The sequence below is a fragment of the Carettochelys insculpta genome, chromosome 1 (genome assembly GCF_033958435.1).
Source record: "Carettochelys insculpta isolate YL-2023 chromosome 1, ASM3395843v1, whole genome shotgun sequence".
In the NCBI taxonomy this organism is placed as follows: Eukaryota; Metazoa; Chordata; order Testudines; family Carettochelyidae; genus Carettochelys; species Carettochelys insculpta.
This window is the reverse complement of record NC_134137.1, coordinates 227,568,258-228,048,492: the sequence shown is the minus strand read 5'-3', so window position 1 is coordinate 228,048,492 and position 480,235 is coordinate 227,568,258. Positions and strand designations below refer to the sequence as shown.

The window sequence follows — 480,235 nt, the reverse complement described above, 5'->3', positions numbered from 1 at the left end:
GGAGATGAGAGTCATTCTTCATAATAACACCATCTTGTCTATGACCTCTGCAACCCAACCTCTTTTAAATTAAACTAAAACAAAAACTCTGTGATTTTAAATAAAAATACATCAAAAATCTAATTGTCTGTAAGCAGAATTGCAGTCAGAAGCCCAGCAGCAGAGTGGGGTTTTCCTGTTTATTGCACCCAGTTCAGCACATATGATTACCTGCTTTATGGACAGATGGCATATAAGTGCACTCGATGCCAGGAGCTCCTGGCCCTCAGAGACCACGTACAGGCTTTGGAGGCCAGGGTGGCTGAACTGGAGACGTTAACGGATACCCTGTCTCGTTGAAGAGTGTGAAAGTCTCAGGGAAGGAGAACATTCAACTGGAGCAGAGGGAAACCATCCCGTAGTTGGAACCCTCCTTCAAGGTGGTGATGTGGTATCCTCTCACACTGAGGATACCTCCTCCGGGGGGAGGGAACGTCACTCATTAGGAAAAGGCAGGTGTTAGTAATGGGTGATTCAATCATTAGAAACATAAACAGATGGTTTTGTGAGGACCAGGAGAGCTGTATGATGACTTGCCTTCCTGGTGCGAAGATTGCAGATCTCTCAAGACATCTAGAGAGACATGTGTACTGCTGGGGAGGAGCCAGTGGTCAGAGTACTAGGCTGCTACGAAAGAGATTGAAATCCAGGACCTCTGGAGTAGCATTCTGTGAAATGCTTCCAGTTCCATGTGCAGAGCCAAGTAGGCAGGCAGAACTTCAGAGTCTCAATGCGTGATTGAGATGATGGTGTAGGGAGGAGGAGTTTAGATTCATTAGTAAGCAGGGAAACTTTTGGGGAAGGGGAGCCTGTACAAGAAGGGTGGGCTCCACTGAAACCAAAATGGAACCAGACTGCTGGCACTTAATACTGAAAAGGTCGTAGAGAAGTTTTTAAATTAAGGGTTGGGGGAATGCCAATGGGTAAAGAGGAGCACAGGGATCGGACAGAGGCATCTCTTATGGAAGGGCCTCTAAATAGGGATTCTTTCTCTTCTACTAAGGAAGAGAGGATTGAAGATGATAAAATATGGATAAGAACAGATGAGAAACACTTGAAAAAGAATTTAATACCTCCAGAAATGGTGAACAGATAAATAACGACAAATGTTTAAAGTGACTTGATTTAGTGACTTAAACCCTTGTATTCCGAATGGAGCATAGGCCATCTGCAAGTCTCCTCCACTTCACTCTGTCTCGAGATAAAACTTCTAGCTGACTCTAGGAGTACCCCAGTTATTGTCCTTCAATCTCAGTAGATCCTCACATAGTCCAAGGTCAGCTTGACAGACTGTGCTGGATGGTGGTTTTCTGAGCGTGTGGCCTAAACATCCCACTTTCTTCTCTTGATTTGACTGTCAAGTGGTTCTTGTCCTACTCTGTTCCAAAGCTCCTCATTTGTAACAGTCTTGCCATTTGATGCAAAGGATGTACCTCAGGCATCTGTCTATGAATGTCTGTAGCTTGTGATTGGAAGACTTTTTAATGAGCCAGGTCTTGCATCCATGCAAGAGTGCACACTTCGCATTTGTGTTAAAGATCGGTAGTTTCATTTTCAAATATTATTTGTGAACTCCATATGGGAGGAAGAGTATTGAATGAAGCTGTGGTTTCTTCTACGAGTGTCCCCGTGGGTGCTCCACAATAGGTGTCGGGCTCGCCTGGCGCCGCAGATCGGAACTCTTCCAGCAGTTTCTCCTGGATTGCGCATGCGCCGGCGTGCGCCGCTCCCTTGCGCATCCCCGGCCACGTGTGCGATCCGGTCCCCGCCAGTTTCTTCTCAACCGCCATCGGCTGCAGACGGAATCCGCTCAGGCTACGGCCAGAGTCAGATTAGCAAGAGTTTTATGTGTAAATTGTTTTTTTCTTCCTAAAAAAAAAAAGAGAGAAAGCAAGAGAGTTAAAAAAATATATATATATAAAAATATATAATAAAAAGAGAGAGAGGAGCGGAGAAGACGTGTGGACGTGAAGGCCAGTAGGCCTCCCGCCGCTGCAGACCAGTGCCCGCGACGGGTAAACAGGCACGAATTAAGTGCTAAGTGCCCTATTAACAACAAAAAGACTCTCTGCGATGTCCTCTTCAGGCTTTAAAAAGTGAGAGTCCTGCTGCGAAGCTATGCTGGCCTCCGATGGGCATAGCGAATGCATTCGGTGCCTGGGGGAATCACACATTACCCAGGAGTGTTCCCACTGTGCTAAGCTCACAGCCAGGGCCAGGAAAGACAGATAAATGCGGCTGAAAATGCTCCTGTTCGATAAGGCTCTCCAGCTCGACTTGCCGGAGAGGCCTCAACCAGAAGGGCCCTCTGGGCTCCACAAGAGGAAGGCGGCTTCCCTCACCCACTCGGTGCAGAAACGGAGGACGCTCTCTCCAGCCCGATCCCTGCCGGCGGTCTCAGCAAGTGGGACGGGCGGAGCACACAGCCCCCAGCCGCATACTCAAACAAGCGGCAGCGCAGCAGCGCACATGGCAGAGGCTGAGCCTCCGATTACCAAACAGCCGGCATGTGTGGCACCTAGAGTGGCGGCCAGGCAAGCGCCAGAACCGGCGGCACTGCCACAGGCAGCACCAACCCCTGTGGCGCCAGCGGTGCAGGGCCAACAGGCACGGAGCCTGCAGGCACTGGAGGACGTTATCCGCGTGGCACCGCAGCTGAGCGGGCCGAGCGCGGCGCCGACAGTGGGGCCGAGATCCCCAGCACAGGAGGTGGCGGCGCCAGCCCCACAGGGGAGGGGGAAGGCAAGAGCAAAAACCTGGCACCGCAACCCTTCTCCGGACAGGGCTGCAATGCTGCTATCAACAAGCCCTCCCCTTATGCTGCACATGCCACCCAGAAGATCTGGGTCTCCACCAGCCTATCCAGAGCCACCTCCTCCGTTCCTCCAACCTACATCACCATGGCTTGGGCCACCTTCGCCCTTTCTGGGACTGGATCCCTTGGAGTACTATCACAAACCAGCTTCACCGTTATCTGTATCGTCGCGGAGATCTTGCTGTCCCAGACATCGGGGATACGCACCCCGAGAGTGGTCCAGGTCTCCATCCCCGTGCCCGTGGTGCCATGGTCGTTCTTATCATGCTGGACACAGACACCCCAGGCCTACACCTAGGGGCAGGTCCCCCTGGCCATCCAATACCCCTGTGGACACTCCCAGCCAGGGACGGAAACACAGCTGTCTCAAGGAGAGTTAATTTTAGAACCCGGAGACTTTCCTTTGCAATCCTCCAGCGAGCAGGTGTACCATCGGCCACAGAAACCTGAGAGTTCGAGGGAGGTTTACCCTAGTGGTTCCTCCTCGTCCTCCCCTGACGAGGCCACAGCCCCCGGGGACGTTGCTCCCCCGGACGACCTCAAACAGTTTCAGGAGCTGTTTAAAAGGGTGGCTTTCACGCAAGGCATCCAAACGGCAGAAGTGCAGGAGAAACATCACAAACTCCTGAAAAATTTGAGACCCCCGGCTTCATCCAAAATTGCTATCCCGCTGGACAAAGCCATTATGGAGTCAGCCACTACCATATGGCAGACCCCGGCCTCTGCTCCGTGTACGAACAAGAGAGCGGATAAGAAGTACTTCATCCCGGCGAAGGGCATGGAGTTCCTTTTTAGTCACCCACAACCAAACTCATTGGTGGTAGAATCGTCTCAGCAGAGATCAAAGACTTCTCAGTACAAATCGGGGGGTTCAGACAAAGATGCCAGGAAGCTAGAGCTGTTTGGCAGGAAGGTATATTCCTCCTCCACCCTGCTATTGAGAATGGCAAACTATGCAGCACATCTAGCGAACCATAATATTGATAATTACTCCAGGCTTACTTCTCTCATGGATTCGCTTCCGGAAGATAAGAAGCCAGTGCTAAAGGCAATTGTGCAAGAGGGCTACGCGGCTTCGAGGACGGGAGTCCAGATCGCCCTGGACGTGGCAGACACGGCGGCACGCTCAACGGCTACAGCAGTGGTCATGCATAGAGAATCCTGGCTCCAGACATTGGGTATCCCGAGGGATCTGCAGGTGAAGATTGTGGATCTTCCCTTTGACACGCAGAAGTTGTTTGCAGACTCAACCGACTCGGTCCTCCACTCCAGTAAGGACTCCAGAGCTACACTTAGAACTCTGGGTATTTATACCCCTCCATATAGGAAGAAAAAGTATTACCCTCAGCAAAGACGATACCCGTACCAACCACAGCGTGCTCAGTACCAACGGGGCTACGACCAAGGGTGACATCAACAGCAGCAACAGTACAGAACTCCCAGGCGACGTCCTCAACAAAGCCGTGCATCCTCGGGGCAGGCCCAAAGGCAACAAGTTTGACGGGCATGTCGAGGGCTGCACTATCACTACCATCACGCAATGCCATTCCCAGCTCATGTTCCATCATCGCCTCCGACTGTTTCACTCCCAATGGCAAAAGATCACCGCAGACAAATGGGTACTGGAGATCATAGCCACGGGTTACGTGATCCCCTTCCAGTTGCTCCCACCACCGAAACCTCCTCCCAGGCCCCACCTCAGGGACGCTTTCCACGAGGCGAGACTCAAACAGGAGGTGGACCATCTTATATGCATAGGGGCGGTGGAATGAGTGCCAGAGCAATTCCAGGGGAAAGGCTTTTATTCACGCTACTTCCTCAAAGAGAAGAAAACAGGAGGCTGGAGGCCCATCTTAGATCTTCGGGGCCTCAACCAGTACTTGCGCAAACAATGTTTTTGGATGATCACAGTCGCCTCCATACTTACGGCACTGGACGATGGAGATTGGTTTGCAGCCCTCGACTTACAAGATGCTTACTTTCATATAACGATCCACCCAGCACACAGGCACTTCCTCCGTTTTATGGTCGGCAAGGAGCATTTCCAGTACAAGGTTCTTCCGTTCGGCCTCTCCTCGGCCCCCAGAGTCTTTACCAAAACCCTGGCAGTGGTGTCAGCCTACCTGTACAGACAGGGGGTATTTATATTCCCATACCTGGACGACTGCCTATTGAAAGGGGCCTTGAAGGCAGAGGTCCTACGCATGATATGCGTAACAGCAGACACGTTTTCTTCGCTGGGCCTAGTCATCAACCTCGCGAAGTCAAAGACCGACTCCACACAAGACATAGAGTTTATAGGGGCAAGTATAAACTCTATTACAGCAAGGGTGTATCTACCCGACTCCCGCTTTCGCGCCATCAGTTCGCTGGTGCAAGTCATTACATACAGCCCCACGGTGCCGGTCTTAACGTGCTTGCAGCTGCTGGGCCACATGGCGGCAGTGACGTTTGTGGTGCAAAATGCCAGATTGCACATGCACAGCCTACAACATTGGCTGGTGAGCATCTACAAACCGGCATCCCACACTGTCCGCAGGGTGGTATCGCCCACGACAGAGGTGCACAAATCCCTGCAGTGGTGGGTAAACCCCAAGAACCTGCTAAGAGGGGTACCCTTTCACCAACCACAAATCTCTATTTTTCTTACTACCGACGCTTCCCACATAGGATGGGGAGCACACATCGGCGACAAGGTGACGCAAGGACTATGGTCATATGCACATAAATATACTGGAGCTCAGAGCAGTGTTCAACGCCTGCAAACATTTTTGAGACCACATACAGGGCAAAGTAGTCGGGATCAATACAGACAATACTTCCACTATGTTTTATATAAATCGACAAGGGGGAGCCCGATCCCGTGCCCTATGTGCGGAAGCAGTCTGGCTGTGGAACTGGTGCATCGCCAATAATATAACGTTGACAGCCTCGTATTTGCCGGGAGCTCACAACGTGAAAGCAGACCAGCTGAGCAGGCGCTTCGCACTCACACACGAATGGCAGATCTGCTCCGATCTGCTATGACCGATCTTTCGCACATGGGGGTTTCCCCAGATCGACTTGTTTGCCACTCAGCACAACAAAAAGTGCCCCCAGTACTGCTCCAGGGCAGGATTGGGGTGGGGGTCCCTGGGGGGCACATTTGCGATTTCATGGAAGGGCCCCCTACTTTACACGTTTCCCCCCACAGTGCTCATCCACAAGGTCTTGCAGAAAGCCAGAAGGGAGAGAGCCCGCATGATTCTAGTAGTCCCAACGTGGGATCAACAGCAATGGTTCCCCTTGCTTCTGCACATGTTGGACCGCCCACCGCTCCCCCTTCCGGTGGCGCCGGACCTACTCACGCAGGCCCAGGGTTCCACAGTGCACCCACACCCTCAAGGTCTGCGCCTACAAGCATGGCTAATCCATGGCTCAGCTCCTTAGAAAGCACATGTACGGAGGGAGTACAAGTAGTCCTGGAAAGTAGCCGAAGGACCTCCACCAGGAAGACCTACAAGCAGAAATGGACTCGATTCACTGCCTGGTGTTCCGCCAAACAGTTAGCTCCCCTTGACGTTCCTATACCTGTGATACTAGAATACTTATTGGACCTCAAGAGGGGCGGGCTTTCCCTATCCTCGCTAAAAGTCCACCTTGCCGCTATATCTGCTTTTCGGCATGCAGAGGAGGGGGCCACGGTATTTGCCCATCCTATTGTTACCAGGTTCCTGAAGGGGCTAGTAAACCTGTACCCCCCCTCGGAAACCGCTTCCACCATCATGGAACTTGGACCTGGTGCTCAGCACGCTAACGGGCCCACCGTTTGAGCCCTTAGCCACAGTTCCCCTACGTCTCCTTACGATAAAAACAACCTTCCTCCTTGCAGTTACGTCAGCTCGCAGGGTGAGTGAGCTCGCAGCAGTTATGGCAATGCCGCCCTGCACAGTATTCTCAAAGGAGGCGGTAACTTTACGGCTGCACCCAGCCTTTGTTCCGAAAGTTTCTTCAGAGTTCCACCTTAACGAACCAATAGTTTTACCCTCGTTTTACCCGAAGCCTCACAACTCCAGCAAGGAGGCACGCCTACATCTCCTGGATGTGAGGAGGGCGTTGGCCTTCTACATAGACAGAACTAAGTCCTTCCGGAAAACGGACAGACTTCTAGTCTCTCTCGCTCCCAGGTCAAAAGGAGAGGGTCTCTCTTCACAGAGAATCTCAAAGCACATTGCGTCCTATATAAAAATGTGCTACGAACTTCGAAAGAGTCCTTTGCTGGCCCCGCCTGGGGCTCACTCCACCAGGGCGGTGGCGGTGTCAACAGCCTTCTTCGAGGGCATCGCATTAAAGGACATCTGTAGGGCGGCAACCTGGTCATCCTATGACACCTTCGCCAAACATTATACACTACATCGGGTATACCAAGAGGACACCTGTCTGTCGACAACATTCTTTCGGGGGCAAGCTGCACATAAACCGATTACCCACCTCCTTACTTGGGTTACTGCTGGGTAGCCACCTATTGTGGAGCACCCACGGGGACACTCGTAGGAGAAAGAGAAGTTACTCACCGTAGTAACGGTGGTTCTTCGAGATGTGTCCCCGCGGGTGCTCCACCACCCGCCCATATTCCCCGCTTCGGATCTCTGTTTAGTGTTTTTCAGGAGCATCCGAGGCGGTTGGTCAAGGAACTGACGGGGACCGGATCGCACACGTGGCCGGGGATGCACAAAGGAGCGGCGCGCGCTGGCGCATGCACAATCCAGGAGAAACTGCTGGAAGAATTCCAATCTGCGGCACCGGGTGAGCCAGACACCTATTGTGGAGCACCCACGGGGACACATCTCGAAGAACCACTGTTACTACGGTGAGTAACTTCTCTTTTTCCTATCCTGGCATTGATATCCTTGTCTGTTCTTCTATCTCTGCCCATAATACTCCCCAAGTAGGAGACCTACTCCACATTTTCCAGGTCATCCCCTCCCAGTATGATGGTGGTGGGGGTTGGACTGGTTGATCCTCATTGTCTTGGTCTTTCGTTTGTTAATGCTCAGTCCAGTCACGGAGGCAGTTTTGTCTAGCATTGCAGGCTTTTCTTCCATGCTTTCATGTCGGTTTGAAAGGAGGGTGACATCGTCAGCAAAATCAATGTCCTCTAGCTGTTTGAAAAGTGTCCACTGAATATCCCATTGATGACCATCTGTTATCCTGCTCATAATCCAGTCCATTGTGATCAAGAACACAAAAGGTGACAATAGGCATGCTTGTCGCACTCCTGACAGTATGCTGAAGTATTCTGTGAGGACACCATTGTGAATAGTTTGGCATATCAAGGGTTCGTACATTGAATGGATCAGGTTAGTAATTTTGGATGGTATGCCATGCTGTTACAGCAGTGTCCACAATATGTCTCTATCAGCGCTGTCAAAGGCTTTTTCAATGTCTATGAAGGCTGTGTATGGGTGAAGTTCCACTCAAGCGACTGTTCTATTATCACTCTTGAGAGTTGCTGTTTGGTCAGTACAAGGTCTCACTTCAGAAAATGGCCTGTTCTTCTCTGAGCTGTGTATCAATTTCTGTCTTCATTCTCTCCAAGCGAATCAGTCCTGTTAAACATAACCTGAAGTGTAGACAAGCCCTAAACAGGTGTGATTAGCAGTCACACCAAAGTGCTGTACTGTAATTTCCCTGTGTAGATGTTTTGAGTGTAAATGGAAAGGTCTGGAGTTCAAAGTTGGGACCTGTCTGTTCACTCCCACACTGTCCACATAGAGGAGTTACACAACTTAGCTGCTATTTGATATGCTGCTGTTTGCACCTGCTGAGCAGCGTAGATATGCTTGAAGAATGAATAAGGGAATGAGAGGGGAAGGGGAAAAACTCACTCACTGTGCTCCAGTATCCACACAATTTGCGTGTTCTGGCCTATTCTTGTTCTTGTGTTCTGCTCTTGCGAGGCTCATGTAAGTCCAGCAAAATAAGGCAGCTCTGTGCCTGTCAAAAAGCAATCTTTTACACTGCCTAGACATAGTAAATAGTCTGGTTCTTCACTTATCTCCATCAGTCATCAGTTACTACTTGTGAGTAGTAACAACCAGATGGCCACTGGGACCCAACAGTTGTCCCAAGAGGCTTCAGAAAATAACTTGCTGGGATCCTGGGGGTAGTCAGGATTTCCACCCTGCTGGTCAATTTATCTTGGACGAAAGAACATGATAGATTGTGTTAGCATAAGCCAGGTGCTGTTGTTAATAGTTCCCGAAGAGTGGAGCCTTCACCACCTGGTCAAATGTTAGCATGTGCGCTTTCTGTTGGTGGAATGTTTTGCCTCCAGCCACTTTCAAAAGTGTTTTCATTCATAAATCAGAGCTCTTCTGAGAACAGAGCTGTCATCATGGAATTGAAGCTGGGAATTCAGAAAAAGTTGAACATAAGTTCCTGCTGTCTCAAAGATGTCTTCAGTGTCCCCTGAAAGTATGTCAACACTGCAATAGAAGACCCAAGGTACCAAGTTTCAGGGTCCAGATCAGTTGACTCAGGCTTGTGAGACTCAGGCTGCAAGCTAAAAATAGTAGTGTGATTGCTCGGGCAGGAATCTGGGCTATGAACCCTTGTTAGGGGTCGATCTCAGGCCTGGTCTGCTTCTCAAATCTGAACATCAAGACTGCAATTTTTACCTTCACAGCCCAAGCCCTGAGAGTCCCAGTCCAGCAACAGCTGTGCCACAGGTTTTTTTATTGCAGTGTAGTTAACTCTTCCCAGGTCTGTATGTCCTTTCTTTGCTACCCACAGTGCCACCAAAGAATAGAGGTGTTGCTCAGCTCTGGCTAAAAGTTTCTCTTTGTTCCATTCTATTGCAGAGTTAAGCACCAGCACTAGGTTCTTCAGTGAGACCTTCCCTCCCTCTTCTAGGTGTTTCTGGGTCCCTTTTTGGAGCATAGCATCTTCGAGGGATGGAAACTACTTTGTCTTAAAGCACCTTTATTAATTGCACTCATGATAGCTGCAAAGTACAGGAATTAAACTCACTTTTACTTCCAGGAAAGCTCAGTTTTTAGAGTTTCCTTGGACTTTATTCTGGAGAGACATTCTGAGTTTCAGGTTAATGACTCTCTCATTTCACCTTTCTTGTGTCTCAGGTTTGGTCTACACTAGAACATTATATTGACATGAGTTTGCTTGTCAGCCTAGGTCTGCATGTGTTTACACTCAAATTTGTTGCTGGCTGACATTAGTGCCTTGATACAGTGGTGCAGTAATGCATCTCCCTGAATGGTATTGAGTTATGGTAAACCTACTGAGAACAACACTGTGTGAGCATTGATTCTGCCTGACCTATGGCATCATTAACAGGCTGCCAGCAGCTGCCCACATTGCCCAGTAGTGACCGTTCTGGTCAAGATAGTGAACTGCATTATGCTGTGGTTGCGAAAACAAGAAGCTTAACACCCTCTTTAAAATCCTCCTGAATTTTTGAAAGGCTTTTTCTTTATTGTCCACTTTCCTGGGTACATCTACCAGCTCTCTCTTATTGTGAGTAACTGGCCAACCAACCATGACAGCTTCACATATGGGACACTTTTCTGCCTGGAGTAGCCAGGAGATACTGGATTTCCACTGTCTGTGGGAAGAAAAGTCTGCGCAGACACGACTGTGGACAAGATATAGCCATATGGGCTAGGTCTACACTAGCTGTGGAAGGCTGAACACTTAGGTCAATGTCGAACCGGGAACTCCTTGCAAGCCACAAGGAATTAAGGAATGGCCAGGGGAGGAGCACTGCTGGCGACATTCTGCAGTGAAGATGGTGACCAATGTCGATGGCTGCAAAATTGATTGTAGGTATGCAACTGGCGTACCTAAAAGTGCATAGCAGCAGTCAGCATTCCCGGTAAGTCTAGATGTAGCCATGGACTTCTGTGAAAAGATGGCACAGAGGTTATAGGCAAAGTGGTGATAGGGACCAGCAGCAATACCATGTGAAATGAAAGGAATGGACCTAAGACAGGCATACTACAAGGCTAATGATTAATCTAGTGCTGAGACACTGGTCTACCACTTTTACAATGACCTGCATGCCACTCTTGGCAGAGACCTCCCCAAGAAGAGCACTTTGGATATGTATACTTGTGAACAGCAAGGGGGAAGAGGAGGGACCTGGCAGTTGGGACATCTAGCTCTGCCATGAGCCAGGATCTTTTTGAGATGCACCACAGTCTGGCCAGTTCCATCAGCTAAGTGCAGAGAAGGTGAGGAAGTGTAAGGAACTTCAAGTAAGGGTGCATGCATTTTTCATTACTATGTTTAAATATCCAGGTGGTACCCCACCCAACTGCAAGTTGGCAGGAGTCAGGTATTGGCTTTTCATTGTTTTACTTCCTAGAGGACTTAGTGGTACAACAAACAGAGGTAGAGAGAGAGAGAGAGAGAGATCAATTTTTCCTTCCCTTGTAGGGTGGGGTGCGTGGGCTGCTGTTTATGTTCATAGAGTGTTTCCTTATATCTTCTCATGAGAGATCCTGATGAAACTTTCATGGTGGCACTCTGTACCTCTCCCAGAAGTCTTCTGAGGGGCGATGCCTCATTTCATCCTCCACAGCAGGACACTTTCCCATGCCACTGAATGCTGCTTTCGCAGATGCCATTGCAGTAAACAGGCTAGTGGGGCACCACCAGTAGGGGTTACTTTATTACCCTGAGGAGTAAAATACCAACTAAAATTATCACTGCCAGTGGAAAACAGTGCCACTATTCATTACACTGTACTCATATCCATGGAAATAGAAGTCAAAGAGACAGCTGCTTCTTGAGTGTTACTTACAATCTTGAATTGTTTTTGCTGTGTCCTACAACAAACCGTCCTCAAAAAATCTTCATGTTGCCAGTGGTGCAGTTCTTCTGTAGTGGTGCAAATACTGAAGGATGGATTCTTTGGGGTTTGTAATGCTCATGAATGATAACAGAGCTCTTCAAGGTGAATGACATGAAGTCTGATCTATTTTAAAATGGTGTGAAAATAATGGCACATGTATAGCATTAGGGGGTGCTGAATGTGGCATGCTGGGAATTTTACCTCTTCCCCCGCCCCCCATTCTCCCACTCACCCCTGCATGATTAATTTCTGCCCCAGAATTTTGCAAAAGATGGTGCACTGGATAACGGTGAGTGGCTCACTCGCATCGCTACCCATGATGTACTTCACCGTACACTGGCACACACTGCTGGTAATTACATGCAACACTGGTGTAAGGCATCAAGTATGCACTCACCTGCGTGATGGGCTAATTGCAGTGACTTTAGACTGATGCAACTTGCATCTACCAAAGTTTTTATAATGCAGACATGGCTGCTGGCTCTTCCTGTTGCACCAGAGGGCATGGCACTCCCTCACTGACGTCTTAAGTATCTCCCAATCAATCGTTTTATTGTGAAGGTTGAAATAAGGGACAGACTCCACAATAACAGCTCAGTAAAGTATCCCCATGAGGTGGGTCAAAAGTATATGGCCATAAGGCCATGTCTACACTTGGCCAAAATTTCAAAAGGGCCATGCTAAGGGCCAGATCGGAGAATACTGAGGCAGCTTGCTGCCAGCTGCAGCACTTTGTAAGTGCCACACGTCGATCACATGGGGCTCGTCTACGCGGGGCCCTTTTCGAAAGGACCCCCACCCCATCAGCTGATAGGAATAAGGGGACTGCGACGTTTGTGGGGCCCTTTTCAAAAGGGCCCCATGAAGACGAGCTGCGCATGCTTGAAACACGGCACTTTCAAAGTGCTGTGGCCGGCAGCATGCTAGTGAGGTGCCAAATATTCATTTCAGCGCCTCATTAGTATTCTCCGATTTGGCCATTAGCATGGCCCTTTTGAAATTTTGGCCAAGGGTAGCCAGAGCCTAAGTGTTTGTTAATCCTCTGTTGTAAAAGTGGTAGCACCAAAGGCGCATTTTCTTGCTCTCCAACTTGTATTTGTGGTTTGCTCAGACTTCATCTGCTGCTGCCAGCTAGTACATGTTCCAGGCACTACCATTTGGTAAGTGCTCTGTGGGTCATAGTTTGCAACGTGACAATCTGTAAGTGCTGTTGCTGGGTAGGATGAGAAAAGAGAGCCATATCCTGAGGGATGATTGCTTGCTAGTAATTCTCTATATCTTGCTCTGTCTTCTCTTGCCTCCCATCCCATTACCCTTCCCTTCCCCTAGGCAGAATAAGTTGGTGTTCCGCTCTGGGCTTAGTTTGCGTGGAAGGGAGGTGGACGGGTATTTGCTTACTAGGTTTGCCTGAGATTTTTGTTTCTTTGCAAGTGGAGCAACAGGTCATAAGTACTCCACCTGTAAACCTGTTCACCTCTCAGCTGAGGGGCAGGGCCATGTACAGCAGCCTGTCACGTGCAGAAAGACTGTACAGCTATCTAGTCCTTGGATGGGGGTATACCATGGTGAGGGTATTTCCCGCTGGGTCAGGTACGTTGTTAAAAAATCACTGTGCACAACTGATGTGGAGCTGGGTGAGCAGCTCTGTTCGTACGCTAGAAGACCAGCTAACAAAAGTGCTGTTCCACGGGTTGAGAGATTTGCCTTAATGTGTGCAGCACATCTGTTTTCTGCAGTTCCTGTGCTACTTTGTTTTCTAACGTGCTTTGGCTAGTACAAAATGACCTTCTAAGCAAATGGTACAGCTGTAATGTACTCAAAGCTTTGGGGCTGGGGGGTGGTGGGGGGGGGTCCAAAGGCACTTCAGTGATTTGGGAACAAAAGTCCCACTGATTGACACTGGAATCTTAGGAAGGCATGCTTGAGCCAAGGCAGTACAGCAGTGACAATCCTAATGGGTAGGTAAACATAAAGCTCCTTGTTTGCTTCCCTGCTGTGCCTGTATGTTGTGGGAGTCCTAGAAAAAATGAAAATACAGAAAACCCCCCATATGTGTGATTTCAGCTTGCACTTAACTTACGTTAACACGACTTAAATGCTAGTCGAAATCTTGGGGTTCCCAGGGGCTAGCGGGAGTGCAGATGCTCCCCATTCCAGCCCTGGCTCTCCCAGCAAGGAGAAGCCAGGAAGAAGCTGCTTTGCTGTGCTGGGGGAGCTGGAGGACAGGCAGCTGCGGTGGTGTGGACTCTCCCAGCTGGGGGAAGCCAAGGAGAAGCTATGCCTGGCTGCCAGAGTTGGTAAATTTCCTGGTTCCTGCCACCACCTGACTTGTGTGCAATCTGACTTATGTGAGGGTGCACAGGAGTGGAACCCACACACAACTTGGGGGTCTACTGTACAGAAATAATGGCCTAAGAGACTAATGTAGAATGTGTAGTTAGTGGGGTATGACCTAGTATGGAAATTGTAAGCTGAAAAAAGCTATATGTAGACATACTAACAGTAGAAGGGATGCTTAAACACATGGAATGTGCATTATCAATCCTTTACCTAACTACATACCCCCACACCAGTGTTTGAAAAAAGAGAGCTACAAAGAATGATGTCAGTTCTTTCCTTTATTTTCTGTCAATCATATCTTTCAGTGGGAACTCAGAACAGCTTCAATCAAAGGTGCCTTAATTTACCTTTGTGAGGCCAAATTTAGGATACCTGTCAAAACAGTAAAGGGTTAGTGGAGCAGAAGGAGGATGTGGTTTACTCCTGTATTTAACCTTCATTTTGAAAGATAGGTGGTGATTCATTAATAAAAAACACACATAATTTATCCACAGTTCCTCGACAGAGCCAGAATATTGGACACTAATTGAAAAAGTACAATATTTTGATTTTAGTCAATCACATAAAAGAAAACACATGTATGGAAACTCTCTGATGTGACTTACACCTAGATGAAGTTTAGTCCACAACTGTAAACATATAACTCATTGAGAGAGAGTGAGTGTGTTCTTACTGAGACCGTACCAAGGCAAAATTAATAAAGACGGAAGTAGATTGTGTTTGCATTCACCTTTAGATCTTGAAAACTGACATGGGCTACCCCAGAGTATTTAAAGGGTGCAATTAGATGCAATCTGGCAATTAGCTTGTGATATAATACACAATTTATAAATAGCATAATCCTGAGGCTGAATACAGCATTTACATTAGCTGTGATGTTTTTCGTGTTAGATACATCCAGAATTGTTTTTTATTTTACAATTTATTTATTATAATACACACAAAGAATTGGGTGTGAGATGGTCTCTAAAAAAAAGAAAATATGTAAAAAAATTGTACAGTGAATTTAATGTCATACAATGTCTGCTAGTCAAATCAAATGTCTGCTGCTATTTAAATATTTATGCACAAACTATATTCTGTTTTATAAAGAGAAAAAAGTCTAATCTGGATTGAGAAATACAGTCAGACCATTTCTACTGCAGAGTATATATAGTTGGGTCATAGGAATGTAGAAAAAAAATCTTATGTGATTATAGATAATAAATCCTGATACTTTTTTGGAATTTCATTAGTGGCTTTTTTATTTTAATTCAGGATTGAACTTTAAAGGGGTCTGCATCTCAGAGCTGGCTGCTTATAAAACAATTCTTGCTAGTAAGGACTATCTTAATGAGAAATCACATAATGAATCTAATTTATTTTATCTGCATATTACACCCCTAATTCTGTGTGTTACAATTCTGTATATCTGATTGCTTTAGATTGTGAGTGAAAAATGTATTTTCTGCCATAACAAAAAATGTTAACTGAGCAATATTATGCCAAAAGGCTAGAGAGAGTCTTTTATATTTTAATCTCTCTGTAGTTTGTACTAAGTGTTCAGAGGTTGACAGAGACATAGTTATGGATTTTGCAGGAGCTGGTGCTGGCTTGGTTGAAAAGGTGAAAGCAATTTGATTTTTAATATTCTCCTTAAAGAGCCTACTGGCCTCATCTTCCTCTCAGAAAATAGAATCATTGCTATGCTTGTCAGCTTGAAGGCTGCAGCTTTATTACTCTTGTTATTAACAAAAATGGTTAGGGTAGGCCTTTTAAAAATCCTACACTTCTCCTCATTTCACAAGAAACTAGCAAGCTGGGCTTCCGCCTCCCTCATAACATTTTAAGGTGAAGGCTTTTCCCACATCCACGGTAAATCTCAATAGAAAGCATTAACAGTGTGCACTAACAAACTTATACAACATATACATTACATATATATATTTATATATATAGAATGTCCTATATACAAACATATACAATTTGTTAGATCTCTATAGTCTACAAGAAAATTGATAATTATAGTCACAAGAGCTGAACATTACAGAAACAGGAAGTTATAACTTTCTGGAAAGATGTACAATATGCCATAGATGAAAGGAAGATACAGTTGTGACCTCATGGGGAATTTTTCTAGAGAAAAAGATGAAGGATTTAAATATTATAAATTGGAGGGTTGGAGAATCTAAATTCTTCTCTTGTGAACAGGCCAATTGAAAGCTATTGGCTGGCTTTCCTTCTGCAGCTTGGCTGTAGAGACTATTAATAGAGCCCATGTAATGTAAATTACCTACTGGAGGCACATTCGCCTTGGTGCAGGCTGTAGCTGTTGAACAATTAAACTGACTTGTGCAACTGCTTCATGACTAAGGGGATGTCTTCACATGCCAGCAGATCAGCACTGCTGCAGTGAGTTTCTTTTAGCTGGTCTGGTGAAGACCAGCTAAATGGATGGGAGAGAATTCTGTCAATGTGTGTTCCACCTCTCTGAGAAGTAGCAGGGAAGCCAATAGGAGATGATTTCCCATTTATGCAGTGTCGTCCATTGTAAGTGGATCTAACAACACTGACTTCAGTTATAGTAACAGAGAGGAAGCGGTGCTAGTCTATACACTATCAAAACACAAAACAGTCAAGTAGCACTTTAAAGACTAGCAAAATGGTTTATTAGGTGAGCTTTCATGGGACAGACCCACTTCTGGCTGTGGTCTGAAGAAGTGGGTCTGTCCCACGGAAGCTCACCTAATAAACCATTTTGCTAGTCTTTAAAGTGCTACTTGACTGCTTTGTGTTTTGACCTCAGTTACGTTATTCATGTAACTGAAGTGGCGTTAAGTTAAATTGATTTACCTTGATAGTGCAGCTCAGCCCACAGTGAGCTCTAGCATATGGCTAAGGAGTCTCCTATTTCATTCAGGATCATTTGTCCCTGAACTGATGCTAAAGCAACAGTTCTGCCTAAAAAAGCCAGGAATTTCTATACTACAGTACAGAACTAGTTCTATCCTAAATCACTCACCAAGCTTCCCCTGAGTTTGTCCACATGTGATATAGTTGTGGGTACTGCAAAGCCATTGAAGAGGTGTAAGGGGCACATGGTTAAATTAATATAGAAACAAGTGGGGTAAGTTACAGAATGAATTTGTGTCCCAGGCAGAATGATTTTCCTTCTGCATCTTTATCTGTGTGGTCTGACCCTAACCCAGCAACAGTTCAAATATCTTCTCTAGTCTTGCAGCTAACTTAGGGAACATATCCTCTCTCTATGGTGTTTAAATCACTAATAATCAGGGCATGTCAGACTAAGTAAAGGCTCAAGCACCTGTAGTATAAACATGCAATTCACAGAGGGGCTGGATTAGCCATAATGCTTTTTAGAGGCCTAGGGTGAGCTAAAACGGTCAACGCCATCAATCATTTTAACTGTGGCTGCAGCAAAATTTTAAGTCTGTAAAGCAAAAACTTCACACTGAACCATAACTCTTTAACCTTAATGCCAGGCCAAACTTGTGCCTTAACTCTCATAATGCCAGATTCTGGAGTGAGTCAAAAATCTATATTTAAATTAGAGCTGAATTAAATATACACTAGGCGTTTTTGCCAGTGAGCACCCATCCACCAGAGAAGCTATCAGAAAGAAGTGGCTGAGTGAGAGACAGCATTGCTGCCATTAAAATGCAGAATCAAGAGCAGCGCCTTGTGGGTCAAGTGTGTGCGCCTTAAATTGTCATGATACCAACATGTATGGATATCTGGGAGGGCTGCAGCTGCTTTCTTGGACTGTTTTTCTGCAAAATGAATTTGCCTGATGCAAAGCGTCTCTCTCTCTCTCCACTTAGTTTGTACTTGGGCACAGTTGGTGGGAAGTAGCATCTTGGCATCATGTTCCCAAGCCAATTTTAGAATCCATCTGACTTCACAGTTGGTTACTTTAGAAATTACGATGAAGTATAACTGAGCTGGGGCAGGATACTGACTTATGATAAACTGCTGTGGAAAAGATCTCCGGGAAGTGAGGAGAAGTAAAAACCCATAGTAGAAATGAGCAAGTAGTTTAGGTAGGCATTTACGCTAGTGGAACATAGCTGCAATGAGCTCCTGAATTCGTCACTCCTCATCCCTGGGGCATTGTTTAACACTCACTTTGCACAGATTTCAAGTGATACACTAGGCAAGATAGTGGAGAAAACTGGTCTAGTTAAAGTTACATCTATGGGTCTTTAAAGCTATTGTGATCTTTAGCCAGCCAGCTTTAAATATGGTTACTGTGCAATTTCCTTAGCAACACTTCAGTAGAATATGAACTTGTTCCTGCAAGATGCTGAAATCATGGAGTTGAGGGAATTTACCAGTTTGACCCACTGGGCCCTCAATTTTCTTCAGTTTAATTGAATAAATTACTGACTCACCTTCTACTATTGGGGAAAAAAAAAAAGCAACCAAGTGATTCAGACCCACCTGGTGTGACAAATGTTAGCACAGCCCTCTCGGCGCGTGCTTCAGATGAACCTAGTGAACTGTGCACAACTGTCAGAAAATTAGTATTTACGGAAGGTGTCGCCTGCACTCCTTGGCTTGTAAAAACATCCCCTACTCTCACTTCAGTGACATCCTCAACTGGCTCCTACTCAAACACTAAACATACATAGCATTTCTATTGGATTTGGAGGTTAGTTTATTCTTTGGATAGGAATTAAATAGCACTCCTGCTTTCAAGCTAAGATTTTTTCCAAGGAAAAGAACTAGCAGCAAATAAGAAAAGGCAGCTCATCTAGTTTTTCTGATGAGTAGCAGCAGCCATGCTTGAAATGTACTGGCTGTTTGTAGTGTAGTTTTTAAAAATAAAGATTTTTGCTTTTTTAAATATTTTTTTGCTCAGCATAGAAATAAATCCCTTTTTCTTCGGTCACAACATGCTTTCTTTTCCTGTGTTTTTAAGATGTTGATTAGTCATGCAAAATTGTATTCATTTCAGTAAGTGCATTATCATTCTAGTTTGTACAGGATATTTTTAACCAGAGACACTCTCCACAGTTCATTCTAGAGCTTCTGAAAAAAGCTACATGCCCCCATGACTTCAGTTGTTCGTGGAAAAAGATATACTACACATGAGCCAGGTATTTTGACAAAGACCAATGGAAGTCTAGGCTCAATTCCGTGTGTTATAAAATTTCTCCTTGACTCCCCGCTTGCAGCGAATCCAAACACATAACAAGAAAACATTTCCTAGGAGGAAGTCTTGCTTCTGGCCAGTGACTAGTAGCATTGGGAAAAAGTTCCACTTCCCTGAACAGAGTCCTCATGAAAGTCAAGCAGCTTCTTTAAAAGTCTAAAACTGGTACCATTTCTTGTCCTTGTATTTCAGCATCAACTACAGAGATGAGAAATAAGCAAAATAAGAATTAGATACACAAATGTATTTTGCTGATGGTAAAACTTGCGCCAAGTTAACATGTGATAGAACTCCACTGAGGTAGTGATGATGTACCAAAAATGAAGTAGGTCTGTTAAGTGTCATGGACTTCATAATGAAGCAGAAAATTTGGAGCAAACAGTAGAAGGTTGTGCTTTGCTAAACATGTCATATCCACTTTCTGCTGTGAAAGCCTTTCCCTCTCTCCTGCGCACTAAACCTCCCCAAGACATATTACTTACCCCTAACTCTTGTTCACTGCAGAAACACTTCTTATGGAATTCCTATGTGAGCACTCTGGTGTTAGCATAGGGCGATGTAGGAACATGAGGCACTGGTTATGCTAGGTGCCTCTAGAGTACCATCTGTCAGCACCTCTATGCATCTCCTTGAGAGTATTTTTTGTCTCTGGTTAATAACAGCCAATAGAAAACTCAAAAGAAACCAAATACAAACATTCTACCTGAGGTGCTGGGGTAGTTGGTAATCCAGCCGTGCAGATAACTGCAACGATTATTCCAGTTAAATATTCTTTAATGTTCTTACTTGTCTTTTCAATTGATTCCCACTCTTAGGACTGTGCCAGAGGATGACATCTTTGCAATTTTACAGTGCAAATGTCTCCGTGCTAAGCAGTCTGTTTAGAGCAAACCAGTTTAGCACAAAACACCAGGGTCATATCCCCTGTTCCAGTTTCCTCCTCCCTTCCCCTACTCATGTGCCCAGAGTGAAAGAAGTATTGCAGGAACCACAGGTATTGGTGACATCTCATGTGTCTCTCTCTTGCTCATGGCATATAGGCTCATTTCCTGAGTTACTGAACTGTTTTGGTCTAACTGAAGTCTTTGAACTTAATATAGGGATACTCAGGTGAAATGTAATGGCCCGTAAAATATGGAGGTGAGACTAGACAAGCTGACCATCTCTTTTAGCCTTAAACACTGTGAAAATGTGGCATGAGTATAATCAAAGCAGATGGCTGCCTGACTTTGCAAAGAGCCTGAAACAACAGCCCTGAGGTGGGAAACTGCCCCATTCCTTTCAGTCAGTGCAGATGAAAATAATGATACTTTGCTGCTTCTCAAAGCATGTAGGAAAAGAGAGGAAGTGTCACAAAATTAAGATCTAGACCAGTGTTCCTCACTGTGTGGGGGAAGGCACTGATTAGTTAAGGAAACGATACCTGGAGGGCTGCGATTGGTTTAATGTTCCTGAAGGAAGTTCAGCTTTCTTAATTTTGGGTGACCCTGGTTAGCATGAGCTCTCTCCCAGCATGCATGTGTATGACTCATACCTCATGTGCATGTTTGGAAAATGCCTCTGCACTAGCCATCATGCTGGCCGTTTTTTCATCCAGTTCTCCCAGTCTCTGTCCTCTCTCATCAAGGGCGAGGCGTGCACGAGCCAAGTCTCCAATTACTCCCCCCGCAGCTCCTTTCATACCTTCGATACCACCCGAGCCAGGAATGTGCTGAGCCAGGCTCCGAGAGGCCTTTCCTGCCGAAGCCTCGCCAACTGCACAGGGAAAACGGATGCTTAGGTGGGTGCTAAGTCATTCCCCCACTGACAACTAGGGAGTTCTTTGCTAGTTTCTCAATCCCTTGCTGCTATTTGGGGTAGACTGTGGAACGCAAAGATTGCCTCTAGCAATCCAGGCAGGTTTGATACGAAAGCCTTCTTCAGCCTGTGCTTCAGTAACTGCAGAGATGGGGCATATTTTATTGTTCACTTGTTCTTACTGGGAAGGAAGGAAACACTTTGGGTAGATGGTAACCAGGCTCTGAAAGATCAAGTTCTTGCTCCTCATAGCAGCTTCTGGGACAAATTCTCTTCCCTCCCTCATACTGTTACCTTTAACATTTTTAACACCCCTTCCTTCTACATTACATGTGCTCTCCTTGCACAGGGTTACTGTTCTGTGTCTTCTGACCCTTAGTTTCAGTAAGAATCACTTACACAGCTCTTCTCTGTCAAAGGTCTGCCCACTTCCTCCGAACAGGCCCTTTAGAAAGCCTCTGTTCTGGGCTTCTGGTGTTTCCACTGGGGTAAACAAATCTCCAAGCATGTCCTAGCCAAAGTCAGACAGAAGAACACATTAGGAACCAGAGATGTGATTATTGTCATTCCCCGTAAATGTCTGAATTAGAATAGAATAAAAAACCGTTGACATCAGAGGATTGAAAAATAAAGGCTGAAATCTGATCTGTGTAGCTTGTTTTACTGCAAAATGAGAACTAGCAGGGACAATATTTGACTGTCTGTACAGTCAACTCTTTCAAAGCCCTCATAATATGAAAAGCACACTAATATTAAGCATCTGGTGTCTTGTTATTACTAGAGCTGGGTCAATAGTGCCGATAAAATGTCTAACAAAATCCACTTCATTTAAAAACTCCGTGTTCAATCTCCTTGTAGGTTCATATTTAATGACTGGAGAAAGGCACTTGTAATGAAGGCACAACAAACAAATATTGACTAAAATCAAGAGATCGCAATCGGTGGGTGAACAGCAGAAGAGACAAAGCTGTTGAAGAAATAACTTGTGAATTATGTGCTTTGCACTAGTGATCATTCAGGCAACCAGACTGCCAATGCGTCGCCAAGCGAAAATAATACACTTGCTGATAGGAAGTGATTTTTACAAAAAGGCCACTGGCTTTCTGCAGAGAGCTCCTCTCTCCATGCTAGCTGTACCTACCTCCCACTTTACTACTTACATAGCACCAACTGTGTGCAAGACATTGACAGGCACAGCTGGAGGTCCTGCGCCCAGAAAACTGACACCTGTAACCTTCAAATCAGTGATTATTTAAGAAACAACTATAACTGTCAAAGTTATTTGCAATCAGCTCAGATAACTACTTAACGTAGCTACCATTTGTGGGACAATGGCTTCAGCACATTAATATTACTGCTCTGCTGGCTGGTAGGTTAGGGTGAACGCCTGGCTCTCTCCCCATGCTCTTTCCACCGGCTCATGAGGGGAATACCGGGTGTATAAAGCTCTTGCTGTTCTGCTCTGTGAAGAAGCTATGATGTGAGTAGTGGGCATAGGGCAGTGTTGAGAGGTAAGAGCCTTATTCCCTTACTTGGGTTAACACAAGACTAGCCCATTTCCTCCTCTTAAACCCTCCTACAACAGAGTTAGAGTCCCTCCAATAATTTGGAAACAGTCACTTCAAACCCTCCTCCTCTCCAGAGAGCTCAAGCCTGGCTGCAACACTCATTCCTCGTTACAGTTCTGCAGTGTTGAGAATGCCAGCACTGCGGGATGACGTGGTACTCAGCGCATTCTAACAAGTGCTGGCTGTGCCATGTCTTTCATTTGGCATCCTGGTACTCCGCTAATTTGACAACCTCAAACTTACTTCCTTTTGTCACTGCTAAGCATCCTTCCTGAGTAACCCCATACATCCTTCCTGAGTAACCCCATACAATTCACATCCTCCAATGAACAAAATTTAGAGTGTAAAAAAATCTAACATGATGAACTAGCTTTTGTTTGGAATAAATGACTTGATTTAGATCATCTCCATAGCGGCTGTATTTTAATGTACAGTAGAACATGTGAAGCTTTACCCACCCGCAAATAAGGACTGTATCGCGTGCTGTAGTGGAAACTATGGTAAATAATTCAAAAGCATGTCTTAATCCCCAATGGATATTTTGAATGATTTTTAATGGTTTATAATCCAACTCAGAACACCTGCCCTCACGCTGCTGACCTCTCCTTTGTACCAATGACGTGATTCCTACAGGGCAAGCATGAGGTATACCTGGGATGCGTGGGGTGCACATGGGAGATGTGGCCTGCTGCTGCAGCTGCCTACACTGTCCTGTGCTATGAATACACAGGGAACTTTCCGTCTATAAGTTTATCAAGCTAGCACTGAAAAAAAGACAGACCAATTGTGTTCTCACAGAAGTTTCACGCGAGGTCATATCTTGCATTAAATCTAATGCCTGCCACATCTGCTGGCAATGTTACAGTCCAACTTTTTACCATTCTAACCATTCAAATCTTTAATTTATAATTAGTTAAATCTACTTTAATGACCTACTAATAAGCTTAGAAGGGGACTAAGTGCCATTACTTTGAGGAACCGACAAGTAAGAGAGAGTGGTTTCGGACAAATTGACCACTTACAAATAAACCATTTGCTCTTTGGGAACAAATCTTGTTCCAGAAGCATATCCCTGTGGTGTTTCCCCCATATTTAGCTGATTAAATGTTGTGTTGGTGTTTTGCATTCTTTCATAGGCTTAACACAAGGAACATGCTTATTAAAGTATTCCAATGGGAGACAAAGACACCTTAACATCTTTTTCCATTTTACTTCTTCCAAATGTAGGAGCTTTTCTCCTGACAAAACTGGAAAAACTAATGTAATTTGACATTTTCCATGCATGACACTGCAGACATTTATAAACATCCTGGACAACCTTTGCTATTTTATGTGGAGTTTCAGATTCCAGATTAAAATTATCTGAAAAAGGAACAGGTGACACAAGGTTTGAAACCAGAGGACATGGTGTTAACAGCTGAAAGCCTGAGACTGGTGTAAACCAATGTGATCAAGGCAGTGGCAGGAGGCTGGCTTAGGAGTGCTACAAATGTGCAGCCCTCCCCTGTAGAAAGCACAGCTCTGACAGTGGGAGCCTGGTGGTGCTCCAAAGGCTTCTCCACAATAAGAAAATGAAGCCGCACGTTTGCTTGCTAGATTTACAGGTCTTACCTGTAGATTGTCGCACATCTCCTGGCTGTATGTCAGGCGTTGGATCTCTGTGGGAGAGCTGAGATACAAAGCTTGCCCTTCATTGGTGAAACAAAATGTCCGTGCTATCCTCATGTCTGTTACAGGCAAATAGTTGACATCCAGCATTGGGCGAAGGCTGGGCAAGCTGCAGAGAAACAGATACCTGTGTTATGTTATGATTTAGAGAAAATGCTTTGATTCTATCCCATGAGTCAACCCCCAGGTGTAACTTAGTTTCCAGAATGCTGTGGTATTCAAGTGTGCTCCTACTCTTAAATGTGCCACTGTAAAATGGCACCTTCACATTACAGATCAGTTCTGTCTATGCATTGGTCTCACAGAAAACTTCAATGACCAACATAGGGTTTTAGGGCTAGCTCCATGAAAGGACTTAGACACCAAGATGCCACTTTCATTAAGTTCAACAAGAAATCCTGTGGCACCTTATAGACTAACAGAAATTTTGGAGCATTAGCTTTTGTGGGCAAAGACCCACTTCGTCAGATGCATTGTGATGAAGCAGGTCTTTGCTCACGAAAGCTTATGCTCCAAAATTTCTCTAAGGTGCCACAGGACTTCTTGTTGTTTTTGAAGATACAGACTAAAACGGCTACCTCTCTGATACTTTTAATTAAGTTGTCACTCAACATCTCAAAACCATGCTCAGTTGCCATCTAACCCTAGAGGAGCCTAACATCCCTGTGGCAAAAAAAGCCAAAAAACATGCACCTTGTGGTTTTCAAAGGTTTGAGTTTAGTTAAATTCAACCCAATATTGGACAGAGCTCTCACAGACACTGCTGCTTTACTGCCACTTTTCAACTTTCTCTCTCAGCAATTTTGATGGAGGAGCTCTCCAAAAAGGAATGCATTTTTTTAACAATGCATGGAATGGAATTTCGATGGGATGGTACTCCTGATAGATCTCTCAGAGTTAAATATTGTATATGACTTAGTCTGCTTGTTTTGGAGTAGTAATTTGTGAGTAGTCAGCCTGTGCAAGGGTGACAGTATCTTGCATAGATTTTTGGTATGTTTCTTATTCTTCCACTTCCAAACTCCTCTTTTCTGATGACAATTTTCCTTGGTTCTGCACAAATCAATAGATAAAGGAAGATTCTGAGAGTGAGAGTGATTTTTCTAATGCCCTAGCAGTTTGCTAAGTCAAATCAAAATTAACAAACCCTTAACTTCAACTATTAACAGAGAAGTAGCCGTGTCAGTCTGTACTCCAACAAAAGTCCTGTCTGGACAAGGTCCTGGCTGGGATGACTTAGTGGGGGTGGACTAGATGACCTCCTGAGGTCCCTTCCAGCCCTATGATTCTGTGTGATTCCCATAACGATTTAACTTCTGTGGAGAGACCAATCTTGGTAATGTGCAGCCAAAAACGTGAAAGCCAACACTTAGAAGTGACTGAAGAAAAAGGGGTTTCATGGAAGTTATTCTGCAACTTAAGTCACAGTGAGTGCTGCCGTTCCTGCCATGCTGTTACTATCAGAGATACTCATGGTCAGAAGGACGGCTAAATCACAGTACTTGTATACCAGAGCACAATGGGGTCAGTTTTTCTTTACATCTGTGCATCATAAAACCAAGCTCAGACACCCATTTGAGCAGGTTGCAGGTGGACAGTGAACCCACTGTTCATCCTGCTCCTTTTTACAAACAAACTTTGTTGCTTTTTACAATTTTATCTAATGATCAGCTAGGTAAGTACCTCATTGTCATGATGTGCCCATTGGCACAAAAACAAGCCAGGCAAACGCTGTTACACAGGGTCACCACATCTGCTCGCAGTAGGAAAGACGTTTCTGTGATGTTGTGAACATAGAGGCATGTCTGGGAAGGCAGGGAGAAAACTTTGGCTTGTTTTTCTGAGCAGATGACAGCAAACTGATGATCTCCCATGTCTTGGGAGGAGGAAGGAGAATGCATGACGAGTTTTCTTTTTCTCGTTTTTTCACTATCATCTGTGCTGTTTGGGTCCCTCCATACTTCATAGGGTGGGTGTATCAATGCTCCCATGCAGTCTAGGCATGAAAAAGTCAGCACTGCTCCTTTCAGCGTCAGTACCGTACCTGTAAAATACAATTTTCTAGCTTTGGCACAGGCTTTTCGAAAAAATCAGCAGTCACTAGTGCACATGTGCATCCTGGTCTGGTTTGCACCCAGTTTTCCCTTTAGGGGTACAGTAACACATTTCAGCCCTAGAGTAAGCTGCACAGTCAACTGCCCCACCTAACCTTTTGCTTCAAATGAAATACTTCTGTAGCAATGCAGAGGTGGTGAGCAAGCAAGCTGCAGTTATTGAAAATATTTCAGGCAACCTAAAATAAAATTCAATATAATGTACAACAGAGATAAAAATGGCTGATACTACTTCGACTGCTTGCTCCTATCTACTTGAGTTACGTGTGTGCATGCCGTGTGCACGACTGTTCGAAACTTTTACCCTAGCTGCTACCTGGCAGGTCAGCTGTAGTACTCCCTGGAGTGGTGCTCTGTTTGTGATCCTGCTCACCCATCCACCCCTCTGTTCCTTCTTATTCTTGTGCAGGCTGTTGGAAGTATGGCTGAGTGCTTTTTGCTACTCCCTGTCTCCCTAGCTCTTCACTTTATAAATAGATCTTTAGCATAGCCATTGTTTTCCAGTTAGTTAAAGTTAGGCAGTCAGTGGGTGGGGAAGGGTTCTCCTTCTCCCATGTCCCCTTCAGGGGATTGGGGCATGAAAAAGATTCCGGGGCTTTAAGCAGTGTAGCCCCTGCTTGAAGTCCATGCCAAGGAGTGACCTCACGAGTTCTGTCTTTGTTGTGATAAGTCCTGAATCTGCAGGAGTTTTGAGACCTGGACTTGTAAGGAGTGTGACTTCCGGTTCTTGACTGATTCAGCTCTTGGTGTCCACCTTCTGCAGCACGCCAGACTTCACGCTCATCACCCCGATCCTGTTCCCAGTACAGGTCTTCTCTCGGCACCAGTCCACCTCTCGATGCTGCGTTTTGTCTCGCTGCCAGTCCCCTTGTTGACACAAGTTCCCTTCTCAGCACTGGTCCAGTTCTTGGCACTGTGTTTTGTTTCAGCATTGTTCCCGCTCTCGACGCTGGTCTCCATCAGCACCTGCCAAGCTCTCGGCACTGCTTTTTATCTGGGACCTGCCTCGCGCCTCACACCAATCTCACTGGTCTCACTCACCTTACCAATCTCATCAGCACTCTCACTCCTGGCTCGACACCAACCACTCTTGGCCAATAGCCCTCCAGCCGGGGCAGCTTTGCCAGTGCCCTCCCTCTGCTATCGCCCTTTGAGGGGCCTCAACTGTGTCTGACTGCTCCATCCCAGCAGATCCCCACTTACAGAGGGACATGGGCATTTCTTAGTGGCATCCATCCCACTGGAAATTCTGGATACCTTGGGCATACCACCAGGCACAGGGCACCATGCCTCCTCTTCAGCCTCACCCTCTTACCTCCCCTCTGGCTCCCAAGGCTACAATTAGCTGTCTTCCTCTGGACCCTCACCCTTCCACTCCTTAGGAGGAAGATTCCCATACCCTGTCGCTGGATCAGCCAGAGGTTTTGGCACAGGCAGCGCCCCCGTTAGTTCCTCTGTCTTCTGTCCTGACTCAATGCACAGAGTTTATCGGTACGGTTCTTGAAGCCTTCTCAAGAAAAGGGTGTTTTTCCCCTGACCATCATTTCCAGGCTCTCGCCCAGCTCCTACACTCCCTGACCATGTTTCTGGTCATCACAGTCAACATAAGCCTGTGCCACATGGGAGTATGCACATGTGTAGATCCATTTACCAACCTGCACCTTCTCCCCCTCCAGGTGTGGTGGATGTCAGTGCATCGCCTCAGCTGGGACAGCATGCATATAGTCACCACAGTGCCACAACATGTCTCTGCTACCCTCTGCTGGTGGGTAAGTCCCCAAAATGCACTGGTCTGCATTTACTTCCATGGCCCCCAACCTTCTGTATCTCTGGTAATGGATGCATCTGCTTTGGGCTTGGGGGGCCCACCTGGAACATCTCACCACTCATGCTATGTGGTCATCAGAGGAGTTCTCTCTCCACATCAACGTGCATGAATTTTGTGCCATTTGCCTCACTTGTCTCACCTTCCTTCCTCATCTCTGTGGCATCTGTGTTCTGAGACACAACACCACGACCATGTACTACATCAGCTGTCAGGCGTGTGGTGGGGTGCATGTTCCACCCAGCTTTGTTCAGAGGCTCTGCGCCTGTGGGAGCTTTGCATAGCCCAGGCTATCCACATGGAGGCATCCTATCTCCTAATGGCCCAGAACCCAGCTGGCAGATCACCTCAGTCACTGACTCCTCGCTCGCAAGTGATCAATTCACGTCGATGTCTTCCAAAAGTGGGGCTTTCCCCAGCTGGACTTCTTCACATCCCAGAGCAACCACAAGTGTCCTCAATTCTGCTCCTTCCAAAATCTCAGCTCTGGCTCCTTAGTAGACGCGTTCTTGATACCATGGAACCCAGGGCTGCTTTACACATCCCCACTGTTTTCCCTCATGCACAAGGTGCTCCTCAAGGTTTACAGGGATCAGGCAGGCATTATCCTGTAGCCCCAGCTTGGGCTTGTCAGTACTGGTACTCCAGACTGATTGCTCTCTTAATGCTTTCACCCCTTAGGATTCCCCTGCTTCCGGACCCCATCATGCAAGACCACCGTCATTTCCATCACCTGGAACGTTATGCCCTTCACCTCATGGCATGGCAGCTTTGTGGTTAATCCCTATCAAGAAGGAGTGCTGATAGCAAGTGTGGCAGGTCCTCCTCAGCAGCCACAAGCCATCTACATGGTGCTCCTACTTGGCTAAGTGGACACACTTCTCCTGCTGGTGTCATCTGCACAACCTCATTCTTGTGTCTATATCTGTCCTGCAGGTGCTGGAATACCTTGTTTCCCTAAAGCAGCAAGTTCTCACTTCTTCCCTCAAGATCCACCTTGTAGCCATCCTGGCCTTCCATCCGGGGGAGGCTGGTGTTCTATTTTTGAGCACCCATGGTGGGGCATTTTCTCAAGGTCATGGTTTGTCTCCACCTGCCGGCCTACCAGCCAGTTCCAGCCTGGGACCATAAGCTGGTCCTGCTGGTGCTTATGTGCCCCCCCTTTGAATCTTTGGCCATGTGTTTCCTTCTCTACCTCTCCTGGAAACTGGCCTTCCTGGTGGCCATCACCTCCACCAAAAGGTGGTCTGAGCTCTGGGACCTCATGTCAGAGCCCCCGTATACAGTGGTCCATGAGGAAAAGATTCAACTTCACCCTCACCCAGCTTTCCTGCTGAAAGCATTTTGCCTTCCATACTAGCCAGGACATTTTCCTTCCTGTTTTCTATCCTAAACCTCACAGCTCCCAGTGGGAGCAGCAGCTGCACTCTCTTGATGTGAGGCAGGCACCTGCCTTTTACATTGAATGGACCAAGCCCTTCCGCAAGACCTCACAGTTCTTTGTAGCTGTTGCGGATTGAATAAAGCAGGGGCAGCCAACGTTTTTGCACCGGTGGCCCTATGGCAATTTTTTACATGTTCCAGGGGCTGAACACAAAATAGCCCCAGACCCCCCCTCCCATCCCCAATTTTAACCCCTCTCAGCCCCAAACCTACCCCATCCCCAGGATTAACCCTTCTCAACCCCAAACCTTCCCCTCATCTCCAGGATTAAACTGCCTCAGACAACGAGCTCCATGCACTGCTGATGTTCCTCCATAGCCACCGCCTCCTCACCCCCCCACCATCTCAGTGCGGCTCCAGCAGGTGTGGAGTCCCCCCAGCTGCAGCACAGGCAGCTCCCTGCCCTGCTGTGCTGAAATAATGGAACTAAATTGAATTGGTTTTATGGCTGGCTGCCTCCGGCTGCCCTTCCAGCCATTGAACCAATTCAATTTAGTTCTGCACTCGGCCCCAGCCTGATTACACCCCGCACCTCACACTCACTTTGGCTGGCTTGGGTAAAATGGCACTGCTGCCTCAGGAAGAGACTTTGTGGGCTGGATTTTGGCCCACTCAGCTACGTGTTGGCCACCCCTGGAATAAAGGAGCTTCTTGTTTCACTGCGGCGCATCTCATCCTGGATCACATCCTGTTATGGTCCACTCCACACAAGCTGAGGGCTCTTTTCTGGCTTACGTGCCTCTCCAGGAAATCTGTCGAGCTGTAACGTGGGCCTATGTACACACTTTTACGTCTCACTGTGCTATTGTGCGGCCATGTAGATGGGATGCAGCCTTTGGGGCCACTGTCCTTAAGTGAGTCACATGTTGCCTCTGACTCCTCCTCCTGGGTTTGGCTTGCGAATTACCTAACTCAAACAGATACGAGCAAGCACTCAGAGGAAAACCAATGGTCACTCGTTGTTGTAACTGTTCTTCTTCGAGATGTGTTGCTCATATCTAAGCAGAACCCAACCTTTCCCCACTGTCAGAATAACTGGTAAAAAGGAAGTGCAGGGCAGCTGGGTCGTATATGGGACTCCACACTGGCACCAATCCAGGGGGCTCCACAGCCAAGCCGTTGGGTAGCGGTCAGGGTAAAACTGTCCAACAATCATGCACATGGTGCACGTGCACACCTAACTTGAACAGACATGAGAAACACATCTCCAAGAGCAACAGTTACAGTAGCGAGTAGCCATTTTTTAAAGCCCATTCTTTTACCAACGGGATTGTTATTTACAGTGCAATTTCTAGCGTCTTCCCAGTCTGATTTTAAACGTGCAACTGAGGTGGTGCCTAATCTTTCTTGTGGAATACGGACTACAGTTCCCTACTCCTAAATTTCCTCCCATTATTCTTAGTTATCTCCCTCTAAAACTGCTAATGAAATCCTATCCCTCCTTGGTGTTTACCTCCCTCCAGTATCCCCTGTAAGTTGTGCCTGTCACTTAGCTGAGATGTGCTTGGGATCCTTCAGTCTTCTGCTGGAAATTATATCCTTCACACACATATGCACCCCATCATTACCACCCTCTTGTTTCTCTAGTAATGACACTCCCAACCTGCTCACTCTATTCCAGCTGTGACTGGATCAGAACGGTATGGAGGAGGACTAAAACCTCTCTGCTCAGTGACAAAATGCTTTTGTCTCTGCACTTCAGAATTACACAGGCCTTATTTCCCAGCCATGTCCACAAAATCATGACTAATCTGCTGCCTACTGCTAGCTCTAGGTCTCTCTGCTTTCTACGGTTCCCCCTTTCATTTAGTATATATATTATAATGGTTTTTCTCACATGTATTAACTTTTGTTTTACAAAACTGAACTTTTTTTTTTTGTTTTCTGTCCTTTTTTCGACTCTCACAGCATAATCTCCTCACTGCCCACAACTGCCTGACTTCAGCAGGTCAGTAATTTGTCACCATAATCATCATTGTGACTTGGTGCAAGTTCAATTACTGTAATTACTTTTACAAACAGCTGAATTCTTGAGCTGAAAGCTAGTCCTCTCCTAGGAGAAACAACTCTCTGAGGGGCCAGTGCACAGGATGAGAAGGTGGATATTCCTAAACTTTAATCCTGGCTTTAGCAATGGCTCTCTCTTAGCACTGGCCAAGTTGCTTATTGTCTGTGCCTTTAAATGTGAAAATAGGCATTTATGCTAAATGCTATTAATACATCTAAAGATAACTTCTACGGGAATTTAGTGATATATCTGTTGCTACATGATCCATCAAATCCGTGACATGCTCAAGGGACTCCTACGTGCAACAGAGTCTCAACGTTGGCAAGGGTTCCATGTTCGGAACCGTCACAAATGTTGATTTTCATGAATATAGGGGGGTGCTCAGAGTCATGGGGAGGCAGCAGCTGTTAGCACTCCGGCCCCAGAGCCCCAGGAAGTGGTGTCCGCTGACATTTCCCACCACAGCCCCAGAATTTGCGAACGTTAAGTTTGCGAATGCGTGGCTCTTACTGTACACTCTCCCAGGAGGAAACTATTTTTCCAGTTAGACAAAAAAACTCCTGTTTCTAAGTCCTTACAAGGAATGTGTGCAGCTCTGTGTAAGATCTAATCTTCATGATTAATAAAACAGACTGCCCTACAGCTCTAAATTGCAGCTATCATTGCTACAATCACTGCTTTGTATCCCTCTGTGCGTTCAGCATAATGAACCATAGTGGGTTAATACTCACTGCATGAGAGATTTTGGTCTAAGACACCAGATAAAAGCATGTATTTATAGCCTCTCCCGCTACAGAGACAGATAAAGAGCAGGAGAACACACAGAAACTCTTACCACTTGGAGACACCATGACGGGTTCTGTTTGCCTTAATTCTTCAGTAGCAGGCAGATTAAGGGAGATAATTAAGACCATACCGAGACCTGTTCCAACCCACAGACAAGGGGAGACAGTAGAGTCATTCTTCCGTGCAAAGGTCTCCATGAAGTACAAAGCTGTAATTGCTTCCTTAGACTCTTTGTCGATGCTGGAGACACTAGAGCTTCGGGAACGGCTGAAGGTGTTTTCCCGGTTTTCTGTATATGTAAGGTAAATACAATGGAGCAGACGTGAGCTGGCTGGGCTGGAGCACAGACACAAAAGTATCTGAAAACCAAATGCAAGCGTTGTACGTGGACATCATGGACCTGTTATGGACTAAGTGAACTTTTTGATCTTAACCTTCTGCCAGCGCATAAGCAACAGTGAGAACAGTGCCAGACAAATTAACCTGTTCCAAATAGCTGCTAATTACAGAGATTTGCACAGGCTAACCAGAATTTGCTCCAAGCATGACTCAAGGGATCTCTCCTCAACTCATGTATGAACAGTGTATTTAAAATTAAATCATGTACCTTATTTCAGGACATGAAGTGAAGGCATCACTGTCCTGTTGCATATGCCCTTTGCCTTGCACCAAACCCTGCTATGGCTAAATTGAGAGTAGCCCTCCTTAGTCTGTAATGTTCTTGGCAATTAGGAGGAGACACTGACCCTTGAACTGGCCCCGTTCCATCATTTAAAATCCCTCGCCCCACAAATCACCTCTCGCTCCCCATTCAATGGAGTGAGAAAGTTGCTCTGCACCTCAACTGACTTCATCCCACGGGGTTGGACCATACAAAGAGATACAAGCATGCTCTCCTTGCCAAACTTACGGGGCCTCTCTCAAAGGAAGGGGTCACTTGCCAACCGTTCCTGGAGAGGAGTGGCATCTAGCTTGGGGGGATGTTGAAGGCTTGATTAGGGTTAGGTCACGCAGCCTTTTCTATTATCAGACAAGGCACAACAAGATGCTCAGTGCAGACTTGCTGTGGGTTCACAGGGAGGGAGAAGAGTGGAAACAGTTGGGCTTGATTGCAGATCTGACAGTGAAGGATTTAGGTGTGCCATTAGTATGGGACAGAGGGAATGCAGGGCGTGACTGCAGCAGGTAGAAGGGAGTTGCTTTTTGGCCCTTTTACGTTTTCTGGTACAAAAGACAGCAGCTTTAGCTCCCTGACAGCTTGCACTGCTCTTACTATGGCTGCAGCTGATCTCTTTCATCTTGAACACCTTCACCGTGCTTCCTGGACAAGAAGAAATCAGGGCAATCTTTGCAAGACAGACTTAGGCCAGCTCTGCAATCCACATGGAGTCAGAGGCAGACTCTAGCTTACAACACAAAGTTATGGATGCTTTCCTGCAACACAAAAAACTAGAGGCTGAGACGCTGGAAGGCAAAGAATCATTTAGTGCTAGTGAGCCTGGGTCATCTTTAAGAGCCTCAGAGGACCTTCCAACACTTGAATATAGTTGCTGAGACAACGAAGACTCTATGAATGCCTTCCTCAGGTCTATCCATGCATAAAATGGGGCCCAGCACTGTGGCATCTAGTGTTCTATGTCCCCTCCCAGCCCTTTTGAGAAGCAAGTGTAATTCTTTTTTATCCCCCCAAAAAAAGATGACATCTGCTCAAAGGAGAAATTTCAGCAGCCAGCAAAAGTGATTAAGAAACAGAATGTTTCCTCCTGCTGGTGAAGACTTAAACCTGGTTAAGAACTTTCCCGGTCATTCAGTCCTCAAAACTAAAGCCTGAACTAAGCATCAAACCACATGCATAGCTCCTGCTCACCTGAAGAAGTGATCCCTGTCTCACAGGCAACATCTGCTGTGACATTAAACTGCCTCCCACACATGCCTCTGCATAAATGGCAGAAATTAGCCAGTTACCAGCACCCACGTGGGTATTACTTGACAGACACACTTCAAAATATTACAGGTTGAACTTCTCTCAACTGGCACCCTTGGAAACTGACCAGAGCCAGATGACAGAATTTGCCAGACCATGGGAGGCCAATATTGTTTAGCATCATTACCCACACTTCCACTGCTTACTGGGCTCTTAGAAGATATTTAGGGGTAAATTACAACTAAATAACAACACAGAACACTGAGAGCTGGTGGCTGATTTCTGTACCTGTATTAATGTGCCCCAAACTCTCAAACCTTGCCGCACTCTAGTCATGGAGCACTGAAGGCATTCATCAGCAAATGCACCAGTCGGTGACCAAAAAAGCTAGTGACGAGGCGTTGCAGGCGTCCCAGGCCCCCCCCGCCCCAACCCAAAACAGCCCAGGACCCCAAGCCCCATTCCACCCACACAATGCACAAGTTGTTTTCATGTTTCCCTTGAGTAACTGGCACTAATGACAAGAGCATGTTAAAAAGAAAACATATTGATGTGAAGCCTGTGAAAGATGCAGAAGGAAGGGGCAAACATGGCTGCTCAGTCTGCGTAGGTGACATTCAGAGAGTTTAAAATACATGATGTGCTATTTGCACGCGTCACAGGACTTTTTCCTTCCTTTAAATAAGAATAAATGTTCCTTGCTCTTGTGCAGTACAATTAACTAATGCCTTTCAGTAGAACTGACATTAACAGGTATAATCTTTGGGACACTTTGGGAACATGTCGTGCTGCTTTCCATTAAATACAATATTCAGCTTCAATTTCAAAAGCTCAGCATGACACATCCTTTGAACTTTGGAGTCATGAAAGCTTTCTGAACAAAAACACACAACTTAGGGAAGATCAAAATCACTCTGTTACAAAAACTCACCCCTTTCTGGAAATCAGCTTCATTAACTAGCTGATAAAGGTCAGTTTAGGCCTAAGATGTGCTACTCCTAGGGCTCCCCCCTTCATGGTCTCAAACACTATAGGTCTGCAGTGCCACCACACGTGGTGAACGGGGCAGCAGGGTGTGTCGAAATGTGGCTCAGAAGAGCTGCACACCTGTGGCACCTTTCCTGGTGCCCCATGCACACGTCCCACCAGCAGCGGAGGCAGTGCCGTGCTGTGGGCTCCAGATTCAGGGCAGCACAGCTTGTGCGGTAGTGACTCCAGCCATACTGCAGCTTCAGTGAGTAATCTCAGGGAGGAAGGAGGAATGTGTGGCACCTGGCTGCAGGGGGAAGGGACGATCCATTCAATTTCTTTTGGACATCACTGTTGTAGATTTTCCTCCCCTCCTCCCTTTTACGTGTGTGAGCTTTAAAAGCCCGTGCCCTGAGTCAATCAGCTGAACACCCCATAACCATTCCCATGAGGCTCAGTGACTGCTAATAGGGAGGTATATTTCATGTGTTCGCAGGGGTGTTGGAAACAAGACATGAGCAATAGTTTTTGCAATCTGCTTGGCACAGATGAGGCCTGAAACTGAGTCTTGTGTCCAGTTCTGGGCACAATACTTTGAGATAGATGTGGACAAATTGGAAAAAGTCCAGAGAAGAAAAAACAAAAATGATTAAAGGTCTAGAAAACATGACCTAAGATGAAAGATTGAAAGAACTGGGTTTGTTGAGTCTGGAGAAGAGACAAGCAACAATCTAAAAGGTTGTTATAAAGAGGATGATAAATTGATCTCCTTAGTTACCAATGACCAGTCAAAAAACACTGGGCTTGAACTGTAGCAATCAAAATTCAGGTTACGGATTAGAAAAAAATTCCAGTAAGGGTGGTAAGCACTGGTATAAGTCACTTAGAGAGGCCAAGGAATCTCCATCACTGGAGGTTTTTAGGAGCACGTTAGACAAACACCTTTTTCACATGTTGAAACTTAAAAAAAAAACCCCACACCTCTCATACCTCTACTGTGGAAAAAAAAAGAACAAAAAAGGTGTGCCCGGACTCACACTGAGCAGGAGCCATCAATTCAGAGGTGACCAGCTGGCCTCAGAGTCCACATATGGCTTCATGAAAGACAGAAGAGCTGATGCTCACCAGTAACCCAGACAGTGACCCTTCAGCTGTTGCTGCTACTCTTGTAGAGCTGCATCACAAGGGGTAGTAGGCCTACAATAGCTGTTGTCTGGGGGCAGTCACTTCTGCCCTCATGGTCTTCAATTCAAGGCTGTTTCTTCCTCCACCCCCATGGCCGTATGCAGAATACATCAAAAATATCCCACCCAGCATGAGCAGCTTGCTTGAAAACCAAGTCCACATGCTGAGTGGAGTCACGCTCACCACACACCTGGGGTTTGACAAACAACACACCACACACTTAACTCCAACCCTCTCCACGGGCATGGTGGCTACTAGGGCTCTTCCCTCCAGACTGCTCTGCCCACACTTCCCCTTCTCTGAAGGAGAGCGCACTCCCCTCTCCCACACACACAATGCAGTGAACAAGCTACTGCTCCACCAAGTTAGAACACACTGTTTCCCAGCAGACTCAGTATCTGCCATCAGGTGGGAATGTTTCAGTCAAACAGTGCCAGCCTATTCTACACTCCTCCACACAGTTAATGTAACCTCCCACCTTCCCACTCCTTTCGACTGATGTAGTTGCAATTAATGTAAAACACAGCTCAACAACCAAGCTGGCAGGCCATGACATGTGCATTCTGCATTACACTGCTCTGTACGGCAGGACATGAGGGCCTGTGCTGTACGGGCCACTTCTTGATACTGATTGATTTGTGGAGATCTCTCCTCCCACTGAGGATCTTGAGCACCACCTCACTGTGACTGAAAAATACAGGCTAGTTCAACTAACAAGTTAAGATAAAAAGGAAGGCAGTGTTGTCAACCCTTACCTTTGTCCATCCATGTGTAAGCGGCATAGTGACGCTCGTCGTGTGAGAATGTACTGACTCCATGTAATTGCTGAAGCATTGCCCGTCTGGAAATGTAACCTACTGCCATAAAAATGCATGCATTGCAAAAGGACAAGAACAATTGAGCCAACCATCATCATGACATTTATATGAAAGCAGCCGCGAGCAGTTACAGTCCTAGTGCGGTTTTCTTGCCTGACACGGGGTCGTGATGCTGTGAACTGGTGACTTTAAAAGGAAGTTTGATTCGTTTTTTGGGAAAAGGCAATTCAAGTGAAACATTTCCCAGGCTTTAATTTATAGAAATAAACCTCAAACTTGCCATCTTTATGGCGCAAACTTCAAATGAATAATGCTTGATAGTCTCTTTGGCTTAGTGGAAATAACAGTACAGTTTCCTCACTCCCCCACGCAGTCTTAAACACAAGAATTGTAATGAAAATGCGTATGCTGCTGAGTTACGAACCTTAAGGGAAATATTCTCCTTTCTCTTCTCATTAACTTCAGCAATGGCTTTGAAAGGGGAATATATCCCTATAAATCATCTCTTCCATGGAGGTGACATTGTGATTGTGTGTCAAAATAATGGCATAAACACTAATGAACAAGCATAAAATCCTTAATTTTTACAGCCAGGAATTGTGAAAGCAAAAGTATTACTTGATACGAAGGACCAGTGACTAAGATGAACCTTCACGCTGTAATGTATACATTCACCATCAGAGAGCCTTATAGTCAATACACTGGGGGTTCATTTATAGATGTTTATAGCGTGTAGTTTTAAATTAGCAAATAACATTGATCTGCTTATAAAGTCTGCTTATGAAGCCAATGCTCTGTATAAAAATCAGGGTATTTTGGAAGCAAAGTTACGGAACTGAAAACGTTCATAGGCTCCTCATGTAGGCGCTTCTGTAAATCCCAAGCGCCAAACTTCTGAGTTCACGGAAGCCAGTGCAAATATTAACTCATTTTTCCTTTGTGTGTAGCAACACAAATCTCTGACAGTCAGTGTAAACAAACAGTCCTAAAATGAATCTTCCAACATGACTTGCCATACAGTACCATCACGTAGACAGAGACAGAACCAAACCATTGGTGGCAATGCTTCAGCAACACAGAGGAGCAAAAGGATAGGAACTGACACCACAGGGCAGTGAAACATTTAAGAATGCTGCACATAGATCTAGCTAAAGAAACATCTCTAAACACATTTTACTGGTGCCACACTAAAGCTACATTGCATGTTAAAGCAATTCACCAGACAACAGCAAGAGCTGTTTTAAGCACAAACAAGTACCACTGAAAAATTAACTGGGACTTCATAGTGAGTATTCTCCTACTGAATAGACTCAGACAGTTCCCTACTTCACACTCTGTTATATTGTTTAGGATGTGAACTCACTACTAAGGGAGTATCTCCTACATCAGAGCAATTTTGTCTACTAATATAGGGCCCAATCTTGTGAGGTTGTCACGAGGCTCTCACAAACTAACTTCAGTAGTTAGTTCAGAGATTCTGCTCCTGATTTGCCACAGGTCACACAAGTTGAATCCTGATGTCATTCTATTGCAGCAGAGTTTATTGAAATAAAACTGGTGTGAAATGATGCAAAATCAGGCTCTCTGAAGTCAGACCATTTGGATCCTTCACTTGAGAATGCCCGGGTGTGGGTAGGTACAGGCCTGGTTTTGGTTCAGTCTATTTTAAAAATAACCAGGAACTGGGAAAGCAAAATTCCCACTTATTATGAAGACAGACAGAATGAAACATTTTCACTGCATGATCTACATTCCCCATCAGAAATTCTCACATATTTAGTTTTCAGAGAATTTGACGTTCAGCTGTAGGAATCACTTGCCACTACATACACAACTGACGTGTTTTCACATTCAAACTACTACGAGCTTGAGCTGAATTTGGATCTCAAACACTCCCAGCGTGTGGGCTGTTGAGATCTGGGCCCTTCTTTAATTCAAAGATATCAAACTACTTAGCGCTTATTGTGATGGAGTGGGGGATACCTGTGTGTGTGTGTGTGGCTCCCAGAGGGTGTGGGGCTCCTGCTGAGGGTAACCTTGATGACCAGCTAACACCTTTGTACTGTAGACAAAGGAGGAGGTGGAGCCTGAGGGGTTTGAATTGGAACTGGGAGTTGGAAGTTAGTCTGGGCTGAGGGAAAGAGAGACCAAGGAGGGGGCAAGGCCCCGGCTCTGGGGGCCCCTCGGGGCCTCCTCTCCCCAGCATGGATTGGACTGGCTGTCTCTGCCTGCTGCACTGACTCCTCTGTACGATGCTGTGTCCTGTCGGCTAATAAACCCGTTCTCCTGCTGAGTGAGAGACTTTTTTGCCTGCGGACAGGGTGCAGAGCTTGGGGGACCCCAGAACCCCATCACACTGGTGTCAGAAGTGGGATGTTCTGCACCCCGAGGATGGAGCATCCAGTAGTAAGTGACCGGCGCCACGGAAGAAGAAGAGGGGCCTGCGAGACCCTGGTGTGCTGACGGGCAGTGAGGTGCAGCTCCCCAAGGTGGAGGGGCCTGCGGCCGAACCCAAGCAACTGCGGTCGTGGTCCTCGAGAGGGGGTGTCACACCCGAGGAGGGGTTACTCCTGGGAATCTGTTGGAGTCGGTCCCAGAAGGTGGAGGGGCCGAGAGCCCAACCCCCAGGAACAAGTGACCCCTGAGGAGGCTGACGCTGAATGAGTTCTTCCCAAGACAGTGTGCTCATGGTCCCTGAGAGCGGGTGTCACACTGAAGAAGGGGTTCCGCTGGGAGTCTGTTGGAGTCGGTCCCAGAGGGTGGAGGGGCCTACGGCCTAACCCTGGGCAGCTTGTGACCCGCAAGGAGCCTGGCAGACTGAAGGGATTCTTCCAGGAATCGTGGGGTGCAGAGGGCATCAGCCTGAGAGCCTGCAACCACGCTGAGCAACTCCGCTGTGAAGTGGCAGCACCTGGAAACTGAATCGAGATTAAAGAAGCTGGACAAGGCAGCGTGGATGTGCAGTGGCAGAGCTGAGGGTTAAGGAAAATCCTGCAGAGGTGAGCCCGGATTGGGGCAGGGAACCCTGGACTGCCTGGAGCTCTGAACCGAGTGGCCTGCCACAGCTCAAGGAGGGAAGGAGCGATTCCAACCCATCATCTACTAGTGGCCAAGACAGACCTGCGAAGAGTTTTCCAGGCCTGGGCGGAGGAAGGTGCCTGTGTGTCTGTGCAGGAAAGCAGCTTGTCCACTGAGAATGGCAAGTTGTCTGTGAGAGAAGCTGCTCCACCTTCTGTGTGTGTGTGGAGACCAGCCGGGGGGCTGGGACAAAGGAGAGAGTGTCTCCCATTGTCTGTCTGTGTTGAACAGCAGCAGCAGCCTGGGGAGAGAGCAGAGCCTGCGTTTGGAAAAGGTGCCAATGAAGAAACTAGCCCATTGTCTGAGGAAGATTCCCCAGCCTGGGGCGGCTGGAGAAGGATCCACCAGAAAAGAGCATTCCAGGTGTGTCTCTGAATCCAGCCATGGGGGCTGGAGCAGAGGGAATGGCTCTGGGATGGGCAGTGGTATCCCTGCTAAGGACACTGGTCCTTGGTGCAAGAAAAGTGCTTCTGCTTCTGGGGAAGTGAATCCTTTGCCTGAGCCTGTGGGGGCTCGAGATGGAGCCAAGATCCCAGAGCTGGATCTGAGGGCAGCTGAAGCCCAGATGGGAAGTGGGCCTGCCTCTGTGTCTCTCAGGGGGGATGATGCTTTAACTTGGTCTAATCCAGTTAGGATCATCAGGGAATCCCAGAGACCAGACGATTCTGGTACTTGTTCTTTGCCTGATGCTGAGGTGTTACTGGGAGGGGGTGAGAGGACTCTGTCCTACCAGAGTCATCCTCTCGCCAGGACACAAGAACAGATGGGCAATGGAGTTACGCTGACTGATGAAGATAAAGGAGCTGGTAGCAGAAGGGAGGAAAGGGACCCTGACCTTCTGTCTGGTGGTACTGGCTGTCTGCCTGGAGGGGGATTACATGGGAATCTGCCTGATGGGCCAGAAGTGATCCGGGGTGTAGGTGAAACACAGGAGCTGGTTGTGGCTCAAGGGAGCAGTGCCCCTGTGGAGGCAGACAGGGGTGAGTTATTGTTTGGGGGAGCTCTTGAGGAAGAGAATTTCCCTGAAACTTTTCCTGACCCGTCTGTGGGGACTGCAGAAAATGGGAGTGAGGTGGAGGAGAGTGAACAGGAGAGGTGCTTGTTGGTAAGCACCAGAGCAGCCCTTTGCCTGGGGAGAAGTTTGTTTCAGCTCCTGATGGCCAGGACCTGCCTGAGTGTGAAACCACTGGCTGTGCTCTAGAAGAGTCCAAAGCAGGCAGTGTAAAAGTTTCTCAGGAATTGGAAGTTGGTGCAAGTAAAGTGAAAACTATCAGGGAATGTGAGCAGCCCTGTGAGAACCAAATAAAACAGCTGCACAATCAGTCTCTGTAGGATGCAGGAGAGGTTCAGCAATTCCCCATCTCCAGATGGTGGAAACACTTATATTCTCACACTGGACTCCAATTCTGATTCCACGGGGAGGCAGTAGTTGGAGGTAAAAGGACAAAGGAGCTGTGGGCCTGGTGGGCCAGTAAGGGATAAACAGGGATTCCTTCATGTGGATTCTGCGTCTGGGACTCACAAAACAACTCTCAGAAAGCAGTTTGGTTTGTAAATTTCCAGACTGGCTGGAAGGGGGCCGTCTCCCTGAGATCATCAATGGCCCAGCTCTTGTTAAAAGGGAGGGCACAGCCAGAGAGATCAAATTTCCACCCCAGGGAGCAAGGGAGAAGATTAGAACTTGATGGTGCTAAGAAAGGCCTCAGCCATTTAGCCCCAAAATACCAGATTCTCAAGGAGGTTACACAAAAGTTGTGGTCTACCAAAGAGCAACGTAAATGTACTACAGTTGCAATGGGTTTGTTCTGTTACTCACGCTGACTGCTGTAACCAAGGGGTGCTGCTACCAAAAGCTGTAGAATTGTACCATGCACTGAATGTTTGGAAAGAGCCATGTGACATGATGACATTGATGTAGAAGCATGAATTGTATGTTGAAGGAGTCTGTAACTCTAAAATGTCACCATTGTTCCCTGTAACTAGTCTTGCAACCTCTGACATGAGAAGGAACATTCCAAACCTATTGTGTGGCATGGAAGGGGAAACTGAGGCACACAGCCATTGTGGTGGTCTGGCTAAATGCCAAGGGTGGAAGCATTTGTACCTTCCGTTACTGGACTGTAACTGAATTCCAGACATTGGCTGGAGCAGCTGTATGGACTGGTGGGCAGACAGGGCAGGACCCAGACCACAAAAGACCTGTTTGATCTGTTGGTGCTGCAGCATCTGTATGGGCTCTTGCCGCCTGACTTGAGAACGTGGCTGACGGACCGGGGCCGAAGCAGGGAGACCGACCGACCCAAGGGAACTAAAGGGACTTGCCCGGCTGCATCACATGAAAAGGGCCAAGACCAAGCTCCTGACTTGGAGCCTCCCCCAGCAGGACTATGACGTGGAGGTGGTGCACATCGAGGGGAGAACAGAGGGTACAGCCGATGCCCTGTCACAAGGGGAGAGCCCCGAATTTCCCCAGGTCACCAGTTGAGTGACCCCGCTCAGTTCGGTCTGGAAGGGGGGAGAGATGTGATGGAGTGGGGGATACCTGTGTGTGTGTGTGTGGCTCCCAGAGGGTGTGGGGCTCCTGCTGAGGGTAACCTTGATGACCAGCTAACACCTTTGTACTGTAGACAAAGGAGGAGGTGGAGCCTGAGGGGTTTGAATTGGAACTGGGAGTTGGAAGTTAGTCTGGGCTGAGGGAAAGAGAGACCAAGGAGGGGGCAAGGCCCCGGCTCTGGGGGCCCCTCGGGGCCTCCTCTCCCCAGCATGGATTGGACTGGCTGTCTCTGCCTGCTGCACTGACTCCTCTGTACGATGCTGTGTCCTGTCGGCTAATAAACCCGTTCTCCTGCTGAGTGAGAGACTTTTTTGCCTGCGGACAGGGTGCAGAGCTTGGGGGACCCCAGAACCCCATCACACTTATATAATTGAAACGGCTTATCAGAGTCCTAAAATATCTCCTTGTCTTGAAGCACTTTCTATTTATATATGATGCAATTTGTATGTCAGGAAGGATTTGTGGTAAGTTTTCCATGTAACATGACTTCAGGGCAAGGAGAGTTATAAAAAGCACTTCAGTAAATAAAGTTATCAGTTCATTCATATCTCCTTTTGTTTCCTGAAGCCTGCAACCTACAGCATTTTAAAATGGAATTTTGACTCTGACGGGTTCCCTACCCAGCATATTTGTTTGTACAATAATTATTTAAGTACAGTAACTTTGAAATATCTTGCATTTGGAATGGCTCCACTTGCATAATGTTAACATCAAAAAATGCAAGCAGTTCCATATAAGTTCTCCCCTGTGTGCATATTGCTAGAGGTCTGCACAGACATAAAATTTGTATCCACGCCCAATCCACAATCCCACAAACATGGTCCACAGATATCTGCATCCACAGAAATAAAGTGAAGATTTGCAAGGCTGTTCATACTGCTCCGTGAGCCATGTTAACTGGAACTATAGACACGCTTGGATCTGCCCACATCACTTTTAAAACATGTCAAAATTACTTTAGATATTGGAAAACAACTTCTGCTTCACATAATTGATAGCTAGCAACTGAAACGATTGCAAAAGAAAAGCCTCAATGCACAGTGCAAAACAACAGTCTCTGTTCAGCCAGATCTAGGGTGTTCCATGCAATCTTCACTTGGGAACAAGACAGATAGTAATTTGTATTACAATTAAGCAGACATCATATAAACTGTCTGATAGTAAATTTTTTTTATTTTTGTTTACTTTAAAAGCAAAGGAAATGTGATATCGACCTGAGCTTTCTACACAGCTAACAAGGTCATTTTTAACTCAAATGAGAAGAACCACACTGAGAAACTATTTTCATACCAAGAGATCAAGAACAACAAAACCCCTCATGTGTTTGTTTTTTTTTTAACTTAGAGCCAATTCAGTAGTAATACTGTCAGTATTTGTGCCATGGACTCTCCCTTTCTCTGTGAATAACTCCCATGTAATCATGCACGTACTTTCAAAGAGGAGGCAGGAAGGAATGGGACAAATTTGTCTGTCTTCCCATTTACAGTTAAAACACTTTCACAACATCTCCAGAACTAAGGAAAGATACAATCCAGCAGGGTGAAGTGCACAATGTTGGAAGTGTTTATGCTCCATTGGAGAACACTGTATGGGATATACAGTCCGGTTCTCACACTGGGATAGTTTGAAATCGGGCACAGGGAGGCAAAGCCCTGGTAGAAGGTGCTGGAACAGCCTTCCATGGAATGTTTTTTTTGACTTTTTGGTGAAAAGTGATTTGCTCTAACAGGTACAACATTTTCTCTTTAGAGGCATTTATCTGACATCTAGGACTAACTCACTTCAAACAGGAGAGAGCTAGAGACCTACAGAGATACTTAAGCACCTAAATACCAGTTCTAGGCCCCAGCATGATCCACAGAACTCCTGCTCAGCTGCTGCCTCGCTCTGCGGGCTCCTAAACTTGTTCAGTGCCTAAGTGTTTGCCTCTGGGCATATTCACTTCTGCATCCCTCTAGCACCATCCAGATGTTCACTGCCCTCCTAGTCTTTAGAGCAGTGCAAAGACTGGTGGAAGAGAACCAGAGCAGTCAGTGCCTCTCTCACCAGTAGGGCCCAGTATGATAGCTGTTCTCAGAAGCTGCCTTTTGGATCACGTGTCATTCAAAATCTCTCAGGACTGGTAGTGCTATATTTGTACATTAACGGAGAGCCTAATATTTCAGCTGATGCACATCCCCACAGATTTAGACTCCTGTTTTGAGAAGATTGCCCAGTCTGATGTGCTTCCAACGTGCTAACTAAAACACAATTAAGCTCAGATTGAAAAAGAAACACTCAGATTTTTTGAAGCTGTCAACGGTGTCACAAATACATTTATGAGCAGAAACTGGTCGAGATGGAGATAGACCCTAAGCTTTTAGAAGTCATGTAACGGAAATCATGGCCCAAAGCAACTACAGAAAATTATCCTGGCATTTCAAACTATTTGTTGAATGTAAAATACAGGCCCTGTAAGGAGTTTCTTATAGTGGTTATGCTATCAAGAGTGCCTACAAAAAATGAAAGGAAGAGATGCAGGATGAGTTTGGAGCAGATCTGACTCAAATGTGATCTATTTCTGAAAGAAAATCTGAAAAGCTCAGACAAGAAACACCAAGCAACTTAAACTTAAAAAAACTTGAGTAATTCCAGACTGATGGCCAGAATAAGTTTTTCTATTAAAAACTTTTCATAGGATTTACTGAAATGAAAATTCACTGTTATCTGCCTGTGGGTGCCAGATGAGTTAATTACACTATTCATAAACAGTTCATTTTGGCAACTCTCACTGATGCATCAGTTCAAGTATACTAGTTCAAGCCCTTAAGATGTAGAATTAAAAGAATTAGCACAAGTACCACAGAAGAAGAGGCAGATTCAAGTAATCTCTACTTAGCACAGCTAGGGAAGTACACACACCTCCCAATGCAGCATTACTATAATCTATTCAGAGTTACAGATAGAAAGAAGGAAAAGAATCTTAGGCTTTGGCTACACTTGTAAATTTAAAATGCTGCTGCAGCAGGGCTGTATTGCAGCAATGTGGTCATGCCACCAGCAATGGGAGGAATGTTTCCCAGCACTTTTGGTGAACCACCTTCACAAGGGGCATAGTTTAACAGCTCTGGCAGCCTGTTTACACTGGCATTTTATAGAGCCCCTCAGACTCCAGGGTGTGGGGGTTCAGGGCAGCAGAGTGGGCAAGTGGCGCATGCCCAGAAGTGGTTGCTGAGCCAGCCCCCACCCCGCCAGGATCCTGCTTTGCCCCCACCCCCTCTCTTACTTTCTTACTGTTTACTTACTGGACTGAGTCAGTAAACAATAGGGAAGCATCCACTGTTAAAGTCCAGATTGAAACGCTCTCGTCCAGCGACATCCCTCATGCGACAGACAATGAATGTTGCTGGACCAGAGAGCTCCAGCTATGTATGCCTGAGCAAAGCCCTGCTGGTGGCAGGGCACCCTGCTGGCAGCCTGCTCTGGGGAGCCCCAGGGGGACTGCAAAGTCCCAGATGGGAGCCCCACAGTGAGGAAACAGTGGGGAGCCCAGCTGTGGCACAGACCCCCACCAGCAGCCCTGCAGCTGAAGGAACACTGCCAGGGGCAGCCCCTTGCCAGGTCATGGAGCCCTCACAGACCCCACAGTAGCAGGAAGCTGGCTGAGGCATGGAGCTCCCCCACCAGCACCCCCGCAGACCCTGGCCAGAGCAGCTCCCACAACCACGGGAACCCCACAGGGGCAGGGAAGCTGTCTGCGACAGGCTGCACACTGGTCCAGGGTGCCCTACCGGCAATCTTCACAGATGCCAGCCGGGACAACCCTGGGAAACAGGTCGGAGTATGGAGCTCCCAGCCAGGGCAGCCCCTACAGACTCTGAGTCTGGGGGTGCCCCACCGGCAGCCCCTTGGGGAGGGGAGCCAACTAGGGGGTAGCCCTGCAGCAGACCCACACCTGCATACCCAGAACCCTCCACCCACCCCAACGTGTCGGCAAGCCTCACAGCTTCATCCCCAGAACCCCCCTCCAACCTGCCCATAGCTGCGCCCTCCCCCCAAAATGCTCCCCATCCTGCCGGCAGCCTCACCCCCCGCCAGCACCCCTCCAACTTACCAAGCTTTCTGCTCCACATGGACAGAGCAGGAAGTGAGGGGGGTGGCACAAGCACTGTGCCTTCCCCTCCAGCTGGATCAGGGGATGGGGTCACCCATCCCTCTCTGCTCGCCTGCTGCATGGGGGAGGAGGGGTGGAGCTGAGCTCCTGTTGTGTGCCACTGGAAAGTGGCTGGCATGCCAACTATGGTACATGTGCCAGGGATTGCCGACCCCTGGTCTACAACTAGAATGCAGGTTATTTCCACTTCAAGTGGAAGAAAATGTAAGATTTCAAATATGAAGTGGCTGGCACCTGCCAAAGTAACAGATTTGCCATCTGTCCCGCAGTCCTGTCATTACCATATGAAGGTTAGGAGGAACAGAAGATGGGCACACAAAACCACGCAAGCAGGCCATTTTCTGAAGAGCTTCAGAGCACTACTGACAGCACTTCTATGCTGACAGTGTTAACAGTCCAGCACTCAGACAGCGGAAAACACCAGGAGCAGCAAATGAAGGCGATAGGGGGCAGTTCCACCTCATTAGCTACCAGGGCTCTCCAGAGTGAACTTTTCGGAGTAGTAGTAGTAGCTACGTGATGAGTAAGTAATGGAGGCTCAAAGATACACCTACTGATAAATCTCCAGACAAAGGCATTTCTCAGAGTTGCTTCTAATCTATCAAAGTGGTGACACAGAGACACACATGAAGTGCTCTACCCTGGTAACTTTACTTTTGTTTTTTAATATCAGAGTTTTCCTTAAAGTAAAAAAGAAGAAAGGGATGAAAGTGCACGTGGTCTCTCATGTACAGAAAGAGCACACGAACTTGAACCCACAAAGGGAATATTCATGCTTAGATCGCCCCTCCTCCACAGAGACTTGGGAACAGGATGGCTCTGCTCTGCAGTACTGTCTGCCAGACTCTGTGAAGGATGCTCTGTCCCCTCTGGGATCTCTGCACAGCGAGGACTCAAGGCAGCCTAGGTGGGGAGGCACATCGTCTCCACAGAAGAGATGTGAAAAAGTTAACCAAAGCCCAGCCTGTACTGACTTTTTATTGTGTGCACTCTACAGTTCCCAAGACCTGCAGCAATCAAAGTGTGGAGATGGCTGACACTCAACAGGCGGAGCAGAGCTAGAGACTCTCTAGGCAGGTGGCTCTGGCCTGCCAAAAAGCCTACCAAGACTGGGGGCAAACCATGTTCTGCTTTATGCAACAATGGGACAATATGAAAACAAATACAGAGTCACAGACAACTAAACTTGAAGGGACCTCGAAAGGTCATTGGGTCCAGTCCCCTGCACTCCTGGCAGGACCACGTACTATCTAGACCATCCCTGACAGGTGTCTATCTCACCCGCTTTTAAATATCTCCAGTGATGGACACTCCACAACTTTTTTATTTATTACAGCATTTAACCATCCTGACAGTTAGGATGCTTTTCCTAATGTCCAACTTAAACCTTCCTTGCTGCAGTTTAAGTCATGTCCTTGCAAAGTGTCTCATCTTGCTGCTTCTTTGGAGGGGAAGGGAGAACTTGCGCCCCTGGATTTTTTTATAGCTGTTGGTACTCAAAGGCTCACTGCTAGGTCAAATTTGGATGCAAATTTAAATTTTATAAAATTAGACCAATAGCAAGTTTCTGATGCTTGTGCAACTTCAAAAACAAACATTTAAAAAACAACAAATGTTCTTTTTGAGTGTTTTCATCCCAGAAGATGCCTGAAACTGACTGGTCTACTTTTCAACGTCCAATCAGAGAAATTGAAAAAGCACATATGCCCATAAATGGTGAGTGACACCAACAGTATACGTTGTGAAATGTGCATTAGGCTTTAAAAATTATGTAATTTTCAATAATCCTAGGTGTCCTTTATAAGATGGGAAAAGAAGCCTAGTTTTGTTTAAAACATATAGTTTATAAATTAAAAAGTTTCAGTAACAATCAAAAGGACTGAATTAGAAAATTGACTGCAGCAATGGAATTTGACTTTGCTATACCAATAGTTTCTGATACAGTGCAAGTTAAGTAATAGTTTAATTAACAAGAACAGGAAACTGGTTTATCAGAAGTGTGTGAGAGCAGGATTATTCAGATTTAATAATATGTAATTAACAGCCTGTCTCACTAGAGCCTGGAGTCAAAAGTTTCATTTAGCAAACTTATTATTGCAGCTATGAAAATATCACATTTCTGAAAACTGATACGTCAAAAAGGCACATTGGGAAAACTTGTCAAATTTTAACTAAGATATTTTAATGCCACAATGAGTGTATCAGATGTCCAGTAACAAATATTGACAAGGACAATTTTGACAAAACTATCAGATTATATATTATTCTCTTTGGAAAAACAAGCTCTGAAGATGGAATACTAATCATAAGCAAAATTTGAAAAGGCACCCTCCCTTTTAACTCTATCCTGAGCCAAGAGCCTTTAAAACCCTACTTATGTCTGAAAAGAGTTTTATTTTTAAGCTCTAAAACCAGCTGTTTTTTGTATGACAAGAAGGCAAGTGAAAGAGATTTTAAGTGAATTACCGTAGATTAAGTAGTTCTGCAGCATCTTAAAGACTAACAAATTTATTTATTAGGTAATGAGCTTTCGTTGGTAAGAGCCAGTTCATCTTATGCTCGTTAGATAACAAATACATTTGTTAGTCTTTAAGGTGCTACAGGACTGCTAGTTATTTGTGAAGCTACAAACTAACACAGCTACACCTGGGAATTTATAAAGATCAAGTCAGAATCACCTTTGCTTTGCCATTACAAGATATTTTAGTTTTGAGAAATGTATTTTTAAAAAAGTCCGTTTAATCCTGCACTTCTTTATGAAATTGAAGATTTTGAAACCGTTAAAGGAAAATAAAAAAGAACAATGCTCTTCCCTCTCTGACATGCCAGTCTACCTACCAGGCAGGTTCTTCAAAAATGTTTTTCTAGATACAGAATCCTTTACCCCATGCCAGTTCCTCTTAAATAAAGAGGCAAGTGTTAGCAAGATATCTTCAAGGCGATAGCTAGAGAAAGAACACACTCCTACATAGGTTTACATGAAAAACATCAAATAAATGGTTATTGTTATAATGCAGTGTGGGAAGAACTGGTTGACCTATTATTTGAATATATTCTGTGTGCCTAGTCACAGAACTTGATTATATTTGTCCATTAACTCCATGATCACATGGGACAAACAGCAGGAACCAGAAGGGGAAATTAAAGCACCATCAGATACTATTAGCATTGTAGGCCTTTAATTAAAGGCACCAAATTACACAAAGGTAAGACCCACCCAACTTTACCGTAGTAGTATATTTATAACTTAAAAAAACTTCTTTACATTATTTAGTTACATAATACATATTTAGTATTTTGTTTATTACAGTATCAGTAGCTTTAATAGAACTAATTACTGATACTATAATAAACAGAATACTTATAAACATCTCCATTCTGATTTGGAAACAACATGGGCTAGGTTCACAAAAGGATTTAGGTATCTAACTGCCTCTTCAGGCACCTAAATCCCAGAATCGAGTCCCCCTGTGACTCACAAAATCCCTGCTCAATTGTCACCTAAAACAACACTGTAGACAATTACACTTGCTTGGCAACTACATTATTGAAGTACAAGTTTCCATGCTTCTGCCTTTGTGCACGTGCATGTAGCCCACACAGCTGGAGACAGGCTGCCTACATCCCAGTGTGAGTCACGCCAGGGGAAGACAGGAGGTCTGCAGGATAATTCACAGGGCTGGATCCGATGGGTGTGCTCAGACCTTGCCTACTGGATAGTGTTCTGACAGACAAGCTCACACAAAATGGCCAGGTGAGAAGGGGATCCCCTTGAAATTTGAGCTACTATCAGAGTTGTGCCCTACCTATGGCATAGTCCCATGTAGGTCTCCCTCAATCTCTCCTACTGAAACTGTTCCACTGTGGTTGATTTTAAAAACTCATTGGAGTAGGGGGACTTCACCCTGGGTCTCCCACCTCCCACAAGAGTACACCAGTCACCAGGCTAGAGTAATTTCCATGCTTGGTCGCTCTCTCTCTCGCTCTCTCTCACACCCAGTGCCAATTTAACTAGTTAACCCAAACCAGAACAGCATCACCAGCACAGACTAAAGGAGCCTGACCTCACAATATCCCAAAACACAGTAGTTGAAGCACTCCCCTTTAGTCTGGGCAGAAGTGGCAGGTCGCTAATCACATCCCTGATGCACACCCTTACCACAGAGCTAAGAGGAAAGTGACCATCCCTCTTGTATTAGGTGGGACAGTTCCATATGTAGGGATCCAAAAAGGCATCCTAACATTTTTTAAATGGGACCAACTGTCCCCTATTTGGCTGCCTCTGCTGGCACCCCCCAGGGTGACCTTGCGCTGTGCTGGCCGGAAACTCGCAGGCCTTTGTCTCTGGCCACCGCCATTTTAAAATGTAGCTCCCAGTATGCTGCACCACCAGGACGCCACTGCCAGCCGCAGCCTTGCTCACGTGCGTGGTTGGGCTGGGGACGGAGCTCGGGGGTGGGAAAGTGGGCCCTAGAGCAGGGCCATCACCACAGCCCCCTCCACCCCCAGTCTTCACCATGGGGCTGGGGCGGAGCCAGAGCCCTACACAGCACTGGGGCAAAGCCCCCCCTCAACCCCTGCCACATCACAGGGCCAGGGCTGGAGCCCTGTCTGGTGTGGGGCCTCCCTGGACCTCCTGCAAGGCCAGAGCCCCCCCTCCTGGAGTCCCTCCACAGGGCTGGGGCTGGAGGCCCACCCGCGCCGCCCCTCTTGCAGACCTGGCCCGGAGCCTTGTGTGGTGCGAGGGCAGAGCCCCCCTCCCACAGCCCTCATCACGTCACAGAGCCAGGCCTGGAATCTTGTACTGTGTGGGGCTAAGGCCCCCGGCTTTCCAGATGTCCCACAGGGCAGGAGCCCCACCACCCTGGAGCCCTATGTTGTGTGGGCTAGGGCTAGTGCCCCTCTGGAGTCTGCAGCATCAAGTCCTGAAGAGCCTGCTGCAGGCTTGTTTCTCTCCCCAGCTCCAGTGAGCCGAGGGTGGGTGTGTGGGGTCTGGCTGGGAGGGAGGGTGCAGGAGCATGCTGGGACTGGGGTTTGGGTGGGAGATAAGTGCAGCAGTGGGGGTGGTGGTTCAGAAGTGGGCTAGAAGTGAGAGGTCTGGACGGGAAAAAGGGCGCAGCTGCTTCATGATGCCTGGTGACCATCTGTCCCGTTTTAACTGGGACAATCCCCGCCCCCAGAGTGTCCCATATTTACCCTAAGGGAATGTGGTCACCCTAGCTAAGAGAAAAGTCCTCCTCTTTCCCCTGGCTTCTTGCTAGAACAGTGTGGACACCTAGCTCAAAAACAGGCTTTACAGCAATGACTCCAAAAAAGAGGGAGCCACTTCTAAGCAGCCTGGAGTTGGGTCACAAAGAGATGGAAGGGCTTAGCACACACCCCTCAGCTGGGCATGTTCTATGGCTATCTTAGGGAAGGAGCCAGCTAGCATGTGAATCCCATGCTAAGGTGCCCATTTCTCCCTACTCATTGTACAGGGAGTTTAGATGCCTATGCCAGGCTTTGTCAATCTAAGTGATTTTCTAGGCACCTGAAAGTTTGGCATGATAATGTTCCGGGTCACAGTGGTAGGCTCCATTGTGAATCCAGCCCTATTCTCTTTTTGCAAAGCATCAAGTGAATAAAATCTATATTTTGTTGATGTGTGCTCACCACTTCAGAGCACAGGCAGTCAAATTCTCCAAATTACTGGTGCTCTTTATTGTGGCATAAATTCCTAACTAGTGGGTGAAAGATTGACATCCAGATGTGAAAAGTTTAATAAACTTTCTTAATGGCTTGGCCAAGGGGAGCCTGTATTTTGATCAATGTCTGAAATGTAATGAGCTTGTCTGGACAGAAAATGTATTCTCAGCATTTTCTTTTGCAAAGTCTTTTTTTTTTTTTGAAAGCTGAGAACCTTGCAGAGCTCACATCACTTTTGGCAGCAGTGTTTAATACAAAACAATACTGAGATGAATAAAAAAAAAACATGCCAAAACAGTAGCTGTGGAAGAGTTCGTACATGTCAATCGTTTGATACAGATCAGTTACTAAACCAAAACTCAAAAGAGCTAACAGTAGACATCTGTTAATTGTTTAACCTAGTTACATAACAACATCATCTTAGGTTTGTTAGGATTCTTTTAAAAGGACCCATCCTATTATTAATATGAAGTCTAAGAAAGCTGGAGGGTTTTTTAGTCTTTATACTCCAAACAATTTGTATGCACGTCTGCCTATTTATCTTGCACTAGATAATAATATAATATACCCCTACCAACTATTTTGCAGTTAACTGTGACAAGAGAATAGGCAGCTAAAGACATTTCACTTACATTAGTGAGAGCTGCATTACTTTTTCAATGATATCTTAGTATTGTTGTTGATACCAAGCGATGCTCGGCTACTCTTTCACTGACTATCTTTACCTTTGGAACCTTATTATAATGTAATAATGATACTTACCATTTCTGTAAAGTCCTTTGAGATCCACAGATGCAAATGCCACCTCTGAGCCAAATATTAATTATTATTAGGAATAACTAACTCAAAAAGCATTCCCAGATAATTCATAAGTGAAGTCTGCTGTTATTCAAAAGTAGTTTACAATGACTTCATCAGAGTTGTCTAAGTCTACCTTGGTACTATACTCACTCCCCAGCTATTAGTCTGTATTTACATTTGAGCTTACAAAGGACGTATTTTGAACATAGTTATTCCCTTTGACAAGCAGACTAGATCACACTTCTCCTGTGTGCTGGGGGGAGACTGGATTCCCTTTGGAAGTGATGGGGCATTTCCCCTTAAATCAGCTGGGTGGAGTTCCTTGACAAAAATGTAGTGCGCTGTCTCTGCTCAGTGTGCTGCATCCACCAGCCTCCCCCAAACCTCTCTCCGCACACAAAGTTTGAGTTGCTGGCTAATCCCCATTTGGTCACCATCTTGGGATAATCCCCATTGCAGGAGTTCACTTCCATACTGTCAGCCTAAGTACATCCTACAGTGATCCCTTCTATTTTTCTGTGGTACGATCTCAAATGGTCATGAAGAAAAAGATCAGCCGTGATTCCTCTATTTATGACCACCTAACGAATGAACTCTGGAGGTCTAGCTATCAGAAGTACTAAGGAAGAAGGAGTTCTGATGTTCTTTCAATTTGCTTTACATAGAGGGAGCTTTTCGTATCTGGGAACAAAAGTATTTTCTACAGTTTGTATTTCAAAGGTGCATCAACAGACACTATGGGTGAGATCATGACTTGCTCTGCTGCCCTTGCAATAAGTAACAGGACTGAGGCTGCATAAAGGGACTAGAATTACCCCCGGTGCAGGCATTGCTGACTGCAGGCAAAAGAAGACCATTCTCCAATGATCTACTGGCAGGCCATGGTGCGGAGGGCAGACTGGAGGTAGTAGTGTTGGGGGCAGAAATGGCCTGTCATGAAGGGATCTGCACCACTGGCAGTGCTATGGCCTATGTGGTAGCCCTGGGAAGCTGTCCTAATTTAGGCAGATTGGAAATTCTGTGTCAGTCTCACTTAAGTTTAAAACTAGAGTTTTTAAGGAGTTAAATGTGAAAATTATGACAACAATCAGTAGACTAGCCCTGTATTGTCAAAACATTTTGGAGACAATACCTTGATGCACTGTAGAATCTGTGGAAAATGTGGGGGAAATTGCAAGCTTGGTGGGTGAGGGACAGTTGAGAGTGACAGTATCTCACAAGACTCAGGTGTTTTGAGATTACAGAACAAGCACATTAGCTGGATGCTTCTGTTAAAATGATGGGTACTGAGATAGTTAGCAATGGTGACATTTAAATGGGTATATTTTAAATTTTGCACTTAACCCATAAATGGTACAGAACTGTTGTCTGAATATGTTTGCACACTCTGGCAGACAACACTGCTTGACTTGTTAGTTCAAAATTTGAAGGTTGTATACACAAAAGTTTCAAAACAAATGATGTTAAGGAAAGCCCAGATTTTGGACTGCAGTTCCATAGCAAGGTATGGATCCCATATGCAGAATTCACAGCCCTTAACTACATTTAATACCAAACAATAACACAAAGCAGGGTGAAAGTTAAACTCTCAGTCAATTTATTTTTCCATTTTTAGCCTATGAATAAACAGGGATCAGAATATTTTAAGCTTTTGAGGTAACGGGCAGTTCTAATAACTGTCCATAAATTCTGATGAACAATCACTCTTCTGAAGCAAACCTTCCAAGCTCAAAAAGAAGTAGGAGGACTGTGAGAGATTCAGGAAGTGTGGTATACTGCATCTCTAGGTAAGCACGAAAGTCAGCAGCAGGCTGGCTGGTTAGTAACAACACTAAAACACAAGGATCGTTCTAATTCTAAACAGTTAAATGAAGACAGCAGTTTAGAGAAGTGACTAAGACAAGGATCATGCTAAACAGCATGTAACTAGTTTGCTTTCACATCTTGTGGAAAAATGAAACTAACGTATATCTAGTAATGAAAGCACTGATTGGTACTCACCTTCTGTTGTAACTGGAAGGGAAATTTCCATGCAAGCTGCAGACTGTGCTTTTCTAAACGGGGGCCTCCCAGGCCCTCGACGATTGGATTTTGTAACATCTGCACTAGAGAGCCGTTTTCCAGAGCTGCAAGTCTGGGAGGTTGGGCTTGTACAATGCCCGTTTACATGATCTGCAAAAAAGTCCAAAAAAGTCCAAAGTAAAAGAGCCAGCTCCCAATATGTAGAGTGCCAGGGAGGTGTAAATGCTGATACTTCCCACAGAACTGTGTACTAGTTCTGCAGGTACAACAGTACAGATTTGTGTGAACAACTCACCATTTCCTCAGCAGCGTAAATATTATATAAATATAGAGAGGTGTGAGAACAGAAGTCTTTAGGACTGGGTCTTCCCTCACATCACATTTACAATAGCACAACTCCACTGACTTTACTGGTGGTCTAGAAGAAAAGCCAGCTCGCTGTTTCTGGATCAGATGTTACAGTACAACGTGCTAGTTATAAATACTGGAAATTCAAAGATTCTAGATCGTCGCTTGACCTACGTACAGTTAATTTATAGGTGATAAAGCTTAACAGCGGCTTTCTTATCACGTCGTATAAACATATACAGAATGATTTTTGAAAATCATCCTTCCTTTTCTCCTCCCATTACAAATGGAAGTGTAACTAGTTAGGGGTGGAATTTACTGTAAGAGCCAATTATTGCAGTTAGACATCTAACTGTCAGATATGCACGTGCAGTGTTGCATATGCCTAACAGCCATTCTCTGGGGACGCTAAAGAGCAGGGCATGGGATCTCTGAGTGGTGCGTTATACAGTAAACTTTGTCACATCTGGCAGCCCTGGGATCTGGAGGTTGCCAGATATTCAAATATTCTGGATAATAGAGAGGTATACCTAGTGGTGCATAACACTAAAGACAAACAAGATTAGCTATTAAGAAAAAAAACAAATGAACATGTACGCAAGATTAGATAATTAAGAAATAAACATGTAAGTTTACAGTATGCAATACTGCTGTAGTATTGTACATGGTGAACTTATACTGTATTTGCTCTATTTATTTGTATTTACTTTCACTATTCTGTACTTATGGAAAACATAACGAAAATTTACTTATGGTTAAAATGCTGGTTATTTGAGAGCTCCGGATGACAGAATGTCGGATAGGAAAGAGTTTACTGTATTCTCTTTACATTTCATTCTGCTTAAAATATGAATAGGAGATCAATTGCTGAATGCAATTTTCCTTTTGCAATATAAGTATCTGAATTCAAGTACAGTCTTGAAAGTATTGTGATGAAGGTACTTAAGCATAAAAGAATGCTGACTCTTTAAAAATAAAAAACAGAACTGGCAATTCCTGTAGCTGAATTTGACAGTAGAGCCCAAGAGCTGAATGAATAATTCATAATAATTGATTTGTGAAATCCCACCTTTGTTCCCTATGTGTGAATAAACAAATTACAACATTGTAAAGTGCATGTTATTTAAAACATATCTTGATTTATTTTGGAGAGGTGAACTATTCTTGGTCTGCAGATCATTCAGATTTGCAATCAGATACACTGTTTGCAATTTGCCTTGTGATTTATGTGAACAAAACGCAACAAAAATATAAAACTATGCAAACACACATCATATTTGTAATCCACTACATACCAATATATATGCTTTCCCAGACCCAAAGAAGACTTCTGTATAAACTGGGAAGCTTGTTATTTACATTAACAGAAATGATCCAATAAAAGATACTATATGTCCCCCACTTTGTCACCCATATATGTAAGGGCAGAACTGGTCTTTGGATCTTAGATTATTTATATATTCAAAATCAGATCGTGCAGAAGAATGCGCTGAAAGTGTCCCTAGCCTCTGTTTGCGTGCTGGGAACGGGCGACAGGATGGACCACTTGATGACTGCCTGCGCACTTCACTCCCTCTGAAGTACCTGGCATTGGCCACTGACGTAAGACAGGATACTGAGCTAGAGGGACCTCTGGTCTGACCCAGTACAGCTGTTCTTATCTCTAAATTTTGTATGAAACCTTAAAATTCCATTACTTCTCTCAGTGCCAAAGTTTCACTGTATCTAAGAAAAGAATACATTTTAAATTCCCAGATAATATTATTTCAACATTATACAAGCTTACTAATTTAAAAGAATGCTGTAAAGATTGCAAAGTCAAACACTCAAAAGTTAGGAAATGCCAGAATTAAGCTGTCCTGTGCTCCCCTCAATTTCACCCTGTAATGTACATCCCTTAATTGCAAGAGAACATATGATTTTTCCCAAAGGTCTCCAGCCTCACTCAATGCACAACATGGACCATGTTCAATTGGGAAGCAAGATTAGTTTCACCAATTTTATGTATTCAAGCATGGCTCCCATTGACTCCAGGTGCAGAAGAGACTGGAGCAGGGCAAAATTTCGTAAGCAAATCATAAATTCACTAAAAAACAATTTTCTTCCTCTTCTGTTTCTTTTCTGCTCATTCCTCCCAAACTTATCCACATCTACCCTGTCCTCTCCAGCAGGTCTCAGCCTCCCCACTCTCAGTTCTCTATCCCACTGTCTTTGCCTTGCCAAGCCCAACCTCCCACAGATCTCAGTCTGTTTGTCCAATCAATTTGTTTCCCATTCCAACTCTTATTTGGAATTACCCTCTCCCAACTTTAGTCTAAGTATTATCAGCACTCTTGTTCCAATCTATTCCTTTTGCTTTCCTTCCCCTCAGGTTTGCATTCAAATCAAATGACCTCCTCCTCCTCCTCGCTGTCTGGAAATCTGCCAGAGGGGTCATTGAAAACATAGATGAGACAGCCTCCTTTCTTTTAGTTTCAGCAACCCAGCCCCATCCCATCCCAGAGATGCCACTGCATGGGAAGTCCAGCTTCATGTCTGCAGCAGCCCTGGGCTGCAGCATGCTCAGTTGTTGTGTGGGGATGCTGCAGGAGCAGTCCAGTCACACATAGGAGCTGTGATAGCATGGAACACACTCAGTGAGGAAAAAAATCTTACAAGTTTAGCTGCTAAACTCTTGCAAATCTGAGTATATGCGAGATGTTAAAACAGTTAACCGGTTAGCTGTTTTAACTCAGGGATGGCTGCCCAGCACTGCCATGGCTGGGGCCCATAGATCTGCATGGCTGGTCCTGTTGCAGTTGTGAACTCCTGCCACCTGGCCCACTGCATTCTGGGGATGACCCAGCCCCATGCAGCTGGCCATCACTGGAGGTCACCAGCAAGGGCCAGTTAATTGGTAAGCGTACTGGCAAGCCTGCTTAACGTCCTAGTGCAAACTGCAATTTTTCAAATTATAACTTGGCCAAATTTGGGCAGATTTTCACAGGGCTGGTATAAAGGCACATCCCTGACATAGGCCGGATTCCTGTCAAAATTCTATTCCAAAGCATGCGGTCTCTAGAGCTTCTCAAATAACAGGTTGGAAGAATTTCTGTACTTCGTCAAGACAATATTTTTTTTGCCTAGTCTCATTCTTGAAAACAGCTGAATTGTTTTGGATGAAACGCACGCATCCAGAAGGGAAAATTTCAGCCCAAACAGTTAAAGTTTAGCAAAGTTAAGAGCAACTGAAAACAGGATCTTATGACGGTAAATGTTGGACAAAAACTTACTAGCAGGCACTGCTACCAGCTCCACCTATAATTATCTCAATTCTTAAGATGTTCTACTGTATGGAATACATTTAGACAGGATTAGTTGAAATTTGACTAAAAAAAGAAAGGTTACTCACCGTAGTAACGGTGGTTCTTCGAGATGTGTCCCCGTGGGTGCTCCACATTAGGTGTCGGGCTCGCCCGGCGCCGCAGATCGGATCTTCCAAGCAGTTTCTGCCGGACCGCGCATGCGCCAGTGCGCGCCGCTCCCCCGCGCGCTCCCGGCCATGTGCGTGATCCGGTCCCCGCCAGTTCCTTGACCAACCGCCTCGGATGCTCCTGCAAAACACTAAACAGAGATCCGGAGCGGGGAGGATGGGCGGGTAGTGGAGCACCCACGGGGACACATCTCGAAGAACCACCGTTACTACGGTGAGTAATCTTTCTTTCTTCTTCGAGTGTCCCCGTGGGTGCTCCACATTAGGTGACTACCCAGCAGTAACCCAAGATAGGAGGTGGGTAATCGGATTATGTGCAGCTTGTCCCCGAGAGGACCGCTGCCAAGAGACGGGTATCCTCTTGGAATACCCTGTGAAGGGCGTAATGTTTGGCGAAGGTGTCACAGGATGACCAGGTCGCCACTCTGCAAATGTCTTTTAGCGCAACGCCCTTGAAAAATGGCTGTTGATGCTGCCACCGCCCTAGTGGAATGAGCCCTGGGCGTGGCCAGTAAAGGAGTCTTTTTGAGTTTGTAGCACATTTTTATGCAAGATACGATGTGCTTAGAGATTCTCTGCGAAGAGAGACATTCTCCTTTTGATTTGGGAGCGATAGAGACTAGGAGCCTATCCGTTCTCCGGAAGGACTTGGTCCTGTCCATATAGAAAGCTAGCGCCTGCTCACGTCCAGGAGGTGTAGGCGCACCTCTTTGTTAGAGTTATGAGGCTTTGGATAAACAAGGGTAAACAATAGGTTCGTTAGTATGAAACTCAGAAAGAAACTTTAGGAACAAAGGCTGGATGCAGCCGTATGGTTACCGCCTCCTTGGAAAAACAGCGCAGGGCGGCGTTGCCATAACTGCCTCAAGCTCGCTCACCCTGCGAGCTGACGTGATTGCGAGAAGAAAGGTCGTCTTCATCATAAGGAGGCGGAGGGAAACCGTGGCCAAAGGCTCAAACGGTGGTCCCCTTTTCGCATTAAGCACCAGGTCCGAGTTCCACAGAGGTGGAAGCGGTTTCTGAGGGGGGTATAGGCTTACCAGCCCTTTGAAGAACCTGGTAACCATGGGATGGGCGAACACCGTGTGCCCTTCCTCTTCGTGTCTGAACACCAAAATGGCGGCCAGGTGGACCTGAAACGAGGATAGCGAGAGTCCTCCTCTCTTGAGGTCCAGTAAATACTCTAATATCACAGCCATAGGCACCGAAAGGGGGCTAGCTGTTTGGTAGAACACCATGCCGTAAAGCGAGTCCATTTCTGCTTGAAGGTCTTCCTGGTGGAAGTCCTCCTGCTACTTTCTAGGACTTGCTGCACTTCCTCCGTACATGTGCTCTCTAGGGAGCTGAGCCATGGATTAACCACGTTTGTAGTCGCAGGCTTTGGGGGTGCGGATGCACTATGGACCCCTGGGCTTGCGTGAGCAGATCCCGCGCCACCGGAGGGGACATCGGTGGCCGGTCCGACATGCGCAGGAATAGGGGGAACCATTGCTGTCGATCCCACGTTGGGACTATCGGGATCATTCAGGTTCCTTCCCTCCTGGCTTTCTGCAATACTTTGTGGATGAGCACTGTGGGAGGGAAAGCGTAAAGCAGGGGGCCCCTCCATGAGATCGCGAAGGCATCCCTCAGGGACCCCCGTCCCAGTCCTGCCCTGGAGCAGAATCGTGGGCACTTCTTGTTGTGCTGAGTAGCAAACAGGGTCTATCTGGGGAAAAACCCCATGCGTGGAAAAATCGGTTGCAGCAGATCGGGACGGATCTGCCACTCGTGCGTGAGTGCGAAACGCCTGCTCAGCTGGTCTGCCTTCACATTGCGAGCGCCTGGTAAGTACGAGGCTTTCAAGGTTACATTGTTGGCGATGCAGCAGTTCCACAACCGGACTGCTTCTACACATAAGGCACGGGACCGAGCTCCTCCTTGCCGATTTATATAAAACATGGTGGAGGTATCGTCTGTACTGATCCCGACTACCTTGCCTTTCAGTTGGTCTCGAAAGTGTCTGCAGGCGTTGAACACTGCTTTGAGCTCCAGTATATTTGTGTGCAGTGACTGCTCCATAGAGGACCACAGCCCTTGCGTCACCTCTTCACCCATGTGTGCTCCCCACCCTATGAGGGGGGCATCTGTAGTAAGAAAAACCAATACGTGTGGTTGGTGGAAGGGTACCCTTGTTAGCAGGTTCTCGGGGTTTACCCACCATTGCAGGGATTTGCGCACCTCCGTTGTGGGCGACGCCATCCTGTGAACAGTGTGTGCTGCCGGTTTGTATACGCTCGCCAGCCAATGCTGCATGCTGCGCATGTGTAACCTGGCGTTCTGTTCTACGAAACGTTGCTGCTGCCATGTGGCCCAGCGGCTGTAAGCACGTCAGAACCGGCACCATAGGGCTGAAGGTGAAGCCTTGCGCGAGGGAGCCGATGGCCCGAAAGCGAGTCTCTGGTAGATACGCCCTCGCTGTAATAGAATTTATGCGTGCCCCTACGAACTCTATGTCCTGTGTGGGGTCTGTCTTTGATTTTGTCAGATTGATAAGCAGGCCGAGCGAAGAGAACGTGCCTGCTGTGACACATATTATGCGTAGTACCTCCTCCTTTGAGGCCCCTTTGAGTAGGCAGTCATTCAGATACTGGAATATAAATACCCCCTATCTGTGCAGGTAGGCTGACACCACTGCCAAGGTCTTGGTGAAGACTCTGGGGGCTGAGGAGAGCCCAAACGGTAGGACCTTGTAAGTCGAGGGCTGCGAACCAATCTCCATCGTCTAGTGCCGTAAGGATGGAGGCGTTTGTGATCATCCGAAAACGTTGCTTGCGCAGGTACCGGTGAGGCCTCGAAAATCTAAGATGGACCTCCCCGTGAGGAAGTACCTCGAGTAGAACCCTCTCCCTTGCAGTTGCTCCGGCACTCTTTCCACTGCCCCTACGAGCATGAGATGGTCTACCTCCTGCTTGAGCCTCGCTACATGGGAGGTCTCCTGGAGGTGGGGCCCCGGGTGGAGGTCATGGCGGTGGGAGCAACTGGGAGGGGATGGCGTACCCCGTGGCTATGATCTCCAGCACCCATGTGTCTGTGGTGATCCTTTGCCACTGGTTATAAAATGGTCGGATGATGGCCTTGAGCACTGGTTTCGTGCCCTCTGGAAGCGAGTCCATGAGGGAGGTCAACCTAATGTGGTTGTTGAAATTATGGTTCGCTAGATGCGCTGCGTAATTTGCCATTGGCAACAGTAGCGTGGAGGAGGAGTAGACCTTTCTGCCCAACAGCTCTAGCTTTTTGGCATGTTTGTTTATTCCCCCACGTTGCGACGACTCCACCACCAAAGAATTTGGTTGTGGGTGGCTGAACAGGAACTCCATGCCCTTCGTGGGCACGAAGTATTTTTTTTTTTTTTTTCCGCTCTTTTGTGGACAGGCGGAATAGTCGCAGGAGTCTGCCATATCATAGTGGCAGACTCCAAGATTGCGTCATCAGCGGTATTGCTATTTTGGAGGAGGCCGGAGGTCTCAGATTTTTGAGGAGGTTATGGTGTTGCTCTTGCACCTTTGCTGTCTGGAAGCCTTGCGTGAAGGCCACCCTCGTAAAACAGCTCTTGGAACTGTTTGAGATCGTCCGGAGGATGGACGCCCCCTGGGGCCGTAGCCTCATCCGGGGAGGAAAGCGAGGAACCGCTGGGGTACGTCTTTCTGGACCCTTCCGGTTCCTGCTGATGATGGTACACCCTCTCACTAGAGGTGTGCGAGGAAAAATCTCGGGGTTCCATAACCAGTCCCCCCTGAGATGCTTAAGTCTCTGTCCCCGGTCACAATTGCCCTCGGGGGTACGAGATCGTTCGTAGGGATCTTTCCCTAGTAGATTGCCGATGGTGTCTATGCCCTGCGTGGTAGGGGTGACCACGGCAGTATAAGCACTGGTCTTGGGAAGGTGACCTAGACCACTCCCTTGGTGCATACCCTTTGCGTCTGGGGGAGGGAGACCGTCGAGACCCTGGAGAGAGCGACTTTGCCTAATAGTCCAGCGGTTCAAATCCCAGGAAGGGTGGAGGTGGTCCCAGCCAGGGTGAGGCTGGTTGCAGAAATGGAGAAGGGGGCTCCGGGTAGGCCAAGGAGGGGGGGGACCCCTGCCTTCTAGTTGGAGTCTGCAACATAGCGGAGGGCTGTGAGAAAGCAACTACACAGCCCTGTGCGGAGAGGGGCTGCAATGCCTCCTCTTGTGTGCAGTCTTCCCCCTCCCTTGAGGAGGTAACTCCGCCCCTGACATACAGGGGATCCCGGCCCCGTCCGCACCGAGCTCGGCACACTCGAAGTCGGTGCCGCATGTGCGGTGTCCTTCGGTGCCGGCAGGCTGCGTGCCTGCGCGCTCTGCACCGCCGGTTTTCCGGGGGTCGGTGGTACCGGCGCTTGTTTAGCCGCCGCCCTGCCCGCGGTGCGGGGCGGCTGGCTGATTATCGAAGGGTGAGCCGCTTGCACGTGGCTCTCCGTGCCGCCGCCGATCAGCTGTTGCTGCGGCTGGGGGCTGCTCGCTCCTCCTGTCCCGCTCGTTGTTGCTGCCGGCAGGGATCGGGCTGGGGGGCATACAGGGCATTCCGGCGTCCGCACCGAGCTCGGCACGCTCAAGGGCGGTGCCGCACGTGCGGTGTCCTCCAGTGCCGGCAGGCTACGTGCCTGCGCGCTCTGCACCGCCGGTTCCCCAGGGGTCGGTGCCGCTGCCCGCGGTGCCGCTGGTACCAGCGCTTGTTTAGCCGCCGCCCTGCCTGCGGTGCGGGGCGGCTGGCTGATTATTGGAGGCTGAGCTGCTTCCACGTGGCTCTCCGTGCCGCCGCCGATCAGCTGTTGCTGCGGCTGGGGGCTGCTCGCTCCTCCCGTCCCGCTCGCTGTTGCTGCCGGCAGGGATCGGGCTGGGGAGCATACAGGGGATTCCGGCCCCGTCCGCACCGAGCTCGGCACGCTCGAGGGCGATGCCGCATGTGCGGTGTCCTCCGGTGCCGGCAGGCTGCGTGCCTGCGCGCTCTGCACCGCCGGTTCCCCGGGGGTCGGTGTCGCTGCCTGCGGTGCCGCCTGTACCGGCGTTTGCTTAGCCGCTGCCCTGCCTGCGGTGCGGGGTGGCTGGCTGAGTATTGGAGGCTGAGCCGTTTCCATGTGGCTCTCCGTGCCGCCGCCGATCAGCTGTTGCTGCGGCTGGGGGCTGCTTGCTCCTCCCGTCCCGCTCGCTGTTGCTGCCGGCAGGGATCGGGCTGGAGATACTTTCCTCCGTTTCTGCGCTGATGGAGTGAGGGAGGCAGCTTTCCTTTTAAGGGCCCCGGAGGGTCCCTCCTGCTGCGGCCGCTCCGGCGCTTCTGGCTGGAGGGCCTTATCAAGAAGCAGCATTTTTTTTTTTTTTTTTAAAGCCTGAAGAGGACATTGTTGATGAGTCTTTGAGTTTTGTAAGTGGGTACTTAGCACCTTCTTTGTGCCGTTTTCCCCGTCCGATGGCCTGCCTTAGCAGGAGGGCTGATAGCCCTAGCTCCTGGCCTCCGGCGCTTGTTACTGGGACTGGCTGAGCTGTCCCTCTCGTAGCTTGTTCGTTGTGTTTTTTTTGTTTTTTTTTTTACAAAATAACAACCGGCTAGCTTATAGTAGCCTAAGTGCCTGAAAAAAACTTTAAGAAAGAACAGATAAAGTCGTTGAATACACTACTTGGCCTTAGCCTAGTTGGATTCCGTCTGCAGCCGACGGCGGTTAAGAGGAACTGGCGGGGACCGGATCGCGCACATGGCCGGGAGCGCGCGGGGGAGCGGCGCGCACCGGCGCATGTGCGGTCCGGCAGAAACTGCTTGGAAGATCCGATCTGCGGCGCCGGGCGAGCCCGACACCTAATGTGGAGCACCCACGGGGACACTCGAAGAAGAATGGTAAGTTGGAAGCAGGGGAAAAAAAGGGGTGGGGAGTTCTCTGCCACAAAAAGATTGAGCATTCAGACCCCCAAATCTGTAGATCTTGGAAGACTGCAATATGTCCTGAGTTCCTAACACAGCTGTAGCAACTAAAAACCTCTTTTCAGGGATAGTGTTGTTGGGGGTTAGTGAAAAGGGCAGTCACCTTTAGCATTGCCAGGACCCTGGCAGTGGGCCCTCACTCCCCCAGCTGCATGGAGAGATGGAGCAATGCTACCGGCATTTCAAAGAAGCCTGGAGCTCTGTCTACCACTACTGCCAAAGTACCAGCAGCAGCTGGAGTTCTGGGCCCTCTTGAAAGGCCAGACCCAGGACAACTGGCTGTGGGCTTGCTGTGGACAGAAAGTTAATGCAGCCTCTAAGACTGTTAACTTTCTTGATGTGAGAGGATGATGTACATCCTCTGAGCTTCCTTCCTGGATCCTAGAAATTCTTTTCTAGGGATCTTGTGGAAAGTATATTAGCATTAACTGACCATCCCAAGTGAACAGGGCAAGATTCACCTGTGCACCATACTTAGCATTTGTAGATACCAGAGGAACACACCTATAGGGAAAGGTGTTTGGGGCTTCTTTACTAGAGTTTATTTTGGAAGAAATAGAGAAACTAGCAAAATACTGGCATTCTTCAAGGCATTATGTGCTGACATACCCAGCTTGTTTATAAATATTAAATCACTATCAGTGTGAAGTACAGTATAATAGCAGAGATCACTCATTTTTACACCACTAATTTCCTTCTTAGATTGAATTCTCTTCATAAGGGTTCCATACTAAAAGCAGGGATAGTGAAATAAAAGGAAATCCTGTCTAATACCTCAGTTAGTGTTAAAATCCTTAATCTTCTTCAGGGTCATCCCTAGGGAAGGGCGGGGCCTTGGGCAACCACCTCTCCTCTCCAGGCTGGGGGCAAACCTTCCCCTCTGCACCAGGCCCTGCCCTACCTCTTCCCATCTCTGCTCAGCCCCACCCCGCAAACCTCTTCCAACAAGCCTCGCACTTACTCCACCCCACCTCCATTGACAAGACAGCTCTGATTTAATTTACTGATATACATTCCAGCTGTTGGAATTGAGTACTTCAATTTTGTTCACTGAGGTATTTATGATGAAATCCCATACTATCACAAGCAGGAAAATGATAGCACCATACCACACAATCAAAGATTTTTTTGTATGATCCGAAGCTACAGCTATCATAGATGTGATACTAGATAAAGCTGCATGCTTATTAAATTATTCTGTAACGCTCTGAGCCATGCCTGTTTCACATGAAACCAAGCTGATCAAAATGAGCAAAACTGGAAAGAATGTTTCAGCCTATCTGCATTTTAGAAATCAATTTAATTATCTACCCTTTAATATCTGTTCTGCATAAAAAAGGTGCAGTAGGAAGCACAATTTTCATGGTTCTTATCTTATATATCAATGCACAGAACTATCACTGAGCTAACAGCAGGTTTAAAACCTGAGAAAACTGGCCTCATTTGGATGATTCATTCAACATAGTGAGAGAAGGTGCTTGAAACAAGTATAGATTTCTTCAGAAAATCCAGTGGGATCCTAAGTTTTCAAGGGCATTGATTGAATGCTTAACCTCAACCACAGCTACACCCTCATGTGGCTGCTTTCTGCCTTCAAAATTTAGTTTGTGTAAAGGAGTTTTGGCATGATAGCTAATTATGTCCAAAGGGATCTTAGGCAACGGTGAGGAATATCTCAGAGGAAAATGAGCCAAATTCTACAGAAAAGTCAATAATATTTGTAAGACCCTTTCCCTGTGTATTCTATGCAATGGATAAAATTTCTCTATCAGCTTGTCAATCAACGGAATTTGGGAGTCTAACTCTAACAGGTGTCTGAAAATGTCATCCGTATAAGCAAGGCTGGCTCTTTCCCACAGCATAAATGAGATTTTAGGAAGTGCAACTGCCAATGATTACAATTTTGAAGCCTGACACAGTACTGGTCACAGAAATCTCTTCAAGAATTGAACTTGAGCCACTTTAGAGCGTAGTAGGGAACTGAGTGAGGGCTCAAGAAATTCCATATTTCTATATTTTACACCATTCTAGTCTTCTAAACAAATACAATTTTAAGTTAAACCTGATTTCTATAATGAGCCCACATACATGTTGACTCAGCTTCTGAGATAAGGCAGTATTGCTACATTTTAATTGAAATACTGGGGAAACAGCAAGACGAACTAACATGTTCAAATGGAAGAGAAAAATAATTGTATTTGAAAAGGAATTCCTTGTTGTGTGTCATTATGGTACAATGTGAATGCCAGAGAATTCTTCAGAGGGAAGCAATATTAGAGTTTGAAAGGAGTTTGAAAATTAACTTGATAGAATACGATCTCAAAGACTGATGCAGCTGGGTGGCCAGATTCAACAGTTTGCTAGCTTTATGCTGATTTAACTGCCCTGATTTCAATAATGAATGATCCAGTGGTCTATTAGGGTACGTCCACACAGCAAGGTAATTCCAGAATAGTTTATTCAGGAGTTATTATTCCAAAATAAGATCTTCCAGAATAACTACAGGGAAGCCCCACAGTAAGCAAAACTGATCCTGAAATAGTGTGTCTACACACAATAGAGCCTATTTTGAATTACTACATCTACACAGCAGAATTATTTTGGAACAACCTATTCCAGAATAGTTTATTTGGAAAAGCCCCTATTCCCCATCTACACAGCCCCTATTCCAAAATATTTATTTCAGAATAGGCGCCAATCCTTGTAGAATGCGGTTGACCAAATTTGAAATAAGCAGCCTGCTATTTCAAAATTATTTTGAAATAATGCTTGTGTTATGTAGACGCTCACAACATTATTTGGGAAGAGCGTCCGTTATTCCACAATAACTTTGCTATGTAGACATACCCTTGGAAATAAAATGCTAATAGTAGGAACTGATGTTGCGTTTGGTTTGATGTTATCACAGACTACATGATGTGGCATCATTATACAATATAGTATTTTTTAGATAAAAACAGCTTGTTTTTTGGCAGTTTATTTTTGGCAATTGGGCCTACAACCATAAGTAGACAAGCACTGTAATGCTGAACTTTGCAATGCCTAACATTTAGACACCTGGAACAATAAAGGAATACACAAAGTCTGAGTTAGGCACCATGGTTCCTATACAACGGATGCAGAGAGAGACAGTTATCTAAGATTAGGATTTGGCTCTTGGTACGTGAAAAGGAGAATTTCACTGGACAGGAGTCTGGGAGTGTTGATTAAATGTCAGGTGTCTCAAAGTGTCAAATCTGAGATGATGAGGTGCTGACCCATATAGTCACAAAGAACTTGCTAGATCTAGATATGTAAGTGACTAAGAAGAATCATGTATCGAAGGGATAGCTGTGTTAGTCTGGATCTGTAACAGCAACGAAGGGTCCTGTGGCACCTTATAGACTAACAGAAAAGTTTTGAGCATGAACTTTCGTGAGCACAGACTCACTTCATCAGATGCTCAAGAAGAATCATGAGCCTCAAGAAGAGAAAGCAAAGTTACTCACCTTGGTGCAGTAATTATCGTTCTTTGAGATGCATGTTCCCATGTGTGCTCTACTGTAGGTGCTGGGTTCATCCCAGTGCTGCAGATCAGAAACTCTTCTAGCTGTATTTAGCTGGTCTACATATGCTCTGCAACCATGTCTCTCTGTTTACGCTCTTTTGATCATGTGTGAAGATCAGCTCAAGCCCATTCCTCAAAACCGCTGTGGAATCAGAAAAACAGACAATAAGGCAGACTCCAAAGCGGGGAGGAGAGTGGGTAGTGGAGCACTCATGGGACACACATCTCGAAGAACAATAGTTACTGCACCGAGGTGACTAACTTTACTTTCTTCTTTGAATGATGTCCCTGTGGGTGCTGCAATGCAGGTGACTGACCAGCAGTTCCCCACTGACTAGGAGCAGGGTGAAGGAGTCACTGTGTAAGTGACCTGGAGAGGACTGCTGAGGCTAGCAAAGTGTCTGCAGCCTATTGGTTCTGGATCATGTAATGCCTCATGAACGTGGCATGGGATGACCAGGTAGCTGCTCTGCAGATGTCTCTGAGGGGGGCTCCCTGTAGAAAGGCCATAGAAGCTGCCACTGCTCTCATGGAATGAGCTCATGGCTGAGTCAGAAGAGGCATCCACTGGAGGCATAACGCTGGACAATACATGCTGTGATGATACACACTATGTGTTGGGATGAGAGGAATTCACCCTTGGAGCGTTCTGCTAGGGAGACTAGCAATTGATCAGTTTTCTGCCAGGGTTTGGTTCAGTCTATGTAAAAAAGCAAGTGCGCTGTGCAAGTCCAAAGAATCCAGCACTGCATGCTGTGGTGACACATGTGGCTTGGGAGAAAAGGCAGATAGGACTATTGGTTCATTCATGTGGAAGTTCGACAAGGGGACCACTCCATTGTGGAGTTCCCATTCATTATCTGGTGCTAAGTGTCTGCTCAAGGAGTCTGCAGCTATGTTGTTGAGTCCAGGTAAAGTAAGATGCCACAATTGTGGTGTCATTGCTAATGCACCAGTTCCAAAGTCGGAATGACTCTGCACAGAGGGAGTGTAAGCGAGCTCCTCCCTGGTGCCTGACATAATACATTGTTGCAACATTGTCTGTTGGTATTTTGACTGTGCAACCCTGGAAGTGCTGTTGTAAATGTTGGCAAGCCCTGAGGACAGCTCTGAGTTCCAACAGGTTGATGTGTAAGAGGTGCTCTGGAGGGGACCAGCATCCCTGGATAGAGAGAGCATTCACATGGGCTCCCCAAACCAATAGGGAAGCGTCCATAGTGATGAGTCGGGAGGATTGCCTGGGGTGAAATGGAACCCCATGTAACAGATTCTTCCTGCTCTGCCACCAATGGAGAGAGGAGAGGACTGTGGGTGGAGGTGTCACCAAGTGGTGGAGATTGTGGCGTGCATTGTCATAAATCATTGCCACCCAATGCTGTAATGATTTTAGGTGGAGTCTGGCATGTTGCACAACGAATGTTGTGGCTGCCACCTGGCCCAGGAGTTTGAGGCATATGACCACTTAAACTGGAGGGCTGCCTCTGAAGACATCTGTAAGATCCTAGTAACAGAGACGGAGCTGTGCTAGTCTATACACTATCAAAACAAAAAAGCATTCAAGTAGCACTTTAAAGACTAACAATATAATTTTATTAGGTGAGCTTTTGTGGGACAGACCCACTTCTTCAGACCATAGCCATACCAGAACACACTTCAGCCAGGGGAACGTCCTGGCTGATAGCCACTCTTTTGAAAACATCATTGAAATACTTTAAATCATCCAAAGGGGAGACATCCCTGGGGATAACGGCCTCAAAAGGGGATGAGGAGGACTGGTGCATGTGACGCTCATCAGGCCCTTGGTCCTCTGCATCCAATGCCAGCACAATCCCCAATTCCAGACACTCCGGTGATGAAGAATGTGGTGGCAGAGACAGGATCTGAGCTGGCGACATTTATGGAGAGGTAAAATCCACAGTGGAAGGAGCCTGTGATCAAGACTTGCTGGGAGACTCCTTCCTAGGGGAGTACCTGCAGGAAGAGTAATAACGGTGACAGTCTCGCTAGCGAGAGTTGCCAGAGTGGTGAGAACGTGGCAAAGTCATACGATCACCTATGCCAGTCCTAGGGCAAGTCTCCATGATGGGAAGAGAACGCTGACATTCTGGATAACGGTGACAGGGAGGGTGACCTGTATTTGCACCATGCTCCATGTTCATGTGTCAGAGTCAGGAGGGGGGACAGCAGCCTGTGTAGCTCATAATATCGAGGGCTACGACTTCGCTGTTTACAAAGGTGTGGAGGAGGTGACCATAGTGCCGACACTTCTGGAGATGAAGGGGCTGGAGAGAAGGTCAGCGATGGTGACCAAGGGCTAACACTTCAATGCTGGGATTTGGTCGGTGCCTTCTTTGGTGTCATGTCATGCGGAACTTCTGGTGTCGACAATGTACGTATTGACAGCACCAGGAATCAGTGCTGCAAGGCCAGTCCTGATGGTGCCAGGATTGTTGGTGGGCCTGGTGACAGTACCGTAGCTGGAACCGGAGTCTGTACTGGAACAGCAGTTGATGCTGAGGACCCCAGTGGTGCAGATGCGCTAGGCACCGGGCGCTTGGGAAGAGTTGTCTGCACTTTCGGTTCCAGGGCTTTCAGGCCTGAAGGTTTTGGTACCTCCAGCATGGGCTTCATTGGTTTGTCACACCCAGTCTTCTCAGAACTCAGAGAGGCAGTGCCAGTTTTCACTGTGACATCAGGCATGCTCGGCAATAGGGCAGGCATCGGTGAAGCCTTGGTTTTCTTTGAGGGAATGGCTGTTGAAGAGGAAGCCCTGCATTTATATTCGGTCTGCTCCAGTCCTTTTGCAGTCTCATCAGGAGAGGGTTGAAGGGCCTTCTCAAACGAGATCATCTTGAGGCACATCTCACAATCGCGCCGTGCCACCATGCCCTGGCCATGAGTTTAGAGCAATGCTGGCACTTCTGAGGGATATGACCCTCTCCCAGGGTCATATGCACTCGGTATGACCATCTGAGGCAGGCATGGCTTCACGGCATCGTTCACATTTCTTAAAGCCTTGTGAGCTAGGCATGGTTGGTTATATAAGTCAAAAACATTGTACTGTAATTTCTAAGTAAAACTGCAGAGAAACTTAACTATACGTTAACTGTAGGTAACCAAAGAACAACACTTTGAACAATAAGCCTTTTTTTTTTTTTTAAAGAAAAAATGAAGAACTGAAGATAGAAGATAAGCACAACAACAACTATGTACTATGTATATATGTAGACAAAGAACAGGTTTTCTGAGTCTCGTGACTTCAAACCATGAAAGGCAGTTAGCTCCATCTGCAGCCTGGGGTGGTTGAGAAGGAACTGGCTTGAGCCAGTCTGTGCACATGATCAAAGGAGTATGAATGGAGAGACACAGAGGCATTGCATGCGCCGACCTGCTGGATACAGCTAGAAGAGACTCTGATCTGCGGACACAGAACAAGCCCAGTACCTACAGTGGAGCACTCACGGGGCATCATTTGAAGAAGAAACAAAGAATACAAAGCTAACATTTATTTTCCAAAGCAGCTAGATCTCTGCTACAGGCAAGATCTTTGTCACTCAGTTTCATCTACCCATTTATGTAGCTTTGTGTATGAAATATGAAATACAAATAATGTCTTTTAACTTTGAAACAAAGTTTGCCTGTATTTATCAGGAAATATTTGAGACAGAATCAACTTCAACCCTGATGTAACTTCACTGAAGTTATACAGAGATGAATTTGGTCTCTCTTATTTAGACCTGCCTGTAGAGAGCATCTAAAGAAATCACAAGGATATTTATTTTCATCACTGGACTTAGGACTCAGACATCAAGATAGGGGATCTTCAGGGAAGGGGGACTGGAGGTGGGGTAGACAAGATGCATTGAAAAAAAGCTGCACTATTGAAAAACTGTTCTCTGACCTCAATGTTGTTAATGTGCCACAGAAAATTCCCTGTTACTGATCACTTTACACATACCTTCTCATAAAAAATTACACAACAACAACAATCTTACCAGTCCTGTGTGGTTGAACAGGACACTTCAGAACACATCAGCACCGTTCACTGTGAAGCTTAAGGGAATACTGGTGATCAGTATAATGTATTTTCCTGAATGGATGGAATGGGCTGCCTGTACAAGGATCCCACTCTTTGCCGGCACGGGCATCCAGAGATGAAAATGACTAGCTTATAGGTATGATGGTGAAAAGTGCACCAGGTGGTGTTAGTTTACACAATGAGGACCTTTAGTTTTACATAAACAGTTTCTTATGTGCATAACCTTTATCTCATGAGCCAGATTCTGGCTCATAGTACGGTCCATTTTGTTTTGGGAGTGCAAAGGAGCTGTAAAGCTCTCCTAAATGCACAGAGCATTATTCTCTTAGGTTGGAGAAATTCTTGGCTAGCATAGGACTGTGACTGACTCAACAGCACTGCCTTCCTGGCCTCTGGCATAGAGGGTTACTGGCAGTAGAAAGGAACATGATTGGAGTTTGCCACTCTCTTGGAATTTCCAACCAATGTAATTTGCTCTCTGGGTGTGATTATGAGACAGTGTAATCTAGAACAGCCCTGAGGCAACAACACTCTGTGCCAGATGAAAAGACCTGCATCAGTTTCTGCCGGGGAGACTGGCTGAGATGAAAGAGTCCGGTTCAGCAAGTTAACCAACTCAGGGTTCCAGAGGTACAAAATGCTAACAACTGCCCTTCTGCCAAATGAGCTCACAGGTGACTACACAGACCCAAGACAGAATGGTTGAGGAATGCACCAATGTAGTATACCACCACTATTCTCAAAAAGCTCTCAAGGATGACTGATGAAATCATCACCTCCCAACTCCACGCAAGACGGAGGCCAGCCAGAAAGCGAGAGAGAGTAGAATGAAGACTGCTCCTCCATTCATCATTCACAGGTGAATCTGGCCTTATAGCCATCACCATTGCCACAGGAGTCTACGAGTCTTTGCAAGATCTAAAAAAAGTGTGTATTTTAATTGGAGCCGACACTTCTGGAAAATAGGCAGAGTTGTTATCCAATTTAAATTTCATCACTTTCGGTACAAACCATCTCTATTACACATGTTTTTATTTTTTAAAAAATCATTCATGAGCTTAAGACATGAAAAAAAGGTTTCTTACTAAAAGAACTCATTACTGCCACCCTGCTATAATAAGTCTACTTTTGTGAGTAGAACATGTGAAATCTGCACTATTTTATATATCTTTCTTAGACCACATTCTTTCCAGATCACTTCCAGGTCCCCATCTTTGACATAAGGCACAGTGAGAGTAGATTGTGGGCCTCTTTGTGCAGTTACCTTGATATACTGGAACACATTGAGACTGAAATATGAAACAATGGAGCACTGAAGATTGCTGCCTTGCTCACAGACGGGAGAATGATTACAGATCTCTCAAGGCTTGTAGGCATATTTCATCCTTGAAATACTGTCCTCCATTGAGCAATTTTCATTATTAGAATTTTTCACTAGCATTTTCCCAGGCCACCATCTCTGCCTGAGCTAAACACAAGCCATTCTCTTGGGAAAGCACTGAAGCTACTAGTGAATTATTTAGCAATACTACAGGTAAATTATGTATTTTTTATTCACAGTCTTCTAAGGGTACATCTACACTATGGTAGAAAGTCGATCCCAGACATGCAATTCTGCCCACACCATTAGAGTAGCTAGAATCAACATATCAGAATCAACTTTCTTACCCTATGTAGATCAGGGCTCGTCTGGCTCCATGCAAAAGCGTGAAATACCAGGGTCAACAGCCAAGCCCAGAGAAATTGATTTTGCCGCATCTTAACACACGCAGCAAATTCAAACTCAAGAACATGAACAGAGCTGTGGTCGATGGGCTAGTAAGTATAGCTTGACCCCCAGTTGTATGGTATTACTTCTGTTCTGTGAATGGATAACTGCTAAAATACAAGGGAACAATAAATAATGAATGCTTTTGTTTGCACATCAGTGCATTGGTTGGCATGCTAGTGTAGTTATTTGCATGAAGATTCTACAGATATTCACAGGCAAAGATCCTATTTGCAAATAGTGAATAAAAAGGGGCATAACTGTTGTCACACAGAACAGCCATTCAAAATATGAACATATGTTTGCAACTACTGTTTTTGTAGTAGTCAGCCAATTCTAACAGCAACCCTCTTTTATAAAACTGTCTAACATGAATCCTCCAGATTATACAGAGTTTAATTTGTGCCAGGTGATTGCATTAAAGAAATAATTGCCAAGAAGGGAGTAACTAGGCTGCAGCAGCAGGAGTAAGTTTTATGCAAGGGAATTGCTAATCCTTCACTTCTTTATCCACCCTTTTCATCAGTTTATGTGCTGCCAAAATACCTAAGCCTGGAATTAATCATTGCTGGCTGCTGTCTTCCTGTACACAGAGGTCATTTGTTCAGCCAATTGCGTAGGGGTGGGCTAGAGGAGAACTGACTAGTAGATGAAATTTTGGAATTGGTATTCTGTGGATCTAATGCAATCCTGATTCTAGTGGGGCATGTCTATATTGCAATGCAAACCCAGGGTTATGAGAACTCACGTCAGATGACCCAGATTAGGGAGCCCTGGCCTTGAGCACCTACTTTATATTTTAACCCTTTGTTAAGACTTTTCTTACCCATGTTCAAGCTTAGGGGTCTGGGGTCCACACCACAGTGTACAAATTCAAGTCAAAGTAATCCTAACTCAGAGTCCCTAGTGTCCCGCCCCCCATCACCAAAATATGGCCACTCTAGTTCTCGTATGGTGGTGCACCAGGGGAAAACTTTACTGCCCACCCTGAAAGACACAGGAAACAGAGTGCTTTGCAAAAATCATGATTGTTTCACTCTCCATGACAAAGCCAGGAGGCTCTTTGACAGTGTGCTTGTAGTCTGAAACCAGAAGAGAATGCTGACCATTGCTGCTTCTGTCACAAAGGGAGGTGGCTTCCATTTTAATCAGAGTCAATTGCAGGTTGTTGAGGTAGAGAGAGTAAGGAATTTATCCCATGGAATTCTGGGATACTTCTGGCTGATTTCTAGGACTTGAATCAAGTGAGGCTGGGTTTACATTGCAAAACAATAGAGCTGTATCTACACTTGCATTCCTCTTTTGAAAAAGGCATTCAAATGAGGGAAATTGAAAATGCAAATGAGGTATAGATTTACATATCTGGTGCCTCATTTGCATATTCTTCTTTTGAATGAAGAAAGGCAGTGCTGATGTTGCTCTTTCGAAAGTAAACCCCATTTTCAAAAGAACCCTTCTTCCCATAAAACAGACTGACTGACATGCTGTGAAGGGTCACTCAGGCATTGTAGTGGTCTGCCTCTTCCTATGACTTGGCCTTCTGACCAGGTCACTTTAAAGTCTTTCCCCTTCTGAGGTACAGAAACAAATTAGTCATCTCCAAGCTAGGTTGAGGCTCTTTTCCTTCTAAGGGTGTTCACTGGCCTGTGGCTTCAAATGGAGTTAATAACTAACAGAAAGGAATAATTCCCTCTGAATGAATCAGGATCTGACCCTCCTTTCCATCATCAGATCTGAAGAAGTGGGTCTGTCCCACAAAGGCTCATCACCGAATAAATCATGTTAGTCTTTAAAGTGCTACATTTCTGCTGCTTTGTTTTGTTGGATAATGGAGTTGAGAGTATATTTATACTATTTGCAGGGCTTATAAGAACTCTGGTGGACAAACAACCATGACAAATTAAAGAATTGATCTGAAATCAACAAGAAAAGCAATAGACAATTGCAAAATACTACACTTAGGAATGAAAAATAAAATTCATAGATAAAAAATGGGGAATAACTGACTAAGTGGTAGTACTGACAAAAAGGACCAGGGGGTTGTAGGCGATCACAAACTGATATTATTCTGGGGTGTTTGAACAGGCACACAGTATGTAAGACATGGGATGTACGTATCCCTTGTCTGCTTGGCAATGGTGAGGCCTCAGAAAGGGTATTGTGTCCAATTCTCAGCACCATACTTCAGGAAGACATGGACAAATTGGGAAGGGTCTAGTGCAGTGGTTCCCAGTCTTTTCACTTGTGCGGACCCCCTCCATTAATCCACCCAAACTATTCGTGAACCCCCAATTACCCCCCCTCAAACCAGTCACAGACGCTCATCAATGCCAATTCTAGATGCTGTGAGAAAAAGGAAACCACAATATAGATTTTTGGACAACAATTGATAACATTTTTGAAAGATATTTAATTTAAAAATAATAATTGATTATTAACTTTGTAATTTATTTAAAACTTATTTTCTATGATCATTTTATTTATCTTTTTTTTTCATGGACTGCCTCTGCAATACCCTCACAGACCCCCAGATGACCGAGGACACAAAGTTGGGAAAAATGGATCTAGAGCAGTGTTTCCCAAAGTGTGGTATGCGTATCACCGTTGGTATGTGAAAGGATGTCAAGGAGTATGTGGCAGAAAATAAATTACTAAAACCCAAGAGATAAGCACTGGGACAAGGGGTACATCGATAATGCCAAAGTCCCAAAAGGGGTACACCAATGTTTTAATTTTGGAGAACACTGATGTAGAGAAACTAAATAAAAATGACCAAAGGTTTAGAATACCTGATCTGAGAAGGTGGCTTAAAAAAATGGGCATGTTTAGTTTTGAGAAAAGCCAACCACCTAGTAAGTCTTCAAATGTATTAAAATTGTTATATGGAGGACTGTAATCAATTGTTCTCCATGTCCACTGAAGGTAGGACAAGTAGTAGTAAGTTATTCTGCAATAAGAGAGATGAATGTTAGCTATCAGAAAAAAACTTTCTAACTAAACCAGTAATTAAGCTCTGGAGCAGGCTTCCAAGGATATTCCCATCATTGGAGGTTTAAAGAACAGATTGGACAAACACATCAGGGATCGTTTCAGTTCACTTGGTCCTACCTCTACCCAGGGGACGGGACTTGATTACTTCTTGAGTGCCTGCCAGCCTCGCATTTCTACAATTCAAAAAGTCAATCAACAGGGACTTTTCTTTCTTAAGGTGAAATTACTGTGCAAATGCAACTTTGGAAAAAAAAAGTCTTCCGATGTTTTTAATATTATCCTATGTTTATGAAAAAATACATAAGGTTGGATAGAAAGAAGACTTTACTATTTTTTCCCCCCAGCCCTTCTTGAACAAGTTATGGGTACAAATAGGGCTGTTTTGTTAGAGACAGATTTCACAGACATTATGTTTTGAAAAAGAGGGCTATAAAGTAACTCCTATGACAACCTTTGATGAGCCAACTTGCGAGTTAAAGTAATGGACGATTCTCTGGGCTCCACATTAGGAGATGTCTCTTAAAAGATTCTTTCTTGAACACTCTGAACATGATTTTCATCTATTTAGCACTCTGTGTAGTTATTAATAAACATGTAAAGTAAGTGAGAACTAAATATAAATACTATCATCAATATGAACTAAGAATTCTAATTTGGAGTCATTTTACAAACTCCCCCATTTTGAAAGGTCTAAATGATATCACAATCATTACTATGAATTATTTATAAATCAGAGATGCACCTGGGAACTCCAGTCAGCATTAAGGCTCCCACTGTGTTAGATACTGTACACACATAAGAGAAAAAGATGCTCCCTCCCCCCAAAAAAGATTTCAATATAAGTATACGAGGACAGACAACATCTTAATACAACCAACAGATGAGGACAGCATATGATAAGAGTAAGATGCACAGTTAATTGACAAGGGGCAAGGCTGGGTAGAATCGGGTCATTTTTGTACACTTCTGGTAAATTACTTTCACCCTATGAGAGGTAAAATTGTTCTTGTTCCCTCATATTTCATTTTTTTGATATCTTGACACTTTTGGGAAAGTCCAGTTGAAAGGCTCCCACTGAATATAGACATGAAAAAGTAGAACTGGCTTATTTTATTTTGTATAGAAGCAAAGACTATTATTCTGGAAGGTAAGAGAAATTCTGTCCATTTTTCCACTGTAAGTTACAAAGAGAACTTGTCTCATGACCAGAGGCCATTTTCAGGAAAGTAACAGATTTTTCTCTTATTTAATAGGATAAGAGGTGGGCATAAGATGGATGTTCTTTAAATTCTTCCAATTTAACTGTGAAAACTTGTCACTGTTATCTGAGAATTACCAATATGCTTAGCAACTAATTTATGCCCTACTTTGGACCACCTGGGAGATCTTAGTTGTAATTTTTGTTCATTCATGTAACCAAAAAAAGAAGTATTTGATATATTTTTAAGAGAAAATTATTTATTTTCTGCTACTTTAATTACTTAGTCTAGTACAAGTTGAACCGCTCTCATTCTGTACCCTTGGGAGTGGACTGGTACTGGACAAAAGAATTTGTCAGACCACAGGAGGTGGGGCCAGGAATGAGGGGTTTAAAGTTAAAAGAGGAGGCTCAGAGGTGATGGGGGATATGGGGTGTGGCTGGTGGGAGGGAGTCTGGGAGCATGATGGGACTCCAGGCTGGGGCAGAGGGTGGGGGTGCAGGAGTGGGCAGGCCTTGTAGCATTTACTGCAGCTCTTAGGAAGTGGCTGCTAGGTCCCTGTGGCCCCCTAGGCACATTTGTGGCCAGGCAGGCCCCGTGCACTGTCCTTGCACCCTCAGGTACTATCGCTGCAGCTCCCACTAGTTTTGGTTCCTGGCCAATGGGAGCTGCAGAGCTAGTGCTGGGGGCAGAGAGAGCACGTTGAGATTCACTGTAGCCCCTTGCAGCTGCTTCCAGTAACTGTGTGGATCCAAAGTAGATAGGGAGCCTTCCCAATCCCTGAGCCCCTGCTGCACTGCTTACTAGACCTTTAATGGACCAACTTATGGTGCCGACTGGAGCAGCCAGGATCGGCTGTTGACTGAGTGTTCTGCTCAAAAACTGGACATCTTGCAATACTATCTAGAAGAGCAGGAGCAGCTGTCTTCTTCATAACATTTAGCCCAGTGGTTCTCACTCATCTGGGATGTGGGAGACTCAAATTCAATTTCCCCATCTGCCATATGGACAGAATGCTAAAACATCCTGGTTCAAAACCTCTTCAAAAATTATCTAAACATCAGGTGCTGTGAAATTCTGATTTGGGTCCACCTCAATCTCACCCACTGAAGCTGTTCTACCTTGTACAAAAATTAATTAGTTATTCTGCAAGGGGTGTCGGGGAAGCAAATGAAGAAAGACTCTTCCGGTACCCTGGGAAATGAGCAACACAGGGTGCTGCTTCAATGACTGTTTATATTACTCACCCACAGTAGAACAGCTTCTAAAGGACATACAAGGAGACCCTCACCTTAACAGGCCAATGGTTAGGAGTCTCTATTGAGAGCTAGAAAAAAAATCTCTGTTCAAATCCTTTCCTCCCAAAGGGCAAGTGTGGAATTGAATCTGCATCTCCTACATCCCTGGGCAGTACTCTAACCACAGGGATAAAAGTTACAAGGGAGGCACACCTTCTCCTCTGGCACTCTTTGCAAGAACAGTTAGATTCCCAACCTGATTGACTACAGGAGAAGGGTTCCTGAGGACTACAAGGAGAGACAGGCATCTCCTCCAGTCAGGATGTAAGTGTGTACTGATGGCAAGGGATGGGGTTCAGGGCAAACCCCTCACTGACTGTTCACATCGGCTTGCTGAGGTGGTTCCTTGCCTAATATGCTGGATGTAATTTTACAGTGCCCCTCCTTCCCCATGCGTTGTCCTTATCCCATACTTGCTGAAGTCAATGGAAAGACTAGCGTTCCCTCAGGGGAGCCAGATCAGGCCTTCAGGGAATATTTCCCTTTTAAAATGATAAATTTTCTTTTAACAATTGGCAGTTCCTGAAGAATTTACTTTTAAAACAAGCGATCTTAGGTAGCTTTTACATTTTTGCTATACTTCTGCAGAAAGACAACTTCATTTAAAAACATTCAGCTTGATTTCAAACTGTTCAACAGAAGAATGAAGAGATAATAGCTTTGCTCTACTGTCACAGACAATAGAGGACGCCTCTCTTAAGCTCTATGTACTGTGGTATTACTGATAAGTCTTTACAATTTCTAATCAATTGTTCATATCTTCACATTATTCATGCGATGATTCTTAGTATTTGTACTGTGTCTGTAACAGCAGGATCTCAAAACCATTTCGCAGTTATATTATAAATATTTTCTGGGCAGGTATTTTGCTTCAGGAAATGGCTAGACAATTGTCACAAGTAATTTGCCATGAGTGAAAGGTAACATATCAGCAAAATTGCCTGAGGAAAAACAACGAGCTTTTCTGCTAAGCCAACAGAGAAATTTATAACTGATTTTATTTCACTGCCTTCTGTCCTGATTTGAACACCAGACACATTACTAGACAGATTTTGCCCCCCAGATGCTGTATATATTTTATTCACCCACCTAAAATTGTCTGGAACAACCTCAGGAAATGAAGTTTATCTTTTGAAGGAAGCTGCTTAACAGTGGGAGACTAAAACAAGAGGTAAAACAAACTCATGGCTGATAATCGAGTGCCCTGTTTTAGTCAAAGACAAAAAAATAACTCATAGTCTGGATTCATGACAGTCCACATCACAAATCCATGTGATCAAGGCAGTTGTTGCAGTAATTAAAGCAAAGCTTTTAAATATTTAAATTAGGCCATAATGATTCTTTTTTTCAGATGGAGACCGGCACTGAATCACTGTAATCACTCTGGAAACATTAGAAGTTTCTAATGCAGTGAGCAGCATTCTCTCATCAGATGAGGAAAATCCAGAATTGCAAAAGTGAAATGGTGGATATGACAAAATTAAAATCCCTTCTTGTAAGAGCAGCGACACATAGTCCTACAGCTCCCATCCCTGAGATGATCAAATATCAGAAGTGTTACAATGATTTCCTCAATTCACCTAAACTGTTGTAACCGGCCATGGGGAGACAAGTGATCTTTTCAGATAGCTTGGATCAAACTAAATCACACTCAAAAATATTGAAATCATCTCAGTGAATTGCATGTGAACTTCAACAGGGAGCTGGTGAAGGGAGTATTAGCATAACATATTGCTTCTGGTTCCCGCATTATAAATATGTGTGCCATTACAATCTGCAGTAGCTGAAACTTCCACGTGATTTATCAGCATATCCCTCCAAGAGCAGATAATTATTCAATATGGAGGTTCCAGAATTAGAGCTGACTAATGGGGATTAATGCCCCTGCAAAGGAATAGTGCCCCAGAGGACCTGGAGCAGCTCCTGTGAGGCCTAGGATAGGGCCAGGAGGTAGGAAGATCCACAAGGGCGGGAGTGGGCCTAGAATCAGGAAGGAGAACCTGGGATCCTCCTTCCCAGTTTGGGGCTGACTATCTTGTTCCTATCTGAATCTCAGTGTCTCACCTCACTCCCCCTCCTATTCTTCCCAACTCCATATTTGCCAGGAGTCTCTGCTGCCCCTTTCTCTACCCTTACCCCAGATACCAGCTATCATTTTAACAACTGCAGATGAAAAAGCCATTTCTAGCTACCAAAAGCACCAAGTACTCCCAGGCTGAACGGGAGATCTTGATGAACCACATTGAGAAAGGATGGCCAGACCTTCTCAATCACAGGGAGGCTAGCTATTCTTTTCCATATACTCAAGATGCACCCTAACAAACCACCTTCCACCTCCACCTTAAATGGATTAAGCCTAAGGCAACTTATTGTCATTCAAAACCAGGAAAATGAAGTCATTATATCATCTATGAAAGAAACAAAGCTGCACATCATTCACATATTAATCCAACTTCACCACAAGCCCTTGTATCTCTCCCAGTAGCTTTAACCCATGTTGAACAAGGTGGGGTGACAGCTTAGTCCCCTCTTGTTGGATGAGCAATTATGTGCTCATTATTATGTAGCTTTGACAGGGTCAATGACCAAGTGAACAGAACAGAATGACTTTGTGAACAGTATCAAATGGAATCAACAGATCTAAGAAAGTAAGTAGGGCCATCTGACCATTACTAGGAGGAGATAGTCCATAAAACACTAAGTATCCTCATTTTTGGGGATCAGAGAGATCAGAGGATTCCAGGTGATGTATTACCACAATGTTTCAATAATCTTGCCCCAAAAAGCTAAGACAGAGACAAGCAAATAGCAACACCATCAATTTCAAGAGATGGTTTCTTGAGCAAGAGCGTTACAACTCCCCTCTAGGACATGGGTCAAGGGGTCACAGATGTCTTCCTGGGGATCGCAGCTCTGATCGCTGACATCCCTTGCAGCTCTGGAGGCTGCCACCACTTAAACAAAGGCTGCAGTGAAAACTGGATTTCGTTTTTTTGTTTAAGCAGCATCAGCCTCCAAAGTTGCAAGTAGAGTTAGTGGCAGCAGGGAGCCCCAGAAGAGGAAGCCAGCTGGGCAGGGAGCTAAGGCTGTAGGACATCTGTGGGGAGGGTAGCTGAGCCAGTCCTGCTGGAGCCATGCTGAAAAGAAGGCAGCAGAGGAGAGCAGTGCAGGGAGGCAGTGGCTGTCGAGGAGCAGAGCACAGAGCTCATCGTTTCAGACAGGTAAAACCTCAGGATGGAGGGGTGGGTTTGGGGATGATGGAGAGTTTGCAGGATAGGAGGTAAAGCTTGGGGATAGGAGGGTGGATTTGGGGACTGAGGTGGGTAAAGGCTGGAGATGGGGGTAACTAAACTTTATAACTGGTACAAATAATTGTGCGCGCTGTTCTTAAAATAGGGTCACAAAAATAAGGTTTGACATTACTTATTAAGGACAGTTTTGTATTCACATGCATTGCGACTCCTGAAGTATTGATTTTGTAATTGAATTTTAAAAAAATGTCTCTTCTCACTATTTCAGGGGTCGCAACACAATTGCAATAAAATATAGGGGTTGTGGTTGAAAAAAGGTTGCGCACCATTGCTCTAGGATATACTGCCTTATTCTTCTCCCTTAGGAAGGCATTAATGATCACAGTCAACAATGTACTCAGTACTTCTCTGCTAGAATTTACTAGCTGTTATGGACACGGGCAACAACCAGATAACACGTAGTAAACTAAGCTGGAAGCAAAAGTGGTTGAAATTAAAATTAAGAGGCATTTGACCCCTGAGATCTCATTTTCTAAGATTACCTTCTCACAGAGAGAAAATCTACACTTTTTTCCAGGCAGCAGAAGACTAGATTTGCTAAGCTATCCAGTACAGTTTCAAGAGATGAAACTTTATGGATGCTAATATGGAAGGAAGAACCTCTCTGCCACAGCCACACACAATTAAAAAAAAATTCTCTAAGTGTCAACTGATCAACCTTAGAGTGGAATGATTATCACCCCAACACTGATTTCAATTTACACGTGCTTTACCTATAACAAGCTACCTGTATACCAAGGCCACCTATGTGCACAGCATATGAGAGAAGAGTATTTAGAAAACATGGTGTTGACAGTCAAAGACAACAGATGGGCAAAATGTCGAATCAGTCTCCATACTAACATGTCTGAAACTGATTTGTCTGTCTCTGCAGGGCAGACCAATAAAACAGGCCTTTTGGTCCCTATTTTTAACTTACACTGAATGTGTCTTGTGAGATAATTTAAAAATTACAGGTAGAGGAAGAGAATAAGTGGTTCTTACCCAAGAAAACTCCTTACCTAATAAATAAATTTGTTAGTCTTTAAGGTGCTACAAGATTGCTCGGTATTTGGAAAAATACATGCTCATTTGGAATCAGAGAATCACAGAAATTAGATTGAATGGACTGGATGATTAATAGATCCATCATCCAACAAAGTCTGGATTGTCACATACAGTACACTACGGATTAGACCACAATGGTGATTTAAGCTAGGTGTTGCAGTGCCTAACTAAGTGCCATTCTACCAAGTGGAATCCACAGCCGCAAGAAAGATGCCCAGGCACCCTATCTAATGCACGGTGAGAGTTAGAGGCCAAAGATGGGGTATAATGAAAGCCAGCATGCTGAGGGGTTGCCTAAGCAAGTCAGCAGGGGATGGCCAAAGCTCCACCCCCCAAGGGGACATAGGCACCTGGTCTGGGATGGTCTGGGATGGGTCTCTCTCAATCATTGCTGTTGAAACTGCTCCATTTTATACAGCGCCAATCTGTTAGGTGGTCTCTGAGTCAGAAGCCCCAAAACCTTGATAAAAGTGTGTGTGTGTGAAAGGGGATGAGGCATTTGATAGTGACCCCCAAAATCTGAATTACCAGACTAAGTCTCCCTCAGTCTAATAGGCACATTTTTCTAACATGAATCACATTTTATTTTTATATTTCTACCTTACTATTTTCTTCATCTTTAGATAATTTTAATGACTGTTCTGGCTTCATTGGTGTTTACGGCTGCACAAAATCTAGCAGTGATATTATATTTCGTTACAATGTCCTTTTTATTCCATTTTCTAGTTCACTGATAAAATTTAATAAGACATTCTTATATAACTTTGTCAACCCAACAAACTGCTCTTCCCATTGCCAGTTATTATCACAATCACTACCCTTCGTTTATGTTCTGTCATCCAGTTTTCAATTCATAAGACAGTGTTTTTATTCAAGTCAATTTAAATCAATTTTTCAATTCAGATTTCAGATGTCACTATCAACATTATTATACGAGGGGCCGAAGTTAGTGCTACAGAAAAGCAACTGCTGTGGTCACTCTTTTTTCTTTCTTTCTTTCTTTATTTTTTTAAAATATGACTTCTAGCACATTATATCTACAGTTTGAAATCCAAATAGAGCCCTCAAGATAGTGAGTCTATTAATATAAAAACACAGCTAAAAATCCTTTGTGTGAGCCTTGTCAATCAAATAAAATGGCTTACCCTGACTTCTCTATTCCTCAGACCAGACCCCAGAAGAGGAAGAGAGTAACGGGGATGGTGCCATGCCAAGCCCATCTTAAGCATGAAAGAGGGACATCTATGCCTGAGGGCTCCCTCCATGTGTGTATCTGCAGAACTGTAACTAGGTATTTTTGCACCTGCAGCAAAGTATTATTTATGCACTCCCTCTCCTTCAAATTAAAAAATATGGACCCTGCCCCCTTTCCACATCCCTGGTCCCACCTGCCCACAACTCTGAATCTCTGAGCCCCCTGCTGACTTTATGCCCCATACCACAGCAGATAGTGTCACTGCCTGGACCTACCCTTTGCCTAGGGCTCTCCTCTCCTGACCTGCAGGCTGTGGCTCTGGAGTTGGGGTTGGCAGAGACTGGGGCTACCCAAGGATGGCTCCAGTTCCTGGCTGGGCACAGCATGGCACAGGGGAAGGGCTCTCCCCACCTGCACTGTCTGCATACACTTTGTGGGGAATAGCTGCAGCTCAGCCCAGGCTCCCAAAGCACATGAGGCAGCAGTGACCGAGAAGCCCTTCCCCAGATGTGTGGAGCAGCCCAATCCCCACCCTCTCCAAGAACAGGAGGTAGAGCCCTGCAGCATGGGAGAAAAGATAAACCCCTTAGCTCCCATAAGCTAATCAAAGATGCTGGGGCAGTGGTCAGCACAGACAGACAATCTGGGGGATGGGGAGACACACTATAAAATACATAAGCCTAAGTGTCTCATTATTCTTATGAAATGGGATTTATACATAAAGTTAGGAAAATAGGCCAGTGCATGCATTGAGTGTTACAGGCACAGATAAATATCACTGACAACCAATCTGAATGATTCAAATTTCTCCAAAGATCTGAAGTCATTTCACTATAAAAAATTACACACCCAAGTGTGCAATGATTTGCAAAATGCAATTACATGAAAAATGAGTGTTAAACAAGCAAAATGCTGAATGCTGCCAACAGAACTGTATGGGTTAATAGGTGGTTTTTAAGAAAGCCTTTCCAAATAAAGCCTTCAAAAGTTATCGTGCTACCTTATGAATCAGTTGGTAAAAATGTTTTGCCAAATGAATGTAAGGAAACTTAAAATTGTCGGCTTTCGCCTACCGTACCAAGATCAGTCTTAAGATCTGTTGGCAGACTTAACTTTCTTGATCCTTTAACTGAAACAACAGAAAAAGGAGAAAGGCAGTTGTTAAGGAAGAAAAGGAACGAGGGAGAACAACATGCCATCTTCTGATTAAAACCAAGGCTGAAATCGTGTTCAAATGTTGTTTTCAGAAATGGCGTTTGCCTAGCTTCATTCAGAAAAATAAATTAATCTGAAGACAGAAGCACCAGAAACGCCAGTGTTTTAGCTTCAAAGAAGTGAATGGTTCTTTACTAAGTCTTCACTGCGTATTGCAATATCTTACTTTATGTTATGATTGGCATAACAAAAAAGCAAATAAGATTAAAATAAATATTGTAAATGCAGGTGGGGTAGCAGGTCATAAAAGTATTTTAACAGCTGGTAACCAATTTAATAAGAGGTTACTACTTAGTCAATGAGTTCGAATAACACCATACCTTAAGAAATCAACTGTAAAGGAGAGGGATTATTGCATATATGATGGCAGTAACACACATTATTATATATACTAACGATGAGAGGATACATTGCATAGATATGAAATAAAACAATTTTAACATAAAAATTAATATTGCCTAGAAGTCAAAAGACCATACTGAATTTATTTAATCTGCATAAAACTTAACTACCTACTTGTACTATGTACTTGTAAAAGTTAGCTATGTACCAGAGATTGCCTGGAAAATGTTGCAATTAAGAGTCTCCCATTTTGCTTTTGTTCAGAAACTTTTCTTTCAATATCACTTCAACACAAAGAACATTTTAAGTCAGAAGCACCACAGAAGAATTTAAATGTAGCAGGCCTTGTAGCAACCAAAAGAGTGTTGTGGATTTGGACAAAGTGCTTTACAAACTCATTTCTTAAATACTTATAAGACTGCTCTTCCATGGTAGTCATGCATGATTCGAAAGTGCTACTTTTGAAATGCACACTGCTCATGAAGCTGGGGGCCCTTCAAAAAGAGCCCCTGATTTTGAAAGCCCTTTCTTTGCATTTGGTTTTGGAAAAGTGGCACTTTCAAATCACGCACAGTCACCATTATCCTAATGCGACGCTGCATATTCATACCAGCGCCTCCTTAGCATCTGCTGAAAGCTCTCATTACCATGCCCCTTCTGAAAGGAGGGGCTAGTGTGGCCACAGCCTGAGAGTCAGAAAATTTAAAACTGATCAAATGAACTGTTTTTACTCAAAGCAATATTATTAAATAGAGCTCACTGTCAAACAGCATAACTAAGACTAGGAATTAAACAGGTTTCAAAATATGCTGAATTCTTATTGCTGGTTTTCTCAACTGCAGCTTGTGACTGTGCAGACCTTAAAATCAGGCAATATATTTTGATTTATGAAACTAAAACATGAGTGTCCATGTCTGAAATCATGGTTTGTGCATCTATAGCACATTTCATCTGATCTCAAAACTGTTTAAAAACATCAATGAATTTAGCATCACAATGCCCTGTGGGGTTGGAAAGAGAAATACATGTCAATTTTCTACTCCTAGCTATTTTTGCTCAATGTTTAAAAAAAGACATTTCAGAGAGTGACAAAATGCTCATTTCTTAGAAGGTTAGCCTGTAGCTTGTAGCCTGTAGCCATGTTAGCCTGTAGCTGCATAAATAACAAGCAGTTCTGCAGCACGTTAAAAGACTAACAAATTTGTTAGCAAAGACTAAGTCAGTTCTTAAACATCTTGGCTAAATAGCTTCAAATTATCCTAAAAGATGGGATTCAGGAAAAACCCTCACAAGAAACAAATCCTTTCTGGAAGAAAGGTGTGAGACTGTAGGGTGTAAAAGTTTGAAAAACAAGTGCTTTTGGAAAGCTAGTTATAACCTCAACTTTGCAATCACTACCGCTGCTCTACTGTAACTGAGAATCTCATAAGAAAGCCTATTAGATTTCTAGTCACATTTTGCAGCCTGTAAAGTTACTGATAATTGAAGCAGGGCTGAGATAAGATTCTGAACTTCAGAATGATTAATATAACCATTAAACTTAGAAAGGGGTTCTCCTATCATGAGTAAAAATGGTCATGAGAAGCACTTTCAACTGTAATCAGATTTACAAAATACTTTATATCGAGGTGTGCAAACATTTTACATTGGGTCCCACTTTTTGGTCCTGCAATTAGCCAGGGCCCCCCAACCTGTGGGAGGACCACAGGAAGGAATGAGGAGCAAAGGCACTCAGTAAGAGGGTGAGATGCTCAGGAAGAGGGTACTGGAGGCAGCAGGAGGATGCGAAACAGCCAATACTATGAGAAACCATGTTGCAAGAGGCAGCAGGAGACCTATGGGATGTGTCGGCGGATCTGTAATGCAGCGATGGCCAGGAAGATTGCATTTCTAATGAGAGAGAATTGAAAGGACCCCTGGCTAGGCTATTAGATCCAAAGAATTACAATAGCTTGGAAAACCATGACTTCTGCTTAAAACAAACAAGCAGGTAACAAAAACCAAAATCCGTACCACAATCACTTCTGATCACCTCATTGCTCGTCTCAGCCAAAAGGCCAATGACTGATTAGGATAATGGAGACTGACTTCCCTTCTCCCCCAGGGCAGGATCGAAGAACATCATTACATCAGATCTGTTTCTGTGGAGTTACCATGTTGTATCTTTCTATCTGTTAATAAAGCATCCATTAAAAAAACACAAACTCCTCCTCACTGGCATGTTGTGGGGGGGCTCCTGGGACCCAGTGTGACATGGGCCATGGGAACCAATGCAGCTGCCGTTCCAAGCTGGGAACTCACTGGCTTGGCCCCACCCCTTGACTCAGGGCTCAGAACATTTTGATTGGTCCAGCGGTGGACAGGAGGGGTGGGGCACTCCCTTAGCAATAGCAGCAGCGGAAGCTGCGGGGGAGGAAGTAGCGGGCTGGGAAGGCAGCAGAAGCCATGCGTGGAGTGGAGCCAATTGCACTGCACCCCCCCTTACAAAATGTGAGGGGCATGACCCCCACTTTGCACACCTGTTTCATGTTATAATCTCATGTTTTCATGTGCTCAAAATGTTTCAAAATATCCAATTTTTGCTCAGCTTGCTTGGTTTCTGTCACTAGAGTTTCCTTTTTAAATTGAGCTCAATCCCATCTGCCATTTTGTAGCTGTGGGAGAGTGAACAACTTCTTCAAAATGTTACATATATTTTTTTGAAATGGGCTATGTACAAAATGACTAGTGTTTGAAAGCTGAAACTTGGCATTGACCCATTCTCAGCTGATTAAACTAAATGTGTAGCTCTTGAAAATTTCCCTATTATAGCAGTAAATTTATGCATTAAGGACCTGATCCAAAGCCCAATTAAGTCTTCAAGAAACTTTGTTTCTTGTCCTAATTGTGATATATCCCTTTAAAGAAAGGCACAATGCAGAAGGTTTCATAAAAGAGAGGTTTCTAGTGATTATGGTTATGATGGCTGTCCTCCTAAATGTGAATTGATGAAATTCTGACATTCCAAAATTCTTCTTGTTCTTCTTGGCAGTCACTTGATAACGAGTAGGACGTCTTCATGTCATCCTCCTATTTGTGAGTCTGTTGATTGCTGATCAGCCTGCTTTTGGAGCTGAAGATCTTATCAGGGAAGGGGCAGGTGTTAGTTACTGTTGGAGGGGCATGGAACAGTTTTTGATGCATTTTTCTTCTTCTCCACGTCTGAACTGTGGCCAGAACTCTCAAATTGCATCATCCCCTCATGGATTACCATTCCCTAAACATTCTCCCAAGTGTTGACACTGATGCTGCACGTTTTAACGTGAGCCTTCAGCATGTCCTTATATGACTTCCACAGGACCCCAATGTTATTCTGTCCTTTAACTCAGAAAACAGTATCTCTTTTGGGAGGTGCTGATCAGACATTCGAACCACGTGACCAGTCCAATGAATTTGTTGACGAATGATAATGGCTCCATTGCTGGTCACATTCGACTGCTCCAGGATGCTAGTGCTCATGCACCTATCCTTCCAAGAGATATTTAGGATTCTCCTGAGGCAGCACTGATATTATTCAAGTGCCTTCGAATGATGCTTGCATGTTGTCCAGTTTTCACACAGTATACTGACAGATGTGCAAACTGTCTTTTTCATCTCACAAGAAAGTGAACAGTGACACCTAATGATGACACAAATAGTCCAGGCAGAATTTGATTTTTAATTTTTTATAATTTTGATGGAGAAAACTGTTTACTTTTAAGCATTTTACATGATTTTTATTTATTTAAATTTTCACAGTTGTGAGAAATTTTAGAAGTTCAGAATATGGAGGGGTCTCATAATTATTTAATTATCATACATACCGAGATTCAGAAAGTTAAAACTTTGTAACTGTTAAAAATAAGTTGTCAACATACCATGTCAAAACATACAAAGTAAATACACTTAAATCAAACTAATTATCAAGCAGCATTTTTCTTACTTTCCCTATCTATAAATTATCAATTATCTAGTGAAATTTGTTTTTGGTGTATGTACTTAGAGTGAAATTGATGTTTACCAACATTATCAATAAAAATCTAATTCCAAGCGTACATGTGAGGGAATTATTTTTTTTTCTGCTCACAGTATGTGCTCTCAGTTGCATGCTTAATTGCTATAACTTAAAACTATATGAACAGACAAATAAACAAGAGACAGAAACTGTTTCTAAAATGCCCTGAATCAATTTTCTTTAACGAGGCATGGTGAAAAACAATACGTTTACTAATAAGACACTGATCCTAAAGTGTGTTATCTATGGGTTTGTAGAGAGCCTGGTTTACTTTGTTCAGGGTGTAAAAGTTTCATCTGAAGCCTCAGAGTTTATGGCAAGGTTTTTCAGAGAGATACTGAGCACTTACAGTTTCAACAGTAGAGTGAAGGTAGTATACAGACTTAAATTTTGAATTCCAAATCACAGGCCATAAAGAAAAACGTGCGCTTACATACATTAGCTAATGTATACATGTGCTAATGTACAAACATATAGCGCTTTCTTCATTCAAAGACTGAATCTTGCAGTCCTGAGTTAAAATAAGATATCACAACAACATCAACAAAGAGTGAACTCAAAACATCAATCAACCTATTTCTTTTTACTGTCTGAGATTTTTAAACAGGCAATAAAATCAATCAAATGTCATTGCATGGTAAACCATACTGTTATCGTGAGAAACACATTTAAAAAGAGAACTGCTTATAGTCTGTAATTTTTACTAATTCATGGTTCCATTAAAAGAAGACTTTTGAGCAATCTGCCACTTCCCAGGTATCCACACACAAATAGAAATTTCTCAAATTGTTTTCTTAAAATTCATTTTCCATCTATCTGTCTTATCATGAATCCAACACTGTAGCATTTAAATGCTAATCGAATTCCATGGGCATACCAGCAAATGGAAAAAAAACCAAACAAACCAAATAATAATAATAATAATAAAAAATCTGTTCTCCAGCTCTACTGCAAAACCCTATCAAAGTGTGAGCTTGAATTTTTTCCCTTTATTCAAAAGACAATATGTGGCAGATTGCATTTAAGAAATCTTTCCATCAAATCATGTCATTCCATGCTCCAGTCCAAAGAACATTCAGGATGGCATTTTGATTTTCCGGGTGTATTCACTGTTTCTAAAATCATACAACAGGGCTAAGTAAGTAAGTAAGTAAGTAAGTAAGTAAGTAAACAAATAAATAAATAAATAAAAGATAATTCTATGGAATATGTTTAAATTATTGTCTACTGGAACAGACCAGATTTGTACTGTAAACAGAACAGCATCATCATGTAGAACATTAGGAGCATTCCGTCAGGGCTGTCTAATTAACTCTGGGTTCTAATATTCACAGCACAGGCTTTACAAGTAGAGTCATCAGTGACTCAACTCAAATGACAAATTTTGGTGGAAAAATAGGGGTATGTATAGATAACTTGATAGAATTCTTGTGTGTCCCTGTGTTAAGCTATGTCCAACAGTCATGATCTTATACTGGCAATTTCTATGAACAGGAAACAGAAAATCTACAAGATCAAGATTGGATGCTACAAGCACCATTTTCCAGAAGAACCTGGAGTTAGCCAATGCAGCCAAAGCACTGGGGTGGGGCGTCAAACCAGGAGAGGAGTGAGGCTGCATATGTGATGATTTATCCAAGTAGCCTACATCAGTAGAGTTCTGATAGAGGCCAGAATGCAACGGAAATGTCCCTGGATTCCTGACGGAACCTAGCCACATCATCTGGCATGGAGGCAAAGCTGGGAGTCATGCAGTGTGCTCCAGGATAGAAATTTGCACCATCTTTCACCAGTGAGAGTGATTCTGGACCTCTTGCTGTTGTCATATTTGCCGAAAACCAGTTCCTAATGCCTATTCTGCGGCTCATGGTCTGCTTGTCCAGGTGGGTAGAGCAGACAACAGAGGATTGGGTGGAGTCTGTTCTGGAGCCTAGTTCCTTGGGGTCCTTGTGTGTTACATCAAATGAATACTGTGCGGATCACAGGGAGTAATAGGATTGTGGCTAGTGCACACATAACAATGCAGATCTACCAATCATCTTCCCAAGAAAGACAAGGGCCAAGAGCTACAAGGGTTACTGAAGCCCTGAGGCAACATTAAGTAACTCAATGGTTCCCATGTCATAGGGATTCTCACTCTCAAATTCCCTGGCAATCCCATTTTCACCATTTAGTTACTCCGACTGTGAGGGGTCATAGATTTGCTCCTTATTGTAAGCAATATACTGATCCAGAACCAGCTTTACATTTTGCATATAATTTATACTTGTTTAAAGATTAAATATGGATCATTTAAAATAAAATTTGTTTCTTACTAGAGGTATTTTTGAATGACAGCCACTGCAAATAAAATTTCAGCTGGTAATTACATTTACACTTCAAAGACAAATACAGTAAATATTGGCGCGCTCAGACGAAGCACTAAAAGAGTTCATAAAACATAAACCAGAAAGATAGCCGTGTTAGTCTGTATTCTATCATATGACTGCTGTTTTGTTTTGATAAAACATAAAACAGTCGTGGTTTACTATGACTACTGCTTCCCAAAAAGACAAAGAGATAAACAAATGTAAGATCACTTTGAAAATATCTGGAAATCAGCTGATCTAAACCAGGCAGTTTTGGACAGCATTAGAAAAAAATATGCACTTAACTTTACTATTATGAATAGTCCCAACAGCATCTTACCTCTACATGAGTTTTAAGAACACATGTTTCAAGGCTGGGGCGTATATGAGAACATCATCTTATATTAAAAAGAGAAATTAAGTGTCTAGCCTTCGTGGCTGCAGAGAAAAACTGGAGAATGCACACTAATGGCTCAAAAACCAGAAGATAACATTTGTTAATTTTAAGCCAATTTCACTAGTTTTGGGCACCTAAGTAGGACTGCAAACTGTAACAGAAGATATTCTGGGACACTTTTTTTTTTTTTTAAATCTACATGACATAATGTCATTTCCTTAAATTATCCTATTAAAATTTCCCAGATTGCTTTCCAGAGTTACCAGAAGATCAATATCAATTCCAGGAGATTCCAGGCCAATCCTGGAGGGTTGGCAACACTAAGCTTAAATCATGATACTGAATTCTTGGGGCTAGAAATATTGCTCTATCCAGTATCACTCTCATGTTGTCAGAACTGCAACATTTGGGTTGCAAATACTACAGGAGTCATTTCTTTAAAAAAGTCACAACTAATTCTGTTGCAGTTTTACAAATGTCATTGTAGATTTTACAATATACTAATTTGTAAACCAGATTTGGAGTGACCATGACCTTTTTAAGTTTAATACAATACGGAAGACAAAGGCTGAAGATTTGAATAGCATGCTTGTGGACATTTAACTCCTCATGAATAAGACAGGACATATAATATAAAATATGATAATAGCTAAAAATACTTACCAAAAGGATAGAAAAGGAGTTGCTGTTTGCAGCACCATAGGCAAAATGGCTACCTTACGGCTGTAGCTACTTCTCCACAGCAAATATAAAGGACTAGCTGAAAGTCCACCCTGGGACAAATTAATACTGACTAGACCATCACAAAAGAAGTTCCTAGAGAAACAGCTGAAATTGTTGTGATATACTAACTATTTACAGCAATATTCTCATTAATTTTACTGATTTAGTAAAATCTTACTGAACTTGTTTAAATGTCTTTGGAGGTCACTGAACTAAAAATGAAATTGTGTATGTGCTACCGTGGAATTGTTTGTATTACCATGTGAAGAGAAAACAAGAGTAAAGCACACAATGGTTAGGCAAATTCACTCAGGTTGTAACATCTCCAGAGAAGACACCCCATTGAAAAGGTACACATATGCTACTGGATTCTCTGGGGACTGACAGACATGGAAAGAGACGTCAGATAAATACCCTGGTTTTAAGCTAGCTCAGAACTTTCTTATTGGACCAGCAAAGAGACAGAAGCCCTGGTCGAGGGAGGGTCCCAATTCTTAGGCTAGGGCCAGAAGGACTGAGCCTGTCAGAATCCATGTTAGGACTGGGGTGACATCTGATAAATTTATTAGCACGCACGTAGGTCCTTTTATTGTTTTTAATGTTTTCTCTATAATGCTTTTACCTTAAGACTAATATAGTCTGGTATACCTAGAACAGTGTGCTATTTATAACTACCAGTTGCACCTACTATTTGTCACTGTAGACAAAGGAGCAGGTATTATTTGACAACATGTTTATGCTGGGAAAGACACATTGAAAGTAAAGAATGGCACAGCCTGGCAATATCCCCATAAAAATGAAGAGAACTGTGAATAGGGTGATCAGATGTCCTGATTTTATAAAGACAGTCCCAATATTTGGAGCTTGTTCTTATGTAGGCACATATTATTCTCTATCCCCCATCTTGACTTTTCACACTTGCCACCTGGACACCCTAAACTGAGATTCTACTCAGAAAGGCAATGACTTGGGAAGAAGAAAGCTGAGAGTGGGTGCCCTTGCTGAACCACCAAAAGGAAATTGCCCTGCATTGTGATTCTCTCTCTCTCTGTTTTGTCCCTAATTTCAAGGAGGTCAGGATTTCACTTTCAGGATCAAATGGGTAGACCACCTCTGGCATGCAAAGATGGAGACTGGTGTTACTGAGTTTTCTTTGATACTGTTTCTACAACATAATTCTAGAAGCACTTTAGACATCAGCTGCTCCCAGGAATTAAAATTTACCCTCTCCACATCACAACATTTCAAACTACTATATAATTAAAAAAATAGATCCTGCTTATGTTGAAAACATCACTTAAAAAGGCCAGTTAGGAAGCACCTTCTAAAGATCTGAAGAATTATTCTCTAACAAAAATATGAGAGAGTCAGTGTGAAATACAGGAATATGGTCCTTCAAGAAACTGTCAGTTCAAATGAGTTCATACCTCTTTCTCCCACTACACACCATCGTCATTTTACCTCTGCTTTAATTTAAATGTACTCTCTGAACACTATGCCTTGATAAGCAGAAAGTTCGACTGTCCAAATAAGCTCCATTTTTATAAATACAAATGACTATGTACTTCACTTCCTTGGGATTAATGAAACACAGAGATGTATGACATGAATGGCATATACAGACTGCAAGAATAGTTGCCAATGACTTTTACCTGAAGTGGGAGACTTGCAACGTTCCAGCTCCAGAGAAACTGGACTGTCAGTGAGTTCAGTCAGGCCTGAAAAAAATTGAGTTAAAAAGTTAAGTTCAATTCAGCAGGATGCACTTCAACTTTCTTGGCTGACTTCACATCATAAATGGCATCATGTAAACAAAGCTTGAAAGTTAAATAGTTCTGGCATGACTCAACCCTACTCATCCTTGCCAAATTGGTATGAAAATATTTCTGCATATTTTCAACTTCTCAGGAAATTAAAAAATAATCACTGAAGTGGGAAACAAATAGTGACACAGGGAGAAGAGGAAATCGAGTAGTGGTGACTAAAAAAAAACAAAACAAAAAAAACAAAACCCCAAACCAACAGGCCAGTAATCAGGTACTTTTTCAGACATGATGGCTAATCTGAGAAACAGATGTAAAAATGATGGTAATGCTATCTGAAAGTAACAGTAAATGTATATGGTGCAAGACAGCTTATATGATGGGGATGCTGTTTAGGGATTTAATTATGGCAGTAAGCTGCTCACTGCAGTGTGGACAATGAAGAGTCATGACTTCCCACTGGGACGTCTGGAGCATCGTGCTTCAAAGAGGCATAATATCTCCTGCCACACAATATTCACTCCCATTTGCACAGGCTCTGGTTTCTCCTCAGCTGAGGCCTTAGCAAGGGAATGCTAGTGTGGGCTGGCTGCTGGAATTTTTACTACCACATAATCTAGATCTGCTCTGAGCAAGGATAGACACAGAATCAAAAATACAATGCCTTGTCTTCCACAGATATCACTGGTGGAGCTGTTTCAGTGCTAGAACAACTGTGTCCATCTCTGGCACAGGGACTCGTCACTATCAAGATTTTAGTGTTTAGGTGAAAGAACCTTACCAATAGCTCTAATTTTTCATTTTCAATTAACTTTGGGTGTGATTAATTACAAAAATCTAAAAAATGCAGACTTCTGTCTGATTTTACAAGAAACCATATAATGGAACCTTTAAACTGTCTCGCTTATACCTGCTTGGGGCCGCTGATTTTGAAAATGTTTTGATGTCTGACCTGATCATTTTCATAAGAATTAGGGCCAAATTTTTCAGACCTGTGCGGCGAGGCTCCTACATCCATAATTACATTCTGAAATAAAACTGATCTGTTTTTCAGAAGTGCTAAACAATTGGAGATCCAATTAACTTCAAATCAAGGATATTTTTGCAATTTAATAAGGTACAAGATTAGTCAATGCAGCTGAACGTTAATTAACTGTGACAGTTGTGAGGCTGCTTTGTAATAATTTATGAATATAGTATATAAGCATGATTATTGGGATGTTTGCTGTATGACTCTACTGGGTGAATTTATTAGACAGCTATAAGGGAATACAGGCAGGAAGGACAACAATGGCTTAAGAGAGTCGCCTTGATAAGCACTTAAGACTGATTAAGAGTTTGCCTCTGTCTCTTGCTCATTTTGACCCAGATGATCAAGGCTGACAAGGGGAGGCAGAGGGCCATCACCCTGGAGCCTGGCATTTATTTCAAAGGAGCCTGGAGCTCTGGCTGCTGCTGTCAAAGTAGCAGCACCGGTGGCCAGAGCTCCAGGCCCTTTGAAATATGGTGGCAGTGATGCTGCACTGCTCTATGTGGCTCGGAGGGTGGGGTGGGGCAGTGCTGTGGTTAACTGCCTTAGGCCACACCCCTTCCAGGGCACAGAGTCACTCCCCACACCTTGCTGTGGGGCCAATGGTGATTTTTGGCCTGCTAACTGCAGTTACCTAAATTCAGACAAACCTGCAGGATAAAGTTGGTGGATATACTAGGTACTGAAGTCCAGGGCCCAATCCAAACACAGGAAATTTGCAAAATTCTTTCAAAAGAGATGCAAAAGTATGAGGTCAAACACATGAGGGTGTGCACTTAGGGAAACCAGGAAGCAGACAGAGAGCTAGCTACCCTGTTACTGTGACACATACACTTGTAGTTGCTTAGTAACTTCACATTTATTAAAGGCCTTTAAGAGACATATTTCGGAGTATTGTTTACGTTTACCCCCAAAAGGTTCTAGATAAGTAAAAGTAAAAATTCCCATAAAAGCTTTTTGACAATAACAGAATTCACAACTGTTAAAGTTGTAAGAATTTCATTTTATTGTGATTCACATTTTTATAAGTTTTCTAAACCTCATATGGTTGATCACATATCAAAGTGAATTTTTTTACTACTGAGTATAACGCTGTATATGAAAGTCAATGTCAGCTGTAAACAATCCAGCCACCAAAAATGAAGACACAAAACACATTAATACACGTTCCCTTTCTGAAAAACCTAAAAACCAATGCAATTACATTGTAATGATTCTCTTATCTTTATCCCCATTGCACCAGTCTACTATAATGAATATGGTGCCCCACCCATCTCCATAATGTAAGAACACAGGAACTACCATAATGGATCAGACACAGTAGTCCATCCAGTCCAGAATCTTGGTCTGACAATGACCAACACCAGATGCTTCAGAGATGATGCAAAAAAACCTAGGGCAGACAGCTGACGGCTAATTTGTTCTGTAGGAAGTCATTTTCTAATCTTTACTGGTTTAATGCAAGAGATATTTTTGCTTCTAAATTCCTTTTTGCATGATCTACTGTAACTCTTTGAATCCTAGGAAATTATGACCACATTGCATGATGTGGCAATCTAATTACACTTTGCTTGAAAAAGTATTTCCTTTTATCAGTATTGAATTTGCCACCATTCAATTTTATTGAGTTTCTCCTTGTAATGTTTTGTAAGGTAAGAACACAACTCCAGACCAGCTCTCTCTATGCCATTAACTCATATATATTATATATGAAGACATGCTTTCTCTTTTTGAATCCATGTCAAATTAAACAATGTATTTTTAAAAGTCTCTTCCGATGAGAATTTGTCTTTGCACTTAAGTTTTCCTTGTCATTCCTTGATGAACCACCTTTTTCAGGAAATCTCAGGAGAAGAGACAATATTTGAAAAGATGTGTTTTTTAATGTTTTAGGTAATGCAGATTTTTATTTAATAAAGTTATCACATGGGTTATAAACACCTGCAGAGAGGTATCATGTTGGGAGAGGCTTGCATATACTAGTTAGAACTGGATTTTCCAGAGACTGACAGATAAAGAATGGCCTTTAAATGTGGCATTTAAACTGACATGAGGCCTTCTGTCTGATCCAGCAAATGAGCAGGACTTTCTGTTCAAGGGGGTCTCAACTCTCACAAAAGACTATGGTCTATTATGGCCCCATCAGAGGCTGTCTACACTACAAAAATAACTTTGAAGTTGCTTACTTCGAAGTACAACTTCGAAGTTAGCAACTTTGACGTACAGCATCTACACACACCTTACTTCGAAGTAGAGCACTACTCATTCCTGGGAATGGAGTAAGGACTTCCAAGTTGGGCTACCTACTTTGAAGTTAATTTCAAAGTAAGGGAGAATCTCTGCTGGCTACTTCGAAGTAGTTCCAAGTGTAGAAACACCCAGAGAGACTTGTGACTCCTGGTATGTTTAGTGTATGCTTAAATGTGTTTATTGCTTTTATGGCATTTGCTCTATACCGCTTGAAATGCACAATTCTTAGCCTTTGGAGAGAAAGTCCAGCATAAGCAAACACTATTGGGCAGACAGGCTTACTGGGTATATAATTGTGTATGACAGGGCAGAAAGGAGTGGGACAAGAGTCCTTACTCCATGACATGTGATTGCAAGAGACCTAAGTGGACACTACTGGAGTGGACCATGGAAGGGGGAACAGGTGCATTTACACACACACACACGTGCACACACTATAAGTATGTTTTGGTCTCTAGTTATAAAATTCCAAGACTTGATTCCACCCTCCTTCAAATTTATCACCTCATATCCCTTCCCCCTTCATCTCCAAATCCACTGAGGGTGCATCTACAATATAAACTAACTTCAAAAATAACTTTGAAGTTAGGTGTAACTTTGAAGTAGCCAGCAGACAGTCTACACACATTTTCCCTTACTTCTATGTTAACTTCAAAGTAGGGAGCCCAACTGTGAAGTCTTTACTTCATTCCCGAAGTGGTCAAAGTAGGGTGTGTGTAGATGCTCAACTTTGAAGTAAGCAATTTCAAAGTTATTTTTGTAGTGTAGACACAGCCTGAGTGTGCCATCCATGTCTGTCAGAAATTTCTGTTCAGAACATTCTAGATGCCTTCCAGTCTATCTTCCACTCCCTATAGTCCACTGAAATGTCATTAATCAAGCGTACTAATGACCTTTCCTTGGCAAAATGAAAGTTGCTACTCCACTCTTATCCCCATGATTAATCAGATGCCTCTGACAATGCTGACTTTCTGAAATCTTGTTATCTCCATGTTTCTGTGATTCTGTCCTCTCCTGGTTTTCCTCTGACCTCTTGGATATCTCTTTCACTGTCATTCTTGGTAGGTCATCTTCTTCCCACTTCTTCTTTATGTGGAGACCACTATCAGCTATCTTGGCTCCTTCCACTTCTTTTTCTATACTCTGGGTGTGATTTCATCTGTAAGAATACCTTTGAATACCATCTCTATGTTGATGATTCACAAATTTGCCTTTCCACTCTGGATTTACTTCCTTCACTCCAAACTAAAAGTTCTTTTTCTGGTTCTCTTCATGGATTTTTAGACCAGATTGAATATAAATCTGGATCCTTTTTTCTGGATGCACATCTCTTCAAAGAATCCAACCACTCTTCTCTCTCCTTTCTGTCAATACTTTTGTCCAATACACATCACCATGCTCCTTGGCTGTGTCTACACTTGCAGTCCTCTTTCGAAAGAGGCATGCAAATAAGAGAAATTGAAAATGCAAATAAGGTGCAGATTTGCATACTTGGCACCTCATTTGCATATTCTTATTTCAAAATAGCTTCTTTTGAAAGAAGAAAACCAGTGGAGACACGGCTCTTTCAAAAGTAAACCCCATCTTCAAAAGAATCCTTCTTCCCATAAAAAAAAAGGGAAGAAGGATTCTTTCAAAAATGGGGTTTACTTTTGAAAGAGCAATGTCTACACTGGTTTTCTTTTTCGAAAGAAGCTCTTTCAAAATAAGAATATGCAAATGAGGTGCCAGATGTGCAAATCTGCACCTCATTTGCATTTTCGATTTCCCTCATTTGCACACCTCTTTCAAAAGAGGAATGCAAGTGTAGACACAGCCCTTGACTATTGTAATCTCCCTCTTTCTGGCCTCAGTGCCTGCAAGCTCGCTTTCCTCAAATCCACTCAAACTATTGCTTCTAAAATCAGCTTCTTGGTTTATTGTTCTGCATCAGGGATCTGCAACCTGCGATTCTTTAAGGACTTATTTATGCCTCCTGACACTATAATTGCAAAGTTTAAAAAAAACTCTCCTGATTACACGGTGACTGTCTAACAGCCAAAATACGAACAACTCATACCTAAATAGCAAACAATATGTGATCTTGAAATGTTGTATAACTCCCCCTCGCATGCTCCAGAGAGAGAGAAGGTTCAGGAGTGAAGCTCAGGAAGACAGTGGTACAAATACACATGTAAAGTGTGAGGAAATAGAATACGTAAAAGGTGGTGAACGTCCTGCAGTAAACTTGTATCGCATTACAAATCATTGTGTGAGCACTGGTCTTAAAATAGGGGTTACAAAAAGTAAGGTTTGACGTTACTTATTAAGGACAGTCTCATATCCACATGCACTGCAGCTCTTGAATTACTGAGGTTTTTACTGAATTGGAAAAATTGGCTCTTCTTGCTCTTTTGGTTGTTCTATGTCAATGCCCTCTTTAAATGCTTCCACTAGCTCTTCTTGCCCTTACAGAGCTTTCTACTGTTCAGTCTAAACCTACCTAGTTTATCACAAAGCTGACTCCCGCAAATGCTCTGCCAACAAAGCCAGCCTCAATTTCCCAGACAGTACACACTCTGAAAATATTGTGGTAGTGTCTTGTTTCTTCATCATCCAGTTACAAAGTAAATTTAGCAGGAATGGGGCAATTCTGTTTTCAAACATTCTATGCGACAGGTATTATTTCTCTCACAAATAACATTCTTTTAAGCAAGTTCCCAGATTTATGACTGACCTCATATTTAATGAGCAAATGGTTCACATATTTAAAAGCTTCAATCATTTTACTCACTTTCAGTACAAAATTCTTGCAGATGCAAAGGCTGAGCTAAACACTGTAGACTGGAACGGCATGAAACACAGCTAAAGAGCAATCAGCATGAGGAAAGGAAAGAGGTCAGCTAGTATAATCACAATCCCACATTTTAATGGGATTTTGTACACATACTTTGCAGTAGGCTATCAAGCCTCATTAGTTATCTTTCCCTCCTTGAGTACTTAGCTTAACTGGCCTATTCAGCTCTTCTATGAAAACTGGCTTAAAAAGAGAGGAACAAGAGTTATCCTGGAGACCAGTTCATTTAAGAGATGTTTACACATTCAAATGGAAGGTGAAATTTCCAACTCCCGAAAACATTTGTACCAGCTCTGATTACACTAAAGAGCTAAAAACGGTGTGTAGCCATGGCAATACAAGCAGCTGGAAAAGCTAGCCACCTTGAGTATGCAGCTGCCCAAGATGTTAAGTACATACTCAAGGTGGCTAGCTCTTCTGGATGTTTGTACTGTGGCAGCTATGTTCTCTTTTTCGCATGCTAAATCAATCAGCGCTAGCGTGGGTATGTCTCTTTCAGATGAAAATTACACTTCCAGCTTGAAAAGCAGATATACCCTACGAGGCACACAGAAAGGCCCATCTGCAAAATGAATGGTGGCCTAATACATCACACACTTTGTACAAAACAGTAATTAGAATTTATACTCCACTTTACATCGTGATAGCATATTCCAAATATTAACTAATCCTCACAGCCCTCTGTTCACATACATATGTATTACAACACCTGTTTTACACAAGTGGAAACCAAGGCTCAGAGAGATGGCTAACTTGCTCATAGCCACATAGCAAGACCAAACACTAGAACTTGGTATTCATGAGCTCATGTCATTAGTTAACCAAGGCTGGTCAATAAGTGGCCCGCACGCCAGACGGTGTTCACAAATGCTTTGTTTACCTGAGCATCTGCACGTATGGCCACTTGCAGCCAGGTTCACTGTTCCTGGCCAATGGGAGCCGTGGTAAGTGGTGGTCCAGACAGCACCACTTATTGCCCACCCCAATTTAGTCCTATACACCACAATGGTATTCTAAAAGAGTAGAATAATTTATTTACAACTACACTGGGGCAGGACCACCTCAAAACATGAGGCACTTCACGTAAGTAGATACATATTAAAATTAACACAAAAACAATGGATGTTAGCGATCATTAGGAATTTCATATTGCTGAACTATCCCAACCCCTTTTTGCCATTGACAACACTGGAGTCAGAAACAGACCTGAAATGCTGGTATAATGAAAACAATTGTCAGCACTCAACGAGGTTTACATTTCTTATAAAATAAAAATTTAAAAAATTTGCATGCATGCTGAATGTGTTTAAATAAACACATTACGGAGCACAAACACATGGGTTTAAGTCAGGCATATTCTGATTGTGGTAAAGCTGTTTGCCTAACCTTTATAAAACTTACTCTGATAAGAAGTACGGATCCGTTTCGTTAAATCTGGATAAAAGTTAGACAGGCCACGCATGCAAAAGTTGTCTTTGGAACATGCCAGTACACCAGCATCAGCAGCAGGCAGAGGAAAAAGAGAAAAAAAAAACATTCTAAAGTGAAAGGATGTGATATCATAACCAGCACCTAGAACAGCCAAGGTGAAGAAATTTCAGCAGATGTTTACCCTCTGGTCAGAAGATATTACAAGGAAAATTATAATCGAGAAAAGTGAAGGATGTGGGATGGATGGTGAGAAAGCAGCTGAGGTTTTATTCAGATGCACAGTTTTTAAAAATGATCTAAACATACTCTTATTTTCAGGAGGTTTTGTGATTCATGAGAGGCTCACTTATCTGCCGCACAAAACAGATGGAATGTTGTCTTAAAGGAGCAGCTAAAGATTCTAACTCGTACAGGGGAATCCACTAGTGGGGCACAACTAGCATAGCTAGTCATACATCACCAATAGTCCCCAACCAGTACAGTTGCTGCCGTATCTTGTTGAAGTACAGGTAACGGAGCAGCCCCAATTTATACAGGAGCTGCTGTGGTCCTTGGCCAGACCAAAACTTGCTCTCATCAGCTGCGGCTAATTTACATAATCTTTACAGTTGATATAGCTGAGAAATGAACCTGAGGGATTAAAGACTTGGAAAATGAAAAAAAGAGCATTTCAGGGTCCACAGTAGAGCATGGAGGTTTCTTTAAGTTTTAATAATTTAGAGTCCAATCTTTCTTCCACTGAAGTCAGTGGCAAAATTCCCATTGAGTCCAGTGAGAACATAAACCTAAGGCAAAGTTTAATTGTGTTTCTGGACATTTATTTCCACCTTGCAACATTTAATGACATCTGCCATAGGCTTCTTGCCTTCAATTTTTTTTAAAGGTACAAGCAGATTTTAATAAGTTTCTATCAAGTGCTATAGGTACTATACCCAATGGAGGAGAATAAAAATGTCTACTTTCTGTCTTAAGCTGCTTCCGCTATTTAATGAAGATGTCCCTTGGATGTGTTTAATTAGTCCCTCAAACAAAGGTTTATTTAAAAACCAAAGCATGTGGTTTTGCAGATGATATATGTTGTTTTAAAGTTCAATTTTATTTATCTGTCTGAAGCATTTGGCAACTTGGACAAAAGGCAGCATTTTGACTGCATCTTCTGAGTTGGCTATCATAAAGACAATCATTTTTCCTACTCCTTATAATTGCCTAGTGACTCAGCTGGGGAGATTACTTGCTGACCACCATCCCAAACAATTAAACTTGAAATATAATGCTTTGTATCTGAGGAAGTTTCAGTATCTAAGGAGCAGTCAGATTTCTTCTCATGTGGTTCTATAAATTCCATTGGCTGGCAGATAATCATGCATTTCAAAAGCACTATAAAAAGCTGCAGGCAAAAAACCAAAGAGTAGATTGAGTCAGGCTCAAAATAACTATTTTATCTCCTACCTGCAGCGAACTGCTTGTTTTTGCGTGGAGAACGGGGCTGACGTTGGTATGGATCACTTGATCCGTATAGGTCAATAGTTCCCATGCTCAGCAATACTGTCTTCTGCATAAAATCCACAACAGCCAAACCATTGCAGTTCCCAAACGCAACACTGAGAAAAGAAATGTTCCTTTAAGGCATTATAGTCTGGCATTATAGAGTAAAATTAACAGAAAGCATCATTTAAAATAGCTACTATTATGAAGTTTCAACAATTTTCTAAGACCTTACTTCCAAAGCTTGAGTTTTTAATTGCAATTATAAATGGCTCAATAATTCCGAATTCAAACAAACTTTCATCCTAAAATGTTGTAATTAACATTATTCAAAACAGATACCATTTATCTTAATAAACACTCTCTTTGCATGCTTTATTGTAATAATATCTAAGCATTGCCATGTGGAACAATGGCCATGTTTCATTTTCTACCATGTGATTGTAATTCAAACAGATATGGCCATGTATCTGTATTAATTACTATCACATGGTAGGAAATGAAAATTAAATTCACAAACCTTACCTTATAACTAGGGCCCTACTAAATTAACAGACATAGAAAAAAGAGACACAGATAATGAAATCTCATCTCCCCCATGAAATCTGGTCTTCTGTACACATTTGCTATATGGTGAAAATATAGCGTCTCTCCAACTCAGTTTCTCACCCATAAGGAGACTGCAAGCCTATTTTGGAGGGGTCATGGTATTGCTATCCTTACTTCTGCACTGCCTTCAGAACTAAGCACCCAGAAAGCAGCTGCCCCATCCCAGTTGCCCAGCTCAGAAGGCCACACAGAAGTAAGGATGGCAATACCATGACATCCGTACAATTGTGTTGGCATCCCTTTTTGGGTCAGGACCCCTACTTTCAGAAATGTTGACTCAAGAGCGTTTCCTGTATATATTTTGCCATTTCAAATACATAGTCATGGCTTGCTACGACTCCACGAAATTTAACATTTAAATATCTGAAACTATAATTCAAGGTTTTTAAATGTTATGACTGTGAAAGTTGCCAAAATGGACCATGAATTTGGTAGGGCCCTCTATGTAACAGGTGCATGAAATATGCAAAGCTGTGCTGTAATGACAGCCGAATCTTGAAAATACTTATAAAATTTCTTTAGCAAGCCCATCTACTCAGCAGAATTCTGTGTGTGACACCAGAGCCCCATTCCTGGCTATGGTAACATGCACTGAGGTGGAGTGATTACCATTGGCTTTGGTGCTAGACATCATGATAAAACAGAATGGTACTGGAGGTGACATTGCAAGTACTGTAACAGACCTTGATGTGGAAGTCAACGTGAGCATCGTATAGAACAGCTCCAGTGATGCACTGTTGGTCTGAATGGCCGATGAGGGCACTACCAAGAGGCCTCCTAGATCTTTCATGCTTGCATAGGCCTCTGAGATAATTGATACCAAAATTAGTCTTTGCCCCACTGTAAGCAAGAATGACAGTGTCAGCATCTGCACTGAGGAAGCAGACACCTTTGATGGCCTTGGCCCAAGAACTAGTTCAGTTAATAGCTTTGCTCAGAGAGATCTGCTAGAATGAGGTAGGGGTAAGAAATGGGTGGAAGGGGCACTCTGCCTTTTGTATTGGAGTGGCTAGCCTTTGCAATCAAGAAGTCCTGTATCAAGGACTTTGACAACGTTAAAGTCATTCTCTTCTTAGGCTTTGGAGGTGAGGGTGCTGCAAGAACATGTGGACTACCCTGATGAGGAGGATTTTCTTCTGTTTCCACATACAGGTAAAGTTGGAGGGACATGCCTAGACAGAATGACTGAGGTGTGACCTCTATCCCACTGAGGTGGATTGAATGCTGGGAGAAGGAAGCCTCCATGAAGATGCACCCGAGATGCTCTTCTCTTAGGTTATTAGTTCCCATCTTGAAGCCCTGTCAAATCAGGGCAGACATTGAAGGTGAGCGATATTCATGGCTCACAGATTGGGATACCCAGAGTAGGACGTGAATCCAGGGGACCTTGGCATAACCCCCCCTGGAACCATTTAAGCCCAGAGTTCAGCCTGTTAAAAATAGGAACAAACAAAAAACAAAGAAAATGGGATCCAAGGGAACGAAAATGAGTGCCAGTATTCCTAAAAACAACTAACTGTAACACAGCATTCACAGGAGGAACGCACTGACAGCATAGTTCAACCACTGATCATGGACCCACCCTTAGATGTTCAACAAGGGTTCGCTGGTTCAAATAAGACCATCCACAATAGCAGGCAGGATAACATTTTGAATAAACTATATAAGCCTCCATCTTTCAGGGTAAAAGACTACCTTTAACTGACGCTGTTTTGTTAGGAAACTGTTTGTATTATCTATTATGGAGGTCAGGTCTCTGCGGCAACCAAATGTGAGAGAGAGGGATTTGGATTAAACAGACCATTGGATGAAGCAGCTAAAGCAACCCCTAGGTTCCTGCATACATAAAAGACCACTTTGGCACAAAACAAGTAAAAGGGATAAAAATGAGGCAATGTAGCACTGCATAAAAAGACTAGCGTGAACAAAACAATCTTTTATTTGATTTAAGAGAGCAAAAATGCTAGTCATCTGTCTCTAGAAAATGAAGAGCCTGAGGCTTTTGTCAAAAACAGTAAAAATAAATATCAAGAACATGTAAGAAGTAGTGATGATTGAGAGCTTTCTGAGAGCAGCAGTTTAAAAGAAGACTCTAAATAGAATAGTAAGGGGCAAGGAAGGAATGTTTCCTGCTAATACCCAGGCATTTGACTACAGGAGGAAATTAGAAATGAGTCCTCATCACCATGAAATCCTTCTGACTGTTGTAAGAAGGATTTTAAAGGGAATGGGACATTGCAGTGAGGCATTCTAGATCAAGGAGGAGTCACTAGCATGGCTTAAGTACAGGGGTGCGCAAAGTGGGGACATAACGTTCTGTAAGGAAGGGTGCAGCACAATTACCTCCCTCCTACATGGCTTCTGCTGCCTTCCCAGCCCTCTATGTTCTCACCCGTGGTCTCTGTCACTGCCATTGCCAAGGGAATGCCCCCCCACCACCACTGGGCTAATCAGAATGTTCTGAGGCCCTGAGTCAAGCGGTGGGGCCAAGCCAGCGAGTTCCCAGCTTGGAAAGCAGCTACATTGGTCCCTGCAGCCCATGTCACACTAGCCCCCGGGAACTCTTTAATATGCCAGTGAGGACTTGTTTTTTTTAAAACAGATACTTTATTAACAGATAGAAAGATACAACATGGTAACTGGTCAGAAACAGAAGAAACAGATCTGATGGTATGATATCCTTCAGTCCTGCCCCAATGGAGAAGGAAAGTCAGTCTCCATTAGTCCATTCAGTCATTGGCCTCTTGGCTGAGACTAGCAATGAGGTGATCAGATGTGACCGTGGTATGGGTTTTGATTTTTGATATTTGCTTGTTTGTTTTAAGCAGAAGTCTTGGTTTTCCAAGCTATTGTAATCCTTTGGCTCTAATAGCTTAGCCAGGGGTCCTGTCGATTCTCTCATTAAAAGTGCAATCTTCCTGGCCTTCACTGCATTATAGATCCACAAGCACATCTCATAGGTCTCCACTGCCTCTTGCGACACGGTTTCTCATAGCACCGGTTGCCCCCAGTAGCTTCTTCCCAAGCATCCCCCCCCCCGTGCGCCCCCCCCATGCAGCTCTTCCTGTGGTTCACCAACATGTTGCGGGTGGGGGGGGGGGCAGCTAACAGCAGGGACGAAAAGTAGGGGCCGATGTAAAAAGTCATGGGGCCTGGGGTGGCCACCCCACCTTGTCCTATGAACAGGATGGCTCTGGAGTTAAACCCATCTCAGAAAGAGAGGGGATGTCACATAACAGCTGTCTAGGAAGACAGAACGACACAGATACTCTGTGGAGGTTTTGTAAAGTTGTTGGGCCTTTCCAGATCAAGGAAATGTTAAACTTGGGGGAAATGCTCAGTATGCAGTTTCATTATTTTAAAGAGCTGTATTCTCTGAAATGCTTTTGTTGTAAATAAACAACATTTTTCTTCAAAGAGGATGGCTGGTCACCATATCTGCACATAGATGATCTGTGGCGGGGTGGAGCCCAGGGGTTCAGAGTATGGGGAGGGGCTCAGAGTTGGAAGTTGGGGGTAGGTAGACAAGGGGTCTGGCTGGAGGTGCAGGCTCTAAGGTGGGACTGGGGATAAGGTGTTTAGGGTGCAGGAGGAGGCTCAGAGCTGCAAGAGAGGGTTGGGGTTGAGGGTGAAGGATGAAGCTAGATGTGTGGAGATGAGAGGATTGGAGTATAGGCTCCACTGGGAGAGAGGGCTTCCCGCAGTCCTCTCTCACTGCAGCAACTCTGGTCCAAGTGAGAGGTGCCTTTCTGCTGGCTGTGACTGCTCTTGTGAGGCTGGGTTGAGAGAGGGGTGCATCTTTCCTGACTATGGCGGTTCTGTACTGCTGGGGATGGCGGCGGAGAACTTTGAGAAGACACTTCTCCCCCAGCTGCAGCAAATCCTTGCTCAGGCTGATAGTATGGAGCTTCTGTGCTGGCTGTGGCAGCCATGAGCCGCTGTGTGGGACTTATACAGCAGCTGCACAAACACATAGCACAGGGAGAGCCCTAGCCCAGACTGAGAACTGAGAAGTGAGTGATTCCATCCTGAGCAAAGCCATGGCTAGACTTGAAAGAGAGCACACTCATTAAGACCAGGAGGGGTCGGAGGTGAAGTTTGCATAGGTACAGTGAAAAATGCTTTCTGGCAAAGGTAAAATTAATTAATTAAATTTCTACATTTCATGACTAGGAACTGAGCAGTACCTCAGGACAGACAAATGTTTTCACACTATAAAAGGTTAAAGCTGAGATTTTCAATGGGGCCTCAGAGGGCCAAGTGTTCAATTTATACTGAAAGTCAGTAAGAGCTGGCAACCTAATTCTCAAGGCCTCCTTGGAAATTCCAGCCCATACCTTTGTACTGGAGTGATACCTTCTCTACCAGGAACAAGCTTATAAAGACATTTCCTGATCTGATGCACATGTGCAACTCCCATTAGTATTAAGAGGAATCAGAAGGGCTGTACTGGTTGGAAAGGATACATGGCCAATGAATCCCCATCACAACCTCTCCCAGTTGGATTTCTAGAGAGATCTAGCTGTAAACAAAAACTGCCTCTTCTGTCAGGTATCCAAATGAAGGCCACAATGACACTAGTGTCTGCTTTACATCAGTGTGCCACAGAGAGGTCTAATTTACACCCTCTTGTGTCATCTGCAGGTAAGTTGATAATTATCATAAGATTGCTTTTAAAATTATAATTCAGAAAGATAATTAGGTTTTGATTGAAAAGACAGAGATAATATGTGAAAGATCTGATCATGAGAATATTAGATTAACTTCTTGAAATGTTTTATTCAATAATCTAGCCAAAAGTAAATTTTGATTTTTCATGCTGACTTTTAAGTAACTGCAGGAAACTTCAAAGTACAACTGAAATATATGTTTCCTAGCTGAGTAAAGAATAAATCAATACAACATGAGTTTTAGTTACTTACAGTCCATAGGCTGAATTTACAGCCAGACTGGTGATTTGTTGTGGCGGCTCACCATCTACCCACACCAACTGAATAACGAGTTCTGCTTGGTACCCAGGAGGCATTCGCACAGGTCGAGTCTTAACACTAACAAGAAAAAAGGGACAGAACATAGAAACACATAAATAAAACGATTAGATCACAATAATAGAAACTCTCTTCATCCTTTGAGTACAATCACCCAATGCCTAATTTAGCTCTGAAGACTGAATGGACTCCTGTAAGAGAGACAAAGGGGTGAGGTAATATCTTTTATTGGTCCACCTTAGCTGGTGAAAGAGACAAGCTTTAAAGCAAAACAGTGCTCTTCATACAGTTTTCCTGTACAGAATTTGGTGCAGTTACCAGCCTCCATGTGTTGCTAAGGAAGGTACAGTGGTCTGGAAGCAGGTCCAAGAGAGGTACAAAAGACATTGCAAAAAATATTTTTCACATACTATATAGGTGCTTTCTTTTTTTCAGATCCTTTCTTTTCTGACAGGTAGAATGTACTTATGTTCAAATATTGTACTGAAGATAATGTCTAAATTACCTCAAATGCCGCAATTTAAAATACCAGACATGCTCTTAAAATTATTTAAACATTCCAGTGGCATAAACCACACTTTATTAATCATAATTTAACCTTCCTGAGCTTCTTAAAGTTGCTGTATACTTTCTTCTTTTCAGTAATTGCTCTTTAGCAAGAAATGTGTATTTTGGTTTGTAACTGAATTTTGATGCAGTATCTGTTATTTATCAGATCGCAATGAATGTTATTTTATTGATAATAAGTATGTACTCAACTGTAAAAATACAAACCATATCAAAATGAGGATCTGACAAATTATGTCTCAATTTTGTAATACTAATCAATTCTTATAGGGCACGTACACTACACAAATTATGGGTCAATTTAATCCATGCGAAGCTCTGCTGACTTCAGTGTAGTTATAGCAGGGATGAATGTAAGGCATTGTTTTAAAGAATCTGTACTTTGCTTATTGTTTATTGTTTCATATGTATAAAAATTATATTTTCTCTAGGGTCAGTAAAATGGTTTATGGTAGGCAAGTTTCCTTTTCAGCAGAACTCAAAAGTGGTACTCAGGTGGCATAATAATCTTAACTCCTGACTGGCTAAATTTTATAACTTTCTATTATTTATCACCTCCAATATCAACAGCACAGCAGCTTAAAGTAATATTGGCTCACTGATGATAAATTATGAGCTGGATCTTTTTAAATTTTTTATATTGGAACTCTTAAATTAGATACATGAATTTCAAGGCCAGCAGGATGACTGTGATCATCTAATCTGACTTGTGTGGCACATGTCATAAAATTTCTTCAAAATAACTCCTAGAACATGTGCTTTTCTGGATATACAATCTTGTTTTAAAAATTGTCAGTTATGGAGACTCTACCATGACCCTTGGTAAATTGTTCCAACAGTTAATTGCTCTCACTATTAAAAATGTGTGCCTTATTTCCAGTCTACATTTGCCTAGCTTCAATCTCTAGCCACTGTATTGTGTTATATCTTTCCTCACTAGCAGAAAGAACCCATTATTAAATACTTTCCCTGTTTCCGCATCTCAGGATTACATTATTTTTTTTTACCACAGTATCACACTGGGAGCTCATGTTCTGCTGCTTACCCATGCTCATCCCTAAATCTTTTTCAGCATCGCTGCTTCCTGGGATAGAGAACCCATTCGGTAGCATGTCATACCCTAGTACTTCAGAGGTATGAACACCTTGGGAATGGAGACTATTTGTAATTGCTCCCAAAACATTATAGTTGTTCTTTCAAAAGTTTACAACTGTACATGGACTTAATATAGCTGTCCTCTTCATTATTTACTATTCCCCCAATTTTTGAGTCATTTGCAAACCTTATGAGTGATGATTTTATGTTAAATAGCATAGAGCCAAAAACTGATCTCTGCAAAACACTACTAGAAACAGATCTGCTTAATTTTGATTCCCAATTTACAGTTATATTGTGAGACCTGTAAGTCAGCCAGTTTTTAATTTAACGTGTGCTTTGTTAACTTTATATTGTTCCAGTTTTTCAATCAAAATGTCACGCGGCACCAAGCCAAATGGTGTAGGGAAATGAGATTTTTACAGAAATCTAAACATACTATATCAACATTGTTACCTTTATTAATCAAATTTGTAATCACTTCAAAAAGATATTAACTTAGTTTAATAAAATCTCTTTTCAATTAACCCACGCTGATTTGCGTTAATTACATTATCTTCCTTTAGTTATCAACTGAGGCTTATATCCACCACATCATTATCATGCCTTGGACTGATGTCAGGCTGACATGTCTCTAATTACTCATTTAACCCTTCAAAAAATTGCCCCATTAGCTCCCTCCCAGTATTTTGGAATTTCCCTGGTGCCCTAAGACTTACTAAAAATCAATATTAAAAGCTCAAAAAGCACCTAAGGCAGTTAATATTAAAACTCCTGGATGCAAGTTATTTGGCCCCACTGATTTAAAAATGTATAACTTTAGTAGCTTTTGTTTAATAACAGCAGAAAGGAAAGAGATTATGACCACCACATGATGAATCTATATAATCTATTTTCCCTAAATACAGAACAAAATTTTTATTAAAAACTTGTGTCTTTTCTGAGTTATTATCAATAATTCTGCCATTTTTCATCTTGTAACAGAATAAAACCATTGTCAGGATTTTATTTTTTTGTTCCTAATATATTTTAAAACTTCTCCTTTTTATTCTTAACTCTGCTGGCAATAGAATTCTTCTTGTGTCCCTCATTCTCCTTACTAATATTCTACAATTCCTAACTTCTGATTTACATTTATCATCTTCCTCTTTCTTCCATTTGTTATATACTATTTTTCTTCTATTTTGCACAGATGCTGTTACATATCCTATAAACCAGGTCTTCTCCCTCTCTTGTAAGACTGTGAATTTTTGGGTATCTAGGTAAGGCACTCTTACATGATTTCCAATTACCATGCACATTTTTCTGATTAAATTTTTCCTCTTAGCTGATTGGCTCACAATTGTTTTCAGATTTGGAAAATTAGCCCTATTAAAGTGCCAAGTGTACACATTACTGGTTTAGATTTACTCTACTTCCACATTATAAATGTGATCAAGTTATACCCACTTGTACCTAAACTACCATTAGTTTTTTTACCTGTTAAGATAGGTAGTACAGAATTCCCCCATCAAGGCTGAAACACTTTTAGACTTAGAAACTTGTCATCTATAATGTTTAGAAAATGCAAGGAAGTTTTAGTACTGCCTGCATGAGATTGCTCATACATATAACTCAGACTGCAGTCCCTCAGGACCAGACAGGCTTTTTTCCCTACACATATTAGGTTTTTAAGAAAGTACTTACTGCATTCTCTAATAAGATTTGGTAGCCTGTAGCAGACACCTTCTACTACCCCATCTTTTGCTTTATCTGTTTGGATACTGAACTGAAAGCATCAAGATAATTTTCTTCCAAGTTAGCTGTGATTCAGAAGTGTAAAGTGCCACTTCACTCCCCCACTTTTGCCCACCTTCTAAGTTGGTTATAACCATTGATTTAAAAATCCCACTTGTGAGAACCATCCCACCACGTGTCAGTAATGTTAACTAGAACAAGCAAGAGACGTAAGCAATTTCTCTTGTTGTTAGTCAGGCTCCTAACATCACTGTGTAGGCAACTGAAGAACTGCTTCTCATTGTGTTTTTGGTTTCTTAATTTTGTTCTCAACATATCAGTCTTGTGGTAAATGCTCAGATCATCCCTCCTTTTAACCGTCCCTTTTTGCTATTAATCTCCTCCTGACTACTCTAGCCAGACTGTCCCCTAGGAGAATCTTCTATTTAATATGTTAGTTTAAAAGAACTATGAAATATATGACAATATTGGAAAGATTTCTGGGCAGCCATTCCTCTATAGAGAGGAACTAAACTTAGAAAAGTAATTGAACATAGTTTAAGAAGCATATGGCCAATTACAGGATGATTGCACTACTGTAGCAGTCTCATTTGAAACCTATCTTGTTCTAATGTACAATGCAGAATTAGAGCCACATAATGTTAAAATTGAAAAATGACTCTGAGAAGGGATGTAACCTGGCTACTACTTACCCAGTGTGACTGAACCCTAATATGTTGAGCCTAGAACAGAGTGAATCCCAACAGGGAGAGACAGGTGCAGATTAGAATCCCTAATGGGCTGAGCCCAAACAGGCTGGAATGCACAGACAATTGGTGAGCCCATATACTGGAGGGGCACAAGCTACAGGGCAGGACACGTGAGTGGTGCTACACATTCCAAATTCCTCAGCGAGAAATATTCATGATGATCCATGTTCCCGCTAATTTTTTATGTCCATGTGCGGAAAGAATTTTATTATACACACCAATAGGGAGAAGATGCGTCACACATCACTTCTATATTGGTGCGAGTAACAAAATTCATTCTGTTTATGCATGACCTGTGGCAGGGGATAGGGCCAAGATGTTTGAAGTGTGGGAGGGGCTTGAGGTGGGTACCTAAGGGCTCAGACTGGGGATTCAGACTCTGGAATGGAGCAGGGGATGAAGCGTTTGGAGTGAAGAAGGGGGTTCCAAGCAGGGAACAAGGGGTATGGAGTGTGGGAGTGGGCTCAGGGCAGGGGTGTGGGGTGGGAGTGCAGGGTCTGGGTAGGAGTTAGAGAGCAGAAGGGGCTTAGGGTTGGCATCTAGGAGGGTGCTAGGATGGTGAAGCTGGGTCAGGGCTGATAAAGAGGATTGAGGTACAGGGTTTTGGAAGGAGTTGCAGACTGAGGGTACAAGAGGGGGCTTGGAGCTGGGAAAAGGGACTGGGGTACAGGGCACTTACCTGCAGCAGCTCTCATTTAGGGATGGAGGTGAACAGGTGGCTCTGCGCCATCCTGAACTCACCTGCAGACATTGCCCCTTGGCGCTCACATTGGCTATGATTCCCAGCCAATAGAAGCTGTGGGGACAGAGCTTCTGGGTGCTTGCAGTGACATGGCTCCAGCTGAGAGGGAAGAAACAGCAGTGCCTGGAGCCATCTCCTCCCACTCCACAAGGAAGGGCTGCCCCAGAAACAGGGGGCTTTACAGGAGACAGCCCCTAAACCCCTCTCTTACTCTGCCTCTGCTACTGGGCTGGAGGAGCGTACCTCTTACCCAGACATGGCAGCTCCCAGTTGGAGCTGAGGAAGCATACCTCTCCTTTGGCCATGGCTAGGAACTACCACAGCTGCTACAGCAGGGAGCTACCCCTGACCTGGGAAAGGCACGCTCCTCTGATCCCAGTAGGGCTAGCAGGGAGCTTTCCCCACAGCTGTTGCAGCTCTGTGCACAGCAGCCCTGAGCCCCTTCTTGGGGCTTATTAGGCAGCTGCACAGCCATGCAACTTAGAGGGAACCTTGGTTATATGATATGATCAAGTCATAATTAAAATATATTTTCTGCACAGTGGGTCATGTGAGATAATTGGAATGTTTACGATTTACTTAATATCATTTTTTGTGTATGCTTGTATCATTTTTGTATTTATAATTAGGAGTATTGTCCCAAGGGAGGATCAGAGGGGGAAGACTGTTGTTTTTTTTTTTTTTAAAGAAAAGTTGGATGATGAAATGTCTCCTAAAATACTCCAGGAGCTGCCTGAGGAGATATTTGAGCCATTAGCTATTATCTTTGGAAAGTCATGGAAGACAGGAAAGATTTTGGAAGGTTAGAAAAGGGCAAATATAATTCCAATCAATAAAAAGGGAAATAAGGACAGCTCAGGAAATGACAGACCAGTCATCATAACTTCAGCACCCAGAAAGATAATGGATATAATGATTAAGCAATTTGCAAACAGATAGAAGATGATAATAATGTGATAAGAAACAGTTGTGTAAAACCATTCCAAAAGCTTTCTTTGATGGGGTAACGAGACTTGTAGATAGAAAGAAGTGGTAGATGTAATATATCTTGACTTTAATAAGGCTCTTGATCCTGTATTACATAACCTTCTCAAAACTATGAAAATGCAACACAGATGGATAAGGTGGGTGCATAGCTGCTCAGAAACTGATTTCTACAGAGTAGTTTTCAATGGTTAAAAGTTATGCTGGAAAGAAATAATGAATAGGATCCCACAGGGGTCAGTTTTGGGATTGATTCTGTTAAATATCTTCATCGATTATTTAAATAATGCCACAAGCTTTGCCAATAATCTGGCACTTCTGTCCCACAGCCACCACCAGATACAAGAGAAGATGTCAGACCTTGCTGACATCTCAAATACAGTTGGCTTAAACATTCACAAAGGAAAAACTAAGATCTTGAAAATCAACATCAGTAGCACAGAGCCGGTCATTCTTTGTGGTAGGGAACTGGAAGAAATTGAGGTCTTCACATACCTGGGCAGCAACAGTGATAAGGAGGGGGTCACCAATATGGATGTGCACAGGAAGATTGGGAAAGCAACAACAGCTTTTCTTCTCATGAAAAACATCTGGAACTCTAAGCAGACCAGAACTCAGACTAAGATCAGGTTATTCAACTCCAATGTCAAATCAATCCTACCGTATGGAGCAGAAACTTGAAGAACAACAAAGAGCACTGTCAGAAAAATCCAAACCTTTATCAATAACTGCCTCCATAAAATCCTCCAGATCCACTGGCCATACACCATCAACAACCAAGACCAACTTCCTGATGAAGAAGAAATCAGGAAGAGAAGATGGCAATGGATCAGACATACCCTTAGAAAACCAACCACCACCAGCACAAGGCAAGCCTTAAGTTGGAACCCACAAGAAAAATGGAAAAGAGGGCACTCAAGAAACACCTGGCATAGAGACCTGAAGACAGACACTAAAAAGATGGAATACACCTGGTCAGAACTGGAAATGATTGCCCAGGACGGAGGATGCTGCTGAATGGTAGTCAATGGCCTATGCACCAAGGAGTGGAAGAGGCTTACTACTACTATAATGAATACACTTATAAATATTGTGAATGATGCAAAGCTTGGAGGGGTTGCAAATGCTATGGAGGACAGGATTCAAATTCAAAATGATCTAGAAAACTGGAGAAATGGTCTAATGTAAACATGATGAAATTCAAGGATAAAAGCAAAGTACTCCATTTAGGAAGGATCAGTGGCACACGTACACAACAGGAAAATGACTGCCCAGGGGAAGGAGTACTGCAGAAGGGATCTGGGAGTCAGAGGACCGCAAGCTAAATATGAGTCAGCAGTTTAACACTGTTGCAGAAAAAGCAAACAACATTCTGGAATGTATTAGCAAGAGAGTGTTGTAAGAAAGACATCAGAAGTAATTCTTCTGCTCTACTCCCCACTGATTACTAAAGGTCTAAGAACATGAGCCATGTGGGAAGAACAGAAAAAAAAACCCCACGGCGTTTACTCTGTAAAACAGAAGACTGAAAGTAGACAACAGTTTTCAAGTACATAAGATTTTACAAGAAGGAGGGAGAAATATTGTTCTTCTCAACCCTGAGGAGAGGACAAGAGCAATGGGCTTCAGTTGCAGGAAGGGTGTTTTAGGTTAGACATTAAGAAACACTTGCTGTCAGGATGGTTAACCACTGGATTAAATTGCCTAGAGAGGTTGTGGAATCTCCATCATTGGAGATTTTTAAGAACAGGTTACACAAATACTTGTCAGGGATGGTCTAGATCAGGCGTGTCCAACCTGCGGCCCATGGGACAGCTAGTAATGCAGCCCCACAAGATCATAAACTTTTAACATTATTATGTGATTTATATACATTAACTATATTATATATTTTATATGCGGCCCAAGACAATTCCTCTTCACTCAATGCAGCCCAGGAAAGCCAAAAGGTTGGACACCCATGGTCTAGATAACACTCAGTCCTGCCACAAGTGCAGGGCACTTGATTAGATGAAATTTTGGGACCCAATGGTTATGTCTACATGGCACCCTAACCTCAAAATGAGCTATGCAATTTGCGCTATGCAAATTACATAGCTTATTTTGCGTTGATTTTGAAATAGGCTATTTTGGCACGTGTTATTGTCTAAACAGCACTTTATTTTGGCGTGTGGTGCTATTTCGAGGCATCTCTGTACTCCTCCTGCGATGAGGTGTACAGGGGAGCTGGAATAGCACACCTGTTATCTTGAAACCTGTTTTAAGACAATGGGCATGTTTTTTAGATGCGGGCAGCTATGTCAGGATGCCACTGTATCTCTAAATAGTGCCAGCCATGCAGACATAGCCTTCCAGTCCTATGATCTATTACAAAAGTGTTTACATCTGGGGAATGCCCACTAGATAAAATGCAATCAGTTTCAATGGTTGGTTGGGAAGAGGGATTAGGGAAAACAACAGGTCTTTGATGATGCCAATTTCCCACTGGGAAACGTTCCTGATGCAAAAACTATTTAAGGCAGGGAAGTGACATCATTTCAGGGAAGGTGGGGGGAGGCATTCTTCACTGACTCCCTGCCCAAGACAAAGGACTGAGCCCAGGTTAGAAAATTGTCTAGCTGATGGATGGAATATCTGAAGTTTAAAGCTTCAGCCTAGTGTAGCTGGCCTTCAAGAACGTCTACAATCTGCATAATGCGATACTTAGAGTGAAAATTTGATATTTGGTTTAGTTGTAGTATTTTAAGTTTATACTGCATATTTATTTTATTTGCTAGGTAATCAGCTTTGATCTGTTTATTATCTCTTATAATCACTTAAAACCTAGCTTTTGTAATTCATAAACTTGTTCTATTCTCTCTGAAACCAATGTGTGTGGAAGTCATAACTTGGGGCAGAAAGCCATTTATATAGAATCATAGACTCCAAAGGCTGGAAGAAATCTCATGAGGTCATCAGGTCCAGCCCCCTGCCCAAAGCAGGAACAACCCTACAATGAGGGCGGGGGTTAATTTCAGTGAAGCACAAGATGGTACAATATTAGTTTTGTCCTCTAGATGAGGGGTCTCAAACTCAGGGCCAGCAGCCCATTTGTGGCCGGAGCAGTTCCACAATCCAGCCCATGCATGGCTGCTGGCACATGAATCCCTGCGGCCCTGCAGTGCGCGTCTGTACCTTCTCCCCAAGTCCAGCCCCTGCTCTGCCCTCCACCCTGCCCATCCCTGTGTCACCCTCTCCCAAGCCAACCCAGTCGCTGCGCTTCTCTGTGGTGGTGGAAAGTGGAGTGTCCCAGCCCCAGCACAGACTGGCATGAGAGAACAACAGAGGAGTGGATCAGGCTTCTGTGCAGGTACGTTTCTCCATAGGTCCTGCTGCCATGGTGACTGCAGAAGCCCCTACCCCTGCTTCCAGCCCTACACTGTCCAGGGCCCTGTGGGTTAACAGGAGTATGGGAGAACATCCTGTCCGTAAGATGGTTGGGGCAGCCACTGTGGGATCCAGCAAAGTGCAGGCCAGGGTGCCTGCACAAAATTGTCCTGTGGCTGGGACGGCTCGGCCACACATCGCTCAGGCAACAAGGAGATGTTGGCAGTGATGTAGACATAGCAGCTGCAAATTGCTCTAGCTGTACTGCACTACTGCCAGTGGCACTGGGGCCCCTCAGGGGAGTTTAAATTGCCTGGGGGTGACAGGCAAGGCTGGAAGACACACAAAGGGGAGCATGAGGAACAACAGCAGGGCCAGGAGACACATGGGGGGGTGGGGAACATGCAGAGATTCTGCCCTGGCCCCAGAGCCCTGCTAGAAAGGGGTGCCCATTGGCCCATTAGGAGGATTTGAAGCCTGGAACTTGCCCCAGACGTTGAGTTTGAGACCTCTGCACTTGAGGTGCACTTGAGTACTGGGCAATTCCTTAGCTGGGCCTTCTCATGCAGAGCTGAGCCCATCTCTGTCCACGTTTCTGCAGCTGGGTGTGTCTCTACCTGGATGTGTGCTGGTGAAGTGCAATCTACTCTATGGGGAAGGGTCTGGCAGGTTAAATAGCAATGCAGTGTAAAGGGACCTAAGGTTGGTGGGTCAAGCAGGCTGAGTGGTATCTCAGTTCCAGGCAGTGCCTTGAGAGGAAGGGAACCTATCACAACATGTCTGTCCCACGTGTGTCTGCTGCCCAGAGGACTCCCACCCCCTATTCTGCACCAAGCCATAGGCATCTGGACTCTCTCCACTCGGCACATAGGGCCATGCTCCCTGGCAGCTGAGCCAGGATTGGGATGGAGCCACTTCTAGCTGAGAGCACCTGCCTGGGAGATAGCAGCAGCCCATACCTTGCCTGGACTCTAATGCCAGGGACAGTGGCCAAGCATGCTCGTGGGGGAAAGGGTACCCCAGGTTGCTTGGTCCTTGATCCCAGCAACAGGGCCTGGATAGGGCTCACTTGTGTCCCAGCTGCTGGAGACAAGGCCAAAGTTAGCTCAAGCCCCATCTCCCCTTAGGATGTTTCTAGAATGTTGAGAAATACAGCTCAGGACTGCAGCTGATGCTGAAGAGAGACTGGTAGCCTGGAAACAGAATTTTATTACTGCTACTTTTTGATGACAGTGATATCATCGCTCTCTCAAATAAGACTCCACCTAGGCTGTTCTAAAAATGCTACTGTGTTCTAACAGCCTTCACAAGATCTTGTATATTCAATATTTTCATCACCTTCCTTATTTTTAGAATATATAATTTTTCCATTCACATTTTGAAATAAGAGCCTAATGTTTTTAGTATCAAAAAGCTTTTCAAATATGCATTAAGTTTAGGGCCTTACCAAATTCACAGTCCAATTTGGTCAATTTCTTAGTCATAGGATTTAAAAAAAAAATCACAAATTTCATTATATCAGCTATGTAAATCTGAAACTTCACACTGTTATAATTGTAGGGGTTTTAACCCAAAAAGGCATTGGGAGGTGGGTGCTGCAAGATTGTGGTAGTAGGGAGCTGCGGTGCTTCTGCCTTTAATCTTGTGGTGCTGCTGCTGGCAGCAGTTCAGAGCTGGGCAGTTGGAGAGCAGCAGGTGCAGGCCAGAAGCACAGCTCTGAAGGCAGAGCTGCCATCAGCAGTAGTGCAGATGTAAAGTTGGCGTGTTACGGTATTGCCATTCTTACTTCTGCACTACTGCCTGCATAGCTGGATCCTCAGTCAGCAGCTGCCACTCTCCAGACTCCCTGCTTTGAACGCAGCATGACATAAGTAAAGGTGACGTAGTATGGTGTTGCCACCCTTACACTTCTGTGCTGCTGCTGGCAGGACACTGCTGTTAGAACTAGATGCCTGGACAACTGCTGCTGCTCTCTGGCTCCCTAGTTCTGAAGTCACTACAGTAGTAATTATGGCAATCCTGGGATGCCACCTAAAATCACCTTGTGATCTCCACCAACTTCCTTTTGGATCAAGACCTCCAGTTTAAGAAATACTGGTCTCTCCCATCACTTGTGTACAGTATGGGCTAAAAGCACATAAGAAACCAGATTTCATAGTCCATGATGCGAGTTTCATGGCTGAGAATTTGGTAGAACCCAAATTATGTTTGTGGAAATGCTTCATAGGGACAGAGAAGTTCAAAACATGGAAAAAACAAACAGAACACCTCAGAGTAAAATCCTAGCTCCAATGAAGTTAATGATAAAACTCTCTGATTTCTGTGGGGTCAGGATATCACCCTGCATTGTTTAGTTTTTTTTTCCTTGTTCCACTGATTCTCCCATTGATTTCAGTGAGACTTAGCAAACTGTTAAAGGTCATCTGCTTTGTTGAACAAGTGGGGACTTGACGAATTGGGTGCCAAAGTGAACACAGCCACATATGTATAAGCAACGTATCTTACTCTTGACTAAATTAGATGATGCTTCCATGTTTGAAAACATTACTTTCAGGAGGCCAATAGACAGAGCTGTCAGTCACTCTTTAAACTAAATTAAACTGATTTTGAAACAAAATGAGACATTTATTAATGTTTAAATGAAAGTAATTATGAATGCACTAAAATAAGAATAAACATTGATCTCTGCAAAGCACTATAATTGCTGTTAAATTACAATTTATAAAACATTGTAAGGAATGCTTTATTGTGAAGTCATTCAAAACCAAAACTCATTAGGGTTAGTCAGAACTTATTACTCTATGCCAATGAGTGGTGCTATATATAAAAGAAAACAGCTTTTTCATTTCTTAAAATCTATACTTCTCCAGACAAAGATATAGACTAATAGAAATATAGGTCTGGAAAGGACTTGAAGTCACCTAGTACAGCCCCTCAGGCTGAGTCATAATCAAGTATGCCTGCGCCATCCCTGTCTAACCTATTTGTAAAAACCTCTGATAAGAAGTCCAGAATTTCCCTTGAAAACTTATTCCAGTGCTTAACAATCCTTATGAACAGAAACCTTTTCTTAACATCTAGCATAAATCTTCCTTCCTACAGATTAAGCTTATTATTTTTGTCCTACTCTCCATGCCAATGGAAAACAACTGATCACCATCCTTTTGATAACAGTCCTTAAGATATTTGAAGTCTGTTACCAGATCCTGCCATCACTCTTCTTTTCCCAAGACTGAACCACGAAGGTTACGGTTACACTACAGCGATCTGTTGACAGAAGTCACTGTCAGAAGAGATTTCCCAACAAAACTTCTGTTGACAGAGTACAGCTACACAGAAAAGCTAATCGGAAGAGCGATCCGCTTTGTCGACAGATCAGCTAGACTGCCTGGCTGCTCTCTCGACAAAACAGGCAGCCGGAAGCGCAGCAGACAGAGCTGCCCATTGTTTTGAACACCATGTCTGTCGAGAGAAGGCCCCCCAAAGCAGCAATGCAGCTTTTTTGTCAACAGAATCTGTCATCAGCAGCATTATGCCTCATGGCTGAGAGGCAGAATGACACCGGCAAAAGTGCTGAGTTTTGTCAAGAAAACTCAGTAGTGTAACTTGAGCCACTGTGTTTTTTTAACCCTTCCTCAGAAATCAGGTTTTCTAAACCTTTTATCATTTTGGCTGATCTCCTATGGACTCAATTAGTTCATGTGTTTACTGAAGTGTAGTGTAAAGACTTTCACACAGTATTCCCACTGAAGCTCCACCACTAAAAAGTAGAGTGGGACAATTAATTATTTCCTTGGTCCAGCAAAACAAGAAATGTAGCACTTAAAAGACTAATAAAATGATTTATTCTGTGATGAGCTTTCGTGGGACAGACCCACTTCATCAGATCAATCTCATGTCCAATACAGACTGACATTTATAAGTACCAAGGACCAAAAGAAATTGTGATAAAAACTGACAAATCAAATCCCTCTCCTATGTATTCGATTTATCAGTTTTTATTACAAATTTTTTTTTTGGTCCTCGGTACTTTTAAGTGTCAGTCTGTATTGGAAATGAGATTGATCTGATGAAGTGGGTCTGTCCCACAAAAGCTCATCACTGAATAAATCATTTTGCTAGTCTTTCAAGTGCTACTTTTCTGATGTTTTGTTTCCTTGGTCTTATGACACACCTGTTAATATACCTGAAAATTATATTAGATTTTTTTGCAACTACAGTACATGGTTTGCTCATAATGAATTAGTGATCCACTATAACCTCCAGAACTTTCCAGAAGATATTACCTGCTAGGTCACTGAATAGCTGTGCATTTGATTTTTCCTTCCTAAGTGTAGTACTTTGCACTTTTCTTAAATTTCATCTTGTTGATTTCTAACCAATTCTCCAATTTGTCAAAGTCATTTGAATTCTAATTCTGTCCTTCAAAGTGCTTGCAACCTTTCTCAGTTTGATATCATCTATAGATTCTGTAAGCATACCATCTACCCCATTACCCAAGTTCTTAATGAAAATATGGAATAATACCAGACTGAGGACGGGCCACTGGCAGGACTCCACAAAATATGTCCTCCCAATTTGGCTGCAAATCATCAATAACTACTCTTAAGTATGGTGTATAACTGATCGTTTTTTTCACTCTAACACAAAATTCATTTAGACCACATTCTACTAGTTTGCTTCTGGAAATGCCAGAGGGGCCTGAGTCTTAACCCTTACTAAAATCAGGAAATATAAAGTCTATAAATTCCTTACTCCCACCCATATTAGGCCAATAACTCTACATCTATTTCATTTAATTTCCTTTATGTTTTTATTATTGTTCAATAAATACATAGGTTTATTTCTATAAATACATACATGTTTTTCCTCAAAGATCGTTGGTCCATGCTAGAAGGAATGCACATAATGGTAGTTAATGACATGACTGTTTCATGGAGACCACTTTGCCAACTCAAAAGACAATAATAATTTCCCATATAAACTACAGACTTCTGCATGCTGAGATGCTTGTTTGTTTGCAGTTCAAAAATTTGGACTTGTTTGTTTTCATATTGGCGTACCAGTTCAGATCTAACTTACAGGCCTCTCTCAGTACATCTTCTTTGGCATAATTGCTTATCATCTTCCTAATCTTTATTGCAGATTACTGTCCCCTAATGTACTGAACTGTCTTAGTCCAGGTTGAATCTTACTTGATATTTTATATGACTTTTTACCTATTTATACCCTCTTTATTTATTTTACAGGTGTTCTGTACAGATCCCATTTTAGTATCATCTGTGAATTTTTTAATATTTTGTCCTCCTTTTCCATCCAATTCATTAATAAGTTATTAAATATGATTTATTTAAATGATTTATTTGAATGAGAAGAATGCATTTTGGACATCTTGAAATAAGTACATTACTTTACCTAAGACATGGGACACTGTCCTTCATCATTCCTTCGCATGCCACAGTGTTGGTACTGCCAGAAAGGCTCTTTAAAGAAGGAAGCTGAGATGAGGCATCTGGAAATGGAGGAATTATTTCTGGTTCAGGAGTAATATCATCTTCTACTTCATACTGAAGTCGCACCTCTAATGACTGAAGTAAATAAAAATCTAAGTTATAATTTATTAAAATGAGCTACTTAGACTTCATTGCTTTTAAACAGATAACTAATTCTGTTTCTAACAATAAAAGTACATTTATCATTGCTTTCAGTTATTACAGAATACTGTTACTCATTATCAAATTAAACACCAGTCTCTGAAAACAATCCACCTGCCCCCAAACTTGTAGAGAATTACCCAGGTGTATGCTTCCACCAGTGACTGTGATTCAGATTCCTTCTGGCTGGTGAAAGAGACTGAGGATATCTGGGGCCTCTCCAAATGGAGATTGCCAACACTTCGTATGAAGAGGGAAATCTAGCACCTGCCACACAACACGCACAAATTCAACAAGATCTCAAGAAATATCACTCATCAATATTCGCACAAATTACTGCCCCCAACTAAACTTTTTCTGAGCAAGCTAAAAATGACTACCTACCTCTTGTAATGATTATGTTTTGCTTAAGTTTAAAGACTGGAAGAAAAAATGTCCTGCTTAACATAAAACTGGGAGACAATCTTCAGGCAGAAGGCTGGATGTCGCCAAAGCTTAACCTTACATAAAACTGTGTAAGGAGGTTCATATGTAGGACCTTAAGCTTGGATACCCTCATGGCAGATGTTATTGGTATCAGAAGTGCTCTCTTCAATAAGAGCAAAGAGCATATTACTAGTTCATCAAAGGGTGTCCCCATTAGTCTGGAATGAACCAGGATAAGGTCCTCAGCTGAGACTCTCATAGTTGAGGTTATAGCCTGTCGAGTCCTTTAAGAAAGCATCCATCTATTGGATTGTCAAAGACCAACTGGCTACCTCAACTGTGATTTCTGCTTTTCACCTAGAAAAGTGGACTTTTGCTCTATCCTTCCCCTGTCACTCTAGGTTCCCAGGATGTGTTAAAGGAAGTTGGCATAAGAATCCTGCAATTATTCTCCCTAATTCAGGGAACCTTAACCCAAGACTTCCTGACAAGGGGAAGATTGGCAGGAAGTGTGAATTCATATAGGCAACCATCTTGGAGAATCACACTTACCAAAGGAAGCTATTAATTTTTCTCCTTTGTAAACTTTCCAAATAGATCCCTATTTTAGAGAGATTAAAAAGCTGTACCGACCCTCCGGAAGATAGTTGCGAGAAATACTAACCACATAGTGATTGCAGGACTCTTCTGCTGAATTAGACATCAGATCTATACCAAAAAACCTAGAATGCAAGTTACACTGCAAAAACATGTTTATAGAGCTTCAGTATGCCGATCATATTTCAGTCATGGAGATGTGTGAAAGCAGGCTTGGAAGATACATTAGACTTAGCTGGCTGTCCAAAGGACATCTGCCAGACTGTACCAGTCAAATATTGATCTGATTTGACCTGTTATGATACTGAGATGGGAGAATAGATGGGGAGGGCTCTGAATGACTACAAAGAATTGTTTCCTTTGTAGGTCTTGCCAATATGCTCAAGGTCTAACTGATCATCATATTTGGGGTCAGGAAGGAAATTTCCCCCCAAGTCAAATTGGTGGACACACAACTGGGGCTTTTCGTCTTTTTCTTCAGCATGAGGCATGATCATTTGCAGATTCAAATTAGGGTTGTCAAGTGACTAAAACATTAATCATAATGAACCACAGTTAATTAATAGCAATATATAATCTATTTCAATAGTTTTATATCTTCTACATTTTCTAATATATTGATTTCAGTTGCAACACAGAATGCAGTGTACAGTACTAGCTTTAAATTTATTTTATTACAAATATATTTGCACTGTAAAACCAAAATAAATGTTTTTCAATTCACCTAATACAAATACTGTACTGCAAACTCGATCATGAAAGTTGAAAATGTAGAGTTATGTACAAAAATATTGCATGAATGTAAAACTTTAGAGCCTTCAACTCCACTCACCCCTATTACTGTTCAGCCATTCACTCAGGCAAACAAGATTTTTTGTTTTGTTTTTTAAACACACATTTGTCAGGAAATAATGCTGCCCACTCCTTGTTTATAATGTCACTTGAAAGTGAGAACAGACATTTGCATGGCATTGTTGTAGCAAGCATCAGAAGATATTTACATGCCAGATGCGGTAAAGTTTCATATACCCCTTCACGCTTCAATCACCACTACAGAGCACATGCATCCAATGTGATCATGGGTTCTGCTTGATAACAATAGAAAGCAGTGTGGACTGGTCCACTTTCATCACTCGAGACAGATGCCACCAACAGCAGACTGATTTTCTTTTTTGGTGGTTTGGGTTTTGTAGCTTCTGAATTGGTGTGTTGCTCTTTTTAAGACCTCTGAAGGCATGCACCATACGTCTTCCACCACAGATTTTGGAAGACACTACAAATACTTAAGCTTTGGGTCAACAGCTGTAGCTTTAGAAATCTGACTTTGGCACTTTATTTTTATTTTGTCACATCTGCAGTAAAAGCATTTTAAAAGCAAACTATACATGCTGGGTTGTCACACAAGACTAGGATAGCACAAAATATATAGCAGAATACAGGTAAAATCATGCAGCAGTAGACACACAATTCTCCTCAAGGAGTTCAGTCACAAATTTAATTAACACTTTTTTTTTTTTAAGAAAAAAATCACTCTCAGCACGGAAGATCATCCTCTGGAATGGCGGTCAAAGCATAAAGACATATGAATGTTTGGCATATCTAAAGCATAAATATTCTGCAACGCTGGCTATAAAAGTGCCATACAAAAACCTCTTCTCACTTTCACATGATATTGTAAATAAGAACTGGGCAGCAGTATCTCTTTTAAATTGAAAGATACTTGTTTCTTTTAGCGATTAGCTGAACAAGCAGAAGTGAGTTAACATGCAGGCTCTACAGTTTTACAGTTTTTGTTTTGAGTGCAATTACATAACCAAAACATCTACTTTTGTAAATTGCACTTTCACGATAAACAGATTAAACTACAGTGCTTGTATGAAGTGAATTGAAAATATTATTTATCTTTTCTACAGTGAAAATATTTATAATCAAAATTAATATAAACTAAACAAAATGGGCACCATATACTTTGTAGTTAGTGGTGTAAAGAAAAGGAATATATTTGAAAGGGTAGAAAAATGTCCAAAATATTTAATAAATTTCAAATGGTATTCTGTTGTTTAACAGTGTGATTAAAACTGTGATTAATTGGAAATAATTTTTGAGTTAATCACGACATAATTGTGATTAATCAACAGTCCTAGTTTAAACTAGTGTAAATGTTGAATGGTCTGGAACTTGAAGTCTTTAAACCATAACTTAAGAATGTCACTAACTTAAGAGTTTATGGATCTACTGAAGAAGTGAGTGGGTGATGTTGTGTCTGCAATGTGCAGGATGTCATGAGACTAGATGATCAAGATGGTCCCCTTTGACCTTAGTGTGTATGGCTGATTTATTTGTGCTTGTCTGCTTCCTAGTCTTATTCCCACATGCAATAAAATGTCTGTGTAGCTTGTGTATAAGTTTGATCCTATTTAGATAGTAATTAGATGCCATTTTGCATCCACATTGTGAAGGTTTGTATCCCATGGACACATAGGCACTGACTTCGTGGATACTGTAGGTGCACACCACCCACTGGCAGCCAACCTAATCTGCCCCCAGGCCCTCCTGCTTACCACTGGCTCCCTGATCAATTCCTTCCCCTCCCTCGCAGCACCTCCAGCACACGGAGGAACAGCTGTTCTCTTGGCAGGAGTGGAGAAGGAGTGACATGGTGCACTCAGGGGAAGAGATGGGAAGAGCAGGGACAGAGTGGGGGTGTGGGAGAAGATGTGGAGTTGGCGCAGGGCCTGGGACTGAGCAGGGGTTGAGTAGGCCTGGGAAAAACTGGAAGCTGGCACCTGTCCCTCGATGTGAATGAGAATAGAAGAAAAATACAAGGCAGGCTTATAAGATTGTTGAGAAGGAAGCTAGGATCCTTTTTAGACAGGAGTTTGGGGTGTGGATGTAGGACAAAAGTATCCTTATGGAACATAGTGTAAGAAGGATGAACCAGCATGACCTGATGGGCTGAAGTTGAACATTATCCTCAGAGACAGATGGCAGAGAAAACAGTCCAGTAAATGCTGGAATGGAAGAACCTACTTACTTTGAGATGTTAGATATCTTTAAGCCATCAGGGCCTGATGAAACCCATCCTAGAATATTCAAGGATCTGATAGAAGAGATATCTGAGCCATTAGCTATTATCTTTGAAAAGTTGTGAAAGTTGGAAGAAATTCCTGAAGACTGGAAAAGGGCAAATATAGCACTTAACTATAAAAAGGAATTAAAAACAACCCAGGAAACTACAGACCAATCAGTTTAACTTCTGTGCCAGGAAAAATGATGGAGCAAAAAATCAAGGAGTTCACCTGCAAATACCTGGAAAAAAATAAGATGATAGGTAACAGCCAGCATGGATTTGTCAAGAACAAATCATGCCAAACCAATCTGCTAGCTTTCTTTAATAGAATAACAAGTCTTATGGATAATGGGGAAGTGGTAGACATGGTATATCTAGACTTTAGTAAAGCATGAGATACAGCCTTGCATGACCTTCTTATCACCAAACTAGTGAAATGCAACCTAGATGGGGCTACTATAAGGTGGGTGCATAACTGGATGGATAACTGTTCTCTGCAAGTGATTATTAAGGGTTCACTGTCATGCTGGAAGGGCACAACAAGTGGGGTTCTGCAGGGGTCAGTTTTGGAACTGATTCTGTCCAATATCTTCATCAACAATTTAAATAATGACATAAAGAGTATGCTTATGAAGTCTGCAGATGATACCAATCTTGGAAGAGTTGCAAGTGCTTTGGAGGGTAGGGTCATAATTCAAAAATCTGGAGAAACTGGAAGAATAGTCTGAGGTAAACAGGATGAAGTTTAATAAACACAAATGCAAAGTACTCCACTTAAGAAGGAACTACCAGTTGCACATATATAAAATGGGAAGTGACTGTCTAGGAAGGAGTATTGCAGAAAGGGAATGAGGAGTCATAGTGAAGCCCATGCTAAAGGTGAGTCAACGGTGGGGTGGCAGAAAGCAGCAGAATGATTCTGGGATGCATTAACAGAAGCATTGTGAGCAACACACAAGATGTAATTTTTCCACTCTACGCTACTCTGATTAGGACTCAGTTGGCACCACATTTCAAAAAAGATGTGAAGAAATTGGAGAGAATCCAGAGAAGAGCAACAAAAATGATTAAAGATCTAGATAACATGACTTATAAGGGAAGACTGAAAAAAACTGGGTTTGTTCAGTTTGGGAAAGAGAAGACAGAGGGGACATGATAGTGTTTTTCAAGTACCTAAAAGGATGTTACAAGGAAGAGGGAGAAAAATCATTCTCCTTGACCTCTGATGATAGGATAAGAAACAATGTGCTTAAATTGCAGCATGGAAAGTTTAGGTTGGACATTAGGAAAAGTGTCCTCACTGTCTGAGTAGTCAGACTCTGGAATAAATTGGCCAGGGACGATATTAAGAACAGATTAGATAAATATCTGTCAGGGATGATCTAGATGATGTCTGGTCCTGCCATGACAGCTGGGGACCAGACTTAATGACCTCTTGAAGTCCCTCCTAATTGTAGTATTCTATGGTTGCGTCTACACAATGAGATAAATTAGATTTTTAATAAATTTGATTATTTAACCTCAGTATTATGAATTCAAATTATCTACAAAGCTTTTGGAAATCTGACCCATCATTTTTCCATGTCGAGTCTTTGCATCCCCATTTTCCCATGCAAGTTCAACAGCATGAGCAGTGCATTGTGGATACGTATTCCACAGTGCCTTAGCCCTGGTTGTTTGTGGGTGTTTCATGTTTGAATCTCAGAATTCCAAGCACTGTTCCAGAATTCAGAGCACCAGTTAACTGCATGAAAAATGAATTGGAGACCATGCCTTTTCCTGCTGCAGCATGGATCCCCAAATACTCCAACTCACAGCACACATTGTTTCAGCAACCACACTGACTGTTGCACAATTTTTCTTTCAATTACAAAGCTCAGTGACGATTGGGTATCATAACGGTGCTGCTGATGCTGATGTTTTGAAACAGTAAATCTCCCAACTGAGGTCCAGGAACTCACAATGGCTGGCCGCCATGAATGCATTGGTGACAGTGAAGTGGCGGTTCTGGACTTGTGAGATCAGCACACACTGGTGGGACCACATCGTTTTGGAGCCCTGGGACAACCAGCAGTGGGTGCAGAACTTTCGCATGCACAAGCCCACTTTTACAGAACTTTGTGACGTGCTGGTGCCCGCCCTGGAGTGCAGCAACACAAAAATGAGGCCAGCTCTAATGGTTCAGAAGCGAATAGCAATTGCACTGTGGAAGTTTGCAACGCCCAAGAGTTACAGGTCAGTGGCAAATCAATTCAGGGTTGGTAGATCTACGGTGGGGGCTGTGGTGATGCTGGTGGCCCATGCAACCTCTCAGCATCTCCTGAGGAACACTGAGGTTTCCCAGGGTAATGCACATTCCTGTCACAGCCCCGGACCACCTGGCCTCAGCGTATGTAAACAGAAAGGGATACTTCTTAATGGAGTTGCAGAGGTTGATAGATCACAAAGATCGTTTCACTGACATCAACGTTGGCTGGTCAAGGAGGGTTCACAATGCACACATATTCTGAAATTGCGGAAAGTTCCTGGATGGGACTTTTCTCCCTGCTCAGAAAAATCAAGACTGGCTATCTGGAGATGTCTATTGCTATATTGGCTGATGCTGCTTACCCTCTGCTCCTTTGCCTTATTAAGCCCTACACAGGAGCCCTGGACCCAAGCAAGGAAAACTTCAATTACAGACTCAGCAGATACAGAATGGTGGTGGAATGCGTCTTTGGATGTTTAAAAGCAAGGTTCAGATGTTTATTGACATGTTTGGACCTTTCTGAAGGTAATGTCCCCATTGTGATTACAGCATGCACTATGTTGCACAACATTTATGAACACAGGCGGGAGACTTTCCCGTCCATCTGGAATGGTGAAGCGGAGGCCATAGGCATGGTTTACTCGCAGCTACCTACACAACCAGGCACCAGTAGCCACACTGAGGCAGCAGCCATAAGGGATGCTTTAAAAAATAGCTTCAAGAATGATCTGTAACACACATGCTACCCATGTTTTTCTGGTGACATAATGCCATTAAATCATACCTTGTCTTCAAGAATGAATGCTTTTTGTTGGTGGGAGTGGGTTAAGTTTCAGGAAGTAGAAAGCATGTGGCGGGCAGCAGTGCCTTCAGCCTCCCACCCCAACTTGCCTGGTTTCCTCTTCTGTGCATCCCTCAGCCACATGTTTGCTGCAGACGTGGGAGTATCAGTGGGGAGCTGTACCTTCGGTGCCTCACCCCCGCAACCCACCCAATTCTCTCAGCCGCGCATCTGCTGCGGACCAGGGAGTATCAGTGGCCAGCTGTGCCTTCAGCCCTCCCCCAGCCGCCCGGTTTGATTTGCGTTTCCATCCCAGCTCCCTCCCAACCATGAAATCACACTGAGCTCAAAGGAATGATTTTATTTTGGGTGGAGGAGAGGTTTAAGTTGCAGGGAGAAGAAGCCTTCTCAAAGGTGCTTGAATAGCCTTTTGTAGTGGCCCTTGAGGCTGAAGTGGCAAGCTATCCTTCTCCTCCCTCCCCACATGTGGGGACCACAATGATAGGGTATGTGCGACCTCTCCTCAGGGGACTCCAGCCAGCAGGTACTGGCTGCTGCACTGCTGGGTTGGGAATCCCTCTGCAGCAAGGAGCACAGGACCGCCACTTGCTCTGTAATTGCCATTACGATCTTTGCAGCAGCCTCACTCTGCCTTGCCACTTGCTGCTGCTGGAGGTCAAGCATTCTCTGCTTAAACTCTGCTCGACTCTGACACCACTCCGCTGCACTATGACAACACTGAGCAACGTCCTTTGTCAGCTTGGTGTGTTCTGCCTCAGTCTTTTCCATATGCTGCAGGATAAGATCTTGTTTGCATTTCTTTTGTCTGCTGTTCTTCTCTGCTTCGCTGGACATTGGCTCTGGAAAATGAAGGTCAAAATTAAGATACAATTCACATAATCTGCTTTGAAGTGCAATTAATGGGTCTCTGTGTCTGCTATCAGGGAAAGTTAACTTTCTGAAGGACATTCATGGCTTAGTAAGGATGGAAGACTAAGCATGCATTTCTCAATACATCACTTGCCATCACTTATCCAGCACATTTCTTTGTGGACATGGTAAGCTGTAAGTAAATGTCCACTTTTTGGGGTAAGGGGAGGGCTGCAAAGCACAGAGAGCTACCAGGTGTCCTGGGGGTGTCTTCTGGCAGGGAAAAATTTTTTTTGACCGTTTCCAGAGCAATTCTCCCCAGTGATCAAGCCATGTGGAGGGGATGATGCAGAAGGGTTCAGTTACAGCCACATGGATCACTGCATGGGGCGGGGTTCAGTGTACAGTGAAAGAAATGTAAAGAAAAATAAAATAAATAATGCAAAGAAAGGCTGGATGTATAGGGACATGGGAGGGGAAATGCCCAGAGAGCTCTGCAGCTACAGGGTGCGGGGAATTCAAAACAAATGCTATTTGGAAAGGAACATGGGATAGCATGGCAGCCACGTGGTACCAGGGAGTCCTGAAAATTAAAAGAAATGCTGGTGGAAAGGCACATGGGAGGGAAAAGCCCAGCAGAGCATGGCAGCCACATGGCACCAGGGAGTCCTGAAAAATTAAAAGGAATGATGGTGGAAAGGGACATGGGAGGGAAAAGCCCAGCAGAGCACGGCAGCCATGTGGCACCAGGGAATCTTGAAAACTGAGAAGAAATGCTGGGAGAAAGGGACATGGGCGTGGAGAAGCCCTGCTGAGCCTGCAATCCACATTGAGGAGTGGGGATGGAGCACCTGCTGGCTGCTGCAGGCAAATGTAAATGGTGGCAGGAAGCGTGTTTAAAATTTTTTTTGCAAACTCCCATGCTTCTACAGGTTGTCAAAGACGACATCACCCTCCTAAAACTAACAAATATGGAGAAAGAACAGCTACTCCCACTGTGTGATCAAAAGCCTGGAAAATTTGTGAAAACGCTGTGTGGCCCCATGACACCAGATCACTACCTGGTTGCCTGGCGTGGCAAGGTGCGCTACAGTGGAAGCCGCAAAAAGTCAGGCCTGCCCAAGAACCTCATTGAAAAGATACAAGACTGCCTGGATGAGGCCTTCGAGGAGATCTCCAAAATGGAGAAGCACTCGATACCAAGAAACATTAACTTGCAGTTCTGAGGGGCACAGAACCATAGCTAGTAAATCTGTACCCATACACAATCCTATACCTATACTCACCCCAACCTGCTTCTAGCATGCAGAATAAATACTCACCTTGGTCCAGGAGACTCAGGGACCTGTGTGGAGGTGACCAGAATGGAGGGGCCCACCATGGAGGGGCCTTGATTAGAGGGGAACGGTTCCAGGTCTATGATGAAGAGCTCCGGGTTGTATGGCACAAATTCCTCTGTCCCCTGCTCATTGTGCCTTCCTCCTCTCCGTTGCCCTCTTCCTCCAGGCTCACCCCGAACTCCATACCAGGGCCTCCACAAGTGGTGTAATTCAGACTGGGATCTGTAGTGGGGTTGCTCACCATAAGCACATGCAACTGTTAATAACAGTGGCAGATCCGTGGAGCTCCCCTGACCACTGGTTGGCTTCCTGGACTTTTTGATAGGCTGCTGGAGTTCTTTCACCTTCACCCATCTGCACAGCATCTTAGGAGTAACCTTGTGAGGTCATCTCGCATGACATCTGCTCATAGATTGCTGCGTTTCCCTTGGCCACCCAAAATCTCTTCGCCTCCAACTGGTCTCCCCAAATCCCAATAAGATCCAGAATCTCCTGGTGGGTCCATGCTGGGGCACTCTTGCGAGCCTGAGAAGTGCTAGGCAGATCACTACCCTGAGTGCTCATGATTGCAGTAGAGGGCTTCCGATAATTGCTACTGATGCAGTGCAATGGCTACCAATGTGGTGCAATGCGATGGGCAAAGGAATTTTTTCATAATGGGCACCCTTTATATTTGCAGGGCTGGGCTGCTAAAGTGGCCATACATGGAGGGTCACCATGTAGCTTTGTGGGGTACATATAGGACACCTCTATAAGCTAATAAACTCAAATTAAGGACATGGTGCTTTCACGTTAATCTTGATTTGAGATTTTAAATTCGAATTTGAGGCTGTACCTGCCCTGTAATATTGATATTTTGTAATTGGCATTACAGCTCAGTAAATCAAGATAATAGTGTTAACTGTGAAGACAGTGACATTTTAATATCAAATTAACACCTTGAAATTCAATTTTATCTCATAGTGCAGATGCAGCCTATGATTCCTACCTCTTGTATTGGCCGGGGACTCCTCCATAGCCCTAAATGCGTACCTTACCAGTATTTCATAAAAGAATCCTGAAAGATATAAAGAAAGGGGAAGGGTACAAACCCAGAACACAGATTGACTGGAAGGTTTTAAGTACCAGAAGGATAGCTGTGTTAGTCTATATCCACAGAAATAGTAAGAATTCCTGTGGCACCTTATACACTAAAATATATTTTGGAGCACTGTATCTGACAAAACAGGTCTTTGCCCATGAAAGCTTATGCTCCAAAATATTTGTTAGTCTATAAGGTGCCACAGGACTTCTCTCTTTTTTTTTTTTTGGAAGGTTTTGATCATCTCATTAGATTTGTTGTTTGGAACCCAGTGCAGGAGCCAACCTTGCTAATCAGGCAAGATAGACAGCTGGCAAAATATTTAGATCTAGGTATGAGAGATGAGTGCTTCAGGGAAGTCTTCTGACCTGCTGTATGTCAGGAAGAGTTTTACTTCTGGAACCTGAATGAAACTGTACAGAGATCACAACACCAGAGAGTTTCTTTGGAGCCCCCTTCTTCAAGATGTCCTCTATCTTTTCCTAAGAAATCTGGACTCTCAAAGGAAGACCTCGCTACCATGGTCAGACATCCAGTTGTAAACTCAATTTTTTTAACCAAGATCAGGCCATGGTAACTGCTGTCCTTACAGACTTGGGAGTAGTGTCAGATGCTTTTCACAGTGGAGCATGTTCTCATTTGAGAGCTGATCAAATAAAGAAGAATCACATCAATAACCCCATAAGGAAGCAATATTTCACCAACATTAATTGACAGGCAGTGATTCGCTGCTGCTGTGTGACTGAAGAATATTATCGCCTTACCATAAGAGAACCATTAATTTGTACCCCTTTCTACATATAAAGACATACAATCTATACCCTGGTGATATTTTGCATTGGTTCCCACTACTACCAGAAAATAGAGAGTTGGGTGACAGTAAAAGTACTGTTGTGAGCTGCATGAAATGTTATTATGGGCTGTGGGGGTGGGAGGAAACCCTCAGGGAGACTGATGCAAGAATATACACTCCAAATTAGTACCTAAAACAATATGGTTATGTGACTCCACCTGGGAGTTTCAGATCAGGTGGATGGAATGGCTTTTGTTCTGGGTAAAGTATGTACGTATGTATGTACGTATGTGTGCTCAGGTGTACACATGTGCATGTCTGTGAGAGAAAGGAGAAAAGGCACCAGAAAGAGAGACAAGCCAAAAGCAAGAAAGTCAACAGCAACCTGCTAGTACAGTGGAAGAAGCTAGAGAGAAATGTTTTTGGATCCTGTGTTGGCTAAAGAGGCTTGAAGGTTTAAGTTAAGTAGACATTTTTTTGTTTCTAACTCCTCCTGTGTCAGAAAAACAGGACCTTGTACGTTCTTTGTAAATGGATGGGATTGCCTTAAAGAAAAGACCAGACTCCATCATCAATGTCTACCTCAATCTGACAAAACTCCTCCTCAGCCTTGGCTTTTCTGCAATTTCAGGTTGATTGCTTGCCTCAGAAGCTACAGCAGCTCTCAGTTTAGGCACTTTTTCTCGAGCTCAAGCTTAGTGTTTGTTGAGCTACTCTCATTATTGGCCAGCATGGGGAAAACAGGGGTAACCAGTCTCTGTGGCGGGCAGGACAAACCCCTTTACTAAAACCAGTCCTTTTCCAGTGCTGATATGGGGAGAGGATAGTAAGTGGAACCCAGGTCCCGCCTTTTCTCCAGGTTCCTGGCCAGGGACCCCATGAAAGCAGCTATCTGTAATGTCTCCAATAACAGGCTGTGTGACAGCTATAACCCCCTACACCTCTTCCCTACAGCCCTACCCAGCACCTTTCTCACCCATAGGTACTTCTTTCTGGTACCTTCCTGTGCTTGCTCCTCCCTCCACAGAACTTTGTCTGCTCAGCTCCTTGTACTTACTGAGCTAACAGAGGAGTATACCTTTTTAACCAGTCTCAACTGGTTCTTAATTAGCCCCAAGTGTTCTGATCAGTCTGACTTAGTTGACTCTGGAAACTGCCCAATTGGCTTGATTGCCCTGATTGATTTTGACAAATTCCTGTTAATTCTGGATTAGAGTTTGCTAACTCACCCTAGGAATAGGGACCTATTTAATCTGGGGCTAATATATTTCCCTTCTACTACTCTGTTGTGGCCTTCTGATCTGACTCTGTTACACTCCAATTGGAACATCTTCAGGGTCCCAAACTTCCACTAGCACTAAGGATGAAAAGGCATAATGGTATTGAAACCCTTTTGAGGAGGTAGAAACAGAGAATCTTAGAATGCTAGAACTGGAAGGGACCTCAAGAGGTCATCAAGTCCATTTCCCTACTCTCACAGCAGGACCATATACCATTCCAGAACATCCTTGAATAGATGTCTTTTTGCTTTGAGGCAGGAGGCAATGAAAAACTCTGTCTCATCTGGGGAAGATGAGGATGGTGAAACCCTTTTTGGGTTATCAGACACTTCCAACTGTTTACCCTCTATTACAACTTATCTGGGGCAACTCCTCTGACAAAGTCCATGCTGGTAGCAGCAGCAGGACAGCTAAGTCTCACCTCCTTAAAAAATGAACAGCTATGTGAATGAGGCCTTTCTGTATGTCTTTTTGCAGGCCAACCTTTAAGCTCAAAGACGTGAGAAATTAGAGGCAAGGGAGGAAAAGCAAACACTAAAGTTTCTCTCTAGTAATGCGAGAAAGTAGCCACACTCTAGGTTTCAATTCTGCTCTGACGCATAATCTTGAAATCTTTATGTTTGTGGCTCTGGCAAAGAAATCTGTGGGCATATTCTACTTTCAGAGACTGATGTGTAAGATAATAGCTTGAAAACAGCCCAGGCGTATGGAATTAGTTGCTGCTGACCAAGTCAAATCTACATGGCTGTTAATTACTCTTGCCAGAGGAATATCCTAAGAATGTGTTCTCCGCTGCTGATAAATCAGAGGTGCAGCTTCTCTGCCAAAACACTTGCTTTTTGTCTCTTTCTGTTTACATAAGCAAGTGGCGCTAAACTGGCCATCTGAATCAGGTGGGGGTCAATGTCCCCTCCAATAATTTCCATCCATGACTTGAATAAATTTTATTATGCACTGAAGCATGTGTTAATGTGTACTACCAACAGAAATCTAGCTGTGGGTGCTCTGCTAATCAGCTGGGAGGCATTCAAATCTCTCCTGAGCAGATGCAAAAGTGCCCAGCTTATACAGAACACTATCTTTAACTTGTGGATAGAAAGGTGATTAACATAGTATTTACATAGTATTCTGTGATACCCTTCTTGGCTTTGGTCCAGCATCCTGAGTGGACAGTCAAGAGGTTGCAGAATGCTGCAGGTCTTGCAGATTGTTTATGGGGTATCTTGCAAAGGCATCCTCTGCCAGGGATTTACTGGAAAAGATTCCTATCACCTAATTCAATGACCTTTCTCTGAATTTCTCAAGAAAAATAGACCGTTCCCTGCTAGTCTCCTCACATGTTCTCAAAAGCAGGGAAGGACTGATGCTATGATTGAGTGGGGAATTTCACAGGGCCCTTTCCTCAGAAGATTTTGGTGAGCCACTTAGAAGTGACCTTGGGTCCCATGTCAGCTGGACATCCTCTATGTACCCTTAAGTAGAGGGCAAGTCTGAGCAGGAAGGAGTGGCCTCAGCCGGCAAAAAGGCAGAAAGAGCCTGATGTAATGCTTATGCCACTACCTGGAAACCTATTCTTTCTAAAGAGAAAGAACAGTTCTGGAGCGAACAGCTGCATGTCTGAGCCACAGGGAGAAACAACTGATGAAGAAAAGCTGAGGAGAAGCTTTGGTGGAGATGGCAGTGTTCAAAATTCAGCAGACCAGACTAGATGTACCATCTGCATAAGAGACTATGGTAAAACAGCCCTTCTCAAAATAGTTCATGTAAACAGTTCTAAACTGGAGTCAAAATTTGAGATGTAGAACATTGAATTTGCAAAGATTATTGCATTCAGCAAAAGCCATTCCTTGTGGCAAATTAGCTAAAACAGAATGCTGGTGAAAAAAAACAGGTAACAAGAGTGGTAGACATGGAGTGCCCATGTAATTATCTAGCTATAAGATATAATTGGAGATACACATCTCCTACAACTAGAAGGGACCTTGGGAGGTCACATAGTCCAGTCCCCTGCCCTCTTGGCAGGACCAAACACCATACCTGACATCTATTTGCCCTAATCGGCCTCCTCAAGGATTGAACTTGCAACCCTAAGCTTAACAGGCCAATGCTCAAACCACTGAGCTATCCCTCCCCCACAAGACTCTATGAATACTCAGATGAAATAATGTTATGAATATTGCATGTGACAGGGCCAGTGAAATAATTTTATTGTGCATAGAGTGGTATGACTTTCCTGAAAGGATGTACTGATCTAGCTTAATAGGATGCTGTGGGAAAATCACGTGTGCAAGTGACAATAACTAAATATAATATAATACCCATCTCCTGCACCCTTCTCTCTCCCAGACCCTCACTCTCATCCTGCTCCCATACGCCACCTCCCAACCAGACCCCATACTCCCACCCTCCTCCTGCACTCTATCTCCAGCCCCCTCCTTGCACCCCCACTTCACTCACCTGTAGCCTTTCCCACACACTGAGCCCCTCATTTTTGACCCCATCCCAGCACCTGGGAGGCCACACAAAATCTACTAGCCCAGACCCCCCAGAAGAGTTAATTTGGCCCTGGGAGAAGCTCTTAGTCTCAGTGTGTCCCCCCCAACTACACCAGGAATGGAGCACAAGTGGAACCCTGGCACCTAAGTTGCATGAGTGAAGTGAATGTCTCTGTCTCTCAATCTCTGTTTTTTTTTGTCTTCTCAGTGGCTACGTCTACCCTAGCCCAAATCTTTGAAATGGTCATGCAAATGGTCATTTCAAAGATTACTGATGAGGCACTGAAATACATATTCAGTGCCTCATTAGCATGCCAGCAGCCACGGATCTTCAAAATTGCTGCTTTTCACTGCCATGCGGCTTGTCCAGACAGGGCTCCTTTTCAAAAGGACCCCTCCAACTTCGAAATCCCCTTAATTCCTATCTGCTCATAGGAATAACAGGATTTCGAAGTTCCCGGGGTCCTTTCGAAAAGGACCTTTGTCTGGATGAGCCGCATGGCAGTGAAAATCAGCAATTTTGAAGAGCCGCGGACTCCAGCATGCTAATGAGGTGCTGAAGATGTAATTCAGCGCCTCATTAATAATCTTCGATGGCCATTTCAAAGATTTGGGCTAGTGTAGACATGGCCAGTGTGGGGGGTACATCAATGAGGTTTTTGTTTCCTCCTCCTCACTTGGGGGCCCAGTCCATGAGAGTTCTTTTTTAACCTCCTCACTTTCATGTGGCCCCGACTGATTTTTCTGTGGATCAGTGGACACCAACCCAAAAAAGGTTCCCCACTCTGGTTTAGAGTGAACATCTGCTATTCGTAACCAATCTATTTAGTATATTAAGTCTAGTTTGCATGTTTTTTAGTTTATTTGCCAGGTAATCTGCTTTCATCTGTTTGCTATCACTTGTAATAATTTAAAATCTGTATTTTGTGGTTAATAAACTTGTTTTTGCTTTACCTAAACCATTGTATGTGAATCATAACCTGGATCAAAAGCTGTTGCATATTCCTCCACATTGATGGAGGGGGGCAAATATTATGAACTTATGTTGTACAGTTTCCTGTACAGTGTGAAATGGTATAATTTTGGATTTATAATCCAGAAGGAGTGTGTGACTGAAGAGCTAAGAGTTACTCTGGCTGTAGCCTTCATATGCAGGGGCTGGTCAAACAAACAGTCTACATGTATCTGCAGCTGGATGTGTCCCTACTTGTATGTATGCTGGTAAAAGTGCAGGCTGGAGCCTGAAGGGCTATGCAGCTCGTCACAGTGAAACAGTATAGAGAGTTGTCCAAGCAGGTAGGCCAGGTGGTCACAGTGGTATCCTGACTCTAGGTGGCACCCTGAAGGGAACCTTTCAAACTCCAACAGACAAGAGCAGGAGAGAACGGTGGCTAATTGGAGGATAAAGGCATACTCCCATGATCCAGACCAAAATGACACAGGAGTTTTGTCACGATGGGAGCCTTGAGCTCCAAATGACCATATACGTTAAAAAAGCCCTCTCAAGGGAAGGAAGAGTGTCAATTCTTAGGCACTGTCCAGGGGACAAGCTGGAACCAAGGGAGACTCCATGGAAGGAGTGTGAAGAAGCTGGGCCTTCCCGAGATCTAGGGAAAGGTAAGTGTTAGGGAGATGCAGCGACATGTAGAGACTGGATTATGGTTTTAAAATTTGTTTTCTCTATAATGCTGTGGTTCTAAATAAATAAAAGATTGGCTTAGAAGTGTTGTTTGGTCACTGCTATCAGAGGGAACAGAACTCTAGGCACTGAGACGAAGTTAAATCTGTTGAGCTAACCATGGGCAGAACCTGGATACTGCAGCTGAAAGCCCAGTCTGAGAGCAGGATAACTGAATGATTCCTCCACAATGGAAGTGAAAGCTTATGGCCTGAAACCTGAGGGAAAGGCACTGAAAAAGACCAGGAAGGGTAAGAGGGGCAGTTAGCCCAATAATCATGACAATAATGTTGATTGTTTAGAGGTAAATCATCTATCACTTCCTGTATTGTCTACTTTTTTGCAGAAACAAAGCCAGCATTAGTTGACAAAAATATTTTAAACCAGAAATAGGATAACAAATTTTACTTTGTTAGATACTAGCAAATGTTAGATTCCTTTGTATTACAAGCACTAGGAAGATAAACTGAAAGCCATCAAACTCTTGAATTAAAAACAAAAAAGTGATATTACGTGCGATGAAATAAACTAACATATTATATTAAAGAGGCTCAGAGAGAACACTTTGTATATTAGTGTGAAATTGTTTACTAAGAATATCTGGCCTGCTCTTGGGTGCCACAAATGTATGCTGCATGATAAAATCCCACATGGTACACAACCAAATATTTCTGGAGCAAATAACAAACAAAGACCTATTCTAATGTCTTGAAAGCTTTAGTCTTAATTTATTGCTATATTTTATTCCTATTGCAAAAGGGCAGAATCCTGGCCCCACTAAAATCTATGTGAATTTTGACATTGACATCAGTAGGCCTAAGATTTCACCCACAAAGTTTAAATAGGAATGCTCCTAAACTTATATTGAGGCAGCTTATTGCTTTTATTCAGGTACGTAATATTGCTTGAGCATCCTCACATAAGGCATTCAAATTTAAACATGATGGCCAATATTATTTACACTTTTCATTCTGCATCATATGTGAACAAAATTCTTAACTACTTACCACTATTTCAGTATTCAATTCGTGTCTGCTGAATCTGTAAATAATAACATATGCAGAGACTCCCGCCACACAGAATATTCGGCTTTCGGGACACCAGTATATCATCTGAATGGCAAAAGGATCTTCTTCTACAATCTCAGCTGTTGGTTTTCCTTCCCCTAGCTTCTGTTTTTCAAATACTTTTGAGGTTTTTAACTTGTACAACATCTGTAGAGTTACTGCAAAATATTAAAACACATCTAAAACTTTTATAGATTAAAACACATCTATACATCATGTCTACTTATCAGGTGTTTCAGCTGGTATCAGAGGGGTAGCCGAGTCAGTCAGTATCTTAACAAACAAGAAGTCCTGTGACACCTTATAGACTAACAGATATTTTGGAGCATAAGCTTTTGTGGGCAAAGACCCGCTCCAAAATGTCTGTTGCTCTATAGGGTGCCACAACACTTCTTGTTGTTTTAGCTGCTATAATTTTTCTGTCATGACACAGTATAACATGATCTGAAGGCTCATCTTAAAATAATATAAGAGGAATGCTAAGCTGTAAGGAAAAGTCAAGAGTTTCAGTCACACACACTGAGGCATGAACACTTGGTCAACCCTGACATTGCAGTGCAATAGCGGGGAGATGCTGTGCTGCACGCTGCACTGCTGGTGCTATCTTTCCCATGAGGCATTGAAGTGATATCTCTTTTGCCCATCTGTAAATGTTGTCCTGGTAGAAATTAGACATTCCATAGCACTTTCAAGGTTAAAAAAAAAAAAAAAGGAGATAATTCCTGTGACCTGGCCAGCTCCCAGCTTTGTCTGCAGAATCATTTCTGTTTGATTATGCTGTAAAATGCTTGGAATAGATTACTTATGAAATCATAATTTAGTGTATACAGTGCTTTTATATATATTAATGGTTTATATTTATAAAGCTATACAGATTGGCAATGTTAAAAATTTCTGTCAGGATTAGGACACCTTTATGAGTCTCATGCCCCAGTTCCAAAGTCATTACAGTCTAAAAGGTATGAAATGTGCTACAACTACTACATTCTATTCCATTTGAAAAATCTTTTACATCAGTACAGCTTACGGAGGAAAAAACATAGCAATCATATTCTTCTAAAATGTCTCCACCATCAAGATCAGTTTTGAAATGAGCTGCAATTTTAGTGCCTCTTTGTCTTAGTTTTACACCATTATAATTGCATTGACTTTAATTAAGTTACTTTAGATTAACACTGGGTGCAAAAGCAGACTCGTGTGCTGAATCATGAAGTGTACTTTAGATTTATGAAAAATTATTTTAAGACACTGGTGCTTTTAATGCAGCATCCAAGAAGGAAGTTACTCACCTTGGTGCAGTAATGATTCTTCTTCAAGATGTGTGTCCCTGTGGGTGCTCCACGGTAGGGGTTGGGCTTGTCCCAGCACCACAGATTGGAGATTTTTCCATAGCTGTGGTCAGCCAGACCTCGCATGCATGGCCGGCGCCTTGCAGCATTCGCGCCTTTTGCACACGTGTGGTCCGGCTCCCGCCAGTCTCTTGAATCTGCCCCAAGATCTGAAACACATAAAGAGGACTCCAGAGCGGGGAGGAGAGAAGGTCATGGAGCACCCATGGGGACACACATTTCGAAGAACAATTGTTACTGCACCAACAATTGTTACTTCACCAAGGTGAGTAACTTCCCTTTCTTCTTCAAATGATGTCCCCGTGGGTACTCCATGGTAGGTGACTGTGTAGCAGTTCCCTGAAAGATCAGAGGAGGGTCCAGAGTTAAGATTTCAACATAGCTGAAAGTACTGCTGATGCCACCGAAGCATCGTCAGCCAGTTGGTGCTGGATTGCATAGTGCTTGACAAACATATGATGAGATGACTATCTGGCTATGCAGCAAATGTCCCTGAGGGAAATACCTTGAGAAAAACTGTTGATGTTGCTACTGCTCTTGTACAATGTACCTTAGGTTGAGCTGGGAGTGATGTATGATGGACAGAGTAGTATATAGTGATACATGAAGTGATGAGTTTTGCAACTCGCTTAGAGGATATTGCTTCATCTTTGGAGCAATCAGCAATTGAGACTATTAGTCAGTCCATCTTGCAGAGTGGCTTGGTCCTGTCTATATAGAAAGCCAGTGGTCTCTAGGAACGTCCAGAGAATGAAGTGCTGCTTCAAAAGCTAAAGCATGAAGTTTAGTACAGAAAAAGGTAATATAATTGGCTCATTGATGTGGAAGTCAGAGAAGACTTTGGGGATGAAGGCTGGGTGAGGTCGTAGTATTATGCCTTCTTTGCTGAAAACTGTATATGGTGGAACTGCCATCAGGGCTGCCATCTTGTTAACTCTGCAAGCAGGTGGTATAGCGAGCAGGAAGGCCATTTTCAGAGTCGGCATTTGAAGGGAAGTGGTAGCCATGGGCTCAAATGGCAGTCTGGAGAGCATTCCAAGCACCAGGTCTAAATTCCATGGCAGAGAAACGGGTCTCCGAGGGAGGTTGAGGTTCGCGGGTTCCTTTAGGAAGCGTTTAGTAATAGGATGGACAAACACTGATGTACCAGCTATGGAGTGTCTAAATGCTGTAAGTGCCAAGAGATGCACTTTTAATGAAGCTAGTACTAGATCCGCTTGCTTTAGGTGCACTATATAGTCAAGGATTGCGTGCAGAGGAGCTGTGTTCAGATCCGTGTGGTGTAGTGAGCACCAAGGTACAAATCATTTCCATTTTGATAGGTAAGTAGTTTGCATGTTTTGTCTCCTGCTGTGAATTAGTATTTCTTTGACCTGTGTGGAACAAAGATCTTTGGATGTGGTAAGCCAATTAGGAACCAGGCTGTGAGGTGGAAAGTGTGAACTGGGGGTGCAGTAGTGATCTCCAGTTCTGAATCAGGAGGTCTGTAAGATTGGGAAGTGGGTATGGAGGGCACAGAGGCTACGTCTACACGTGCAGCCAACATCGAAATAGTCTATTTCGATGAATAACGTCTACACGTCCTCCAGGGCCGGCAACGTCGATGTTCAACTTCGACGTTGCTCAGCCCAACATCGAAATAGGCGCAGCGAGGGAACGTCTACATGTCAAAGTAGCACACATCGAAATAGGGATGCCAGGCACAGCTGCAGACAGGGTCACAGGGCGGACTCAACAGCCAGCCGCTCCCTTAAAGGGCCCCTCCCAGACACAGTTGCACTAAACAACACAAGATACACAGAGCTGACAACTGGTTGCAGACCCTGTGCCTGCAGCATAGATCCCCAGCTGCTGCAGAAGCAGCCAGAAGCCCTGGGCTAAGGGCTGCTGCCCACGGTGACCATAGAGCCCCGCAGGGGCTGGAGAGAGAGCATCTCTCAACCCCTCAGCTGATGGCCGCCATGGAGGACCCAGCAATTTCGACGTTGCGGGACGCGGATCGTCTACACTGTCCTTACTTCGACGTTCAACGTCGAAGTAGGGCGCTATTCCTATCTCCTCATGAGGTTAGCGACTTCGACGTCTCGCCGCCTAACGTCGAAGTTAACTTCGAAATAGCGCCCGACGCGTGTAGGCGCGACGGGCGCTATTTCGAAGTTGGTGCCGCTACTTCGAAGTAGCGTGCACGTGTAGACGCAGCCAGAGACATTTGCTGAAGAAAAGGAAACCAATGTTGATGAGCCCATATAGATGCCACCAAGATCAACCTGACCCCTTTCATGTTGGCATTCTCTAGGACTCTTGGTATGAGTACTATGGGAGGAAAGGCATCAAGGAGTGGTCCCTTCCAGCTGAGGAGGAAAGCATCACCCAGGGAGCCCAGACCCACTCCCACTTTGGAACAATAGTAACAGCATTTCCTGTTTTTGTAGGTAGCGAAGAGGTCTAGGCTGGGGAATCCCCAGCGCTGAAAGATACAGAGAAGGACATTGCTGTGAAGTTCTCTTTTGTTATCTGGTGCAAAGTGTCTGCTGAGAGAGTCCACTGCAGCACTGCTGACATCAGGTAAGTATGAGATCACCAGAGCGATGCTGCTCTGAATGCACCAATTCCAGAGGCAAATTGCTTCTATACAAAGGGAGTGGGATTGTGCGCTGCTTTGACGATTGATATAATACATTGCGGCAATGTTGTCTGTAAGCCCTTTGACCATTGAAAACTTCCCTGAATTCCAGAAGTTTATGTGTGGAGGGGTGTCTCCTGAGGGGAGCACCAGCCTTGAACCAACATCCCATCCATATGGGCTCTCCATCTTAAGAAGGATGCATTTGTTGTTATGTGGAAAGAGGGTTGTGGCTGATGAAAGGGAATGCTGGACAGAAGGTTTCTTTGATCTGTCCAGCATTGTAAAGAGTCTTGAACTTGGCCTGGTGGTGCTACCACTCTGTTCACATTGTGTTTTGCGGGAGTGTAGACAGATGCTATTCAATGTTGTATACAGGAGAAGTGTAGCCTTGTGGGTTGGATTACATAGATTGTGACCACCATGTGGCCCATCAGTTGTAAGCATGTAATTATTTTGACCATAGGACTGTGTAGAATAATATCAATTAGGGTCTGGATAGCTTGAAATCGCTGGACAGGAAAGTAGGCTCTTGCTGTAGTAGCATCCAGTCAAGTGCCAAAGAATTCCAAATTCTGAGTGGGCTTGAGTGTAGATTTTTGGTTGTTTATCAGAAGACCGAGGGAGTGGAAAGTTTGACTGGTAGTGGTTACCATAGCAAGCATTTCCATTGGTGAGTGGCCTTTTAGCAAGCAATCGTCAAGATAAGGGAAGATTATGACGCCCCTTCGACAGAGATGTGCAAGGTCTTCAAGAACACCGTGGGTGTGGTTGAAAGACCAAAGGGGAGGACTCATTACTGGAAACAATCCATGCCTATTGTGAACCAAAGAAATTGTCTGTGGGCAGAGTGAATGGCAATGTGGAAATAGGCATCTTGAAGGTTGAGGGCAACAAACTAGTCACCATTGTCTAATGCTGAGATTATGGAAGCAAGGGGTACCACTTTGAACTGCTGTTTCCAGTTTAGGTTCCGAAGATCTAGTATTGGTCTCTATTTGTCTTTCCTCTTTTCAGTAAGGCATAGGACTTGGGTAAGAATAGAACTCTTTCCCCTTGACTTGCCTGGTACCCCTTCCACTGCTCCGATAAAATGAAGATGATCGACTTCTTTTCTCAAGTCCCCATGAGAGGGGTCCTTGAAGAGGGATGGGGTGGGCAGGGTGGTTGGTGGGATGGAAAGGAAATGTACTGAGTAGCCCAATTAAACTACTTCCAGAACTCACTGATCTGATGTAATCAGAGACCACTGGTTGTAGTAGAGTCTTAGTTGGTGACGAAATGTGGGTGCTGTGCATTTGTGTAGCACAACAATGGCAAGGGTGTGTTGGTCCTCAACTGAACAGTCAAACCTACTGTTTGTTAGCCTGTGGACGTTGGTTACAAACATTTTGGTTTCATCATCTCTAGGGTCACTGTCAAGAACATGATTGATCAAACCCACGCTGTTGGTGTTGATGCTCTTTTCTGTTGCACTAGCAGTCATATGCTGGTATGGTGTGCAACATCGGCAATGGTATGGGAGGGTGTACATCCCCAGGGTGTGCAGGGTGGTATGAGAGTCCTTGCTAGAATGTAGGAGTTCATCAGTTTTCTCCACAAGTAGTTTTAACTTGTTAAAAGGTAAATCTTTGACTTTGTTTTGCAGGTCCCTGGGGACAGCCAATTGCAGCCATGAAGCTCTTCTCATTATGACCTCCATCGCTGTAGATCCAGCTGCTGTGTCTACCATGTCTAAGGCTATCTGGACACCTGTTCTGTAGGAGGTGTAGCTCTCTTGGAAAACAGTCCTGAGGATAGGTCTCGTGGACTCAGGAAGATGTTCCATAAGAGTGGTTAATTTCATATAATTGTCACAATTGTGACTAGGTAAGTGCACAGCATAATGAGTGATCCTGAGTAGCAGTATGGCTGATGCATAAATTTTTCTGCCAAATAAATCTAACCTCTTATTATCCTTGTCCATGGCTGTGTTTTTGTTTTGAGGTACTCTCGATCTGTGCAGCACAGCCACAACAACTAAAGAGTTGGGCTGGGGACGGGTAAAGAGAAATTCCTTCCCTTTTGATGGGGCAAAATATTTCTTGTCCACCCTTTTACTTGTAGCTGGGGCAGAGGCTGGTGTCTGCCAGATCTCATCAGCTGCCTCTAATATCACCTCATCTAGTGGGATGTTTATTTTCAAGCTGCGAAGAGGTTGCAAGTTCTTGAGGAGACGATGGTGCTTCTCTTGTACCTCTGCCAATTGAACCGCCTGACTTGCTTCTACCCTCTTAAACAACTCCTGAAACTGTCTGAAGTCATCCGGGGAGAGACGTGCCCTGGAATCATGGCCTCATCAAGAGAAGATGAAGACTGGTCTGTTGGAGAAGTGTTGGGTGATGCATCTTCTGGATCTGAGACCTGGGCCTCCTCAGGCTCCAAGAGTTGGAGTTGAGGAGATGAAGGCTGAGGCTGTGAGGTGGGAAGGAGGGTACAGATGATTGCCTCGGGGACAACTCCTGAGATCTGGGCCGATAATGATGAGGGGAATAGTGATGACTCCTGTAGCTATAACGATTGTCACAGTAGCGGTGAGGTCTCTCAGGAGAAGAGTGACTTGTTATGTAATGGCGTCTATAATCTCTCCAATAACTGTCACATGGTGAGAGTGGGGAACGTGCAGCTCTGTATGACATCCTGGACCATGGCAGTGGAGAGATGGAGAAATGCCTTGAATGATGGTAAGTGCATCCAGGATCTTCCAGAAATGGAGATGGCAGTCTGAGGTATGGTGAAGGAAAAGAAACCATCTGTTCCTCAGTGCGGGAGGGTAGCACTGGTGACCTCGGTGCTGGAGGTGAGGGCAACAGTCCCAGTGAAAAAGCTGGCAAGGGAGAGTCCAGGGTGGGACTATGGTGCCTTGTAGGCTTTGAAGAGGTTTTCCTCAGTGCTGAGAAAGCAGCAGTGCCACTCAGTGCCAGGGTTTGCAGTGCCACAAAGGTCGTTGGTGCCATTGGTAGGCACCGGTAGAGCTGGTGCCATGGTTATGGCAATCAAAGCCACCGGTGTCAATGTTGCCCTCAGTTCCATTGGCGTTAGCATCTTCAGTGCCAGCGGTAGCGTCTTTTTGGTTTTTGATGCAGCTGCTGTTTTAGAGCGGGAAGACGAGGCACCAGATGTCCCAGGCTTATCTCCCTCGCTTACCCTACTCCATGACAGGAACTGTAGGGACCGAGTAGACAATGTCCTTATCTTTCTTGAGGGGACTGAGCCTGGCAAAGAGGCTCTCTGTTTTTGAGAGGCGGCCAAGTCCGCAGGTATTACAGAATCCTAATCTGTGGGTTGAAGGGCTTTGTCAAGAAGGATCATCCACAGCCTCACCTCTCTGTCTCAGCATGCTCTGTCCATTAGCTTGGAGCAGTGAGGACATTTTGGTGGAACATGGGCTTCACCCAAGCAGCCGATGCATGACAAATGGCTGAGGCCAGCATGGCCTCATGACATGAGTCACATTTCTTGAATCCCAGATACCCAAGCATTCTTCCTCTCTCTTCGTATTGTTATTATTTCAGCTTTGGTTTCAGTCAGAAACCGCTTTAAAATACTGAGTACTTCAACAATCACTGCAACCGTAGAGAATTTTTTGAAACGGTACCTAGAAACTAACTTACTAGTAAATAACTAACCACCACAACAACTAAATAACTATTGTGATAGGTTAATCTAACTCTGAGGAAAAAAAATAGTGAGGAGAACGGTTTACTCTATCTACAGATGGGGGTGGTTGAGAGAAACTGGCAGGAGCCAGACTGCGTGCATGCAAAAGGCATGAACGCCGTGAAGCACCATCCGTGCATGCACCATCCAGCTGACCACCACTATGGAAAAGTCTTCGATCTGTGGCACCAGGATGAGCCCAACACCTACCGTGGAGCACCCACAGGGACATCACTCAAAGAAGTTGGACTGCAACTTTAAGCCTCTGTCAATACTGTACGTTAGGGACAAGAAGGGCTCAATTTAATATTGCTCTTCACTCTGTGTCATCATTTACACCAGATTAATGGGTGTGAAACAATACCATTCTGATATGGTATTGTTCTACAATTATTTTACATCAGCTTGGATGGACCCTGGTGATAACGACTACACGAGATTCAGGCTACTGACTATGAATCCTACAAAATTCAGGCCAGTTACTCATTTGCAGGCTGCATAACCTATTCTGACAATAACCGCACAGCTCTGCTGGACTTTGATGTGGTGGAAAGAGGCAACAGAGCCAACCTCATACTTCTAGGAAGTCCAGTGCTATCCTTAAATCTAGACTCCTGTAGTCTGTGCATACCAGAGATGCAAGAATCATAGTTGGACCTGGTCTCTGCTCATCAGTACCACAGTTTTTCTTGTGCCTTTCTTCCCCTTGTGCGATTATTCAAGACTAGACAACACCTATTCCTAAGCAAATGGGAAATAGTGAAACAGTTCAGCAGCAAAGCTGAATTTTGAAAATTGGTTCACCGGCTTACCAATTCTGCACTCTCAACATACACATGGTTTGAGATATGAAAATACAAGATAACTAACCAGTGCCTAAAAGCAGAGTACTTTGTATCTTTGAAGATTATGGGGCTCACGGAAAACTTTGTAACCAGAAGACCTTTAACGCAGTAATAAGCAGGCACAGCAGTATTAAGAGACCCATGCAAGTAACTCATTTTTCAATGTGATGTCAAAAAAAATTTTTTGAAAGAAAAGTTGTTATGGGTTGAATGAAATGTGTGGTTTGATCTTAAACAAAATTCTTGATTTTATTTGCTAGTCCTGCTTTACAAAATCTTTTTTCAAAAATAAAATTGAAGCAAGATTCAAAATGAAGAGCCATTTCAAACTGAAAAATCAAAACATTTTGTTTTGAAAATGTCAAAAACAAAACATGTAGGCTACGGTTACACTGACCCAAACTGCTGGGAGCGGCATGCAAATTGACAGTCTCAAAAATGCAAATAGTCACTTATTTGCATATTCACTCCCAGCAGAGGCTACTGTTGGCAGAAAAAAAGCAGCATAAACGTGGTTCTGCCAATGACACCCAGCCTCTGTCAGCAGCTTGTTCTGCTTGATTTTTTCCAGGCATAAGAGGCTGTCAACAAAGGGGATGGGGGTTTGCTGGCAGAAGCATGTTTACACAACTTTTTTTCTGTCAGCAGCAGCCTCTGCTGGTAAGTGAATATGCAAATGAGCATCCATTCACATATTCAAGATAGTCCATTTGCATACGGCTGCTGGCAGTTCAGGTCAGTGTAACCAGAGCCTCTGACTTTTCTGAAATCTCCCTCCGCTTTTCTTATCTAAAACAATTCAGTAAATTAAATACAAATTTATAAAATGTTTCAGTCAACCTGAATACCCATTTTTGGCAAAAAAAAATTTGAAAAATGTTTATTTTTATTGGAACTCCTTTCAGAAGTCCAATACCATCAAACCCTTTACTGAGTTCTTAGATGCTACACTGTGATCTCACGCATGCTGAAATGCATAGCTTTTGTGTTAGTAAGTTTTTCCTGTGATTAACTGGCCCATGCACTTGAGAATACTATCAGAATTTAGGCAACCTCAGCTCTGGGCGAGGGTTAAGGTGATGGTAAATGCCTTCTGAGATAATTGTAGTATCAGCTCCTGAAATAATTTTAAAGTAAAAAATCTTGCTGTGAATATTCAATCTCACTCTTTAAGCAGGCCCAGAATTGTTACCAGTGACAGAAACAATGGCACTTGATTGCCTTAATATGAGTCAACTCCCCGACTGCCTTGGTGTGGTAAACACGTGAAAAATATATGTGCATGAATTACACTATGCACTTCTGTCTGAACATGTGCCTTCTCCTGAAGTATGATTTTTCCATATATTGTGCATGCAGGCTGCCATTTTTCCATGTAAGCCTATGAGCGTTCTCCTTACCTAAAGGATTTTAGGATAATGATTTTTAGCACTTAGGTGTCTGATGAAAACTTCTAAGTTAGTCTCAGGTTATTCAAGTTGCTCCTCTGTCTTTCATTCTGTTGTTTGACTGTTCAAACTGGTCAGGATTATATCTGTCTTCAATAGTAGCTGCCATGAAAGATTTTTGTTAACTCAATTATGATACATTGAATCACAGGGATCTCTTTGTGGTTTTCACCTGGTGAGTTGATTACGACATAGATGCCTGCCTTCATGCCCTATGGGTCTTCCCACCCCCCCACCCCCGACCCAACCCTGTCCTGCTGGACCAAAAGGTCTGGTCTCCCCCAGCCAAAAGGCTCTCTGTTTCATCACAGCATAATTTAGAGACAATACCTAATTATCTCTAGTTTCCTGATAGAGCTTTGCAGTAATTTGAAATCTTGCAAATCTTTGTCGCTTTAGTCCTTCTATTTGCAGCTTCTGTAGCTTTGTTCCTTCTCTTTAGTCTGCTCTGTCATTCATTTATTCCTGATATTGGGTGCGTCTACACTAGCCAGCTACTCTAAAGTAGCTGGCACAATGTCAAAATAGTGTGTGTTGCGTCTACATGCACCGTGTGCTATTTAGATGTTGAAATGGATGTTAGGTGGTGAGATGTCAAAATCACCATTCCTATCCGAGGATGGGAATAGCGCCCTACTTCGACGTTCATCGTTGAAGTAGGGTGTGTGTAGACGATCCATGTCCTGCTATGTCGAAATAGCGGGGTCCTCCATGGAGGCCATCAGCTGAGGGGTTGAGAGACACTCTGTCCAGCCCCTGAGGGGCTCTATGGTCACCGCATGCAGCAGTCTTTAGACAGGGCTTCTTGGCCTAGCCAGGGTTGCTGGCCTGTGGATCTCATGCTGTGCAGGCTAAGTGTGTCTGAGAGGGGCCCTTTAAGGGAGCAGCTTGGGGCTTTGCTGGCCCCTTATTTCGACAGGGAGCACTTGTGTGTGTGGACACTCCGCATTTCCTTCCAGGGTGGCTCTTTTTGACGCTCTCTGTCGCTACTTTGACGTTGAACGTTGATGGCACCAACCCTGGAGGACATGTAGATGATACGCATCGAAGTAGCCTATTTTGATGTTCTTACTTTGAAATAGGCTACTTCAATGTAGTGTGCTAGTGTAGACGTAGCCATTATGTCATATTTTGTTGCTTGAATCCCACATTGTAGCTGATGTATAAGAGTATATTTGTTTCCATGTCATCTTGTGCAAAAGTAAACTGATGATTCATTGATGTCCGCAGCTACATTTCAGAAGAAAACAGCAGATATACATACCTATCTCAGAGCTGGAAGGGACCTCGAGAGGTTATGAAATCCAGTCCCCTGCACTCATAGCAGGACCTATAACCATCCTTGACCCCCCCCCCCACCTTTTTTTTTTAAATACTTAATCTATCCCAGACTCCTTGAAAGGCTCCCTCAAGGACTGAATTCACAACCCTAGGTTTATAAGACCAATGCCCTAACCACTGAATTATCCCTCTCCTTTGCTTCTCTTTGGAAAATTTTCAAAGTGTAAAGGGTTATTATGGTTAACACTTTCAAAAGTGCCTGAGCGACTTAGGAGCTTAAGTACCATTGTGTTTTGTTGAGCCATAAACCTTAAGTACTGAAGTGACTTTTTGAAAATGGAACTTGGGTTTATAAATCACTCAGACACTTCTGAATTTTCATCTTACGTGCCTTAGTACCATTGGAAGTCAATGCCTAGCTTACATCTTTGAAAATCTCCTTTTAAATTAAGTTTACTAATGCACAATAAAATACACACATATACACACATTCTTACACATACCTCATGCAGCGCAGACTGTGACCTACACTAATACAGCAATGCAGAGAGTTAGACCTTCATTGCACGTTAACATTCCTTGCAGTGTAGCTCAAGTGCAGAAAGGAGAGCAAGGGTTGTGCACAAAATACAGCTTATTTTATATGAGAAAGCTGGAAGAGCTTGACTTGATTGCCCTTCATAAATACCTCAGTAGGCTAAACACATAGGAGGGTTAAGAGCTATTTCATCTAAAGGACAATGTTGGCATAACCATATAGGGACATAAACTGGCTAACAAATCAGGCTGAAATTTAGAAGGTTTCTAACCATCTGAATAAGGGTATGGAATAGTCTCCCAACAGAAGTCATTAGAACAAACAAATTAATTTTAAAAGAGACCCTGATAAATTTACAAGTGCAAATGTATTGCGGAGTTGCTCATGAGGTTGAGGATATGGTTCAACAGCCCAGCGCTCACTTCCAGTTTATGCCTTATTTTCCTAAAGCTCATGCTCCTGCACTTCAGCAGGTCACATGCAGAGGTCAGCAAGGGATTTCCTCCATGCCCACCATGTATCACTCTAAAAACAGTGGTTCCCAAACTTTTTGGCATCATGCCCCCCTTTACATTTTTGAGAAGTTTTCATGCCCCTCCACCTCTTCTTTGCCGTCATATAATCCCCCCTTTAAACAAAAAAATTCAATACATAATTTAAAATAAACACAAAAACTTGATATAAAAATGTTATTTAACATTTAGCATTAAAAACAAGCACAAATAGTTTTTCTTGGCCCCTTTCAAGAACCTGTTGCAGCCCCAGCTGGCCAGCTGCCTGAGCCCCAGGCCAGCCATCAGAGCGCTGCCCATGACAGCCACCTGCCAGCCCAAGACCTCAACTGCCAGAGTTCCCTGCCTGAGCCCCACGCAGCCAGGATCAGCCACTTGCCCACCAGACACCCGCTCCATCTGTGGGCCAGCAGCCCAAGCCCCATGCCATCAGGGCCAGCCACCATCCTGCATCCCAAGCTGCCCAAGCCCCACGCTGCCAGGACAAACCACCCTCCCGCCAGCCCATGCTGCTGGGGCTAGCTGCCCACCCACCAGTCTGAGCCTCCCGAGCTGCCTGCTGCCAGGGTCAGCTGCCCACTTGAGTCCCGTCCTGCTGGGGCCAGCCACCCATCCACCAGCCCAAGACACCCAAGCCCCGCGCTGCCAGGGCCAGCCGCCCAAGCCCCACGAGCCAACTGCCAGAGCTCCTCCCCTCTCACAAAGCCAGGCACCACCAGTCCCTGCTCTTACTCCATCCCCAGCCCCCTCACCCAAGACAGGCACCCCCAGACCCCTATCTAACCCCATCCTCCTTCTCCCCCAACCCACACTTGCTCACTTTTGCAGAAGGCAGCTAGCTCCACTTGGGTCTTTGCCGGCTGCCTGCTTTTTATAGCAGCTGTGCCAGGTCACCCACGTAAAACGGCAGGAGCTGAGAGCTGGAAGCAAAAGCTGGCTTTTTCTTCAGGTGGGGAGAATGATGGGGGGGGGAGAGTTGGGTCACCTTGCACCCCCCTTGGAACTTCTTCACCCCACCCCCAGGGGGGCATGCCCTCCCCCCAGTTTGGGAAACCATGCTCTAAAGACATCAGACACAGGCCAGTGTTCTGTGGTGGCACTGAGGATTCTCCCTCCCTGGTGTTTGGCTGGCCAACGTGTGCTCACTCGCTCACATGCTTGCTCACATGCTCGCTCACATGCTCAGGATCAGTGACTGGCAACCTTTGGCACATAGCACATCAGGGTAATCTGCGAGTGGGCCACAAGATGTATTGTTTACACTGACTGTCTGCAGGCACAGCTCCCCACAGCTCTCTACTCTTGGCAGGTAGGTGCAGGTGGGGCACTTAGCTCTGCCGTGCCTCCAAAGTGCTCGTCAGCAGAGCAGCAACAAAGAGGCAAGTAAACTACACTTTTTTCAGGGCTTCAGTAAGTTACTTCCTTTCTGGAGCAAGGAACAAGCTGAGAAAGAGTTGTGACAGTAAGTCACAACTTATTACTGACTTTCTTCCTGGAGCAATGCAGCTATGCAACAGAACTTACTCAGGGCTGGGCCAAAAGGCTCATTTAGCCCAAAATATGATATTTTACTGCATCCATTTTCACTGTACTACAAATTTCTAAAACACCTTCCTTTGGGGATAAGTTCTTACATGCTTAGCTTCTTTGCCATTTCTGTGGAAAGCTTGAAGAAAATCCACCAGTCATTTCTGAGTTAAAGGTAAATGGCAAATATCTCCTTTCAAGAGTATTTCTTTTAAATTTAAGGGGTTTTATTGTTTTTTTGTTTTGTTATGTTTTGTTTTTGTTCCACAGTGGCAGAAAAAAATATACTCCATACCTGACATATGCCTGGTCCTAGAAGAGAAAGTGTCTTTTTGATGCATTCTGAATAAACAAAATAATTTATTACTGAAAAACAACTTCTGAGCATATTCAGTGTGCATCTGGTAAGATTCTAGAAATCTAACAAAGCTTCAACTCACTGTATTTCATTACTAGGGCAAGGAGAATCTTCACTTTCCTCCTTTCCAGCCTATCACATGCAGAGGTTGCTGCCAGACAGGAGAAAGACTGTGGCCTGAGGAAGACTAAGTTCTAACTGACAACAACTGACTAAAATCACCCAAAAACATTCATACCACATGTAGGAAAAAAACAAACAAAAAAAACCTGATTGAAAATGGAAATATTTTTATTCATTAAGCTGCTATAGTGCCTCATGAAGATTTTATTCAGACACTTTATGCTGTCATTCTGACCAGACTACTTCTCCCATGATGCACCATAGGATCAGGACTATGACACACCTCATGGGCCATAATGGAGAATGGAAGGATAAGACACTCAAAATAACTTCCATAAGGCACTGTGGCAACATTTTGAATAGTAGTAATTTTGGTACTTGGCCAAAATATTTTTACGTTCAACAATTTTTTCGCAAAACATTGACATTTTCTGGGAAATAAGAAAAAATTTCTGACCCACTCCGCACAACATAAGACTCAGATATTTTCCAATGCTTTTCAATGAAAGTGGAGGGGGGGTCCTGACAGTACAGTTCAAGAACTTTTCAGGGCATGTCTATGGATTGGGAGAGGGAATGAGCTACCAGCACAGGTCAACAGACTTGGGCTAGAGGCGATCATGCTAATACTCTACATACTGCTGTGTAGAAAATGCATTAAAGTTGTGGCTTGAGCTCTGAAGCTCAGGATTTGGAGCCCAGGTACCAACCTGAGCCATAACTTCAAAATGCTGTCCACACAGCATGAGCCCTGCTAACTCAAGTCTGTTGTCCTCAACTGGAATGCTCATTCCTGCTCACTACTCTGCATGTATAGCCACAGAAATTTAGTTATCATCTTGCCCAAAGCAGTTCTTCTATTCATAAATGTAACACACTGTATATTAAATTTAACACAATCGCCTATGTATAGCCTGATATCAGATGTCAATATTATTGAATTTTATGTGCATTAGGTTGCATTACTCTTGCTTGAGCTGTTTTTTTTTTTTAAGTTAGAGCTGAAACAGACCAATTACATCCAACCTCATCCTAACTCCCCGATCCAGTTGCAGGATTATATCTTACTACATAGTTTATGGTGTTTTGTCCACTTTTGTATCCAATGTCCAAGTTCTGACACTTCCACCACTCTCTTTGGAAGACCAATTCACTGTCTAACAGCCTACTGCCACTTTTTTTTTAAACTGATATTCACCCTATTGATTATTTTCTTAACTTTATTCCAATACTTCTACGTGCCCAGTGATACCATTTTGAATAGCTCTCCCTCTCTCCAACTATTGTTAGATATTATAATTTGTTAATAGTACGAGAAAAGGAAGTTTAAAAACTTACTGGCAGAAGCATCCCAAAACTTTATCGATCCATCTGCATGACTTAAAAAAAATTAAATGTTAGTTAAAACAAGATATAGCTACATATAATTTCAACTCTCAGTTACTCAAAATACAAACAGCTCAATTGAGTCAGAGTATTTGTTATATAAAGCAGTACTTAAGTGACCTTTAAATCATTTATACAGTGTAGTCTATTCTTTAAGTTAACTATAAAATTGTAATGATGCAATTCATATCTATATCAGAAAGGCATTTAATCAAAGTAAATAGAATAAATCAGTTTGATTGATTTGTAGTGTACACACATATCAAAGGAAGTACACAATGACCATATGTTACTACAGTTTCTGTTGCCAAAGTGACTGCTGGATAGCATTTTGCATAAAAATAATTTAAATCTTTTGTAGGGGACAGCTCTCACATGCACTCTAACAGTCCTTTTTAAATAGAAACACTCACATGGATATAAGACCTGTAAATTAGGGTTTTTCTATTTAAAACTGTTCCAGGAGAGTACACGCTCTCTCTCTCTCTCTCTTTTTTTTTTTTGGAAAAAAAATCACAGATTATTTTGAGATCCATTTTATATAAGAGAATCTGCCACACTAGGTCACAGTAAAGCATTTGATAGAATACCGCATGAGATAATATTAGATAAATGAATGTGAGGAGTTGCACAAGAATTGTAAAGTGGATAAGGAACTGGCTAAATGGGAAATGGCAACAAGTTGTGCCAAAATGTGATCATAATGGAGAAAGATTACTAGTAGAGTTTCTCAAAGATCTACATTGGGACCCATTTTATTCAGTATTTTCATTAATGACGGTGACATAAAACATAGGCACATGCTAATGAAATTGCTGATGATAAAAAGTTGGGAGGCATCACTTCTATAGAGAAGGAATGGAATATTGTACTGGATGAGCTGGGGACCTCAAAGACTGGAATGACAGAAATGGGATGAAATTAAAAGTACAAAATGTAAGATCATGCACTTAGGGTCTAATAATAATAAATTCTGCTAAAAGCTTGGGGCTCATCAGTTGAATCAACACAGAAGGAAAGACCTGGGTATATGGGTAACTCACAGGATTACTGCCACAAATGTGATGCAGCTTTGAAAAAACAAATGCAATCCCATGTTGCATCAGGTGAGCCATTTCCAACAGAGACAGAGAAGTATTAATGTTAATGTATAAGGCTCCAATAAAACTTTGTTTGGAATAATGTGTATAGTTCTGGTCACCCAAGTTCAACAAAGATTAATTCAGACTGGAAGAGGTATGGAGAAGAGCTTCAAAAGTGATCAGGTTAATGGAGGGCTTATTTTATATGATAAAGCTGGAAGAGCTTGACTTGATTGCCCTTTATAAATACCTCAGTGGGCTAAACACGTAGGAGGGTTAAGTGCTACTTCATTTAAAGGACCATGTTGGCATAATCATATAGGGACGAAAACTGGCTGACAAATCAGGCTGAAATTTAGAAGAAGGTTTGTAACCATCTGAGTGAGGTTACGGAATAGTCTCCCAACAGAAGTCATTAGAACAAACAAATGAATTAATTTTAAAAGAGAGCCTAACAAATTTTTAAGTGCAATTGTATTGTGAAGTTGCTTGTGAGGGTTGAGGACATGGTTCAACAGCCCCGGGCTCACATCGGTTTATGTCTTATTTTCCTAAAGCTCATGCTTCAGGACTTCAGCAGGCCACATGCAGGGGTCAGGAAGGGATTTCCTCCATGCCCACCACGTATCACTCTAAAACATCAGATGCAGGCCAGCTTTCTGTGATGGCACTGAGGATTCTCCTTCCCTGGTGTGTGCCCGGCCAATTCTTGCTCACATGCTCAGGATCAGTGGTTGGCAACCTTTGGCACGGGGCCCATCAGGGTAATCTGCTGGTGGGCCACCAGATGTTTTGTCTACATTGACTATCTTCAGGCACTGCTCCCCCACAGCTCTCAGTGGCCACAGTTTGTCATGCCTGGCCAGTGGGAGCTGCAGGAAGAAAACAGCAGCACAAAGATCAGGGTGGCAATGCAACATAAGTTGGATGTGAAAAATAATATTGGAAACTTCATTGTACTGTGACCTCTTTCTGAAACAAAAATTATTACATAAACCCTGGGGGGAGAGTAGGGGAGGCTGAAGTCTGATCCCACCAAAGCCCTGCCATGCTGGGTGGGGGAGCAAAAGCCCAACACTGAGACCCACCACCCTAGGCAGGAGGCCAACGGCTTCAGCTCCATGCAGGCAGACTGTAATCTTAGTCTTGCCACCCAGTGCTGAAGTCCTTGGTCTCCAGCAGTGGGGTTTGGCCCCAGCAAATCTAATGCTAGACCTGGCTGCCCCACTAAAACTTGAATTGCAATGGATTTCGAGGTCCCAACCCACAGTTTGAGAACTGCTGGAACAGATGATATGGTGTTCCCTTCTGTCTTTGAAATTTTAGTTGAATAAATATTACATGATCAATGATATCTAATCCTTACTGTAGCTCATGAAATAGTTCAGCATATTCCAATCCACTCAGATTTGGGTATTAATCATTTACAAATTTAAGACATGAATCATATCCTTGGTAAAACTGCTTTAGTTCTGTCGCAACTCTTTAAAAAACAATAAAAGATCTTTTTAGGTCAAGCTGAAAATTAAATTTTCAAAATTGTCACCAAGTCAAAAAGTTAAGAAAAATAATGAAGGGTTCAAAATGAAATGCTTTAGTTTCCAGCAATACTTTCAAGCTTTTAATTGTTTTAATAAAAATAAATTATGAACCAAAAAGTCATCTAGAACAAAAAAAATTAAACACATTTTAAAAATGTTGAAATAAAACATTTTGGGTTTTTTGATTTTTTTAAAAGGTTTTTCTTTTCAAAACAATTTGGTGAAACCAACATGAATTTACAAAACATTTTGGTATCACCAAATGTGTATTTTTCACTGGCAAATATTTGTATAAAACATTTTGCTCAGCTCTAATCCCTAGTTCTTCGTAATTATGTCTGCAAGAAAATGTCCAGCTATCAAGCTGCTTAGTGTAGTAAAATACACTATTTTGTAGCAGTTAGCACAAACCAAGTCACATTCAGACTTAGGCTTTGTAATTAACAATCTATGGATAAATAAAACAGGCAATTAAAAAGTAGCAGAAAAATTATGAGTAACACCAATGTGGACAAAATTTATATTTTACATGGGTGGCATTTCTGAATAAATAAAACTTAATCCAAGAGTTGGTAGTCATGATGAGTGCTTAAAACTACAGAACACTTTAATACTGTAAATACTGCTCCACTCACGCATCTGAGTCATCTAGAATTATTACTGAGCCTGTTACTGCAATGTGATCCCCTGCCCCCTCCACCCTCTTCTCCTGCAGAGCTATGAATTACGTGCACAATTTAGTGTGAAAATAAAATTCACATCAATGCACAGGATTCTCACAAATTATGGGAGATTAACACTAAATGGGTTCCAGCTCCAGTTAAGACACAGGGCACCCAATAAGCCAAAAGATCTCCCCTGCAGAAATACCTGTGGAACTCTCAGCCCTTCTAATGCTACTTCCTCCCTAACAGCCACCAAAGACGACACAACTTTTTTACATCTGCCTCCCCTTCCTGTGGATATTTGGGTACAAGGCCCCTTACAGGCTTGCAGCCTCAATCTATGGCTCCTATAATAATATTTACTTGAGCTAGGAGTTGCCAGCCCTCCAAAATTGTCCTGAAGTCTCCAGGAATTAAAGATCAATACTCAGTTTTATGTCATGTTATGAAACTGCCAAGCAGAATTTGCAACCCTACTTTGAGCACAAGGCTCTAAATACTATTTAAGGCTTTATCATTGGGTGTAAGTGCTGCATAAGCACTTCTGTGTGCCCTCTTTATTGGGAGAAAATTCACCCCCAAAGAAGTATACATTTATTTTACGTAATGGAGTTAGTGGTCATGTTCTGATGTCCTAGTCATCTAACTATATTGTGAGACAGGCAGAGCTGACCAATAGATTTACATTGTCAAAGGTTTTAGATTCTAATATTTGCAAAAACACAAACCTTCTGTTGCATTCTTACCCCGTAACAATAATTTCAGGATATGTCTGTGTTCCTAGGTTCCATGCTCCCCCACTGATAGGCCATTCCTAAACACAGTTACAAGAGTTCACAGATAAGAGTTATGTTTTACAGAATTGCAGAATGCACATTTTAAAAATTAATAACATCACAACAAATTCTTTTAAAAAAGCAATATACCTAATTAGTGCCTTTAAAAAAAAACAACAAGATGAGCACGTACACAGCTGGCTCTGTGTCCCTTGCCCCCAGCTCAGCCCATGGTTGGGGTTGCAGAGGAGCCAGTACTCAGTACCAGCAGAAGAAAAGCACTGTACTTAATTTACAAAAATAAAGACAAGCTTGTAGCAGTACCTTGAACATCTTTAAATAAATTTACGTAGCTGCAACTTCTAACTTATTGTTTATAATGTTATCTGACCAAAGGCACAGAGGTTTTTTTTGTTTTTTGTTTAAACAATCAAATGTTTGTTTGGTCTAGTAGAAGGTTTTGAGTTAACAGATTTTCAGACTGAATTTTTTTATAACAAGGATTGAAGGAAGAAACTATCAACAATCAATTGATCCTTCTATTGGATTCACTAGGGCTCACCTTTGGAGTTTCAACAGGATTATGAAGATTGTCTTGTGAGGATCCAAATGCAGGATCAGGGCTTTAGATTATAAACTCTTTTTGTCGCATGCACAGGGTTTTTACTCCCTGTGGCCCAAACTGTGAAACCCTTACTCAGTGAAAACAATTAGATCTCTTGTGAAATAAAGTGCTATAAACCCAGGAAATTCTGTGTTAAGGTTAAACTTAAAAGAAACCATCACATGTTGGGGTGCTGTTTTGGGCACTAGGACAAATTTAACTCTAACCTGTAGAAAAACTAAGCAGTAACCATACAATTTTAACACATAATCAAGCTTGTAGTTCCAAATTAGATTAAACTGTTTTTTAAAGAAATGTGATTTTTCTCATCTGTTTCTCAAGGAGGAGATACAGCTGCAAGGGGATAAGGACCATGGGAAATTCTTGTCTAGGGAAAGGTGTTGGGGGGTTACCAAATGAGTGAAGATGTACGTACAATATAGGTTAGTGAAAAATGGCTGAGTGTGTGGAGCATGATTTATATGGAATAGATGTGTGTGGAGTGGGAGCATGGATGTGCAGAACAAGCAGATGGGAAAGTGTGGAATGAATGGAAGTAGGTGGTGAAATGTCTGGGGAATTGTGCATGTGTGGGGGTAGAAACAAGCTGGACTATGTGACCAGGAGAATGAATGCTAGTTGGGGTGTATGGAATGAATGCATGGGGTGGGTATGGGTAGGACAAATTGACAACATGACAATAAATGAATGAATTATACAAATGTACATTTATGTAAATCAAAGTATACTTTTTAAATGGTGGCAATAATGGCTAAAAGTGCCTTTAATCCTTAAAAAAATCTGAATATGCAGCCAATGCTTCAGATTTCTTTGAATTTTAACCACGTGGGAAGTTTGGAAGGTATGTATTGTTTCATTACTGAAAATAGCAGAGACAAAAAATAGTCTGATACCAGGAAGTAAATTTCTTAAAGAACCCATTTTGAATAAATTTTACCTCCAACTAACTAACATATTTACTTGCAATTCTCATAAATAACCCATAATCCCATAAGGAAGTCAGCAAGGATGGAATGCACTCTCTCATGGAGCCCTGCAGAAGTCAATGGAGTGCTATGTGCACAATGGGGTCTGAGAGTGCCTACGTAGCATACCATTACACCTTCAAAACCTAATTGACTTTACAGATAAAAAGGTGAAAATTGTCTGTCCACACATTCTGTCAAATGTACAAAGTAATCAAACTGAAAAAATAGTGAAAAATCATGCTCCCTGAAAACTTCTTTCAGTTATATTAATCGCAGATGTTACTTGTAACTACAATAGAGAAAAACTTTGGAGACAGAAATGTGAATTTCAGGTTAGTGGTATCCCTTTACCTTATTTTAATATTGCTGTTAGTACTGGAATACACACAATGAAAATAAATTTCTAGAAGATTATGTACCATGTAGATTTTTACAATCAAACTCTCTCCATAAATAAAATGTATTTTTTTACCTTATTGCTGTATCCTTGCTTTTTATGTTTGGCTCCTACAGAATACAGTACAGGAATCAAATCTGGAGGACAGTCAGCAAAATATTCGGTGCAGGTAACGGGTGACTCATGTATGTCAATGGGATAAGGATTTTCAAAGATTGGAAAACTAATGGAGGAAGACAATTTATTAGTACCATTGCATCTTTTGAAGTAATACTAGATTTTCTTAAATATTAAAGAATATAAAACAAAAATTTTATCTAAATTACAACAATCATTATTCATAATAAATGATATTTTCCTTATTTCAAATTTTTAAAAATGTATTTATTATTTTTACTCCCAAAAATAAAATGTATAGACAATCAATAAATGTCACAATGTTAAGGTACCGTCATTGCAATCCATCCTTTCTCTTGTTAGTTTTTAGTTACACGAGCAGTCTTACTAAAGACCATGAGACTACTTATGTGAGTAAGGGTTTGCAGGATCAGCTTCTAATTTTCCCATAAACATAAAGATTAGCTCTAGAAGCAACAACATATGAATTACATTACAATTAAAGGCACAAATCCTCCACAAAATTATGCTGCAGACATACTGCATGAGTAACCAGGTCTCATAATAAATTACTTCACTCAATTTGATGGCAGAATATTAATTTTCCATGGTTGGTACTGTTGTAGCAATTGCTGACCAGTCAGTCCTCAGTTTAATTGTTGTTCACTTGTATTAGCATTGTCTGAGAGATAAGGTGCAATGCTCCACATGTAGAGCAACAAAAACCACAAAATGTCATTCACAAGTGAAAAAATGCCCCAGGAGAGTTTACTTCTTTTGCACAGTAACTGGAGTTCTTCAGGATGTTTTGTTTCTATGGGTACTCCATGTGAGGCTGTACACGCAGCAAGGCCAACAGCTGCCGCAAGCCCCAGGGGAAGGTGGGAGGGGAGCCCGCCTCCACTCCCCAGAAAGTGAGGGGCCATTAGTGGAAGGTGGGAGAGGAGCCAAGGGCAGTCAGCTCCCACAACCGCTCAGATTGCAGTCCTAGGCCCTCTGCCCCTTCCCCTATGTCCATACACAGCTGGAGCAGTGCTGGTGTGTCTCTTCAAAAGGGCCTGGAGCTCTGGCTCCTGCTGCTGCCAAAGAAGTGGTGGCTGGAGCACTGGGCACCTTAGAAACACTGAGCCCAGAGGCAATTGCCCCCTTTGCCTTACTCCCCCACCAGAGGGGCTTTGCCTATGTGCCCATGTACTCTTGATCAGAGATATTTCTGCAGGTAATGCCTGTGGTCACGTGCTGCAGTTTCTCTCATGCTCTGGTATGAGAATACATAGGGGAGAGCAAGCCTGTGCCACTCTGGTTCTTTCTGAACTTCACAGCATGTTAAATCTCTGAAGTGGGAAGGGAGAGAAGGGTGCGTAGTGGACCCCTATACAGACGCAACATCTCAAAGAACTCCAGTTACTGTACACGGTAAGTAATATCTCCTTCTTCTTCAAGTTAATGCCCTGGTGGATGCTCCACATGAATATAAGTATGACCCTACTGAGTCAAACCAATGGTACATCTAGCCCAGTTGCTGTCCTCTGACAACGGCCAGTGCCAGATGCTTCAGAGGGAATGAACAGAACAGTGTAATTATCAAGTGATCTATTCCTTGTCATCCAGTTACAGCATCCAAGCATGAGGAGACTCTAGAGAAGTATCTTAGTGGGTACAAAAATGCAGGGGAAGCGGATCCAGTATGGAATTTAGAACCAAAGACTGCTCACACTGCAGGCATGGAGTAGGGCATAATGCTGTGAAAAAATTAAATGGAGTACCAGGCAGCTGCCTTGCAAATGTCTTGGATAGGTACATTCCTGAGGAGGGCAATAGAAACATATGGGCTATGTCTACATGAGCAGCTTTCCCTGGCAAAACTGGGTTTTTTCAGGAAAAAACCACAGAGCATCTATATGCAAAATGCACTTTGTCGACAGTTTGTCAACAAAACCTGGCACATCTACTGGCAGCTTTATACCTCTCCCCGTACAGGTACAACACCTCTCTCAACAGTGTTCTGTGAACAAAACAGCTGTGTAGATGCTCCAGGGATCCTCTGAGAACAGACAGGGCTTCCAGTTCACTGGGCAGCCCTGTTTGCAGAGTTTCCAGTCAGCCATACTATTGAGAAAGTACTGGGCAGTCTGGTTGCTCTCTGTTGACAGAGCATATTGCTCTTTCAATCTGCTTTTGTGTGTAGACGCAATCTGTCGACAGAAGTTTTGCTGGGAAACCCCTTCTGAGGGCAACTTCTGTTATCAGATACTTCTTGTGTAGATGTGGCCCCTGAGACCCGGGAGAGTCAGCAACGACTTTAGTAACAGAGAGGAAGCCGTGCTAGTCTATACACTATCAAAACAAAAAAGCAGTCCAGTAGCACTTTAAAGACTAGCAAAATAATTTATTAGGTGAGCTTTCGTGGGACAGACCCACTTCTTCAGACCAGAACAGACTCAATATTTAAGGCATAGAGAACCAAAAACAGTAATCACAGTTGACAAATCAGAAAAAAATTATCAAGGTGAGCAAATCAGAGAGCAGAAGGGCAGTGAAGGGATGGGTAATCAAGAATTAGATTAAGCCAAGTATGCCAAAGAGCCCCTCCTGTAGTGCCCAGGAAATGTATCTATAGAGACTCTAGAAGAATATAGGGACTTACATATAGAATATACCTATATATATATATATAGGTATAGAGACTCTAAATTCCACAGAGACTTTAACAATCTGCACCCCACCATCAATTTATGCCTAGATTACTCCACACAAGTGATAAATTTCCTGGACACTACAGTACAAATCAAAGATGGCCTGATCGGTACCACACTGTACCAGAAACCCTCTGATCACTATATTTACCTACACCCTTCTAGCTTCCATCCTGCACATATAACTAGATCCATTGTTTACAGTCAAGCTCTTAGGTACAATCGCATTTGCTCTGATCCAACTGACAGAAACCAAAGACTACAAGATCTCTCCCAAATATTCATAAACCTGAATAACCCACTGGGAGAAATAAAAAAACAAATCCACAGGGCCAGCCAAATACCCAGAGACCAGCTACTCCAAGATAGGCCCAAAAAAGCCAAGAACAGAACACCGCTGGTCATCATCTACAGCTCCCAAATCAAACCACTGCAATGCATTATGAAAGACCTACAACCTATCCTTAATCAGGATGCCACACTCTAGAAGGCCTGAGGTGACAGGCCTGTTCTCCCCTACAGACAACCTCCCGACCTGATGAGGATTCTCACCAATAGCCACAGTATATACCACAGGAATACCAGTCCTGGGACTTCTCCTTGCAACACAGCCCGCTGCCAGCTTTGTCCACATATCTATTCTGGTGATACCATCACTGACCTAACCGAGTTATTCACAGAATCACGGGCACACTCTCATGCTCCTCAACTAACATCATATATGCCATCATGTGCCAACAATGCCCAGATGCTTTGTGTGTTGGACAGACTTCAAACTCTCTTAGACAAAGAGTTAATGGGCACAAAACAGACATCAAAAACATTCCTGATCCACAAACCAGTTAGTCTACATTTTAATGGAGTGGGCCATTCTGTTAATGACTTAAGAGTTTGCGTCTTACTGAAGAATTTTCAGTCTGCTTTAGAAAGAGAAGCTTCTGAACTCTCTTTCATATTCAAATTCAACACATTAACACATGGTTTGAACTGGGATGCAAATTTTCTGTGACATTCTTGGGGCTCTTTGACATACTTGGCTTAATCTAATTCTTGACTCCCCCCGTCCCCTGCTCTCTGATTTGCTCACCTTGATAATCTTTCACTGATTTGTCAACTCTGATTACTGTTTTTGGTTCTCTATGCCTTAAATATTGAGTCTGTTCTGGTATGGCTATGATCTGAAGAAGTGGGTCTGTCCCACAAAAGCTCACCTAATAAAATATTTTGTTAGTCTTTAAAGTGCTGCTTGACTGCTTTTTTGTTTTGATAGTATATCAACTAGCACAGCTCCCTCTCTGCTACTTGTTGTTATACGATGTGCATCCTTGACTGGTGAGTGGAATGCTGCAATAACAGACAAATGAATCTTAACAGAGTTCAGAGAAAGATCTGGTAATTTCAGGTTGAGTGCACAGTCAAAGAAGGATGCTAGGGGAATATCAGCAGATGTGGAGTGCTTGCATGGACCAGATTTGGAAACATTTATACTTCTACAGATAAATTCTTCATGTAGTCGGTTTCCTGCCTCCTAACAGAACCAACTAGACTTCAGGAGAACATTATTGCTGTCTGCTCAAGAGTCACAGAGAAGTCAAGTCTTGAGATGCAGAGATGACAGAATGAATTATGGAGCCAGATCCTGGATCAAGAGGTCTGTCAGTAGGGGAAGGTGCAGAGATGAACATGTCTCCAGATGGGTCGGGGTCAGGAACCATACCTGTCTCCAGCAGGTGGGAGTTGTGAAAAGGATAACTTTTTTTCTTGTTTCAGTTTGAGCAGCACTTGGTGGCTCAGTAGTTTGAGAGAATGCGTATAACAAAACCAGGTGCCAAGAGATAAGCAGAACATCTCCCAGTGAGTTGTGCCATACTTCGTCCTCAATGAATTATAGCAGCATTTTGAGATGGAAGGTGTCATGCTTCCATACATGCCACATATGACAGGCTTCTTGAAAGATCAAATTGATCAGTGAGCTCCCACTTGGGTTCTTGATGGATATTTCAGCTCACTGAATCTGTGATGGTGTTCTCGGCAGGGTGATCACAAAGGTATCTATTTCCTTGGCTAAGCCCCAGTTCCAATGTAACACCAGCTTTTCACACAAATATCAGGATTTTGCTCTCCTTGATGGTTTATCTAGTACACAGTTGCTCAATTGTTCAATGCCACTCTGACTGACTGGGGGAAGTTGAAAATAGGCATCCATAAAAGAACAATGAACCAGTCCCTTGGCTCTAAAAACAGAATGATTATTGTTAATGTGACCATCCTGAAGTGCTGCTTATGAATAAAAGCATTTAAAGACTGAAGGCCTAGAATTGGTCTCCACCTCCTTTTTTCTTTTGGAACCAGAAGTAGCTGGAGTAGAAATTCTTTCTGATAAAATCTGGAGGAGCAGCTTTGATTGCCCTCAATTGCAGGAGGAATTCTACTACCTCTTGTGATAAGGGTCCCCACAGGGACAGTGTGGAGGGGTGCATGGAGTTGGATGGGAGTAGCCTGTTGAGATTACTTCCAGTATACATTTTTCTGAAGTGATATGCTCCCAAGAATGAAAAAAGAGGGCAGGTTGGTCTGCAAGGGCTAAGTGAATGGATGGATGTGATAGCTGAAGATCTTCTGAGGAAGATTTATAGGTCTCAATGAAAGTGTCAAAATGGTCATTTGGATGAGGTAGCCACCAGAGAGGTGGTAGTGGAGAATGGGCATTTCTTTGTGGTCTAAATCTCTTTCTAGGTGTCTCAAAAGTTCTCTTGGGTGCCTGACAGTACACTAGAGGGGAGTGCTGCACAGTCAGAATCTTGCTGTATTTCCTGTTTATAAATGGAGTTTAGATACCAAGAGAGCTAAACATTTCCCTGTACTCCTTGAAAGGGATCTGTCTGATTGTCACTAAATGTTAGGCCCTTTGACGGTCAAACCTGATCAATATTTTGCAATTTACTAATCAAAATGGAGAACTGTAGCCAGGAGGCCCAGTGCATGACTGTGGAAGCGGCCTTAGAATGAGAAGCCATATCTGCTGTATCAAGGGAGGCCTGCAGCGAGACTTTGGCTACTGTCCCATGCTCTGTAATAAGAGCTTAAAACTGTCCTCTTGACCTGAGGCAAAAACTCGATAAAGTGAGGGAATTTACTATTGCAGCTTGTCATATTTTGCCATCAGAACTTGGTAGTTCGTGGTGTAGAACTGAAGAGATGCTGATGAGTGACTCAAGTCCTAGGAGGTCCAGAAGTTTACTCTCACTGTCAGACAATGCTGATCTCCTACTCCTTTCATTGGCAGCATCAACACCAGACCAAGGAAGTTAGGGGTGGGATGAGAAAACAAGTTCTCATAATGTGAAGACCCTTGTGAGAGGGGAACCTTACAGGTACCTTTGAGTCCAGGGAGTGCTCTTCTCAATGATACAACTTTAGTGATACTGGAACAGTAACAAAGACTGTCCCAGTCATTTTGGAGAGGGCTGGCTCCCACTGCCTGGTATCACGTAAGACAACTTCACCGAAGAGTTCATCCAGCCACAAGAATACAATCTTGATTCTGATGTGTCTGTACCATGGGACTGCTCAATAGTAGGCTTTTCTGCAGAGTTCCTCAGAATCTGGCTTCATAAAAGTTTCTTTCAACAGTGCTGGTGCACTGGTCCTGTATCTGGTGGGAGACTCGTCAATATCTGCAGCATGACACAAGTCTCCCATCTCCCAGATCTAAGTGGAGAAATGGGGTCTCTTACATTTAGGGCTGTTTTCTGCAAGACTGAAGTTGCCACCTAGTTTCTGGAGGTCAGAGCTGGACCTGATGAAGTCTCTGCACCTGAGTCCAAGGTACAAGATGGAGGGCAGCACTCTGACACCATCAATTTAAGGGAGTCCTCAGTCAGAAGTTTCTTCCCTTAGTTTTTTAGATCCGCTCTTTAAATCAGAGCAGATCTTACACTTGGATGCGATGCAAGTCATTCTGGGACAATGGCCACAACTGGAGAGCCCAGCGACCGGCCTGGCAAGACTTGAATCTGGGTCCCCATTTTAGGTGGGGTCCTGGGTATACCATGCAAAAAAGTCATCAGTCAAGACGACCTGATAGGAAAAAGGGGCCTCAGATTACAAGAGGAGAAGTGGGAGGGAGATCCCCCTTCAAAGCACGAACTGTGCTATTCAGGTTAACAACAAAAACTAAAAATGAAATGAAAACAAAGTAAAAATGCAGCAGAAGAATAACTTCACTAGCTAGATAGCAGATGCTTCAGAAGTCAATTTCTAGCTGCAGGTGGTTCAGAAGGAACTGGGGTGGCGTAAGTCTGCTCCTCCCTATATGCCCTTATACTGGAGCATGTGAAGGCACACAGTGTAGATGCAGGCCTGCAGGCAGTAACAGCAGAAATTCTTTGAGAGTGCATAGCTAGAGAGCCCTGCAAACCTACTGATATCTACTTTGTATCTGTGGATACAGTTATTGATAAAAATTTTATATTAAAACCATGGAAATATGTGGATATCCAGAGGAATCCACATCTGTGGATCCTTTCTGCAAATGTAGATGTTGATACAAATTTTGTAACCATGCAGGGCTCAATGTACATACATCCTCACCTAGAGCACCTACTGGTACATTAACCCAGTTTTACACTAGTGTAACTGAACTGACACATAGAAAATAAGATAAAAATATATGCTTGCATAGAAAATATTATTGACTGGATAAGAGAAAGAATGAGCACTAGAATTGCAGGCTGGGATGTGCAGAAGATATTGATATTTTTGGATCATCTACTATATGTGGATATGGCTTTTATCTTGGAGAAGAATGTGCTGACCTACATTATCTTAAAATAAAATTGACTCCAGTGAATGTAAAGTTTTCACACCAGCAAAATAAAAAGAAAAGTTTAAATAGATTTTCAGCATTATCAGCTAGATATTTATGAAGGAGGAACATTTTCATGTAGACTTTGTACTTACTTGCTTTGTGTTAGGTCAACAACAATGAGATCTTTTTCCAAGAGTACAACTACAGCATAGGGTTCTTGAAATTCTAAAAGTGAGGAATCAAGCACAAAAAACATGCAGAGCTTTCCTGTTAAAACTTTTAAGCAAGTTAGCCAAATTATGTAATCTTCGCCTGAACAGTTATTGTATATTAAATAAATGATTTGAGACAGAAGTCTGAATAACTGCTAAAGACAGATTTGCAAATTAGAAAGCATGGCATTCGATTAGAATTAGACAGTGATTTAGAAGGTCCACAATGACATGTACCTTTGAGGAGATTATTGCTGATAAACATATATGGCAGGGGTCAGCAACATTTCTGAGGCAGAGTGACAAAATTTGACCTTTTAACCTTTTAACCTTTTATGTATGAGCTGAGTGCCAGTGATACTTTTTAAAGTAACTAATAGCCTACTTACAACAGCTTCATTAACAAATATATTAACATGCAGAGCTTTACTGTTTAGGTGGTAGTTGGTAGCATTAGCTGGTCTTTTGTTAACCTACAGGCTACACGGCTTTGAACAACTTCCTGGCTGTATGGGAAGGAGGGGCGGGGCTGAATTCCTGCCTTGCATGCCCATGAAAATTGGCTCATATGCAAATCTTGGCACTTGTGCTGGGCAGTTTCTGACCCCAATATATGGCAAAATTAGCATGGTACATTATAGCATGCTAACACTGTGTTGAATGAAAGGTAAAGGAGTGGAGCAGAAGAATCTACATTGACATTTGAAGACTGCTGGGTATGTTACTCTACCTCTGGATTTAACTACCACACATAGGCTGTGTCTACACTAGCCAAAAACCTCGAAATGGCCATTTGCATGGCCATTTCGAAGTTTACTAATGAAGCACTGAAATACATATTCAGCGCCTCATTAGCATGCAGGCAGCTGCGGCACTTCGAAATTGATGCGACTCGCCGCCGTGCAGCTCATCCAGATGGGGCTCCTTTTCAAAAGGACCCTGGCTACTTCAAAGTCCCCTTATTCCCATCTGGTCATAGGAATAAGGGGACTTTGAAGTAGCTGGGGTCCTTTCGAAAAGGAGCCCTGTCTGGATGAGCCGCATGGCGGCGAGCCGCATCAATTTCGAAGTGCCGCGGCCACCTGTGTGTTAATGAGGCACTGAATATGTATTTCAGCGCTTCATTAGTAAACTTCGAAATGGCCATTTGCATGGCCATTTCGAAGTTTTTGGCTAGTGTAGATGTAGCCATAAGGAGATACCCTTGTTCAGCTTTTACAGTGGGCAGTAAATGGTAAAAGCTACATTCCACCTGCTTCCAATAATGCACAGCTGTGATGTCAAAGGCAAAAAGTTCACCAGCTACATTATTTTAAAGCATGAAGTGGGAAGAATTAATGAGGAGACAGATTATGAAGGTGTGCTCTGGAAATGAAGAAAGCTGAGTTGTACTGCAGATTTGGGGAGAAACAGTGTGTAAGGGGCTGAAAAAGAAGATAGATTTAAACCATGCCTCCTCTACTGAATGCCAAGATGCTTTATGCAATATACATTGTGGTATTCCAAATATATTTACACTGCTTTCTTTTCTGAAAGTGAATTTTTATCTAAGTTGCCAAATTATGATGCTCCATGCTTAGGGTTTTTTAAAATAAGAATGAGTTCTAAATAATCATGGAAAAGACAGCAGAAAAAAAAGAAAAGAAAAAAGTTAATGCAGTAAGGATACAGCATTATTTATATACTGGGAAGTATTTTGCATAATGAAAACATATATGGCATACATTGATTTGTGTAGTGACATAATTGTTATGATATTGTTGTAAGACTGCTGCAGTCATCAAATCAGAGCAGCCAGCCTCTTTCTTTCATACACATAACCCTACCTCCCTCTCTTTTGGAGATCATACTTTTGTCAAAATTCAAAATAATCTGGACAAATTGGAGAAATGGCCTGAAGTAAACAGGATGAAGTTTAATCAAGACAAAGGCAAAGTGCTCCACTTAGGAAGGAACAATCAGTTTCACACATACAGAATGGGAAGCGACTGTCTAGGAAGGAGTATGGCAGACAGGGATCTAGGAGTTATAGTGGACCACAAGCTAAATATTAGTCAACAGTGTGATGCTGTTGCAAAAAAAGCAAACATGATTGTGGGATGCACTAACAGGTGTGTTGTGAACAAGACACGAGAAGTCATTCTTCCGCTCTACTCTGCGCTGGTTAGGCATTAGTTGGAGTACTGTGTCCAGTTCTGGGCACCGCATTTCAAGAAAGATGTGGAGAAATGGGAAAGGGTTCAGAGAAGAGCAACAAGAATGATTAAAGGTCTAGAGAACATGACTTATGAAGAAATGCTGAAATAATTGGGCTTGTTTAGTTTGGAAAAAAGAAGATTGAGGGGGGACATGATAGAGGTTTTCAGGTACCTAAAAGGGCATCATAAGGAGGAGGGAGAAAACTTGTTCTTCTTGGCCTCTGAGGATAAAACAAGAAGCAATTGGGCTTAAACTGCAGCAAGGGAGGTTTAGGTTGGACATAAGGAAAAAGTTCCAAACTGTCAGGGTGTTCAAACACTGGAATAAATTGCCTAGGGCAGTTGTGGAATCTTCACCTCTGGAGATATTTAAGAACAGTCTAGATAAATGTCTATCAGGGATAGTCTAGACAGTACTTGGTCCTGTCATGAGGGCAGGGGGCTGGACTCAATGCCCTCTCAAGGTCCCTTCCAGCCCTAGTGTTCTATGATTCTATGAGTCTACATTGGTATTTTGTGTTTTTTCTTTGATCTAAAATAAAAGTTACTTAGATCATGAATATATGGTTGCTCATTATTCAAAGGAAAAACTAAAAAATCCTCTCAGACTGTGTTTTTAAACTAATAAATTGTACAGTTAAGCATCCCATTCAAATAATGAGCCACTTCATGGTGTGCAAGGGTGTACTCTTCAGATGGTTGAATGCACAAAGCCGAATGAATCTGAGGAATGTATCAAATGACACTCTTCCCTTTGTGGTCTACTACTAATGCATACATCCATGGTAGCATATTGACATACTGGATTATGAATAACAGGCTAAAACAAAACTAAAACATAATATTGTATAAATCAGTAATGGGTGGTAAAGAACCCATCCTATGGAAACGCTGCTAGGTTTAACATAGTGAATTGACAGCTCAGATACATTCATTCATTTATTGAAGTTAGTAGAAGCTGGCAATAAATATTTGCTTTATACTAATTCATACTTTTCAATGGGCTTTTAAAACTTATTTTTTGTCCTAAAATTTCCTTCCACATGTCTGTCATCCTCATCTAAGCTTGTGCTTAAAGGCTTAGCTCAAAATGGATGGACCTAAGCACAAGCTTGAACACTTCGGTGATTTTAAGGACTTCCTGCTCATGCAAAGCACCAGAATTACAGACACGACGCTTAAACTCTCCATTGATTTTTGAGCTGTGACAATATAGGCTTCCTTACACTGACTAAGCAGTGTGCTCCAACTGTGACCTCGAGACTGCCATCCCCCTGCCACACACCAAGGTAAGAGGGGAGTTCAGTCTCTGTAGCCCATTCATTTCTTCATCTGTCTGCTGAGGCTGCAAACAAAGCGCCCAGTTGCTGTTAATTATGGTGTTGGTGTTTACAAGATGGACACCTGTTCACTGAGAACTGAGATCCCCAGGTCATTTATCATGCTGTAGCGACACCATATTCTATGATAAGACCACCTAATTTTTTTTTTTTTTTTTTAACAATCACATTCTCTTCTTTGAAAAAAATTGTACAACTTCATATACTCACCATTTGGATATGGTGTTTCACAAAGAGTTAAAAAGTCCACTATAGGATGATCCATTTCAAGCACCGTAATAGCTTTTCCATGCATGATGGTTAGACTTGGTCTTCGACAAGCTTTGTCATATGACAGTCCACCAGAAAAGATTATAAATGGTTCACTGTGTCAAAAACCAAAAAGCAAGAATAGATTATATAATCTCACATTTGTCTCATACCTTTCATTCCAAAGCGTTAAAAAAAGAAAGAAATTGTGCTGTGGTTGTATTTTTTACATCATTAATACAGATGCAGAGTTTGAAGGGTTTATTTTTGTGCGTGAAAGTGTTTTGAGAGACTTACAGGACTGAAAAAAGCATGTTTACATGTACATTTGAATTAATTTAAAACAGGCCTTACATTTTGAATCTCATTATTTTCATGTCCCTCTATCTTAAAAGAACCTTTTAAAAGTTATACAGAATGAGATTTAACACTAAAAAACACACTTATTTTATCCATTAAAAGAAAAATATTTTGAGTATTTTTCAACATAACTGAAAAGTTATGAACAACGGATAACAGTGGATAGCTTGATATATGACGTCTACTTCCATATTTTAAGCTGCATTTAGAAGTTGTAATGTGGGCTCTAGGGTTACATGAACACTGTCGTTAAGATCCTCTCCTTTTTCCAAGTATCCATTGCTTTGTTGAAAATCCTCTTCTATAAGACAAGGATTTTTGTGAAAGTAACCAGCAAATCCAACTGGACACTTTGATAGACATCAGAGTTTTTATGAAAGGAGCCACTCCTGTGTCAAAGACATTACCTAAATCTATTCATAGGGGAATTAATACACACACACACCGTTCTTGTGTAAGTTAAAAGTGATCTATACCAGTGGTTTTCAACCAGAGTGCCACAAGAACTGTCCAAGTGTGCCACGAAATTTTGTCAGTTTCCCCATGCTGCAGCTCTTTGCAGAGTCAGTATGCAGGGGGAGAGGAGGGAAATTAAGGACCCTGCACCAGCTGGAGCTCAAACAGCAAGGCTGCCTGAGTTCCAGCTGACCTGGGGTTCATCAATTTCCCCTCACTGTGGCTGGCCTGGGGTTGGTCAATTTCTCCCCCATGGTGGCTCTTTGTAGCACCACTGTGAGAGGAAATGCCAACCCCATAGGACTCCATTTGCACTGGGATGCAGCTGAAATGCTGCTTCCTGCCCTGAATGAGTTGGTGGAGAGCCACCCCCACTCCCTGCTGCGGCAAGTGTGAGGGAGGGAAGAGGGGAGGGCAGGATCCTGCTAGAGCTGGGATATGGTTTAAATGCTGCATCCCAAATTTTGCTATAAGGAAACAGGAAAGTAAGATATGAAGGCATTTGGAATTGATCCTAACCACTTGGAAATTCTGGCAAGTAATCATAAGTGGTGCCATCATCTCCATCAGGGTATCAAAGTCCATGATTGAAACTGGCTCCTACAACTTGAAGAGAAAAGAGCCTGAAAAAAACAAGCAGCTCCCTAAGAAGACACACACATTTTCAATAATTGCCAAAGATCATGAAAATCCTGGACTGGACTACTAAGTAGCATAAGACATTGTAAACCAACCACAGCATAGGCGGCAATTCCCACAATCTCTCATAGACAAAAGAATGCCAACACACTTCCATCATGTGTACTAACATAACAGACATATCCTAATCCTTATGATTACACTATAACTCAAAAGCTTTATTCCAACGACACACCTTTTACACAGTCACATACCAGAATATTGTGTTCTTCTCCGATGGGTAAGTCTAAAGTCAGAGTTAAAGTTCTGCATTATAATGACATTGCAGGGAATGTTGGGAGTTACTGTATATGCTGGAGGTGTGCATTTTTTCCAAAGTATTTTCTCTGTGGGAATTCTCTTTTTAAAAAAACTATACATAGGAATTTAGCGGAAAATACAACACATAAACCTTTTTAACCTCCCTCCCATTCAGGCACCAATTTAGGAATGCATATAAGTATGCAAGCATGCTTGAGTTCCACTGATTTCTATGGGACTTAAGTATATATTTAAACATGTGCTTAAGTGACTTTCTGATTTTGGGCATAATATTGTAATGTACATTTACACATAGAAATGGGAAGATGAGAAAGGAATATATTGAAGGTCAAATCAATGTTTCATTTTTGCTATTGTATTCTAAATAAAAATAATGTATTAATATTGTTATCCTGAAAAAGGTGAAATACTGTATATAGTAGCAAGGATCAACCTTTGCGACATTAAATGTGTATCAGAGAATACACAGAAAGTAGAGCTGTCCCATTTCATTTGCTATGTATTTTGTGATTCATTTACTTATAATTCTAACAGATGCCTATGCCAGGAAAGATAATGGAGCACAGGTAATTAAAGAAATCATCTGCAAGAACTTGGAAGGTGGTAAGGTGATAGGGAACAGCCAGCATGGGTTTGTAAAGAACAAATCATGTCAAACTAATCTGATAGCTTTCTTTGATAGGATAGCGAGCCTTGTGGATAGGGGAGAAGCGGTAGATGTGGTATACCTAGACTTAAGTAAAGCATTTGATATGGTCTCGCATCACATTCTTATAAAAAAAATTAGGCAAATACAATTTAGATGAGGCTACTATAAGGTGGGTGCATAACTGGCTGGATAACTGTACACAGATTAGTTCTTAATGGTTCTCAATCCTGCTGGAAAAGTATAACAAGTGGGGTTCCGCAAAGGTCTGTGTTAGGACCAGTTCTGTTCAATATCTTCATCAATGATTTAGATATTGGCATAAAAAGTATGCTTATTAAGTTTACAGATGATACCAAGCTGGGAGGGGTTGCAACTGCTTTGGAGGATAGGGTCATAATTCAAAATGATCTGGATAAACTGGAGAAATGATCTGAAGTAAACACGATGAAGTTTAATTAGGACAAATGCAAAGTGCTCCACTTGGGAAGGAACAATCAGTTTCACACATGCAGAATGGGGAGAGACTGTCTAGGAACGACTACAGCAGAAAGGGATCTAGGGGTTATAGTGGATCACAAGCTAAATAGGAGTCAACAGTGTGATGCTGTTGCAAAAAAAGCAAACTTGATTCTGGGATACATTAACAGGTGTGTTGTAAACAACACATGAAAAGTCATTCTTCCGCTCTACTCTGAGCTGGTTAGGCCTCAACTGGAGTATTGTGTCCAGTTCTGGGAACTGCATTTCAAGAAAGATATGGAGAAATGGGAAAGGGTTCAGAGAAGAGCAACAAGAATGATTAAAGGTCTGGAGAATGTGACCTATGAAGAAAGGCTGAAAGAATTGGGCTTGTTCAGTTTGAAAAAGAGAAGATTGAGGGGAGACATGATATCGGTTTTCAGATATCTAAAAGGGTGTCATAAGGAGGAGGGAGAAAACTTCTTCTTGGCCTCTGAGGATAGAGCAAGAGGCAATGGGCTTAAACTGCAGCAAGGGACGTTTAGGTTGGACATTAGGAAAAAGTTCCTAACTGTCAGGGTGGTCAAATAGTGGAATAAATTGCCAAGGGAGGTTGTGGAATCTCCTTCGCTGGAGATATTTAAGAACAGGTTAGATCGATGTCTATCAGGGATGGTTTAGACAGTACTTGGTCCTGCCATTGGGGCAGGGGGCTGGACTCGATGGCCTCTCGAGGTCCCTTCCAGTCCTAGTATTCTATGATTCTTTGATTTAAAATAGATAAATTAAATAACTTTAAAACAGCATAAAGTATAAACAGACCATATTATTCTGAGACTTTACTGCAGACCACATCATGCTGAAAACAATTCTGAAATCTTGGTTTAAAAGACTTCCTCAGTAGTGAAGGAAAACTATGGCCAAGCTAAGAAACAGATACAATCCAGTTTTCTTGAGTTGTTTCCAGTGATCTAATCATGAGACCACCATCCACAACAAAAAATATCTGATCATGTAATTACAGTCTCTGTCATTCATCTGCATGTCCAACAGTGCCTAGCAGAACACCTAAGAAAGGCCACTGATTTGCTATCAAGTAGCAAGGCCCCTGGAAAAGATGAATTTCATAAGCAGCTCTGCTTTACAGAGTATAAGCGAGCACATAGATTTGGCTTAATCTCCTCCTGGGGGGACAAAAACATACCTGTTTTTACATGTCTTGTACTCTACTTTAAGAATCGGCTTACAAGATTCAGTTTTTTTCCCATCTCTTTGACTTTTTCCTGTGGAAAGAAAAAAGGCATTAACATACTAAAACTTATAATTGCCAGCACACTGGATAGTTCTATATATAGCATAATAATAACTGAACTTTTAAGTCATTGCAGATGGCAGCATACCCCTGCCTATTTTACACTGCACCTTGGATATTAATTTGTCTGAAATAATTAGATTCCTTTTGTCCTTTTACTTACAGATTTTCTTTCTTCACCGCAAAATAAACTTCATGAAAATAGAGGTCCAATTTATTTTTAAATTTTGTTTTAAATACATATGAACTTAAATGCTGTTTCCCAGAAGAAAAACAAATCCAAGATTATCAGACGCAGAGGACAAACAAAAAAATGATATTCTGGTGCAGAGACAGACTTTTTGAGCCCTCTAATGTGATATGTCACATAGCTATTTGATTTTGGTAATATTCTAGCAAATTAAAGACTATAGGAACCTATACAAGAAATGGGTATGCAATAGGAATAAAGACCAAATAAAACTAACCAGAGATGTCTGCAAATAAAACCATTCCTTTTATTCTCTCCTTGCAATTTTAAGCATCTTTCTTACCATGTGGGATTGTTATCTGAAATGGTCTACTAGGACTTTTCAAGTTCCACAGAGTCAAGCTGCCATCAGAGTGACTGCACATGAACTGCTTTCCTTCATGATGCCAATCAACAGAATGAATAGCCTAAAGAAATGGAATACAGAACAGACAGAAAAGTCATTACAGAATACATGGTTTACGGATACATTTTAATGTACATTTTTCAGTTATCCTTATCCAATAGCATCTCTGCAATGTGTCTGATTTGTCTGCCATCTACCACCGTCATCACCCCTTCACAGTACTTTCCCTCAGATTGTTCCTCCGATCAGACAAAGAAAGCACCTTCAACTGTACATGCTAACTTAAACGTGTGATGACTTTTTGTGTGTATCATTCTCCACACATTAGGGTGACCGTCTGTGCCATATTGGGTAGGACAGTCCCATATTTGGGATGCCAAAAAGGCGTCCCAACTTTTTTTCCCCCCCTAAAAGGGACTCATTGTCCTGTATTTGGCCCCTGCCCCGCAGCCTTGGGGAAGCTGGGAGAGCGTGCGCAGCTGCCACTTTCCCAGGTTCCCAGGGAGCACTGGGAGCTGCCACTTCCCCAGGGCTCCAGGAGATTGCTGGCAGCTGCGGCTTCCCCAGGACTCTGGGGGATCACTGGCAGCTGCCACTTTCCCGGGCTCCCGCAGGGCGCCAGCAGCCGCTGAATCCTTCCTGGCTCCCTGGGGCTTGGAGGAACCACCCCCCCGCAACCCTCATATCTCCCTGTCCCGTATTTGGGAGAGGGAGATATGGTTGCCCTACCACACGCATAGAGAATTTTATCTGAACAGAATTATTCAATTTTACTGAAAACACCAGACATACCTACAAGCTCAGAATGTGCTACTAGTGCACTCACCACAAAGGTGGCTTGCAGTATTTCATGGGGGGTATGTAGGATTGTGAGACACCTACCGCAACTGCCCTTAGCTTGTGAATTCTCATTTGCATCCCTGTAAATCAGCTTCCTGAAATCATCAGCCTCTGGTAACAGAAGCACTGCCATTGATCCACAGAAAAAATCAGTCAGAGGCACACAAGTGAGAAGCACAACAAAAATGCACCCCAAAAACCCTCATTCACATGGTGCCTGATTGAAAAACAACAACAAAAGAGACACTCCCATCATTCCCTTCACACACCAGCCGCAAAGCCTAGGAAGGGCAGGGCAAGTAGATTTTGTGGGCCCTCTAGGCTCTGGGGTGGGGCCAAAACTGAGAGGTTCAGTGTGGGAAGGGGTTGCCAGGAAGCAGGCTTGGGGTGTGGGCTCTGGGCAGGAGAGAAGGTACAGGAGCAAGCTGAAGGTTGGAGGGTTTGAGAGGGTGGTAGGATGCAGAAGTGGGCTGGTGGTGGTAGTCCGAGCAGGAAGTAATGCAGAAGTAGAGTGGGGTAAGGTGGACATGGGAGGGTGGTGCAGGAGTGACCTTGGGGTGTAGGGTCTGGGTGATGTGGAGAGCGCTTACCTGGTACAGCTCCCCGGGGGACACACCTGGCTCTGTGTTCCCTGTTGCTCTCAGGTACCACTCCCTGCTGCTCCTACTGGCTACAATTCTGACCAATCAGATCAATAAGGAAAAACCTCCAGGCAGCTCTTCTCAATATCACTGCTCCTCAAGTCAGGGGAGGGGAAGGGGAGCTGCAATGCATGGTGCTATTTCTTACCTCTGCCATACAGAGCCCATGGGCAGGATCTGGTCCCAGCTTACCAGACTCCAGCCAGCAAGGCTCAGGGTCCCCTCACCCCTCACTCTGTAGGGTGGAGGAGAAGCTGGATCCAGGCAAGCCGCAGGCCAGATCCAGACTGTGGGCCATAGGTTCCTCCCTCATGCTGTATAGGTCAGTGATAAGCCCACTCCAATCCCTCGGTCCTCACACCATCATTCTGGAGTGCCCAGCAGCTGACCCAATGAACACTCCAGAATTCTCAAATCCTCTGTTCTCAATGAAATAATACACCCCATGTTGCAAGATTCATCTTAGGATCCCCACTCACTTAACCCACGCCATTTAGATATACTGTGTAGTGAAAGCAAGAATAAATTTATTATCAAAGAACAGAGAGTCAAATGATAGTGAGCAAGAACACTGGAAACAAATGGTACATATAAAAATCTCACAACAATCTCCTTTTCTCAGCATTTTCAACTGAGTTGGCTGAAGTCCTGTCTCATAAGATCAGGTTGTTCTCCAAGACTGAAGGAGTAACTGGGTGTTCAGCTGAACCCCAGTGTAGTTTCAAAAGTTCATTGTCTTACTCCTAACCTGGATAACATCATCTGGTTTTGTTTTCTTCTGCAACCTCAGCAATATCTCATTTATCGTTTTGTTTAGACTCTAAACGGGTATCCATTTTAAACCAGACAATACTTAATTTGCATATATTCAGCCAAAATGAGATGAAGGATCTCTTCCCTGCTGCTCCCTCACTTGCCAGCAACATGTGGATTCCCTTATGGTGACCTGTCAATTCACAGTCCTAGAGAATATAATTTTAAGTATATATGCTCAACTCTTCACATATTTCATGAACATACATTTCACAAGAAGGAGGATGATCAGTTTGACATAGGCTTTCATTACAGACCTTACATCATGGGTGTCCAACCTTTTGGCTTGCCTGGGCCACATTGAGTGAAGATAGTCTTGGGCAGCATACAAAATATATAATATAGTTAATGTATATAAATCACATAATAATGTTAAAAGTTTATGATCTTGTGGGGCTGCATTACTAGCTGTCCAGGGCCGCATGCGGCCCGTGGGCCGCAGGTTGGACACACCTGCCTTACATTATATTCTTTGACAGATGGGTGAATAGATACCAGATCCAGGGTAGTCCAGCAACCCTTACTTACCCTGTGCCTCTTACCAGTTGGGGTCTTTAGGTAAGAAATTCAGATTGTGCACAGTGGGCTGGCAGAGAGCTGGTGCTTTGAGCTTGGTGCCATCTGCTTTGTATACTTTGGTTTCACGGTGTGGAGGACAGATGGAAGCCAGATTAGACCTCCTGCTTTCTTTGTCTGTTTTTGACCTGAGGAGAGGTGGGAAGTGTGTGGAGGAGAGGGGAATCCTCCAAATGCCCCTCCCACAAGGCTGGGGTGGGGTAAAGAACCTTGTAGTTCAGGGGTGTACAATAATTTTTGATAGGGGCCCACACTGAGAATTTCGTAAGTGGTCTAAGGGCTGCACTATTCCATGGTATTAATGGAAGAGGTGAGGAGTCTGGGATGGAGGTTAGATGCAGAAGAGAGCTTGGGTAAGGGATTGGGGTGCAGGAGGAGGTGGCAGGAAGTTTGGGTGATGGGAGGGGGTGTGACCAGGGCAGAGCACATCACAAGGATTTCAAATTCACATCTTAAATTAATTTGGATTTATTTTCCTGAATGGTCTTGTATACACAAGTCCTCAAAGTGTATCTGCACTGTGGATAAGTGTATAAACACCGTGGACAGGTCCATGACAGCTATTCATGCTTGTGGGGCTCGGGCTGTTCAATTAAGGTGTAGATGTTCAGGCTCAGTCTGGAGTCTTAGCTCTAGGACCCTTCCTTCACCTGGGGTTCCATCGGTGCTTTTTTTCTAGGAAAAAGGGTACCGGCACTCAAGTCAACTCATAGGGGTCAGGATGTTCAATTTTAATGCTGCTGTGGGACTGGAAGGAGCTCCTGCCCTGGTCCCTGCGCTGCTGAAGGACCGGCAGTGAAAAATTTTCTGGTGTTTTAATGGAAAAAAAGGTGGTGAAATGCCGTTCTGGCATATTCTGCCAGAAAAAAAAAGCCCTGCCCAAATCCAGCCTGAACCTAATGTCTACAATACCATTAAATCCTTCCTTAGCCTTGGGCCCCAGGAGCCTGAATTAGCTGGCAAAGGGCAGCTGTAGCAGTTAATTGCAGTGTAGCTATAATCCTTATTGTCCCTGCATGAGCAAGGCCTGGGACATGTGAGATTCTAGCAGTTGGAACACAAAACAAAATCCTTTGAAAACTGAAAAATGGGAAATAATTATTTCTATATTTTTGTAGAAATACTTTCCCAAGCAAAGCTTTAAAGATTACCTTTATGTGCCCTTTTTTAAAAGGGACAGATTGGAAGTCAAGAGAATTATTTACTATTTCTGCACAAAATATTATGGAATTCTATAGACTAAACTGTGGATTTAGTGTCAAGGGGATAAATGGAATGCTTTCTGTGCATAAGTGCAAGTAGCTAGATTAGGGCTGCTTCCTGTGAAAGCATACTAAGAAATGCGGAAGAGCTCATTGCTTCTTTTTCCCTCCACATCCCTAACACACACACATTAGAGCAGTCATTATTCAATCCTGAACATTTTGGCTTTCATGTCTAAGGTTTACATGGTAGAATAATATAAAGATTTTCCTTGTCTTCTTTCTTATGCATAAAATAGACAAACAAACATGGATTCTGTACAGAGAAATCACACCTCTCTAATCTACTGGAGTTCATGTGGCAAACTGTAAAACAGCATATAAAACAAAACCTGTTGACCCAATTTATTGGAGATTTAACAAGCCCCTGACCAACTACTGCAACAGAGGCTCTGAAGAAAACTAAGCAGTTTGTTGACCCAAAACCCCACTCTTAGGCTACGTCTACACGTGCACCCAACTTCGAAATAGCTTATTTCGATGTTGCGACATCGAAATAGGCTATTTCGATGAATAACGTCTACACGTCCTCCAGGGCTGGCAACGTCGATGTTCAACTTCGACGTTGCTCAGCCCAACATCGAAATAGGCACAGCAAGGGAACGTTTACACGCCAAAGTAGCACACATCGAAATAAGGGAGCCAGGCACAGCTGCAGACAGGGTCACGGGGCGGACTCAACAGCAAGTCGCTCCCTTAAAGGGCCCCTCCCAGACACACTTTCATTAAACAGTGCAAGATACACAGAGCCAACAACTAGTTGCAGACCCTGTATATGCAGCACGGACCCCCAGCTGCAGCAGCAGCAGCCAGAAGCCCTGGGCTAAGGGCTGCTGCCCACGGTGACCACAGAGCCCCGCAAGGGCTGGAGAGAGAGTATCTCTCAACCCCCCAGCTGATGGCCGCCATGGAGGACCCCGCTATTTCGATGTTGCGGGACGCGGATCGTCTGCACGTCCCTACTTCGATGTTGAACGTCGAAGTAGGGCGCTATTCCCATCCCCTCATGGGGTTAGCGACTTCGACGTCTCGCCGCCTAACGTCGATTTCAACTTCGAAATAGCGCCCAACACGTGTAGACGTGACGGGCGCTATTTCGAAGTTACTGCCGCTACTTCAAAGTAGCGTGCACGTGTAGACGCAGCTTTAGTATGCAAAGTTAAATTCTGTATCATGTGCTATAGTATACTACAATGTTTTAAGGTATTAAAATGAAGCTATCAGAGAATTTATGCAAGACATGCAAGTAAGAAACAACAGAGTCTCTATAACAACTCAAGTGATTTTTGCAATAATCGGAGGCCTAGTGATCCTGTCAGCAGTTTTGATAGCATTAGTAGCAAAAGAATTAGCATGACTTCTTAACCCCAGGTTATAAAATTTATCAATATTTTGTAATATATAGCTTGAAATAAACATGTTCAATACAGAAACAAAACAGTATTTTGGGAGGATTTTAGTATGCATAACTATGAGGCTAACACTGACATACTGAAAACATTGGGAAATGTATTAATGTGTACTGACACAAATAGCTTATGACCGTACTCAACCCCCTGATTATACGTATCCAGAAAAACACAAATGGAAAAAAGACCAAGACCTAAGTGAATCTGATCACAGAATGTATGGAAAGAAGGTATAAAATCTGATGTATGTATGTTTACATGGTGACTGAGTAGCAATGCTTCCCAAAACATCATTTTCTCTTGTAGTGTAATCCACGGCTGGTTTCTTCCATAAAGGCCTCCATAAAATTGCAAGTATGCCAGCACTGTTGGATTGCTTCAAATACACGTGATTCAGTAGAATTTATTTTGCCTTAATGTGTGTGCTACATAATTTAAAAAACAAGTTAAAATAGCTAGTAACTGAAGGATGACTAATTCAATGGACTGGGATGACATTTTCAGCTGCAGCACTTTGCATAACTTGAATACGTACTGTAAAGATGTGATAAGGAAAAGCCAAATGTGCATGGGAAAGATTAAGTAGGTAGACAACAAAGAGAAAATATGAGCACACAGAAAGTAAGAAGCCAAGTATGTTACTTGAATAATGAGATGATGGCTGTATGAGGCAGGGGTGTGAAAATGGAATGACAACAAAAGGATGCAGTTTGGCAGGAAGATGGTAAAGATGAAAGTGAATGTGTGAAACATTAGGAAAAAAAGAGTAAGGAAGAAATATAAGAATCAGAACCACCATACAACTGAATATGACAATGTGAGAATATGCCATATCAATTCAAATATGAAGTGAAAGGAATTATAGCATATACATTTGCTTAGAAAATACTTAAAAGCTGAGGAACCCCTGAAGCAAGGAAATCAGAAAATCCAAACAGAGCAAGTGACCTCCAGAAAGGAGGAACTTGTAGAGATGACATTTTCTTCTCAAGCATCTCATATGAATCATGCCAGAAACTTGATTAGATGGACCACAGAACTGGTAAAAACAATGAGAAGTTCTGTGGCACCTTATAGACCAACAGATATATTGGAGCATAAGCTTTCGTGGGCAAAGACTCACTTCATCAGATGCAGATACAGTACACCCCCTACTTATGCAGAGGTTGCATTCTTGCACAATCCCACATAAGTCAAATTTTGCATAACTCCAGGGAGCCAGGAAACTGACCAGCACAGCAGCACTGGTCAGTTTCCCGCCTCCTGTGAGCTGGGGACAGCCGAGAGCCTGGGGAAACCGCTCCTGTCAGTGGCAGCAGCCAAGAGTCAGGCTCTTGGCTCCCACCCCTGACAATAGCAGGAAAATTCCTGTGAGTGATGGGGAGCTGGTACCTGGCTCCCAACTGCCTGCCACTCACAGGAGCCAGGAAACTGACCAGTGCAGCAGCGCTGTTTAGTTTCCCAGCTCCCCGCCAGTCAGAGTCGTGTTAACCCAAACTCTCACAACCTGAGCGCGTGTATCTTGGGATTCTACTGTACAGACTAACACAGCTACCCCTCCGAAAACTGGTAACACAACTTCTATGTTCTACAAAAGGAGCCTGGCAAGTTTTGTCACGGAAAAGTGCCTTTTGTCAACAAAACTGCATAAGTGTTCATACTGCAGCATGACTTTTGTTAGAAAAAAGGCCATTTTTGTTGACAAAAATCTTCCATCTCCATGAGGAACATTTTTCTTTTCCCCTTCTTGTACCATCTCCACGAGGCACATTTTTCTTTTCCCCTTCTTGTATTGTTGACAAACATGCAGTGTACATGGCTCAAAGCAATTTACCACTGATTCTCACTCTGGGAAGCGGCCCACAATTCCCAAGCAGCCTATATGGTCAGCAGCTTGAACTCTGCTGTCCTCCAGCCAGGTGACCAACTACCCTCCCCGCCAACTCCCTTGTACGTCCCACAAAATTTAAATCCCATTTACTGCTGGCTGGATTTTCTGTGTGAGTTCATTGGAGAGCATAGTGACTATGTGGTTGCACCTACATGGCTGTTGAGGCATTTGATGCAATGCATGAGATACAACATGCAGGGCTGACCTCACAGTTCATGCCGCCATATTCAGCCTGAGCCCCTGGACACCTCCATCCTCATATACTGGCTCAGTGTGCAGTGATCTCTTGGTGTCTTTCCAGGTTCCAATGCCTGGCCATCACACCAAATACTCCCTGGCATGGACGGCCATGAAACTGCTGAATCTGATCAGTGTATGGGGAGAGAAGTCAGTCCCAGCTGAGCAGTAGGAACAAGGACACATACCAGCACATTTCTTGAACTTTGTGCAAAAAGAGATATGAGGATGTCACACTGCTGTGCAGAGTGAAGATTAAACAACTCAGATAGGCCTATCATAAGGCCTGGGAAGTGAACTGGTGCACCAGTGCTTCGCTGAAGATCTCCTGCTTCCATAAGGACCTGGACACATGCGAGATAAGTGCAGAATCCATTCTCTCTCTCTGTAGATGCCAGCAGAGAATGGCAGTTGGAAGATAGGTATACAAGGACACCGGAAGCCCCTGAGCAAAGCACTGCCAGAGGAGAGGTTTTGCACAGTCCCAGGATGCCCTACACTGTGTTCCGTGGTCCCACAACAGACAGACAGTGTTGTCAGCCACTGTGCAATACGTACCCACAACGCATCGCTCCCACTGTCAAGAAGCAAAAGGTGTGGACACAATCAGCTGACAGAGGGATCAAGTGTGACCACACTTTGGTGACTTTGTAGTTGTGGATTTCAATGTGCCAGCATTAGTTTCCTCAACAAAACTTGACAGTGTAGATATAGCCTCTCTTGGTTTTGTGAAGCCATGCCACTAAAGAGCCTTCATAGTAAATTGATCCAGCTATTTTCACCATAGGAATGTCTTACATAACACTCTGGTATATTACATCGCCAAAACTACTTGTGCCTTTAAGATACATCTTTTGCCTCTTAAAGCACTCAACACATTACTGAACTGTCATTTACTCTGAATGAATGGGCAATGCTTACCTCATCATAGTAAACTCTTAAGTCTGCTCTTTTCGATCGCAAGTCCCAGAGTACTACAGTCCCATTTTCATAGCCTATTAACAGCTTGAGAGAAAGACAAACATCATTATTTTCTCAACCCCAAAATACTTTTAACATTTTTTAAGCACTCTATGATTTTGTATTTTTCCCCCTAAAATAAAATTTAAGTTTTGGTAGAAACAATTATTCAGCAGACAAAAAAAAGGTCTTCTGTTAGTTAGAGAACAAACTTGAATACACAAACTTTAACAAGCTCATCAACATCCTGGTGAACTTCCCAAGGATGATCAGAGTCTTCAGGGAACCTTACAAAAATCATCACAGCCCAACATGCCACTCTGATTTTCGTACTGTGGTATGCATTGACCATTAAAATATCACCGTCATGTTAAGAAATGTGGCTTTGCCCACCACATCTCTGCCAAATAATTCTAATACACTATTTTAACGGTTTCATACTGTTCATATTCAAACTACACACAAAGAAACAGATGGCACTGAAGAACACTTTAGCACTTTTGAGAGGTTATGTGAGGGATACAAAGTTCCAGAGGACAAGAAAATCCCAATTTTAATTAGTTACCTCTTGGGTAAAGCATTAAATGTATTTAATGAAATGCCAGTTGATCAGGCTTTGAAACACAAGTTTTAAAAGGTTGCATTGTAAAGGTTTCACATCACTCCTGGAGTGTATAGATTGAAATTTAGAACCCACAAAATGCATGACTAGATGAGTCATAAAACATATTAGTATAGATTCTGTTACTGCATAAAAATGAGTCAAGGGAAAGGTGGCAGAGAGTTAAGAATGGATGTTGGATAACTTTGCATAAAAGCAGCTCCTAAGCATACATTTTCAAGACATCGGACATATTATTTGGGATAAATCCCCGGACTGTTCAAAAAACAGTAGCTCTGATTTCTACATACAAGTCAGTGACCAGTGAGCAAGTCACAAAGGGAAGGGTAGGGGCCCAGTTTTAAACAGGCCCTAGTTTCATCCTGGGGGGGGGCAGGGAGCAGGGGGGCAAGAGAGTGAGAACAGCTGGGGGCTTAGGCACTCATCTCCTTAGAAAAGACCCTTCCCTGGGAATCTTTCTCAGACTCCCAGCACAGAATAGCAGCTCATGATTTTTAATGTATGATTGCACTGAACACCTGAGAAACAACTGCCCGAAATTGCAGGAAGCTAATCCCACACTCTTTCCAGCCCAAGTTGCAACAGTATCCCAAGAGGTTAAGTATAGATTTCCTGATTAGTTTTTTGAGGTCTGACCCACAAGAGGTGGGCATGGTATTTGTTAAAATTGCCAAGGTGAACGACAAAGAATGCACTGGGTGGAGAGACACTGGTGCACAGATTTCTTCAGTCAGGAAAAGCACCTGCTCTGTGGGGAGAATTAGGAACTTTTAGCATTGGGATGATACAAATTCAATATATTTTTGCCTAAAGTACAGGTGGAGAGGGAAGTTGTGGAGGGAACACTGAGGCTATGTCTATGTCTAGATTGCAGTGATTTCACGACATAAGGAAGTGGGCTGCCCCACTAAAGCTCATCGCCTAATACATTATTTTGTTAGTCTTTGAAGTGCTACTGGACTGATATTTTTTTTAGAAGTTAACAAGAGCATGTTGATGATGTTGTAATCTTTAGCAACTCTTGGTTGGATGACAAGAAATACTGGGGATTGTACTGTTAAAACCCAAACAGGCAGCAAAGATTCCTCATGTAAATCTGCCCTCCCCAGGCTGAGAGCATCCACTATACCATTTTGGTTTTTCACATTTATTGTGAATTGTGAATGTTTATTCACGCAGTTTTTAAATGCATCTCCACAGGCATCCTTCTGGATTTCTGCTTTGCAAGGGGTCACTGCAGGCACTCAGGTCTGCATACACCGACATCAATCCATGCAACAGTCACCACAACAAAAGTCCAGTTAGTATGCAGACTCTTCAAGTTCAGTGCATACATTCTTTTATTATCTGAAATGGATGATGATTAAGAATCAAAAGTTTAACTTCTGCAGTATAAATTTTCTTCCTTTTAACACTGGATGGGTACTGTTGCCATCACTTGTGCAGCTAAATTTGCTCACCTGATGCAGCTTGTAGAGTTGATTCTGCTACCAGAAGCCATCATTCACAAGTGACATTGTGTCCCAATTAGAATAAGTTTAGTAAGTGAAAACAGTTAAGACTGTTAGCAGTTCTGAAAAGCAAACCTAAGGATGAATAAAACTTTCCTCAAATAAACCTAGTGTCCTTGCATCTTTACTTTGGAAGCTGATATTTTCTTCCCTTCTCATTTACATCTGTCACTACCAATGTTCCTGGGACTGAGTGTAAATAAAAATACTAATGACTGTGGGAAAGAACTTGGTATCTTCTTCCATTCTTTTGGGAATGGGTGGTGAAAGCAAGGAGTTTGCCAAAGGATTCTAAGTTGGCTTCATTAATGTAATAAAACCTCTCTAGTAGACCCTACAGTATGTAAAATATCCACTAATATATATGGGTTGTATACTTTGGGAGCTCCATCTGTATACCTGAAGAACTCAGGAGCCTTTTATAAGCTCCTGTTATGTCTTGTTATCACCAGAATTCAGAGAGGATGATGCAGAAACAGGAGAATATGAAGACGTGTTTATTCAGTGGTGGGAGCATAGCATCCACCTGCTTTGATATGCACTGAACTTCCCTCCCAGATGGGCCACACATTGGAGTTGTGAGTTCCATCACTAGCCTAGTATTTGGATTGGTACTGGGATCATTACCAGGTAGAAACCGGTGCCTTGATGGAGACCTAGTGTTATGGTGTCTAGGAGATGAGGACCTAGAGTCTGGAGGGATACCCTAAATAATCCAAAAAAACAAATGCTGGATATGGAACCCTAGCTGGAACACAAGGCATTTTTGTCACTGGACATACTCCTGATAGACCAACAGTGCTGTGGGCTCAGGCTACACAAGGATGAATGAAAGGAAATCTCCAATCTTTTATAGTGGGATTTTAATTTGTTAGATCCCAATGCCAACTCCAGTGAGAAGTAAAGTCTGAAAGCCAAGGCAGTATAGAACCGTTTGTTTTAGCAGGAGACTGCAACCTGGATCATTGAAAAGTAGGTGGTACTGGTGCTACCCAGAGGAGGTCCCTGACCAATATATCTCTCTCACACTTTGCCAGAACTGACAAAGCGCAATGTGCACAAGTTTGCATCAAAGATGAAGTTTGATGTCACAAAAGGTCCCAGCAATGGACTTGATTTTGACAATAATGAAGGTTCATCATCACAGAGAGGTAGCTGTGTTAAGTCTGTATCTTCAGAAAACCAAAAGCAGTCCTGGAGCACTTTAAAGACTAACAAAATAATTTATCGGGTGACAAGCTTTCATGGGACAGACCCACTTCTTCAGATTGGTAAAATTTTGCATAATAAAGGATGTGCAAAGTGAATGACACTACATTCCTGGCTGGAGAATATACTCAGTCTGTGCCCCTGACTGCCTAGTCAGTGCTGTCTTCAAACCTTAGTACCCACCTTTATTCCCAAAAACTCGACTGGAGGTTTTATTCTTATAAATGAAGGGGACTTCTGGTTAGAAGAGCACATAGCATCTTATTTTTTCTGACATTTGTGTGGTAGTGGAGAAAGAAAATGTCTTCACTTTGGCTCCCTCTGATGAGAAGATATGGACAAATTTGATGGTGCATGCCTCATAAGAGTAGAATCTAAACCCCTGTGCACTGAGTGGCTTGCTTCCACATGGGGTGCAGAGTAGCTTCTATCAGAAACCTATTGCCATGTGTCTGGATTTTTATATTAGATATGGAAGCTAAAGATGCCTGACTCTGTGTATGCTACTTACAGTTGTATCCATACGGCCCCTCCCTTTCAGAAGGGGCGTGCAAATGCAGCCAATTGGAAATACAAATGAAGCGCATATTTTACTATCTTTCACCTCATTTGCATATTCCTACATGATCTTGGTTCTGGAAGAGCCCTTTCTGGAAGCCAAAGCAACTGTGTGGACAGGGACCTTCAAAAGGAAATTCCCCTTTCAAAAGCACCTTCCTAATTTTTTCAGGAAAAAGGGTACTTTCGAAAGGGAGGTTTCCTTTCAAAGGAACACCATTCACATGGTTGCTTTGGCTTCTGGAAATGGCTCTTCTGGAAGCCAGATCACACAGGAATATGCAAATAAGGCACAAGATATTTAAAACTGTCTCATTTGCATTTCAATCAGCTGCATTTCCATGCCCCTTCCAAAAGGGAGGGGCTGTGTAGACAGACACATCTTATATGTCTGTATCGTGTTTGTAGGCAAAGTTATAGGTTTTAGCTCTGTAGTTGTATTAGCAATGTTTTAGTGATAAGATACACGAGAGGCAAAGTTGGTGGCCTCTCCAGCCAGGGTGTTGTACTAAGATAAAGGCCTAGCTGATCAATACACATATCAGGAATGTGGGACTTTCCTCATGGGCTGCAATGAATGGCAACACAGCACAGTAATCCACCTGGTTAGGTGGTAAGCCAAGACCTATGGGAGAAGAATGGAATTTTCCCTCTGCATAAAAAACCCTATAAGTGGACCTAGCAGCATCCATCTTTGTCTTTTTCTTTGTCTTTTATTCTTGTCTTTGTTCCTGTTGCAAGGTTCCATGTTCCAGCATGCTGGCTCCAGCTCGCCGCATCTCCCACTCTCCAGCAACTAAGACTATGTAACCTGGAATCATGCCCCGTATGGGGTATACTTTCAGAGACTTTCAGAGAATCAGCAAAGAACATCGCTGGCCTGCATCAATAACTGTAACTGATGTATGCAAAATACCGCTTTAACAATTTCTCTCTCTAACCCTGTTCTTTCTTGTCCTTGTAAATAAACCTTTAGTTGTTTAGATCAAAAGGATTTGAGCAAGCATATTGTTTTTGGGTAAGATCCAAGTATATAACAACCAGGGACTGTGGCTGGACCCTTTGCGGCCTGGTAGAATCTGTGTGGTGTTGGTGAAATAGGTTTCAAAAACCTCGCACCTAAGTTGGGGGTTGTTGGTCTAGGCTGGTATAGTAGCTGGGAAGTATGTGGGTTTGCTGGTGTGGCTTCTGGCTGGCCAGTGGAGTTGGCAGAGGTATTTTTGTGGCTAATTGGATTTGCCTTAGTGAGAAGCAAATCCCAGCCTGGAGGCTGTAAGTGGCCCGGTTTCAAACAAAGATGCCCTGGAATGATTTCCGTAGTTATGCCTAGAAACCCTGTCATATTACACCTATCTTCCTAGACTTCTTAGTTTTGGTCTTAAAACCTCCGCAGTTAGGGAACCTATGCCTAAGATATCCTCCTCCCAAGCACTTTAAATACTGTGAGTGAGGATTGTTGACTGGAATAGACTTACAGTCAGAATAAAGTTTACATCCTAGAGACTTATGCATACCATGCTATCAAGCTTGAAAACAGACAAAACAAAAAGCTCGCAAAAAGGTGTTAAAAACTAGTGCCACTAACCAGTTACATTAAACTAACTATACACAATAACAACTTTTAGAGAAAAATTCTCTTTAAGAGAAATGAAAAGGACTGAAACTAGCATACACATTGTGACTGCTGATCACAGGTAATGAGAAAGAACTCAGAGGGATGGGGGAGCTTCATCCTTCAAACTTTTGGCTAGAAGGACAAGTTTGTGGAGGGCATATAAGCACCTTGATGGGCACTGCTCCAGGAAAAAAAATCCCTGGCTTTGATGCACTGGATGTGCACACATCTGAAGTGGAATGGCTACATACAACAATCTCAAAGACGAATGAAGGATAGATAATTCCCATAGAATTTGACTTCATAATCACAGAAAATTATGTTTTACATCTAACTGTGCTTATTTTACTTTAGCCATACTGATCTTCTTTCAAATATTTAGCATATTAGAAGATGGTTGACACTTCAGTTGCTAGTGTGAAAAATCACTATTTACCTGCTAATTTTTTTCTGTATTATAATATGTCTCACAACCTTCCACTATGGTGGAGTATTTCTTCCACCAAGAAAATATGAAGGTAAGTCGTAGCTGTCAATCACTGAAACAATTTGCCCCATTTCCCATGGCTACAGACAAAAGCTTCCACAGCATAACTGAGCCACTGCAAACAACCAAGGCCAAACTAACGTAATTAAAGTCTTATTCATTTATTGATATTCCATTTATTTCTGTAGTCTCTCTCACAACACATTTCATAAGAATGAGACAGACAAAATATAGTAGAAAATCAATTATCATGTAAGCTAATCCTCCACAACTGAGGAATAACCAGGAGCGACACATTCCCTTAAGAATTAAAAATCATCTGTTTTCTGGTCCTTAATGGGAAGAAGGTTTAAATTATTGCCCTATTACAGCATCTACCACACTTTATTTGAATGACAGATTTGTCAAAGCTTCTAAGTTTTCAGTTTTTTGGAGAAGACGTAAAGACTGCCCTACTTAGGTACCCAGCAGTTTCCCCTCTGTTCTGGGGCACATAGATGAGGCTGATGTTGGACCCACGTCCCTCTGTTCTGATCCTGGTAGATCTCCAAATATGATGGCAACTCTTTTCCCTCTGAGTCTCTGAAGTCAGTAAAGCAGCTGCATGAGTCTCCACTTTGCTTCATCCTCTCAACCTGGTTTAATTTAAAGTACCCCTGATTTTAGGCTAAGAAATTCTATGCTCTTTTGGTTTGTGGCCCTGGTTTTAAAAAATGCCTCTACAGAGAAGGTCATAGGTCTGTTTGCCACACCATCTATGTGTGTTAGTGGAACAGACAGTATTTTATTCTCCACTCAGAAACCAGACTTTAATGGTAACAAGCATCATGAATTTTGGTTCTCAAGAAAGATGAGAAGCATAGTTTAAAAAGTTGTGGGCAATTAAGAAAATCCCAATTTTGAGAGCTCTTCTGAGCTGGAGAGGACATCTGATAAAAGAGGTCAAAAGGATGCAGTCTAGAAATAACTTCTGTTCTTTTTAACAACAAACTAAATGATCAGGTCGCCCATGCAAAACCAGATAGGCTATATCCTGTTTTCTTACTAAATGGGCAGCCTTCAGACCTTGCTGTTCAGGATGTATGAGCCATCCAAATGATCAAAGATTACAATCAGGAAGAATTAGGTCTAAACACAAAGGTAATGGTGCAGTTTTTCATGGCAAATTTTACACTGAGCCATGAAGGAATTGGACTGACCAGATGAGCCTGATAATAAAACCTCTAACAAAATTGTTTCACGTAACATGGCTAGCATTAAAAGTAAATCATAAAATTTGAATTTTAGGAATAATCTGTTTGATTTAGTTTTCCCCCAAGAAAAAATGGTTACTTATTATTGTAATTGTTGTTCTTTGAGATGTGTTGCTCATATCTATTTGAGTTAGGTGTGTGTGCACGCATAGATGACTGCTAGGAAGTTTTTCCCCTAGCTGCTGCCCGTCGGGCTTACTGCGGAGCCCCGGAGTAGCGTCATTGTGGAGCCATGTATATGATTCTGCTGCCCCAGGTCCTCTTCAGTTCTTTCTTGCTGGCTACTCCGACAGTAGGGAAGGAGGGTGGGTTTTGAACAGATACGAGCAACACATCTCAAAGAACAGTTACAACAGTGAATAACTGTTTTTTTCTTCTTCACGTGCTTGCTCATATCTATTTGAGTTAGGTGATTCACAAGCCAAACCCAGGAGGAGGGGTTGAAGTCAATAAGTCAATGTGTGGCTGACTCAAGGACAGGAGCCCCAAACACTGCATCCCATCTAGACTGCTGCACAATAGCATAATGAGATGTAAAAATGCGTACAGAGGACCACTTCGTAGCTTGACAGATTTCCTGGAGAGGCACACGAGCTAGGAAGGCAGTGAAAGAGGCCTGAGCTTGCACAGAATACACTGTAACTGGCAGTGGGAAAATCCTGTTAAGGTCACAGCATGTCCATATGCACGATGTGATCCAGGAAGAGATGTGCTGCAATGAAACTGGAAGCCCCCTCATTCAATGAGCAGTGGCCTCAAAGAACTGTGAGATCTTGCTGAAGGGCTTGGTACAATTGATATAGAAGGCAAGTGCCTGCATCGGATCAAGAGAGTGCAGCTGTTGCTGCCACTGGGAGCTTCAGGGGCGGTAAGAAGGAACTGGAGGGGAGTTGGGTTGGCAGGATCACAAATGGGGCTTCGCACTGGTGCCACTCCAGGGGGTTCCGCAGCTGACCCAATGGGCTGCAGCTAGTGAAAATCTTTCAGGCAGTCACAGAAGTCTGGGCTCCTGAAACAACACACAGGAACAGGAAGCTAGCCTTGCAACAGGGTTTCTCGCACTTAGGACTGCTTTCCTTGAACTGCCTGACTCCTAACCTGAACCCGTCTAGCTCCTGACTTCTGACTCTTGATTTGCCCTCTGGCATATCTCAGACTCTAATCTCCTGGTGTCTGACCTCACCTGCATCCTGACCAATATTTAAGGCACAGAGAACCAAAAATTATCAAGGTAGACAAATCAGAAAAAGTGTAATCAATGCAGGCAAATAAGAACAGCAGATTGACTTAATTTGTCCCCCCACCCCTCTGCTCTTCTGATTTGCCCACCTTGATAACACTTTTTCTGATCTGTCTACCTTGATAACAATTTTTGGTTCTCTGTGCCTTAAATATTGAGTCTGTTCTGGTATGGCTATGGTCTGAAGAAGTGGATCTGTCCCACAAAAGATCACCACCTAATAAATTATTTTTTTAGTCTTTAAAGTGCTACTGGACTGTCTTTTTGTTTTGATAGAATATAGACTATCACAGCTATCTCTCTGTTGTTATTTAACTGAAGAAACAATTTTGCCCTTTTGTCCTTGACTTCTTTCTAGCTCAGGGATCTCCTTAGCAAAACTCCTTTCCTCCTGGTGTATTGCTGATATATGTTTTGTTGATCCTAGTGTCACAGAATGTGCACAGCCATAACAGGAGGAATGTCATGCCAAGTCCACTGTAAAAAGAGCACTTCTTTATTGTTGAACTAGAATGCTTGTTCAGATAAGCCATTGTAGCTTATATTTGATGTGACTAGTATTTAGTGGTCTGACAATAAAGGCTGAAATTTCACTCGGGCTAATCTGATTGTTCTCAACTCTCACAGACATATTATGTTCTGACCTGTTCCTTGGCATGACCATTGGTTGGGAACCATTCTCTTCCCACTCAAATTGATCAGACTCATGGTTTTGGAACTTCATAACGACCATCTGGGCAGTGTGCCAGACTTACACACAAGATGTCCAAATATAACAAAGAAAATGCAGGCAGCACCAGGGTTTCCATGAACATTTAGAAAGTGTGTGACAGAACATAAAGAACTTTATCCTAATAGTATTCATTTTGGTAACACAAATTAAATTAATATCCATAATAATGGAGGCAAGAACAAAAACAGGTGTGGAGAATAAAAACATCCACAAGATCTGTCAGTGTAAGGCAGTCCTTGGAGGAAAGAGATGCTAACGTGGATGCCAGAGTTTCCTGGTGCTCTTGCTTAATGATTGGAATGTCTTGTACAGCTCAAACTGCCCAGTTCTTACTGTGGACAACTTCCTATGTCTGTAAGAGAGCACACTGATATACGAATCTCCATGAAAGAAATACTAGCTTTCTGATCCCTATCTGTTGGCCATCACTGCTCATGTTGTGGTTTTTATGGTGGTCAGTACAGTTTATTGCAGCAATGAAGGGTCCTGTGGCACCTTACAGACTAACAGAAAAGTTTAGAGCATGAGCTTTCGTGAGCTAACTCACTTCTTCAGATGCTGCAGCATCTGAAGAAGTGAGTTAGCTCACGAAAGCTCATGCTCTAAACTTTTCTGTTAGTCTATAAGGTGCCACAGGACCCTTCATTGCTGCTACAGATCCAGACTAACACGGCTACCCCTCTGATACTTGAGTACAGTTTATTGTGATTTTATTAATTATGGCAATTACTATCATTGTAGTATACTGTAGCAGCTTTTTCAAGCTCAAACTGACATTAGGTTGCCACTGTTAGGTGTTATATATACACACACAAGAAAATCTCTGCTATGAAGAGCTTTTAATCTGATTGGACAAGACAAAGAGTAGGAGAAAAGGAAATATGATCACTCCCATTTTACAAATGGGGAACTAAGACACAGAAAAGTTAAATGTGATGCCCAAGGTCATACAGATAAGTCTATGTGGGATTGAACCCAGATCTTCTGATTTACAGTCCAGGACCTTAACTATAAGATCAAACTTTTTTATATTTGATAGGGATGAAATGTTACAATGGAGTGACCTTAACAGAGTACCTCCTACACCTGTCTGCCCCTGATATGGTTAGCCAGATAAAGACAAATCAGAAAAGTATCTCTATCTGTCCTTTGGCCTGGGAGGCTATGATCTGAGTCTGGGAAATCTTTTGGAGGTTTGATTGGGATCTGAGGTGAGGTCTCAAACCTCTAGTGGATCTGCCCAACTGTCTGTCCTTAGACTAGTAGAGTTTCCCCTTAAACTGCTTATGTCAGAGTTATAGGGAGTTTCTGCCTTACTACCATTATGAGTAACTCACAAACCAAAAAAAGTATAATGGAACATACCCTAGTCCAGTACTCCTATTTTATACTGTTTCCATCATGCAATGCACCTCCAAAGACAGCAGATCTGGGTACTCAACTCTTTAATAAACTAATGACCTCAAATTCTTCTAAAACATCTCCTGAGTGTCCTAGTCAGATATAATGGATTCTGGTTTGGATAACTCACCTTCCTCGCAGGACAAATTTTTTGGGCAAAAAAGGGAAGACTATATGAAAGAATGTTTAGTTTTTATTCCTCAGTGGTTTTGATCTTCAGTTATCATCCAGTTAAGAGGAGGACAAGAAAGATTCAAAGGCCCAGACTGGGAAATGGTTTCTTTGGTAAAATTTCTATTTATTTTTATGAAGGGTAAACCTCTGTCCAAAGCATGAAGGTCAGGGAGCGAATGGAGATAAGGGAGTGAGTAGGGACAGGTCTAGAACCAAAAGCTTCTAATAGGATGAAAGGGTTCCTAGAGCATGATGCAGTGCAATTAGAGCTGGAGAAAGGTAGTGGCACAGGGAAGAATTGGCCATGCTCTGAAACTGCATGTCTGTCTGAAGAACTGGAGTCAGGAGCTGGGCTTCTGCGTACCTCGCTTTTCTGGTTGATAGCTCTTTCCTGTCTTCATCTCTGTTCACAAATAGCATCAAGCTCTAGTTATGGAATATTGACATCAATATTCTTGTCAAAGAAAAAAGTTCATAAATATGCCCATGTACCACATATGTGGCCAAATTCTGATGTCTTTACACAGTTTATATTCATTTTTACTCAGGAAAAAACTACCACGTATTCAGCTTTAGCTTTCCTTTAATGAGGACTTCAAAATATGGCTTATTGTTTATACCATAATGTTCTTCTCAATAAAAAAATCAAGACGGGACTTACAACATTTTTAAAAAGTTTCCCAAGGCAATATTTTAGAGCAGGGGTCTCAAACTCAATTTACCTGAGAACCACTGGCAGTCCTCAAAATGTGCTCTGTCACTGCTTTGGAGGGGTGGGCTGTCTCCAAGCATTCCCCCCTGCATACCTCTCCCCTCCTCCTACGGTAGTGAGGCAAAGCCAGCTTCTCGCTGCTAGCTCTGCACCACTGCAGGCATTTACTTGTGGCCCTGGGGAGGTGCGTGCGGAGCCATCCCAGGCCCTGCACTTTAGGTGGAAGGCTCCCATGGTGGCTCTCCCAACTGTTCTTTGTGTGGGATGGTCCCACATTCACCATGGCAGCAAGGGCTCCCGGCAGGTGGAGCAACGCAGCATCTCCAATGCTAGCCAATGCTGTTGCTGGGGCACTTCTCTTCCTGTCACCATGGTGATGTGGAGCAACCAAGCTGGCCTGAGAGACCGCAGCAGAGAAGAGAATGCTGGATTTCTCTACTGCCCCACAGCTCAAGCTGCCATGAGTGTGGTGGGACATGCCACCTATTACCACCTTGAGCCAAGCCACCCTTCTTCCACCCTCAGTAATCAGCAAGACTGCAGGGGGCTTGAGGGACGGCATACATGTTGGGGAGAAGGCAGACCAAGGACTGAAAGAAGCAGGTTGGGGTAGAGCACAGGCGGAACTTGGGGGAAAGGTACAGACAGTACCTCCAGGGCTGCAGGGACTCTCGTGCTAGTAACTGTGCATGGGCCAGATTGCAGAATGGCTCAGGTGTCAGATGGCCCCTGGTGCTTGAGTTTGAGATCTCTGTTTTAGAGTGACCTAAGGATCATATAATGGAGGCAGGTGATAAGAAGTGAATGCATGAAAAGGAAAAACTGCTATGGTCAGAGAGAACTATGAAATGCTTAAATAATTAAAATATTTTACATCATGAGTTACTGTACTCACTTTTCCCTCATCTCTTGGGCTATCACTTAGATGTACAACTGGGCCAGGGTGAGTCTTTGTGGATCTGCAAAACAAAATCAGTTCAAAACAATATAAAGTCTTCCACTAAAAAAGAGGATATTTATGTTAGCTGTTAGCGTGCTAGAGGCAAGGCAACCTGAAACTGTTTCGAAAATCCCCATGGAGGAGTATATTTGCACTCAATCAACAACAAAATACCTTACTCATTATGTGGAATCACGTGTTGCACTATAAATTCCACTAATTCTCTCTACTACATGGTGAATTTGAAGCCCAGTAACAATTTATATAAACTTATGTAACAACCATTAAAAAACAGTTTTTGCATACTAAAGTGTACATTCTGCCTACATATAAATTGATATCAAGTGTTATATGAGTGATGCTGTTATACTATATAATGTTTAATTACACTGGCAGTGAACACTCTTGCAGCATTAAAGTGCCCTGAGTTAAGTTTATTTTAATTCTTTTCCAAAGTGACTTTAATTTAAACTTAATTAAGCCCACTTCCACATAGGGGTTTAATGTGGTTTAACTAATCCACTACAAAAATCACATTTATAGTTTATTTGAATTAATCTTCCCAGCTGTCCTTGGGGAGACAAGATGTTAGCCTCTCCCTGTCATCACTAACCATTTTCTTTGGAAGACATCTTTCATTTTGTCCCATTTTGTTTATTATTTTAGTCTGGCAAATATGTAATTGAGTCTTAACAACCCATTTTTCCATAACAAGCAACTCCTCCCCCATAGCAGTAATCTCTTCTTCAATCCCTGTTAATATAATATGAATATCAGTTAATAGATCTTTTATTTCAGGTAATAATGTACTGATATCTGCTTGTGTTGGCTCTAGGGAGAGCCTCATCTATTTCCTTTTCGCCCACTTTGGTGCCATATTACTACCTCTCTCATGCAGTGAGAAAGCCTCTTCTTCAAAATCCAATTATCTATTTTACTTTCCACAATTATTTTAAGCATCTGAGGTTGTCGGTTTTTTTCAAGGTTGCCATCAGATTTTTTTCCCCCTGAATAGGGATGGTTTTCAGAGATGATGGGAACAGATGTTCTTGTTGCCTTCTTGAGCTATGGAGCCTAGGGGGTTGAGTCTCCTCTTACTTATATCATTGTAAGTCAAAAGCATATCAGCTGAAGCCATCAGTTTACATTTTTGAAAAAGCTGTGCAAGTGCAACAAAAATTAGCTTCTATGTATTCTTACTTTGAAGGTATCTTCTACTTTCCCACTCTTTCCACCTCAACAGAGGCCCTCTTGTAAATTGTTACAAATATCTTTGTGAGTTAAGCAATGTACCATCTGTATAAGCAAACCTTAAGTAAAATGATCACATATACTACTTATTCTATGTTTTAGGAAGATTTCTTTGCTTTTTACAGCGTTCGCTCTGGGTGCACCAAGTACTCACTCCATGCCCTAAGCAGATCCTGTGCCCTATATGTATTTCCATATAATAGTGACTGACTCGCCATTATTGTTCTCTGTGATATTTGTTATATTTATAGTATCTGGCCATTACTTAAGATTTTAGTGCATTTTCACCATTAAGTATAATTAAAATAAATATTAACTATATATGGCTAGATTCATTAAGGAATTAGGGACCTAGCATGCACTTTAAATCCCAGATTTAGGAACCACTGGAATTCACAAAACCTACACTCAGTTTCTGCATAGCCCTTTTGGCAATGCCTAAGTATTTGCAGTAAAAGTTCCCTGTGCACTTACACTTATGCCTCTGGGCATGTGTACTGCTGCTTAACTCTAAACTCTCAAATGTCTAAGCCTCTGAGTGGTCCACCAGTTGTGGAATGATAGGTGTTCCTCTGCCTCTCTCACCTGTGAGGCCCAACCTGGTAGATTTTTCACAGAGGCCACTTAGCTCCACACAAAACAGCCAATAGGACCACCTCTCACAAATCTTTTAGCACATAAGTTAAGGCACTCACCTCAGATGCTGGAGACCCCTTCATTGAAGTCCTCCCTCTGCCTGACAAGGTGAATGCCTTAGCCACTGAGCTATGGGATACTCTAATGCAGGGTATGCCCTCAGTATCACCACTTAAATCTGTAGGGTGTTTTTAAATTAAGGAGTCACTGGAGCAGGAGAACTGGATTCCTTTTCTCTCACCTCTCAGATAAGAGCTCTAAGCACCGGAAGATAGAGAAAATAACCTTATCTCCCTCTCTGGCAAAAAGCACATTTAGAAATCATAAATGCAAAAATCACTGTGTCCTGGTTCTGCAGGATGATAGGCAATTTTATGCTAGGTGTATATGGATGTGGCTAGTTTGGGCATCTACTAGCAATGAGGAGTTAAAAGGTCTCCAAAGTTGCACGGTAATTTAAAAATCTGAGGGCAAATGAGTCTATAATCCATAGCAATGTTTTAATTCTAGTATTAAGAGGACTGGATTTTTTATTAAGTTAACTCTGCCAGATATGAAACAAATGCACATGCATATCCCCCAGTCAATGGATAAGAATAAGCTAAGAAGCTGACCCAGCTATTGCTGTCTGGAATGCAATCAATTATAGTAAAGTAACACGCTTATTTTCTCTGCTGCTTTCAGGCTCCTGCAGCACTCTAGATTTTACCAGTTTAATGTATCTTAAAGCCACTATTTAAGTATCTTATTTTATCCCCTTATTCCACACAGTTCATTTGCCTCTAATCCCTAAAAGACAAAAGGCAGATTATCTGCCCAAATCTTCCTTCAATTGATAATGTTTTTATTTTCTCTCACATAAATTTTCAGAAGCCTTCTCCATCTTTCAGTTGCTAAGGCAGTTCGCTGTTCTTTCTGAAAAATAGCAAATTGCTCTTACTTACCTGTTTTTCTAAAGTTGCGAGAAGCATTGTTTTTATTTCTGTTCATAAACATGTTTTAGAAACACGATGATATTTACCAGGCAAAGACACTAGCATTATTACCAATTCTGCATCCCTCATTCAAGAAATCTGCCTTCTACAGGTTGAACCTCTCTCATTATTCACCTTCAGAACCTGACTGGTGCTGAACCAGAGAATCTGCCGAACCACAGAAGGCCAATATTGTCTAGCAACATTACCAACACTTCTACTGTTTACGGAGGTCTTTGAAGGCATTTATGAATAAATTACAGCTAAATAACAGCACAGAATGCTGAGAGTCAGGACTGGTGGCTGTAAACAAACTTTATGGGACTGCAGGAAACTTGGCCACACCCATGATAAGTGGACATACAGCTAATTAAAATCATGATGGACCACTGACGTTGCTGGACAAAAGTGCAACAGACTACAGAGGTTCAATTTGCATTGGTATTAATGTACAATTAAGGATTGGACTGTGGCTTCTTACTCTCAGCCCTGACTGAGAAGAAAAATCAGATTGATTATGATGAAAGCAAAGATTTTTAATGAAGCTAGAAACTTGGGGATTATACCCCATGACTAGAGAACTGTACCTATTTTTAAGAAAGGGGAAAAACTGATCCAGGAAACTAAAGACCTGCTAGTTTGAACTTAATTGTATGCAAGGTTGCAGGACAAATTTTGAAAGAAAAAGTAGTTAAGGATATTGAAATAATTTGTAATTGGAACAAACTATAACATAGTTTTAAAAAGGATAGATTGTGCCAGACCAACCTGACCTCTTTGAGGAAACAACTGATTGTTTAGACAGGGAAATGCAGTAGATTAAATATCCTGGATTTCCATAAGGGAAATTGTTAGTTAAACTGGAAAAGGTGGAGATTAACATGAGAATTGAAAAGTGGTTAAAGGGGAGACTAAAGAGAGTCATACTGACACATGAAGTGACGAGGTGGAAGGGGTGCTAGAGTAGTTTCTCAGGCATTGGTCTTTCAACCAATTGAACTTAATATATTTTTAAATGACCTGGGCACAAAAAGTGGGAGTGCGCTAATTAAATGTAGATATAATGCAGAGTGAGGAGGTATTTCCAATCCAGATAAAGACTGAAGTATCATACAAGAAGATTTGGATGATATTGAAACTGGAGAATAGAAAAGGAGTAAAATTTAATAATGCAAATTTCAAGTTCATGCACTAAGGAACTAACAACAAGAATTTTTGATATAAGCTGGGGACTTCTCAGTTGGAAGTGGCTGAGGAGGAGAAAGACCTCTGCATATTGACTGATCACGTGATGACTATGTGATGGAGCCGTGACAAAGCCTAATGCAGTCCTATGATGCATCAGGCAAGGTATTTCCAGGACAGATGAGGAAGCATTACCACTATTACACAAAGCTCTGGGTAAATCTAGTCTGGAATACTGTGTGCAGTTCTGGTCTTCTGTCTTTAAAAAAGATGAATTCAGACTGGAAGAGGTACAGAGAAGGACTGCTAAAATGATCCGAGAAATGGAAAATCTACTTTATGCGAGTAGGCTTCAGAATACGTTATTGCAAATTTACAAGACTTCTCCTCACTCTGCTTGTATAATCCTGAACCACAGAATACTCATTCTCAAACTTTAGAAGACTTAAAAATTGTCTCCATTCATCAGTGGGACTGATACAGTTGAATAATGTAGTTGTCCTTAACATGCATCAAAACAATATCAGGGAACTAGATATAAATAAGATTTCTGACCATTTTCCAGAAAGCTACAGTGAGATGCAATGTATTTAAACTGAGATGGTAGCGAAGACAGCTTGTAGGTGAGTGGAATGATTTTACTATACCGTAATTCAAGATAATTTCATAATAATTTAACAATTATTAAAATACCAAAAATAACAATGACACATATTCAGTAACTAGAATATAAATGACATGTATAAATACATTGAAAATAGCCTCCCCCCCAAAAAAAAAAAGCTGGCATGCTGCCCCCAACACATACACATACCTCTTCAAAAACAGCTGCTTCCTCCCCAAAAAAACAAAACAAGACCATTCCTGCGCCCTAGATCATTCATTGATGGCATTATGCTGACTCAAACTAGTATGGATAGAAGACAACATAGCAGCTCTATAAATATCTAGTATGAGAACATTACCCAGAAAAACCATTGGTGTGGCCTGAGTTCTGTTTGAATGAGTGATAATTCTTGGTGGTGATGGCCTATTTAATAAGCCATAATAAACCCTGAAGTAGAAACAGAACCAGCTGGAACCGTTCTGAGCTGAGACAACTTGACCTTTCATTCTTTCTGCACTTTAAATTGTTTTTTACTGCCCAAACAGAAGAAGAGGGCCTTACCAATGTACAGTGAGTGCAACTTCTCATTCTTGTGATCATAACATTTTGGAAAAGACGTGAAGCTGAAATACTTGATTTAAGGTGAAATCAGCAACTGCTTTTGATAGAAACTTTTGTAAGAACCTTGTTCTTAATGAAGGCTGTAATAAAAGGCCAAGTCACCAAGGCGTGCAGCCCTCCCACTTGTCTTCTTAATGTTATTAGAAACAGGAATTCTGTCTTAGCTAATAAGTCAAAAAGCAGACAAGAGACTGGGGGTGAAAGGGTGATTCTGTAAGATTTGATGAGATCAATTTAGGTCCCAGGGTGGAACTGGGTCTCTTAATGGATAATAAAACTGCATTAAACCTTCTAAAAATCTCTCAGCTAGAGGTGGCATCTTTAAATTGATCCCATATTCTGAACAGATATGATCTTTTCAAACATAGAATAAACAACAACTATTCATTATATCTTGTTTGTGCATTCAGGGATAAGCAGAAAGCTGCTGCTGATTCACATAGTTCCCCCCACTACCACCTCTTTTTGGAAACATCAAGTACTAAATGATCCGTGTGAAATTATAAAACTAAGTTGAAAAAAAAACTGAGAAACTAAAAATCAAATAAAACACCATGGGGCTTGAAAGAAAAATGTCCTCAAAGAGCCACATCAGGATTTTAAAAAATCTGTAACATAAACATCCTCTGATAATTAACAACATTAAATTTAAAAAGACACCTTTAATTACACATTTTCTCCAAGAAAAAAATGGTGCTAGTACAGCTGCAGAGCTCCTCATGGGAGAGTCGTAAAACAGGAATTGACAAGTGGAGATGCTGTTTTCTCTTACATATCACTAGAGGCAATCCTACACACCATCTCTTTCTGAAGCAGTCAAACAAACATTTTTCTATTTAAAGTGTTACAATTTGTGCTCCATTCCAGGAGAAGCCAAGATCCTGAAATGTGCTCCGAGAACTCACCTGCCATTTCATTCCCTTGTCTGAATTTTAACAAAACTGTGTTTTCTGACAAAAGTTACATAAAAACAAATTCACTATGTCTATTGATGGGGGTGAGAAGTGTTTTTTAAAGGCCAGAGAAGGTTGCAGGATTCAAGGTGTGAGATGATCAATGCAGGAGAAAGATTTTAACAATGGGGAATGGGTGCACAGCTTGGATTTTGTACATTGTGAAGATAACATTGAAAGAAACTAGTGGAAATATGTATGTGGGAAAGTGGAGAAAGTAACTGAAAGGGGCACTGACCCTGTAAGCCTCTGGGAGTCAGAAGACGGTAATAATACCCTCTTCCCCACCATTCACACCCCATCCCCACTCACTTTTGTCCTTGTAGCTGATTTGTCAGTTTTCATTTCATTTTTTTCTATCTCTCTATTATATTTTGTCATGACAGTTTACTTTCATCAGAATTTCCAGATCTGAAGAAGAAGGTCTGTCCCACAAAACCTCATCACCTAATAAATTATTTTGTTAGTCTTCAAAGTGTTTCATGACTGCTTTTTTGTTTTGTGAAAATACAGACTAACACAGCTCTCTCTCTGTGACTACTTTGGACAAGGCTATAAGCTGTTTAGGGTAGACTACGGGAATCATTATAATTTTGCTTTATATGTAACTTTTTTGCATCTACTATCATCCTTAAGCTTTTTATTGTTTTCACTATAAATGTGCTGTGATGTTGTACAGGATGTGATCTTCAGATGACTCAAAAAAGCTAGTACATCTACTACCTTTTGGGATAGCAAACCTGGTATTTCTGTGAGAAGCCAATGACAGGTGCTCGATACCACAGGGGAACACTTTCAAGGAATTTGGGAATTGTGCTGCATGAACTGTTAACAGTAAAGCAGAGAGAAGCCAAGCATTGCGCTGAGGAGATTTTTGAGTGACAGCCTGGTGTTGTCTAGGAGATAACAATTAGTTAAGCACCTGCAAGGCCCTCTCTCTTTCTCTCTCACTAGAGACAAGGATGGTAACAAAGTGATCCATAGTCATCTGCACCAAGAACACATCATATCCTCTCCCCATTTTCACAAATTTTATAACAGCAACGAAGGGTCCTGTGGCACCTTATAGACTAACAGAAAAATTTTGAGCATGAGCTTTCGTGAGCACAGACTCACTTCATCAGATGCTGGTCTTGGAAATCTGCAGGGCCAGGTATAAATAAGCCAGAGCAAAGGTGGAGATAACAAGCTTAGCTCAGTCAGCAAGGGTGAGGCTTACTACCAGCAGTTGATTTGGAGGTGTGAACACCAAGGGAGGGGAAGCTGCTTCTGTATTTAGCCAGCCATTCGCAGTCTTTGTTTAAGCCAGAGCTGAGGGCGTCGAATTTGCAGATGAATTGTAGCTCAGAAATTTCTCTTTGGAGTCTGGTCCTGAAATTTCTTTGCTGTAGGATAGCTACTTTTAAGTCTGCTACTGTGTGGCCTGGGAGATTGAAGTGCTCTCCTATGGGTTTTCGTATATTGCCATTTCTGATGTCTGATTTGTGTGCGTTTATTCTTTTACGTAGAGACTGTCCAGTTTGTCCGATGTATATAGCAGTGGGGCATTGCTGGCACATGATGGCATAAATTATATTGGTAGATGTGCAGCTGAATGAACCCATGATGGTGTGGCTGATCTGGTTAGGTCCTGTAATGGTGTTGCTGGTGTAGATATGTGGGCAGAGCTGGCAACGAGGTTTGTTGCATGGATGGGTCCCTAAGTTAGAGAGACTGTGGTCTGGTGTATAGTTGCTGGTTAGGATTTGCTTCAGGTTGGCAGGTTGTCTGTGGGCAAGGACTGGTCTGCCTCCCAAGGCCTGTGAAAGTGGGGGATCATTGTCCAGGATGGGTTGTAAATCCCTGATGATGCGCTGTGGAGGTTTTAGCTGAGGACTGTAGGTGATGGCTAGTGGTGTTCTGTTGGTTTCTCTCTTGGGCTTGTCCTGTAGTAAGAGGCTTCGTGGCACACGTCTGGCTCTGTTGATCTGTTTTTTCACTTCCTCAAGTGGCTATTGCAGTTTCAAGAATGCTTGGTAGAGATCCTGTAGTTTGTCTCTGTCGGAGGGGTTGGAGCAAATGCGGTTATATCTTAGTGCTTGGCTGTAGACAATGGATTGTGTGGTGTGTCTGGGATGGAAGCTGGAGGCATGAAGGTAGGCGTAGCGGTCAGTAGGTTTACGGTACAGGGTGGTATTGATGTGGCCATCGTGTATTAGCACCGTGGTGTCCAGGAAGTGGATCTCCTGTGTGGACTGTTCCAGGCTGAGGTTGATGTTGGGGTGAAAGTTGTTGAAGTCCTGGTGGAATTCCTCCAGAGTCTCCTTCCCATGGGTCCAGATGATGAAGATATCATCAATGTAGCGTAAGTAGAGACAGGGTGTTAGTGGATGAGAGCTAAGGAAGCTCTGTTCCAGGTCAGCCATGAAAATATTGGCATATTGAGGGGCCATGCAGGTACCCATAGCTGTGCCGCTGATTTGAAGGTATATGTCGTCGCCAAATCTGAAATAGCTGTGTGTGAGTATAAAGTTGCAGAGCTCAGCCATCAGATGTGCTGTAGCATCATCAGGGATACTGCTCCGGACAGCATTTATTCCATCTTTGTGTGGGATGTTGGTATAGAGAGACTCTGCATCCATGGTGGCTAGGATAGTGTTTTCTGGTAGGTCATCAATGTCTTGCAGTTTTCTCAGGAAGTCAGTGGTGTCTCGGAGATAGCTGGGAGTGCTGGTGGCATAGGGTCTGAGGACAGAGTCCACATAACCAGACAGTCCTTCAGTGGGAGTGCCAATGCCTGAGATGATGGGGCATCCAGGATTTCCAGGTTTGTGGATCTTGGGTAGTAGGTAGAATAGCCCCGGACGGGGCTCTAGAGGTGTGTTGGTATAAATCTGTTCTTGTGCTTGTGTAGGGAGTGTCCTGAGCAGATGGTGTAGTTTCTTAGTGTATTCCTCGGTGGGATCTGAGGAAAGTAGCCTGTAAAATTTGGTATTGGAGAGTTGTCTGGAAGCCTCCTTCTGGTAGTCAGACCTGTTCATGACGACAGTCGCTCCTCCTTTATCTGCCTCTTTGATTATAATGTCAGGGTTGTTTCTGAGGCTGTGGATGGCATTGCGTTCCGCATGACTGAGGTTGTGAGGCAAACGATGCTGTCTCTCTACAATTTCTGCCTGTGCGCGTCGGCGAAAGCATTCTGTATATAGGTCCAGCCTCTTATTTCTACCCTCAGGAGGACTCCATGTGGAGTTATTCTTCTTGTGCTGCTGGGAGGGTTCTGTGTAACGGTGTGCTGGTCAGTGTTGTGTTGAAAGTATTCTCTGAGTCTGAGACGGTATGGAATGGAAATCTATCAGCCTCACAAGGAAGCTTGCACAAACTCAGACAGACATCATTTTTCTCTCCAAATGCAAACGAATGAACATCATACCAAATGGACTAAAGGTGAAAAATCCTTTGCAATCCACATACTGCACAGACTACAGTGAGAGATTATGCCATACACTCTCGAAGAAACTGAGGAACCACCTAATCAGCATCCTGTACAACAAACAGGAGAACATCAAAAAAGAGCTCTCAAATCTGGAGTCTTTCATAAAAAACCAACCTTCGACACAAACTTCCACACCACTGAACTTTACTAAAATAAGACAGGAGATTTACATCAGACACTTCACTGCTCTACAGAGGAAAAAGGACTGCAAGCTGTCTAAGCTCCTGCCTGCCACACAGAGCCACAGCAGGGGTACCACTAACTCAGCCAGCAATATCGTCAATCTGTCCAGCTACACGCTCAGCTCAGCAGAAGAGTCTGCTCTTTCTCGGGGACTCTCTTTTTGCCCCACCACCCACACAAACATAATACAGTTCTGCGGTGATCTGGAAGCCCACTTTTGCTGTCTTTTGGACCAGGTGGAAAAAATTCTCCATCAGGCTTTGTAGTCCAACAGTGAAGGGCCAAGATCCTAATAATACTATGCAAGAGTCTGACCACAGTCTTATTCACAATTTTTAACAGCTGTCTAGACAAAGCAGGCCTGAATGTCTGAGATTTGGCTGGACTATAGACAAGGCATGGCACAGATAGCAAAACAAACCTTGTTTGTGCAAGTAGGTATAAAACAAAAGCTGAGAAAGCAGTCAGTGGGATTTATAGAGCCATAATGAATTATAGACCCATAACTCACTGAAGAGGAGACTCCGAGTTTGTTGCTAGTTGAGGGAGAGATAATAGCGTGGCGTCCTTGAACACCAACCTAGAGTTCAGGAAAAGGTCTAACATGTCAGCATGAGTAATGATGCCTACCTCTCAGATGCCAATCTGAGCCCAGGAGGGTTAGCATTGATAATTGTATACTACTGCCACATAGGAATGCACCTGTGGAAAAACCTATTGAGAGTGCCACCTGTCATTCCTAACAACCTGACATTTGGAATTTAACCTAACTTCTACATGAGAAAACTTAAGGGATAACACCTTTGTGTTCACATGTAAATATGTAAACTTGAGCCACGGGTGGAGCACTTATGTTAGCTTTTAGACTATTTCTTTATTGTGCTCATTATCTCTTTCTGCTAGCATCTATTTAGGGGCTTGGGTACTCCCACCCTGTCCCTTCTCTCTGCCCACTGGCACCCTATATTATTCATTGTAATCAGCTGTTTGTCAGTCTAATTGAGCCTAACAAGTAAAGTGACACTCCACCAGCTGTTTGTAATAAAGGCCTTGTGCTTGACTCTACATGATGTCAAACTTCTGTTCCTTCAAACAGGCTCCATTAATCCTGTTAGGCTGTGGACATAACCTAGAGCAAAGGTTCTCAAACTTCATTGCACTGCCACCTCCCACTTACTACAAAACTTACTACACAGCCAGAGACCGAAATTTGAGTCTTCCCAAGCCCTGGGTGGAGGGGGACAAAGCCATTGACCAAGAACTTCAGCCAAAACTGAAGTACAAGGACTTCATCCATGGGTGGGGGAAAGGGCTGTAATCTGAGCACCACCATCCAAGGCTGCAAGTCTTAAACCAGTTCTGGTAACTCCATTAAAACAGAGTCAAGACCCACTTTGCAGTCTCAAACTACAGTCTGAACATTGATCTAGAGCAGTCATTTTAACCTGTGGAACATGGGCCTCTGGAAGTCCAAGGATTATGTCCAAAAGGTCCATGAAAAGTTATCAGTAGCATAGAACAGTGACTTTTAACCTTAAGTCTGCAGGCTCCATCTCAGATTTCCAAAGGGGTTGGCATCACCATTCAAAATGAAAAGAAGTTACAAACAACTGATCTAGAGGATCTCTGGTGATCAGATTTTTCCAGCGCATATTAATCCAGTAAATATATTGGGCCCAGAGGACGCTCATTGACTTTGTGGGATTTATGACTTTCTGTATTTTTATTTAATATGTTAAACAAATGTTCTGTTAATGACAGAGTCCCAAATAAATATATCTTATTAAAAGATTACATGATATCACTAACACACCAAGAAACCGGATGTCCTTATAAAAGTTTCTTGTGATGAAAAAAGCAGTATGGCATTAAAATGTTCCTTAAAATAAGAGGCTACAATATAATTACAGAGATTTGTTATAACTAAATAATCATCTTAACAAAAAAGCTCAAAAAACCTGCCAGAAATGTGAAAGTGACAGAAAAATCTGCACTTACAGTTCTATTGCCTTGTTCCACATGATAACGTATCCAGAAAGAATAAAGGACTCAATATTTACAATGTGTGTATTTCCCCTCTCTGTTCCAACGTAGAGCCATTTACTCTGGAAAGGTAGATGGCAGTAAGTAATCCTGAAAGGAAAAAAAAAAGTATCCTGTTTAAAGTTGTACCAACAATCTTTATTGTCTAACAAATTTCCTTTTGAAATAGTTGGCCCTTCGGTTTTGCCATAACATAAAGCAAAAACAGCTTGGGCACAATTGCCATTCCCAAAACTGGATCTATGTAGGTGGCACAACCTATGGTGGTCGCTCCTTTTTCCAGCTGATTCTATAGGCATCTAAGCTATTTCAAGTAAAGAAGATTGAAACAAGGAGGAAGAGACTTTCTACACACTGTTGACAGGGTTAGGAACCATCTTAAGGTGCTTAGTACAGTCCTGAATGGACAGCGGTGGACACAAGATAACCTTTTTCTGAATATGTGGACCACACTATGAAATAGTCTGAGAATTAATGAGGTAGAGATTGTCATACTTTTTCTTTACAAAAAGCCATTTTTCCAGTTCAGTACACAGGTGGTGATGAGACATGACCACATTTAATATTTTGCACAAAAAACCAACATTACTATTCACACAAAAAAAGCATTCACTTTATTAGCACTTAATCAGTCTAGAGGGTATGGAGCTGATAAAGTACCGTCATGTGCAGTCAAGTAGAGGCATGATTTATACTATCATTCCCACATGTGTGTCATTTTCATAGAATAGTCCAACGTAATATCACTTGGAAAAATCTTATGACAGTCTCTCTTCATAAGATACAACAAGTTTTATAAAGACAATGAAAGGATAGACTCAATTTTTTTGACATTGCGGTATTTACATTACATTAAAGAGAGAATCCGCATGAGATATATGTAGACTATTTGCAGTTCAAATCTAATTATATCTATACTGCTTACAGAAGCTGAAACCTTATCTGATCCTACAGTATATTCTAGAACTCAGGAGATTTGTCTTCATTAAAAGCATGTACTTTGCCTTTTATGCTATATTTACTACTTGATTATATTTGTCATTCATATGATTCCAAAAGCAAATACTTCTAGCTTTGAGATGACTCGATGGCTGAATTAGTATTTTTATCCTCAGTTATTTTTAATGATGACATACACTACTTAAGAATATACATATTTCAAGTTAATATTATTATAAGTATCAACCTTTTGCCCTACATTATAACGGAGTGATAGATTCCTTCCAGAAATTTTACCTTGTCAAATACGGTAAGATTACTTAAATCCCCTGCGGCTAAGAATATCCACAAGCTCCTCAACAGATGGAAGCACTTCACTTGGAAACTAATTTCACTTTTTATCTACATTTAGCAACCCATATTCTTTTTCTCCTGACCCCACCAAGTATTTTGAATGACTTCACAGTTTTGAGGCTGTATACTAGTAATCATATGATCAAAACATTTTATTCAGAACGCCCTCAAATAATTTTACTTCTTCCTTTTTTCCCAGCTAAGTAATACCATCCTGAAATCTTCAGGCAGTGTCCATACCTGACAGGACAGCCAGACATGGTACATGGATCATTTCAGTCTTACTTTGATGATTCAACCAGGACATAGACTTTGTTCCAGCCCACCGCACAGGGACAAATTTTACCATTACAGGCCCAGTGATGTCAATGGCAATGATCTCATGAAACTGAGCAAGAACGGGTCTTTAGGAACATATTTTTAAAGTTTACATGCATCGTTTAGCATCTGCAAAGAAAAGTGCCCACTATAGATTTCTAATTATTTGATTTGAGAGTGAAATTAGGTAGTTTCACATCTTACAGGACCATTTATACCCATAATTATTTGAGAGCAGAGGGGCCAACAGCCATCACAGGCCTGGGGGCAAGGTGTGGGGCCCCCTGCTCCATGCCCTTGGAAGTAACAGAGTCACAGTTGAAAGAGGCAGGGCTGAAGGCAATCGTCCCTTACTGCCACACAGAGCACAATGCTGCCACCCCCGCCCTCAAAGTTGCATGGAACAGTGGGGTGGTGCTTCTGTGGTGTTTCAAAGAGGCCTGATGCTCTTGTTACTACATTAGCAGTAGCAGCCGCTGACAGGTTTGGGCTCTGTTGAAATGCTGGGGCCTTATGCAATTGCCCCTCTTGTTCTGGCCCCCCACCATTGGAAAGCTTATTTCTGGATGTGAACATGGAAACCACAATTTAAAGTCAAACCTTTAGCTTAATTTTAGAAAGCAGTACTCACACACACACACATTCTTTCTCTGTGTGTGTGTGTGTGTGTGTGTGTGTGTGTAATTTATATATAGAGCTGGACTGGAGCAGCCTCCCCAGCTGCCTGCCGCCCCAGCCCATTTAATCGGTTCATAAGTTAACCAATTAACCAATTAAACGGGATTTTGCATCTTTAGTCTGCAAATGAAAAAAGGTTGAAAACCACAGCTCTACCTTACTGGTTCATTAAGGAGAAGATATGTTGAGCCACAGATGCACTAGGTCAACAAATAAACACAACAACCTGAGATACAGGTGTGACATTCTGTACCTTAGGCAAGCACCTTATAACCCCATATTTCTCATGTATACGTGACTGCATATAAAACATGCCTTGTAAGGTATCAGGGGAAATGATATGATCTGCTAGAAGTAATTTATTCATCTAAATATGGATATCATTAATACATATGAAGTTATGAGAATGCGTTGTATGGCTGTCTCTAAAATATGCTGTGGATTTGGGAGGTACTAGCTACCAGATACTAACTCTACAACAGTGGTTCCCAAACTTTTCCAGAAAGGGACCTGGGCACGTGTGTGCCCATGTGCACACACACACACAGAGGCTGGGGACCCCCAAAGGAGTTGAGTGCAAAGGTCTCAGAGACCTGGGCTTGACCTTATTTTGAATACGCCTCTGGAGATTTCCTGCATGCATAGGTCTTAATAAAATAGGTACACACGGGCATATAGGAATTGAATGGTGTGGAAAAACTGAAAAAGGAAATGTTATATTGTCCTTCACTAACATAACAGAAGAAAGTCACCCAATTAAACTTACAGGCAGAATATTTAAAACAAACATAATAAATTTCTGTGCAGTCAATCTGTGGAACTCTGTAACAAGGGATGGGGGAAAGGCCCAAACAAAAATAGGGTTCCAATAAGAACAAAGCAAGTTTAAGAAGGATGGGTCCACTAGTCAAGATGGGCAGGAATGGTGTCCCTATTCTCTGTTTGCCAGAAGCTGGGAATAGGTGACAGGGGATGGATCATTTCATAATTACCTCTTCTTGTCATTCCTTCTAAAGCACCTGTCATTGGCCACTACTGGAAGAGAGAATACTGGGCTAGATGCACCATCAGTGTGACCCAGTATGGGCATTGTGGTGTTTTTACATAGAACCAGAGCCTATTCTCTCCCTGCTGTAACCCACTAGACCCCACTCTCCTGCCACAGTTGAGATACAGCCCAGGAGTCCTGACTGTGCGTGTCTCTCACTTCACAGAGAGCTAGTAATGAAGAATACACATTAAAATTTTAAGCCTAACCAGTGTCCTTTAAGCGACTTGCCGAAGTATGTCAGAAAATGTTAGTATTAGACCTGATTGGGTCTAATATTTATTTATTTTTCTTTCTTTGATATAGGAATTACAGTGTTCCTTTCAGCCAAATGTTAAATCACCTGCTAAAACAGTTTTCAAGTGTCTTAGTCACCGCCGAAAAGAAGAGATGTAAGTGGGGAGAGAGGAGAGAAGGTTGCTCCCTCACCCTTAATTTGCTGTTTGGCTTGTACTGGGCATGCTCAGTAACACCGCTGAAGCTGCTGTCCCCACTTTGCCCTCCTCCATGCCCTCACTCTGCCTTGCACCCATCATGGCATGCACAGTTTGGCCTCCCTTACCAAAATCTGAAACAGTGTCCCTTTTTAGCAGAATTAGAGTTAGGAACAAAAGATAGATCTCATAAGTCCATTTTCTGTAAGTTAAACTACATGACCTGAGAGTGTGGTTACTGGGTTTAGAAATGAATGTAAGGCAGATTCAGAGGGAGTTTTTTTTTTTTTTTTTATTTCTTTTGTTACCCCGCTGCTTTTGCTAATTTGAGCTTAAATAAGGGAACTGATATTAATTTTTAAATTGTAGCATCCATCCAAAGCAGAAGTACGAAGAGATGAGAAACAAGTTGTTTGTGGCAATGAGTGGATAATGAGGAGGTTGTTGCTTGAGCAGTTCATTAAAGGATAAATGAAACACTAAACGGTTCCAGAGGGAGTCCCAGCCACTGCCAACCATCCCTGTTTGATGAGACGTTTACAACAATATGAAGCAAATGCAACGTGGAGTCCTGTGGCATCTTAAAGATAAACAAATTTATTTGGGCTCCAGCTCATGAAAGCTTATGGCCAAATAAATGTGTTGGTCTTTAACGTGCCACAGAATTCCTCATTGTTTTTGCCGAAATAGACTTAACTCAGCTAGTGCTCTAAAACATGAAGAAAAAGGGTATCACTCAGAAACAGAAAACCCTGGGAAGCATCAGAGACTTCTCTAAATATTCAGATTAGTATTGTTACACTGAAAAATGTTAATGGACGGCCATCAAATGGCTCTTTGATCTATAGATGGAGACCTGATTTAAAGTCAATAGTTCTGCTAAATTACCTTTTGGAAGAAGAAGTTGAGTCCCTTTATGGAGTGATAGCTGGAAAAATTGAGGCTGCTGCCAAAGATACATGGCATAGCCAGAGCAGAGCCCTTTGGCTTTGTCTGCACTGGCAGATGTAAAGCGCTGGAAATTACAGCATTGCTCACAGAGTGCTGCTGTGAAACTGCTGTTGTGTGTCCAGACTGTGCTCCTTGTGATGGTGGAGAGCATCCATATTATCAGCTCTTGCAACATCACAGGGATCAGTGCATTGTGGTACCTATCCCACTGGGTAACCTCCTGCAGGGTGCTTTGGGAAAGGTTTGCAATACTGCATGGGTGAGGTAGCATCACATGTAGGTTTCCCAACACGGTTGCTCCATGGTCATCCTACTACCTAGACAGCTGCTTTTCAACTTAAGTTGGAGGGAGAGGGAGCAGTGAGGGAGACATGGAGTGTGTGTGTGGCAGGGAGTGTGTTTTGGGGGACATCAGCATGCTTTCATCAGTTTAGACAGTGGCAGGAAACAAATTATCTCATGCTCTGCACCCCCTCCCCATTCCTACATACACACACCTGCCTCCGTGTTCAACAACACGAGCATTCTACCTGAGTGGTTTGCTATGTGTCAAGGAGCAGATCAGCGCAGTGTGCAGGCTGTCAGAAACTGAGCTTTGAAAGGGGATATGCGCATGCCTGCAGGGCAGACAACCGGGTTCAAAATAATGATCAAAGTTGCCATTGGAGGACTTACAATACATTTGCAGAGACCAGTTACATCACAACCAACAACTGAAGTATTCACACCAGCACTGAAGCAATTTTGAGATGATTTAACTAGAGCACGGCAACTGCAGAGTTCATGAGCACTAAGCACTTAGCCAGTCTGGGCACTGCAGGAGTACACTGTAACTTACCAGTTTACACAAGGGTCTATTCTGCACTCTCATCAGTAAAACTTTAGTCAGAGGTGTTGGGGGGGAAAAAAGCACACCTTAGACTGAAAAAGGTTTACTGATGAAAAGCACTGCCAAAACTACGGCCATTCATTGGGGGTGGTTCGTTTTGTCAGCAGGAGAGCTCTCTCCCCCTGACAAAGTGGCTACATTGTGTACCTTCGAACAATATTGCTGTAGCAGGTAAAGTTTGCAGTGTACACGCAATCTAAATTGTTTGGTCTGAGGGCTTTCCCTGGAACTGGTTGCAAATGCAAGGGCTTGCAGATTGTTTAGCAAGCCAAGTGCGTTATAGAAACAGTTGTGAATGTGACCATAAGACAGTGCTCTCACAGTGAAAGATGGTTACTATAATATTAAATAGGGAATGGTTTGCAACTATCCACAGTAAATTTACAGTCAGTAACTACAAGACCAGTGGAACAAACAGATTAAAAAACAAGCATATGAGAATTTGGAACAGAATTAACAAAGGATTCTGCATCTTGGAAGTTTTGGGTTTTTTGGAGGAGAGGTGGTGTTTTTTGCACTGATCAGTAAACTTAGATTACTACATGTGTAACTTAACATTTCATCAAACAAATTTGGGAAAATATCAGATGCCCAAATTAGCTACTGGTAAACATGGCAGATAGCAAATGAACAGAACTTGCTTTAGGTATATTTGAATATGAATACAGTGTGATCTGATTTTTATTTGAACTGTGAAAAAATGTGTTTTATATTAATAAGATATTTTTCTCTTACACTGGATTTTTGTTCAACATTAATTGCTTTTCTTTTGTTTTTCTGTTTGTTTGTGTACTTGTATTTGAGGGTCGAAGAACTTCAGCAGCCTTGTACACTGGCTACTGCAACACATAATTAACACAGCTGAGAGGATAACAAAAGCCTGGTTGTACAGCAGAGCCAAGAAGAAGAGATTGGGTCAATTAAACATAGCCCATGCCCTGTCCCCATCTGGAGCAAAACAAGTGGCACTCTCTATTTTATCTACTGGTTCATGAGGGGAAACCCCCACCACGTCTGGGAGATCACACAGGCCACTTTCAGATGGAGTGACCACTCTGTCAGACACATGTTTAGAGGGGTTTCATAGGAGGTCTCAGGAAAAGGGGAGGACCAGAGCTGACAAGGTCTATATAGTCAGGGTGGATATGGCCCATTATCGGAAGTTAATGGGCCATTGTGAACATCAACAGAGGAGAAATCAAGTTTGTTCAGTTGGGGGGATGTGGCCAATAGTCAGTTGCTAATGTGGAGGTGTGACCATCAAGAGCAGAGAAACTGCTTTTGTAACGGGCCAACCACTCTCAGTGTCTGTTCAATCTTTGGTTCATGGAGTCAAATTTGCAAATGAATTGCAGCTCAGAGATTTCTCTTTGCATTTTATTTTTGAAATCTTTTTGTTGTAGGACTGCTACTTTTAAATTTACTGAATGTCTAGGGAGATTGAAGTGCTCTCCTACAGGTTTTTGTATGTTACCATTTATGATGTCTGATTTATATCCATTTATTCTTTTACATAGAGACTGTCCAGTTTGGCCAAAGTAAATTGCAGTGGGGCATTGCTGGCACATGATGGCATATATTATATTAGTAGATGTGCAGGTGAAAGAGCCCCTGATGGTGTGGTTGATGTTAGGTCCTGTGATGATATCACTGGTGTAGATATGTGAGCAGCGTTGGCAGTGAGGTTTGTTGCAAGGACCGGTTCCAGGTTTAGCATTACTGTGTTGTGGTCTATAGTTGTTGGCGAGAATTTGTTTAAGGTTGGGAGGCTGTCTGTAGGCAAGGACAGGCCTGCCTCCCAAGGACTGTGAGAGTTAAGGATCATGGTCCAGGATGGGTTGCAGGTCACTGATGACATGCTGGAGAGGCTTTGTCTGGGAGCTGTATGTGATGGCCAGTGGTATTCTCTTGCTTTCCTTGTTGGGCCTGTCTTGTAACAGGTGGCTTCTGGGTACACATCTGGCTCTGTCAATTTGTTTCTTCACTTCCTTAGGTGGGTGTTGTAGTTTCCGTATCTGCTGACAATCCCGAGAGAAGCAGCCAGGAAGCCTGATGCATTGATAGGGCTGATGCCTTTGTACTCACTGCGAGTCCACAAAATCTGAGGCTGTCTGGAAGTTGTTCTGCTGGCTGCAGTTCCTTGTTCCAGGAGACCCCTGAACACCTTCCTGGAACCCTCAGGAAGTGACTCCTCAAACTTTTTCATGTTTTGCCACATGTTAAAATCATAGTGGCAAAGAAGGGCTTGATGGTTGTTCACCCTTAGCTATGGGCTGGAGGAGGATTAAATTTTATGCCGAAAATATCCAGTGTGACAGCCCACAGCAGGTTATAATAGCCTAGTGGAGGGCACTTACGTGGGCAGTTGGGTCTGTGCTTTCATGTTCCCCAGGGGCTAAGGTCCAGCAAGGATCAGCCTGCAGCACCAGGTCAAACCAACACCTGGGGCTAATTAAGCACCTGCACCCAATCATTAAGCACCTGCAACCTGTGGAGCCCTTGAAAAACACTTCCCCTCAGGTAAGGAGGGGGAAGGAGAAAGGGGGCGGACCAGGAAGGAGGAAAGGTCTGTGAAGAGACTTTCCTGAAAGAGAGAAGACTTGCTGGAGAAGTATGGGGGAAAGAGTCTAGGGAAGTGGCCCAGGGAGGAAGCCGTTGCCCTTTTGGCTGAGGGAGACAGCTTCTCCAGCAGCAGGTGCCCAGTGTCCCTGGGCCGGAACCCGGATCGAGTGGGAAGGGACTGGGTTCTCCCTAGACTGCCCCATACCCCCTAGGACAGCTCAGAAGGAGAAGGGGGAGCCTCAATGTCCATGTGGGGACTTCCCATTTACGACTGTGCCTATGATGAATACAACTCAGTAGGCTGTGCCTTGCCCTGGAGACAGAGCAAAAAGGGGCACAGCAAGCCTCTGAGGCATTACCTTAACCACCCCAAAGCACAGTACCCATGAGGGATTGCTCAGGACTTTGTCATGCCAGTCACTTGGAGTCTTTATTCTTTGGCATCCCTGGTTGCTCCTGTCTTTCCTTATGGTTGACTGTCTCTACCACTAAGGATTTTAAGGCAGGGTGGGCACATGTTCTTTAGCCAGGATGAAGTACTTCCTTTTGGTCCTGTTGGAAAAGGGTGGCAGAGCTGAGGGTATTTGCCAAAGGTCATTAGTGATTGTCATTGTGACATTACTTTAGGGCAAGGTCACCCTGCCAGGTGCTGTGGAGTTAAGCACAAAGAGTGCATCCTTGATTCCATCAGCTCCTCAGCATGAGCCACAAATTGGAGGTGATCTACTTCATGAGGATGAGGAAGACACTGGTGCTGCAAGTTCTGTCCCTTCCTCCTGTGGGAAACAAACATTGGAACTCTGGGGCCTCCTGAGATGGGGCCAGGTCTTTCTCAGGAACTCGCACCTGCTTGTGGGGATAAGGTTCCAAGACTGGTGCCTTTTCTGAAGCCTCACACCAAACAGTCTGGCTGGGAAGGTTTGGAGGACCTACAGGGGTTTCAGGGAAACCAGGGCACTAGGTACTGCCCTGCAGCCATCCCAGAGAATGCAGCTCCATGGGTTGTGACAGTGCTGTCAGCATCAGAAATGTACCTAGAAGCAGGGAGCCCTCAAGGCCTCATGGTCCTCAGTGGCCAAGAGCAGGAGGGATTCCAACTGCCCTCTGCCCAGCAATGAGAGCTATGGGCCCATAGGGATCTGTCAGAGCAAAATGTGTCTCTGGCTCAGGATCCCAGAGAGTGACGTGGACTGGTGGATCAGTGATAGGAACCTGAAAATAGATACCTCCCAACTCTTGCTCAGTGCCAAGAGTGAAAACGGGAATGGGGCCTGGAATGGGTCCTGTGGCCCGAGGACTTCCATTCTTGCACTCTAGACAAACTACAAAGTTACACTAAAAAACTACTAAGAGAACTAAATACACTAAGCAGAGTGATGAAGAAAGAGCAAAAACTGGCTGAAGCACAGCATTTCCTATACACCATCGTTGGCGTCAATAAGGAACTGATGTGGGAGAGCACACAGTACTCCTTTTACCACCCTACTATAAGAACACCACTTGAGGGCTTGCCAGGTTCACTCCCCTGTGAATACTTAGGAGGGAAAAACATTCAGGACAAGTGCATGCATTGAGCTCATATGCCTACTGTGGAATGGACATGAGCAATCACTCGAAGAATGAACAATTTATTTTTTGAATTTAGCTCTATTTTTTTTAATTGTGAATCATCATGAATTGAGAGTGGTTTTTAGGAATTTGCTCATTGTTTATATTTGCTCAGTGAATCAGCTGTGCAAATACATTTAGCCTATTAATTGTTCATGAACTGTCACTGCAAATATTTACTATTCACATTGTAAAGCTAGTCACCTACACCATATGGTATTGTTTCTGTTTCCCAAATGAATGACCTAAACTTTATAAACAGGAATGCTTTGATTATCTTAGGAACATGGTGGTCTGTGAAGGAAGCAGCTTAAACAGAGAGAGTGAAGCCCATTCCACCCACATAAAGACTAAGCACTCAGGCTCCTGTGAGTGGAATGTGGGAGCAGTTGGGGTAGTAACACACACTGTTCCAGTCCAGTAAAACGGTGAGAAACTGTTTCTCATTTTTTTGCTAGAGCCCCAGGCCTTGTTCAGTACCACACATTATACATACTTCATAAATTCATGAACTGATTCTCTTTGTTGCCATTTTATGCCATTGTAACATCAACCATTTACCAGCTGTTAACACCACACATGTATTCACTATTACTTGATTAAAAGACTGCAAGGGCAGAAAGGACCATTGTGATCTTCTAATCTGACCTCCACTATAAAACAGGCTACAGGACTTCCTTGAAGTAATTCATGTACATTACAGTATATGTTTTAGAAAAACATCCAACCTTTATTTCAAAATTGCTACTGCTAGAGAATCTACCATGTTCCAAAGGTTAATTACTCTCACTTCTTAAAAATGTACACATTATTTTGAGTCTCCTTAACCTCCAGCCATTGGACTGTATTATACTTTTGTCTGCTTCATTGCAAATGGTGCATTCGTGTACCCATGACTGTCTCATTGTATTAACCACATTGGTGCTGAGTCTTGGGCTAAGAATTTCCAGGGAAACTGACTTCCCGATGTATTAAGTGTCATGCTCTATACATAACCATACTTCATAAATCTGCTCAGTACTCTAGAAAATAAGTTCAAATTTAGTAAGTGTTACATTTCATCACACCTACTGTCATTCACTTTCAAACAATCAGTAGTTGTATGCATGTGTTCAGTTCCTGTTGAAATCTACCTGTGCATGTTGTTCTATAAATTTCCTCTACACAGGACCACAAACAAGACTGGGTGAACTATCCTATGTGTGTCCAAGAGGTGTGTAAAGCTTGTCTTCTCTTTCCACCAGTGCAGTTGTGTAGCCAGAATTAGATAGTAGGTCAGGAAAACGTTAATGAAAGTTTTTAATTGGAATTTGTCAATTTATCAAAACTGAATTGTTCTGCAGACACATTTCAGTTTTGACAAGATTCCTCCAGAAATCAGAGAGATTTAAAGTGTGGCCCTGAGGCAATCCACAAAGCAGGGCTGCTCTGGAGCCTGAATGTTGAAAGCCCTGAGGCTCCAGTCCTAAAACAGTCCACTTGATGGCCCACCAGAAAATGGAAAGCTCATTGGCTTCTCTGGTGGACTGCTAGGAAGCTTAGGCTCACTGTGTCCTTGGCTCTCGGGCAGTCTACTATGGGAACTGTCCCATGGCTAGGGACACAAGGATTTCCAAGGTCTGTGGCTCCATCACAGCCTGTTAGGAAGACTGCTCCTGACACAAATTTTGTTCAGAATTAGAGCAAAGCCAAATTTCAAAATAGAAAAATCATCCACAAAATGAAATATCTTAAGCCACCCAGCTCTAGTCAGGCTCCACACAGTGTGCAGAACTTTATCTTTCAGAGGCTTTTGCAAGAGCAATTTGGAACAGGTTGGTATGTTATGGAGAAGTTTATATTAAACAATGTTGACCAATTAGAATTCAAGATATAAAAGGAAGAAAACCTCTGTCAGACTCTTATGTGGTTTCTGAACACCACATACAGATGAACTGTCAGAAGAAGCAGCATGCCAAGAGTCAACTAAACTGTATGAATGGGTTCTTTGCAAGCACATCAAATGCTAACATTATAAATATGAATGTTCTCCCTGAACCCGATCTACAGTGGAAGTAGCATACCATATTAAAAAATTAGCTATTCTATAAGCACCAAATAATGTATTTGCTAAATTAGTCACTCTTCCAGCTAGTCATTTCACTTTACATCAAAGCTTTCATCTTTATTTTGTCCACAGACCTCTCTTGTAAATTACTTAAGTCTAAACTCTGGGACTTAAAACTCTTGGGATACTATAACATAAATCCAGCAAAATAAGTCCAAAGTATAATGGACACATTGAAAGAGCTAATACCTTTCCACTGGGCTAGTATGTTTTTTTTTTTTGTTATAAAGACTTGAATATTCAAAGTATTTTGGGGTACTTTCAAGATAGAACTACCAGCCACATAGTCCAGAAAGGCAGAAAGACAAAGAAAACAAACACAAAAATATAGCCAATTACCAAAAAAATAAAAAATGTGGCATGAAGCCATTCATTTTCTAAATTCTAAATATGTATTTTCTCCCAACAACATTTCACTCTAATAGGCAGAAGATAGCCATAGCTTACTGATAGGCAGTACACATTTTATTTGCAAAAAAAGCTTAGTATAAGTACCCTCTAACATTTGTACATTTATTGTGTATAGAAAAAGAAGTCTGCATGTAAGAGGTACAGTAAAACAGAATTCTCACACAAAATTTTATCATCAATCCAAACATATCTTTGACATCAGCCATTACAATTTCCAACATTTATGTAAGTGTGATATGTGATTGAAATATTGGTATTCACAAAATAGCGCTCTTTGGAAAAAAATAAAAGTAACAATTTTTGTTTTGCTATGTGTTAGGAAAAATTCGCTTGATTTCTTAAAAATGTTTCTGAAGATTATGCATACCTGTTTATGCTAAGTTACAGGAGGATAGTGACATAAATTCTTAACTTATTTAATCCTGTCAACTGACTTGGTACCTAGTGCTGCTTTCAAAACTTATCAGGTATAAACGCCTCTTCTACTATGCGCTTGACTTGACATACTTGAGCTAAAAAAAGCTCAAAATGTGAATGAGGAGCCTGACAAGAAGTTAAAAATATTATTTTGTTAGACTTTGAAACCTCCATGTGAAAATGTAAGAGATGTGAGAAGAACTTCCTAAGTATTACATAATCTGTTGCAAAACTTGTACCAAGGTTTTCAAAAGTGACAATATTTTTGGATATCCACCTGTGAACAATTTTAATGTTTTTCAAAAAGTACTAGTTACCCATGCATTCTGAACAAGCTTCTAAAAGATGGTATATTTTTACTAAAAAGAAAATATTTGTCTACTTATTTTCAATATTCTCTTAACAGATATTTGGATTCGCACAAGAACATTTTAAACCACTTCATTTTAAACCAGTTTCTCCTTCTCCCAATTTCTAACCATAATTCTGTATTTGTGACATTAATCTGTTGAATTGGGAATTTCACTGAAGTCACAAATCTGACACTATTCAGTCTCTGTGGCTATGTCTAGACTGTAGCCCTAACTCGAAATAACTTACAAAATTTGCACAATTCAAACTGCGTAAGTAATTTTGAGGTAACTTATTTTGAACTTGGTGCTATTTGGACAGCACCGAAGTTCAAAATAAGCACCCATTTTGAATGTCCCACTACCCCTCTCACAACAAGGGGTAGCAGTAAAAACACCACAGTCAAAATAGCAGAGCTATTTTGAGCTATTTTGTATCCCGAAATAGCAACCATAGTCTAGATACAGCTTGAGAGATGTAATAAGGTTAGATGGTCACAGAAAAAACAAACCATTGTTTAGACAAAACCAAGCAGTACCTAAAAATGTATTTTAATAGTATTTGATCACTGTGAAAAACATTTCTATTGTAAATAACTTTATGCACGTGCACATGAACATGCAATTTGTCAAATCAGTCTGGATGCATCCAATCAGTTGCCCTGCCTGCTGAAGGGAAAATAGCTGATGCTTTAGAGCAGGGTGGCCAGCCACTTAGGGATGAAGAGCCACGGATAGAGTGCAAAGAGCAAGGTATTATATATTTATTTTATCTACCTGTCTATAGATAGATATCTAACACATGGCTCAATACTCACATCCCCCAGAGCCAGGCATCCCCAGTCCCCCACTCTAACCCAGCTGCCTTCTCCCCTCCTCCAGAACCAGGCACCCCCAGCTCCCTGATATAACTCAATCCCCTGCCCCCTCTCCAGAGCCAGGCATCCCCACCTCCCTACTGTAACCCAATTCCCTACCCTTCCCCCAGAGCCAGGCATCACTCAGTCCCTCCCCCACCTCTAACTCAATTTCTCCCTCTCCTGTACAGCCTGGCACCTCCAGTCCTCTGCTCAAACTCAGTGCTGGCAACTCACGGGAGCCACCGCCCCCATACACTTTTCCCACCAAATGCTGGGGCATGTGTGCAGAGCAGCAGTAAGCACTCCCAGTGTGCAGCAACAAACAGGAGCCAGGTTTAATTGCTCAAAGAGCCACATGCAGCTCAAGAGCCACAGGTTGGCCACCCCTGCTTTAGAGGAAGGCAAACATCTGCATCTGCATGTTTTCAGTCTCTTGTTTTTTCACTAAAAGAGATCTTGGATAAAATAACCCAGGCCTTTCTTCAGAAGTTCTTGTGGGAGTGCTAGGCAGATGAAATTATTCCACAACTCCACAGTGCAAAGATCAGTATCTAAGGACTTCCGTTTATGATCGTATTTTAACTTATGTTATCTCGAGTAAGCTTCCAATTTTCAGCTAATATGATGGCAAAAGACAATTCAGCCTTTCCTCAACCATTTGTTCTAAGACACAAATGCTGGTGGTTTGCCCCCCCAAAGAACAATCAGAGTGACTAGACTAGCATTTACAAATGTGTGAATATAAATTGATTATAAATTAACTACTGCAGATTAAAACAGGACTACAAATCACAGAATGTGAAGTTGAACATACAAGGTGGGGTGTCTTATTACAGCAGTGGTTCCCAAACTTTTCGGCATCAAACCCCCGCTTTTGATTTTTGAGAAAGCTTCACCCCCCCACCTCTTCCTTACCATCATCCAAGCATCCATTTAACAAAATATTTAATCTGTAATTTAAAATAAACACAAAAATTTCATATAAAATGCTACTGATAATTAAAAATACACACAAATAGTTTTCTTTGGCCCCCTGAAGGTGCCTGGTGCAGCCCCAGGTGGCCAGCTGCTACCTGAGCCTCATGCCAGCCACCAGAACTGACTGTAACAGCCACCTGCCTACCTGAGACCTGCGCTACCCACGCCACCCACCCGAGCCCCACATGACTGGGGCCAGCCAGCCACCCACCCAACCACCCACCTGAGCCAGTTGTCTGCTCACCCACCAGCTGCCTGAGCCCTGCACTGCTGGGACCATCTGCCTGTCCCAGTTGCAGGCCAGCTGCCCAAGCTGTCCACCCAAGTCCCATGCTGCCAGGGCCAGCCACCTGCCTGCCATCCTGAGCCGGCCAAGCCTCACACTGCGGAGGCCAACCATGCAAGCTCCACGTTGTGGGGGCCAGCCACATGCCCGCCAGCCTGAGCCACCCGAGCCACACACTGCCGAGGCCAGCCGCCAACCTGAGCCACCAGAACCCTGCGATGCTGGGGCCAGCTGCTCAAGCAGCATGAGTCCCACAAGCTGGCCGGCCACCCGAGCCCTGCAAACCTCCCGCCTGAGCCCTCCCATCCCACAAAAACACCGGCTCCCCATTCTTACCCCATCTCCATCCCCCTCACCCAAGTCAGGCACACCCAGTCCCCCATCTAGCCCCATTCTCCTCCTACCCCCCACCCCGACAAACCACACTCACTCATCTTTGTAGGTGGCAGCTAGCTCCATATGTCTTCGCCAGCTGTCCACTTTTTACAGTGGCTGCAGCAGGTCACCCACGTAGAATGGCAGAAGCTGAGAGCTGGAAGCAAAGGCTCTTTCTTCAGGTGGAGGGAGTGATGGGTGGGGGGCCTCATGCCCCTCCCTGGAATTTCTTCACACCCCCCAGTTTGGGAAACCATGTATTAGAGTAAATCCATAAGCTTGGAGACTGCAAATTTCAAACATCTCCTTTTAAAAAAACCCAACTGGATTTAGTATTTAGAAAAAACAAAGGTTAAGATACACATTTTGTAAGTGCATCCCACACCATAAGGCATGCACCACTGCCCCAGTCTTCCACTTCTTCTAAATTCAGCTATGACCTTTTTTTCACTTCATTATGCTGTAGCTCCACAAATAACAGTATGTCTAATTTCCCATATGTTCAAAACCATGACCACACCAGTCCGATCCTCAAAAACACTACTGGATTGCAGGAGCAGCAATCCAACGTTATTGCACAGGGCACAACAGGGGATCCAAAAGGCCAGCACCCAAAGGAGATGATCGCTCTCTTGTTTCCCCACACGCCATGAAAATAACTTGCCAAGAGCAGCAGACACCAATATCTTATCTTATCTCAAGCTTAACAGGGTATTACTCTAGTTTCTCCCACAGCAGTGTTTCCCAAATGGGCTGCATCTACACTTCAGCATTCTGTTGACAGATATTTCTTGACAAAACTTCTGTTGACAGAGTGCATCCACACTTAACAGAGGCTCCCCCTTTGATGCCCTCTACCAACATAGAGTGGCCAGACTGCCCAGCCCTCTGTCGACAGAACAGCCAACCAGACGCTCTGCAAACAGAATCAGAAGCCCTCTCTGTCAACAGAGGGCCACCTGGAGCATCTACACTGTTTTTTTTGTCAACAGAATCTGTTGAAAGAGGTGCTATGCCTCATATGGTCATGACAGAAGTCTATCGGGAAAAGTGCTACATTCTGTTGACAGATTTGACAGAACACATTTGTAAGTGTGGATGCTCCCTCATTTTGCTGACAGAAGGCCACTTTTGTTGACAAAACTCTGTAGTGTAAACCCAGCCATGGTGTTCTGTGGAACCCTGGGGTTCCGTGAAGCAAAAATAAGGATTCCACAAGAAAATTCCATTACAATTACATTTTATTACATAAAAGATAATAGTTAATATTTAAACATTTATGAATTTTATTAAAAATAATTTTCCTTTGTGTTTGCTACAGTAAGTGTCCCTGTGTAATGCTATCTTAGCCAGAGAGTGGAGATTATGACGTCACTACTCAGCGCTGTGCACAGGGTCAGTGGTGCAATCACTTGTTATATACTACCATAAATCACCATACTGACTCTCAGGGAGTGTGAATCATTTTGGGGTGGCTTACGTCAAGAATATTCAACTTTATCAGTCAGTTCGTCAGTTGTTGCCCTTCACCAGCACATACTTGTGCAAAACTGGGTTGAATGACACAGCAACAAAACAAAATACAGAAATTGACTGAATGCCATGCTAGATATGGGAATGCAACCTTCCAGTATTAAACCAAATACAAAAAGCATTTGCAAAAAAGAAAGCCACTCTTTGAACTGAAAATTGTCAATATAGTACATATTGGTTTTTAAGCTTTATTTTTTGTACACATTGCATATGATTTTTGTTTTTAAATATGTGCAATTAAACTAAATGTTGACCTCATGACCTTATTTAGCATTTGTTTATTATTATCCTTACTTATTTGTGGTCTACTTTTCCAGCTCCATAAATGTGACTCTTATTAGGGGGTTCCACAAAATTCTTTCTAGTTTAAAAGGGTTTCATGGCCAAATAAAATAGGGAATTCCTGCCCCAGACAATGTAGCTACAATGATGCACATCATTGTCACGTGAGCTTTAATTAGATAATAAGATTTTGGAGGTATTGACTATCTCTTTTTTATAAGATGATATAGCGCTGAGTTCAACTATGCCCTGATTGGGAAGGAGAGGGGAAAGTGTAAGAACAATCAAAATACAGATTATGACCAACACCACCAATGACCTGAACTATTATAATCACTGTGTAACCCTTCTGCCGGAAGGAGTTGGCAACAACCAGGGCTGGATTCAACATCTAGGGGTTCCTTTTCATCCATCTCACACAGAACTGGCTGAAGCCCCCACCCAGTAGCCTGGGAAATTCACACACCCCTGGGCGCTTTGGAGCGGCAATGCTTCCCCACTTACAAGTACAGAGTCCGAATGTAAAAAAGAACACTTAATAAAAGGCAGAAAGGTCGATTAGCATAAGCTCGGAAAAACACCACACCCAGAGTTCATAACCAGTCCTCAAGTAACTGTCCCAGTTCAAATGCACTGAGCAACGTCCTTGGCCTCTCAGACTCACCAGTCCAATACAGCAAACAGCCAGTCCACACACCCAACTTTCTCTGTACCACCAATTCAAATGTCCCACTTACAACTTGGTCCAGTCCGTGCGGGCACTGATACCTCATGCTGATGCATTCCCTCATGGAACCTGAAAGAGTGCCACCTTTGTGCTGGTCCGGGGTTCTGCTTGCTCCTACCAGCCATCCACCAGTCGCACCGTCAGCTGCTCCTCCTACCTTCCATTCACCGCTGCTTCTCCTATTGGCCACCCCCTGGTCACACTGCCCACTGCTGCTGTTACCGGCCGGCCACTGGTCCTCCTACCAGCCATCTGCCAGTCACGCCATCCACTGCTCCTCCTACCAGCCAACCGCCAGACGTGCCATCCAGCCACAGCTGCTCTTCCTACCAGCCATCCACTGGTCACGCCATCTGCTGCTGCTCCTACTGGCCATCCACAAGTTGCACCATCCATCCATCCGCTGTGGGCTTGGCCTGAGGCAAACCCTGTGATTTCAGCTCTTAGTGGCCTCAGCTGCCACCCTGTGATTTCAGCTCTTAATATCTACCAAAGTGGAGTCTCAAAAAAACCACTAGTATACAGCTCTATCTTTTAACAGGTGGGGAGGGCTAGTCATATCAGGCTTACAGCTATATGGCCAAGGCTTAGGCAGGGCCCAGGCACTCACCTAGCTGGTTCAACCCATATCCCTCCCCTTCTGCTCACAATGTTTTAAACCAGGGAGCCTGGTGTAATCCATGTCTTATGCAGTTATGACGACTGCCCTGTCCCCCACAATGACTTGGAGCATTGGTGAGATTTCACAATTCTTCACAATTTCACAATACTGAGTGTTAGCATAAATTGCGATTTTACAACAATGTGTTTACAATAGACAAAACCTCATTGCTTCCTGGCTACCCATCAGTCTTTGTTTGCAAGGCATCACATACGCACATCTTTGCATTCTCACGCAAATGATCTCTGGCAGACACATTCCTCCCAGCCTTCAGCAGCATTGAGTTCTTGCTGGCACACTCCTTACAACTGCATCTAGGATGAATGATTGAGACAACAAAGAACTCCACTTCAGGTGAGAACAGCATTCCACTTGCCTAATAGGAACAGCTTCAGAGAAAGCATCAGACCTTCCATTGATTCCAAATTTGCCTCTGATGCCAATTTAATGTCCTAAGTCTAAGACACTGCAGCTGAGAGTAAAAGACCTGAACCAATCTTTCAAGAGCCAGTAATAAAGTAATCACCATCAAAGATGCGTAACTGAGGAGTGAGCTAACAGATAAGAGTGAACAGGAGCACAATCAGAACATGCTTCAAGATTAATCTTTTTGCAAAGTCCTCTCTACTAACAATTGAAGAGAAAAAAGAAAAACAGTGGCAGCAACAGAAAAACAGAACAGAGAGGTAAAGAGCAGAGTCCACCAGTGAGTGCACATAAGCTTTACTATACAAATTTTAGTTAACATTTGTGATGCTTACTACAGTGATGAGCATCACAGAAACAGACATTATACCCTAGCTATCCAGGTCTTTTACCTCACTCACTGTAGCATTTAGATTAAGAATTTGAATGAGAATTTCAGTGAGGATAAGTAACAGAGGAAGAGAGAGATAACACTCCCTAGTGGGACACAAGGATCCATAGAAAAATGACAGGCATGTTTGGTGTGAAAAATTCAGCTAGTAAAGAAAGTGTTATTTTTGTGACCAATTTACTATCCTGGGGCAAAAAATGATATCTGGCTCCGTTAGTCTCGGTTCAGTTGTATACTGTGCCGTCTACAATAAGATCACTTGTAATTTTTCCATTGACATCACCAATAGCAGAGACAGCAGGTATAATAGTCCTACCATGGGCACTTGAACTTTACTTTCTCCAGGAGATGGTCATCAGCTAGCATCATCAGTGCAGTCACAGCACCAGAAGCAAGTCTGAAAGCCATAATGGCAATAGTCAAGTAGATCAATAACCTTATGTGATTTGAATAGTGTACTAGTAAGCCACTCAAGCTGAGGGATCAATTCAGATTTTGCTGAGAGAACCACTTAAGAAATAATGGTTAAAATCAACTTTAGTTTAAGCACTTATGAGAGTGGTAAATTTGCCAAACAACTGAAAGAGGAACAGGCAAAGAAACAGGCTAGATTGCAGCCTTCCTCTTTTTTTGGGGGTTGGAGAAGGGAGAGAAAAGTTATAGGCTTTTTCTCTATCTATTGGTTCAAGTAGCTATTATAAAATCCTTGTGACACTAATGGACAATGCTGAGAAAAAGAAATAGCTATTCTACTGTTTCCTAGAACTCAAATGAGGCTGAAATACACACGCAGCAGAAGATTGGGCTAGAAATCTCAGAAAAACAGGAGTGTTTCTTGAAATATTTCCTGCATGTTCCTGATTGTGGTTGCACCAGAGAATGGAAGATGATGAGTCTCTTGCAGTATTTCAACCCACACTAGAAAGTGCATTTTCCTTGTATGGTTCACAAATACTTTCCAGCCTCAAAAGTTAGGTTTGATACAAGTTCAAAGATAAGAGTTTCAAGTTGGTCTTTACTGAATGATTCTTCCTTTCCCTAATCATTATGCTGCTGAAAAAGCAGACTAAAAACGCAAATGACATTTTTTTCTGGAAGAGTTGCTGCACATACAGCTGCTATTATATAAAAGGTATATTGTGAATTCCTAATGTAGTGAGTTGTAGTCCAAGTGAAACCACTATTGAAAATATAATTTTTAAATGACCTTTCTGGTTACAGATTGAGTAGAATATTGGTATTGACTTAAGGTCAAAAATTCTGTTTTTTTTATTAGTTTCCATCAATTAATATTAAGCGGATTTATTAGAGACCAGCTGTTCTCCATTTGCCACGTTTCATCAGATGGGGAGTTTGTGATTAATCTTTCTTGTTTCTTTGCAATCTGTATTCTTTTTTCTTCTTACTCATGTACTGCATAATGAGGTAATCTCAATAGTATTTCTGATTTATTGGCTTGATGCCCAGAGTTAATATGACAGAAAAAATTACCCTAAATCACTGACTCAGATTCTGTTTAGAGCTGCCATGTGCTTGAATAGCCCAGGGACAGTGTAAAAATAATTTTAGTTTTAAAATATCAAATGACTTAATATTAAGGGTGGGTTGCTTATTTTTCCGTGGTTTAATACTATGGTTTCTCATATTATTCTTTACAATATTAATAGAGGTTGCATAATAGAGCAAAGTAGGGGCTTTGGGAGGTCACACAAAAATGAAACAATGGAAAGAAATTCAGTAAGCTTAAAATTATTTTTAAAAGTACTCACCAAATGTGGTAGTGATGTACCCTTTTAAGTGTAACTGGTTTAACCTGAAAAAACCCTGATAGTGGAGCAATGCAGTTTACTCCAGGCTGCTAAAGCACTGATAATAAAACAGTATTAAACCTGCATTGGTAGGCTCAGATTTACCTGGTAAAAACCCATTTCAATATATTTAAATAAGAGTTACATGAAATACAAGACTCAGACACACCCATGTCAAAATGTCGCATTGATTTAGAATACTGAACTTGTAATTTGTAATTGCTATGGGCCAAAGGCTCTGCTGAGCTTCACGTGGCAGTGCCTGCACACACCTTATAACATTTGTTGCACTTCAAATCCAGCCAACAAGCAATTTGAAAATATAGAGGATTTTGTGAAAAAGGACTGAAACCAGTTGTTTCATTCTTGTCTCAGGAAAAAAAAAAGTGGAAATCCTATGACAAATACAACATATTTCTTACTGTGGGTGATGAGAAACAACAGATATAGATAGCATGCTCTGACATAACATTACTGAGATTATGAAGTGTTTGAACATGCTGTGACATTTAGAAACCCAACAACTTGTTGTGACTGATAAACATGAGGTTTGGTGGGGGGACCCTTGTTTTTGTTTTGGAGAAAACCCAAAACCTTGAAAAAAATCAGTAACCTTTGATCCCTCCAACTGGCAATTACAGGTAGCTAAAGAATAACTTCGCAATCACTGTTGAGGTTTCAAAGTTTGTTTTTGTTCTGCACTGGAATGAAAGCAAAACCTTTCAAACATTTTCATAAAATGGGATTACATCAAAATGGGCTGTTTTCTGATAATAAAGATCAAGGCTTTTTTATTCCTCTCTGTGGAACTGACCAAAAAGAGTCCACTCTGGATTTTGGAAATCTTCTCAGCAAAAGCTCAGTCAAAATCATTACACCTCAGTGAAACATTTTGGCTTTGGCAAAACTGTACATGTCGACATAAAACATTAATCAAAATGTTCTGACCAGCTGTATGGGCAATGTTAACACAAATTACACACACACATTTATTTGTATCTTTGTGAATCACACAACAGTGCAAGGTGTAGCCATTGCAGAAACTCTTCCTTTCCTGAGCAGCTCCCAAACTGAAAAAGACCCTTTGTCAAATAATACTGTTTCACACTGTTTTAAATAACCTAGTAGACGGTGTGAAGAACAACTGATTTTAAAACTGAGGAAAAATGACTATTCAGCAATTCAACAAGATAAACTGATAGATACAGCTAAGGCTGAATAGTTTTTAATTTCTGAGAGGTTTATTTTTAATAATTCTGCTGAAGACAACTTGTATTTTCATAAGATGGTGCCTGGACACTAGTAAGAATCAGAGAATGCTTATTTGAGACATTAAGGGAAGCAGAAAAAGAGGTCCATCATAAAGTGTTATCTGCACTGAGCCATTGCATAAATAAAATACTCTACCACTGCACTGCCACTGGAGCAGCTCCATTGGTGGCAGCCTTCATTGTAGACAAGACACTGGCCACTGACTGCATTTTCATCTCTTGCACTTACTAGGGCTGTGCCTACACAACAAACTCTAACTGACACAAATGATGCTGGCATAACACTAGTGCAGTTAGTAAATCACTTGTGTGCATGCATATTTGGCCCATTGTATTACCATTGCACATACTTACCCAGACTGCCTGCCCAAGTGTACAAGGCAGTAAACCCTGCAGGCCCATGCATGTGCGCATGCATGCAAAGGGTGCAAACACACACCTCCCATATTCAGTTTCTCTCTCAGCTGCACTGTGCAGGGGAACCCTGCAGGATATGATAGGTGAACCAAAGGCACCCTGAGAGCTTTAATTCCTTGACCAGCTCCCTGCTTGGAGTTGGGAAGGGACAACTCTTCCCAGCATGCCCTTCACCATCATCATCAACCACCATGGGCTCAGCACCCATTGGCATCTGATCCCTCCCTCACTATTTCCTTCCATCCTTCCCTGTTGAGTGTGGAATGGCTTAGTTTCTGTAGGCTAGCTCTGCACCAATCTACTATATCATCTACCCATTCTCTGTGGGGTCTGCCTCTCCTATTCGAACCGTCCATTATGCCAAACACGAGGCTCTTTGACTTTTCGCTCATTGTTCATTCTGCAGACATGCTTGAATAGCTGTAGCTTCTATCGTATAACATTCTGCTGCAGGTTCTCTTTCGGCTGTATCTTTCTATATAATTCCTCACTGGTGACCTTCTGCATCCATCCTATTCTCAGGATCTTCCTGTAACAATTCCTCTCAAACGCCAATATCCTTTTCTTTCAAATCTTTCATTATCACCCATGTTTCACATCTGTACAACATGCTGCTGAATACACATATTTTCAAGACACTCAACTTTGCTTCTAAGCTAATTGCTTTGCTTTTTCAGATCTTATCCCTTGCCTTCAAACTCATTCTTGCATTTGCTATTCTAGTTATTTCCTTCTTACAGACTCGATCATACATCATGTTGCCCCCGATATGTAAACTTCTCTATATTCTCTAATTCAATCCCATTTACACTTATATTCCTGCCTATTTTATCTCCAAATACCATTGTCTTCATTTTATCAATGTTAATGATCAGTCTGTACCACTTCCCTTCCTCATTTAGCACCTGCACTGTTCTTGCTAGCTTTTCTTTGTCTTCTTCAATGATAACAGAAAGTTCCAAAAGAAGAGAAGATCAATAAGAATTGGAGTACACAGGAGACACTGAAGTTGGTCCAGGAGAAGAGAGAGTTGAAGATCAGAAGGGATGATTCCAGCAAAGAGGAAGAGCAATAATAGAGTGAAATGCAACGAGGTAAGGAAAGTACTAGAATGGATAAGGCAAAATGGTTAGAGGAGCAGTGTGAAGATATAGAAAGGTCTTATAGCAAGTCTAAGACCAGGGAGATGTATAAGATAATCAGGAATATTAATAGGAAGTGGCAGCCAAAGCAGCTGGCAATCAACGACGAGAATGATGAGGTGCTCGTGAACAAGAAGAAGGTTGTGCAGCAATGGGCAAGATATTGTACTGATCTGTACCAAAGCACATTTGGCCCTGAGTGTCTCAGAGAGAATGATCGAAGAACTGAAAGAGACATCACTGCTAAGCATTGAGAGGGACACATATTTTGAAGGAGGAAGTAGAAAGAGCAGTGAAACAACTAAAGAACAATGAGAGCCCTGGCAATGATAAGATCATAGGAGAGATGATCAAATACAGCACAGAAAGTATGATTCAAGAAATACACCAAGTATGTAATATAGCATGGAAAGAAGGGAAGGCACCTAAGAAATGGACAATATCTGTACTACTGACAATACACAAAAAACAAAGCGTGTTGGAGTGTAAAAACTACAGAACAATTGAAGGTGGTGATGATGGTACTGATGGAGAGACTGAAATTGCAGACAGAAGAACATCTAGTGGATGAGCAAGTGGGATTCAGGAATGACAGAAGTACCATACAGCAGATATTGGCACTCAGGCTGATAGCGCAGAAAGCTTGACAAAAGAACAAGAATATCTACAGTTGCTTTGTCGACTTTCAGAAGTCATTTGACAGTATAAATCAGAAAGCAGAGTCGGCAGTGCTGGAGTTGTATGGAGTGGATAGCAGACTGATACCGTTGTTGAAGAATATCAATGAGAATGCAGAGGCAGTGGTGAGAAAGTGTGGAGACTTGGAAAGTTGGTTTAGGACAAGTAGAGGTACAAGATAAGAAGGTCTGATGATGCCGAGTATCTTCATCAGGCACCTAGAGAGTACAATGGACAAGATCAAGGAAGAGGTAGAAGGGATATTGGTGCACAGGATGAGAATTAATAGCTTGAGATTTGCGGACGATACACTTATCATTGAGGAAAAAGAAGAGAAGCAAGAAAGAATGGTGCAGGTGCTAAATGAGCATCCCATTACTACTAGCTAAGGGAAAAGGGAGGAGGATGAGGGAGAAGTTGAGAGACCCCTGAACAGCACTTACTGTGCATGGAGACGTCTGCTGCAAAGGAGTTGCACTGTGAGTAGAGGATGTGAGTGCACAAGGAGTAGGTGGCTTTGGCTCAGGTCATACCCTCAGAAGACTGGAATATTTTGAATATTCTTTTTTCCCCCACTTATAATATTACAAGACCCCAGAAGTAATTTTAATAAAACCTTTATTACTGTAGAAATGTTTAGGTTGCTATAACAAAGTAATTTTACCCATCACTGTTTCCACTCAAATTTGTCATTAACCTCTCTTACACACACTCATTTTGAACTCCTTTATATTTAAAAAATAACATGGTGCACATTTACAAAAAAAGCACCCCTCCACAGAAATTCCTAGGTACAGGCCTTCTGTGAGTAGGTATCCTAGGATGCAACTAGCCGCCATCCAGCACAGACTTTTGAGATATTTTTCCAATACTTGGTGGAGCAGAAGAGTTGAACAGGGGTGACTAGGAGGCACTGGGTCAATTTCCCAACATACAACCTTCCTCATTCCATAATGTCACCCATATTCAATACTTTCCAGGCCTTCATAAAAATCTCACAAATCTATGGGTCCTTCTCGCTATCAACCGTGTCTGACAAAAGCTTGGAACCTGCACAGCTTTGTAATATTGTCATGAATATTGCAATCACACTATAAACCATTCTCTACTGACTGCATAGTCACAAGGCAGCCCATCACAGCAGGGAAAGAGAAGTTACTCACCGTAGTAACGGTGGTTCTTCGAGATGTGTCCCCGTGGGTGCTCCACCATAGGTGACGGCTTGGCCGGCGCCGCAGATCGGATCTTCCAAGCAGTTTCTGCCGGACCGCGCATGCGCCGGCGCGCGCCGCTCCCTGGCGCGCTCCTGGCCATGTGCGCGATCCGGTCCCCGCCAGTTCCTCGACCAACCGCCTCGGTTGCCCCTGCAAAACACTAACAGAGATCCGAAGCGGGGAGGATGGGCGGGAAGTGGAGCACCCACGGGGACACATCTCGAAGAACCACCATTACTACGGTGAGTAACTTCTCTTTCTTCTTCGAGTGTCCCCGTGGGTGCTCCACCATAGGTGACTACCCAGCAGTAACCCAGATAGGTGGTGGGTAATCGGATTATGTGCAGCTGGTCCCCGAGAGGACCGCTGCAGAGAGACGGGTATCCTCTTGGAATACCCTGTGAAGGGCGTAATGTTTGGCGAACGTGTCGTAGGATGACCAGGTCGCCGCTCTGCAAATGTCTTTCAATGCAACGCCCTTGAAAAAGGCTGTTGATGCTGCCACCGCCCTGGTGGAATGAACCCTGGGAGTGGCCGACAAAGGAGTCTTTCTGAGCTCGTAGCACATTTTTATGCAGGATACAATGTGCTTTGAGATTCTCTGCGATGAGAGACCTTCTCCTTTAGATTTGGGAGCGAGGGAGACCAGGAGTCTATCCGTTTTTTGGAAGGACTTGGTCCTGTCTACGTAGAAGGCTAGCGCCCTCCTCACATCCAGGAGGTGTAGGCGCGCCTCTTCGCTGGAGTTATGAGGCTTTGGATAGAACGAGGGTAGAACAACAGGTTCATTGATGTGAAACTCGGAAGAAACTTTGGGAACAAAGGCTGGATGCAGCCGTATGGTTACCGCCTCCTTGGAAAAGACAGTGCAGGGTGGCGTTGCCATGACTGCCGCAAGCTCGCTCACCCGACGGGCTGACGTAATTGCAAGAAGAAAGGTCGTCTTTACTGTAAGGAGGCGAGCCCGGTGGTCCCATGAGTGTGGTAAGCACCAGGTCCAAGCTCCACGAAGGTGGAATCGGTTTCTGAGGGGGGTATAGGTTTACCAACCCTTTGAGGAACCTGGTAACCATAGGGTGGGCGAACACCGTGTGCCCTCCCTCCTCATGTCTGAAAGCCGAGATGGCGGCAAGGTGGACCTTTAACGAGGATAGCGAGAGTCCTGCTCTCTTGAGGTCCAGTAAATACTCTAGAATTGTAGGTATAGGCACCGAAAGGGGGGCCAGCTGCTTGGTAGAACACCAAGCCATGAAGCGAGTCCATTTTTGTTTGTAGGTTTTCCTAGTGGAAGTCCTCCTGCTACTTTCTAGGACTTGCTGTACTTCCACTGTGCATGTGCTCTCTAGGGAGCTGAGCCATGGATTAGCCACGCTTGCAGTCGCAGGCTTTGGGGGTGCGGATGCACTATGGACCCCTGGGCTTGCGTGAGCAGATCCGGCGCCACCGGAAGAGGCATCGGTGGGCGGTCCGACAGGCGCAGGAGTAGGGGGAACCATGGTTGGCGATCCCATGTTGGGACTATCAGGATCATCCGAGCCTTGTCTCTCCTGGCTTTTTGCAGAACCTTGTGGATCAGCACTGCGGGGGGAAACGCGTAAAGCAGGGGGCCTCCCCACGGGATCGCGAACGCGTCCCTCAGGGACCCCCGGCCCAGCCCTGCTCTGGAGCAGAATCGTGGGCACTGTTTGTTGTGCTGAGTGGCAAACAGATCTATTTGGGGAAACCCCCATGCGTGGAAAATCGGCCGTAGTAGATCGGGACGGATCTGCCACTCATGGGTGAGCGCAAAACGTCTGCTCAACTGGTCTGCCTTCACGTTGTGCGTGCCCGGCAAGTAGGAGGCTCTCAGGATTATATCGTGGGTGATGCACCAGTTCCATAGGCGGATTGCTTCCGCGCATAAGGTACGGGATCGAGCTCCTCCTTGCCTGTTTATGTAAAACATGGTGGAGGTATTGTCTGTACTGATCCCGACGACTTTGCCTTGTATACGGTCTCGAAAGTGTTTGCAGGCATTGAACACTGCTCTGAGCTCTAAAACATTGATATGTAGAGACTGTTCCGTGGGTGACCACAGTCATTGAGCCACCTCTTCGCCCATGTGCGCTCCCCACCCTATGAGGGAGGCATCCGTAGTGAGGAAAACCGATATTTGCGGCTGATGGAAGGGTACCCCTGTTAGCAAGTTCCCGGGGTTTACCCAGCATTGCAGGGATTCGCGCACCCCAGGTGGGGGCGACACCACCCTGTGAACGGTGTGTACTGCCGGCTTGTATACACTTGCCAGCCAATGTTGCATGCTGCGCATGTGCAACCTGGCGTTCTGTACCACAAACGTAGCCGCTGCCATGTGGCCCAGCAGCTGCAAGCACGTCAAGACCGGCACCGTAGGGCTGAAGGTGATGACCTGCACGAGGGAACTGATGGCTCGAAAGCGAGCCTCTGGTAGGTATACTCTCGCCGAGACCGAGTTTATGCGAGCCCCTATGAACTCTATGTCCTGTGAGGGGTCTATGTTTGATTTTGCCAGATTGATAACCAGGCCAAGTGAGGAGAACGTGTTTGCTGTGACGCGTATCATGCGGAGAACCTCCCTTTTCGAGGTCCCTTTGAGCAGGCAGTCATCCAGATACGGGAAAATAAACACCCCCTGTCTGTGCAGGTAGGCTGACACCACTGCCAAGGTCTTGGTGAAGACTCTGGGGGCCGAGGAAAGGCCAAACGGTAGGACCTTGTATTGGAAGTGTTCGTTGCCCACCATGAACCGGAGAAAACGTCGGTGAGCCGGATGAATGGTTATGTGGAAGTACGCGTCTTGTAGATCGAGGGCTGCGAACCAGTCTCCATCGTCCAGTGCTGTAAGGATGGAGGCAATAGTGATCATCCGAAAACGTTGCTTGCGCAGATACCTGTTGAGGCCACGAAGGTCTAAGATGGGCCTCCAGCCTCCTGTCTTTTTCTCCGTCAGGAAATACCGAGAGTAGAACCCTTTCCCTTGCAGTTGCTCCGGCACCTTTTCCACCGCCCCTATGAACTCTAGGTGGGCCACCTCCTGCCTGAGCCTGGCTACATGGGAGGCCTCCTGGGGGTGGGGCTTGGGCGGGGGTCGCGGCGGCGGGAGCGACTGGAAGGGGATGGCGTACCCCGTGGCTATGATCTCCAGCACCCATTTGTCTGTGGTGATCCTTTGCCACTGGTCGTAGAATGGTCGGAGGCGATGGTGAAAAAGTCGTTTCGGATGATCTTGTGCAATGGTGGTGATGGCGCAGCCCTGGATTTGTATGTCAAACTTGTGGCCTTTGGCCCCGCCCCGAGGACGGACGGCCCTGTTGTGAGCGTCGCCTGGGGGTTCTGTACTGCTGGTGCTGCTGATGCCGCCCTTGCTCGTAACCCCTGTGATACTGGGGGTGCTGTTGCTGGTATTGGTACCGCCTTTGCTGTGGGTAGTACCTTTTCTTTGAGTATGGAGGGGTGTAAATCCCCAGGGTCCTGAGTGTGGCTCTTGAATCTTTACTGGAATGAAGGACCGAGCAAACAGCAAACAGCAAACAGCTGATTCAGCAAACAGCTTCTGCAAGTCGAAGGGAAGGTCGATTATCTTCGCCTGCAGATCTCTCGGTATGCCCGAGGTCTGGAGCCAGGACTCCCGTCGCATCACCACTGCAGTTGCTGTGGAACGTGCTGCCGTGTCCGCAACGTCCAAAGCAATCTGAACTTCCATCCTCGCAGCCGCGTAGCCCTCTTGCACTATGGCCTTGAGGACCGGCTTTTTGTCCTCTGGAAGCGAGTCCATGAGGGAAGTTAATCTGGCATAGTTGTCGAAATTATGGTTCGCCAAGTGCGCTGCATAATTTGCCATTCGCAAGGTTAAAGTGGAGGAGGAGTAGACCTTTCTGCCGAACAGCTCTAGCTTCTTGGCATCTTTGTCCGTTCCCCCTGTTTTAAATTGAGATGTTTTTAATCTTTGCTGCGAGGACTCCACCACCAAGGAGTTTGGCTGGGGGTGGCTAAACAAGAACTCCATGCCCTTCGCCGGCACGAAGTATTTCTTATCCGCTCTCTTTTGGACAGGCGGAATAGTTGCCGGGGTCTGCCATATGGTAGTGGCGGACTCCAAGATCGCTTCATCAAGCGGGATTGCTACTCTGGAGGAGGCCGGGGAGCTCAAATTTTTAAGGAGCTTATGATGTTTCTCTTGCACTTGTGCTGTCTGGATGCCTTGCGTGAAAGCTACCCTCTTAAACAGCTCCTGAAACTGTTTGAGATCGTCCTTGGGATGGACGTCCCCTAAGGCCGTGGCCTCATCCGGGGAGGAAAACGAGGAACCGCTGGGGTACATTTCTTTGGACCCTTCCGGTTCTTGATGGTGATGGTGCGCTCTCTCGCTGGAGGTTTGCGAGGGAAAATCTCGTGGGTCCACAGCCAGTCCCCCCTGGGATGCTTGAGTCTCCGTCCCCGATCGCGATTGCCCTCAGGGGTACGAGGTAATATGTGGGGATCTCTCCCTGGTAGATTGCCGATGGTGTCCATGCCCCGCGTGGTAGGGACGACCATGGCAGTATAGGCACTGTTCCTGGGAAGGTGACCTTGACCATTCCCTTTGCACGTACCCTGTGTGTCTGGGAGAGGGGGATCGTCGAGACACTGGAGAGAGCGATTTTGCATAATAGTCCAGCGATTCAAATCCCAGGAAGGGCGAGGGTGGTGCCAGCCACGGGGAGGCTGATTGCAGGAAAGGAGAAGGGGGCTCCGGGTAGGCTAGGGGGGGCCCCTGCCTTCTGGTTGGAGTCTGCAACATGAGCGGAGGGCTGTGAGAAAAGAGCTCCACAGCCCTGTCTGGAGAGGGGCTGCAGTGCCTCCTCTTGTGTGCAGCCTTCCCCCTCCCTTGAGGAGGTAACTCCGCCCCCTGATGGGCGGGGGATCCCGGCCCCGTCGGCACCGTGCTAGGCACGCTCGAGGGCGGTGCCGCACGTGCGGAGTCCTTCTGCGCCTACAGGCTACGTGCCTGCGCGCTCTGCACCGCCGGTTCCCCGGGGGTCGGTGCCGCTGCCTGCGGTGCCGCTGGTACCGGCGCTTGCTTAGCCGCCGCCCTGCCTGCGGTGCGGGGCGGCTGGCTGATCATCGGAGGCTGAGCCGCTTCCACGTGGCTCTCCGTGCCGCCGCCGATCAGCTGTTGCTGCGGCTGGGGGCTGCTCGCTCCTCCCGTCCCGCTCACTGTTGCTGCCGGCAGGGATCGGGTTGGAGAAACTTTCCTCCATTTTTGCGCTGATGGAGTGAGGGAGGCAGCTTTCCTTCTAAGGGCCCCGGAGGGTCCCTCCTGCTGCGGCCGCTCCGGCACGTCTGGCTGGAGGGCCTTGTCAAGAAGCAGCAGTTTAATTCTCATCTCCCTGTCTCTCCGTGCTCTGGTCATTAACTTTGCACAGAAGGCGCATTTTTGTGCCACATGGGACTCCCCCAGGCACCTTATGCATAGACTGTGCCCATCGGACACTGGCATCGCCTCTCGGCAGGACTCACATTTTTTAAAGCCTGAGGAGGACATTGTTGGTGAGTCTTTGCGTTTGTTTGTGGGTACTTAGCACTTCTTTGTGCTGTTTCCCCGTCCGATGGCCTGCCTCCTCAGGAGGGCTGATGGCCCTAGCTCCCGGCCTCCGGCGCTTGTTACTGGGACTGGCTTGAGCTGTCCCTCCGTAGCTTGTTTGTTTTTTTTTTTTTACAAAATAACAACCGGTTACTTATGGTATCCTAAAGAACTGAAAAACTTTAAAGAGAAAACAAATAAAGTCGTTGAATACGCTATGTGGCTTTAGCCTAGTCGGATTCCGTCTGCAGCCGACGGCGGTTGAGAGGAACTGGCGGGGACCGGATCGCGCACATGGCCAGGAGCGCGCCAGGGAGCGGCGCGCGCCGGCGCATGCGCGGTCCGGCAGAAACTGCTTGGAAGATCCGATCTGCGGCACCAGCCAAGCCGTCACCTATGGTGGAGCACCCACGGGGACACTCGAAGAAGAACATGACTATTTCTTGGAAGATAAACTGTTGTTGGAAAATGCAAAAACCAGTTCAAGGTTGTTGGTGGCATTCACAGAGAGCTACAGATTGCAGAAAGCTGATTCTTGATCTAGTGAATGAGCACTGACTGGAGGGACTGTACCTTAATAAAGGCTAAGGACAATAAACAGTGGCTGCAGAATTTTCAGATGTGCTAGACCCTACTGTCCAAGATCTGTGCACCAAGCTCACTCCTGTCCTCCAGTGTAGGAGCACCAGAATGAGAGCTGAACTGAGAGCAGAGAAGCGGGTGGCAATAATATTGTGGAAACATAGCACTATATTGCTATTGGTCAACGGACAATCATTTGGGAGTTGGAAAATCTACTCTGTGTGTGCCGCTGTCATGCAAGCGTGCAGGACCATTAATTGTCTCCAGCTATGCAAAACAATGACTCTTGGCAATGTTTTGGACATTTTGGATAAATTTACAGTAATCGGTTCCCAAACTGTGGTGGGACGATACAGAGCATATTTATTTTAACATCAGTCCACCATGCTCAGAAAGTATATGAGAAACAAATACATGTAACAGAAAGAGCTACAATCATATAGTTATGCAATGGTGGATCACTCAGGATGCTTTACTGATATCAGCATTGGCTGGTCAGTGCTCACATTTTTAAGAACACAGAGAACTGAAAGCAACAATGTTCTTGCTTGACCAGCAGATTACCATTGGTATTGCTGAAACGCTGATAATGATCCTAGGTGACTGAGTATACCCCTTGATGCCTTGGCTCATGAAGATGACACCTCAATAACATCAAAGAAAGATTCAACTGCTGGCTCAGCAGATGCACAATGATAGCCAAATGTGCTTTTGCAAGGGACATTGGCATTAGTTTACACACAAGATTGGATCTCAGTTAAAAAAATATCCCAATGATTACAGTGGCCTGCTGGGTCCCTGCATAATACCTGTGCAGCAAAGGGAGAAAACTTGCTGAGCACTGGTAGACAAGGTCTACAAGAAGATCTCAGTCAGGAACTGTGTGTTTCATGGAGCCACTTTAACAACGAGCTACCAAATGAGCTGTGATGAACTCTGTTCAATCTGGCCTTGCAGTGTTGGGGGTCTACTAGAAATTGTGTAGTTATTGATGTGCATCTGTGAAAAATTCTCGCTATTTTTTACGATTGCTCTACATGTTGTTTCTGATCTGATGAGTTGTGTCACAGTGTACATAAATAAGTGGGCACTTTCCTTATAGCTAGGCACTCAACAGCAAATGTTGGGAACTAAGAAAGAATATTTTCTAAAAATCAAATAGTATTAACACAATCTCTGCAAAAACTCTATGAAAGTTAAAAGCAAAAACCTCTAAAATATAATAAAAGGAACAGCACTTAACAAGGGAAAAGAACACTGATGTCCATGCTGGCTCTCCCAAGTGAGTGTATGTGAAGCTTTGTTTGTCTTTACTGTCCCATGGTATAAAATAGTAGAAGCAGGGGTGCAGTCCATGAGGCCACATGAAATGTTGAGGAAGGTGCAGAGAGGTGCAAAATAGAGCTCTCCTTGGTCTGGAAAGAGAGGCTAGCTTGAGACTGTTGAACCTTTAGGTCCACAAGACATTGTGCATCTGTGTTTGCTACTATGTCCAGCTGCATCTAGAGCAAGCCTAGGATTAGCTAGCGTGTTGATAAAAATGCCAGCTCCTTGTCTATGCTGCTACTACTGGTGGTAAGAAATGTAAAGAACAACATCTTAGTACTAGTTTCAGTCTCCATGGGAGCAATATACTATGCATGGTATACTTCAGTTTAAGTGGATGGTGCCAAGACAATGCCAAGTAAAAATAGTGGCCTGGTCACAGAGCCAAAATCATCTAATTTAATGTTTCATGAAGGACATGATGTAGGATTTCAGGCAACTTGTTAAAACAGTGCTTAATTAAAAGTCTTGCAATCATTTCTTGCTCTAAGATGAAACAGAGTCCCTTTGCCATCAATTCCTTTTATATTGTATGGAGATGACATATACAAGGAAAAGTGCCAAACACAAATTGTCAGAATAAAAGGAAATTGCATAAGTTTTCCAAAAAAATTCAATTGCCTTTTGTTGATGCCTTCAGTAGTTTGTTTTTGATTACTCTTATAGCTTACTTTGCTGACCTCTTCAGGTGCTAAATGTTCTGCCAATGTACAACAGGGGAGAGGCTTTAATCAAAAAATTGGAAACTGGCCTTTCTGAGTGCGAAGAGGAAACTTGGAGTCATTTTCTTGTATACGAGCTTCACTGAGGCAACTGTAGATGTAACAGAAGGACAGTTTCCCTGATGATCCAAGGGGAAAGAGGAAAGACCTTTATCCAACATGCTTTGGCTGTTTCTAAATGTTATTTTGCCCTAACTGTAGAAGCCTAGACAATGATCATCTTACTTTCTTTCTCGTATCTCTTTAAGTCAGGTTTTCCTTGGGTGATGGTAATAAAAATGAAATGCTACAATCACATGGTAATAGTAAATGACTTAAAACTGTATTTCCCCAATTCAGTACTATGGGCACCAACTTTCACCAACACAGCGAGCTTATTTATCACACTGAAATGTGAATACATTCAAAATGTCGCTCTGCCATTTAGACATCAAGATCACTTCGCAAAACTTCAGAATCAGTTGTACAGTTCTGGCTACAAAATTTGGCCTACTAATTATTAAAGTTAGAACTGTGGAGAGAAGAGAAGAAACTTTTCGCACTTTAGAAACCTAGTTTAGTAAGTATGTATCGTGCAACACACATCAAGGATACAATCCAAAGCTCATGGAAGTTAATGACTGTCATTCATTAACTTCAGGAGGCTTTGGATCAAATTAAAATGTTTAAGAAAAAGTAATAAGGGACCCTTTAAGTTCTTCATGGTTCATCTTTAGGGAAGGAGATCCAACAAATGTAGTTGGCTGTGAGCCACCTTTTCTGCTCCCTGCTGGGTGCTGGTGTATTCCTGGCGAACACCTTATGCTTTCCATTAACATACTCATAATGTACAAAGCTAAGAAAAGCATGATTAGTTTGAAGTTAATTCAGGACCAGAAAAAAGGGCAATAGCTTTTTCAAAAGCCATGGATAGATGCTTTTAAGACAAAGAAAAGTACATAATTAATATAAAAGCAATATCTATTTTGTTTGCTGTAAAATGATCTCAAGGCAAGGTGTCCTGAAATGCACTGCTTAAAGCTATTACTAAATGCAAGTGTAGGATTTGATGCATCTGACTCAGACAAGGTTCTTCTTGAAATATGGAAAGTTGCTTGAAACATAGCTGGAGGAAACAGAATTCACCAGCAGGAAATATTTAATTTATTATGTACGTTCATTAGCGCTATTAGAGATAAGACTAGTGATTTCTCTTCCCTCTTATCCAGTGATTTCCCAAGTGAACACGCAATCCTATCCAGATGTGCTGAAAGAAACATGGAAAATTTACAAGTTTTTCTTGAAAATGAACTGGACTAGATTTTAAAAGTAGCCATTCTACATTTTTAGGTGCTAAACTTGGACATGCACTAACACAGGTACAATGGGAGAGTGGAAAAAGTGGGACAGAACAGCTAAATAGTATTCCTTTGAAGTGGGCAAACAAGCTTGATTCTGGACCTCCTGGTGTGCAAGGTCTCAGAAAGCCAAGCACATTGGAGCCTGGCCTGTATGGGAGGAAACCGCCCAGTACAGCTCCACACCCATTCACGCTTATACACTATTTGTTTGGGAACAGCTACTTTTATGAAGTTTCTCCTTTAACTCCCACTCTCAATACAGGCACTGGCTAAGGAGAGAATTCCTGCAGAGAAAGCAGTTGTTAGATTGCACTTACCGTGGCAAAACCACTGTTGTTTGTAGGAGAGAGGGGTTTAAACACCCATGAACAATAAAAGGTTTGTAATTAATTGCAAGTGTATACTAAATCTAAGATTCACTGTCTTAAGAACATAACATAAGAACATAAGAATGGCCATACTGGGTCAGACCAAAGGTCCATCAAGCCCAGCATCCCATCTGCCGACGGTGGCCAATGCCAGGCGCCCCAGAGAAGGAGAACAGAAGACAAGTGATTTATCTCCTGCCATCCATCTCCTGCCCTTGTTCTGAAGGCTAGGGCACCATACTTTATCCCTGGCTAATAGCCATTTATGGACCTGACCTGCAAAAATTTATCAAGCTCTTTTTTAAACCCTAATAGAGTCCTGGCCTTCACAGCCGCCTCGGGCAAGGAGTTCCACAGGTTGACTGTGCGCTGTGTGAAGAAAAATTTCCTTTTATTAGTTTTGAACCCACTACCCATCAATTTCATTTGGTGTCCCCTAGTTCTTGTATTATGGGAAAAGGTAAATAATTTTTCTATATTCACTTTCTCCACACCATTCATGATTTTATATACCTCTATCATATCGCCCCTCAATCGCCTCTTTTCCAAACTGAAAAGTCCCAGTCTCTCTAGCCTCTCCCCATATGGGACCCTTTCCAAGCCCCTAATCATCTTAGTCGCCCTTTTCTGAACCTTTTCTAATGCCAATATATCTTTTTTGAGGTGAGGAGACCACATCTGCACGCAGTACTCGAGATGTGGGCGTACCATAGTTTTATATAGGGGAAGTATGATATCTTTTGTCTTATTATCGATCCCTTTTTTAATAATTCCTAACATCCTATTTGCCTTACTAACTGCCGCTGCACACTGCGTGGATGTCTTCAGAGAACTATCCACTATAACTCCAAGATCCCTTTCCTGATCTGTCGTAGCTAAATTTGACCCCATCATGTAGTACGTGTAATTTGGGTTATTTTTTCCAACATGCATTACCTTACACTTACCCACATTAAATTTCATTTGCCATTTTGCTGCCCAATCACTCAGTTTGCTGAGATCTTTTTGTAGTTCTTCACAATCCCTTTTGGTTTTGACTGTCCTGAACAACTTGGTGTCATCTGCAAACTTTGCCACCTCACTGCTTACCTCATTTTCCAGATCATTGATGAACAAGTTGAACAGGATCGGTCCCAGGACTGAGCCCTGGGGAACACCACTAGTTACCCCCCTCCATTGTGAAAATTTACCATTTATTCCCACCCTTTGTTTTCTGTCTTTTAACCAATTCCCGATCCATGAAAGGACCTTTCCTCCTATCCCATGACCACCTAATTTACATAAAAGCCTTTGGTGTGGGACCGTGTCAAAGGCTTTCTGGAAATCTAGGTATATTATGTCCACTGGGTGCCCCTTGTCCGCATGTTTATTAACCCCTTCAAAGAATTCTAATAGATTAGACAGACACGACTTCCCTCTGCAGAAACCATGCTGACTTTTGCCCAACAATTCGTGCTCTTCTATGTGCCTTGCAATTTTACTCTTTACTAGTGTTTCTACTAATTTGCCTGGTACTGATGTTAAACTTATTGGTCTATAATTGCCAGGATCTCCTCTAGAGCCTTTTTTAAATATTGGTGTTATATTGGCCGTCTTCCAGTCATTTGGTACCAAAGTGGATTTAAAGGATAGGTTACAAACCACTGTTAATAACTCCGCAATTTCACATTTGAGTTCTTTCAGAACCCTTGGGTGAATGCCATCTGGTCCTGGAGACTTGTTACTTAGAACATGAAAGGTGAATAGTAACTGTGCCAAGTAACCATGGTCATCCACTAAAGTACCAGAGGAAGGAAGAGAGGATTTATTTTCCCACTATAGATAATATTTTAATGGTGATGCAATAGAGACTGAACATGCTCATGACTGCAAACACATCATCAGTACAGAGAGATAGCCATGCTAATCTATATACTATCAAAACAAAAAGCAGTCCAGTAGCGCTTTAAAGACTAACAAAATTATACTCGGAAGCATTTTTATTAACAATCCCCATTTATATTTTTTGGTGTAGAGAATTCATTTTCGTTCTTATAGGTTTCTCATTACTTCCAGAAATGGAGTAAATAAATTCTCCTAATTAACTTGCATAAAGATTGTTTTGTTTTAGGCACGTCACTCAGTCTGGCCTTTTGCACTGACAGGTTCTGTGATTTGGGTTCAATATATAACAAAATTATTTTGTTAGTTTTTAAAGCGCTACTGGACTGCTTTTTTGTTTTGATGATATCAGTACAGTATCCCACAGTACACTCCTTGCCACAACAAATGCATGACGTACCAGTGCATTTTATTTACACACACACCTTTGTCTCTGCATGTGGCACAATGTATTTTAATGAAAAAATTACAGCTGTAATTTCTCTGTAAGATGTTTGAACTTGAATATTTTATTATGTTGAACCCAAATCACGGAACCTGTCAGTGCAAAAGGCCAGACTGAGTGAAAGTGCCTAACACAAAATAATCTTTATGCAAGTTAATTAGAATTTTTTGCTCCATTTCTGGAAGTAATGAGAAACCTAAAAGAACAAAAATGAATTCTCAACACCAAAAAATATAAATGGGGATTGTTAAAAGAAATGCATCTCAAATGGGCAGGAGACAACAATATATACCATCCTGTTTACCAATAACATAAATGCCCCAATTCCCTAAATGAGACATCACAACAAAAACACGAGTCAGATTCATACAGAATTCAGCTGATAAACTACAGCTGTTGTCTGACTTCAGGCAAAGCAAGACGAAATGGTAGTTTACAGTGGGGAATTTTTAAAAAAACACATCAAGACATATTAACACATGGGCCCAGTGAAGCAAAAATAACAGCAATGTACATAGTGTCAGAGCTTTAAGTGAAAACTCAAATCAGTGCCCTGTGGATTTTATGGCACAAGAGGACCAAATTCTGGGGTAACAACCACCCAAGGATATGGTGATAATATCCAAATTCCATAACAACATCCCTAAATCTATACAACATTAATTTCTCCTAATGCTATGAAACATCTTTCAATCCTCTATCCTGCCTGCACAAACAGTAATGGCTCACTATTGAAAATATACATCTTGTAAAATTTGGTAACGATTGTTTGTGAGGATTACGTCTCCCCGCCCCACACTGTACTAGCTAAACAGCATATCTCCACACCCAGGAATTCAGCTTTTGCAATACTATCCACCTCAAAACCTTGTGCCTCTGCGTGTCCCAAGGAAGCAGAGAACTTGAAATCAGATCCAGCAGCTCTTATACCATTGTCAACACTGCCTAGCTCACCAGCCTACATAAGGATGCAGCTCTGTCTCTTATCTCTGTTACTAACAGTGCAGGGAGCATGTGCTGAATTCCAAATAACTTCCACAGAAGAAAACTCAAGAGCAAGACGAGATGTCAACAGGTCCAGAAGGGCAGGGAGACACAAAAAGACATGTTGGGCATGTGGCTGCAGTAATCTGCTGCTGCTTGTTAGAAAAAAATGTCAAATTCTGTTGTTTCTACAGGTCTGTGGCTGAGTTAAATAGGGAAGTTACCACCTTCTCAGTGATGTTGTTTCAAGCCTTTCTGGAAAAAAAGTCAGACGGCCCTACATCAGCTTGCACTTGGTTCTGTTTATCTACAAGCATGCTTATATGGCCCTCATTAGCACAGTCTCTGAACTCCTCACAATCTGTCATATATTACTACTGAGAGTTCAGGAAGTGCTGTTATCCCCACTGTATAGTTAGGGAACTGAGCATATGTCTACACTACAAGATAAATTTGATTTTATTAAATTCAATTTTGTAATGCTGAGTTTTATAAATTCAAATTTGAGTATCCTCACCTTCCCACAAAGCCCTCACAAACTTGACTTAGTGCTGCCACGCTAAATTGTCAAAGATTGACTGTTGCAGCAATGCATTGTGGGAACCTATTCCACAGTTCCCTCAGCCCTGTAGCATTCCGGGTTTTTTTGCTGGTGCACTGTGGGGAAAAAAGTGCCCCGCAAGTGGTTGTGGGCATCTGATGTCACCTTCCCACATTGCATTGCCCTCATTTCCCTCCTGCAGAAAGCACACAGACATTTTTCCAGAGGAAAAGAAGAAAAAGTAGAGAATCACAATGTATATGTGCTTTGGGATCACTCAGGTGACTATGCCACATCAGCTGGTCCCTCAGCTATTTTTCCCTGCCTTGAAACCACAGTATGGTACGCCCTGTCTTAAGGAAGACAATTGATGAGGAATTTGCCAAAAGAAAGGAAGATTGGAAAGAAAGCACCAACAAAGATCACCAAATTAACTGAAGTCTCTTGCTTTCATAACTAAATTATCAAAGATTTTACCAAAAACAGATGAAACATCATCTCTGAAATATTATGGGAACAGGTTGCCTCTTATGATATCCTTCTTCCATCATTTATTAAAACTTTTGCAGAAAAGCAAGGGTGCTCACTTAAACACACCTTGGTCTCCTGAGAGTTACTGGTTGAAAGAAAGCTATGGACTAACTGTTAATCCAACTTAAAAATCACATGCTGTACATTCACTAGTTGAACTGCAAATAATAATGGAAACAATTCTGTTCACTGAAACCATAAAGTGCTTTCTTGAAAGGAAGCCAACTTTCTGAAGCTTGCTTTGGTACAATGGCTCACTTTATAGGTTGGGGTTTAAAGCTGAGGGACCAGTTTACATGGTCCCTTTATAGGATAGGTCCCTTAAGGACTTTCTCCAGCAGTGGGGCCAGCCCTGAATATCATTAACTAGTGGGGGCTGTTCCCCCTACATACGTGGATGGGTGAGGTTTGAAGCTGAGGGACCAGTTGACGCAGTCCCTTCAGGGGCTTTCTGCCAGCTTCCTGGCACATTGCTGCCTCACCAAAAACATAGCAAAGACCAAGCTCCCCAGCTTGTGTCAGCTATGAGGGGCCATCCAGCCACAGAAAGGCTCCAGTTAGCACGGTAAAGACCTCCCCCGTGACAGCCAGCTCCCAAAACTGTTTCCCACCTTTGGAGCCTTCACCATGTGCAAGCCAGGACATGGTGCTGTCTGGAAGCATGGTCTGCACAGCAGTGCAGGCACATGCTTTTATTGGGTTGGGTGCTAGCCATGTGATGTAGTTGGGCAGGGGATAGACCCCTGACAACATGGCACCTCTAGAGGAGTGAGGGCCTGCCCCTGTACAAATGTGAAGCACAGAAAAGAAGTTTCTTGTCCGCTTATACAAGCACGACCCTCATAGCCTAGCCACCACATGGTGTGGTGGCTGGCACCAGCGCTGAAAAAAGTCTTAGCATCTCCTGCTATACCTTGTGCAGGGAAGAAGCCATCACCCCATGCTGGGGCTATTTTTTCATGACTAAATGCAATCGCCACACTGATAATAAAGAAACGAATTCAAAATAAGCCCAGGTGCCCACTTCTATTTCCTGGGATTCCTGGTGCCAAAGTCAAATTCCTGGGCTTCTTGTTACCTACCTCCTGTGCACCTGGAGAGCAGCAGAGATGGAAAAAGTGAAAGTGGACAATCTTGAGGCATTGTGGAATACATACGGGACCCCTCTGGAGGCCAACAAAGTTGACGTAAATAAATGTTATTTCCACACTAGCATTGATCCAACTTTTAAATTTGACCTTGGTGCTAGGCTGACTCGCATGGTCAGTGTAATAATATCCATGTTAACACTCCCTAAAATCGACCTAATGGCATTCAGAGTGAAGACAGTGACATTGTAAAATCAAGCTAACTGTCTTAAAATCAACTTTATCATGTAGTGTAGACATAGCCTGAGACAGAGACCAAGTCAGTTACCCAAGATCACACAGAAAGTCTGTAGCAGGCAAGAAACTGAAGCTGGAGCAGTGCAGCATAGGCTTGAGCCCTACCACACTAGACCCTCCCTCTTCTATGAGTCTTCTTTGGAAGGTAATCACTACAATTCTTCAGCATTCCAGCATGGTGTTAGCATATGCTGTGATTCTTGAGATGGCTTCTTTTGAAGATTTTCTTTGTCTGCTGTTTACAGTAATTAGAGATTCCAAAGCTCTTTTCCAGGGCTTGGATACAGCCAGCTGATATGCAGCAAATAGCACACCAGCTCCTTTTCCCCATTGCCATTTGTTCTCCAGAATCCCAGCTTTAATTTAAAAAACAGTAAGTCTCTCACTGTTATAGTTGCTGAAACAGCCTCAAAACATGAATCAAGTTTCACTGATCTGCCCCTGTACACAGAACCTGAAACAAGAGCTCTGAGATATGTGACCTGCTCCATTCAGCTAAAGAGGTGCTAGCTTAGATATAAATCATACTATTTTAAATATGAACACTGCTAAGTTACCGCTCAAGGCATGAAACAGGAGAGAGAGTGTATTATGAGGACTGGCACAATCTTCACTTTGACATCCCCCATAAGTGAGTGGGATTGGGAAACATCATTTTTTCTAACTCCAGTCAAGTGAGGGTCAGGCTTAAGCTGCCCAATGAAACATATGAGCCTCACCAAGGGGAGCTAAAGCCTCAGAGCCTTGATGAGCACCTGGGCATATCGGAATTTCAGTGAAGAAGAGACAAATCAAACAGCTCAGAGAAAATGCCTGATCACATTTTTAACAACTGAACAATCTATTGTAAGCAGCATCTCACAGACGTGGAATTTATTTTATTGTTGGAGCTTGGAATATTGCCACTACATTTTACTTCTAATTAGATCCTTCTTTTCACAAATTAGGCATGCTAGCTCCTTTGACCTAGCACAGATATGTATGCCTAAAAATGTGCTGCCTGCCTAAATTCTATCCTGCAGATTCAGGTGACTACACTGGAGTAAATTCTGGACACCTGAAACTTTACTTGCTTCAATGGAGGCTAGCTATATATGAGGCTAAAAGATTTGCCACTGCCTTTGAGCTCATAGGCATACTTTCGACCCGTAGATCCACTGTCTATCAGCCTCTCTTGAGAGCTGTGACTACACAGCATACTGTCCTGCCTTTTTTAAACATTGCTTATCTCCTCAAACTTCCTCTCATGACTGTGAGAAATTCCGTCTGAGGTTGTCAACCAACTGATTCTGAGCACCTGCTAAGTGTGCGGCTGTGGAAATGTTACTTTCTTTGATGCAAAAGTGTCAAAACTTTACTGCTTCCTGACAGAGCTGTTTGGAGTACATTATTCCTCCTTTGTTCACAGAATACAGTGTACTGGTATGTGAGTGAGTATATGAACAGTTGTACCCTTGATTGAACCTGAAAAGCCTGAACATATTGTCAATGGCTTACAGATCCAGGACATGGATACAAAGGGAAATTTCTTGTTGTGTCCACAAACTTTAGACTTTCAGGGTCCCTAGATGTGCTTTTTAACTTATCGTGGGAACATTGGTAACTATGATCCTGGTTGATGGAGGATGGGTAAAGGGAACACCGTTGCATAAGTTGATCTGAACTACCACTTTAGGGACTCCAGGACGGCTGGCTGAAACCAGAGACGGACCAGGCCATCTATTGACTGACAGCTCAAGAGATAAACCAACTTCAACCAGTCCTGAGGAAGACAAAGACACAATCTCGCATGCTGGACTATCTAAGTCTATATGAGTCAGTCACTTCAAGTATAAACATACTGTAATTCAAGGGTGAAACTGGAAAGAAACAAAGGAAATGAGTTGCTTGAAATTGCTGATTAATTAATAAAAACTCAACCTCAAAGTCTACTAGGGCCAAAAATTAGCCCATTTGTTGTGTTGGAATTAATGTTGACTTTCCTTTTTTCAAAATCAGACCCAATCAAAGAGACAGTGTGAACTGGACATGATAGAAATTTGCTCTCTGGACTTGTCCGTTAGTAACTTGTCCTACCAGGAAGGAAAGATATGAACCCCTTCCCCCGACCCCGAGAGATGCTGCTATGAGAGTTATGCAGTTCATAAATATGACACAAAAGAGCAAGAAGGGTTCTTTCGAGAACAGGACTTTTTCCCTGAGGGAACCTCGTCTACACGGCTGGTTTTGCTTTCAGAAAAGTCTCTTCCAGAAACACAATCACACAAATTTATGCAAATGAGGCACGAGATTTGTAAATCAGCACTTCATTTGTATTTTTGATCTCCCTCATCTGCATTCTTCCTCTGAAAGGGGAATGTAGTGCTGTTATCCCCACTGTAGATGTAAACTTGTTGTCTGATTTGTGTCCATTTACTCTGTTGCACAGAGATAGTCCAGCTCGTCCAATGTACATGACAGAGGGGCACTGCTGGCACATGATGGCATATATCACATTAGTAAATATGCAAGTGAACAAGACCTTGCTGGTATCACTGATGGGATTAGGTCCCACGATGGTATCACTAGGGTAGATGTGTGGACAGAGCCAGATATGGGGTTTGTTGCAGCGATTGGTTCCTGAATTAATGTTTCTGTTGTTGGGTGTGTATTTGGTGGTATTTGCTTACAGACACCCCTCAAACCTGAAACAAGGAATGATCTGCCTCCTATGTTCTGTGAGGGCAAGGATAGGTTGTAGATCCTTTGTGATGAGTTGGAGAGGTTTTAGCTGGCAGCTGTAAGTAATGCTTTCTTTACTGGGTATGTCCTGTAGTGAGTGACTTCTGGATATCCTCCTGGCTTAACCAATCTGTTTCTTCACTTCCACAGGTATGAACTATAGTTTTAAGAATGCTTGATAGTGATCTTATAGGTTTCGGGCTCTGTCTGAGGCAAATGCAGTTATATCTTAGGACTTGGCTATAGACAATGGATTGTACGATGCATTCTAAATGAAAGCTGTAAGCATGTAGGTAAGTACAGCAGTCAGTAGGTTTCCAGTGTAGGGTGGTATTTGTGTGACCAACACTTGTTCGCACTGCAGTGTTCTGGAAGTGGCTCTCGTGTGGAGTGTTCCAGGCTGCGATTTATGGTGGAATGGAACTCACTGAAATCCCCATGGTATTCTTCAAGGGCCTCCTTCCTGTGGGTCCCAATGGTGAAGATGTCACCAGTGTAGAGCAAGTAGAGGAGGGACACTTGGGGATAAGTTAGCCATAAAAATGTTGGTGCACCATGCAGGTACCCATACCAGCACTGTTGACTTGAAGATATAAATCATCCCAATGGTCCTGAATGAGCTGAAGATTAGGAACTGACAATCGTGAGGGAGGAAAGGGTATGTCATTGGTTTTTAGCAGGTAGTGGACCAAGAATTTCTACATCTAGTGTCAGTTCCAGAAGAGATGGAGCTCTCTTGACAGCCTCAGAGATTTTCAAGCCTAATACCTGGATGGAGAACAGGCAGAGAATGACTCCAAGTCAGATTGCAAGGCACCTATTTCAAAGTCTGGTGGGAATGGAGGAGCCACCTCTGATGGACCCATCAAATACCCTAACTCACCTGAAGTCCAGAAGAGAGGCTGCATCCGTCAGACATCAGTAGGCCAGCAGGAGCCTTCAGAACTGGTAGCGTCACCATGGCAGAGCTAACACTAAGCACTTGAAAGGGCATCAGTGAAGAAGAAAGAGGAACTAGTATCACATCTGTAGATTTGGCCAATACCAGAAAAGCAGGGGCTGCAATTCTCTCCAGGGCCAAAGATGGAGCAGTTACTGACAATGCAGATACCAGGACTATCAGTGAAAATCTCACTCAAAAACTTACGTAACAAAGGAAAGTTCAGAACAAAGAAGCCAAATTCAATTTGCTGCTACCTGAAAAATTTGTGTGGTTGATATTGTCATTTATGAGCCCAATATGCATCAGGATCAGACTCATCAGTCATCTCATGGACAGCACCAGAGAAAATGATACAATGCTGGAATGATCCCATCTCAATACTGCAGAGGCTGCCCTGTTATATCATTAGCATTCAAGGAATCTCTGTTCTGAGCAGTACTTGTGTTAGATTTAGAATATGAATATCCTTGAGCTTTGGAGAGGCTATGGTCTGTTTCATGACATCACTTTCTGGGTGGCGGGGAGGGAGGCAATGGAAGAAAATGGTCTTCTAGCTCGAGAAGAATCAGAGTATGGCTCCAAACCAGCAGGTTATAATGGCATGAAAGCACTCTGAAGGGCCATATGATCTGAAGAGAGTTCAAGCACTCAAGCTGACCTTATGACTTGGTCAATAACATGCTGACTGAGGCAAAAGTCTCTAGCCACCTGCATTCTATTTTTTAAAGGATTTATAAATTAGGCACTTTCCCTTAATGGGTCTCTCCAATGCACAACATGAAACTAGAATGGAAATCACTATCAGGGATAGCTACCCACAGCGAAGAGACTGCTTAAAACCTGGCAAAGCATTATGCCAGAGAAGTCTTACTATTAAACTCTAATCTATTGCTAAGATTCCTACTAACTTTAATTAACTATATACAAAAGAGGAGAAAATTTACTATGACAGTGTACCACACAGCAAGACACAGAACACTGACTCTAACCACAGGTAGTGAGAAAGAACTGAGGACAGTTAGAGCACCACTGTTATTAAATAGCCAGGGCAGGGCAAAGAGGAATAGGGGGTGCAAGCATATAGTCTTGAATGGAATATATGTCTGGAATTATTTGAAGAAGTTGTTTTCCCCTCTCATGCAGTTATTCTTTTTTTCTTTCCAGTAAAGATCTCTTTCTGTGCTTATAGTCAATGATTAAAGACTATGGTCCCTCATAAGGGATGCACTTGCTCTATTATTAAGTTCTGTGCTCTGTATTATGTGGGAAATCAGACTAAACCACAATGGTACATCCTAACCATGGAATCTATGACCCTATGAAAAGCTTGCTGATACACAGACCTTGTGGTATTCCATGACAGAGCAGCTTTCATAGTAACTACTTCGTAATATCAATCAGAATTCTTAAGTTGTACAGACAGGTTACCCAAATCATCACTGTTATAGAAAGGGAAAAAGTTAAAGTTGCACATTAAAACTGAATAATCAACAATTACCTCAGCTTTTAGTATTTTGCTATGTGTTAAAACCAACTGGTTTTTCAATACTCCTATTTTAATTTTATTTCTATGTGTGTACCACTTACTTTCTTTCCTAATGCACACAGAGCTTTCTAGTAACAATGACATAAGTTAGCAACCATAGCAAAGGGAAGCAACATTTGCTTATTAAGATAAATGGAAGGACTGATAGTGGAAGACAAATCCCATATACAGTACCTTGGGTCAAGGAAGGTATTCCCACATTTTCCCACCATCAGAGAGAAAATGGTGCATCAAACTAAGTGAGGAAAATTAAAATAGATTGGTTAACAATATAAAGATTATTTTTTAACTCAACACGGCATTTATTTTTGTAAAGTATGATATTGCAAGGACACCCACATCTGCCAACAGGGTTGGGCAAAGGGAGCCTGCCACCAACTTACATCATTTGCCACTTACGATAGACTATTTTCAATTATGACTCCAATATAAAAAATGTCTATAAATGATATGTCAGACTGCTTCTGAATGGCTGGTAAAGAAACTCTATGCAAGAATGATAAATTAACTACTTAATATCTCAGTTTTAACTATTATATATTGCTTTTATGTTATATCCTATGCACCTGTTCCATACAAATATAGAATATGCAGGAACACATCTTCTGTGAAAGCTGTTCTCTGCAACATGCTGTCCAAAGTGCATAAAACATGCACAAGACAAAAATGACTACTGACAGCTGAAAAAATATGTGCGTTAAAGGCTAATTCTCATGTGCACATTTGGAAAAATTACTTTCACTTCACAGGAAAGCTTGTCACCTAATAATTATAATTTTAAACTTTAAGGCGCTACAAGACTGCTTTTTTGTTTTGACTTCACAGTTTTTAGTGCAAATTCAATAAGAGCAACTAATAGCAGAATTTGGTCCATGATTCTGAAATCTTCCAGTAAATATAAGTAAACAGAAGCTAAGTACAGAATTAAGTAAGTAAACAGCATAGAACACTTGCAAAACATAAGAAAATAGGATGTTAGACAGAATATCGTCACTCAGCTCTGGAGAAACTGTTCTGTACCTTTCATTTGGCTGGCAAAATAGAACATATAAAGGACTTCAAATATGAGCTTTAATTTTCTTGCAACTGTTTGGATTATTTCAAAAGCATATGCCAAAAATTATTTTAGGTAAAAATTCAGTTGACTTAAGAGGAATTAGGTAGGGATGAATTAGGAGCTCTTTCATTAACCTGAACTTAACATTGCTTATTTCTTACCATATGCCTAGATACAGAGAGATAAGATATAGTAGCTTAAACTTAAAATTGCATAGCAGAATTTTTTAAAATGAGAAATAGCAACAAAAAGTATCAATCGGTCATGGAAAAAAAGGCTACTATTAATTGCATCAGGGAGATGAATATCCTATATGAGCACAATCACCATAACCCTTTTATTGTTTTCCCCTCAAGGGAGAAGACGGTATCACTTCAAAGAACGTGACATATACAAATAACTGCATTCAGTACTTGATTTTCTTCACCAAATTGCATGTGGATAATTATTGTACATTTCAGCTTTCAAAATTTCTATATGTGGTATCAATTGAATACATTTTTCCTCAACAGTTTATTTTACTGTTAAGTGTTGTTGTGTACTGTTGAAAAGGAACAGAGACAGCATCCACATTCCCTTATTTACAAGTAAAGCACTTAAAATATAATTTGTTATTTCATAGGTCTCCAGTAAAAATGACACTTTGATATACTAACCTGTACTCTCATAGTATGTTTTATAACATTAACTGTAAATCTCATACTTTCAAATACTTGAGTCCAAGTTTATCCTTAATTCTAATTTTCAGGACTTTTTATTTTTAATGTTACTATAAGATTCTTGTAAGGATTTTTATCCTTAAATTACTGTTATGCATTCTCAATCTCAGCTTTACCTTAAAACTATTGTATGGGAACTTCTTTCATTTTTAATACCAACCTGAGATTGGAAAGAAAAGAAGATATGGGTGGAGCTCCTCCTAATATCTCACAACTCTTAAGCAATCTTTAGGAATACACAGGAGGACTCCACCTGGGTAAATGCCTAAGCCACACACACCAGCTGGTAGGAACAAATGCAGAAACAGCTGATGTACAGAAGAGACTCATGCACCAGGACAGAGGAGGTAAAATGGGGCCCAGTCAGGGTCATGCCTCTTCCTACAACAGCCCACCCTTCAGACCAAGATCTATGCAGAGGATAGCCCACCCACTCTGGGCAAAAAGGATCCATATGGTGCCTGCTCTCTTCTTTCTCACCCATCACAGATTTGAGCCAGTAGAAGCAGAGGTAAAGCAGCTAGAGCAGGAAGGTCTGGACATTATGGCCTCGTCTACACTTACCTTTACTATTGGTCTATTTCAGCTATGCAAACTGTGTAGCAGAACTTGAGATATCTAGCATAGTGTCATCCATGCAGTAAGGTTTACAGGAGGCTGCTCTCCCATCAACACTGACAACTGTTCTCATTTTGCTGAGTACAGGCCATCTACAGGAGTGCATTTGGAGATTGCATCTTCGATGACACCCAGAGTATCAATTCCTACTGGGCTCATCCCCAGCATAATGTAAACAGACCCTCAGAGAGCTATCTGCAGTAGACTGGACTTCTGCCCTGCACTCATTGGCTATTTACTCCAACTTTCTTCTTCTCTTGCCTACTCCCTCAGTCTCTTCACCTCAGCTTCACTTCGCACCTAATCCTCTTAACTCTTCTACCCTACTGTGTCCTCCGAGCCCTTCTCCCAGTCAATATCCTCCTCCGTTCACTTTTCTTTCCATTTAGATGATCCTGTCCCAAACTGGACCTAACTAAAAATATGAAACTAATATGTCTTTAGCTGCCACCACGCTGTTTGCTCCGCTTCTGCATTACACCCTTCCCACACTCTATGACTGTCTTGTCAAATTACTCAGGGCAAAGATTGTCTGCTACTCTGTGTATGTACAGTGCATAGCACAATGAAGCCCCATGCCTGGTTGTTTTTGGACACTACCATAACAAGTGTTTCATAACAAATTCCATGACAAGATTTGTAAGCCTCAATTACTATTGACCTAAAATTTTCTCCCTACACCAAAATGTAAGTTTCTAGTTGTTAAGAGGCATATGCCCTTTACCTTGTGATCACTAGACTGTTGGAATCCTTACTCTCTACTCTGTTCCTTCCACAGATCTTGGAAGGCTCATTGACAGGCTCTTCAGCCCCATCTCTTGTAAGCAGTTAAGTGCATAAAGGATATACACTCCTGGTCTCCACCCTGCAGAACACATTAATAGGTATTATGTGAATGGTATTAATATAAAATAAACATACTGGGTGATCACGCTGAATTGTATTATGCTCATTCTTGCTCACTTATGCTAAGATATATATATATATCTCATAATGCTCTGAGACAAGCATCACTCAGCACCTGATATAGGCAATTAGAAAAACTGTCAAAACAAGATGCCCTTTTCATAGGTGTCATCCTGTGACTCCCACTGGACAGTTTCCAGCCAATGGGAACTGCAGAGCCAGCACCTGGGGTGGGGGGTAGTGTGCAGAGCCCCCTGACTGCCCATATACATAAGAGATGGAAGAGGAACATGCCACTATTTCCAGAAGCCAAGCGGTGCCATGGCAGGCAGGGAGCCTATCTTATGCCCACTGCATCACCAACTAGACTTTGAACAGCCTGGTCTGTGGTGCTGACTGGTGCCACCAGGGTCCCTTTTCAAGTGAGCATTCTGATCAAAATTAGACACTTGGCAACCTTAGAAACAAACCTCAAAAATTAGCAAACAAAGTTAGCTTACGATTTGAAATTAGTGAACATTTACACCTAGCAAAGCATCTCGTAATTCAGAATTGGATTTAGCTACTTGAAATGATGGCCTAGGCCACCTATTCACAGCCATAGATGTGCCATTATATCCCTTGCAAGCATATATTCCTTTAATGGCATAGCTGGTTTTCAAACATGTAAGTATTGAAAATATGCATCACAACTGGTATGTTTAACATATTTTGCACTTAGGCTAGAAGCCTTCAATGGAAACAGCAAACCTTGTTTTCTATTTCATTAATAAGAAGCTTTCTGTCTCACATACACTCTACACTCCAAAGTTTATTTTGTACTGTGACTCATGTCAAGAATAAAATAAAATTTAAAAGTTATGCAGAATGGCTTATACTTCAAGTATCCCAACGTACAAAGTAACTAGCTAGATACTACTGGGGGGACAGGAGGTTGTAGAAAAAACATACCAGCTGATAATACTTTCAGCCAAACTCACATACACTGGTCCTACTTTATCAACAAAAGGAATGTCCACCCAGACACCAGGATGGCACATTTTGCTCAGCAGTACCCTCCACAGCAGCATGACTCCCTGTCTCTCCTCTTATCCTGTGAGATTACGTTCTAAAAGACTGGCAGTATTATTGGGGGATATACAGCTTCATTCATTCCAAAAACCAGTAATACCTATGCCAAGATGGAGATAAGAGTATTATCAGCACTGATTCCTGCATGATGTTCTTAAATGTTCTTGGTATGAACAGAATTAGTAAAGCAGACATCAGCCTCTGAGACCATTGTTAAGAGGAATGAACCATCTGTGATCCTGAACTATGAACCTCTGTGGAACAAAATCTTTTGCATTTCATATGCATTTGAGTTGCAAAACAAACCCCCAAAAATCCATGTCTGGAAAACTCAACTGGTTGACCACTGGCCTTCACTGATCACTTGTAATCTTGGGGGGACAAAAAAAGTCTGACTATATGATCTGTTAATATGACATAGCCTTGGTAAATGAAAGGCTGAAACTGACACTATGAAATTTTCTAGCAAGTTATCATCCAAAGGAACTGGTATATAGAAGCGTGATCCTGTCTCCTCTCCATTAGTTTATAGAAAGTACTGCTGTGGTATAAGGCTATAAGAAAAGAATGAAGCACGTGCCAGTCAGATTGTTCTGATTGCTGATATAAGGAAAAAGAAGTCTCCTCTCACAACTATATATCATGGGCTCCACGCATGTCCATGTAAGTCCACCATTGTAAAGTGGACCATGTGGGTCTTCATTAGACGTGATGGTGAAAGGAGAATGTCCCTACAGGCTTGATCTGGGTTCTCTAACCAAGTTAAGAACAATAGTAACAGAGAGGTAGCCATGTTAGTCTGAACTCCAACAAAACAAAACAGCAGAAATGTAGCACTTTAAAGACAAACAAAATGATGTATTTGGTGGTGAGCTTCCATGGGAAGGACCCACTTCATCAGATCAATCTCATTTCCAATATAGACTGATATTTATAAGTACAGAGACCAAAAAAAAAAAGCAATAAAAACTGACAAATTAAATACATAGGAGGGGGATGAGAGTAGGGGGAGGTTAATTGTCTGACTGAGATAAATATGAGCATCAAAGGAAGGGAAGCAGTCCTTGTAATGCGTGAGATAATTGATGTCTTTGTTCATACCACGTGTTAATGTGATGAATTTGAGTATGTATTCCAACTCACAAATTTCTATCAGATCGAGGCAGACCCCACAGAGAATGGATAGATCATACAGTAGAGTGATGCAGAGAAACTAAAGAGTGGTGCTACAGAAACTAAACCACTCTGCATTGGACAGGAAAAGATGGATGGAAATAGAGAGGCATTGGACATCAACAGGCACTGAGCCCATGGTGGTGGTGGTGGTGGTGGTGGTGGATGATGATGATGACGATGATGATGTAATTTCTCTCTCAAAGAGACAGGCCCTGCACCAGACACCATTAATCCAGTACACTAAAATAGAATGTAGCTATGTAACGTGAGCAGTATGTTCCTAGCATCTCAGATGGATACACAGATAGTGCAGTTAACTCCTCCCCTGCTCAAACAGCCACAGCTACAATCTGTATTTGCCAGTGGGGTAGCTGTGTTAGTGTGTATCCACAAAAACAACAAGAACTCCTGTGGCATCTTACAGACTAACAGATTTATTGGAGCATAAGCTTGATGAGCCAAAAGAAAGCTTATGCTTGCCCATAAAAGCTTATGCTTCAACAAATCTGTTAGTCTACTAGGTACCATAGGACTTCCAGTTGTTTTTACTATATATTTAGTGCATTAGTTCAATCAAAGCAAGAATAGGGTGTGTCTTCTTATACCAAGAATTATACCCTGCAGCATGAAGTCTGGACATACCCTTAGATGTGCTTCTAGCATTGCCAAACATCCTTTAAATATTCACAGGCAGCAAACAAATCAAAAGGTTGCTCTCTATACAAAGAGGATATCTTCCCTGATACCAGCTGTTCGTATCTCCTGTATGTAAGTGGATGGAAATGTGGAAGAAGGAATTTTAGAAATGGTGAGCTGCAAACTAGAATAGATGATTCAAGATAATTCAAGGGGGTCACCAAATGAAATTAATGGGTAGCAGATTTAAAATTGACAAAAGGAAGTTTTTCTTCACCAAGAGCATAGTAGGCCCGTGGAACTCCTTGCCAGAGGATGTTGTAAAGACCAGGACTTTAAGAGGGTTCAAACCAGAACTAGATACATTCATGGAGGTTAGGCCCATCAATGGCTATTAGCCAGGATGTGTGGAAATGGTGTCCTTAGCCTCTGTTTGTCAGAGGCTGGAGACTGATGACAGGAGAGGGATCTCTTCATTATTACCTGCTCTGTTCACTCCCTCTCTGGTATATGGCATAGGCTACTGTTGGACCTTTGGTCTGACTCAGGTACGGCCATTTTTATGTTCTTATAATTGCAATTATTGAAGCCAGAGTCACCATTCTGAAATTCGAGTGGAGGACAAAGGCATTCAGATCTCAAATCCAGAAACTGCCCTCCTGTCTTATTGGGAGCTGCTAATCTCTTGATATATTCTCTTGATGGAACAGTCTCTTGTAAGAGGGGACCCTGAAGAGAAAGACAGGAAAGGTGAAAGGGGCTAGACATCTCATAGCACTGGATGGAATAACTTTCTGGTATAATTTCTGTAACATGTTGGTCCAGGTAATCTTGCTCCACACTTCCTGAAAATATATCCAGTGATACTCCTATCTGGTATAGCAACGAAGGGTCCTGTGGCACCTTATAGACTAACAGAAAAATTCTGAGCATGAGCTTTCGTGAGCACAGACTCACTTCATCAGATGCTGGTCTTGGAAATCTGCAGGGCCAGGTATAAGTAAGCCAGAGCAAGGGTGGGGATAACAAGCTTAGCTCAGTCAGCAAGGGTGAGGCTTACTACCAGGAGTTGATTTGGAGGTGTGAACACCAAGGGAGGGGAAGCTGCTTCTGTATTTAGCCAGCCATTCACAGTCTTTGTTTAAGCCAGAGCTGAGGGCGTCGAATTTGCAGATGAATTGTAGCTCAGAAATTTCTCTTTGGAGTCTGGTCCTGAAATTTCTTTGCTGTAGGATAGCTACTTTTAAGTCTGCTACTGTGTGGCCTGGGAGATTGAAGTGCTCTCCTACGGGTTTTTGTACATTGCCATTTCTGATGTCTGATTTGTGTGCGTTTATTCTTTCACGTAGAGACTGTCCAGTTTGTCCGATGTATATAGCAGAGGGGCATTGCTGGCACATGATGGCATAAATTGTATTGGTAGATGTGCAGCTGAATGAACCCACAATGGTGTGGCTGATCTGGTTAGGTCCTGTAATGGCAACACCATAGGAGACCTTTTTCCACCACTGTGACTGCTACAACATATGTAGATCCGTGCTCCAAGAACTCAGTTTGACAGTTATGTCGAGAGCTATTGGAAACTGTTCATTCAGCATCTGTATCCCTTCACTACCAGATAGGATCGGAGGGGTAGCCGTGTTAGTCTGGATCTGTAACAGCAACACCATTACAGGACCTAACCAGATCAGCCACACCATCGTGGGTTCATTCAGCTGCACATCTACCAATATAATTTATGCCATCATGTGCCAGCAATGCCCCTCTGCTATATACATCAGACAAACTGGACAGTCTCTACGTAAAAGAATAAAGGCACACAAATCAGACATCAGAAATGGCAATGTACAAAAACCCGTAGGAGAGCACTTCAATCTCCCAGGCCACACAGTAGCAGACTTAAAAGTAGCTATCCTACAGCAAAGAAATTTCAGGACCAGACTCCAAAGAGAAATTTCTGAGCTACAATTCATCTGCAAATTCGACGCCCTCAGCTCTGGATTAAACAAAGACTGTGAATGGCTGGCTAAATACAGAAGCAGCTTCCCCTCCCTTGGTGTTCATACCTCCAAATCAACTGCTGGTAGTAAGCCTCACCCTTGCTGACCGAGCTAAGCTTGTTATCCCGACCCTTGCTCTGGCTTATTTATACCTGGCCCTGCAGATTTCCAAGACCAGCATCTGATGAAGTGAGTCTGTGCTCACGAAAGCTCACGCTCAAAATTTTTCTGTTAGTCTATAAGGTGCCACAGGACCCTTTGTTACTGTTACAGATCCAGACTAACTCGGCTACCCCTCCGATCCTATCTGGTAGTGAAGGGATACAGATGCTGAATGAACAGTTTCCAATAGCTCTCGACATAACTGTCAAACTGAGTTCTTGGAGCACGGATCTACATATGTTGTAGCAGTCACAGTGGTGGAAAAAAGTCTCCTATGGAATTTCTGCCTCTGTCTGGGAGGTGCAGGTGATCCTTGAAAAGACTTGCAGAATGAAGGAACAGAAGGTTGTCCAGAATGCATTTGATAGCTAGGTTATTTTCTTCTGGTGCTGTAAATTCCCAAAGATTTCATCGTAGTTCAAGAAACTTTTAAAGAATATAGAGCACTATCTGTTTTGGAAGCAAAGAACTAATTTCTTTCAAAAGCGAGATCCTCTGTTGTATACTAAACTTCTCTGGAAATTCCAGAAGGGTAGCTAAAATGCATGGTAATCACCGTCACCACTGATCACTCAGCTGTACATAAGGAATAAAAGCAGTTATCCAAGAGAGTCTAATTGGGAGTTATTCAGAAATATTGACGTCCTGTGCCAGTTAAGATGATCATATTCTGAAAGAAGAGTTTTGTAATTAACTATTTTAAATGGCAGACTAGCTGAAAAGACAGTTACCTGTTCTTTAACTGGTGTTCTTTGAGATGTGTTGCTCATGTCCATTCCAAGTTGGGTGTGTGCTGGCACAAGCCCAGTTGCCAGAAGCTTTATGCCCTAGCCTGTAGTCATAGGGTCTGTGTGGTGCCCCCTGGAGCGGTTGCCTATATGGTGACCAATATATGCACCGCCTGCCCCCACTCAGTCCCCTTCTCAGTTCCTTCTTGACAGCTACTCTGATAGTGGGGAAGGCAGGAGGGTTTTGGAATGGACATGAGCAACACATCTCAAAGAACACCAGTTGCAGAACAGGTAACTGTCTTTTCTTCTTCAAGTGATTGCTCATGTCCATTCCAAGTTGTGTGAAAACAAGCCAAAGCCTAGGAGGTGGGGTCAAAGCCCTGAATGGACTGCATGACAGCCCTGCCCACTGCAGCGTCTTCCCGTGCATGCTGTGTCAAAGCATAATGTCCTGTAAACATATGAATTGAGGACCAGGTGGCCACCCTACAGATGTCCTGGATAGGCACCTTTACCAAAAATGCCACACACAACGCCTGTGCTCTTGTGCAGTGTACTCTAACTGGCAGGGGAGGAACCCCTGTGAGCCTGTAACACTCCTTGATGCACTTCGCTATCCAGGAGGAAATCCAGTTAGAGGAAACCAGAAGGTCCTTCATCCTGTCAGCAACTGCCACAAAGAGTTGCTGAGTTCTTCTAAAGCGCCTAGTCCTATTCATACAGAAGACAGTGCACTTCTAACATCCAAAGTATGTAAACAGTGCTCCTGCAGGGAGGCATGGGGCTTTGGGTAAAATACCAATAGGGAAATGTCTCGGTTAACATGAAACATGGAGACCACCTTATGTGAAAACACTGGGTGAGATCTCAGCCTAACTTTATCCTTGTGAAACACTGTGTACAAGGGGTCCACTGAAAGTTCCCTCAACTCAGATACTCTCCTGGCTGAGGTGACTGTCACCAAAAATGCTGTTTTGTATTTCAGGAACAGCAGGGAGCAGGTAGCCAAAGGTTCAAAGAGGGCCCCCAAAAGCTTGGCTAACACCAAACTGAGATCCCACGGGGGCAGTGGTGCCTGAACACATACATCAACCTGCCCAACCAGAAGACACTGAAGGCGTCTGCCCAGGACTCTGGGCTCTGATTGCAGTAGGAGCAAAATGTCCCACATTTCGCATTGAGTTGGGAGGCAAACAGGTCCACCTAAGGTATCCCCACTTCCGGAAAATAGAACGGGTGGAGAAAACCACTCGTGATCTGTAAAAGACCTGCTAAGTTGGCCCAGTGCACACCTGAGAAGTAAAGGGCCTGCAGCATGATGATGTGCTGTATGCAGAAATCCCAGAGCAGCATGGTTCGTGACATAGGAAAGAGGAGTGTGCACCCCCATTTGTTGATATAGTACACTGCTGTCATGTTGTCTGTACTGACTGACATGCAATGTCCTGTCAGGTTGGCCTTGAAAGTCACACATGCTAGTCTCATGGCCTTGAACTCCCTCACGTTTATGTGGAGCTGACACAATCCAAAGAGCCTGGGTTTGTAGCTGACCTAGGTGCGCTCCTCACCTTCAGTCTGAAGCGTCCATTACTAGGGAAAGTGAGGACTGCTGGGAGGCAAAGGGAACTCCTGTGAGGACAACCCCCTTGTCCAACCACCAGTGCAGCGTGGACAAAGTCTGTGTTGGCACTGTAACCACTGAATCTAAACTGTCTCTTACAGGGCGATACACTGATGGCAGCCATAGCTGTAGAGGGCTCATCTTCAACCTGGAATGCTGTACCACAAAGGTGCACGCTGCCATGTGACCCAGCAAACGCAGGCAGCACCTGACCACCATGGTGGGAACTGCCAGGATGTCTCAGATGATGGCCCCATGGACCTGAACCTGTCCTTCAGCAGGAAAGCCCTGGCATACCTGGTGTCCAGTCATGCCCCTACAAACACTACTGACTGAGATGGGACCAACACTGTCTTTGCCTCGTTGTTCAAGAGACCAAGGCTTACAAAGGTTTGATGGACCGGTTGTATATGCTGAATCACCTGCTCCCTGGAATGACCCTTGATTAGCCACTCATCCAGGTACAGGAACAGCTGCACCCCTTGCTTGCACAGGTGCACTGCTACTACCACCATGCATTTCTGATGAAGGGCCTTGGGGCCACAGACAAATTAAAAGGCAGCACTGTGAACTGATAATGGTTCCCATCTGCCACAAACCTGAGAAAACTCCTGTGAGGAGGGTAGACTGAAATATGGAAATATGCATCCTGTAAGTCGGGAGCCACGACCCAATCTCCCCATTCCAGCATCGGGAGTATGAGACCCAGAGATATCATACAACATTTAATCTTTTTAACAAACTCGTTGAGACCTCTTAGGTCCAGAATGGGTCTCAAGCCCCCCTTTGGTTTTGGAATTAGGAAATACCAAGAATAAAATCACCATCCCCTGAACCTGGAAGGAACGTCTTCAATGGCCCCAGAACCCAGGAGAGATTGCAATTCCTGCTGTAACAGGATCTCATGAGAGGGGTGTCTGAAGAGGGACAGCGAAGGAAGTTGGGAAGAAGGGTACAAAGAGAACTGAATGGCATATTCCCTCTCTACCGTACGCCGGAACCACTGGTCTGTGGTGATGCTGCACCATCTATGGTAAAAGGAGAATAGGCAGAACAAAAAAAGTGGGGATGCTGGAATGGGTGAGATTGGTCCCATGCTCTCAGCCATGCCATCAAAACTGAGGCTTTGGCCCCATGGACTCTTTTGGTGGCCTTGAGGTTGCTGGACAGAATGATGTCTGCCCATCCTGTTCTACCTTCTACTGCCAACCTTTTGCGCCTGCGGAAACTGTCTTTGCTGAGGACAGGCAATAAAATGCCTGTGTTGGTTGGCAGGTGTATGCAGGCCCAAGGAGCCAAGGGTGGCCTTAGAGTCTTTCAGACTATACAGTCTCTTAACTGTCTTACATGAAAATAGGCTAAGGACATAAAAAGGCAGGTCCTGGATTGTCTGTTGGACCTCATGAGGCAGGCCAGAAACCTGCAACCAAGCCCCCACACCGCCTGCGCATTGCCACTCTGGAGGCCATAACCCTTGTGGCAGCACCCACAGCATCCAATGCTGCCTGCAGAGCTGCCTTTGAAATCAGTTTGTTCTCCTCCACCATGGCTGTGAAGTCCTGCTTGGCTTTGGGTGGCACCATCTCTGAGAGCCTAGACAGGGCACTGACTGTATTATTAGCATACCTGCTAACCAGAGCCTGCTGGTTAGCAATTCTTAATTGCAACCCTCCCATTGAATAGACCTTCCTCCCATAGAGGTCTAAGTGTTTGGCTTCTCTAGTTTTCAGGGAGGGATGCTGGAGCCCTTGGTGCTCTCTATGGTTAGCAGCGTCCACTACTAGGGAGTCAGGTGTGGGTGTGCGAACAAATGTTCATTGCCCTGGGATGGGACAAAGTACCACCTCATTCCTATGGGCTGAAGGAAGGGCAGAAGCAGAGGTCTGCTGAACCTTTTTAGCCGTAGTGGCAATTGTTTTGATTATGGGCAGAGCCACCCTGGTGGGGCCTGCTGAGGACAAAATGTCCATAACAGGGTCCATCTTATCCCAGATCTCCTCTGCTTGCACCCCCAAGTTTTGAGCTACTCTCCTAAGGAGCTGTTGAAATGCCCTGCCATCCTCCAATACAGGTGAGGCAGATGAGCCTGCCACTGCCTCATCCAGGGAGGAAGAAGATGATAGCCCTCGTGCCGCCATTTGGAGGGTAAGGGCAGTAGTGACCTGCTCAGGCACTTGGACCCCTATGGAAATAACTGGCAAATCAGGGGGCACCGTAGGCGGAGCTGACATAGGCACCGTCTGGCCAAGAAATCCCAAAACTGGTGGCACAAATGGTGCCATTACCGCTCCCTGCACTTGAGTTGGTGCCAGTGCCTGGGCTGGTGGCTGCCCCATCGCCACCGGAAGTACAATTACAGACGGCACTGGCACTGAAGGCCTCCAATCCCACTGCGACAGTGCCAATGACAGTGCTGAGGTCAACGCCAACAAGGCAGACACAGGCAGCTCCATGATGACTGCCACTTCCTGTCTTTATTCTGGTGGTGTGGCACCCGACAGTGTCGATGGTGTCGAGCGTGGGATCAGCAGGACCCCCAGGACCATGCAGGCACTCCAGCAGCTTGGCCCTGCACCTTGTGAAATTCCCAGGGGGTCCAGAAGGGCCTCCGCGAAGCCGGTGACCAATCTGTATGGTCCGAGCGACGACTACAATGCCTGCAATGGCTATGGTGCGACCTTCTCAAGCTTCCCACTCCATCTGGAACTTGAGTAGGAGTCCGACTCCGATGCCAATTCAGAGGCAGATGACCACGGCGGGGCCACTGGAGTCAGTGTAGATGTGCACACCGAGGGCGGTGCCAGTGCCGGAGCATAGGGCACCTAAAACTGGTCCACGGTCTGCTGAGTCAGCACTGGAGCACTCGGCACCTGATACAGTGTCAGTGCTGGCATTGATGTGAGCGCAGGGGTTGGTGCCGATGTCACGTCCATGAGCCCAGCTCACTCCGTTTCAGTGCTACGGTGCTTGTCCTCCATAGACAGAGAAGGACCCCACAGTGTCATCTGAAGCAGTCCTTGTGCCTCTCAAAATGCCTCCAGCATTCAGGGCAAGTCCAATGCCTGTGGGCTCCTGCTCTGCACGAGCTTCAAAGGATGCGCTTCCTGCCCTGCGACAGTGCACGCTGGAGCCTTGGACTTGAGGACAACTCACTTTAACGTCAGTGAGTGATGCCTCTTTTGCCTCCTCTTCTTCTTCAGCACAGGAGACTGACTCTTGTGGTGCCAAGACAGTGATGGTGTCTGCACCTGCTCTCACTGCCGAGAGTCCTTAGGTGGTACCATAGTTGGTGGCATTGGTGCACTTTACACTGAGGAGGCTCCACTCTCTGCTCCTGCTCGAAACTCTTGAGGCTTACGAGCTGCCTCCATTAACAGAACTTTAAGGCATTGGGCCCTATCTTTCAAAGTTCTGGGCTTAAAGGCCTTACAAACTGAACAGTGATCACACAAATGTCCTTCCCCCCAGCAAATCAAACAGGCTGAATGGGGGTCACTTTTGTGTATATGTTTGCTGCATTTTGAACAAGTCTTAAAGCCTGGGGAGCCAGGCATTCCCTGGTGCCGAGGCACTGAGTGGGATAGAAAGCCCCACCTTGGCTATCAGTTAACACACTAAGACTAACTAACAAATACTAAAACTATTTACACTTCTGCAAGAAGTATTTACACTACACTAGGCTACTAGCAATGATTTGAACAGAGAAAGCAAGAGCTCCAATGACCGGCAGCATGGCGAGAAGGAACTGAGCGAGGGTGGGGGGTGGGCGGGCTGGTGGCGCGTATATTGGTTGCCATATTGGTGTCACTTCAGGGGGCACCGCACTGACTCTATGGCTACTGGGTAGGGCAAAAAAGCTTCCAGCAACTGGGTATGTGCCAGCACACACCCAACTTGGAATGGACATGAGCAATAACTCGGAGAAGAATAGCTCTCCCTTCCAAAAGGGAGAAACTGCTTTGGTGCCTTTTCTTTTACATGGATTTGGACACCTGTTGTCTTGTTCTCTCTGAGGTGCTGCAGTTATGAGCACATCATGCAGGATGTAAACAGAAGTACTCAAATTTCACAGAGGGGACTTGACATTTCTATCGGCCTTTTTTGAAGTTTGAATATGGATGCTGGCATTTGCCAGAGCAGATAAGCTGGCTTTAGAAGGCCCTAGTTGAGAGGCACTGGGACTTTCAAGCAAAGAATGTAAAATATGCAATAATTTGTGTGTCATTTTGTGGTTATGGGACTTTCTGTCCTTCAAAAAAGTCTTGAAATACTTATATCCCTGCAGTCACATGGTGGAGAGGAGGAAAATGAACACAACTACCATACTGCCAAATGTCTGTCTAGCCCAGTAACTACTCTTCTGACAGTGGCCAATGCCAGGCACCCCAGAGGGAGTGAACAGAAGAGATAATCATTAACAGAACCCTCCGGTCACCCATTTCCAGCTTCTGACAAGAACAACTGAAACAGCAGCTTCACGTGGAAGTTGGGACGTAGGAGCTGGAATTACTTCAAACAGCTTCTGTTGAGGATGCTCCTCTTCTGAAAGTTGGGCTTCTATAGACTTTGCCAGGGAGACATGGGAAGGTTGTTTCTATGTCCTGAGCAAGACTTGTAGTGAGGGTGATCTGAACCTTGATGTTACAGATGACCTATATTTTCATGCTCGATGGAAGCTTCAAGGAGTCTAGTTAGGCCAAGAGCTAAGACCATACAGGTAATAAATAAGTGGCCAGATGTGTCAGGGTACAAGTTAGGAGGTCCCTCCCTAAGTTACCTAGGTCTGCTATGACCTGACCAGAACAGTATGGGTCATACGGTTGCACCTTGGAAAGTAAGAAGGTCTAACTTATATTCGAGAAATAAGAGGAAGAATACTCCTCTTGCAGAGGAGTACACCTCATTGGAGTCTGAGTGCTTGAGGAGGAAGGGAGATTTCTTGTTAATGCACAGGACTATTCCAGTATGGAAAGTGATTCATGCAGGGCTGATAAAAGGAGATATCTCTGAGCATCATGAAGTTCAGTTCTGATGATATTTATACTAATAGGAAGCTAAGGGTAGATGGCAGTGGAGTAGGGGTGCTAATTAAATTGGTACCAAAAGCTCCCTAACAGTCTAAATTCAGGATCTTAATGGATACAGAGGACAAGACAGTTACCTGCTTTTATAACTGGTGTTCTTCTAAATGTGTTGCTCATGTCCACTCAATGTAGGTGTTTGCGGTAGCCACATGCTCCATTGCTGGAAGATTTTCTCTCAGCAGCGTCCTTAGGGGACCAGCTCCAGGGGCCCCTGGAATGATGTTCATATGCTGCACTATATAGGGCACAGCTGAACCCCCTCCTCTCTGAGTTCATTCTTTCTGGAAACTCTGACAGAGGTAAAGGACGGCAAGATATTGAATGGACATAAGCAATACATCCTGAAGAACACCAGTTATGTAAACAGGTAATTGTCTTTTCTTCTTTGAGCACCTGCTCATGTCCATTCAATGTAGATGACTCCAGCTCGTATCTGCAGAGGCGGGTAGGAATTTGAGGACATGCCAAAAGCAACGCAGGTCTGCTAAACCCAGCTTCATCTCTGGCATATACGTATGTATTGAAGATCACCTCATGGCCTTGTAGATATCTTGAATCAGGATGTGGCAGGCAGGACACTGAAGAGGCTTGACCTTGGTAGAATGAGCACACATCAATGGGGGCAGCTGAATCCTTGCCAAGTCATAGCACATCTTGATACAGGAGACGATCCGCTTGAAAATCCTCTGTGACGATACCAGGAGGATCTTTATATACTTGGCATAAGCCACGAACTGCTGAGAGGACTTACGGCAGGGTTTCATCTGCTCAAGGTAAAGGGCAAGTGCTCTCCTAATGTCTAATGCATGGAGGAGCTGTTCCTCACTGGAGTTATATGCCTTAGGGAAGAAAACTAGAAGAAAAAATTTTCATCTACGTGAAAAGCCAAAACTACTTTGGGTAGGGGCTGGGTGCAGTCTGAGCTGTACCTTATTCTTGACAAAGGTCACAAAGGGGGTTTGGACATCAGGGCACAATGTTTGGAAACTCTCCTGGCCAATGCAATTGCCACTGAAATGTCAAATTAGCAGAAAGGAATGAGAGAGAGCAGGAGACCAACAGCTGGAAGTTGAGGCCCACTGGGATAGAGGCTCTGGAACCTGTTGGAAGACCTTCTTCAGGCCTTTCAGAAACCTGGTTGTCAAGTCTTATGAAAGCACTGATACTGAATCGATGGATGGAAGGCCAAGATCATGGCCAGATGTACCTTGATTGAAGCTAGGACAAGACCTTCATGCTTCAGATGAAAAAGATAGTCAAGAATCATTTTCGGGGGGGGGCGCTCAATAGGAATTATCCCTTTCTGAGCAGCCCTTAAGGGGTCTGCCCTGGGCTCTAGCAAGTCTAATGCTGTCTGTACAGCCCACACAGAGAATCAGGTCCATTTTGCCAAGCAGGTGGGCCTGGCAGAGTGTTTTTGGCTTTCTAAGAGAACTTGTTCCACCTCTAGTGAACAGGATTCAACCATGGACCAACCATTTAATAAGGTGGAGCAGCAGCAGGTCTAGGTGCAGGAGGTGACTGTGATCCTGTGAAAACAGAATCAGATAGATTGGGAGAGGCTGAGGCTGTCGCACTGAGAGACTTCTGAGCATGCTGTACTAATACTGGTGTGGCTGCCTGGGTGCAATGAGGATTACATGGGCCATATCTTATCTGATCTTTTGTAGGACCTGCTAATCAATGGGAACAGTGGGAAATAGTACAGGAGATGTATCTGACAAACTGGTTTTAACCAAGAAAGCTTATTCACAAATAAATGTGTTAGTTTTTAAGGTGCTACAGGAGTCCTCATTGTTTTTGCAGATACAGACTAACACAACTTCTCCTCTGAGACATGTGTAATTGATTACTATTATTCTAAGTACCTGTGATACCTGTTATATCAATATCCCTGCTAAACACCACAAACTCAAGTTCACCAATCTTAATATTTAAACTTCTAGCATTTGTATAAAAGCACTTACAAAATTTGTCAACATTTGACTACCTTCAATCTTCCTTGTTTGACCATTTCTCTTCAGTTCTTAACTATACTTTACCAACTTTTACCCTCGGCCCTTTATTAAGATATTCTAATATTCTCTTTAATAAATCCTTCCCTAAGAGATGTATGTCTGAACTGTGTGCTCCTCTGCACCTGTGGGCTTTCCCCCAATCCTTAGTTTATAAACTTCTCTGTGACCTTTTAATTTTACATGCCACAAATCTGCTTCAGTTTTGGTAGAGGTAGAGCCCATCCTTCTGGTATGTTCACTCCTTTCTGAAAAATAGATTCCCCAGTTTCTCATAAACCACAATCCCTCATCCCAACACTTTCACCTCATACAATCATTAAGACCCTGATGTCCTGTCTGTTCAAGTACTGTATGTGAATTGGAAACAATTCAGAGAATGCTGCTATGGAGGCCCCAGACTTTATTTTCTTACCTAGTGGCCTAAACTTGGTCTGCACGGAGCCTCTCCTTCCTCTCCCTATATAAGGGGTTCTCAATCTTTTTTTTTCTGAGCCCTGCTCCAGAAACTTTTCATAAAAACTCCATGGCCCAAATGCAACACAACAACTGTTTTCCTGTCTATAAAAGCCAGGGCTGGTAACAGGGAGCAGCAAGTAGGACAAATGCCCAGAGCCCAACACCAAAGGAATACCACAAAGTTAAAACACTCAAGCTTTGGCACCAATCCTGAGAGATGGGGCTCAGTGTCTGTGCTGCAGTCCCATGTGGTAAGGCGTTGGATTTCTGCTCTGGGCTCTAACAAGTTTAATGCTGTCCATGCTTGTCAGACCCCATGAAACCTGCTTGCAGACCTCCAGGCGGTCACAGACCACTGGCTGAAAATCACTACCCTATAATTACTGGTACCTACATAAACTACAACCATTGGTTCCTCCCAAGCACAGCACATAAGTCTAACTGGATGTCTCCAGAAGTCAACAGCCTTCGTACTCTTAACCAACAAAGGGTATTAAATGGCAATAAATTTCATTCACATAGAGGCTGCCCAATGAGAGTTCATGTTGTAAAATACTCAAACATCAGAGTTAAGTTACATGCCCATATAGCCTTAACTCTGTCCTCTGAGACATAACCCAAAATTACCATATCACACATACTTGCCCTCTGCTTTTTCACTGTGCAGGAAAGCAACTACCTTCTTTTCTTCTACCCTCAAACTCTTAGCGTACTCTCCTGACAGAGTAGCACTCTTGTGAAAAGTAACCACTTCACACTTACTCACAGGATACCAAATGAATGGGACTCAATCACCATTCATGAGGGAAAAAGCCCCAGATTTCAACTCACGTGAAGGTGGGACAGAGAGAGAGTTTCAGTCTGTGCTAGTGGGGCAAAGAGGCCCTAGCAGACATACAGAAGGTGAGAACTTGGGGTTGAGACACCCTTGTCCCCAGTCTCCCTGCCACTCACCCTATGTCTCCTACCCCACATCCCCCTCCTTCACCCGAGCCACCCAACTCCTCTCACCTCCCCTACCATATATCCCAATTTATCTCCCACCCCATAATCTCCCCTCCCATCAGTGCAGCCCCAAGTTCCTCTCATTCCTATTCCCTCCACTTCTGCACCCTAAAATCTCTCTTTCCTGCCAGGAATCATTTTTTTTTTGATGGGGGGAGGTTTTCACTCAAAAATCCTGAAACATCACACCCGATAGAGGCATATCTTACCAATGTGATTCTGATCCTTTCAAGAACTCTGCACAAAGTGGGACTTGAGCTGACAAAAAGGTGAGGTGTAAAGGAATAAAACTTAGTCCCTTGGCTATACAAGTGTTAACAGAATTTTCAACCTTAAAAACATTCAGAAGTCTTATGCTCACATGCTGAGATTAATCTGACACGTGAATTTTAGAATTGCTTGGCTCATGATAAATGGGAGAAAAACTCTTTCAAACAATGTTTTTACTTTATTTCCTGTCAAAGAACTGGTGGGTACCATGCACTTCTGGGGTAACCCTCAAGCCCTGGAGACCCTGGCGCAATGTTATGAGCCATGGTTTGATCTTTATTTGTGCACAAAGAGAAGTTACTCACCGTAGTAACGGTGGTTCTTCGAGATGTGTCTCCGTGGGTGCTCCACAATAGGTGTCAGGCTCGCCCGGCGCTGCAGATCGGAATTCTTCCAGCAGTTTCTCCTGGATCGCGCATGTGCCGGCGCATGCCGCTCCCTTGCGCGCCCCCGGCCACGTGCGCGATCCGGTCCCTGCCAGTTCCTTGACCAACCGCCTCGGATGCTCCTGAAAAACACTAAACTGAGATTTGAAGCGGGGAGGATGGGCGGGTGGTGGAGCACCCACGGGGACACATCTCGAAGAACCACCGTTACTACAGTGAGTAACTTCTCTTTCTTCTACGAGTGTCCCCGTGGGCGCTCCACAATAGGTGACTACCCAGCAGTAACCCAAGTAAGGAGGTGGGTAATCGGTTTATGTGCAACTTGCCCCCGAAAGGACTGCTGCCAACAGACGGGTGTCCTCTTGGTATACCTGATGTAGTGCATAATGCTTGGCGAAGGTGTCGTAGGATGACCAAGTCACTGCTCTACAGATGTCTTTTAACGTGATACCCTTGAAAAAGGCTGTTGACGCCGCCACCGCCCTGGTGGAGTGAGCCAGGGGAGGGGCCAGCGAAGGAGTCTTTCGAAGTTTGTAGCACATTTTTATGCAGGACACAATGTGCTTTGAGATTCTCTGTGAAGAGAGACCTTCTCCTTTTGACCTGGGAGCGAGAGATACTAGAAGCCTGTCTGTTTTCTGGAAAGACTTAGTTCTGTCTATGTAGAAGGCCAACACCCTCCTCACGTCCAGGAGATGTAGGCATGCCTCCTTGCTGGAGCTGTGAGGCTTCGGGTAAAACGAGGGTAAAACTATTGGTTCATTAAGGTGGAACTCTGAAGAAACTTTCAAAACAAAAGCTGGGTGCAACTGTAAGGTTACCGCCTCCTTTGAGAATACTGTGCAGGGCGGCGTTGCCATAACTGATGCGAGCTCACTCACCCTGCGAGCTGACGTAATTGCAAGGAGGAAGGTTGTTTTTATCGTAAAGAGACGCAGGGGAACTGTGGCTAATGGTTCAAAGGGTGGACCCGTTAGCGTGCTGAGCACCAAGTCCAAGTTCCACAATGGTGGAAGCGGTTTCCGAGGGGAGTTCAGGTTTACCAACCCCTTCAGGAACCTGGTAACGATAGGATGGGCAAATACCATGGGCCCCTCCTCTGTATGCCGGAAAGCACATATAGCTGCGAGGTGGACTTTTATCGAGGATAGGGAAAGCCCGCCTCTCTTGAGGTCCAATAAGTATTCTAGTATTACAGGTATAGGAACGTCAAGTGGAGCTAACTGCTTGGCGGAACACCAGGCGTAAATCGAGTCCATTTCTGCTCGTAAGTCTTCCTGGTGGAGGTCCTTCGGCTACTTTCCAGGACTTGTTGTACTCCCTCCGTACATGTGCTTTCTAAGGAGCTGAGCTATGGATTAACCATGCTTGTAGGCGCAGACCCTGAGGGTGCGGGTGCACTATGGATCCCTGGGCCTGTGTGAGTAGGTCTGGCGCCACCAGAAGAGGGAGCGGTGGGCGATCCGACATGTGCAGAAGCAAGGGAAACCATTGCTGCCGGTCCCATGTTAGGACTACTAGAATCATGAGGGCTCTCTCCTTTCTGGCTTTCTGCAAGACCTTGTGGATAAGCGCTGTGGGGGGAAACACGTAAAGTAGGGGGCCCTTCCATGAAATCATGAATGCATCTCCTAGGGAGCCCCGCCCCAATCCTGCCCTGGAGCAGGACTGGGGACACTTCTTGTTGTGCCGGGTGGCAAACAGGTCGATCTGGGGAAACCCCCACATATGAAAGATTGGTCGTAGCAGATCGGAGCGGATCTGCCATTCGTGCGTGAGTGCGAAGCGCCTGCTCAGCTGATCCGCTTTCACATTGTGAGCGCCCGGCAAGCACAAGGCTTTCAACGTTATGTTGTTGGCAGTGCACCAGTTCCACAGTCGGACTGCTTCCGCACATAGGGCATGGGATCAGGCTCCTCCTTGTCGATTTATATAAAACATAGTGGAGGTATTGTCTGTATTGATCCCGACTACTTTGCTGTATATGTGGTCTCGAAAATGTTTGCAGGCATTGAACACTGCTCTGAGCTCCAGTATGTTTATGTGCAGTGACTGTTCCGCAGGGGACCATAGCCCTTGCGTCACCTTGTCGCTGATATGTGCTCCCCATCCTATGTGGGAGGCATCGGTGGTAAGAAACATAGAGATTTGTGGTTGGTGAAAGGGTACCCCTGCTAGCAGGTTTTTGGGGTTTACCCACCACTGCAGGGATTTGAGCACCTCTGTCGTGGGTGACACCACCCTGCGGACAGTGTGGGATGTCGGTTTGTAGACACTCGCCAGCCGATGTTGCAGGCTGCGCATGTGCAATCTGGCGTTCTGCACCACAAACGTCGCTGCTGCCATGTGGCCCAGCAGCTGCAAGCACGTTAAGACCGGCACTGTGGGGCTGTATGTAATGACTTGCACCAGCGAACTGATGGCGCGAAAGCGGGCGTCAGGAAGGTACACCCTTGCTGTAAAAGAGTTTATACGTGCCCCTATGAACTCTATGTCTTGTGTGGGGTCGGTCTTTGACTTCGCAAAATTGATGACTAGGCCCAGCGAAGAAAATGTGTCTGCTGTTACGCGTATCATGCGTAGGACCTCTGCCTTCGAGGTCCCTTTCAATAGGCAGTCATCCAGGTATGGGAATATAAATACCCCCGTCTATGCAGGTAGGCTGACACCACTGCCAGGGTTTTGGTAAAGAGTCTGGGGGCCGAGGAGAGGCCGAACGGAAGAACTCTGTACTGGAAGTGTTCCTTGCCGACCATAAAGCGGAGGAAGCGTCTGTATGCCGGATGGATCGTTATATGAAAGTAAGCATCTTGTAAGTCGAGGGCTGCAAACCAATCTCCATCGTCCAGTGCCGTGAGTATGGAGGCGACTGTAATAATCCGAAAACGTTGTTTGCGTAAGTATCGGTTGAGGTCCCGAAGATCTAAGATGGGCCTCCAGCCTCCTGTTTTCTTCTCTGTGAGGAAATAGCGTGAATAAAAGCCTTTCCCCTGGAATTGTTCCGGCACTCTTTCCACCGCCCCTATGAACATAAGGTGGTCCACCTCCTGCTTGAGCCTCACCTCGTGGGTAGCGTCCCTGAGGTGGGGCCTGGAGGGAGGTTTCGGCGGTGGGAGCGACTGAAAGGGGATCACGTAACCCATGGCTATGATCTCCAACACCCATTCGTCTGCGGTGATCTTTTGCCATTGGGAGTGAAACGGTCTGAGGCAATGATGGAACAAGAGATGGGAGTGGCATTGCGCGATGGTGGTGATAGTGCAGCCCCCAACATGCCCGTCAAACTTGTTGCCTTTGGGCCTGCCCCGAGGATGTACAGCTTTGTTAAGAACGTTGCCTGGGAGTTCTGTACTGTTGCTGCTGCTGATGTCGCCCTTGGTCGTAGCCCCGTTGATACTGCGCACGCTGTGGTTGGTATGGGTGGCATCTTTGCTAAGCGTAATATTTTTTCTTCCTATACGGAGGGGTATAAATACCCAGGGTTCTAAGTGTAGCTCTCAAGTCCTTACTGGAGTGGAGGACCGAGTCAGTTGAGTCTGCAAACAACTTTTGCGTGTCAAAGGGAAGATCCACAATCTACGCCTGTAGGTCCCTCGGGATACCCGATGTCTGGAGCCAGGATTCTCTACGCATGACCACTGCTGTAGCCGTTGAGCATGCCGCCGTATTCACCACGTCCAGGGCGATCTGGACTCCTGTCCTCGAAGCTGCGTAGCCCTCTTGCACAATTGCCTTTAACACCGGCTTCTTATCTTCCGGAAGTGAGTCCATGAGAGAAGTAAGCCTGGAGTAATTATCAAAATTATGGTTCGCTAGGTGTGCCGCATAATTTGCCATTCTCAATAGCAGGGTGGAAGAGGAATATACCTTTCTGCCAAACAGCTCTAGCTTCTTGGCATCTTTGTCTGATCCCCCCGATTTCTACTGAGAAGTTTTTGATCTCTGCCGGGACGATTCGACCAGCAGTGAGTTTGGTTGTGGGTGACTGAAGGGGAACTCCATGCCCTTTGCCGGGACGAAGTACTTCTTATCCGCTCTCTTGTTCATAGGCGGAGCGGAGGCTGGGGTCTGCCATATGGTAGTGGCTGACTCCATAATGGCTTTGTCCAGCGGGATAGCAATTTTGGATGAAGCCAGGGGTCTCAAATTTTTCAGGAGTTTGTGATGTTTCTCCTGCAATTCTGCCGTTTGGATGCCTTGCGTGAAAGCCACCCTTTTAAACAGCTCCTGAAACTGTTTGAGGTCGTCCGGGAGAGCAACATCCCCGGGGGCCATGGCCTCATCTGGGGAGGATGGGGAGGAACCACTAGGGTAAACCTCCTTCGAACTCTCAGGTTCCTGCGGCCGATGATACACCTGCTCGCTGGAGGATTGCGAAGGGAAGTCTCGGGGTTCTAAAATTAACTCCCCTTGAGATCGCTGTGTTTCCATCCCCGTCCGGGAGTGTCCCCGGGGGTATTGGACAGCAGGAGGGGACCTGCCCCTGGGTGTAGGCCCAGGGTGTCTGTGTCCAGCATGATAAGGATGACCATGGCAGCACGGGCACGGGTCTGGGGATGGAGACCTGGACCACTCCCGGGGTGTGTACCCCCGATGTCTGGGAGAGCGAGATCTCCCTGACGACACAGATAGCGGTGAAACTGGTTTGTGATAGTACTCCAAGGGATCCAGTCCCAGGAAGGGCGAAGGTGGCCCAAGCCATGGTGATATTGGTTGGAGGAACGGAGAAGGGGGTTCTGGACAGGCCGGTGGAGACCCTGACCTTCTGGGTGGCATGTGCAGCATAAGGGGAGGGCTTGTTGATAGCAGCAGTGCAGCCCTATCCAGAGAAGGGCTGCGGTGCCAGGTTTTTCCTTTTACCTTTCCCCTCCCCTGCGGGGCTGGTGCCGCCCCCTCCCGCGCCGGGGATCTCGGCCCCGCTGTCGGCGCCGCGCTCGGCCCGCTCAGCTGCGGTGCCGCGCGGATAATGTCCTCCGGTGCCTGCAGGCTCCTTGCCTGTTGGCCCTGCACCATTGGTGCCGCGGGAGTCAGTGCCGCCTGTGGCAGTGCCGCCGGTTCTGGTGCTTGCCTGGCCGCTGCTCTAGGTGCCGCATGTGCCGGCTGTTTTGTAATCGGAGGCTCAGCCTCTGCCACGTGTGCTGCTGCGCTGCTGCTTGTGAGAGTATGCGGCTGGGGGCTGTGTGCTCCACCCGTCCCGCTCGCTGAACCCACCGGCAGGGATCGGGCTGGGGAGAGCTTCCTCCGTTTCTGCACCGAGAGGGTGAGAGAAGCCGCCTTCCTCTTGTGGAGCCCAGAGGGCCCTTCTGGTTGAGGCCTCTCCGGCAAGTCTGGCTGGAGAGCCTTATCAAACAGGAGCATTTTAAGCCGCATTTCTCTGTCTTTCCTGGCCCTGGCTGTGAGCTTAGCACAGTGGGAACACTTCTGGGTAACGTGTGATTCCCCCAGGCACCGGATGCATTCATTATGCCCATCGGAGGCCAGCATAGCTTCGCGGCAAGACTCACACTTTTTAAAGCCTGAAGAGGACATCACGGTGAGTCTTTTTACTGTTAATAGGGTACTTGACACTTAATTCGTGCCTGTTTACCCGAGTCGCAGACACCAGCCTGCAAGGGGAAGCCTACTGGCCTTCACATCCACTCGTCTTCTCCGCTCCTCTCTCTCTTTTTATTTTATATATATTTGATATTCTCTTGCTCTCTCTCTCTTTTTTTTTTTTTAAACCAGAAAAAAACAACAATTTACATGTAGAAACACTATCTAATCTGACTCTGGCCGTAGCCTGAGCGGATTCCGTCTGCAGCCGATGGCAGTTGAGAAGGGACTGGTGGGGACTGGATCGCGCACGTGGCCGGGGGTGTGTAAGGGAGCAGCGCGCGCCAGCGCATGCGCGATCCAGGAGAAACTGCTGGAAGACTTCTGATCTGTGGCGCCGGGCGAGCCCGACACCTATTGTGGAGCACCCACGGGGACACTCATAGAAGAACAAAGGGTTACCAGAGTAAGTCAATGTTAAGAAAAGCTTCCCACCCCCAGCTTTTATATTCCCTCCCCCACAATGGAGTATTTTAGGAATCCCTTGGCTAAACAGCTCCAAATTTGTATCCCTGACTCTATTCTTAATTCCCTTCAGGCACATCAAATGTGAAGGCGATCCAAGTAACAATACAATTTTAGAATATTTAGAACATTTAAACTTTAAACAGAAAGCCTTCCCCATATCTAGAACAGAACTGTGGCTCTGCTATCTGCAGCTCTAACTGATGTCACTATGAGCTGCGTGCAGAGCATCTCTGAAAATACAAGCATATGTAAAAGTGGCTGACCCTGTAAGTAGCTAAATTTGATAAATGTTACCATTGATTTAATATATTTTGTCTCAAGACTTCTATTAGGCATTCAACAAGCAAAATTAACCATGAAAGCACATCTCTCAAACATTTTTGATTTACCCATCATATTTATATTACACATCTACATTATCTTGTTAACATACTGCCAATATGTACTGTAAAAGAATGGACTATTTATTGAAAATCTGGACTCCACATCCTCACAAAGAAGGGGAAAATACAGGAGGAAAATTCCTTCCATACAGGAATGAAGAACTATGGCCTGCATTGTGGATTATGCCAGTATAGAAGATTATAGCGGTCTTTTCTGTCTTTAAAAAGAATCTACTAATTGTGCAAGTTTGCACAATTAGAAGGTCACAGAAGCCCATCTTTAGTGGGAAGGAAAATGGATTCTACAGAGTTAAGGAGGCTACTGCACCACAGACTAGATTCTTCTTAATCATGTTCTGTGTAAATCAGATTTTAAAACTTAAGAAGGAAGAAAATCTTTCAAGGCAGTCAGCTGCATCATTCATCGAGTCAGCAACTCTTCTCCCATGACTGTCTCTCTCCCCTCCCCTCCACAAACAAACAAGAAACCCATAGGCAACAACAAACGTTGCTACCACCAATATGTCAGCAAAATCTATCTAGTCAGTTTTTTTAAATGACCTCTTTGTTTATTGTCAGTCTGGCTTACCGTTCTCTGTTAAACTTCAGCGAATGAAGAATAGCTGGCCGTTTTTGTCTTAAGTTCCACAAATGAAGTGTGTCATCTGCACTGGCACTGACCAAGGCACCCTGCAATGAGAGACGAAATACGATGGAATGTTATTCATTTGCATATTGAAATGGATGATTATTGAAGAATAAGACAATGATGTGCAAGTAGACAGAAGTAGAACATCTGTGAAATGTTTCCTTCCATCTAAAAAGGTACTCTTGATGACCCTTACTTTTACTGATCTTTTATTAATTTAAAATGCTCAAATTTGAACTGATCTGGAAAATCAAATAGCTCATTCTGGCTACGTCTACACGTGAAGCCTACATCGAAGTACCTTATTTCGATGTAGCAACATCAAAATAGGCTATTTCGATGAATAACGTCTACACGTCCTCCAGGGCTGGCAACGTCGATGTTCAACTTCGACGTTGCGCAGCACCACATCGAAATAGGCACTGCGAGGGAACGTCTACATGCCAAAGTAGCACACATCGAAATAAGGGTGCCAGGCACAGCTGCAGACAGGGTCACAGGGCGGACTCAACAGCAAGCCGCTCCCTTAAAGGGCCCCTCCCAGACACACTTGCACTAAACAACACAAGATCCACAGAGCCGACAACTGGTTGCAGACCCTGTGCCTGCAGCATGGATCCCCAGCTGCCGTAGCAGCAGCCAGAAGCCCTGGGCTAAGGGCTGCTGCCCACGGTGACCATAGAGCCCCGCAGGGGCTGGAGAGAGAGCGTCTCTCAACCCCTCAGCTGATGGCCGCCATGGCGGACCCCACTATTTCGAAGTTGCGGGACGCGCAATGACTACACGGTCCCTACTTCGACGTTGAACGTCGAAGTAGGGCGCTATCCCCATCTCCTGATGAGGATAGCAACTTCGACGTCTCGCCGCCTAACGTCGAAGTTAACTTCGAAATAGCGCCCAACACGTGTAGCCGTGACGGGCGCTATTTCGAAGTTAGTGCCACTACTTTGAAGTAGCGTGCACGTGTAGACACGGCTTCTAGTATTAAATACATGATATTAACTGTGTTTCTAGTTGATAAACCAGGAAACATGGAGAAGAATAAGAATAAGAAAGGAGGAGCTATAATCTTGAAAATATTGGTTTGAAAGAAGCATTTGAAGCAAGGAGGATGTGTTTAGCATAACAGGAAAAGGAGACTGCCCCAGGTACAGTATAATAGTAAGCTTAGGACACCAGAAAATGTCCCCCTTCCCCTCCCCCACACTCCCTGCCTGGACAGGAATGGGGTTTCTCCCCTGCTAAAATCCTTTACTCCCAGGGGAATTCTACACCCCAACATTAAAAATTCTGCTTATGGTATTTTAAAATTCTTTAAAATTCTTCATAGTTTATGTCTTAAAATAACACAATCCAAACACACCAGTTTCAATTATTTTGTTACCTTATTTAAACAACAGTACAATGGATGGAAAATTGGATTGGGGAACACTGGAGGAAATCCCAAAGATCCCTCCGTAATGTAGCTGGTACTGATTCTTTATTTGTCATTATTAGTTAACAAACATATGCTTAGTATTATATCACAGGCAACTGAAAAACAAATGAGAGCTGGGGATTCAAACTCATAATTTATGTAGCCTAGTGACCATTTTTCTGTGGGGAAGCAAAGAAGTCCAAGGAGGGAATGAATTCTGCAAATGTATAGTAAAGCAGAATTCCTCCAGCAGTAGAAGTCCTCCCTTGGCTAAATAGTAGGCAAGAAATTCCAGGCATATGTCCAGATCCCATCTGACTAGAAGAATAAGCAGCATTCTGAGGAGGGACTGTGGGATAGGGAATGTGCTGCTACATGGACTCAGCAATCCCAAAGACAGTTTGAGCTCAGGGCTAGTCAGACCCAAGAAACAAGCAAGTCCATAGGCAAGAATCAGCTACTGCCAAAGAGAAGGAAGTTCTTTAATCTGGTACCAAGAAGTCAGGGCAAAAAATGCAGCTAAAACTGCGACTGGTGGAAATGGAGTTCTCTTTATGCATTCTGATTTACATCCTAATCCCAATTAACTACTATTTATAATCTATGCATTGAAGTGATTTCTTGGCAAATTCCTTCACTGAAGCTTAAGAGTACTATCAGACAGGGGAGCCTCCATGACCTAGGGAAGAATATGCTGGTCCTTGCACAATAATATGCAGCATCTGAATTACAGGAAGGAAAGTGAAGTTCTCAATCAAGGTAGAGAAGAAAATGATTAAGGAAGAAAGGTGAGAAGACTAGAGTTTGAGATGGTGGTTAAACATCTGTAGCTATCCCTGTGGCATCTATTCTACAGAGGAAAATCCAGAACGATCAGATCTGACATGTTGGATAAATCCATCAGAAAAGATAAATATATACAAAGAACACAAATGTGTGGACAGACAGCAACCCTGTAGAAAACAATACAGATTAAAAAAAAGAAGTAAAGGAATTAGTAAAGAAGACATGGAATGAATAGTCAGCAGGGGAATACATGACCTAGGGGAGCATGGAAAAAATGTGAAGATCAAAAGGAAAGCAGAGGAGGCAAGAATTATTCACATGACAAAATGGTGGCACACACATAATGGTTACTCACCTTTTGCAACTGTTGTTCTTTGAGATGTGTTGTTCATGGCCTTTCCACGCATGTGCATGGAAAAAGGAAGATTTTGCCTAGCATCATCCATCAGGTCAACCTAGGTGCCTCCTGGAGTGGTGCCATTATGGAGCCTAATATACAGCTCTGGTGATCCTCCCCCAGTTCCCTCTCACCATCACTCCAACAGAATCTGATGAAGTAGGTCTTTCCCCATGAAAGGTTATGCTCCAACAAATCTGTTAGTCTATAAGGTGCCACAGGATTTCTTGTTGTTTTGTGGTATTAGGAAATACTAAAAGTAGAACTCCTTGTCTCTGTGCTTCTGGGGAACTTCCTCTACTGCCCCTAGAGAAAGGAGCAATTGCACATCCTGTATAAGGAGTTGTTCATGAGAAAAGTCCTTGAAGAACAGGGAAGGGGGCTGGAACGGATGAAGGGAGAAGAACTAGAGGGAAAATCCCCTCTCTACTGCACTGAGTACTCAATTATCTGAGGTAACATGAGCCTATGCACAGTAGAAAGGGGAGAGTTGGGAGGAAAAGGTAAGGTGATTTGGATATAGGGGGTCCTCAAATGTGCCTTCAAAGGGCTTATTTCAAGCCTGGCCAGTGGAGGGGTATTTTCTCTTTCTGCCACTGCAATTATTCCTGAGGAAAAAAGTTCCTGTAGCTCAAGGACTAATAAGTGTAGGATGGGAGTCAAGGTCTGAAGTGCCCAACCTGTGTCATTGGGGGCACGAATGATCAAAGATTTTGACGTTGTCTTGGAGTCTTTCAAACTATAAATCCCCTGTACTTTTTTCAAATAGCATACCTCTTGAATAGTAGGTTCTAAAAAAGGTCCCCATGAGGCAGGCCAAACACTTGCAGCCAGGAGCTACTTCTCATAGCCACTCCTGCAGCTGAAGTATGAACTGTCGCATCTGCTCCATCACGGGCTGCCTGTAATGAGGCCCTGGTGATAAGTTTCCCTTCCCTTATCAGCGAGGTCAACTCTTATCAGGAGTCTGGTGCCAGAAGATCTGTGAACTTCAACATGGCTGAGCAGAGGTTCTGGGCACACCAGCTGCCGAGACATAGGGGCACCCAGGCTGACTCAACTTGCTCCTAGGCAAAATCCTCTAGCTTCCACATGCATAAACACCCCCCATATTACAATGCACATAAACAAGCACTCAAAGAAGAATTATAGGTGTTCATACATATACCCCAAAAGTTAATTGTCTCAGTGTGGGAAAGTCTGAATCGAAATGTTTCATTCAGTATGACTACGAGCATGCTTCCTTTAAACTCTGTGGATAATTTAAGTTTTAAATACCTATGTTAAACTCTTTTGTCTAAGAGTATGCTATGGGCAATTACACCTATAGTTTAGGCTGCCTTAGACTTTCCACTTTAAGATCCTATTTTCAATAGCTCATAACTTACCAGACATCAGCTGTTCATGCTGAAACATTCTTTGCCAGATCTTTGCCTCAGGCACAGTTTTATTGGAAAGTTTCAGCTAAAATGACTCAATCATTTCTCAGAAGATCAGGAAAAAGGTTGATTTGCATGTTGAAATGGTTGTAATTTATTTTATGAGAAGCTCCATTGCCTCCATACTTTGGAGCAGGGGCCTGAAGTTTGTCAGGATGTGATCTGCATTTCAGGGATGTGCCTTTCATCTTCCTCAGGAAAGTCTATGCAAATATGACCAGTTTAGGAGCCTTTCAAAACAATGACAGAAACATAGGTTGCAAATGCTCAGCAGAGATTTGTTAGAGTTTGGAAGCTGTATTATTTGAGGCTACATCTACACTACAAGATAAATTTGACTTTAATAAATTCAATTTTTAACCTCTTTCTTATGAGTTCAAATTTAAGTGTCCATAAACCTTCTGGAAATTTGACCCACCACTTCTCCATGTCGAGTTTCTGTGTCCCCATTGCCTTATCCAAGTTTGACTGGGTGAGCAATGCCTTATGGTTACCTATCCCAAAGTGCCTTAGCCCTGGTTACTTGTGGGTGTTTGATGTCACTAGGCCAGAATGCAGAGCACCCAGTAACCATGAAAAAACGAATGGGACATGGTGCCATTTTCACTGGCACAGTGCTAGCGCGCAAGCATGGATCCCCATATGCTTCAACTCATTGCACACACTGTTACAGCAACTTCCCAGACTGTTGTGCAATTTTTCTTTCAATTAAAAAGGGCGATGATGGTTGTAGACAATAAGAAGGAAATAGCGACTAGAATAATGAAAGCAAGAGCAAGTTTGAAGGCAATGGATAAGATCTGGAAAAGCAAAGTGATTAGCTTAGGAACGAAGCTGAGCATCTTGAAAACACATATTCAGCAGCATGTTGTACAGATGTGAGACATAGGTGATAACACTAATATTCTTCTCTTAGCATCTTTTGTTCAAAAGGAGTTGTTATAGAAAGATCCCGAGAACAGGATGGATGGAGAATGTCACCAACAAGCAATTATATAGGAAGACAGCTGAAAGAGAACCTATTGCAGACGGTTATACAATGGAAGTTACAGCTATTGAGGAATATTTGCAGAATGAACGACAAATGAAAAATCAAGACCCTTGTATTTGGCATAATGGACGGTTCAAATGGGAGAGGCAGACCCCACAGAGAATGGGTAGATGATATAGTAGATGGGTGCAGAGTAAGTGTACAGAAACTAAGCCACTCCACACTGGACAGGGAAAGATGAAAGGAAATAGTGAGAGAGGCATCTGACACCAACAGGCACTGAGCCCATGGTTGATGACGAAGATGATGGTTGAGTATGATAACGAAGGTTTTGAAAAGGAAAATGTTCAACTGTGGTCCAAGAACTCACAAATGATGGCTGCCCTAAATGCGTTGCTGACAGTGGAGTAGTGGTTTTGGACTCATGAGACCAGCGCAGACTGGTGGGATGACATCATTTTGCAGTTCTGGGACAACCAGCAGTGGGCGCAGAACTTTTGCATGTGAAAGTCCACTTTTATGGAACTTTGTGATTTGCTGGCCCCTGCCCTGAAGTGCAGCGACACAAGAATGAGGCCAGCTTTAATGGTTCAGAAGCAAGTGGCAATTGTTCTGTGGAAATTTGCAATGCCCAACAGCTACTGGTCAGTGGCAAATTAATTCGGGGTGGACAGCTCTACAGTGGGGGTGGTGCTGATGCAGGCAGTCAGTGCAATCTGTTTGCATCTCCTCAGAAAGACTGTGAACCTGGGAGATGTACAGGCCATAGTGCATGGCTTTGCTGGCTGGGGGTTTCTTAACTGCAGTGGGGCAATAGATGGCTTCCACATCCCCAGCATGGCTCCAGACCATGTGGACTTTGAGTATATAAAAAGAAAGGGGTACTTCTCCATGGTTTTGCAGGTGTTGGTAGATCACAGATGTTTTTTCACCAACATTTATGTGGGACGGTCGGAGAAGGTTCACGACATGCGCATATTCAGAAATTCTGGACTGTACAGAAAGCTCATGGATGGGACTCTTTTCCCAGATCAGAAAATCCAGATTGGTGACATGGAGATGCCTATTGTAATATTGAGTGACCCTGCTTACTCTCTACTCCCTTGCCTTAAGTAACCCTATGCAGGAGTACTGGACTGCAGGAAGGAAAACAAAGACTCAGCAAGTGCAGAACTATGGTGGAATGCACATATGGCTTTTTAAAAGTGAGGCTCAGATGCCAGTTGACCCGTTTGGACTTCATGAAACTATTGTCCCCTCCGTGATTACAGTATGCAATATTTTGCATAACATTTGTGAATCCAGGTGGGAGAATTTCCTGAACACCCAGAATTCTGAGGCTGAGGCCACAAGCAAAGCTTACTCACAGCCACCTACACAGCCATTCCCCAATAAACATGTGGAGGCCCCAGCAATCAGCGACACTTGAAAACATAGCTTCATGAATGATCTGCCATGCACATGATAGTGATGTATTTCTGTTGTAATACCAAGCAACCCCACTCACCAAACTGATCTGTGCTCCCCACCAAATGTGAATCAATAAATCAGACCATGTTTTACACAAAAAGAATGCTTTTACTTGGTGAGAGGGGTTTAAGTTGCAGGAAGAAGAAGGGATGTGGAGGGAGGGCTGTTCTCAAAAAAAAAAAAAGGGCCCTGTGCTTTCAGCCCTATCTACCCCTGCCTGGGTGCCTCTGCTGCAAGTCCTCTGCAGCCCTTGCTGTAGTGGCGGGCAGCTGTGCTATCAGCCTTCTTCACACCTGCCCAGTGCCCTGCAATGATGTGTGCATCTTAGCACTTGTGTATGCCAAAAAAAACACTGAGCTCAAAAGAATTAATTTATTTTGGGATGAGAAGAAGTTTAATCAGCAGGGGAAAAAGGTGTGTTCAAGGGTGGTGAATAGTCTTTTGCAGTGGCCCCGGGGGCTAGAGTAGCACAACAACAGGGGGTGGACAACCTGTCTTCAGGGAACTCTGGAAAGAAGTCAGCATAGCCTGTATTGCTGCACTGGGAGCCCCTCTGCAGCTCCAGCATGGAGCACAGGACCTCCGTTTGGTTGCTCACTACCATTATGAGCTTTGCCACATCCTCCGTCTGGTTTGCTACTTGCTGTCTCTGGAACTCAAGCATACTCTGTCGCCACTGTGCTGTGTCCCTTTTCACATCTCTGGTTTCTGCTTCAGAACGTTCCATGTGCTGCAGGATCAGATCCTGCTTGGACCTTTTGCACTTCCTCACCCTGTCGCCCAGGCTGGGCATGACAGCTGGAAAGTGAAGGTCAAAACTGAGATACAATTCGCACAAAGCACTTACCCATGGAATGAATGGGGCTCTGTCTCCACTACCAGGGAAAGTTTCTTTCTGCAAGGCCGCTTAAGGCTTATTAAGGATAGGATTCAAAGCATGCATTGCACAAGCCATCATTTACCCATAACATTTCACTGCGGGCATGGTAAGCTATTGTCCACTTTCCTGGGGGGCAGGGGGGAGAGAGAGAGAGGCAGCCGCAAAGAAGAGGAAGCCATCTGGTGTCATGGAGCAGGGGAAAAAGGTTTTATCAGCCATTTCTGGAGCAATCCTCCACAAGGAGCAAGGCCCACAGAGTTCAGCAGCTGCATCGTGAGGGGAGATGGTGGGGAAGGGTTCCATTCCAGCCACATGGACAGCTGGGTGAAGAGAGATCTCTGTAAAGTCAAAAGAAATGTCATGGGGGAGGGGGTTTCCAGCCCTCTGTCAGGTTGGGGGAAAAAGGTTTCTTGGCGATCACCAGAGCAGCCCTCACTGGGGAAAAAAGACCACGTAAAGGAGAGCAAACCCATCTGTGCTGCACCAGAACAGCTGGGGCCTGAGGGCTCGGGGCCTGTGCAGAGGGGACCTGCATAGAGGGCACCAGTTCCAGCTCTAGGGTAAAGAGCTCTGGGCTGTCGGAAAGAACATCCTCAGGCCCCTGCTGGTTGTCCCCATCCTCCTCTCCACTGGCCTCTTCCTCCTGGCTCCCCAGCTCCTCTCTGCTCACCCTGGACTCCAGATCAGAGCCTCCACAACTGTCATAATGAAGAGTGGACAATGTGGTTGGGTCTCCCCCAAGAAGCACATGCAGCTGGTCTTTGGAGATGACCTGGACTGCTGATTGTCTTCCCAGACTCTGTGAGAGGCCTGCCAGAGTTCTTTTGCCTTCACCTGGCATTGCGTAGAGTACCAGGAGTGACCTCCGGCAATCATCACCTGTGAGATTTTATCACATATGCTCGCATTTCTCTTGGACGCTTGAAGTCTGCTCGCCACTGATTCCTCTCCCTAAACTGCAAGAAGATCCAGAATCTCCTGATGGCTCCACACTGGAGCTCTCTTGTTAGCCTGAGAACTGCTAGGCAGATCATTACCCTGAGTGCTCATGATTGCAGGAAATGGCTACCCAGCGCACCAGGGAACATCCCAGCGGGTCTTCTGTGACCACACCCCATCACAGTTACATTGCAAAAAAATATATAGATTGCACCATTCAACCGTATTCAAAGAAAAAAGATTCTGCACACTGTACTTACAGCCTTACCTCATTGATTAAGAACTGGAGCTGCAGTACCGCTGCACCACTTTCATGTTGGCAGTAGCAATCAACACCAGGTCTGCCCAGTCTGTTGCAGTCAAAGTCAAGGATTCTGACATATCTGTTACCACTGAGATTAAACAGCAGAGTACATCAACAGAACTATCTTGTAATTAACCTTAGATCTAACAGCTGCTCTTACTTTCTCTACAAAGCAGTCCACACTAATCTTCAGCTATTCTAATCAAAATATCTGTACTATCATCCTGAAACACATGCAGTAGTAAGTGATTTGTTCTCAGCTATCTTCTTCTCTATGAATGAAAGTGCATAAATCATCATGAAGGTATAGCTAGAACACATTTTAAATGCCAATTCATTTTATTTCATCACTGCAGAATGTGTTTATACTACAGTGGTACAGACCAACTATTTTTGATTATCTAGGTCCTACAAAACAAATAATAAAAGTGCAGGGTCAATAACATGGTATATACCATTTCATTGATTTTTCCCTTAAAAAGTGTACATTATTTCAAGTGAATAATTTTGCCTTTCATAATGTTCTACCAGTAATTTTTACTCCATTTTCTGAATGTAACTTTCTTCATAAGTCTGTTTTACGTTCTTACATCTCTGAAAGCTATTTTAGGCAATAAAGAATCTCTTAAGGGCAGATGGTTGTGTGCTTTGCATCTCAAAAATGTACTTGTGTTAATCTTCAACTGTTCGTTTCTTGTAAACTGAAAAAAAAGTTAGTCTAGACAGATTTGTCAGAAAATCTCACAATTTTTGCATAGCCAACAAGTTAAAAGAGAATTACTGATGCAAGTAATGGACAATGAGTGATTCTCCCCTTGAGAGATGAAGCTCTTTACAATATCAATAAACTTCGGAGTGTGATACTGAAAAAGCTCTGTGGATCCAAGATCGAGGGAGCCAATCCATAAATTCCTCAGGAGTAAATTAAAGCAGTGAGAATGATCAAGGAGGGGGCCAGCACAAAGATTATAAATTACTTTATTCCCTGTGCCACCTCATTTTGACATTTAGGAGCCAGTGAAAAATCTGTGTCCTTGTAAAGGAGAGGGCAAGCAAAGGCTGTACCCTTCAAATGGATGTGGAGCTTCACTCCATCTTGAGCTCTCCCACACTCTCTAAACAAAATTCTGGGTGAATCAGGGGGTTCCTGTTTCATCTGACCACTCAGAACCAGATTCCTGAAACTCAGCCTGGACCTGATAGGACCTAGCAACAAGGCTACGTCTACACGTGCAGCAAACATCGAAATAGCTTATTTCGATGTTGCGACATCGAAATAGTCTATTTCGATGAATAACGTCTACACGTCCTCCAGGGCCGGCAACGTCGATGTTCAACTTCGACGTTGCTCAGCCCAACATCGAAATAGGCGCAGCGAGGGAACGTCTACACGTCAAAGTAGCACACATCGAAATAGGGATGCCAGGCACAGCTGCAGACAGGGTCACAGGGCGGACTCAACAGCAAGCCGCTCCCTTAAAGGGCCCCTCCCAGACACAGTTGCACTAAACAACACAAGATACACAGAGCTGACAACTGGTTGCAGACCCTGTGCCTGCAGCATAGATCCCCAGCTGCCGCAGAAGCAGCCAGAAGCCCTGGGCTAAGGGCTGCTGCCCACTGTGACCATAGAGCCCCGCAGGGGCTGGAGAGAGAGCATCTCTCAACCCCCCAGCTGATGGCCGCCATGGAGGACCCAGCAATTTCGACGTTGCGGGACGCGGATCGTCTACACTGTCCCTACTTCGACGTTGAACGTCGAAGTAGGGCGCTATTCCTATCTCCTCATGAGGTTAGCGGCTTCGACGTCTCGCCGCCTAACGTCGAAGTTAACTTCGAAATAGCGCCCGACGCGTGTAGACGTGACGGGCGCTATGTCGAAGTTGGTGCCGCTACTTCGAAGTAGCGTGCACGTGTAGACGCAGCCCAAGTGTCAGATCTACATTGTTCAGGAAAGACTGACAATTGGAAGCTCTCAATCTTGGATCAGGTCTTTTCTACCTGCCTGTGGGGTTGGTATGGTGGCATTAGCAAGATCTGGGCATGTCCCTGTCACTGTGCCTACCCCACAGAGCAGAACTGACTCAGACATGGGAGTGGAGGCTCCAGTCAGAAAAATTAGTCTAGCTTCTTGGCCTACAAGTAGGCAAAAAAAAAAAAAAAATTACACTGTGTCTAAACTTCCTGTTCCTACGAATACAGGTTATGGATTTAAGTCTGCATGCATCCTAAATGCCCTAACCTGAATCAAGATTAAAATCTCAAATAAACTGATATGTACTCAACACAGTTTTAGCTCCAGAAGCTAGAGTCTAGGGTTACGTAAGATAATAAGAAATGCTTCACACTGCATAAGAAATAAAGATGTCTTTATGGAAGTTTCAAATAGCTTTCACAGAAGCACAGAAGCTTGGAAATATAGCAATTAACTAGCAGTATTTGTTAAACTATCACAAGTCGGCATATTTAAATTGCTTGTCAAAGCTTGCAGAGATAAATATGTGAATATTGGTAATTCTTTATGTCAATGTGTATGTAGTGGGGTGGAGTGGCCACCCCACTGCCCAGAAGGGGAGGATCCCTTCCAGTGTTGTATTGAGCCTGGCCACTCCCAGTCACCTGACTAGAAGTCAGGAGGTGGGGCCAGGCCTAAAAAAGCCCAGCCTGAGGACTCACTCAGGGCTGAGCCTCTAGTGGAGCCAGAGGATGGCTCTAGGCTCCCTGCCTGGGTGGCTGAGGACTGTCTGAGTGAGGCAGAGGCCTGGGCTGGGCGGCCTGGGCCACTGCCGGTCCTGACACCCTACAGACCCCAGCGGAACCTGCCTGAAGACGACCAGCTGGACCCTGAGGACAGACCAGAATATCCACCTCAGCCTGCCCCCCAAGCTGGCCTGAGCCAGCCAAATCAATAGGCTGCGTAGGCCTGGACTCGGGCCACCTGGACCCCAGCCAGACCTGAAACCCCGTGAATCCTGAGATGTCAGATCGACTTTGGGTATGTGCCCGGGGGAAAGAGGAGACTGGGAGTGGCCCAGGGGGTAGGGAGGTGAGCACCGTTAAAGGATCTCAGGCCAGTGTGTTGCAGCCTGGATTCCCGGCTGACCCACGCATCAGGCCGTGCTGCTGCAACCAGGGCCCCTGGGCCCAGGACATGGTGGAGTGGGTGGGCCCATGTCCCCCTGCCACCCACTCGATGAGTGGCAGTCTCCCCCTTCTCTGCCAGCACGGTTGGAGTGTCTGTTTGCAGCCCTGCCCTAAGCAAGGGCCTGGGCCTCCTGAACTGTTGTGTGTGTTTGTTGCCCCACCCTGCACCAGGGCCTGGGCTCCTAAGACTGCGTGTCTTTGTTTGCTAGTCCACCCTGCTCCAGGGCTTGGGCTCCTTTGTGGATGTTTGTCGCCCTGCCCTGCACCAGGGCCTGGACTCTTTTGGATGTTTGCCACTCCGCCCTGAGCCAGGGCTGGGAGCCTCCTAAGACTGTGCGTTTGCCACACTGCCCTGAGCTAGGGCCAGGGGCCACCTAAGACTGTGGTTTGCTGTTGCCCTGACCTAGGACTAGGCCCCAAGGAGAGCTAATCTTCCCCAGCACCTGCCTGAAATAAGGCAGGGAGCTTTGAACTGTTGCCTCTAACCCACCTAAGGCAAGGAGGGAACCCCCCCAAACTAGTGACTTGGGGGTTGTTGGGTACTTGTGGCAGTGGGGCAGGATGGCCGACCACTGACCCACAAGGGGAGGAGCTCTTCTGGGAGCCCGAACCAGCTACAGTATAGCTGATTGTGTTCTTTGTACTGCTATGCAATGAATGTAAAAGGCAAGATACTTTCCATGTTCTAGTCATGTAACTGTCTAGGGTCATATGAACCGGACACTAAGGACTGGCTGGAAGCAATATATATCAGTGGAAAACTTTATAGTGACAACAGGAACCCCAATCGTGAAGATTAACACCTAACTGCAGGGGCTGAACGTAGATAGCATGGTTGTATTCAGACAATGAAAAGAGGTGTCAGGGGTCTATTTTAAGTACTGGCCTCACAGACTTGAGCTATCTCACCAAGGATTTAGGCCTAGTTTGCTCTAGAAAATTAAGCCAGCATACGTCTGTTGCTTGGGGGTGTGAAGAATTCATACCCTGAGTGGCAGAGTTAACATGATCTAAATCCCTGTGTAGGCAACATTGGGTAGATGGAAGAATTCTTATAGGCTGGGTCTATACGTGTTAATGAGAGGCATGTTAATGAGCGGGTTCGAAAGATGCTAATGGGCGCTGCAATGACTATGCACCGCCTCATTAGCATAATGGCAGTTGTGGCGATTCGAAAGTGCAGCTTTTCGAATCGTGCGCCGCCCATGGAGATGGGACCTTCCGAAAGGACCCCCCCCAAGTTTTTGAAAGCCCTTCTTCCCATTACCAGATAGGAAGAAGGGCTTTCGAAAACTGGCGGGGTCCTTTCGGAAGGTCCCATCTCCACGGGCAGCGCACGATTCGAAAAGCCGCACATTCGAATCGCCACAACTGCGATTATGCTAATGAGGAGCTGCATATTCATTGTAGCACCTCATTAGCATCTTTCGAACCTGCTCATTAACATGCCCCTTTCGAAAGGAAGGGCCACATGTAGACACAGGGATAGTGACCTAGCTACCACCTCTCAGGGAGATGGTTTATCTACACCAGTGAGAGAATACCTCACATTGGTATAGGTGGTGTCTACACTGATTTGAAACAGTGGCACAGCTGAAGTGATTCACTGAAGGAAGAAAAAGGGAAAGTGACAGAGATAGGAAACTAAGCTGTCTCCTACAGCAGCATGGATCCAGGGATCGGTAGATTTAGATAGAATGAAATGTCTTAACCTTTGGTCTCTTTGCTGAAGAAAGGATTTACCAGTGCTATATTTCAGATGACTAATCAGCCTTACTCAGTGTCTCAGAGGCAACATGAAGTCACTGCAGATTGATTGCACCAGGCAGTAAGTGTCTCTGAATAGGACACTGTTTTGGTCACATTTGCTCTACGGAGCTTATGGTGAGAACCATGAGTGCTGGAGCCAAGCAGCTGAGTCTAGGAGTTGTTGAGGCCACATGGTCTGCACCTGTAGAAGAGTATGATCCACTGGGAGGGAGGCCTCCTCAGACCAATGACCCCACAATGCTAGATTAATATCCAGCCTCTCACAGGATCTTACAAGGAAGAATAGGAAGTCATCTTGCCAGCTGTAATACCACCAGCAATAATTATATAAGGAGTGACTTAGCTAGCCCACACAGGAGTATTGTGACAGCCCTGCACAGCAGGTGTGGGACTACTCTGCAGAGAGCACTACTCCTAGTAACATGTTTTGTCAGGACCATATCCTTACAATATGATCCAAAACCCACTGAAATCAATGAAAAGTCTCCCACAGACTTCTCTAGGGTTTATGTTGGGTATCAAATGCAGTAAGACACTTAGGGCTAGCCTGCATCAGCTGACTCTGGCTCAAGCCTGAGCCCAACTGTCTACATTCTAATTGTATACCCCACTTCCCAGGCTACTCAACAAAGGTCAGACACAAGTTTTTTTTAGGTATCTGTAGGTAGCATGCCTAAGACCTACATCATAACAGAAGACACAGTACTGTAATTACGAAGAGATTTAGCCAGTGTCAACAGCAGTCAAAACAGCTACAGATTTACTTTGATACTTACATAAAAGTTATTGTTCTCATTATTTAGTGCCCACAACGTGCTCAATACTGAAGATACAAAGATAAAAATATGTACAAGACACAAAGCCTATGCGCCTTGGAGTTGACATATGGTTGACATACAAAAACAAAGATGGAATTACAAACTAATGTTTTTAAATTATTCTTGTGAACTCATCTTTTCCACACAGAAGCAGTGTGTTTATTGGAGTGATCTGAATAGAAATAAGATGGCAGATTTGCACGCTAGGTTTCACTGGATACAAAATAGGATACAAAAGACAATGGTGACAGGTGAAAAGAAACACGTGCAGTATCAGTGATGGAATTGTGAAAGAAACATATGGAGACAAGATCCAAGATTCAGATTGGGAGTTTTTAGGACCTTAAAGACAAACAAAAGCTTTATATTTAACGCAATGAATATGGGAAAGCCAGTGACAGATTCCAAAGAGGGTGATATGGTTAAAATGCTAGGCAAGAAAGATAATGATATTGTTTAAATTCTTGCCCTCAGTGATGACCCATGGCAGAGTTTTATAGTGTAATTACATACTGTGTGAAGAGTTTTATTGGTGCTGAATTTATTCAGTTTCACTGTATGGCTCTTCCTTATGCTACAGAGATGGAGAAAAGAAGGATCATCCAAATCACTTTCTCTAGACTATTAATTTATATTATGTTCCCTCTTATGTCTCTCTTCTAAAATACGATGAAAGTGATTTTAGAAGAGAGCAACAGAGAATGAGAACAGGTGTGGACTGAGTGGGAATTCCTACAAGTGAATTGCTTTGCTTTAATTTGAATCTTACACTTTAACATAAATAAATGGCACTAGCTAATGCATTCCCATTAGATGAGAAATTAAGCTAATGTTATCCTTAACCAGCTATCACCACCATTTACTTTCAATATGTGAAACTAGTCTTCTGGGAGACAACCTAATGAAGCAGATGACTCAATTCAGCCCCTCACAAATAAAAATATTACTGGATATTCTGTTTATCTACACCACTTTTCACTCTGAAATTAATGTTTATATGAATAAGATACAACTTATACAAGTCTGACCGATGATTCGGAAGCAGGGATTCACACCAAGACAACAGGCATTATCACAGATTTTGCAATCCCATTAAGTGGTAGCAGTTTTCAGATATGCTAGTGGCTGCATTCAAGGCCTGTAAATGACGTATTCACCACACGTGCTCCTCCTGGTGGCTAGGTCTGGGAATTAGCTCTCACTCCATATGGTGGCCTCATCTGTTGGTTGCCCAAGCTGTGGTCTCCCTCTCCCCAGGGCTCAATGCCTCGCTCTTCGTGACTGAGCCCTCTAGCCAGAGGACTGCATAAAGACCACCTTCCAGATTAATCAAACTCACCAGGCAAGCTGGGTAGACTCTGACTCTGATAGTCTTCTATTCTAAGTTTTCAGGTCTTGGGCCCACCTGCCCAGGGACTCGCAGGGTAAGCACAACATATTATTCTGAGCTACAGCTCAGGGAAACTCAGGTATGACCTTGGTCATGTTTCCCTGGGGTCCTTCCCACTCCACCTGTTTATAGCCTTTTTCCACTATGCCTCTGCTACCCATGGCTACTTCACCTTTCTCACCATCTTGTTGGACTCCCCAGAGAGAGGCTTACTCTCCCTCTGTACCACTGCTTTATCCCTAGCCAACTTCTGATCCATCTAGAGACTGATTGCAAACATTCTCTTTATGCTCACTTCCTGACATATAATACTACCCATCTCTTATCTCTGCTTGGCTTCGTTTGCCATTAGGCCCTTTTAACCACTTGTGCCCCTTGGAGTATAACTGGGTCCTTCTGGTCCATATGAACCCACACTGGTTTTGTGTGAGGTAGATACCCCATCATAAGGCTTTTCTGACAAAAACTGCTGAGAGATTAGCACATCTTCTTCCTAACCTGTCCACCTCGTTAGCTAGTTCTGCCCACTTTCTCTATCTGTGCTCCATTTCCCCATTATTCTACTTAAGGAAATATTGCAGCATTTATCAGTACTGTGACCTTCATTAGTACACTTTTACACCAAGGCCCCCTGCCAGAATCTATATTGGCAGAAGCTGGTGTAAGTCTTGAGATGGATTTATTTTCTCCTTTACTTTTGTGTCTTTTAATAAAACAACAAGCACCCCTGTCAGCAAAGATTGTAGAATATCTTTTGAAGATGTTAAAATAAAGAAAAAGCTGAATATTCTGAAGTCTGTACTTCTGGTTCCCAGAATAAGATGCAGTTGCTATCTTCTGATTCTTACCAATATATGAGATTTCACAGAGCTCATGCATAGGAAAATTGTCAGATTACATTCATCTATAGCCAACTCAGAAGGTAAAAACTGAAAACTAAATTTGGATACCTTCAGCTATTATATGTAAATGAGAGAGGAAGAAGTAGAAACTGAATTATGCATATCAAGTAGCAAACATGTGACAGCAGTAACATTCTACCAAAGAAACATGTTTTTGATTGTTAAAAAATAATGCATTGTCAAGATCTGTAGCTTGTGAAAGAGGATACAGTGTCCTATACTCTTATGCATGAGATGCAAGTTCAGAAATCACCTTAGCAGGCTATACATATGTCAGAGGTATCAAATTAGGTCATGTTGATTGCATTGTTTTTAGGTTACATTCTGTTGTCTCCATAGGTACACAAAGAAAAGAATCAGACAAGGTCCTTGCCCATATTGGTGAGAAGCACGTAACTGCAATGGAAAGATTAAAGTACCACAAAAAATGGAACTTTAAAGATGGCCCAGAGTAAAAAGGTGGGCATGTTCGCTCTTCTTCCAGGCTTCCTATATGCCTGCTGTTCCTGAGGAACATCTCTCCAGAAACTAAGCATCCTTTCTGTACCCTTATGAGAAAGAAAGCCAGTTAAATTTCCATGTTTACTTGGCTACATATTATCCTACTGACACGAAACTATTGTGCTTGCATGTCTTTTTGGAGAGGATTCAGAGAAGAGCCAGGAAAAGGATTAGAAAACTAATATAAAAATATCCATAAATAATAGAATAAAGTAGGTCAATCTATGTAGTTTAATATAGAGACAGTTATGGTGTGACTTTATTACACTCTTAGTACTTACATGAGGAAAACATTTAATTATGGGCTTCTTAGTTGAGCAGTGAAAAGCGTATCATGATCTAATGATTGGAAGATGAATCCTGAAGATAAGGTGTAAATTTTTAACAGTAACAGTAATGAACCCTTGGAACCACTTACCTAAGGTCATCATGGTGGATTCACCAACACTATTTTAACATCAAGATTAGATATTTTTATAAGAGCCCCTACCTAAGAATTATTTTGTGGAAACTCTAAACCAGGGATTCCCAGCCTATGTGTCAGGACCAAACATGGGTCGCCATTAGATTTTCTAAGGGTTACCAGCTGGGTGGCTCTGAGCCACATGTGGCTCCTTAAGGAGCCATTTGCAGCTTCCGCCACTCACTCCTCTGGTTCCCAGTCCCTGCCCTGCTGCACTAAAATGGAATTCAATTTTATTGGTTTAAAAGCCAGCAGGAGGGATCTGGTCATTAAACCAATTAAACTGAGTCCCCTTTCAGCAGGGCAGGGCACGGAACTGCCTGCACTGCAGGTGGGGGAAGGGAAGAGGAGGGCTGGGGGGAGCAGCAGCCTGGTGAAGGAGCAGCAGGGGGGGCAGCAGCAGAGCTCATGTCAGGTAGGTGGGGAAACATTTTTGGGCTCAGAGGGGTTTAAGCCTGGAGGTGTGAGCCAGGGGGAATCAAGATATATAAAATAAAATTTCCCAGGTGTGAACCTCTCCCACACACCCCGGTTTTGAATTTTCTTGGGCCCCAACGTCTTACTGAATTGTCAAAATGGGTCGCCATCTCAAAAAGGTTGGGAACTGCCATATGTAGGCCCTGTGTTACACTATAGGTCAGATTACATGATCACAGTTGCCCTTTATGGCTTGGAATCTATGCCACCCTCCTGGCATTACACCAGATTTAAGTGCCTCTGATCAAGTTTCTGCCTCTAAAGCCTCCCCCCCTCCTTAAACATATAAAGACTACTGAGAAGATATTATTTCAATATCAGACATGTAGTTTTAGTGCATTTTCAATTTTTGATGCCAGACCAGGTCTATAACAGATGCTTGTGGGAAGGTGTTACTTTATTATATAATCCAGTGCAAAAGTAACAACAACTGAAAATGTTGCTTGGGTTTAGTGCTCCATTTTGTGGCAGCAGAGCTATTCCACTGATTCTGGGATCTGATCAACTGAAATGAAAAAAGTCATTCTAATAAACTAATTTTAAACACTTATTGAACCCAATCAAATCTCAAAGAATAAATAAAATGGTTGAACAGCTCAGCCAAAAAAGTAGTCAGTCATGTTTCTGTCACAGGACAAAGTGTATATAGACAAAGGACGTTTCACAAAAATATCAGAAATTTCACAGAAAGCTCAGAGCTTCTAACCTACACCTATAGCACAAGAGTTGAGCTCACAGTCTCCCTGTTACTCTTCTGTTCCTGAAGACACCTATAATCTGAAGATTCTAATCCCATTTCTATTAAAGACAGGATAGTAGCTCTCTATTGTGCTGCAATTACCTTTTTTTCAAATTTAGTATTTGTAACAGTCTCAAAGTGATTGCTTTTCTTAGGAAGGACCTTTCTGATAGTGAAGTGGAAAGATATAGCATGCCCAATTCAGAGATCCACAGATCTGAACATAAGAAGAAATAATCTGATCTAAACTCCTGCATAACACAGATTACAGAATTTGACCCCATGGTCCCTGTGTCAAACAACTTCTGGGTTGAGCTATGGCTTATCTTTTAGAAGGATGTCCAGTTTTGATTGATAGACTTCAAGTAACAGAATCCATGCTACTCCTTAGTAACTTGTTCTGGTGGTTCATAATCACCACTGTTAAAATTGAATCTTATTTTTAAAATTAATTTTGGTAGATTCAGTTTTCATATACTTTGCCTATTATCAGAACTCCATTTACAAGTACTTACAGAATGTGACCAGATTGCCTCAACTTCTCTTGGAGCTGGACCCAAGTGTCTCAGAGAGACTGACTGAAGAACTGAAAGAGATATCTCCCCCGAGCATTGAGAGCGAGACCGATATTTTGAAGGAGGAAGTAGAAAAAGCAGTGAAACAACTAAAGAACAACAAGAGCCCTGGAAATGATAAGATCATGGGAGAGATGATCAAATACGGCAGAGAAAGCATGATTCAGGAAATACCCCGACTATGTAATACAGCATGGAAAGAAGGGAAGGCGCCTAAGGAATGGACAAGATCTGTGCTAGCGACAATACCCAAGAAAGGAAGTACACTGGAGTGCAAGAACTACAGAACGATTGCCCTAACGAGTCATCTAGGTAAGGTGCTGATGATGATACTGACTGAGAGATTACGACCGCAGATAAAAGAACATATAACAGATGAGCAAGTGGGGTTCAGAAACGACAGAAGTACCATACAGCAGATACTGACACTAAGACTGATAGTGGAGAAAGCTCAACGAAAGAACAAAAACGCATACACTTGCTTCGTCGACTTTTCAAAAGGCATTTGACAGTATAGATCAGAAAGTGAATTGGGCGGTCTTGGAGTCATACGGAGTGGATAGCAGACTGATATGGTCATTGAAAGATATCAATGATAATGCGGCGGCAGCGGTGAGGACATGCAGGTAGTTGGGAAGTTGGTTTAAAACAAGTAGAGGTACAAGACAAGGAGCTCCAATATCGCCAAGTATCTTCATTGCACATCTGCAGAGAGCAATGAACAAGATCAAGGAAGAGGTAGAAGGGGTATCTGTGCACAGGAAAAGAATTAGCAACTTGAGTTTTGCGGATGATATAGTTATCATTGAGGAAGACGAGGAGAAGCTAGCGAAAACGGTGTGGGTGTTAAATGAAGAAGGAAAGCCGTAGGGACTGATTATGAACATCGATAAAACAAAAATAATGGTATTTGGAGATAAGAAAATAAGAAGGAAGATCAGTGTCAATGGTATTGAACTAGAAAATGTAGAGAAGTTCACATATCTGGGGAGCAACATAATGTATGATCTAGACTGTAAGAAGGAAATAGCGACTAGAATAGCAAAGCAAGAGTGAGTTTGAAGGCAATGGTTAAGATCTGGAAAAGCAAAGCAATTAGCTTAAGAATGAAGCTGGGGCATCTTGAAAACGTGTGTATTTAGCAGCATGTTGTACAGATGTGAGACATGGGTGATAACAAAAGATTCGAAAAGAAGAATATTGGCGTTCGAAAGGAGTTATAGAAAGATTCTGAGAATAGGATGGGTGCAGAAGGCCACCAATGAGAAATTATATAGGAAGATACAGCTGAAAGAACCTGCTGCAGAAGGTTATAAAACAGAAGCTACAACCATTTGGACATATTTGCAGAATGAACAACAAACGAACAACAAAGACCCTAGTATTTGGCATAATGGATAGTTAGAGTAGGAGAGGCAGACCCCACAGAGACGATGGATAGATGATGTAGTAAATTGGTGTGGAGCTAGTCTACAGAAACTAAGCCACTCCTCACTGGATAGGGAAAGATGGAAGGAAACAGTGAGAGAGGCATCAGAATGAGCCCATGGTTATTATTGATGATGATGATGATGCGTTTCTTTAGTGTCTCATTGTAAGGCAGATTTTCCCAATTTAGAATAATTCTTGTAGCTCTTTTCAGAACTATTTATGATTTAACATTCATTTTAAAATATGAACATTAGAATTGAACCCAATATCCTACTAATTGTCTCACTAGCAGTGTTATATTTCAAGGTACACACAGGCTGAACCTCTCTAATCTGGAACTCTCTCATCCAGCTAACTCCGTAATCCAGCATGATTTTAGTTAGCTGGACAATCACATATCATGGATGTGGCCAGGTTTTCTGTGGTCCCATAAAGTTTGTTTACAGATACCTCTTTCAGTGTTCTGTGCTGTTATGTAGCTGTAATTTACCCCTGAATGTCTTCTAAGAGTCCATTAAGCAGTGGAAGTGTTGGTAATGTACTAGAAAATACTGACCTCCCATGGTCTAGCAAATTATCTTGTCCAGCACTCATCAGGTCCTGAAGGTGCCACATGAGAAAGGTTCAACCTGGAACACTTCCCTGTTTATATGCAATACTCCTCTGTTTATACATCTAAAGAGCATGTTACTCTTCTTAACCACTACATCACACAGGGATCTCAGATTCAGTTGGTTAACCATCACATCTAAATCCTTTTCAGGGTCGTTATTTTCCAGGATATATAATTCCCTACATTCTTCTATTCCAGCAGCATGCAAATATCCGTCCATGGCCAGATCTGGCTCACCAGAGTTAGCCCCTGGAAGGCTGCCACAGCTGTATTCATGCACATCTCCACAGATCTGGGGGCTTGCAGCTCCCATTGGCCCTCCCCCACCCCACTTCCCCCCACCCCCAGCACAGAGAGAGAGGGAGAGAGAGAGGCTCAGTGCAGCAAGTCCCAGAACTGGAGGAGGTCGAGCTGGGAGGCTCCTGCTGAGAGGCTAAAAAGGGCAGGCACCCCAGGTCTGAAAGCGAAGAAGAGCTCTGTGTGAGCTTGAAAGCTTTTTCATCATTTCATCATCAGAAGTTGGTCTAATAAAAGATACAAACTCACTCATTTTGTATGTCTAATATCCTGGGGCCAATATAACTACAAGACTCCACGGGTAGACACACTTTTAATGTCAAACAGAAATGCAGCAGTATCTCAAACTTTTAAATATAGATGGATGAATGCTATTCAAAAATTATTGGTGAACCTTTAAAGAAAAAATGAAAATTTGCATTGATGCTATTCAGAACCTCTTTTATTCATTTTTTACGAACATTCATAGAAGCTATTTTAGTACACAAGTATCTGTAACTATTAAAAGCATTAAAAACAATTGTGTAACTACATATTGTTATGATTATTCACCTGGAAGTCTTTATGTGCTATTTTGAAAATTCTTTGCCATTTTGGGAGTTATCTGTTCAGGGGGCATAAGTACTACCACCCTCTGACTTAACCAGTCATACATGACAAATATCAAATAATGAACAGCCAATACAGAAAGCAACAGCCGCAGTCAAGTATTTGCATGTGATCTATAGCATGACATATGTTTACATATGGTGTTGTAGCTGTGTTGACTACAGAGTGTTAAAGAGACAAGGTGGGTGAGAGAATATCTATGGTTGGAGCAGCTTTGGTTGGTGAGACAGAAGCTTTTGAAACACCTGGAGCTCTTCTTCACATCTCAGCTCTGTGTAAGCCTGAAAGCTCATCTCTCTCTCCAACAGATGTTGGTGCACTTCACGCTCTCTAATGTTTACATAAACCATTTTATAATGAAAATGTTTGTAAAAGTTGTTGTATTTTTTTACTGATATTCAATATACTGAAATAGGCCAAATTTGACAAATTATTTATTGTGAACAGATTGACCAGTTCTGCTACAATTTATGACACACAGAATCACAAAACTTTAGGATTAGCAGGGACCTCAAGGGATCTCTAGTCTAATCCCCTGTAAAGATGTAGGATTTGTATGCCTAAACCATCCAAGATAGATGACTATCCAGCCTCTTTTTAACAGTCTCCAGTGAAGGAGATTTCACGTCTTCCCTTGGCAGTTTATTTCATAGTAATACTGTTCATACAGTTAGACATTTTTCCTGACATCTACTCTAATCTGTTTTGCTGTCATTTGAACCCGTTCTCTCTTTTCCTGGCCTCAGGGCAAAAGAGAACCATTTTTCTCCATCTTCTTATGGCAGACTTTAAGCCATTTGAAGATTGCTATCATGTTCCTGTAACAGAGTGCTTTGCTGGTACCCCTGAGCCAGCTCTCTGTCACTCCAGCTTCAATCTAATGGAGGTAAATTGGAGCTGGCTAGAGAAACCTGCATCTGATTGACAAAGGGGAAACTGCTGCCAATTTAATTTGCCTAGTTCTACAGGTTCAGAAGAAGTAAACAGGTTGGAAGCCAGAGAGGGGAAGAAGAGTGGTAGTTCTTCCCTGCTGGGTGCCGAAGCTAAGATGTCCTTAAGGCTGAACCCCTGTAAGCTGTATGTCAAAGGATAGGGAACCTTTTTTAGATTGGGAGCCACCAACCCACATGAAAATCAGTTGGGAAGCACATGCAAGTGAGAGGGGGGAAAAAAAATCTCTCATTGGCCTAATCCCCAAGTGAAGAGGAAAAACCCTTACATATTTCCCCCTGCCCGCCACAACTCAGAAGCACGAAAAAAAGACATTCCCTTCAAGCTCCAGCCCACAGTGGGGAAGGGAGGTGCTGAGGTTTAAGGCTTACCCCAAGGGCCAGATTAACTCTTTTAGGAGCCTTAGGCTAGTAGAGTTTGTGGTGTTCCCTCTAAACTCTGAGGTGGGGCTAAAAATTATGGGTTCAATGTGCAGGCAGGGACTACTGGAGGGTGTGGGTGCAGCATCCGGGCAGGACGTGGGGTTAGGAGCAGACTGGGGATGAAGGTGAGGGGTCTGCGTGGGAGCTGGGTACAGGAGGAGGCTGGGGATGAGGATGTAACATGTAGGGAGGTGGTAGAGTCAGGAGCAGCTTGAGGATGATGGTGTGAGGTCTGGATGGGAATTAGAGTTAGGAGCAGGCTGCGGATGAGGGTGCTGGGCCTGGGTGGGAGGAGGGGTGCAGGAGTGTGCTGGGGTGAGGGTGTGGAGTCTGGAAGGAAGGTAAGAATGAATAGTGGTCTGACAGTCTGGAAGGGAGGGGATGAAGGAATGGGGAGGTGATGTGGTATTGGGGTGGGAGGTGCAGGAGGGGGGTGAGGAGTCTGGGGGCAAGAACATGGCAGGGGTCAGGGTAGGAGGTAGGGTTCAGGCATAGATTGTGGGTGAGTCTGGGTGGGAAGGGGAAGGAGACCGGGGTGCCGATGGCTCTGCATGCTGCAGGTGATTACTCCCTGCAACTCCCACTGGAGCAGGTGTGGTGAGTCTATGGCCCATGACTTGCCTTGACTGGGCCTAGGAGGACTGCCCCACCACAGTGAGCCGGTGCAGTGGTGAAGTACCAGCACCCACTTGCATCACTGTGTGGGGGAGGCAGCGAGCGCCAAGCCTCATGGACCAAATCAAGGCAAGCTGTGGGCCAAGTCTGGCCTGCAGGCTGTGTGTTCCCCACCTCTGCTATATGTATAGTGAGAAGAAGGTGGGAAGGCACACTATAAACAAACTGCAGTGGTGATTGCAGAACGTGAAACTCTGTCAGTAGTATATGGACCTAACAGAAGAAGGAGCCAAGGGGGCCCTGCTACATGCTGTTACAAATCACCTTTATCTCAACATTCCAAGTTCCTTCAGCCTTGCATTGACAACTCATGTTGAAGCTGTGATCAACCACATATTCCAGATCCTTCACAGCAGTGCTGCTTCCAAGCCAGTTATGCCCAGCTCTGTATATGTGCACTGGTTTTATTCCCTTAGCGTAGCACCTTACATTTGTTGAATTTCATTTTGTCCACAGCCCATCTCTCTAATTTATCAACAACCATCTGAATTTTTCTGCTTCCAAAGTGTTTGCAACCCCTAGTAGTTTTGTATCATCTGCAAACTTGACCACTATGTTTTCTCATCTAAGTCATTCGCAAAGATGCTAAACAACATCAAGCCCAAAACAAATTCCTTCGGAACACCAATTAAGACCTTCTTCCCATCTGACATAATTCCATTAAGAATAACTCTTCGCAGTGATTTATAACTAACTATGTGTAGCTTATCTGGCCACCCATCATGACAGTAACAAAGTATATCACAATCTTCAACATATTTTATCTTCACAACACTGCTTCAGTTACTGTAATATTAACTTCATTTTACAGATGGGAATTGTGACTTGCTCATGATTACACCGGACATGTGCAAGAGAGCAGGGACAAAGCAAATCCAGCACTGCTGCCCAAATCCCTGGACCATCTAACCTTGAAAGTTCACACTTACACAAAACACTTAGGGTGTGTCTACACTAGCCAGCTACTTCGAAGTAGCCGGCACAACGTCGAAATAGCACACGTCATGTGTACAAGCACAGTGTGCCATTTGGATGTTGCAATCAACATTAGGCGGTGAGACGTCAAAATCGCTATTCCCATCCATAGATGGGAATAGCGCCCTACTTTGATGTTCAACGTCGAAGTAGGGCGTGTGTAGATGATCCACATCCTGCTACTTCGAAATAGTGGGGTCCTCCATGGTGGCCATCAGCTGAGGGGTTGAGAGATGCTCTCTCTCCAGCCCCTGCGGAGCTCTATGGTCATGGCATGCAGCAGCCCTTAGCCCAGGGCTTCTGGCTGCTGCTGCTGCAGCTGGGGGGCCACGCTGCATGCACAGGGTCTGCAACCAGTTGTCGGCTCTGTGGATCTTGTGCTGTGTAGGGCAAGTGTGTCTGGGAGGGGCCCTTTAAGGGAGCGGCTTGGGGCTTTGTTGGCCCCTTATTTCGATGGGGAGCGCTTGTGTGTGTGGACACTCCACATTTCCTTCCAGGGCAGCTCCTTTCGATGTTCCCCGTCACCACTTCAACCTTGAATGTTGATGGCACCAGCCCTGGAGGACGTGTAGATGATATACGTCGCAGTAGCCTATTTCGATGTCCTTACTTCGAAATATGCTACTTCAACATAGTGTGCTAGTGTAGACGTAGCCTTAGTTGCAAATTCCAATCAATTTGGGTAATGTCAAACCACTACAAATACATGTTTGTGGTGACATCACGCTATGCACTTCATTTCCATCTCCTTTCTTTCATTGTAGAAATTAGGTATTCTACTTGCTAAATTGTGTGTTTACTTGAAATTCATATAGTGTACAGTGTGTCATACTGAATTATATTGTACTCTGATATACTGAAGGTGGCATATGGTACTGTAACCCATTAATGCACAAGATTTTGAAAAGATACAATGTGAAATGCCTGAAAGGGCATAGGCAGTAGAGGTTTGAATCATGCACAGTATACAAGGTATTGACAAGTGCATTTTTATTTGGGTTCCAAGCTACTACTATAACAACAACAACAAAAGGATAATAAATATGGCAAAGAAATCCATTGATATGGGATGCTGTATTAAGGGAGGTAACTGAATCAAAGTGGGTACAAGCCAACAACATGCATTTTAATCCCACTAACTGTAAATGTACACATTCTTTGTTCCTAAATGTAAGCGTACTTACATGACAGGGGACTGTATCCTGGGAAACAGTAACTCCAAAATATATTTGAGTGACCAGGCTGGATAACCAGGTGAACTGGAGCTCCCACTGTGATACTGTGGCCAGATGACATAATGTGATCCTTGGATACATAAACAGGGGAATATCAATAAGGGGAGGTTATTCTATTTGTGTTTGGTACTGGTGAGACCTTTGCTAGACACTATGTCCAATTCTAGCGTCAGCGATTGAAGAAGGATGTTGATGAATTGGAGAGGGTTCCAAGAACCACCACAGAGAAGATTAAAGGATTAGAAAACCTGCCTTAGACTGAATTTCATGAGTCTTTTAAAAAAACAGGTTAAGAGGTGACTTGATTATAGTCTATAAGTACCTAAACAAGGAATAAATATTTTATAATGGACTCTTCCATCCAGCGGAGAAAGGTATAGCATACTCTTATGGCTGGAAGTTGAAGCTAAAAATACTCAGTCTAGAAAAGAAAGGTTACTCACCGTAGTAACGGTGGTTCTTCGAGATGTGTCCCCGTGGGTGCTCCACATTAGGTGTCGGGCTCGCCCGGCGCCGCAGATCGGATCTTCCAAGCAGTTTCTGCCGGACCGCGCATGCGCCGGTGCGCACCACTCCCCCGCGCGCTCCTGGCCACGTGCGCGATCCGGTCCCCGCCAGTTCCTTGACCAACCGCCTCGGATGCTCCTGCAAAACACTAAACAGAGATCCGGAGCGGGGAGGATGGGCGGGTAGTGGAGCACCCACGGGGACACATCTCGAAGAACCACCGTTACTACGGTGAGTAACCTTTCTTTCTTCTTCGAGTGTCCCTGTGGGTGCTCCACATTAGGTGACTACCCAGCAGTAACCCAAGATAGCAGGTGGGTAATCGGATTATGTGCAGCTTGTCCCCGAGAGGACCGCTGTCGAGAGACGGGTATCCTCTTGGAATACCCTGTGAAGGTCGTAATGTTTGGCGAAGGTGTCACAGGATGACCAGGTCGCCACTCTGCAAACGTCTTTTAGCGCAACGCCCTTGAAAAATGGCTGTTGATGCTGCCACCGCCCTAGTGGAATGAGCCCTGGGCATGGCCAGGAAAGGAGTCTTTTTGAGTTTGTAGCACATTTTTATGCAAGATACGATGTGCTTCGAGATTCTCTGCGAAGAGAGACATTCTCCTTTTGATTTGGGAGCGATAGAGACTAGGAGTCTATCCGTTCTCTGGAAGGACTTGGTCCTGTCTATATAGAAAGCTAGCGCCTCCTCACGTCCAGGAGGTGTAGGCGCGCCTCTTTGTTAGAGTTATGAGGCTTTGGATAAAACGAGGGTAAACAATAGGTTCATTAGTATGAAACTCAGAAAGAAACTTTAGGAACAAAGGCTGGATGCAGCCGTATGGTTACCGCCTCCTTGGAAAAAACAGCGCAGGGTGGCGTTGCCATAACTGCCGCAAGCTCGCTCACCCTGCGAGCTGACGTGATTGCGAGAAGAAACATCGTCTTTATCATAAGAAGGCAGAGGGAAACCATGGCCAAAGGCTCGAACGGTGGTCCCCTTTTCGCATTAAGCACCAGGTCCAAGTTCCACGAAAGTGGAAGCGGTTTCCAAGGGGGGTATAGGTTTACCAGCCCTTTAAGGAACCTGGTAACCATGGGATGGGCAAACACCATGTGCCCTGTCTCTCCGTGTCTGAATGCCAAAAAGGCGGCAAGGTGGACCTTAAACGAGGATAGCGAGAGTCCTCCTCTCTTGAGGTCCAGTAAATACTCTAATATCACAGCCATAGGCACTGAAAAGGGGGGCTAGCTGTTTGGTAGAACACCATGCCGTAAAGCGAGTCCATTTCTGCTTGTAGGTCTTCCTGGTGGAAGTCCTCCTGCTACTTTCTAGGACTTACTGCACTTCCTCCGTACATGTGCTCTCTAGGGAGCTGAGCCATGGATTAACCACGTTTGTAGTCGCAGGCCTTGGGGGTGCGGATGCACTATGGACCCCTGGGCTTGCGTGAGCAGATCCGGCGCCACCGGAAGGGGCATCGGTGGACGGTCCGACATGCGCAGGAGTAGGGGGAATCATTGCTGTTGATCCCACGTTGGGACTATCGGGATCATTCAGGCTCCTTCCCTCCTGGCTTTCTGCAACACTTTGTGGATGAGCGCTGTGGGAGGGAAAGCGTAAAGCAGGGGGCCCCTCCATGAGATCGCGAAGGCGTCCCTCAGGGACCCCCGTCCCAGTCCTGCCCTGGAGCAGAATCGTGGGCACTTCTTGTTGTGCTGAGTAGCAAACAGGTCTATCTGGGGAAAAACCCCATGCATGAAAAATCGGTTGCAGCAGATCGGGACGGATCTGCCAGTCGTGCGTGAGTGCGAAACGCCTGCTCAGCTGGTCTGCCTTCACATTGTGAGCGCCTGGGAAGTACGAGGCTTTCAAGGTTATATTGTTGGCAATGCAGCAGTTTCACGACCGGACTGCTTCTGCACATAAGGCACGGGACCGAGCTCCTGCTTGCCGATTTATATAAAACATGGTGGAGGTATTGTCTGTACTGATCCCGACTACTTTGCCTTTTATATGGTCTCGAAAGTGTCTGCAGGCGTTGAACACTGCTCGGAGCTCCAGTATATTTGTGTGCAGTGACTGCTCCGTGGAGGACCACAGCCCTTGCGTCACCTCTTCGCCCATGTGCGCTCCCCACCCTATGAGGGAGGCATCTGTAGTAAGAAAAACCAATGTGTGGTTGGTGGAAGGGTACCCCTGTTAGCAGGTTCTCGGGGTTTACCCACCATTGCAGGGATTCGCGCACCTCTGTTGTGGGCGACGCCACCCTGTGAACAGTGTGTGCTGCCGGGTTGTATACGCTCGCCAGCCAGTGCTGCATGCTGCGCATGTGTAACCTGGCGTTCTGTTCTACGAACGTCGCTGCTGCCATGTGGCCCAGCAGCTGTAAGCACGTCAGAACCAGCACCGTAGGGCTGAAGGTGAAGACTTGCACGAGGGAGCCGACGGCCCGAAAGTGAGTCTCTGGTAGATACGCCCTCGCTGTAATAGAATTTATGCGTGCCCCTACGAACTCTATGTCCTGCGTGGGGTCTATCTTTGATTTTGTCAGATTGATAACCAGGCCGAGCGAAGAGAACGTGCCTGCTGTGACGCATATTATGCGTAGTACCTCCTCCTTCGAGGCCCCTTTGAGTAGGCAGTCATCCGGATACTGGAATATAAATACCCCCTGTCTGTGCAGGTAGGCTGACACCACTGCCAAGGGCTTGGTGAAGACTCTGGGGGCCGAGGAGAGGCCAAACGGTAGGACCTTGTATTGAAAATGTTCTTTGCCTACCATGGAAAACCAGAGGAATCGTAGGTGAGCCGGATGAATAGTTATGTGAAAATACGCGTCTTATAAGTCGAGGGCTGCGAACCAATCTCCATCGTCTAGTGCCGTAAGGATGGAGGCGATTGTGATCATCCGAAAGCGTTGCTTGCGCAGGTACCGGTTGAGGCCTCGAAAATCTAAGATGGACCTCCCGCCTCCTGTCTTTTTCCCTGTGAGGAAATACCTCGAGTAGAACCCTCTCCCTTGCAGTTGCTCTGGCACTCTTTCCACTGCCCCTATGAGCATGAGATGGTCTACCTCCTGCTTGAGCCTCGCTACGTGGGAGGCCTCCTGGAAGTGGGGCCTGGGTGGAGGTCATGGCAGTGGGAGCGACTGGAAGGGGATGGCGTACCCCGTGGCTATGATCTCCAGCACCCATTTGTCTGTGGTGATCCATTGCCACTGGTTATAGAATGGTCGGAGGCGATGGCGGAATAACCGCTTTGGATGACCTTGCGATGGTAGTGATGGCGCAGCCCTGGATCTGTTTGTCAAACTTGTGGCCTTTGGCCCTGCCCCGAGGACGCACGGCTGTGTTGGGAACGACGCCTGGGAGTTCTGTACTGCTGGTGCTGTTGATGTCGCCCTTGCTCGTAACCCCTGTGGTACTGGGGACGCTGTTGCTGAGTGCGCAACATCCAGGGCGATCTGAACTCCCGTCCTCGAGGCCGCGTAGCCTTCTTGCATGATGGCCTTGACCACTGGTTTCTTGCCCTCTGGAAGCAAGTCCATGAGGGAGGTTAACCTAATGTGGTTATCGAAATTATGGTTCGCTAGATGCGCTGCATAATTTGCCATTCGCAACAGTAGAGTGGAGGAGGAGTAGACCTTTCTGCCCAACAGCTCTAGCTTTTTGGCATGTTTGTCTGTTCCCCCACATTGCGACGACTCCACCACCAAGGAATTTGGTTGTGGGTGGCTGAACAGGAACTCCGTGCCCTTTGTCGGCACGAAGTTTTTTTGTTTTTTTTTTCCGCTCTCTTGTGGACAGGCGGAATAGTCGCAGGAGTCTGCCATATCATAGTGGCAGACTCCAAGATTGCGTCATCAAGCGGTATTGCTATTTTGGAGGAGGCCGGAGGTCTCAGATTTTTGAGGAGCTTATGCTGTTTCTCTTGCACCTTAGCTGTCTGGATGCCTTGCGTGAAGGCCACCCTCGTAAAACAGCTCTTGGAACTGTCTGAGATCGTCCGGAGGATGGACGTCCCCCGGGGCCGTAGCCTCATCCGGGGAGGAGAGCGAGGAACCGCTGGGGTATGTCTCTCTGGACCCTTCCGGTTCCTGCTGGTGATGGTACACCCTCTCACTAGAGGTTTGCGAGGGAAAATCTCGGGGTTCCATAACCAGTCCCCCCTGAGATGCTTGAGTCTCTGTCCCCGGTCGCAATTGCCCTCGGGGGTACGAGATCGTTTGTGGGGATCTTTCCCTAGTAGATAGCCGATGGTGTCTATGCCCCGCGTGGTAGGGGTGACCATGGCAGTATAGGCACTGTTCTTGGGAAGGTGCATACCCTCTGCGTCTGGGGGAGGGCTGGAGAGAGCGATTTTGCATAATAGTCCAGCGGTTCAAACCCCAGGAAGGGTGAAGGTGGTCCCAGCCAGGGTGAGGCTGGTTGCAAAAAATGGAGAAGGGGGCTCCGGGTAGGCTAGGGGGGACCCCTGCCTTCTGGTGGGAGTCTGCAACATAAGCGGAGGGCTGTGAGAAAGCAACTCCATAGCCCTGTCCGGCGAGGGGCTGCAATGCCTCCTCTTGTGTGCAGCCTTCCCCCTCCCTTGAGGAGGTAACTCCGCCCCCTGACGTACAGGGGATCCCGGCCCCGTCCGCACCGAGCTCGGCACGCTCGAGGGCGGTGCCACAGGTGCGGTGTCCTCCGGTGCCTGCAGGCTGCGTGCCTGCGCGCTCTGCACCGCCGGTTCCCCGGGGGTCGGTGCCGCTGCCTGCGGTGCCGCCGGTACCGGCGCTTGTTTAGCCGCCGCCCTGCCTGCGGTGCGGGGCGGCTGGCTGCTTATCGGAGGCTGAGCCGCTTCCACGTGGCTCTCCGTGCCGCCGCCGATCAGCTGTTGCTGCGGCTGGGAGCTGCTCGCTCCTCCCGTCCCGCTTGCTATTGTTGCCGGCAGGGATCGGGCTGGGGAGACTTTCCTCCGTTTTTGCGCTGATGGGGTGAGGGAGGCAGCTTTCCTTTTATGGGCCCCAGAGGGTCCCTCCTGCTGCGGCCGCTCCAGCATGTCTGGCTGGAGGGCCTTATGAAAAGCAGTTTTAAGCCGCCGCCCTGCCTGCGGTGCGGGGCGGCTGGCTGATTATCGGAGGCTGAGCCGCTTCCACGTGGCTCTCCGTGCCGCCACCGATCAGCTGTTGCTGCGGCTGGGGGCTGCTCGCTCCTCCCGTCCCGCTCGCTATTGTTGCCGGCAGGGATCGGGTTGGGGAGACTTTCCTCCGTTTTTGCGCTGATGGGGTGAGGGAGGCAGCTTTCCTTTTATGGGCCCCGGAGGGTCCCTCCTGCTGCGGCCGCTCCGGCACGTCTGGCTGGAGGGCCTTATCCAAAGCAGCATTTTAAGCCGCATCTCCCTGTCTCTCCTTAATCGCCTCTGGGCAGGACTCACATTTTTTTAAATCCTGAAGAGGACATTGTTGGTGAGTCTTTCAGTTGTTAAGCGGGTACTTAGCACCTTCCCTGTGCTGTTTTCCCCGTCCAATGGCCTGCCTCAGCAGGAGGGCTGACGGCCCGATGCTCCTGGCCTCCGGCGCTTGTTACTGGGACTGGATTGAAGCTGTCCCGCTTGTAGTTTGTTTGTTTTTTTGTTTTTTTGTTTTTTTTGAAAAATAACAACCGGCTAACTTGCAGTAGCCTAAGTACTTGAAAAACTTTAAAGAAAAACAGTTAAAGTCATTGAATACGCTACTTGGCCTTAGCTTAGTTCGGATTCCGTCTGCAGCCGACGGCGGTTAAGAGGAACTGGCGGGGACCGGATCGCGCACGTGGCCAGGAGCGCGCGGTGGAGTGGCACGCACCGGCGCATGCGCGGTCCGGCAGAAACTGCTTGGAAGATCCGATCTGCGGCGCCGGGCGAGCCCGACACCTAATGTGGAGCACCCACGGGGACACTCGAAGAAGAATATGATGTACAATTTTTAACAGAGTAATTGACCAATGGAACAATTTACCAAGGGTCATGGTGGAGTCTCCATCTCTAACAATTTTTAAATCAAGACTGGATTTTTTCCTAAAAGGGCTGCTCTAGTTTTCTGGAATTATGTCATAGAGAACGTCAGATTAGATTATCACCAAGATTCCTTATAGCTTGGGAATCTATTCAACACAGGTGATCATGATGAATAGTAACAGAGAGTAAGCCATGCTAAAATATTGAGTCTGTTCTGGTCTGGCTATGGTCTGAAGAAGTGGGTCTGTCCCACGAAAGCTCACCTAATAAACTATTTTGCTAGTCTTTAAAGTGCTACTTGACTGCTTTTTGTTTTGATAGGTGATCATGAGTTATTTACTGAAGGACATTCAGGTGAGCAGAGACATGCACTAACACGGTTTAGCTCCTTCCTGGAGGGACTTATCCAAAAACAGTGATAGGAAACTACCTCACACACCTCATTTGTGGAATCCAACAAGGATCAAATCTCTTGCTGGTTATATTCGTTACCTATGTGGTGTCAGAAAACTTGGTAACACATCATACTCTGTAACGCTGATAATATGAAGCTGACACAAAGCCCTACTTTTCTTTTACTGAATGTATTAGCACTAGAGCCATCCAACTAGTTCAGTGCTTGACTGAGATCACCTTTTCCAAATGAAGAAGCTGAAGCAAACACCAAGCTAGACAGAGTTTATGCTGGCTAGCAGAGGGAAATATTTGAGGAGATTGCAGCCACAGTACAATCTCCACTGGTTGAAGGTATAATCTCACACTAGGTTTAAGTCATGCAACAATTTAGGAGTGTTCCTGGGTCCCTTGGTGACTCTAGGCCAGGGGTCTGCAACCGAAATAGCAAGAAGAGCCATTTTTTCAAATTCAATTACAAAATCAACACTGCAATGCAGTACTGCATAGGAATACAAGACAGTCCTTAATAAATAATATCAAACTGTTTTTTGTTACCCCTATTTTAAGAACAGCGCACACAAAATGACCTGTACCAGTTAAAAAGTTACCTCCATCTCCAGGCTTTATTTGCCTCAGCCTCCAAACCCGCCTCCTCCCATCCCCAGGTTTAACTCCTCTCAGACCCAAACCCACCCCGCATCCCCAGGAGTTACCTGCCTCATCCAACAAGCTCTGTGCACTGCTGCTGTTCCTCCACAGCCTCTGCCTCTCCCTACCCCCTATGTTCCCCCCAGCTGCCTCCTTCTCAGCAAGGCTGTGCAGTTCTGTCAGTGGCAGACTTGGCCGCTCCTCCCTCAGCTCTCCTGCAGGCTGACTTCCACCACGTGGTGTGCATGGGCAGCTCAGGACCCTGCTGGCTTCCTCTTCCAGTGCTCCCTGCCCTGCTGGCTTCCCCACTGCTGCAGCTGACTGCTCAGTGAATCTGGAGGCTGCTTAAAAAGAAAAAAACACCTGAATTCCGTTTTAACTGCAGGCATTGTTTAAGCACAGGCACCCTCCAGAGCTGCAAGTGGAGGCAGCAGTGGCAGCACTCAAAGCCGCAAGAGGCTCCTTATAGAGCTGCAGGTTGCCGACCCCCGTTCTAGGCTTTCCCATAGCAGAATTTGGGAATTACAGTAGGGTCTCAGCATTCATGAAGATTCTGTGATGAGAACCCTCATGAATGTTGAATTTTGCGAATTTGGCTCCCGCCTGGAGACTGGCTGCCAGCTCTCCTGCCTGGGGGGAAGTGGCTGCTCAGCTGGCTCATGCATAATTGAATTTGTGAATATTGAGTTTGCGAATCTTGAGACCCTACTGTGCTCTTTCTACTGTCTCCTGTTGACTCAGAAACTGTGTACCATTCTAGTGGATGATGAGCTAGCCTCAGTTATATACATTGTCATCACCTCTTGGTTAGGCTAAGAGTGTTGAACAGTTGACTGGTTAAAAGATAGCACTTAACTGGGTAAGCGTTTAAAACTAGGGCCCGCCGTGCAGCCTCACTGCAACCATGAAGTCCCGCTGTCAGTCCTGATGTGGCCACAGGGTCCTGCCCCCCATCTCACTGGCCCCAGCACAGCTGGGGCTGCTCCAAATGTAGGCCTCATACTTAGTGGAATCCTTACTGGTTAACCATTTAACATCCCCAGGTTAGATACAGCAATGCAATATACTTCAGCATTAAGTACTCCACCCTCAATTCCATCAAGTACAGAATGTAGCAACGTATCTCCTAAGCAACACATGCCAGCATGAGCACATCAAACCCTACCCTGCATTCTCTATACTGGAGTCCAATGGAATATTGAGTCAAATTAAAAATACATCTTTATCTTCAGGGCACTCAGACTGGGCCCAGGGTACCTTAAATATCACCTGAAGTTCTGGAATAAGAAATGTAAGCAAAAATGCTATTCTTCTAGCACAAAGTAGCTGTCCCTAAAAAAAGTGAAGCTCGTTGGAGCAGGAGGGAGCACTTTTAGATGCCTGTCAAAAGAGGATATTCTACAGCATGTAAGAACGGATCAAAATCACATTTTCATTGAAAACAGCTCATGGTTTTCTCCTTAGAGAGAATTACATATGACAAACATGAATGTTGTTTAATACTACAGGCAGACTAATATGAAGAAAGTAGGATGCCCAAAGAGGACAAGGATCCAGGACCCCGCACCTATTGCTCAATGCCACCTGGTCAGCACAGATGTGTACATTGTCAAAGGGCATAGTCCCTGCTGTGAAAGGCCCAATACCAAAAGAGAGGCATGTGGGGGAACAGCAGCCAGAGAGGCTGTCCAAGGGTCCTGCTGAGTTGCTAGCCAGAAGACACCTACAGAAAGCACTTCCCAACTAGAACTGCACATGGCACCTAACCCCTTTCCACATCCTTGCCCCAAGCCAGAATCCTCTCCTGCATCCAAACTCCCACCCAGATCAGACACCTCCTCCCACATCTCAATCCTCTGCCCTACATCACAACCCCTTCCTTTACTCAAAATCCCTCCCAGACCCTGCGCCCCCTCCTGCCCTCCAATACCCTACCCAGAGCTCCCTCCTGTATCCAATTTTCATCCCGGACCCTGCACCCGTCTCCATTAACAGAGTGCTTTTTTTCTAATAAAAAAGGTACTGGAACTCTCTCCCCACCATCAGGCTTAACCCCTGCCCCTCTCACAGTGGCCCCAACCCTCCCCAGGCTTAACTCACCCCATGGCTCCTAACCCTAGTGTTGCTGGGGCCTGGGATGCCAGCGGAGCTTTGTGCCACACCAGCTCCCAGCCCCATTGCTGCCAGGGCTCCCCGGTCAGGCCCAGGGCCACCAGTGGAGCTTCGTGCCCTGCTGGCTTCCAGCCTGAGTGCTGCCCCAAACTACCCCCAGGCTTGCCTCCCCCAAGCCTCAAACCACCCCCAGGCTTGCATCCCCCAGAGCCCAAACCAACCCCAGGCTTACCTCCTGCGGACCCCAAACTCCATCTACCTTGCATAGGAACTCTGCAGGCGGCTGCCTGCTCTTCTGCAGGGCTCTCCCCCAGCTATAACATGGCAGGGGCTGCTCCCAGCCCCCTGCTGCACTGGAACAATAGGCCCCAATTTAATTAGTTTAACAGCTTCCTGCTAGCTGGTGAACCAATTAAACTGAATGCTAGTCTTTCAGCCAGCAGGCAGGGTGGGGGCCACAAATGACTCATTAATGAGCCACTTGCAGCTCACAGCCGCCCTGTCCAGCTGGCTTTCAAAACGGTGATGCGAGGGAAAAAAGGTGAAAGAACACCATTCTACCATGTTCCACCAGCAAAAAAGCCCTGCACCAACATAATAGAAAAGGACAGTTCTTGACCCCTGACCAAATTGTGGAAGTGGTTCCCCAAGTGCTATCACACATTCTTGTCCCAGACCCAGGAATCAAGATGCTTCTATTTCATAAATAGCAGTTGTGGAAGCCATCTTATATAGAAGACATTTCACGTTTCTTATTTCTGCATGTACACAAGAGCTTGAACTTTTCCTCACCTGTTTGGGAATGGCAGGGAGGATGACCTCTATGGAACACATTTATGAACTGTTCGGATTTGGGGCTCCTACTCCCTGACATCTGTTCCTCCTTGCGGATAACAGTTTTCTCTCTGAACATGACTCATATTTCTCTAACTAACTGCCTCTGGCACTGGACTTGTTTGTGTAAGGGTATAAAATACTAGAGTTAGCTGCATCAAGCAGCCTTGCTGGACCTGGTTGTACTACTGTCCAGTTTGGCTCATCTGTTGCCTTATTGAATTCAATAAAGCTGAATGTTAGCCGCCTAAACACAGAGAAGTCTTGTGCTTCAACACTGTGTAAACCATTAGCAGATTAAGTACATCCCCCTACATCCGATGGTTCACAGAGAGAATAATAGTCTGCTTCCACCATCATTAATCAAAACCTATAATCAAAGTGGGAAAGAGCTGTGCTATTAATTCCATGGTTCTCAGTTTAAACTGTACTAATGATCAAGTTGGGGAAAAAGAGTATCTGATCATCAGGAGGCTGTATCATAATCCTCATGCACAAAGACAATGAAGCTGTAAAGATACTCTGAATTCTGTCATTTCTCAACTTTTGCATGCTCAACTTTGCAATTTTATTGTGTTTTTCTGTATGTTATATAAAAACATCCTGTGTGAGGTCCCTGGAATAACTGTAATTGTTTGAATGATTTTACATTACAAAAAAAGGATTTTATTTAGAAATGAATTCCAGTTCTGTGTTATTATTTCTACTATGTATATTTTGGTTAATGGAAGTTGTCCCTTTGAGAACAGGGAATAGCACTTGATTACAAAGTATGTTTTCAGGAAAGTGAGAAAAATTTTTATGAAATTTTTCGTGTTTGTCCAAAAAATGAAAGACAACTCTGTGTGTAAATTCCAAAAAAGGTCAAAACACAACCCCATTCAGCTCATTCTCCTAAACCAGAGAATCTCAAACTTCTCCATGGACCCATGGCAAGGAAACTGGTCACACAGTGCTCTTCCTTGTTTCCAACTGAGCAAAACAGAATAGAGTAGAGAAGGAGATACTGAAGAGCAACAATGTGACTTGCAAAAAGGCAAAAATACCTAGAACACTACACAGATATTAAAAAAAATGTATAAACACTTTGCAAATATTACTTTCCAATGTAGGCAACTGCTATAGTTCCTATAGCCGATTACATGATCAGAAAGAAAAGGTGGGTACTCAGCACCAAAATGGGATAGGAGGTGTCTGAAATAATCTCTTAAAATATGGTAGACCGAAGAAGCAAATTTTTAATAGAGAGGGTAATTAGCCATTGGAACACCTTATCAAAGACAGATGGATTCTCTGTCATTGGAAATCCTTCCATGAAGATTAGATGTTTTTCTACAAGACATGCTTTTGTTCAACCACAGCTATTGGATCTGGATTCTACAGCCTTTTATGCAAGAGGTCAGACCAGGTGACCACAGTGATGCCTTCTGGTCTTAAAGAAAAAAAAAACAATTTATAAACACTAGTTCTGGGCTAAGTGGACATTTTTATGAAAAGAGGTAGCCATCATCTTTAACTAGATCTTGGGTTTTCCAAAATTCCTCAAAGGCTCTTCTAGCTGTTTTTGGCCAATTCTCCTAATGAGGGCAGTATACTGTGATGTAGCTTCCCACATTTGCAGTTCTTCTTTAGGCATAGGCTTAAAGGGCTAAAAACTCCACTGTTTGTGTTTAACACATGAATCTCAAACATTCATAATGCAACTAATGCAAAAACGAATTCTTCTATGACAAGTTAGTGCATTACTGAGTAGGAGCTACTTCTATGTTAAATCACAACTTACAAGCCTCACTCATTTCAGCAGTCCTGTTCAGAAAGCTGAAAGTTTTATTTTTAATGGGAAAAGTATTTTTCTTCTCACATTTTTACACAAAAACATGATTTTACTTTACTCATACTTTCTTTAGAACACCAATTTAAGACAGAAACCAGGCCTGGAACACTAACTACAAGAGTGGACATTTTATAAAGCATGAGCATCTGAAAAGAGGGGTTTGATAACAACTGCTATATCTATGTTGCAAACAAACACTTGCTGTAGCTAATCTGTGCTCTTTTGGCAAGCAAAATTCATGACTAACTGTAAACCAAGATAAATGCAGAAATAACCTGCTTAAAAAAACTTCAGATTCAGCTGTATAGAGACTTCAATTATGAAGACATACTGACTATCCAATAATCAGTTGTTAAGCAGCTATAACATTCTGATTCTTACCTTTTTGCAAAAGCTCAACTTCGTAAATCAATTTACCCTTAGAAGTCAATAAACTGTAAATTTTCCGATTATGCTGGAATAAGCACTAAGAGGTACTCTGTAAATTGAAACTAGAAGCAATGAAATGAAGTGAATTGTCTGGATATGTCCAAAGATGATTCATTCTGAAGTGTCTTGATTTGCTAATATGTCAAAAAAATCTTGATGAGCAGCATCAAAGCACACAGAGAAGTTAAACCTTGAGTAATCTAAATGGACGTAAAAAGGTCTTTACTCATATCAATATAGAATGATGTACTAAGCCAGGGCACGCTTAGTGCACAAAACTGAACTAACGTAAGTTACAGAGAGGTTATCTGAGCCGCACTGATTCACTGAGAAAAATAATTTTGAATCTGTTCTACACACCCAGAAGATAAATGCCACAAGAGATTAATTTGCTTATTCTTCTGCCTAAAAACATTGTGCTCTGTACATTTCCACTGAACCAAGAGACATACACTATCTAGGGATGGCTCTGTAATTGACATCAAGATCCTAAAAGGAACATTTGCTCCAGGCCATTCATATGTTACACTGACTACCCAAAAGACAGTGGAGATGCTCATGGCATAGACTTTGTTCCTTTAAGTCACCATGAAGCTTCCTGAATTTATTCGACAATTCTGTAAGTAGCATGAAGATGCTCAAGATGGAAGCCCCAGTTGCTAAGCCAGGGTTTCAGTAATTCCTGAAAAAGGAGAATAGTATCCTACATGTATGGATCTATTTCTATAACCTGGGAAGAACAACTTCAGTGGTCTCCAACATATCTTCAAAAGCAAAGAAAAAAGAAGGACAACAACAATCTGTGAGATTCTTACTAGTAAAATGTTAATGCTCAGAACTTGAATTACCTAGGAATGAGATGCCTGTTGCAGAAAGATGGAATCATGATAATCTCAAAGACTTTGGTGGGGACTGCTGGATGCTCAGTAGTTTTCAAAAGCAGGTCTCTTATTTGAGTCATCTAAACCAGGACTTAGGAGCCTAACATTTTTAAAATCTTGACCTAGATGGAAATGTATGGGGAAAAGAGGGTGACAGATAAAATATGCAGGAACTGTTATTTGTAAAGGCTCCAAGCTGCCAAAAAAAACTATTTCTTCATTTTAAAAGTAAAATTAAATGGTCAGCTATGGAAAGCAGTGATACAAAATGAAGTAACAATGTTTAATTAGAGTTTGACATAGTATTTACTGCAAACAGAAATAAATTCCTGGGAAGCCTCGGTTCATAGACCTGGATGTAAATGCTGTTGTATAATGGTTAAATTAACATTCACCAGACTTAATTAAAAAAATAGTGCACGCCATTTTAACTGAATACTAAAGTATTTTTTAAATCAGTAACACTACATGGAAACAAAGCATGGCATTGTCAATGTACTCCCAATTCTTTGGCAGAGAAATACAATTACAAGTTCCATTTTTTCCACTATTGTGAGTCTCTTGCACCACACATATGTTCATGAGATTTTCATACACATTACACCAGAAAGCTCCATCAATTAGCCCCATCATTTAAATTACATAAAACACACATTCTATCATTGATTAAACCCCTTCCATATAGACAATGAGTATTATATAGTTAAAATTTTAGTCCTGTTACCTAACAACTTTAAATTTTAGTGTAGACACTATACATACATTTGAGGCCAATTGTGCAAAACCTTACATCCACCTCCATGAAAATTTGTAAGCATGCAAGTCACTGTGTTAAAACATGACTAATTGTTCAGTGAATTAGTATGTAATAAGGAGCAAGGACTTTCTAAAAGACAATATGAGGGAAGTTTAAAAAAAACGAACAGAGGACATAGGGCACAATGTCTTCTGAAGTTCTCATTCTTTCCTTTATGGCTATATCTACACTAGCATCCCCCTTTCAAAAGGGGGATGCTAATGAGACACTTCAGGATATTCCTAGTTGGTTATAGGAAGAGGATTTCAAAGTGTGCAGGATCCTTTTGAAAAGGACCCTGTGTAGACGAGCCATGCACGATCAAAAGCGGCATTTTCAAAGTGCCGTGGCTCCCATTATGCTAATGACGTGCTGCATATTCATTGCATCACTTCATTGGCATATCCCACAGTGTCTCATTAGCACCCCTCTTTAGAAGGGAGAGTGCTAGCTTAGACATAGCCTACATTTCTCAACTGAAGATCTGCAAATTGCACTATGAATCAAGTGATCAAGTGTAGATTACTAAAAGAAGGACAAATCCTTAGCTAAAGTACATCAACACAGAAGTGAGCCTAAAACTGGGTATTATCACTTACCTTGATGGGCTGCAATTCTTTACTGATTCACAGAATGAAAAATTGTTTAGCATGATATTTTGGGTTTCGTAATGCGGTGTAATGGACTGACATTCCCCTCTCACGAGTGCCCCCTCTAACCAAGCGCATGTGCCCGCACTCTATTCTATTTAAAGACTCTTCAAAAACTCAGCCCTCCAGCTAAGTCACACACAGTGTGTGAACAGTAACAGAGAGGTAGCCATGTTACTTTGTATCCTAACAAAACAAAATAGCAGTCATGTACCACTTTAAAGACTTAACAAATCATAAATTCTTTATTATAAAACTAATAATTATTTTGTTAGTCTTTAAAGTGCTACAGTGTGTGAAGTACACATTTAACAGGGGCCTATTTTAGTGCCCTCTGTGGTTATTTCTGAGTCTTTACTTCAGTCTGTTCCCCCTCTGGGAGAGAGTGATGCCCCCAGAGCTTCCCCTTCTGGAGGCAGTGCCCTTGTCCTTACCTCAGACTTTTATCTTGGAGTCCCAACATGGTACATTTGTCTCCAATAAGCGCTCCATATGGAACTATCCACAGCGCTACCACTCTCAAGGTCAGCCAGTCTCCTGGTTTACAAACCTCCAGAGAAACTGACTGACTTAGACCTTGCAGCTCCTTTTATAGGGCCTTCCTGGCCCCTGATAGGCCATTTCTCTGACAGCCACTCTAGCTTGCTTGGAGCTCAATATGCAAAGTGCTGACGAGGATGGCTGAGAAGAACTGTAAGCTGTATAAACACAGAGTTATACCTACCCAAAGTTCTCTGATAGAACTGAATGGTAATCCAGACTTCCTGAGGTGTAGAAATAAATCCAAAATTAAAAGAACTGTAGAAAGAGCTTGCTCTATGAGGAATCCCAACAGAAACCTCCTCTTCAACACAGATCTCTCCCATATAAGGCTTTCTACTCGCTAGAAGAACTCTTTAGAACTCCAGAGACCAAGTAAATTAGAGTCTATTATCAGTTCAGTATCCATACGGCTTGACTTAGACTTGGATGTGCATAGAAAAATGGTTCTTCAGCTTGAAAAATTGGAGGTTTAGACAAACTGATAGCAGAAGATGAAGTTGCATTGAAAAGGCTAGGAGCTAGGAGAACAAACACTGAGAAACCTTAGTCAGAGCCACCAACATTACTTTAAGATTGTCCTGTCTGTGTTTCCTGATAATTCTCCCTGAATGAAGAAAAAGGGTTCTGGTATTTGACATATGATAAGAAAATCAGAGTGTTTTAGATCTACATAGAGATTATGAGGCATTGTTATGCAGAATGAGAGGTTTGGCTTATTTGTCTGTGGATGTTAAGTGATGACCTCCCTAGGTAAGGGAAGGCAGGACATGTTCAATTTGGAATAAAATGTGTGTGTGTAAACATGCATACGGCATCACCATCCAATGCTGGGACTGATGTACCCTCATGTGACTCCCTACAAGTTGACAATCATAGGTCTGGAAGAGACCTCAGGAGGTCATCGAGTCCAGGCCCTTGCCCAAAGCAAGACCAACCCTAATTAACTCATCCCAGCCAGGACCTTGTCAAGGCAGGACTTAGAAACCTCAAGCGATTGAGATTCTACCACCCATATGTAACCCCTTCCACTGCTTCATCACCCTCCTGGGCTGTGTCTACACACGCCCCTACTTTCACAGGAGCATGTTAATGAGGCAGTTCGGAAGATGCTAATGACCCAGAATAGAAGGAGAGGGTCTGAGTTCCCCTACCAACCACTGCAGTGTGGTAGTGTTAATGGCAGTGACATAAGTTACAAAAGACTGCCAGAGTCACTGCTGGAGTGACATAATCAGGGCAGCAGGCTTAGGGATTGCCTGATGCTGCCTATGGAAAATGACTTTCAAAAACACCTCAGAAAAGGAAACAACTTCTGAGCAACCTGCATGAAAGGCGGGTCATAAAGCGGAAGCAATAGTTTCTGGAGTCAGCAAGAGACCTCACACTGAGACACACAGAGACAGCAAGGTGGAGCGCAACCACAGGAATGGGTGTTGGCCTATCAGAGCTAATGTCCATAACTGATGGGATGACACTGTCCAGTGGTATGTAGAGCACCACGGCTCTCACAGTGCACATTAGACTTTATCATACTATATGTGTTTAATACGTCAAAGGAAGGTGAAAGTCACTAGAAAAAAAAATCACTATACTGGCAACATACCTGGTGATGAAAAATTCCTTTCCAAACCCAAATTTGCTGTTCAGTTTACCTCTGCATATAAGAATGATCTAGTTTAAATATTAATCTATTTTTACTGAAATAATTCCCCATTTTTCTATTACCTAGAAAATCAGCTTGATCAAAGAGAACTCTATCTCTAGCCTACAAATAACAGCCTTAAGTATCATGTTAAGCCTGCCAAAAACAGACTAACTGTAAATTTACCAAGTATATGTTTATAGGAAGAGTATAGTTTAATTCCAATAAAATGCTGATTGCTACACATAATCACTTATCCATTATTCATTATCCTTAGTTAACAGTGACACATGCTGAATCACGCTGTTAATCCAAAACACAAGTCACCTCTTCCTCTTTAGTAATCTTTTCTAATGTTCAACATTTGTATTCACTGTATACTGATCGCTTGACAGATTTATTGTTGATTCTATTGCAGGATGATGATGGTAACAATAAAGTGGTTTCCTACAGCAAGAGAAAACAAATACATAAAAAAAAAAAGAAATGCCAAGAAGTGATTTAGAGCTCTGAACAATTTTTTATCACGTAGTTACTACAATAGGCTTCAATGGTTGGCATTTTAGCAAAATCAGTAAAACATTACCTGGATAAAATATAAAGATCCAGAGTAAAATTCAATACATATAACATATGAAATCCCCTACTTAGGTTGAGAGGAATTGTTTCATACATGTAACTCACACTCACTCAGAAAGTAAAAATCGACAAAGCTGTACTATAGCTGGTAATTTCAGTAATCTTCAGGAATACATCTTCATGAAGGGAATTTCATAAAACTCACTTAGTGGCATTGGCCATCATAAGAGGACTCTCAACTCTGAGTAAAACAAAATGTTCCAATCAGTAATTATATTCATCTACTACCCACAATGTGGAGGATGTCTCACAGACACACAGGTCATGCAAGAAAATATAATAATATGATCCTTGCCCCCAAAGAGTTTATATTCTAAGAGTTAATACACCAGTTAGGAATTAGAGAAAGGGGAGCAAGAAATAAAGTGCACCTATTAGTTGTGTGTTACACTTTTTTAAAAATTTTGTTTCCACTGTGAGAAATGCTCCCTTACCACTCACATCCCTCTAGCCTGCTCTCTTCCCTGACAAAAGGATCCTTCTACCCATCTGCACGGGCATGGGTAAAGGAGATCAGTCAATTAGAATATCCCCCTGAATAGTATGGAAAGTCCCTAAAGGTCAGTTTTTAGAAAAGAGAAAAAAAATACAATTTACAGAGAACACCACCTGGTAGTTACATAAATCAAAAGCCAGATTTAAAGAGAGATTAAATAAATTCTCAGACACTAAGGGACAATTTTCTCCCACCCTGGCCACTTTATTTTAATTACTATTTTGGTTTAAACTAGTTGGGAGGAATAGACAAGTTTTGATACTTGCAACGAACACAAGGAAAGCTTTATGAAGAAAAATGAAGTTTACATCTTAAAAACTGTGAGACAAAGGGATTGTCTTCATTTGCAAGAAGGCCCTGGAAACATCTCCATTTGGCCTCTTTCCTGCTCAAAGCTCCAGACCAAGGGTTCCCAGCCTATGGTTCTGGACCCAAAAATGGATTGTGTTTAGATTTTCTAACTGTGACCAGCTGGGCTCTGAAGGAGCCATTTGCAGCTACTTGATGCCTCCTAGGCTCCAAGTCCCTGCCCTGCAGTGCTGAAATGGAACTCAATTTAATTGGTTGAACACCCAACAGGAAGGAGCCTACCCTGAAACCATTTAAACAGAGTACCATTTAAGCCTGCAGGGCAGGAAACTGCCCCTCTGCAGGTTGAGGTAGGGGATAGGAGGGCTGTGGGAAGTCGAGCAGAGAAGGGGGCAGCGGCGGCCCAGCGAAGGAGCAGTGGTGGTCAACAGTAGCGGTCAGAAGCAGCAGCTTGGAATTCCCATGTGAGGTAAGTGGGAGCCTTGCGGGGCAGGGGCTAAAACAGATTTAAGCCTGTGGACGGGGGGCAGGTATAAGGTGCTGAGAGCTGGTCAAGGCTCTGTGCCCCAGCCAGCTCCCACTGCGCTGCTGCAGGGTCCCCCTCCCTCCTGCCTGGGATCCCACAGCTCGCATTACCGGCCAGGGCTAAGTGCCCCAGCTGGCTTCAAGCCACAGGACTGTGGGGGTACCCCCCAAACCCCAGCCAGGGATCCTGCAGCTGGTGCTTCTGGTCAGGGCTCAGCGCCCCATCTGGTTTCAAGCTGCAGTGGTTCCCCCCCATACCCAAGCCAGGGATCCTGTGGCTAGCACTGCCAGCCAAGCCTCCGCACCCAGACGGCTCCCAGCTGCAGGGCTGCCAGGGTCTCACTAACCCCCCACCCCGACCTAGTTTTTTTTTTTTTTTAATTCTTATGCAGGACAGGCTGCCCTGGCTGGGGATCCCACGGGTGGGGCTGCCTGTCCCACAAAAGTTTCCAAAAATCTGGGAACTCTAGCTCAGAGGTGTTTAAACCTTGGGGGGGGGGGAGGCTGAGAAGAATTTAAGCCAGGGGAGAGAGGGGTGTGTTTTTCCCAGGGGAAAACCTCCTCTCCCCCTACACAGTTTTGAATTCGCTTGGGTCACAAGGTCTTCCTGAATTGTCAAAATGGGTCCCCATCTTGAAAAGGTTGGGAACTGCTGCTCTAAACTGTGAGCTGATACTAATGGGAACATTCTAACTAAGAGATTGAAGACCTTCAAATAACTTGGAAGCAATGAAAGGCCTAAAATGTCAACAGTTTATTCTATCGCTCCTGGAAGACTGACGCAAGAACTTTAAATTTATTGTAGGTACAGTAAAACCCCGACTTATGCAGGCTGAGTGCCTGGGCACCAGCATGTAAGTCAAATTTCACACAAGCTGAGTGGGGAATAGAAGCCCTGTCAGTTCCAGCCCCAGGGATCCATGCGGCTGGGAGAATTGCCGGCCGCAACGGGGGCTGGCAGCTGGCCAGAGCAGCAGCATTCCACAACCAGCTCCACCGCTGGGGAGCCACCTGGACAGGGGGAATCCCCAGAAGCAAAGCAGCTGTGAGCTGGCCGGGTGATGCAGCTCTCCACCCACTGGCTCCAGCCCTCAGTTCCCGTAGCTGGGGGAAGCTGGGGAGCAGCTGCACTGCTGCGCCAGTCTGCCCACTCCCCAGCTGGGGGACCTGGGGGCTGGAGCTGGCAGGCAGAGCGCTGCACCGCCTGGCCAACTCACAGCTGTTTTGCTACTGGGAACTCCCACCACCACAGCAGCTCCGTGGGGCTGGAGCTGGGGCAGAGCACTGCGCTCCAGCCAGCTCCCAGCCCACATTGCTGCCAGGGATTCCCCCTGGCCAAGTGGCCCCCTAGGGGTACAGCTGATGGTGGAGCTGCGCTCCAGCCAGCCCCCAGCCCCTGTTGCTGCTGGGAACCCCAGAAGCACGTTTTTGTGTATATACACAAACGACACACATCTAGGATTTCCTTTTAACATTCACTTGTTTATTTTGACTCACACTAATCCAATACATGTGCAAGTCAAAACTGTGTAAATCAGGGGTTTACTGTATTTTATTTCTTTAAACGTGTTAAGTCACAGCTTTCCTTCTTTCTTTTTTATAAAAAAAATCTTTATATTTTAGAAACTAAAGGATTGGAAAAAGATTGGGTAATTATTGGGTAAGATCTAAGTTACATATTGATCTGTGTATGTGGCTGGTTTTTTGGGATCTGATTAGCTTTTTCTTTGATTAAATTAGTTTTAAATAACTGCTCATGATTAAATTCAGTGTCTTTGTTATTGATACAAGGACTGGAATGGCTAAGAAAATTGCTTTTCTGTCATTTGGGATATCTTATGGGAGAATAACCACCAGTTTTGGGATTTGTCTCCCCTATTTTTCAGCATGGCTCCCTCTCTGTTACTATTTTTCGGCAATTTGTCCTCAATTTGGTATTCTCATCTGTAACCCACAAAGACATGGTTTACAAGTACAGTGTAGATAATCAAACAAGAACTGCCTCTTTGGTGGCATAAGTGGTGCAAAAGAGCCAGTTATTGGCCAAGTATGACAAAAAGTTAGTTCCCTTGGCATCTGTGAGCTCCCTGCTGGTGTGGCTACTGACTCCTGTTCCAGTTGAAGACTTCTTAGCAAGGGGGAGTATCAGAGTGGGAAAGGGCAGAACAGAAAAGAGCTACAGCCATCATCTACAGGCATAATGTTCATTAAGAATCCTATTTCAGTGACACAACTTAGAGCAGCCCCTCTGTTGGTCTAAACCAGAGGTCAGCAACCGAACCATGGGTGCCAAAGAGTGGCACGTGAGCCGATTTTCATTGCCATTCAAAGTGAGAGCTCAGCCCCAGCCCTCTTCCCCATGCAGACAGGAGCTTGCTCAAAGTGAGGCCACCTCTCCATTAACAAAAGACCAGCTAATGGTACCAATCACCACCTAAGCAGTAAAGCTCTGCAGCTTAATTTATTAATTAAGCTGTTGTAAGTAGGACTATTTGAGACTTTAAAAGTATCACTGGAATTTGGACCATACATAGAGCTCAAAAGGTCAAATTTCAGCACTCCTCCTTGGAAAGGTTGCTGACCCATGCTCTAACTTTGTTGGGATCAGAGACAATGAATATGAGTCATCAAAATCAGAAAGATAAAATGGGCTTCTTGAATGCCTACCCCACCATTCCCAAATCCTGATCCAAAAGACACTCTGCTGTGATAATCTGAGCTATAATGTCTGTAGACATTTGATCCAGGGAACTTGGTGCCTTTGCATCTTATATGATTTTGTGGTCTTTGGGGGTTCTCGCAAAGTCTGATGTACTGACACTCTGCACAGAGCTAGCTCTACACAGAGCAGGAACACGTACATGAAGCCGAATGATTATCATCACTGGACAACACAAGATTTTTGTTAAAATGCTATACTGGTGCTTTCTGACCACAACAATGGGTCAACAAATGTTTGACCTGCCAAGCTGTTCTCAGTTCCATCACAGGTGGTGGACAGTACTCCAGCAATTTCAACATTTATAGATTTTAAGGCCCCAGGAAATGATAGAGGTGCTTAATGACTTCTTTGTTTCAGTCTTCACCAAGAAGGCCGATGCAGAAATGCCTAACACAATGCATGCTAGTGGGAAGGGGGGGTAGGTTTTGAGCATAAAATACATAAAGAACAGGTTAAAAATTACTTGGAAAAATCAGATGTCTTCATGTCACCAGGGCCTGATGAAATCTATCCTAGAACACTTAAGGAGCTGACAGAGGAGGTTTCTGTGCCTTTAAATACCATCTTTCAAAAGTCCTGGAAGGCTGGAAAGATTTCAGAAGACTGGAAAGGGGCAAACATAGTGCCCATCTATAAAAAAGGACAAAAGAACAACCCAGGAAACTACAGACCAGTCAAGTTTGAATTCTGTGCTGGGAAAGATAACAGAGCATATAATTAAGGAATCCATCTGCAAACATCTAGAAGAAAATAAGGTAATACGTGACAGCCAGCATGGATTTGTAAAGCACAAATCATGCCAGACTAATCTGATAGTGGTTTTTTTTTTCGGATAAGATAACAAGTCTTGTGGATAAGGGAGAAGCAGTGGATGTGGTATACCTAGACTTCAGTAAGGCATCTGACATGGTCTTGCATGTTTTTCTTATCAATAAACTAAGCAAATGCAACTCAGATGGGGCCACTATAAGGTGAGTGCATAACTGCCTGGATAACCATTCTCAGAGAGTAGTCATTAATGGTTCACAGTCATGCTGGAAGGGCATAAGAAGTGGGGTTCTGCAGGGATCTGTTTTGGGACCAGTTCTATTTAATATATTCATCAATGATTTAGATATTGGCATAGAGAACGCTCATTAAGTTGGCAGATGACACCATGCTGCGAGGGGTTGCAACTGCTTTGAAGGATAGGCTCATAATTCAGAATGATCTGGACAAACTGGAGAAATGGTCTGACGTAAACAGAATGAAGTTTAATAAGAACAAATGCAAAGCACTCCACTTAGGAAGAAACAATCAGCTTCATACATACAGAATGGGAAGCGACTGTCGAAGAAGGAGTACTGCAGAAAGGGATTTAGGGGTCATAGTGGATCACAAGCTCAATAAGAGTCAACAGTGTGATGCTGTTGCAAAAAAGCCAAACATGATCCTGGGATGCATTAATAGAAGTGTTGTGAGCAAGACACAAGAAGTCATTCTTTCACTCTACTCGGCACTCATTAGGCTTCAGTTGGAGTATTGTGCCCAGTTCTGGGCACCACATGTCAAGAAAGATGTGGAGAAATTGGAGAAGGTCCAGAGAAGAGCAGCAAGAATGATTAAAGGCCTAGAGAACATGAGCTATGAGGAAAGACTGAAACAACTGGGCTTATTTAGTTTTGAAAAAAAGAAGACTTAGAGGGGATATGATGGAGGTTTTCAAGTACCTCAAGGAGGAAGGAGAAAAATTGTTCTCCTTGGCGTCTGAGGATAGGACAAGGAGCAATGGGCTTAAACTGCAGCAAGGGAGGATTAAATTAGGCATTAGGAAAAACCTCCTCACTGTCATGGTGGTTAAACAGTGGAATAAGTTACCGAGAGAGGTCGTGGAATCTCCATCACTGGAGATATTAAGAGCAGGTTAGACAGACACCTATTGGGGATGGTCTAGATGGTGTTTGCTCCTGCGAAGAGGGCAGGGAACTGGACTTGGTGGTCTCTTGAGGTGCCTTCCACTTCTAGTGTTCTACGATTCTATGATTCCTTAGCTTGAATTGGAGCAGAGAGAATAGCGAATGTATGAATGAAGTTTCAAGTACTTGCTCAGCAATTTTTGAGAGAAACATTGCAATAATACCACTGAGGCAACTTGTAGCCTAGTTAAGGGAACTTTGATACTATGCAGAGGAGTGGCGGAAGAAAGTGTGGAAACTCATCTGTGGACTCTCTGAGAAAAAACAGGCTCATACTCCATTCTTTCAGCAAATTAAATGAATAATTGAGAAGATTTATAAATGGTTTTGAAGAAAGTCAGTGCCCTTCAAACTATGAGAAATTTTAATCTCTCATCTCTAGTATTGTGGAGCTGCAGATAAAATACAGATCAATTAATCATTTAAATGACATGGAAGTATGTAAGGACCGAACAAGCTTTGGATGTAAGCAGAGATAGCATTAAGCTCATGAACTACCTCAAGCAGGCAAGACAAGCTTTGAAGTCCAGATCACAGGTGTAAATCTGATGTCAATGAGAGACAGGAGGGGGAAAGAACCACTCCATTCCACAAACTCTACTAAATGAATCAAATTCATGAAAACTTTCTGTGATAACTATTTTCAATTACTTACAGGTAAATGTCAAAATGAAGAGAAAGACTGAGGAGGATTCCATCCCAGACTGAAGGGCACTCAGTTCACTTCACCACTTATGTCTTCAATTTGCAGCATAAGGAAGCATGCAGCTCTGGTCAGAGCTGACACTTTTCTAGTCCTTGGCACATATGAGCATATGAGCACCCTCAGTAAATACTGACAGGGACCAGCACTTGAAAAAGCATCATATCTTCCAGAAAAGCATCTAATGAAGATGAAGACTCTTACCCCTTCCCTTGGTAATTTATTCCAATTACTACTCCTCCTATTAAAAAATGCGTGCCTTCCAATTTCAGTGTGTCTGGCTTCAACCTCCAGTCACTGGCTCTTCTTCTACCATCCTCTGCTAAATTAAAGAGCCTTTCATTATCAGAGAAGTATTTTCTCTCTGTGAAGATACTATGTTACTGTAAATAAGTAACTTCTTGATCTTTTTGTAAAAGAAACAGATTGACCTCATTAAATCTCCTGCTGCAAGACATTTTCTCCATTGTTTGTGATTTTCTTCTGAATTTATTAAAGTCTCTGGCTGCTCCTCACAGTGGGTGTTAAAAATCAGAAAAACATCACAGTCAACAAAAGAAAAAAAATCAAACTGAAAAGAAAATAGTTTCTTTAAAAAAAAAAAAAAAAAAAAGGGAAAACACTAGCCACCTCACAAGGAACTCTTGATGGACATCACAGCAGCACTGCTAGCTATTTGGACTCTTCTGGCTGTAAGCAGATTAAGCAGTCAGTTTAATAACTTAAAGCAGGGGTGAAAAACCTTTTAATGTCGGACCCTGCTTTTCGTCCCTGCAAGTAGCAGGGCCCTCCAACCTGTTTAATGTAGTCCAAACTGATGCAAATTTCAGTTATGTTCTCACAAAAGAAAAGCGTTTTCAGCATGTGCAAGAAAAGAAAGGTTACTCACCGTAGTAACGGTGGTTCTTCGAGATGTGTCCCTATGGGTGCTCCACATTAGGTGTCGGGCTCACCCAGGGCCGCAGATCGGATCTTCCAAGCAGTTTCTCCCGGACCACGCATGCGCCGGTGCGCACCGCTCCCTTGCGTGCTCCTGGCCACGTGGGCGATCCGGTCCCCGCCAGTTCCTTGACCAACCACCTCGGATGCTCCTGCAAAACACTAAACAGAGATCGGAAGCGGGGAGGATGGGCGGGTAGTGGAGCACCCACGGGGACACATCTCGAAGAACCTCCGTTACTACAGTGAGTAACTTCTCTTTCTTCTTCGAGTGTCCCCGTGGGTGCTCCACATTAGGTGACTACCCAGCAGTAACCCAAGATAGGAGGTGGGTAATCGGATCATGTACAGCTTGTCCCCGAGAGGACCGCTGTGGAGAGCTGGGAATCCTCTTGGAATACCCTGTGAAGGGCGTAGTGCTTGGCGAAGATGTCATAGGATGACCAGGTTGCCGCTCTGCAAATGTCCTTAAGTGCAACGCCCTTGAAAAAGGCTGTTGATGCCGCCACCGCCCTAGTGGAATGAGCCCTGGGCGGGGCCAGTAAAGGAGTCTTCTTGAGTTCGCAGCACATTTTTATGCAGGATATGATGTGCTTCGAGATTCTCTGCGAAGAGAGAGACCTTCTCCTTTCGATTTGGGAGCGAGAGAGACCAGGAGTCTATCCGTTTTCCGGATGGGCTTGGTCCTGTCTATATAGAAGGCCAGCGCCCTCCTCATGTCCAGGAGGTGTAGGCGCGCCTCTTCGTTAGAGTTATGAGGCTTTGGATAAAACAAGGGTAAAACAATAGGTTCGTTAATATGCAACTCTGAAGAAACCTTAGGAACAAAGGCTGGATGCAGCCGTAGAGTCACCACCTCCTTGGAAAAAACAGTGCAGGATAGCGTTGCCATGACTCCTGCAAGCTCACTCACCCTGCAAGCTGACGTGATTGCGAGAAAGAAGGTCGTCTTTATCATAAGGAGGCGGAGGGAAACCGTGGCCAAAGGCTCGAACGGTGGTCCCGTTAGCGCATTAAGCACCAGGTCCAAGTTCCACGAAGGTGGAAGCGGTTTCCGAGGGGGGTATAGGTTTACCAACCCTTTGAGGAACCTGGTAACCATGGGATGGGCGAACACCGTGTGCCCTTCCTCTTCGTGTCTGAACGCCGAAATGGCAGCAAGGTGGACCTGTAATGAGGATAGTGAGAGTCCTCCTCTCTTGAGGTCCAGTAAATACTCTAATATTACAGGTATAGGTACCGAAAGGGGGGCTAGCTGTTTGGTAGAACACTATGCCATGAAGCAAGTCCATTTCTGCTTGTAGGTCTTCCTGGTGGAAGTCCTCCTGCTACTTTCTAGGACTTGCTGCACTTCCTCCGTACATGCGCTCTCTAGGGAGCTGAGCCATGGATTAACCACGCTTGTAGTCGCAGGCCTTGGGGGTGTGGATGCACTATGGACCCCTGGGCTTGCGTGAGCAGATCCGGCGCCACCGGAAGGGGCATCGGTGGACGGTCCGACATGCGCAGGAGTAGGGGGAACCATTGCTGTCGATCCCAAGTTGGGACTATCAGGATCATTCGGGCTCCTTCCCTCCTGGCTTTCTGCAACACTTTGTGGATCAGCACTGTGGGAGGAAAAGCGTAAAGCAGGGGGCCCCTCCACGAGATCGCGAATGCGTCCCCCAGTGACCCCCATCCCAGTCCTGCCCTGGAGCAGAATTGTGGGCACTTCTTGTTGTGTTGAGTGGCAAACAGGTCTATCTGGGGAAAGCCCCATGCGTGAAAAATCGGTCGTAGCAGATCGGAGCAGATCTGCCACTCGTGCGTGAGTGCGAAACGCCTGCTCAGCTGGTCTGCCTTCACATTGTGAGCGCCTGGTAAGTACGAGGCTTTCAAGGTTATATTGTTGGCGATGCACCAGTTCCACAACCGGACTGCTTCCGCACATAAGGCACGGGACCGAGCTCCTCCTTGCCGATTTATTTAAAACATGGTGGAGGTATTGTCTGTACTGATCCCGACTACTTTGCCTTGTATATGGTCTCAAAAGTGTCTGCAGGCATTGAACGCTGCTCTGAGCTCCAGTATATTTATGTGCAGTGACTGTTCCGTGGAGGACCACAGTCCTTGCGTCACCTCTTCGCCCATGTGTGCTCCCCACCCTATGTGGGAGGCATCTGTAGTAAGAAAAACCGATATTTGTGGTTGGTGGAAGGGTACCCCTGTTAGCATGTTCTTGGGGTTTACCTACCATTGCAGGGATTTGAGCACCTCTGTTGTGGGCGACACCACCAGAACGGTGTGTGCTGCTGGTTTGTATATGCTCGCCAGCCAGTGCTGCATGCTGCGCATGTGTAACCTGGCGTTCTGTACTACGAACATCGCTGCTGCCATGTGGCCCAGCAGCTGTAAGCACGTCAGAACCGGCACCGTAGGGCTGAAGGTAATGACTTGCACGAGGGAGCCGATGGCCCGAAAGCGTGTGTCTGGTAGATACACTCTCGCTGTAATAGAATTTATGCGTGCCCCTATGAACTCTATGTCCTGTGTGGGGTCTATCTTTGATTTTGCCAGATTGATCACCAGGCCAAGCGAAGAGAACGTGCCTGCTGTGACGCGTATCATGCGTAGTACCTCTTCCTTCGAGGCCCCTTTGAGTAGGCAGTCGTCCAGATACGGGAATATAAATACCCCGTCTGTGCAGGTAGGCTGACACCACTGCCAAGGTCTTGGTGAAGACTCTGGGGGGCCGAGGAGAGGCCAAACGGTAGGACCTTGTATTGAAAATGTTCTTTGCCTACCATGAACCGGAGGAATCGTGGGTGAGCCGGATGGATAGTTATGTGAAAATACGCGTCTTGTAAGTCGAGGTCTGCGAACCAATCTCCATCGTCCAGTGCCGTAAGGATGGAGGCGATTGTGATCATCCGAAAGCGTTGCTTGCGCAGGTACCGGTTGAGGCCTCGAAGATCTAAGATGGGCCTCCAGCCTCCTGTCTTTTTCTCCGTGAGGAAGTACCTCGAGTAGAACCCTTTCCCTTGCAGTTGCTCCGGCACTCTTTCCACTGCCCCTATGAGCATGAGATAGTCTACCTCCTGCTTGAGCCTCTCTACGTGGGAGGCCTCCTGGAGGTGGGGCCTGGGTGGAGGTCGTGGCGGTGGGAGCGACTGGAAGGGGATGGCGTACCCCGTGGTTATGATCTCCAGCACCCATTTGTCTGTGGTGATCCTTTGCCACTGGTCGTAGAATGGTCGGAGGCGATGGTGGAATAACAGCTTCGGATGACCTTGTGCGATGGTAGTGATGGCGCAGCCCTGGATCTGTGTGTCAAACTTGTGGCCTTTGGCCCTGCCCCGAGGACGCACGGCTCTGTTGGGAACGTCGCCTGGGAGTTCTGTACCTGCTGGTGCTGTTGATGTCGCCCTTGCTCGTAACCCCTGTGGTACTGGGGACGCTGTTGCTGGTACTGGTACCATCTTTGTTGAGGGTATTACTTTTACTTTCTGTATGGAGGGGTATAAATCCCTAGGGTCCTAAGTGTGGCTCTTGAATCTTTACTGGAATGAAGGACCACGTCAGTTGATTCAGCAAACAGCTTCTGCGTGTCGAAGGGAAGATCGACGATCTTTGCCTGCAAATCCCTCGGTATACCTGAAGTCTGGAGCCAGGACTCCCTTCACATCACCACTGCCATAGCTGTGGAGAGTGCTGCTGTGTCCGCAACATCCAGGGCGATCTGAACTCCCGTCCTCGAGGCCGCGTAGCCTTCTTGCACGATGGCCTTGAGCACCGGTTTCTTGTCCTCTGGAAGCGAGTCCATGAGGGAGGTTAACCTAGTGTAGTTGTCGAAATTGTGGTTTGCTAGATGCGCTGCGTAATTTGCCATTCGCAACAGTAGTGTGGAGGAGGAGTAGACCTTTCTGCCGAACAGCTCTAGCTTCTTGGCATCTTTGTCTGTTCCCCCTGTCTTGAATTAAAATGTCTTTAATCTTTGTTGCGACGACTCCACCACCAAGGAATTTGGTTGTGGGTGGCTGAACAGAAACTCCATGCCCTTCGCCGGCATGAAGTATTTCTTGACCGCTCTCTTGCGGACAGGCGGAATAGTAGCAGGGGTCTGCCATATCGTAATGGCGGACTCCAACATTGCTTCGTCAAGCGGTATTGCTATTTTGGAGGAGGCCGGAGGTGTCAGATTTTTGAGGAGCTTATGGTGTTTCTCTTGCACCTCTGCTGTCTGGATGCCTTGCGTGAAGGCCATCCTTTTAAACAGCTCTTGAAACTGTTTGAGATCATCCGGAGGATGGACGTCCCCCGGGGCCGTAGCCTCGTCCGGGGAGGAGAGCGAGGAACCACTAAGATACGCCTCTCTGGACCCTTCCGGTTCCTGTTGGTGGTGGTACATCTGCTTGCTGGAAGCGTGCGAGGGAAAATCTCGGGGTTCCATAACCAGTTCCCCCTGAGACACTTGAGTCTCTGTCCCCATTCGCGATTGCCCTCGGGGATACAGGACCGTCTGTGGGGATCTTTCCCTGGTAGAATGCCGGTGGTGTCTATACCCCGCGTGATAGGGACGACCATGGCAGCATGGGCACTGTTTTTGGGAAGGTGACCTGGACCACTCCCTTGGTGCGTACCCCCTGCGTCTGGGGGAGCGAGATCGTCGAGAGACATGGGACACTGGAGAGAGCGATTTGTGATAATTGTACTATCACAAATCGCTCTCTCCAGTGTCCCATGTCTCTCGACGATCTCGCTCCCCCAGACGCAGGGGGTACGCACCAAGGGAGTGGTCCAGGTCACCTTCCCAAGAACAGGTGAGGGTGGTCCCAGCCAGGGCGAAGCTGGTTGTAAAAATGGAGATGGGGGTTCCGGGTAGGCTAGGGGGGACCCCTGCCTTCTAGTTGGAGTCCGCAGCATGAGCGGAGGGCTGAGAGAAAGCAACTCTGCAGCCCTGTCTGGAGAGGGGCTGCGGTGCCTTGTTTTCTGTGCAGCCTTCCCCCTCCCTTGAGGGGGTGGCTCCGCCCCCTGACGTGCAGGGGATCTCGCCCTGTCGGCGCCGCACTCGGCACGGTCTTGGGCGGTGCCGCTCGGGCGGTGTCCTCTGGTGCCTGCAGGCTGCGTGCCTGCACGCTCTGCACCGCCGGTTCCCCGGGGGTCAGTGCCGCTGCCTGTGGTGCCGCCGGTACCGGCGCTTGTTTAGCTGCCGCCCTGCCTGCGGTGAGGGGCAGCTGTTTGATCATCGGAGGCTGAGCCACCTCCACATGGCTCTCCGTGCCGCCGCCGATCAGCTGTTGCTGCGGCTGGGGGCTGTGCGCTCCTCCCGTTCCGCTCGCTGTTGCTGCCAGCAGGGATCGGGTTGGGGAGACTTTCCTCCGTTTTTGCGCTGATGGGGTGAGGGACGCAGCTTTCCTTTTATGGGCCCCGGAGGGTCCTTCCTGCTGCGGCCCCTCCGGCACGTCTGGCTGGAGGGCATTGTTGAAGAGCAGCATTTTAAGCCACATCTCCCTGTCCTTCCTTGCTCTGGCTGTTAATTTTGCACAGAAGGAGCATTTCTGCGTGACATGGGACTCCCCAAGGCACCTTATGCATAGACTGTGCCCATCAGACGCTGGCATTGCCTCTCGGCAAGACTCACATTTCTTGAATCCTGAAGAGGACATTGTTGGTGAGTCTTTTAGTTGTTAATGGGGTACTTAGCACTTTCTCTGTGCTGTTTTCCCCCTTTTCGATAGCTTGCCGCGGCAGGAGGGCTAATGGCCCTAGGCTCCTGGCCTCCAGTGCTCCGCTTGTTACTAGGACTGGACTGAATTCCGTCCCGCTTGTTGTTTCTTGTTTTTGTTTTTGTTTTTTTTGAAAATAACAACTGGCTAACTTAACAATAGACTAAGAACTTGAAAACTTTAAGGAAAAGAGCTAAAAACCATTGAATACGCTAACTTGGCCGTAGCCTAGTCGGATTCCGTCTGCAGCCGACGGTGGTTAAGAGGAACTGGCGGGGACCGGATCGCGCACGTGGCCAGGAGTGCGCAAGGGAGCGGCGCGCGCCGGCGCATGCACGGTCCGGCAGAAACTGCTTGGAAGATCCGATCTGCGGCGCCGGGCAAGCCCAACACCTAATGTGGAGCACCCACGGGGACACTCGAAGAAGAATTATGTATGTGCAATGTAAAAACTGTATTGATGGGTATATAAATGTGAATAAACATAAAAACAGTAATATACTTCAGAATTTTAACGAGATGAGCCAATTGTGCTGTGCCCCCCCTTTACAAAATTTCAAGCCACGCTAAGGGGGCCCACCCTCCACTTTGCGCACTACTGCCTTATACAGTAAACTCTTTCATACCTGGCAGCCCCAGGACTGGGAGGTTGGCAGATATTCAAATATTCTGGATAAGACAGAGGTATACCTAGCAATGCCTAGCACTACAGAAAAACAAGATTAGATATTAAGAAACAAAACAACGATGTATGCAGAGTACTTTATTTACCAACAACTGTAGTATTGTACTCTGTAAATGTATACCCTATTTACCTGCATTTATTTTCACTATGCTGTACTTATGGAAAACATAAGTAAAATTTACTAAAGGTTAAAATGCTGGTTATTTGAAAGTTCCAGATGATAAAATGCTGGATATGAAAGAGTTCACTGCAGCATGAGGCAAGCATGCAGTTCAATAGCTCAGAACACTGAGCCCTTGACATCCTGAGTCAGCAGTGCATGTATGCATAATCAAGAATGAAGAATCTTATTTGTCCAATTCTAGAGAATGAGCCATTTTTCTTCATTATTTATTATTGATAGTGTACTTCTATCTTAGTGTGTTACTGAGAAGTTCACAGCAAGTAAGAGAGAGACTTTTCTGGGAAGATAAAGTGAGCAACTGACAGCTTATTTCTGCAGCCCCCAGTGCAGGGTTCTCCCAATAACCTCCTATGATGGCAAGGAGTACTCTGAAGAAAAAATTACTCTGCTCAAGACTTAACTGGTTTGACTAAAAGCACCAAACACATACCAAATCCTAGTTAAGGTGAGTATTATCCTTTTTTTGTTCTTCATGATTTTTTCTCTTTAAAACTAGCCCCCTATTATGCACTTCACATGAGTTTGAATCTTGACACCTTCTGGATACTGAATCTTGTACAGAATGTGTTTGTGCCTCCTAAAACAAGATGTCAGATAATGAGCACCTAATACTAGTTTTCAATTGACTACCTTAGCTGCCTGTTACTTTCAAGGCCGAATTCATGGTGTTGGGCTTAATCAATATAGCCCTACATGACTTGAGATCTGGTAGCCTGAGACACTTAAAATTTAGTTCAATACCACTACAGCTATGTTCATCAGTTCAGACAGCAAAGAGGTGAAGGCAGTTTTTTCTCAGATGTGGAACTCACTTCCAGTTTTGAGGCACCAAATCTGTTAGCTTCCTGTACTCACTTCTCTTTTTCTTGGACATTTGGAAAAGAAATTATATAAAGTTTTCAGCAAGGATGATTAGATATGCAGTTATGATTACTACATCAGAAAAGTACTATATGCAATTGTTTTAATTACAGTGAAAGCACCTAAATCTGTTGGATTATTACAAATTGAAACAAATATGTTTTCAGAGCACACTGTGGCCTTTTTCCCCCCCAAAATTAATAGTGATTTTAGATGCCTCAATTTGTGGACATACAACATGAGACAGTTAACAAAGAACCTGATTTTTCACAAATTGCTGGGCACACCTGCACTTTTAGGAGATAGCCCCTTTAAGAAGTCTGAGGCTCAGCATGAAAAAATTGAGATACGCAAAAACAGTCATTTTGAAAATTTAGACCTGTAAATCTGCAATTGCCAGTGCAGCTAATCCCTTATCTTTCCCAAGGAAATGTATTTATCATATATGCGGTTTTTAAATGAAAGAATTGTCTTCATTTCCCACAGCTATAATAAAATGCTGTAGATATCACAGTTGTAACTCTCCATTACACAGATAAAATATATAAGTCTGGGTCCCTTTTGGACTGACATAATGACAAATGAATAATATAGATACTGAAAGATGAGCGACAGATTCCAAGAGATCAGGCAAAATCTTGTAATTGCAGAGCATTATTCTGTAGTAAATCATTCAAAGTACAGATATGCCTCCTACGTTCTGACACTTACCTAATAAAAAACATGGTGCAGAAAGTAAGTCTCATCTAAATGCTGTCTGGACACAAGGACAGCATTCAAAGACATTCTACAATAAATTGTTCTAAGTGAGATATATTTTACTGCCCATCTTCTCAAAAGCCCTTCATTTTCCAAATGAGAACTTTTCTACTCCATGCATCTCAATTTTCAACCAGTAGGCATAGTTTTTAAAAGCTATTCCTTTTATAGGACACAAACATATCTATGGCTCTTCTTCAGACACAAAGGTTACAAAATTAATGTGGTTTCTAAACATCAGACTTCCATTCTGCCTATTTATTATTGGAAAACACTTAGGAAGTGGGCATTTGAATTGATGCGGTACACATGGACTCTGCCGGTTTTTTTCTCTCATACTTCATACAGTGCTGCTCTGAATTTCACCTGCCCCCCACTATTTTTTGTTTTTGTTAGCTACAGTAATCTAATATATCTCAATGGCTTCAATAAAAAAATTATAACTACTACAACCATCCCCACATAGTTCTGTCAATGTACTTCCTGCTAACATAGCTGCACATACATTGATATATGTCCTACACAAAGTATTCTAATAATGCATTTGATATGCATCTACTGAATACTCCATTTGGTTGTATGAGTTAGCAAGTAGTAACTTTAACTGATGTTGTAATATGGCCATAATGTGCACTATGGCAGTTCTATTTGAAAAAGCTTTTTTAATGAGGACTGCATTTTGTAAATAATCAAGATGTCAAGGTACTATAATTCTTCTTATCTAATATATGTGTCAATTAATTAAAAGTATCCTCTTTTATTTTCAGCTGAATAAGTGGTTGATACTAGGGATACTCCAGCAGGGCTGCAGAAGCACCTGTCCACAGCTCCCCCAGCTGTCCCCCGAACCCATTTAATCAGTTAACTGGTTAATCTAGTGTTTAACCAATTAACTAATTAAATGGAATTTTACATCCCCAGTTGATGACTTCTATGGAATCTGTTATAGTCTTGTGATTTAACTTTCAGCTCAATTGCCTTTTACAAAGCAAGAAATAGTGGGGGCACGTGAAATTCAGAGCAGCACTGAAGGGCACGAGAAAATCAGCCCTCTACGCTGGAAGTCTTGATTGTTCAAGATTGCAGTTTCATTTTTAAAATCCATAGACTCATCTTGGCCATCCATTTGGCAGCTGGCAATCAACTTCTTGTTAAATTTAAGAGGCTGAGGCAAGAAGACACATTTACCTCAATAACAAAACTGCACTGGGGGAAGCGTGGGTGCTCCTAAGCAGCCACAAAGAACTGCCTCTGGAACCTCTGAAATTAGTCAAACTAGGACTCTGCACTGATCTATGCAGGACAAGCACAGAAGACTGTTTTGAGAGTGGGCTAAGAGAAAAGCCATAAATAATCGGATCCAGAAGTCTCAGTGCTCTGTGAAATAACTGAGAAGGAGCTACAGCTCCTTTGATTAAAAAAATCCACAGAAGACTACAGGGCGTACTTGAACCCTAGTGCTGGATATGGGCTGTAATTCCTTAACCCAACCCCTGCTACTGCATTTGCACACATACAAGAGCTGTATGGGGGTGGACAGAATTTCATCTTAGGAAACTTGGTTAAAAATCTGGATCTTTCATATATTTATCTTTGGGTGAAAAAGTGTGATCATGGTTTTATGTTACTAGAAACTCATTGTCATCTCTTGCCTTTCAAAACATAACCACAGTCAGTATTTCAGGTATTGCTTTAGAATGGTTATAATTTTCTTTCAGCAAATTATCTTTTAGCTTTAAGGATTTTTCTAGATGCAGTCAGTGAATAGTAAGCTGGGGAAATCTAGCCTGCTATGAACTAACTCTCCATTTGAGCCCTGCTATCACCCACTAAAAGCTCCTTAGTGTACTCTGAGCTACCCGAATTTGAAGTGGGAGCATGTCAAAATACTCTAGAGCAGCATTTCTTCAACTGTGTTCTGCAGAACACTGGTGTTCCGTGAACAACTCGCAAGTGTGCTGTGGGTATCTGACACTTTTTTGATATCATACACTGACGGTCTATATTTTCAGTTATTGAAACCAGACTTCTTCATTGCTGTTATACCTGAATAAATTACTTCATTTTGGTTTTGCTGTATATGTTGGTGTATGTTGGGCTTAATTTCAGTCTGACAGCAGGGGATTTTTTAAAGACAATTTTTACTGGTGTTCTGCATAAAAATATTGTTGTTTGGTGTTCTACTAGCTCAAAACTTTAAGAAATGGTGTTTCTTAAGAATATTTAGTGCACAGAAGCAGGGTCTACACAGACAGCATGCTATAGCTAGCCACCCCAGCTTACTATGCACTAACTGTCCAGCTAGATGAGTCCTTAGAGATAACATTTTTGTACTGACAATGTTTTGTACTCCCAGTGGGACCTCGGATTTGATTTTGCAAGTGCTTACTCCTTCACAATGCTGATTACAGCTTTAGTCCTAACAAGCCATGTACCTTAATGCAGATGCAGGACATACCTGTACCTTTTATTTCATTTGTCATATGCATTGAAGCTGGATGCTACTACATATTAAAAACGAGATCTTTAATTTTTCAGTTACAAGTGATTTGGGGCCTGTTTTTCCAAAAGTGCTGATGAAGCATCTGAAAACTGACACACTCAAAGTCACTACTCATTTATAAAAACTAGGGCTACATTCCTTGGGTATATAGGACTTTAAATACCATGCATGTGGCTGTAAAAAAGTAGAGGCAAAACACAACATTTATTTGTTTATATGGATCAGCTCACACTTTCTAACTGTATGCAATATTAATTTACGAATTAGTCTAATTTATAGTTTAGATTGTCATAAACTTCAAATGTGCTTTTAAATGTGGCTCATTACCTACTTCATGTAATCATACAGAAATTACTATTCAACATGCAAGAAATTACTCTTGTGGCCCAGAAACTGTATAAATACTTCCTCATGAAATAGCAAAGGCTATAATTTCTCCTTCACTAATCAAGTTAAAATTCCAAGTTATTCCAGGATTTCAGTAAAATAATTTACCATGCTCATTTCTCTAGAGTTCAAAAGCAATAATTAAAACACAAATTAGTATCTTGTATAAATACACAATATAATAGTCCCATAAACTGGAAATGGAATGACTATGCCAGAAGAGCTCCAAACAAACATACATGTATTTGCAGCCAGCAAAGCAAACTGAGTTAACATAATCAGAAAGAAAACAGAAAACTTAAAAGTTTCAGGCTCAATATAGTCCTGTGACCCTCCTTTGGACACCAGCCTCGTCAAAGAAATCATCCCCTACCCCCATCTAAAAAGAACAGCCAATTTGTAGTGCTTCCCCTGTATCAAAAGTAAAAGGGGTAGGAGTGTTGGAGTCCTTTTTTCACTCATTTACAGTAAGTCCCACTGGCAGAGTTTCCCAAAGCTTGCATTTCGCTCAACAGAATTTTGATGCCTCACTGTATATAACACAGTAGCTTCTGAATGTCCCATTCAATCAATCCTAGTATTTCTAGGAATGCTCTCGTCCTCACTGGTCAAAATCTATTTATCTGGAGGGAAATGGAACACCAAGAGAGGGAAAATGGGAGACAAATAGGGTGCCTCTACACTTGCATTCCTCTTTTGAAAGAGGTATGCAAATGAGGTAAATAAAATGCAAATAGGTATATGATTTGCATATTCTAATTTCAAAAGAGCTTCTTTTGAAAGAAGAAAGCCAGTGTACGCAGGTCTTTCAACAGTAAACTATCTTCCAAAGAATCCTTCTTCCCTTTCTTTACTCCTTCTTCCTGCATGGGGTTTCTGGGGCCTTGCTGCTTTAAGCAGCTGGGCCCAGAGACCATGGATCCCTGCTGGGGCTAGCAAGAGCATCTCTGCACTCTCCACAGCCGCTGCCATGGAAGACCCACTATTTTGAAAGAGCCGCCCCAGAGTGTCTACATATGCCCTATTTTGAAAGTCAATTTTGAAAGGGGCCACTCTTCCTAAAATTAGATGAGAAGAGCGATTTCAAAATGTGCACCCCTTTCCACCGCAAACCATTTCGAAAGAGGCCATTATGTGTGTGGACAATCCACTGCCTCTTTCAAAATTAGGCCCCCTTTCAAAACTGATTTCAAAATAAGGGGCTAGTGTAGACTCACCCTAAGAGTGGGGCTTTGGCATCAAGTTACCCCAGGACAGGGTACAAAAAATTCAGCTAGTGGAAGGGTCTATCTACCTGCATGCAGAAGGGAGAAACAGCAAACGGCAAGGGAAGAGGGAAAAGGAAAAAAAAAAAAAGGAATTCTATAGACCAGATTCTACCACCTTCACTTGGAGTCATGTCTTTTCACATCAAGTTCAATGGGGCTACTTACAGAGGGCTTGTCTACACTAGCTTCCTACTTGGAAGGGAGGATGGTAAGTAGGGTGTTGGAAGACTATTAATGAAGTGCTGTGCTGCATATGCAGCACTTCATTAAGCTAATTCTCCTCTGTGGCAAAGATGAAGTGTTAAACTTCAAAGTGCCAGCTCGTGTGTAGCGAGAAGTAAAGGGACTCCGAAGTTATCCAGGTATTTTGAAGTACTGGTGGGTTAGCTGCAGCTACACGGGAGCCGGCACTTTGAAGTTTAACACTTTGGAGTCGCTGCAGGGGAGAATTAGCTTAATGAAGTGCTGCATATGCAGCACAGTGCTTCATTAGTAATCTCCCGACACCCTACTTACCACGCTCCCTTCAAAGTAGGGAGCTAGTGTAGACACAGCCAGAGAGAGTTACTAAAGATGTCAGAATCAGGTCCAATAGCAGTTGGGTGTGAAACTTTTAACTTGTGTGTTCATGATAAACAGAGCTGAAGTCACTGGAAAGCCAGTGGCTTAGAAGTGATTGTCATAATAACAAATAAATAAAGCAAGCAAGCTAACTGGACTTTTAAACCCACCAAGCCTGCAGCCCTACTTTATTTGGGAGTTGTAGAAAAGCAGAGAACATTCACAGCTTTAATTTCAATAGAACAAATAAGCTGCGTTTACACGTGCACGCTACTTCGAAGTAGCGGCACCAACTTCGACGTTAGGCGGCAAGACGTCGAAGTCGCTAACCTCATGAGGAGATAGGAATAGCGCCCTACTTCGACGTTCAACGTCGAAGTAGGGACAGTGTAGACGATCCGCGTCCTGCAACGTCGAAATTGCCGGGTCCTCCATGGTGGCCATCAGCTGGGGGGTTGAGAGATGCTCTCTCTCCAGCCCCTGCGGGGCTCTATGCTCACCGTGGGCAGCAGCCCTTAGCCCAGGGCTTCTGGCTGCTTCTGCAGCAGCTGGGGATCTATGCTGCAGGCACAGGGTCTGCAACCAGTTGTCAGCTCTGTGTATCTTGTGTTGTTTAGTGCAACTGTGTCTGGGAGGGGCCCTTTAAGGGAGCGGCTGGCTGTTGAGTCTGCCCTGTGACCCTGTCTGCAGCTGTGCCTGGCATCCCTATTTCGATGTGTGCTACTTTGACGTGTAGACGTTCCCTCGCTGCGCCTATTTCGATGTTGGGCTGAGCAACGTCGAAGTTGAACATCGACGTTGCCAGCCCTGGAGGACGTGTAGACGTTATTCATCGACATAGACTATTTCGATGTTGGCTGCACGTGTAGACGTAGCCATATTGTAGTAGTTCTTGTCCATAGAATAATAGTCTTGATCGTGTAAACTAATGCAACAAATAGAAAGTGACTGTAACAGTTACAAATTCAGGAATTTTTTAACTTTGGCAAAAAAAAATTTCTTATTTGCTTCTTCCAGTATATCAGCTCAAAACAGAGGACCTCTGAGTTTCAGAGAAAAGGAAGATGTACATCACTTGATTTCTACAAGCACCTCAACTCAGTTCACAGCTTGCTTCACATTGTCCACAGCTGTCTCTGAGGCCAATTTCCCTAGAAGCCTACAAGCAACGTGCTGAGCCCGTTCCGTTTTTGAGCTGACAGTATGACTTTTGGCCACAGAAAGGGGTAGATCAACAGTCTTGAAGACAGGATGATCTAGTAAAGGACTAATTAAAAGGCTGATCTCAGCTATGACTCCCTCTCTATTCTTGATCAAGCCACACAAGACAATTAACACACTTTGCTCTCAAATTGTGTCTAAATACAAATCTAGACACTTAAACAGGTGTCATTTTTACTAAGTTTCTGAGCCAACTCAGCTCCCACTAACTTCAAGTGTGAGTGTATTGGCCTTATTTTCTCTATGCCTCAGTTTTCCCCGCTGTAAAAGTAAGGATAGGAATAGCTACCTAACAAGAGGTCCTGTGGCACCTTATAAACTAACAGATATTTTGGAGCATAAGCTTTCGTGGGCAAAGACCCACTTTATCAGATCTTGCATCTGACAAAGTGGGTCTCTGCCCATGAAAGCTTATCCTCCAAAATATCTGCTAGTCTATAAGATGCCACAGGACTTCTTGTTGTTCTCAAAGACACAGACTAACACGGCTACCTCTCTGATATATAAAAAGAAGTAAATCTTTTTGGACAAACTCACATAAGTTACATAATTAAATGAGTTTAAAAAACTGACTTCATAAATCCAAAATTCCCGAATTTGATCCTAATTCAAATGTTATTCAAAACACACCCTCCCTATAAAGAGCCCAAAGACTGATCATATGGTTATGAAACTTTCAGTGTGCCTATGTATCGATCCACCTAGAACTGCTCAATTTTCATTCAAGTACAACGAAGATTTCAACAATGCATATATGACTTTTTTAAATCTTCAAGAGAAAAACAAAATAGTGAGTAGACTCACTGAGGCTACTCTAGATCTTTAAGTTCTTAATTGTAACCAGTATACATATTTTTACAGAAAAACGTATTAAGTCATACAATCACAAGTCATCTGTAGGTCACTTTCTAACTAAAATTGTCTTTGTATTTGTTTTATAGCATACTCATGGGCTGACTAGCACACACAGAACAGCAAGATGCTACATATGCATGTCTTAAATAACAGAAAATATAATTTTAAACTTTCTCAAACAAGATGATTATTCTTAGACCATATGGTAATGTACACAAGTATCAAGGAAGAGATAACTTACTGCATTCAGCCTTTGGAATTCCTTGATTTCAAGTCCTTAACTGAAAGATCTTCATATTATACACATTTAGGGTTTTGCCTTTATCTTCCTAAGAGTTTAATTAGACTTGCTCCCCTTTAAAACGTGGAAGGAGAATAGTCAGGAGAAACCTCAAAAGCAGCAGCTTCCTTCTTCAAATTTCCAGAGCTCTGGAAGTGTGTAAAAGATTTTATATGGTGCATGCATAGTCCATAATGCAGAATCATTTTGGTAAATATCACCAGAATGATGCCATCCTTGACTCAGGCCTTTTCACTAATAAAGAAAATAATCCCTTAATTAGAAACCTGTGAACTAAAAATCAGAATTTAGATGTTCATGTCTAGTTACCATCTGATCAGTCACTATTAAATATTCAGCACTACCTAAATGTAAGCCAAATCAGGGCAGCTAAGGAGTAGTAATTACAATTCATTAACTTCATAATAAAACATTTTCATTAACATTACTTTACCAGAAGAACTTTCAAATACATGAGTTTCCTCTGAAGTACATTGTAATAACACTTTGTGCCTACCTAAAAAAAACATAAATATAGGACAAACTTGATACCTAAAGTTAAGCAACTAAATCCACGTTTCAATACCTGAATAAAGTGAAATAATTTCAAAGATGTGGAGAACAACAGCAGTTCCCACTGAAGTCAAAGTATTTGTGTGCATTATATTTTTTCTGTACCATAGGGAAGCGTCTTTAGCAACAAAAACATTAGGGTATGTTGGGGTCCATTAGCTGCCAGCATTTTAAAGTCACCAGATTAGCTAGCCCTGCATTGAACAGAACGATTAAAATGCCAGTGGGGAGAGGTACTGGTATAGGCCAGCATTACCATCACTGGCAGCGTTGCACCAATTAAATGGTAGGGAATTTGGAGAAAAGCACTAGGGTAGACACAGCCTCACCCCATACCCTCCCACTCATACTGTAGACACAAATACAGTGTAAACTGTTTGCACACTGCCTTGTAAAATGGTGCTATAGTCCAGTACTGAGCAACCTTTATCACCTCAGGGCACACTACAGCATTCATTATCATTTCACGGCACACTCAGTATAGCTAATCCAATCCCCCTCCTCCCCCAGAACCATCCCCGCCACACCTCCTGCTCTAACCCAACCCCCTCCTCCAGAATCAGGCACCTCCCCCCCTCCCCCCCACATTCTAACTCAATGGCAGAAACTCACCAGAGCCTCAACCACCACTGCCACTACCCCAGAGCTGCCACCACCACTGCTGCCACCACCCCAGAGCCACTACCACCATGCACTTTTCCCATCAAGGAACACAGGGCACACCTGTTGCGGAGCACTGCTATAGTCCTATAGCTCCTAGGTACTATTTTAATACTAATAAATGCCGAAGTCTAGTAATGTTTATTGGAAAGCAAAGATTTACATTTCATGTTTTAAAAGCGTTATATTGCTGAAAAACTAAAGGGAAAACATTTCTTGTGATTTAGCACCAGAAACACTTAATTTTGCCAAGGCAAATTTTTTTTGCTGGGGGGGGGTGTCTATATTGGCTTTCTAGAGTGCAGGATACAGAAGTGACAAAACTAATTCAGAGCAAGTAGAATCACAATGGTGATGTGGGTACTTGTGCACTAATGAATACCCTGTCTGTGGGTGCAAGGTGTGCTAAGGGGATGCAGCACAGAATGCTTTGTGTAGTTAGAGCTTTCATGTCTCATTTATCCCATCTGTAAAATCAGGGCAATTCTATCTGGTCAACACAGAAGGATGGCATAGCAGTGGGTCAGTAACCTGTGGCTCCGGAGCTGAATACAGTTCTTTAAGGAGCCAATTGCAGCTCCAAGCATTGCTGACTCCTCTCAAGGCTCCAGAGGCTGCCGCTGCTAAAGCAACAGCCACAGTTAAAATGGAATTTAATGTTTATTTATTTTGTATAAGTGGCAGCAGCCTCCAGAGCCATAAGTGTCGTCAGAGGCAGCAGGTAGCCCCAGCAGAGGAAGGCGGCAGGACTACCCTGCCAGAACCATGATGTGAAGCAGGTGGTGGGGGTGGGGGGGGAGGTGGCAGTGGAGGAGCAGAGTTGGAACTCGTCTTCCCCAGCAACACACTGCCCACCAGCCACTGCCAGAAGCTGTGGGTGGGTGCCCACCAACCATGGCAGGGAGGCGGGGGAAGAAAGCAGCTGGTTCACCCCCAGCCATGGCTAACACCACTTCCTCTGCTCCCAGCCCGGGGGGGGGGTCTTGTCCCCCTATGTCTGCTGCCCTGCTCCCACTTGCCCAGTACTGCCCAGCTGCTGCAGCCTACCCTGGGTGCTGTGCTCAGAGGAGGCAGCCAGGGAGAGAGTGGGCAGTTCCGCTCCAGCCACTGCACGGAGCCACAGCCAAAGGTGGAACAGAAGTAGCTGCTCTTCCGACAGCTGTTCGCTCCTTCCATCCCTGCTGCTGCTGCTGCCGCCAACACCACCAGCTCACAAGCACTCACCCACAGCACCTGGCACAAGCACGGCCCCTGCCTGAACTGCACCATTAGCCTGCACTGCAAGGGAGGCAGGGTGGGCACTGGCTATGGGCCAACTCCTGGTACCTCAGGAACCTGGGGAGGTGGGCACTGCGCAGAGCATCTGAGGCAGGTAAATCTTGGGGATGGGGGGTGGTGGTTTGGGGCTGAAAGAGTTCAACTTGCGAAGTGGGGGAAGGTTTGCAGGATGGAGGGTAAGCTTGGGAATAGGAGGGGGATTTGGGTGTTAAGGTGGGTAAAATCTGGGGATGGGGGGAACTTAACTTTCTAACTGGTACAAACATTGTGTGTGTGCTGTTCTTAAAATGGGGGTAACAAAAAGTATGGTTTGACATTATTAAGGACTGTCTGGTATTCACGAGCATTGTGGCTCTTGACATATTGATTTTGTAACTGAATTTGAAAATATGGCTGTTCTTGCTATTTCAGTTTCAGACCCTGGTGTAGGGCTTCTCACTCAAGGCTGTGGAGCTGCCCAGTCAAGAGAAGAAATGCAATAGAATTCAAGCCCTCTTGATACTCAGCATTTCGCATGCTCTCCCAGGCAAAGGGGGCGTTTGCTAAGGATTTTCCCTCTATCCGTTTCTGGGTTCTTGAAATGCTGTGTCAGGGACATTCTATTAATCTCAGTCTGTTAACCTAAATGCATGAAACTAATCAATAGGATCTACATTAAACAAATGTGTTAAAAAATTAATAAAATCTACTTTTTTTTTTCCTCAGAACACCTTAGTTCCAATGATATTCACTGGACAGTATTCAGGCCACTGAACATGCTATGCACCTCCATAACTTTCTACCCTTAGCCAAAAAGGCAAAATGCTTTAGAGGGATGGGAATCTGATGTCATGAAACCATCATGTTTGAGGTCTTCTAGGGGATCTTTTCTGTTTTATTTTCATTGGGTCAAAGACCTTGAAGAGAAGCTGGCAGACATTCAGTGCGGACAGCCATCCCACCTTAGAGAGTGCTGGGTGACCACTGGAAAGAGTTAGACTTGATAGAAAGTGGACAACTTCATTTCACTTGAATTTGAACCATGTGAAGTTCTCAATAAAGAACAAATAGCAATTAAGGAAAAGAAAGGCAAGCTCTGCACAAGGTTTTGAAGCAACCTGCCAAAATTCAGCTCATTCTCTTTTGCTGAGATATTTAATAATTCAGGCAGTACACTGCAGTCAAGATGCCCATTTAGTGTTTTTGCATTTAAATGAAGCATTAGTCACTGGATTTTAAATCATTTTACTTAGCTTTTAAACTGTAATTGCCCTTTTCCATTCCACACTAACACTAGAAGGGGAGAATAAAATTTCTCTGCTTTGAACAGCAGTGAATAGGACTGCCTTGACCTCTTCTAAAATTTGAATACTCTGATTTTAAATCACACATATTTTTCAAAAAGCACGCCTTCATTCTCTTCTAAGCTTGGTGGGCTGGAGAATATCTGAATAATTCTATTCTACTAATTTCTCCATTTCAGATTTTGCTTTAGGTCCTCTTTAACTCCCAGAGGTGAGCCATGATATGCTGCAGAATGTACTCAGTTCTCCAGAAAGTACTTAATGTGGAATAAATTTGAAAGCAGATAAGTTTTCAAATAAATATAATGGTTAATTGTGCTCAACAAATTGTAACAAGTTCAGACCTCTCCCTACAAGTTATTGTGACATAATGAATGAAAGAAAACTCCAGGACTGGGGGGCGGTGAAGAAAAGGTCTGAGACAAGGAACTTCCCACTAGGCTAACTGCTTCCTGCTGGAGTTCTGCTTCCAGGATCTCTCCTACATGCAATTGCTTCCATAATCTTCCTCAAAATAGAGGGAGAATTCTAGTCTAGCAGAAGAGCCAACAGTATTTCTTGTCGGCTCTGGAAGAAGATGGAGGAATTTACCGTTGGTCTGCTGCCCACAAAGCCTCCAAACACAGTGCCTAGTTCCTTTCCAGAAAAACTGGAACCTTATATAGAAAAGGGATGTCCTGTCACAGAGAATTCATTGCTGTCCTGCCCTGCTCAGCATCTTGCATCCAGAGGTAGAAAGGAGCAGGGGAACCAATTGAGGCATCAATGATATTTGAGGTTAAATTATAGGGGGAGTTAAAAGTAACTCCTAGATTTAGGTTTCCTTATACCTTCCGCTGTGAAATATTCTGGCATATATATTTTATGAGGAATCTGATGCTGGCATAGGTACCAGAAATAAAGATGCTCCAGCACTGGATGTGGAACAGACACTGGTGATGGAATTAGTGCCAAAGGAGAGTACAGTGCTAGAAGGCACACCTGTTGCTGTCGCTGAAGTCAAAGATGGGGTAATAGCTGGAGCTCATCTTATGGCCTCCAGGAGGGCCTATATAGAGTCCTATATGTAGGGTCACGTAAGCAATTGCAGCATACCCTGCAAAATGTTCTTCCATCTAGTGTGAATCTGAGGACAGGGAAGAATGCTCGTGTACTGAGACTGACTCAAATCATTTACCAAAGGTGCTGAAGGCTGTCTGAAAGGACCCAAAACTGGAAAAGAATATGAAGTTGCAAGCACACAGTCAAGAATCAGTAAAGCAGGTAGCAGAGTGCCTACCAGCATCAAGAGTTGTCCTCCAATCAGGAACAGAGACATTGAAGACTAAAGAGATTGAATCTGAACTTGTGACATTACCAGGCCTGACAGATGCTGTGACCAGCACCAGAAATATGTGGAAAGATATAACAACTTTGATGTTGGAGGGGACCCTAAACATTCCTGTCTTGCAGATTCAGGAGTATTTGAAAAACGGTGTTTCCATTTTTATATCCCTTATATGGAAAGTTGTGTTTGCTTTCTCCTCCTTTAATCTAAGGTGGCAAACTAAATTAGAGGTGCAGAGATGCCAGAGGACACTTCTTGTGTAAGCATGGCAGCCAGCAAAGAGTGGGCAACAACGTGAAACCCTCCTGAGCTGGCATCAAATCTATTAGTCAGTCCTAGCTTAGTTAGTGGTATTGATATCACTGTAGAAGATTTGATGGATACTGACAGTGCCAGCTCAGAGAGTCACTCCCAGTTCTGATCCCAGGAGATCCCAATCTTGATTCTGACAGAAGGTTGCACTGGGGCACCTCAAAGGCAGAAGTGCTTCTTGGATTCTGTGAAAGACTACTCAGCATATAGGCTAATCTTAATACTGGCAAAATGCCTAGCAGAATATTAGACTTTAGGCACTGATAAGCCAGGTGAGTTTAAAACCTCAAGTCTCTTCCTCTCTCCTAAGCTGGAGAGCAAAGATGTGGCATGCTGCATAATGTGTACTAGAGTGGAGGTCACCCAGAAAAAGAAGGCACAAAAAACACAGCATAGCTGCCATGCAAAAGACATACCTCTTGAAGCCCTTAGGGGCTTATTTAAAAGAGGGACTAATAAAGGTGTAGTTTTGAGGACACAAGAAGGGAAGCTCTGTTTATTCTCTGAAGCATTAGCAAAGGAGCTAAGGTATTTGAGGTCATGAGAGTAAACCAAGAATGCTCACCCCCCACCAACACCACAGCTTTTCAAGGTAGCTTATTTTATATAATTGGAGATACACATCTCCTAGATCTGGAAGGGACCTCAGGAGGTCATCTAGTACAGTCCCCTGCCCTCTTGCCAGGGCCAAGCACCATCCCTGACATCTATTTGCCCCAATCCCTAAATGGCCTCCTTAAGGATTGAACTCAACTGCAGGTTTAGCAGGCCAATGCTCAAACCACTGAGCTATCCCTCCCCCTGTAGAGTGCCACAGCTCTATGCCAAGCAACGAAGGGTCCTGTGGCACCTTATAGACTAACAGAAAAGTTTTGAGCATGACCTTTCGTGAGCACAGACTCACTTCATCAGATGCCACAGGACCCTTCGCTGCTGTTACAGATCCAGACTAACACAGCTACTCCTCCGATACTTGAGCTCTATGCCAAGAGGATCAAATTCCATAAATGAGAGTACAGGCATCTCAAAAGAAGAAAGGCTGCTTTCCTAGATAAATGGTTCCAGAATTTAATTATGCTCTCTCTCAATCATCTGTACCATCTTTCCAGTCTGAAATTTCCTGATTTCACTTAGGAAATACTGTACCTTATTTACATTTGAACTGATCCCAGAACACGAGGTACTTGATTCTAGATTCATAACTTGAGTTTAAAGCAGCATTTCTCAAAGTGTAGGATGTGATTTTTCTCCCAAAGCTCAGCTTTCATTAGAAAGTAGTTAGTCCCTGTCTGCTTGAATCTGCAGAGATAGAATAAACAACTCTGAGATGATGTAGGCTGTCCCAATCATTTCAGAGGGTGCTAACTCAGGTACTAACAATAGTGTTTGTCAGTGTTATCTTTCACCATTCATAACACGACACCTCCTCTCCTTTACTACATATTGTAATGAGGATTGTGGCTTCCATCTGGGGTGTGCCCCTTCAGAGGGTGTGAAGAAATATTTGGGAAAAAGAGAATTGGTGGAAAGGAAGATGGATAGGCATTTAACAATACAGGCTCCAAAGCAGTCAAGGATCTAGACCAGCCTCCCAACAGAAATTGTGAAGACAAATTATTCAATTAGTTTTGAGAGCGATCTGGGCAAATCTCCTGAGTGGACTTCAGTGATAGAGTGGCTTGTCATGATCGATCTGTGAGGGTGTGGGTCCTTTTCGGTGTCTCAAAAAATTTCAAATTAAATGGCTTCACATGGTCACCTACAAGCATCAGACAGAGATGGCACCTGGATCTGCCATGATAGCAGGGGACTGGACTTAATGATCTCTTGAGGTCCCTTCCCATTCTAATATTTCATGATTCTATAATTTTTCCTCCCAAGGTATTCTGGATTATTTTTTGTCCTTCCTCTGATGCATCAGACAAGACACTAGATGGGGTAAACTAGTGCTGTGAGACACTAATGAGTATTCATTCTCTTAGGTGACTGATTGGCTGGCTGGTTCTTGCTCACATGCTCAGTGTTCAATTGCTTGCCATAGGTGGAGGCAGGAAGTAATTTTCTCCCCTGGTCACATTGGCAGTGACCTTGGGGAGACCAGATAGCAGGCTCAACTTCCTCTGCAGCATCTGAGTGTGGGTTACTTGCAGTGATCAGAGCAGATGATGTTATGATCACTTCTGGCCTTAAATTCTATGAGATGGTGGGGCAGGTGGAAGGGTTGACTGGTTTCATTTCCTGAAGATAAGAGTATAACTTTCAAAGGTTTGGAAAATATAGTTGTATTGAATCTTAGGTATTAAAAATGCAAAGGACAATTCCATCCAACTCCTGACTCCTAATTTAGTTTTAAAACTTTCTTTGTATTGAGTAAAATGCAGCTATTCAAGAACACCAAGTGTACTGACCCTTACTCTTTCAGAAATATGGATTACCTAGCAGCAACACATTCAACAGGAACAAATTAACTAAACTCCAACAGGAAATGAATCAAATATAAAATGGCTCCTTCTCCACATCATTTCATGGACTGTATCTTCAACCTCTTCCAAGGCCACCAAATGAAATCAAAATGCAGGATTGTTCCCCTCAACAGAGAGATACTCCAACAAAAATTTTACATTATCCAAAACCACACCAATTAATCCCAAGATGAGAAGCTGGTGGTTGCCTATGGAACAGTGATTAGAACCTAATTACATTCAATGTAAGCAAAAAAGGGGACAGTATTTCAAAAAGTTCTCAAAGCTCACAAAAATTCTGATTAGAATTGACTTGAAGGAAAAATTAAGACAGAAAATTCTGCACAAAAGCTTGGAGTTCTTTAAGAACTCTGTTAAAGGGACAAAAAGGAACCATTCTACAATAAAGAGAGGACAGATCTGGCTAAAATTATACATGTAAAAATAATGGGACTGGAATACAGCATAAATGTCACACCTATTTGCAGGGAAAACAAGTCACACCAAACAAATCTGACTTAATTCTTTCATTACACATTTATTTGATTAAAGGTAGCTGCATAGATTTAACAACCAAAGATGTCTGTAAGATTTTGACCTATTTCTGCATGACATTAAATATACTAAGAATTAGCTAACTGGAAGATCTCAAAAAATAGTAACCCATAGGGAATCAGCATGACAAGATGACCCAAGTGTATTTCTAGAGGGGTTTCTTACTGTCAAGAAGGTCCAAACCCATTAGTGACACACTATGGTTAAATGGACAAAAATGGTTTTCAGAAATAGCTAGTGGATAAAAATGGCTATTTCTTCAGAATTAAGTAGATAAAATTGTTCTCTCGATGCCATGTCCTGCATGCACTGCTGACTCAGGATGATATTCTCAGACTTTATCTACTCTTTTAAAATTAAAACATGGGGGTGAAGGAAAGAACGTGGAGGAAAACAGTGCTGTTGTGATGCCAAACAAGAATTGAATGCCTTGTGTGGTGTCATGTGCCCCCCGCCCACATTTAAAAAACAATTTTTTCTTTTAAAAAAAAAGGGGGGGGGAAAAATAACTTTTTTTCAGGTCACTTGTTTAAACGAAAATTTTCCTGCCTGAGAATGTCTTTCTGATTTTTCCACCAATGTGAGAAGCAGCCTAGCAACTTCAATATGTGCAGAAAAGAGCCACAAAAAGGATTCAGAAACAACTGGGCTGGGGAAAAAAAAAGACTTTAAAGAGACTTAAAGAGGTCAATCTGTTAAACTGATCAAGAAGTGACATAAATACATACATAAGTATCTTCATGGGGAAGAAAATACTAGGTACCAAAGGGCTCTTTTTATTAGTGGAGAAATTTATCACAAGAACCAATAGTTGGAAGATGAAACCAGACCAATTTAAGTTAGCAAGGCACAAATTTATAAGTGAGGATGATCAATCATTGGAACAAATAAATAAAGGAGATGATGAATTCTCCATCTCTTTATGTTTTCAGTTTGAGACTGAATGTCTTTCTAGAAGATACACTTTATGCAAGGTATCAGTTATGGCTTAGTTAAATAGAAGTTACAGGCTTGAATACAGGTTCAACTGGGTGAGATTTAATGCTCCCAGACATACTGATCAGATTGGATGATTTAATAGTCCCTTCTGGCCTCAAACATCATGCTCTTACAAATGTGCCACTTTTCAGTGCTTAATTTTTCACTGATGAAAACTGGAATAATGTAGACAGTTTTCTAAACATTGTTTAACTTTAAAGGTTCATGTATAAACAGTCTATCTTTGGGGGTATTATTACCTTCTAATCTTTGATATACAGAACATAGTGTATAGGATTACACTAGACTGACAGAACAATTACAAATCTAATTATATTTTTAAAATCCAAATTACGTATTTGGTTTTAAATTAGAAATAAAAGGTGATCTATTTGAAGAGATCCAGCCAATAATAGAACTACACGATGCAAATGAAATGAGAGGAAACATTCTGGCTGTGGCTACACTTCCCCTCCATTTTGGAAGGGGCATTCAAATATGGCCAACTGGAAATGCAAATGAGGTGCAGATTTACATATCACACATCATTTGCATACTCATACGGAATCTCAATTCCGGAAGAGCTGATTTAGAAAGCCAAAACGGCCATGTAGACAGGGTCCATTTGAAAGGAAACCCCGCTTTTGAAAGCGCCCTTCTTCCTGAAAAAATTAGGAAGAAGGTTGCTTTCGAAAGCAGGGTTTCCTCTCAAATGAACCCTGTCTATGTGGCCATTTTGGCTTTCGAAGTCATCTCTCCCGGAATCGAGATCCTGTGCAAGTACACAAATGAGGCATGAGATATTTAAATCTAAGCTTCATTTGCATTTACGATTGGTCACATTTGCATTCCCCTTCCAAAAATAGGGGCAGTGTCACCCCAATCGAAGAGTGGTAACTGTCCAAGGAGGGGAAGTTTTCCATAGAGCAACAGAAGTGGGGAGGAAAGGAAAAGAGAAGTTACTCACCTGTAGTAACGATGGTTCTTCGAGATGTGTCCCCGTGGGTGCTCCACAGTAGGTTTCGGGCTCGCCCCGGCGCCGCAGCTCAGAAAATCTTCAGCAGTCTCTGTCGGGTCGCACATGCGCCGATGCGCGTTGGCTCTTCGCGTGCTTACGGTCACGTGCCCGATCCGGTCCCCGCCAGTTCCTGATCAACAGCTCCGGATGCCCCTAAAAAACACACAAGCAGAGCTCCGAAGTGGGGAGGAACGGGTGGGTAGTGGAGCACCCACGGGGACACATCTCAAAGAACCATCGTTACTACAGGTGAGTAACTTCTCTTTCTTCTTCGAGTGGTCCCCGTGGGTGCTCCACAGTAGGTGACTACCCAGCAGTAACCCCACCCAAAAAAGGAGGTGGGTACCCGGTTTATGCGCAGCTTGCCCGTGAAAGGACTGCTGTCGACAGGCGTGTATCCTCATCAAGCATCCTGTGCATGGCGTAGTGCTTGGCGAAGGTGTCATAGGAAGACCATGTCGCCGCTCTGCAGATATCTCTCAGCGCGATGCCTTTGAAGAAGGCTGTTGACGCCGCCATTGCCCTAGTAGAGTGGGCTCTTGGCGGAACTGGCAGAGGAGTCTTGCGAATCTCGTAACACAGTCTTATGCAAGACACAATGTGATTTGAAATCCTCTGTGAAGATAGCGCTTCTCCTTTTGACCTGGATGCAATGGACACCAGGAGTCTGTCCGTTTTCCGGAAATGTTTAGTTCTATCGATGTAGAAGGCCAGTGCCCTTCTTACGTCAAGTAAGTGCAACCGTGCCTCTTCATTTGAGTTGTGAGGCTTAGGATAGAACGAGGGCAGCACTATTGGTTCGTTGATGTGAAAGTCTGAAGAGACCTTCGGAATGAAGGCTGGGTGTAATCGTAAGACCACCGCTTCTTTTGAGAAGATCGTGCAGGGTGGTGTGGACATTATGGCTGCGAGCTCGCTCACTCTGCGAGCTGACGTGATTGCCAGGAGGAAAGTCGTCTTAATAGTAAGTAGTCGAAGGGGGACCGGAGCCAATGGTTCAAAGGGCGGTCCCGAGAGGGTGCGTAGAACTAGGTCTAAACTCCATGACAGCGGTATTGGTTTCCGAGGGGGGTACAGGTTCACCAACCCCTTTAGGAAACGTGAGACAACAGGATGGGCAAATGTGGTTGATCCATCCTTTTCATGCCAAAACGCTGATATAGCCGCCAGATGCACTTTTATAGAGGATAGCAAAAGTCCATTTTGTTTGAGTTGTAGCAAATAATCCAGAATCGTAGGTATGGTGGCGTCCTGGGGCATTAGTTGCTTGGAGGAACACCATTCGGAAAAATGCAACCATTTGTGCTGATAAGTCTTTCTGGTGGAGGTTCTCCGACTACATTCAAGGACTTGTTGTACTCCCTCTGAGCATGTAGTCTCTAGGGCGCTTAGCCATGGATTAGCCAGGCTTGTAGCCGAAGTCTCTTCGGGTGCGGGTGCAGTATTGACCCCCGAGCCTGAGAGAGGATGTCCGGTACTCTTGGTAGGAGAAATGGCTGATGTTGAGCCATGCGCAAGAGCAACGGGAACCACTGTTGTCGGTCCCATGTTGGGACTATGAGTATCATGTGTGCTTTCTCCCTTCTGGTCTTCTCCAAGACCTTGTGTATAAGTGTCGTGGGAGGGAACGCATAAAGTAGAGGGCCCTTCCATGGGATCATGAAGGCGTCCCCCAAAGACCCCTGTCCCATGCCCGCTCTGGAGCAGTACTGGGGACACCTCTTGTTTTCTTGGGTGGTGAACAAGTCGATTTTGGGAAAACCCCATCTGCGGAACACTTGGTGGAGTAGATCTGGATGGATCTGCCACTCGTGAGTGGGCGCAAAGTGTCTGCTGAGTTGGTCCGCCTTGATGTCGTGGATCCCCAGTAGGTATGAAGCCTTTAGAGTTATATTGTTGGTGATGCACCAGTTCCAGAGCCGGACCGCCTCCGCACAAAGCGTACGAGACCTGGCTCCCCCCGTCAGTTTATATAAAACATGGTGGTGGTGTTGTCGGTATTCACGCCGACTACTTTTCCGCACAGATAATTGAGAAAGCGCCTGCACGAATTGAACACTGCCCTGAGCTCTAATATGTTTATGTGCAGTGTCTTCTCCGTGGGGGACCATAATCCTTGAGTGGTTTTGTTGTCCATGTGAGCCCCTCATTCCACGTGGGAGGCATCTGTTGTAATGAACGCCGTGATTTGCAGTTGGCGGAAGGGCACCCCTGTCAGGAGATTCCTGGGGTTTCCCCACCATGTTAGCGAGCTTCGTGCCTCTGTTGTAAGTGACACTCTCTTGTGGACGTTGCAGATTGAGGGTTTGTATACTGTTGCCAACCAATGCTGCAATCCTCGCATATGCAGCCTGGCGTTTTGCACCACAAACATGGTGGTTGCCATATGCCCCAACAGTTGTAAGCACATGAGAACTGGAACAGTGGGGCTGTACGTTAGTAGTTGTACGAGAGATTCGAAGGCATGGAAACGTGCCTCGGGTAAATACACCCTTGACATGACTGAGTCTATCCGAGCCCCTATAAACTCTATATTTTGTGTGGGGTCGGTCTTTGATTTTGAGAAATTGATGATGAGGCCCAGTGAGGTAAATGTGTTTGTGGTGATGTGTATCATCCGTAGTACCTCCTCCCGGGAGGTCCCCTTTAACAGGCAATCGTCCAGGTACGGGAAAATGAAAACTCCCTGTCTGTGTAGGTATGCCGACACCACCGCTAAGGTCCTGGTGAAAACTCTGGGTGCTGAAGACAGTCCGAATGGGAGGACTCTGTACTGGAAATGATCTGTACCCACAAGGAACCGGAGGAAGCACCTGTGGGCTGGATGAATCGTAATATGAAAATACGCGTCCTGCAAGTCGAGGGCCGCAAACCAATTGCCCTGGTCTAGTGCCGTGATTATTGAAGCCATCGTAGTCATTTTGAAGCGTTGTTTGCGTAGGTACTGGTTCAGTGCGCGTAGATCCAAAATGGGTCTCCACCCCCGTCTTCTTCTCTGTCAGGAAATACCTGGAGTAGAAGCCTTTGCCTTGAAACTGTTCCGGTACCCTCTCCACCGCCCCTATGAATAAGAGGTGGTCCACCTCCCGCCTTAATTCCGGTAGGTGAGAGGGGTCTCTGAGGACGGGTGCAGTGGGAGGATTTGGTGGAGGTAAAGACTGGAAGGGGATCGTGTATCCCGTGTTTACAATCTCCATTACCCACTTGTCCGACGTGATGCTTTCCCATTGTGGGTAGAATGGCTTGAGTCGGTGATGGAACATGTACTTAGATAGGCACTGAGGTACGGTCTTGGCTTCGCTGCCCTCGACATACCCGTCAAACTTGCTGTCTCGCACTTTGCCCTGCGGGGGCGCTGCCCTGCTGAGGCCGGCACCTAGGGCCTTTATAATGTGTTTGTTGATGACGCCCTTGATCATACCCCCATTGGAATTTGGCACGTTGTTGTTGGTAACCATAACAGCGTTGTTGAGGATAAAATTTCTTCCTTCTGAACGGTGGGGTATATATCCCCAAGGTCCGAAACTTCGCTCTGGAATCTTTGCTCGAGTGTAGAACTGAGTCAGTCGATTCAGCAAATAATTTTATGTTGTCAAAGGGGAGGTCTGCAATTTTGACTTGCAACTCCTTTGGAATGCCGGATGTATGAAGCCATGACTCTCTCCGCATTACCACTGCAGTGGCCACGGCACGGGCCGCTGTATCCGCCACATCGAGTGCAATCTGCACGCCCGCTCGAGAAGCCGCGTAACCCTCTTGCACAATTGCCTTAAGAATTGGCCTTTTCTCCTCTGGAAGGAAGTCCATGAGGGCAGTAAGCTTGGAATAATTGTCAAAATTGTGATTCGACAAATGAGCGGCATAGTTGGCCATACGTAGCAATAGGGTAGAGGAGGAATAGGCTTTTCTACCCAGAAGATCCAACTTTTTTATGTCCTTGTCCAATCCCCCAGATTTGTACTGGGCCGATTTGGACCTGTGTTGGGACGATTCAACCACCAGCGAGTTTGGCTGTGGATGACTAAAGAGAAATTCCATCCCTTTCTCAGGGACGAAGTACTTTTTGTCCACCCTTCTGTTGGTAGGCAGAGCGGATGCTGGGGTCTGCCATATATTAGTGGCTGCCTCCATGATTGCATCGTCCAAGGGAATAGCAATTTTTGAAGAAGATGGAGGCCTGAGGTTTTTAAGGAGTCTGTGGTGTTTCTCCTGCACCTCCGCCACTTGAATATCTTGGGATTCAGCTACCCATTTGAACAGCTCCTGGAACTGTTTCAGGTCATCTGGGGGAGAAATATCTCCAGGGACCACGGCCTCGTCTGGCGAGGATGAGGAGGCGTCACTATGGTATCTCTCCTCCAATTCCTCTGGATCCTGGCTGTATTGCTGTGATTGTCTTTGTGGAATTTCGAGGTGGGGTTCAGTGCCCTTAGACCCAGCCTCTGATTGGGGCAGCTGTGGTGTTCCCCCAGGTGGAAGCAGAACACCTTGGCGCTGAGGAGTAGTCGACGGGGATCCATAGTGAGACGTCGAACTCCTATGATGACGCCCCGCATAATGATGGCGGTCGTAGCAACAGGGACAGGAGCCCGGCGATGGAGACCTGGACCATGACCCAAGGATGCAAGGGTGGTGCCTGGAATGACAAGACCTCCGAGATGATACCGACGTGCGAGGAGAGCCTCTGTGAGAAGACTCGTAGGGATCTCTGCTAGATGCTGGAGAAAAGGGTGCAGATCCCTGTGATGGGCTCCGAAGGAAAGGAGAAGGACGTCTGTGGCAGGCTGAAGGTGTTGCTGCCCATCGAATCTCTGGTGGTGATCGTGGTGATAGAGGCAGTGCAATTCCCTCAGGAGAGGGGCTGTGGTGCCTGGTCTTCGGTTTAGCCTCTACCCTCTTGGGTGGCCCTATTGGTGAACTTGGTACCGGAGCAGGTGTCATGCTGATTTCCACTGCTCCCGGTGCCACTGTTGTCGGTGCTGTTACTGTCGGTGCTGCCGCCCTTGGTGCCGCCGATCCCAGTGCTGTCGATCCCGGTGCCGCCGTCTGCGGTGCCTCTGGGGAAGTCCCAATCGGTGCCGCAGTAGCCAGTGCCGACCTGATTAGTGCCCGCACGGCTCTCGGTGCTGACTCCCCAGTCGCTGCAGGGCCTTGAGTTGTTGCATGCACCACGGCTTTACCAGTAGAGGAAGCCAGCATGCGTGGGCCCTTTGTTACACTCGTCCCACTCCCAACAGTCAGGGGCAGGGATCGAGTACGTGAGGCTCTTCTTTTCTTCTGCGCAGAGGAGGTCAAAGAGGCAGCCTTTCTCTTGTGCGCTCCTGAAGAGCCTTCCGCATGTACTGTCTCCGATGCGGCAGGCTGAAGTGCTTTATCAACTAACAGCATCTTCAGCCTCATTTCTCTGTCTTTTCTAGCTCTATTAGTCAACTTAGAACAATGGGAGCACTTCTGAGGAACGTGTGTCTCCCTGAGGCACCGTATGCATTTGCTATGGCCATCCGAAGCAGGCATGGCCTCCCAGCAAGATTCACACTTCTTAAAGCCGGGGGATGGCATTGTTAAAACTTGACTCTGAGTCCTTTATGTGCTAATAGCACACTTAACAGTCTATTAGTTGATGTTAAACAACCATTGGCCTTTGAAGGCTGACAACAAACGCGGCGGGCCCGCCCAGAGGCGGCCACTGATGTTCTAAGATAGTCTTTAGGTTTTAAACAACTTTAACAGAGAGACTAACTATAATAACTATAGAACTGCTAACTATAACTGTTAAAACTATTAACACTAGAAAAAATAAGGATTTATCTGTCTTGGGCGTTGGAGCTGGAGAGGATTCCGTCTGCAGCCGTTGGCGGTTGAGAAGGAACTGGCGGGGACCGGATCGCGCACGTGACCGTAAGCGCGCGAAGAGCCAACGCGCATCGGCGCATGCGCGACCCGACGGAGACTGCTGAAGATTTTCCGAGCTGCGGTGCCGGGGCGAGCCCGACACCTACTGTGGAGCACCCACAGGGACCACTCAAAGAAGAAGCCCTGCTTATGAGAAAGATGAAGAAGAAAAAAATGGAGAAGCAAATAAAGTGTCACACCACTCATGACTGTTCTGAGAAGCTACTGGTTATTAACAAAGTATGATCAGACAAAACTAGCAAATTAGAATCATAGAGCAAGCAATATATTTGTAAGCAGAAAATCGTTTGAATACTTGAATGTCACACAAGTGAAAGTCTTGAAAGCATTTGTCTCAGCCACTAGTTGTGATTTTTCAAAATAAAGAGCACTTTGCATCTTTGACTTTCACAAAGCAGCCAACATACTGTCAATAATAAAGAGCAAACAACTACCCGGCTTAGTTTCCAAGGCCTTTTCTCTGCTTTTTACGATCACTGTCCATGTAATGACAGACGCAAAGAACTTTTCATGCACATACCATGTTGTTCTTATGTGAACCTGCTAGGAAGTAACTCAGGAATGATGAGACAGTTAAACACTCTCTCATCGTGGCTTGCAAAATGCATGCTCATTTGGGTCACTCAGAAACATCCAGTGTAATTCTTCAGAAAATGCTGAAGTAGCACATTTGATGCAAGCATAAAATTAAAGAAAGCTATGGAATACAAATTATCTTATAATTTTTGAAGCTTGTATATTTTCAGAGTTGCGAAATGTCATTACCAAAGCAAGTACAGAAACTGTCTCTTACTGTGATTTACTTTGCAATGGGAAAGATTTTTTAAATGTTTGTATTTAACCATCTATTTAACAATCCCCAATGGGAAAATCAAACCAGTCATAGCTAATGGTGGATTTGAAACTAAACAGATAATTGAGGCAAGGACAGTTCTTGTGAAGACAACAGCAAAAACTATCCTGAAACTGATATTCACTCTACAGATCCTATCCTAACACAAGAGAGAAAATTTGGCAAAGTTAAATTTTAAATGTGGAAATACTGTGTCAAAACAACTGCCAGTCTCAGGCCAGGAAAAGATTCTGAAAGCATGTGAACTTACTGGATTTCCCAGCCTTTTGTGGAGAACAGACATGTGAGTAAAACCAAAATTAGTTAAATACTCCTCCCAAACTATTTTTTGAAATGTCCTATTACATTTGTTACTGTGTCCCCCACTCCCACCCTCGCTGCCTGTTTGTTTCATACACCTGTTATAGTTTGTCTGTTAGACTGAAAAGTATAATAAATGACAGTCCCTGCCCAAAAGATATCCGTATGGTAACATAGCACAATGGAACTCAACACAATTGTTGCCTTTAGACACTTCACTAATATAAATGCGAAAAATAAGGCTTCTTTACACGACTCTACTAGGAATCTTAAATGCAAATAACTGTAAATACAATTTATAACCACTTTAATCTCCATCAGCTTTGAAGTTCAAGATACAGCAATGAAACAAATAAGAAAAAAAAACCGCCCTAACATCTAAATGCAGTAAGATGGCAGCACAAGAATGATCACTGACCCAGTGAGAATGTGAGACCATCTGCTACTCTGAAGGAACTAAGGCAGTCAGTGTGCCATGCCCCCCTTTTATAGTACTGCCATCTGAATGTTCAAACCCACAAGTGGAGAGGTTGGGGCATGAGAGCACTCCAACAGTACAGCTACTAAATAGTCCCACCAGTCCAACATGCACCATGAGCACATCTCTAGAGGAGGATTTTAAAGAGGCTACTCAAATGATTCAGAGATTTTTACTGTGCCCTCTGAGAAGTGGCACAGTTATCTCCCTCTAGAACATCTGGTTGGAGACTGTCACAATGCAGGTCACAATTTAAAGCTACTCTGTGGCTCTTTAAATTTTCTTCATCTTCAGATAAGTGAATTTAACAAAGAAGTTAAAGCCTAACTCGCAAATTATTAATTTTAACTGCAGACCACAAACCTTAAGAAATGCACAGATTTCAAATATGTCAGTTACAAAACAAATACAACTACATACGTTCAGACTTTCCTAAAAGAATTACTATGGATAACGTGCGTAGATAGCTGTCTCTTCCAATTTGCTGCAAACAAAAAGTTTGCTGCACATGGTTGTCAAGTCAAAACCTTATCCTTTGTTTCAGGGTTTAGCTGTACCAACAAAATGTTAAATTTTGAGGAGTAAAGGGACTTTAAAGTTGCCCAGGCGCTGTGAAGTACTGGCAGGTTAGCTGTGGCTACACACGAGCTGGCACTTTAAAGTTTAACACCTTGAAGTTGCCACAGGGGAGAATTAGCTTAATGGAGTGCTTCATATGCAGTGCAGCACTTCATTAATAATCTTCTGACACCCTACTTACCATCCTCCCTTCTAAGTAAGGAAGTAGTGTAGACAAGCCCCCAGAGTCTCTCTACCATGGGTCCAAATGATAAAGATGTCATTGATGTCGCATAAGTAAAGGAGGGGTAACAGGACGAGAGACAGGGAACCATTGTTCTAGGTTGGCCATAAAAATGTTAGCAAACTGTGGGGCCATGCAAGTGCCCATAGCAGTGCCGCTAATCCAGAGGTATAAATTCTCCCCAAATTGGAAATAATTGTGGGTGAGAATAAAGAATGAGACTGAAAACTTCAAGAGCTCTCCCAAGCATTTACAAAACTTAATTACCCACTGGGAGAAGTTTAAAAAAAAAAAAACAGATCGACAGGGCCAGACAAATACCCAGAAAGCAGCTACTTCAAGATAGTCCCCAGAAGATCAATAACAGACCACCACTTGTCAGCACCTAAAGCCCCCAACTCAAACCCCTGCAATGCATCATTAAAAACCTACAACATATTCTAGGATCATAATGCTACACTCCAGAAGACCCAAGGTGACAGGTCTGGCCTCTCCTACAGACAACCTCCTAACCTAAGAAAGATTCTCACTAGCTATCACAGGTTACACCACAGTAATACTAATCCTGGAATTTTTCCTTGCAACAAACCCCGCTGCCAACTTTATCCATATATTTATTCTGGGGATACCATCACTGCACCTAACCATGTTAGTTACAAGTTCAAAGGCACATTCTTGTGCACTTTGAGCAACATTATATATGCCATTGTGTGCCAACAATGCCGTGCCACTATGTACATTGGACAGACTGAATGAGGAACTTTGTTAGTCTTTAAAGTGCTACAGTTCTGCTTTTGTTTTGTTTTGTTGGAGTACAGATTAACACAGCAATCTCTCTGTTAATATTCATGAACAGAAGTTAGTTCAACAACAGATATAATGTTATCCACTTTATCTCAGTGAAAAGAAACAGGCAGAGATGGAAGAGGGATGTTGGGCAGAGAAGAGGAGCTAGAGAAGCAAATTAAGAGGGGAGACACAGGAAGGGAGCAAAGAATAGGGCAGGGTCTGAAAAATAACAGAATTGGGAACAAGGGCTGAAACTAAGCATGAATTAAAGGCTACAGGGAGACATAGAGAGATCCAGACCAGAACCCAAAGAGTTTGGTACACAGCTTCTACCAGGAACTCTTTTGAAGGCAGCCAAATAAGAACAGGATAATTCTGGGAGCTCAAATAATAACAATTGGTAGTTCACAACTACCCATTAGCAGAGAATGGCGTTCTGGCACTAGCCACCACTACCTTAGACTATCCACAAAGCCCAAACAGCTTGTCCCCTGCTGTGGAGGCAAGCACGTGAGTTATGAGTTATGTCATGATAGCATCTTTAAGCAAGCTTTAAAACACACAAAGGTGCCTGCCTTCCTCTCTCTCTCTCTCTCTCTAATCAACTAGGTTTTTCAAAATTTTCTTTATGTAAATAGTTATTTGATCTTTTACTAAGCAAACTGCAGAGACAAGATGGATGAGGCAATGTCTTTTACTGGACCAACGTCTGTTGATGAAAGAGACGGAGACAACAAATCACACACATTGGTAGCGTCACTATGTAAATATGAGCCTTTGTGTAAGCTATGTAGCTAGCAGCTAATCAGTTTAACTCATGTACAGATTACTTTTTATGATTAATTACATGTCAGCAGATTTTCAGACTAAAAATAGAGCAGTCAAAGTCATTTGTTATTTTTTCATGGAAGTGGATTAGAACTGATTCCGCATATTATGCATGCAATTGGAACACACTGAAGTATTTTGTATTTTCAAAACGACTGTTTGTCCACTCTAAAATGTAGAAAACACATTACGAAGATCAGTGCACATACCAAATTCGTATTTTTAGACCAGAAGCGGCACTAATTCCTCAAAGAATCTGAAACACTTATGATCTGCTGTATAACACAAACTGAATGCAATAACCAATTATTTGATATCACACATACTGAGATTTACACATTATTTAAAGAATAGAGAAATGAAACATGCTTTAGTGCAGTGGTTTTGAAACTGATTTCAGGGAACTGGCTGCTCATATATTCCTGACTCCTTTTACTTAACGCATTGTATTAAAACATTAATACAGTAAATATTTTCTTAAGGTAACTTTTTACATAAGTCATTGTTACAATTATCAGGAGGATATTACTTTCTTGCAAATGGGAAGGGCAGTCGCTTATGTGATTCATGACTACCAGTTCTGAGCAACTGGTATGTGACATTTATACAAATTAAATAATGGGTATATTATCATAAACCTAAACTTCATGGTCAAGACACATCACTACAAGCAGTTACTAGAAGGGGAGCTGGAACGTTTTTTGTAGTGGGGGTGCTGAGAGCTGTTGAGCCAAACTGGAAACCCTGTAAATTATGGAAACCTCAAGACAGGAGGTGCTGCAGCATCTCCCAAGCCTCTAGTTCCAGCACCTATGGTTACCAGGGGAGCGCAAAGAATTGCACAAAATTTGGCAACTGTGGCTGGAAAGTACAAGTGTGTGCTGGATACATAAGAGATCACAGGAGGTAGATGTCTGAGGGGCAGCTAGCATTGGTTAGCAGGGTGAGAGGGTGCAGAAGAAAGCAGCAGGTCCATGATGGTGTAGACATGAGGTGGATAGTTGCTAGCTAGCAGGGGCTGCTGGGGAGCTGAAACTGGAGACAGAAAAATGATGAAATTTGTGACAATGGAAGCGTGTGGGTCTTTTGGGTTGTATGGGAAGTGTGTAATATGAAGGTGCTGGGGTTGGGTCAGTTCTGGGGTCCCTGAAGCCATGGGCTGTGGGGAGCCAGCTGCAGTTGCTGGAAGTCATTTGGAAAGCCTGAAACTTCATCTTGGGGTTCTAATGCACAGGCAATCTCCTAATTCCTGCTGCTCCGTCTGGGGACCCAGCAAGCTTCAACAGTTCTGGGCAGCCACAAGGCTGAATGGCAGGTGAAAAATAGCTGCTCTCTCATACCTTAGCTCAACCTCTCATTCCTCAGATGAGCTGCAGTACTGTTTGACAGAGCTTCAAGAGGTGCAAAACTTCATGGCCCTGAATGACAGTATGACACGGGACATTTCTCATGGAATTGCAACTAAGAAAGGTATCCATGAAAATCTCTGTGTAAGATAAAGGTCCACGCTAAGAACAAGTCTGAGAATGCTGAGTTTAGAAGCAGGTTATATAGGAGATGCAATCTCAGAGAGGTAGTTGTGTTAGTCTGAATCTTCACAGGGACAGGGAAAGCAATAGTAGTCATGGCATCAGTGCAGAAAGACCACACCTCCACAAAGACTAGCCTGGTGGTGGGTAGAAAATGTAGGATCAAGTTCCCCCATGTCCTCTCTATCCTCCATAGTGGAAGAACAGAAAGGAAATGGCAAATGAGAACTGGGGACTTCCACAGTCCCTGTGCGAAAACGGCCAATGCATGGCAGCATTTGGTCTTTAGTTACAAAGCTGTTCAGGCCCAAGGACCACCAAAGCAGCTAAGAGATACTAAAGGAAGAGGGTGAAACAGAGAGAGGCTTTGAAAATGTAGTAGTAGTAGGCATCCTTCAGTCTGCATAGACTATGGATCGCGCCCTTTATAATTTCTATTGAGGACTTCATTTAAAGCATCTACTGTGACTATGAAGACCCACACGAGAGTGACAGTCTTTGCTGCATCTCTTGCAGATGTGGTGGGTGTCTGGCAAGTCCTTAGTGTGCTTTCTGTGCCATCGCTTCTCCTCTGCTAGCTGTCTGATCCTCATCTCTCCCTTCTGAAGGCCCTTGTGTAACCCCTGCCTCCATCTGCTGCGGTCGTCTGCTAGTTCTTCCCTGTTGTCCAGCTCAATGTTTACCTCTCTGAGGTCTCTCCTGCAGACATCTTTGTAGCGCAACTGGGGGCATCCGGGAGGTCTTTTGCCAGAGGCTAGCTCACCATACAGGATGTCTTTTGGAATCCTTCCATCATTCATCCTGTGGATGTGGCCAAGCCAGCGGAGCCAATGCTGCCTGAGGAGGGTGTGCATGGTTGGGATTCCAGCTTGCTCGAGGACGGTGGTGTCGGTCATTCTGTCCTTCCATGATATTCCAAGGATGCGCCTGAGGCAGCACAAGTGGAAGATGTTTAGCCTCTTTTCCTGGCGGGCATACAGGGTCCAAGTCTCGCTGCCATAAAGGAGGGTGTTGAGGATGCAGGCTCTGTAGACTTGCATTTTGGTGTGAGTGTACAGCTTGTTGTTATTCCACACTCTCTTGCTGAGTCTGGACAGAGTTGTGGCCGCTTTTCCGATCCTCCTATTTAGCTCAGTGTCCAACAACAGGGTGTCAGTGATGGTGGACCTGAGGTAAACGAACTCGTGGACGACCTCTAACGTATAGTTGTCAATGCTGATTGATGGGGATTCAGCAACATCCTGACTGAGTATGTTTGTCTTCTTTAGGCTGATGGTAAGCCCAAAGTCCTTGCACGCTTTGGAGAACTGATCCAAAAAAACCTGAAAATGTACCTTTTTGGGAAAATAACATGGATAACAATTGACTTCTACAATCGGGAAAAAAGAAGGATTGCCATTTTTCATAGGACATAGTCACGGAGGTTTCATCTGATATAGCCTTTAATTAAAGATTAATCTTTAATTTCTGGAGTTTCCAAGATAATCCTGGAGGTTTGGCAACCATATTAAAAAGGGACTATCATACAGTAAATCCTTGATACAGAGGTAGTAAAAATAGAAGGATATGCCCCTCCACTATATATAAAAATATAAAAAAAATACATAAGCCCTAACTTTAGGGGGAAAAAAATCAATTTAGATCAAGCTTCTTTGGCCAAAATTCTATTTTCCTCTTTTCTCTCTAATGTTATGCATTGATTAATAGTAACAAAATTTTCTGCTTCTACCAAATACGTCTACAAATCCCTGAAGCCAAAATCCACTTCACAAAAGTCCGAACTTCCTGTCTATAACTGACAGGCAATGCTATTTCTGTTTAAATTGATTTTCTCTTATATTGCTTCACACTTAGGGTGACATTACATCAGCTTACTAAGCATGACTTGGATATACAAGTCTAGCCTGATGTCCCATCTGATTACACAAAAAAAATAAATCCATGTCTCCCCTATTTCAACATAACTGCTAACCATCCATCTTATCTTAGCTCACCTGTTAGAAAAAATGGGGCCATCTGAGATGTTGAACCCTGCAGATTTCACTCTACATTAATTTATGTACAAGCCAACACAAAGGAAGTTTTCTGATACTTACACCAAATGCCTTCTACCTCCTATAAAAAATGAAAATCTCCTCTAAGCAATATATAGTAATCAATCATATGATATTTTTCTTTCCTGAAATTATTAACATTTATTTAACACAATGACTGTAGGCATTTTAAACTAGAAAGACACACTTTCTATAGGACATCAGTGGCAAAGGTTTTGGAAGAGAATCAAAGCAAGTGAGACAAAAGAGTATGACAAAGCGTTAAGATAGGAAAAGACTAGCTCAGATACACAGAACCCCACATGGGTGTGGTGACCAGAAGAGATTTCCCTGCCCCATTTACTCTGGGTGCAAAGATTGAAACAGTTTCTTTTTTATCCAGGCAACTAAGCGACCAATGCTTTTTTCGCCTCTCAGACAGACTGACAGAGCATGAGGTTTCACCTGGAGACCTACTTGAAAACTACAGCCCATATCACTTAGGCTGCTAGGCACTGAGAATATAGCTAGCTTGCTTTTTAATAGATGCAGTTCATTAAAGCCCAGTGCAGTTTGAGTCCTAGCTACCTGAGGGAATAGTCCTAATGAGACTTTTCTTTAAGAGTTCATTTATGTAGGGGGTTAAACTATTGGCCCCTCTGGGCACCTCTGCAACAGCTGACTTGCAATGGTGCTGGGATAGTTAGCATCCACAACCTTCAGAGCTGGGGCTAGCAGCTGGGACTCCTCATGCAGACTCAGTGGCTGGGAAGGACCTTGGTGACAGCAACAAAGCAGGACCTGGGGCCAGCATCAGAGCCCCCAGGGAGCACCAGGAGCACACAGCCAGGACACCCAAAACCTAGGGGTGCTGTAGCACCCCCCACACTCCTACTTCCCACGTCTCTGCTGACCTGTGTAAGTGTTTTCAGATTCACACAAATTAAAGCAGCTTTAAAACACAGCTTCACCTCTTAAGAGTATGTCAACCCTGCAAATTTGGGTTAAATAATGATTTCAAGTACTAGTAAAGACTTGGAAGTTCTCTTTTTAACTCTGATTAGCAGTAAACATTCAACCCCATCACTGCCTATAGGCTTTAATTCACATTGTTAAACAGAATTCCCATATCTTCACTGCTGCTTAACACAGCCTAGACCGAGTTCAGGCACTCTTTTTTTCTTTTTGCATTTAGACAGATCCTAGTAAGTTCAGCGTAGAACTTGTAGACCTGCAGGGCCAGGAATAGGATGGCCTTAAATCACCTTTGCATACTCATAATCCTGGGCAATTTCATAGTTTAAACCAGATCACTTTGAAGACAGGTAATGTTACTTCTCTTTTTTTAAAAAGTCTCTAGGACTGGTTTGAAAATTTAAAAATTAATAAACCTTACATCTGTAAGTGGCAAATTGGTTGAAATGACAATAAAATAGAACATTTTAAAGAACAGTCTAATGAGTAGGACCTCTGATTAAGCAAATTGTGTCTTTGAACATGTCAATAAAGTAATGGATAGAGCAGAAGTAGTGGAGAATGTATTTAGATTTTCAAAGGTCTTTTACAAGGTCCCTCCTAAGAGGCTACCACAGAAACTTAACTGAAGTAGTCATGTGGTGAGACGCAAAGAAATATCATGCATCAAAAGGTACAAAGGTGCATCAAAAGAGACAGAAAACAAAGGATATGACTAAATGGTCAGCAAAAGGTGAACAGTGAAATGCTTCAAGGTTCCATCATGAGGTAAAATCTTCAAAAGTGCCTAAGAGACAGAGAACCTAAATCCCTTGAAATTACTCAGACCATGTCTACACAGCAAAATTACATCAACATAAGGTGGCAAGATCAAAACCTGAGCACATCAGAAGTCACTATAAGGGTAAAGGAGTCAGAAATGTAGGTGGGGTCTTCCTTCTAAAGGGAGAGGCTCAGGCAGAGACAGATGCATCCAGGAGATGAATGCCTGACTACAAGCCAGGTGGGGGTGGGGCTTCAGCTTCCTTGACATGGAATGCTGTTCCAAGAAGAAAGGCTGTTAAGCAGTGGTGTGGTCCACCTATCAAGGAAATGGAAGAGTCTATTTGGATACATAATGGCTAACCTAAAGAGGAGAGCTTTAAACTAGGTTTAATGGGGGCAGATGACAAAATCTCACAGGTAAGTCACAAACATGGAGATCTGGGAGGCACATGGGCCATTACAGCAGGTATAAGGGAAAAGGAGGAAACATGAGGGAAAAAGTAAAATCATCAACTTAGATATCTGTACAGTAGTGCAAGAAGAACATTAACAGAAAATTTGGAAATGGCAGAAGTACTAAATGAGTTTTGTGCATCAGTGTTCACCAAATAGGTTAGTAGCAATTTGATATCTAACACAGTGAATGTCAGGTAGGATGAGAGGCTAAAATAGAGGGAAAAGTATAAAAATTACTTATGGAAGCTACATGTTTTCAGGTCACCAGAGTCTGATGAAATACCTCCAAAAATACTTAAGGAACTGACTGAGGAGAAATCTGAGCCATTAGTGGTTATCTTCGTAAAGTCACCAAAGATGGGAGAGATGGCAAGGGACTGGAAAGGAGCTAATACGGCACCCAGCTATGAAAAGGGAAATAAGGATACCCTGGGGAATTATCAACCAGCCAATTTAACACACAAAAAGAAAATGGAGAAAATAATTAAACAATCAGTTTGCAAACACCTAGAATATAATAAGGTGACAAGTAACAGTTGGCATGGATTTCTCAAAAACAAATAATGTCAAACCAACATAATAGCTTTCTTAGAGAGAGTAACAAACTTTGGGGATTGGAGTGAAAAGCAGTAGATCTTGACTTTAGTAAACCTTATGATGCTATCTCATAAAAGAACTAAGGAAATACAGGTTGGATGGAGTTACTATAAGTGGATGCATAACAGGCTGGAAAGTCATTCTCAGGGAGCAGTTATCAATGGTTCACACTCAGCCTGGAAGGATATGTCAAGTAGGGTTCCACAAGGGCCACTTGGGTCCCATTCTGTTCAGTATCTTCATCAATGATTTAGATAATGGCACAGACAGTACATTTAAAGTTTGCAGATGATACCAAACTAGAAGGGGCTGCTAGTGCTTTGAAGGATAGAATGAAAATTCAAAATGATCTGGACAAGCTGGAGAAATGGTCTGAAGTAAATAGGACAATATTCAATAAGAACAAACTGCAAAGTAGTCCACTTAAGAAAGAACAATCAGTATAAATAAAAAATGGGAAGTGTTCATTAGGAAGAAGTACTGAACAAAGGGGTTATAGAAGATCACAAGTGAAACATGAGTCAACAGAGTACCACTATTGCAAAAAAGGTAAATATAGTTCTTGGAGGTATTAGTAGAAGTGGTGTAAGCATGAGAAGTAATTATTCCAATCTACTCAACACTGATGACTCTAGTTAAGGCCAATTGTATCCAATCTGAGGTGGCACATTTCAGGACAGATGTGCACAAATCGAAGAAAGTCCAGAAAAAAGCAATAAAAGTGATTACAAGTCTAGAAAATCTGACCTATGAGGGCGGATTGAAAAAATGGGGCTTGTTTAGTCTAGAGAAGAGACAAAATAAGTTTTCAAGGGCAAAAAAGGTTCTTACAAGAAGGAGGGAGAAAAACTTTTCCTTAACCTCTGAGGATAGGACAAGAAGCAACAGGCTTAACTTGCAACAGCAGTAGTTTAGGTTGGACATTAAGAAAAAAATTCCTAACTATCAGGGTGGTTAAGCCTTGGAATAAATTGCCTAGGGAGGTTGTGGAATCTCTAGCATTGGAGACTTTTAGAAGCTGACTAGACCAACATCGGTAAAGGATGGTCTAGATAATACACAGTGTTGTCATGAGCCATTGGACGAGATGACATCTTAAAGTTCCCTCCAGTCCTGTGATATTATCAGCTAAACTATGAATATGCATGCACCGCAATGCTATTGCCCCTACAGGTTGAACTTCTCTAATCTGGCACCCTTGGGACCTGACTGGTGCCCAATAAAAGAATTTGCCAGACTATGGGAGGTCAATATTGTCTAGCAGTATTACCAACACTTCCAACTCTTACTGGGCTCTTAGAAGACATTTAGGGGTAAATTACAGCAAATAGCAGCACAGAACACTGAGAGCCAGGACTGGTGGTTGTAAACAAACTTTATGGGAATTTGGCCACACCTGTGATAAGTGGTTGTTCAGCTAACTAAAACCCATGCCAGATTATGGATGTTGCTCAACAAGAGCGTTCCAGATTAGAGTGGTTCAACCTGTAGTTTAACTCCCCTTCTAAAACAATCTAATAAAGCCAGCTCAGTGAGAGGCATAAAACTAGGGTGATGGAAACAATGCAGTGTTTATACTGATACCGCATTGCTTTAATTATTTTTCTCTAAACAGCCTCCAGAAGGTGTACCACAACGTTTACTGTGATTTCTCTGGTCACCACTTTGAACCAAGGTCTACAAAATTATTTCTGAAGCATATAAAATAAAAATTCGAACCTGCATTCAACTGTCAGTGTCAATCACAATTAGCTGGCATGTATCGCACAGTTTGAACTCTGCTATGCTGCAGCCAGGTATACAGACATGCACACTTCCTCCTTTAAAATCCCACAGTTTTGAAACTGACCTTCCTCTTTCCTAGGGTATAGGAAGATCACATATCAACAGCCCAGGTGAGCATGCTGACTCCATGCAGCAAATGTTCTCCTGCTTGGAATTCATAGGAGATGTTGGATCTCTTGGATCTGTGGGGAGAGGAGGCTGTCCAGCCGCAGAAACTTGCCTGGGGTATGGAAGAGAAGAACAGTAGCAGGCATAGCAGAAGGGGAAAGAAGCAAATTGTCATTGGGGCTGAGGTCAGGGTGCTTAGCCTCAAGCTGTGAGAAAAGAAGCCACAGTTTTAAGGAAGAGTGAAAAGAAGTAGAATTTAAATGTTCCATGGACAAGCAGTAGCAGTAGATGCAGAAACTGCAGCAGTGCTCAAAGTACGCCAGCCATGGGGTGTTAAACAGAGGTTATGTCTAAACTGCAGGCTTCTGTCAGGAGACTGGAGCTCTCTCAGCAGAAGTCTGCCACGTTGGGAGCATTCTGCCAAAATCCCTGTCTTCCTTGTTCCACAAGAAAGGGATGTCTCAGCAGAGGAGGTTTTCCTGACATCTGGCCCCGCATGGATGGGCCAAATGTCGGGAAAGCCTCTTCTGACAGAGCTGTCAGCAGGAGATACACAAATGCGTTGTGCAATTTGTACATCTTTTGCAAACAGTTTTCAGCAATCTGGACACAGCCAGATGCTTGCATGCACACAAGTGAGGCTTTCGCCAGCTGTGTGTATGTCCTTGTGAATTCCTGTTCTCTCTCCCCTTTAAAGACACTTTGCCCTGCATGTATGAAGCTTACCACATCATTATATAGGTATGGTTCCATGGGTTTGGAATAAAAATTTACTTATGGAAACTGAGTTTACCATTGTTATTCTCCTTCACACTGTAGCTTTTACTCATATTCAAGATAACAGTAGTGGGGTGTGTATATTGTTATAGTAGGACACACACAACTATCATTACAAGATTCATAACATAGCACAAGCAGACAATGCAGGCTTAACATGGCAACACATTATTGTGGCTCAGTGTTAAACTGATATTTCAAAGTCTACCTCAGTCAAACCCCTTCCCCCAGCTCCTTGTACAGCCTTGTGTTCATAATGCAGAGCACAATACTGAAGGATACTGGAGGATCCACACTTTGACCGAGATGACTGGTTTATGGAATATCAGGACAACTGAAAAGTGGTGGGAAACCTAATAGGGTGCTCATGGAATGATGGGATTGACAAGCCTTATCACGTCATGCTGAACTTACCCTCATGAGGCATTTCAAACCCTTCTTAACATGTTCTGCAGCCAGTTGCACAGTGGGATAGATATCCACAGTGCACTGCTCTCTGTGTCAGTGCAAGAGCAGTTACTGTGGATGTGCTCTGCTGACACAAGAAACAGTGGTTGTAACTTTCCTCCACTTAGCTTTGCAGTGCAGACATTGCCCTAGGCTTAGATAAATCTTATACCTTGTCTACACTAAACAGTTTTGTTGACAAAAGTCAGCTTTTGTCAACAAATCAGCGGAGGTGTACACAGTGTAAGACTCCTGCCCATGTAAATTCCTTGCAATGCCAATATAATAAAACCACCATGACAAAAGGCATGAGGCTTATGTCCACAGTAAGTGGGGTGATACAGCAACCACGTCCAGCCTAATACAGCATTCCTTACTTAGGTGATGGCTTAAAAAAAAACCCAGCAGAAATATAGCACTTTAAAAGACTAATAAAATGATTTATTTGGTGATGAGCTTTCGTGTTTGGTGCTTTGGGTGCTGGCTGTCATTCTTGTCAATTTCGTGACTCCAGCTGAGCTGTGAAAGTGACAAGATAGCTGGTTCCCAGTTCCTCAGAGGGGCTCCTGCTGGGTCTCCACTCCAAGCCAAGCTCGTGGCTTGGTCTGCTGCCTGAGCTCCCCACTTGGAGCCCTGCTGCTCCTAGGGTCCTGGCTCTGATTCGCAGCAAGAGTACGGCAGCCAGCAGCACTTTAGCTACATATCTGCCCGGACAGACAGGAAGCCCCAGCAGGGAGCTGTTAAGGACTCAGAGTCCTGGGTCTCAGGCCCCCAGACAGCCCCACTTTTTTGGTGCAAGTGGTCCTGGTGAGATTATGCATCACCAATGGAAGAAAGGCAGTGCAGTAATTAATATGATGACTGTAAAGATTATAGTGAAGACATAGCCTTAATCTCATTGAAAGTCACTTGGTCATAGGCCCGTAAGTCATTAGGTGCTCTGGACCATTCTACCCAGGTCTACTAGTGTTTCATACATTTATGGGGAATCTGTAAAGGGAGTGAACAGGAAAGTAACAAGATTTGCATATTACATGGTTGTTTGGATTAATCAAGTCTAGATAACATTGTAAAGAGCTTCAGAAGACTTCAGCAAACCAGGTGAATGGGTGTAGCAATGGCAAATGAAGTTCACTGCTCATAAATGCAAGGTTATGCACATTACTCAGTCTTAAATTAATAGCATCAACTCAGAAAGGGATCTGGGTATCTCTGTTGACAAGTTGGTGAAGACCTCTACTCAGTGAAACTGTGGTTAAAAATGAACAAGACATTCAGATGAATAAGGATGGGGCGTAATATAGAAAGGATATAAATGTGTTGTGACCTCATCTGGCATACTATGTGCAGTATGGATTGTGCCATCTCAAAAAGGATACTGCAAAATTGGAAGATGAAAGGTTGAATGACAAAAATGATTTGGAGCAGAGAAAATTTCTCATGTAAGTATATCTTGAAAGGATTGGGATTATTTACCTTAGAAAAGAGACAAATGAGACATGACATAACAGACATACAATGAAACTGAAAGGTGGCAAATTGAAAGAAATGGGTTTACACAGTGGGAATTAGATTGTGTAAGTCATCACTAGATGTCATTGAGGTTAAGAATTTAGCAAGATTCAAAAGGGGACTGTATATTAATATGGATAAAAATACTAAATTACAGACAAAATTTAGATGCATTGCTCATGTGCATTCCCATACGTGTGTGTGAGTGCTAGATGCACAGCCATCAGAAGATTTTCCCCAGCGGTATCCATTGGATCAGCTGTGGAGCCCCCCGGAGCAGCACTTCAATGGCTGCATATATATATCCCTGCCAATCCGACACAGGCTCAGCTCCCTCTCTCCAGAAGAGTCCATACGAGGAGAGCCATGAGGGTCTGGAATGAACATGAGCAACACATTTAGAAGAATAATAGTTATGAAAGGTAAGTAACTGTTTTTGCTTCTTCAAATGATTTCTCATGTGTATTCCAATGTGACTTACCAGCAGGTTGTGTGGAGGAGGGATCAGATCTCAGTGCACAGCAGACTGTAGGACAGCTCTTCTGAATGCAGCATTGTCCCATGTCTGCTGGCGGATGGCATAATGCACTGTAAAGGTGGCCAGAGGAATATGTCACCACCCTGCAGATGACCTGATTAGGGACCTGTGCCAGCAAGGCTACCGAAGAGGCCTGCATTCTAGTTGTATACGCAGTGAGAGGCAGAACCACCACTTTGGTGAGGTCATAGCAAAGCTTAATACACAAAATGACCCAGAATAAGAAGCATTGGGACATAACTGGGAGTTCCTTCATGCACTCCATGATAGCAGTGAAAATCTGTGGTGATTTGTGGAATGGTTTGGAATACTCAATATAAAAGGCGAAGACGCATTATGTCCAAAGGGTGCAAGTCTGTCAGTGCCATGGGGCTTCGGGGAGAAGATGTGGAGAAAAGTGTCCTGCCTGACATGGAATGACGACACCACCTTTGGCAGTGTTCCATCCTGACTTGGGGACAAACTCGCTTTTTGTGGATCCTGTAGTCTGTCATTTCCTTAAGGGACTGGACAGGCTGTACCTGCAGGTGCAGCACCCTATACTGCCATGGGACCTGAATTTGGTCCTGTCCTGGTCATGGCACCCCCACTTGAGCCTTTGGCTACCTGCTCTCTGTTCACCTTTGCATAAAATGCTTTCCTGGTAGCTATTACCTCCACCAGGAGTGTACTGGAGTTTTGGGCCCTTACCACAGAGTCCCCTTATACTGTTTTTATAAAGATAAGTTGCAACTGTGCCCATATTCTACGTTCCAGCCAAAGGTGGTGTCATCATTCCATGTCAGTCAGGACATTTTTTATGATTTTCAGACCCTCATAACTTGGTCAATTCTCACAGGATTTTTTTTTATGGGAAGAGCAAAAGGCTCCTCTCTAGTCTATTCCATTTCTCCAAACCATGGAGATGATAGAGCTCTTCAAAATACAGTTGAATTTTTTTTGTTAGTAAACTGACCTGTATTTTCCTATCCTCCCTCTCAGAAACAGACATTTTTCCTGAAACTTTCAAAATAAAATTATTTCTGAGGCCTAGGAAAATGTAATACTTTTTGGGTGTCTAAATATGCAGATAGGCACTTAATTCCTGGGAATCTGGCCCAAAGTTAGGCTTCCATAAGTTTGGTGCCTATGTGCTTTTGACAATCTTACTAGATGTCCCGGTACTTAAAAACACGAGAATGGCCATATCAGGTCAGACCATCTAGCCCAGGCTCCTGTCTTCCAGCAGTGGCCAATGCTAGATGCTCAGAGGTAATGCAGAGAAGGACAATTACTGTATGATCCATCTTCTGATCATCCTGTCCCATCTAGCAGTCTGAGGCTTAGGAACACGCAAAGTATTGGGTGCATCTGAAGACACCCAAGTACTTTAAAAAAACTGCCTCTAAATGGCTAATATTTGACAAAGTTATAAGCAAATTAACACAAGAAATCCTCATGGAAAGCGTTAAGCAATTGAACTATAGATGTTGGCCCAACTCATTTTATAAATTACATTTTCAATGTTTTAGGTAATCATACAAATATTCTTAAAGAATTAAAATTCTAATATTTTAGATGCGCAATCACAAGTGAATATACACACAAATTACTGAACACAAATTACCATATAGACAGAAAACTGACTATTTACAAATGGTATACCAACTATGCAGATGCAATTGCAGTAATTAAACTATGGTCCCAAAATATTTGAAAGTAAGGTCCCTAAGTTGTTTTAAAAGTGATTTAGGACCTTAAGTTGTTCGGCAGCCCTGAAAGTTACATCCGCACTAAAGAACAGTATTGATTTCTCCCTGATTTAATTTCATTCTTACAACAAAATGAGACAGTTTCTCTGTTATAGAGAAAATTGAGCTGGCCTAATCGGATTACTCCTTTCCTTTTCAATTTCAGTACACAAGAGGGCAAATTCACAGGAATAATGTAAAAAGCCATGAGACAGGACAGTTCTTCAAGCCTCTTCTGTTACGCACCATCAGTAACGCTGAGATAAGAGTTGAAATACTTTTGCTAACAGTCCCCAAATACGACCTTCAGAGGATGGAGTTAGGATATTCTCCATATCTTCTCAGTTCTCAAATTTGCCTCCTACGTTGGCTCAGGAGTTTGAGATCATTGATCTTCAGCTTATGTGAGAAGGCTTATTTATTCAGGGTACATCTACACTACAAGATTAGGTGGAATTTGTTATGGTAAATTTTTAACACCTGATTTTGTGAAGTTGAGGGTGCATGAACCCACTGGCACATGAAGTCAATGAAGTGCATGCCCATTAGGGTGGGCAGCTTTGTCAGTATCTATCCCACAGTTCCTGTGGGTTAAGCCCCCAGTGTCTGGCAACACAAAGAAGTGGTTCTGGGTATGTGTCGTCAGGCTCCCATAGTACACGCATCTTCTCCCTTTCCCTTTGGAAAGCAACAACAAAAAGTGTTTTTGTGCCTTTTTTCAATAGGTAGCCATGCAAATGCCATTGAAAGGCTAGCATGGACCCACTATGCAGCTTCAAAATGTTGTAGCCAGTATTGTGAGCACCTCATACATAGTGCTGCAGTATGTGCACAGCCTAAGCAGCCTCCAGAGCAGTGAAGACTCTGAGGAGAACACAGACATACACAAATGTGAAGGGGAGTGGAACACCAGTTCTGGTGCCTTGAAAAAAGCGCAGACTGGTGAGACCACATTGTGCTGCACATATGGAATGATCAGCTGAGGCTACAAAACTTCTGCATGCGTAAGGCCACTTTTGTGGAACTTTGCAAATTGCTTTCCCCCACCCTGGGGCGCAGGATTCCAGAATTAGACTTGCTCTGAGAGTTCAGAAACAAGTGGCAATAGCTCTGTGGAAGCTTGCAATGCCAGGCAGTTACCCAGTCAGAGAGCAACCAGTTCAGAGTGGGCAAATGTACAGGGGGGCTGCTGTGGTCCAGATAGCCAATGCAATCAATATCCTTCTGCTACGAAGGACAGTAATTCTGGGAAACGTGCAGGATTCAGTGGATGATTTTGATGCAATGGAGTTCCCTAACTGCGGTGGGACAAGAGATGGAATGCACATCTCTATCTTGGCATGAGACCACCTTGCCACAGAGTCTTCTTCTCCTCCTCGACAGTCACTCGATAACAGCTAAGATGTCCTTCATATCACTCACCTATTTGTGAGTCCATTGATGGCTGATCAGCCTGATTCTGGAGCTGCAGGTCACAGCACAGAGAGGGCAGATATTGGAGGGGTGCAGAGCAGTTTTGCATCTACTTTCTTCTTCTCTGCCTCTCCTTGTCTGCTCTGCAGCAGAACCTTTCAGATTGTGCCCTCACCTCTTGGATTACTGCTCTCCATAGAGGATGATCCTTGGCAAACTTCTATCAAGTGTTGATATCAATGCTGTCCTTTTTCATGTGTGCCTTCACCATGTCCTTAAATCACTTCCTTTGGCCACCAACACTCCTCCTTCCTTCCTACAACTCCAAAAACAGAATATGTTTTGGGAGGCACTGATCAGCCCTCCAGACCATGTGACCAGCCCAATGAAGTTCTTGGTAAATGATAATGGTTTCGATGCTGGTCATATTCGACTCTGTCAGGACGCTAGTGTTCATGTGCCTATCTTCCCAAGAGATATTTAGGATTCTCCTGAGGCAGATGATATTGTTCAAGTGCCTTCAAATGACACTTCTATGTTGTCCAGGTTTCGCATGCACACAGTAGCACTGTAATAATCACTGCACAGTATACAAGGAGCTTTGTCTTGGCACAGATGTCCCAGGTCTTGAACATCCTTTGTCACAAGCGGGTGAAAGTAGAGCTTGCACAGCTCAGACAATGCTGGATTTCCATGTCAATGGCAACTTTAGCAGAAAGATGACTTCCAAGGTGTGCAAAATGCTCCACTTGGGCTTGGAAAGACAGATGACCCATCCTAACAAAGTCTTTGTTCCAAATACGTTTAAGATAGTAGCATATCCTACCTCTGCTGCAAGCTTGCATCAAGAACTTTGTGACTGGTGTATGTAATAGGATTGCTTTATCAATTTTACACTCAACTTTCTCTCTCTCTCTCTCTCTCTTTTATTAATAAACCTTTAGACTTTAGATTCTAAAGGACTAGCATAGCATGCTCTTTTGGATGAGATCTGAGGTATACGCTGACCTGGGAATGTGGCTGGTTCTTTGGGACTGGAGAACCTGTTCAGATTTGGTAAGATTGGTTTTAATACATCTCATCTGAGTGAGGAGGGTGCTGGCTGTGGCACAAGAGAAGCTGGAGTGTACAAGGGAATTGCTTGTGTGACATCTTATTAGCCAGTGCGGCACAGAAGTGCTCTTTGTGACTAGTTTGGTGTGCCTTTTTGTGGAGGACCCCCAGTATTAGGCTGTGTGTATCCCTGTTTTAAGCAGTTTGCCCTCTCAGCGGTGCCCAGAAAACCTCCAATACTACACAATCAAAATATCTTTAGCCTATGTGAAATTACATAGGCCTAGGAGCCAAGAAACTCTAGATATGTCTATATTACACCTAAATACCTGTGACTGGCCCATGCCAGCCAACTCAGACTTGTAGGGCTCAGTCTGTGGAGCTGTCGCATTGCACACTGGAGCCCAAGCTCTGGGGCACTCTCTTCTCACAAGGTCCTACATAGTCATAGGCACTTGTCACTGAACCCACGTGCACAGCCCAAGTGGGACCAGAACACTAGATAAATCCAGCCCCACCTGCCATGGTGCCAGCTTCCCAGGCTGCATGGAGAACAGGCAGAGGCTGGACTGACTGCTTCATGTGGAAGAAGCTGCAGTGCTCCACATGGAGAGGGCAGGAAGTGAGGGGAGGTGGCACAGGCATACCCCTCTGCTGGCCGGTTTGAGAGTAGGGCTTGCCCATTCGTCTCTGCTCCCCCGCTGCATGGGGGGGGGGAAGAAAGGACAGGGCTGCACTCCGGCCATGTGCCTCTGAAAAGCTGTTCACCTGACAAGCATGGCATGTGTGCCAGGGTTTGCCAACCCCTGCCCTGGAGCCTAGAAGTATACACTGCTGTGAGACAGCCTTACAGACTAAGCCCCGTGATCCTGATTTAGTCTGCATGGGCCAGCTGTGAGTTTTTCACTGCAGTGTACACATACCCTGTGAGTCTAAATCTCAGCTTTTCTGATCACTGCTTGTATTCATTTTATCATCATTAATAATCAAGGTAGTCATGTTAACTGAAAAACTGCACAATCACTTCAAGCAGAGCTGAGAATGGAACCCAGGCTTCTCATAAGACAACCCAAAATCTCTTCTGCTCAGACACATGGCTTTTCAAGTTAAATGTACCAGACTCATATGCTTAGCTGTGAAGTGTGAAATCAGTAATTCCTATGCTGTGACAGGAATTCAGAACCCCAACGTTCCATTGTTGCTAGCATACAGTTTTGTAACCCACCATTATGGGTTGCATCCCCCAGGGGCTGGTCCAAAAAAAATAATACAGTTGCTCCTGTAGTTCTTAAAGCCCAAGATTCAAACTGTTCTGAAATTGCGTGTGGGGGGGATACTTATAGTTACACATACCAGAATTTCCTCGTTTCCGCTGCTTCTAACAACCTGATTTAATTCATATGTTGAGAAAAACATTCTTTAAAAATAGATTTTACAGTTAAAATTCTCTCCCATATGAAACCACCAGAAACAAAACACAGGTGTTTTAAATTCAGTCATTTGGCAAACATTTTGATTTCTTGTGTCATAAATTGGTAGATTTGAAGATGGAGAGGTTTGAGTTCATCCAAGCTGCAATCGAAAGAGTCAAAGAGAAGGATATTGGCATTTGAGAGGCATTATATAATGATTCTGTAAACAGGATGGATGCAGAAGGTCACCAACGAGAAATTATATAGGAAGATACAGCCGAAAAATAACCTACTGCAGAAGGTTATACAATGGAAGTTACAGCTATTTCGGCATATTTGCATAATGAACAATGAACAAAAAAAAAAAAAAAAAAAGAGACCCTGATATTTGGCATATTGGGTGGTTAGAACAGGAGAGGCAGACCTTACAGAGAATGGTTAGCTGATATAGTAGACTGGTGTGGAGCTAGTCTACAGAAACTAATCTACTCCGCACTAGACAGTGAAAAATGGAAGGAAACAGTGAGGGAGGCATCGGACACCAATAGGCACTGAGCCCATGGTTGTTGATGAAGCTGTCATGAGTACAATAGCTATATGAGAAGTTTCAGAGTTACCAAAAGCCATTTCAGCCTACAGTATTAAGACATTAATAAGTTACTCAATGAACCACTTGTATGAAAGGTATTTTTTAAAACACCTACAAAACATTATCTTTTTTTTTTTTTAATAAAAAGCAGATTGAATTTAATGTGTTCTAGAAAAGAGGCCGCAGGAGTCATCATGGCAGATGGAGTTCACTGAGGCAAGCAGAGAATGATCTAGCCAAGATCCTTCCCTGACATGCAGTGTGCATTGACTGCTACAAGAGGGCTGGTATATAGCCAGCTATATGCCATTCAGGGATTCCCCATATACCAAGGGACTCCTCAGCTAGCCATTCATCCAGCTTTATTTATTAATTATGAATGAATTAAGTATTATTATTATTTAAAAGTGCTGTTACAACCATCCAGAAGTCTTACTGGCATTAAGGATCTAGCCAAAAGTAGAACTAAAAATTTTCTATTTTCGTCCCGCTAGAATCACTGGAAATTTTGACATCGACCAGCATGGGACTAGGATTTGGCTCAGTAGTAGTAAAGTATGTTGGTATCCAGTGGTCATTCCACATTACCCTATTAGAACTTGTCCCTAGGTATCTTAAAAAGAGCCACTGTTTTCATGAAGAAGGAAAAATGGCAGACAAGCACTGAACTCTGAGGAGAGACAAACAGCAAAAGAAAATTGTGCAGACCAAGACAATTTTACTAAATAAAATATGCTACCTTGTCTGCTCCTGGCCCCATTTCTAGATCCAGCACAAGTACAATGAATAGTCTTTTGTACTGACTACTGGATGAATTATGTTCATCTTTTTTATAACTTTTACTATGAGTACAATTAAGACTAAAATTATTTGCAATTTTTTGTGCGTTATGGAATTGTACTAATATGCTCCTGCACTTCAAACAAACAAAAGGGTTTTTTTTTTAAAAACTGCTTTCAAGCATTCTGGCAAACCATGTAACAACACTCCTATTGGGCTATAAGTGTACTGAGACTGCCGAAAGCTGGGTCACATGTAGTACACACCTCAAGGTTCTTCAGTAATACCACCAACAATGCCTCTGCACAATATTCCAAATCAAGCGGGGTGACCAATGAACGAACGTCAGTGTTCTGTCTGAAGCCAAAACCTCAGGTATGGAAATTCTGATCATCTGCCACCAACTCCATTGGCAGGTCATGTTATTTGAATGCCAGAAAACCACTTCCTGAAGCAGATCATGTTCTGATAACTTATCCATGGCTAATGGACAAGCAGCAGGCAAAAAGACCATTTCAAGATCCCCTCAACGCCAACATGAGGTAGCACAATATTACCATAAATTCATGAGCAACCCAAGTTCTCATTTGACCAAAATGGAAAATGATCTTGTGACAGGGATCCCAGTATTTTGAGATCCAATGGAAACAACAGGAAAAGGAGAAATGGGAAAGAACATGCCCTAACCCAGCTTAAGATATACCCATTCCATTGAGAAATGCCTGTCCCACCTGTGAGATCTTTGGATCTCAGATTGGTATCAGTCACCTGAAGATCCTCCAGCAATAACTGGCAACTACAATCATCCTCAGACTTCAAGGGATCACTGGCTACTACTACTACTAAGAGTATTTCAGTAGGGATCCTTTGTTGAACTCCTTTCTCCTCATCAGGTGGAGGGGGGAATTGATCGGGTTTTCTAATGCAAGTAAGTTCCATAGCTTCCCTCTAAATTTTTAGCCTAGTGGCTATCACCATCTTCTCCTCATCCCATATTATCTTATTTAAACTCAAGTATCCTCAGAGATCAATCCCACAAGCTAACACACTGGAGATTAAGTGTGAGATAAATATCCATGCACCTGTCTGACACATCAGCATGTATACCCAGAGGTAGAAATACAGGCACTTTAGAGGCTTCTAATGTAAAAATATAAGCACCAAGTGAGCAGATGTTTTGTGGACTGCATTATGGCCTGAAACTGGGACAAAGAGGAGCATAAACTGGTAAATCAGGTGTAGAAGTATAATTAGAATTTGAAGAGCATGTAGCAAGAGACACAAAAACAAACAGCAAAAAACCTGAGTATATCAAAAGAAGGAAGCCTGCCCAAGAATCAGTGGGGCCACTGGATGATTAAGATGCTAAGGGCATGCTAAGAAAGAGAAGGGCACTGCAGAGAAACTATGGCCTGGTCTACCCCACAAGTTTAGGTCAACCCTTGCCACATAAGGTCAATTTTCTTAACAATAAGTTCTTACCACCAAACTTATGCTGCCAACTTTAAGAGGTGCTATAGCTGATTTCAGTAATCCTGCCTTTCATGAGGAGTAACACGAAAGACAGCCTTGCATGATTGACTTGAAGGTAGTGCAGATGCAGCACTATGAAAGTCAACATTCTTGGCCTCCTGGAGGTGTTCCTCAGTGCCCCAATGTGGCCACTCTGGACACAACTTTCAACTATGCTGCTCTCTAGCTGCACAGGAAAAGGCCTAGGAAAGTCTAAATTTCATTTTTTGTTTAGCCAGCATGGTGAGCAGAGCAGGCTGCGCACCTCAGCAGCACATCTGAACATGAATTCCCAGGGTCACAGATGAGCTCTAGCATGGAACATGCAGGAGATCCTGTACCTGACTGCTGTGTGGGGATGGGACTCTGCACAGGCAAAACTATGAAGCAGCAAAGGAAATGCTGATCTCTATGCCAAAATCTCACAAGGCATGGTGGGAAAAGGGCACACGACAGGGACATCCAGCAATGCTGTGTGAATATCCAAGAGCTCAGGCAGACGTACCAGAAGACAAAGGAGGCAAACGGACATTCTGGGTTATCATCACAAACATGCCACTTCTATGAACAACTGCACAGGATTCTGGGGGGGAGGGAGACCCAATCAGTGTCTCTAAGCTGACCATGGATTCCTCCCAAGAGATTCTTCAGGCAGCCTCAGACAACAACGAGGACATTGTTGATGATGGAGAATGATCAGCAGATGAGTCGAGCATTCAATCTCATCCACATTTTTTTTAAACTTTCAGGATGTATTGCTGCCAGACCGTGATGGTGAGGAGGGCATTTCTGGTGAGTTCGTATTTTTTAATCATGCTACAAGCGGGTTAAGATAGCTGGGTGTCATCTGTGGTGGCCACTCTGCCTACACAGCGGGAGCTCCCTGGAACAGTTTCTTAACATGCTTGGAGGTAAAGCACAAACCCCTCCTCTACATCCCCATAAAGTTCTCATAGAGGTACTCACTCTTCCATGCTTCTCCCAGGGTACCTGGGGAGGCTTGCTTTTTTCCATCCTCCATTGTAGGACACCTTTCCACAGCAAGGCTTTAGCAAGTGATCTGGCAACATCATTGCATCACAAAGCATTGTAGCGTGAGGTCCAGGTTTCTGGTCACATTAAGTCAACATCCATTCCATATAATTCTGTCTGATTCAGGGAAGACTGATATCATGCATGGCAACCTGGATGGAGGAAGGGAAGTTCTGCAACTGATACTATTGAGGCAGTACAACTCCATTTGCTCATCCACAACAAAGCATGCCAGACTCCTTTGGGAAGGCAAAGTTGCACACTCCCAACAAATGGGAGGGTGATGAACAAGCAATGACCTGCCTTGCCACGACATCACCATGGTCCCCTTTAGCAGAAGATTTCACAACAGAAGACTGCCCAGCTGCAGAAATTACTGTTTATAGCCACAGTGTTGCACACACTTTCAACTCAGAAGCAAAACAGCACGCTCTAACCTGTTCGTAAATATGCCTGCCTCCTACCCGAGTCAAGCTTCACCATTAAGACCTCTGTGCTGTCCCTGCTGCTTAGTGGTCACTTAAAATGTAACTCTGGCCTTGTAAATACCACATGCTTATTGTGTAGGATTGGCACTCTTTTACAAGATTACCCTGTGAGTTCTACAGTGTATCTCCTCTGAAGTCTGGGTGCAACAGTGAGCCTACTGTCCACTCCTGTGACTCTTCCAACTGTTCAGCTAGCACGGATCCAAAGATGAAAATACCCTTAGGATGACATGTTGCTTGAGCAAATGCAATCTGTTCACATGGACAGGGTGCAAGTAAATGCACACAGGAGAATGATGCTGCAACAGAAGAGGACTGAGTGTGAGGAGAGACTAATGGAGCAAGACTCAGAAGATATTGAGGCTTGTGGCGCAGCAAACAGAACTGCTGACATGCCTGGTAGAGGCACAAGAGAGGCAGATGGAGCACAGAGTCCCCCTCCAGCCCATGCTAAACTACATGTCCTCCTCACCATGTTCCATAGCACTTCCAGGTGCCCTAGAATTGGAGTTGGAAATGGGGAGTCAAAGGCAGGTGTCCACTCAAGCCCAGGGATGTCTCCCAGAACAGGAAGCTGACATTCCCAGTCCTGTGATTGCTGAACAGGAGGACTGCAAAATGCTGCTTGCCCTTGCTTACCCTCCTGCACCCCACTCCCCAAAGCTTCCACCCTAAATTCCTTTTCTGTGTCTGTGTCCTTGTGTTCCCTAAATTAAAATGCATGACTTCACAACAAAATCATCTTTATTGCTTTTGTTGTGGAGGGTGGAAAGAGTGGAGGGTTACAAGATTTAAAGGCCAGCACATGCTACAGGTGGCACCTCATTAAAACTGACTTACTTAACTATTGTTTTGCTGTCTGGTTCACAAACCCATTTTTCAAAGCCTCTCTAATTAACAGTGCCCCTCAATGAGCTCTCCTTACTACCCTGGTGTCTGGCTGCTTATAATTAGTGGCCAGGTGGTCTGCCTCAACCCTGGCATGAAATTTCCCCCCTTAATCTCACAGATATTATGGAATACACAGTAGGTTGCCAAAATGATGGGAATGTTGCTTTCACTGAGGTCTGAATGAGTCAGACTTTGTAACCTTGCCTATAAAATGGCCAAAAGCACTTTCTACCACCACTCTGCACTTGTTCAGCTTGTAGCAGAACAGCTCTTTTTTGCAGTGCAGGCTGCCTGCGTACAGCTTCATAAGCCATGGGAGAAAGAGATAGGCTGAATAACTATTGGCATCTTGTAGTGAGGCAGACTGGCCACCCACTGACCTGGAGGGAGAGAAGCCCTGGTGAGTGGAGCCCAACCCCATCCTGTCACATAACTATAAATCAGGAGGCAGGACTAGAGATATAAAAGGCCCAGAAGCTCATTCAGGCCCCAGGTGCCAGCAGAACCAGATGCCTGCCCCATGTGGTCACCCAGCATAGACTCCCCAGCCAGCTCCATGGATGGGTTAGTTCCAGGGACCGGTTTGGGGCTCAGGCGGGTTAATCCTGCGGGGGGAGGGTGCAGAGTGGGACTGAGAGGGTTAAGCCTGCAGATGGAGGGGCAGGTCTGCGGGATGGGGGTAAAGATTGGGGATGGGGGAGGATTTTGGGGCTGAGGTGGGTAAAGCCTAGAGCTGAAGCCGAGGGCCTTGGCAAAGGACCAAGGTGGTAGAGTCTGGGAATGGGGTTCCACAAAATTCTTTTGAATTTCAAAGGGTTCCATGACCAAATAAAATTGGGAAACACTGATTTAAATAATAGCAAAGAGAGTACACTTAAGAAGTTTGCAGATGCTACCAAATTGGGAGAGGTTGGAAGTGCTTTGGAAAAAGGATTAAAATTCAAAAGATCTGGACAATCTAGAAACGTAGTCTGAGGTAAATAGGATGAATTTCAAGAAGGACAAATACAAAGTACTCTGATTAGGAAGAAAATCACTTTCACATATACAAAATGGAAAATTACTACCTAGAAAGTAGTACTGTAGAAAGGAAGCTAGGTAGCTCATAGTGGACCACAGGCTCAATGAGAGTCAAGTGTGTGACACTGATGCAAAAACAAAAAAAAATTATCATTAATCTGTGATGTATGAATAGGAATGTTCTAAAACAGACTTGAGAAGTAATTCTTCTGCTCTGCTCCACACTGATTATGCCTCATTTGGAGTAAAGTGTTCTGGCTGACACATTTCAGGAAAGATGTGGACAAACTGGAAAAAATCTAGCAAAGAGCAGCAAAATTGATTACAGGTCTAGAAAACATGACCTATAAAGGATGACTGAAAGAATTAGGTTTGTTGCATTTTGGAAAAGAGAAGACTGATGGGGATCATAACAGCTTTCAAATACCTAAAAAGTTGTCACAAGGAAGAGGGAGAAAAGTTATTCTGAACCCCTGATGACAGGACAAGAAGAAAAGGGCATAAATTGAAGTAAGAGCTGTTTAGCTTGGACATCAGGAAAGCCTTCCTATCTTGGTGGCTAAGCACTGGAATAAATTGACTGGGGAGGTCGGGGAATTGCCATCATTGGAGATTTTTAAGATGAGGTTAGAAAAATACTTGGCTGGGAATGGACTAGGTCAGACTCGGGGCCAATAACCCACAGAAAAAAATCAGTCAGGGGCCACAAAAAAAGTGAAAAACAAAACAAATGTCATTGATGTGACCCCCCAATAGAGAAACAGAAAAAAAAAAGACATTCAATTCACTCCCCTCATACTCCAGACTTTGGACTGAGGGGGAAGAACGACTGAGATTCAGGGCTTCCCCCCAGAGGGTTTCCTCTCAGACCAGACTAACTCTTCTGGGGGCCTGGGGCAAGTAGACTTTGCGGACCCCATAGGCTGTGGGGAGGGGGGGCAAAAGAGAGGTTCAGTGTGTGGGAAGGGGCTGCTGGGGAACCAGATGGAAGAGCAGGATCTGGGCAGGAAACAGGGTGAAGAAGCAGACTGAGTGTGAGAATGGGGGTCTGAGTGGGAGGTGCAGCACAGAAGTGGGCTAAGGGTGGGGTTCAGAATCCCCAGCTAGGTGGCAAGGTACAGGAATAGGCTGGGTTGGGGGTGAGAGTCTGGGTGGGAGGCAGCGTGCAGGAGTGGGCTGGGGGTTCATAATCTGACCAAGCAATAGAGTGCAGGTGCATATTGGGGGTGGGGACTGAGTGGGGATGCTGGCTGCAGGAGCAGGTTGAGGGTGTAGGGTGTGGGAGGGAGGGTGCAGGGAGCACAGGAGTGTGGGGTCTGAGTGGGAGAGAGGGTGCAGGAGCACGGTGTGAGGGTTCAAGATGTGGGCAGAAGGAAGGGTGCAGGAGCCGGCTGAGGGTGCAGGGGCTGGGCAGAAAGGGTGGTGTAGTGGGGGGCACTTACCTGGGGCAGTTTCCTGAGGGCACATGCAGCTCCATGCCCCCTCACCATGAATCTGGCCAATGGAGACAGCAGGAGAAAAGTCTCCAGTCAACCAGTTCCCTGCATAGCCAGCAGCAATGCAGAGTCACCTCCTCCTGCTGCCAGGCAGAAATTGTTGGCCAGATCTGGCCCTGACTTGCCTCAAATCTGGCCTGAGAGCCTTGGGAATCCAGTGCTCTGGCTCCTGCTGCTCAGTGCAACCACAGCGTTACAAAGGCACATGGAGCTCCAGCCACCGCCACCCCTACTTCTACAGTGGTGGCAGCAAGAGCTCTGGGCCCCTTTGAACTGCTGCTACAGCACTGCTCCACCCCTCCCCATGGCTCAGTGAAATAGGAGTCAGCACCACAATCCGAGCAGTGGTGATGGCTGACTGCCCTAGGCCACATCCCTTCCAATCTTGGTCCCACCCCTTTCAGGAGCAGAGAGTTGCCTCCCCTCACCTTCTCCCAGGCTCTGCAATGGCTGTTGGCCCCCTGGATAAACTCATGGAGATTAGGCCCATTAAAGATAATCAGCCAAGATGGCCAGGGACTTAAGCCCATGCTCTGGATGTCCCTAAGCCTCTGCCTGCTAGAAGCTGGGATCAGATGACAGGGCATCACTTGATAAATTGCACTATTCTGTTCATTCCCTCAAACATCTGGTGCCAGCCACTGTACTAGGCTCAGAATGGCCATTGATTTGACCCAGCACTGCTATTCTTATATTAAATCCCCTTGTGAATCTGGGCTCTGGTCCATGTCTCAGGTTCCTAATGCTAGGGCAGTAATAAGAAGTTATTGGCTGCTTGCAGCTACAAGTTTAGGTTAACTTCGTGCAGTACTTGTATTTATCTACGCTAATTATTGCAGACAAGAATGATTTTACATTGTTGCTGTTACTGGCATGTAAGCTTACTTTGCTATTGTAGTTAAACTGATTTTTTGCAATACGATAAACCTGGGAAGCAACAGAGAGTAAACTATTTTTTCTCCAATCTCCAGGGATTTTTAAAAGCCAATTATATCCAATATAATTGGAGTGAGAAACTAAGAACAACTTTTCCTTCTGTCAAATGCTAATGTCTGCATATGTGGTGTATTGCTGTGTATAGAGAGAAAGGCAGACAATTTAATATTTAGAATCTGAATAAGGATGTAAAACCCACACAATATAAGAATGCTACAAGCCCATAATTCTGCTTTGGAATGTGCATGGTTTACATAACTGTTTGTTTGTTAATTAAGCAAGAGAGTTTTGGGAATCACTTTTTTATGCTTTTTAAAGGCTGACTGAACTTAATATATTTAATTTATAAGTATATGTGTTTCATACAGTAATTTGTCAAGCAAATTAGAAATGATCAAAATTTCCCCCAAAATAATAAGCTCCCAGCTCCTAAAATAAAACCTTAAGTCCTCATTTAACAGGAAATTAGAAGATCAGAAACAATGTATCATGAAAATTATGAATATAGCATTCTAACAAAAGTTGACAAACTTCTTGCAATACCAAAAAGAATAAACAAGTAAAAGAAGACAGACAATTTACAACCCTTAAAAGGGAGAAATAATACAAGTTCCAACTGAGCTAGATAAAAATCACAATAATTTAAAAAATAAAAACACTATTTCTAAAACTTAAGATTTTTTTTAATTTACAAGTTGCCAGTTCTTTACTTTTTTCATTTTCTAGTCTTAAAATAACAAAGGAAATGTTGTAATTGTGTTTAATTAAATTTCCTTATTTTAGTAAAACTTCAGATTTTACATGAAGTTTTTTTTCTATTAAAAAGAGTTTCATATGCTTATCTAAAGGTCCAAAGGACAAAGTCCAGGACCTCATTAATGTCTTGACTATAAGACCACATAAATTCAAGCCCAGCCCTAGTGCCTATACAACAATTAAACGGTCTCTGATCCCAAGCCCAAGCCCCTTAGCACAAGCCAGCTGACATGGGACAGTTACCAATGTTTAATTGCAGTGCAAACATTCCTTCAGACTTCAACCCACAAAGGCAGAACACTACATGGGGAGCTGATTAAGCTGTCCAATGGGAAATATCAGTCACAAGGGTGTAGCATAAGGCCACTCTCTCTCATGGCACCAAGACCAAGATGCAATAAGGTGTATTGTCTTGCTTGCAATCAACAAATGGAGAAGATAGGTGTTTAGCTAACAGAGTGTACACAGAGCCTGATGCAAAATGGTTGATGGTGAAGACAAAAGCCACTCCCTTATAAACTTAGCTTAGTGGATGAGGTATTCACCCGTAATGCAGGGGACCCTTATTTAACATTCACTCCACCCCACCCTACCCTACCCCTGCCCCAGTATAAAAGAATTTTACCTCCACAACTTGCAGTTGGACAAGTTCATAAAATGGCCTCAATGGAAGATGTGTGTCTTCACCGGTTTATAAATAAGCTTGTGAGGTGTCCAGCTTTCAACCTGAATATTTGGTCAAAAAGGGAAACTGACAATGTCCAATCAGCTACACTTCAAGTCCAGTTACCTGCAGTAACCACCCTCGTGTGAGTGGCTGTGCTTAGCAGCTGCTGTTCTTCCTACTGCTCAACCCAATGGAGAGGACTAGGTGGCTCCAGTACCAAGCACAAAAGTAGGTACAAGCACTATTCAGGGTGAAAGTAACCTGTCTTCCCATTTCCCCAACCCAGCCCCTCACTCTAGAGACCAACCCTCTCTCCATCCCAGCCCTCTGCTGCAGGGATTATCCCCTCCAAACACACTTTGCTGTTCCCCAACTTCCCCTCCTTAGCCCCTGACTCTGGGGACTAATCCCAGCTGTGCCCCACTGTACCCTGAATAGCTAGGCTATGTATTAGCTCCTCCCACACCAGCTCTGCACGTGGCAAATGAGTACCTGGGGATGAGTGAATCAGTGAGTGACGGAGATGAGATTGGAGAGTGAGTGATGTAGTGGGTGGACAGGTGGGGCATGCGCAGTGTAAACATCTGTGGTCAATTTCAGGTGACACTAAACAAACAGGCAGCATTATCTTCTACAAATATAAAGAACTTGTTCATCTTGGCAACTGACTGAACAAAAAGCAGGAGGACTGAGTGGACCTTCACGAAAACTGTCATATCTTATTTTTCATCTCTTTTACAGTGCAAATATTGGTAATCAGAAATAATATAATGCACTATACACATTGTATTCTGTGTTGCAACTAGTATCAATATATTTGAAAATGTAAAAAACCATTCATGATATTTATAATAAATTTTAATTAATTGTTTATTAACAACAATGTGTTTGAAATTACAATTATCCATTAATTTGAGGACAAAAGTGAAAGCTAGTTAATTTGTTTTGTGTTACTTGCATGTATTAACTAATTGACAGTCCTATTAAAATCTCTGCTAGACAGTAATGCAGGGTAGCAGATCTTTGACAAGTGGAGGGAGAAAATAAGGGGAGAAGCTCTGGTGTTTGTCTTCTCCACCTGATTAACCTCCTTGTTTTGCCAAAGGAAAGTTCCACTGCTACAAACAGGAGATCCTTGGATGGAGAAGGATAAAAGTGATTCCCCTTGCCTCTTCTGACTGTGATGAGCCGCTCTGCAGCTCCCAAAACTCCACTTTCTCTAATCTTTCCAGCACTACATATGCACTGCCAATAGCCCCACTTCTCCAAACACCTTACTGACCTCCTTGGGATCATAGGAATTCTACAAGGCTAAGTTCTCCGAGGATAGTTTTAGAATGTACCTGATGAGCTTCCAGAAGGCTGTATAAACTAATAGGCCACTGACAAAGCTCAAAAAGTCTCTTAGATGCCACCAACCAAAATCCTAATTATTGTGCCCCTCGTAAGGGTCTACAAGAGACATTTACTCCCACACTAGAGATCTTAAGAGGCATGCAATTAGCAAGACTCCTTCTCCGCCAGATCTCAGGAAACCACAGGTTGGGAAATGACCCTCACCCAAGCCCTCTTAATATAATTCTAATATTGGACTGAGGAATTAATTCAGGAGATTCACATATAAAAATCTGCAAGACATTAAGGTTGAAGGCACATAAAAGAATTTTCACATTTAAAATGTTAAAGACTTTGGAAATGCAAACAAAGCTGCACTTCCAAAAAAGGCATCCAAATTACTGTAATTCTGCCTCTGTAGTGATGGCCTTAAAAAAAACACACTATCCTAAATATTATACCAATTTCATGTATCAGTGACCACAAAAGCTAGAAAATCTCAGTCTTAATATAGCTGCTTTATCACTCTCTGGTCAAGCACAGTACACAGAAAAGAATTTGACAGATTCCAGATTAGACCTCACATACTGAAGGCATTCACAGCCCATTCTCCATCAGAGGCACAATTTTGATAGGCCTAAAAGTGCTCAGTCTTTCACAGGAAGTGCTTAGCTCCTGAAAGGACCAAGTACTATGAGTGAAACAGTAAAAACATCACTGGTACTCAGGGGTACATTGTTTCCATATAAAAACGTGCATGCCTAGATCACAATATTCAAGCATCCATGAAAGACCACAAGTTAATGTTGCAACAAACTACTACATTCAGTAAAAGATCACTACACAACTACAAAACCATATTATGTGGTGCAGGTCTTCGTTATTACTTATGCAAGAAAAGGGAGCTGGGTTGGTCTTTCTACATAAGAGTTAAAGTAGTTCGGTTGCCTTCTTTAAGAAGTGTACCTTAGCTCTGCATTTCCTAGGTTTCTAAGTTTGTTTGTTTCATAGAATCATATAGTACTAGAACAGGAAGGGCCCTTGAGAGCTCAGAATCCAGTCCCCGGCACCCAGAGAAGGTCCAAGCACCATCTAGACCATATCTGACATTTATTTTTCTAGCCTTCTCTTAAATATCTCCCAGGATGGATATTCCACAACGTCTCTAGGCAATTTATTCCAGGGCATAACCATCCTGACAGGAAGATTTTCCTAGAGTACAACCTAAACTTCCCTTGTTGCAATTTAAGGTCATTGCTCTTGTCCTAGCCTCAGATTAAGGAGCATAATTTCTCTCTTTTCCTTGTAACAAACGTTTATGTACTTGAAAGCTGTTATCATGCCCCTTTTCAGTCTTCTCTTTCCCAAACTCAACAAATCTAATTCTTTCAATCATCCCTCATAGGTCATGTTTTCTAGAACTTTAATTGTTTTTGCTGTTCTTCCTTCTCCATTTTCTCCATATCTTTCTTGAAATGTGGTGCCCAGAACTGGATACAGTACTCCAGTTGAGGCCTAATCAGTGCAGAGTAGAGTGGAAGAATTATTTCTCTGGCTTGCTTACAACACATCTGTGAATGCATTCCAAAACAATGTTTGCTTTTTTGCAACAGTGTCACACACGTGACTCAGGTTGCTTGTGGTCCTCTATGAGCTACATAGATCCCTCTCTGCAGTACTCCTTCCTACAGTCATTTCCCATTTTGTATGTGTGAAACTGATTGTTCTTTAAGTACTTTGCATTTGTTCTTACTGAATTCATCATATTTGCCTCAGACCACCTCTTCATATTGTCCATATAACTTGTTGAAGTGCAGGTCAACGTTTTGGTTTTTTTTCAAAAAGTATCAGTCATATCTAGGGGCCATTGTAGTTAAATCCAGAATTTAAGGTTTAATCATAGCTCCCAACCACCATTGAAACGAGAATATCATCTCATTAAGCTCCACCTCTATTTTTTGTTATTGTGATATAGTCCCCTTTTACAGGAAATAACAGATAAGTAAATTCAAATTATGCAGGCTCAATAACTACTCATTTAAAATAGCAAAAGTGCCCATCCCAGTCCTTTCTTTAGATACAATACACTGAAATGGACCATTTTAAATCCTTTTAAATGTAGGCTGAAATTCTCGTCTGGCAACCTCCCTGGTCTGGCAGGACCACAAATGTTGCTGGACCAAAGAGCACCTGGAGAAAAAGGTCCGTTTGTGCAGCTGCAGCAAAGCCCTGCTTGTGGTAGCTGAGCTCCATGGGCAACCCTGCTTGGGGAGCTGGGCTGGGGAGCCCAGCCTGGGTCTGGGAGCTGGCGAGGTGCCCAGCTGGGGCAGAAAGCCCAGGCTGGGGGAATTGACAGCCCTGCCACCGAGGAGCCTGGCCACAGCACGTACCCCGCTGGCACACTATAGCATGGAGGAACTTAGTTGGAGCAGGACAGCCCTGCAGCTCCACAGTGGTGAATTGGCTGGGGAGCCCAGCTGAGGCAGACAGCCCACTGGCAACCCCACAGCAGCAGGGAGCCTGGCTGGGGCAGGGGAGCCCTGCCAACAGGGAGCCAGCCGGGAGCCCAGCCAGCAGTTTGGCATCCCCCAGGGCAGCCAGAAGTCCTGATCTCCCTGGGTCCAGCAAATCCCATTGTTTGGTACCATTCAGGTCCTGAAAGTGCCAGACAATGGTGATACAACCTGTACTTCTGTGATAGGAGCTTTGGAGGGTCAACTGGCTTAGCGCATCTGATCTCCAAACCCTTGTCTCTCTACCAGGGACAGGATTTGAGGAAGAGGTCAGTAGCAATACCTGGTTCTTGAGCCCAAGCTCAGAATGTATGAACTTTCCTGTAGTTTCTAGTCCTCTACCCTCTTGTAGGGCATGATAGGAAGAGTGGGTACTCCTCTATATCAAGGCTCAGCCCAGGGTCTTGTGGAAAGTAACTGCTGCAGAGCCCTCTGTGAACAGTCCAAGTCCACTGCCCTGAACTACTGTCTATCTATGTGCCTTCATTTAGGAGTATGGCCTCTGTAGTCCAAACTGCCACCAGCTTCTCACAGTTCAGATGAGCAGGGCAGTGCAAAACCAGCTGGTTTTCAAAGTGTGAGCTTTCAGAAGGCAGTGCATGAGGGCCTTACCTAATCTGCAATTCCACCAGGCCTTCCCTTCTCTCTGGCTTCCTGAAGTAGGAGTTTTTTCTCTGACATTCTGTCCAGAACCTTTTGCCTGGTCCACTGAGCAACTTTTAGCTGGTTCCTTCTGTAATAACATGATCCATAGGCCAGTAGGGACAGCATTGCTTTTTACTGCCTAGGGACCAAGTGTGGGGTTTATATATACCCCATCACAGTTTCCCTAACTAGAAGATAAATAGAAGATACATTCTTGTAGCAAAATGTTACAGGTTTTGACAGCCAGCCACATCAGTAGCCACATTTCCTTTGCCTTCTGTTTTCAGTCCTCTGAGTTCCTGTCAGCTCAACTTGAGCCAAGGACATGTAGAACTGCCATTAATACTGATACTTATAGTGGCTTCAAACTACTACTACGCCTGTTCAGTAACTAACAATTCTTCTATGAGGCTTTTTGCAGTGTCATGTAGCAGTGTCACCGGCTCTGCTTTCTACACATGGGCATCCATCCCCATTCCAAGTCACAGGGTGTGCTGCCATCTGCAGCAGATGGGGAGCCTTGGTGCACCATTCTGCAATCCACTCCAATTCTACACCTTGCCAGGAATATTAGTTGGCAAGTCCTCTATGAAGCTGTGAGCTTGGGTGTGCATCTGAAATAGTTCCTGAAACACTCTGCATTACAGCTGTCCTTTCTGTGGTCACCTTAGAACTTCACACCCAGTGCTATTTTTTTTTCCATTTGGTACCCCAAGTGTCAGTTGTGGCCTGGCTCTTCTGGTCCTTCACCCTTAGCTGAAGGGGCACACTTTTAGTTTTGGGTAAGCTCAATCACCCTAATACTCTCAATAGTTGCACATAGACAGAAACACAAATGATACCAATGAATCTCTTCCTGCCCTCCTCCTTTGGACTTAAAAATATAGAAATCTATGGTATAAATGCATGTGAGTTACACCTGCAGCCTTTATGTGGCAATTTATACAAGTGTAATGACCACTAAATTCTAATGGCTTTAAATTAAGTTTTGATACCTGTTCTTTGGCTGCGATTCAGAGAAATCTCTTTATGTAGCCCGTCTATACATAAACGAGAGAGTCTCCATGAGACCTGGGACTGCTAGAAGCCTCATTACTGTAGGATTTTTAAAGCATCCCTTTAACTGAAGGCAATAGTATACTACCTGTTGGTACCAGTGTGAGCTTGTTAGAAGCATAGGAAATGTCACAGTAGATCAGATGCTGGTCAGTCTAATCCAATATTCAAATACACATAAAAGCCACCATTTCTCTCTTTAGTAAAACTTTTGAATTTGACGCCTAGGCTATTTGGCTACACTACAGTTGCTATTTCAGGATACAAATGTGCATATCAAACTATGCACAATGTACAAATGTATCTCAAAATAACAACTCTGCTGCTAAGCACTGTGCTAAAAATAGCAGTGCTATTTCAAGCACAGTATTCTGTTACCATTACCCCTCATCATGAAGAGGTAGGAGAAACTTCTAAATAGATGCTGATTTCGAACTTTGGTGCTGTTTGTACAGCACCAAGTTTGAAATAAGTTAACTCAAAATAATTTACACAATTTGCATTGTGCAAATTGCACAAGTTATTTCAAGTTACATCTACAGTGTATCCGTAGTCCCAGAGAATAATGAAATCATGTGCAATAAAGAGTTATTCTTGCTAAGCAAACTAGATGCTTTCTTTATAGCATTAGTGGATTAAGGGACCAGAGTTGAAGTAACATGCTCAGATTTTAGAAAAGCATTATGTTAAATTGAATTGTATACAAGCACTACTGTGTGGAGTGAAAGCTGGCTTAAGGGTAATAATAAATGGCAATGTATCAAATTGGAGAATGATGCTCAGTGGGTTTTGTCACAGTTTAAGGGTAGCTCCATCTATATTTCCCTCTATGATCCACTCCAGGATGCCCAGCCAGGTGTAAAAACTCCAGCCATCATCTGTCTCCAGGCAGGGATCCTTTTCCCTGTCCCTTTTGACAGGCAGAGTGGCTCTCTGTGGATAGCAACCAGCAACTGTGTGTTGCTTTCTCTCTGAGGACTATAATCAGACAACTCCCTCTCAGCAACATATGTTTATTCTTAATAAAAAAGCACCATAAAATACATATTTCATAGAAAACCAGTAAAAGTTCCTATAGACTTACTAAAACACCAGAGTTCACGGCCACCTTCACTGTAGGACTCCAGTCCGTGTCAGTCTCTCTCACCTTTCAGTAAGAACTGGGGTCTCCTGAGAACCAACAGTCTTGTCACTTCGTTGAACCCAAACAAAGACCATGAGTCATTTCAAGCTCATTCTTTCCTACTTTCTGGAACAGGCAGTCTGAATAACAATATACACAGACAGCTTGATGAGACGGAGTTGTTTCTCTGGCATGGTTTAAAATTTTGAGTGAATTCCTCTTCCCCACACAGTTTTTAGGTTCTTGAAGGAGCTGTAGTAACCATATCCTCTACAGTAGAACGCATTCATACATAAACCATTCATAAATGTAATATGATGGCTCCCCAGAATATTGCCTGGGGTTAAAACATATGTTACAGATGTCAGAGGTTGGGATCTCTGCATGCAAAATGAAGGGATACTCAGAGTATCTGAGCACAGAGAGGGTAATACAAGTTTAAAAGCATTGTTCTCTCAATTCCTCTAGCCCAGTGTTTCTCAAATGGTGTTCCATGGAACCCCAGGGCTCAGCAAGAAAATTCCATTACAAGAGCTGACTCCTCTGGGGCTCTACTGAAACGGTAGAACTAAATTAAATTGGTTCAATGGCCAGCAGGGCGGTAGAACAGATCCAGCCGTTAAAGCAACTGAATTTAGTTCCATTATTTCAGCCGTGGCAGGGCAGGGAGTCAGAAGTCAGAGCCTGGGAATGGGGTTCCACAATTCTTTTGAGTTTCAAAAAGGGTTCTGTGTCCAAATAAAATTGGGAAACATTGCTCTAACCCCACGGAAACCCTTCCATGGGCTTTCAAATCTATATACGGCGAAGGGTCAGAGAGCTGGTGGGAACTCAAGAAAGATGATTAATCTCTGTGGCACTTTGCCTCACTGATTCTCAGCCAGAACTATGTGTACTCTTGGGGGCACAAAGAGGTCCTTCAGGAGATATACCAACTTACCTAGGTATTTGCCTTCTATTACAACAAGCTACAACCCCAGGCAAGCCCCCTCTCCTGCACCCCAAATCCGTGTCTGAAGCTCCCTTCTCCTCCCAAACTCTGTCCTAGACGCTACACCTTCTCTACAAATATAGTAAAGAAGTGTGGCCTGTGACCACTTACCAATTCTTGGAGTGGCCACCCTGCAAAAATCATTTCCCATTGTGCTAAGTATATCATAATGCCTTGCATTAGTCAGAGTAAGTGAATTACGCACCAGGAGAAATAAAAAAACAAAATGACAGGGCCCGACAAATACCCAGAGACCAGCTACTCCAAGATAGGCCCAAAGGAGCCAAGAACAGAACACCACTGGTCATTACCCACAGCCCCCAACTCAAATCACTGCAATGCATTATTAAAGACCTACAACCTACCCTTAATCAGGATGCCACACTCCAGAAGGCCCTAGGTGACAGGCCTGTTCTCTCCAACAGACAACCTTCCAACCTTATGAGGATTCTCACCAACAACCACAGTCTATACCGCAGGAGCACCAGTCCTGGAACTTTTCCTTGCAACAAAGCCCATTGCCAGCTTTGTCCACATATCTATTCTGGAGATACCATCACTGGACCTGATCAGGTTATTCACAGAATCACAAGCACATTCTCATGTTACTCAACTAACATCATACATGCCATCATGTGCCAACAATGCCCAGATGCTATGTATATTGGACAGACTTCAAACTCTCTTAGACAAAGAATTAATGGGCATAAAACAGACATCATAACACTCCTGATTCACAAACCGGTCAGTCACTGCTTTAATGGAGTGGGCCATTCTGTTAATCACCTGAAAGCTTGTGTCTTACTGAAGAGGAATTTTCACAACAGATTGGAAAGAGAAGCTGCTGAACTCTCTTTTATATTCAAATTCCACACATTAATACGTGGTTTGAACCCATATGGGAATTTTTTAGGTCATGACAGGGGCTCCTTTGAATACTTGGCTTAATCTAATTCTTGACTTTCCCCCCTCCCCTGCCCTTCTGCCCCTCTACTCTCTGATTTGCTCACCTTGATAATATTTTTCTGATTTGTCAACCTTGATTACGATTTTTCGTTCACTGTGCCTTAAATATTGAGGCTGTTCTGGTATGGCTATTATCTGAAGAAGTGGGTCTGTCCGGGTGGATATGGGGTTTCTGGGGTAGAAGTAGTACATTTGACTCTCCGGCAGCTGAGACTTTTCAGGCAGATGGAACCACTGGTCCTCACCCATCACTCAACTCTCACTGTTGGCTTCTAGCAGCTGTTGTGCATTACAGTAACGTCATCCCCCCAGCAACTGCGTCAGCTCACAGGCGAAACACAGTGAGGTGGAGTCTGGTCTGTCTCACATACTGACCTTATGAAGGGACTTGTTGCTTCTCCCTTCTAATGCACAGTCTCAACGGCAGACCAGGAGATGTGGTGCTGCAAATCGACAACTCCTGTGAAGGCGGAGGAAGACGCCCCATTGCCTTGTGGGTTATCCTGGGAAGGAGTTAGGCTAAGGGAGTAAACCCTGACAGAAAATCTGGAGGGGAGTCCTAAGGCAGTTCTGTGTCAACTTCTGGCACTGTCCTGGCAACTCCTGCAGCTGAGCTGGTACCAAACATAGAGGTTATCCTTTCCTTTGGACTATATCAGTAAAGCCGAGGGGGGGGGCCTGGTGTCTGGGCAGCCCAGGGTCTCCATAAAAATTGCCCACGCTCGCACCTGGAGAGGTACTCCAGCATTGCTTAACAGCATTGAACCAACATGGGAGGCAACAGATACCGGTTATAAGCTCTTGCTCGATTGGCGTAGAGAACAAGTGCCAGGGGTTGCTTCCGATGGTGGGAGAGATCATCGCATCTCATTGGATAGTCACCGCCCGCCTTAAGCTGGGCAGCCCCCAGCCAGTAGGGTACTGTCTCACCACAGTTCACTTGCCTCACTGGGTGCATGAGGCTTAAGGTTCCCAACCTGACAAGTGACTGAAATGAGCACCAGACAAACCAACAAGAAAATTATTAAGAGAAGGAAATCATCAACGTTTCAAGCTTGCTTGTTGGAATGTACGGACCATGTTGACCAGTTTGACTGAAGATCTTCAGGACATCAGTGACACCCGAAAGACCGCTCTCATTAATGAGGAACTGAAGAGGCTTCAAGTTGACATCGCCACTTTGCAGGAGACATGACTCCAAGCTTTGGGATCCCTAAAGGAAAAGGACTACACCTTTTTCTGGCAGGGCAGAGCCCAAGAGGAACCCAGGGAGCACGGTGTTGGCTTTGCCATCAGAAACACCCTTCTGCAAATGGTGGAACTAGTCACGGGCGGATCAGAAAGACTCCTTCAGTTCAAACTTCAAACCTGCGCCGGTCCTGTCCACCTGATCAGCGCTTACACTCCAACCCTGAATGCCACACCAGAAGCAAAGGACAAGTTCTATGATGAGCTCAGTGCCGCCATAGTGCAAATACCTGCTCGTGACCAATTGTACCTTTTGGGTGACTTCAGTGCAAGAGTTGGAGCTGATGGTGACTCATGGCCCTCTGGCCTAGGTCACTTCGGTGTGGGGAAAAATGAATGACAACGGACAGCGTCTCCTCGAACTTTGCACTTGCCACAATCTGTGCATCACAAACACATTCTTCCGAACCAAGCCACAGCACAGAGTGTCATGGAGACACCCACGCTCGAAACACTGGCACCAATTAGACTTGGTCATCACCAGACATGACAATGTCAAAAACGTCCTCCTGACACGCAGCTACCATAGTGCCGACTGCGATATAGTTCATCCGCTAGTCTGCTCCAAGCTCTAAGTTAGACCCAAGAAGCTGCACCATTCTAAACCAACTGGAAGGCCCTGCTTTGACGCCAGAAAGACAGCAAACTCAGAAAAAGCTGAAATGTTCAGAGAGATCCTTGAGGAAAATCTGCACAGCAGCCCTGGGGGTGCTGATGCAACATCCAGATGGTAGCGTCTGAGGAACACAATCTACAATAAGGCCTTGTCGGTGTTTGGAAGAAGAGCTAGAAACACAAATGACTGGTTCAAAGCTAACTCCGATTAGATGATTTTAGTCATCGAAAAGAAGCACGCTGCACTTCTGGAGTACAAACGCTCACCCAGTCAGAGTACTCAGCAAGCACTCAGAGTAGCCAGAAAAATAGTACAGCAGACAGCCAGGTGCTGTGCCAACAACTACTGGCTTAAGCTGTGCAGCAGTATCCTGACCTGTGCTGACTCTGGAAATCTCAGGGGAATGTACGAGGGCATAAAGAAGGCAATGGGACCCATCGAGAACAAGACGGCACCTCTGAAATCCAAATCTGATGAAGTCATCACTGACAAAGCCAAACAGATGGAGTGATGGGTTGAGCATGACTCCGAACTGTACTCATGCGAGAACAAAGTGGTTGATACAGCCCTTAACGCCGTCGAGCTCCTGTCAGTCATGGATGAGCTGGACCAGGAACCAACTGTGGTCGAATTGAAGAAAGCTACTGACAGCACTGCAGTAGGAAAGGCCCCAGGCCAGGATGGTATACCACCAGCGGTAATCAAGTGTGCCTTGGACACACTCCTGGAACCCCTACATGAGCTGCTACGCCTGTGCTGGAGAGAGGGTGAGGTTCCACAGGATATGCGGGATGCCAACATTGGAAGGAGACAGAAGTGACTGTAACAATTACCATGGAATCTCCCTCCTAAGTATCACTGATAAATTGTTTGCTTGTGTCATACTCAGCAGACTCCACAAACTTGCTGAGAGGGTGTATCCTGAATCCCAGTGTGGATTCCATGCCGAGAGATCTACCACTGACATGATCTTCTCCCTGAGGCAGCTGCAGGAGAAATGCAGGGAGCAGAGGAAGCCACTCTATGTAGCTTTCATCGACCTGACCAAGGCTTTCGACTTGGTCAGTAGGGATGGACTGTTTAAATTGCTCCACAAGACAGGCTGTCCACCATAGCTACTCAAGATGATCCAGTCTTTCCACGAAGACACGAGAGGAACCATCTAATATAACGGCACATCATCGGATGCCTTTAGCATCAGGAGTGGCGTCAAACAAGGATGTGTCCTTGCTCCGACGTTGTTCGGGATCTTCTTCACACTCCTCCTGAAGCATGCCTTTGGATCCTCAACAGAGGGCATCTTTTTCCACACAAGATCTGACAGGAAACAGTTTAATCTTGCAAGGCTGAAGGCTAAGTCTAAGGTGCGGGAAGTGCTCATTAGAGACATGCTGTTTGCAGATGAAGCTGCTGTATGACACACACAGAAGGCCAGCTTCAAAAACTGCTGAATCAGTTCTCCAAAGCATGCAAGGACTTCAGGCTTACCATCAGCCTACAGAAGACAAACGTACTTGGTCAGGATGTTGCTGAACCTCCCTCAATCAGCATTGACAATTACACGCTAGAGGTCGTCCAATTACCTCGGGTACACTATCACCAACACCTTGTCGCTGGAGTCTGAGCTAAACAGAAGGATTAGAAAAGCAGTCACAACTCTGTTCAGACTTAGCAAGAGAGTGTGGAACAACAACAAGCTATACATTCACACCAAAATGCAAGTCTACAGAGGCTGCATCCTCAGCACCCTCCTCTACGGCAGCGAGTCTTGGACCTTGTACGCCCGCCAGGAAAAGAGGCTGAATGTCTTCCACTTGCACTGCCTCAGGCACATTCTTGGGATATCATGGAAGGAAAGAGTGCCTAACAACGTCGTCCTCGAGCAAGCTGGAATTCCAACCATGCATACCCTCCTCAGGCAGTGGTGGTTCCGCTGGCTTGGCCACGTCCACAGGATGAATGATGGAAGGATCCCAAAAGACATCCTGTATGGCGAGCTAGCCTCTGGCAAAAGACCTCCCGCATGCCCCCAATTGCGCTACAAAGACGTCTGTAAGAGTGAGACAAAGAGGCAGACATTGACCCAGAGGCAGACATTGACCCAGATAGTTGGGAAGAGCTGGCAGATGACTGCAGCAGCTGGAAGCAGAAACTACACGAGGGCCTTCAGAAGGGCGAGATGAAGATGAGAAAGCTGGCAGAGAAGCGAGCCTGTAGAAAGGACAGCAAGGACCTGCCAGACACCCACTACATATGCAGCAGATGTAACAAGGACTGTCACTCTTGTGGGCCTCCACAGTCACAGTCAACGCTGCAGATGATGATCTTAAAAGGAGTTATGAAGGGCGCGATCCACAGTCTATGCAGACTGAAGGATACCTTGGTTGGTTGGTTGGGTCTGTCCCACGAAAGCTCATCACCTAATAAATTATTATGTTAGTCTTTAAAAGTGCTACTGGACTGCTTTTTTGTTTCAATAGTATATAGTCAGAGCAAGATTGACTTAAGCACGCAGCAGAGGTGTCAGGATCAGAACATTTAATTATTTTACCATAGCAACAGGCTATTCTCACACGCCTGTACTGGAATGTCTGAAAGGATGAGGACAAGACATATGAGTGTTCTATCCTAGTACAAACTTGAGAGGTGCCTTTACGCCCTTTGGTAATTGGAATGCAGGTTTTCAGAACGAAGAGCTATGCAATACACAAAGGTACCAAAAAAACAAGACAGAAATCAGACTGGTTAAACATAAAGCAGTCAAGTAGCACTTTAAAGACTAGCAAAATAGTTTATTAGGTGAGCTTTCGTGGGACAGACCCACTTCTTCAGACCATATCCAGACCAGAACAGACTCAATATTTAAGACACAGAGAACCAAAAACAGTAAGCAAGGAGGACAAATCAGAAAAAGATAATCAAGGTGAGCAAATCAGAGAGTGGAGGGGTGAGGGGGAGATCAAGAATTAGATTGAGTTAAGTATGCAGACGAGCCCCTATAGTGACTCAGAAAGTTCACATCATGTGTTAATGTTCCGAATTTGAATATAAATGTCAATTCGTCCACTTCCCTTTCTACAAAGGAGCGATGATTTCTTTTCAGTAACACACATACCTTGAGGTCATTAACAGAATGCCCCATTCCATTAACCAGGTTACTCACAGAATCACGGGCACTTTCTCATGCTCCTCTACTAACATCATATATGCCATCATGTGCCAACAATGCCCAGATGCTTTGTATATTGGACAGACTTCTAACTCCCTTAGACAAAGGGTCAACGGGCACAAAACTGACATCAAAACACTCCAGATCCACAAACCAGTTAGTCAACATTTTAATGGAATGGGGCATTCTGTCAATGACCTCAAGGTATGTGTGTTACTGAAAAGAAATTATCGCTCCTTTGTAGAAAGGGAAGTGGACGAATTGACATTTATATTCAAATTCGGAACATTAACACATGGTTTAAATCGTGATGTGAACTTTCTGAGTCACTATAGGGGCTCGTCTGCATACTTAACTCAACCTAATTCTTGATCTTCCCCCTCACCCCTCCACTCTCTGATTTGCTCACCTTGATTATCTTTTTCTGATTTGTCCTCCTTGCTTACTGTTTTTGCTTCTCTGTGTCTTAAATATTGAGTCTGTTCTGGTCTGGATATGGTCTGAAGAAGTGGGTCTGTCCCACAAAAGCTCACCTAATAAACTATTTTGCTAGTCTTTAAAGTGCTACTTGACTGCTTTTTGTTTTGATAGGGTATAGACTAGCACAGCTTACTCTCTGTTACTGGTTAAACATAGTTTAAGTTGATGTACACAGTACCTTGTATTTGTGAACACATTGGCTAGTACTACACTCACCCTTAGTGCCAGCAGCTTGATGTAAATATGCGGTTTTGAAAATGCAAAATAATTGCTCATTTGTATATTTGAGTGGTTCATTTGCATATTCACAGCAGAAAACAAGCAGTGAAGAAATGGTTCTGCCAGCAAAAAACCCCTCTGTTGTCAGCCCCTTATCCCTGGAAAAAAAATCAGGGAAAAGGGGCTGGTGACAGAGGGGTTTTTTGCTGGCAGACCCACATCTTCATTGATTGTTTCCTGCCATGGATATGCAAATGAGCCGCTCAAATATGCAAATAAGGAGGCATTTTGCATTTTCAAGACTACTTATTTGCATCAAGCTGCCGGCACTAGGGGTGAGTGTAGCACTAGCCTTTGGATACAAAAAGATGGATTTAGGCGTTCTAACTTTGATAACAATTTATGTGTAAATTGAATGTATCAACACTGCATGAGATGGCTTCCTGGAAACTGGTATCAGACAGAACCTTTCGCCTACTCTATATTATTATTGGCACATACAAATAAATACAACTGACATTGTTATGAAACATACAGTAAAACCACTATTTATGTGATTTTGACTTGTGAGTTACTTAGATTAAAGCAAGTCAAAATCGTGAGTGGCAGGGAACCAGGAACCAGGCAGCTCCCATCTCCCCTCTGCTCCCACAAGAAGGGGACCCGGGAGCCAGGCTGATGTCTGGTTCACAGCCGCCTGCCATTCCCAGGAGCCAGAAACTGAACAGCACAGCAGTGGTGGTCAGTTTCCTGGCTCCCCAACTTGCAGGAAATTCCATTTGCACATGGTTGCCGAGGAACACAACCTACATGTAAGTCAGGGGTTTACTATACTAAGGAGACACCCTGCCCCACCACAAAAAAAAAAACTGCAACCAACCAATTAATTATATAATATATCAATGCTGCCCCCTTCATGACTTTGGTATATAGCATAAGCATAGTCAGAGCGCATTTACACACACAGTGAACACTGCTAGAAATAACTCCAATGTCAGGTACGTGCACATCCGAGAATGGAATACACATATGGAAAAGCACTCAAAGAAAAATCTATTTCACCTACAAGGATTTGAAATACGCTTGTCATCGTTGCTTAAAATGCTGCTGATACTATTCTCCAGTTTGCCATCTTTTTATATAATATTTCAGGACACATGTGAAGCATTTTTTCCTGAAGATGAGGTTTTAATTGCAGCATTAGGCCATCTTTTGCTGTCCATTACATGGGTAAACTCCATGTGAGGGTGACAGGATAGTATTTCATTTAACTGAAAGCCGAATTTAACCTGTTTACTTTAAAGGAGTGAATGTAGACTTTTGGCCAGATTTTCAACAGTTGGTAAGTTTAGTTACATGCATAAAATTGCACAGAATTAATATGTATATAAATCAAGTATGCGCATACATATAACCATTTGCATAGCAGGCCTTCTGAAAATGCTGATGCAAATGAAAATGAAACCTGACCCTTTGGTTTTAATCAGGTTTATTTGTATGAGTAAAACTTTTTAAATTTTGCAATATTGTATATATTTTTTTGTTTAAATATTTGAAATGAAAGAATAGATTTATGTGTTTAACTGCAATGCACACAGTACCTTTTTCTCTTCTTGCTTGGATGGTTGAAACACAACTGAAGTGTGCACCAATCACCTACTAATGTTCAGCCTGTCTTCTTATTACTGAAAACAAATAATCTTCCTTAACAGACCCGCTTCCTGGAAGCATTCAAAGACATAGCTCCTAATTTTAGCAACACAAATGATTATGTGCTTTACTCATGTTAGTGAACGCAGCTAATGCAGAAAGAGCATGCTTGCTTTCTCTCCTTGTACATCAATAAACTTGTTTATGAAGGCCAGGACTCACAGAGAAACTTATGGCATTGCAATACTATGCTTTGCAACACATCTAATTTTTATGCATCTCTAGCAAATCCCTGGAATGATATTCCAGTCTACAAAATCTAAATTGGGTGACGTGGCTCCCTAGCTTATAAATGTGACTATGTAGGCACCTAAAATGAGATTCAAAAAAACTAATATGTTAATAATTGGAGCAAACAGACTGGACTCTGGGTCACCCATCTCCCCGATGGGTGCCCTAACCACCAGATTATACAGAGGAAGAACTATTTGTGCTCCTCCAACAGTGCTCACTGTTCCTCCAGACTATTGGAGATAATAAAAATTACTTATTTAGCACCTTGTTTTTGCAAAAGAGCTGTACAACAAACTGTCCCAATTAACCCTCGCACTAATTAACCCTGCAGGACAAGTATTAATATTACCATTTTACAAGTAGAGGATACAAGATGATTAAGGTCAGACAGCAAATAATTGTCAAACAAGGACTCAAGACAAACTCTTTCATCTGAGATCTAGCCCACTATCCGTCAATACTACTCAGCTATTTTATTCAATCTTTCCTTGTATCCGTTTTCCCTTCCGTATAGTGGATCTAATAATGCTTTGCAGTTATACAACACATTATCTGTAGCTCTCAACATTCTTCACAAAAATTGGTAAGTATTAATATCCACTGTATAACTAAGCACAGAAATTTAAATCAGTGCGTGAGACAGGCACCACAGTTTAGTGAAGCACAGACAAAAAAATTTCACTTCAAAAGAAATTGGCATTTTAAAATAGGTGATAGTTTGCTAAGGTAACTACAATGATACTTTGATCTTTCTGTCTGTATAGAATTAAGAAAGATAATTTTGAATTTGTATAAGAAACTAAGCTATTCTGTACTTTTTCAGATTACAGTAGGGACCTAAAGTTATTGTCTTTCCCTTTCATTTAATTCAGATTTGCACAAATTCCTCTCCATTTTCAACAGATGAGCCCATGAGATCCAGTTTTTTCTCTCTCCTCCTGCCTACTCATTCAATTCTCCAACCTGCTTCTCACACTGCTCTTCTTCCCTTGCCAGTTCTCTTGTCCTCCTGCCAGTTTTCATTCCCAACCACTTTGTTCTTGAAAAATATTCTGGAATTGAGTCCATATGAAAAATTTAAATGACTAATACTTGCTATGTCATAAAACAATATTTGTTAACTTTGGTATCTGTAAGGGCAATCTTTATACAAGGATGTACAGCACTGATTCTTGTCAATTCCAGCACACTATCTTTCTGCCTCTTTTTGCAATATTTCCCATGGAAAATGAATCCCCCTCCCGCCCCCCGCAAAAAATTACCATCTCCATAGGTAAGTCTAATTTCTACCTAAGTTCCTTATTTAATATAAAAGAGAAATCATGTATTATATATAGCATCTGGCTCTAGTTTGTGTCAGTATTTTTGGATCTTTCTTTAACACTTTAGTGCCAGAAAATAGTTACATTGCTGGAAACAAAACCGAAATTACTACTATGTGATTTGGACTGATAAAAGGCAGATTTGTTCCATGACACCCTGTAAGCATTTTGGAGAGGAACTCTGTCTTTGTATGTACTCGTGGTGTTTAACACAACAGGATCTTGATCTTAATTAGGCCCTTTGAGAAGTACCACAATATAAATAATCAATAACACAGTCTAGTCAGATGCTGGTATTGAATTGATTTCACTCATGATGTCCTTTCTGTACCATAACCAGGACTGCTCAATAGCACCAACAGCAGAGAATACAAAAGCCCCAGCAAAGTATATTGAAATAATTCTTCAATTTTATCATTATCCAACACTAATCAGTTTCAGGACACTGTGTGCTGATCCACTAGAAGCACTTTATGCAGAAGAATATGTAATTTAGAGAGCCATTAAAACCTGCTCAATTTTTTATATTTTAAAAGTCTTTCTATTACAAATTCAATCTTTAGGAGGGCAACAATAAATCAGCTGTAAAAATGTTGAAATTAGCATAGCAGGTCTTAGCCCAGAAACAAAGTATTGTAATAAATTGTGTTTAAAATGATTAACAATGTGCAAATTGTAAGAGGAGAAAATTAACATGCTTTTTTAAAAAGTCACATGCTCTAGTATTCCTCTAGCATTTCCATAAATTAAAACATGGCCTTACTTTAACATATCTGCCAGCAAGACTAGGAGACATGGGTGGCCACGCAGAAGGACACCAAACTGAGGTCTGATGGGACAGCCAGAGCTCAGGCCCCTGCAGGGCCCACCTGTGCCATTGCAAGGATTAGCTGTCAGGATTGTGAGGAGGCAGACCCTTGATCCTTCCTGGTTTCTCTTTCCCATTCCTCCTCCCTAGCATCCAGGATCTCTCCTGCACCACTAAGATCCCTCCGATGCTCCAGTCCTGTCCCTGTGCCTCCAACCCCAGGCTCTGCAATACTCCCAAGTTTTGCTGTCTTTCCCATATCCTACACCCCCTCTACATCCTGCTCCTTCCCTACAACTTGAGGCCTTAAACTCTACCTTGCCCTATTCAACCCCTCAACCAGTTTTCCCTCCCTGCTCTGGATAAACTTTCTTCTCAAGAAGGTGAAGCTCACGGAATCTGTTTCCCTAGATGTGTACCCTGTGAGGGGGAAGGGACATCGCCTTCAGAATGCTCAAATGAAGGGAGGCTTGGGGGGAAATCAGTGTCTATTATTCCTCCTGTGCCCTAAAGAATGTGGTGAATTTCAGCTCAAAAGTGAGGGAATCTTTTACCCTGCCTGCTACTCAGACTAGAGCACAAGAGTAGGATCTTGGTTCCATATGCATGTCCAACTTGGCAGGTAAAACCCTATTCCTGGGGGCACCAGGGTTAGGAAGACAGCACAGCATCAGGGGAGAAGCTGAGCTAGCTAAATCTGTCATTGCTCACCCACCCAAATGTCCACTCCTAGGCACATTAGAGGTTGAAAGTAACATTACTCGGGCTCTATACCTGCAATTTCCTTAGAGCAGAGATTTTATGTCATCATAGGGTGTCTGGCCAATAGCAGCGCAGCTTGTACCCAAGACATGCTGCTAAGGCAGGAAGAAGAGGAGGGTGTAGTGACACTCTGAAGTGACAGTGTGAATGAGCCATCCAGAGGTGAAGCTCTAGACCCCTTCCATAGGTATTTCCAAAGCAGAACATAATATGACCATTTGAACTGTAGTCCACCAGAAGTAAAGAACATGCTGAGATCTTCCATCCCAGAAATGTATGTGTTCAGTAGGATATGGTCTCTCTTATCATTCACGTAAATAGTATGTTATCAAGAGCAGATTCACCAACAGCACAGACTGTGTGGTATAACTGGTTTAATGTCCTTGCAGAAGGCTTATACTGGAAAAACATGAAGGCCTTTGAAAATAAAATTTATGGAATACAAGATGACTCTCAAATGAGAGGAATCAAAGTCCTGGTTGCTAAATGTGTTACTTGTGGCACTGGATGAGCTTCCAAACAGTTTTCACTTTATTTATACCTTGCCTCTGCTATCACTAGACTCAGACACCAGGGTGATGCGGAGAGAAAGAACATAGAGTAAACTAACCATACCTCATACAATATTTTTGTTTTAAATCTGGAATTTACAGGGCTATATAACTTGCATAAATAAAAAGATTAAAATTGAAATCCTCTTGGATTATAGTTAAGCTTGTGTGCTAGTGATCATAGGATCAAGGCACTCATGTTCTCACTTTCAATTATTTATACCAGAAGTGTTGAATCTGTGAATTAAGGTTAAAAAAGAGAAGAAAATATTCCTTCTGTTCAATATGTCAGACACATAACATTTTAACTCTCCTGTACTATTTTTCCTGTCTGGTTTTTATTGAGATGTATCCCAGTTTGATAGAACTATTTGGGCCTTGACAAATTGGGAAACGTGTACAGAGGAATGTCCTGTAATTCAGAACTTTGACGTACTTTTAAGAGTCTCAAAAAAAAAAAACAAAAACAGACCATGTTTCCATTTTTTTCCTATTGATTTTTCCCCTATGTTGACAGGTTGATTTATGCTGACAGTTTGACTTATTTCATCTACCAATATCACAACATTTCTACCACCCTCATCAACGTGGTATCTGAACATTTTACAAAATTCAAAAGTTATATTTAAAAACGATCTCCAGTTCTCTCCCTCCTCCCATTTTAGGGGATTTTTTTTCTAATTTTGGGGGGCAAGGGAAATGAGTGCTGTATTTTGTTCTGAATGTAATGACGTCATCCTAATCTTTTGTAAAAATGGGTTCCAAAAGCATCCTTGGCTCAAAACTGAGAGATAAAGAGTTATGCATATTAAACTATAAACATCAAAACTTCAAGGCAAAATATCACTGTAATAATATCAAATTTTATAAATAGATATTCAGTTTTAAAGAAACTCATGCAGAATGAAAACATCTAAAAGAATTTCCTCCATATGTATTCTTGTTTGGAACCTAACCTACTTGTTTTTAATCCCTCCACTTTCACATACTGAGCATGAAAATTAACTCACCTACATATTAGGCAGGGTTATTCATAAACCAGTAATTCATGCTTGAATCATCATCCTTAATCACATTAATAAGCCCTTATTAATGCCAGAACAACCAAAAAAAACTTCTATTTTTTCAGTCCAAACAGTAAAGGAAAACATATCAGAATTTAACATTATAAAAAGTATCTTACCTGAATGTTTACTGAAGTGAAGATGATTCAGATAACCACAGTGTCAAAAGTACAGAAACTGTAATGACTTTAAATAAGAAAGGATACATTCGTACGGCTCCTGTTCTTGTTCCAATAGCCAGAATTTTCTGAACTGGGTCAAAAGCTAAGGCAGTGGGCAAATAAGGAAAACCATGGCGAACCGTCTGAAATAGAGCAAACAAACACAATGTATAGGACGTGTAACACTAAATTCACTATATGTGTTGCAGATCAATTACACATAAATAGAACTTAAAATTTACGAACAATACAATTTTGAACAATTTGTATCAAAAAGCTATTTTGAAGGATGTGCTATTTAGAACTATACAATTTATTTTCCAAAACAATTTTAAATCATGTATTTTACTTATATTTGTATTAACAAAGGAAATGACAAAATATGCATAAATAAAAACTAGTACTTGTTGCTCATTTGCTGTATAGGTAGATATTCTTTCACACAAGAGAAAACCCTAGCTGCCAACTGATGATATTACATGAAATGGTGCCTCAAAATATTGCCACAAACAGCTATAACAAAAAGGAAAAGTAATTGGAACACAGGTTTTCAAAAGTAGAAGTCCACGTCAGTTTTCAGGAGGGACACAATCTTCCTCCTTTCCTCATTCTTTAATTAAAATATTATATTTCTAGCTTTTATAGTTGCAGAGGTGACCTTGAAATAATGAACTGATAATAAACCAATATAGTAACATACATCTGAGTCTGCAGATGGCTGAAACAATAGCAACATGGTCCTTAAACTGGAGATTATGAACATGTTTTAGGAGGAGGTAAGGAAATTTGCCCTTCTGATATTGTCAAGTGGGAGAAATGCTCCAGCTAGATGTGTGGGAATAAAAGAGTCCCTATAAGGGAATTTAGCAAATTAACTACTGCTGATTATTGGCTCTCATTACTATGTAGTCCTCAAATTGCGAAAAAAATCTAACCTATACTGGTAAGAGAAATGCTGCTGACATAATCATTACAAGTTGCACCTCCCTGGTCTGGAATGCTCAGGATTCAATGGGTCCCAAACAAGAGAACTTGCTGAACCAGGGGAAATCCACAGCTTCTGCCCCCAGGCAGCCTGCATTCTCAGGAGCTGCTACAGCCCCAGCTTCCTGCCTACCCCAGGGACTCCAGCTCAGGCTTCCCAGGGCTGCTATGGGACTCCAACCCTGTCCTATGCTCCAGGGACGATGTAGCGGGCAGGTCCAGCCCCAGCGCCACACTGTCACAGGGCAGCCAAGAAACTCTGGCTCCAGCCCTATGCAGCCACCTGGCAGCCTAGAGCTCCGGCTCTGGTCACTGTGCTGCCATGGGGCAGACAGACGCTGGTTCCAGCCTCAGATGGGCTGCCCCCACAGACACTGGTCGGCCCTAGGACTCTGGTCCTGGAACATCTGTGGTCCCTGTTGCCAGATGAGAGTGTACCAGATTTGAGAGGTGCAACCTGTATTACAGTAGTAACTAATTATTGCCAGTGACATAGAAATTTAACAAAGACTTAAGTTACTATGGTTCCAGTAGCTCTTGCTGGGAGATCTGCTTTGCCATATATATATATGGCAGCATTACTTCAGAACAAACAGCTTAGTTTTCTCAATATCCCAACCTGAGCTTGAATACTGTGCAATACAAACCTTCAAATGTCAAACTTTCAAGAACCACAAAGATTTTGAAGTGGGCCAATATTCTCTACTGCAGTGATTCCCAAACTTTTTGGCATCATGCCCCACCTTTAGATCTCTGAGCAACCTTCACTCCCCCTCACCTCCTCTTTACCATCATCCAACCCCACTTTAACAAAATATTCAATTTGTAATTTAAAATAAACACAAAAACTTGATATAAAAATGTTATTTAAAATTAAAAATAAGCTCAAATAGTTCTTCTTGTCCCCTTGCATGTGCCTGGTTCAGCCCCAGCCAGCCACCTGCCTGAACCCCATGCCAGCCGCCAGAGCTGCCCACACCAGCCGCCTGCCAGCCGAAGACCTGCACTGCCACAGCTACCCGCCCAACCCCCATGCTGGTAGGGGCAGCCACCATCCCCCACTATCCCAAGCCACTCAACCCCCATGCTGCTGAGGCCAGCTGCCCGGGCTCCACATTCCTGGGGCCAGCCGCCCACCTCCCAGCCCAAGCCATATGAGCCCCATACTGCTGGGGCCAGCTGCCCACCCACCAGCCCAAGATACCCAAGCCATGCGCTGCTGAGGGCCAACTGCCCAAGCGCCCCGCGAGCCAACTTCGAGCCCCTGCCATCTCACAAAGCCAGGCACCGCCAGCTCCCTGCTCTTGCCCCATCCCCACCCCCTCACCTAAGACAGGAATCCCAGTCCTCTATCTAAGCCCATCCTCCTTGTCCCCCAACCCACACTCACTCACCCCTGCAGAAGGCAGCTAGCTCCACTTGGGTTTTTGCTGCTGCCTGCTTTTTATAACGGCGGCGCTGGGTCACCCACGTAAAATGGCAGGGGCTGAGAGCTGGAAGCAAAGGCCAGCTCTTTCTTTGGGTGGGGAGAATGATGGGGCACTGGGTCACCTCGTGCCCACCCAGAATTTCTTCATGCCCTTCCAGTTTGGGAAACCATGCTTTACTGTCTCCGTTCTTTGGTTCTTTTTACCCCCTTCCCCCATTCCCCAAAAATTCCAGTACTGTACCAATAACATTTTCTTGCAGGGTTTTCCTGGATAGAGCTTGAAAGTGGTTTCCTTTGGATCTAGAGGCCTGGAAGGTCAGAGATTTTATAAAAACCATCTGTGTCCACATTTTTAGCATTTTCTATTTTTATGGTGTACAAAGCATCATTTTTTTTTATTCAGAAGTTTTGTTTGAGTCCAAGTAAAGGACAGATGGATATGTGGGAGAGGAATTATATTTGTGTATGACTTAGCAGACCAGTGGCTAAGCTTGCTGAAAACTCAGGCCCTTCTGCTTCCATCCTTTCCTGATTCTTCTTTTTCAAGCTGATTATTGATTGGGCTCCCTCACTATTTGTGTTCCAAATAATGTATTTTTCATCAAATGTACATGAAATGTTGATTAAAAATTATATATTTCAAACTAAACTCATTTTAACCATAGTGTGAGATACTCCCGAGAAAGAAAAGGAAAAAAAAAAAAAAAAGCCCTCTTCCCAGAACAGAGTGCAGGTAACTGGGCTAAGAATCTCTAGAGAGTTAAAGAACAGGAAGATGTCCTATGATCTGTATTTTTTGCAAAGGTCAATATATGAACTTTTCTACATTAAGTCGAAGACTGAATTCCAGGAACAGAGAAAAAGTCATCTGAGTAGCTGATGGCCCTTTTTTAATACTGACCCACAAACAGCCAATTATCAAGGTACAAGGATACTAAAATCTCAGTGAAGATAAGTGACTACCACTGTTAGAACCTTTGAAAACTCTCTCTCAGCTGAGGGGAGTGCAAAGCAGAGCACACAGTACTGGAATGATCCCGGTCTGTAACAAATTTTTAGTTTATTTTCTAGGGAATGGGGGTATCACTATATGGCAATATGCATCTTGCAGGTTAAGAGTCAAAAACAAATCCCCGGAATTTAGCAAAGAAACTATATCTCCCAGAGTCATCATCATGAACTTGTCAGACTTCACAAAATTAGTTTAGTTGCCTTAAGATTAAAATCATCCTCAATGTTCCATTTTTCTTTGGCATGAGAAAGTAAATCAACTAGAAGTCCTTTCCCTCATGTTCAGGAGAGAACGCCTCTATCATTCCTAAACAAAGAAGGGAGTTCGTTGTCTCAGTAAGAGCTCATGAGAGGTGTTCCTGAAGCAGGATGAAGAAGAAAGCAGGTAAAGAAGGAAGGTAAAAGGGATACAGTTCAATGTTACAGTCTCCAAGACCTTGTAGTAATCCAAACCCATACATAAACAAAAATGAGAAAGTTCATCTCCAAATGTGGAGAGATGGGCAAATTGTTAAAACTGGTGAACTAAAAATTGAAGAGGGTGTTTCAGTAATGATGCTAGCTGAACAGTCTGGCCTCATCAACGAGTAACATTTTTCCTCTGGAACGTAAGGACTTTGGAGCTGTGGGGGGAAGGGACAGACAGAAGCTGAGAAGTCATTGTGTCTTTGCAAGCCATAGAATCGGGTTGGATAGGAACACTGTTTGCTTTGTGACCTACTAAATTTTCTTCTGTTTACAGGTGTATAAATTCCCACAGGATTATAAAGTAACTCCTGAGCCTTTCAAAGTGTGCAAGAACTCATTTGTGTTCTCATCTGAAAACAACTGCACACACTCAAAGGGAAAGCCCTCTGCTGATCTTTGGACTTCTCCAGGAAAAGGAGAGAGTTGGATCCAGAATGCCAAGCACATAATTTCTGCTGTAGAAATTATATAAAACACCTGAAGGGATGTCCTGACCAGTAACTATCCTTCAGGAATGATGGCCTGAAAATTATTGTTTTGTTCCAGTGGAAGGTGTTTAATATAAGCAATAAGTTGTGTAGTTTATGTAATTATATTTTGCCATGATCATATGGTAATCTGTGCTTCAAAATTGTAAAGTTGTAGATGAGTAAGATTTCTATCAGACAAAAGCCATGCACTTCTTGTCTGTCATAGAAAAACAGCCTGCTGTAGTGTTGTTTGACCCATTTATTCATCAAGTCCACAATTAGAAAAGTAAGGTGGGATGAGAGAATAAGAATTCAGAGTTTTAATTCAGCTAAATGTAAACACATAAATATAGGAGCAAAGTACATATGCCATAATCACAGGATAAGAGCTTCTAACCTAGCTGGAAATCAGTGACTTTGAAAAAGATTTGGGGGTAGTGATGGGCAATCATCTGAATATGAGCTCCCAACCTACCAATGCAATCCTGGTATGCAAAAACAGAGGGATCTCAGGTAGGAGTAGCTAGGTTAATTCTTCCTCTGTACTTTGCACTGGAGTGACTGCTATTGAAATACTGTGTGCATAATTCAAGAAGGACATTCATAAATTGGAGAGGGTTCAGAGACGAACCACAAGAATGATTAACAGATCAGAAAATAAGCTTTAAAGTGAGACTCAAGAAGCTCAGTCTATTTAGTTTGACAGACAGAAGGTTCAGAGGTGACGATTACAGGCTGTAAGAACCCGCATGAGGAACAAATATTTAATAAACAATTTTTCAATCTATCAGACAAACATATAACATGCTCCAAAGACTGGAAGTTAAAGACAGACAAATTCAGACTGGAAGTAAGGTATACATTTTTTTAACTGTGAGACCAATTACTCACTAGAGCAATTTACCAAGGGTCACGCCGGATTCTCTACCATTGACCGTTTTAAAACCAGGATTTTTCCTAAAAGATATGCTCTAAGGATTATTTTGGGGAAGTTCTGTAGCCTGTATTTCACAGGTGGTCATATTCAATTATCATAATGGTACCTTGGAATCTATGAACTATGGCCAAACCCAGTTTCCTTCTTTGACAAAATTACTGGCTGAGTGGATGCTGAGAGGAGCTTTAGTCATGATTGACCTTGATTTTAGTAAAGCTTTTGATGCAGTCCCACAAGACATTCTCATAAGCAAACCAGAGAAATGTGGCCTAGATAAAATAATTATAAAAGGTGGGTGCAAATCTGGTTAAAAGATTATATTCAAAGAGTAGTTAATGCATCTGAGCAAAACTGGAAGAACGTATCTAATTTGTGGGTGAGACTAAAACGGGAGGGATTAGAATTCAAGATGACCCTGAAGAACTGGCCTGAATCAACAAGATGAAATTTAATACAGATGAGTGCCAACTCCTGTGTTTAAGAAAAAAAATCAAATGCACAAATACAAAATGGAGTATAACTAACCAGGCAGTAGTACTTCTGAAAAGGATCGGGGGTTATAGTGGCTCAGAAACTGAATATCAGCCAACAATGTGATTCAGCTGAAAAAGATGCTTTTATCATTCTGGGGAGTGTATTAATAGGAACATCAAAAGTAACACATAAGAGTTATTTTTTCTACTCTATTCGGGAGTGGTGAAGCCTCAGCTAAAACTCTGTATACAGTTCTGGGCACCACATTTCAGGGAAGATGTGGACAAGTTAGAGATAATCTAGAGAAGACCAATAAAAATGATAAAATTATTAGAAAATCTCACCTACAAGGAGAGGTTAAAAAAATGATCATGTTAAGAAGAGAAGACTACTGGAAGCCTGATTAAGTCTTCAAAATAATTCAAGGGCTGTTATCAGGGGTATGGTGATCAACTCTTTATTACGTCCACTGAAGGTAGAGCAAGAAGTAATGAGCTTAATCTGCAGCAAGGGAGATTTAGATTAACTGTTAGAAAAACTTCATAAGAAGACTGAAGCATTGGAACGTGCTTCCCAGGAAGCGTGTGAAATCTCTGTCATTTTGGCCTTTTAAGACAGGTTAAAGACAAAACAGCAATCAGAAATGGTCTAAGTTGAGGTGGGCAACCTATGGCCCACACTCTACCCGGAACTATCCTGGGAGAGACTCAGGGTTCACCCCCCCTCAGCACACATCAGGGAGTCCATGCTGGTGCTCCAGCACCGTGGCCATCCCATGCATGGTGGGAGCATCAGCACTGGCTCCCTGCTGAGATGGGAGGGACCCCTGAACCTTGTGGGCCAGATCAAGACAAGCTGGGGCTAAATCCAGCCTGCAGGCACTGCCTGGTGAGGGAGATAGCAGCTCTGAGTGCTTGTCTTCCTCCCTTCCCTGCCCCCATACCCTTTGTCATCTGGCTTGGAGAACAGCAGCATAGAGTATCACTTGCCTAATGCTTTCCCCCTGCTGCTCCTATTGGTCAGAATTGTGGCCAATCGGAGCAGCAGAGGCCAGTTCCTGGGAATAGTGGGGGATGCAGAGCCACAATCCAACATGCCACCACCCCACCACCTTCCATGCCAGAGACAAATGTGAGGAGTGGTGGACACTTGATCCTGTTCCTCTATATTTCAAGAATTCCCCAAAAGCTGGTGAAGCTCCAGAGGAACAAAATGATTGCACCAGGGCTGACCATCTGGCCCCTACAAGTATGAATTGTGTCATGCTTCCAGGACACACACTGCTGGATTTTGAAGGAGAACCTGATCTCAGTCTAATGATAAATGGAAGAACTATAACTTGAACTGGAGGTTTTATTTATGAAGTCAGAGATCTAACCAACCAAATTAATGAGGCCACGTGAAAACCATTATTACGGAAACTAGAATCCTGTCTGATTTTCCTGAAAACACTTTGAAGCACAGATAAGAAGGGAAAGTAATACAAGAACATGGCAACTCACAGTCAGAGTCTTGTTTTGCCTAACAGGCAATTATTGATATAATAAGAAGAAAATGCCCACAAAACTAGAAATCATTTACATGATTAAATGATCTAAATAACAGATAGCGGGACCACAAAGGGAATTCCAAAACAGAAGCCCTGTGCCCTGTGAATTAAAGGCACAGCTTATTGTTACCATGGGGGCGGGAGCTAAAAAGAGGTACAGAGAAGACAATGAGAAGATGGGGTTTCCCATCACCTTCTCTATTTTTTGTTTCTTTTTGGGGGCATGCTGATCCCTGGAGGCAGAAGAAGTGAGTTGTACCTGTGCTCCTCAGACCATATCCAGGCTACATCTACACTACCACAATCTGTTGACAGAAGTTACTGTCGGAAGATATCTGCAGACAAAACTTCTGTTGACAGATTGTGGCCACACACAAATGCAGATCACTCTTGTTGATCCGCTGTGTCAATGGAGAGTGACCAGACTGCCCAGCCACACTCTCAACATAGCAGCCAACTGGAAGCACAGGAAACAGGGCTGCCTGATGAGCTGGAAGCCCTGTCTCTTGAGAGAGGGGCCTCAAGAGTGTCCACACAGCCTTTTTGTCAACAGATTCTTTTAAGAAATGCCTTCTGCCTCATGCAGGGGGGAGGCAGAAGGCTTTCGACAAAAGTGCCGAATTCTGTCAACAGAAGGCATTTTTAGTGTGAACACTTTATGAGTTTTAATCAACAAAACCGGAGTATTGTTGACAAAACTCTCTAGTTTAGACACAGCTATAGTGTCTCCCAAATATATAAGATGTTTTCTTGTAAACAAAACAAAAGTTGAAGATACAATTTTAGTCAAAATCCTTCTTTAATATTTTGAATTCCTTTTTCAAATGCTAGAGAGATGAAATAAACTCCGCATTCCTACCCCCCGTATTCATGTACATCTCATGAATATTCTTTATACAAATAAATTATCTAGACTTATGCAGGAATAAAATTAATTGGATTTGCCAATGTTTCACTCCTAAAACTGAAAATATTACTAAAACTGTATAAAACATAACATTGTCATTTCAGTTCAATTAAGCTACACAGGAGATGTAATCAGATTCTTTCGTAGCTGTAGCAACAAAATCCCACTAGAATTTAGTATGCATGCAACAATATAATTATTTACACAGTGATGATACAGTCTAATAACTCTTGTCCTACAGCAAGATATATTAGTTTGTAAAGCTTTCTCCCTTCAAAGTATTTTTGATCTTTCATAAATAACTACAGAAAAAAACAGACCTAAAATTGATTTTGAAAGTTTTCCATGAAGTAACACAGTATATGCTCAGTAACAGAGAGAAAACTGTGTTAGTCTATATACTATGAAAACAAAAAAGCAGTCAAGTAGCACTTTAAAGACTAACAAAATAATTTATTATGTGATGAGCTTCTTCAGATAATAGCCATACCAGAACAGACTCAATATTTAAAGCACAGAGAACCAAACATAATAATCAAGGTTGACAAATCAGAAAAATATTATCAAGGTGAGCAAACCAGAGAGTAGAGGGGCAGAAGGTGGCGGGGGGAGTCAAGAATTAGATTAAGCCAAGTATGCAGAAGAGCCCCTATAATGACCTAAAAAATTCCCATCCCGATTCAAACCATGTGTTAATGTGTGGAATTTGACTATGCTACTGGGTTGCCTTTTTGTTTTCATAGTATATGCTCAGGAATTGCTCCTGTGTAATTTAATGTAAAGTTTATAGAAGCCTGTAGTTCTGTTAACATTTTCTAGATACAACATTAGGGAGGGGGTTAAAATTTGAAAGCAGGATTAGTTTATTCAGGTGGTGAATTATTTGAGGAACTATTTTTTTTCCAGAATGGATAATGATGATCAGGGTTATCAAACAAGATTGTAGATTCTATATGCAACGTGCCACCAATATGCTTTGTGTCCTTATGTAAGACACTTAGGTCTTGCCTATACTGCTACACTCCTTCACTGTAACTTTCTCACTCAGAGGTTTGCACTCCAGCCACAGCAAGTTACATGTCCTTAAAGCTCCAACGCAAACAGGCTTCCAGTGCTGGGAGAATGCTTTAAACTTACAAATGCAGACAAAGCCTCATGCTCTTTGGCCCCAGTTTAGCTAAGTATTCAAGAGAGCAGTTAAGCCCCATACTTAACTTTAAGCACATCCCACTGAAGTGAAAAAGAGTTAAGCAATTAACTAAAAATAAGCCTGTGCTTAAGTGGTTTGCTGAACACTGATGAATTTATGAATTGGGGCCTCTATGCTTCAAAGACGTTCTGAACCAGCTTCATAAGAAATGTATAAATATCACATATTATTTTTATTGATGTTGAATGCAGAGGTGGACAAGAGCTTTGAAAGAGTGCATTGCTACACATGGGCTATGTCTACACTAGCTCCAGGACTTCAAAAGGGACATGATAATGAACCTAATCAAAAGATGCTAAAGAGGTGCTTCCATGAATATTCAGTGCCTCATTAGCATAATGGCAGCCCCATCACTTCAAAAGTGACGCTTTCAATTGTGTACGGCTCATCTACACGGGGTCCTTTTCGAAAGGACCGTGCACACTTCGAAATCCCCTTATTCCTACAACCAAATAGCAATAAGTGGATTTGAAGTGTGCGGGGGTCCTTCATGTACACGAACCGCACATGATCAAAAGCAGCACTTTCAAAGTGCCACAGCCGCCATTTTGCTAATGAGGCGCTGCATATTCATGCAAGCGCCTAATTATCATCTTTTGATTAGGTTCATTATCATGCCCCTTTTGAAGTTCTGGGGCTAGTGTAGACCTAGCCATGGTGGAACCCAATGCAACAGTGCTCTTCTTCCTTGCTGTGTCTTTGTACCTGGGCCCGCCCCATTACTGAGTTCTCTGCTCAATGTCCACAAGAAATGGAGCATGAGCAAGTCAATACTGGGCTTCCATCTCAAGACAAGGGAGATACAAGAAAAATGTGAGAACACACCAGGCTTCCTCTCAAGACAACACCTAGGAGACAAGATCACTAAAAGCTCTGAGTTTTTTGAAGGTTTCCCAGTTTTCTGTCAAAACAAACAGTTGAAACAATAAAAATAGCTTTTGGCTTTGCCCCTTTCTTCCTCATTTTTCCTTTACTCATGTCCACTGTGAACCAGTATGAACTATGTGTAGCTTTTTGTTCCTTTTGCCAATCCCTCATTTTTCAAAATGTCCTCAATTTTGGAAAAGTGAGGGTTACAGAATGCAAAAGAGAGGAAAAAAGTGCATCTGCCATTCTAACTTTTCTTAAATGTGAGGATGTTATCAAAAATGCACAATGCAACAGAATTACAGTTTCCTTCTGCTATAGTATATATTTTAGAACAGGAAGATTTTTGAGATTTGAAAAGTCACAAGGGAACAAAAGGTGGCAATAAACAAAGTTAAAAAGCTACAACAACCTTAGATTCATTCATTTTATTGCAGCTAATGGGGAAAATACAAAACTTCAGAATTCAATAGTTCACAAAAGTTTCGAAAAAGTAAAAAGCTGTTCCATTTGGAACTCTACAAAATGAAAACGACTTCAGAAGACTGTTTTTTCCCCATTTTTTCCCCGTTACTAGCAACCATCAAGGATGTTTTTGATCTTTAGATCATATACAGACCTAGTTAAAGCTGATGACTGCACCAACCACTCTTAGGTTCACACTGATTATAGAAGAGCAACCACTCAGGTCTGATCTTCTGGGGCGCTGGTTCTCACATGCACAAAACAGTGTTCCATGGTCAACGTTAACCCTGGAACTCCTCATGAGCTTCTCCCATTGACTTTCTGCTGTGAAGACAGGCACGGAAGCTGACAGCTGAAAAGTTCATTTCAGGTACCAGCCATTGACTTTCCAGTTGAATATAGACACAGACTTGGTCTCAAATTGTTTCTTCCATTTAATACCCACATGTGCATAGACTGCTGAAACACAGAAGCTATGGCCCAAAGACCACCTGGGCAAGGCCCAAGCAGAAGCTAAGCCAAAGGAACACCAGGGCTGGGAATTGATTGGTGACAGCTCCACGCATCCAGGTATCAGAAAGCAATGAAAAAGCCACAAGAAAGCCACGTATACACTTGACATCTTCAGTAATGAGTAGTCACAAGCATGATCCTCGCTGTCAGGGAGCAGAGACAGAGCTCGTTGGGGCATAAGACTTGCTGAAAAAGGGATGTGTGGATTCCTCTTTGCTTAAGTCTTTAAATCAAGAATAGATACTTTCCTAACAGATATATCTTAGACCTATATTTTAGGCTTGATGTAGGAATTCTTTTGGGTGAGATCTGATTTCTGTAGGAGGTCAGATTAGATCAGAATGTGTGGATTTTAAGGGTAGAAAGGAACATTCACAAAACTGAACATTAGAGTACACTGTAAAGCCCATTTATTTTCAGAGATTTGTGGATGAGTTGTCTAGTTATTCTAATGCAAGGGTTAAGGTTTTCATTATGGACTTTTGAGTACTATCTAATTGTATTTTTAATGTGCAAAAAAATCTGAAATCATGATAAAGCTTTTTTAAAATTATTAAATATATAAAGAAATAATGTTGGCGTATATTAGTCACATACAGTATATCCTGTAAAAAAGTTTCAGATTCTATTTTTAATCTATCTCAGTCAAATGCTTCGTATCATGGATGACATACTGGACTTCATTAACAAACATATTTGTAGTCACTATCGTAACTTCTGGTATGTAAGAAAAGTTATGCTTATATATCTATATTAACTTTTTTTTTTTGTTTAAAAGTAAAAACAGTATAAATCACATGCCCCTATAATTTCTATATTACTTAACACAATCACGAAACTGTAACATCCTAAATGCATTATGCTGAGTCAAGATGATTGCCATTGCATTTATCATCTTTGGGCTCTATTCCCAGAAATCGTTCAGCTTTAGTTGTACTACACACTTACAATATTATGTGCTCTAAGATGGGCGGTTTTTCTGTCTGAGAAAGATAGCAAATTACAAATACTACTTTTAAATCCATTAAGAGTAATAGTTATTTGGTCCTTAATGCAAATACCCTCTAAATGAAGTCCTTCTGATCAGTGTATTTTTAACTGTATATGTGCCTCAATAAGAACTTTAACTCAGCTTTAATGTATGTACCTTTAAAATAAAGCCTTGATTATCTGGGGGAAAGGGGTTAGCATGCAAAATTACACGTGATACTTATTACTTCTGTATTCTTATTGTGAATTCCCATTTTTGATAATGTATTCTTATTTTTAAAAGTTATAAAAATAATAAATATAAATAAATATCCAGTTTAAATCAATGGAGTTTATATAGCTGATTAAAAGCACAAGAATCAATCTAAAATTTCTCAAAAAACAAACAGCACTTTGAAAATGGACATTAGCATGTGTCAAATCATGCCTCTAGGAAGAAAACTGCAAGCTCGCATCAGGAGCTTTCACAAGGTATCCCTCTCTCATAGAGTTTTAATCCTCATTCTTCTTTTGGTGGCAAGGACCCAGAACCAGCAGATCTTCAGATATCTCAGGAATCTGCTGAAGGATAAAAACCAGTGTGTACAGACCCTGTGTCTCTATGCTGCTACATTCTGCTCCTGGCTCCCGGCTCCCCCCTACTGGCTCCCACAAGCCCCGGGGAGTGGGGAGCCAGGCTGCTGCCTGGTTCCTGGGTCCCCTGGGCTTGCAGGAGCTGAAAAACAGAAGTTTCCTAGCTCCCACTGTGGAAGGGAGCCAGGAAGAAGCCACGACTGGCTCTCCCCAGCTGCACTCCTGCCAGCCCCCCACTCCGAGAACCCCAGGATTTCCACTTGCGTTAACACACGTTAAGTGTGAGTCAAAATCGCGTATACTGGTGGTTTACTGTACTGACCCTGTAATACCTTTAAATTGAATTTCCACACTGCAAAAGGAGACACTGTTTAGAAATTAAAATTGTCACAATCCGTACTAACTTCCAAATGATTATTATGTAGTTGGAGGAGGGACAACCATGATTTTCATCAGCAGCAGATAAAGAAAAGGTGGGGGCCCTGAGACAATAGTCCCAAGTCCTCCCCACACTTAAAAATATTAATGTAACATCATTAATGCTTTAAAATCTATTCATGTTTATTATTGCTAATGATGTGTAAGAAAATTACTTAAATAATTTTAACATAAGAATGACATGACATTCCTTTTGTTCCATTAAAGCAAATGGTTTACACAAAATGGAATTATGGAGCCTTGGGTCCTCTCATGCCTAAGGGCCCTGGGGCAACTGGTACTTTTGCCCTTACGCTAGTCCACCATGGGTTCTCACACCTGGCCCCTCTGCCTGCCTACTCAGGGTATCTCTGCACTGCAAGCAGGCACAGCAGCCTGGCCCATACTACTTAACTCAGGGTCAAGAGGCTCTTTCACTGAAATTTAAACTTCTGAGTTCAAGCTGCAGCCCAAGTTCTGGAACCTCACACTTCACAAATCCCAGGACCACAAATCTTTTCAGGATCTAATTCAGGGATGGAGAACCTTTAGCCCACAGACTGAATCCAGCCCATGACTTGCTTTGATATGGCTTGCAAAGCTCAGAACTTCCCCTCTCCCTCTCCCCCTCCCCCGGGCTGCAAGTCAGCACTGGTGCTTCAGCCGCACTGAGTGGCACCATGGCAGGACTGCTGGCACTGGCTCCATGCCACAAAGGGCAGGGGGGACAGCCCTGAGCCTCATGAGCCTGATCAAGGCAAACCAAGAACAGATCTGGGCTGAGGGCTCTGCCTTGCCGGGAGAAGCGGCTGTGAGAGCTACAGGGAAGCACTATGCGCGGGTACTGCCCCATACTTCCCATTGGGTGAACTGCGGACGGTGGGGGTTCTTCCCTGAAGCACACACAGCTGCACACATTATCCACCATAGGAGCTGTGCCAGGTAGGCACCTGTGCCCCATCCTTGACCCCTCCCAAACAGACCCCACACCTAACCCCGGCTCCTGCATCTCTGACCCTTCCTGACCCCACGCCCTTCAGCCCTTTCCTGCACCCTCTCCCCAACCAGATCCTTCACTCCCCACCCTGCTGCTGTACACCCACTTCTGGACCCCAGGGACCCCACCCCTCACCCATGCCTGCAAACCCCCCTTCCAGACCTACAGCCTGATACTGCACCCTTCCTCACCCCACTCTTGCACCTTCTTCCTCCAGCCTAGACCCCCAATCCCATTCCTATACCATACCTTACACCCAGACCCTGCACCTCCACCCCCATCCTACTCCTGCAGCCTGCCTCCCACCCCTTAGCCCACTCCTGCACCCTAAGTTCCACCCAGACCCTACACACTCACTCCCAACCCACTCCTGCACCCTCTGTTCCCACCCAGACCCTGCACCTCAAGCTCACTCCTGCACCCTGCCTCCTGCTCAGACCCCCTATTCCCACCCCAGCCCACTCCCCAGCAGTCCCCTCCTGTACACTGAATGCCTCATTTCAGATCACACATGAGATCCTGGGGTCCCTACAAAACCTACTAGCTCTAGTGTAGTGTTGAAAGTAGCGAGGTTTTTTATTTCTGCTTCTCAACTGAGGGGCCACACATCAGTGGGGGGGGTCTTGATTTTTTTTTTGCTTCCCACTTGCATGTGGCCCCCAAACTGATTTATCTGTGGATCAGTGGCCCCCAGCCCAAAAAAATAACACCTGGCCTAGATGATGGTAAAATACAATGCCATAGAGTCAGCTCACCCTGATCTTTTATAGGAACATGAAGATCTTGGCTTGCAGAGGGTCCTTTCCCCATACTGACCAATGCAGCACAGCATTGCCTGTTTTCTACTTTTTCCGGAACATTTAACTTAGTATTATCCTATCACAATAAAATCCATTTAATCTTTTAAAAGTGACTAAAAACTGAAATCGTGAGGTTCTATGCTTAATATCACCCTGATTTACGTATCAAACAAGCCCATTTTAAAAGTAAGCAGATTTTTTCCCCCATCATTATCAGCCCTGGGACCCAAGAGGCTAGCTGTTTTCTTTCCTGCTCATGTAACATTACCAGTAATAAAAATTCTGCAAGCAAAAATTATACTGTTAGTGACACCTTTGCAATTCAATTGTCTTCAAAGGGCTTGAATAGATATAACTGTAAGAAATGTAGTGAACAAATCTGTTGATGATGCACTAAAGCAGTGGTTCTCAATCTTTTTCATTTCCAGACCCCTACAAATATTTTAATGGAATTACAGACCTCTTTTGAAATCCCAGACAGTCTGCAGGCCTGCAAATTGAGCGCCACTGCACTAAAGAGATAGAACCCAGCTATCTCCCTCTTAGTTCTATTGACTCTGACTCTGCAGGGCTAACAAGAGTACAACTCAGTGAAAAATTATTTTAGTTACTGAAGTCAGAAGATATGAACGGTATTCCCTGAGAGCAGCTCTGCTGTGGTGAAGGTGTCATGACACTTACATAACTACTTTTCAGCATATAGCCACACTTTAAGCTTTTTTCCCCTCTTCTCAATTACTGCTGTGTAAAAGGTTGTTTAATTCAATACAGCAGAATAGTGAGAAACTTCTGTCCTTGAATTAAAGGCATAATAGACTTCAAACAGACTGAAATTTTTACCACTTTGATTTCATAAACACCACACACTGTCATATGTTTATATAAATAATTGAAAGATGAATGCTAGCAGCATTTGAACTAACAAATGGCCTGTATAATAGAATTAGTTTTTGCATCTTGTGTGAACTAACGTTTAGAAAAAAAAAAAAAACCTCTAAAGCCAAAAATAAAGAGGAAAAATTCTACAATCCTTACTCAAGAATCCTCTTCACGTGTGAAAAATCCATAAAAGACCAAGAAATTCCAGGAGTCTAATTCGCCACTCTCTTTTCTCAGTATATTCTTTCACTTATGCAAACTGAGACTAAAGCAGTACCAGTTCAGAATGGTCATACTTTACCTCAGCTTGCAGAAACACAAACGACCACACTATATATGTAAGGCAATTAAGAAAAAGGGCTTCAGAATCTCAGGCAGTAATTGTCTGTACTCTATTCTTTCAGTTATCATAGGATTTGTCACACTCAGGCTATGTCTAGAGTGCAAGCTTCTGTCAGGGGACTGGAGGTCTCCCAACACAAGTCTGCCACATCCAAACAATGCTTCTGCTTTTCCGAGACCACTCGCAGAAAAACAGCAGCGTTTTGCCAACACCCCTTGTATACCTCATGCCACAAGGCATAAGAGATATCTCAGCAGACACGTTTTTCCTGACATTTGAACCCATGTGGACAGGCCAAATGTTGGGAAAGCATCTTCCAACAGAACTGTTAGCAAAAGATACATAAATTGTCTCCACAGTTTAGACACAGCCTCACAGAATGACTAAGAGAGTCTAAACTTCACATCCCAAAGTGACACAAAATTCTGATAGAAATCTCTTTGATTGTGAGCCTCTGCATTATTCCTCAGGTTGCCCCGTGCCAGGTTAGCACTATCTATATCTGTGCCAGCCTTTCATTAACCACACCAAATTGCCACATTCACCACATATCTAGGTTTCATTTCAACTCTGGTAAACCCTGAAAGGTAATCTTTACAGGAAGACTATGACCCTCTAAGGAGAAATCCTTGGATTTTCAAAGAGATAAGATTATGGAGAGTAAAGATCCCTTCCCAAATTTTTTCTACTCTCCACCCACAGAGTCCATCCCAATGTACTTATAAAGAGATTTCCAGGAAGCAGGAATAGGAAGGAGTATAACATGGAGCAACTGCTTCCCTTCATCTACAAATAAGTCCATTAGTAACAGTGAAACTAGAGAAGAGCAGTGAGGCCTAAACCCACAGAGATACTTGGACACTGAAGCCCCAGACTGACACACCTAAATCCCAGTTTTAGGCAATCCTATTCACGAAAAAACCCAGTTGCCGTTCCCGCTGTCCGGCTCTTCAGCTGACAATCCCAGCCTGCTCAAGCTAAGTAAGAGCATCCTGGTCCCCTCCCCAGCCTGGCTCCCTGCCCCCCTATGGCAGTGAAAATCCCAGGCAAATTTTCAACAAACTTTCCTCCTCCTTTTGGCCCCAAGGAGTCCCTGCTAACTTGTTCAATACAGTTAAATATTAATGATTACTTTAAAAAATTCTGTTAAATTCCAAACAACTCATATCTAAAGAGGAAATGATATATTATCGCGAAAGGTTGGATAACTCCCCTTTTGAGTACATGCAGTTCATTGGGGGATGTGTGCGTGCTGTTCCTAAAATATGGGTTACAAAAAGTACGGTTTCATGTTATTTATTAAGGACTGTCTCAGATTCACATAGATTGCAGCTCAAAGTATTGATTTTGTAACTGAATTTGAAAAAATGTCTCTTCTTGTTATTTTGGTTGCAGACCCCTGGTTTAACGCATTCACCAGAGATGTGGGAGATCCTGGTTCAATTGGCCCTGATGACAGGAGAGTTCTGTAATTGCTGGACTCATATTCTGATGTAACTCTCCCTCTGTCTCTCCTCAGCCTCTCTTTTGTGTTTAAATAAAGAAACACTAGAGTAGGTAGACTGGACCCTTGACCTCCCATCTACCAGGTGGATGCCCTAGCCAAAAGACTGTATAATCATTAATTTTCTCTCTCTGCATTCCTCACTACTATTTTTTGTCTTCAGACCCCCAACAAATTATGTATGAAGTGAGGAAGGACAAACAAGATAACCTGGGTAATTACAAGCATGTCAGCTGGATATCAATCTTAGGCAAGATAATGGAATCGCTGATAAAAAATGATTTATAAAGAATTTAAGAATAGCAATATATTTAATGTCAATCAACATGGGTTTATGGAAAACAGATCTTGTCAAACTAACTCTATATATATTTTATGAGAGAAGTTTGGTTGATAAAGGTAATAGTGTTAATGCAATACATTTATTTCTGTAAGGCATTATGACTTCATACTGAGACATTTTGATTAAAAATCAGAAAGATAAAATTGAAGTGTCATTCACTAAATGGATTAAAAGATAGCTATCTGATAGATCTCAAAATGTAATTGTAAAGGGGAACGCCTCCCCCCCATGGGTGCGTTTATAGTGGAATCTTGCAAAGATTAGTTTTTTGGCATCTTCTATATTTATCAATGACTTGGAAGAAAACACCATTACTGAAAGAGTTTGCAGATGACACAAAAATTGAGGCCATGGAACTAATGAAGATGACAGGTCACCGATATATAATGATCTGGATTGCTTGGTAAAATGGGCATAAGCAAACCGTGTGTGTGTCACTAGATGTTAATGCAAATGTATAAATCTTGGAACAAAGATGTAGGCCTTACTGACACAGTGGATGATTATATTCCAAGAAGCAGTGACTCTGAAAGAGATTTTGTGGTCAGGGTGGACCATCAGCTGAACATGAGCTCCCACTGTGACATTGTGGCTGAAAGGGCTAATGGGATCCTTAGATGAATAAAAAGGGAATCTCTGTTAGGAGTACAAAGGTTATTTTACCTCTATATTTGGCAATGGTGTGACTGCTGCAGGAATACAGTGTCTATTTCTCGTATCCATAATTAAATATACTGATAAATTAGAGAGAGTTCAGAGAAGAGCCATAAGAACAATTAAAGGATTAAAAATATGCCCCATAATGATAAAGTCAAAGAGCTCAATCTATTTAACCTAGCAAAGAGAAGGTTTAGGGGAAATTTGGTCACAGTCTACAAGCACCTTTATGGAGAACAAATACTTAATAATAAGGTCTCTGAAGGTAACACAAGAGGATATAACACAATGCAATGGATAGAAGTTGAAAAAACACAAACTCAGACAGGAAATAAGGCATAATTCTTTAGACGGTGACCATAATTAGCCACTGGAACAACTTGCCCCAGGATTCACCATAACTGACCATTTTTAAATCAAGACTGGATGTTTTTCAAAAAAAAAAAAATCTCTTATACTAATTATTTTGGGAAAGTTCTATGGCTTCTGTTATACAGGAAGACAGACCATACGACGATAAGGGTTTCTCCTTCAGCCCACACTCAGGTGCCTATTTCTGGGAGAATGACAGGGTTTAGGGTAAACATTCCTTCTCAACATCTCCTATTGGCCAACACAGGAGGTTCCTTACCTAGCAAGTGGAACTTTCCAGATCACACTCTTATGTTCATCTCTGCTCCTATTCATTGTACGGGGAGCCTATGTGCCTACCTCAGGCTTGGTGAGTTGCAGCTTTGTTACAGTATATTTTAGGTGCCTAAAAGTTAAATGTCGCAATGTCCAGTGTTGTAATGTCTAAATTCCGTTTGTGGTTCGGAGTGAGTCATTAATCCTTATGTAAAAATCCTACTAGGGAAAAATTCAGCCCTTGTGTAACTGAGTTTTGCCTTCGCTGGAGCTTGAGATAGCCCATTATCTTAAGTGAGGTCTGTGTATTTGGCCCTCAGTAAAAGTAGTTCAAGTCCTGTAGTAGTTCATATTGTTTTTGTTGTTGCAGCATTAACCATAATAATCTAAAAATATAAGCTACATTGTGTTCAGAGGAAAATTTGATTAATGAAGAGCTAATCTGCAGATATTTACCAGAACTTTAAAATATCCAACATTTCTGTAAGTCTGGACAGGAAACATACCTGTCTTTTCTTTACGACCCCTCAGAACACCAAAAATAAGGGTATGGAAGTTTATTAACTAGAAATAAAACAAATCTAATTTTATTGCAGCTATAATTCTCAATATATAACATCACCTATTGTTAAGGCTGCTTAAATCTTTCCATTAAAAATGTAAGAGGTGTTCTTTTTTCTCCCAAGTGCTTAGAACATTCCAAAATGTTTATATTTGGGGATGAAATTTGCCAGAGCTATTCTTTGCCGAAAGGTTGGTGTTTTGATTTCTGGTGAGGCATGTGGATTTAAAATATTTCAGTTGAAATAGTTCATTTTTGTGTCTAAAGATATTAAAGAAAGAACGTCTACTGTTATAGAAGAACCTTGATTTTGTGAATATCAGTTTTATAAATGACCAACTGTCAAGGCTGTTCCCCGATCTGGCACTCCCAAGTGCAGAAGGTGGGGGCCTGTCAGAGATCTTAAAAATATCTTGCCTCTATAGGCATCTGCTTGAAAGCTTCCCATGGTCACAGATTTCCTGAGCTTGGGAGGTAGCTGCCATCGTCCAAGTAAGAAAACCCTTTTTTAGAACTGAGGAAGGCACACTTGAGATGTCCCCCTGTGGACTAACTCCAAGCTCTTAAACCCTCCCTTAGGAGAAAGCTTGAAAATAGAAAAAAAACAAACCTGCAAACTCTGATAGCTAACTTTCGGTCTTAGGTATGCATATACAGTAGAGTCTCACAATTCACCAACTTAATGTTTGTGAACTCAATTATTCACGAGCAGCTGCTTCCCCAAGGGCCCCAGGCAGGAGCGCCGGCAGCCACCACTTCCCTGGGGCCCCGGGCACCCCTGTATTCACAAAAAATCAACATTCATGAGGATTCAAAACACAGAATCCTCGCAAATGTTGAGACCCTACTGTACAGAGAACCACCTCTACGATATAGGAATCAAACCATCGTCTTAAAAAGGTGATTTTTATGAATGAAAAACACAACATACTTGCTAAGTAGACTTGGCTTCTATGTGTTACAAAGGATCTAAAAAGGGTAGATTAAAACACGAATTACTTTCGTGGGATTCAGTTTAAAAGTTAGTGTACAGGCCTGAGAAGTCCTGCACCAAACCCAAGATTAAAAAAAAAAAAAAAAAAAAAAAAAGAAGCCAGATCACATCTGACTAAACATTTATTTTCTACTGACATATCTGTTATTCCATGACTGCTCTCGAGGCCTGGATATTACTGAAAATTCCAAACCTCGTTTCAGATTTAATCCCTCTCGGTCTCTCTCCTCTGGCCACACAAAAGACACCCTCAGCAACTTAACTGCTTCCATTCAAAAATCACCCTCTCTCCCTATTAGTGCACGGGGCTGTTTGCCAACACAGAAGCCAATATCTCTTGGTTTAACTCTTTACAAGCAATTTAGTAAACTGATATTGAGATGTCTAGAAAAGGGGTAGTAGCTTTCCCATCCATTACACCAACTATATGAACTATTTGCTCATATCCCCCATAAAAATAATCTCATAAAATCAATGTCAATGCAAAATAAGCAATCCTTGACTACTAAAACAGCCATAGCAGCCACTGGTAGCTAGAACACCATTGAGCAGCTTGAGGGTGCTCTACTTAATGCAGGGCATGAAGTGATGCTCTGAAAGCTCCAGGATTAGGAAAGGTCATAAAAGTGATTTACCATCACTTTGTGCTCTTCACCTTCACGTTGCTTCAGTGACAACCCCAGGATCTAGGTTAAACAGCACACATTTTGCCCAGAACATAGCATTTTACTGTTACATACAAAAGAGTTTAACATAATGGATTTTTATGAACACTCTTTTAAAAGTTCCCAGGGAATTTCATACCAAAAAATAAGTTAAGAGAACATCTTGGATGCACCCAAAAGTGAAGAAAAAGACAAGATTAAGTTTGCTCACATAGCCTTTTGCGTGTGCATTATGATGCAGTCTTTAAAGCTGATTCTCCACTGCCTATCCACTTATATAATCATTTACATCCATGCAAAGCATAAAATACTACCAAATCAGCATATTGTTGTCTCAGTACAGATGTAATGACCACATAATGTGCAAGGCACTGGAAAAATCAGATCTTATGTACATAACACCATGCTACCATCCCTGCATTTATGCATACCCTGTGTGCAGGCTAAATGGTATACAGTATCTGAGGCAGAGATACAGTGAATGAAACAGGGACCTTATGGATTTGTGCTTTTTTTTTTTTTAAACCAAATTCTATTTACAATTACCCCAGTATAAATCTGAGGAAAAAAAATTAACACAGGTGTTTACTGAAGGTACATTTAGTTCCTGCATGTACAGGATAGATTACATGTGGTGAATGAGACAAATATCAGAGGACCTGCAATTCATTTAGCATGCAATCTGCATGATGTACATTGAATGATGCAGAGGATTTCTCACTGAATTAAGAAGCATAAAAATAAATGCCGAACAGCTGCCTCACTCCCAGCACACCATCCAACCTGTATACAAAGAACCAGATCCTCAGTGCAAATCAGACCTACATCAGCTGAGGATCTAGTCGTAAATCAGGCAGGTATATTGAAGAAATAATAATACACGATCATATGTTCCAAGTTAGGTCGTAGTGCATTCAAGCAAGAGGTCAGAAGTGAATCATGTTTCACAGTTTTGAGTGCTTTCCATTTCCAACATTTATGTTCTTGTACTGTAGTTTTTATATAAAATGCAAGCAATCCATTTTAATTGTTTAAGCCATCATCCTGCAAAATAGATGTGTTAGCTGGACAGATACATCTGCACAACATCCCAGTGAAATCAGTGTGCCTACTTTTGAGTATGGAGCATGTGCTACCACAGCCACTTGCAGCCAGGATCAGAACCCTACATGTTAAATATCATATATTGCATTGATTTACACCTGAGGCAATCCTGTTGACTTCAGAGCTACACAAAATGTATGTACTCACAAAATTTGCATAACCAATATTTTGTAATTTACAAACCTCGCTAGCAAGCCAGCCTATTAAAATTGGACATAGCCATCCAGGCAAAGCATCATGTTCCATTTAAACAGCTAAGTATTATCAACCATCTCCGTACCTTACAATGTTGCTATCTCCCCCCTCAGGCACACACTACTTATACTTCAAATCATGCAGCCCTCTATCCTCCTCTCTCATTCCCAGCAAGAATCTTATGTAAGTTGTGACAAGTTAACAAACCCATATAAACAGATTTTTTTAAACAGAGAACAACAGACGTTGGGCTGCAAGAGCTCTTCAGAGGTCATCTAGTCCTGCCTCAGCACTGGGGGCTAGAAATCTATTACAGAAAAAAAAACCCACATAATGTATTTGCATGATCTTGGGTACTTCCTTTCACCCCTATCCTCTCTCATTTTCTCTATCTGTAAAATGAAGATCTGACTCTGTAAAGTACTTTAAGCCCAAACGTATATGCCCCCTTTTCAAGAAAAATACTGTACTACTGAGTATTACTTTCTTGTAAAAATGCTTTTATAACTCCAGTGCCTTTTACCCACACCACATGTCATAAAAGTAGCAGGTCCAATAGAATCTATTCAGTCAATGGCATGCATTTGCGGCATACATGCCAATTACCCCATTAGGACAGGATAGTCAAAGCTGACTTCTGTGCTGCATCCCCCTCACTATCTCTAGTAGTGGCTGCCTCCGTTCTCTCTAGATTGCCAAATCTGACTAAAACTATTCCAGATTTTTTCCTAACATGATGTAATGTCATTTTTCTTAAAATACTCTATTAAAAGCCACAGCGGCACTTCACAGTTCCTCCCACCTGATGGTAAGAGAGAAGGAGGACACTAACCCAGTCTGTCACCATCATCACAAAACAAAGTCACACCTGAAAGTTTCTCCTTCCGCAGATATTAAAGATTAATATTCTACTATATAAGATCCTACACAAAAATTCTGCCAAAATGGCTGACATATCCCATTATGCCATCAAGTGGCTATTTTGAGAAGAGCATATCCTACTATAATCCTGTGAGACTGAGGAGAATACATCTATACAGCTCATGACAGTGGCGCTCAGAGACTGGGTCAACTGACTTAAGCTCACAGGGCTCATGCTACTGCACTAAAAATATTTGTGTATACAGAAGGGTCTCAACATTCACGAGGGTTCCGTGTTCAGAACCCTTGCAAATGTTGATTTTTGCGAATGTGGCCGGGGGACTCAGCGCTCCAGGAAGCAGCAGCTGTGGGCACTCCCTGTCCCAGAGCTGCAGGAAGCAGCAGCTGCTGGCCCCGGGGAAGCTGTGGCAGCCATAAGCACTCCCCGCCCAGAGTCCTGGGGCAGCCATGGCAGTTGCCGGCGCTCCCTGCCCAGAGTCCTGGGGAAGCTGCAGCAGCTGCCGGTGCTCCCTGCCCAGAGTCCCTGGAAGCCACAGCAGCTGCTGGCGCTCCCAGTCCTGGAGCCCAGGGGAAATGAGACCACTCGCGAATAACTGAATTTGCAAATGTGGCACTCGCGAATGTCGAGTCCCTACTGTATACTGTGGTTTAGGCTGGAGCTCAGGCTCTAAAGCTTAGGGAGGAAGATGAGTTTCAGAGCCTGGGCTCCAGCCCAAGCCACAATATCTGCACGGCTATTTTAGCACAGTACGGGTAGAACCTCTCTAGTCCAGCACCCTCAGGACCTGACTGGTCCTGAACAAGAGAATTTGCCTAACCACAGGAGGTCAATATTGTCCAATAGCATTACCAACACTTCCACTGCTCACTGGGCTCTTAGAAGTCATTTAGGGGTAAACTACAGCTAAATAGCAGCACAGACCACTGACAGCGAGGTCAAGGGGTGAAAACAAATTTTTTGGGACCACAGGAAACTTGGTCATACCCATGATAAGTGGTCATCTGGCTAACTAAAATCATGCTGGATTATGGATGTTGACAGACTAGAGAGGTTCAGCCTGTAACATGAACTAGAAGACATCAACCCAAGCTCTAACACTCATTGCCATAGGTTACTGCCTCCTCTACCCTCTTTGCTCCTTTCTATGGGTTGACAGCATAGGGAACCCTCATGAGAGCAGGCTGCCCTCTCTGTCACTAGAGCAATGGGACGTGGTGGGCTTTTTGGAAGAGGGAATTAACCTACGACTGCTGTCTCTTACAAACAAAGAGATGGCATTTTTTGTCTCTCTCTCATGAAGTTCTTATGCACCATATGAATTTTATTTATAAAATAACAAAATTATCATTATTATTAAATTCTCCTTTTCAAAAGCTGTATGTTGGACAAATTCTAAAGAACAGAGAGAGAAGGAGTGGGGGGGAACACCATGTGTACATGCATGGGTTTGTGCACGCATACACATATTGTGATGTTATTGGAGTTTGAGAAGAACATGCAAAAACATTGTTGCAATCACTGTTCTATATTTCCACCAAATCTTGCGCAAAGTGGGCCAGGTGAGGTGTCTACTGAAAGCTTGTAATTCACTGATTTTATTTTTACTGCTCAAATGTATCATTTTGTCTTTGAAGTTATAAGTATTGAGTCTGTATTTGTATTTGAAATGTTTGTTTTGGGGAGAACTCAACAAGAGACTTGACAGCCTACTGTGGAAGGATTACTAGTCGCCTTATAAGGTGCCAATCCCCACTGAAGGAACTTGATTGTAAACTAGCAATCCAGCAGCCAGACAATGGCTGACTGCCTAAAAAGGACTTGGACAGACGACCTGCTCCTGTGACAGGCCCATCTTGGACAAACTTTCACACAGCAAGAACAACAGAATTTCCTCCACATGGGCAAAGATATAAGAGGGCCCTGAGATCTCCATTTTATCTTCATACCAGCTCATCACTTCAGAAGCATCTTTGCTATGAACTTGGGCCTGGAAGGATTGATAACCCATCCTGTGCAAGGATGTACTCCAGAGATTTATAAGATATCAGTCTATTCCACCTCAGCCACAAACCTGCATCAAGAACTTTGTGACTGGTGCATGTAATTTGATTGCTTTAACCATTTTACTCTCAAACTATTCTTTCTTTCAGTAATAAACCTTTAGATTTTAGACTCTAAAAAGGATTGGCACAGCATGCTCTTTTGGGTGAGATTTGAGCTATACATTGACCTGGGAATCCGGCTGGTTCTTTGGGACTAGAACTCTCATCTGAGTATGGAACGTACTGGTTATGGCACAAGAGAAGTTGGAGTGTCCAAGGGAGTTGCTTGAGTGACACCTTCCCAGCAAATGTAGCAACAGAAGTGCTCTTTGCGACTTGTTTGGTGTGCCTTATAGTGGAGAAACCCCAGTCTTGGGCTGTACGTAGCCCAGTTTTAAGCAATTTACCCTCATTTGCCCAAAAAAACCTCCAACATTATGCACATGAAGGAAAATTTAGGAGATTGGGGGAAACTAGAATACCTGTGTACATGCAAGAGATGTGGGAGAGGAAATCTAGAATGTGTGTGCAAAAAAGAAGGGAATTTCAAAAGGAGGGGTAACAGTGAGCAAACACTATGCCTCTGGTGAAACAAAGCTGAGTTTCTTGCATAATGTTCATACATGAAATTTTTAATTAAAGACAAATAAATTTGCAGGCAAAAGCTACATTAAATTACTATAGGCCTGAGAATACATATTAGTAATTTAGAGTTAATACTTTGCAGGCATGTTGTCCAAGGACCAAACATTATAAACACTGAAAATTAAGAGTTAAGCTTACATTTAAGAATTCTAGACATTTGCAGTATGTAAAGACGCAAATAAGGACACTGATGAGCCTCATCTCTGCCCTGCAATGGACCCCATAAGGAAGGAGAAAATAATTATAGAGTAATAGAACTAGCAGGAACCTTAAGAGGTCATCAAGGCCAGTCTCCAGTATTCATGACAGGACGAAGCACCATCTAGACGATACCTAACAGATGTTTGTCTAACCTGCTCTTAAAAATCTGCAATGATGAGATTCCACAACTTCCTTAAGCAATTTATTCCAGTGCTTACCCACCCTGACAGCTAAAAAGATTTTCCTAATGTACAAGCTCAACTTCCCTTGCTGCAATTTAAGCCATTTGCTTCTTGTCCTGCCATCAGAAGTTAAAGAGAACAATTTTTCCTCCCTCCTGCTTGTAGCACCCTTTTAGGTACTGTTACATCCCCTTTCAGTCTTCTTTTCCAGACCAAGTAAATCAAGTGTGTCTTTAAAATAAATTTAAACTAATCTGGCAATACACTCACTAAAACATCTTAATCAAAATCATATACTTATTACAGAGTGTCACTACAAGACAGTGTCGCTCAGTAAATGATACAACAGCTCCTGCTGAAATCACGCAATGGAAACTACCAGGATAGGGCATAGGGGAAGCTGTCCTTGAAGGATGGCTGCTGCTTGCATTCATTTTGGGCAGAGGGGTACAAAGACATTTCACCCTCAGATCAAAAAGGGCTGGGAGGCATCACCCCACACAATCCATAAACACCCCCCACTAACCAATCTTTCTTGAGAGATGCTTTCTAGAAAATTCTGCAAAATGAATTTCATGCAGGTCTCTTTCTGCCCCATCACTTTTTCTGTGGGAATATATGATCTGGCCTCTCGTTACTTGTCTACATGATAAATCCTATGAAGTAAGTATAATTCAAGGGAACTGGATGTTTATAGGAATAAAATGAATACCTAGTTATATCAGTTAACGTAAATAAAATATTTGGAAGGGACAAAAACTTCAGGTACCAGGATTTAAAACAATACATTACTGGATATTAGGAGGCGACGTCCAATGGTGGTATCCCTAATCTACCTGGTATAGGTTTCTTGCCCCTTCCTTTCAGGTTTCTGGTGCTGATAATTGCCAGATAGAGGATATTGGACTAGAGAGATCACAAGTCTGATCCAGTCTAGCAGTTCCTGTGTTCCTAACCCAAATCTGAATTTCCAACATTTTCTGTTTGTCTAGATTAAGTATATAACTTATCAATTCTGTATTCCGTATACAAGGAAAAACTCATTCTCCCCACTGGGAGAATTTCCTGCATAAACAATCTCTGGTAAGTGTACATTTAAATTCTCATTCAGTCTTCTCCAAATGACATCATGCCTAGCAACCAATCATCTACAAAATAAAATCCTTCATTTCTCTATGTATGGTCTTTCTGTACTCAAGAGTTTTTCAGTGTCTTAAATTTGTTCTTAGAAGAGCTTAACGGGAAATTTATTCCCACCGCTAACTTGATCATTTCTACTTTCTATATCAAGGCCAGGCTGGGACAGCTTGTGTGCACCAATTAGTTACCAAGTCAGGAGACAAGTAGCAGAGTATGAGTCAGGCAACAATTTGCAGATGCCAGGCAAACAGCAAAGTCTGGGTCGAACTGGGCCAGGTTACCAAGAAGTCAGGATCAGATATCAGGTTACAGAGAGCAGGCAAACAGGAGAGTCAGGGACAACCAGAGTCAGAGCTGGAATCTAGGGTCCACAGAAAAATATAGTCTGGAGCGGCAGCAAGCACGCAATCTGTATCATTGCTCAGACAGCTTCCAGGTTTATATTCTGGCATAAGTCAGCCAGTAGGTTGTGAGGGCCTGTTACTCAGAACCTTCTGCTCAGTGCTTCGTGCAGTATCTAGCATCACAGGATCATCCAGTGGAACTACAGCCTAAGTTTCCAGTGGTGGTGAGGAAGCCCCAGCAGTCCAGGACTTTTATATTGCTTGGTTGTAGCCCAAAAGGTTCTCCCAGCATACTCCATTTGGGGTATAATTGGTCCAGGCTTATTCAGATGGGTCCTATGGGATTCCCCACCAGATGAGTGGCATAGATATGGGAAGCAGATTCCCCAGCGTGCTTCACAGGACCACTGCCTTCCCAGTCCATCGGACAACATGGGCATCCACCAGGATGCAAAGATGTTATGCACTATGTACTCCTGGTGACCCTGGACTTCAATCATGGAAATAATGGTGTGGTTCAGTCAGGGAAAGAGTTCTCAGTACATGGCTTCAAATAGGAAATATTAAAACTGGTGTATGTTGAAAAACTGGAGAAATTATAGTTTAAAGGTAACTAGATTGATCTGCTGGCATCACTGGAAGGATTCCAGGAACTGGTGATCATATTTTAAGGAGAGCTGACTGGTCTGGAGATGCCTGGCAGCAAGCCACATCTTCTGGCCTATCACGAATGCCAGTTTTTCCTGTTGCAGGTGGTCTGCATACCTCTTGTAAGACTTTTCACCTTTTCTAGGTGGTTCCTTTTAGGTGAGTTTCCCCTGAACAAGATGGATTTTTTGGACCCAGTCAATAGCAGCGCCAGGTGAACACAGGGGTTAGGGCTGTCAACTCTCCTGGTTTCAACATGAGTCTCCCAGAATCAGACTATCTTCCACAGGCTACTGAAGCCAAACCAGGAGATATTAGGTTGAGGTGGGCAATAATTTTCACAGGCGGACCAACAACTTTGGCAAGTGGTGATGAGCCACGCTTTTCTATATTATATTATATATTATATTATATTATATTATATTAATGGCGAGAGTATGGAGTCTGGGATGGAATTAGAGTGCCAGAGGCCTGTAACAAAAGGTTTTCTGCCTACAGGTGGGAGAAAGGGCCCTGCAGGTCCTGAGCTCTAAGGAAGCCCTGCTCAGAATGAACTCCCTCCTTTCATCACCTGTGGAGAGGGCAGTTAAGGAGAATTAGCAGAGGTGGTCTAAGCAAACTCTCGGAAATAGGCCACGGGAAGCCTGTGCACCTTGATAAACTATCCAGTTGCAAATCAACAAACAAACAGAGTCAGGGTTGAGCCAGGTCAGAACACTAGGACGTCAGAGTCACACATCAGATTACAGACAGCAGACAAACTGCAGAGATGGGGAAAAAACTAGGATCAGAAGCCAGAGTCCAGGATCCACAATAAGACAGAGCCTGATTTGGAAGAAAATAAAACATCTGCATTGTTGCTCAATCAGCTCCCCATCGTGGCTTCCAGTATTATATACCAGCATAAGACACCACATGGGCCGTGAAGGACTGCCACTCAGGCTCTTCAGGACACTACTTCCTGCAATACTCAGCTTAGAAGGTCCTCCAGAGGAAACCCAGCCTAAGGTTCCAGTGACAACAGAACCCATGTGCTCCCTCGTTCTAGTCAAATAGGTTCTCACATACTGTGGACTGCAACTTGTACTCATCTGTAAACTTCGCTTAGGAAAGCACCTATTTAATACGATGGCAAAATATTATTAGAGACTCTGCTCCTAATTCCAAAGAATGAGCCTAATTCTATGCCGCTAAATTTCAATTTGAGCTTTACTGTCAATGGTGTCATTTCCAAAAGATTCTGTGGATGAAAGGTGGGCAAAATTGTGTCAGCATACAGAACATTCTTTGTCCAAAATAGCATCATGAATGGGGAAAAATTAGGCAAGTATTGCTTTCCTAATCATCCCACTCAAAGCTGTGGGTGGAGGGAAGAATGGAATATGTAATGAAGCATATAGACCTATGAAAAGTCAGGGGGTTGGAAAACCAAGGACTGGGGAGGCAGCTGCCCCACCCCCACGGATCAATATGTTGCCCCTGTTTCCTACTAACTTGCCTGGATCAGGCCCAGTTTTTGGCATGAAGCTACTGTCACAATTTCAGCATAACTGCACCTGCACTTCCTCTCTGTGGTCCTTCAATGGCACATAAACTTTTCACTTCCTAGCCACCTCTCTTGGCTAGAGACCTATGTCTCTCTCCTTCCTAACTGGAAGTTTAAAGGTGAACATCTCCTTGCATTACACTGCGATATCTTCAGCAAGCCATTCTCCCTAAAGCATTGCTTTCTCCTTCAGCACTATGAATTGTGTATTGCCAGCTGTTACCACAGAACTCTTTCTAAGCAAGCACCTTTATTGTTTAGGTGAAAACACTTCAGAGAAAACATATCAAAATAACAAAAGCTCCTAAATTTATGCTAAAATCTTATCAGAGGTCACTTATTCTTATGGGGCTCTAGTAGGGCACAATTTTTTCAACTTTTTTGTGAGAACTGGAGCTCTTCAACACAAGGTCCTGTCCATTTCCTTGATCAGAAAGAAGGCCCCAAGCCAGCTTAAACACAGCCTCTTCACACACACAGGTTTTTATCTGTCTGTTGGTTTCTATTTTAAAAAAAAAGTCTGAACTAGTATATTGAAACCTCTCCAGGGCATAGTACCTCTCTGGAGCCTTTATGACCTAAGTCGTTCATCTTAATCACCCCTACTGCTTTTCCCCCCCCTTGTGGAGCTGTGGTAACACTTCCCCCTTGGAACTAAGTACAAGATCTGGCCCACAGTGTTATATAAACCATTCATACAGTTAATGCAAAATGGTCCTTACAAATACTGCATGCACTTGCAATCTCTGTCACTTCTACATTAATTTTTTGATTCAGTTGATCCCAGCTATAGTCAGTTTCTTTATGATAGGCATATGAATACTCACCCTGCAAAGACAGCCACGTAAACTATGTGATCTGTATTTTAGTTTCCTAATTTCACAGTACTTGACAACTTCAAGAGTGTTAGAATTTCATGTCATTATATTAATAATGTAAAAGAGGTTGCCACTGATTCATTATTACAACATTACCTTACAGTAAATGTATCATGCTTGTTAGGAAAAGCAATAGTAAATTAACTTTTATTTCCAAACCTAGCAAATGTATAATCTTAAAATCATTAATATAGTCCCCTATTTTTGACAATAAATATGAAAAGACTATTATTAACATCCAAATCAAATATTCAGTTTCCATCTATTAGCTTTCTGCCTAAATCTGTATTTTACTAATATACCTGGTAGGCATGCTAGTGATAAGAACATTTGAAATATACAGAGAGGAAATACTCCTCAAATTTATTCCTTATAAAACCAGTATCTTAACTGTTATCTAGAGCTTTTATTTAAGAAAAACACCCATTCATTTAAAAGGGAGGTGTTCCTAAGTAAAGACTGCAAGATCAGGCCCTATAATTCTGAAGTATGAGTCAGCTTTTATGTTCCACATATAAAGGAAGACTCAGCAAGACAAAGAAAAATAAAACTGTTTTAAAAGATTAGCTGAACTGTTGAGCTATCTGTCCTTAGCCTGCTGCCCATAAAAATATACATTTGCCATTTGCTTTAACGGGACTTTTGGGTGAGTAAGGGCTATAGGATCAGGCCCTCAGACATGCAGCCAAAAGCTTGCCTATTCCCATTGAATAACGTTTAATAGAAATCCCAAAAGTCCGTTTGGGAGTAACTTTAAAAAAGGCAACTTTCGGATTTTATGATTCTTTCTTTATTTCTAATTTTGCAACATGTATTTTGAATTGGTGTATGGTATAAATTATTACTCTTATCCTCTACCTTGGAGGATGCAGGTGGACTGCTTGTCCATGTGGAGCCCCACAGACTTCAGGGAGGGCCTCCAAAAGCACAGCAGTCTGTTCATATGCTATAAAATGCAGGATTGGGGAATATAGGCCTTTTGTTGGTTTACTAAAACATATTTATAAGATTACCTAAACTGCCCATACAGAATAACATTTAGAGCAGTATATTTTTATCACCACATATCTATGGAATATTTTGGCAAGTTTGTTTTTATCACATCTATGTGTTTTGAGCAAAGGAAGTAAATATTTTGTATACTACCAGGTTGGCCTCTGCAGTACCATGTTTTTATAAGCAAGTGCCGCTGCAGCCTAAAGCTTTCTTGTATTGATATTAACATTCAGCTAATTATGTTTTAATAGTCTGCTAGTTTTCAAGAGAAACTATTTTCCCTGCCAAAATTTTCCCAAAATGATGTAGGATTGTACTCATATTTGTAGATATATATTTCTGGAACTAACACCACAGAAATACATTAAGGTAACAAGAAAATAACTGAGGCTGAAAATGATCTGTCACTGTTCTTAATGCATCCTACTTGACTGTATATTACAACATATAATATGTAAGATCACACAATACTACTCAGATATATACAAATCACAGGTGCTGTAAGATGACTTCATCATGGAGTTTAACATGCTGAGTTTTTCTGTTAACTCAGAATTCCCTTGACATTACGGATTTAAGTCAGATTCTGAAATGAGACTATATTTGATTACTTGTATTTCCTTTTCATTATTGTAGTGTTAAAAAGGGGTTGCAAGGCTATTATTAAAATATATTAAATTTGACATAATACTGTTTTATTGTAAACATACACAAAAGGAACCAAATTGAACCCTGGTGTAAGCAGGTCTGATTCCAATAAAGACAACTGAGTTGCACACATGTAAACTATGGAGGAATTTGGCCCAAAAGGCCTGATGCTGCTTTCACATAAGGTAATGAATGGCAAAATACCCATTGTTTTTTTACACAGACCCTAATCCAAAGATCAGTGAAGTAATCTTCCCTCTGGTCCTGTTCCTACTGAAGTCATTGTGACTTTTGATACTGACTGTAATTGGGAACAGAATTAGAATCATAATGCCCCAAACAGTGCTGGTTGTTTGATTTCAATGACAGCAGAAGTGGGCCCTTAAATATTTATTTTGAAACATAAAATAAAAATACATAGTAATCATGTTACATGATTAAATATCTAATCCATTTAGATTTTTTCCCTAATTTCAAACCACAGCCTTTCATGCTGACTTATGGAAAAGTATCTTAAACAGGCAAACTTCGTTTATTTTTCTTTATATGCCTTATGTCAATTATTTATTTTTCTAAGATGTTAGCAAAACAATAACAAAAATAAATAGTTCATCCTTTGATGAAGATGCGGTGCATCAAGTTGAGCCAAACTGGAATTTCAAACCCTTGAAGGATGAATTTTATTTTGGGAATTTTAAAACATACTAGCAATTCATTCTTATAATATTTTAAACCATCTCTTTTTCTCCTCACTATTTACAAGTCATCCTTGAAAGTTCAACAATAAGGGACCTGATTCTGCACTCCTCTCAGGAAAAACTCCCAGTGAAAACCAACAGAATTCATGTCAAAGTTAGAGATAAAGGGACTGTGCTCAAAATTTCATCATTTTAATTACAATTTCTTGTTGTAGTGTCATGAATATGATTACTGAGAATCTAGAACTGATTTTATTTTATTTAATAGTGCTGAAACTTTCCATGATGAAAAACAAACACGAAAAAGACAAACACAAAGATGACCCTACTCTTCTCACTTAGGCAAAACTCTCATTAAAGGAGCAGCTCAGCACCTAAGAAAAACAAAGTCCAATCAAATTTGTGGCTTTTCAATCCCGACGTTGCTCTAGTATTATAATATTGCCATAGTTAAGAGTCTTCATTGCAAATATTAAAATAAAATGACTGATTCCTTTTCAATGCATTACACATGGGAAATGAAAACATTATGTGTATCACTAACTACAGTGGATTTTACCTTTGCTTAATGCCTTTTCCTGAAATATTACCTGCAACATTCTTTATTTTAAAAAACTTTTATACTGCTCAATTTCTAAAAAAGAGGTAATTTACTCATTTTATTCTTAATAGTTTCCCTCTGAATTCTTTACCTGTCCACTGTATTGTTATCAATTTGGAAACTGAGCCTGAGCTCAGGATTGGGCTACTGATGCTAACATTAAGAGCCCTATGAATTTATTGACTACTACAACTGAGCACAGGGAAGAACAAACATAAATGCAGTTTCCCTCCCATCACAAGAGGATTAGCTACCACAAACACTGCAATTGTCAAGTAAAAGGTATGAGGGCATCACATCCATCAAGCCCCCAATAGTTGCTTTTTTTCCCTTTTGTTCTTTCTTTTAATTCTAATAGTAAATGAATAGAAAGAGCCACTTCAATCCTTACCTTGCAAATCTGGAAATAATCCGAAGACAGGATTTCCTGGATCTCGTCTCTGGGTGTCCCTGCTGCACCTGCAGATCCTCCTGGATGCATGGATCCACTTCCAGCCGCACTGCCACCACCACTGCTACTGCCACCACTGCTACTGCCACCAGGAGATGAGGCAGTTAAACCATCCAAAACTTTGCGGAAATTAAATTTCTTCATTTCGGAAAAATCTTTAAAGGACGTGGGGGGAAAAAAACCAGTGTGTTTTAACACAATCAGTTACATTTAGGGGGAAAAAATGAGTCCAACGTTCTGCTGGGTCAGGCAGTGCCTTAGTCCCTTGTGCCAAGCAAGATGCCAATATTACGTATAACTGACTGGAAAATGTATGGACTTCATCTTCTCAGATGCAAAAGCTACCCCGAAAAGGTCCTCTAAAAACTCCACAAGCTGCAAAATTCAGCACTGATATGCAGAAGGAAATAATGTCAAACCCAGCAGCTGCTTCTCTCACAGAATCCACCGGCTACAGTTGTTTATTCGTTTGGAAAGAAAATGACCATAAATCAGAACGCAAACCTGCATCCGAAGAGGGCTGCCTCTGGGCTGCCCGAGCCGAGCCTCGCCTTCGCAATTCTTAGCTATTTATAAGAAATCACAGTCAAATCCCCCAACCGCCTTCCACGAACGGCACAGGCAAAGCTCCTGCACCCGGCGTGCGGCCGGAACGGGGGGTGCCAGTGAGTGAAAAATGGGGGTTAACTGTCAGGGAGGGAGTCTGTGCGGGGGGTGAGTTCGAGCGCGGTCCGGGGGTGGGGGGCGTATCCGGGCGCGAGCTCTGAGCAGAAGGTGGGGGAGGGGTGGAGGGGACGCGAGATGCGGGATCCGTTGGGCGCTCACCTCAGCCGGCTCCCCACGAGCGGCGCCGGCGACCAGTCCCTGCGGCCCGGAGGCGGAGGCGCGGCTCGACAGGCGGCTCTGCGCACGCTGCCCCCGTTCGCAAGCACCGCCCCCGCAGCTCCCATTGGCCGAGCTTCCAGCCCAATGGGAGTGGTGGAGACAGGGGGCAGGGGAGGCTGCCTCGCCTCGCCTCGCCTCGCGTACCCGCGCTGCAGGAACGGGTCGCCGGCGCCACTCGCGGGGAGCTGGCCGAGGTGAGCGCCTGTCGTCCCCCCCCAACGCCCACTTAGAGCTCGCGCCACCCATCCCCGTCCTACCCCCTCACATGCTCCAACCCTCCCACCCAGCGTGGCCGTTCCTTCCCCCTCCTCTCACCCACCCCCCCCAGCTGTTCCTCCCGCCGCTCTCCGACCCCCCTCGTGGCCGCTCCTTCCCCCCCCACCGCTGTTCCTTTCCCCTGCTCTCCGACCCCCACCCCGGAGCCCTTCCCTGCCTGGGAGACGCGTCCAGGGAGCAGCGGCACGGGAGCACCGTTTATAACAGGGGTGCTGACAGCCAGCCCCCTGCTCCTGCCTGCCCCATGCGGGCCAGGCACAGCGCCCCAGCACCAGCAACCGGGACCCTGGGGGTGGGGAGGTGGCCGGGGCTGCCAGGACGCGAGGGGCGAGGAAGAGCGGAGTCACAGCTCAAACCTGGGGGTACTGCAGCACCCCCTGCACACCTACATTGTGAAGGCTGCCAGCCCCATGCCCACCGGACTATAAACCAGATTCGCGATGGAGAGCAGAAATGCTGGTTTATGGAGCGTTGCTGTTGGCACAGGGCTGGAGAACACCCTGATTTTACTGTGAGAGGGTGGCATTTTTGAAGCCTAGATTCTCTCCGTGCCGTTGTTGGCTCTTGCTTCTACTGCTCTGGCTATCTGTCTATCCCAGCAGCCTCAGCAATTGCTGCTGTCCTTGAGCCTCCTCACCCTTTTCTCCCACAGGCTTGTGGATGGTAACCCATTCCTCGCTAAACTGGCAGATTTTTTTCACTTGTCTGAGTATTAAACTATACATTACATTCTCAAAGGAGAATTAAACTGCCCTTCACCAGGAAGGATGATTTACAGCTATGACATAACTCAACTTTCCCCCCTCTATCCTTATGTACCCAAAACACCATTCACAGTTGTAAAAATGAAGAGACCTGTGACATTTTAAAGACTAAGATTTATTTGGACGTAAGCTTTCATGGTCAAAGACTCACTTCATCAGATGCAGTGGGCAGTTTGCTACAAAAGCTTATGCCAAAATAAATCTTTTAGTCTTTACGGTGCCATAGGACTTCTTTTGCAGATACAGACTAATACAGCTACCACACTGACACTTGTTAGAGTTGCAAGAAAATGAAACAACACTTCACCAATCTGGGATAAAATCCTGTTTGTTAATCCTTTGATGGCCAATCATCTCTTGCAGTCCTGGTGTAAACAACTTAAGTTCCCTAGCTGCTCTTGCGTATGGGAACTGTCTGACTTCCTTGTGCTAGCATAACCCGTTAGTCCCAAGGTAATCAGCAAAGTGTTTTTCGGAGACCTAGGATAATGGACTATATACTCTTGGGGTGCACCTACACTTACATTCCTCTTTAGAAAGAGATATGCAAATGAGGTATAAATTTGCATATTTGACACCATTTATATATGCTTATTTCGAAAGAAGAAAACCAGTGTAGACGCTGCTCTTTCAAAAGTAAACCCATGTTCAAAAGAATCCTTCTTCCTTTTATTTAATGGGAAGAAGGATCCTTTTGAAGATGGGGTTTACTTTTGAAAGAGCAGCATCTACACTGGCTTTCTTCCTTCACAAGAGGCTCTTTTGAAACTAGAATATGCAAATGGTGTCAAATATGCAAATTTATGCCTCATTTGCACTTTGATTTACCTCATTTGCATACATCTTTCAAAAGAGGGATGCAAGCGTAGACACACCCTTGGTCCTGGATTAACTGACTATGCTCCTACAGTCCTGAGGTAACCAAACACTGGTCTCTGTCCAATCCAAGGGTAAGCAATTAATCATCCATAGCCTAAAACAACTGCTTGGTTCTCAGTCACCGCAACACAATCCAGGGGTAAATGAGCAACTGTCCCTCACAGTCCTGGGACAACCCTTCCTTGCAATTCTGAGATAGATAGAGCAACTGTGCTTGGTAGGGCTAGAGTAGCAGGGACTACTGAGCCTGGTAGTTTTGTTTGCTTGGCTAGGATGTAGTTAGGCTTATTCTCCACCACCACATCCTGCACCTGTCATGAGATTGTTTAATAAACTATTAAACTCTTTTGGGATTAAACAAAGTAAATTAACAACAGACATGTACTTAACTAGAACCCCCAAAACCAAAAGGACCAAAATACAGAAGAACTCATCTGCTAAACAAAATACAGTGGCAAAGGTTACAAAAATGACAGTCTACCATGTCTCAATAACAGGATGCGACAGACAATCATGGGCACATTATTAGCATTGGCATATTGGACACAGATAACAGGTGAAGATGGGGTCCAAGACAGGTAAACTGATCTTCCCCTAACAGGTCTCTTTCACAAAGGCAGGGCTCTGACCAAGGATACCAGTCTTTCTGCCATTGGTCTTCTTCCTCTGCAGCATCCTGCGTGTGTATAAGATTTGGAGTCTGAGGACAGCTTATAGACTCCTGTCCTGCATGCAGGTAGGTAACCCCAAACCTGTGACTGCCTCTCTGGCGAGCAGCCTTAGGTGACAAGGGAGATGGTCTTTTATAGTCTCCCATTGCCACACACATTAGCCAGTCACACATGTCCTTAGCTTTTCCCACTTTTTTACTCAAAAAATGCACCAAAGCTGAAAAGGGTCACCAAACTCATGAAGGAGAAGGGGAACAAACACGGATCTCAAACAGCTATGATGATTCAAGATGGTGATTGCAGGGACAGATGTTAACATATGAAATTTTCCCCATAGTTCCCTTTGTTGATGACGTGTTCACAGTGCTGTGGATGCATTTGTTGGCACCCCTCTTTAAATGCTGAAGACAGGTGCACACCTTGAGTTAACCTTGCACACCTGTGATTTGACTTATAACTAAAATAAAGAAAATCATAATACAAATTCACAAGGATAATTCTGACAGGGTGCACAAGGATATGGCAAACTTTTGTCATCTCTGTGAGGCTTATAAATAAACTCGCACCAGTGATTATATTTGGTGTTCTTCAGCACCTGTTGGATCTTCTCAATCTAAGATTAGCACTCACATTCACTGGCTCTATGTGTGCATATAGTTGGTGTGCTAGCTTAATATCCTGTACGTTGAGCTTTTCAGAATTGAAAGCCATGTTACACCTTTGTATTGTTGGTCAATTATGATTAGCTGGGCCTAGTTATTTGGCTGGAACTGCAAGTTGTAGTGACGTTAAACTTGTAGGGATATTAAAGATCAAATAATCTGGTAATCGTATAATCGCCAAAATTTCTGTCAGCTACTTGGTTAACCACCCACTCTTGCTGCTCTGCATTTTAAATGCTCAGCTGGCACAGCTTCTCACCCGCTTTCCAACATGCCACTCTGAATTTAAAAGGCTGATCCAGCACACAGAAGAGTGGGATGATGAGAGGGGAAGAAGAGCCTGATCTCCATGGCAGGGACAGAAGCTGAGCCAGCCTGCATGCTGGCTGAGCCTTTTAAATGCAGAGCAGCAGTGGGGAAAACTACCTGTTCCTGACACAAGCAGGGAGAGAGGCTGAGCCAGCCACTCCCCATTTACTAGGTGGCGGGGAATGGGAGTTACTGCAGGTAACCAGTAGCACTACACAGCTAACCAATAAGCATCTACTTAGTGGTTAATCAGATACTCTATAATATCCTTAATGACATCTGCTTTGATCAGCTTTCAAGCAGATATGTGGGCCTATGTACACATCTGTCCTACACATATACCCATTCCCAGATTCCCACATAGCAGCTTTCTTTACATTGATTGACCACTAGCATTGCTGATAGTTAATATGCACATCACTCAAGTCAGAATCAAAAGTTATGAACTTCCAGCATTCATGATTATCTTTTTAGGATTGGTCAACATCCATTACAACTATACTTTTGAATCCTTTAGTAATAACACTTACAGGAGAGGCCCTATAATTACCAGATGCTACAATGGTCCTTTTTTTCGCCTTCCTGTCACCATTATTTCCATGCAGGAAAGACAGGATTGGATGTGATTGGTGACATCCCTGCTGAGATTGGGTCCCCATGCTACATGAATTATTCGATTGGTGGTCTTTTCAGCACAAAAGTGGCCTTGACCATGTGCCAACCCCACCATTTCCTGCCAGGGGCATGACAGCATCACTAGCTCAGATGAGGTGTCTCCCAATATTTTTCTTGAGGACCATTACAAGATCATGCTTGTTCTTAACACACTTTATAGCCTCTGCATTCCTCTTTAATCAGCAGCTTTTGGATCTCATCAGCAGCTCTTGGATCTGCTGATCTCTTACAGGAGTTCAGATAGATGCAGATGTCAGTGTCTTGGTCCTCTTTGTGGAGCACCACCAGAGTGACCACTATTTCCGATGATTGGGCTGAAGAGGGTCTTCTTATGCCCAGCACAATCCTTTGTGTTGTTGACTACAGAGCTGATATCCCACACAGGGCTTGCCCTCTTTATGTTAACAACTAATGTCCATTGCTCAAATACCTATCCTTTGCATCTTGCCCTTTTGGAAGCAGTTTCCACCTTGAATGGCGAAGTAACTCATGGGTCTGATGAGATACAGGATACTTGTGATCTTACCTTTCAGCCAGGAGGGCATATGATATGATACATTGTTCTTTGGACTCTAATGTCCTTATTTATTAGTCTCACTGACCAACTGGTGAGCCTCAGACTTGATTCTTTGCCCTCACATACATGATCCAACAAAACATAATTCAATGGGATGTGAGTTGTTGTCAGGATCATTTGGACCACATCAACCAAGTACTCCCAGGTACTAGGTACCCACACTAGAGCAAGAACTTCCATTTTGACAGAGAGTGAACTGTTTCTCCACCTCATTGAGGAGACAGGATCCATATGTGATATGTCTTGGGCCACTGTCTTGGTCTTACATGAGGACAGCACTGATGCCCTCTTTTGATGTTGCTTGCTGTAGACAGTAGAGTGGATCTGGCTTGGGGTATGCCAAAGCCAAGGCCTTAGCCAAGAACATGCTTCAGGATGATTCCTTGTGGATGTTTTCATTGAGTTCATGTGGCTAAAGCCTTGTGTGCAGCAATATGTGTCAGGGCTCAGTATCAGCAGAAGTGAAAGCCTTGCTAAGTCACTGTATTCACTCTCACTTGCGTTAAATACAAGACACCATAATTTGGTCTGAGCTGAAAGGTGTCTTGATCACATCATCCTCACAGTACAATGCATACAACATTTCAACCTTGCTGGAGTTAATGCTTTGTAAATTTTGCTGAAAGCTTATGAATTGCTGAGCATGGTGGCTTTTGGTTTCAGTGGGCCAAGTAAAGCATACATTTTACCTATTCGTTTTCCAGAAATCTGACCTTGAATGCCTGTTCAAGTTTCTTTTCATATTTAGTGAACATTGCCTTTACCTGAGCAATTTCTGTTTCTCCCAAGTAGCGTGCTCCTCACGCTCCCTGAGCAGCCCTGTGACATTGGCATTAGCTCCAAACAAACTGTCTATCCCTACAGAAGATTCCAGCATGGAATCCTCATTAGAAGGCTATTTAAACTTCTTCAAAAGGAGAATGAATTTAGAAGAATGTAGCATGTCAGTGTCACAATGTCAGAATGAATTTAGAAGAATGTAGCATGGCAACTTGTTCTATAATTTAGCAACCCATTCCCAAATGACACTCCCTCAAAATAATTGCCTTAGAGAATCCCACAGTAGTTCACATCTCTCAATACAGGCAGCCAAATTTAACCAGTGCATTTTTTGTAGATAACCATATTTGAATATTACTCTTCAGTCACCCCACACATCTGACTAAACTCCTTTCTTGCAGCCCCACTGAAATGTTTGTCTCTTTGAGTGCGTCTTCCAAAGTCAATCCATAACTGATTCAGCATCTCTAACCATTATAGCCTGACGATGGGTCATACAATACTGGATGAATAAATCACCATAACAATCTTTCAGGCATTTGAAATATTTTTACATTGGGCTAGCATTTTATTAGATGCCCCATTCGATGTAAATCCCACAACTTTCTCTACAGGGTACATGTTCTGGTTATTTTCCAAACAGCCAACAATGACTGCACACAGATTTTCAGTATTACAACATTCAACCACTTTAGTTAAGCTCAAAAACTCTGAGCCAATTTCACTTGTGTCAACATGCACAAAACGATGGTAAATAATAAGCTAACTCTTGTCACTGTCATCAGTACTCTTCCAATACACTGTTAACAAGTGAGGCATGAATTGCTGCTTTAACCGTTTCACTGTAAAGGTAGCCACCTAAATCCTCAATGTTTCTTGCCATAGTTTGGGCACTGCAGTGCAGCCTTTGAAAAAGAGAACATTTAGGGTTAATTTTGTTTTTTATTTCTTTGAAGATAACACCTGCTGTAAATGTTAATTTGGCTTTTGCTAAACTATAGGCAAGACCAGGGTGGCCAACCAATTAGAGACAAAGAGCCAAAAGAGCAGTGGATAGACTACAAAGAGCCATGCATTCATATATTTATTTATATCTCTATAGCTATATAGAGAAATATTTAACAAATATATAGATCATATATAGGTATGTAAAAATAAATATATAGTACATGGCTCAATGACATCCCCATTCCACTGAGCCAGGCACTCCCAGCCCTCCCCGCTCTAAGTGAATGCCCTCCCCCAGAGCCAGGAACTCCCAGTCCCCCACACACTCACTCTAAATAAATGCCCTCCCTCAGAGCCAGGAAACCCCAGAATCCCTGCTCTACATGAATGCCAGCAAATTGCTGGAGCCACCGCCACCACGCACTTCTCACACCAAGCAGTGTGGCGCGTGCACAGAGCAAGCAGGCAGCAGTCCCAGGGTGCAGCACTGAGGAGGAGCCGCCACCATGCACTTCAACCACCAAATGGTGGGGCATGTGCACAGAGCAGGCATGGCACTCCAGGCACACAGCTCTGTGGCGCTGCAGGTTGGCCATCCCTGAACTAGGCAAAGATCTTCTCTGCATCTTTAACATCCTGGTTAAGAAAGCTGGTCACTCACTTCAGCTTGCACTCTTTTTCCTTGGGTGTTCTTGATGAATTTGACCTTTTCTACAGTTGACATGTTTGAAGTCTGAGATATTTTTAGAACCACTTCTCAGTATAGTCATGAGCTACCGTTGACTTGAGCTGTTTCTTTAGTCAGACACATCTTGCACACATCATAAAACCAACCATCTGTAGGTCTTTCAAACATAAAATATTCTCTTTCCCAGGCTGGGTTGAACAATTTTCTTTTTAACTTTAGTGCCATGCTGTGCAGGTTGTTCCCCTCACTAGACGTTCCCCACACAACTTCGAACACAGTTAATGCTTTGTCTGATTGGATCACGAAGCCTTTAAATGTCTTCAAGATTTTTCAGTGACTGTGGTGACTATACAATCTTGGCTTTACTGTCACTTTATGGAGAGGAGTAGATGCCAGATCTAGCCCAGTCGCATCATAATTATAAGATGTACATAGATGAGTTACTTTTTTCAACCAAGCTTGTAATATGAACATTTCTTGAAAAATTTTTACAGACCTCAAAAATTTTACCATATGTATGGACATGTTGCCAACACATGCCTCTCGTCCTAGTAAAGGGCAGTGCACTACTGAATCCCTCCAAGAATTTTCTGGTTGTGATGGGAATTAATTTGACTTGAGGTTCAACTTTAGGACACAGGATAGAAATAGAGGCACCTGTATCCAGCAGCATAGGTTGGCTCAGTTCCCTGAACTCTCCCTCTACAGTGACAATTGTTACATGTCTTCACCAGTTGTCAAGGAATATTGGTGCCTTATTCAGTCTCATCACAATAAGCTAGAGGAGGATGTAATCAGCTGTTCTGCTTGGCCCTTTGCATGCAGGGCCAGTCTCTGCAGCTGCTCTTCAGTGACAGTCCACTGATGTCTTTCTTCTCTTCATATAGAAGCACCTCCTTCCATTTTAAGTTGTGGAATGCTTGCTGTTCCTCTCAGTGTAGGCTGCTTGGCTAATTTTCCTGATTCAGTTACGTTGCAGGTTTTCTGGTGTTTCAAGAGTAGCTGGAATGCTTTTGAGGATCCTTTCTGAACTACTTCTTCCCCTTCTATTTGACTGCTGATGCTCGCTTCCTTGGGCCTGACACCAGGAAAACCTCCCATTGTATTTTGAATGCCTCTCAGAGATGATCCTCAAATTCCTTCATGGTGATTACTTACAGATGGAGTGCTCTTAGGGTCACCTTGAGAGTGAGTACTTGCAAGACTACTTCCCTAAATTTGAGAGTGTTGCAAGAGGACTCTGCAGCAAGCCAAAATAAAAGTTTTTTTTACAATTAAGGTATTTCTCCAGATGCTCATTCGCTCAGTGATGTTCAGAGAAATAGTGTCCAATTAGGCTTTGGTGAGGATAGTAAAATTTAAGGATGACTTCATAGGAGGGATGAAGGTGCCCAGAAAGAGTACCAAAATCCACCCAAGACATGCATTCACATTCCAGACCTGTCATGTCTTCCTTAACACCAGAAGAGAGAGTTTGTTAAATCAGTCTAAAAATGTTTCACTGATTAATAGGTAGCACTAGGTGAACGCAGAAATGGACGTTTATAGTCTCCTATTGCTGGGCAGATAAGCCAGTCCCATGCTTTTAGCCTTTTCCATCTTTTTAGTCAAAGGAGAGCCAAAGTGGTGAAGGGTAATGAATTTGGATCCCAAAAAACAAATGTGGTGGTCTAAGATGGCGATTGAAGTAGCAGAAATTAAAATATGTAATTTTCCCTATGGTGCTGAGGTAGCTGGGGCAACAATGCCTGATGGTGCTAGAGTAGCTGGAGCAACTGTCTGGTAGTGCCAGGGTAATTGTACTTGGTGATTCAGGAGTAGCCAGAGTAAATGTGCTTGGTGATGCCAGGGTAGCCCTAGCCCAGCCAGTGGGTAGGATTTACAGTGTCCCTCTTTCAAAAACTAAACCGATAAAGTAGTAGCAAGGGCCTTCACTATTCCAGGGCCCATGGCTACAACTCCACTGTTCCTCTGCACTTGGACGCTCTCCAAGGTTCTGAAACCAGAAGCAGCAGATCCTCCTCCTAATCAGAAGTAGGAAAAAATACCCAAAAAGTTACTGATGTAAAAATACAGATGTTTTTCTTGGCAGAGTACATACTTAAGTACAAGTCACTGGTGTCCCTCTGGAAAACTACTTGAGTAAAAGTACACACCCACACACCACATCTTTATTGTACTCAATCATCCAGAAGTGAAAGCAGCTGCACTTTTACTCAAGTAACTCTCTGCGTACTTTTAATACCTCTGCTCCCAACCTAGCCCCACCAGCACACATGAGCCTGTGCACAGACAGTAACACGCTTATCTATGTGTGTGCACTTCAGAGTCCAAGCACTTACAACGGATTGCCAAGTCACAAGTCTCCACCATTAGCCCATGTCCACTTCATTGGCTGTTTGAGGGAAGCTGGTGATTGTGTGTAATTGGCAAGGCACACAGCTGTCTCAATTGGGGCAAATGGGCTAATATGAAGTCTCCGTCAGCTGATACCCGTCTTGGCGGAGATTGGCAAGAGAACCCAGACTGACAGCTTGAAAAGCAAATGGAGGCCAATTCCCTGTCTTAAGTGTTTGTGATTGGCGCATAACTGACAGTGGACACTGGTACTGACAGTCATTTGGGAGGTTGCAAAGGCAAACAGCCTGGTGCTGGGAGAGGTGGCTGATAAGCACATGGCATTGGGGGTGCCCAGCCAGGAGAAGTTTGACAGCGCTACAAAATATGCAAATCCTTGTGTGTGTTTAAGTGCCCCTGCCATCTGTGCATCCTGCTAAAAGCACACACACCTCACCCTCCTAGGCCCTCAGAGAGAAGCTGCTCCAGCTGGATGGGAGCAGGACCCATCTGAAGCATCTGCCTTTGCTGCTGAGCTTACTCCTGGGAACTCTGCCATGAAGCTTCTAGGGGTTCCATACCAGTCCCAAGCCTGGATGAAGGAGGACAGATGGTGAGATGAGTGTCGATGCGCTGATCATGAAACAACAATACAAATGAAATCTGATGCCAGTATGACTAATTAATTGAAAAATACTGACCTGGACATCACCAGATAAACAAGGTCAGCAGCACCAACTGAGTAATTGGGGTTGGGTCAATAAGTGGGCTATCAAAGAAAATTACAACTAACACATATACTGTCAATTGGAACATGGAGCATCTGAACACTGTGAGTGACTGGAAAATTAGAGCTGCTTCAAAAAGAGTTCGAAAGATACTGATGTGATATGCTTGGACTGGCAGAGATGCGTTGGACGGCATTAGGAGAAATGTGCAGTTGTGAAGTCATTTGGTCAGGGAATGAAACGAAGCATGAGGCAAGAGTCAAATTCCTCCTTACCAAATGGATACGAACCAGTGAGAACAAGAATGATGGTAGCAAGATTTGAAGAAAAACCATTCGATATCTCCATCATTCAGGTGTATGCACCCACATCGGACAGTATGGAGGAAGCGCTTGAACCATTCTATGAAGACTTGACAAAGATGCTGGAGGAGATACTGAAGAGGGACGTGTTGATCACTGGAGGAAATTGGAACGCGAAGGTCCGAACAGATAACGGCTACATCTACACTAGCCCCAAACTTCGAAATGGCCACGCAAATGGCCATTTCGAAGTTTACTAATGAAGCATGGAAATGCATATTCAGCACTTCATTAGCATGCGGGCGGCCGCGGCACTTCGAAATTGACACGCCTCGCCGCCGCGCGGCTCGTCCCGACGGGGCTCCTTTTCGAAAGGCCCCGCCTACTTCGAAGTCCCCTTATTCCCATCAGCTCATGGGAATAAGGGGACTTCGAAGTAGGCGGGGTCCTTTCGAAAAGGAGCCCCGTCGGGACGAGCCGCGCGGCGGCGAGGCGTGTCAATTTCGAAGTGCCGCGGCCGCCCGCATGCTAATGAAGTGCTGAATATGCATTTCAGTGCTTCATTAGTAAACTTCGAAATGGCCATTTGCGTGGCCATTTTGAAGTTTGGGGCTAGTGTAGACACGACCAACGAAGGTTGGGAGAGAGTCATGGGAAGGTTTGGATATGGAGAAAGAAATGAACAAGGCAAGAAACTACTAGTTTGCTACTGAGCACGAGATGGTGATCGGCAACATGAGATTCTGACAAAAGGACTGGAGGAAGTGGATGTGGTGCTCAAATGACGGGAAGCCCAAGAACATGACAGTATGATCTCGATAATAAGAAGATGGGTAACATCAGTACAGCAGTGCAGAACTTCGGATGTAGACTCGAACCACAGTCTAGTGATTGCAAACATCAAGATAAAACTCAAGAGAAAGAATAAGACACAGTTTAAGAAAAGAAGAGACATAGCACGGCTAGGTGAGGAAGAAATACAGAATGCATACAGAGCAGCACTCAAAGAGAAGATTAGGAATTCAGGCATAGAGACAGATCAAGATAAGAGATTCGAAGGGATAGCCATGGCGATAGAAGAGGCAATTGAGCAGACCTTTCCAGAAGAAGAGAAGATCAATAAGAAGTGGATTACACAGGAGACGCTGAAGCTGGTCCAAGGGAAGAGAGAGTTGAAGATCAGAAGGGATATTTCTGAGTGGGTGGAGCAGCAATAGAGTGAAATGCAACAGGATAAGGAAAGTGTCCAGAAAGGATAAGGTAGGTGAAATCGTTAGTGAAGCAGTGTGAAGATATAGAGATGTATTGTGGTGAGTGTAAGATTATGGAGATGTATAAGATGATCAGGAATATTAATAGGAAGTGCCAGCTGAAGCAGATGGCAATCAAAGACGAGAACAACAAGGTGCTCATGAACAAGGAGAAGGTTGTGCAGCAATGGACGAGACATTGCACCTATCCATGCAAAGCACAGTTGGACCCGAGTGTCTCAGAGGAACTGATTGAAGAACTGAAAGATATCTTCACCAAGCAGTGAGAGTGAGACTGATATTTCAAAGGAAGAAGTGGAAAAAGGAGTAAAACGACTGAAGAAAAACAAGAGCCCTGGAAATGATAAGACCATGGGAGAGATGATCAAATACGGTGGAGAAAGTATGATTCAGGAAATACATCGACTATGTAACATAGCACGGAAAGGTAAGGCACCTAAGGAATGGACAGGATCCCTACTAGTGACAATACACAAGAAAGGAAGTGTGTTGGAGTGCAAGAACAACAGAACAATTGCCCTACCAAGTCATCTAGGCAAGGTGCTGGTGGTGATACTGATGGAGAGACTCAGATCACAGATAGAAGGACATCTAGTGGACGAGCAAGTGGGGTTAAGGAAAGACAGAAGTACCATACAGCAGATGGTGGCACCAAGACTGATAGCAGAGAAAGCTTGATGAAAGAACAAGAACATCTACACTTGCTTCATCAATTTTCAGAAGGCGTTTGACAATACAGGTCAGAAAGTGACTTGGGTGGTGTTGGAATCATATGGAGTGGATATCAGATTGATACGGTTGTTGAAAGATATCAATGGCAATGCAGAGGCACAGTAAGAATGTGCATAGAGTTGGGAAGTTAGTTTAGAATGAGTAGGGATATGATACCACCAAGTATCTTTATCATGCACTTAGAGAAAGTGATAGACAAGATCAAGGAATAGGTAGAAGGGATATCTGTGCATGGAATGAGAATCAACAACTTGAGCTTCATGGATGGTATAGTTATCATTGAAGAAGATTAAAAGAAACTAGTGAGAACAGTGTAGGTGCTAAACAAGGAGGGGAAGCAGTATGAACTGATTATGAACATCGATAAACCAAAAACAATGGTATTTGGAGATAAGGAAATAGGAAGGAAGATCAGTATAGGAGGGATCGAATTAGGTAACTATGAGAAGTTCACGTACCTGGGGAGCAACATAACATATGATCTAGACCATCAGAAGGAAATAGCAATTAGAATAGCGAAAGCAAGAGCAAGTTTGAAGACAATGGATAAGATCTGGAAAAGCACATCGATCAGCTTAGGAATGAAGCTGAGTGTCTTGAAAACATGTATTCAGCAGCATGTTGTGCAAATGTCAGACACGGATGATAATGAAAGATTCGAAGAGAAGGATGTTGGCATTTGAGAGGAGTTGTTATAGAGAGATCCTGAGAATAGGAGGGATGCAGAAGGACCAACAAGGAATTATATAGGAAGATACAGTCAAAAGAGAACCTACTGCAGAGGTTATACAATGCAAATTACAGCTATTCGGGCATATCTGCAGAACAAACAATACACGAAAAATCAACACCCTGGTATTTGGCATAGCGGATGGTTCGAATAGGAGAGGCAGATCCCACAGAGACTGAGTAGACTGGTGCAGAGCTAGTCTAGAGCAACTAAGCCACTCTGCACTGGACAGGGAAAAATGGAAGGAAATAGGGAGGGAGGCATTGGACAACAACAGGCACTGAGCCTGTGGTTAATGATGATGATGATTGATCTTGGGGACAGAACTCTGCCAGGCTGGAAAATTCCAAGTAGGAGGAGCTGGTGTTTAAAGAAGAGAAGCAAACACAGAGCCCTGCAGTGGCTCTGCAACACAGTTTACAGTAGAGGTGCCAAACACCAGTTAGCCAGACTGTAAAGCAGTGGTTCCCAAACTTTTGGTCTTGTATGTCCTCACCATGTCCACATCCTCTTCCCAAGATCTGGAGCCAGGAGAGGTGCCAGACCTCTAGGAGGGGGACAGCAACAGAGGTAAGAGTGCTGAGACTTGGATCACATCTTGGGTCAGGCATGGGGCAGGTAGCTGAGACCCAGCAGGAGGGGAGGCAGGCAGCTGGGATCCTGGACTCAGACTGGAGGTGCTGCAGCATCCCACTACACTCAGAGTTCTCACATGTATAGACCCTTGGAGTTCTGGTGGGGATGTGTCCCCTTCTTGCCTGTGGGCACAGACCAGGTGGGGGAAAACTGGAAGGTATCACCTCCCTTCCCCCACTTCTGCAAGCATTCTTCAGCCTACCTCTCAAGCAGCTAATCATTGTTATGTTTGGTTGTAGTGGTTGAATGAGCTGGCCTCTCCCATTTGGCTCTGTCTGTGACCTTAGCTGCCCCACCCCCCAAGTTGGAATACTGAAGACCACATGGTAAAGGACAAGGTAGTAACCAGAAAATGAAGGGTTCTTAAGAAGGATCCTTTCCCCAGCCCATTTAAGGAAAGCTAGCATTTTCCCGTTAGAAAGTTTTCTTTCAAAAGCCACATCAGCATTAATTTTCTGAACAGATTAAAAATAGAAAGTTGAGGAGAAAGTAATATGGCGTACTTGAAAGCTAGTCAGCTTTCAAGAACATTTAAATTTCATGTTCTATACCTGCCGTGATGTTCCTTGCTCGTATTGGTAGTTTTACTGTCAGATTTTCTAATATGTTTCGATGAAAGAAGAACATTTTGTGGTGTGTGAAAGACCCACAAAATCAACAGAGAAACTTTTTGTACAAGGGGAATTACAGCTGCCACCATTGGCAGTGCTAATGGAGCTGCCACAGTTACCATGGTCCAAGAGTGTGTTCTTGAAAATGACTGATTCGTAGAGGTTTCTCTGAACTCAGGAATGATCTGGCTGATTTCAGAAACATGAAACAAACTTGATGCACAAGGCACAATAAGTTGGCTGAGTTCAAAAGCAGATAAAATAGCTGTTAAAAGTGACTCATGCCACCTCCTAAACTGTCAGGGTGCTCAAGAGCTTAGAACTGATTAAGAATCTGTTCCCATCAACAGTATTTCATATGATTTTCAACAAAACCTTCCATATTTTGTTATATAAGCAGCTAGCTGACTCAACAGGAGTACGAAAACAGTGGGAATGAAAAGTAATACATGAGGGTTTAACCTACTTATTTATTTGTGTGATTACATGATTTATTTCAGTGATATTTGAGGGATGGGTGTCCACATTTGAATTTTATTAGTGTCTAGTCTATCATTATTTTATTTCACATGACCTTGCTTTACACCCATAATTTTCCACCCTATTTTGTCTAAAATGAAATGTTGATATTTATGATGGTCCATAATCTATGTAAAAACAATAATTTCTCCAAAAACAGGTATTGTGTGTGTTTATTTCAGATTCTTATATTGCATGCATCACATGTTTTTCAAGGGGTAGCCCTAAAAATCTTAATGCCCACTATCTGACTGGTGTTACCAATAACCAGGCTTAGGAACACTAATTTCTTCTTCGAGTGTCCCCGTGGGTGCTCCACATTAGGTGTCGGGCTCGCCTGGCGCCGCAGATCGGATCTTCCAAGCAGTTTCTGCCAGACCGCGCATGCGCCGGTGCGCGCCGCTCCCTTGCGTGCTCCTGGCCACGTGCGCGATCCGGTCCCCGCCAGTTCCTCTTAACCGCCATTGGCTGCAGACGGAATCCGACTAGGCTACGGCCAAGTTAGCGTATTCAATGGTTTTAATTGTTTTTCTTTAAAGTTTTCAAGTTCTTAGTCTATTGTTAAGTTAGCTAGTTGTTATTTTCAAAAAAAAAAAAACAAGAAACAACAAGTGGGACGGCATTCAGTCCAGTTCCAGTAACAAGCGGAGCACCGGAGGCCAGGAGCCTAGGGCCATTAGCCCTCCTGCCGCGGCAGGCTATCGGAAAGGGGGAAAACAGCACAGAGAAGGTGCTAAGTACCCCATTAACAACTAAAAGACTCACCAACAATGTCCTCTTCAGGATTCAAGAAATGTGAGTCTTGCCGAGAGGCAATGCCAGCATCTGACGGGCACAGTCACTGCATAAGGTGCCTTGGGGAGTCCCATGTCACGCAGAAATTCTCCTTTTGTGCAAAATTAACAGCCAGAGCAAGGAAGGACAGGGAGATGCGGCTTAAAATGCTGCTCTTCGACAAGGCCCTCCAGCCAGACGTGCCGGAGTGGCCACAGCAGGAGGGACCCTCCGGGGCCCATAAAAGGAAAGCTGCCTCCCTCACCCCATCAGCGCAAAAACGGAGGAAAGTCTTCCCAGCCCGATCCCTGCCAGCAGCAACAGCGAGCGGAACGGGAGGAGCGCACAGCCCCCAGCCGCAGCAACAGCTGATCGGCGGTGGCAGGGAGAGCCACGTGGAGGCGGCTCAGCCTCTGATAATCAAACAGCCGCCCCGCACTGCAGGCAGGGCGGCGGCTAAACAAGCGCAGGTACCGGCGGCACCGACCCCCGGGGAACCAGCGGTGCAGAGCACGCAGCCTGCAGGCACCGGAGGACACCGCCTGTGCGGCACCACCCATAAGCGTGCCGACCGCGGCGCGGACGGGGCCAAGATCCCCTGCATGTCAGGGTGCGGAGCTACTCCCTCAAGGGAGGGGGAAGGCTGCACACAAAACAAGGCACTGCAGCCCCTCTCCAGACAGGGCTGCAGAGTTGCTTTCTCTCAGCCCTCCGCTCATGCTGCAGACTCCAACTAGAAGGCAGGGGTCCCCCCTAGCCTACCGGGAGCCCCCGTCTCCATTTTTACAACCAGCCTCGCCCTGGCTGGGACCACCTTCACCCTTCCTGGGGTTTGAGCCACTGGAGTACTATCACAAATCGCTCTCTCCAGTGTCCCAGATCTCTCGACGATCTCGCTCCCCCAGACGCAGAGGGTATGCACCAAGGGAGTGGTCCAGGTCACCTTCCCAAGAACAGTGCCCATGCTGCCATGGTCGCCCCTATCATGCGGGGCATAGACACCACTGGCAGTCTACCAGGGAAAGATCCCCACAGACGGTCCCGTATCCCCGAGGGCAATCGCGAACGGGGACAGAGACTCAAGTATCTCAGGGGGAACTGGTTATGGAACCCTGAGAGTTTACCTTGCAAGCTTCCAGCGAGCGGATATACCATCACCAACAGGATCCGGAAGGGTCCAGAGAGGCGTATCCTAGTGGTTCCTCGCTCTCCTCCCCGGACGAGGCTATGGCCCCGGGGGACGTCCATCCTCTGGACGATCTCAAACAGTTTCAAGAGCTGTTTAAGAGGGTGGCCTTCATGCAAGGCATCCAGACAGCAGAGGTGCAAGAGAAACACCATAAGCTCCTCAAAAATCTGACACCTCCGGCCTCCTACAAAATAGCAATACCGCTTGATGAAGCAATCTTGGAGTCCGCCACTATGATATGGCAGACCCCCGCGACTATTCCGCCTGTCCACAAGAGAGCGGATAAGAAATACTTCATGCCGGCGAAGGGCATGGAGTTCCTGTTCAGCCACCCACAACCAAATTCCTTGGTGGTGGAGTCGTCACAACAAAGATCAAAGACATCTCAATTCAAGATGGGGGAACAGACAAAGATGCCAAGAAGCTAGAGCTGTTCGGCAGAAAGGTCTACTCCTCCTCCACTCTACTGTTGCGAATGGCAAATTACGCAGCGCATCTAGCGGACCATAATTTCAACAACTACACTAGGTTAACCTCCCTCATGGACTCGCTTCCAGAGGACAAGAAACCGGTGCTCAAGGCCATCGTGCAAGAAGGCTACGCGGCCTCGAGGACGGGAGTTCAGATCGCCCTGGATGTTGCGGACACAACAGCATGCTCCACAGCTACGGCAGTGGTGATGCGAAGGGAGTCCTGGCTCCAGACTTCGGGTATACCGAGGGATCTGCAGGCAAAGATAGTCGATCTTCCCTTCGACTCGCAGAAGCTGTTTGCTGAATCAACTGACGCAGTCCTTCATTCCAGTAAAGACTCAAGAGCCACACTTAGGACCCTGGGGATTTACACCCCTCCATACAGAAAGAAGAAGTACTACCCTCAACAAAGACGGTACCACTACCAGCAACAGCGTCCCCAGTACCACAGGGGTTACGAGCAAGGGCGACATCAACAGCACCAGCAGTACAGAACTCCCAGGCGATGTTCCCAACAGAGCCGTGCGTCCTCGGGACAGGGCCAAAGGCCACAAGTTTGACACACAGATCCAGGGCTGCGCCATCACTACCATCGCACAAGGTCATCCGAAGCGGTTATTCCACCATCGCCTCCGACCATTCTACGACCAGTGGCAAAGGATCACCACAGACAAATGGGTGTTGGAGATCATAGCCACGGGGTACGCCATCCCCTTCCAGTAGCTCCCACCGCCACGACCTCCACCCAGGCCCCACCTCCAGGAGGCCTCCTATGTAGAGAGGCTCAAGCAGGAGGTAGACCATCTCATGCTCATAGGGGCAGTGGAAAGAGTGCTGGAGCAACTGCAAGGGAGAGGGTTCTACTCGAGGTACTTCCTCACGCAGAAAAAGACAGGAGGCTGGAGGCCCATCTTAGATCTTCGAGGCCTCAACAGGTACCTGCGCAAGCAACGCTTTCGGATGATCACAATCGCCTCCATCCTTACAGCACTGGACGATGGAGATTGGTTTGCAGCCCTCGATTTACAAGACGCGTATTTTCACATAACTATCCATCCGGCTCACCGGCGATTCCTACGGTTCATGGTAGGCAAAGAACATTTTCAATACAAGCTCCTACCGTTTGGCCTCTCCTTGGCCCCCAGAGTCTTCACCAAGACCTTGGCAGTGGTGTCAGCCTACCTGCACAGACAGGCGGTATTTATATTCCCGTATCTGGACGACTGCCTGCTCAAAGGGGCCTCGAAGGAGGAGGTACTACGCATGATACGCGTCACAGCAGGCACGTTCTCTTCGCTCGGCCTGGTTATCAATCTGGCAAAATCAAAGATAGACCCCACACAGGACATAGAGTTCATAGGGGCACGCATAAATTCTATTACAGCGAGAGTGTATCTACCAGAGACTCACTTTCGGGCCATCGGCTCACTCGTGCAAGTCATCACCTTCAGCCCTACGGTGCCGGTTCTGATGTGCTTACAGCTGCTGGGCCACATGGCAGCAGCGACGTTCATAGTAAAGAACGCCAGGTTACACATGCGCAGCATGCAGCACTGGCTGGCAAGCGTATACAAACCGGGAGCACACACCGTTCACAGGGTGGTGTCGCCCACAACAGAGGTGCGCAAATCCCTGCAATGGTGGGTAAACCCCAAGAACTTGCTAACAGGGGTACCCTTCCACCAACCACAAATATCGGTTTTTCTTACTACAGATGCCTCCCTCATAGGGTGGGGAGCACACATGGGCGAAGAGGTGACGCAAGGGCTGTGGTCCTCCACGGAACAGTCACTGCACATAAATATACTGGAGCTCAGAGCAGTGTTCAACGTCTGCAGACACTTTCGA

The 480,235-nt window shown here is 43.7% G+C and overlaps 1 protein-coding gene across 2 annotated transcripts; it reads right to left on the bottom strand.

The window, feature by feature from the left end:
- Positions 1-16,817: 16,817 nt before the first annotated feature.
- Positions 16,818-460,115, bottom strand: STXBP5L (syntaxin binding protein 5L). 2 transcript variants are annotated; one of them, XM_075000721.1, is made up of 29 exons: positions 459,912-460,115; positions 425,180-425,277; positions 297,636-297,717; positions 288,989-289,089; positions 214,982-215,116; positions 203,057-203,120; positions 190,608-190,691; positions 181,955-182,078; positions 181,314-181,392; positions 177,187-177,341; positions 173,379-173,451; positions 165,679-165,826; positions 163,584-163,651; positions 159,502-159,542; positions 143,801-144,018; positions 125,896-126,068; positions 111,175-111,300; positions 105,608-105,759; positions 104,129-104,200; positions 96,501-96,566; positions 86,869-86,919; positions 55,581-55,751; positions 37,246-37,347; positions 32,462-32,701; positions 25,920-26,280; positions 24,180-24,345; positions 21,400-21,511; positions 20,738-20,958; positions 16,818-19,401 (listed from the first exon to the last, which is right to left on the bottom strand). In XM_075000721.1, the coding sequence occupies exons 1-29, from the start codon at positions 460,113-460,115 to the stop codon at positions 19,360-19,362; spliced, it is 3,729 nt and encodes a 1,242-aa protein (XP_074856822.1). In that variant the 3' UTR covers positions 16,818-19,359. The 2 variants fall into 2 exon arrangements, with proteins under 2 accessions (XP_074856822.1, XP_074856832.1); XM_075000731.1 differs by lacking the exons at positions 37,246-37,347; positions 86,869-86,919.
- Between the last annotated feature and the right edge of the window lie 20,120 nt (positions 460,116-480,235).

Coding starts and splice junctions, on each gene's coding strand:
- STXBP5L (XM_075000721.1), bottom strand. CDS start 460,115: ATGAAGAAATTTAATTTCCGCAAAGTTTTGGATGGTTTAACTGCCTCA. Junction 20,959..21,399: donor CTTTGACAGAGAAGAGCTGT/GTAAGTGATTCT, acceptor TTCCCTGTGCAG/TTGGCGAGGCTTCGGCAGGA. Junction 19,402..20,737: donor TTTCCAAACATGCACATGAG/GTATGAGTCATA, acceptor TCATCTCTGTAG/TTGATGCTGAAATACAAGGA.